The 576,716-nt window shown below is 38.0% G+C and overlaps 4 protein-coding genes and 1 non-coding gene across 37 annotated transcripts; 3 read left to right on the top strand and 2 right to left on the bottom strand.

Annotated features, from left to right (window-relative positions):
* Window positions 1-521: 521 nt before the first annotated feature.
* On the top strand, window positions 522-605 carry TRNAL-UAA (transfer RNA leucine (anticodon UAA)). Its single transcript has one exon. It is a non-coding gene; the product is annotated as a tRNA-Leu (tRNA).
* Window positions 606-104,489: 103,884 nt separating this feature from the next.
* LOC146000484 (uncharacterized) lies at window positions 104,490-453,766 on the top strand. Of its 33 annotated transcripts, none has more exons than XM_083138168.1 (27): window positions 104,490-104,604; window positions 192,555-192,584; window positions 338,689-339,800; window positions 352,135-352,275; window positions 354,309-354,428; window positions 356,248-356,337; window positions 362,238-362,330; window positions 367,549-367,638; window positions 373,811-373,900; window positions 375,538-375,639; window positions 379,111-379,212; window positions 388,319-388,435; window positions 390,884-390,979; window positions 393,660-393,704; window positions 396,703-396,839; window positions 398,003-398,103; window positions 400,506-400,577; window positions 406,932-407,091; window positions 409,289-409,565; window positions 412,151-412,361; window positions 414,001-414,122; window positions 417,686-417,862; window positions 419,536-419,689; window positions 422,364-422,545; window positions 424,867-425,073; window positions 448,512-448,645; window positions 451,660-453,765. In XM_083138168.1, the coding sequence occupies exons 3-27, from the start codon at window positions 338,697-338,699 to the stop codon at window positions 451,850-451,852; spliced, it is 4,317 nt and encodes a 1,438-aa protein (XP_082994294.1). In that variant the 5' UTR covers window positions 104,490-104,604; window positions 192,555-192,584; window positions 338,689-338,696; the 3' UTR covers window positions 451,853-453,765. The 33 variants fall into 33 exon arrangements, with proteins under 33 accessions (XP_082994294.1, XP_082994325.1, XP_082994295.1 ...); XM_083138199.1 differs by having other exon boundaries at window positions 104,491-104,604; window positions 338,689-338,726; window positions 451,660-453,764; XM_083138169.1 differs by lacking the exon at window positions 104,490-104,604 and adding an exon at window positions 139,907-140,000.
* Window positions 453,767-475,410: 21,644 nt separating this feature from the next.
* LOC146000588 (uncharacterized) lies at window positions 475,411-476,352 on the bottom strand. The gene has a single exon (XM_083138341.1). The coding sequence runs from the start codon at window positions 476,350-476,352 to the stop codon at window positions 475,411-475,413; it is 942 nt and encodes a 313-aa protein (XP_082994467.1).
* Window positions 476,353-482,873: 6,521 nt separating this feature from the next.
* LOC146000483 (WD repeat-containing protein 3-like) lies at window positions 482,874-545,544 on the bottom strand. Its single transcript, XM_083138165.1, has 15 exons — window positions 545,450-545,544; window positions 541,855-542,045; window positions 537,071-537,280; window positions 535,665-535,862; window positions 529,025-529,195; window positions 522,015-522,220; window positions 515,035-515,176; window positions 508,720-508,910; window positions 507,404-507,599; window positions 501,428-501,655; window positions 499,957-500,226; window positions 499,211-499,456; window positions 493,497-493,684; window positions 488,557-488,779; window positions 482,874-484,913 (listed from the first exon to the last, which is right to left on the bottom strand). The coding sequence occupies exons 2-15, from the start codon at window positions 542,023-542,025 to the stop codon at window positions 484,749-484,751; spliced, it is 2,805 nt and encodes a 934-aa protein (XP_082994291.1). The 5' UTR covers window positions 542,026-542,045; window positions 545,450-545,544; the 3' UTR covers window positions 482,874-484,748.
* Window positions 545,545-575,609: 30,065 nt separating this feature from the next.
* LOC146000587 (uncharacterized) lies at window positions 575,610-575,999 on the top strand. Its single transcript, XM_083138339.1, has one exon. The coding sequence runs from the start codon at window positions 575,610-575,612 to the stop codon at window positions 575,997-575,999; it is 390 nt and encodes a 129-aa protein (XP_082994465.1).
* Window positions 576,000-576,716: the final 717 nt, after the last annotated feature.

Here is a 576,716-nt window from a genome sequence, read left to right as displayed (position 1 = left end):
ACCAAGCGACTTCCTGAAGCAGATTGCATTTTCAGTGTGAGGAATGTTGAAATCTGGAAATTTTTGCAAAGACAAGACACCTTGACCTGGGAAGTTTTAAATGCGCTACCCTTCCTCCTCCCCGCTGCTCTTTGAACAACGGGGGGCCGTAGGTGATCCGAATAAAAACTTAGCTCTTCTTCCACGTTACAAACATTCAAGTTAGGAATTTAAGTGTTGTAAAGTAACTGTGAAAGTAACTGTTGAAACGTTACTTCTATTGAATAAAGTAACTCAGTTACAGTTACCTACGTGATTTTAAAAGTAACTAGTTACAGTTAAATTCTTCAAACAAGTAACTGTTACTTGTAACTGAGTTACTTGTAACTAGTTACTTCCAAACACTGCTAATACGCATTTATGTAATTAGGTTAGCAGGGCAAGATTTTCTTAACATTTAGTTTTGGCGTTGGTGGAAACTGGGTGTGCCTCGCACCAGACTCGACTAGTTAGCCGACCATAGATCAAGAACATCTTTGAGAGTCAGGTTGGCCGAGCGGTCTAAGGCGCCAGATTTAAGCTCTGGTTCCCAGTTGGGAGCGTGGGTTCGAACCCCACACCTGACAGTAGGATTACTTTTACACGGCACGTTTAATTAATAGTGTTAATTATGCGCATATTAAGGATTAATTCATTTATTAGCACTTATTAATATTTCACCTCGCTTTGTTGCCTCCTAAGCTAATTACGACTACTAGGATGAAAAGGGATTTAATCAAATGTAAGGACATAACCCCCCCCCCATTCCCCGTGTTCACGCCAGGACCAGCACATGGGGTCGTTGGTGGCAAGATCGAGATTCCCACACTCGAGGCGAAAAATTACGTCGTATAAATTCCTTTATATATATATATATATATATATATATATATATATATATATATATATATATATATATATATATATATATATATACACATATATATATATATACACACTATCTACCAAAAGGTAATTGGGCACGTGTACAAAATGGTTGTCTTGTGGAGGACTCTGTGCAGGCGAGACCAATCGGTGAACGTTGTTGTCGGCATACCACTGCATAGTAGCCTCCGAAACATGGCACCTAGCATTGTCATCCTGGAAGTAACAGGGGTCCATTCCGTAAAAACGCCACAAGATTGGGAGCATTTCATTGTCTAGTATTGTACAGTATGCCTGTGAGTTCATTGTGCCACGAACAACCATCAGTGGTCCCACTAAATGATACTAAATGATTCAAATTAGATACTAAATTAACCACCATTATAGGTGCCCAATTACTTTTCGGTAGATAGTGTGTATATATATATACACACACACACACACACACACACACACACACACACAGGGTGATTGGTAATTCGACCTATTCCTGGAAAGGGGTAATACTATAGCACATTTGCAACAAATTTGACCCTATGCACCGGGGGTCGGAAATTATCGTTTAAATCGAAGAGGATTACTAAAAAAAATGGTAACACACTTAGCGTAAAAATTACTGCAACATTTGTATCTTTTTGGAGAGCTTATGAAATCCTCTTCGATTTAAACGATAATTTCCAAATTTCTTTATGACGTGTGCTCCAATGACTCTTTCTTTCTGTGGGTATGGGTATGGGAATTTTGGGCATGATTTTTTTCCCCAGTAGTCACTCATTCGTCAGCTGTTAGCAACGTGTCAAGTAAGTGCCCAGGGTGTAGTAGTTTTTTCACAATTAGTAGTTTGTTGGTCGCAAGTCGGAATATGTCACGAAAATCTACAATCTGCAATATCTCTAAACCCATTGATTTCCGACCCCCGGTGCATAGGGTCAAATTTGTTGCAAATGTGCTCTAGTATTACCCCTTTCCAGGAATAGGTCGAATTACCCTATATATATAGAAAATCAATTTTATATACGAAGTACCAACTGTTAAAATAAGTGTGCCAAATCTTAAGAGTTTTTAAGTCCACTTCATGTACAGATAGGTTAATCGCGACTGAAACTACAGTTTGAAATGGGATCCAAACCACTGTCCTGAGTATCGAACCTGAGACCATGCTTTTCAAAACGTAAACGATTTTTGTTTTCTTTTTGGTGTTCAATGTGACTCATATGGATTTCTAATACGTTTTTCGAATGCTTTTACGCCGACCTCCAGAGCAGAGTGGTTAGCACACCGCGATAGAACGCCAGGGGTACAGGGTTCGAAACCCGTCCTGAGTATGGGTGTGCTTTGTGAGTGCATCTTCATCAACTTCATCATATCATCACTCATGGGCTTGAGTGGTAATAGTGGCAGAAAAGCGATGATAAATAACAAAAATAAAATAAAAGTCGAATGCTTTTTCTTTCGGATTACAATATACCACGGCTTTAATAAACATAAGACACATTGTAGTTATTATACAGGATTATATGATTGTTGATTTGGTGTTTTAAGTCCACTTTATGCACAGTAAGGCTAATCGGAACTGGAACTACAGTTTAAAGTGGGATCCGAACCACTTGTGCCTCCACCGGGACAGGATTATATGAACTTAATAATACAACCATCATTAACATTGGAAAGTTATATTCATGTAACATTAATTTTCTTGAACATTTCATTGGTGTGATCGAGTCCCGGCCACTGATGCCTCATTATGATTATTTTTCATTTATGTAATTTAATAATTATTCATCCTCAACGTCGCGATTAACCTAAACAAGAAGAAAGGAGATGCTAAGTTGGTAACATACAAATGCGAAGGGAATTAATGTTCATTTGGCCTTCAATGGTCTTTCGCGTCACGGAGATATTTTGCTTGGTGCGTACATGAAAATCATTAATCATCAAGAAAGCATTCAACTATTGCCAGAGTCCTGTGTGGAAGCTTTCCTCACCTACTACTGGGAGAGTTCCAACGAAACAAAACATGAATAATGCAAAGCGTACAAACGCAAGAGGCCACAAACATTTAGCAAACGATCTTCTATTGTACGTACGTATCAACAGTTTACGGTGTGACGTGACTCAGACAAGACTAATGAGTATTTATTCCTTTTAACTGGACCGACAACTTATCATTACAATTCCTCGACACGTGTGGTACGACAAGCGAACAAGAGCATGGTAGACAAGTGTCCGTTGCTTTTTTGTTCATTTTTCTTTTACATTCTGTGAGGGTTAAGGAATGGAAGTCATTTTAACCTCTGCTTCGTTGTGGGGGCGGTGTCTGCTGGAAGAATTTCGTAAATGAAATTCAATTTCCTTTTCTAGCAGCCAGCCCTATATGTTGCCATCTTTTTCTGCATTCTTTTAAGGAAAGCTGGGCCATAGGGTGGGTTATGAACGCCAGTCCTTCCCTTCGGTACGCCACTGGAGAGGAAGTTAGTATTTGAGCCTTTACCTATGCATATCGACTTCCATTCTGGGCTCTCCTTTCTGAAGAATTATAACTAACATATATGGCCACACCAAATAATATATTCGCATGAAGTTGCAGTTTGCAACACTGTCTTCAGACAACACAAATATTAAAAAATAAGACGACAAAGCAATTTTCTAGCATTTTATAATTATTTCCTATGTTTAACTCAACATTTTCACTCTAATTCGATACATTTCACAAACATTAGATACAATATTGCAATATATGGAACATAAAATACTAACTAACTCTCTAGCCTTCTTAAACCCGAAGATTCATGACTGCAACAACCCAAGCCTTCCATCTGTTATTATCCTGGGCAAGATATCCAATCATTTCCATCCTTACCGATTTCCTTTAGGTACATCTCAACGTTATCCCTCCATCTTCGTCTTGGCCTTCCTACTGTTCTCTTACCATCAGGTTTTCCAACAGGAATCCTGTAAACTCCTCTTTCCTCTTCCATTCGTGCCACATGGCCTGCCCACCTAAGTCTTTTTGATATAATAATTATAATAATATCTGGGCGAGAATACAAATTATGCAGTTCTAAATTATGTAACCTTCTCCACTCACCTGCCTCCTCATCTCTTTTAGGTACAAATAATTTTCTAAGAATTTTATTTTCAAATACTCTTGATTTATGTTTCTCTTTTAATGTGAGGGACAAAGTTTCACATTCATATAATACTACAGGCAAAATTACTGTTTTGTATATTTTAACATACTGCGCATGAATTTATGTGGCCGTGTGGTCTAAGGCGCTGTGCTTTGGATTCCAACTGCGGGACGGCATGGCTTCGAGTCAGGATGAATAACAATCATGATTTTTATTTAAAAAAAACATTTTTTTATTATTTTTTATTTAAATCGATTTATTTGATTTTTTCAATATCACACCTAAAATTGCTTGTATGGTTTTTGGCACCATACATACAGATACATGTTTCTTTTTATAGAAATGCTTTTTCTAGTAAAATATTTGAACAGTTTGATTAAAACAAACAACAAATTATATGTAAATATATATTTTTTGTTTCTGATATCGTATGTATGAACCTACTATGGAAATGTTTGTTGAGTGTGTTAACGATAATATAATGTTTATTTACAGTTTAATGATAATGACACTGTACTTTTGCCTATAAAATTTGTTAAATTTTAAATCAACAGAAATGTAAGTGTGTTTGCAGTTAACGTATTACATTTCTATTAGTATGAGCTATTCACCCCATCAGTACGTATATTTGATTCCTTTCTTAGAGCCTAATAAACACCATTAAATGATTACGAGATTAAAATCCTTATGTTCATTATTCTATAAAGTGATTTAAATCAGTGATTTCTTTTAAATCACCTGATTTAAATCTTAATTTAAATCAAAACACTTTGGTTCGAGTCCACCTGGGTTCAGTCTCTGGGTTCTCGGCCTGTGTATAGGACCGGTAGCAACCCACTATCGTGAGGTAATTGGAGAGCTACGAGTGAGTAGAATAATCCGGTCTCGGAAATCTCCTATGACGGCTGGGAGTTCGACGTGCTGACACCATTACTGGTTAAGGATCTCCACACCTCTGTGTAGGATTGTGGGAGGGAGACTGGCAGTCGGGAGATAGGCCAAGGTCCTTACGGGCTGTAGAGCCACGGGTTATTATTATTATACTTTTTATTGTGTATACATCAGTTTATGTCCTCATGTCACATGAAATATACACACTGACTTAAACACAATACACTTTATAAGCAAGAAATTTCCGCAGTATGTGTTCAGGCTTCAGAAATTACTGCCTTTTGCAGTTCAAACAAGTCCTGCACTTTATGCTAAGTTTGTCAAACTACCTACGTATGTTGTGAAGTCTTTGGGCTTATTTCGGAGGCCGCTTGAAAACAAAATAATCACTAATTTGAATCATTCATTTTTACATTGATTTTTCTTCATTGATAAGTTTAATTTTTTTATATTCATAAATTAATTTGTTCTCGTTGTTTACTCGACATTTTCTAACACAATCTTACTAAACGGTGTCTGATCGACGAGGAAGAAAACTGTGTTGTAGTGAGCAATTTCTAGAATTCGATCACTGATTATAAAACTTTTGAAATGTTTTTCTCAGAAGGGAAGTTTGAACTTGTAACGTCAAGGTTACACGTTTATCCACAGATATCCTATTACGAAGGTCCATAACTAATACAGGTAGGTCTAGCTTGGTGATCTTATCAGGAGGCTAACTTGATTCTAGGTCAGCAATGTTCGTGTATGTTCTGATATGTTCGGGTGTTGATTTAAAACATGAGTACAGATCTGTTTCAACTGAGGGTGAACAAATTCAGACTACACATATATTCGAAGTCAATTTAAGTAATACGTATAGCCCTATTTACAAAATGTTAACTTTGTTCCTCAGGTACAGTAAGAAACATAATTGTTAAGGAACTCAGCTCCACTAAACGATTATAAATTTCTACTTGAACTTATACTCATTCGCATGAGTGTTATGGGGCTGATGCTTATTTCAGAAATTTTCTCAACCCCCAAAAAGCCAATAGGTCATTAGATAATATCTTATTTAGAAATGAACGCAGTAGCAATTTGAACGTCGGCATTCGGAATGTACAAGTGAAATGAATACAGTAAAAAGAGAAAAGAAACCACCTTTCCGAAATACAATTATAAATATGCCATTACTCAGTGCCGTAACAGCCAAAAGGGTTTTCGTTGGCTGACTGGTCAGCGAATAGATTTCGAAGGTCGCTCTGGAAGTTTATGAGAGCTCACACAATGTAAACTAAAATTTTCTCTTGAGTTTGAAAGATTTTCTAGAAAGAGGTGTGTGAAAGTTAATAATCATGTTAGATGGTAGAGAAGGCTATGACTGAACCTAGCCCGCTAAATAAATGTATTATTACCGGTATTATTATTATTTTAAGTATTGTTTTCATGAAATGTGAAAAATAAAGAAAAATATGTATGCCGGATATTCACTCATCTGGTGTATCGAGTAGAAGGATGATAATATATTGCCAAAAAATTAGTTTATTATTTATTATTAGTTTATAATAATTTTATAGTATTACTGTTTTCTACTATTCAAATATCTACCCAAGGCCTTACCGATTAAAAAAATATATTTGGTTACACCCATGCTCACAATTAGACTACAGATACAAGGTAATATATTCTGAAACACTGTTAGTTCATCATTCCATAATACGATATTCGCGTATTTATTTTGATCAAATACGACAAAGTAAAAGTAGAATAAAATATTTCTTCAATTCGATTTTCGGTACTTTAGTATTATACGGACTACATCATTGCATTGCCCAAGTGATTTATTGCCTTGTGTATTGTGTAATCGACATTCATTATGATAAGTACCTAACCTAACCTAACCTAACCTAATACAGTGTTCCTATTATAATGCCCATAAGTGTTTCTTTTGCTTCTCCAGAAAACAGGTAATCTGTATAATACTAAAGTACTCGATTTTCTTCCGATTTTTCATTACTTTAATTTTAATTGCTTTGGTCCTATTCTTTCTTCAAACTAAGAAAGTACTATTGAATCACAGTCACGAACCTGTGAGCAGAAATATCCTAAATTATCGATCAGATGTTTCTTTAAAGGAAAAGATTCAATCATCTCCCGACATGCAATTCAGGGTAGGACAACTATAGATTTGGAAGCTTGCCAATTTACGTCTTCAATTTAACAAAAACACGAAAAGGGCGTTAACTACAGTGCAGGTTGCATATCCATGTTACTATATTTAATGCAAATCAGGTACCTTATTGACTCATTTCACAGTTGCCAACTCAGTTTTTGTTTTGTCGCCGTGCTTAGCGCCTCATTTAGTTATTTTGGGGAAACTGTAAAGTGGCATATTGCAAGCAGGGATAGGGTTACATTTAAGCTTAGGTCCAGTAAGGGCGAGTCTATAGGGGTGCATTGGCATACGCAGTGGAGCAGTGGAGATTTCACAATTCACCTTTGGCAAACTCTATGGGATTTAGGTCAGATGGTCGTGGTGTCATTTCATAGGGCCGTACTCCCATTCCAGTGTCCAGTCACGTGTGCTTTCTGAATACCGTCTTTAGATCCAGACTTTATGGTTATCTTGTATATTCAAATTACTGGTGACTCTGGAGGAGAGCGACAATGCCAAAAATTCTTGAACGGCCAGACCAAATACGAGATAGACGAGTTTCACATGACGTCATAGCACGAGACACCACCATGTTCGGGGGTCGAATTGTAAACCAAATAGGAAACTAAGTACGTGTGCATTACGTTTACAGAATTTTGCTTTAGTGTAAATTGCATAATCGTTGCAGTTTATATATGGGATGTACAATAAATATATTATATACAATAAATGAGAATTGTTGCATTAAACCAGGTCAAATTTTCAGAATACGCCAATGCCTGCCATATATTTATATATATTAATTATCGTGCCCCTTCCACTTGCTAAGGTATTATTATTGTCACTATTATTTTACTGTTCTTCATAGACAAATTTACATTATGATATTCATCGTAAAAAAAAGAACAGTTTCTATTCCTTACCTTATGAAATAAGGGTTATTAGTTCTTGATATAAACAATGAAATCTCTAACAATTTTTTCATATAAACTCCACATATTAATCGAAAACAGAAAATAACCACCAACAAAGATATTAATTAATGGATAACAAAAAAGAGATGACCTTTATCGTCATACAAATATCTCTTTTACACGATTATTTCAGATACACTCTGATCTCTTGAAACGCGTATGAAAGAAAAATTGTTTATCATTCAGTTTGTACTTTGTTCCTATATATCTGTCATGCGAGTAGAACTGATTATTTTTATGAAAGCATGGAAACCGGTTTGCATATCTTACGGTCCTATTCCTCTATACAATTTTAAAACATTTTGCAATAAAATGCAACGGCAAGTATAAAATAAAAATATGTTAGCTCTATAAGTATTAATACCAAGAAATGTATTCTTGCTTTATGATTTTGAGTTGATTTTGTTTTTTTACAATTCCATCATCAAATTTTGTTCTTATGTTTATTTTAATTCGTAATATACTTACCAGAAAGATAGTACAAATATATGAAGCTTATGATCCAATGACCTTATAATTTCAATATTAAGAAAACGTGAAATATAGGGTGCCCACAAAGTCTCTTTACAATTTTGCACATTTATTATGGACACCCGGTCAGAGGCGCAACCACGAATTTATGTCTGGGGGGAAGGCAAGTACTAGGATAAGCGTACCAATAACAATAATAATAATGCTAATACTAATAATGTTGTTAACATTATTATTATTATTGATTTGCTTTATTTTACTTCGCTTCTTGTGCCACTTTTGGCTAATTTGCGAAGATGGGGATGAGTGATGGGATGATGAAATTGATGAATGGACACTCACAAACATCCATGCCCAAGCCGGGATTCGAACCGGAACCAACATTATTATTATTAGTAGTAGTAGTAGTAGCGTAGTAGTAGTAATATCTAGGACGTTATTAGCCTCGTAAATTATGCAAAAAGGGGGTAGAAGTTGGTGCTAAAGCATTTGTGTTCGAACAAATTTGAATTATTTTTTCAACATGTTCAATTTCACATTAATAATGGAAAACATGCACACAAACTTTTTTGAGACAGAAAATGCTTGATAAATGCATTCCAAATATAATTCTTTTTTACATTAACATGTATAACTTTCATGCACGATATATGTTTCACATATATGTAACATGGAGCGACGTGGACACTAAATTGTGTACGTATTCAAAGTTTCTTTAATAAATATTATATAGAACATATGTTATTTAAATACATTACACATCCAATTCATCCATCTCACAATAAACCAACCTCAAAACAATTATTCATGCATTTAAAACAAGATCAATTAAGACAAATCTTATTTCTCTGTTTCGAAATTTAGATTGCATCACAGGGAAGAATGAAACATTGCTAGCGAAGCGAGGAAGAAAATTTTTGGATCCATTTTTTTTTCAGGCTGTAATCAATATTGATTTAATAGGGCGCAAATAATTTTATTGGACGCCAATGCATTCTCTCTTTTACAAACTTTTGTGCCTCCCCGATGGTGTAGTGGTAACATACTTGCCTTGTGATCAAGGGGTCCCGCGTTCGATGCCCGGTGGAGGCACATGGCACTGTGGTTCGGATCCCACTTTAAACTGTAGGTCCAGTCCCGATTAGCCTTTCTATGTGTAAAGTGGACTTAAAACAAAAAATAAATAAATCAATCTTACAACTTACAACCTTAGTGACAATGAAGTTCGACCAGTCACAAATATAGGAGTGCGTTGTGAAAAAAGGAGAACACATGCATATGCTGAACATATTTTATTCAGCAGGCTACATGGAACAAAGGAAAACATAAATTTCCGCTGCAACGCAGCAATGTATGGTGTCCACACAAAATAAAACATTTTCGTCCATCTACACGTGACATTGAAGTTCGACCACTGTTAGAGGGGATCCTGTTTACCATGGTGTGACGCCGCCCCGTCGGCGAATAACTGTGGCAATGCGTCCGGGCATGCTGCGGACGAGTCGTTCAAGGTATTCCACATCGATGCGGTGCCATTCCTCCTGCAGGCAGGCGATAAGAGCAGCCACTGTCGTGGGTCCCCTCTGTTGCACACGTCGCTTAAGAACACGCCACACATTCTCAATGTGCGAGAGGTCGGGACTCGATGGTGGCCATGGCAGAGTTCGCACGTGATGGCGAGTCAACCATTCTCTTGTCAGCCGCGCTGTATGAGGCCTGGCATTGTCGTGTTGAAAGATGAGACGCCGCCTGTGGAACAGGTGCCTTCGCACTGTGGGAAGATGCCGCTCCAGTATGCGTGTATAGGCGTGTGCATTCACAATGCCCTCACAGACGTGTAGTGGGCCAACCCCAGATGTCGTCATGCATCCCCATACCATCACTGACGCTGGTTTCTGTACCCGACGTGCATAACATTTTGCTTCATTCCGTTCCTCCTTCCGACAAATGACTGTTTTCCGTATTTTTCCGTACACAACATTGAAAATGGATTCGTCCGACCACAAAACCCTGTTCCACTGCCGAAATGTCCATCCCCGGTACATTCGTGCCCACCGTAGTCGATTGCCTTTGTTCAACATGGAAAGGAAGGGTTTACGTTTCGCCTTGTACACTCGGTAACCGAATCGCTGTAGGTAACGGCGAATGGTTCTGGTTGACACTTCAATGTGAAAGCGTTCTCGAGTCCACAGTCGTAATTCGGCCACAGAAACATGATTGTTGGTCTGGATATAGCGCCTAAATATCCGTAGGTCACGCACGCTCAGCAGGCGTTTTCGACCGGGGGTCTTACCTGGCTCTGTAGTACCCGTATTTTGGTGGTGTTTGATGATGCAGTGGACGGTTGACTTGGGTAAGTTCAGTTGGCACCCTATTTCCCGTTCACTGAGTCCATCCCGTTGCAACTCCACCACTCTTCTCCTCACGGTGTTGTCAATAGGTTTGCCCTTGGCCATGCTGATGATGCACTGCGGTTCCTCGGTGCACAGCACGCGCTTATATACGGCGGACTCCCTTATCGTGTCCGTGACGTCATGCTTCCGTCGAATGCGCCACTATCTGGAATTTGCCGTATGGGTCTGGTGCCTGGTCGAAGTTCAATGTCACGCGTATAGTTCCCCGTTTTCGTTCTTTACGTGACCTTGGGTGCAACATGCTGGGATCACGATTCTTGCCTGCTCACACACCTCCTCTTACACACATGCGTCACTTCTGCGGGTCACCTATTCCACCGCCTATGCCTCTGTGCATTTAATCACGTATTCCTTTCTGGACGAACTTCATTGTCATCAAGGTTGTATTTTAATTTAGACCGTTCAGCGCCCAGGGCCGACTCCCGCCGCCCCCTAGCTACGGTTCTGAAGTTGATAAGACTAAGAAAAACAGGTATTGCGAGAGAGGCGAGCAAGAACATTTTACGAAAAGTATTTTTATTTGCATAAAATTTGAAGTTGTGGGCTGTAATTGCCCCCTGCAGGTACACTTGGCCGTCAATGTTTGCCTCCCTAGAACTCATTTCAGTCCAAGGTTGGGAGGGGGGGCAATGCCCCCCTGTGGTTGCGCCACTGCACCCGGTACTATTTAAGTTCATGGTTTTTGTTGTATGATAAACTGTAAATATCAAAGTTCTAATTGACCTTGTCGTTGTTTGTGGGGTGTAAGGGGTACCTTTCACGTAGGCGCCCAAAAGTCAACCTCACTTCCACGTAGTGCACCCTGGACTAAAGACTAACGAGGCTCTGGCGACTGGCACCATGGCCAGTATAATTTTGTTTGTGTTGTCCTGTGTTTTGTCCTTATTTGTGCTGAGTGTTCTTTGCAGCCTCGGCTTTTAACAACAGTCAGAACATTTTAATCTTTTATAATTTTAATTAAGCAACGTTAGAGTTGTTACGTGTAACGTTAAGGGGCTGGACCCCGTATAATGTGACGGGTGCAAAATAGCCTTAGTGCTGACGCACCCAAAAATTTTAAAATCATATCATATCATTGTCGTTGTTTGTTTCAGGTGCCCCACTGTTTTATAGTATAAAAATGTGGTACCCGGAAGAGAAAGCGTAATGGCTCGCTTGGTTCATCGAACAACATGTAATTGTTCCAGTTCTAAGAATTGTTTGAATTCGAAACATATTGAGTGTAGATTTTTGAATCGTAAAGAAAAGTAGGTGATCTCCTTCGAGTTTTGAAATTCGGTTGATTAACTACATGACGAGTTGTGCGTGTTTCCATTGTGATAAATTTCCCCAAGGGCAAATGGAAGCAAAGAGATACAGGAAGTACGGGAAATACAAATTTGTGAATCCGTTACTAAATAATGCTAGTTTGCTTTACTGCATCAACAGTGACCTTGCATTTGTAATGCAGCTGTTGCAAAATTGATCGCCCAATGTCAAGAACAGGAAATGGAAGAATATTTGTCACCCAAGCACGGTATGAATTGTGTTTGCTTTTATCACATATTACATAATGAGTGATGTAATTTTTCTCAAGGTGAAATCAAGTGATGAAAGCTTCCGGTGTGCATTAAGTTTTCCTAAGGTACAAGGTTATTTCTCTATTTTAGAATGTGTACTTATTGTGTGTACCACGTACAAAAAATGTAATATACATGGTGGAACAAATTTAATTTTGTAACTGTCTGAATGTTAGTGACAATAGTTATCTAATTACTATTTAAGATTTCTGCTAGATCCACCAAATAAGTGAATATCTGGCACAACTATTTATCTTTAATTTTCCACATTTCATATCATTAATATACCCAAATGTACAGAAATGCGTAGTAATTCTATTGTGTAACTACATTTCACAGACCTCGTTCAAGAACAAATATTAGAGATGAAGTGTAAGTTTCTTTGTCTATCATATAAAAATCTCATTTTTGGAATATTGAAAATTCATTTTACCAATGGTAACACAGTTAAGCCTTGTCTCCATGTTAATAAAACATTAAAATACTGAGCAAGGCAACATTTTATAGTATAAAAAATATATACACTAAAAACGTAAAGTTTCCACCCTCTAACAGCGTCTTCTTGAGACGAAACTTCACAAGAAATTGTGATCATTTTACCACTTGGGAAAGTTTACTTACTTTTCAAAATACCCCAATATACTATGTGCTTACATCTGCACTTAAATAAGCATTCAAGAACATGTGGTATAATGCAAAGCCAAAATGGTCCAAGTACATTGAAAGAATACATGTAGAATATGCATCGCTCTCCGTGGCTGGGTGGTTAGCAGTTAGCACAACGCGCTACGATGCGAGGGGTCCTGGGTTCGAATAATACTCCCCGGGCATGGGTGTTCTTTGTGAGTGTCCCTTCATCAATTAATCATATCATCACTTATCCTCATCGATTAGCTAAAAGTGCAAAAACGCGACGCTGAATAACAAAAATACAAACACATTTAGAATATTTTGAGTTATTGGACTTTTAACCACTGTGCTAAATCTTTAATTACCTACGTTTCGGAGGCTGATTCTGCCTCCGTCTTCAGGGTAGTGCGTTATGTAATACATCATACTTCAGTCCCTGGGCACATGTGTATGGGGGCGGTGTCTATTATGGAGAATAAAAAAGTGTTGCCTTGGATGATTATTTTCAGTGGCCAAGGTTCCACCTCGTCCGATGGTCATGTCAAGACCTGTTCTTATATGTAAATAGCCAGGGAGGATTATATTGCAGTGGGGCCCAGGCTCCACCTGTCAGAAGGTTAATAGTACTGGTAATCAACCAAAAAAAATTACAACAGGTCTTTATGACCAGCAGACGAGGTGCAGCCTTGCTCACTGAGAATAATCCTCCAAGGCAACACATTTTTATTTTCCATAATAGACACCGTCCCAAACATCCAGGGACTGAACTATGATTTATCAGAAAACACAATACCCTGGAAGACGGAGGCAGAATCAGTGTCCGAGAAGTAAGTAATTAAAGATTTAACGCAGTGGTTAAAATTCCAAAAACTCAAAATGACTGAATCACCATTGATCAGCTACAAAGAAGACATCTTGAATACGTCTACAGGATATGATTAAACGTATCTTAAGATAAAATGAATATTACAGATTACAAGTTTTGCGCTGTATAATAAAACGTTTACTTTGAAGGTCATTAGTTTAAAATTAACTTAAAACCTTAGAAAGACTTATAAATTAGAAGAACTCTGTGCTGCTTTAAGCTTTTAAGGGTTGTTCCGGTCTTCTGCAATAGAGTTAATTATATTATCCCTAAAACGTTCCTTTGAGTTTACGAAAAATCTGCAAAACTTTAAGTTATAAAGAGATGTTCTTATTATTACATAACATGACTTATATTAAAATAGATTATAATTAGAAACTATATTGGTATTTTAAAAAGGAAAATTTTAGCCCATACATGATCGTTCGACTAAAGAGAACTAGAAATATTAATAATAAAAAGCAAAAATAATGGCGCGCAGTAATATTTAAAAACATAGCCACGGTTTTGTTCATAGTGACTTCCAGCTACTTTCCATACAGACTAATGTTTCATTCTGGTGGGGTCTTTTTCCTTTCAGCGACCTTTGACCTCAGACACGGAAAAAATCGTCTGCAATCAAGTTTCCAGAGACAGCCTTACAACCGGTTTAGACAAGTCCTTTTTTTATTATTGCAAACTGCCATTTCCTGTTGCTCCTTCACTGTGTACTGCTGTTTGTAAATTAATTGATGCGTGAAGCTTTCCCCTTCATTTCCCTACCATCAAGAGAATTAAGTGGGTGGATATTGGTGTGTTTCCGCATCCATGTGGTTTCTCAATATCGATTTCCATATATCGATCGATCGAATTGAAAATGTTGGGTGCGTCAGCACCCGTCACATAATACGGGTCAAGCCCCTTACCATAGAAAAAAATGAACACCTGTCTCTGAGGAATAAAAGCTCCTTACCTAATTAAAAGCTGAGGCTGTAAATGGGCGCTAAGCACATATAAGGTTAAAACGCTGGGCAACACACAACATTACAGCTGATTATACTGGCCGTAGGTTCAGACGCCAGAGCCTCGTTGCCCTGAAACATTGCAAATACCGGGATGTACTACGTCTACGTGGAAGTGATGTTGATTTCTCAAAAGGTCACCCCTTTCAGCCCCGATCTCTTAATAGAATGGCTTTTTTAAGAGGGATGATTTCGGAATTGAGACACCCAGGGGTGCCCACAGGGGGTTTCATGACGCGCCTGCGTCTTGGGAATTTTTTGGGGAAACAACATTTTATACCAGTTCTATATATCTTCACACAAAAATTGGGAGGGGGGTCGTTTCGTTCGATTGACTTCTTATTGATTTTTAGTTTTGGTTATTACCTACAGTTTTACTACCTACCTGGGGGTGATCGCGGCGACAGGGTTGAAATGAAACACCACCTCTTATGCCTTTAGAATCGGTTTGGTTTGGGGGGGGGGGGGTGCTGTTCGCATTAATGCAAGGTTAGTCAAGCAGACAAACTGTTAACAATAAGGTTCAGTACACTAACAATGACAGTGAGCCTGAGCAGTGTTGTACGTTATATGTTAGCAAACATGAAAGTGAGCCTAAAGTATATAAAGTAAACATATTGTTTGTATTATATTGTTCCCCAAATTTTATCTGACCAAAATAATTTGAGTAAATAATTTGGTATAAAGGGGGAGGGGCGAATGTTCTATCTTTTGGGGGAGTGCATTATAAGCCTTGGGGGGATGGGCACCCCTGGAGACACGCCTAAATTGTGATCGAACAAAAAAAAATCATTAGAAAGACACAAACTTGTATCGACAAAACTTAGCTTCACGAAATGATAGAATAAATCACTATCAAACGTTTTGCATTTCTATTGTCCTTTTTTTAAAGGTTGCATAAACCTGGCCCTAATACCTATTAGTTATTTTGGAAGGACGAACTACTTGATATTTGTTCAATCAAAAATAGCAAGGAGAGTACATTTAGAAATTTTGTTTGATGTATAAAACAGATGGCGCATTTTACAATGATATAGTCTTTAAACTTCTAACAATTGTTTGAGTTGGAGGAAATATAAAGTGCAGACTTCTAAATCATAACTTAATATTATAAAAAACCCAACAAACTAATTCATTTACCAACCTGCTCAAAATGTTAATAAATTACAAAATAGTTGAAATTGCTTTATTATGTTTTAGTTTAAGTTATTTTTTTGCTTTTAATTAATATAAATTTAAATTTTAATAGAATTCATCTTTATATTTGGTGAAATGATAGAATATGAAAACATAAATTGTTTTCTTCATTATACACTCAATTGTTTCGATTAATTTTTTTTTAACTATGGTTATTCTGTTCGAAAAGTAACAGCTATATTTCTGTCAATAACGTGCTTTCTGCTCTCCTGTAATTTGAAATGAACGATGCCAATTTCCAGGTGTGATCGACGGACCGGTTCGATTCCCCCCTTCTCCCCTACGACCCCTAGGTGTGTATGAGATTTTCAAGTGAACTTTCCACCTCCTCAAATAAAAAAAACGTCCTGTGTAGGGAGGTATCTTGTGTGGAATCATGTGGAAGGTGTGACCAAGGATTATCTATTACACGATGGGACACTGAGCATATTCTCCATTGACTTGTGCGAACAATTTTCTACGGCCTTATAAACCACAGACTATTCATACCCAGTACAAGCAGAGCCATCTGGCGGGAAAAGACAACGTACTAGAACAGTGAGAAACTATCGAATAATACGGATATCGATGTTTGAGCTCGACACTTGGAATGCATATCGACTTTTTCCATTGGAATGTAATAAATTTTAAAAAGGAATAATTAAAATTGTGGATTCTAGTCTTGGATTGTCCAAAGGAAATATCTAGAAAATATTCTAATTTCTTATACATTTACTAAACATATATGATATTGGGTCATTTTCTGGTTTTCGTAAAATTCAAGACAAGAAACAACATTTTATTTTTTACACTAAAAATCTTACTTGATGGTTCATTATTGTAATTGATTTCAGAATTTTTATATTATTTACCTTGGAGTTTAATGATTGCAATCCACGTGATATGCAATGAGATGAACAATAATAGAACCCAACTATCTTCCCATTGCACTAAAATAACAAACTACCCGTAACACAGCATATTTACCAAAGAAGAAATATTGTACTGTGGAGTTACAATGAAAATTTATCGTATGCAAATATAGAGAAAGAATTAGCCACATAATGTCCAACTGTAAGAATTTGTAACGTTGTAACGTTGACTACATACGTTTTTTAAATTTGATTCGTCAACGTTGACCTTGCACATTGTATTCTTCCTACTGGCATTAATTAAAAATCATTTACTATTCCAAGTATATCTAGTTTCTCCTTTAAAATATTAACTATTCACGTATGCAGCCAAAACTCATTTGTAGGATACAAGAAAGATTTATTTTCCAACTAAACGTAAATTTAATTCCATACTAATTTAAATTACACAAACACATAAAATATGTACAGTTTCTAACCTTTGCTTAGAGCGATCAAACTCAAAATGTGTGCTTTGAGACTTCTTAGAGGATGGTATTTAATCAATATAGAAGGTAAACGACGAATGTAAAAGTTTTGTAATGACGAGATATCTACGTTAAAAATAAATACCCAATTCCTAGCCTATTCTATACTATACTTGACATAAGACATAAAACACATCTTTGACAGCACGAGGCTTAATCAGAGAACCAATCACCACTGAATTCCTAAACATTCCAGGAATAGCATAAGTGAAATCACGGAAGCTTTAAAATTCTCCACAATGAACCTAAATTTTTGTTAAGAAAGTAATATATATATATTTATAAATGTATATTTGGTTGTAGCTTTGCTGCTATGCACCAGTTACATTTGTTTACATTTCATAATTTTACAATTTCATAATTTTACGATTTCATAATTTTATAATACAATATTTTCTCTCACAATATAGTTGGTAAGTACATATACACCTTCATGGCGTGGTGCTAAGCACAGGGGAGCACTTTACCTTTATATATTACTTTCTTTGTTGGGTTCCATAAAAGTGTTGATAATGGGACATTATATCCTGCTTATTTTAGGTCTCTAAAGAAAAAATCACGCGTAGTTGCATAAAGATGACATTCAAATATAATATAATATGTTCCTTCAGTTGCACCACACTGACAGATTGGGGATTAAACAATCTTCCTAGTGTACAGGTCTTTAGGGGCTAGGGTGTAATTTAGCCGACATCTAAGAAGGCTTGTTAAAGAGTTTCTTGAAAGGTTAATATCTGATACCAAGGTTCTTTAGGTATAAGTGGTTGAATTGAATAATATTTTTTCCCATTAGTCTTCCCTATAATTGTCCATTGTTTCTGCCAACTTTTCAACAATTCTGTTTTAGCATGCGACTCTAAACCAAGCGTCAGGTTAACCTTGCAGCAGGTTTTCGCATATGTAGATCCAAACGTGCGCGCAAGAATATAGTTCCACTGAGACGGGTTCTATTCCGACACAACTGCATACTTGCAAGAAAACAGTTATTTAATTTGTAAAATACAGACAAAATAATACATCCATTAGCAGGTGTGGACTTGATCGGTTGCAATCACTGTGCAGACGAACTTGGATCCGCAGATTCGCCAACTGGAGTTTGTATTGAGCTGAGGAATCCCTGAAGCCCAAGTGCGAGTCGAGCAAGACTGAATACGTTGCAGAGCGCGTGGAATCCGTGATACCAGTGTTGCACATCCCACTATTTTAACCCTATGTTTATTGTGATTAATATTCGTGCTATACAGCGGCGAGAATGGCTGAATCAAGCAAGGTCTCCTGTTCAGCGAGTGTTATTGTGGGCTTCATCCGAAGGGAAAAGCTCTTCAAATCAAGCAAGTTGTTTAAAATGCATAATCCTCCTTACGGAAACAAGATCAAAGTAAAACAGGGCGTGAGGTGATTTGCCGTCAATGGGCGCACGAACTGTATCCCGGGTGTTGAATGATTTGCGGTTTGAGTTTAGGAAGAGGAAACGATTGTTTGTTGTTTGACTACAAAAGAATGTCCCCGGTATTAGAAGATATCCCCGTGAGAAGAAACATGTTTATTATTTGGACCAGACGTGCTTTAACTCTGGAAGGGGCGTGGGCGTTATATTGATTTTATATATATATATATATATCACCATGCAAAACCGCCGCCAGGGCTGAAGAAACCGACGAGAAAGGAAGAGGGGAAGGGGGAGGCTTATTGTTTCACCCACTGACTGCAATGACGTCTTTGTTGAAGGCGCATATATTTACTGTTCCGTGCAAGGAAAGGGATGGATGATTAGCAAGAAATGGACAGACCAAGATTTGAATCCTGGTTTAGTGAAGTGATTCATAAATTGTAACCAGAATAATAGCAGCAGACAATGCACCTGATTGTATATATCCACAATAACAAATCATACTTTTTTTTTTGCTGGTATAACTTGAAGTGCGTGTGTCTTACAGTAACAAAGGTTTTCATAAACGTATTTTTTTTATAAACCATAAACAATAATTTGTCATTAAATTCAAGAGGGCCTGTCGTTGTTTACTTATATCTTTGTTTATTTTTATTTTTGCGTGCTCGAAATATACACACATGCTCATGGGCGTCCGGAAGGGGGGCAAAGGGGCCGTTCCCTCCCTGGAAAATGAAAGTCAACCAAAAATTATGTATTTCACACATATAATTTCATTTTAGCCACAATAATATGTGTTAATTATTGCATTAACACAATAAATTCAAATTTAAGCAATGTTATTAGGGAACTACACTCTTTTGGGGGAAATGTGACTTGTTTGCCCCCCTGGGGAAAATACTCTCATGTTTCGAAGATATTTCGCATTTATATTAAGTAATGACACATTTTTTTAAATAATTTATGCGCCGAAAGTACTTCTAAAATGTTATGTTTCAGGAGACAAAAAGAAACACAAATATATTCCGCTTGACATGCATGCGGGTTTTGATGTGTTGTGCGGTTGGCAATACTGTGGATTTTCTCAGTGTCTGCGATGTAAGCAGCTCGGCGGTTGAGGCAAGACTGGCACGGAAGAATCTGTGCTCAGTTCCCGCGCGGATTGATGCATAAAACCTGCTGCAAACTTAGTCTGACGCGCGGCTTAGTAAAATATAGCCACACTAAATCGAAATGTAGTGGGATCCATGAGTATTACCGTGCAAATTGTCCATCACCATGTTCGTGCACTTTATTTGACTCAATAAGAGCTTCAAGAATTAAATGAAAACTCAAAACAAGCTGTTGACAACTTCTGCACCAGCATACATAAAAGTCCATCGCTTAAAAACACGTACTATGTAAGAGAAAAATTAATGAAAATAGTCACGGACAATTTGCACGGTAATATTCATGGATCCCACTGAACTTATAACAGAAACTTGATCCACGATGCGTTATCATAGGTTAGTCAATAACCAAATTTCAGAATAGTGAAATGCGTCACAATCTTCCATGAAAGTCTAAAACAACAGCTTCATTAGAAGTTTCAAGTGCTTAAATATGTACGACGTAACGCAGTACTACATAAATTTAATACAAATATACTTTATAATGTACATCCCTTGAATTTATACAATCATTTTATTAGTTAGCCTCTGATCATGGACTAATGACAACCTTGACAGGGCAGATCCCATTAATTGTCCATCAGTTTTGGGCTGATAGTTTTCGTCCAAGCGGTTAGATGGCGCTAGCAACTTCCGTCTCCAACGGAAATGTCGTATAGCAACTTCCGTATCCTCTTAGTGATCTCCGCGTTCGCCATGGCTTATGGGGCTGGGTCATCCTCATATACCGGGTGGTCCATTTATAATGATAGTATGGAATATCGCATGCAGAATGCATCCAATCGAAAAATTGCACAGAATAAAAGTTTGATACTATTGAGGGGGTAAGTCAATGCCACAAAAATTTCGTCGCCGCCACCCACCCCTTAGGGGGTGGGGGTAAATTTGAAATTTCAAATGAAAAACCCCCATTCGTTTTACATATTTGGATTCCGTGTTGAAAAAGAAGAATTTTTTGTTTGAAAAAGTTTGTAAAAAAATTGCAAACTTCGAACATTTATAAACATTTGGTAGTTTCAGATTCATTTTGTTCCCTTTATGTAATAAAGGTTTTGGTTTCCGTTGAGAACATTGCATAAACGAATTTTATTCAAAAAAATGTGTGCAAAGAATTCGGCAAAAGAAAATTGTTTGCAATTTATGTTTTTGTGTAACAATAAATAATATTAATTTGTTCCAACTCTTTGGTTTCAAGGAACAACTTCATATGAACAACAATATTAAGTATGTTACTACAAATTAGTTATCATTTGAGGTACACAAATAAAGGTTTAAGGGAGCAAATGTTCAAAATGATGACCGTTCTCTTCAATGCATTTCAAAACACAGTGTCTGAAGCTCCACACTGTTCGTCCCAAAATGTCAGGAGTGATAGAGGCACAGGAATCAATAATTCGTTGCCTCATGTTTTCTGGCGATGTTGGAACTTCGTGGTAACACTTTTCTTTAAGTAGTCCCCAAAGACAGAAATCAGGCGACGTGAGATCGGGTGAACGAGCTGGCCAAGAAACGGGTCCTCCACGTCCTATCCATCGACCAGGAAACTTTGTGTCCAACATGGCTCGAGCCTGAATGGAGTAGTGAGTAGTGTTGTTCATATGAAATTGTTCCTTGAAACCAAAGAGTAGGAACAAATTAATATTGACTTAGCCCCTCAATAGTATCGAACTTTTATTCTGTGCAATTTTTCGATTGGATGCATTCTGCATGCGATATTCCATACTATCATTATAAATGGACCACCCGGTATATATAATCCTTGGTGTGACTGACATTCTTCATAACATTCACAATTTTATTGTAATGATAAAAAAAAATTGATAAGAAGAAGGACATTTCATGATCACTATCACTGTTTGAAAAATGTAATATTATTATGGGATATAGTGGAATAGTGGAATGCACGAAACTAACTCCTAAGATGATTTCTGTATTTTTATTTATCACAAAATTTATAGATTTTGTGTTTAAAACCAACAGCAACACAGGACACATGTTCTGTGGGAGAAATGTGTACCATGACTCGTGACAACCAGAAGTTTGAAGTTCAGAAACAAAGGTGAAGTTCTTGGACATTAGACAAGATTCAAACATAAGATATACATATCTGTCTATTTAGAAAACTGAATCGTTAGTCTGGTTTGGTGCATCGAACGAACTTACACAAAAACATCAATAAAAATCCGCGGTAAGCACTTTAGACTTTCACCATCCAAAGGCACGTCAATGTCAAAACTGTTGGAGCGGCAAGGAAAGGGAAACACTTATTAGGCTTTGAGTGGGGAAACAATTCTAAAATGACTTCCTGAAAAAACAAGCAAACAAAGTAAAGTCTGTCATTCTTCTCGCCCATTCTGGCAAAAGTCCTGCGTATGTATATTTTCAGGTGAGCTTTTGAGGCCAAGTTTACGCTGTTCAAACAGCTCGGTGCGCTAGAGAACGAAAGGGTAAATCCATGGGATGATACGGAGTTTTGTGTCCGAGTGAGTGTTGGTCAATGTTGCCAACTCATCTCCTTTGGAGGCAACTGTGCATCTCCCACGAGTATGAAATGACTCGGAGTGCTATATAGTTATATTGATCGATTGGCTGATTTCGTTTATTTTACTTAGCATTTCTGTCACTTTTGGTTAATCGTGGCGATGAGGATGAGTGATGATATGATGAAATTGATGATGGAACACTCACAAAGAACACCCATGCTCAGGCCGGAATCCCTGGCCAGTCTTTGTAGTTACAAAGTGAGTGACGAACACTTTCTCCAAAATAGAGGCAAGGGGAATTACAATGCACCCACCCACACCTTCATATTGAAAGTATGAATGTATGCAGGGCACTTTATTTTTCTATTCAAATTCACTATGTTGACAAGAATATTCAATACAGATGACGACCCACCCCTTGAACAGAGGTATCGCGCGTTACCTCTGACTACATGGAGTCTTTTACACTATATGCAAATCTATTCATGGTAGCTCCTAGTTCGTTGCACTTTTGACACTAGGTGTAGTGTAGGTGTATCCCGGTGTCAGGCTGGTGTCGAGCTGGGGTTTTGCACTCGGTCTCCTCTCCATTAAGTTTCTATCTCATTCCAGATCTTGTCTCGATTTAAAATCATCGTTATCTTCTCGAATATCGAAATCAGGAGCGTATATTCCATATTATCTGCGAAGCCTGAAGCCTAGAAAGTAAAACACTAAAGAAAAATCGATTAGAAACTGTGAATAAACCTAATTTTCAATAAGAAGATAATGGTGATTCTGATGTTGGCAACTTGAATTCTTAGGAGTTGGCAACCTGAATCTTAGGAGTTGGCAACCTGAATTCTTAAGAGTTGGCAACCTGAATTTTTATAAGTTTGCAACCTGACTACGGTTGGGATGGCAACGTGGCTTCCTTGAAGACGTCAAGAATGAGCCTAGTCTTCTCCCTTCCTCCATAGCCTAGGACCAGGTGTCATAGTGAGCTAGTTCAGGTCTTAGGCTCAGCATACGCCACTGTTCGAAATATATAGTATAAACAACATACACAATGTGTCACGGGGGCAAACATTCACAGTGTATGGAAAGGTCTTTGCAGCAGCGCTCACTGCTTTGCTCCGCCCACTAGCTTGATCCCCTTTTCTACCGTTATGCGCGGCCTTGCCCCACAGATCTCATGGATGGAGTACAGGTTCCATCCTTACAATGCAGGGGACCCCACCCACCCATATATCATTCACTTCATGTTGCTTTACTTACATAGACCAATACATCTATTGATATCTTACGTAGTTCTCTGAGTGATCGATAGATGTCGACTATAATAATGAACTGGACGAGTAAGCCGAGTGTGTTCATATGGCATGAAGATGTCACTTTTGCAAAATCTTTAGTTCATCGAATTCTAGGTTAATTTTTAGAATAGTACCTTTTATATCAAAACGTAAAAAATAACATTGATTGTTGATATCAACAGTTTCATTCCCCTAGACAAGTGGACGATCCAGTATAGATAATTATCGCGGAATAAATTGTTTTTGGTTAGAGATACTAGACGCAGCCGAGGTTTTATAAGTTTACTTGGTTTTACCCTCGGGAGCTTCCCTTCTCTTTGTTTTTCTTCCTAGTTTGTATTTCTTTTCAACATCTATTCTACCTTCGCCGCCTGGTAAAAATCTCTTTCCCAGATTGAAACCAGGTTTAAACAAATCCCGATGTCATGTAGGTAGTTAGCATACTAGTGCATGCCAAACATGAATGGGGTTTCCCCAAGGCAGAAGTCCGGCTTGACTGGACCTATTCGGAAGGGAATGCTATGCCTAGGCAAAAGACCAGACATGGGGCTATGATGTACTCAACAGTACAACAACGCCTCAGGCGAGGTCTGCGCCTTCGGGTGCAGTCGCCGGTTGACTCAGGTCGGGCACCACTCACCCCCGCGAGCCCTTTGGGGCCGGGTATTATTATTATTATTATTATTTGAAATTACTTTCTAGAATTCTATCTACTAAATATGGATATGCCAATTGAGATCCATGATTGATGTTTATTTAATAATATAATTTATGTTGCATCGAGTTTTAATTTGGTGTATGTATCTGAAACTATTTTTTTGTAGTTTTAATAGTTTTTGATATAGTTGCCACATATAGACACTACCGGTATAATATGGGTAAATTCTTTGATTTCCTCCAAAAGTAAACGTGATACCCATAGGCTAGGCCCCTCATTACGGGGGCCTCGAAGAAGATTAAAATGTATTCTCTCCTAGCTAGATTAGGTAAGTTATTTGTTTAAATTAGACTTACATATTACTTCATATTTGAAATACTGTAAATTAATTATTTTCCTGAAAAATGTGTGCAAATACGCCGGCAAATACGGTAATTTACATATGAACGTGATTTCTTTCAGCAGATTCAAAATAACTACACATAGTTATAATTTTCCAATGTAAGAGCAATTTATTCTGAAGTCAGATGGAGGTAACACAACTAATGAAAAAAGTATGTGGGAGTGCTAATAACAAGACATTTGGTAGAGAACGAAGTGAGACAGCCCAATTACACAGGATACAATGCATCTCCCACCCTCACCCGCAGTTCCATGGAACTTTCATAGGCTTGAAAATACTTATTTGTATTCAAGAGTATAATATTGCTAAAATTGGCGAGGTTCCTCATACTAAATTTCTGAGTGAATGTCCCCCTACTCCCCCGTGCGCACGTCTATGGTGATATCCAGAATGGAAATGAGTGTAGTTATTCCAGCGAACATAAACTCAGGTTTATGCTGTTAGACTATTACCATACGGGGCTGACAACACTGCTGCGGACGATGAAGTGGGTCGAGAAGAGAAGCGAAGTGGATGGGATGCCCGTGACACTGAAATTTACTTTCATCGACTTTCTCTGAAGTTGCTTTCTCACCTCTTCTCATTCACTTTCCTAGGAAGACCAACTGTCTAAACAAATTAACTCTTCTTTCTGTCTGTTTCGACCTCTGCAACCATAGGCCAATTCAATTGTTTCCCATTTTTACCGACTGCGTTCGTGACCTAGAATCTGACATGGTGGCCCTTTCAAATTCAGTGAGCGTTGCTGTCGCTGTGAAACAATGGGTGTTGGACACAAATCACGCAAGGGATTATGGTTGCAAAATCAAGACATGTGTACAGTACATTAAAGTGCAGAATATCCTTGAAATGAAGGTGTGGTGGGCTTTGGGTGATTTTGAATTTGCATCTTCTGCTAGACTAAAGGCTCAAGCATCAAATAACACCACTCTACTGGAAGCTACGGGCATCACAAAAGGGAGCCGGGGAGGACCATAGCCTACAAAGAAAAGTCCTGGTCAACATACACATCCACCCAGCTCAACTTAAATTTCCTTAATAGAAATCTCTGTTTTTAAGTTTTCTTAAGTACCTACTCAAAGTGTAAAAAAAGGAACGATTTTGTGATCCTGTTGTTGTTATTATTATTATTATTATTATAACTAACTACCTAACTCTCTAGCCATCTTAAACCCTAAGGTTTATGGCTGCAGCAACACAAGCCTTCCTTCTGTCCCTATCCTGAGCAAGATCTATCCACTCTTTTCCATCCCAACCGATTTCCATCTCAACGTTATATCTCCATTTCGTCTTGGCCTTCCTACTGATCTCTTACCATTAGGTTTTCCAACAAGAATCCTGTAAACTCCTCTTTCCTCTCCCATTCGTGCTACATGGCCTGCCCATCTAAGTCTTCTTGATTTCATCATTCTAATAATAGTGGACATGAATACAAATTATGTAGTTCTAAATTATGTAACCTTCTCCACTCACATGTCTCCTCATCTGTTTTAGGTCCAAATATTTTTCTAAGGATTGCTCTTATTATTATTATTACTATTTATATATGTGCAGAAGTTGAAATCACTGGAATTACGAACACTGTGTTTAAGAAGAAGTAACAAAATGAGAGTGTTTGTATTGTACAGGATATGCTATAATCAAAGATCGATAGTGACCTTTCATGAGAGTTATAGCTTATTATTGCTTCGATGAAGAAATAAATGTAACAGAATAGATCAAGTGTAAATATAACATTGCTCTTGATAAACCAACTGACAAACCATCGAAAAGTCTCATTCATCTAATCATTTTATTTAAGTTTCTTATAGTTGTGTTTAGAATTTCACTTAGATATCAAAATTAGATTTTAAGTAATTAACGTTCAATCTTAAACATACTCAATATGAAATAAGAAAAGATACTGCATGCGGGAATAATATAACGAAATTTATTACTAAATAGTTCTCTGTGGAGCTATTGTCAAACATCTGTTAGATTATCAAGATAGAGAGCCAACTAAGTTCATATTTTTCCCTTTATAAAATCAGAAATCCTGCTCTGCTTAGATTGAAGTAATTATAATGAGGCATTCCAGCGTTACGATATTACCCACAAAATTTAAGATTCTAGACTTGAGATTGAATTAAAATATTCATAATGAACTGATTTTATAGAATCATGAAATACCTTGTGGTGTCCAGAGCTGCTAACATTGATTGATTGATTGATTTGCTTTATTTTACTTAGCTTTTTGTGCCAATTTTGGCTAATTTGCGAAGATGGGAATGAGTGATGGATGGCATGATGAAATTGATGAACGGACACTCACAAACACCCATGCCCAGGCCGTAATTCGAACCCGGGACCCAGAGTTGCTAACAAAACTTGAGTATGATGGCATAGGCTGAATGTATGAAAAGCATTAACAAAAGTGTGTTACATATGTGACCCTTTAAAAATGTATCAAATTTTGAATTCATTTGTCTGTGAAGCGTGTAGGCTGCAGATGCTAGTAACATTTATTGGTGAAATGTGTAAACGATATGCATTTACAAACATCTAACCCTTAATGCAATTAAAAACAATAATGATTTCTATATTAATTAATTTTGTTATTAACATGGAGTAGGACCACTTTTCGAGTATTCATGCCCCATTTACGAAACCGTGAACATAAAGTTTTAAAAAAACTGTTAAACTTTGTCAGTTTATGAAAAATGTTTAGTGTAGTGTGGTGGGCTTGAACACATCAAATTGTTTCCTAAAATAGTTCCTCTGGGAGGAATATACTTATATCATCATTGCCTTTGTTGTTCAGATTATCTGCACAGTTAAGATTGACAATAATAGAATTTGAACATCTTTATCGGCAACTGATACACACCGTGCAAAATCGGCATATGTTCTTTACGTGGCACAAAAATCAATTTTAATCATGACATTTCATATTCGTTGACCTTGGAGGAAATAAATTGTTCGCAATGACTCCTCGATGTTTGGAGTTCGAGTATTTAATTCCAATAACCTTGCATTGTGTGACGTAAGTATTCAATGACGCGTCTCCATGTATCTTATGTAACATGTAATATTATCTCGGCAATCCATCGAAATCGCGCCATTCTGTAGTGTTCAATGTTCACTAAGAGCCAGGGAGGGAAATTAGATGGCATCAGACTAATACTATATTCGATTCAAACTCTTGTGAAGTGTGACAGACACTTCGCTGTTTAATGTATTCTCCCCCCCCAAAAAAACTATAATTAAAATTTACAATTTGAACTGTTAACAATCAAAACCTTCGCATTCTTTGAGTATTAATCTAACATTACCTGTTGTCACGAAAATACACGTACATCTTTGACAAAGTGTAGATTTTAATACCAATAATAATCATTAATATAATTTATTCAATCAATATTAGTATTTTGTAATTTGATTTTGTTGTGGGATCAATAGAAATAATAATAATTGTAATTGATGAAGTTTTGTGATCGTAATTTCGGTCAGTGCATTTCGTTTAGGATGTAAATAAGAACCTATTTTCCTGAAATGACGGGCGTGGTAGATCTTAATATATTTACTTCGGCATCTTTTTATAAGCGAGAAAGGCTGAAAACGTTTTATTTAAACGAAATAAATGTGTGTGTGTGTTTTTAAATGAATGCTCGATCATACATGAACATTCTACAATATATAGATTGGTTCTTATGATGAGCATAATAACAAAACATAAACCAACTTGAAGAGTACCAAAACTTTTTCCCCCCCGAAAAAAGACTGATGATGATGATGATAATAACAATAAATACAATTGCTATTTTTTAATGTGCATTTATAATAATAATAATTAGTAGTAGTGATCGTGTCGGTGGCCCTCCCTCTCTCTCTATCTATCTATATATATATATTAATATATACATATATATATATATATATATATATATATATATATATGTATATATATATATATATATATATATATATATATATACAGGGTGGGGCAAAAGTCAGGTGACAGCATTGTCATAGGAAAGGCTGGTGTGTTGGAGGTCCACTTTGGCCACGTGTGATGTTTGAGGGGTGGGGCAAACCGAAGGACACATGTGACCACCCCGGGCGCCATCTTGGAATCCGCCATCTTGATCGCATCTTAGGTTTCTTAAATGGAACCATAGGCATGTGACATATGATTTCCAATTGTTTTTTTCGTCATATATATATATATATATATATATATATATATACAATGATATTAAATGTATTTAAAACTACATTATTATAGGTTACATACGTACAAAGGAATTAATTTGTTACTTTAAATATATCAGGCATTTGTAAAACAGCAAAGTAAATCTTTTACTAACTAGTTAAAGATGCCAATTAATTACAAAATAGTTGAAATCCTTTTATCATGTATAAGTTTTTGTTTAGTTTTTGCTTCAATTAATATAAATCAATTAAATTTCAGTTTTATTTGTCTCGCATTCTTGTTTTACAGTTGTTGTGCGTATATTGTCATTGTGATGTAGATATGTTAATAATCTCTTGAGACAGATAAAGCATTCAACACTCACAATCATGCTACTTTATGTGCATTTTTGATATTATCCTTAGTAAAGTATATTTTAGAACCGTAAAGCTTAACGTTCACTGAGACGCGGCAACAGAACGCAACAGATGCGTTTTAGGCGTCTCAGTCGGCGATAACCTTCAAGATAACTTGCAGACTTCTGGTACGGAAATTTCCGTTTCGGTTCCGTGCGTTTTCCTGTAGTTGGCGTTACACCATTTTCTTCCAATAGAAGCAGACAACAGAAGAACTGAAAAGTAAGTAATGGTCTTCTAAACAAAACAAAAAAAGTAATTTAACAACTACTTCTGGTGAAAAAGTTAGTTAACATTTATAACAGGAATGTCAAACCTAAATTATCCATAATAAGGATACTTTTTAATTCCACAAATATATCCTTTAAACTGAATTATTTTATGCCGCGTTTCAGTGCGCGATATGCTTAATCCTGAAATCACAATAACAGAATCTCGGTCCACATAGGCGTTTATTGAGCCACGAAGGACGTTGGATTGCAGAAGGAAGGCACAGACATTCACTCACCTTGCCTATTGTAGATCGTTCCCCAAAAGGCGCCCAATGAGGAGGCCTTCAGCCCGACAACTGCTACTACTAGTAAGTTCTAATTGCATACTCGTAGCACTAACAGGAGTGAGAAAAGTGGTCTACATAATCGCTCCCTGATATTATTTGCCAGGAAGGTTACATGACCTTCTTATTTCATGCCGAATTTGGTGCTTTACGATGTGCCTACGTGTACGTTAGGCAAGTTTCGTACGTCACTAGCGCCCTACTGTCTACAATATCACGAGAACTATTTTATGTGTATAATTCGCTACATCAAACCTTAACAGAAACTTTCAATCTATTAAACAGTGGCGGCGATTGGGTGCAAAAACTGGGGTGGGGGAATACAGTATATTTCCCTTTGTAAAAAATAAGGTTTAGCATATAGTGCGGGGACAAAAGTGGCTAAAAGTGGGGAGAGCAAATGCCCCCTCGCCCCCTAATCGCCGCCACTGCTATTAAAGTATCGAACAGCAATCGGCAGTGGGGAGCTTGTAAGTTGTTGGACAGGGATTTTAACCACCTTTCACACAGAACATCAGATCCTTGAAAAATATGATGAATTATAGCCTTGACTTGATTTACAATGCAATATTTATAAATATCTATATTAGTTACCATGTTTATAGAAAGTCTCCAAATAATGCTATGCGATTAGTAAAAAATGGATCTATATTTTCGGATGCAAGGGGTTGTTGTGGCTTTCAATGATACGTTGTAATCTTACGGAAGTTTGTTGAATCACATTTTGACGGCGTATTTCACTAAAATTTCAATGTAAGTCCGTTATCCAAAGGTAACTTTGGTCTCTCCGGTGGCGTAGTGGTAATGTAATCGCCTTGTAAGTAAGGGATTCCTGATTGAATACCCAGTGGAGGCACACAATGCTTCAGATCCCACTTTAAACTGTAGATTAGTCCCGATTGGACTTAAAACTAGACACAACTAAACCCAAAGGTAAGTGTAGCACATAGACAATTGTCCACTGTTCCTTCAATCTGTTTTCCACAACATGGTGTTCAGGAATATGAATAAAAATATAAAATAAGCAAAGGATAACCTCAGAATTCCATTCCGTTAAAGCGCAAAAAACGAAGAAGAAATAAGAACGCAATTAACAATGGACAAGTTGCATATTGTTATCTTCGCGCCTGAGTGGGATCTATGACTATTACCGTGCAAATTGTCCATCAACATGTTCGTGCACTTTATTTGAACCAAGAAGAGCTTCAAGAATTAAAGGAAAACTCAGAACAAGCTGTTGGTAACTTCTGCACCAGCATACATAAAAATCAATCGCTAAAAAAACACATAGGGTGTAAGAGAAAAATTAATGAAAATAATCATGGACAATTTACACGGTAATACTCATGGATCCTGGTGTACGTACGTCACTGTCAACTTTGGTTGTCAATTAGTATATTAAAGTTGGTCAGTTACCTCTGAACAAGATTGTTACAGGTCTGGGAAAGAAAAGCTCATAAAATCTTGCGTGTCATTCATTGCCCATGTCAAGAGATTGAAAAATAATGAATGATTATCTTTGTAGAAAAAAAACAGCTACTTATAAATGGACACTGAAGCAGTAACGAAAGAGTGAACGCAAGAAGACAGACACCTGACTCCAGACAAGGTTGTTCCACTTCAGGTCATTTCCCATAGGGTGCGAGGTCGTCCACAAAACAGGAACAGACACATAAGAAAACAGCTACACGCAGAACATATCACAAAAAGTGAACGGACACACGTGGGTCAGTGTTGCCGCGAACTAACGGCACAAATATCATCAGCTGGTTCAAAATTTCCCATTCGGATCATTTTTTCCCTTCACCTTAAGAAATTGAAATTTCCAAACACATATTATTTATATTTTAAAAATACCAATTTATAGAGATTTTAAATATGTGAACGTTTATATTATTTTCCTTGAACCATTTTTATAGGGATCATTACTCCCTCTTTGTCCTTTCTTTAAAACAACGTCTAGTATAGGAAAAGTTGGCAAAATATACCTCTGACGGCTAATATATTGAAAACATAATTCCCTTACTTCCATTGTTTGTTTTCAACTCTTGACTTGAAAATAACTAACTCAATAGCTGGAATCTCATATTTGTACCTCGACACAGAGGCGGCGATTAGGGATGTGTGGTGGCACTACTTGCCCCGCACTATGGTCACTTCTAGCCAGAGTTTTGTTTCGGGAAGGGTTTAGCCCTTATCAGCAGCCTCCATTTAAAAGCGAAAAAGTAGGGAGGGTAGAAGCCGTGAAGATGAATTTCTCAGTATCTTACAACTTATTATACAAAATGTTTAATGCTGCTAATGAAGTAAACATTCATTACCACAATACACTATTTATATTTAATATTTGTAGGATTTCTTGGGTAGTTTTGAGCCCCTCGAGCACCCTCTTTGGCTACGTGTCTGTCTCTTAATCCTAACCTTGTCTACCAAGAGAAAGTAAACTCTTCTTGTCCCTCCCCCGCCCCCGTTTTAACACCCAATCGCCGCCCCTGCCTCGACATATTCAAATTTCACTTCTATGTTTTCGTCTTCAGTGAAACTTTTCACCAATCTTTCCGAATTACCCTGCGCAGAGGGAAATTTCCTTTTGTGTGGCAACACTGTTTGGTGAATCAAGAACTTGTCCTGCAATTATTAAATCCGCCAGGGTTATATCTGGAAGCTGTTTTTCGAAGGTAAACTACGTGACTGTTCGCACGTTGATTCCGGGAACGTTGCTTCGCGTATTCGATCACATGGAAACCTTACACATGAAAGGCCATTGCTATTGTCATCCAATTCATTTAAATGTTTTCTCGTTGTGTTGCCACGAAGGTCGCCAGAGCAATTTCCAAAGAGAACATGTGTGAAGAATTTGCACACATTCCCAGACGAGGAAGTGGATCTTCAGAGCAGGGTAGACACTTCATACAAAAAAAGTCGGTCCCTTGATTTTCTCAACTTCACTTACTTTGTAAGTCACGTTAACTGGGACAGGGAAGGTGAGAGTCTAAAATTAAACTACATGTACTTGATTAAACAATTTATGCAATAATTATATAAATGTAACTGTAATCTTAGACCTGTAGAACGTGTACAGTGGGATGCATAAGTACTATATTAACAGGCAAAATGTCCACCATTAATGTCATTGACAATTCTCTTGCTTTGCACATGATTTTAAGGAATGAAATCATGCTGATGCTTATTCAGAGGTTATAAGCTTCTCTGATTTTTTTTCAGTTCTTGAACCTCGCATTGCGTAAAGAAATGTGATTCAACAGGATGAACAATTTGTCTCGTATTATTGTACAGTGGGATCAATGAGTATTACCGTGCAAATTGTCCATCATCTTGTTCCTGCACTTTATTTGACCCAATTAGAGCTTCAAAAATTAAAAGAAAACTCAAAACAAGCTGTTGAAAACTGCATTAGCATGCATAAAAATCCATCGCTTCAAAATGTAAGAGAAAAGTTAATGATAATAGTCAAGGACAATTTGCGGAGCAATACTAGTGGATCCCACTGTACACCATTGCTTCAAAACATCATGACAACAAAGTCACAGAATAAAAACTGTTACCTCAAATCTGTCCAGAACATTTAGCCAACTTTTACTCTTAACAGAGAGGTACAGTTGGATATATGATCATTACCATGAAAATTGTCCATGACTATTTTCATTAATTTTCCTATGTATTTTTAAGCGATGGATTTTTATGTATGCTGGTGCAGAAGTTGTCAACAGCTTGTTTTGAGTTTTCTTTTAATTTTTGAAGATCTTATTGGGTCAAATAAAGTGCACGAAAATTGTGATGGCCACTTTGCACGGTAATACTCATGGATCCCACTGTACATGAATGATTTTTGTGGACAAGTGACGAGAACGCTCTTTTCGTACAAACATTGAAAGCCATGTTGATTAATAAGGTGAACTTAAATCACAGGTGTGTAAATTTTTACAAAATGTTATTTGAAAAGAAGGATGCAACGAAGAAGATCCATTCATCGACAAAATATGAAAGAAGGACTTCTAATTCTAAAGGATTGTTTTGTTGGAGTGCAGTGGGAGTGAGTGAAAAAATGGCGTATTGGTTCAATAAGCAAGATTATTCGCTAGATTGAATCGAATGTTATGTGGATTTAATTGAAGGACTTGTGTAGTAAGATTAAGTAGTGTTTAGATTATTATCTATTGTGATAGAAAAGGACAAAAGTTGATTGATAATAATCAAATCGATTACAATTTAAGACGTTCAATATCCCTTTGGATTGTATTAGAGATGTGCTTTAACTGTCTCGTTTATTTATCATAATGGATCAAAAGGGAAGCAATATTGTTGAGGACGGACATAGTGCTATATGCAATAATACTATAACCTGTGATAATATTGATATAATATCATCTGATTCAAAACATGAAGAAAATGATGTAAATGATGTCATGGACATTTCACACAAAGTAAATGGGCCGAATAAAAGAAAGAACAATACAATACAAAATGAAATGGGTAACAAAAGTTCTAGGATGGAACACACTACCAATCATGAAGAAAAAATATACCAGTATGACATAGGTGCCAACGAACCCTATTTAGTGATAATAGAAAGCAGAAACCAACAGTTAGGAAATTTGCATCCAGTTAAAGTTGGATATATGTTGATGGATAATAATGTGAAAGTAAAGTATGTAGATCAAAGTGGACGAAATAGAGTTCGAGCATTATTCAACACGTCACAAGAAGCTAATAACTTTGTGAAAAATAAAGTGTTATTAGACAAGTTAGGAGTAAATGCCAGAATTCCTAAATCTTTAGTGGAGAAGGAAGGCCTTGTGTTTGGAATACCCACAGAATTTGAAATGCAGTATTTGGAAAGCAGTATAGAAAGCCCAGTGCTAGTGACTAAGATGGAAAGAATGAAGAAGAAAATATGGCGGAATGATGGGTCATTTAAGCTTGAACCTACTCAAGTCTTATGTGTAACTTTTAAGGGGACAGTTTTACCACAATACATAGCAGTTGGAAAACAAATAGTTGAGGTAGTGCCACGTGTGAAACCAGTGTTGCAATGTAATAGATGTTTCAGATTTGCTCACACAGGTCAACAGTGCAAGGGTAAAAAATTGTGTTATAAATGTGGCCAAGATTATCACGAAGGAAACTGCGAAATGAGTGAAACATGTATAAATTGCAAAGGAGATCATAACGCTTGCAACAAAATGTGCTCAAAATATCAGGATGAAAAGCAAATTCAAATTATTATGGCCGAGAAAAACATCTCATACTATGAAGCAAAAGGTATTGTGACGGGAAATAATTAAAAAAATATATCATGTGAACAAAAAATTAAATTATTTAGGGATCAATTTCAACATGAAACTGTTCGAAGAAGCGGATTGGAATTCCCTCCCATCAAAAAGAGTTATGTGAATGAGAAGAATGCACCAACAAGTGATAGTTGCAAGGAGGGCAGAGAGAGTTATTGTGCGAGTTTTGTAACTCAAATGGCGGAACAAAAGAAAATATCAAAAGAGAATAGTGGTCAAAAAATGAGAGTACAATACAGCAAAGTTGTTACATCACCTCCAAAGAAGATTATGAAAACGGCTACAAGACGTATTGTACAACTCCCACGGGAAAACAAAAAGGATGTGAATGTGGATTCTTCATCCTCATCAGACACAGAACAAGAACAAATAAAATACAAATATCCAGTATATTTGAGAGAATCCCCTTATAGTAAGCAAGAACAAGATATGGACAATATAAATTGCAGAAGATATTCGGATCGTAAATCAGTTTCTTGTAGACAAAAGGAAATATATCAGTCATTGTTGGACCTTTTACCAGACATGATTGAATCAGTTCGTGATTTAAATGATTCCAGGAAGAAACAGAAGATTTTAATTTCAATGCAACAAATTATAGGAAAGATAATTGCAATATTATCAGAAAGTTAAACTTGTAGAAGAGGATCAATAGGTATGTCTTTTATAGTGCAATGGAATATAAATTCATTTACAGCTAGAAGATTAGAAGTATTACAAATTATAGATGAGTATCATCCAGGTATATTGAGTTTGTCCGAATTTCGTGGTAGACAGCATCAATATTATCAAATACCTCATTACGAGTTAATATCTAATTTACATACTAAAGATACAAGAGGTGTAGGTTTATATATACATGAAAGTATAAAATTTAAGAGAGTAACATTACCAGAATCATTAGGGTTGATAAAATTATTTAATGTAGAATTAATAGCAGTGAAAATTAAGATGAACACATTAGAGTGTACAATAGTTTCAATTTATATTCCATCGAGTTATAAATCTCAACATATTAAAGTAAAACACTTTAATGAATTATTATATTATGTCCACGACAATGTCATTATCACAGGTGATATGAATGCTCATCATGAAGCATGGGGTTGTAATTATAGAGATGCATTAGGATGTAGTATTTTGGACTGGATTAGTGATCGATCATTACATTTCATGAACGATGGGTCAGCTACACATTATCCATGGAATGGTAAATCACCAACAGCCATAGATTTAACTATTGTATCAAATAATATAATAAATAAATTGTTTTGGGAAGTAGATTTTGTGAATAGGGGTAGTGATCATTTGCCAATTTTCATTACACTGTTAAATGATGCACACTCAGTACCTAAAATATATTCATTACCAATTAGAAGGTGGCAGGTTAAAAACATCGATTGGGAATTATATTCTGTAATTTTGGACTCTTATATCTCAATGGAAGATATTAAACAGGAACAAAACATAACGTGTCAACGTTATTTACAATTAATAACATATGCAATGGATATTGTAGCTAAACGGAAGAAAATTAATAATAAAAACAATTTTCCTACTATAAGTTGGTGGAATGATGAGTGTCAAGATGCAAAAGAAGAAAGAATAAGATTGTCTGAAATATTTGCTGAACAAGCTTTGCCAAATAATTGGATAAATTTAAAACAAGTAATAGCTAAAGCAAAACGTATCTTTAATAAAGCAAAAAGAAAAGCATGGGAAGAATTCTGTGAATCATTATCACCATCTGTTAAAACAAACACAATTTGGAAAAAAATAAATTTTCTTAAAAAAGGACATAAAACTAGAGTTTCACCTATAACAACAATTTGGCAAGAACATTTTGAAAAAAAGTTTACACCTAGTTATGTAAGAAATAAAATACCCGAGATTATAAATAATATAAGTTCCAGTGATGAAATTTATTCAAAAATAACATTGCAAGAATTAAGAGAAACTCTAAGTAGTATAAAATCAACTGCTCCAGGATACGACGGAATAACGTATGAAATGATAGGACATCAATCGGACAATGCATTAAAAGTACTTGTAAATATTTATAATAATATTCTGAGAAGTGGAAATGTGCCACAAAACTGGAAAACACATCTGATACTACCTATACTTAAATCAACTAAAGATCCGAAAGAAGCTGAATCATATCGACCTATTACGTTGGCTCCTACAATTGAGAAGATATTTGAAAGATTATTATTAAAAAGATTAGAGTGGTATTTTGAGAAAGAACAATATTTTTATCCCTATCAGTTCGGTTTTAGGCTAAACAAGGGTTGTATTGATGCATTATCAACATTAACATTGCATGTTCAAAATGCAATGTATAAGAAACAATATACATTTGCTCACTTTATAGATATACAAGGTGCATATGATAGCGTTGATCCTCATATATTAATTGATATGTTAAATCAGACAAATACTCCGAAAATAATTATGAAGATAATATGGAACTTGATGATAAATAGGAAAATATTATTTTGGTTTCAGGACACACTTAGTGGACCCCGTACCACTTCACAAGGATTACCTCAGGGAAGTCCACTGAGTCCATTATTATTTAATATATATATGAGAGGAATATTTCAATTTCATAATTCTACAATAAAAATAATTCAGTATGCAGACGACTTGTGTATATTAGGATCATTTTGTAATCCATATGAAGGTATTCAGAAAATAGAAAATATTTTTTATAAAGTGAAATGTTGGCTGGAGAGAATGAACTTTATCATATCACAGAACAAGTCAGCAGCTGTATGTTTTAATAACAAAAGTGAACATAAATATCCAAATACGTTGACACAAATTGCTGGTATTCCATTTCAAAATAAAATAAAATATTTAGGAATTAATTTTGATAGAAAATTAATGTGGATGGATCATATAAGGTATTTACAAGCTAAAGGTGAAAACATTTTCAACATGCTTAAAATTTTAGGAAATACTAATTGGGGTGCTCACCCAAGAATAATGCTTTTATTTTACAAAAAATTTTTTAGGCCTAAGCTAGAATACGGATGCAGCATATATGGAAATGCTACAGAAATAATTCTATCCAAGATAGATAGTTTAGAAAGAAAAGTCTTGAGGAGATCATTGGGTCTCATGAATTCAGCTCCCAATGTAGGAGTTTATTTAGAATCCATAGAAAAACCTTTTAAGTATAGATGCAAATGGATTACAAATAAATTCGTTTTCAAGTGCTGGGAAACACAAGAACATCCAGTAAATAAACTTATGCAAGACCAATGGATTTTATATCAAGAGAACAAAATAAAGGGACAATATTCAACTTTCCTACAATGTAAAATAGAATTTCAAGATTTATTTTCTACAATAATAACGCATAGGAAACATCCAATTTATGAAATTTCATATGATCAAATACCGGTAAGGAATGTTTCATTAACAAGTTATGCAAATATTCAATTATATTTACAAAATTGGGAGAATTATAGATTCATATACACAGATGCATCAAGAAATAAAGAAGAAGTAGGATGTGCTTTTATTGACTCTTCAAATGGAAATATTAAAAAGTTTAGACTACCTGGAGAGTGTTCTATTTTCTCGGCAGAAGCATATGGAATATATCGTGCATTGATGTACATTAATAATATTCCAGATAAAAGGATATTAATATTAACAGATGCTAAAAGTGTTTTGTACAGTGTGCAATCTTCATATAAAAAGTTATATAAGGCATCAGCATTGGTACTTTACATAATAAGATTGTATGGTAAGTTAACTACAGAGGGAAGGACAATTCATTTTGCATATATACCAGCACATTCAGGGTTTCATTATAATGAACTGGCAGATAAAAATGCTAAAGAAGCAAGAATTATGGATCACAGAACGAATATATTATTATCATATACAGATATGTTACCAAGAGTTAAAAACAAAATTCAACAAGATTGGGAGATATGGGTCAAACAAAAATTTACATATATGGGTCATTCATATAAAAATGTACTAAATTTAAACAATAAGACTCCGTGGTTTTATACATTTAATATACCCAGAAAGTTTTTAGTTTTAATACTAAGATTGAGATCAGGTCACATACGTTTAAATCACCATTTATATAAAATTAATTTAGTAAATTCACCTATGTGCAAGTGCAATCTAGATCAGGAAGATGCTCATCATGTTATATTTCAATGTCCACTTTATACCACTCAAAGGGAGATGTTATCCAAGAATCTAATAAAGAAAGGAATACCTCTTCCAACTTCTTTATCCTGTTTAATATCGTCACCAGATGTAACAATTGTATTTATCATTTGTAGATTTTTTCATGATATTAATATAGACATATGAAAATTGTAAATATTCAAAATGTGTAACTTGATATAGTCACCAGATATAACAATTGTATTTATTATCAATTTTAAATTTGTATGATAATGATGTAGATAAATTATGTATAAGAAAACTGTATATATTCAAAATTTGTAATTTGTGTAACAGTGTTATGCATGACATATTTTTAGGACACTTGGTGTAGAGCTGGTATAACAGCTAAAACCAATAAAGTATGAATGAATGGAGTGCAGTGTATCACTATATTATGTAAGTTATTTACGCAATATTTATTTACTTAATTAGTTTCCAAAATAAGTATTTATGACAAAACAGTTTTTATTTTAAAATGTGAACATTTTTCCGTCCTGTTTTCTCCCGTTCTTCCTCCAGGAAAATGTGAAAAATGTCCCGTTTTGTTGTTTTAAAAATTTGGTTTCCTTACTGAACGTTGCAAATGGGTGTCGAACTCCGCGCCGGAGTGGTTAACATAGTGCACTACGACGCCAGGCTTGGATGTCTGCGTTCTTTGTGAGTGTCCCTTCACCAATATCATCATATAATTACTCATCCAATAGGCGTGCGCACGGGGGGGACAATTCCCCCTCCCTAATTATGGACGTCCGAAGATTTTTTTTTCATGGAATTACAAGTAGGGTATTTTCCCATGGGCATATTACCTCTTACGACGACTTGACAAACCAGTTGTTTTAATGACAGCACAAATACACAAATCTCTCAAAACATTGTCACACCCAAACGCGCGCGCGTTCTCACACACGACATATACTAACTGCACTATTGTTACACCGTCAAGATCGAAAATGAGGTGCAACCAGCAACGACAAAAACAGCGGATATTCGTACTTACTATTGCGTCAATAAAATCACGAAACCAGAAAGTTTTTCTGAATAACTCTGTTTATGTCATAACTCATAAGTAGGCTGAGGGTTTGCCCCAAAATTATTTTTTTGTTCCTTAGTCAGAAAATGCCCTTTCAGGCATCTCTTTTTAAGTGTTTCGTGATTTTATTGTCGGGAACTTATGAACATATCGTCATTAGAGCTAGGAATTTTAGGTGCTGCACTAAATTTTTTTGTGTGAAAATGGGTAAAAAAGTTACTCATCCCCAAAATAAGCACGTATTGAACTTTACTCATGGTGTTTCGGTTGCACCTTCTTGCACCTTTTTCACAATCTCAGAACCTTTTGCACCTTTTCGCCCTTTTTGCATCTTTATCATTTTTTTTAATACAACTCGCGTGCTGTTTAACCCCACCCACATTTGAGGCACGCGATTCTTGTGTACCGCACAACAATGAATCGGCTTTCTTCAGTTCTTGGACGTTAATGTAGTAAGCGCGCGGACTTTAAACAGTGCCAACAATGACGCGTTACAATTGCTAGAAGTTGTGCTCTTTTTGTCCTATGCTGTATTGTTTACTAATTGTTGTAGGAAAGCTGTTTTGTTTTCGTTTCCTTCTCCCGTCTCAGCGAGCAAGGTAACTGTTGCAGTCTGTGATCGACTGCTTGTTCACCATGCCAAAACATAAAGTAAATGTTGGGAAACTGCAGGACATTGTTAAACACTGCTAATTACATTAATCTCTTGACGAGTCGAGATAAGACTTGGCACAGACTTCAAGTTTCATTTGCCGACCCCCCGTTGCGGAGTGGTTAGCACAGCGCGCTTCGAAACCACTGGTCCCAGGCTCGAATCCCGGCTTGGACATGGATATTCTTTATTAGTGTCGTCACTCATCCTCGCGATCAGCCAAAATTGTCAGAAATGCGAAGTAAAATAAACCAAATCAATCAAATGCTAGTTTCATTTTACTCAACATGACTTCGAAGTTTGTTGACGACGCACATGCATTTCTAATGCAGCTTCAATTGCAGTAAAATGTTATACTGAGATATGATTAACATAATCTCCAATATGATCTTGTTCCAACAAAATAGAAGAAATAAGCATGCGAAATATCTCCCCATGAAGTATCCAAATTGGCTTGCCAGTTTGCAAAAAAAAAATATTATTTTGTGGACCTCCAACGAATTATTTTTCTGCTTCTGTTCAATTAAGTATGCTTAATTCATTAAAATATAACGTTTCATTGTGTTTTTTTCTCACAAGGAACTTTTTTTTTTTCATTTAGCGTCCATTTTCTGTGAAGTTGCCAGTCTTCATAGGATAATCTGTATCTATTGTTATATCCTCCTTTGCAGTTTTGAGTTTTCGTTTTAAGTTTTGAAATTGGCATCGTTCATTTAAAGTTAAAAAAAAAAAGCAGAATGCTTGATATTTTTATTCTTAATAATAGGAATAAACTTAATTTAGTTAGCATTCGAACAGAATTACCAAAGTAAAAACTTCATTACATCGAAAATATTTAGTGAAATATCCACGTTATTATTTTCGTCTCCTGCGATTTAATCCAAAGAATAAATGGTTTTATGTGAGAGGTCATAAACTTGCCCATGATTTTTTATGTAATGTACAATAGAATATTCAAACTATGTCACTTTGTGTTAGTGTATATAAATAAAATCCGTTTCAGTATTTGTCCTGTATTGGCAAGGAAGATATACAGCGACCTTCGTTTTCAGCCACGTAGTACCGAAACATACCACCAGATGGTGGAACCTAACAGATCAAGTAATTTCAAGTTGCCACCAATAGATGGCAGTTTGAAACATAGGTGCTATGAAAGTTAATCTACTTCTGAAGAAAGTGTCATTGTGATGGGATAAGATATACGTTTTTTAAGATAAAAAAGCTCTTTTTATATTTCATAGTAAGCTACATACAGTGAAATAAAAAATAATCATTTTTTTCTGGGGTCACTCACATTCTCACAGTCAATTTCAACAAATAAAAATTATTCTCCTATAGGCCTACTAATACAAAGATTGCATTATAAATATTAGGAAATAGAAATGTTAGTTTCCACTTTCCATTTATATCAACGTAAATGAATGGGTGTCATTATTCATTTCGCAAAACAAAAATGCTTTATAAACAAATAAGCATGGAATATAGTCAGTCAGAGTGTTGTGGTTAGCGTAGTGTACTCGCTCCGAATCCAAAAGTCGTCAGTTCGAATCCTGATTAAAGCCGGGAATTTAATTGAGACTATTACTTCATCAATTCGCGATTTATCCTCACTGTCACAATTATTTTTCGTTTATGGAGAAGTAGAAACAGTGTGCGAATTAAGCTCTTTGCTTTGGGGGGGGGGGGGGGGTGATGTTCATGTCAGTGCCGTATTTGTGATTTCATTACCGGGGGGGGGGGGTAGTTTTTAATGATAACATTTAGACGTAATTCTAAAAAGTATATTCTAAGAAAACTAAAACCCAAATCCATACACAAAAAGAGCTATTGAATTGGTAACACTGAGAAAACTTGACCAATATCTATTGCGCGTTCAACTCAATGACGGCGTGAAGTGAGAAATGTGATCTACGTATGTCCAACGAATAAAGCTGACGAAATCAACTCTTCTTGCCATGGCAGTAGACTTTCGTAGTTTATTTGACAATGGACAGAGCAACGGCGTTCCTCTGCAGGGGTGCCCATCCCCCAAGACCCATGACGCGCTCCCCCCCAAAAAGGTAGAACATTTGCCAACCCGTTTATGCCGAATTAATTACTGGGTCATTTCATGTCAAATCATCCAGAATTTTGTGAAAATGTCACCCACCATCCCCGATTTTGATTAAATTCGGTATACTTATAGAACTTTTGATGCTGATTACAAAAATGACAACTTTTTTAAAATTGGTCAAGGGGTTCAGAAGTTACGCGCTTTTTAAGATCTCCGTGTACGCCACATGCGGCTCCACTTTGAATGACACGCATTAAGTTATAAACGATCGTATCTTCCCTCGGGTTTGCCGTAGAAACTTCAAGTTTGTTTTCTTTTGTTCAGAATAGTATAAGCTTTCATTTAAATAACGTTTCAGATGAATGCATTAATAGACATGTATTTTTATATATAGTTTTATGTATTTTTTTAGAAAAATAAATGACTAACTTCAAGAGCTAATTTCATGCAATGCCCCCCCTTCAATTTCCTCCCAATTTTATATGTAGGTAGCTCAGAGTGTGTACTAATGCCTGATGAAAAAATTGGGATGGGCGGTTCAGAGACAGGGTGATAAAAAAATGATTCAACATTCAAAATTCATGTTCATTATGTGTGAATGTAAGCATAGGCGTAACCTGGCGAGGCGTAACCTGCCTCCTCCCAAATTTATATATTAATTTAAAATTTACTAGTTAAATATATTTTGTGATCCTCCTGGCACTTGAGGAACAAAAGAATAAAGAATAATAATTGTGATTTTTCAAATAATCCTGGCCACTATTTTTATGCGATGGAAAACTTGGTGATTATCTCAACCCGAAGATAGTCTCCAAGTGACACCCATTAAGATAGTACTTAAAAATTGTACTCTATGCATTGCCAAAATTTCATGTACTATAAATTGTGTCGTTCAAATTTTAGATGGATATTTTGATCATTTCAAACACACTAAAGTATTTGACTTATCACTAAGTACATATGTCCATCCATTTGTGTTGTTAATGTCCACTGGACACAGCATACGTTTTGGCCAGTGGTGGGAAGTTGATGGACCAAGTGGATGCAAGAATTTAATAGCTGCATCTCCATTTTCACGTGGACTTTTCAAGCAATCCTAGAAACAAGTTTGAGTCACGCACACACATGCTACTACATAGCTGTTTACAGTTGGAATTCGGAAAGCCACTTCTTCACAAAAGTCAACCCATACAGTTATACAAAACATATTACATCAGCACTTACTATTTTTGCTCTGACTGTTAAACAACTAGTGTTTCGAAGTAAATATTTACAAAGTTATAAGTACAGTTACTTTTTTAGGAATTCTAACTGTAACTAGTTACTTTTAAAAGTAAGTAACTGTAACTATAACAACGGTAACAGAGTTACGTTTTGCAGTAGGGAAATAGCTAAATTGGACAATTCTGTTCCAGACTATATAAAAATAAAATATGTACCTTCTCCGGGTGCTACGTGAAAGGATTTTCTTGGAATTGCTGGCAAGGAATATACTTTGTTGCAAGCTAAATTTAGAACATCCACGCTTTACTGTAATTCATTTCTAATTGTATGTGAAAACTCCATTGTTTTTGGTAGATTGCTGCGTTCGTTTGGAATGTTGTTGTCCAGCTAGGAAAAAGTCATTGTCGAGGGAGTGGAACTTGGAATGGAGGAGAAAGAAATAGGTGCAAGTGGAATCAATGACACCATATTCAAAATACCGTGGTCAGCATACAAATGATTTTTTTAATTATAATCGTTCAAGCAAAGCTGACTGTGTTTTCCATCATTTATTAGCAGTAATAATGAAAATATATGAATAAATATTATGTACTAGAAACATAAGTAAAACACGGAAGTCTTCATGATCATTGATTTTGTGTAACGTTTAAACAAATCAATGATCATTAACAGTACGTTACTGTTACAGTAACTGTAAAAGAAACTCAGTTACTTTCAAAGTACCAGTAACAATAACTGAGTAACTTTTTTAATGATTGTCTGTAACTTAGTTACTTGTAAAAAGTAACTTACGGAACCTGTAAGTTCAAAATAGTGCATACTTCCTGGTACTGTTGTAGTACTTTGCAATCGCTGACACATTGTACTGTGGATTGTTGTCATTTCACCCTAGATGATACTAAGAAATTTATGCCTTGAATACTATTTGTACGGAATTGGTACATAATTGCCGTAGCCTACTTGTTGCTTTATACTATAGAAGTCTATACAAGTAGTTTTACTGTTCCAACCATCCCGTCACAAGGATATTTTCTGTGGTATGTGGCGAAAAAGCTCCATTTGAAAAAACTTCAATCAGCACAAATGTGTAGTTTTAATTCTTACTTCATATTACGTATCCCCATGAAGGGTAGCCAAAAAAGAATTTCCATATTAACAAAAAAAGGACAAAAAGAATGTTCTCGAAGATAAATTTGCTAAACTTGGGAATGTTAATAATGATTATATAATTATAGAAATATATAAAATTTTTAAAAAATGAAGACTGTTGAAACTAACTTAGATACAGTGGAACCTCGATTTTAGTTATCCAGGGGACCTAGCTGAAAAATCTTAATACGCGGGAAAATGTAAAATCTTGGAAAATTTCTAAACAGACCACCAACATTGAATGCAAAATGAAGAAAAATGTAAAATCGAGGAACTTAAATCAGGGTTCCACTGTAATTATTACTTCCAAACTTTAAATTAATCTATAAATTTGGGAGAAGCAAGAGCTTCCCTTTGCCCTCGCCAGGTTACGCCTATGCTTACATTAACACATAGTGAACATAAATTTTGAATATTGTAGCTTGAAACATATTGTACTACAGGCTTTGTGCTAAATACATAAGCATTTTTAATAAGATTTCCTTTTAATGTCATTTTATGCAAATAATTTTTTTATCACCCTGTCTCTGAACCGCCCATCCCATTTTTTTCATCAGGCATTAGTACACACTCTGAGCTACCTACATATAAAATTGGTAGGAAATTGAAGGGGGGGCATTGCATGAAATTAGCTCTTGAAGTTAGTCATTTATTTTTCTAAAAAAATACATAAAACTATATATAAAAATACATGTCTATTAATGCATTCATCTGAAACGTTATTTAAATGAAAGCTTATACTATTCTGAACAAAAGAAAACAAACTTGAAGTTTCTACGGCAAACCCGAGGGAAGATACGATCGTTTATAACTTAATGCGTGTCATTCAAAGTGGAGCCGCATGTGGCGTACACGGAGATCTTAAAAAGCGCGTAACTTCTGAACCCCTTGACTAATTTTAAAAAAGTTGTCATTTTTGTAATCAGCATCAAAAGTTCTATAAGTATACCGAATTTCATCAAAATCGGGAATGGCGGGTGACTTGGCCTGGATGAATTGACGTGGAATGACCCTACTCAAATTATTTTTGTCAGACAAAATATGCGGAAAAGTATAATACCAGAGGTGCAACCACGATTTTTTGTCTGGAGGAGGGGGCAAGTACCAGGATAAACGTACCAATAATAATAATAATAATAATAATAATAATAATAATAATAATAATAATAATAACAACATTATTATTATTATTATTATTATTATTATTAGTGATGGTAGTAGTAGTAGTTATTATCCTCATAAATTACGATTAAAGGGGGTAGAAGTCTGTGCTAAAGCATTTGTTTGGAACAATCGATTTGAAATATTTTTTCAACACCGTCAACTTCACATTAGCTAATAATGGAAATCAAGCACACAAACTGTACACATATGCAACATGGAGCGACATAAAATAAGAAAATACATATGCAACAAGCTAACACTAAATTATGTACGTATTCAAAGCTTATTCAATACAAATATACCACACATATTATTGAAATACATTACATTCCAGAAAACAAGTAGACTGCGAGCGAAGCGAGCAAGAAAATTTTTAGATCCAATTTTTCCAATTGAAAACTATATTGATTTAATAGGGTGCAAATAATTTCACTGGACTCCATTGCATTCTCTCTTCTACAACTTTTTTTTTAGATCATTCGGCGCCCATGGTCGACTCCCGCCGCCCCTAGCTACAGCTCTGAACTTTACTAAAACGAGAAAAGCAGATAATGCGAGCAAAGCAAGTAACAAAATTTTACAAAATGTATCTTTATTTGCATAAAATTTGAAATCGAAAGGTGTAATTGCTCCTCTGTGCTCCCTGCAGGTGCCCTTGGCAGGGACGGCGACAGGGGTGGGCACGGGTGGGCAAGCGCCCACCCAAAAATTCCTGTGCCCACCCGATTGCCCACCCAATCAAATTCAATAAGTACATATACTTGGAGATAGCTATATGAATGATTCGATTCTGGTGTTCATATCATGTATATTTTACTTGTGAATATTATATCTGTGCTAGAAATGTTCACATATTATCAACTCATAAAATGCCAATTTTGTCATTAGAAAGTGAAAGTAATTACTAGAGCTATTCAAACAAAAACTGTCATCAAATGAATACTTCCATGATTAAAAGCAGCTAGTAGGCTTAGGAGGCTCAAATTATGAAGGGTATGATCAAGATTAGATCAGAATTTAAGGTGAACTTGAGGACTGCAGCTCCGGGCCTCCATATACGTATATAAATCCCGGCTCGGGAATGGTTGAAATAATCTCCAAATAAACAAATAAAAACATCATCTTAGCGTTACTTCCTCCAGCAACACAATACATTATTTCGACTTTTTAATTATTATTATTATAATAATTTAATCAAGAAGACTTAGATGGGCAGACCAGGTGACACGAATGGCAGAGGAAAGAATAGTTTGCAGGATTCTTGTTGGGAAACCTGATGGTAAGAGACCAGTAGGAAGACCAAGACGAAGATAGAGGAATAATGTTGAGATGGACCTAAAAGAAATCAGCAACGATGGGAAAGATTGAATTGATCTGGCCCAGAATAGGGAAAGATGGAAGACTTGTGTTGCTGAAGCCATAAACCTTCGGGTTAAAGTATGCTATAGAGTATAATATAGCTTAAATTAGCTCTGCATTGAAATTCCAGAAGTGTCCCTTTTATTATTTCATTACAATTTTTATATACCTGTTATCTTCAAATATCAATATGGTATGAGAAAAGTAGGTGAAGTGCACCAGTTCACAAACCGAAAATGGGGCTCGGTGGGGCTCGCCTTAATGGATTTCTCTTGTAAGGCATGAGCCCCATTTTCTCGCAGTGTTGCCAACTCCTCACTCGAAAAAAAATCACCAAGGTTTTTTTTGGTCTAACCTAACCTAAAGCAAGGAGCTGGCAACCTTGCTTGAGGCTTCTTAATGGTTTGCTCTTGTAAGGCATAAGCCTCATTTTCTCGCAGTGTTGCCAACATCTTACTCGAAAAAAATCACCAAGGTTTTTTTTTTCTTGGTCTAACCTAACCTAAAGCAAGGAGCTGGCAACCTTGCTTGAGGCTTGTCTTACAGTGCATAAAGCAAGGTTGCCAACCTACTGGTGCTTTTGCCATAACTTTTTACAAAAAAAAAGAGAGAGGAGAGAGAGAGAGGGAAGAGTTAAACAACCGACAGCCTACCTACAGCTTTTTTTTTCTTGGTCTAACCTAACCTAAAGCAAGGAGCTGGCAACTTTGCTTGAGGCTTGCCTTACAGTGCATAAAGCAATTTTTGCCAACCTACACACACTGGGCAAGGAGAGCCGGCAACAAACACGCACTGCCGTAAAAGAGAGAGATGGGTGGATGGCAACACTGCACGGGTTCAACGTCATCAAGTGAAGATTGCCTTAATGGTTTTCTCTTGTAAGGCATGAGCTTTATTTTCTCGCAGTGTTACCAACTCCTACCTACACTTTTTTTTACTTGGCAAGGGGCTAGAGAGAGAGAGACCTACGGCTGGCAACAGTGGTGAGCGAATGCGTCATATCGTAATTTTCCAACTCCGGCAATGTTTGTATATCGTGACCTTTGTAAACCTCTCTCGGGGGAACGATGTGCCACACACACACACACACACACACGCGCGCGCGTGTATTGTGACGCAAGCAAATAAACAAAATATTACGCTTTTGCCTGTGGATATCTAGAAAAACGACAATTTTGTTCCCTCTCTCTGCGTGTGCTATCAACGTTGACACAATGACACAAATTCAACAAATAGGTAGGCCACGATCTTCCTCCTAAATCGCATTATATACATGTGGAAAAAAAAACTTTGCCTGTTATTATAAAAAAAAAACTTTGACCGTATTCTTAAATAACTAACAAGGACAATGAATCTTTTTGGCTTCCGCAAACAGATCAACATGGAGACTGCACCGCCAAATTTCAATAACCTCTTACCTTCCGTGTTATCTAAACTCAATGGTTTACTGATTGTTCACCTCAACAGCATTTGGACGAAACTGAATGACGATGTGGGCAAGATGTTTTATGTTTTTAATAACAATTTACATTTCTACGAAATTCCGATCGACGGGAAACTTCAAATCACCGTGAATCCGGTGAACGCAGGCGAAATCAAAATTTCTACCGGCAAGAACATTTTTCGAATCAAGCACGACAAGATGCTTTCTAACATTACGTACGATGTTTCCGCTGGAGATTATTTTTACATGGAACTCCTCGGAGATTACGACAAACTCATTCCTCTCTTCGTAGAATTACGAATCGTCTATCCTATTATAAATAACCGTTAACCAAAAATGCCTAACGACATTTTCGGCAACACCAAGCGTGTAGACCATGCAGAAGAGATTCTCATGTTGGACGTTCGAGTTAAGAAGTTGAGGACCGATTTGATCGCTTTGCAGGAGACCTTAAACAAAAGTTTAGAGTCGGAAATCGCCACGCTCCAAACGCAATGTCTCGACCCCATTCTGAAAATCGATTCCGAACTGAAGACGCTGATAAAAAATTATGTCGACGTACCTTCTTACGACAGCGTTCAAAATATACAGTTGAGCGTGGATTCGCTTCAAAATGATTTGGCCAAATTACAGCAATTTCAATCGAAAAATGAAGATTTGGAAAAATTGAAACTCGAAATCGAAGAACGAACTTCCGCAATAGAAAAGAATTTCTCTGAACTTCAAACCGTCGTGAACGATATAGACGCAGAACGCTTGCACGTCGTCGTTTCCAAATTACAAGAAGAATTCACCAGCACGTTGGAAGAAATTAAATCCAAGTTGCAGACTTTGGAAGATACAATGACGAACCTACCATCGTCAGACGAACTGCAGGTCATCGGTAAAAGCGTCGCGAACATAAAAATTCAATTGGAGGCGTATCGAGATTTCGAACACATTCAAACCACCATCGCTACGCTTCAGGCGTCCTTGGAATTGATCAACGAAGAAATTAAAAATATTCACGCTGAAGCGAGAGCGTTGACGAGCATTCAAAACACGTTGAGCACGGTTCAGCAGAAGATCGAATATTTAGAAAATTTGAACGTCGAAACGAATCTCGCTCATTTTCATCACGTACTCGACAACATACAGGGTGACTTGGGATCGTTACGGACGAGCGTGCCTTCGAGCGAAGATTTGGAAAAATTGAAAACGGCGGTGACGGCACTATCCGATTCGAGCGACATCAAAAGTTCATTGAGCGATCTCGAGAGTAGGGTGGCCAATCTCCCCACCTCCAAAGAATTGCACGCTTTGAAAAGAAACATATCTCGAATGCTGAAACGACTAGAAACGGAAACGGCGAACGTGGAACAGATTCGAGACGAAATTAGTTCGCTGGTGTCGACGCTGCCCACTTCGCAGAGCGTCGCCGACCTTCACACGCAGTTTACAGAGATGCGAAGCATCGTGAACGATCTTACCGAGAAGAGCTCGAAATTGAATCAAGTCGAGAACCTTCAGAACATCGTCGTCAACGTCAGAGATCAAGTTGGAGTGCTGGAATCCACGCAGGAATCGACGCTGGCCTCTTTCGGTGCCAAGTTGCAAGAACTCAACGAAAACTACAAGCAGTTGAACGTGGAAGTGAAAATCAAACCGTCGTTTTCTACCGTAACGGATACCATAATCGAGCATTTGCTGCCCATCGAAAATAAACTCGGACAAGTTCACAGTAATCTCGTCACCTTCGACACTAAATTCGCCAAATTGTTCACCTTGCAAGCCATCGAAATCAACAGCGTTCCCAATCAACAGAGAATCTCCACGTTCGTCGAAGGTAACAAACTGTACATGTTGCATCCTTATCATCCGTACTACAAGTTTCTCCTCGATGGGACAATTCAGATAAACGAATTTTCGTACTGGTCTCACGGCAGAAAAGCTAGCGTTCCCACCATGACCTTAATATCGAATCGTGGTGTCCAGAAAGCAGGAAACATTCCTCTGGCACGTTGGAACGAAACGCGCAACATATATGAAATACACGAAGACGAAGATCTCACCGTTTTCGACGTGAGTGCCGGCGATAAGCTGATCATTCAAAACACGAGCGAGGTGCCACCCTCTTTGAATCCCATCACGCTGGTGCTTCTCTTGAAACGTAATCTCTAAAAAATGTCTAGGCAAGCCATCGTCGAAGAATTGCATAAACCTGCACGCCGCAACTACGAACGTTTGGCTGTGGTAACCAAGGGCATCGACGACCTCTGGCAAAGCGATCTCGTGGAGATGAGTAGCGGCAATTTGAAAAACGTACATAAATGGAACAAGGGCAACAAGTACCTCCTCACCGTCATAGACACATTTTCGAAATTCGCATGGGCTCTACCTTTGAAGGCGAAAACGGGGTCGTGCGTCACGGAAGCATTCAAATTAATTTTTCGCGAAAGCGGCGGCAGACGACCTCGGTTTCTGCACACGGACAACGGTAAAGAATTTTACAACGCCGTATTCCAAAAGTTTATTCAAAAACATGGCATTCGACATTATTCGACCTTCAGTCACATCAAAGCCAGCATCGTGGAAAGATTCAATCGAACCTTGAAAACACACATGTGGAAACGATTCACGCTTCGGGGAAATTACAAATGGGTCGACATCCTGCCGGAACTCGTCGACACCTATAATGATACGGTACACAGAACGATAGGCATGAAGCCAGCTGACGTTACGAAATCTGACGAGCAGCGTTTAATTTCTACAGTTTACTGTCCAAAGTACACACCCACGACAAAAAAAGCTAAATACAAAATTGGAGACCGGGTGAGGATCAGCAAATTCAAACGCACCTTCGAGAAGGGATTCACAAAAAATTGGAGCACGGAACTCTTTACGGTGGTTCGAGTTTTACCCGGAAACCGACACACGTATATAATAAAAGATAGTAGCGGCGAGATTTTGAAAGGAAGATTTTACGAAGAGGAACTCTCTAAAACGAAACACCCCGACACGTACCTCATCGAGAAAGTATTGCGTAGGAAAGGTGACAAACTGTTTGTCAAATGGCTGGGACTTCCAGAAAAGAGTTGGATCGACGCGAACGAAGTGATCTTGTGAGTACGTGGAACGTGGTGAAGCGTCTACCGGATCCGGAAAGTCAAACGAAGAAAAAGAACGGTGAGTTGCTTCCCGACAGCATCCGCTGTCTGATCGTAGGTCCTTCGGGGTGTGGGAAAACGACACTGCTCGTGGACAATTTTCTCCTCGCACCGAATTGGTTAGATTGGAAGAACAGGCACCTGTACGTGTTCTCGAAAAGTTTGGAGCAATCCAAATACCAGCAACTGATGAAACTGTACGATGGTCTGGACATTGCAACGTTCGCCTCGGAAATAAAACCACTCGACGATTGTCGTGAAAATTCAGTCGTTGTGTTCGACGACGCCATCCTGGAAAATCAAAATGAAATTCGCAACTTTTTCACGCAAGGTCGTCACAAAGGAATGGATTGCTTCTACCTAGCTCAAACGTTTTCCAAAATTCCAAAACAGCTAGTACGCGACAACGCTAATTTCATATGTTTGTTTCGTCAAGATCACACCAACCTCAAGCACGCGTACGATGACTACGTAGGCGGAGACATGAACTACAATCAATTTTCGGAACGCTGCTGCTCTACTTGCTGGAACGGTGACGATTTCGGATTCGCGACGATCGACATGACGAGGAAACCCAACGACGGAAAATACAGAAACAAAATCAACGACTTTCTAAACGTTGCAACGTTGTGAAAAACGACGTGTATAAATAACGTCATGACGAAACGAAAAATCGAAGACGAAAATCTCAAGCTTCGCGATTACCTCGCGAAACGCTTCAAAGGTTGGAAATCCGAGAATCGCGGATTCTGCGAAGAGAAGAAACGTCAGGATCAACCTGTGATCGATGCCATCAGCGGTCTAGGTAAAGAAATTAAAAGTGTCACGGAACAAAATAAAAATTTGATCAACGAACTCGTACCGCTCGCAGCTAAAAGTTACGCCGTACCCACGCCCATTTCGAGCATTCCTTCGACGCCGTTCGAACTGAAGGATGCACCGGCACGACGTCGAGCTATAGGTAGCACGTCGTCGTCTTCGGATAAAATCGAGTTGGGACCTTTGGCACGAGACTACCTGAGTACGGGGAAATTCGACAAGGATGAAGTGTTCGGATTGTATCCCAGCATGGAAACCAACGAAGGCGGCGGTGTGGTGTGGAAGATTGGGAAATCGAAGGTGACCTTCGAAGGCAACGACATTAAAGTCAATTTAGGCGACAAGGATAGTTGGACCAGGTATCCGGGTACGGTGGGACTGTGGGAACTCGTTGCCAAAAAGCAGCCGAAAGATTACACCGACGAAGATTACCAGAGTTACAAGGAAATTTTGATCATGACGGATGCCTTGTACCAAAACAACGACGCCTCGCAGAATAGGGTGAAATCGAGCAGCGGCGAGAAGTACAGGAATCTCATCAAACCGATTTGGAACCAGGTCAAAACAGGCAGCGGCGTCAAACGCTACAACACGTTACCCAAAGAATTCGTTTGGGTGGACGACGTTAGGAAGCTCGTGGACCGATTGTTGGTGATAGCCGGCGAAGAGAATGCAGGCAACCGTAATTTCTACAACGAGAAGGTTGGCATCGTGGACATGATCAGCACGAAACTTTCCAACTTCATCGTGAACGACGACAAGGGCATGGGTGACCTGATCAAAATCATCAACACGCTGCCTCCGAGATTCTGGAACGTGGCCGAGGGAAAAGGACTCGTGAACGACATCATCAACAAGTTACCTTTCGAGATGCATTTACCTGGCTACCAGTACTGCGGACCGGGTACCAAACTCGAGAAAAGATTGGAGAGAGGAGACAAGGGTGTGAATCCGTTGGACGCCGCATGCAAAGATCACGACATCGCCTACAACACCACGCAGACGGATCTGGATGCACGTCACGAAGCAGACAGAAAGTTAGAGCACGCAGCTTTCGAAAGGTTCGTGAGCAGAGACGCATCGCTGGGTGAACGGGTCGCCGCACTGGGTACCACCATCGCCATGAACACGAAACAAAAATTGGGGTGGGGTATATAAATAACATAGAGTAAAAAATAATAATAATAACAACATGTCTCGTATAACTGATTTGCCGCCCGAGCTACTATGTAAAATATTTAAACACGGAGTAAACGGCTATTGTGAGGATGTAGGGAAACTTGTAATCATAGCAAGAACGACGCCGGAATTTCGCATCCCTTGTGAAATGGTTCTCAAGGACCATCTTCGGGAGATCAGCGGCCTGAGGCGCGGTGATCTCAACATTATGCTTTCGGAGTAGTGGTATTTACGGTACTATAAACCCACGAAAGTATGAACCCCCCTCCAGCAGATTTGCTTACACTTAAAACTTGCTCAACATGCCCATATGAGCTTTTTGCTCTAGTGTGGAACCCCTGTTTAATCTAAGATTTTTGTAAAAATGCCCTCGGGAATATTTCGGAAAGTATGACCCCCCTCAGATTGATTTGCCTATACTTACAAAAGGCACTTCTGTGAGATTGTTGTCCATAAATTTGTTAAAAATATGCCCCTTTTGATATTTTTTGATATCTTAAGTATAGTGACTGCTATAGTGCCCTAGCAGGTATAGATTTCAAAATTTTGTTAATATTACACTTTTCAGAAAATTCTATTTATAAAAATTAGGCATTTACAGCTTAAGTATTGCATATATCAGGAAAATTATAGAGACATAAAATGTAGAGAATCATGCCTAGAATATGCCTACAAAATTTCAAGTCTCCAGTACTGATAGTTTTTGAAAAATCTCAAATTCAAAAAATTATCGATTTTTTAACAAAACTTCTAAACAGCCTCTAGATTTCAAATATGCAACCCCCATGCACCTATCTTGAAAAATAGGCAAGTTATTCAAGATCTAGAGAACAACAAGAGATTTTTGAAAAATTATAGAGATCAAAAAGTTGCATCTTGCCATGCCCAGGCCAAAGCAACAAACCCCATGTCTCTAGGATTCATGGTTCCAGAGATAATCAAAATCCAAAAAATTATCGATTTTTTCAAAATTTGAGTATGTTGCTCTGGGGAACATGCAGAGTCACCCCATAAAATATTACTGGCCTAGGATCAAAATTAGTGAAAATTGCAAAAATAAAATAATCGATTTTTTCAAAATTTGAGTATGTTGCTCTGGGGAACATGCAGAGTCACCCCATAAAATATTACTGGCCTAGGATCAAAATTAGTGACAGAATGCAGAAACAAAAATTATAATAGGGCTTGGATACAGCTACCAGCCATTATATTTTTATTTTGAACACAGCACTTAAAACTAAGCCAAGATGCACCCCCACCCCCACCCACCCCCACCCCCACCCACACCCACCCACCCACACCCACCCACCCCTACCCACCCCCACACCCACCCACCCACATCCATACATATTTACTTCCCGGCACACTTCTATTGCATCATGTTGTGCAATATTAATTGATTAAATGGTTATGACATAATGTGCTGATGTGGTGTTTTCTGATTGGCTAAAGCAAGCAAGGTTTTGATTGGTCCGACAAAACTATAAAAGCCAGGGCACAGTGCAGATTCTTCACCATTGCTGGATCGGCAGTGGAACCCACAAGTGGGGGATAGAACCTGAACAGGCTCCACCAAAGTATAGGAGACTTGAAGCATATAATTTGGCGGAATAACCCAAGTAAGGTCATAGAGACAATATACACTGATGCAATAAAAGCCAATTTTTGGCAGGGGGGCCAAAGTGGTTCCTAAATACAAAATAATTAATATCTCAAGAACTAATTGACATAGAGCTATGCAGTTTTTTTTGTCTGCACTGGAATAACCCAAGTAAGGTCATAGAGACAATATACACTGATGCAATAAAAGCCAATTTTTGGCAGGGGGGCCAAAGTGGTTCCTAAATACAAAACTCAAGAACTAATTGACATAGAGCTATGCAGTTTTTTTTGTCTGCACTGAACTCAACTGATCCAGCATAGAGTTTTGATTTGAACCCCAGGAAATTGTATATAAATACCAAAGCCAAAAATATTAATACACATACACACATATACACACACACAAAGCACAGTGCTGAACTCAACTGATCCAGCATAGAGTTTTGATTTGAACCCCAGGAAATTGTATATAAATACCAAAGCCAAAAATATTAAGTGTATACACACATACATACATACACACACACACAAAGCACAGTGCTGAACCCAACTGATATTTTTATCCAGCATAGAATTTTGATTTGAATCCCAGGAAATTGTATATAATAAACAACAGCAAAAATGCCTAATCAAAAATATTGTAATCAATGCAATAAGAATATATCCAGCCCCAATTGGGCTAAGCATCAAAAGATTTGTAATCCAGACAAATGCAGAACTCCCACAAAAATATGCCCCAAATGCAATAGAAAATACAGCATGCAATACTTCACATATACACATAAAGATACTTGCTCTGCACAACCATCTACATCTGGTCTGAAAAGAAAGCACGAAGCACCTCTTAATGCCAGAGCAGCAAAGCAGCCACGCCATGAACCTATCCGTAGCAGTTTTAATGGCCAATTAAGGGATCACCGGTTTGTATCAGAGCCAAGATGCGGCATTGAGAATTTCTTGAACAGTATAAATTCTGATCTCCAGGCAATTCTAAATGCACAAAATGGCTCTTATAAGCTATCCCTCAAATTGTATACACAATATAAGAAGCCAAACGCTACAAAATTTATACACCCCCACGTAACAGAAACTGTACCTGTATATTCAAATTCAAATTCAGACAAAATAATAAGCAGATTGATGGATCAATTGAATATTAAACACTCTGAATTTGCAGCAAAAGAGTCTGGATGGACCCTATGTGGCTCTCCACACAAGTTATATGTTAATATTTCTGAATTCAGCCCATTACAAGGATCTACATATCTGCCATTACCTGCCAATATTAAAAACAGAAGAGCCGTGGTTAATATAGAAAATACCGACCAGAAATGTTTTCTGTGGTGTATATTAGCTGCTTTGTTTCCAGTTTCAAGGCATCCTGAGAGAATAAGCTATTACAAGCAGCATGAACATGATTTTGACGATGCAATGGAGGGTTTAGAATATCCAATGTCTGTTCAGAATATTGATAAATTTGAAAAAAGGGCCAGGCACATCAATGGCAAACAATTATCTATTAATGTATTTATTTGTTCCACTGGCAATTGCTTGATAGCACCTCTCAGAATCAGTACATTTGATGATGATTCTGCTATTCCGATTGATCTGCTCTTAATTGAAGGGAATAGTACATACCATTACACTCTGATACATAATCTTGAAGCTTTGGTGAGAACACAACTAGACAAATCTAATAGAATATTTAAGTTGTGCAGAAGATGTTTAACTGTATTTGATGGTCAAAAAATGGTAAATAGGGTTCCTGAATGTAATACAGAAATTGCCAAAAACAAGTTAATTGAGCATCTGAAATACTGTGGCAACCATAAACCTGTTCATATGGTGATGCCTAATCCAAGTGAAAATTGCAAATTCAAAAAGTATGAAGCCTTGTTGGAACACCCAGCATATATTGTCTGGGATTCTGAATCAAATCTCAAATCTCTTGCATTCTGCAATCCAGATCCTGAAGAATCTTCAAGTACACCATACCAGCTACATGAACCTTCCAGCTTTTGTTATGTGGTTGTACAGGATGGTGTTGTCATTAAAGAATATTCATACAAGGGACCAAATGCCATCAAAATATTTGCGCATAGAATAGAAAATGAGTGCCGTGACAAAGCATATAACATCTTATTAAAATCAAAACCCATGTTGCCTTTAACAGAGAAACAGATTGAGGATTTCAACAATGCAGAAAAATGCCCGGTATGTGATTGTGAATTTTCAGATACAAATATCAAGGTGAAACACCATTCTCATACAGATGGTCGATATAAACAGGCCCTGTGTAATAGCTGTAATATTAAGATCAAGAGACCAAGATTTGTCCCCATATTTTGGCATGGAGCATCCAATTATGATTTTCATCATTTGATCAGGTACGAGGGGTTTGAGAAGCAGAATTTAAATATTTTAGCTGAAAATGATGAAAAATATATATCTATTAGCAAGATAATTAAAGTTGATGGTGTTCCTATTCACATAAGATTTCTTGATTCTTACAGATTTTTATCTGCTAGCCTGGCTACACTGGCCACTCAATTACCTGATGATCAATTAAAAATCACACGTGCCTCGTTTCCAAATCTGGACCTGAAATTAATTAGGCGGAAGGGTGTATATCCATATGACTATGTTACAGATTTTTCTAAATTTGATGAGTGTTCCCTGCCACCACAACAAGAGTTTTACAGCAGAATCAGAGGATCTGGAATCACTGATGAAGATTATCACCATGCTCAGTTGATGTGGAACAATTTAAAATGCCAGACATTTGGTGATTATCACAAGGCTTATTTAAAACTTGATGTGACCCTCTTAGCTGATATACTGCAAGCATTCAGAAAATCTTCCATGCAAAATTATAGACTGGACCCAGTATATTTTTACAGTGCTCCGGGCCTAGCATGGTCTTCAATGTTTTTGAACACTAAAATGCAATTGGATCTGATCCACGATCAAGATATGTATCTGTTTATGGAGAAATGTATAAGAGGAGGCATGGTGCAATGTTCCCAGAGATATGCCAGAGCAAATAACAAGCATATTATGCTGCCTGATTATGATCCAGCACGGCCATCAAATTATATACTGTATGTAGATGCAAACAGCCTCTATGGTCACGCCATGATGCAAAAACTGCCATATGCAGAGCTTGAATGGGTCGAAAATTTCAATATTGAGGATCTTAAAGATTTTGATGACAGTAACCATGGCCTCTTCTTAGAGGTTGATCTGACAATTCCTGATGATTTGCACAATAAATTTTCTGATCTGCCCCCAATTCCCGAGGTTCAGTGCTCACCTGGCTCTAAACAGAAGAAGCTCATGATGACTCTGGAGCCGAAACAAGGCTATGTCATATATTACAAAAACCTCCAGTTCCTGATGAAACATGGTGTTCAAGTGCCCAAAGTTGGAAAAGTCTTAAGGTTCAGGCACTCAGAATGGTTGAAACCATACATTGATACAAATACAGAGCTTCGAACATCTGCAAAGAGCCAATTTGATAAGGGCTTGTTTAACTTGATGGTGAATTCAGTGTATGGCAAAACTATTGAAAATGTCAGAAAACATACCGATGTTAAAATAATTACTGACCCCAGCCGGAGCAAAAAATTGGTTGCAAAGCCTAATTTCAATTACAGAAGAATTTATGATGAGCACATGGCACTTTTCAACATGATGAAAACAAAGATTAAGTTTGATAAACCTATTTATGTAGGGGCTGTGATATTGGAATTGTCCAAATTACATATGTTAATATTGTATTATGATGTGTTGAAACCTTTTTATGGTGATCGTGTAAAATTATTGTACATGGACACGGATAGTTTTATTCTTGATATTCAAACAGAAGATGTTTATCAAGATATGTCCCAGCCTGAATTGTTTCAATACTTTGATACCAGTGAACATACAATAATTCAACCCCACAACAAAAAGGTGCCTGGCAAGTTAAAAGATGAGACACTTGGTGATGTTATTGTGAAATTTGCTGGGTTAAGTGCCAAGATGTACACTTTTAAAACATGTAGTGGTGCTGTTGCCAAAAAGGCCAAGGGCATTGGCAGAGTAACTGTTGAAAAAGATCTCCAATTTGAAGATTATAAAAATTGCCTCAAATCCCAGAATTCAATCAAAACATCAGAATCCAGAATTCAGAGTGAGGATCACTTGCTGACTAGCAATATTGTAAGAAAAGTGGCTCTGGACCCACATGATGATAAGAGATGCATTTTATCATGTGGCATACATACTCTACCATGGGGGCATTGTGATTTGAAAAATGGCAAACAATGCCCAATTACAGAGCATGATTTGAAATAAATAAACATGCCTATGAACTTATTTGGGTTCAAAAAACAGGCTATTATGGACCTGCCAACACCACAAGCCTCTTCTGATATGCTGTCTAAACTGAGTGGCTTGTTAATTATTCATCTGAACAGCATACTTACAGATGTTGATGATGAAACAGGCAAAATATTGTACATATTTAACAATAATTTAAATCATTACCAATTACCTGTAGGTGGGCAATTCCAATTTATTACAACCCCTGAGGGTGATGTCAAGATTTCAGTAGGGAGAAATATTTATAGAATTAAGCACTCAAACATGGTTTCTGGCACTGTATATACTGTTTCTGCTGGTGACTGCTTATATATTGAGGTCCCTGGATCCTATGACAAGCTTATACCTTTTTTTATAGAATTAAGAATCAGATACTCTATAATAAATAACCAGTAAAACAAAAATGCCTAATGATATATTTGGCCATACAAGACATGAAGATCACAGTGATGAGATTCTGATGCTTGATGTCAGAGTCAAAAAATTAAGAAGTGATTTACAAGCTTTACAAACCACACTCAATGCCAGTCTTCAATTAGAAATTACAAATTTACAATCACAATGCATGGACCCTCTTCTTAAAATTGATTCTGAACTCAAAGTGCTGCTTCAGAAATATACTGATCTGGCAACATTAGATAATTTTCAAAGTTTAGAAGAAGCTGTAGCAGCTCTTCAAGCCAAATTTAAGACCCAGGCTACCAACTCCGAGCAATTGAAACAGCAATTAGAAGAGCAGATAAATAATGTCCAGGCACAGCTCCAAACAATTGTCAAAAGCATAAAATCACAAGAAGATTTTGATCTAGTGATTTCCACTCTAAAAGAACAGATTCAGTCACTCCAGATACCTAATCTAGACCCCCTGAACAATGCCATAGCCGAGGTTAAAGAAAAAATTGAGACACTTGAAAATTTTATGAACAACTTGCCATCTTCTGATGCTTTGAGTGCAATAACTCGGAGTGTTGCAAACATCAAGCTGCAACTTGAAACATATGAAGATTTTGGAAAAATTCAAAGTTCCATAACCCATCTTGAGGGTACAATAGCAGCAGTGCAAAGTGATTTGGCAAATGTACAAGAAACTCGCCTGCCTGGGATTGTAGACACACTTGTTAGTGTCCAGCAACAAATCACAAAGCTTGAAAACCTCAACACTGAATCTGAGCTATCTCATTTTCATCACTTGATCGATGATATCCAAACAAAACTTGAAATTTTACAACAATCCACACCCTCTCAGGCAGATATAGCCCTGCTCCAAAATGCCATGCAAAATGTGGCTGATGCATCTGAATTAAACAATGTAAAATTGGCACTTGAATCTTTGCAAAATACTGTGTCTAATCTGCCTACATCACAGGAACTTAAAAATATTAAGAGGGCAGTGAATCGCATATTGAAATCAGAAGATATCAAGGATATCCAGACAGAGATCAAACAACTTACTCAGACAGTGGCCACTCTACCAACCAATCAACATATTAATGAACTGCATGCCCTGTTTGAGGATATCAGAAGACAGGTCCATGATCTCACTGCTCAAAATTCAAAATTGGCAGTTGTTGAAAATTTGCAACAAATTGTAGCTAATATCAAGCAACAGCTAGGGACCATGGAATCCAATCAAGCAAATGCTCTGTCTGTTTTTGCCACCCAGCTACAAGAAATTGTGCAACAATACGAGAGACTTGCTGTGGACATAAAGATCAAGCCGGGCCATGATGATGTTGTTAGGACCATCAATGAGCACCTTGAATCTGTAACAAGCAGATTGCTCACAGCAGAAAAGGAAATAACAGGCATAATCGAGAATCCAAAACATACAGTAATTCTTGAATTGTACAGCATCCCCAACAAAGAATATGATTCACCATTTACACCAGGTGGCAAAATATATATGCTGTCCCCTGCACAATTTTATTATCAATTTTTTGTTGGGGGAACATTGAGACCAATCAAGATCAAATATTGGCTACAACCACAGGCACATCACTACCCTACCTTATCAATAACAAATGCTGACAACAAACCAAAAATCACCAGTGTAGAGTTAGAGGATTTTACAGACCCCAATACATTAGAAACAGCCTATGTTGAAGATGATGGCACTTTGGAATTTAAAATACAAATAGGGGACAAATTATATTTAGAAAATCCTGTAGTCTCAGCTGCTGAACACCCCATAGTTGCAATATTCTTGTTTTCATATCATGTCTAGTTGTTGATGAATTACACAGACAAGCCAGACATAATTATAAGAGACTCCCAGTAGTCACAAAAGGCATAGATGATTTATGGCAGAGCGACTTGATTGAAATGGCAAGTGGGCAGTTGAAAAACTTAGACAAAATCAACAAGGGCTACAAGTATCTACTCACTGTGATAGACACATTTTCAAAATTTGCCTGGGCTGTGCCACTCAAATCCAAGACTGGAACATGTGTTACAGAAGCCTTCAGGACAATCATCAATCAGAGTGGAAGATCACCGCGCTATTTGCAAACAGATAATGGCAAAGAATTTTATAATTCAGTGTTTCAACAATTTATTAAAAGCCAGGCAATAAAACATTACTCGAGTTACAGTGATCTCAAAGCCTCAATTGTAGAGAGATTCAACAGAACCTTAAAAAATCTTATGTATAAACAATTTACACTTCAAGGTAATTATAAATGGATTAATATTCTTCCAGAACTTCTACATAAATATAACAACTCGGTCCATTCCACAATCAACATGAAACCCTCTGAAGTAACTCCATCTGATGAGCAAAAATTGATCAGGACTGTTTATTATCCTAGATATCAGCCAACAACAAGAAAGGCCAAATACAGGGTGGGCGATCAAGTAAGAATCAGCAAATATAAGCACTTATTCAAAAGAGGCTTTACTAGAAACTGGAGCACCGAATTATTTACAGTGGTTCAAGTTAAACCCGGGACCCTTAACACATATATAATAAAGGATCACCGAGGAGAAATTCTCAAAGGCAGATTCTATGAACAAGAACTCAGCAAAACTAAACAGCCTGACACATATCTCATAGAAAAAATCATCCGCAGAAAAGGCAGCAAGATACTTGTCAAATGGCTAGGACTCCCAGAACACAGCTGGATCGATGCAGACAAAATAATAATATGAGCACCTGGGATGTTATAAAAAGGCTGCCAGAACCTGAACAACAAAATAAGAGAAATGGCAAATTGCTGCCTGATAATATTAGGTGTCTTATTGTTGGGCCATCAGCTTGTGGTAAAACTACACTAATGGTTGATAATTTTTTATTGGCACCCAACTGGTTAGACTGGAAAAACAGGCACTTGTATGTTTTCTCTAAGAGCTTGGAACAATTAAAATATCAGCAGCTGATGAAGCTATATGATGGATTGGATATTGCCACTTTTGAACCAGATGTTAAGCCACTTCATGAATGTCTCGATAATTCTGTTGTTGTGTTTGATGACGTTATACTGGATAATCAAAACAAGGTTAGAAATTTCTTTACACAGGGGCGGCACAAAAACATTGATTGTTTCTACCTGGCACAGACTTTTTCTAAAATTCCGAAGCAGCTGATCCGAGACAACAGCAATTTTATATGTGTTTCATCAAGATCATACCAACCTCAAACACATACATGATGAATATGTAGGTGGGGACTTGAGCTACAATAATTTTTCCAAGTTTTGCAGCAAGTGCTGGAACCAGGACAGTTATGGGTTTGTCACAATTGATATGACAAGAACACCCAATAGCGGCAAATACAGAAATAAAATTAACGATTTTCTAGACGTTGAGACATAAATAAATAACCATGAAAAGGCCAATCATTGATGATCTTAAGTTAAGAGATTATCTTGTAAAAAGATTTAAGGGATGGAAATCAGAGAACCGTGGAATTTATGAAAAACACAAACAAACAGAACAGCCTGTCATTGATGCTATTAATAATTTAGGTAAGAATATCAAAACTGTTACAGAGCAAAATCAAAATTTGATCACAGAGCTTGTACCTGTAGCTGCAAGAAACATATTAGATTATCCATTCACCCCACTTTCCAGCATTCATACACCTAGTCCTGTTGCTCCTAGAAGAATTGAAGCTACCCAGGATCCTATTGAATTGGGTCTTCTTGCTCAAAAATATTTAACCACACCTAAAGACAATAAAGATGAGGTGTTTGGCTTATATGCTGACACAGAGCTTGATGGCAGCATCATACATAGAATTGGCAATTTCAGAGTAACATTTATGGGAGATGATATAATTGTTTATTCAGAATCTCGTCTCGGAGAAAAAGGTGCTTTTGTTAAGTACACCGGCACACCTGGATTGTGGGAACTGATAACTAGGAAAAGGCCTGGCAGCTATACAGATCAAGATTATGAGGATTACAAAGAAATATTAATAAAATCAGATGCTCTATACCAGAACAATGATCCCACACAAAAAAGAGTCAAGTCTAGCAGTGGAGCAAAATACAACAACTTAATCAAGCCCATATGGTCACAGATCAAGACTGGCAGTGGAATCAAACAATACAACACCCTGCCTAAAGAATTTGTCTGGGTTGATGATGTCAGGAAACTTGTAGATAGGTTGCTGGTGATAGCTGGGGAGGAAAATGCAGGGAACCACAATTTTTACAATGAAAAGGTTGGAATTATGGACATGATAAGCACCAAATTGTCTAATTTTATAGTGAATGACACTAAGGGGATTGGATATCTCATAAAAATTATTAATACTCTACCACCTAAATTTTGGAATATTTCTGAGGGCCGGGGGTTGGTTAATGACATTATAAACAAGCTGCCATTTGAACTACACATTCCAGGCTATCAGTATTGTGGTCCCGGTACAAAATTGGACCATAGATTAAACAGGGGTGATCCTGGTGTAAATCCCCTAGATGCTGCTTGTAGAGACCATGACATAGCATACAACACACATACCGACCTTGACAAGAGACATGTTGCAGACAAGAAATTAGAAGAGGCTGCATTTGGTAGATTTGTAAGCAAAGATGCTTCTTTAAGTGAAAAAATAGCAGCATTGGGAACCACCATAGCTATGAGCACCAAACAAAAACTGGGGTGGGGGTTGTGAATATGTATATAATAAACCTACGATGAAGGCCAAGGGTGTTATGTATCAAATACCTTATGCAGGTCTCAAATCTCTTAAAACTATTGACAGTCTTTTAACCAAAAAGCAGCGCAAGAAAAAAAGCTCTTGTATTGCAAAGGGACATGGTATGAAATTGTTGCTTAGTACCCCCCAATTAAAAAAATTACAGCAATCAAGAAAAAAATTGCATACAGGGGGATTCATATTTACCATCCCTGCCATCTTAGCTGCTCTCGGGGCTGTTGGGAGCTTGGCTGGGGGATCAGCCGCCATAGCAAAAACAGTAATAGATGCCAAGAAAAATAAGGCAGAATTAGATGAGCAGAGGCGCCATAACCTGGCCATGGAGAAAAAAAACAAAGGTGTTAAGAGAGCCATGAATAAGTTTAAAAAAAACAAGAGCCGCTTACAAACCAAGATATTGAAGCTTTAATCAAGCCACTGGGCATCAAACATTTTAGAGGTGTGTACATGTCTGATTCTTTGCCAGAGCAACCACTCAACAAAGAGTGTGGCATTGTTAATTTGGATAAGTACAAAAATCAGGGCACTCACTGGATCTGTTATCTTAAATATTTAAAAAATGAGGCATTTGTGTTTGATTCATTTGGAGGTGTTCCACCTGAAAATTTAATAAAATATCTAAATTCAACTAATCTTTATTACAATAATGCCCGTGTACAAAATTTCAAAGATGTTAATTGTGGACATTTGTGTTTATCTGTTCTTAGATATCTGTCTCAAATAAATAAACCATCAATTGAAAATTTTCAAAAAGCCTTGTGGTATCTGAAACATCATGGGGGTATTCCATCTCACCAGCCAAAATTCAATATTGAAACTCAAATTACATGATGATATAGTATATCCCAAAACAATAGCTCTCAGAGCATTTTACGGTATGTACTTGATACCCAATATTACACACCACAACAACACAATTGCAGTAGGGGATCAAAAAATTGTCATCACTCCAGGGCAATATAATCTGTCCACTCTAAATGCTCAATTACCCAGAGGTGTAGTGTTAAGTCAAAATTCTGTCACTCACAGAGTAGAAATTGTATCTGCTACAGAAACAGTGGATCTGGGTACTATAGGAGAGCTGTTAGGCTTTGAGAACAACACAAAACTCGAAGCGGCAATCAAACACACTGCTATGAATATACCTAAATTCTTAGCCATAGAGACTCTGAATATTCACTGTAATGTGGCCGAGGGTATGATCACCAAATCAAATGGCATAGGCACTCACAAACAAACCGGCATCATTGCAACATTCAAACCTAATTCCGAATTCATGGAGCCAATCATCTACAATCCATCCCCAACATTATATTTTCCTGTGTGCCATAATAGAATAGATTACATTGAGTTGATGGTCACTAATGAAAAAGAAGAATTAGTTGATTTTGCTGGAGCCACAACAACTGCTATCATAGAAATTAATATTTAAATAAAAATACATACAATGGAAAATATTGAGAGTTATGAGCTACAATCATTCCCTCCAAACAGGAGGACATTTGCAAATTTAAATCAACCCAACACAGAGATTGAGGTTGATCTTGATGTAGGGGATGGCTTTATACACCCCCACAGAGCAGATCTATACATCAAATTTGATGTTGTAAAGCTCGATGGAACAGATTATCCGGCAAATTCAAATATAAGATTGGTGGACAATTTTGTGCCGCATCTGTTCTCTGAAATTGAGATCAGAAAGCATGGCGTTGTTATAAACAGAATAGATTATCCCGGCATTACCTCCACAGCTTTGGCCACTCTAAAATTATCCAAAACCGAGGCTTCTTACTACAAAATCGGTGGATTTGAGGCTGGTGATAAAATATTATCTAAAAACCACACAGTGCTGTTCCCTATGCGCCTGTTGCCAGGATTCTTCTCGGATTACAAAGATATTATGTGGAAGGGCGGGTTAAGAATTACATTTAGAAGAGCTGCAAATGATAATAATGCTTTGATGAGGTACAGTATATTAAACACTACAGGAGAAGCTCTGCCTAATACCTTACCAGATGCAGGCAAATGCATTATTCAGACTATGGAGCTAAGAATCCCGGTTGTTGAATATGAGGCCAGTTACGCTCTTAAATACAAAGCTGATATAATAAAAAATCCACAGATTCCTCTGCAATTTTACACATATCAATGCGTACAGAAGCCCGCATCTGGCACATATTATGAGTTTGATGCCACAAATTCATTCTCCAGCATACAATACGACATGCCTGATTTTGTGGTGGTACTGTTTCAGACTGGAAGACACAATAATCAGGAAAAAAATTCAAGTAAATTTGATAACTGCAACATCAAGAACATTTATCTTAAAAATGGCAGAAATGAGGTATTTCCTAGAGAAAATTATAATTTAGACATTTCCAAGGATGATTTTCTTAAATTATATGAGGCTTTTTCGGCTTTCAAGCGTGTCACTACTGGCAGTACTGACATGTATTACACACCAGATGAATTCAAAGCACGGAGACCCATGTTTGTAATCAATGCTTCAAAAAGGAAACAAGTTGTGGTGAATGACAGAACAAACATTAAAATTATCTGTGAATTCCATGAGGCTTTACCTGAAGACACCATTTGTAGTGTCATTCTCATAGGTGAAAAATCATATGTTTATGATGTAAGAAATGAGCGGGTCACAGAGCAATTCTAGAAGAATTACATTGTTTTAATATTAGATAAACAAATTGAAGCTGGTATCCAATTGAACTTAAACCAGAAATAAATATGTGTATGTATGTGTGGGTGGCCTAGTTTTAAGTATGGCCACAAGAGGGGCATATTTTTAACAAAATTATGGACAACAATCTCACAGAAGTGCCTTTTATAAGTGTAGGCAAATCAATCTGAGGGGGGTCATACTTTCCGAAATATTCCCGAGGGCATTTTTACAAAAATCTTAGATTAAACAGGGGTTCCACACTAGAGCAAAAAGCTCATATGGGCATGTTGAGCAAGTTTTAAGTGTAAGCAAATCTGCTGGAGGGGGGTTCATACTTTCGTGGGTTTATAGTACCGTAAATACCACTACTTTTCGGCTGCAGGGGAAAAATTAAACGATAGGTTAGATGAATTGCACGAGGCAAGGCAGGGAAGAAGACGGTACACAGTAGATTGGCGCAAGTCTAAGCAGGAGACGGAGGATATCATTACGCACATCATCGCGTTTTCCGAAGCACGTACTTTTTTTCTCTGTTAAAAAAAATAATAATATATATACGTGTCAAAAAAAACTTGATATATAAATAACACACATCATAAAAAAAAATAATCTTCGGTATATATAAATAACACACATCGTGAAAAAAAAACAATTAAATTTCTCTCTAACACTCTGAAATTTTTCTTTGATATGACGACTGAAAAAATGAGTGATCTCCAAGCATTAAAACAAATGCTAAATTTGTCAGTCGAGTATGTAAAAATTCAGGAATTGGAAGTCGACAAACCTTACACGATAACTTCCGGTTCAATCGTTTCTACCCAGTATGGTCCCAAGGTACGCCTGTTGCTCAACGCACAATACAGTCTATTTTTACCAGATCGATACGCTAACATGTTATCCGACGAGAAGCTATCTATTTTAATCGAGAACAAAACTCGAATCGTGTACAAGGGGACAAAGGAACTTCTTGGCAAGAAAACGAAGCACGTAATAGAATTTGTGTAACGACTGCGAGGCCGTGAAAAAAAATCTCAGAACATTTATATATAAATAACATACCGTAAAAAAACTACACGAGAAAAAATCTCAGAATATATATATAAATAACATACCGTGAAAATAACACATAGAGCATCAACATGAAGCCCAAGGGTGTCGTGTACCAGATACCATACTCCAATCTTAAAAATCTAGGTGCCCTCGATGGGTTACTCACCAAGAAACAACGCGAGAAGAAACGTTCTTGCTTGAGCAAAGGACACGGAATGAAATTACTTCTCAGCACACCTCAATTGAGACGCTTGCAGCGTTCGCGGAAACAGCAAAAGATCGGAGGTTTCATATTCAGCATCCCGGCCATCCTGGCAGCATTGGGGGCCGTTGGAAGTTTGGCTGGCGGAAGTGCCGCCATCGCGAAAACCGTCATCGACTCGAAGAAGAACAAAGCGGAATTGGAAGAACAGAAACGTCACAACCTGGCCATGGAGAAGAAAGGGGGCAAGGGCGTGATGAAAAAGTTTAAAAAAAAGAAACAACAGCACTCACCAACCGAGATATTGAATCTCTGATCGGACCGTTACAAATAAAACACTTCAGAGGAGTTTTCATGTCCGACTCGTTACCTTCAAGCGTTAAAAGAAGAGAATGCGGAGTAGTCAACTTGGACGGTCAAGAAAATCCAGGTACGCATTGGATATGTTACCACAAAAATAATGATAAAGCATTCGTTTTCGATTCTTTCGGAGGTGTTCCACCTACAAATTTAATTCATTATCTGAAAACGAACAAAACCTCTATATACTACAACGACGAACGCATTCAAAATTTCGGAGACGTGAACTGCGGTCATCTCTGCCTCTCCGTGCTCGCGTTTCTCTCTAAAATAAATAACCCTACGATCGAGGATTTCCAGAAAGCATTGTGGAACCTCAAACAGCATCACTAGGATGGGCGTGTTCCATCTCACGAGCGAATCTTCAATCTTGAAACTCACGCTGCACGACGACATCGTCTATCCTAAATCCGTGGCTCTGCGTGCATTCTACAGCATGTACCTCATACCTAACGTCACGCAGCACAACAACAAAATTAGCGTCGGAAGCGAACACATCGTCGTCACGCCAGGCCAATACAATCTTTCCACTTTGCAAGCTCAATTACCCAAAGGCACGTACCTTTCTCAAAATTCGGTCACGCACAGAGTGGAAATCCTATCCGCGACGGAGACCGTGGACCTGGGCACCATGGGAGAACTTTTAGGTTTCGAGAACAACCACCCAAAACTCGAAGCTGGCATCAAGCACACGGCAGCAAACATTCCTAAATTCTTGGCCATAGAGACTCTGAATGTACACTGCAACGTGGCGGAAGGCATGATCACGAAATCTTCGGACGGATTATTAGGAAGTCACAAGCAGACGGGAATCATAGCCACTTTCAAACCAAGTTCCGAGTTCATGGAACCGATCATCTACACGCCCTCTTCGCCGATCTATTTTCCAGTATGTCGCAACCGCATAGACGACATAGAGTTGGTGGTGACGAACGAGAAAGGAGACGTGGTGGATTTCGCAGGTGCCACTACGACGGCCATCGTGGAGATCAACGTATAATAAATAAGCATACATGTAAAATGGAGCAAATCGAAAGTTACGAATTGCAATCTTCCCCCCCCCAACCGTCGCACGTTCGCCAATCTGAACGAAGCGAACAGGGAGATCGAATACGACGTGGACGTAGGCGACGGGTTCGTTCATCCTCACAGAGCAGACCTCTACCTTCAATTCGACGTGGTGAAGAAGGAAAGCGGAGACGCGTTTCCCGCAGCAGCAAACTTGATACTCGTGGACAACTTCGTGCCTCACCTGTTCTCGCAGGTGGAGGTGAGGAAACACAACACCGTCATCGACAGAATAGATTATCCAGGCATCACGTCGACGGCAGTGGGAACGTTGAAATTATCCAAAACGGACGCAGCGTACTATCAGGCCGGGGGATTCGAAGCCGGGACCAAAATATCGACGAGAAGTCACACGGTGCTCTTTCCCATGCGTCTGCTGCCTGGTTTCTTCTCGGACTACAAGGAGATCATGTGGAAGGGAGGATTGCGCGTCACCTTTCGAAGAGCGGCCAACGACAACGACGCACTGATGCGATACGCTACTTTGGGTCCGGACGGCACCACGCCGCTGCCCAACACTTTACCCGAAGCGGCCAAGTGCGTCATCCGGAGCATGGAATTGAGAATGCCGGTGGTGGAATACGAAACGAACTACGCCCTCAAGTACAAAGCGGAGATCTTGAAAAGTCCGCAGGTGCCGATTCACTTTCACGGTTACCAGTGCGTGCAGAAGATGGCGTCGGGAAGTCACATGGAATTCGACGTGACGACGCAGTTCAACAACATACAGTTCGACATGCCAGATTTCGTCGTGGTGCTCTTTCAGACCGGACGCAATAACGATCAGGAAAAAGATTCCAGCAAATTCGACGACTGCAAGATCAAGAACGTTTATCTGAAGAACGGTAGGAACGAAGTGTTCCCGCGCGAGAATTACAACCTCGACATGACCAAAAACGATTACCTCAAACTTTACGAAGCTTACGCGGCTTACAAACGCGTGACCGAGGGAAGCGTGGACGTGTACTACGCGCCCAGCGAATTCAAAACACGCAGGCCGATGTTCGTCATCAACACATCTAAGAGAAAACAGGTGGTGGTCAACGATCGAACCAACATCAAGGTCGTGTGCGAGTTCCACGACGCGCTGCCTGCCGATACTCTGTGCAGCGTCATCCTGATTGCAGAGAAGTCTTTTGTGTATGATGTCAAAAATGAAAGAGTGACCGAACAGTTTTAAGTACAAGAAAAAAAAATCACATAATTCTCAAAAAATTATACTGGCCGCAGGTTCAAATATTAGATTAACCTGCAACGCAATGTTTAGGATGTACTGCGAGGAACACCTTCTTACATTTGTGAGAATAATCTGGAATAAAAAATAATAATAAAAAAAATTAATTTTAATGCATTTTAGAAATAAATCACACTTGAACGCACAAAGGAACTTCCCCTTTGGCCCTGCGTGTGCCCCATATTCACCCCGTAGGGCGCGGCAGGGAGTTAGTCCCGCTAAAAATTCCAAACCTCCACCTGTTTTTTTTTTTTTTTTTTTTTGCATTTGAAGATAAACACTATTGTTCTAATATTTTGGCTATATTAAATTAGAACTTCTGTTACATAAATTGTTTTTTTTGTTTTTTTTTTCATACATACATACATACATGCCATTTACCACATTCGAAGCTAATTTCTAGATGATAGTGGCCCCATGGGAGCGTGTGAATCCCACATTTCAGAACGCACCTCTTGTCGTCGCGTGCGTCCAGGGCAACCTTTCTCACCTGGTTGGTTGTCAACACATGGTCGACGCTCTGGATGCGCTGCTCCACTCCTGCAATTGACATCCTAGTTTGAAGGGTTTTGACGTAATCCTCGAACTTGAGGTACTCTTGGACGACCTGCCTGTCCACACCCTTAGCCTTTTTCGTGATGGATTCTTCTGCCCGAATAGCATAGGTTTTGGCGCAAAGACCGACATCCTCGAGAGTCACATCACCGTTCTCCTCGTCTTTGACTTTGCCGGCCACCATCTTGTTGCGAGCCGGGATGCCGTATCGGTTCGGCTGGGGATAGCCCGAGGTGTCGAAGAGGTCAACCAAAGATGGAACCGTGGCCATATCCTTGTACGCGTCGGCTGTGTGAACCTGGTATATTAAACTGTCCGTGTCTATGTAGAGAAGCGAGATGTTGTGGTCGTAGTGTGCACGTAATATGTCGTAGTACGTCTCGAACATGTGTAGCTTGCTCAGATCCAGAACCGCGGTTCCAACGTAGATGGGCTTGGTGAGCCTCACCTCACCTCGCTTCATGTGAATCAGAGCCAGCTGCTCATTGTAAATGGTCCTTGATTTGAATAACGGGTTTGCTACGAGCCTGCGACATTGTGCTTTGTTTGATATTAGCCTCACATCTACACGATTTCGCACATTCTCCATAGTTTTCCCGAACACCGCATTGTTCATTAACTTGAAGAAATCGCGATCGAAATCAGAAGTGGCGACTGTGCGATGTTCGGTGTTGAGCTCGATGTATGGCCTCAACCATGGAGAATGCTCGAACATCAAAACTCGATGTACCGTGCGGACGGTAACCCCTCGCTTCATCAACCACCGGAGGTTTTGGTAGTGTAGGACATAACGCTCTTTGGGCACAAAGTCCATGATGAGCTTTGCTTGGTTCGAGCCGGGCGGGCATTTGAATTCCGGGACTGGCGGAAGATCGCAGAACAAATCCTGCACCTTCTCGGAGAACTCGAGGTCCACCTCGGCAAAAAATCCGCGTTCCGAATCGTCGAAACCTTCAACGTCGAAGTTGGAGGGATCGGCCCACTCGAAGCCTCCAAAGGGGAGTGGCTGCATCATGGAGTGTCCGTAGAGGTTGTTGACGTCCGTGCGCATGATGTAGCTGGACGGTTGCGAAGGGTCGTAACCGGTGGCCATGTGGTGATTGTTGGCGCGTGCGTATCGCAGCGACACCTGGACCATTCCACCCCGCACGGCACGTTCTACAAACAGCATCATGTCCACGTCCGAAAGAAGCTCAAGCCTGATTTTCGTAAGAAGAAGCATGGCCGACCAGGCCAGTCCGGGAAGACTGTAGAAGTATGCAGGGTCCAGCTTGTAGATGGTCTTCGCAGTTGCACGAAACGCCTGGAACACGTCGGCGAGGAGCGTCACATCAAGTTTGAGGTACGCATCGTGGTAGTCCCCGAGATTTTGGCAATCCAGCTCGCGCCACATGGACTGAGCATGGTTATAGTCATCCTCAGATATGTCCGAGGCTCGCAGCTTGCTATAGAAGTTTGCTCGAGGAGGTAGCGACGTCTCCGCGAACTTGGTAGGGTCCGTGACGTATTCGTAGGGGTAGACCCCCTTACGCCTGAAGAGACCGGCGTCCAAGTTCGGAAAATTCGCAGAGGTGATGAGTGTTTGCTCGTCGGTGAGCTTCCCCGCGAGAGCATCGAGGCTTGCCGGGAGGAACCTCAGGGAGTCGAGGAAGCGAAGCTCGACGGTAGAGCGTGATCCCGGGATTCGAACCCACTTGCTCAAGCTAATGTAACGCTCCTCGTTCTGCGCCAGGACGTTGATTCGCATGTCGTCGTACCCCAAGTGAGGCACCAGATGGTGGAAGTCGTATCCCGAGCCATTGTGAAAAAACACAGGGATGAAGCGCGGGTCCCGGGCCATTAGGTTGCAATCGTTGCACCAAGGACCAACGTACCTACCGTTAAAATGATCGTGGTGTTGGACTTTACGGTTGTTGGCGGTGTACTCCTCGACGCAGACAGGGCAAGCGATGGCCTCGTCGTGTCTACGTTGATCGTCGGGGGACAGTGGGAGCATAGACTTGGGGGCCAACAGTACCTTCCCTATCTCGATGGCCTCGACAACCATCCTCTCGAGGAAGTGTTTAACTGCGTCGGGGCCGCGATACACGTAGGGCTCGGGGGCGATGTGCTGGTCTCGTCGCACCACAACGTAGGCGAAACTGGATGCCTCGTGGAGTTGGTAAGGGGTGGTGGAGGAAACTTCGGGATCGGGATCGCAAGTGGACAGGGGTTTGAGGAAGGCCTCGAAGTCCGCGATGATGATAGCGGGGTGCTCCACCATGGCACCGTGCATGTGGAAACGCTCCACGGTGCCAGGTTTGGGCAAGACTGCCACCCCAGGCTCGTTGGCATCGAAATAAAGTTTGTGGCGAGCGAGCTTCTCTGCAGCGATGTTGGGACCTCTGATGCGCTGGTAATCCTGCTGTTCTTGATTATGAAATGTAGACAAGCACCTGCGACAAACTTCTATGTGGTGACTATCACTGCTCCGTTGGCTCGAAACAAGTCTAGAGAGGGAGCGAATGAGGGTGTAATGGTGATGGGTCTCGTCCTTGATGAGCAGAAGGTGAATTTCCCGAGCATCATCGTCGTCTACATCGCTCACCCGGATAGGGTACACCACATTTTTGTCAGTGAGGCCGTAAACGTTGATGGCCAACCGAGGGTTGTGTGTACGGGCCTCGAACTTGCGAATGTCCGGGACCTCCACCGGGTAGTCGATCCCAGCCATAGCATCTTCCAGTTCCGACTCGTAGGGTAGGTAGTGGTTAACCCGGCGTGGTTGGTTTTTCCAGTGGACAGGGTGCAACGCTGCCAGCACCGACCAGAGAAAGCACTTGGCGTCACTGCTCTGAATGTTCAGGACGGCCTTCTTTGCCGCGATGGAAGGTGGTAAGGGGACGTAGCTGGAGGCGGAGAGAGGCGTAAACTTGCAAAGTTTGACGCACAGTTCGTGAGGCCCCCCACACAGCGAACCCCCCGAGCCCTTAGCTTGATGTTCTTCTTGTTTAACCAGCAGCTCCTCGGCAAACTGGTTGTAGATGACCACGAGGTTGTCGACATCCGCCAGATGCAGCGTCTTCGCCTTGGTGTTGTGGCAGAAGCTGTAAATTTCATCGGACGGCTTCTTGTACTGGCAACGTAGCGATGCGTAGAATTTGGTGGAGGAGTACGTAGCCAGTGCATTACAAAGAATGGAAATTATCTCTGCTCGCTTCTCCTCTAAAAAGCTACGAACGTCGCATAAGCCCTCCGAAGTGAGGACAAAATCCTCCAACAAACGCTCGAAAGCAGATTGGTTCGCTTTCATCGCAGGCTTGACGCGTTTCGTGGGTGGTGCATTGATGGGGGCTGCTTCTGCCTTCCTCTTGGTGGAGGTCGAAGGCTGAGCCCCAGATGTACTTTCGCTTAGACAAGTAAGCTTATGCTTCTTGGCATACGCAATTGTGATGCGTTTATTGCATCCGGAACACAGTTCGGTGGCAGCCAAATGCTTGCCTGGCACGCAGGTGCGACAATGTCTTGCAAAATGTTTGCTTGATATGGTTGTTTTGCACACAGGGCAACTTTTCATGGAGCGCATTTTTTTTTTTTGGGGGGGTATGTTTATTTATATGTGATCTGTTGGTGGTAGAGTGTTTACGAAAAAATGCCTTATGAGAAAAATTTTGTAAGCTAATTCTAATTAGTGTTAGTTTGAGGGGTTTATTTATATATGGGTGGTGTTGTCTTCCTCAAATATGTGCTTTAGTCAACCCTATAAAAAAATTTAAAAAAATATATAAGAAAAATATGATTGTAGATAGAAAAAGCACAATAAATATTGTATGCATGTGTAATTCTATTTAGCTTATTTTTGCTAGACACGAATCTTCTTCAGATTTTATTGCCTACTAGTATATTTTTCTACCAATCTAGTAGAGGTGTGAAACTATGAAAATGTTCTTGTTTAAGCACTAATCATTATGTTTCCAATAGGACTCCTATGGGACGTAAAACCTTGTAACTTTGCTCTATGTATATACTAGTGCTTTTCCAACATATTCACAAAACCTTAGAACCTTCACAGACAAAAAAAAAATAAAGTTTCCCCCTGTGTACATGTATAATTCGAATCCCACTGTAGGTCCAGTTTCTATTAGCCTTACTGTGCATAAAATAACAAATCCAACTTAGAGTATCAACACATTCAAAAAAATAAAGTTTCCCCTGTACACTTGTATAATTTTAATCTCCAAGTTCGATACCCGGCGGATCCCACTGTAGGTCCAGTTTCGGTTAGCCTTACTGTGCATAAAACAACAAATCCAACTTAGAACCTTCACAGACAAAAAAAATAAAGTTTCCCCTGTACACTTGTATAATTTTAAACTCCAAGTTCGATACCCGGCGGATCCCACTGTAGGTCCAGTTTCGGTTAGCCTTACTGTGCATAAAACAACAAATCCAACTTAGAACCTTCACAGACAAAAAAAAAATAAAGTTTCCCCTGTACACTTGTATAATTTTAAACTCCAAGTTCGATACCCGGCGGATCCCACTGTAGGTCCAGTTTCGGTTAGCCTTACTGTGCATAAAACAACAAATCTAACCCAGAGTACACGCGTCAATACCATCCACCATGAGTAAACTAACATGAACATAATCATCGCCCCTCCCCTCCCTCCGATTATTACCTCGCTTTTATGTTATTCGCGATGAAGAATAGTTTTTTTCAAGCGCACGTTATGTATGCTCATATTTTTTTTTGTTTATCGTAAATTTCGATGTTTAATCAAAACAACACTTTCTGTTCACTAACGCCACTCGTAATTATTATTATTAACACACACACACATGCAAAAAAAATAACAAGAAACAAAACTTACCTACAAAAAACTTCTAGCAATTTAACACTCACAAATGGTAGTATAATCGCGCACAGTCGCAAAAACTTCACTGTTCTGTCCAGAAGCTTCCACAGAAACGAAAGTCATCCCCCCCTTCCTTCCCTCTCTCCTCCCCCTCTCTCTTCTCTCCACTCGTCGTCGCATCCGGTTGCGGTGACAATATAAGCAAAAACTAGGTCGTGTCAGTATTGCCAACTCACTAGGCCTCTGAGTTTAGGGCGACCCGAATTGTGCTGCCAGAGCGTGTTGCGCGCAGACCAGGTTCGAGGGCACAAACTCAACTGGCATCTCTCGCATTACTATTTCAGCGAAGCGTTGCAGAACAAGCAATGTTTGTGTTTCCCACGGCAGCATCTCGAGTATCATCACAAGCTGGTCGGGGGTTACGTACACCGTAACCCTCACATGAACGTGGCACTCAAAAACAGAACGGAGGATGAGATTATTTTGACATTGGACTTTACGTCACTCTACCCGAGCATCATGGTGGCAGCTGGCCTCTCCGCTTTCAACGTGAACTTGGGAGTGGCGCGAATTCCACGCCGCCGGAACGGACGTTCCGCCCGGTACGGAAGTTGATGTTTATCGCGGCGTCACGAATCCCACACCGGCTGTACGGAAGCTGATCTTCACGTGTATTTCTCACAGGACACGCTAAACGCCACGTGCATCCGTAAGATCATAGCCTTGTGTAAAAAATCAAAAAAATTAAAAACAATAAAATTTTACCACCGGGCAAACTGTTCGAAATGGACGCCAAACAGAACACGGCTAAATTAATGATGAATAGTATGCACGGTAAATATACAAATTGAAAAACATCCCCGAAGAGATTCGCCCCCACGTCAATCAATTTTACGTTCGAAGGCCGTACGGGAAAACCTTTACTTTTTTGGTTGGGCACCACGCACTCCTGGCGGGGTTATGGGGGCCAGGAATCCTAAAAAACAACAATTATTATTATTTTGTTTGTTTGCTTGCGTCACAATACAAGCGCGCGCGCGCGCGCGCGTGTGTGTGTGTGTGTGTGGCACATCGTTCCCCCGAGAGAGGTTTACAAAGGTCACGATATACAAACATTGCCGGAGTTGGAAAATTACGATATGACGCATTCGCTCACCACTGTTGCCAGCCGTAGGTCTCTCTCTCACTAGCCCCTTGCCAAGTAAAAAAAAAAAAGTGTAGGTAGGAGTTGGTAACACTGCGAGAAAATAAAGCTCATGCCTTACAAGAGAAAACCATTAAGGCAATCTTCACTTGATGACGTTGAACCCGTGCAGTGTTGCCATCCACCCATCTCTCTCTTTTACGGCAGTGCGTGTTTGTTGCCGGCTCTCCTTGCCCAGTGTGTGTAGGTTGGCAAAAATTGCTTTATGCACTGTAAGGCAAGCCTCAAGCAAAGTTGCCAGCTCCTTGCTTTAGGTTAGGTTAGACCAAGAAAAAAAAAAGCTGTAGGTAGGCTGTCGGTTGTTTAACTCTTCCCTCTCTCTCTCTCCTCTCTCTTTTTTTTGTAAAAAGTTATGGCAAAAGCACCAGTAGGTTGGCAACCTTGCTTTATGCACTGTAAGACAAGCCTCAAGCAAGGTTGCCAGCTCCTTGCTTTAGGTTAGGTTAGACCAAGAAAAAAAAACCTTGGTGATTTTTTTCGAGTAAGATGTTGGCAACACTGCGAGAAAATGAGGCTTATGCCTTACAAGAGCAAACCATTAAGAAGCCTCAAGCAAGGTTGCCAGCTCCTTGCTTTAGGTTAGGTTAGACCAAAAAAACCTTGGTGATTTTTTTTTCGAGTGAGGAGTTGGCAACACTGCGAGAAAATGGGGCTCATGCCTTACAAGAGAAATCCATTAAGGCGAGCCCCACCGAGCCCCATTTTCGGTTTGTGAACTGGTGCACTTCACCTACTGAGAAATATCAACTTTATATTAATTCTACTAATAAGAAGGAATCACAATAATCACTACAATACTGAAGTGAACGCCAAGGGTCCCGGGTTCGAATCCCGGTCGGGCTTGGTTGTTTGTGAATGTCCATTCATCAATTTCATCATTTCATCACTCATCCCCATCTTCGCAAATTAGCCAAGAGGCACAAAACGCGAAGTAAAATAAACTAAATCAAATCAAAATCAAATACTGAAGTGAATAAATTTTAATAAACCAGTTATGTATGAAAGTCCTCCTCCGTGACCGTGCGGTCTAAGGCACCTTGCTTTGAACGGCGGCTGCGGGACGGCAAGTGTTCGATCCTGGGTTCAGTTTCCGGGAATTTTCGGCCTGTGTATAGGGCCGGTGGCAACCCACCATCGTGAGGAAATTGGGGAGCTCCGAGTGAGTGAGCGTAATCCGGTCGCGAAGTCCTACAACGGCTGGGGGTTGGTCGGGCCGACCACCCGTCCCCATGGTCTGGCTGCAGACCTCCACGCCCCCCTGGTGCCCTACGTGGGAGAGTGGCCAGCAGTCGGTAGGTAAGCAAGGGCCCAATATTGGGCAGTAGCGGTATAGGGTTACTAGTCATGCATGAAAAAAGCTACAGAATTATTCAGTTACTAATGAGTGGCTTATCCTACAAGTATTTAGAAATCCTCGTCCCACACATAAATTTTGCCACATTAATCAACCGAAAATATCAACATAATCTGTAGATGCAGTTGAAGTAAAGAAAAAAAAAGTTATGTCACGAAGTATCCAGAAGACGATTTTCTGTTTGTTTTTAAGCCCACTTTTATGCACAGATAGGCTAATTGGAACTAAACCTACAGTTTAACGTGTAGTCCGAATCCGTGTGCATTGTGCCTCCACCAGAGGAGGGGGGAGTCGAACACAGGACCTCTTCATTATAATGCGACAGCTTTATGCCATTGGGGAAAAATATACAGAAAGAACTCACCCCAAACGTGGCATTTTATCACCACAGAAGATGTGTCCATTTTAAGAGGGTGATTGCTGGACCCTGGACAGATAGGTTAAAACTCTAATGCTATTCCAATTAAGCTATCTGAGCACAATGTATTCTTTTTTTGAAAAGTTAGTTATGTTAAGAAATATCATTTGAGAACTCTTTTGGTCTGGGTCGACAGAGAAGGAGACAGCATTTCCAAAATTTTACAGACTGGTTGTATTTTACCACCACTATAGAGGCCTTTACTATATGTAATTCGAAACGCTAGAGTTCAGTTAGCTTTCAAAATTTCAAATTAACCTATCTCTTCAGGGTTCGAGTCCCTGTCTGGGCGGTTACCATTTTTTAATTTTGTCATCGGATCTTGTGCAGCCTAAATATAAAATATGTTTACAGTCTGAGATTATAATTTTTCTTCAAATTTAATTAGTTATAAGCAATGTAAGTTAATTTGGGGAGTTGGCCAAATTGGTTCCTCATACAAGAAGAAATGACCAAATTGGTTCTAGCGCCTATGACCCTACTTGGGTTCATCCACCAAGACATCTGCTTCGAGTCTCCGATGTCTTGGTGGAGCCCATTCAGGTTCTACCGCCCACAAGTGCGTTCCTTCGCCGATCCAGCGAAGGTAAAAATTATGAAGAGCGACCCTCTATATATAACCTCAGCTCACTGTTGGTCACTCCTTGACCTAGTTATTTTCATGCAATCACCTACGTTTAGTGGATTTTGCCTTCTTTCTGTTTGATCTGTTAAATAATCCAGTCAATATAAATATACTTCCATAGAATAATCTGGTTTTGTATAAGTTTAACATATAATCCTAATATAGTTGGATTCTCAGAAATATAGTTCCTGCTACATTTATATAAATCAAAGTCTAGTTAGTGTTGGCCTGTAAATATTGGATATGTAAAAGGCAAACTGAATTTTAGTTATAATCCAGAAATTGTCGATAATTTCCGTTCCTTTTGTAGCACTAGTTGCATATTTTTAAAACTTTTTATTGATACCAAACCAAAATGCAGTCTATCAGAGGCATCCACCAAATGAACAACATAAAACCAGAAACCAGATTCATCATCGATGCCAACATGGATATCATTATTCGAGGTACTTTCACAGACACTGAATTGATTTTGAAACATGAAAAAAATTACATTGTCCTAAATAGAGAAGAGTACCCATCATGTGTTTACAAATCAGATGCGATCTTCGACACTTACAAGAACAGATTCCCCACACAAGAAGACAGATTCAGATCTATAAACATTATAGGAGAACTTTACTTCACCTTCGAGGGCAGTGGAGAAAATATAAAAGTGGAAATCACCAACATCTCTGGTGGAGTCATCCTCAACTTTAAACAGTGGCAAAAATTTCTCCCTTACTACAAATCTCTCATGGAAGAATTTCAGCAGCGGCTAAATCTTAATCCCTATGTGACTTTTGCTCTTTGGTAGAGTACTTTTCATATATGTAAATCTGATATATTTGTATATTAAACAAAAATAAACTTAAAAAACTTAACTTGAGTGTTTTATTTGAATCCAAAATATATATATGTAATCTAATGAAAATAATTTAAACTTTTTAAATATTATTGCTAAACAGTCACAATTCAACATATAAGTTGTTCTTGCAGGCTAATAAAGCTCTGGCGTGTGGGCCTATGCCTCCTACAATCCTCTGTAAAATTCGTGTTGTCCTGTGATTAATCAATATACACAGTAAGCCTAAGCTTTAAGCTTCAATCAGTGGATTTTAGTCCTCATAGACATATAGTGATTGTAGTAAAAATACGACTCGTATAACTCCTGGTATTAAGTCAATCACTCAAAAAAACAAAAAAACAGTAATACTTGAAAATACCTTGAATATAAGCTTTAAGACTAAATAACAACATACAAAACATTTCTTTTTCACAAATCTTTATTATTTGCACTAAAATACATTACACATTAATATTTTTATTATTGTTCCAACATATAAGTCTTTGAACATTTCTGAATGCGCAACCTTGTTCAGCTGGGGGAAATAAAAGTGGAAATCACCAACATCTCTGGTGGAGTCATCCTCAACTTTAAACAGTGGCAAAAATTTCTCTCTTACTACAAATCTCTCATGGAAGAATTTCAGCAGCGGCTAAATCTTAATCCCTATGTGACTTTTGCTCTTTGGTAGAGTACTTTTCATATATGTAAATCTGATATATTCTATATTTGTATATTAAACAAAAATCAGAATGATACTTGCACAAGCCTCCTTGAAACATATACAAATTCTTAAGGGATGGACAGTTTACAGTTTGTAATTCAACAATGTTATCCATATTAAACAAATCTTTGATAATTTGGGATTTTCCTTTGCAGAAAAATGTACCACCTTGACAGTTCAAGTTCCTAACTGCCCTCCGGACATAGTATATTTCACATCCACAAGGAATATCATACATTAATGCATGGAGATTGTCTTTAATCCAGCGCGATTCTTTGTTCTCTTTGAAATAATCGGGAACACTCACAAGCGCATAATACACAGTGTCCAAATTTGTAGAAGTCACACAAATCTCACGCAATATAACTTTTCTGTTATAAATAAATCCTTGTACATCAATAATGTATTGCACCATTTTCGCTGTTATTGGTCAAAACTCTCACAAAAATCCTGTGCTACCATAAGTAAGCTCTGCCGAGCGTATAGGATCTATACGAGTTTTCACTAGTTCGATATTGTTTGAAATTTCACATAACACACTATAAAAAGCTTTGTATTCCGTCTGTACCTCGTGTGCCGTCAAAGCATCCGCAACATCCTCATGGTTAGTAATGTAAAAATCAAAAATATGTTTTGTGTTATCCAAGTCCTGTAAATAATACTGGATTCTCTCGCACATCCACTTAACACATCGTTGGCATTTATTCAAACAGCGTTCTCCTTGGCAAGTAAAATAACGTTCAGAGAGTAAATCTTCATCTTTACAGCATACGCACTCACACTCGTAGAAATGGTTAACAACACAATCGTGGGCTAGTTGGTTGCCTTGATTAGAATAACATCCCCAGCATATAATATACTTGCCAGGTGTATACCTCTTCAAAATCTCCAACACACAATCCTTATAGATATAATTGGAAAAACATGGACATGATGCAATTATTTGACTCATGTCCTAGTCGGTTACTTTGTTGGCGTTATTTCCAGTAACAGATCCTTCCACTCACAGGTACACAAATAAGAGCACCTGAAAAATAGAAACATAGTTGTAGTACTTGTTTACATTACGAATATTCATTTTTGTATTTACTTTTTTCGTTTCTTTGTTTTCTGGATTTATATATTATTTCAAAAACTAGTGGAGAAATATACATTCCAATGGTAAAATCTCTTGCGAGGTACTCACCGCAGTGTGGTTAGCCTTGTTAGTGGAGCTTGAAGACGTCATCTTTCACTAATGGTCCCTTTCAGTCACACATACAAAATTAGAAGCACCTGAAAAATAGAAAAATAGTTGTAGTGCTTGTTCACATTACGCATATTCTTTTTGGTTTGCATTGACGTTTTCTTCGTTTCAATATTTGCATTTACATATTATTTAAAAACACACTACATAATAAAAATAATTTACCTTAATTATAGCTTCTCTTGAGTTCTTTGTCTGAAACTCTCGGCCAATACTCACAACTTGATGTCTTCTCTGACACAATGCTTCACAAATAATACTTCTCAAAATAGCTTCTGCTTGCTTTTACGCAGTTTTTATACCTCATAAGCAAAACTGACGCCTTCTCTGATTGGTTGAAATTAAACCAACGCGTTTTCTAATTGGTTGAAATAAAACCGACGCGTTTTCTGATTGATTGAACTATTCTTAACATTAGTTCATTCAAAAACCTAATAGTTATCATCCAAATGCATTAACAAATACACCCTGAAAATACTTTGAAATATTATACACACCTTAAAACTTTGTAATATCCTAATATAGAAATACAGAACCAGAAATAGCATAGTTGAAATCTGAAAACCGAAAACTATAAAATAACTTTTAGTTAAAAATACTTTTTCCTTTAGTTTTAGAAAAATAAAAAATAAAAATCTAAATTAAAAATTAGTGAATGTGAGACACAAAACGCAATAAATAGAAAGTTTAATACAAAGATTTAAAAAATATCTTTGAAAGTCCAAATTACAATAAAAATGTTGCCTTAATAGTTAAAATTGTGTTATTAGAATAAAAAATTACATAAAATTGTGAAAGAAATAGACAAAACTTGACAAAACACACTTTTTGTATCAAAATATCAAATATTGGCTGTGTAACTGGTAAAGCACTCAAAAAATCAACTTCGTTCCCTCGTAGTACTCCTTGTAAGTGCTTCTTGCAGTCTAATAAAGCTCTGGCATGTGTTCCTATGCCTCCTACAAGCCTCTGTAAGGTTCATATTGTCCTATGAATTGTCACTATACGTGTTAAATGACCCCTTTAGAGCCTAAGCTTTAATCTGCAGTCAGTGGAATTTAGTCATAATTGTAGTAAAAATAAAACTCGCATGATATAACAGATACAAATAACCCCTGATATTAAATCTATCACTCAAAAAATCAGTAATACTTGAAAATTACCCTGAATAAAAAACTATAAAGCTAAATAGCCTGGTAAAAAAAGTTGGCAGGTGGACTTAAGAGCCACATAGTCATCTGCTAGCATCGTCTTGTCCTGTGATTTGTCATTATATTCTTATATTTAAGGGGGAAAATAAACGCCCAGTTATAGTAAAATTGGTAAAATTAGAGAATAATCCTGTAAACTTGGAAAAAATCTCTCTCTCTCTCTCTCTCTCTCTCTCTCTCTCTCTCTCTCTGTGTGTGTGTGTGTGTGTGTGTGGGTGTGTGTGTGTGTGTGTGTGTGTGTGTGTGTGTGTGTGTGTGTGTGTGTGTCTTTGCGAGTCCAAAATGTAATAAAAAATGTTGCCTGAATAGTAAAAATAGTGTCATTTTGGTAAAAATTAACATAAAGTTGTAAAATAATAAGTTAAAAATAAAATAAATGTCTGCTAGTCCAAAATTTAATAAAAAATGTTGCCTGAATAGATGAAATTGTGTTATTAGAGTTAAAAATAAGCCTGAACTTGTAAATAATATGTTAAAAATTGAAAATCTCTCTTTGTAAATGCACCATGAAATAAACACTTCTGTCTGAATAGCTTAAATTGTGTTATTTGTGTAAAAAATATTGAAATAAACTTTTAAAATAATAAGTTCAAAGTTGAAAAAATGTCTTTGTGAGTCCAAAATTTAATAAAAAATATTGCCTGAATAATATAAATAGTGTTATTTTGGTAAAAATAGGTATAAAATTGTAAAATAATAAGTTAAAAAGTTGTAAAAAATATCTTTGTGAGTCTAAAATTTAGTAAAAATGTTGCCTGAATAGTATACATAGTGTTATTTTGGTAATAATAAGCCTAAACTTGTAAAATAATAAGTTAAAAGTTGAAAAAATGTCTATGTGTGTCAAAAATGTAACTAAAAGTCGTTCCTGAACAGATTCAATTGTGTTATTTTGGTAATAATAAGCCTAAACTTGTGAAATAAACAGATAGAAGTTGAAAACACACACTTTGTGTGTTGAAAATATAATAAAAATGTTGCCTGAATAGATAAAATTGCGTTATTTGAATAAAAATTAGGATAAGCTGGGAAAATGTTTGACATAAAGTCAAAGTTTGGTAAAAAATAAACTCAATATTATGTTAAATAGCACACAGTAACATAAATTTACTACCTAAATCAATAATCAAAGGGTCCTAGGTTCGATACCCCGTGATAAAAGCAAATAGTGAAAACTGTAGATCCCGTCCCTGATAGCTCTCCCTTTTTCATAGTACAGATAAAAAACTCTTACGCTTCGTTCTCCTTGTTCAAAGTAAAATTCTCGCTCCAATCTAATTGGGTATTCAAAAATCCTTTCTTTCTTGTGTTCTTGGCAAACTTGGCCTACTTTGACGGAAACCTGTTCTGACATGCAAGCGTTCTAGCCTAAAACCCGCGCTAAAGCGTCCTGTGCCTTGGAGGCAAACCTGAGCGGAATATTAATTGGCGGAGGAAACCGGTTCTACAAGCGACGCATAGCTTCAAAAATTTGACCTACATCGCGCATTCTCAGACATCCTTTGTTCTAGTGTTCTAGAAAACCTTGGCCTACTTAGACAGAAACATGTTCTAGCATGCAAGCGACGCACAGTTTCAAAAAATTTGACCTAGATAGCGCAGTCCCAGACATCCTTTGTTGTCTGGTTCAATCCCTTCCCATGCCCTACGGCGTTGCATACCTTTCCCCTGTTCTTGCGTTCTGATTAACCTTAAAAAACCGGTTCTGATTGGTCAATCGGGTTCTTTCTTTGTTCTGGCGTTCTGACGTCATTTGACCTAGATCGCACATCCCCCAAATTCCTTTCTCGTCTAGCCTCAGCGCGGAGTTCACCGTATCCTGTTTCGAACCGTTGCCTTTCATAACATAATAACATACATTATTACATACGTAGTACACTATAGGCCTAACCATTTATTACCGTTACATATCGCGGGTTCGAGTACCGGGACCGTCTTCTTTCGTATCATTAACTCCTTTCATAGCGGTTCATAAACCATAAACTCTTATTTTCAATATTATAAACATTAATATTATCGATTGATACATTACATACTTTGCAGTAATGAATATAAAATCATATGCATAGCGTTTAGTACCTCTAATTACCTTTTATATACATATTTTTCATAAAATAAATAATTATATATTCATAAAAGTTATAAATAAGCAAATACATAAATGTAAAGTATTCTAAGTACATGCTAATTAGTTCTAAGTACGTGCAAATTAATTAACACCCGTGGTAATAAGTTCTAAATACGTGCAAATTAGTTCTAAGTACGTGCAAATAAATTGCGAATATTAAATAGCGATTGACGTTGGCGCGGTCCTCTACTACTAAGTTACAAAAAAAAATACGTTAAGACCTTAAAAAAATGCTAAAAAAGGACCAAAAAGCAAAAAAAAAACCGCCGAAAAAGGCAAAAAAGGACAAATAAAACCTACTTTTTTCTGACCTACAATGACCCAAAATGAACATATATATATAATATATATATATTTATAACCCTCACCACCCCCCTCTCCCTTGGGCAAGCCACTGAACATCTTTGTCACAATAATCATTATCTGAGCCGAAAGTTTGGTTCAAGATATATCAAAAATCGCCCTCACACGCACACGAAATCGTAAACGAAAGAAACTGTAATGAAACTAATGTTTCTTGCTAATAGCAATTTGCTATTACGTAACACCTTGTTGCATAAATTTTTTCAAAAGCAGCTAATTACAGCTAACGTTACTCGAAAAATTAACTCTTGTTTCCAACTGCGTTGCAAGTTTCTCGTTAATTATCTGGATACACGTGTATTACTTGCAATGGACACTGAACATTATCCATTGTCCAGTGCTTCTAAAATTCTCAAGCTACGTTTTGAGACAGCATATCTTCTCTCGTCTTCAGGTGGTAGTGGACATCGGGCCTACGACGGGCCAGGGGAGGGGGGGGGGTAAGAACAGTGTACTTTTTCTTGATATTTATTTATTTATTTACTTACTTACCACAGAATTCCAAATACAGCTTTGGCCATTTTACATTGGAATATAATAACAATGAAAATAACAAAAAATAACAATAGAAGTAACAATAAATAATAATAACATAAACTAAAATACATATTTTTTCCTTCATACTTCACGTTTGTGCATACATACATATGAGATAAAGTGGATTACATGTTGTTACACAGTATCTTTTTAAAACGTGACTGGTTTTCAAAAATATCAACTTGGTTTAGTAGATTGTTGTATTGGCCCGGTATTCTGTGGAAGAGAGATCGTTGTATTAGGCGTAATCTGGGTTTCTGATATGTGAAAAGCTGAGTCTCCTTGTGGTGCGGGACGATACTCGAAAGTGCATTTCTTGAAGAAGGCGAGCACTTCTTATGTTCCCATTTGTTATTTTATGGAGGAAAATATGGTCTGCAAGTATGTGTCTATCATGAGGGGTATGGATATTTAGCATTTCCAGAAGGATGAACTTTTGTAAATGTTTTGTGGATGGAATTCGGTGGCGATCAATGGCAAGGAAGTAATTTAGAACAGAATTTAGTTTATCTAATTTTGAGGGGCATGCCATAGACCAGATCGGAGAACAGTATTCAAGTTTAGGTGAAACGAAAGATTTGTAAAAAGTGCCGAGAGCAGACAGGTTGTTTATTTCAGTAAGTCGATAGAGGAGACCCAGCATACGCAAGGAACCCTTAGTGACCGCAGAGATGTGGTCAGAAAAGGAGAGTTTCTCATCAAATATGACGCCTAAGTTCTTCTGTGCGGCAACCCTTTGAACGCAATTGTTTTCTATGAAATATTGCGTGTATTTTTCTTTAAGGAGAAGATCATGGTGGTACATTTCTGAGGATTAAGTTCCAGGTTCCATCTTTCACACCACTTTATTCGGGAATCTAAGTTATTTTGCAAAAGTGTAATGTCATTTAAATTTGATACCGCCCCCACTCCACCTTAATGGCCGTCACTATTGGAAATGAATAATTATGTGTATTTGTTTTGAATCTGCTGTTCGAAACCATTTTTATATGTGAAATAGTCTCTGAACCACAGAGAGGTGAAGTAAGGGAGGGGGCAAAGAACATTGCTTCCACGGAAGTTTGTATTCTTCTAATACAGTGATTTTCGGCGGGTCTTGACACACTCCATATACGCCCCTGTTTTGTACCCATCAATACAGATGAAATGAGATTTTCTTTCTCCGATTGAACCATCATCATGGCTTCCCTTCCCCCTACCCAATCAGAGGGTCTGCAACCATGGACAGCATTTTGCAGACTAACGAGGCTCTGGCGTGTAGGCTCACGGTCCTTTAATCCTCTGTGGGGTTTGCATTGTGTGCTGTCCATTTGTGTGTAGTTTCATCAATTTCATCTTATCATCATTCATCCCTATCTTCGCGATTAGCCAAAAGTGGCAGGAAAGCGAAGAAAATGGATCAAATCATTCCATGCATATTCGGCTATTTTTTGGCCTTTCTATTAAATATAATTTATATTATATTAGCTGATTGCCCGGCGTTGCCCGGGTATTTATTTATCCCAATCTTGTATTAGACAGGGAAATAATTATTTTAACTATATTGTAAAATGTAACTAACTTTAAATGTGATCGTGAATGTCACCAATTAGCTTAGAGACTCCGAAAACTATGGATTCGACACTAATCTAGGTCATCTGTGGCATTTTATTTTTCACCCCCTCCCCCCCCATGCCGATAGGTGATGAACTTGGAGTTGAACCGCATTGGGAGTGTCACGAAAACTGTGGATTCCATTCGAAACACAGCCTGAATGTTAGACAAGCCGAGAAACACTATCGTTGTGTAGATTGCACAGAGTGACGGATGTCTGCTTGTGCGGAATTTCATATCGGTGGTTCTCCAATATTTTTACATTATTTCACCCCTTCCCACCCCCACCCCTATGGGTGCCAGGGGTTTCTTACCCTCACAGTATGTCTTTCCAGGTTGCAAGTGATACGTGGTTGAAATCGCTCCAGGCGTTCGAGAGTTATTGCTGAACAAACAAACACACACATATACACGGACACACATACATCCATTTATATATTTATATATATATATAAAGAGATAGAGATTTTTATAGAAAGGAGCCAAATATGCATGCAAAGCAGCGTGCGAAATCCTGGGGAGAGAACAGAGGAGATTTCCCCCACCAACAATGTTGTCATAACCCCCTCCGAATGAAAATTTCCGGGAGCGGAAAATTTTTGTTTCAAGAACGAAGATAACTTCAAATATACATTAGTAAGAAATAATCAAAAGCACATAGAAGGAAAGGGGGATAATGTCTGTCTCTGTGTGTGTTTCTGAATGTTGCTCTCTCTCACACACACACACCAGTGTGTGAATTAACGGGGGAGATGACGGGGATTTAACCTCCACAAAACATTTTATCCCCGCCAAAAGATAATTCTTTTTATCCCTGCCAGGGATGGTTTAGTCCCCCCCCCCTCTAAGAAAATAGAACTGAAAGCACACAGTATAACATGTCTTAACTAAAGAAACACAACTGAAGAATTATTAGTGTCCATTAATTTTCAAGTCATCTAAGATTTTTTCATGTCGAATAGTATGTAGTCTTGTGGATTAAAGGAGGACTATTCTGTAACTGACCAACCTCACCGAATATGTATTCAAGTGTTCACAAGAAACTTGTAGGTGGTTAAATAAAGATTAAGTTTGAACCTGGAAATGTGAATTTGGATAAGTTTTGGGGTGTTACTGGTTCGACAGCTCTTCTTTTGTACGAGATTGGGTTTTCTTAGAATGTAGGTACACTGTTTCTAAATTACGTCACAATTGTATTAAGTAATATTTAATGACCTAGGTTAGAACCAATATTCAAGGTTTGAACCGCAGGACAATAGTTTAATTTACTGACTGGTAACATATATACAAATTTGCCAGTGGCGATGCTACATAAAGGGCAACTAGGGCACTGCCCCACAACAATTTTAACATAAAAAGTTCATCTGAAGAGACGATCGGTATATTCATTCATTCATTCATTGTTTTCTGCCTAATTGGCAGGTTTTTCACTGCAATCTCCAGCTTTCCCTGTTCTCTGCCTTACGCTCCGTAATAGCATACGACCCAGTTAATTTAATATCATCCATAAGCTGATATCTCTTTCTTCCACGGACTTTTCTTCCTTCAACCATTCCCTCCAAGGCATCTCTTAGAAGGCAGTTTCTTCTTAGACAGTGTCCTAACCAGTTTCTTTTCCTCTTCTTGATGGTCTCCAGTATAGATCTTTTTTCACCAACTCTTTTCAGTACGGCTTCGTTTCTTACCTTGTCCGTCCATTTTACACGCTCCATTTTTCGCCATGTCCACATTTCAAAAGCTTCGAGTCGTTTCTCTTCATTTCTTCTCAACGTCCAGGTTTCTGCACCATATAGTGCTACACTCCACACAAAACATTTCACTAATCTCTTCCTTAGACCTATGTCCATGGGTCCACAAAAAACATTTTTTCTTCTATTGAAAGCTTCTTTTGCTATTGCGATTCTCATTTTCACTTCTTGGTTGCAGCTCATGTCACTGCTTATAGTGCATCCGAGGTACTTGAAGCTATCCACTTGCTGGATTCTTTCACTGTTTGCTCTCACATTAATATTCCTTGGTTTCCGTCCTATAACCATTGCCTTTGTCTTCTTTACATTAATCTTCATCCCATACTGCTCACAGCTGCTGTTTAACTCTTCTAACATACTATTTATGGTTATTTCATCCTCAGCGAATAATGCCATGTCATCAGCAAATCTTATGCAGTTTATTCTTCTTCCTCCTAATTTGACACCTCCTGTGCCCTGGAAACAAGTTTTCACTATATCTTCTAAATAAATATTAAACAAAGTATGCGATAGGCAGCATCCTTGTCGTACTCCTCTTCCAATTTCACAGCCTTCTGTCATTTCGTCTCCTGTTCTCACTTTAACTCGTTGATTCATGTATAAGTTGCTTAGAAGTCTTCTCTCTTTCCAATCTACACCAATTTTCTTCAGAATTTCTAAAAGTTTAACCCAATTCACTCTATCAAAGGCTTTCTCCAGGTCTACAAATACTACAAACACCTCCTTTCCTTTCTCTAAATATCTTTTCCCAATGGTCCTCAGTAAACCAATTGCATCCCTTGTACCTCTTCCTTTCCTGAAACCAAACTGTTCTTCCTCTAACTCGCCACTGACCTTTGAGTATAGGCGTCTGTTCAGAATTCTTAGAAGAGTTTTTGCCGAGTGAGATATCAAACTGATTGTCCTGTACTCAGAACATTTTCTGGCATTGCTTTTCTTCTGCAGAGGTACCAAAACAGTCTCCGTGAAATCTTGTGGCCAATCCCCTTTCTCATAGATTTCATTGCATAAGTGCAGTATTTCTCTTTTTCCATCTCCCAGGCATTTGATAAGTTCAACAGGAATTTCATCAGTGCCCGTTGCTTTCCCATTCCTCATTTCTTTGAGTGCTTGCTCAAATTCTTCATTCAGGATATAGTATCCTTTCTCATCGTCAGGCACGTCGTCTTCATTTTCTACATTCAGACTGTCTGGGCGATTCTCTTTCTGGTAGAGCTCTTCAACGTACTTTCCCCACACATTCGATATTCCTTTTTTGTCTGTGATTTCACATCCTTCCTCGTCTTCTATCATCCACATTGTTTTCCATTTCTTCTTTTGGAAGCCCAAGCAGTTTACTTCACGATACATCAAGTCATACCTTCCTCTTTTTCCCAGTTCTTCAATTTCTTCACATTTTTGTTTCATCCATTGTTCTTTTGCCCTGTCAGTTTCTCTTCTTAGCTGGTTATTCAGTATCTTGTAATTATGTCTTCCCTCTTCTGTATTTACATTCTTCCATTTTCTCCGTTCCTACGCGTAAATATTTTTTATTGTTTTTTCCCCTCAACCCCTACGTTGCTGCAACCAGCCTTACAGGGTATGCACCCTGTGCGAGGTTAATATATTTCTCCGTCCTGTTGGAGAGAGTCCAATCCAGTGTTGCCAGGTCTACTGATTTCGCAGGAGATTTCCTGATTTTCAGCATGATCTACTGATCTCCTGACAAATTTCAGGAAAATGTGGAAATCTCCTGATTTTTTGCTTCTTTAAATATTTATAATGAACTAATATTTTAAAAATCGAAAGTTGATTTAAAATTTACATATTCAGCTGATGGAATGCAAAGACCCATGAATATTCCGCAGAGAGAGAGAGAGAGAGGTGGGGGAGGATGGTCATACCAGGCTTGATGACACTGGGAAAGACGTGCGGCTTCTTGAGCCCTTGAGGCGGGTGTCCTAATTTTCCCTATTGAGGTTTTTTGTCAAAGGGGAGGAAACTGGTAACAACAAAATACCAATGTTGCCACACACACATACGATCAAGTATTCAGTGTTATGGTAGTGTCTATTGCAAATGCTAGATACAGGTTCAGGTTTTTAACTCTGATAAAAAAAGGGGAGTCCACATTACGAATGCAGTCAAAGGTTATGGTTACAAAAGCTCTTAATAAACTGTCGAATGATTGATTTGGTTTATTTTACTTCGCATTTCTGCCACTTTTGGCTAATCGTGAAGACGAGGATGAGTGATAATATGATGAAATTTATGTAGGGACAACCATGGCCTGGCTGAGATTCGATCCCGACACGGGATCCCTGATGTCATAGCTCTGTGCTAACTACTCAGCCACGGAGGTCAGCTTAGTAGACTGCTGTTCCAGACTTGTATGTCGCAGTTTTATTTTTCCTTAATCATCTCTTAACTTAGAAATAATAGTTCATGTTTTCATAGAGTTGTTTTTTTTCTTTTTAAGCTATTTCTGAGGGTAACTACTACTACAATTGCTCTTATGTCCCTTTATACTCAGTCAATACTGTAACGGTAGAAGAAGAAATCTGCGACTTATCTGATACTGGGCCCCGGGTTAGAATCCCGGACTGGGACTGGGATATTTCGGGGGTTCAGGCATGATAGCCCTTCTCCATTACCATTAATGCGAGTATGCTATGAATGTGTTGTTAAAAAAAGTGAGGTCTTTCTTATATCCTGTAACTTTGGCTAGTTTTAAAGAAAAGCAATCTATGGTGTTATCAGGTAGAATATTTAAAAAAATATATGCGTAGTGGCTGAAGCTCTAGTCCTAGTTAATACAAAAATCACGAAATGTTTCCATAAACTTTTAAACGCCAAGTACGTAAATCCACGCACAGTCACAACTTATTTTAGAATATTTGTGAGATATGAAGAGAAAATCGAGGTCGCATTTTTTCCAGTAAAGTCACTGCTTTTTGCAATGTGTAGGGGCAGTGCTGACGATTAGGGGGGGGGGGGCAATCCTTGCTCCCCCTCAGTTTTGGCATCCTATCATCACCACTGGTTGAGGGAAACTGTACCTTTACCTTTGGTGAAATAAGGTGGTGGGGTTATCGTGCCCCTTGAAGTGCAAATTCATAATAAAATTTGTATTAACATAACAGTAATAAATTTATCTTTTGACTTCTAAAATTAATAATTAACGTTCAATAATGATAGTGGAAACCTTTTCTCACTCTAACCCCCCCCCAGAACGTTGATAATCCGCTATTATTAGTTCTTCTGATTTTTTAAGCAGATCTCCTGATTTTTCAGGGGACGATCTCCTGATTTTTAAAAATCTGACCTGGCAACGCTGGTCCAATCTCAGGGCTCTGCCCGGAGACGTAACGTCACTGACTGATCCAAACATTTACAGCATAGGCAAGGGACGGTCCCCTCACAATGGAAAAGCGCAAAATTCGTAGCCGTCTCTGGGCAGTGAACGAGCTGCCCTGCCCATTCATTTTTGCCTTGTTCACCGTTCAGTGTTTCCAACGCTTGGCAGGCAGTTCATTCGTTCTTCCAGCCTGCAGCAATAAGATAGAAAAAAATCCCTCGAATGCTTTTCTTCGCGCTTGTTCCGGCGACCTGAAAAGTTGACAACACTTTTTATTGCACAAACTAGTCCCTCGTATTTTCCAAAAGATCCTCCTTTCTTCCCATTGTAATACGTATTTGGATTTGAGTTAGTGTGTGAGTTTGCGTTGCGTTCCGTCTGTGCGTATTGGTCGCTTATGAAATAATTAGTTTTTCGCGATTATATAGTTACTGTACGTGTTTATTTATTTGTGTAATTGTGTCTGTGTTCCAGCAACTTGACATGCAGAATATCTTCGTAAGTATAAACGAACTTTTTGGGGATAAATGGCCAATGTAAAGTGTTGTAACTGAACTTAACGCTGCATCATCTTCCTACTTAGTCATTGATATTAGTGGAGACTTGGTGAATATGACATTGAATCATGTAGAAACTTTAATATCTACGCCTTTCAATTCATTGACAATGGAAGAGAAACTGCAGTGTAACATTTTCCTAATCATTCCAGTATCTACCCAAAGTTTAGTTACTGCAAGCGTATAGGGTTCCGACGTCAGTATTCGAGTTTTTTTTATTCATGTAATTTGTTCCATATGTTGCTGATTTTTCGTATTCCTACGTAGTGAGTATTTAATGCTCTTTGGAGAGATATCTTGATCAGAATGTTACATTTTATTCCAAATTGTTCGAACAATTTACTTACTCCATATCAAGGAACTCCCCTCAAAAACCTTAAAGAGGAATATAGAGGTTAACTGCCCCCCCCCTCCCCACCCAAAAGAAAAATGTGCCCTGCCTTACTGAAAAGGCACGCGCCGCCCCTGAAATTTGCACACCCAAGAAATGCGCCACTGATTGGGCCAACGGCGCCAGCAGGGGGGGAGGGAGCACTTGCCCACCTTAGATATCTGGGAAGAGTTCATGTAATTTGAATGATGAAATTGTAGCGATATTTTATTACAAATAATATTGTTTTCTGTGATTTACAGGCTGAATTTACTGCATGCCATTACATTTGCCAAGTCCATCAAAATAGCGAGAGAACGTCTTCACAAGAGACATTAGAATCATGTTGACTGCCGTAACTAGGGGTGTGCAGGAAGGGGAAAAAATTGTCGGAGTGGGATTGGGAAGGAATTATTGATAATTCTGACGTACGGGACTTGAAAAAGTTCTCAATTTCCCGATCAGGTCGGACATTTTTTTCGGGACTGTTAATTTCAAGATATTTCAGACATAGGCGTGCGCAGACCCTTTGATTAGGGGTGGCAAAGCCTTGATGAAAGTTCAGTCTGAAAAGAAAAACCACATTTTCATCTCACTGTTTTACTTTCATTGCATTCATGGGTGTGTGTATGTATGTATGTATGTATGTATGTATGTATGTGTGTATATATATATATATATATATATATATATATATATATATAATGCAGCAACATAGAGGCACCATAACGAATAAATAAATTGTTTCTGAAATGTGCTGCTCTTCTATTCCTCTAGACAATTGTGTTCATGCATTTAAGACAAAACTATTTACCAGCAAGAGTCTGAGGTACTTAATAGTTATAACTTCTCTCTCTGGTAATTTATAATGCATTAGAGGGGAAAAAAATGGCGAGCGAAGCGAGCAAGAAAATTTTTAGATCCAAATTTTTGCAAACTGAAAACAATATTGATTTGATATGGCACAAAAATTGCATGGGCTGCTATGGCATTCTTTTACATATTTTTCATTTCGGCGCCCAGGGCCAACTCCCGCCGCCCTCTAACTAAGAAAAGCAGATACTGCGAGCGAAGCGTGCTGATACTGCAGGAGCTCTTGGCCGTCTGGAAGAAACAATGCAAGAGAAACGTGAAAACAAATTCCATCTTGAGTATATTTTTGTCCTACTACTCTTAGTAAGCGATATCTGTTTGATATCAGTGCATTGTGGAAAAGTGCAAAAAGGCAAAGAACTGTTCATCAACCAAGTGATAGATGTTTATGGAAAGGAAATAAGTTTCCAAATCAAGTTTCTATCTAGTTATTAGATTTGTCTGAACTTGTATACAGAGCCAAAGTATTCTAAATTCAATTTGAATTTTATGATTTGTAAAGTAATAATATTAATAATAATAATACAGCAATATTAATAACATAATAATGAAAATAGTAATAACAAAAACAAGAACAATACAAGTTTCTATGTCTGAAAAGCAAGATATGAAATCTTACCCCCCCCCCAAGAGAAAAAATCCTGCAAGAGGCCTTGGAGTAGGCATCCCCCAAAGCAAATCGTGTAATTCGCACAGTGCAAGAGACTATTGACACATGTACACCAATAATAAAATATGCACAATAAATGTAAAATAACAATGCAAGACAAATGTAAGTATGAAATCTAATGCATTCATACTAAGAAAAAAAACAAAAACTAAACGAAAACTTCAACATAGTAAAACAGTCTCAACTATTTTGCAATTTATTGATATTCTATACAAGTTGGTGAAGGAATTAGTTTTTAACTTTTTAAATATCTGATAACAAATTAATTCCTTTAGCTATACTGTATATTTATTAACAGAACAATATATTTTAAATATGTTACATGTAACAACATAATAAATATGTACGTACGTATATCATACAATAATTAATATGTGATTATATACATACATACATAATGAGTGTATCATGTATCGTTCTTCAGATTCAATTTGATGCAGTAAAGGAAAAAGCGTTTTTTAAAGGAAAAAGTGGTTTTCTAGAAACATCCTTTCTCAGCAGACAGGTAAAATTTGAAAATTTTCTGTCGATCTGTTCCCGACACAATCGTGAACAAATTTACCATAAGCTTACACAGGTTTGACGAGGAAAATGCTGAAACTTTCTTCAAGGTATAAGACCACCTTAAGAGAAAATTAATGAGAAATGGATCAGAATAATAGAGAAAGATAGTCAATAAGATTTTAAGAAGAAAGACGAGAATGTTGGAAAAGAAAGACAGAGGGAACAGAAATAAAAGTAATACAATCATAATAAATTAGCAAATTTTCCATGGTTCGGGGGAAGGTCAAGTAGGCAGTGGCGTGCCCAAGGGTGGGTTGGGAGAGGCTGGCCAAATATTTCTAAAAAAAGTCAAAGTATGTCAAAGAAAGGATAAGATGGCAAAATGAGAGCTGACTAGTAAAAAAAAGTATACGTAACTACAGGCCAGCATAGTCTGAATTTTACCTACCCACTGCCCGCTTGCCCGTGAGGACAGGTATACCTGCTAGCCTGCCCACGGCAACGAGTCGACTTGCGTCTTTACCCGGGTTCTTCGTCTTCCAGGCGCTCTGCGCTTACAAGGTAACTGGGCATTCAACAAGACCCGGGCGCCTGCAAAACCTGCTGGAAGGAAACAGCCCTCCGGCAGCGTGTCGCTCCAGGTGTTTCATCACCACGTGGACAGCTTCAGCCAGTGTTGCCTACTTACGTAGCTCGTAAATCCTACGAGGTCCTAGGAGGAGCTCTCTCCTCCAAGGAGAATTTATATACTTAGCGATTTCAGTTCAGCGTAAGCAGTTTTCATCTTATTGCCAGGAAATGCACGCAGTATTACAGCTTCATTTATTTAAATGAATGATCGAGCAAACAAAAATCTCCTCACTGAAAACTAATTGCTTTTCATTGCATGGTGCCTTAACCAGGCACGCAGTGGCGCAACCAGAGGGGGTAGGGTGCATTGCTCACAAGCTTGGACGGAAATTAAGTCTAGCGGAAGGGTCAGGGTGGGGGTCAAACATTAAAGTACAAGAAAAAACAGACTAGCAGAATTTAAGAGTAGCAGGGCTAAAGGGTACTCAAGATGGAATTAATTTTCATATTTTTCTTGCATTTTCCTTCCAGACGGCCAAGGGCACCTGCAGAGGGGGAATGGAGGGGTAATTGCAACCCCTTGATTTCAAATTTTATGAAAGTAGAAATATATTATAAAATATTATCCAGTCTCATCAAGTTCAATGCCGTAGCAAAGGGGTAGCGGGAGTCGGCCCTGAGCGCCGAACGATCTAAGTGAGAAAAGTTTTAAAACAGAGAATGCTATGGCGGCCCGTGATATTATTTGCTATTAATGTTGGTTTGTTACGAGTTGGATGAATTGATTATGTAATACGTCGCTCCATGTGAAAAGAAAATATTGTAGATGGAAATTTTACATGCCATATGTCTGTACATTCGGAATGCATTTATCATGCACTTTCTTTCTTTCAAAAACAGTTTGTGTGCTTGTTTTCCATTATTAGCTAATGTGAAATTGACGTGTTGAAAAAAAAAATTTCTAATCCTCTGTTTCAACACAAATGCGCGTGAGAACCGACTTCTACCCCCTTTTTGCGTGATTTATGAGGATTATAATGCCTTTCATGCTACTTTATTACTATTATTGTGATTGTTCTTGTTGGCACGTTTATCCAAGTACTTGGCCCTACCCCCCAAACGAGGGTAACGGCAATGGCCCTGGCTGGCTACGGCCCTGGTGTTCGCAGTAGAACAGTGTGTTGTTCGACTCGCGACCTCAGCGTCGAACGTGACATGTTTCAGTCCTGTCCTATATCACTATATATACGTATATTGGTTGTTTACGACATATACTTATGGATCCTGTGCCACGGAAAACCTATTTCAATGTGTGTGTGTGGGGGGGTTAGCAACATTCGTAAATCTCATTTCATTGGTGATGTGGCTTACGAAGCTTGGAGTTCCCTTTTTTAAGTAGTGAAAATCTATTGCAGTTGGCAACACTGCAGAACGGTGTGGGCCAGGTGCAGTTTCTACTCGAAGCAACTACGTCATGCAGAGGGAGGGGTCTGCAGTTGATGGAAAGAACGAACTGAGACCTACTAGGTATCGTAAGACTGCGGGTACCCGGCGGGTCTACAATGCCTGCCAGGAACGATCTGTGCAGTTGGGCATACAAGCGAGGATGTTGCGCAGGTTGCATGGCATTTCAGGAGCGATGTCTCGCGAACGGGTCTGCTCCAGGTCTTGTGCAGGCCTTTATACGTAACCCCCATTTACAAATTCCTGGGTACGCCACTGCAACTTGATGCCCTATCCAATATGTATAAATATGCATTTTCTTCCCTGTTTTCATAATTTTCAGAACTGGAGGTGATACGTATCGTCCTGCAAGTGGTAGTGCTAGGGACGTCGTTAGGAGGGGGCACGCGGGGGCACTGGCCCCGGCAAATGTCTACGTGGCCCCGGGGAACTGTTCTGTATTTGCTGGAAATTTTACTTTGATGAAAAATATTGCAAAATAATTCTTCAGTAAATTTTGCTTGCAGTTTGAAACACTTCTTCAATTTTCAGTAGCACGAACCCAAGCAAGGCATTCCTTTCTTATTTCCCTTTTTCTTGCTTGTTGAACACAAACAGATGTATTGGGAGGGGATGCAGTTAATGGTTTTGTGATCCACCTCGGTCAGGGAAGTCTGAGACCTATTGAAAATGCACTTTTCCTCCCTGTTGCACACCAGATCCAGGATCTCTCCAAAACCCGCACTTTCTCTTCATCTGGCCTTGCACTGGCACCATGGGGGCCTAAAGGATGACACAAACAGGAACATTTAGCTGCGGGTGGCTAGAACTTTCTGCGTTAATTATTTTATGGTTCAGAAAAGATATCCCCATGCGTTTCAAATTCCAAGAACAGAATTCTATTGCTTGTCCCTTTTTTGGCGCGGGAATGAATGACATAGCGGTTCTTTTCACATGCACTCAACCCTCCTGCTAATGACCTGCCCTGCAAAGGAGGGAAAGGCCACTTTTTGAAAATTATCGAAGCGGTCGGTTCATCTGTTGATTGGTGGACAATTGAGTGATTGATTGATTGATTTGATGTTTTAAGTCCACTTTATGCACAGTAAGGCTAATCGGGACTGGACCTACAGTTTAAAATGGGATCCGAACCACTATGTTCCTCCACCGGGTATCGAACCCGGGATCCCTTGATTACAAGGCGACGATGCTACCACTGCGCCATCGGGGAGGCCGGTGGACAATTTTTGATGTCTGTCAGATAGTTTGAAGTAGGGTTTGTGGTCCGAGCGGTGGTTAACTTCTGTAAACCGAGAAGGTAGAATCACGAAGTGTTTGTGATCTCGTTTTCCTACATCGCGAGTGAAATGTCGAATGAGAAGCTGCCAGATTGTCTTTCTCTGGAAACAATGGATCAGCATCAACTGATCGACCAAATATCCAACATATTGGCATTCTGAAATATAGTCTGAATACCAGATAAGATCCTGGGTTCGACTCCCAGGGTGGTTGATCTCATGAATAATGAAGAATAAACCACGTTTAAATTAAGGAAGGAAACTAGGTATGTAGCAATTGTTTTTACAGCCTATAAGTATTATGTTACAAAAATTTGTATATATTTCTGACTTTCTGTGATTTTTCTTCATTTAGCCTCCACCTGCAAATGCGGAAGCTGCTGCTGCTTAGGTGGCTAGGTTGGCTAGATATAAAAATATAATTAATATCTAGTGATACAGCGAATAATACTTATAATATAATCATGAGTTATGGAGTAGCAAATAACTTATCAAGCATTTTCTGTTTCTATTTGTTGTGCAGTGGTTAACAAGGTGCATTACGATGCCAGGGGTCCTGGGTTCAAATCCCGGACTGAGCGTGTGTGTTCTTTATGATGGTCCTCTCAACAATTTCCCATCACTCATTGTCATCATCATCTTCACGATTAGCCAAAAAGTGTCAGAAAAGCGAAGTAAAATAAACCAAATCAATCATTTATATATTTCTACATTTCGCCGCTTTTCTACCTCTTGGGTTAAATGAGACGATGAAGATTAATGATGAGCCGAAGGAATGGCGATGGGACAGACATGATACAACCATACCTTTCCAATGCCCGAACCTTGGACCTCTGGCTTCGTAGCGTGTTATACTCAGTGGAATTCTTAGGAAGAAAAACTGTAAAAATAGGGTGAGAAGAAGCAAAGTTGTACGATGCATAAAAGGACATTTTTAGTTCTTCTAAAAGCTTCCAATAATCGAGTTCGTGTTTTAAGTTCACTTTATGCACAGTAAGGCTAATCGGGGATGCCTCCACCGGGCATCGAACCCTGGACCCTTTGATTACAAGGCGGCGACGCTACCACTGCGTCATCGAGGAGGTCGAGAAAAACTTACAATTAGTCAGTAAAATTAATATTGAGTGACAAGGCCTGCGAAGAGTTATTTCATTAGGTTGAGCGTGGTCATCACATCGACTCCCATAGTTTGGAGAGCAGAATTTTCTCCATATCGGTTTCAAGTACTTCCCAAATTGTGCTCACGATGTTGGAACAGCACAGAAATTTTGGAACTAATACAAGCAGGCACATACTCAGGGAAGGGGTTCGGGGGCTGCAGTCCTTTCCCGAAATCCTACAAATATCTGATTTTAATAATGTGTAGTAGTAATTAAATTTACTTAATTAACAGAATTAAACATCTTGTATATGGTAGTTGCAATATACCAAGAAATTCATCTTCAGCGCATTTACCCCTCCCCCAACATTTTCGCCTTTCGCCCGATAAGGTATAAGCCCCTTCCGAAATCAAATTCAGGCTACTGGCCTGACCACCAGCGATCGAACCTCGAACCTTTAGATTGATTGATTAATTGAACTGGTGATTTAAGTCCACCTTATGCACAGTAAGGCTAATCGGGATTAGACCTACAGTTTAAACTGAGATCCGAACAACTATGTGCCTCCATCGGGAATCGAACCAGGACATGTTGAGCCTGCCGAACCAAAGACGAGAGCGTAATCATTTGAGCGTGTGGGAACTTCGTTTTATCCAGTGCCATCATATATTCAGTTTTCCACACACAAATAAGATTAATTTTAAGAAATTAGACGTGTGCATATAATTTCTTATCGTCATTATTTCCGAAGTGAACAATCAGATGCATAGAAGGCTCGGGCCCGCCCTTGAACTAAGAAATACCGGATTCGATTCCGGTATGAACTGTATACTTGAGATGCCTAGCTTGAACTCATTACCCACACATTTCATATTTGCACTGTTGCCAATACTTGTAAACCTGGTTCCAGCACTTTATTTCTAAAACCACAGAAAAGGGGTTTATCTACTTCTCAATTCTCTTCCAGAAAATTTTCAAATCTAAAGACTAATAACATTGTTCTTGGTGTATCAGCCATTAAGATAATGAGTTCATTCTGCATTTAGTTTCCCGAATAATGGCTGTGGATTTCGCGAGAGTATATCCATAGACTGTTGGGGGCTACAGAAGAAAATAATGTTCCTTTCCAATTTATTGATTGATTGAGTTGGTGTTTTAGGTCCCCTTTATACACAGTAAGGTTAATCGGGACTGGTTCTACAGTGTAAAGTAGGATCCGAACCACTATGAGCATCCACCGGGTATCGAACCCGGAACCCCTTGATTACAAGGCGACGATGCTACCATGCGCCACCGAGGAGGCCCTTGTTCCTTTTCTTTCCAAGACTATATATATATATATACACACACATATTCATATATAATGTATGTATACAGTATATCCCTATATAGTGTATAAATAGTTTGTTAATTTATAATAGTTCGATAGAAAAAAAATTACGTTTGGGCCCCCCCAAACTGATCAACCTAGCTACGTCCCTGTAGTGCTCTACCAATGTGAAAAAAATGAAGTATGAATGTATGTGAAAGCATGGTACACAGACTTCAAAATGAAGATGAAAAGTTCCCCTCGCGAAAGTCTTGCGTACGCCATTAACAAGGAAGGTTAGTATTTCTTCCTTTGCGCCCCTCTATACCCTGCCAAGTTTCATGGAAATCTGAGGGGGACACTTAGATAACCTCCCTTGTAAGTCCTACGTTAATCGACGTAACACTGGCAACCCTAATTTGGGCCGAGTACTGGCAACCACGCACTTCTACGCCGCTCACTTCGAAATAGTTCTCGCTAACTCCCATAGATGGCAGGAACGTCGTGAAAACATGCCAGGAGCTCTGTTGGTGGCAAAAATAATACAGACTGGAGCAGAAACACCTTATATGTTGCAGTGAGGGGTACTCGTGGCTAAAAACGTCTACTGCGCTCGAAAATCAGTGTAACGTGAAGAAACTTCAGGTGTTCCATCAATTAGGTAAGTACCACGATTGTTCAATTCCTATTTGCTACTTTGGAAATGTGGGAGTAGGTATTGACACACCGGAGAAAGTTTTGTATTGTGAACATTTTCTAGTTTGTTATGCGAAATTTTAACTATTTGTATGTTTCTGTGAAATATTGTCAAGATGATTACATGATAATCGTAATTAATGTAAATTCGAAACATAAAAAGTACACTTTCAGTAATCATTCATTTTTTTAAAATTATATTTCATTTCATTTCGAGTAACCTAACATTTAGGGCTTTTACAAGAAAACGTCGTGATTATTTATGAAATATGTACAGATATTAAAATCTGTTGCTGCTTTTAAGTGTGGATGGGTTTGGTGGTGGTTTTGGGTCGGTAAATATGGGTCGATAAGCGGCGGAGTTTGTTGCCATGAGTGTGGAGGCCAACGCCCCTTATTCGAAATTGACAGAGCGCAACGAATTGTCTGGAACGACGAGAAACTTGCAACTTGAAGTGTGAGAAGGCACCTTGCATTCTCGCTACGGACGCAGGTTGAATTCCTGGATTCGCTATTCTTGCTTTCCGCGAAATTCTGACCTTTACCGACAGCACGTGAAAAGCAGGGGGTGGATGTGATGGGTCGGTGTCGAATCGAATTTCAGTTAATGCGGTTGATTTAGCATGCTGGTTCTGGAATCGCTTATCGGTAAAGTTGATCTCAACGTTGCGATCGAAACTTGGGAACGAATTGCGGGGGGTAAGGGTGGAAATTGAAAGTTGGAGCTATACTTACGGCAACAAGTGCTAACGCGCGAAAGAAATGTCAAGCCCTACCATGCACTTCAAAATTAACATTAAGGAGAGTCTTAGAAAGATTTTCCTTCTACTTTATAATGATTCTCCCATGGGCGGTAGTGTGCCGAAGGGGGAGTTGGTGGGGGCCCTAACCCACACTTTGGACCAGTATTCCTAAAAAAAAAAGAATGTCAAAAACAGGATAAGATTGAAAACTGAGAGCTGACTGGTACACCCCCTTTTGGAAAATCCTGGGCATTACAACTTGGAAGCTGTATTTTTGCAGGTTAATGGGGCTCTGGCACCGGATGTGTAATGTTTTTGTATATTATAATTTTGCTTTTTAGCGTCACTTATATTCCATTTTTGGCTAATCGCGACGATGAGGACTGATTAGAAGACATTGATGCACGACACTTACAAATAACATTAATGCACAAGTCAGGACTCGAACTCAGGAAGCCGGCCCCCGTGGCGGAGTGGTTAGCACATCGGGTTCGAATCCCGGCCTGGGCGTGGATGTTTGTATGTGTCCATTCATCAATTTCATCATATCATCACTCATCCCCATCTTCGCACATTAGCCAAAAGTGGCACAAAAAGCGAAGTAAAATAAAGCAAATCAATCGATCAATCAATCGAACTGAGGAACTTCAGTGGCGAGATCGATAATCGACCGCGGATCGAGTCCCAGAGTGTTCTACCAACGCTTTCAAGTAAATCCTTAATTATCGGTTCCACTCCTGGAAAATATAATTTCATTTCATTCGCAGTAATTTATGTTAATTACTATAATGGCGTTGCAGAAACATGACTCCTTCCAACTGAAGGAGTGTTTTTTGAGAGGGGAACAATATTATGGAGGAAAATACGTATGTCTCGTTTGCCCTCCCCTGGAAAAAAATACCTTCCTTGTCCCTCCATGGACAAAATCTAGTGTACGTCCATGACAAAACTTGAAACTGAAACAATGTTTTTTTTTTAAATGCCTTGCTTATCTCCAGTGGAATAAAAATAGTTGCTTGTCCCGAGTGGTGTGGCCAGGAGAGGGGTTGTTGGGGTCATAACCCCCCTTTTGGTCCAGTATTTCTAAAAATATGAACGTCAAAGGTTGGAAAAGCTGGCAAAATGCGTACGCAACCCCTCCGTTTCGAAAATCCTGGGCACGCCACTGCTTGCCCCCCCCCCCCCCGGATAAATCTTTCGAATGTGTTTGGAAAATAAACACAAATGAGACCTAAAGCAAAGCAAAAGAAATGATCAAGAAGAACAATCACGAAGAAAGAGATACAAAGACTGAGAAAAGAAGACGCGAGATAGTTGAAAGAAACGAGTTACAGATAAAAGCGAGAAGGGGGAGGGGGGAAGTAGGCATTTCCCCCATTTTCCCCGTCTTTCTATGGAGGAGGGGAGAGATTCGCTTGACCATCTCTGTTGGGAGTCACACGTCTACTCCTTTTCTCGAACCATTGAACCCAGACCTTTGTAGCTCATAATTCAAAACAAACACAATTGTTGGCAGACTGTGTGTTACGGAGTGGTTAGCCACGAAACCAAGGGCTTGTAAATCCTCGAGAAGAAAACGAAGAGATGGTGCATATTTGTTCCTTTATACATTTCATGAGTTCGTCATTCATCTTCATCCTCGCGATTCATACGGAGAGGTGGCGACGTAAAACCGAATATACAAACAAACAAAAGCCGGCGTCGGACGGAAACTCTAAATTTATTTACAAATTCTTTCCTATTTGCAATTACGTACACAATTCTGCAACGAGCCACCTCAGCAGGCCCGTATCCAGGATTTATTTCATGAGGGGCTCATCTCTTATCAGCAGCAGGCACGTAGGCTGAAGGAGGGCTCAGTGGGCTGAAGCCCCCCGAAATCCTATAAATATCTCATTTAAATAGTATATATATTTTACTTCCTTAGTAGGGAATAAACATCTTGTGTAATAAGTTGTAATATATTGAGAAATTAATCTTCAGGGCTTCTATCCCCCAGTTTTTCACCTTTAAATGATGGCTACTGATACGGGATGAGCCCCTCCCGAAATAAAATTCTGGCTACGGCCCTGACGGCCCTGACCAGCAGCCATCTAGAAGGTGAAAAATGCGGGGTAGTAGCCCTGTAGATGAATTTATCAGTATATTACAAATTATTATACACGATGTTTAATCCTGCTAAGGAAGTAAACATTCATTACTATTCACTATTTAAATTACATGTTTGTAGGATTTTGGGGGTGGGCCTTCAGCCTCCTTAGCTCTCCCCCTGGCTACGTGCCTGACCTCAGTGGCCGAGCACGTGAAGTGTTAGATCTTGCTAGCGAAGGTACTGGGTTCGAGTCTTGATCTGGACTTGCAGTTTCTCTCTTGATGTCTCTTCATCATCCTCATCGTTTCGATCATCAAAGTGGCAAAAAGTGACGCAAAGAAGAAAAATACAAAATACCTTACAGCGGCAGACTCTCTCGATTTGTTTTCTACAAACCAGATCAAATAGTTTTCCAGGACACGTTCAAGTGCATATTTCGGGACTTTTGAGTCATCGATTGATTTGCTTTATTTTACTTTGCTTTTTGTGCCACTTTTGGATAATTTGCGAAGATAGGGATGAGTGATGATATGATGAAATTGATGCATGGACACTCACAAACATCCATGCCCATGCCGGGTTCGAACCCGGGACCCCTGGCGTTGTAGCGCAGGACTTTTAAGTCAGGTGCGTATCCACGGGAGGGTGATAGCGGCGATCGTCCCTCCCAACTGCTACGTTCTTTCGATATTTTTGAAGACTCAAATTATCACCAAATTTAACAGGCTCGAGAATATTGTTTAAAGTTTGATTTAAGCCAATTGTATGCTTATGATAGGCTAATCAAAACTGGGCCTACAGTTTAAAGTTGGATCCGAACCACTGTGCAGTTGCCTCAAAAGTGAATCGAACCCGAGACTCCTTGATTGATTGATTTTATTGTCACTTTTCTATCACTTTTGGCAAGCGTTGTACCTCAGTGCTAAGCACTTCGTCAGGGACATCGACCTGAGACCCCTTGAGTGAATAAGTTTTTGTTTCCTCGCTTATTAACTTTATTCGTCATAAGTGCTCGTTCAGTTTACCGTGACAATAAGAGGAATTATGATGACGACATACAAAAAGGACCATCTATTCGCTAGCTAAGCTATCTGCGAAGCCTAGAATAAAATACAGGAGAAAAATCGATCAGATATTGTAAATAATATTATTCATATCAGTGAGATGAAGATGCTGATTCTGGAGTTGGCAACCTGATTTCTTATGAGTTGGCAACCTGATTTCTTATGAGTTGGCAACCTGATTTCTTATGAGTTGGCAACCTGATTTCTTATGAGTTGGCAACCTGATTTCCTATGAGTTGGCAACCTGATTTCCTATGTGTTGGCAACCTGTTATCTTATGAGTTGGCAACCTGTTTTTTATGAGTTGGCAACCTGATTTCCTATGAGTTGGCAACCTGATTTCCTATGAGTTGGCAACCTGATTTCTTATGAGTTGGCAACCTGATTTCTTATGAGTTGGCAACCTGATTTTTTATGAGTTGGCAACCTGATTTCTTATGAGTTGGTAAACTGATTTCTTTTGAGTTGGCAACCTGATTTCTTATGAGTTGGCAACCTGATTTCTTATGAGTTGGCAACCTGATTATTTATGAGTTGGCAACCTGATTTCCTATGAGTTGGCAACCTGATTTCCTATGAGTTGGCAACCTGATTTCTTATGAGTTGGCAACCTGATTTCTTATGAGTTGGCAACCTGATTTCTTATGAGTTGGCAACCTGATTTCTTATGAGTTGGCAACCTGATTTCTTATGAGTTGGTAAACTGATTTCTTATGAGTTGGCAACCTGATTTCTTATGAGTTGGCAACCTGATTTCTTAGGAGTTGGCAACCTGATTTCTTAGGAGTTAGTAATTCTTTTTTCTATTCGAATCATAGCCTAGGACCACGTGACATTGTGAGATAGCCCAGATCTTGGACTCAGTATAGGCTACTGTTGTTTATATAAAACAATACAAGTGTAGCTTAGAAGTGATTCTCGGTGAGAAAATCAGGTACCGACTGAAAATCTCATCTTCCAACTATAACTTCAGGATCCGCCACTGTTTTAAGTGCAAATTTCAGCACATCTAAGTGCATATTTTACAACTTATACAGCACGTGAACAAGAACGTATTTAATGGGGACCCCCACCCCCAGAGAGACTTACCAGGTACTGAAATTAAATAATAAAAATGCACTTTTTTAGTGTTTATTGTGTAATCGAGGGTTATTAATTTTCATCGAACTTACTGGAAAGCAAGGATTATAGTGGGATCACATGGTTTGTAATGACAGTATCATAGAAAATTTAAGCACACTTTTAATTTTTTTTAAATTTTAACTTCTTATAATTATAATTTCGTCACTGAATCTTAGATCCTCTTTTGTTATTCAACAAATACTCTTTATTCTTTATCTATTTGGCATTAATTTCCTAGCCATGACTTGTTTTTATACACACGTACTTGTAAACTAGGTAATTAATAGATGCTGTTATATCTCTATTCTTATTCCGTCCTTGTACAGTCGTATCCATGAGTATTACCGTGCAAATTGTTCATCACCATGTTCGTTCACTTTATTTTACCCAATAAGAGCTTCAGGAATTAAAAGAAAACTCAAAACAAGCTGTTGACAACTTCTGCACCAGCATACATAAAAATGCATCGCTTAAAAACGCATACTATGCAAGAAAAAAATTAATAAAAATAGTCATGGACAATTTGCAGGGTAATACTCATGGATCCCACTGTACCTATTCATAAAATAATAACAATACAATATTAATTAATTTTCATAGTTAATTAATGAATTAATGTTATTAATTTCATTTAATATAAATATTTTAATGTAATCATTTTATATTATTATTATTTCTGAGATACTTGGTTCGGTCACCCCCCTCGAAATATATTTCTAGATACGTGCCTGCACGTGAACACCAGCCCTCAAGTGATACTTGCCCACCACGGCAACTGTGTGTCTGATATGCAGACGCCTCTGATATTCCGAAGTGAATACCGGCCAGTCCTTGAAAGGAATGGAGGCAAAGCGTAAAGAACGAGAACTATCACAACCCTTCAAGCAGATACACAGAGCCTCGTAGGTGCCACCTAAAGAATCCCGAGCTACCTGCCAAACTGAAGTGGGTCATGCGACCTAAAATTGAGGCCAGAAGCACCTGCGGGACACGTGAGGACAAAAAAAAATCCTCATTGAGGGTGACATTTCGTCCTCTCCCAGTGGAGCTTTCGGCAGATCATTACGGAACGCTATTCTCAAATCAGAGCCGCCACTAAACTCAATTGGCGCTAGTGTGCTGTGGAAGAATTATAAGAGTTTTGACATTGTTACATATACGAAATCATAAAATCGAGGATTTCAATATATGTACGAGGCGCATTTCAAAAGAAAGGGTCGATTAATTATAAAAAGTGACTGGCAACACTGACCAAACAATCATGTTTTCGGCAGTCAACTGTTGATTCCTATGTGAGTTAGAGCTTGTTAAAATAGCTGCGCACAAACGCAATTCCACCACGGTCTGTGATTCGATTTCTTAACGTCAAAGGTCATAATGTTGCCGAAATTCTCGGTGAATGGTTGAAATGTATGGTCTGAATGTAATGAGTGAAAGAAGAGTAGGACAATGGTGTTGTACTGTGTTTGTAACCACTAGTAATACAGTGTTGCTACAATATTTTCTCTCTCTCCTTTCTCTATTCCTATTTATCTCTCTTCTCTATAACCCATCTCTGTTTTCCTTTTTCTCTGTTCTCGCTCTCTCTAGCAAAATTGATGTTCTATCCTTCACGTGGCACATATTCATGGCTGCCTCAATATTGAATTATTTTGTCAGATCGAATAATGCAAGCGATGTTCTGTAATGGCCTCACTATCATGCCAACAGATACGCCTGTATGTGTGTGTGTGTTGCTCTAAATTATCAATGTTGGTATATTTTTGAAAGAATATAATAAATCATATAAACTTTTTTGATGTCACAAAAGTTTCAGTGTTTGAACTGGCTTCCGTGACGGAGTGGTTAGCACAGCGAAGTCCTGGATTCGAATAGAGATTCAGCTGATATTACCTGAAGAGATATGGCCTTGTATTGTATTACATTTGATGGTTATTCTGTACCGATATTGATTTTAATTGTTTACTTTCATTATTTAAACAATACACGTCACAGGAAAACCTGTGCTAAAGTGATGATAACGAACACTGAGAGATAGTAATGTTAAAATTTCATTTTCATAATAGTCTATGGTGAATATTAACAGTGGCGTCTCGTCCCTTGGGGCTTCCGGGGCTTAGCCCCTAAAGAAAAACGGACGGATTTACGTAATTATCAATCACCATAACGCATAACTATCACACAGTCTTTTAAAAGGCGATATTTACGCACGTAAATTCATCGTCTGTTGCAATCGATACGACAGCGCTCCTAGAGGCATTGATGTCAATTATCGTTTTCCGGGGCACGTCGCAAAGGAAGGCGTGGCTTTACACTCACCTACCTAATCTGTGCCCACCTACGCTACAGTGAAGGTCACATGCTAGCAGAGAGAGGAGGGGAGAGTGCAATGGATTTGAGTGCTGATTCGGGGCTACTTCCGTTGCGTCGCGTTCGATCTCGCGTGATGTTCTGTAGTGTTTTGGTGGCTTTCATTCGCTATGTTTGAGTGCGTTTGGCAGGGTTGATGTTCGAACACAAATTGATGAAGGACATAGGCTGTCAATTACAAGACACAATGAATCTGTCCGGAAAAATAGGCATATATTAAATAGAATTATCGATTGCTTAAAATTCTGTGGTCGACATGAACTTGCTCTACGAGGACATAATGAAAGAGAACAATCTTTAAACAGAGGCATCTTCCCAGATTTATTATCCCTTCATAGAAGAGGGAAAACTAAAGAGGGAACTTCGTGTTCTTTATTGTAGTGAATAGTTGAAAAACATAAACTCTATCAGTAGATTGCATTCATTTTTTATTTAAAATTATTTAGAGGGTACCTTTTCAGAAACAGTAAAAATGACAAACATAGTTTTAATAACTCCAGTGGCAACAGCTGAATCTGAACGATGTTTCAGCACATTGAAGCGTATTAAAACCTGCTTAAGAAATGCAATGGGACAAGACAGACCAAATGCCTTGGCACTTGCTTACAATAGAGATAGAATACATTTCAAACGTAGAGGGCTTCAACGAAAACAAAAAGGAAAATGTCTTTCATAGTTCTTAAAAGACTACTTCTTGAACAACGATTCGCAGAATTCTAGTTTGATGATTCTTCTTTCTTGCGCTTTGAAGTGCAGAAGCTGTGTTAAGTTAAGTCAGTGTTAAGTCAACCTGGCATAGATTACGAAAGTGTTAATGAACAAAGATGCATCTTCTCATCTCAAATATCTTAGCTCGTGAAATTAAAAGAGCAGAACAAGCTCAACAACATTCGGCATCTTTCAGACTTCTTTCCAAGCACATAGCTACATTGCATTCAGAATTTTGTTGGCGATATCTGTTACTGTAGCAAGTACTGAGAAGTTTATCGAAGCTTAAATTTATAGAAACATATTTGAGAACAACTGTGTAGCACGAGATAGTGTAGCACTGTCAATTCTCTCCATTGGGAAGAAAATTTCTTCATCTCTAGATTACGGAGAGTTCATTTGCAACAATGAATGATGAAAAGTTGAATTTTTGTAAACAAACAAATAAATAACGCCAATAGAGAGAATTAAGAGTGAAAAAAAGCCATAAAAGACGCTAGTTTCACGCTACACAAAATATATAATATACAGGGTGATTCATAAGTCACAGGACACCAAGTTTTTTCTCTGAAATGGATGCGGTAATGGCAGATCCAACTTCACCTGGGTACATCGGGGTAAGGAGCCCATGTCTGAGGGTGCTTCCAGGACATGGCCGCCATATTGGATCGAAGTCAAATATTTCAAACGGCAAGGGGGCCATGTGGGGCATCAAAACACTATAGAATTTTCCAAGAAATGCAATGCTGTAATTAGTCTTGTGGTAGCTGTAACGGTTCAAAAGGTATTGACACTGAAAGATGGCACCCGCGTGTTGCTGTACCCATCGGTATATTCTAGAGGCTGTGCTCAATGTGGTTCCCATCGTGCCGAACACACTCTTCGAGACGTGAGATCCAATCTGCATGAACCCTGATGAACATCTGCGGGGTTGTTTGATCACAGGCCGGCATGTTGCGGTAGCGAAGGTGGTGTGTCGCGGATTTTATCGGAGTTCACAAGTTGTTTCTCATAACCCCATAGAAAAAAGTCGAGGGGAGTGATGTCGGTAGATCTTGGTGGCCATTCAACCTACATACCGGTGGGTACCGCAGCACGCGGGTGCGATCTTTCAGTGTCAATAACTTTTGTACTGTTACAGCTATCACAAAACTAATTACAGCATTCCATTTCTTGGAAAATTCTAATGTGTTTTGAAACCCCACATGACCCCCTTGCCATTTGAAAAATTTGACTTCGATCCAATATGGCGGACTTTAAGATGGCGGCCATGTCCCAGAAGCACCCTCACACATGGGTTCCTTACCCCGATGTACCCAGGTGAAATTAGATCTGCTATGACCGCATCCGTTTCAGAGAGAAAAGCGTGTCCTGGGACTTTTGAATCACCCTGTATAGCCGTTTATTATTTATGGAGTAAACTTTGACAATGAGCAAGAGTTTAGCTAGAATTTTTTATTTTGACCGGTGTATGTTTAATTTCAGGGGCTAAAATGGTAAGTTTTGCATTAAAATGTGCGTGTGAAAAAGTTTAAGGGGTTCATATATCACAGATTGAGAAATAAATTTTGGCTCTTTAAGATTTATCTTAACAATTTTCATTATAGGCCCCGCCCGCACCCGCCAACGGCCGGCCCTGGTCGGTGGGGTGAAATTCCTCCTTGTCCATTCCCTGATTTCGCATTCTCTTTCTAAAGTTGCCGGCCCCAGTGCCGGAGTGGTTAGCACATCGCGCTACGACGCCAGGGGTCCCGGGTTCGAAACCTGGCCTGAGCATGGATCTTTGTGAGTGTCCATTCATTAATTTCATCATATCATCACTCATCCCCAACCTCGCAAATTAGCCAAAAATGGCACAATAAGTAAGATAAAGCAAATTAATCAATCGATCTTTCTAAAGTTTTCTGGTTTCCTCATCACTGATCCTGCACGCGAATTACGCCCACCAATAGGATGAATCAGTCTTTCATCAAGACACATCTTCGCACAGTTTATCGAAGGCCTACGTCAGATTTTCCTTCTTCCTCCAACAGCTCGGTTCGTCGCTTCGGGGCATAAATAAACCTGACGCCTTCCTGAAAGCTCCAACTTCTCAAATTTCACGTCCAACTTCGCAAAAGGGGTACAATCTCTCCCCCACTCCCTTTTCCCGCTTTATTTTTTTATTCCTTCCTTCCTCTGCCTGTCTTTCTCGCATTAACAACGCTGCTCTTCCCCCGAGCTAAATCTGGCTCCTGGCCACAAATACTTGGCTCCGAGACAAACTCCAAACATAGCACAGGGCGACAACTCGTCAGCCGTACTGACGCATCCCGCCATGGAAGAAGAAACCCAGCTTAGAGTCTGTGTCCAAAGAATAATGGCGGTGCATGCGTGACGTGATGTCTTTATTTGACACGAGATGGTGCTGCCATGGCTGAATGGCAAACAAGAAGAGCCTTACTTCTTTCACAATGCTACGAACTTAATTGAACTGCAAAAATATATGTGGTGGAACTAAGGTTTGAAATGGCAGTACAAGGGCGTGAAGAAGAATGCTGAGGTTATCTTCTCTCAGTCTCTTGCACCTAGTATCTGGTGAAGACGGGGGGAAGACAGCCTAAATAGTACGCAAGCTTGTGGCAAGCTTACGATAGCTTGCTTATAGCTTTTGAAATTAAGTTTGATATGGCAAGCCGGATGTAAATGGTTCTCGGCAAGTGAGGGTTCGCAAATTCTTCTGCTTTGCAGAAAGGCTACCACGGAAGATGGTAACTAGATTGCTGGGTGCAAGCTTGCAGCAAGTTCACAGCATTTGGCATTGTAAGCTTGCTTCAGACTTGCAGCAAGTTTTCTGTGCCATCTGGGAGTGAATTATCTACACACCAGTAACACCCCCTAAATTTCCTCAACACCCACAAAAATGTTTCACAATGATCTAATTTATGGCCATTTTGACTCTAAATATACCCTTACACCCCCTAAATACGAGCTTATAACCCCCCCCCCCAATGTGTGTGTAGGGGTGCTGAGAGGATGCGGAATGAAATTTAGTGGCTACAATGTTTAAAATAAACAAAACATGAGACATGCTTTGTCACTACATCAAATACCAATCACCTTTTGAGGCCTATCTTAGAATACGCCCAAGAAACTGGTGTTGCTTCGTTTTTCCTTGCTTTGATCAGAAGCACATGTACAGGAAAGTAAATGCAGCTTCTCTTTCAAATTACGACCAGCACAAATACAATGGTACTTGTATGGGCGTCGGGAGGGGGTCGAACGGGTCGGTGGAAATTGACATCGTTCATTTAAAGATACAAGAAAGCCGAAAGTTTGTTATTATTATTGTTAAGAACAGACATAAAGTTCATTTAGTTAGTATTCGAACAGAATAATCAAAGTAAAAATGCATTGGATCGAAAACATTGAGTGAAAAATACAGAAACAAGGTTCCACAGTTTTCAAAATTCTAGTGAGTGAGCGTAATCCGGTCACGGAGACCTACTATATCGGCTGGGGATACGTCGGGCTGACCCCCCGACTATTCCAATACTGGTTGAAGATCTCCACGCTTAGAGGTGACGAAGGAAAGTGTGGGAGGGAGACCGGCAGTCGGTAGGTAAGCCAAGGCCCTTCATGGGCTGTCGCGCTAAGGATTATTATTATTATATAATAATTACAGCTGTAGATGAGAGAACACACATCAAACTTTATATTAAAAATCCTCCTAACATTTAAAGCCTTTTCTTGAATGAGACGTGCAAAGGTTAATATCAAAATGCATTCAGATAGTAACTGCAAAAAATGCAATAATAATAATAATAATAATGGAAAATAGTTGTGCTGGTATTCACCCGTTTGGTGGATCTATCTCCTCATTTATATTATATTGGCTGATTACCCGGCGTTGCCCGGGTATTTTTTTATACCAATCTTGTATTAGACAGGGAAATAATTATTCTAACTATAGAAAATGTAACTAATTTTAAATGTGATCGTGAATGTCACCAATTAGCTTAGTGACTCCGAAAACTATGGATTCGACACTAATGTAGGTAATTTGTGGCATTTTATTTTTCACCCCTCTCCCCCCCCCCACATGCCGATAGGTGGTGAACTTGGAGTTGAACAGCATTGGGAGTGTCACGACAACTATGGGTTCCATTCGCTACACAGCCTGAATGTTAGACAACCCGAGAAACACTATCGTTGTGCAGATTGCATAGAGTGACGGATGTCTGTCTGTGCGAAATTTCATATCGGTGGTTCTCGATTATTTTTACATCTCACCCATTCTCACCCACCCCTAGGGGTGCCAGGGGTGTCTTACCCCAAAATATTATTTCCAGATTGCAAGTGATAGGTGTACCAAGTTTGTTTGAAATTGATCCAGGCGTTCGAGAGTTATGCCGGAACAAACAAATATAAAACAAAACATAGCTTTGTTTTGATTTCCTAACACAAAAACAAAAACAAAAAAAACGTAACGCAACTCCCCTGCTGCGTTTGGGATCGAACCAAGAACCTCTAGATTGAATTGGGTGATGTAGCTATTTCTCATTCATCTCTCAGATGGTTATCACTCGCTTGGCCTAAATGTGATGAATGCAAGAGGTTACTTTTTAAAGGAATGGCGATAGAAATTAACTTAGATTAGATGTGGGTTTTGTACTCTCTATGACTGAACCGATATGGATTGGTTCAGAAAAGGATATTACTTGCCTTACAAATGTATGAAGATTGTTCCTACACTTGTCCTCTCAACTATCACTTGTCTGACCTCCCTGTCAGACATCGAATCTATCACACACCATCGTCCAATAATCGTTCTCCACTTTGCTTTTCTCTCACAATCCGCAGACCTTACTCTCTCTTCTATTCTCGCCAACTGATCACACCTCCTGACAATCCCAACACCCACTTAACGTTTGCCTAATTGCTTATTCTGCATTCCTTTCTCTGCTTCCTGCTATGCTAAGACTTTATACTTCTTACCCAATACCTTGGGTACGATACGATACACACCCCCCCCCCCCCACACACACATATCCATTTTATATATAAATAAATCATTATTTTTTCGAATAAAATTTATTTTTGTTAGTTTATAATATTTATTATTGTATAATAACATTTTTAACCGTCGTAATAATACTTATTATTAATCTACTATTCAACTTTTATCACTTGCCCGACCCCCCTGTAACAATTTCTGGCGACGCCCGTGAATTTTTGTGTACAATAATATCCGTCTCACTTCGGTATTCTATGTTCAATATAACGATATGGTCATAAGTCATGACGTGATATGACACCATAAGAGTTTATAGTGTTTTCGGTTGAAAATAGATTTTTAAAAGGGGGTGCGGAAGAAAATTCTTTCTCCTCAATGAAAGGTTTTTCCTGGTTTTCTCAGTATTTGTTTCCAAGTTTGTGACCAATTTGCGAAGATGGGGATGAGTGATGACATGATGAAATTGATGAATGGACACTCTCAAACATCTATCCCCAGGCCGGGATTCGAACCCGGGACCCCTGACGTGGTAGCGCGATGTGCTAACAATTCCGCCACGTGGGTGGCAATTATTAGTTATGAGACTTTGTCTTGTATTGCAACAAGGATAAACCCGTGTGTTGAGATGCATTTCTTGTTTGCGTGTAAAATATTTGATTGTCTTTCGTTAAATGTCATTGGAAAAAAAATCAATTCGGTAATTTCATTCTCCAATCAAATCAGCATGGATTCTCTTCAGTGTTTGTGCGTCCGTCAATAAGGCTACAGTTCTCCTCCTTTGAAATCCCTTGTAACAAAGGGGTTCCTGGTTCGATATCAGGTGGAGGCACATAGTAGTTCGGATCCCACTTTGAACTATAGGTCCAGTCCCGATTAGCCTTTCTGTACATAAAGTGGATTTAAAATCAAACTCAAACAATCTTCTGCTCTATGGTTTCTGCAGGGAGGGACCCTTCAGTTTGCAATTATTAGTTGTGATTGATTGATTGATTTGCTTTATTTTACTTCGTTTTTTGTGCCACTTTTGGCTAATTTGCGAAGATGGGGATGAGTGATGTCATGATGAAATTGCTGAATGGACACTCACAAACATTCATCGCCAGACCGGGATACGAACCCGGGACCCGTGACGTCGTAGCGCTATGTGCTAACCACTCTGCCACGGGGGGCGGCAATTATTAGTTGTGAGACTTTGTCTTGTAATTATAACACCGTTAAGCCTTGTCTCCATGATATGAAAAGCTCAATATGCTGACCAAGGCAGAAATTTATTTTATTTTAAAAATAAACTAAACGTAACGTTTCTACCTTCTAGCAAGGTCTTCTTCATTTTTTCTACAAATATAACAAGGTACAAAACAGGACGATATATATACACAAAAATCACTTCCCTCCAGACACAAGAAGGGAGAAGAGAGTACTAGTGAGTAAATGGAAGGAGGCCACGGAAATAGAGAAGAAAGGAGAAGGAGACACAATGAACTGGAATGGGCGACTCAAGATAAACAAAGAATGGAAGAAGGTGTTAGAAAGAGTGGAAAGGACAAGAGCGAAAGAGGAGGGAAGAAGGAAGAGGAATGAAGAAAGATAGGAAAAGAAGAGTGAGATAAAGAATCCAACCACTTTCCAGATGAAAGGACATGTTTAGCTAAATCGCCTGTCAGGTGAAAGTACAGTTGACAAGGGAAGGCCACCTGCTGGAATGTTCCAGAAACAAATTTCTAATAATCTTGTGTCTGGAGGGGAGTGATTTTTGTGTGTGTATATATATCTTCCTGTTTTGTACCTTGTTGTTTGTGTTGTTTTTTTTGTTTTTTTTTTTGGTCTTGTATTGCAACAAGCACAAATAGACAATAGAACCGTCTTGGTGAACGTTGTGTGGTCATCCGACCATAACATCGCTAACGGAGGTTCTACACTGAAAAAGCCACTGGTATTAAAGCGACACAAACAGTGGTCCCAGGAAGTCCATTACCACATTCTGGTCAACGTCTAACCTCAGTTAAAGTTAAAATTGACCATTACCTGGTGCTAAAATTGAGTTGATTTCAAAGATTCATATGTGGTATTTTAGCACCACTGAGGTTAAACGTTGACCACTGTCTGTGTCGACTTTTGGGCCTCGATGTTTCATCTTATCAACATCCATCCTCGCCACGATTGGGCTAGAAAGACGTAAATAAGTCAAATATGAGTATCTCCTAATACTGTATATTTACCTTAGCTAGTTGCGTTTTGACAACATAACATTTAGTTATAGCCAGTATGCGGAAGAAGTGTACATGTACAGAGCAGTGCCGGATCGAGAAATGTTGGGCCCCCCTGCAAATATTAGAAAAGGCCCCCCGCTATTTCTATACCTACAGGGTGGCCCATATGATCATGGTCGTATTTAGAGGGGTGTTTCTAGGGTTCAACCCCCCCCGAAACGTCTGACATGTTGGATTAATGGAAGTTCAGAAACCAAAATCTGTAACAAATTTTCATTTTTTTTTTCGAAGCATCACAAAAATACATGGAGACAATGTTGAAACGATCGAGCTAGAATTATATTTGGAATTCTGAAACTTGAGTGAAACAGGATTTATTCTCAGAATCGTAGCCCACCCGCGACCCCACCATTATCACTTCTGTTGTCATCTTTCCAGTGTTGCTCCCGCGTCACAAGGAATATAGACTGAAGATTCCCTTATGATTGTCCCAAAATTTCCTTTCCAGCTTTTAATTTCCCTGTCCGATAAAGTCGAAAATCCCCCTTGATAGGAGTTCAAACCTAGGATCTCCAGTTTTGTAGCGCATTAAGTTCGCGATTGAGGTTACAATCCATGCACCAGGCTAAGTTTTTAAAAAGAATAACTGGTTCCACACTTTTCAAAATTCCAAAAATTTAATTTTAAAGTCAAACAACAAAAGCTTTATGACTAAAATTTCCATCTAACTTTTAAAGCTTTTCTCTTGAAGGTATCTAAAGTTTAATGATGAAGTATAATAACGGTGCATTTCAGTACACACTGTATGAAACGGAAAAAAACAAAAAGAAACTTGTGCTGGATATTCACTCATCTGCTGGATTGAGTACGCCCCCTCAAGGATATAACAATAATATAATAATTATTATTATTAGTATTATTATTATGGAATAAAATTGTTTTATTATTATGAAATTTTAATTATTATTGTACAATTATTGTTATTATTTCTATTATTCAAATTTCTGGCGACGCGCATGGGAACAATTATGAATCAACCCCCCCCCCCCGAAATTTTTTCCTGCCTACGGCCATATATGATGTTTGACTGACTGCAGTATTTCTAATACTGGACAAGAAACTCTCGAGATGGCAACACTATGTGGCCTTTATTGTCTGCACGACCGAACATTAATGATCTGTGGTGGCAGCAAGATGGAGCACCGCCACACTATGCCATACCAGTGCGAGAGTGGCTGAACGAAACTTTCCTGGGTCTGTGGAGTGGCCAGCTCGGTCTCCCGATTTGTCACCATCGGACATTTTCTTATGGGGTCTTTTAAAAGAAAGTGTATCAACATCACATACGCAATTTGGCCGAGCTACAGGCAGTTATCACAGAAGCGTTCCACGGGATACCAGTACGGCTCTGTCAAGCTGCTTGTGACTACGTGGCTCTTCGTCTCCAGGCATGTAACGATTTGGATGGTGCATTGGTGGACCACTCCATGGAGAAAAGAGATTAGAAACTTGTAAGGTTTGAGATTAATGTGTATATGTTCATGTTCCATTATGTTGTTGTTAATACAATTGCTAGTTTCTTTACCACAGTCTGTGAAACATCATATACATAATTATGGGCCACCCTGTATATGCCTACATATGAGCGCGTGTGTTCGACACGTCGAAGCTTGTGATGTTATTCAGTTTCTTCAGTGTGTGTATGCAGGATGCGATATCATTCAAGACTGGTGGGGGGAGAAAGATCTTAATCTGCAAACCCCCTCCCCACAAACATACATATAAATTATACGATATACATATTTATAATGTATGTTATTAAAAGTAAAAATAAATTACTAAATTAAATATATATTATTATTAATTACACAAAAAAATATTACTTTTAAATATATCAGATATTATAAAGTAGCAAAAGACTTCCTTTACTAACTGGTTAAAGATGTTAATAAATTATGAAATAGTTGAAGTGGTTTTATTATGTGTAAGTTTTTATTAAGTTTTGCTTTATGTTAATATAAATCATAGTTATTATTGTCTCGCATTTTTGGTTTACTTTTATTGTGCGTATTGATGTAGATACATTTGTATGTAATATATTTATGATGCACTGAACTGCAATTTATAATCAACTAGCTGATTGCCCGGCGTTGTCCGGGTATTAATTTATTCCAATCTTCTATTAGACAGGAAAATAAAGAATTCTAACTATAGCGTAAAATGAACTTGGAGTTGAACGACATTGTTAGAGTGCGCGTCAAATCTCCTGCATATGGCGATAGCCAATAGCAGCGCACTGCAGCGGTGCCATATCTTACACGGAAAAGAGACAGCGTGTTTGAGCGAAACGCCTTGTCACGGAGAGCACGGAACTAGGCAACACCGCACGTCTGTGATTCGTTGGTGCTATTCAGCCGTTCAAGGCCATATGCAGGAGATTTGACGCACACTCTAGTGTCACTATTCATCTTAGCGACCCCGAAAACTATAGATTCCACATTAATATCGGTCGTTTTGATTTTGATTTGATTTGTTGTTTTAAGTCCACTTTATGCACAGTAAGGCTAATCGGGACTGGACCTACAGTTTAAAGTGGGATCCGAACCACTTGTGCCTCCACCGGGTATCGAACCCGGGACCCCTCGATTGCAAGGCGACGACGCTACCACTGCGCCATCGGGGAGGCATATACAGGGAGGTTATTTCAGTCGTTCACCGCCAGCGTGTCGGCCGTTCGGCAGACTCTTCATGCAACAGGTCCCGGCAAATTGCGTTCAGGAAGTCCGTAACAGAAACCGCTTGTTTTGTAATGTTTCCACTTTTCACAATTACAGTTACAATTACAATTGAAATAAGCACGTACCTTGTCGCAAGGATGCTGTGTGTGTGTGGAAAAGGTGTCCTCCCAAATACAAATATTTCTGGCACCTTATTTCTGACAGAAAATCTTAGATTAGACATCATTACTTTATCGTCAGTTGTCAGAAAGGGAAGACAGCATCCCGGCGCATAAAGCAAACCGAAAGTGTAAAATGATATTTAAAAGTAATAATAATGATGATCACTAACCTCCTGTGTTATAAGAGATGTTGAAAATGACCTCCTTTAACAGCAATACAACACGTTTCTTAGGTTCAAGAGATCCGGTCTATCGTAATTCCCTGACCACTTTTCTGCAAGAATTCGTTTTCACGTAATTATCGTACATAAAAACTCTCTGTTCAAGACTATATTTGTTTAACGACATAACTAATGAATGAATAACAATTAACACACAATAAAGCATAAAGCACTGGCCATGAGTAGCACATTACAATAACACAGTATAAGCAACACGTGTACTGATAAACGCAAACAGAAGTGAACATGAACGTACACTGACGTCTGGTAGCCGACAGTGTTGCTAACCATTTTTCGGCAATGTCCCTACAGACGTAGTCAAAATGTCCCTACAACTGACCAAATGTCCCTACGCCAAGTAAAGCGACTAAAAAAATTATCACCTCATGAGCATGCAAAACAGAAGATAAAATATACACATTTACTTACCAAATCTTTCTGCTCGGTGCTTCCACAATTAATGAAGGAGCGAATTTACATTTGCCTATCCTAACTTAACCTAACCGTACCTGGAAGCGGCTCCGGCGCCTACCCAGCGTCGAATAACATGGGTACCTGGGGGAAACCCTGGGGGGTAAAGGCGGTCAGGGGCGTGATGCTGATCACATCACCCCCACTCACGACCGGATCAAGAAAGTGTGGGGCGTTACCCTCACACCCCCTATACGCCTTCATGGCGTGGTGCTATGCACAGGGGAACACTTTACCTTTTTTGTACCTGAATGGTTCGTAGGGCTATCCGTCAATGGTTTGTTGGGCTACCCGTTTTTCGAGCCCAAATTTTAACTATGTTTGCCTTGCCTAACCTAACTTAACCTAACCTTACCGAGAATGCTCAGTGGGGCTATTCCTGAATGGTTTTGCGGTAATTGTGATTACGAACCGATAAAAAATATTTTTTTCGTAGCACTTTAACATCATCGAAGACGCCATTTTAGTATCCTGCAATTTTATGATTGATGTAATGTTGCCAAATTTACCTGTAATCAAATCAGTTCTTCTACATCGTGATTGTCGCTGTCACATGTAAGCACGTTCTTTGGGCAATATACTGAAATGAATAAGTTTATTAATTAGCCCTCCTGCACACTCCACCTAACAATCTGTATAACATTAACAACTTTTTTACTGTTCTCTTCCGCTATTCTTACACAATCCATGCTCTCCAAGTATGAAATCAACAGTGTGGCAACGCTGTAGACAGCGTAACTAATTGTAATTTGTTCATATCAACAAATATGGCTACCATACTTGTATACGGAGAATCATTGCGAGAATTGAAATGCTTATTTTACAACTTCTACACGTTAATTAACATTTTTTCCCCCTCACCCCAACATGTTAACTTGAGATAAATCATCACGAATAATTATTTCGTGAGTATAAGACGTAGCATAGAAATTACAGAAGGGTCCGGTATTGTAAATTCTTGCCTTAATAAATAATAGGGGTGTGCGGGACAGAATTTTTTGGGTCGGGACGGGATCGGGACGGTAATTTTTTTAAATCCCGACATTCGGGACTGAAAAATTTGCAATTTCCCGACCAAGTCGGAAAATTTTCGAGACGGGAAATGTTCGAAATTTCCCGAAGCACTGGAAATCTCGAATTTTACAAGTCATTTTCACTTTAAGTGATTGTTTTTGCATTTCTAGAATAAAAACTTACAATTTTCGATAAGTTCCAGAAACTTACAAGGCAGAAAACGTCGAGAATTAACGACTTTTTAAAGTAAAGGATCCCGCACACCCCTAATGAATAACGTTGAGTCGTTTACTGTTGATTATGTTATTTGAAGTCATACATGCTGCTGCTGTGCAGAGATAGGTGTTGGTTGGTGATGCTGTATTTCCTGCAGTCTTTAACAATTCTGGTCCCATTTTATTTCCCTTTTTTGTTTTTGTATCACTTAACATTGAAAATATTCTTTCCGTTTCCGCTTTAGAATGTGGCAATGTTAGCACTATTTTCGCGAGAGTGGAAATGTTTTCAAAAAGGAACTTGCCTTGAAAGTTTTTGGTAACCGATAACATGTTCCAAAATTCTGATGGAGATTTGTTAGTTAGTTCTTTTTTCTCCTTTTCGCTAAAGTATCCAGATAAACTAATTCATAAAATGTCATTTACCAAGATTGAAAAAAGTACCTACGTTTTCCCTCATTTGGCAAAATCTGTCCCTACGTTCCTACGCGGGCGAAATTTAGTGAAAAGTCCCTATGCTTAGGGACATGTCCCTACGGTTGGCATCACTGCCGACACGTGCAGTATGAAGCGCCCTCTCGCGGCTGACAACTCACCCAACCCCCGATAAGCTGCCGGCGCTGTCGTGACAACTGAGGATAAAGTAGCGATGACTAATCTAAGATTAGATGTCAGAAATATGGTGCCAGAAATATTTGTATTTGAGAGGACACCTTTTCCAGCATACTTGCGACAAGGTACGTGCTTATTTCAATTGTAATTGTAACTGTAATTGTGAAAAGTGGAAACATTAGAAAACAAGCGGTTTCTGTTACGGACTTCCTGTAATGCAATTTGCCGGGACCTGTTGCATGAAGAGTCCGCCGAACGGCCGTCACGCTGGCGGTGAACGACTGAAATAACCTATCGGTCATTTTAAATTATTTTTACATGTCACCCCTTTCCCACTCCCACCCCTCCGGGTGCAAGGGTGTGTTAGTGTTGAACGGGATTGGGAGTGTCACTATTCATATTAGCGACCCGGAAAACTATAGATTCCTCACTAATATCGGTCGTTTTCGATTATTTTTACATTTCACTCTCTTCTACCCCACTCCTAGGAGTGTCATGGAGTTGAACGGCATTGGGAGTGTCACTATTCATCTTAGAGACCCCGAAAACTATGGATTCCACACTAATAACGGTCGTTTTTCCATTATTTTTACATGTCACCCCCTCCCACCCCCACCCCCGGGGTGCCAGGTGTGTCTTACCCCCACAGTATTTATTTTCAGGTTGCAAGTCGTATGTGTTCAAAGTTTGGTTGAAATCGCTCCAGGCGTTCGAGAGTTATGCCGGAACAAACATACACACACACACACACACACACATACATCCATTTTTATATATTAGATATGTATCTTTAAGTATGATAAAATATTCAAATTTAAATAAAAAGTTTTTTGTTTTTTTTAAGTTCACTTTATGCACAGAAATGCTAATCTGGAAAGGACCTACAGTTTAAAATAGGATCCAAACCACAATGATCCTCTACCGGGTAGCCTGGACCCCTTGAAAGGTTAAATAATAATAAGAGGAAAAAAACGGTTGTGTCCCTTTCTCGTAAATTAACAAGCAGACTGTTAAGTATGAATTAGAATGATGTGCGTTACACGGTTACTTCTAGCAGTAGGAAGGGTCAATGGGCCCTATGTGCACTGGGAATAGTGCAGAAGGAAAAAATATTTTGGCAGTCAGTCTGAAAATCACGAATGCATCTCTGTTCCAGACGGAAGCTGGTCTGCGCTGCTTTTCTATTTCGACAGACACAAGACCGAGCTCCATTGAGAAACGTTTTCTTTTCTTTTAAAAAAAGAAAACCTAAGTAAAGCAAACATTCATCAGCTTCTCTTCATGAAAAAAAGAAGCCAAACCGTCATACTCACCACAAAGGCTCACGACCTCCTTATTGATAAACAATATCACTCTGCCATTGACATGTTCTGGATCTGACGGCCTGTGCCAACTTGTTACGAGATGATTTGTTTAGAAGCTTCAGAAGGGGAAAGCATAATGAAAAAGTTACATGTTGCGTTATCAGTGCGAGTGGATGAAATGATACCAGGGGCGGCTCGAGATAAACGTCTCACTCGGACGAAATGGATTTTTAGCGTCCCTCCTTAGTACCATCCCGTCTCCCTCTATCTACCTGGTCCTTCTACGTCCGCTGTTAAACAGCACGTCTAATGCAGGTAGGTGTTTATTTAATACCTTCATAATGACATCAAAATAACAGTAATCTTTTGGCTTAATTTGCTACATGATTTTGCATTAAATCCAACTCTTTTGAAACAAATAGCCACCTATTGGAGGCACATAGTGGTTCGGATCTCACTTTAAACTGTAGATTCATTCCCGATTCTTTGCATGAAGTGGACTTAAAAATAAACTCCAACAGATAAATATCTCCACGCTTATGAAATCAGAAATATGGTGCTTTGGCGCTAATCAAGGGAGACCCCCCCCCCCTCGGTTTGGTCCAAGGCCAATCCTTAAGCCCCCTGCTGTCCACTATGTCCATGTCAAATCAGCCAATGAAGATGCACTTTTCAACCTTACATATTTTGATTCATTTGAAATTTGGCATACTGGAAGAGCCACGTGAGGTAGGAAAATATGCAGATACATATCTCTTGTATTTCCAAAATTACAGTGTTGCAAACTGCGATTCTGACCATTTTTCCCCACATCTTGTTAACTTTAAATTGCAATATTTCGACAACCAAGGCACCTATATAAGTGATTTGGACGGCATTAGAAAGGTCTTAAAGAACTCTTTCACACGAGATATGGTATGCCTATGTCGGGGTAGAAAAACAATTGAATGCGATGTAAATAAAATTATGGTAGCCATTTTCTCAAAAACGGGTTTTTTAATTTTTTTAAAAAATAAATATGTCATACATATACAATTACTCAATAACCGTGCAAAATTTAGAAATGGAACGCCAATCGGATCCGGAGTTATGTTAGATTTAGGTTAGGTTTGGATGGGGTAGAGTAGGTTAGGTGATGCATTATAACAGTTTTTGACAGACAAATTCCTAATATTCAAAAGCAAAAGTCTAACAGAAATGAAATACAATATTGTTTGAATTAACGTACATGAATATGATGTGTATATTCCCAGTTATTAGAAATGCATGGTGATTCAAAATGTAAAGAGGGGAAAGTTGCTGGAAATAGATAAGTTTCAATCTAAAGTGCTTGAATTTTCAATATATCGTAAACCATTCAGGCTGTACACTGGTACGAGCCTCATTGGTAGCCGAAAATGCCACATCCTTGGCCCGAAATACTGTATATCCTCGCAATACAAAATGTACAAAAATCGTGAACATCCCAATACCACTAGAAAAGGCTATAAACGCACAAATGAGGTTCAGGCTGCAATACATAATTTCTTCACAATGTGCCACTTCGCATGTGCAACACATTCACATTTTTATACTTGTTTACTTTGCCTGTAATTATCATCATCAATTCTTATTTACCCAATACTGTGTGGTATTGCGATGCCGTACAATATTCCGGGAGAATCAGGTGGCATTTTCGGCTTCCAATGAGGCTCATATCAGTGTACAGCCTGAACGGTGCACGGTACGTTGAAAATTCAAGCAATTTAGATTGAACCCCATCTATTTCCAACAACTTCCCCCTCTTTACATTTTTCACTATGTGCACTAATAACGGAGTTACCTATGGGACTGGACATTTGAATCACCCTTCATATATATATATTTTGCTCCCGTCACATTATGCGGGGGCCAGCCCCTTACCATTACAAATAACAACTCTAACGTTGCAAAACTAAAAATCTTAAAATCTTCTGACTTCTGCTAAAAGCTGAGGCTGTAAATGGGCACTCAGCACACACAAGGACAAAAAACAGGACAACACACACACAATTATACTGGCCATAGTGCCAGTCGCCAGAGCCTCGTTAGTCTTTAGTCCAGGGTGCACTACGTGGAAGTGAGGTTGACTTTTGGGCGCCTACGTGGAAGGTGCCCATTACGCCCCATGAATGAATATAAAACATTGCAAAGAAGTCTTTCATTTCTAGAAACTATAAACTCACAGTGTAAAACTCCAGATAGCCACATCTCGGGGTAGACCATCATAAAGTAGAGTTATTTATCCAATCCAACTGGTTCCTTTTCGAAACAACAATTGTTGAAAACTTTTCATCCCTAACTCTGTATATTCAAATTCCCATTATTAAATTGACTCTTCTAAAAGAAAACAAAATCTACCTTTACATATATTTATTACAACCAGTGATGTGCGTCTACGCGTAAACAACGATAGTCTACATTCTACACGTAGACTATTTTATACACGTAGATTACGTAATCTATGTAAACAACATGGCGAAAGGTGATAACTTAGCAAAGGGCGCCGTGGAATTAAAAGAAAATTATACTGCGTATCAGTTGCTGATGTGTGAAGAGAACCTTTAATACTCTTTCTTCCAAATTCGAACAATTTCTCACCTAGGAAGAAACCTAATATAGGAAATATTCTAGTGTTTATGGGGAAAAGACCACTCTTGCCTCACGACTGACATCTGTTGTCTTTTTTGCATACTATTTATCTTCTTCCAGAGTTGGTATTAGAAGAGAAGATACATTTTGTTGTAAATAGGTTTCTTTTCATTTCGTTAGGAACCAATATAGTTAAAAATGTCACTTTCCTTTCATGAAACCTTTGAAAATTAATTTTAATGCACTTTAAATTGTCTACGTAGTCTATGTAAACTACAACCAAATGTAATCTACGCGTAGATTACGTGTAGACAACGCATGTAGACGTAAACTTATAGTCTACGGCACATCACTGATTACAACCCATTATATAGTACATCGACATAGACTGTTAGATCTTTGTATCAGGTTCGATACCCGGTGGAGGAACATAGTAGTTAGATGCCATTTTAAACTGTAGGCAGTGCTCGTAGTAAGGGGGATGCAGAGGGGTATCCCCCCTATGACCCCAGTTAGCAAAATTTTCGCAAAGCATACCCCCAGCTGGCTCATTTTCACCTTGTTATACCATAGGGGCATCCCCCTAGCTAACCCCAAGGCTCCATTAAACATTCCCCCATCTAACACTTTGCACTTCAAGCACTGACTGTATGTTCAGAACCAATTAACCTGTTTGTGCATAGAATTTACATAAAACCAAAATCAGTTCATCAGGTGCAAAACCACAACAAGCACAGTAGTTTACAAATGTTTTAATTTATTTCGTCTGAATAAAAATATCATAACCTTGACGTATTTCATGCATGCACAATGTTAAACAGAACAGAAGTATTATCCGGTCCTTATCGTACGGTGGGATTCATGAGTATTATCGTGCAAATTGTCCATGACTATTTTCATGCATCCTATGTGATTTTAAGCGACGGATTTTTATGCACGCTGGTGCAGAATGTGCGAACAGCTTGTTTTGAGTTTTCTTTTTAATTCTAGAAACTGTTATTGGATCAAAGAAAGTGCACGAACATGGTGATGGACAATTTGTATGGTAATACTCATGAATCCCACTGCACACGAAAAGCACTTTGAACGTATGATTTGTTATCGGACCTTGATTTGTTACATTAATTAGAAATTACTCGGACAATATTTTACTTTTGAGTTAAAATCCAGGACAATTAAGGATCCCGAAGATATCTCTCGCGACACAGAGACCTCTGGGTGAAAACCTGGACGTCTGATCACCCTATTGTTGATCAAGATCTTAAGAATATGAAACTAACAATTGAAGATCACGCTGCAAGCATGGAAGGTAAAAGTGCTGCCAATGAAAACCCGTTGTGCCGGTTGGTCTCTGCTGGAGGGCTTTCGTGGATGACTAACGTACAACGGGGACGCATTTACACAATTCAGCCACCTGTTTGGGTGCCATTATGAGAAGGGAAAGAAGGATCATTTGGTTATAATTCACCGTGTCCGACTTCAGATGGCGATCTTGTGAATGAGGTGGGAGGGAGGGGATCTTGATATTGTCCGGTTGCTAAGATTGTTCGTGGCATTAACCCAGAAACAGATCATGTACGTGCATGTTCACAAACATATGGTCGTGCGAAGACATGCTTTTAGGTACCAATCAGCGCCATTGGAAAGGAAAATATAGGTTTGCTTACGTCATCAGCTGTGTAATCGCGATATGCCTCATTAGGTACCACTGGCGTATGCAGGATTTTTTTTCCCGGGAGGTTCTGAAATTGTAAAGGTGGATAGGATGTATATAGCTGCTGTGTAGGTAGACACAATAAGATATTTCGTGTATTTAGAAAACTTTCAAAATTCCGGAAAAGACTGTAGCCCCATCAGCACCCTCTGCGTATGCCAGCGCTGGGTACTATTCACTAATCTGTATTAGACGGGCGAAAGGCATCAAAAGTTTCCATCCATGTACGTCTTATTTTTTGTGTGGTTCCCCTGGATTTGCGACCCCAAAGGAAACCCGCTCCTCCCCGCTAATTGCGATCTCGTATCAGAAAGAAGGGAAAAAAGCAACGCAACGCATTAGTGCTTATGCCAGGCCTGTACCCAGGATTTTTAGGCGAGGGTGGGGGGGGGGGGGTCCGAAAATGTGGAAAAAAATAGAAGATTCAAAATACAGCATCGTGTACTGCTTCGCTCCGCTCACTCACTTTCTCCCCTTCTCTATCGTTATGTCCGGCGTTTCTCCACATATTCCTGGGACACACTGTAGAAAACAATCGGCACTAACCACTGTAATCATTCTGTGAAGATGATGTGTCCGATCCAACGCAATAAAGGGGAAACACTTTTCCGGATAGCACACAAGCTTGCGGCACTCTTACGATAGCATCCTTGTAGCTTGTCAGAGCAAGCTTGATATGGTAAGCTGGACGCAAGCTTGAAGTATGTGATACTTAGCGTTGGTGGGTAATATTAAAGAAATATTAACAATAGAGACACCCATTAATATAAGAATAGATATACTCATTAAATATAAACAATAGTGATACAATTAAATAAAACCGAAATACAGTGTAATAAAGTCAAATATGAATGTTCATGTTTCTTGTAGCTGCCGCTAGATGGCACTGATAAAAATGTGTAAAAGAAACTTAAGTTTTTGTAACACAAAAAAATGATATAATTAATTGTAAATATAGTGATCCTTCAAAAGATGTGTGAACATTAAACCACAACCAAGTGCATCTCCCATGACCAACCTTTTTGATTCATGACTATATAAACAGGAGCTATGTGTGGCGAAGAAAAACGGACACACTCAGGAATCGGTTAGATAATATGAACTTTTCAGCCTGATCATTACCAGTGCGTAGTTAGAGATTGGTTAATTCATTGAATTGAACTATCCAGCATGACTATTGCCTATTTTAGGGGAGTAGGAAAATTTCATAAAAAGAAAAACGCATAACAAACATTGGTGGCTGACTGTTGCATGACCCCCAATTGCTCTTTATTTTGCTGTACGATGTGCATTATAACCATATTTATGCTATCAATGAAGAGAAAAATCATTTTAGCTTAAAGGTGCAAGTCAGAATGTGGCTTTACTTCGAGCATTCTGTAAGAATACAGCTAGTTATGGCAAGCTTGATGCATGCTTTCAGTAAGCTGTCTGTGCTATATGGGTTCAAACACGAACCAGAAGCACGTTAGCTTGTGGCAATCTTAAGGTAGCTTTCTTATAGCTTGTCAAAGTAAGCTTGGTGTGGCAAGCTGGATGCAAGTTCTATGTAAGTGGTACTCGGCAAGTAAGGCTACTGCTGAAAGCTTACAGCTATACGAAGCTTGCCTTGGCAAGTTTGCTGCAGCTTCGACTTATGGTAACTAGCTAGGCGCAAGCTTGCAGTGGAGAGCTTGCTTCAGACTTGCAGCTAGTTTTCTGTGCTATCTGGGGATATTCTTTTAACATTGCTGGCAATTGTTGATGTGTGATTAATGTCACAACAGGATAAATAATAATTAGGTTGTGAAAGAATTACTTTAATTCATTTTTGATCAACATAAATCACACAGTTTTCACTTTAACGACCACGACAAAAAGAAAACAGATCTTTTTTGTGCAAATGGATGCAGTTTAATCTGCTACGCCTCTTCCCATAGCGTATGCACATAAGCTTACAATAAAAAGCCAACTTATGACATGTTTGACATGCGTATAAACCGTCTGTGAAAACTTTCTGGACTTTATATTCTTTGTAGCAGATGCTGGCAGGATTAGTTAAGCTTGGCTACAAAGCCATAACGTTACCCTCCCCCACACCAATGTAGTTTCTCTTTTGTTCCGCTGGTGGCGCTGATCACGTTATCGACAGATGCTTTTACGGTTCACAGACACCACTGATGTCATTTTCCGGTGAATTTCCATTTCACGTTGAAGCAGTCAATTTTTATATCCTGTGTCCGCCTCGGATGTTTGTTTCTGAAAGGAACAGGGCATTGAATACATGTTGGAGCAACTCTTAAGGCACCGAATGCATAACTGCAACGTGTAGAATCAGTGTTACTGTGGGAGGTAGGGTAAGGTGACAGATTTTTAAAACAACAAAACGGATTTTTTAAAATATTTCCCAGAAGGAAAAACGGGATGCCAAAATGTATACATTTTAATACGAAACTATTTCGTCATAAATACTTATGTTTAAAAAGTAATTAAATAAATTGATACTGTGTAGATAACTTACATAATATGGTGATATGCACTGCACTGCAGCCAAGCAGTCCTTTAGAATTAGAAGTCAATCATTAATATTTTGCCTATGAATGGATCGTCTTCAGTACATCCTTCTTTTCAAATAACATTTTGTACAATTTACACTCATGTGATTAAGTTCACCTTACTAATGGATATAACATTCAAAGTTTGTACTGAAAGAGCATTCTTGTCATTTGTCCATAAATCAGTCATGTACGAAAACACTCGTTCAGTGCGGGCATTAGTTCCGGGCAAACAATATTTTAAGAAAATTGGAATATGGCACATTGTTGACATTGAAATGTGAAATTATTTCTACCCAACAATGCCATAGTGAGAGTAGAGAAGGTTTAATGTTGCAGTAATTCTATGCCATTGTCACAAAAAATGGGTAATTCTGACGACCCGTTTTACGGGATAGAGGCTCAAAAAAATGGACTGTTCCAGCTAAGACACTTTAAGGTAGGACACACCCAAGTTTTTGCTATTGGCATCAGAATTCTCTACCTTTGGACTTCATTTTGCTGAAGAAAAAGGAGCAATACCCGAGTTCGATACCCGGTGGAGGCACAAGTGGTTTGAATTCCACTTTAAACTGTAGGTCCAGTCCCGATTAGCCTTACTGTGCACAAAGTGGACTTTAAAACACCAACTCAAACCAAACCGAAAAGGAGCAATATTTTCGGTTTCTTTCTCTATTCACGAAGTGCATCTGAAAATTCTGACTTGTCCAGGAATTTCATAAGGTGGAAACGTAATCCTAAAAGGCGAGAGGCGGTGACGCTCTTTCAAGATTTAGTCCTATATTTTATTTACTATTATTTCCTACATTTCGTGTTCTCTTCCTTTCAAAACATTTGGGCCAAAAGGGAAGGAGAGACCCATCTACCACTTCCTTTAATACTTCAGGGATAGGTTTATTTAAAGTATTAAAAATTCCAACTAGATGCAAATTTAGAATATCAAAACTGCATTGAATTTTATAACATGTGAGAAAAATATGTTTTTAACCTCTTGCCTGTACGAATAACAATGTTGCATGAAACAGCGTGCTTTTCTCTTTTCACACAAATTATATGCTCTGTTTATACACTTTGAACATACATTTCTATTGACATTTGTCGGTGAAACCTTCATTAACATTAATTTCCAGGTACATATGAAAATGATTATATTTACTAGTAGATATGACATTTTTTCCTCGGAAATTCTATGTGTACGAATAACAATGTTACATACTGTATCTAGAAAGTCATTTTGAGAGACGCAACCACGAATTCTTGTCTGGGGGGAAGTACCAGAATAAACGTACCAATAAAAATAATAATAATGATTTTAATAATAATAGGCTAATGTTCATAAAAATAATGTCACTAATAATGTTATTATAACATTATTATTATTATTGATTTGCTTTATTTTACTTCGCTTCTTGTGCCACGTTTGGCTAATTTGCAAAGATGGGGATGAATGATGGCATGATGAAAATGATGTATCGATACTCGCAAACATCCATGCCCAAGCCGGGATTCGAACCTAGGACCAAACCCAGGCAATTCTGATGTTTATTGACGTTATGGATTTAAATTATAAGCATGCTTTCTTCAACACTACAAACAGCAATGAGCTCACAATTAGCATTTCATAGCAGTTACATGCATTAATTCCACCTACACCAATTTTGCTTATGTGAGATTGTTTGAGTTAGCTGAAAAGCTCAAATATGCCACCATCTGAACAGAAGATTTTTTGCCCTTGCACATCTGCCAGGGGTGCACAGAACAACCAATCAAAATCCTTGACATGCGCAGTAGCCGATAGAATCTTGTCTTGTTGTTTGTCTTTCATGCGATTTAGTGGGATTTTCCTCTTTTTTTCGTGTTAAACTGTATGTAATAGTGCTGTTGTGTATTGAAAGTGTAGTGTCTGTATTGTTTGTGAATATATCATATTGTTTGACAACATATTAATACATAATGGTCGTAAATTTCACAATGTAGTCGTGCTGCAAAGCGAATGATAGAAGACAGGGCTGACAAGCTAAGAGTTATACTTCGTGTTCATCTCTTCATTATCAATTGAAAGGGAATGAGGTTCCGACTGAAGGTAGGAAGAAAAGCATTCATATGAGTAGAATTTGAACTTGTTATGACTGTCCTTTTGGTGTCTCATAAGAGCAGACTTTATTCTCCTTACCTTGCGTTCATTTTACGCACTGCGTTGTAGTACCAAAATGCTGGAATTCTGTATAACGTGATTTGCAAAGAATGATCGTGACCCAGTTATTGACGATTCGCTTTTATTGTATTCTGTTGCGTCGTAGCTAAATATTATACAGATATATAAATATTATATGTATTTAGAAGATAACTTTTGTCCACTTTCCAAAACTTTAATGTACTTTTTGTACGTTAATGAACCTAAGTCCGAATCGTAATCGTTTGTGTGCTGCCAACATGGCTGTAGGTTCGATACAGCATAATATCTCACAGTGGTTCGGATACTATTTTAAACTGTAGGCTCAGTCCCGATTAGCCTTCCTGTCATCAAGTAGAGGAGACGTCAGAAACCCCTGTAATAACGCCCTTGATTGCTGTATTATAATTTCGAAATTTTTGTATCCTCACTGACAAACAACTAAGCGAAATGTAGTACACAGTCCAACTTTTTACTCAGAGTGGTGAAGCACCATAGCCTATTCGTGGCACAAGTACTCGTCGTGCTTCTTGCCAGCGTCTTTCATGACGTTTCCGTTTTGCTTCTCACGGACACGAGTGAAAATATGCACTTTTTGTTGGCAAATGCTTTTTTGTGTGTCATTTTACTGGTACGTCACTTTCCACGTTCCCCTCTCCCTTTCCCCTTGGCTTTCACGTACTGCAATTGCGCCAAATGCTGGAGGAGGATGTAGCCTTTCAGCTTTTTACTTCATCTGTGCCAAGATGACAGCCAGTTTCATGAATGAGCAGAGGCAAGGTAATGACGAGACAATGAGGATTGAGACAATGACCCGCCTGCCACTCACGTCAAGTGCAGATTAGGGAAAGACCAGGCCAGAATCAAGGCTCTGGGGAATAGGGGCGGGGGGGGGGGTGCTGTGTTCAAAAGTGGCATATTTACGATTTTGTTTCGAAAAATGACAAGGCTCGGCGCCCATGGCGTAACGTGTGATCTCTGTTGGATTCGAACCTGGGACCTCTGGCTATGTAGCGTATTACGCCGACCACTTCGTAAGTTATTCCGAATATCGTTTCGTTGCGAAACATATTGTGCTTGATATCTCTAGTCCTCTAAATGTGGAATATTTACGAAAACAAAAGACGCCAGAACATTAACCAGGATAACATAATAGAGCAATCAGACTGTCTCAATGCATTCGCCATTTTTAAACTTCTGTTTGGTCTACATTTTGGGACATAGAAATTGAACAGAAAGTAGTAATGAAGATGTTGAAGTAAAATTCGTAGCTTGCGACTGGCTAAGCTGGAAGGAGGGGCAAAGTAGACATATTCTAATTTTGTAAACTTTTTAAACCAGTTAGAAACCTTAATGGATATAAAATAGGGTTATTGCCACTAAACTCTTTCCAGTATTCTAGAAACAGTACATTAGATCCAGACGAATAACTTAAGACTTTAAAAGAAAAAAGACTGATCGAATCTTAAAGATTTTGGAAATATTTGAAACAAGTGTGTGATTACAAAAATTGAAGTCATTTCCATAATCAACATTTATACCCTTCTCAGTGTTTCGTAATAGGGTTTAGCGAAGACCAACCTCATATTTAAAAATAATGTAACGATATTTTGCTTCATCCTCGTACATCATGTAAATTTTCATATGTCATAATTATATATAAAATGTGGTGAAGTATATAGTGGATTTTTAATCAGGGTTGTAAGGAGTTTCTTTGAGAAGGTTAAGGCTAAAGTTCGTGATAAAAATGCACATATAAAGGATTTTGTGTAAAATTGAGCATTTTAAAAGATAAGCGTTTGAATGGTGTTAGGAACGTGTGCTTAAGTCACAAATTTCAGATGATAGAACTAAGTATAGATCCACCAACAAATCTGAAACTCTGGCGCGGGAGCAGTAGCGCTAGTGTCGCTAGTTAAAGTTAATTTGGACAAACTCTGCATGATTTGTTTTGATTTTTGTTATTTAGGGTCGCATTTTCTGCCATTTTTGGCTAATCACGACGATGAGAATGAGCGACAATATGATGGAGTGACACTCACAAAGAACCTCCATGCCTGGATTCGAACCTTGTAGAAAATTGTGCTAACTACTTCGCCACGAATTTACTTGTGGGGGGAGGGGGGCTTGGGGTACAGCAAACTGCTCTACACCCCTGACTGCACTAAATTCATTACTGTATTCGTTACTTTTTGACGTTCACAATACCAATAACCATTTTTACAGCTGGACTGAAGTCCGTTATGAATTCAACAAAGTCGGATTGGATCACGTAATAACACTATAGAAACGTCCAAAACACACACACACGAGTTTACTGCGCACAGAATGGACTTGGTGTCTACTCCACATGCACCTGTCTTTCCGCGAATGAAATTATCCACACATAATCTGTTTTGGCTAGCCATCATTCTGGGAATGCCAGCAAAAATGAAACAGGTTTGTACTTTCATTCAGGGCTGAGCAAGCCTTGTTTCCTGGCATGAGTTTCGCTCACACGATCAGTTTTAGCGACAAGCATAGGGGCTTATGAAAAGCTAATCACGTTTGGGCAATCTATATGTCTGCAATGAAGCAGATTTTGCAAATTGGGGTGTAAGTGGTTGGGGTGACCCTTTCCAAAGACACCCAAATGCCAACCTCCCCGAGACTGCATTTTACAGACTATCAAGGCTTTGGCGTCTGGACTTACAGCCAGGATAATCCTCCGTAGGGACTGCGTCGTCCATACGTCAATCTGTTCCATCCTCCATCTCATCGCATCATCATTCATCTCCATTGTCGCGATTTTGGCAGAAAAGATATTGCAAATTCTATATATTTGGTAAGAATCACTGTGCAATGTGCATACACCGGGTATTGAACTCGCTACCCCTTGGTTACAAGGCAACAAAGAACGACATTTATCATCATTACATTAAGCATCTTACAGTAAAATCATGTGTTGGCTAAGTTGAAATACTAATAAATGAAGGGCTCGGGTGCATGGGCGTCGCCAGAAATTTTGCAGGGGGGTCGCGCAAATGATAAAAGTTGAATAGTAGAAAAATAATACGTATCATTACCACGGTTATAAATGTTGTTATACAATAATAAATATTATAAACTAACAAAAATACATTTTATTCGAAATAATAATAATTATTATTATTATGTAAATAGGGGAGACTCGATCCACCAAACGAGTGAATACCAGCACAACTATTTTCTATTATTTCTTTTGCATTTTATGCAGTTAGTATCTGAAATGCATTTTGATATTAACTTTTGCACGTCTCGTTCAAGAAAAGGCTTTAAATGCTATGTTTTTTTTCCATAGAGTTTGTTGTGTGACCTCTCACCTACAACTGTAATTATTATAATTTGTTCTTTCCATGAAATGGTAAAATATAACCTTGTTTCTGTATTTTTCACTCAATGTTTTCGATCCAATGCATTTTTACTTTGATTTTTCTGTTCGAATACTAAATAAATGAACTTTATTTCTGTTCTTAACAATAATAATAAACTTTCGGCTTTCTTGTATCTTTAAATGAACGAAGTCAATTTCCAGGGGAGTCCACCGACCCGTTCGACACCCCCCCCCCCCCCCCGGTACCCGTGCTCGGGTGTAAAACAGTGGCATTTTGGTCATTTCTGAGTTTATTAAGAAAAAAGGTTATTAGAAGCTATACTGTATATAAATTGCTTTCGTATTGTGTTTACCAATTTCAGAAGGATTCACTGAGTCCAATCCAAATTGTATGACATTGCAATTTCACTCAAAAATTGTAGGATGGCACAATTTACTTTGGAAGTCAGAAGTGACCAAAATGTCACTTACCATGTTTCACACCCGAGCCCTTCAAATAATGAAATTTAAATATGAAATCTGAAAAACAAAATACTGAACAATTAATAGTTCTAAGGTAACCATTAGTTCCTACTAAATCTGCCTGCGAATAGCTGATTCTTATTTACGGCACAGGAAACATATCTCTCTTGTGTCTAAACCAGAGCTCCAACTTGCTCAAGCAGACTCCCAAATTGACAGGATTTTGTTTAGTTCTGCCACATGTGTGTGTGAATACGTACCAATTCCTCCCACCCATTCTCCCACGACGGGGGGAGCAGGGGTAGAGAGCTCTTATCAAAGCGTGTATCTGACCTGGATAGAAAGTAGCTCAGCCATAGAGCTCCAGTAGCGCTCGTGTGAGTGAGGTGTGTGCAACTGTGTGGCCAGGTGTTGTGTTCGCGCTGCCCAAGTGGATGATTTGTCATACAACTTTATCACGCCTGATACTGCTGATGTAAGTATGCCTTGTTTTCAAGATATGTGTTATATAAAATAATAACTTGTGTTATTTGTATTATGAAGAGAAGCGTGTTTCGTAGACGGAAATCGTGGGTTCGAATCCTGGTTGCACATATGTTATTTTAGCTGTTTTCATTTATAATTGTCCATTGTCTCTGTGGCGGGTAGGGTGGTAAAGTTGGCAAGCCATGAAGGGCGTTTGGAGGGGAGACTTGCACACCCCTTGCAGTGGCGGCGATTAGGGCGGTTCGAGGGGGCAGTTTCCCTCCCCACTTTTTGACACTTTTGCCCCCTTATCTTGACCTTATATACCAAGGGAAAGTAAACTGACCTTGCCCTCTCCCACCTCCCAGTTTTGGAACCCAATCACCACCACTGTCAGCACTCCCTCCTGCACCCAAATTTTCATCTGAGTAGTAATAACAACAACAATAATAATATATAGGAAGCAGGTTTACTGTAGTACATTTTGCTATAAAGTCATGTGATCTTCCATTTCCAAGTCTCTTCCTCAAGTCTCGATTAGCCTCTGTGTAATACAACTATTATTTTTTAAAGCAATATATTTTAAAGAAGGTTGTACATAGTCTCTTACATAGATTAGTTAGGAAGTCTTATATTATGTTTTAACTGTAGATTCAGTTCCGACTAACAACCCAGTGTATAAAGTGGACTTAAGTTAAACATACTTAGAGAAGGTTTTTCTTGTTTTATTACATGTTTTTAGAAAATAACAGTTTTATAGCAATAGAAAAAAGAACGTAACTTTAAATCTACACATATTGTGTTTTTTACGTCTGGGAAGATGTGTCCCAGGTTGTCATTATCCAACATATCAAGATAAGGCGAATCATCAGATTTTTCCCCATCTTTCGAATGTTTTTCTTATGCAATAGTATAATAGTTGCATATAATTATATCATGACCGCTGTTAACAATCTTGCGGTTATTAAGTGTAGTCAGAAATAATTGACTTTTTATGTAAATCCAAATTTACGTGCTTTTAATTTCCTGATACGCCACTCACAGACATTTCGAGCAAAATTACGAAAAAGTATAACTGTATTATTCGAGATTCCAGTTATATGGTATGGCATCTGGTGAGAGATTTTGAAACTACATTGGGTGCAATTGCTTGCTTAGGTATCTGGACGCCAATGGAGAAACACAAGAAAAGTACCAAGATATGAACAAGCTTTTTATTTCTAGAGATGCCCAAAACCAGAACAAGCCTCTTCCTTCATAACTTGTCATAATTTGTATGCCACCTTCACAGGATATTTGAAAAATATGCCAAACAAAAATGCATCCCAAAATAAGACCACGCGGCTTTACACTTCGTAATAAACGTTTTCCGATTTCAATTAACTGAGGAGATCTGTTTTGATTACAATGTTTGAAGCCATAGGCGTAACTTAGCGGGAGCAAGGAGGGCACTTGCCCCCCCAAATGTTCAGGTTATTAAATTTAATAGTTAAGGATACTTTTCTTAACCTCCTGGCACCTGGGTAGCAAAGTATTGAAGAGTATATTTTATAATTGCGCAGTTCTGGACTTTTTACGGGATCCTGCCTCCCAAAGTCTCAAGTTTAATTCTGCCCTCGAAAGTTAAGTCCCAAGTTTGATTCTGCCCCCCAAAAATTATATCCCAAGTTTGATTCTGTCCCCCCAAAAAGTCTACAGTTTGATCCCCCCCAATAAAATTAAGCCCAGTTTGATTCAGCCCCCAAAAATTAAGTCCCAAGTTTAATCCCCCCGCTAGTTAAGTCCCAAATTCGATTTTGCTCCCCCCTCCCAAAGTTAGGCCTCAAGTTACATCCATGTTTGAAGCAATACAACACACAAAACTCCACAAAAGGCACACATGTCAAGCCGAAAATTAATTGTAAAACTGGTTTAGCTACACGATATAGTGAAGAGGCTTACACCACGATATCTATCACCAATAGCATGAGACAGTTTCTCTCTACCAACCTGCTTACATAAATAAGAACGGCGAAGATATGCTTCATGCTTCACGTTTAGTACGTGAGTCATCTCGAATATCAGCAGAACATGATCACAAACAACTTCACTACGTTACAATGTAAATGCATTTATTCTGATTGATTTTTTTCTATTTCTGATCACAATCATAGGTCAAAGTTTTGCTCTAATTACACTTCCAAGTTCTTTACATTTCCTGGAGTTCATATTAGCTTCGTGTATACAGGGTGATTGGTAATTCGACCTATTCCTGGAAAGGGGTAATACTAGAGCACATTTGCAACAAATTTGACCCTATGCACCGGGGGTCGGAAATCAATGGGTTTCGAGTTATTGCAGTTTGTAGATTTTCGTGACATATTCCGACTTGCGACCAAAAAACTACTAATTGTGAAAAACTACTACACCCTGGGCACTTAATCGACATGTTGCTAACAGCTGACGAATGAGTGACTACTGGGAAAAAATTCATGTCCAAAATTCCAATACCCACAGAAAAAAACAGTCATTGGAGCACACGTCATGAAGAAATTTTGAAATTATCGTTTAAATCGAAGAGGATTACTCAAAAAATGGTAACACACTTAGCGTAAAAATTACGGAAAAAACTTCCTCGTTTCATAAGCTCTCCAAAACGATACAAATATTTTCAACTGGCACACGGGTATCATTACGCATCTAGTGTTGTACCGGCGACTGTAATCAAATTGTCTCTCACTTCCAGGCTTAGCCAGGATTTGTCTTTTTCGTTTGTGCTCAGTGGCGAATCCAGAAAACTATCAGGGGGTAAGGAGGCAAGATTGTAGAATTCTCCCGTACTATCTTACTATAGTTCTCACTCGGTAGATCTTCAATGGTCTAAAAGTACATTTGAATTGGTTATTAACTTCTGTTCGCAACACCACTAACTAATCACGGCGGCTAAGGATGGTAGCTAGACGAAACCTTTTACCTTTTGAGTGATAAAGCCATACTAGAAAGTTTTTTTTTTCATTTGAGAGCAGTTTATCTTTACAATGCAAATGATACACCTTGTGTTTAGTCAATTTATATTATGCAGAATATCATTACTAGGCATTAATTTAGGGAAATATTACCAAAAATGTATAACTTTGCTGATACGTACCTGCAGGAAGCTTTTGCATAAATGATAATGCTGTTGCAACGTACACAAATTATTCTCAACTCCCCGTGTACTGCAAATAGTTATTTGGCCAGTTCCCATCTTCAACACGTCTGTTTGCATAATGTCATGAAACGAAAGTGCTTTAACTGAAGTCTTTTTATTAATGTAATGACGTAATCAAGGGGAGAGCCTGGGCTCAATGTATCCCTAAATCCGCCCTAGGTGAACCCAACCTTCGATGAAGTGTGCTGAAACTTTGTTAGCGGAAAATAGTACTGAAATAACAATTCGTGAAATACAAGTACTACTTTTGCCACATCGTTATCGAACACTTTAAACTCACAGAACTCTTCTTCACAGAATATGTACAAAATGTGTTCAATTCACGATAACATAAAAAATCATTGCAAAAAATGCTAAATTTGCAATATTTTGCGACTTTGTATGAGTGAAAAAGTTTGGCATGGCCTTCAAAGCAATTTCGGTTTCATGGCGATTGTAAAAAATAATACAGAGCATATGGTGCTACATTTTGAGATGTGTCATGGAAACAAGCAAGAGCCAATCAACAACGGTTAATGCCAAAATTGCATTAAGTAGTATTTATATTTAAAAATTGGATCTTTTGTTTCTGTAAGAATTGCATTATTGAACTGTAATTAGATCAATTGGGGAAGAGAAGAAGCATTATGGACATACTTAAAATTTTATCAGAACAACTCTTATGAACATGTAGATATTATTTTATTTTAAAAAGTTAATTTAAACTGTTAATTTTCGTCATTACCAAATTGACCACATTTTCTGTTGTCTCTCATATTCTAGAGCTCAATTTTAGCGAATAAAGAGCTATGAAATTTTTGTTGACTTTCTGGGCTTCAGTCATTTTTGTAACCAAGAAAAAAATAATGTTTATGTGCTGACATCTATGAACAGAAAATACAAGCTTCATATTTTTACAGTGTGTTCATTAGCAGTCAAGAGTAAAGTTAAGGGAGACGGATATGAGGGCTAAAATAGGGCAGGGTCATGATCAGAGGGCGCCTGTGTTAGGTGGACCAGTCCCAGGACCTAACCACAAATTTATTTCGGCGGGAGGGTCTCATCCCTTATCAGCAGCCGCCATCTAAAGGCGAAAAAGTGGTAGGTTTATACCGGAAGAAACATTTGTAGGATTTCCGTGGGCCCCCAGCTTTTTTACTGTTTTCTTTAATTACTTGTACGCAATGGATGGTGTTCTATATTCCTCTTGCTGTGTAACGCAATAAGAAACATTATTATTGCTAGTAGTAGCTGGAGAAAGAAAGCAGTAATTGTTAGGAACCATTGAATTGCCTATTATTAAGCAATTTCCTAATTTCCCACTACGAGAAAGGTTTTAGCAACGGCAGAACATGAGCCCTTCTTATTCTAAATTCGGTGAAATTCAGTGTACAATGAAGCTGTTACTGTTTTGTGCGTGTGTGTGTGTTTTAATGCATCTCTCTCTTGCGCGCGCGTTCTCGGTTAATGAGAAGAGAAACATTTAATGGAGGAAAAGTGAGTGAATCGCATGTCTGCTTCTCGTAGGACGTGCCTGTTGTTTCTCTTAGAACCTTTTGTAGTCTGCAGCGGAAGACTTCTGGCTGTTATCGTTTCATGACTTTCTGAAACGATGAGCAGTCTCGATAAGAAATCCGTCGAGCCTCTTGCATCCACTGCTCCGGGAATTGACAACATGGTAAGCACGAGCGTCGTCACATTGGCCCTCAGTTATTACCCTGTTCATCTAATGAGATGTTTTCGAACAACTCCTGTAAGCATTTTAACACGCATATTAATCGTTTATAGTAGAGTGTTGTTCACATACACGGGCACGCACGCATACACATACACACAGACCAGTGACGTATGCTGAGCCTGAGACCTGAACTAGCTCACTATGACAACACCTGGTCCTAGGCTATGGAGCAAGGCAGAAGACTATACTCATTCTTGGCGTCTTCAAGGAAGCCACGTTGCCATCCCAACCGTAGGTTGCAAACTTATAAAAGTTCAGGTTGCCAACTCTTAAGAATTCAGGTTGCCAACTCTTAAAAATTCAGGTTGCCAACTCTTAAGAATTCAGGTTGCCAACTCTTAAGAATTCAGATTGCCAACTCTTAAGAATTCAGATTGCCAACTCCACAGGCCTGCACAAGACCCGGAGAAAACCCGTCTGCGAGGAGGCGCGCCTACAATAATATGCAACACGCACATCAAGCCCAGGTGTTCGACATCGCGCAAGCGAGCTTCACGTCACAATGTTGCACAGGCTTCGATGCCTGCCAGGTTTTTCTATTACCCGGGTCTTAAGAAGACCCGTGAGACTCGATGTAGTTCTTGCAGGTAGACGGCGAGCACTACTGTCAGTGTTGCCAACGGCCATTATATTTCACTACGCATGGAAATATTTGAATTTCTGCTAGGCGCAGGTGCCTTGAGGTTGTAGAATCATTGGCGTAGCAAGGGGTGAGCGAAGTGGGCGACCAACCTGGGCCTCGCGCATATAGGGGCCTCGCGTCCTATGAGGTTGATACGAAAAACGTAATAAATGGAAGTGAGAAAGATAGAAAAGGCTAATTTTTGTGGGCAATAAAATTAAGACATTTTTAACTGGCTTTATATTCTAGTTTAACGTTATAATTTGAATGAATACGTCAAATCAGAGGCGGGCGGGAGCTCTAAACCTAAGGGGCCCCGAAAAAGTCAAAATAATTCTAATTTCTCATGTGAAACATCAACGCAAAAATTGCTTGGACAATTTTATCCATTTTTCTTCTGTGTCGTGACCTTGCATAGCCTACCCGATTTTAATATGTTAATGGTAAAGTACCTCAAACTGCCACGGAGCAAAGTATGGGGCATTTAAATGCTTCTGGTGTTTTAAACTCAAGAAAGGTATGGATAATATTAGCAGTTCTTCCTTCGTTCCTACAACTTCAGACGCAGCTATTGCCTGCCCTCTGTAACGGGCACGAAGATGATTTATCTTCCGAATTTCCTGATCAAGTTCTATGTTTCAGGAATGTGCTTAAATCTGAAATCAAGTGCTTTAGGAAAGTTTCTTCTCCTTGATAGCTCTACACTAACTTCCAGTGTTCTCTGTATCCTGTACCGCCTTCTGTTTGGGGGAAGGGATAAGTAAGTATTTGTATTTTCTTCTTTTGAATACATAAATGTCAAAGAAAGATATGTTGTAATACGTGAAAATTCAGAGTTAGAGCATCGATTTGTATAGTTATTAATGTAAGTGCAGCCACAACCAGCCATTCTAAGTAATTACGTAAATTTCCTGGAAGAAGCTGACTGTACTTGAGGGACCCAAGTTTATTTCTTGCGGACGCGTACTTTACGATTTTATTACGCCACTGCGTCAAATATTTAATATTACAAGAACATTAAGACGTAACAACAAAATGACATTCACAGTTATTATTATCATCTAAGTCCTAAAATTCAAAGTTAACTGGTACAATTTATGTGCAACAAAGTCAAAATTGCTAATTAAAAAAAGTCAAAATTGCTAATTTAAAAAAAAGTCAAATTAGCTGTATCAGTTGATTACACCAAACATTTCACATTTATTGTGCAAATGACTATCGTTTTAAGATTTGCTGATGTTGAAACCGATTGTGTAGAAGAGCTTGTAGGTAGATACATTGGGCCCCTAGACAGGATTGTGATTTAGCGCACTCCCTTCCCCCCGCTCTATCAAGCACTGACATTTTATGTGCGTCCTTCCATATTTTCTACTTAAGCCATGGTTTGTGACATTTACATCCTACAAACTTCGAAATGAGGAAACAAAGAACGACTCATTAAATAATATATAGGTTATATTTCAAGATTCTTACTTTGTATTTCTGATTTTTTTAAAAAAAAAAGTTTAGCACACTTAAGGATATTTCAGTTATCTTACTGCGTAAAGAACATCTTAGAAAACGTACTATTACTACTACTTTGGTTAATGAAAATTCCAGCAGCGTGTTACTGTAGCTCTGCCAAGTGTAAATTTCTCTGTCGCGTACTATTAAATATAATTTTCGTCAGAAATTAATTATTATTGTAGGCTATTATATAAATATGATAATTTGCTGACGTTTCCTTGATGACTGTGTATCGATTTACATTGATATTTCAAACTTAAAGAACGATGGGGCCTTGCATTCAAATCTCGCCCAGGACCTCACGATATGTTGCTAAGCCACTGCACCTAAGATTTTGTAACTTCTCAAATTAGTGTCATTATTATGTCAAACCAACTACCACATATTTTCTAAATTTGTTTCGATGGTCTTGAAATATGTTTGTGTGTCTTGTTCATTTTATGTCACCTTTCTGGTCTTGAAATCGTAAATCCTCTGTCGGTTTCATTTTTACGTTGTTTGTTTGTTGAAATGTGTAAATAGCATTGCCTGTTATTTGCACCCGTGTGAAAATACAAGCTAACAATTATATTTTGTATCGTATTACTATCAATGCGGTCTGAGAACAAGATAACTAGCAACAACACTAGCGAACGACGATTTGTTGAAAGAGATGACAATATTCAAAAACCTTTTATAATGCAAATTCTGATTTCATGTTCCATTTTATGGACCATCGTGCCTTAGTGTTCAGGGGGGGGGGGGATCTTGAGCAACTAATTCGGATATTGAATTGGCAAAATTTCACCAGAGAGAAAATCTGTTTGATTGATTGATTCATTTATTTGGTCAATTTGTGCACAATAAGGCTAATCGGGACTGGACCTATAGTTTAAAGTGGGATCTGAACCATCATGTGCTTCCACCGGGTATCGAACCTGGTACCCTTTGATTACAAGGCGACGACACTACCACTGCGCCATAGGGGAGCACCCCGAAAAAAGTATAATGTAGAACAACCACCAGTCACACAAAGTTCCAAAGTATTTACGATGGCACTTTTTGCGAAACTTGGTTCGTACTCCTGTACAGGTGTCAGCAGTGGCAGCAATTAGGGGCGGGGCCGAGAGAGTGCAGTTGCCCCCCCCCCACTTTTTGCTACTTTTGCACCACGCTAACCTCATGTACCAAGGGAAATTAATTATCCTTGCCCCCCCCGTACATTTGCACTTTGGCCCTCTAGTTTTGGAACCCAATCGCCGCCACTGGGTGTGAGCGATACAAATGTTTTCTAGCAAGGAATAAATGTCTGCAATTTCAAATTGATAAAAGTGATGAACATTTTAAGTGCTCCTAGAACAGTTTAGAATCTAAAAGTTGGCAACGGTGACTGCGTGACTCATGTATCTGGAGACGGTGCAAAACCGGAATCAGCGTTCGCTGAAGATAAGCGAGCTTCGTCTTGCAAGGCCTTCCAGTTACCCGTGGGCTTTCGATGCTTGACGGGTCAAAACCCAGGTATATAGTTTTACTCGCCCGCCCGACCAACCAGGCGGGCCTAGTAAGCTATTCTGGCCGTTGTGCAGCCCTCTGGCCAACTCCTAAGAATTCAGGTTGCCAACTCCTAAAAATTCAGGTTGCCAACATCAGAATCGCAATTATCTTCTTAATGAAAATTAGGTTTATTCACAGTTTCTAATAGATTTTCTTTAGTGTTTTACTTTCTAGGCTTCAGGCTTCGCAGATAGCCTGGATTATACGCTCCTGATATTTTACTTCGCTTTTCTGCCACTTTTGACTAATCTCGAAGATGAGGATAAGTGATGATATGATGAAATTAATGAAGGGACGGTCACAAAGAACACCCATGCCCAGCCCGGAATTGAAAAGAACGGTTTTCTTGACAAATTTTGAAAACCTGAAAATTAATAATTTTGTTTAAAACCTTTCTGCCTGCACCCTACTAACATTTCATAACGATCGGATAACCCGTTTTTGATTTACAAAATTTCTAAGAGAACGATTGTTTGCAAAACTCCAAAAATCATGGCCTTTTTTTTTCTCACGGCAATAAAAAATATCAGGCATACTCGAGAAAATTTTGGTTAGCATAGATTTACGCAGAATTGAATACTAAATTTTGATGTAACTTGTTTATATGTAGCTCTACTGGTTAATTGTTAATTGATTGATTGAGTTGGTTTTTTAAGTCCACTTTATGCACAATAAGGCTAATCGGGACTGGACCTACAGTTTAAAGTAGGTTCCGAACCACTTTGTAATTGTTAATTGGACTCCAAACTCGAGTATCTATAATTTTTTATCCGATAGTAAGCACAATTTGTAACTTGCTTCTTGTAACTTGAAGTGAAGGATGCCAATTTCCAAACTTCTTTTCCCAAAGAAAAGGCAGTCACCCACTGATGAAATTCTGTTTCCCGCAGACTTTGAACTATAGTGTATTTAGGTCTATGCCCTTTAAATGCACCATAATAAACGTGTTTTGTTGCTATAAACGGAGTTTTAATGGACTTTCTACAGTTCTTTTAGGTTATTTCAGTTAATCCGGGATTTCGTTAAACCAGTCAACTTATCCCCCCGGGGCGCCGACTTGTCAAAATTATTGGGGGGCTCTGATCACTGAAATAAATTAATGAATGACACACTCTCTCCCTTTTTAAGTTTTGGCCTCAGTGTTCGGAATCTCATAAAAGCTCATGAATTCCCAAAAATATCAAAATTTTTATTCACAGTTCGAATGCAGAATATTAATTGTCCACGGATGAATATGTCACAAGTTTCGTCAACCATAATAGCAAAATATTTCCGGATTTTAATATCTGCTACCACGGAGCGCAAAACAGATCTCCCTAATATATCAATGATCTCGTTCTGAATGTCATGTGAGAGGCATTTGTAGCCCGAACATCCCATTCACTACCCTAGTTCATGCACATCGTCATTTGAAACTCTTTTTAGTAAAACTTTGAACAATACTCATAATTACATACTTAGTATATAGTAATAAGTCATGTGTTTTGCTGTCTCTGGTCATAGCCACCCCCAAAGTTGATGGTTTAGCGGTCTCAGCCCTCAAAGTTGATGGTCTAGAACATGTCAAATGTTTATTTAAAGTTAAGTTCAAGTGGCACAATTCAGAGTAAACTTTACAAGAGAAGCAAAATAATACATTAGATCCTCTTAAGCAAAATTATTTGGAGGGCTCGAGCCCCCCCCCCCCCCCCCCCAAGCCCCATAGTGTCGGCGCCTATGCCCCATTAGTCTGGATTAACGAGGTTTTACTGTGCTCTTAATGGCAAACGCTAAATTCTACCATAGTCTCAAATGGGCGTGTAAGGAGTGAGCTTCTGGAAAGGCACACAAGTGTCAACCTCATTTCCACGTAGTATACCCCTGTAACTGCTTTTTGGAAGCCAACGAGGCTTTGTCGTCTGGACCTACGGCCAGTAAAATCCTCTGTAGAGGATTGTTGTCTTGTGTTTTGTCCTTAAGTGTTCTGATTACCTCTTTACAGCCTCAGCTTTTATAATCACCGACACGTGTATATTTTAGTTTGGTAAGAGTCACTTGGCCCCGTATAATGCGACGGGTGCAAAATAGCCTAAGTGCTAACGCATCCACAATTATCAATTCAACCAATCAATCAATCATAGCCTCAAATTTGTAGGTTCATTAAAATTTACAAGTTAATGGTTCATTTGTTAGCTCCTCGGACCTGAGAAGCAAAGTAATTTTCATGATTTAGCAAAGTTAATAGTTATTTTGTAAAATGGCCCTGGTCGCTATTTTTATGATACAGAAAACTTTTTGATTCTTCCCCCCAATTTCGATTCTGCCCCCCGAAAGTTAGGTTCCAAGTTACGCCCATTATCTGTTCTGCTTGTTACTTACATACAGGATGAAGCTGCCATTTCTTGAGGGCTCGTAGGGTCGAGACGAGCTGCGATATGATTTGGAAACTGGTTGATGTTGTGCAGCGGCATCCTGTATACACTGTACATTCATACACTGTATATACGCGTATATACAAGAAACTAGCCTACCCAAGCTACCAATCTTTTTGTATGATAAATTTCAAATATTTTCTTCTATCTGGGCAATGATTGAATAACAGCTAGATGCCAGACACGACCAATGTTGCCAGTACACCTAGTAATTTTGATAAAAAAAACTCGTTTTTTAGGCATTTGTCGTAGATAACTCCATAAATCGTCTGCAATGCACGAAATGCGTAAGCTTTTATCATTCTTTTATCAGTTCGATAAATATTCACACAGACCATCGATACACATCGACATTTTTTGCAAGCGACTCCACTACTGTCTTTTATCCGTGTTCGTTTTTTCTTCGTACAAAAACTTTTTTACACCTTAATAACTTTTTTCACATACTGAACGTTCATGTAGGGCGTGATTTTCTTGTTTAATGTTTAAAAAATATCCTCAGACAGAGTTAATACTCAATGTAAGTTCCATGTCTCTATGTGTTTTTGTGCAAAATTTACGTACGTTCCAAATCTCTGTTGTGTGACTTCTTGGACACCCTGTATAAATATGCAACTTCCTACCAATAAATTCTAATTTCTCCATCCACTCCCGAATCACGTTTTGGTTCATATGAGAACCCGCTTCTTCAGTCTTATCCCCGCATATTAAACACTCGTTCCCAAGACCCATTCAACCAATGAAAGTTCGTAAACGCTGAGATTAACCATAGCAATGTTACATTGACAACGACTGCTGATAAGTTCTTACAGTTACACGTGGGAGAGTGCGTTCCTCGTATCTTCACATCAGAAGACTTTCTCAAAACGCCTTTTTTACAGAGCGTTCCTAATTACAAGGTGCTAATAATGACTCCATTCTCCTTTCGGTCTGTTGGAGTGCTAATGCAAGTGCTTTGTTTCTAATGTGAACTGTGAAACAAAGAGACATTGAATAGAATAAAGCTTTAGGATTTCAATATAGCGTACTGGCCAATCACGAAAAATCACAACATTGGGTAGTGGACATGCGAATTACCGCATGAATATCAAGTCAAATGAAGCCAAGACTGATTAAGGTAATTGTGAACAGAAAGAGGTACAGTCAGAAACATAAAATAAGGTGGCTGATATAGTTTGCGCTGTTGGCAGATTGGTGCCGAAGTGCTTGCTCACAGTTCGATTTGTTTATAACGTTCTTGTTTAGCAGTCCCTACCTGTGTGTGTGACACAAGAGCATCAGGATTTGTCGGAAAGCTCAGAGATAACAACGTTCTACTCTCCTTTGGAGGGAAAGTAAGCGCCTGGACTTGGCAACACCGCTTAGTGAGAGTAAGGTCAATCAGTGATGGTGACCTATGAGAATGAGGGAGGTTGAGCCGAAATGAGCACATACTATTTTATTTATTTATTTACATGCTTGAGGTCTTTCGCCGACCTCTGTAGAGGAGCGGTTCGCACAGCACTCTGCGACGCCAGTGGTCTCGGGTTCGAATCCAGGCCTTTTCTTCGTGAGTGTCCCTTGGTCAGTTTCCTCATATCATCACTAATCATCTTCGTGATTAGCCAAAAGTGGCAGAATAACGACGTAAAATAATCTAATTCAACCAATCAGTTTATGATGTCTTTCGTTTGTGGCGTAATTATTCAAAAGCGTACTGAATTTTACAATAAACATATGTTCCAACAACTGATGGAACTTACAAAATCCAAGGTAGAGTCAATTAGCAAAAATATTTTTTTTTACTCCAACAGCACATTAACCAATTGCCGATGACACACTTTGATAAAATATTTTTTGGCAGTAAGTGAAGATAATCTACAAAGGCTTGTTTTCAAACTTCAATCAATTCTTATAAATTATACTTAGCAGGGAAATTTCACAGGATAAAATAAAGTCAAATGGAAATATATGGTAGTGAACATAGTGGTAAACGATAAAGTAATTGAACAGGAACAGACTTTGTATACTTGGGAAGCCATCTTTCACAATTCGAACACCAAAAAGATGTTGAGAAAAAATTAATGAAATAAAATAGATTAAGATGTAATTTAAATAAATTTTGGAAAAGAAATTAGATAATAAATTCAAATTAGATACCGTAACATAATTTCAAATTCGGCTCCTCTATATGGTAGCGAATGTTGGACTCTTCGTCAACATGTTAAAACTGGAACAAATTGTTCACAAATGAGGTCTTTGAGTGTAGTAACCTTACGAGACAAAATTAGAAGTGAAGAAATCCGAAACAAATGGAAGAAATTCAAAATTATCAGTTACAGTGGAATCAACATGTTCTGAGAATGCCAGATAGCCGTTTGCTCGAAAATTATTAAAATACAAGCCAATAGAAAAAGTAATTTAGGAATACCATATCGCTGCTGGAATGATCAATTTTTATAGTCGCAGAACGGGCTTTGGTTACCCAGACCTACAAGAGGAAGAAGAAGAAGTTTACATCAAGATAAATGATCCAGAGAAATACATCAAGTTGACTTTGATGCATTACGGGTTCTCCTGTGTTGCATTTCCTTTCTAAACATTACTTGTACATAGATGATCGTGCTCAGGATTAGCTACGATGGGACTCAAGAGGATTCAAGAAATTGAATCCGTACGAAGTGAAATGTCGGAACTACTTTCCATGACGATATGATCGAGTGAACTTGAACATAACCTTGAGAAGGAAGGAAAATCTCACAGGCTCTACTGTTACGAATTTTCTCCCATGGAGAGATATTGCAAAGTCATCTGATCTCAGCGCAGATATTTGTACTTTCTCTCTTTGTCCGTGGCTTTGCTTCGGTTGGTTCATTGAGAGTGTATATCCTGCAATTGTCTGTGGGGAAGCTGTTGTGTATGGTTAAAGTGTGAAGAGCATTCACCGGGGAATACGAATACGCATTGTAGGCACTTGAGAAAGCCTTTAGTCCTTTCCTTCGGTCTAATAGTTATTTTGAATCGATAAGGTTGTTGGAGGGAATAAAAATTATCCATGAGTTTTTCAAGTCCTTTGCCTTTACACTTAAGATGATCACCGTCGATAGCGGTGGGACAATGGGGACGTGCCCCCTCAAAAATTCAGAGGCAAGGGACTTTAAATATTCTATCTAAGCCTTAAAAGCTGGTTAAGCTTTTGACTTTCCATTCTTCATCTGAAAGAGTCCGTGTCGCTTTCGCTGAGTCATTTGCGCCGAGGCTTCTTATCGGTTCATTTCCGCCGCGACATATGTCAAGACCTCCCTTGGTGGGTTTTCCCACAATCCGGAGTGTCATTACCGCCGGACTCACGTGTGTTTATGACGTTGCCCAGCTATAGCTTTGTTTATCTCCGATTGAAAAGGAAGGTGATTGGTAAATGAATGTAAGATGAAAGTATATATGAGGGATCTACTTTGGGAAATTAGTATTTATGTAAAACTGAGGTTTCTAAGAGACGACAAGATGGCTGAGAATATGAAAATATCAATACATCGAAATGGACAAATGTGTTGAGTGTGTTCTTTCGAAGTACAGAAACTCAAGCGATCTTCGAGGATGACTTCGAGCACTTGCATACCTACAAGAATTCAAATAACGTTTGTACTGTTCTTGTGCAAGTGTATCGAAATATTGTGTTTATATACGTAGCTATTACTTATATAATGTTTGCAAAAAATAACTGTATTTACAATGTTTTTTTCACGATTAACGATAAATGATTAATAGTTAATAGGCTGATGCTGATTTATGTATTTTGTGTTGTGGAATAAAATTGATACAAGTAATCCTGTGTAACGTCTTTTGAAATAAGTAAAGAAAAGTCATATTTGACTCTGTGGATAGGTTACACAGCGTAAACACAGCTGTGTAACGTCATAAAGATACGTTTGATATTATGTTTTAAGTCCACTTTATGCACTATGTCATGTGGCCATAAACACACGTGCGTGCGGTGGTTATCTGGATTGTGGGAAAATCAGTCAATGATGGTCTTGACATATGTCACGGCGGAAATGAACCGATAACAACCCTCGGCGCAAACGACACGACACCCATCTGAAATACTACATGTCAGTTTCCAAATTTATTTTTAAAAAAATCCGTCCATGTTAAGTACAAAATGTTTAACATTAATAACGATAATAAAAATATACTGATAAAATAGTAATGATAATAATTTCTATTATCTCAAGGATCTGCTTCCACCCAGCCTCAGATATTAAAACGAATTCGATGCCCTTGATTGTGTCCAATAATTCGAAGTCGGTGCTCGTGTATATAGGCTATATATATATATATATAGCACGGAGACATATAATATTTAAATTTGCATATTTTATACCTTTCATTATAAATTACAGTTGTGTGCATTCTTATTCTTAAAAACCAAATCATTAACAGTACATTAATTATAGTTAATTATGTAATAGTCATTATTAATAATTAAAATGGTTATGGAAATTTCCAAATTAAATGGAACTCGACATAGCATATAAAGAAACAAATAAATAATAAGAAACATTATGCATATCAAGTAACATTTTTAAACATGTGTCATCTTAACATGTGGAATCTTACCAGTTTTACTTTACTAAAGAATCGAGCATTGTGCTTAAATGAAGCGACATAAGCGATTGGACCTGCGTTCTTTCATTGTGCACGCCATTGTCTTCGGCACGCGATAAAAATTGTGGTCAGTAAATCCAAATGTTAATAACAAGGATGTACATTCTACTGTTACATTCTTGTATCATTGCAAAGACGTATGTCTTGTTCTTGGAATTCTTGCTTTTCAATAAACTTCACCAACTATGGAATACATTCGCACAGAACCCAAAATTTATCAGTTGGCACAATAATGTTGGCTTCTCTAGTGGCCTCCCGACGGCGTTAGTGGTAACGTCGTTCGCCTATAATCAAGGTGGCCCGAGTTCGATACCCGATGGTGGCACACAGTTGGTTACATACTATAAACTGTAGGTCCAGTTGCGATTAGCCTATCCGTGCATAAAGTAAACTCAAAGCAAAACTCAAAACCTTACAAACACATTAAAGTATATATAATGGCCTAGTTGTGCATCACAATATGCAGAAAAATGCATCAAAATACGCAGAAAATGCATGAGATGCAAAAGATGCTTTTCGTGTGATGCACTAAATGTACGATCAGACACAAATTTGAAATAAAACCAAATTTATGCGTTTAATTGTATCAAATGCACCAAAAGTGTAATGGTGTATTCGGAGATTTAACTGAAAGTCAAAATTATGAGGGATCTCACATAATATTAATTACACAATATTATTTAATTACACTGTTGTATTAAATTAACTATTTATTTATTGAGAAAATTCCAGCTACAGCACAGTTGGCCATTTTACACTGAAATTGTCAACAATGAAAATGCAAGATAATAATAATAAGAAGAAGCAAAAAAATATTTTAAAAATAATGAAAGTAACAGAATAACACAAAAGTGAATAGCAAATTAACAAAAAATAAGCAAAAGATGGCACTATTTGATATTATTTACAAACGTGTCTTCTAATAGATGACCGAAAGGCAAACTCGGAAGAAAATATATCCATTCTTGATGATAGATCATTGTATTGTGTGGCAAGTCTGTAAAAGATAGATCTTTTTTGCATTTCAAGTCTAGGTTTTTCTGTATAAAATAATCTTGTATTGCGAGTTGAGCGCATATGTACTCTAAAGTGGATTTCCTCAAGAAATGTGTTGCAGCGGATTTTGCAATTCACAATTTTGTATAAATAACTGAAATCATTCTGCAAACGTCGCTGATAAGCAGTTTGTAAGTTAAGAAAAGACAAGAGATGCGGAGATGAAAAATTGCGTAATGAGGGAACCCTGTATCGAACTATAGCTAGGAAGGAGTGAAAGAAGTCTTTGTAACTTGCCATTGGAAGGGGGGGGGGTGGATCGGGGTGAAGATGATGTGATCAGTACCACGCTCCCCACGTCTACCCCCAGGGACACATTTAGAGGCTAGGTGAACCTCAGACCCGCTCCATGCAGAGGACATTGATGATTTCGCACCTGAAGTCGCCCACTCCAGGAATCGGTCTGTCTATTCCCGATTCGCCTTTTCCCGTTTCGCCTTATGCCTTATCAGCACACAGAAACCGGTTAATCTCCAGTGATCAATTCAAGGCGAAATGGGAAGCCTCCTTTCGCCTTTTCCCGTTTCGCCTTAAAACTGGAGAGGGATATTCTAGAAATGACTTTGTTCGATTAATTAAACACCAAGCAGAATCAAACATAAATATATGCTTACTTATAAAATCAGTTACACACTTGCACTAAACACGTAGTAAATTACACGCAAATGCAAATGAAACACTTAAACACACACCCGCGCGCATATAATGCAATTACTCGTAATTACAAGTTACACATCTCGCAGATGAACACAATAGGGTATTGCATCCACGTAATCCAAGAAGCATAACATCCCATTATATGCTTTGCAAACGTCGTTACATTTCCAGTACGATTTGTTTCGAACACGTTAGTTAATGTGGTACACATGGCCTTCTTAGCACAGTACTACCACGCTTTGAATCAAGGAAACATACAGACACTTTTAATGCAAAGCCTTCGTTGTACCACTGGTTACAAATGATGTCTGTCTACCAATCAAGAAAGTCAAGAATATCAAGATATCAAGAAGTAGGCCAAGAAAGTCAAGAAATTATGCTTGTGGTCAAGAATTTTTGCTAATTTTTTTACAGCATATTGAATTTATAGTTACCTGTGCGGGGATCTGATAAAATTGAATAATTGGAAATCTAAAATTGAATTAAGTTGTAGTTAAGCTTTGTTCACTTAGTTTCTTAAGAATTATATTCTTGTATGTGTGAAGTCTTGTAAAAATATTAAAGTAATGTGGCCATTCCCCATCCAGGATGAAATCTAAAGCATTAATGTTTACATGCATTAATAATTATAGGAAGTCTAAGGGAGAATTCACACCGAAGAGAGACACGACACGCGGCAAGCGACACTTGTTTCTTTGCTCAGTTCGCATGATGGTACCGATATAATTGCATTAATCAGTTTATTAGTCACCCGAAAAAAACGTAACAAGAGACATTGTTACATGTAAATCGCGTTGTAAAATTTGTGCAAGTTATTGAAACTCTGGAGAGGCATGTTGTGCATTAGAAAACTGAGAAATAATATGCACTGACCTCAAACTATACTTATACGCTAGATTTTCCAGCCTGAATAAAGCGAATACCTAAACAGTAGAGAAGTGGTTCTCAACCTTCGTGAAACCATGTCCCGGAATTTTTTTAAGTCAATGCCCTTAGCCCAAGAATTTTCCTCGTAAATACCTTTAGAGTGTTTAAGATTTTATGCATCAATTATCATGCACCTATGAAATTAAATATTGATAAATAAATTCTGGCATAATCGTACAGAGTAATAATAGATTGATTACGTGTGTAGGATTGTTGACAAACATAAAAATATGGATGACGAAGTGGTAACGTCCTCTCCTTGTAATTAAGTGATCCCGGGTTCGATATCCGGTGGAGGCACATAGTGGCGCGGGTCCCACTTTAAACTGTAGGTCCAGTCCTGATAAGTATATTTGTGCATTAAAAAAAAATGGACTTAAAAACGAAAACTCACAACTCAAATATGATATTGGGATTATGATAGTTGTCAACCATTTTCAGCAGAATCTCTTGCAGCTCAGTATTGATACGAGGGAACGGTATCGAGTCGCGGCCCGGCGGTTGAGAAATAATGCACTAGATTACTTTAGCATGTTGACGGATCTATTTTGAACTAAAGTGCCTCCATATGCTGGCTTTTTCAAGTGAAAGCAGTCACGTCGTAAATGGCGAAAACACGGCCTCTTTACACGATGTTGAAGGCAAATTAGAGCCGATAACTGCATCAAAAAACTTGATAAAGCTAAAGGAACATTACGTTTAAATCTTAAAACATTGTACGTATCGAGACTTTATTATATCAACAAATTAGAGGTTCAAGCATGATGCCGGTTGAACTATCGTTGGAGTGAAGCATTCACTGCGCATACGCGAACAACAAACTGAAGCGACACGATGCACGGTATTGAGAAAACGGCACAGTCCGAGAGGCACGTAAGCGATATGCGACACGTGCAGCTTGCCGTGTCTCTTCGGTTCGAAAGGCTGCATTGATTACTGAGGATTCGCTTCCAAGGGACACATGTCGCGTGTCTCTTCGGTGTGAATTCTCCCTAAATCTCTTGGTAAAGTACAGCTTCAGTTTTAATCTTAACCGGTCTGTGGTAGAGGTTTTTCATTGAATAAAAATATATATTTTCTTAATTTCCAACAATAGACAAGCGGGGGGCGATTAAATAAATAATTAAAAAACAGGGGCGAGTCCAGAAAAAGGAAAGAAAGGCCAAGAAAAAGTCATAAAAAATTCAGAATTTTGGATTTGTGTTATTTGTAATCTCCCATTCTCTGTGACATAGGCTTCTCCAATGGCTTGTCTAGCTGCTCCACCAATAGCCATACACATGTGTGTACTCACATGTGGAAGAAGGGAAAGATACATTTATTCCCCAAAATCTTCACTGCACCACTACTTGTATAGTTGAAGTCCTGATTCGAACGCCACTTTACTTCAAATAAAGTTCCGAAAGATCAGTTCCCTCTGTTACAGGAGTAAACATCCACTCATGTCCACTCCTCCCCTCCCACCAATAGCGTCCGTTTCAGGAGACTGGCAGTACTTGTCAAGTCCTCGTAGAGTAAATTACATGTTGCCAGTTCAGTTCCTTTAGAGATTTCTTGAAGTAAGGTTGCGGTTGCGTCATCTTTGCTAGGTTGTGTTATTGCGCTGTGCTATTTTGTTATGCAATGTGGAGGCCTTGGGAGTATAACGTTGCAGTGAATGAATGGATGTCTAAACACTGCAGGTAAAATTGGCAACAGCGCTTCTCAGAAGAACAGGTGCTGGCTCGAAACCAGATACGCTTCCGGTGAGCTTCCTCTCGAGCTGTGTCAAAGATACCGAACTAGCGTTGCAATCAGGACTTCAACTATAAAATATGGCCTCCCCAGGTCGATGGATATGTTGAGAAACTAAAATATCTCACGCGTGAATTATTTCCGTCTCTCAGGTTTTAAGGCGAAACGGGAAAATGCGAAAGGAGACTTCCCTTTTCGCCTTAAATTGACCACCGGAGATAACCGGTTTTAATGTGCTGATATGCGCATATGGCGAAACGGGAAAATACAGAAATCTAATCCGTGCTTCCCACGTGATGTTCAGATGTCATATCGATTGGATCACCGCGGCTCTTCGTCTCTCTCTGGCCGTGACCGAATTGGCAAACGCTCCGTCCCGTCCTCTCCCGTTGCTTTCGTCTGCCGTCGAAGTCGTCCGAATCTACAGGGAGGTTATTTCAGTCGTTTGCCGTCAGAGCATCGGCCGCTCGGCGGCCCCTTCATGCAACAGGTCCCGGCAAATTGCGTTACAGGAAGTCCGTAACAGGAACTGCTTGTTTTGTAATCACATTGTAAACGAAGCGAAACGGGAAGTTTTCGTTTTATTTTTCCCTAAATTTCAGTTATTTTTTACTGCAATTCGGTGTTATTTTTCGCCGTTTAAAGCAAAATTCGGTGTTATTAATTGAAAATCGGTGTTATTTTTACATGCGTTTTCACTGTTTCTTCTATGCATAATATTTGCACATTGCTTTAGTTATGGAAAATTGATACAAATTTTGGTTTTAAAGACAAATGGAAATAAATTATGGCTCACCTTTGTGAGAAATGACAAATTCGTGCATTTCGAAAAATATTTCATCTCATCGGACACAAAATATGAAATATTTATTCAACGCTATCACCCAAATCTTTGAACACAATCATATTTCCAACTTTTGACTCTCATGGAATAAAATTTTCAAAAATAATTTTCTTGAATTCACTTTTCAGTTTGCAATAACATTGGTGATTTTCCATGCACAGATGGTGTGTAGTAAATGTTCACAGTATTCACTCACACTTACTGTGCAAAACGAGCTTATAAATAGAAATATAGCATTTTTCAATTTACTCCAATGAAATGATTGCTTTAACAAAGGTAATTCGTTCGAAGTGCAATGTGCTCATTGTCTTGTTTTCTTCTTTTAGGCTTCTCGAAGCTTTCGACGACAGAAAGTTGCCGGTTTGTTTCACTCGATTTAGTTTTGTTCTCGGGGCTCCCCGACGGCGTAGTGGTAACGTCACCGCCTTGAAATCAAGCGGTCCCAGGTTCGATATCCTGTGGAGGCACCACGATGGTTCGAATCCCACTTTAAAATGTAGGTCCAGTCCCGATTAGCCTTTATGTGCATAAGGTGAACGTAAAACAACAATTGAATCAAACAAACTTGTCTTCTCTCACTTTCATTGCGCTTAATCAAGAAATCCTTCCGCTCCCGTGTTGCGTGTTATTTTTCAATTCAATTATTACAAAATATTGTAGTTTTATCTTCTTCTTCTCCCTTATGCCCACTTAGGCGTCGGGTCCTTTCAGCCACTTCTTGAAAGAAGTTCTATCCTGTGCCAGTCTTTTCACTTCGTCCGGTGTCTTCCCTCTCTTCTGTGCCAGTCCATAAATGTACTGGTTCCAGTTCAACCTGGGTCGTCCCCTTCCTCTCTTTCCTTCTGGTCGGGCCTCAAATATTTGTTTCGGTTTACGCTCTTCCTCCATCCTAATAAGATGTCCCAGCCAGCCTAATTCCCTCTTCTCGATGATTTCAATCAGTGGTTCCTGATTTAGGCATTCTCTTCTTATGGTTGTGTTTCGTATCATATCTCTCCTTGTCTTTCCTACAGTTTTTCTTAAGAATTTCATTTCAGTAGCAGTAAGTCTGCTCTCCAATTTAGTTTGCATTATCCAGCTCTCTGATCCATATAATAGCGTGGGGAGATAGACTGTTTTATATATTTTCATTTTTGTTTCTTTACTAATCTCCTTTTTACCTATAATGGTGTTATTAATATTATAGTACAGATTATTTGCTTTCTGAATTCTGTGATTAATTTCAGAGTCCATTTTCCCGTCCGCAGTTAGTATGGTTCCTAAATATTCAAACTGTTCTACTTGTTCTAAGGTCTCATTATTCCAATGAATGCGCATCCTTGCTGGTTCTTGTTTAGTGAAGTGCATGACTTTCGTCTTGCTAACATTGATTTCCATCTTTCGTTCTTTGAATGCTCGGCCCCACTCTAGGGCAGCATTTTGTAGGCTGTTGCTATCTTTTGCTAGGAGAACAATATCATCAGCGTATACTAATGTTTGTACCCATACCGGTTTCATCTTATAATTTCCAATTTTACATTTTCTTGTTCTTCTTTTGCATTGCTTTATAATTTGATCCATGAATAATATGAAAAGAAGAGGACTAAGTCCATCACCTTGTTTTACACCTTTTCCCATATTAAATTCCTTGGAGGATTGTCCATTTATTCTAACAGTTCCTTTAACGTTCTTATACAGACTTTGAATTATTCTAGTCAGTTTTGACGTTACTTGGAACTGATGAAGGGCCTTCCATATTTGGCCTCTTGGTACTCTGTCGAAGGCAGACTTTAAGTCAATAAAAGCTGTAAATATTTCTCCTCCTCTGCTTAGTATCTTCTCTATTGCGTTCCTCAGGGAGAAGATTAGATCTTGAGTTTGACGATGAGGCCTGAAACCTGCTTGCTCTTCTTCCAATTTATCTTCCACTTGTTTCTTAATCTTTTTTCTATAATGTGTGAAAATAGTTTCTGGGCCACTGGCGCTAAGCATATTGCTCTATAGTTTGAGCAATCGAGGGTACTTCCTTTTTTATGTATAGGAATTATTACATTCTGTTCCCAATCTTTTGGTATTCTCTCTGTTGCCCATATTAATCTGTATAAGTCCCATATCCATTTTTCTATTTCCTTTCCTCCATATTTTATAAATTCTGGATGTATATTATCCCAACCGGGTGCTTTACCAGTTTTTAAGGATTTAATTGCCTCTTGTACTTCTTTTGATTGGATTTCTTCCTCAGCTTCCACGTTCTCATTTTCTTCCCTCATGGGTCTTTCCTCATACAATTCCTCTTCTTCTTCTCTAAAGGTTTCCGCATAATATTCATTCCACGTATCTAAAATTTCCTTCATATTGGTTTTCACCTCGTTATTCTTGTTTTTGATATTCCTTATTTTCTTTCCTCGTTTTCCTTTCAGATTTTTCAACACGTGCCAAAATTTTCTTGGATTATTATTATGATTTTCTTCTATTTCCTTTCCAAATTGTTCCCAGGTTTCCTTCTTCGCTGTTCTCACTATCCGTTTTGCTGTATCTCTTGCCTGTATATAAGCTTCTTTGTCCTCCATTCTTTTGGTCTTTAAGTATTTCAGCCATGCTTTCTTTTTAATTGCAACTTTTTCTTTCACATTATCGCTCCACCATCTTGTCTGCTTCTTTTTATTTGTTATCTTTACTATTCCACATATTTCTGTTGCAACTTCATTGAGGCTTTCTTTCATTACTTTCCATTTATTTTCCACATTCCATTCTTGTCCATGGTTTTGTTCTTTTCCTCTAAGTTTTTCTTTCAGTTTCCTCTGAAACTCCTTTATTTTATTTTGGATTTCTAATGTTGATATTTTAAGTTTAGTAAGGTTTATCTTAATTGGTGCAGGTAGTGGTTTGAATCTGGTCGTCATTACTAGTAGTCTACGTTGAGTACTGAGTTCAGCGCTGCGAAAAACTTTTACATCCATTACATCATAATGGGTGTTTTTTGTATATACGCAGTAATCTATTGTGATCTGTGCTCCTCTGATAATTGCTTCAAAGGTAATTTGATGTATTCTTTTATGCGGGAAGAAGGAGTTTCCGATGCGGAGCTCGTTATCAATACAGAACTCCAGCATTTTATCTCCATTGCTGTTTCGGGTCTTTTCAGCACCATACCTTCCCAAACTTCCATGTCCTCGTCTAATTTCATTTCCCACTCTAGCATTCCAATCTCCCATTATAATAACGTTTTCCGTTACATTTCTAGCCTCATGTAATATTTGTTGGAGGGAGTTGTAATGTAGTTCTTTTTCTAGTTCATCTTTATCCTCTGTAGGAGCGTATACTTGTATAATGGCAATCCTACGGTTTACTTCCAATTCCAAATTCAGTCTTATTATCCTAGAGTTAACTGCTTTCCAGTCAGTTACTCTAGTGTTCAGTCTTTCGCTAATAATAATTCCCACACCTTCTTTTGCTCTACTCCTTCTTTCTACTCCTGAATACCTGAGAACATATCCTTTTTCCATGTCAACCTCTCCTGATCCTTTCTTTTTGACTTCACTAATTCCTAATATTTCTAGTTTCTATTTATCCATTTCCTTTACAATCTCCACTTCCTTTCCTGAGAGGGAGGTGATGTTCCAGGTTCCAAATCTCATAGTGCGTTTTACCTTGCATTGTCGTCGTTCGTTGTTTACTCTGTTCGGCTTCTATTCCTGTGTTTCTCTGATGTATTATTTCACTTCATGTGGGTTATTAGCCCTACGATGAAGCTAGGGCAGTGGGAGTAGTGCTCCCTTTAAGCCTCTGCCCTTGCTTGGTTTTCTTTCTGGGTTTGCTCCCATAGCCTTCGGGTCAAAACCCTTACCGCAAGGCAGTGGGGTTGTGGATCTTCCGCCTCTTAGGATGTTGGGACTCTACAATCTTTTCCATCTCTAGAGCCGTTGGCCGGTTTTCTGTTAGGGTTCCTTCCCTTAGCCTTTGGGGATCCCTCCCCTCCCTACAAGGCAGTAGGGGCAGTGCTTATTTAATGGCGGCACTTCCTCGCCATGTCACGATGCTGTCGTTGGGCTTTTCTGGGTTTTTATTGAGTATGGACTTGCCAAAGACCATCCTCCCCAGGCCCTGTTAGCATTGTCGCCTCGGTCTGGGACTGCTTATTTGGCTTTGCCTTATTCGCAGCTAACCACCATATCTGGTGGTTGTTCGCTATCCGCCACCTGCGACGCGCCCAGTTGCTGAGGCTCGCATCGGAAAAAAGCTTCATAGAGGCTTCTACCGCTGGGTTGTAGTTTTATCTGAAGCATAAAGTCTTTCAGAAGCAAACTACTTAATTTACTGCTGGCTTTGGCTACTGCGAAATACATCACGGGAGGAAAAGGAAATGCAAGACGATGCACAAACCATGCAGCGTCAGGGATTCTGACTGACTGAAATTTTCCTAACAATGCCAAAAAATCCCTCTTACACCTCAAAATAACTTTTTGTGTACATGCATACACCTACACCTCTATCCACCTCCCCTGCAACACAACAGGTGTTGAAAATTTTCCTTCCCTCTGAAACTTCCCTTCTGAGAAGATCCCCGCAGCGAATTGTATTTCAGGACGAGGTTAAACACAGTCATTTCTGCGTCAAACTGCAATAAATGAAGCATGGCAATCTATTTTGAATCGAACTTTCGCTACGTAGCCTAGAAATGGCAGATCTCTTAGCACTTCAGGTAGTAGTTTTTTAACAAAGGAAGTGTTATGCTCAGTTTATATTGCATATTTCGTGGCGTTTTTCGCGTTAAAGTGCAAAATTCGGTGTTATTCTGACAAATGGCGTGATTCGCGTTATTTCGCGATTCCGAAACACCGACAACTTTATTTTGCTTTCCTAAACTTCTCGGTGTTATCTTTAAAACGAAAACTTCACGTCCCTACCTATTACCTAATATAGTAATATTCGAAACTTGTTGTGCCTAATACAGTACAAACTGCATATCCCGGAACCTCTATAAGAAGGAAACTTGTAAATACGGGAGAAAAAAAAGTCCCCAGAACGGACCGATTTTATACCTGAAAATGACCTGCTTAATGCGGAAACCTCCTTAACGAGGAAACGGAACACCATTTATAGACCAACGAGATGTTTTTATTCTCAGTAAGACGGAAATTTCTTCCTTTATTCTTTTCGCTCGCAAGAAAACAATGCAATACTGTAAGTGGAACACGCCTCTGTTGCCACTCGCTTATCGGTAACATTGTCGATATGAAAGAATGCGCTACAATACTCATAGCTGTTACGATTCCGTTTCTTTCTTTCATCTCTTACCCTCTTTCTCCACCTATCTTTGTCTATTTCTCCTCTGTTCTTTCGTCATCTTTCTATTTTTCTTGTTATCTCTCTTTGTTTCTTTCTTTTTCTTCACTTTTATCTCAATCTTTCTTCACCTCTCTTATTCCATCTTTCAATCTTTCTCTTTCCCTCTATGCACATCGCGCTACAACGCCAGGGGTCCCGGGTTCGAAAAGATACATAAGTACGTACTGTACGTTCTTACAGTACTGTAAAAAGTGTACCAACATGTTGTGTAGTTACATAATTGTAATCTCTGCTGTGCTTATTGCGACTGTATCGCATTTTTATTCATGTACGTACATTATAAATAATGCAAAATGTAAATCTGTCTTTCCATTATTTCCTGCAGCGCTCTATACTGTATTTAAAGTCAATCCTGTATAAGAAGGAAAACTGTTAAGACGGAAAATTTTGCTCGGAATCATCATGTTCCGGGATAGACAGGTTTTACTGTATAAGAATATTCCAAACTTTTTGTGAGGAGTGTATAAAGTGGACTCAGAACGAAACATAACCAATTCCAACTCTCTCTCTCTCTAACAGATAACTAAAAGGTAAGAAGGATACGTCGACTTTAGATCAGATATTCCAAGATGAACAGAACATCCTGAACACTCGTCACAAAAAATTGAAATAACTTTCTTTTTTCACAGTTGAAAAGAGACAGTGGTCCAATAGACAGATGCAACATGGCAAAGATAACAGGATACCCAAGAAGCAGCGACGCGAAATGCAGCGGTGTCTGCGACATTGCATGTCAACCCACTTTTCGGGAATATAGCAAGCAGCAACCTCGGTCGGGCCTTATTGACGTTTCCCAGTGTCTGCCGACTCCACCCCCGCACAACCCCTCCGCCCCCGCACGTGATCAGGGAGAATCAGAGCAGGTTGCCATGGTTACGGGGACCTGCTCCAGCGGAGGGTTGATGCGGAAGTGGAAACCGGAAGTTGGAGGACGATGACTCGCGGCTGTCACGACCAGTGTCGCACAAGGTCGTTGGAAGATTTCTTACAGAGTTTCTTGTAATCCCGTTACTTACGCAAGTGCGTAACCAGTTTCATCAAGTACTACATTAGTTTCATGGTTTCCAGAAAAAGTACGCAGTCAATCACATTTCAAATTACTTCTGGCGTCATGTATGATGTCGAAAGATGAAATTCTGTGAAGAGCAACCCTATTCAAATCCAGTTTAGCCAAGATCCTCCCCGATGGCGCAGTGGTAGCGTCGTTACCTTGTAATCAAGGGGTCCCGGGTTTGCTTCCCGGTGAAAGCACATAGTGGTTCGGATCCCACTTCAAACTGTAGGTCCAATCCGGATTAGTCTTACTGTGCAACATAAAGTGGACTTAAAATACCAAATCAATCAATCAATCCCTCCTGATTAGCCTTACTGTGCATAAAGTGGACTAAAAACACCGACTCAATCAATCAAAAAAACAGTTTGGCCAATCCAGTACACTTTTAAGTCCACTTCAGTGGCGGTGATTGGGTTCCAAAATCGAGCGGAAGCAAGGTGCCGAAATGGGGGTAAAGACAGTATATTTTCCTTTGTATATAAGATTTAGCATAGTGCGGGGGTAAAAGTGGAGAAAAGTAGGGGGGGCAACTGTCCCCCCTAATCGCCGCCACTGGTCCACTTTATAGTTGAAGTCCTGATTGGAACGCTAGTTCAGTATCTTTGACATAGCCGACCGGACGCGTATCTGGTTTCGGGCCAGCACCTGTTTTCCTGAGAAGGGCTGTTATGTGAGACATCCAACACGAACTGCGATGACATTACACTCCCAAAGTCTCCACATTGTATGTAAAGAAAATAGCACAACGCAACAACACAACCTAGCAACGATAACCGCAACCTGACGTTATGAATCTATAAAGAAACTGACTTGGCAACATCTCATTTACTCCACGTGGACTTGTCAAGAGCTGTCAATCCCTAAAGCGGACGCTATTGGTGGGAAAGTTATGAGGGGCTTTGAAGTAAAGTGGCGCTCGGATCAGGACTTTAACTTCGGGACCGGACCTAAAGTGGCATCTGATTAATTGATTTGGTTTATTGGCCTTTCTGCCACTTTTGGCTAACCGCGAACATGAGTATGAGTGATGATATTGATGAATGGGCACTCACACAGAACTCCCATGCTCAGGCCGAACCAGGAAGCGTGCTGTAAAACACTCAGCCACGGAGGTTGGCAATACTGTAATGATCTAAAAAAAGTTGTAAAAGAGAGAGGGCTAATGACTGGTTCTGGGGGAGCCTAGCCCCCCCTAGCCCCTACCTAACTACGCCTATGGAAGTATTGTGTTGCCCCCAAGGGATATTGAACCCAGGACCCCTTGAATGCAAACCGAGGACTTTATCCTCGTATGACACGACTGTTATAACTAGCCTAAAGTGCGATGCAACCAGAATCTTAATTTCGATTTGACATGTTGCTACGTAGGTATTCAGAAGTTTAATTTTTATAAAATATCTGGCAATTTCCAAGATAAATATATGCAGTTATGTAATTTTTAGTTCTTTGTTTATTATCTTATTCCTGCATGTATTTCTCGGAATCCGATTTTCTCCTCACAATCCTAACACTTTTTTTTATTCTCCTCGGCGTACAATGAGCATTGCCAGCGCTGTATCGTATCACTCATGTAGATGAGGAATTCGAAGAATCTCTGTAGGACGTAGCTACCATTGTTTCAGCAGGTAATTCTTTATGAAATATCCAGAGAAGAAAATTCGTAAATATTGAGGTAACGTGTCACGTAGAATTTGATAACCTTCTTGTAATTGCGGTTTACAGCTCATTGTTCTCTGCGGCTGTGTAGAATGGGAGGGAGTCTGTTTACGCATGGAACTTTTTTTCCAATGACTGTATACACTGGCGTTACTTGTTGGGTTTGTAACGTGCGTTTCTCTGCTTGCCTTCTTGCGTCCAGTCCAGTACATCTTCCAGGCACGTATCTAGAAATATATTTCGCGGGGGGGGGGGGAGGTGTTCGAAACAAGTGTCTCAGGAATAATAATCATAATAACAATGTTTAAATTAAAATAAATATATTAAATTAAATAAATACTAATTAAAATGTATATATTTTTAAATATTATATTGTTATTATAACACGAATAGCTAAAAAGACTATTACAATAGAGATATAACAGCACGTATTCATTATCTAACTTACGAGTAGTTAAGATCGGCATACTTTGTATAAAGAGAAAAGACCTGCCAAATATATTAATGCCAAATAGATGAAGAAATGAATATTTATTGAATAACAAACAAGGGTGTTAGATCCAGTTGGCGAAAAGTAAATATCCTCGTTAATAATTTATGTATATTATTATTATGTGCAAGCATCTTGTACTGGCCTTCAAAGAAGTAATAACCATCGATTATACAAAAAAAATGTTAAACAAGTATATTTCCATTATTTAATTTTATTACTTGGTAAGTCTTTCGGAGGGTGGTCCAGGCCCACCTAGATCCCCCCTTAATAGCTCCTTGATCTCTTCCTATCTTTCTTTTCCTTTTTCTCTCTCATCCTTTCTCTTTCGTCTTTTTTTCTTTTTCTCCCAGATGGCGCAGTGGTATGTCGTCGCCCTGTAATCAAGGAGTCCCGGGTTGGATACCCCATGGAGGCACATTGTAGTTCGGATCTAATTTTAAACTATATGTCCAGTCCGAATTAGCCTTTATGTGCATAAAGTGGACTTAAAACACCAACTCAATAACTCACCTCTAGTAATGAGGTGACCCCTAACTACCTCCTTTCGTCGGCGGGGGAGTGGGAGGGAGGAGGTCACCACGTGAAAATAGATGTAGGCAGTGTTGCCACAATCTGAAGGCACAATTTCCCTTTCCAAGGGGCAAAATTTCCCTATTTGGACTACTTTTTCCCTTCACCTAAACAAATATAATAATAATAATAATTATTATTATCATTAGCAGTGGTGGTAGTAGTAGTAGCAGCAGCAGCAGCAGTAGTAAAATTTCCGTTGGTCCATGTTCGTATGAATAAAAAATGTTTCAAATTTTTCACATAACCTACATGTCAGCTTAATCGCTTTCTGGTCAGATGTCCCAGGTTTCAATCATGGTGAGGAATCCATTAAATCGTTAATTCTCATTGTTATAATTATCCGAAGGTACAGAAAAGCGACGTGCAATAAACTTAAGAGAAATATAAATAGATATAGGCTTATATTCAAGGAAGCAGAAATAAGAAGGGTCAGAAAAAAATAAAAATGTGAATATGAAACTGGAACTTAAGATAAACTGTAATAATGTAAAGTCAGAAGCCTGAAATTGTGACATTTTCATCGAAATTCCCTTTTCCCTTTTGGCTAAAATTTCGGTCCGAATTTCCCTGCAAAAGGGAAATTTCCCTTCATGTGGCAACACTTGATGTAGGATGTAAATATCACAAACGATAGCGTAAGACGAAACTATCAAAGGACTAATAAAATGTCGGTGCTTGATAGTGCGCGCGCGAGGGGGTTGGGAGTTTTTGGGGGGGGAGGGTGCCAAACCACAATCCTGCAAAATATCTAGCTATGGGGCTGACATAGTGATCGAGTGATGAATAGTACCGTGAATTTAACTGTTATACAGGGTGTCTACCAGTCGAGAAAGTCAGGAAAAAGTCAAGAAATCAAGAGGTAGGTCAAGAAAGTCAAGAAATTTAGCTTTTCGTCAAGAATTTTTGCTATTTTTTTTACAGTATAGGGAACTTACATTGTTATATGCCTGTATTGGAATTTGATAAAATTGGATATTTGGAAATGCAAAATGGTATTGATTTGTGGTTAAGAGTTGTCCACTTTGTTTTTTAAGAAGTTTTCTAAAGATATTAAATAGAGTGGCCGTTCCCCATCCAGGAAGAAGTCTGAATTATTAATTTTTACATGCATCAATAATTAAATCAAGTCTAAATCTGTTGTTAAAGTGTTCATCTTAACCGACCTTGTGGTGGGGTTTTTTCATTGGACAAAAATATATATTTTCTTAATTTTGCAACTATACCTAAGTAGGGGACGATTAAATAAATGTTAATGAAAAAGTCAAGAATTTTGGATGTGTTGTTTCGGTAGACACCCTGTTAGACCGAATTCAATAGAATTTCTCACTTGAAGAGACAACATAACTCAAGTGCCATAAACTATAATAATTCTACTCCACTTTCGCACTTCCTTCTTCCGCATTCTTCCGCCCCTCACTTTTCTTCATTTGTTAGTCTAAAGGAGAAGATCATGAATAAGGCAGTGTCAGCGTCTGGAATTCACTCTTTATTTACTTCTCCCAACAGCCGAGCGATTGTTGTAAATGGAAAAAGACAATATGGAGATAACGCTAAGGAGAAATTGCATTAAGTGATGTATATTTTTTAAGCAAGAACCTGTTTTTTCCTCCCGTGAAAGTATTTTCCAAGGAATAAATATTTTCTCTTCTCGTTAAACCAAAGACGGAAAAGAGACGGAAGCGTTTTATTACAAAGAGATATCTGTTGATGTTGTTTTTTTGTTATTATCGAGATTGTAGGAGGACAGCTTAAAACGGATCTAAGAGTGAAGACATTGTTTGACACACATTTTTTTAGAAAGTTTGACAACAATTTGCTACTTATTCCTCTGAAATGTACACATGTTTAGTAAAAGTTTTAATTATTATAATCGCACTGAAGTCATTGTATTGTTGGATTAGGAATTGATTATGTAATTGTAGGATATTTAAATACGTGTTGCATGTGTATTTTCTTATTTTACATCGCTCCATGTTGCATATGTGTAAACACATATGTTCTACATGCAAGTTACACATGTCATATGTACAAAGAGAATTACATTCGACATTTTTGTCTTTCAAAAGTACAGTTCTTGTGCTTGTTTTCCATTATTAGCTATTTGAAATTGAACATGTTGAAAAAATACCAGGAAAAATTGCCAATAATAATAATAATAACAACAACATTATTATTCCTATTAATTATTATTATTTGCACGTTTATCCTCCTGGTACTTCCACCCCCAGACAAAAAATCTTGGCTGCGCCTCTGTCCACAAGGGGAATTGGGAACTGGAGATTATAAGGGTTACCCTTAGACCATCAGGGATCTTCTGTGAATTATGTACATAATAATAATAATACGAGTAGGTACGAATTTTATAAAAGGGAAAGAACATATGCTAAATACAATACAGACGCAGAGCTACATTTGCTTGATGAAATACACTATACGTGGTCTTCCACCTGAGAGCCATATTATATGGTTTGAAATAACTAATACAATAGCCTATAATGCCTTACATGCTTCTGTCAAAGACAAGAAAATGCGAAAAATTAGATTCATATAAGCTAGTAGCAAACTACATGTAATATGTATAATCTTGTTCAAGTATTGCAGAAATATGTAATGTGTATGCTGAGAAGCCATCTTCCGAGCACTATCACACTACACGCCATTTTATCTGTATCCCGATGGCGAATTTTCTTTTTCCAGTCAACTTGTGAATGTGGTTCCATTTCTTGCTCTCTGATTGGCTGTTGGAAAGTTACGGTGCTGTGATTGTGAGAATGTCGGATTTCCTATTTTTAGCGCAAATTTGCTGCTTTCTAATCTAATGCAACCTTACCTAACCTAACCTAACGTACAGCGCAAACAAGATATTCTCACAATCACAGCACCGTAACTTTCCAGCAGCCAATCAGAGAGCAAGAAATGAAACCGCATTCACAAGTTGATTGGAAAAAGAAAATGCGCATCCCGATGCACGTTAAATTCTAGGTCAAGTTCCACAGGGGTGGTGTAGGGGGCCGAAAGCTGCACCCGAATAGGTTATCCCTTTAGCATCTCCAATCCAACCCCCTCGCCCCCATCTAGACATTAATCAGAATGTCCATTGTAAGATTTTATCTTGAGCTGTTATTACGGAAATAACGAAAGATGTGAAATAGCGATTGAAAAATTGCCATTTCAAAATTGTATCACCCTTCTTGCCGAGGGGCTAGAGGTAACATAAACACGAGGTTAATTTGATTGATTGATTTGCTTTATTTTACTTCGCTTCTTGTGCCACCTTTGGCTAATTTGCGAAGATGGGGGATGAGTGATGACATGATGAAATTGATGAATGGACATTCACAAACATCCATGCCCAGGCCGCGATTCGAACCCGGGAGAGGTTAATTTGATTTTGAAGAGGTGAAAATCCTTTTATCTCTGCAATCAATAGATACGAAACGGAAACAAATATTTTGGAAACATCTTTCGAAAGCAACATTCTTGCAGCTCCATGTCTGCGAAAGTCTGGGCTCTAGGAATCTAGAAATGCGTCAATCGCGCTCATTTCTAAAGGAGGGCTTGGGCATTGCGCATGGTGTAACCGAGTTCGAGTCCCGGTAGAGGCTCATTGTAGAATGAATTGCAACCTACTTCAAACTGTTACGTCAATCCTGGTTAGCCTATCGAAGCATAAGGTTGGCTTAAACGATCGTTGCCCCTTCCCATTGTTTTTCCACCTCTCGACGTTAATCGCGACGACGAACATGAATGGTGCATAGTGTAAATTCAGTTTACCTGTATATAGATCCTAATCAGAACTGAACTCACCACATAAAGCCGTGCCCTCACCCGGAATCGAACCCAGGAACCCTTGATTACAAACAAGCCGTGTGAGCCATCCCATTATCTGAGAAGAAATCGACGAATGATGGACGAGTCGTACATATAAGAAAAATCACCATCATTTCATGGTGACATCACCGTCACCAGTGATGTCACCGTACAATTAGCATGATATCGCAGTACAAAGAAAATCCTAACCCCACAGAACAGCAACAAACGATGCCATAAGCACGACAATCAGTTCTTCCCATTTCATATACGTAGTTGCAGTACTCTCCAGTGACAGTGTACTACAGCATGAACGCGTTGTTATTTTGAACATAAGCTTTTGAGCGTTTTTACTTAAATTTGTTGAGCAAATTTGTTTTTTCATAGTGCAGGAAACAAATAAAAACAAACATCCCAGGATCTTTAGGGCTTTACTTCAATTTCAACTTATGTCTAATGAAATCGAAGTTTCGACTTTTCCGCCTGCCAATCAAATCTTTAACCTGTCCTCTTTACGTTCATGTGTTTTTATGCGCCATACAAAGTTTGATATTCCCAAGAGAACTAGTAAATCAATATTCTCATAAGCCTAATGCTAAGTTGCATCCTCCTACAACCACCCAGCGTTCAGACCTCTCTTTCCCCTGCGGGGAGAGGTCGGTGGGAGAAGAGCAGTCTAGGCTCCTCGCGTCTGGCTGGACACAAACTGTTCTTGATGCCCTAAAAGTGGTACCCTACCCACTGTGCGATATGCCTCCATGGGGTATCGAACCCAGGACCACTTGCTAGTTTGACTTTGTTTTAATGCACAGAAAGGCAAATAGGGACTTGGACCTGGGCCTCCCCGATGGCGTAGTGGTAACGTCGTCGTCTTGTAATCAAGGAGTCGCTGGTTCGATACCATGTTGAAGTACATAGCACAGTCTTTCGGATCCCACTTTAAACTGTAGGTCCAGTCCCGATTAGCCTTTATGTGCATACAAACTGGACTTAAAACAACAATTCGAATTGGAAAGGACTAGACCTACAGTTTAAAGTGCAATACGAACCACTATTTATTTATTTATTTGTGGCGGAGATTAAGGCTCGTGCCTTTTCTTACACTCAACTACATACAAAAGTTCATAATATAGAACATATTCATAAATTGATTCATATATAAACATTGCAAATAATGATCACACATGTACCTTTCACGTCAAACCAACAGCGGTAAAAATATGTAATTCAAAGAAATACATAAAACATGTATATATATATATATATATATATATATATACATGTACACATACTCATACATAGGTATATATACATAACAGGCCACTACAAATATTTATTAATTACAGAAAAAATCGAACCAGGAATTAGAGTATAGCTATCACTCCATAAAACTTTGTCTTAATCTTCTTTTGAAGATACCTATTGAATTTGATTTTCTCATTTCATGTGCAAGTGCATTCCAGTCCCTAACCACTGATACAGTAAGAGTTACTAAAAAATTCAGTTTTGTGAGTTTTAATTGTTAGAAGATTGGAAATTTTTGATCTTGCGTATGATAACTTTGGGTTTCCTAACGGAAGCAATGTGTCGGTGCCTCCGCCGAGTATCGAACGATAACCACTGCACCAAGGGAAGTGGCAATGACGTCGCTGCTTGATTGATTGATTGATTTGGTGTTTTAAGTCCACTTTATGCACAGTAAGGCTAATCGGGACTGGACCTACAGTTTAAAGTGGGATCCGAACCACTGTGGCATGTGCCTCCACCAGGTATCGAACCCGGAACCCCTTGATTACAAGGCTACGACGCTACACTCCGCCATCGGGGAGGCCCTTGACGTCGCTGCAAGTGACAAATGACCATCAGAACCATCTTTACAGCATCAAACCGAAAGACTGTAACGGACCGTCTGGATGTCTTGGCGAAAGGGTTATAACGTTTTCGGCCGTCGTAGTCGCCCTCAAATTACAGGGTCCGGAGAAGCACGTGCCGTTGATGTAGGGCAAGTGAGAGCATCCCGCCTCATGCATTTTTCGTCGCAGTTAATCTTATTCGCACCGCTGGCTCTTGCATATATTAGGAGGGAAGAATTAGGGGAGGCGAATCAGACCGAGGCAGCAAAAACGCCGTGGACCGTACGCGCCTTTTACCTCCTTTACCGGTCAGCCGGGGGACGGCGCATACATCAGGAAACAGGAGATGCATTCATTGTTGCGAAAATAAGAACGTCAATGAGTTGCATTCACTCTGCAGGACGCGCATATGCTTGGCGCCTATATGCCTATATGTCCGTATCTTCTTCTTAAGGGAAATGTTTCCCATTTTCCTTCCCGCGTTAGGTGGTGTGCCTCCCCGATGGCGTAGTGGTAAAGTTGTCCCAGGATCCCGGGTTCGATACCCGGTGGAGGCACATGGCGCAGTGATTCGTATTCCTATTTAAACTGAAAGTCCAGTTCCGATTAGCCTTTCTGTGCATAAATTAGAGTAAAAACATAAAATCACTCATCTCAACCTCATCGTCGCGATTAGTCAAAAGCGGCAGAAAAACAAATCAAATAACAACTGCGAGAAAAATGAATTGGTTCCTACTGCCTCTAACTTTATTTTTCTACTAAGTTGTTCAGTAGGTTTCTTTTCAACCGGGTTCTGGCAATATTCAGTCGGTCAGGGCAGTCAGCGCCGTCTGTTGAGCATGTATCTACGGTATCCTTGTTGAAACTAGTGAACAAAAGTTGTTCTCTAAACACTGTGAAAGTTTGGCGGGGTTGAACTGTAGATACATTTGTTCGCCCAATCAAAAGTAAGATATAAAGAAATTCAAACGATTTTGAAGTGGAGTACAGTGTGAAGCGATATCCTTACGTTGTGGATCATAATTTGTCAAAATATCAAAAGACAATAGTTCATTTGATCCACGATTTCGTTGTTAATTCTCCCCGGCATATCTTCGCCTGATCTCTTACCAAGCAGTGTTGCCAACTGTTAAACACATCAAAACCGTACATGCTTGTCCCGGCTTCGAATCCTGGCCTGGGCACGGGTGTTTGTGGGTGTCCATTCATCGATTTCATCATATCATCACTCATCCCCATCTTCGCAAACTAGCCAAAAGTGGCACAAAAAGCGAGGTGAAATAAAGCAATTCCATCAATCAACTTACATATACGGTCAGAACGGTAAGGTTGGCAATGCTGTTGCCTAGTCATGTGTGTGTGTGATTTTATTGTTCATGCTTTGTTATTTCTATCTACATCGTGGTTGATAAGTTACGTGTAGAAACGCTGGACAAAAATATGCTGAATGAATAATACTGCTTCATCAAATAATCTAAAAAATTACGTATTTATTTTCAAGATCACGCATGCCTGCTACGTTCAATTATCGTCAGTGACCAGTGAACCAAAAAGCACCATGTTTAATTTTAAAGAAATGAAATTTTTAAATGCAATTTTTGCAGATATCGTTTCAGATTAGATAGAATCTACTCTCAATTGTTTTGTTTTATAACATATTTTACAACATAGATAACAATGTAATGTTATGATACAGTGAGATCAATTCTCATTTGCGCTTGAGCGAAGCACTGGAACCATTCGGGAGGCATCCATTATGACGTAGTTTAACAATGCATATTGCCGTCGATGGCGCAATCAGATAGACTATAAGTTACACGCAAGAAGTTCAGCAATTTGATTCCAAGGTTACAGATATGCATCAGTTGTTTCAGGCGAATGGTGAGATGATACAGTAGCCGTTTGCTAATCTGGTAATTCCTTGTACAGTCACGGAACCTTCTGGGTTGTAACAATAGCATTGACTCTCAATGGCATCGTTGCAACCCAAAACTGTTCGTGACTGTACGTAGGGGTGCCTGATTAGTAAGAGTGCTTAAAAGACTTTAGTATACATTTCTTTTAGCAGAACCATAATTGCGGGGGGAGGGGGGGAGTTCCCACAGAGTAAAAAGGGGAAAAGTTGGAAAGAGCAAACTTCGAGGCGCCCAATGCAAGTATTGACGCCTTATTCGATTAATATTCTAATCAGTTTGTAAAGAAATAGATCAAAATGAGATCGAGAAAGATATAAATAATCCTCTGTGCATCACAATTTTCTATTTTGTAAACTTGATAATAATTTTAATATAATAGAATCTGAATTCCAGCAATTGACGCCCGACGATTTGTTTCGCAACCACCTATGAATATTAATTAACTACACATATTTGGCTTGTAAATTAATCTGACAAAGAGGAATAAAGGTCTAGAATTTATTGTAAAATGGCAGCCATTTGCAACATATGCTACTTTTGCTACTTGATGCGACATCTAACGTGAGTTTTTTGAACTGCTGAGAACAAGCATATTCCAGTTTACAATGTCGATTATTATTTGTCTTATTTACTCAGGGCCAGTGATGTGCGTCTACGCGTAAACAACGATAGTCTACATTCTACACGTATACTATTTTATACACTTAGATTACGTAATCTATGTAAACAACATGGCGAAAGGTGATAACTTAGCAAAGGGCGCCGTGGAATTAAAAATATATATACTGCGTATCAGTTGCTGATGTGTGAGGAGAACTTTTCATGCTCTTCCTTCCAAATTCCAACAATTTCTCACCTAGAAAAAACCTAACATAGGAAATATTCTAGTGTTTTATGGGAAAAAGATCACTCTTGCCTCTCGACTGCCATCTGTTGTTGTTTTTTTGCATATTATTTATCTTCCATACTTGGTAATAGATGAGAAGAGAAATTTTGTTGTAAATAGAGTTCTTTTCATTTCTGTAGGAACCAATATAGTTCAAAATGTCACTTTCCTTTCATGAAAGCCTTGAAAATTAATTTTAGTGCACTTTAGATTGTCTACATAGTCTATGTAAACTACAACCCTATGTAATCTACGCGTAGATTACGTGTAGACAACGCATGTAGACGTAAACTTATAGTCTACGGCACATCACTGCTCAGGGCGAAATAAGGCCGAAATCAGATTTAATTGCAACACAATGATCAGTGTACGCAGGTGGGAGCTGATGCGGCTACATCCGTTCTCCGAAATTTTGAGAAAATCCAAATTTTCAGATGAAAACAGTAAAGATATCGGAGAAAAACGAAAGTTTGAAATGACACCCTATTGCCATTTCTGTTTTTGAACTACTCTCAGAACGAAGGTAATTATGAAATATTTTATTGTGTATCCATCTTCCCCGGAAAAAGAAACCCTCCGTACGCTAGTGAACACAAGAGATACATACATTGAAGTTGGCAGAACAATCAGTGCAATAACATTTCAGAAGTTCAACAAGTCTTATTAACATTAATGTGTTCTTATAATTTGTTAATAAATTCATACTTTGGGCAATTGTTCACATATTCTTGCTCTCATACGTCATTAAGATATATATTTCTAGCATCAGATATGTTAAAATATGTTTCAGTATTTTATGTGTTGTTTACTTAAATTTGCAATTGAAAATAGGTGGATGTGGATGATTCATATCTGTTAATTTAAAAACTTTATTTTTTGACTAATTTTATATTGAGAAGCCTCTCTTTATATGGGATATATGGTCAAATTAGGCCTACTTACTTGAATTTTAGATCTCTTTCGTGACACAATTATTAATTAAGACCTAGTTACTCAAAACAAAAACAAAACTCTATAGTTCCGAACAAACGTAAATAACTCTGACGTCATCTTTCCTCACAATCGTGAAGAGCTGCGTGGCTACCACGTGTCCCTTAGATGTTGGAAATTCTTGTAAGGACACTCACCTACGTAGAAAGGGCAATGGTGGCGTTGGAGAATTCACTTTTCTACGGGAAGTTCAGAAGAGGCGATCGGGGGGCGTCTGTAAAGCAAAAATGTAGCAACGCCGTGAACCTAGCACCGAGCTACTATGTTCGCCTGTCCATCTGTTGGGGGAAGTAGGGTAGGTGCTGTTGACAGTTTGAGATATTTTCCAGGAAAAAGTCGAACTGTACCAGTTGTACTGCCTTCTCTTATGAATGCAGAATGTATCACCATTACAAATCTGTATCGTCCGTTTTATTCTAGTTTGATATGATTTGATTTTTGTTAATAGGAATTGTATCTTTCCTGGCGACGTGATTCGAACAAGTGTTCTCGGGTTACCAGCCAAGTAAAATCGGCGTTAGCTTCCAACGTTTCGAGCATATGCATTGCTCTCATCATCAGCGAACGTAAAAAATGGAGACCAGTGTAGGGTTATAACCGAGTAAAAGAAGCTATAGCCATTTCACGGAAAAGCACCAATCTCGACAGGGACGTGGGACTCCAGCTCTGGATAATAAACCTTTTCGAGCAAGGCCTCATCTCCAGGAAGCTATCGACTCGCGGCAAGCCACGGCACCTAGCGACCTGTTGAGTGAGTGAGTCAAGGCAAAATGGATAATAAACCTTTTCCTGCTCCCACAAAAATAGGCAATAATTAGGCTGGAGAGTTCAATGAAGTAACCGATCTCGAACTACGCACTGGTAATGATCAGACTGGAAAGTTCATACGAACTAACCGATCACTGATAAAAAGCTACGCCGTGGGACTCCAGCTCAGTCACACCTGGAACCCACTCCTCCGTAAACAGACGACTAGCCAATAAGAACATGAGGATCCAGAGCGAGCCAATAGGAAGACAGCGTCAAAGCTCCGCCCCATTATAGTCGTGTATTTAACCCTATACTGGCCTCTATTGTTTACATTCGCTGATCGGTTAGTTCATATCAACTTTCCAGTCTGATCATTACCAGTGCGTAGTTAGAGATCGGTTAGTTCATTGAACTCTGCAGCCTAATTATTGCCTATTTTTGTGGGAGCAGGTAAAGGTTTATTATCCATTTTGCCTTGACTCATCTCACTCAATTCCCGGGTTCGATTCCCGGTGGAGGCACAAGTGGTTCGGATCCTACTTTAAACTGTAGGTCCATTCCCGATTAGCATTACTGTGCATAAAGTGGACTTAAAACACTAAATCAATCAATCAATCAATCATCTCACTAAACAGGTCGCTAGGTGCCGTGGCTTGCCGCGAGTTGATAGCTTCCTGGAGATGAGGCCTTGCTCGAAAAGGTTTATTATCCATATTTTTTACATTCCCTGGTGATGAGCTCGAAACGTTGGAAGCTAACGCCGATTTAACTTTGATTCTTGTTATTTAGCATTGCTTTTCTTCCACTTTTGCTAATCGCCACGAAGAGGATGAGTGATCATTGATTGAGTTGGTGTTTTAAGTCCACTTTATGCACAGTTAGGCTAATTGGAACTGGACCTACAGTTTAAAGTGGGATCCGAACCACTATGTGCCTCCACCGGGAATCGAATCCGGGACCCCTTGATTACAAAGCGTCAACGCTACCATTGCGCCATCGGGGAGGAGGGTTAGTGACCAGGGAACGGATTTATATGTAAACACATATTTATGTATGAAGCTGAAGTCTGTCATATTTTGTATTATATTTGCGCATCAGGGCATGTAAACTCGAAAAATTCAGTTTTTATTTCCCATACTTGTACATATATTAGGTTTTGGCCCAGATTTGAGATATTTTAGTTATTTTTATATATTATTTATATATTTCAGAACATTTCTCAATATATAATCCATATTCGTGCATACATGTCCCCGTGTGACCGAAAAAGTTGGGTGAATTTCTTGCGAATAACTGACAAATTTGAGGTACACTCCCATTCCTTCTTGCGGCATTGAACGCAGTTTTAGTCCATATAAATCCATCTTAAGAGACAACAGAAGGAAATTCACTTTCGAACACTTACAACAAAATTTTGTTATTCGTTGTTTTTGAAACCGATAATGGAAACACATTTTGTGTTGTTTTACAATTAATGTCAACGTAAGCGAACTGTATTTTGTGTAGCTCGTGTAGTGTCTTATATTATTAAAACGGAATTTGTTTTACAATTTTAACCATATTTAAGTCCATATTTTGGTGAAAATAACTATAACCATATGTATTTACATATTTAGCACATTTTTACTACGTGTAAGTCCGTTCCCAGGAGACGATATGAAACCCCAACGAACAGCCATGAGCAAGCCGGCATTCCAACCCGGCGCCCCTGGCTTTTATCCTTTGTAAACCGTCTACTACACACATTTATCCTCCACTTGTATCTCTAGTTTTCATTAATGTTTAAATTGATAAGGTAATGGTATTCAACGTAAAGTTCCCCGTGAATTTTGCAGCATGCCATCAGGCATAAATAAAGGGATGTGGGGATAGGACCCTACACATTCTATCGATCTCGGCCATGTCGGAAGTGATGTAATCAGCACCACACTATGGTCTCATTTATCCTCTCCGGATACCCAGGTACCCATTTATTTGAGGCTGGGTGAGGCCCAGAGCCGCTTTATGCGGAGACAAGGCCGAAAAATCCCGACCTTAGATCATCCACACCGGGAATCGAACCCGGGTCTCCCACGTGGCAGTCAGACGCCACACAGACCTTTTTTTTCTTATTAAATGGAATGTCCCTGAGCGCTAGTATCCCTTTTATTCACTTCTCTGTTTTTAACATGTATCAATTTTTACCAAATTCTCTGTTTTTTCATTGCGGATAAACACAAACATCCAAGTCCTAACCGGGTATCGAACCCGGAACCCCTTGATTACAAGGCGACGACACAGACTAAACCACCGCGGTTCCCTTAAATTGATAAATAATAGAGAAATATAAAAAAAAAACTGAATATGCTTACCAAGGCTGTAATTTATTTTATTATAAAACATAAACTAAACTTAACGTTTCAACCTTATAGTAAGGTCTTCTTCAGACTCTGCACCAAGTACAAATGTAACAAATGTGTATATATATCGTCCTGTTTTTGTATCTTGTTACATTTGTACTTGGTGCAGAGTCTGAAGAAGACCTTACTATAAGGTTGAAACGTTACGTTTAGTTTATGTTTTATAATAAAATAAATTACAGCCTTGGTCAGCATATTGAGTTTTTTATATCATGGAAAAAGGCTTAATGGTGTTAGAAATATCCATATCATAGTCAATATAATATTAAAAATTAATACGTTTACTGCAGAATGACTCATAGATCCCGGAAGCCTCGAAAGGTTCCTCGATTCCTTGTTAGCCCCTGTCGTAAGAAGCAATTTACCAACAATTAGTGCTTTCCATAGAAAGAAATACTTTCATCCGCTTTCCAACGGCACCGCATTATTGCGATGCTCTTTTTTATTATTATTATTTAGCCGTTGGAAGCGAGAACGTTACGGTACCCACTTCGCACGGGAAAAGCCTTTGTCTCTCGTCTGCACGGGAGCCTCTTTCCCCAAGCGTCTCCTGAGAAAGGCATAGTGGGTCGCCGCCAGGTATCACACCCATTATGGGCGAACTGGAGGTAATATATCGTGCAGCGCTTTCCCACAAGCGCTTAATTTCCTTTTTCACCAGCGCGATTATTACCCAGGAAAATTAGCGGAGGATTCCGGAAGTGTGAGGAAGACACACACACGCACGCACACACATTGCTTGCGAGGTACCTGGCAGGGAAGTTTGGTGTGTGCTGCCACCTGGAATGCTTCATGGGAACTAATTCACACACTGCTTACGAAAATTGTTCACTCACTGTTTGGGGAACTTTCCACAATCAACCGAAAATTATACCAGGAGATTATTTCACAATTTTCAGCTAAATTTGAATTATTTCAGTGGTTTCAACTTATATGGACTCGTGGGCTACAGCAAACCCAGTAATTTTGAATGATAAACGGAATAGAAGAAGTCTTCAGAAGTAGGTACAATTGAAAATGAATATGAAGAAAGACAAAAATTATGGCATGCCGCAGGAATAGCCTAATCCTATATGTTTGACTCACTTTGGAGTGAATTAACGAATGATAGAGGACGCAGGAAAAAGGCCACAAAAGTAGAATACCGCAGGCAAAGAGTTTTCACCAGAAGAAAGCAACCATAACATATTTGGTTATATAGAAAACAAAATTCCTAAAAGCATTCTTTGAAGCACGATAGTAGGATGAGGCAGTCAAACGAGAAGATTAAAAAATTTCACAAGAAATAGAGAGAGCAAATATTAGTTATTTTTTTTAACATGAATGTACTGTACATGAGTTGAAATTACTAGTGTACCTGAAAAATTTTCATTTTTTTAAATATGGTGTCAGTAAGATGGCGTCCTAGGTGTTGCACACATTGTTTGAGTCTCAGAGTAAATCCGCCCATGACGCTTCGTAGCATCTCCAACGCAATGTTGTGAATCTCTTGCCGAATTCGCTTCTTCAAATTATCCATGGTTCTTGGAGGGTTGTCCTTGAATACTTTGGATTTGAGGTAACCCCATCAGGGGGCCGTCAAATCGGGTGAACGGGCAGGCCACGAAATATCACCGAATGTGCTGATGAGACGACCATGAAATGCGAGTCTAAGCACATCCATAGACACTCTGGCAGTATGGCTAGTTGCACCATCTTGCTGGAAGAGTGTTTCTTCATCTGGGTCATAGTCATCGAGGGCAGGCAGGAAAAAGGTTACCAATATGTCAGCATAACGTCATGGGCGGATTTACTCTGAGACTCCGACAATGTGTGCAAAACCAAGGACGCCATCTTACTGACACAATATTAAAAAAAAATAACATTTTTCAGGTACACTAGCAATTTCAACTCACGTACAGTACATTCATGTTAAAAAATTAACTTTGCTTTCTCTATTTTTTTGTGAATTTTTTAAATCTTCCCGTTAGACTGCCTCATCCGATATATGGATTCGGAATATAAACAGTAGCTGAAATTCTTCGAAATATTGTGCTACCAGAAACTGTTCAAGATTTGCCCGAGACATGAACTAAATATGTACAGTCACCGGCAATAAGAATGGGACATCTAGATCCTCAAATACTCGCTTCCCTGCAAGGTTTTATGTGTATTGCCTAACTACGGAGCTAAGTTAATTTTAATAGAAAATTTTCAATGGCAATTTCTACCACCGCCGTGTATGTCTCTTTATGTTTATATCGTCAGAAACAATAACAATAGTTCTTAGCAATTAATTTTGACGAAAAAACAAACAGATCTAGACCTTTTTATGTGCTGGGGCGTGTTCATTTACCATGTGTAATGCTGCACTATATCTCGTTAGCACACGAAAAAAGGGTTACATAAAATGACAATCGAAGCATTATAGAAGTTACATTACAACTCTACACTTGCAAATCAATCACAAACCAATACTAACATGAAAATATGAGCTGTTGATATGAGTGGTACTCTGATGCCGGCTTTAGACGAAGGCATGGACGTCCGCAGGATTTTTTCCAGGGAGGGGCAAGGAAGGTATTTTTTTTCCAGGGAGGGGCAAACACGGCACATTTTCTCCAAAAATAGTGTTGTTCCCTAAAAAAAACATTGCTTAAATTTGAATTTATGATGTTCATGCAATAATTAACACATATTATTGTGGCTAAAATGAAATTATATGTGTGAAATACGTAATTTTTGGTAGACTTTCATATTCCAGGGGGGCCACGCCCCCCTCTCTTCCGGACGCCCATGCACGAAGGCATTTCCTTTAACATTTTTGCTAGCATAAATGCTATGTAAATGTTTCCAAAAATCTTACAGCAAATAGTACTTTACACGAAAGCATTTCACGGAACATTTCGGTTAGCTATTGCGATTACAATGTGTAATAGATACAGCACGAAAGGCACACCGAGTTACACCATCTATGGTGAGTGCACGGTGTTTACAATTTAACCCTTTCTAATGCGAGATTTTTGGCTTCATCGCTGTGGAAACAAGCGAGAAGCAGGATATTTAACCTACTCGTCATTGCTATGTCCATAATTATTGTATTCATCATCATCATCATTGCATGTTGTTGTATTTTTTGCAGCATAGTATATGAAACATGTTAGGCCGGAAGGTAGCGTAAGGAAGAAGATTTATTTACTCATATATTTTTCATTTTTTCTATTTTAGCGTTAATAATATTTTTATGTGATGTCTTATTAAATATTTTTTTATTAAACATTTATGAATATATATTCAAGTAGACTTCTTTACATATCAATTGTACACTGTGTCCGACAGACACTGCTTGCCTGTTTACGTAAGTGAAATGAAAAATATTTTCTTACGCCTCACCTTCTTTATCAAACATTGTTAAATGAGAAAAAAGAGAGAAACAAAGTCCAAAAAATATCATGTTCGCAGAAAGTATCGTTTGGAGTATGTGAAAAAAAAATATAATCACCATGCCCGGTTAGGGGTTAAACAACTAAAATATTCTTCCATACGCGTACAGTAAACGTTGTAAAGTATGTATTTAAGCAGCGCCATTCTTTTGTACCTAAAACAATTTAATACGAAACGTTATTCCTCTCGTTTGAATAGTTATCGGCTATTAAAAATGTGTTGTGGTACATTGTTTGCATCTCACTCGGCCGCCATTACAGCTGCACTCGTGACCTAGAGATCGCTTCTGATTGGTTATCTACGAAATATGCTACGGAAATAGGATCGATCATATTCTTGAGAAATGCCATGAAATACGCCATGGCATCTAAAATGCCTTAAAATTTCTCACTTTACACGGTAGCTTTTTGGTCATGGCATAAATGTTAAGGAAAATGCTAAGGAAAATGCTTTCGTCTAAAGCGGGCCTAAGGTAGGCGCTAACAGCGAATCCCGCGCTGGTAGTTGGCTCGACTCCTATAGGTGTGTTTCACCTACGTCACAAACTGTTGCATTGTGGGATCGAGCAGCCATGATTGTGGCGGGTTCTTGTAAACATTCGGAATTCAAGCGGGCGGGCAGGCGATTTGAACCTTGTTTACAATGGTATACTTTGTGCAATATTAGGTTGTTTAGGTCTAACAGGCACTCACGTTTATCCTAGAATATTCCAAGAAAGAACAGAAGGTGCAATTCACGGCACAGAATTTTCCGATTGCTGATTAGAATACGCCGTCATGGCGAGAGTAAAGCGTGCCAACATTAATGAACAAAACAAACAGTACAGAGCGGTGTGGGTGAACATTTCTTTTCAGGTAAGTTCATATATCACATTTCTCTGTGACTTTTAGTACAAATGGATTGAACTGGTGTTCTTTTTATCATACTTGCAAGTAGCGTTTCCTCGTTATTGTTTTATTTGGTGGAAAGGTGTTGATAAGTTTGACGATAAAAATGATAACATTCAAAGTTAAATTCATCTTGATAGTTGCACGCCTGTACTTGATTATTTATATTTCATTCATTAACACAAACTGTTACTAATTGTTATCCTATTCATGAGAAAAGGTGCCGGTAGTAGGTTTTGCGTACTGTCAGAAAAAAGCACTGCTTGGTTAAAACATGTTAATGATATATCAAAGTATCTCAAAGTGATTGATTTATTTGATTTATTTTACTTTGTTTTTCTGCTATATTTGGCTAGTCGTTAAGATCAGTCATGCCAAGGCCGAGATTCGAATCCGGGACCCCTGGCATCGTAGTGTGTTGTGCTAACCACTCCGTCACTGAGGCCTGCATATCCCAAATTGTTAAAGCAAGGAGTGAAATTACTGTTTTTGAACAACTCAACATTTCAAATTACTGCTCTTGAACAAACGTTAAAAGCAAACACAGAAGATAATGGCTGAGTCTTCGAATTTTCAGTTAATCTGTGCTCAAGGTCGTCGATGACCACTCTCTCCAACCCCGACCGGGAAACATAGGTTACTTACTGGATGGAAATATTTCAAGCAGAATCCGAACCACTAATAAATACGAAAACAAACTGATTCCATGTGGCTGGTTCAAGTAAATAAACACAGGTGAACTAGAGTTGGGCTTTTCGTTGCATTTTTATGCAATGTTACCGACATTTTACACAGTACTAACAACAAACGTGCTCTTGGAGCAGGTGTAACGAACGCTGCGTGGTGGGTATTTCCCTGCAGACGACAAACAGCTTTGCCGCAAACATGGCCGCGGTGCGGATCCTGTCGTCACATGAAACCTACCTATAGGTATTGTGCCCTGACCTTTGGCCATAACCGCAGCTCCAACTCCCTAATATTCTGCACGAGCACGCACCAGTTTCCTTCCCCGAGTGCGTGCGACGAGCGACGAGGAAGCGCGTGCATCTTCCGCTGAGTGGTCACAGGCCGCTCGGCTGAGCGAAGCAGGTTCGTCATCCTGCGAGGTCCTCATGCGTGGAGGAAAGGCAGGATGCGCGAAATAATTATCCCCGGCTTTCTCTCCCGTGTCTCACCTGCCGCCAACATGTCTTGTGCTGTTCGGCGTTTCCTTTGCTTTCCTCATTCCTTAGACGTCGCTAGTGAGGCAACGCTGACGACTATTCTCCGTCCGCTGTGAGAACGAAGTCAACGTAAACTAATACTTCTAAGAAATACTATTGGTTGTTCCACTGGCAGCTGCGTAGGAATATAAAGTCCACGCGATGAAAGAATGCAGCCAGACTTTCCAGCTCCAAGGAGATAGATACAGCATTATCGATTGTTAATTACCCTAAACACAAGTGAATAACAAGACACCCCAATTATCGAATACCCCATATATTGAAGTATATCACAGTGCTGCCACCTCTGGTCAAGCGCGAAACTACTTCCATGCAGTACGCGGGAGGCTGCTTCTGATTGGCTTTAACCTTTTAAATGTGATTGGTTGATACCTTTTTATTCAAAATGGCGAGAGAGTTTATTCATCGGTCCTTCCCAAAGACTTATTAGATGTACGTACGATGAATGAGCAGCGACTAAGATAGATACATCTATTGGACTGTAGCTAAACTACTAGACACTTACATACGATCCTTCTCGAGGCCAGTTGGACTAGTCGACAGCTGGTGTCCGTTCACAGTTCAACAAAGAAGCTCTGACAATCAGAGACACCATAAAGTTACTCACCTCCAAATCCTACCGTTAATTCGGCAGTGCAGTACAAAACAAAAACAAATCGTCTCTATGGCAACGAACATTCCTTGATTGGTCTTCTTACTTGATACCCGCCTACAAAAGTGATAATATTCACCTGATAGCTTGGAACCCTCTTGACTCGGAGAATAGTGCATGTGGCTGTGCACGGTTACTACAAAGCATTTGGTTTTGGTGAACAATCATTTAAGCCCGAAGCACGCGGAACTGGATTTCCAGTAAGAATGCCCTAGTTGGCGCTGGACTGGCTACCCATTTGCTAGTTTTCGCCTCACACGATACTTGCTACCGTACTTGTCGATAGTCATTTTTTCCCCATAAGACATTGCGCAGAGCAGGCAATCTCTGTAAGGATGGACGAACAATTTGAAGAATGTTGTAGGAGAATTACTGCTTTGTGGTTTTTATTAAAAATTAAAAAAGGAAAGTATGGACTACAAATTGGCTTGAAAAAGATATGGTAATCAATGCGTACCGAACAAGCTTTTTAATTAAATCGGGTACGCATATTCAAAATTCATACATGAGATTTGCAGGATTCATTCACACACACACACACACACACACACACACAAATGAAACATTTAATACACTTGTATCTCTTTCCTTTTTTTATGGAGAAACTAACAAAAACAACCAACACTCGGAAACCACAGACAAAAAACTCCCCTTTACAAACTCACAGATTATCTTCACATGGCCAAACTTTGCTCGGATGGGCTGTTCCACAGAATCCAGTCGAGGAGAGCCAGTAGCAATTAGAACATGTCCTATTCCTCCAAACCAGTCAAGCAGTCAGCCAGGCAGCCATCACATCCGGGCAGGTAGCCAGCCAGTTCAGCGCCAACTAACTGCTAACTGTATCCAGTTACATGTGATTCGGCCTTTACTTGCCACTTATTTAAAGAGGCGGTATAGTGCGCGGCACATCCAGCTGCTACCAGTCAACAAACAAGAAATAATAGCAGACTGCCAAACAAAGACCTCACAGGGAACAGCTAAGAGTAAGAGAATGGGGGAAAGCGAAATATCAAGGTTGTGGGAAAAAATGAAAGAGGCGCGCTGGCATGGTTGTTCTTTGTGCGATGGGGAGGAGACGGACGAGCATATCCTACTGAACTGCCCTTCTACACGTGACCTAATGGACAAATGGATGAAAAACTTAACAGGGAGGGAGGTGATAGAAGTGGTAGACGATAGAATAAAGATAAAGGAAACGGGGCACTAAGTTGGGAAATACCTGGGAGAAGTAAGAGAACGGCGGAGGAAAGCTATTAGAGAAGGCAGCGAAATGATTGATCATGCTCCAGACGAGCCATCTTTATAGTGTAAGTGTGTGGAAAGCAAAATGTATGCGTTTTTTGGTGAGAGTGCAGGAAAATAGAAGTGGGGCGAGGAAGAAGGAAGAAAGACTGGAAGAAGAACTGTGGAGGGAGGGGAAGAATGTGTATATAGGGGACAAAGTAAGAGACAGCTTAAAAGAAAACTAAATGTAACAAAATATTGTAGAAAAAATCAAAACTATGTAATGCGTACAGCCTATGGCTCGCACAAAAGGAAAATAAATACAAAATGCTAAGCGGAATTGTAGGTTAGGAACGCCAGGTTTATATCTCTTAGCAATTAGTTTTAGTGACTGTTATCAGCTGGATGTGCCCCGCACCAGATCCTTTAAAGAGACTGAGAATATAAAGTAAAGCGATAAAAATGCAGAGAATGGTAGATAGAAAAGGAGACACGAGAAAAATGTGTGAAAATGATAAATGAGACGAACATAGTAAAAGAAAGATAGAATTGGCGTTAACACCAGGCCCGTAGCTAGAATTGATCTCCAGGGAGGGCTCTCACGGGTTATCGGGGGGGGGGGGGGGCTTGTAGACCAAGTCTATTTTTCAAAGGTTTAACAGAATTAAATGAAGGTAACATAAAATTTAGAAATATCATGCAAATACTACAGTTTTTTCTATATATTCTAAAACATCTATTGAAGTGTTAATTGACTGCTACTGACACCATCCCTTTATACACAACTCTATACTATTTTTGATGATACAGGTATTTACATCATGCAAGTAGAAATGTACAATATTAACTTCAATCATAGTGCCTGCCGTACCCCGGCCGAAGCAATAAAACTCCTCTTCGTTCCCAAAGCTATGGATCTGTTGGCATTTGACGCAGCTGTGGAAGGAATGTGGATGATGCCGTTACAATTCCAGATATTTGTCAAACGAGAGGCTGCAACACGGGCAGGGATGTTACAGATAAAGAAGCTCCACTATGAAAGAACTTTCTAAAGTCTAGAGAATCTTCTAAACCCTTGCCGGTACTAAGACTTCTGCTCACAAACAAGATGAACAAATCTAATAGCTGTTGTTCATGTTCTGTGAATTTATCCCTCGCGAAATTGTGAACAAAATGATATATGCTGTCTAAATTTTCACTCATCACATCAAGGAAATTAGAATACAAAATAGTTTTACCTAATGTCATGGGGGCTGGCGGCAGTGCAAGGGAGCTGAGCCCCCCCTGGCCCCTGCCTGGCTACGGGCCTGGTTAACACATAGCCTACATATACCCATGGCTTATCCTAGATTTGAACCGAGGACATCCACTTTTACACCGTTCCAGAAGCCTCAGGTTACCTTGAATCCCACCTGCCCCCTTCCTTCTCTTTCACAAGCCGAAATTGGTTAACGAGAGTCTGCAGGTTAATTTTGGTTATGAGTAAGGCAGTCTCTTTATGACGAGTTACGAAAAAAAAAAAAAAAAAGCGGACATGAAAATCGTGCATGGAACAGATGGAAACCTCTTGCTGTTGTCCAGACTTTCTTCGCCACTCACCATGCAAAATCGTAAACGCCACGCCCTAAGAGTCACGTGCATGCATGATGCTCAATAGGCATTCCGGGATTTGGGTCCTCAAGGGCGAAACAGTGTTGCAAACTTATTCGTTATAGCACTAAGTACAGCAGAACTTGCTTCCTAGTATTATTGAAATACCCTGTCAGTAGGAGTTTGAGGGATCCCGAATAGTCAGAAAATTCCAAATGGCAATTTAAAACAGTGGTGAATTCTCGATGATTCCTACATTGCAAGTCCAGAAATGCAAAAAAAAACAAAAAACAATCACTTAAGGGAAAATAAATTACATAATTCGAGATTTCCACACCGTCTGGAAAGTTTAAACATTTCCCGGCCCGAAAATTGACCGACCAAGTTGGGACATACCGAATTTCTCCCGTCCCGAACGTCGGGATTTTAAACATTTCCCGTCCCGACCAATTTTTTTTCCCCTCATACCCTTACCTGTCAGGGTGGGACTAGTACTCCGGGACACCGAACAAAATCCAAGTGCCCCTGACTCCGATAAGGCACTGAAAGGGTCCATACACCCTTGCACAAGGACAGCCTCCTTTACACTATAACAGAGATCTTGATTGACAATGAAATTTCACTCTAAAATACCAAGCTTGAATACTTCCTTCATAGATGGCAGAACAATATGTTTAATTTTTATTAGACACAAAATCAAGTAATACTAGAAAAAGTTGATTAAAGTTCTAAGAATTTTCTAAAAGGTATTTATCTTCTAAAATCCATGAAAATATACAATGTTAGAGTGCTTTGGCGACGAAAATTTGGAGTATAAATTAAACTCTTGTAAACTAAGAACTTTTCTGTTGGTGTAAAGTTCTTGGGCAAGGTCTTCCTGTATTAGGTCTATTTTCTTGAAGTTATTTCAATGCCCTTAATAATATGTAGGAATACAAGTAAAAAAAGATGTTTTAAAATGAAAATGCAAGCAAATAACCACAAACTAATTCGCTTTATTTTACTTCCAGATATCATTGGTGCTCTTGAGGTGTGAATAGGTAAGTACTCTCAGGGTTTATATTATTGCAATATCTCTTTAATATATTTGTTAAAACGAGTTCTTGACACTCGACGAGACGTTACACTTCGCATATTGTAGTAGATACGATAGGTTCAATTATAACACATTCATTCAACTTATACTCATAAAACTTAGAATCTGTTTTATAAGTAGAAAATACTTGTGTGCTAGAGAGCAAAGTAAGTTTTTTTTAACTTTTTTAAAGTAAACTTACTTTGCTCTCTAGCTTTCACCTTATCATGTGGCTTCCTCAGGAGATAGGACAAGAATAGTCAAGATTTAAGACATGGGAAGGTAAGTTAAGGTTAAAAATATAAAAATACGATAAAAATATAAAAGAGAGTATAGTGCCCTGTCACTCCTTCTTACTCCTTGTCTGTCTGGCAGCTGACTGTCCTATCCAATATGGCTGCCTGGCTGGCAGGAAGTAACTTCCTGTTGGTCATTTTATTGTGATATGATTGTCTGGATTCCGCACAGGAACACTGCACTTTTTGTACTCCTGCTTAGAGCATTCACGTGAATATTCGTGGCTACGTAAACTTATTAAACTATAGAGAATGTCTAGACAACAACGAAAACAAACCACACGAATATTCACGCGAATGCTCTAAGCAGGAGTAATTGAAGACTAAAATTGGCAAACGCTGTAGTTGCCACAAGAATTCAAACACCGTTTTCCACGTTAAACTGTGCCATGCTTGATAATGTGATAAACGTGAAAAGTAGCTGGTAGCCCTAAGTAGTTCAAAGGACGTGTAAAAAGGCAGTAGTGTGAACGTTCGTACGGGCTGATGTGCTGAACGATGCGATTTCCCAACACTTTCGCTTTTGGCACTTACAACGTTTACCACTTGTAGTCCTCAATTTTTCAGATTTTGAAATATCATAGCGGATTTTGCAAAGAAGAGGAAATTTCGAAAACGGCTTCGCTGGACTCTGCCAAAGGTCCAGCGAGCCTTAAAGCTTTGGTTTCTAATAGGGTACAGAAATTTCATACACACACATACAGTATGTAAGGTACCTGAGCCCAATATGGCGTAGTACCCAATATGGCATATTTGCTGTTTCCAAGTAGTTACAAGATTGATTCAACAGATGGCGTTAGCATGTCATTTAGACTTTCCGAATGACGTGATCAAACCTGTTGGTTGTAGTGCAGTAACTTGAGGACAAAAAAGCGAAATAGCTGGACCCTGTGATTGTCTTCTACGTGATCTAATATTGCATATGTGAGTTATTACTTAGTGCATCTTCCAAGTGATAGGTGTCCATATTATGATAGCTCATAATTTGTGCTTTACAACAATGTACTTAGTTTACACTTTAATCTAGTCTTGTTTATAACGAAGGAAAAAAGATCAGTATGTAAGATATTCCTTTGGCCTACATAGGAATATATCGTGAAAGACATACGCACATGTGACATTTGTTACTTTTATGTTCGCATAGAGTGTGTAGGAGTCACTAAGGATGATGAAGGACCTTTCATTTGCCCAAATTGTGATGTGTAATTTGTGCCTTCTGATGACAAGTTTTGACACGTCACTTCCTTGTTTATAGGTTTGTAAATAATGTTACTTCTTTGTGTAATCTCACATGTATCAATATACTTATCTACCTATAAAAATAACGTTGTAGTACTTTCTTTTCAATTTATGTTGCATTTTTTATGTGAAAGAACTAAATACATCTATCACTAGGCCATATTGGGTACATATGTATACCAATATGGCCTAAACGTTACTTTTAACAAAATCTTCCCTGCACCCATGTTATTATTTGAAACTGACTCCAATTTTCAGTAAACGTCCAGAAATGTTCCCTCGTTTAAATCTTACCATTAGTTTTACCATTCTGACTTTGTACACCATCTCAAGTAATCGCAAACTTTAGGTAGGCCATATTGGGTTCAGGTGCCTTATGCAATGCTATCTGTGTATGATGATTCACTGATTTGGTTTCTTTTACTTCTTATTTCTGCTACTTTTGGCTAATCGCGAAAAGCAGAATGATAAAATTGATGAAGGAACATTCACATAGAACACCCATGACCAGGTCTGGATTTGAACCCGAAAACCCTGACGTTGCAGCGCTCTGAACTAACCAGTTCGCCACGGAGGTGGCTGTCTCTCTCTTTCTCTCTCTCTCTCTCTCTCTCTCTCTCTCTCTCTCTGTGTAGGATGGTATTTGAAGAGGGATTAGGAGGAGTTCTCTCCTTTGATTACTATTTTTTTATTTTACTTTTCGAGGGTAAGGAAAAGTAACTCCTGATACTTCAAGACAGTGGCGTACGCATAATTTTCTCGGGAGGGGCTGGGATTGTGCAAAGCTGCTTTCTAGGGAGGCTGAATACACAGTAGGATATTTCGTATATCAAAACATTTTCCACTCCCAAAAATGGAAATAGGGGGGGGGGTCATTTTTAGGCGAGTTTGTATTTACAACTGCTTCCCCCCCCGAGTTTTTTCCTGCTTTTATTTGAAAATAATAATTTTCTGAAAATTTCGAAGGGGGCTGCAACACCTTCATCCCCCTTGTGTACTCCAGTGCTTCAATAGATGTTTCTAGAATTTCCCTCACTGTAAAGTCTTCAATTATGTACTACACTTTTCGTGTCGTAAAGAAGTGAGTACGGCAGGTTCTTATGCTGATTTGGTCTATAGAATATGTTACATAATTTTTAGTAATGTAGAAACTTATTGATAATTTCTTCATTTATTTTGCATTTTATTCATATTGCAATGATACGCAGTTATTCTCACTCATGATACCTTCAACGAAGTCCACTGATGCATATCCTAACAGTTGGGCTGAAAAGTTCGTAGGCTGACTCATAGATGGCGTTACTAGAATTAAATCCATGTGATTTTTACTTAGTACTAACCTTCAAAAGATACGTGTATAAATTTCACAGCTGCCGGATAATTAGTTCGTGAGATATAGCATTGTGAGTGAAGCAGCTTTTGTTATTGTGAAAAAATGGATAAAAAAGAATATCGTGTGTTAATAAAGCATTGCTTTTTGGCGAAAAAAAATACTGTTGAAGCCAAGGCTTGGCTTGATAAACATTATTCGGACTCTGCACCAGGAAAATCAACCGTTGAGAAGTGGTTTGCTAAATTTAAACTAGGCGAAATGAGCATCGAAGACGATGCACGCAGTGGACGCCCCAAAGAGGCTGTTACCGACGAAAACATCAAAAAAGTCCACAAAATAATTTTAAATGATCGTAAAGTGAAGTTGATCGAGATAGCTGATACTTTAAAAATATCAAAGGAACGTGTTGGACATATTGTGCATGAATATTTGAACATGCGAAAGCTGTGTGCAAAATGGGTGCCGCGCGTGCTCACAATCGATCAAAAGCAACTACGTTTTGATGATTCGGAGCAATGTTTAGCGATATTCAACCGTAATAAACACGAATTTTTCCGTCGATATATTACAATGGATGAAACATGGCTCCATAACTACACTCCAGAGTCCAATCGACAGTCAGCCGAGTGGACTGCACGTGATGAACCGAATCCAAAGCGTGGAAAGATGCAACAGTCGGCTGGCAAGGTTATGGCATCAGTATTCTGGGATGCGCATGGTATTATATTCATCGATTACCTCAAAAAGGGCCAGACCATCAACAGCGATTATTACATAGCGTTGTTGGAGCGTTTAAAGGATGAAATCACGAAAAAACGGCCCCATTTGAAGAAGAAAAAAGTGCTGTTTCATCAAGACAATGCACCGTGTCACAAATCAATGAAAACGATGGCAAAATTATATGAATTAGACTACGAATTGCTTCCCCATCCATCATATTCTCCAGATCTGGCCCCCAGTGACTTTTTCCTGTTTACAGACCTTAAAAGAATGCTCGCTGGAAAGAAATTTAGCACTGATGAAGAGTTAATCGCAGAAACTGAGGCCTATTTTGAGGCTAAAGAGAAATCGTACTATAAAAATGGCATCGAAAAATTGTATGACCGCTATAATCGTTGTATCGCCCTCGAAGGCAACTATATTGAATAATAAAATCGAATTTTGTCAAAAAAATATTTTTTACTATGTTAGCCTACGAACTTTTTAGCCCAACTGTTATTACTTTCTCTCCATCTGGCGTCGTTGCTCAAACAGTCTTTTAGTAAATCAACCGAGACACCGATCATCATAAACGCACAGAGCCTTCGGTCTTGTCTGCACCACGTGACTTTTCTTATTGAGAAAATGCGATTAAGACTTGTCACCGAAAGAAGCCTCATCGCGTCGCATAAAAGAAGCTGCTGTGGATCTTGTTAGTGGCCTATGGAAGAAGCTTTCTGGGTCACGGCTCGTCTTTCACAGCGTTGGAAGAAGAACCTTCGTCTCATTAGGAGCTCGTGAAGGGTTTGTTTCATGATTGCAACTCCTAGCAGAGGGCAATGCACTCGATAGCGAAACAATTCGCTCTTTAATCTCCCTTTAACAAAGTGATTGCTTGTATGCAGTGATGCAGTTTTGGAAGTAACTACATAGTTTGGTGAGATTCGTCCAAAATGGGGACACTCATATTTTGGCCTACCAAGAGCAAAGTTACCAACGAAAAAAATGTGAAACTTTTCTGCATAGGCCCTAGACTATCAGTGAAAGAAGCTTGTTTGTGTGTGTGTGTGTAAAAAAAAATAATAATAATAATTATGGGAGGCAGAAAAAAAACATTCTTTCTGGAAAATATGCAATGTCTCCGTTTGGGAAAAATGGGGTACTCATATCAAACAATGTAAATTCGAGGTCTAATGTAGAATTTTGCTAAGGGAAAAGCGGCTACAGCCGTATTGCGCACACTTTTCCGGTTTTGTCAGTGGTGTCTGATAAGCCGTTGACAAGCTGTCACAATATACAGGATTGCGCACAAAAAAATGAGGCGATGTTGTCAGATGCAAAATGTCCTCAAGCCGTTCTCACTTCTGTTGTGTTTGCTGTGTTTTGCCTAACCTAACCTAACTTATCTTGACTTGCTACATTTACTGGTCAAATTATATTTTTTATTTAATCCTTAAGAGATTTACTATTTTATTTCTAATTTCTCTTTGTCTTCTTGTCTAAAGAAAACAACACAGTTTTGCGCACAGACTTTAAAGCTATCAAAGTGGCAACGTTTTATCAAAATCTGTGCGCAAAACAGGTCAATGAGGTTTGTGCGCAATCCTGGATCTAAAGTGTGCGCAATTCGGTTGCGGCGGAAAAAGCTGCCCCTGTGCGTGTGCACACATGCCATGAAAGCATGTGGATTGAGTTGGAGTTTTGAGTCTACTTTATGCACAGTAAGGCTAACCAGGACTGGACCTACAGTTTAAAGTTGGACCCGAATCACTATGTGTCTCCACCGTGTATCGAACTCGGGACCCCTAGATTACAAGGCGACGACGCTACCACAGCGCCATCGGCGAAGCACGGATATTGGGTGATGTTGAGGTATAGAGCTCCACATATTCTCGATCTCGACCATAGTTGGGATGATGTGATCAGCATAACGGCCGGCCGCCTTTACCCCCCCAGGTACCCATTGATAAGGAATACGCGACCGAACGTGCCACCGACAAAACGTACCTACCACCTGACCGACTACCTGCGAAGGGTCTTCTACAAAAATCATTTATAGAAATTACGATTTTACGATTTTCTCTAGTTTTGCTGATTTCCATCACACTTTATCCAGGCTTTGGACTGGCAAAATTACTATTTAATGCATACTCGTATATAGCTATTTTGGCGTTTTTAAAATCAGCTGTGGTTAAGCTGTCGTTCACATGTTTTTCATTTGTTTTATCTTTTCGTCTTTTTTTTCGATTTTCATTTTAGTTATTTTAGCAGCAACAATATACCCCCACACCCCCTATACGCCTTCATGGCGTGGTGCTAAGCACAGGGGAGCACTTTATCTTTACAATATTGTCTCTGATGTAAGTTGAATTTTCTTTTAAAGCTGTATCGCCTTGTTTTACGAACAAAATTATAACTATGCTTGCCTAATCTACTAACCTTACCGGAAATGGTTCGTTGGGCTATCCGTCAATGGTTTGTGGGGCTACCCGTGCATAATGTACTACTGATCAGAAGGCCAAAGTTAGTTTTCCTTGAAGTGGTACGTTTTGTCGCGGAGTAAATATTTGTCTGAGTGGTACGTTTCGTCGCGAAAACCCAAGTGGTACGTTTTGTCGTTGGTACGTTCTGTCGGGACACCATTGATAAGAGGCTGGATTGACCTCAGAGCCGCGCAGAAACAGGGAACAAAAACTTAAAAGAAAAAAGAAAGTCAAGTTAACCAGGAAAATACAATAAAATTATAAGACAGGGATTTTTTTGTCATTTTTGTTTTTTAAACATCTACGCTTAATAAACAACATAATAGCGCAGATTTGTCCGAGAATTAAAGATTAGGCCTAGTAGGTAAAACATATATCTCAATATTGGCCAGTGGCGTTCAACGTCTCCGTTTTAGCAGACAGTAACGGACTCTAGAAAGGATGTAAGATAACCTAGTCCTCCTCCATGGCCGGTGGCCACCCACCATCGTGAGGAAATTGGGGAGCTACGAGTGAGTAGCGTAACCCGGTCTCGGAAATCTACAACGGCTGGTCGTTTGAATTGCGGACCCCACGTCACCCCATTACTGGTTGAAGGTCACACCTCTAGGTAGGATTCTGGGAAGGAGACTGGCAGTCGGGAGATTGACCTAGGCCCTTCAAGGGCTGTCGAGCCACGGGTTATTTAAGATAACCTATCAACACGTGTGTCAAAATCTAACTTTAAACTTGAAGAATCAATGCTGTGCTTACCAAAATTGAGAACTTCGTAGAAAATAGAAGGTCGTGCTACCGCGTCCACGACCCGATTCAAACTGGCATATAAACGGACAGGAATGGTAATTCCGCGGTGCTTCCCAGGTAGCAAAGCAGCATTAATCAGTGAAAAACGAACGTCCCCACTTGACCTACCTTCTCCCTTTTGTACCCACAACGGCAAAAGAAACAGTAGGCGAATTGTCCACCATTATTTTCATTCGATCTGTATTACGCAATGTGATGGTAATGAATTGAAAAAATGACGTCAATAAACAGAGGACAATGCCTGCTTCGAACAAACATAGTTTCATTCCTAAAAAAACATAGAATGTTGAGTAAAAAAAGTAATGAAAATAGCGGTAGACAATTTGCCTAACATAATCTTTGCCGTTGACTGTACGAGTCAGTTCATGCAGCAGTTACTTTTTTAACGAATTCTAACAGTAAGTAACTAATTTTAGAAGTAAGAACAGAACTGTAATGGAGTTACTTTTTTCCATTACAAGTAACGTGAGCCTAACAACGGACGGTGTAGAAATGAAGTACAGGGTGATTATAAAGTCAATATACATTTCTGCATGAACAGGATCTATTTCACAAAATACAATATGTTCTGAAACATATATCACAGTAGGACACAAAATCAGTATAACTCAATATGACCATCCCTCAAGTCTAGGCACAGATCCTACCGGTCCACCACAGCCTCCAGACTCCAGATACGTTACCAGGACTGCATATTTAGTGAGTATAAGAAGTAAAGGAAGATATTCTCTGTATTGTACATTCTTACCCCAATTTGTGTATGTTACCAGTCAGTAAATTAAACTATTGCCTTTCGGTTCTAAATACCTCAGAACATAGGTCATTAAATCTTATGATAGCATTTGCTCTTAATTTAGAAACACTATATTAACATTTTAAGAAACCCCAGAATCGTACAAAAAAGAGCAATGATATGACGAAATTGATGAAGGGACACTCGCAACCATGCTCTGCAAGTAACGAAGCAACAGTGTGGCAACGCTGTAGACAGAGCAACGTATGCCGAACGTCACTTGTTCATATCATCAAACATGGTTCCTATGTTTCTGTATGGAGAATGATCGCGGTAATGAAGAACGTACTTTTGCAACATATATAGACGTAAGTGTACAATTTTTACACGTCACCATAAATATGGAGATCGCGGTGGCCATAATCCCACTGAGATCACTCGTCCTGGAAAACACTCTCCCAAGTAACGCATTGTGTTCCCAGCTGTGTGGGCTGTGGTATTGTCCTGTTGAAACCATCTGCGTTCCAACTTCTCAGCTGACAACGTGTTAACAAATTCTCTCACCATTGTCACATACCGTTCAGAGGTCCACGGTCTGTTCAGAGAATGTAATGAACACGCGACTGCTTGATATGGCACACCAAACGCAAATTTTCTGTGAATGCAGAGGCAACTCCTTCATCACATGTGGGTTGTCACTGGCCGATGCCCGAGTCCAGTACCAATCATTGAGCTCCTTCCCTTCTCGCGTTACAGATTCCATGAACCAACGACCATAGTGTTTTCGGGTATTCAGGTATAACGAAACAAGAACAATTCATGAGATTTTCCATAAGGTTGCGTCACTTTTTGAACACTTTTTTATATACTCCAGAACACCATGTTATCATATTTTATTTTCGTGTTGATATTGCTTTGTGCATTATCATCTTGTATACGGACCTCTCCCGATTGCGTGGTGGTAACGTCGTGGCCTAGTAACCAAGGGGTTCCGGGTTCGATACCCGTGGACGCACGTTGGATCCCACTTTAAACTGTAGGTCCAGTCCCGATTAGCCTTACTGTGCACAAACACAGGCACACATCACCTTGTATATTGTTAACAATTTTAAATACTGCTAAATACACTAAAAGTGAAAAACACATAGAAAATGAGCACAAAAATAAAACAATCTCTCTTATTTTCATCGTCTCAGTTCTCAAAACTGAAATGCAGACCTGATTTGTCGTATTTAATGATATTGCCTCTACTGTCCGCCGCCAATTGTTTTGGGAAAATAAATATTATTATTTAGGGAGATTTCACACCGAAGCGACACGGTGTTGCTTGAGGAATATGAGCTCACTGCAGTAATGGCAAAATTACCAGTGGTGTAGCGGGGGGGGGGGGCACGAGCTTCGGGGGCGCAGTAAGAATGGTACATTAAGAAAGACCGAAAATTCACAACAGTTTTCCTTTCGGCGTTAAAATAAATTTTCAACCAAACATATATTTTTACGCCCCTACAACTCCAACAGAAAATGTTAATCACTAGAAAAGTAGAAAGTGAATTACCAGATTAGAAGAAAACCTTCATTAGCTGAATAGTTCAAGTCATCGAAGAGTAGACGACAGGCTAGAAAATGCGCTTGCAACGCTGACTTTCAACCTTACAACGAGATTTGCAAATAATTGGACATGTAGGCCCAAAATTCGATATTACCACTTCCTTTTCAATACCTTGATTTATTTGGTCTCCCCGATGATGTAGTTGTAGCGTTGTCGCCTTGAAATCTAGGGTTCCCTGGTTCGATACCCGGTGGTGGCAGATAGTGGGTCGGATCCCACTTTAAACTGTAGGTCCAGTCCCGAATAGCTTTACTGTGTATAAAGTGGACTTAAACAACCTTGATTTATTACCATTTTTCGTATCGTTGGTTCACTTCTGGTTGGTCTACTTGACGCGTTCCTCGCTATAACGTGGTTGATAGTTTTGTCATTTTTCACAAAAAATATTCCTTGCAATATTGCCATGCAGTGTTCCGTGCACGTCACCGATGCGATGTTCAGTTGCCAGTTGTCTGTTGTCTTAACCTTTCGTACCAGTTTTTACATTGATTCAAATTACATGGATAGGCCTACCCGGTGGCGCAGTGGCAGCGTCGTCGCCTTGTAATCAAGGGGTCCCGGGTTCGATACCCGGTGGAGGTACATGGAGGTTCGGATCCCACTTTAAATTGTAGGTCCAGTCCCGATTGGCCATACTGTGCATAAAGTGGACTTAAAACACCAACTCAATCAATCAAATCAAATTACAAGGATGTATTTTCATATTTGTGTCTAATATAAATGTAGGCTGTAGAAAGAAAAGCTTCTTTTTAACGAGTAGGTGCGCAGAAATGAAAGTTTGGGGGAGGTGGCGCAGAGATGGCTTCCATAACGTCTCTGACTGCTCTGCGTTTGTAGTTTCGAAGCGAGCCGCAACTCTCGAAACCTCCAATCAACAAGCGAGACTCTGACGTCATCTCAACCCAGCACCAATCGTTAGCCCTCTTGCTCACGCTGTAGGCTGTTGGTAGGTTCGCTGGCTAGACCGCTGGAGATGTTCCGAAAGCAATCAGACTCCACGATACTGCAAATTACATTAATTAATATAAACGTGACGAAAGTATAAGGGTGTACTCATTGTAGCATAAAGTATACGCTAATGAGTAAGGTTAACCAGATTGTATGCGCCGTGAACCCTCGACTACAGCCCTGTTAAAAAGTAATTTCTTGGCATTTTTAATCTACGCAATGCTCTTTTCTTTCTTCAATTTTTCGCACCAAGGCAATAAAGAGGACAAGAGCCAGCTGCACTTATGACGTCATCGCGCGTTCTCTAGAGGGCGTTTTGTGCCAGGCGAGAGAAGCCTCGTCTGCTACGTACTCGAAGCGAAGGGGAAAAAAATTTCCGAGAGGAAAAGGGTTGTCGTAGGAAGGAACTCTGGGAAGTTGGAACGGTTCTAAAAATACAACGTTCAGTGTGTGTACTGTGTAGTGCTGTGTAGGGTGGAGATAGTTGCACGCGAGTTTTCTTTCCCGAAGTCAAGGTTTTGCTGATAATGTAAGTACTGACTGCGTTCACTTTTCCACGTGTAAAATGGTGCTGTTATATTTTTGCAACGAATGAAGCCAGATGTCTTGAGAGCATTCGTTTCTTGGCGGGGGAGGGGGTAGGCGTGAAACCGAAAGAAGGGTTGGGTGTAATCGAAGTGTGTGAGCTGATAGCCAGCCAGTCAGCCCTCCTTGGTTTTGGTATGTGAGTCGTCACAATGCTTCCTCTTCGTCCTTCGAAGAAACCTTGATAACACCCAGTTAGGGCTTGTTAGAATCGTTTTCTTGGAAGGTGTTAGGATCAGTTGTAAGTTTTGAATTTAAAAGGCACTTAGCTTTCTTTTTTTTTACCTATTGCAGTTACACGAATTAGAATCAATCTGTGTGAATTAAGCTTTTGGCTTAGGGGGAGCAATGACCACTCAGTGGCGTATTTGTAATTTAATTTTGGGTAGTAGTTTCGGAGCGAATTTACAATATAGAGAATGTCTCCAATTTCGTTAATATTTGGTATACTAACTAAATTTGGCCTTCTGATCACGAATCTGTTGTTAAAATGCGGGGGTCACGTGTGGAAATAGGGAGAAAACCGATATAAGTGGATTTTTTTACAGATGTATCGCATTGTTTTAGGAACAAAAGTTTAACTAAGCTTGCCTAACCTAACCTAACCTTACCGGAAATTGTTTGTGGGGCTGTCCGTGAATGGTTTGTGGGGCTATCCGTGCATGGGTCGTGGGGCTACCCGTACACAATGTACTAATCAGAAGGCCAAAATTACTTAATATACCAAATATTACAGGCCCGTAGCTCCAGGGGGGCTTTGTAAACCAAGTTCATTTTAAAAAAATATTAAATGAAGGTCAATTATGTGTGTGTGGGGGGGAGGCGCTCATTCATTTATAAATATCACATACTACACAAATACTACATTTTCTACATCTTTTAAAACATCTCTTGAAGTGTTAATTGACTGATACTGAAATTATCTCTTACACACCCCATACTATTTTAGATAATACAGATATGTATAACTATCACACACAAAAAACGCACAATATTTAATCACAGTGCCTACAGTATATTCCACCCCCGGCCGAAGCAATTAAACTCCCCTTCCTTCCCAAAACTTGGGAGCTGTTGTTGACCTTTGACCCAGATGAGGAGGGAACTTGCATGGTGACATCAAAGTCGCAGATTTCCGTCTAAACGGGAGGTTGCAACAGGGACAGTGAAGGTACAGATAAAGAAGCTCCCCTATGAAAGAACTTTCTGAAGTCTAGAGAATATTCTAAATACTTGCAGCTACTTCTGCTCATAAACAAAATGAGCGAATGTAATAGATACTGTTCATATTCTGTGGATTTATCCTTAAAGTTGTGAGTTATCTACATTTTCACTCTTTACTGCAAACAAGTTATACAAAATAGTTTACCTAATGTAAAAGGGGGCTGACGGCAGTTCAAGGGGGCTGAGCCCCCCTGGCCCCTGCCTGGCTACGGGCCTGTAATATTAACGAAATTGGAGATACTTTATTACCCTAACTTTACCGGAAATGGTTCGTGGGGATATCGGTGAAATGTTTTGCCAATGAGCACATATTGTAACAAATTATAAGTTTTGTAGCACTAGCTTCCTCACTGGAAGACGCCATTTTTCTAAAAGAACTCTCGAACACAGTTGCCAAACTTACCTCTAATCAAAGTCCGCATTCCACATGATGTTCTACCTCATCGTTCTCACTGTCGCATCTTCCTCATTCTCCTCGCAGGTTGTGGGATTATATAGCATTCCGGCAACGAAGCAACAATAATGCTCTGCAAGTAACGAAGCAACAGTGTGGCAACGCTGTAGACAGAGCAACGTATGCCGAACGTCACTTGTTCATATCATCAAACATGGTTCCTATGTTTCTGTATGGAGAATGATCGCGGTAATGAAGAACGTACTTTTGCAACATATATAGACGTAAGTGTACAATTTTTACACGTCACCCCAAATCTTAACTCCAGATACGTTACCAGGACTGCATATTTAGTGAGTATAAGAAGTAAGGAAAGATATTCTCTGTATTGTACATTCTTACCCCAATTTGTGTATGTTACCAGACAGTAAACTAAACTATTGCCTTTCGGTTCTAAATATCTCAGAACATAGGTCCTAACCTAGGTCATTAAATCTTATGATAGCATTTGCTCTTAATTTAGAAACACTATATTAACATTTTAAGAAACCCCAGAATCGTACAAAAAAGAGCAATGATATGACGAAATTGATGAAGGGACACTCACAACCATGCCCAGGCAGGGATTCGAACCTGGGACCTCTGGCCTCGTAGCGCGCTGTGCTAACCACTCCGCCACGGAGGCCGGCTATCAGCAGTGTTAAATCTTGTTAACAAAAATCCAAGTTTCTATATACAGATTTATAAACGTAGTTATCTTTTTTTTAAATTAAAATGTGCTTATCCATTCTTCCAAAAACCGTGTCTCTCTTAGTTCAATATAGTACATTCACCTGCATTTCTGCGTTGCAACGGACCCCTTGACCTCCAACATGCTCTTTCCAACGTGGAAGAGTATTTGACTGCACAACCAGCCATCGAATGATAGTAACACAATGCATAATAATTAAATTGTTTTGAAATGGTTACTTTTAGCCTATATGCTTACATCCTTCACTTTGTCTAAATGTGAAACAAGAAGTTTCGGGCATGTGTTTATTGCAACAATCCAATAAATTATAGCCATTGTTAAGACTTAAAGAGGAGAAGACTGGGATTGCCAGTAAGGGGGCATTACAGGGCACCACCAGTGACCCCTTCTCTCATTACAAAAAGTTTCCTCATCGGCAAAATCCTGACCGAATACATTTTATATCAGGATATCAACAATGGAAAATAAGAAGCGCATATAACTAGTAAGAATAAAAATGGCAATAAAACAAGTATTGATGTGTTCAGTAGCTTGATGGTTGCCTTTGTGAAAGATTATATGACGATCATTTAACTCGTAACCGACACACCGAAAAAAAAAATACACTTAAAGACACACCTGGGTCCCGGCGTCCCAGCTTCTTATTTTACTTTTTATGTGCAGGTAATGTTGAAAGATATAAACTCCGTTCACGGTACCTTGAAGTATGTTTGTTAGTAGTTGTAACAATGTGTTTATATGATAAAATAATATATTCATATTTTTAAAAAAATACTAGGTACCTTCTGATAAACACATTTACTACGTGACAAAACATACATATGTAGAAATGAGTATATATCTTTCTCTTCAACCTTGTTATGGGAGATAACCAATAATTAAATACTAAATTATATTAATTATAAAACGCAGACTAAAAAAATAACGACTACAGTTTGATTCAAGCTTCAGAGCGAGACTTCGAGGATAATATTGTGTTGCGGAATTCTATCACGTACTGCTGTAGTTTTGTACCTGTTTTTACTAAGGAATTTAATTTGAAATTCTCACTGCCATAGTCAGCTTCGTCTTCATCTTCTACATTGGTAGATTTACCTTTATTAGCATTTTCCTGTAAACTTTCCTCTGTAGCTGATTCATGTTCACTAACCTAGAATTCACTATCATCACATCTGATATCATCAATATCTGTTAGGAGACCATCCAAGTTTGCAAGGATGTGTTCTTCATTCACAATGTTCAGCATACGTACCTTGGTTGCTGCAATACACGCGATAATGCAAAAAAAAAAGTAACGCTAATGACACATAAGGGTCCTGGGGACCCAATTCTAGTTGCTTGAGGTACAGTAACACCCTCCTGACCGTAACCACTCCACTGGCTAGAAGAGAACAAAGGGCTAGGACAGTGGTTCCCAAAGTGTGCGCTGTGACTGGCTTACAGGGGCTCCGCGAAATGTTCCAATTCCAATATATTCACTGAAATGACACTTAATTCCAAATATGTGCTTATTTAATACTTTTTACATATAAATTGTTTCTGAATTTGAAATATGTGTTTATTTTTCTAACATAAGGCAAGCAACCTAACCACGTTAACTGAGCGTTGCAAGTGTTAGATAGTCCTACATTCTGACTTGGGCGCCGCGGAAGACAATCTAAGGGCGCCGTGAAACGAAAACGTTTTGGAACCCCGGGCTAGGAGTCTGCTGGGCCAGTCACGTCATTGCTGCCAACCATTTCTTAATGCAAGGCAAACAAATTTCTGTTTGGTTCTCAGGACCAAGGTGTGTCGACTATAGGTTCATGAACCGTTAAGAGTTTGGAGCTTTTTTGATCTAACACTGTATCGTGTATTTGAAGAGTGGACAGAATTTCACGTTTACAAAGATTTGCAAGGGCTGGGCATCTACGGTACAGACAATCGTACAACTAATCAGAACTTAAAAATATGAACAGCGAAACTTTCGTTAAAACTTGAGAAAAAATTGTCTACTTATGAGTTGTTTGAAGTGTGTAATTATTGTTATTGGTAGTTTAATTTCAAATTGCATTTTATCAGATCTTCCAGATGATGAATGTGTGCAAATGCAAAATATGGAAAACACTTGTAAATCATTTACCTTTTGTGATATTTGTTTTAAAAAGTGATGAGAACATTGTGCTGTCATCTATGAACTACAATACAAGCTTTAAAATTCAATTCACGCTCGCGCGTCTTTGTATGTAAGAGGGACAAAGGGAGAAAGAGAAATGGTGGGTATGTGTAAATTCATTGTAAATCAAGAGGGTATCTAAAATAAACAATAAATATTCAGTTGATATGGAACAACATGTTAGCGGCAGATAATATGAACTATTCTGTTCTACAAATGATGTACTTTTTAAGAGTCAATATGTCGCATCGATATTTTTCCGTGTTGACAATTCGGCATTGTTTCTTATAAAGTTCGTGGAGGCACATAGTGGTTCGGATCCCACTTTAAACTGTAGGTCCAGTTCCGATTAGCCTTACTGTGTATAAAGTAGACTTGAAACGCCAACTCAATCAAATCGAATCAATCAAATCTTATAAAGTTCGTGCTAAAGATGGCCGGAACGTGGTGCTGATCACCACCTCCAAAATGGCAGAGATCGAAGAATGGATGGGGCCCTACCCTTTATACATATACATCAGTATACATCAGTGGCGTATACTGAGTCCAAGATCTGGGCTATTTCACTATCAATAGAAATAGGTTTTCCAACTCCCTAAGAAATCAGGTTGCCAACTCATAAGAAATCAGGTTGCCAACTCATAGGAAATCAGGTTGCCAACTCATAGGAAATCAGGTTGCCAACTCATAGGAAATCAGGTTGCCAACTCATAGGAAATCAGGTTGCCAACTCATAGGAAATCAGGTTGCCAACTCACAGGAAATCAGGTTGCCAACTCCAGAATCACCATCATCATTTTACTGTTATAATTTCTCATCGATTTTCCTCCTGTATTTTATTCTCTAGACTTCAGGTACAGCGCCTAGAATAACGTAGTGTGGAAAACGGCATGGTTCTGCGCTCTCTGGATGGTTCCACTCGAAAATGATCCGCTAAAGGCGCTGGTGTTGACCCCGGTGCTTGGTGTTCGACTTCTTATAATGGAAGTAAATGGAGTTTTCGCTGCAACGTCTGATTCTTTTACATGAAGCATTTCTATGAATGTGATAATGGCTATGATATTTGGTACAGTGGTCGCGAAGATATTAACGAACATTCTAGACAGTCGACCACGTCCTGTTATCGTCATACTTTCGTTAATAATACGGGAGAAAAAATACGCGTGGAATGTTCTTGGCAACTAATTTTTTTTTGTATGAATTAGGTTCATTATTATTATCATCATTATCATTTCTTTTAAAGATATACACACTGAAGCATTTGTATTTTGGATATTTACTGTCTCTTTTCTTCCGCTTTAAACTAATCACGGCGATGATGATAATCATGATTGCATGAAACGACAAGGGGAACCCCACAAAACTTTCTTAGTGCCATCGACATGAGTGTAAGGCAACATTCAAACCAATGGGACAATCGACACGGGATGTTCACACTGTCACACTAGTGACACACACTTCCAGACTGTAAAATATCATTCATAGCACATGAGGGTCCAAACAGCAAACGACACGTTCATATGGCGTATTCGCGTGCTACTTGTTACTTCGGTCGGAAAGTTCCTTAAAGGAAGGGTGCTGAGACCGAAGCGACGCGCTACAGGGGGAGTTCCCAACTAAGTGACAAGCGACATGGTGGCTTCAGTCTATTGGCAAACGTTGCTTGCGAACAACAGATAGGCGACACGATAAACCGCACATTACAACAACAGATCTAGGCGACACGATAAGCCACACGTGTCGCTTTGTCGCTTCTGCGTCGCTCAAACTGGGCCATTTCCTCAATAGCTTGCAACATGTTGCCGTGGTTTGTTGTTCGCGCATACGCGATGCAGTGAGTGTCTTGCTTTAGTGAGATTGCGCACCAAAGCGACAAGCGGCACGCGACACTTATCGCTTGAGGATTTCACCAACCGAACGCTGGCCTGTGCTTCCCGTCATGCCGCTACGATGTGAAATGTTGCTCTTGATTGGCTCCTTTCCAAGCAACATGTGTCACTTCGGTATGAAAGTTGCCTTGCACCGAATGACCCGTGTCGCTTTGGTGTGAAATCCTCGTATCGTTTGTCGCGTGTCGCTTTGGTGTAAAATCTCCTTGAGGAAACGGTGCAGTCAGAGCTTTTGTCCCTACGGTTCGAAAGGCTGCATTGATTTCCGACTGCTCGCTTTCAAGCGACATTTGTGGTTTGTCGCCTCGGTATGAAATATCTCTCAGGATACTATTTATATTCTAATAACATAGAAAAATAAACTCTAATACACAGTCCAAGACCTGACGTCCGGAATCACATTGCGATGTTTCTTGTGTTACGCATGCTATTTATTTATTAATTTTATTTTACTTTTCTTTCCAAATTAATGCCATTTCGTGACTGCAAATCACTCCACAAATATAACTGTTTCCATCAATTCACTTACCGCCTTTCTAGAGAAACAAATCTACACAATATATTCCAAAAACTAACTAAGCCGCATTACTTTCATAACAAAATTAGCACCTGGGTCGATCGCACTGCCATCTACTTGTCATCGTCTCGGGGAACCAGTTTCTTGGGTCGTTTTCCACACTACGTTATTCAAGGCGCTGTACTTCAGGCTTTTAAGGTAGCCTAGCTAGCCTAGAATATACGCTCCTGATATACATCATGGCATGGTGCAAAGTAATTTGCCCACACCATCCGGATTTCTATTTATTTGATATCCATTTCGTGTACAACGAATAATCCGGATAGAACAGATTTGATGAAGTACTGTACAGTGAAATACGAATATGACGAATAAAAGAATATGTGGATAGCCCGTAAAACTGTCTGGATAATGCACACATTCGGATATCCGGACATTTCGGATAATCCAAATATCCGAATAGGGGCTCCTTGATGGCGCAGTTGCAACGTCGTCGCTTTCTTAGCAAGGGGTTCCGGGTTCGATACCCGGTGGAGTCACATAGTGGTTCGGATCCCACTAAGGCGAAGAGGGACAATTACGCACCAGTTGTGCATTTATTTCAATATAGTCAGATTGGGCATTGCTATTTAAGAAAGGAACTAGTATGAAAACGCGTATGAATTTATCCCCATGTTGCAAGTGGAAACTGTTTTTCAAGTTGATTAGTAAGCTATACACGATGTTTGAAAAATATGATTAATAAGTATTTACAGAATCCCAATTATTCCTTATGGGAAATCAACTTCAACTTCAAATTACGGCTAATCAAATGGGAGTTTCGACTTTTCCTACTACTATGACGTACGTAGTTCAACGTGCCATTTTTCCGTCCATGTACTTTTCTACGACATTGGATGTTTGATATTCCCATGAGAACGAATAAAATAATGGTCCCATAAACCATTTCTCCTTGCCTCATACGGCCATCCTGGCAGTGTTGCCATACCTGATGTGCATAAAGAGCTAAATTTCACCATTAATAGAGCTAAAGATGATTTTCAAGGAGCTAGATTAACGAGAGCTGCATATAGTGCCTCCTAGGATAATTTTAGGTGTCAGAGGGGTGGGGGCGCTGCCATTACGGTCAGCTTTAAAGTGATGGCAAATTATTCTTATTTTTCACCGCCTAGATTTGGCGGCATCGCCCATCTCAATAATCCAATGATGCTCATATGAAATCGGAAATAAAGCATTCCTGGATAACAATATTATGTCATCTTCAGCTTATGCACGGCGCTATATATAAAAATAACTGGGGAGGTAAGATGGGGTAGGTGATGCAGCCTATATATAAATATCACGTCACGTGCTAAATGTACAGTCATGGCAAAAGTTGGTCTTTATGGGCCGGAGCCAGTGGTGGCATCATAGTGGGGCAGAGGGCGTGTGCCACAGAGCCAGATGTGGTTCCAAAAGAGCGAAGTTGGCAACAGTGATCGGCAGCTGCCCTAGGAAGAAAGACCTAGGGGAAATTGTCGCTCTCCCCCTTATGAGCCTTACTGTACATAAAGTGGACTTAAAAACACCAAACACCGAATTTCCGGTTTTTAGGATAATCCGAATACCCAGATAATTCAGATGCCTAGATAATCAGTATATCCGATATCGGGATAGCTATTTGAAGTCCAGATAAAATTTTATGAGGATTTGCTCTTTCGAAGTGTAAAGTGCACGAGGAATTATCATCTCCAATATAGCAGCTATATTGGTATTGCTCTATCATATCCGCTATATCTATGCGTGAAGTTCCTACACATATGCCATTCCTACAACCAATAGGATTTCTCACCAGCGACATGTGTTTACATTGACTTTGCTCTTACAGCGGACGTAGTATAGAAACGTCAACTGAGCAATATATAAACAAACAGTGCCACTTTGCCATTTCCCCTGTCATTCATGTAACCGTTTCGCTTGCCATTTATGGTATCCTCCAGCCAAGCATAGCTTCTTTTTTGTTCCCACTCTTATCGAATGAGATACGGCGCTTCTGCCAACTGGAAGGAGTCGCCGTTGACTCACGCTATCCAGGCCAAGGTTCCGTCCGCGTGTTCGCATTCGGTCTCGAAAAAAGTCTCTTGGCATGCGCGTGTACTTGTAAAAGCAAATAAGAATACATTCATCTGAGAAAACCCGCCGTTCTTCTGAAAGTTCTAGTTGTAAAATTCTTCTCTGGATCTTCCGGTCTTTCTTTCTGGAGATCTCCAGCCTGTCCCTAAAGTTGGAGCTGGAGAAATGAGTTCAACATGCGAAAGGTCTCGCTTTGGATGCATTCCAGTTGTCGCGAAAGATGGAACTCTCGCTGGGTTATTGAACGGCGGTTATTTTTAACTTGTGTTTAACCGTGAAGGAAAAGTAAAAAGCATGAAGGCAAGTAGAGACGGTAGCAAAGGAAGGGTATTAATTAAGGGTACATAAAAACTATCCCGTAAGTAATTAATCAATAACAGTTATTGACATTTTACGTAAATAGCTGTGAGTATGTTTGTACAGAATTCTCGGATTGATTTGGTTTTATTTTACTTCGCTTTTCTGAGGATGAGTGATGATTATCACTCGTCCTCATCGTCGCGATTAGCCAAAAAGTGGCAGAAAAGAGACTCTAAGTAACAAAAATAAAATCTAACATTGCAGAATGGCTCTGATCTCACTTGAAAACTGTAGGTCCAGTCCAAGTTGGGCTATCTAAAGATAATGCAGACTTGAAACAAACTTTGTTGCTCTAAACATAAGGTTACTTTCCATGAAACTGGTTATGTGCCATAGGCACCGGCTTTAGGGGGGGGGGGCAAAGTACTTTCTGCCCCTCCCTCCAAATTCAATACAGGGACAGATATTATATATATTTTACATGTGCAAAATATTGTCGGATTTCAAAACCGGCTTTTCTATACGGTAGCGAATGCTGAAGTCTTCGTCAACTAGAATACATTGTTTACAAATGCGGTCTTTGAGTGGCGCAACCTTACGAGACAAAATTATAAATCAAGAAATCCGAAATAATTAAAAGGTCGAAACAATGGTGGAAGAAATTTTAAAATAAAGGGTGGGGCACGGGAATCGGACGAATTTGAAAAAGTCAATTCAAAGTTAATTTTAGCTGGAAAAAAATATTTACAGAAATATATAGTGAAGATCATAGCATTTTATGGTAGACATTCAAATGTTCCGTTACAAGTAGTTACTAGCAGTTTTGTTTTGTGTTGGAATGCTTACACGTTGAGGAGAATGAAGACATGCTGTTGCTGATGAGTGATGAAGCTCACTTCCATCTAAATGGTTCAGTAAATAGACAGAACTGTCGCTACTGGGCTGTGGAAATTCCCCGACAACTCCATCAGAAACACCTCCACAGGCAAAAAGTGACCATGTGGTGCGCTGTAGGAAATGGACAGAGACGCTGCAGAAAGTGGAGCCAATTTCCATGATTGCCTTCAAAGTTGCATCCGCGAAAATGGACGCCATTTGGCCGATGTAATTTTTCGCACATGAATAGCATAAAATGCTATGATCTTCACTGTATCTCTGTAAATATTTTTTGTTTTCCAGCAAAAATTAACTTTGTAGTGACGTTTTTAAAATTCGTCCGTGCCCCACCCTGTATCAGTTAACGTGGACAAGTTCTGAGGATGCCAGGAAGCCATTTGCGTTGAAAATTATTAAATTACAGGCCAGAAGGACAAATAAATTTAGGAAGACCACATCCCCGATGGAATTTTTGTAGTCTCAGAACTAACTGGCTTTGGTTACTCAGACCTCCAAGAGGAAGAAGAAGAAGTATTGTTTTTTGCCAATCTTGTCCCCCAAAAATTTATTTTTAAGTTGGCGCCTTTGTAATGTTCGGTATATTCTCGAAAATGAAATTGCTTTTCGACGCAGGACAACGATTGGGATGGCAGCTGACGTAAGGTTTCAACCGTCTGACTCAACCCTTTCGGCAGTGAGTCGGAACGGCGCATGCTCAGGTCTCAAAGAGGTGGAAGACAAGTTTGGGAGAGAGGCTGCGAGTCGTCTTCAGTCCAGATGAGAGCAGAGCTTCTCTTTTTTTTTTGTTCCTGCGAGACTCTTTGTTCCTCCCGCGTCTGCACTTGCATGACAAAGTCCTATCCTCCGTCTACGTGCTGTTGGCACGCACTTTATGCCTCCGCGTTAACCCACAAACCGAAATAACAAAAAGGGGATTGCCGTGTCCAAAAGCTTCGTGTTTAGTTTCTCTCATTTTTGACACTTTTTTCTTCGTGTTCCGTGGCTTCCTTTCTCCTTTTAACCTCCAAGTAATCGTTTCTTCTAGCTCTTTTCTCTTTTTTCTAGGCTTTGTGATTTCTCTTCAAATATAGAAATCTCTATTTTTTAATCTCTAAAGGCCACAGCTTGTGCTTACAGCAATACGTTACTGCATGGGAACACTTTCGCTCGCTCAAGTGGTTACAATGGAATATCATTTTAATGTGACAATACTGGTAGTAGGCACACAAAAGAAAAATATCCGTCCTGGCAGGTTCAGTAAGGGGCAGTTGCATTTACCAGTTTGATTTTTCCTGCATTCTTTACTGTTTTTCTTCGAAAATTTTGATTTTCCAAAACCTAAGGGAAGGGCTGTAGACTCATCAACTCCCTGCGTACGCCAGTGCTGTGATGGTCCTTGGACCACAAGTGGTCAGCGCATGGAGTCTCATTACCGCTGCTACTTGGCTCACTAGATCGAGTTTGACTCCATTTTTTCTTTCAATTATTTTCAAGATTCTCGATCAACATCGAAAGTTGAGGTTCCAATTGATAATCGAACCTAGAACCTCTTGTGGCTAAAGCGAGAGCGTTAGCCACTTATTCTCGATTCACTGCAAGAAAGCAGCTAATGTAAACAACTATATGACTACTGTTCTTTCGTGTTAGTTTGGATGTTATTTGCCCGTGATTATATTGGTCGTATCCGTACAGTGCATAAACTTTTACTCTGCCGAGGGGGTCGTCAGAAAGTAACTCCGGCTTCGCCGAGGCCTTTGGCGCGAATTTTAAATTCGTACACTTATTTGACAAAAAATGTTATAACTCTTAGACTATTTGACCAATCTACTTCGGGTAACTTTTGTTTTGCAGCTAAAGCATAAGGGCATGCAACCGTGCAGAAATCAAAATGCCAAAGCCAATAAGAGTGGTTTGGTGGGCCGTGGCCCCCAACTTTGAATGCAAAAATCATAAAAAATGGGGAGTTTGTTTCACATATTTGATAATGTAATGCACCCAAGAACATGAAATGACTTTCATTCGGTTGAGAAAGGACCATTCTTTGAAAATAAGGCTAAAGTTTGCGTCCCCTTCCCAAAATAGCGGGGGAAGAGGGGGCCAACTCCCCATTTTATAATTTTTTCATTAAAAGTTGGGAGCCACGGCTCACCCACCCCCTTTTATTGGCTTTGGCGTTTTGATTTCTGCACGGTTGCATGCCCTGATGTTTTAGCTGCAAAACAAAAGTTACCCGAAGTAGGTTGGTCAAATAGTTTTAAGAGTTATAAAATTTTTTGGTCAAATAAGTGTACGAATTTAAAATTCGCGCCAACTTCCATACGTAACTTTGGAGTCGGTGGATAGGGGGGTGCATCCACATGACGTGCCAAAGCTTCGTTTAACACACTGTAAGTGTTTCGACCTAACAGAGAGGTATCAAGAAAAATAGGAATTTTGTAATCAGCTGAATGGTCGATTTTTGAACCAAATTACGAGTAGCACCTTCCATTCGATGGTCGAAAAAATTGACCAAAATACGAGTATAGGTAAAATAAGGTCAGCATAGCACCTACATTATTAAGTGGTATGATTTCATCACATGCACTAAATTCCTACGAGCAAGATTCTGCGCAGTTGTCATTCGAAGATTGATTTGATTTAATGTTTTGTTATTTATCGTCGCTTTTCTGCCACTTTTGGCTAATCGTGACAGTGCGGATGAGTGATGATACGATGAAATTGATGGACTCTCTCAAAGGACATGCATGCTGGGATTCGAACATGGGACCTCTGGTGTCGTAGCGCTAGCCATTCGAAGAAAACTTAAACTCTATGGCGCTATAGCCTTCTGAGAGCCAGGGTTTTTCCGTTCAATTATACGTGGGCAGCCCATCGAGTCCCATCGCCGCTGGTTTATTTTCAAATAGTTCCTCAATTATCATCACGATGCAGGGTGAACAGACAATCCAAGGGGAATCGTTCCTGGACACCTTGCATCAAAGGCAAGAGCGCTAACCATTTAACTACACACGAGCACTATAATTCCAACAACCAATAGGATTTCTCCAAAGCCACTTGTATTTTTCATTGACTGTTTTTCAGCGGACAGAGTATAGCTTCCATTTATATTGTTGTTGAGATTTTTCTTTTTTAAGTCCGCTTAATGCACAGAAAGTCGACATAAACCAAAAAATATCAATACATTTGGCATCTTACAGACTCCTTTCCAAACGCCTACTATACTTTGCATTCAGAATTTTGCTGACAATATTATCTGTTATTGTACAAAGTGCTGAGAGAAGTTTCTAGAAACCATGGTGGATAAAAATTAAGGATTTTACTAAAATAATAATGTTGTCGATTTTTATTTAAATCGATTTAAAAAAACATACATTAAATTGCTTGGTTTTTATAGAAATGCTTTTTCTAGTAAACTGCCCTGTAAGATATATGATGAGTTTGATTAAAGCAAAAAAAAAATACAAATAAATATGAATATTTCCATTTCTGATACTGTAACTACGCGTACTATGGACATGTTTGCTAAGTTTGTTAATGAAAGTAATAATAATTTCAGTAACTTTTCTTCCAGTGAAAATAAAACGTTCTGGATGTACACTATAATTGTAACTTAAAATATTAAATTAAATATTTGTATAGTCTTTGTAGCTGAAATTTGGAGATTTTTTTAATTATAGTTTAAAAATACCAGCTGCTAGTGGCGGCGATTGGGTTCCAAAACCGGGGGGGGGGGCAAGGTGCCAAAACGGGCGGGGGGGCTAATCCAGTATATTTCCTTTTGTAGATGAAGTTTAGCATAGTGCAGGGGCAAGTGCACCCCTAATCGCCCCCACTGTCAGCTGCCATGTTTATTTACATTTTAATGATATTGACATTATTTATGGTTTAACATGATTAGTATTTCGTATATTTTTCTACACAAAATGAGCTTCACACCATCAGTACATATATTTTATTTCCTTTATTTTCCTATCTTTGAACCTAATAATCACCATTAAATGATTACGAGAGTAATGTACTTTCACCAAAAGTGTTTCTGATATCTACAAAAACTTTATGTATATTATTCTAGAAGTTATTTTTTAAGAGTAATTTATCATCAATCTACCCTGCTAGAAACTCAAACTGATCAAAACTGATTTTAGATCAACTATGTCGCAGAAGTGAGTCAATTAATGCATTTTCAATTCCCTCCATTGATAAGAGAATTTCCTCGTGTCTGAATTACAGAGGGCTCATCGAAACTTTGCATCAAAGTTGAATTTTTGTAGGCAAGAATATAATTCTAATAATTAAAAAAAAAAGATCATGAAATTATTTCACACCACACAAAATATAAATATGTAACTCTTTATTATTTACGGAATCGACTTTCCCATTCAGCAAGAATTTATCCAGAATTTTCAATATTCACTGCTCTATATTCGTTTTCAGGGGAGTAAAATGGTAAATTTTACATCAAAATGACCATAGGTTATATCCCCATATGGAAAAGTATAGTAGGTGCATATATTACACATCTAGGTTATTTTAAATTTAACTCAACAATTTTCGTTACTTACAGGCCACGTGAATGTTACAGGTCCTGGGCCCGGCACCACCATGCCTTCGGGGAGGCCCCCCATTTATGTAGTTACTTTATTTTCATTATGCTTTCGACAACTTTCATCCTCGTTAACACACTTCCACATCATTCTTCAAAACTAAAAAAGGCTTTTTATTTATATTATTCTCTGGTATAGGTATGGAGAGGGAGGGAGAAATCTAAAGAAAATTATGAGAGGGATAATATACAGTATTGAAAGTATACCCAATAAGGTTTCAAAGACGTACGTTCTTCTTTTGAAGTTAACCAAGAAACTCCTAGTCTGTGTTTCACAAATTACGTCACCCCTTGAGTGTATAAGCAGTTTTGCAGAAACATAACCCTTATCTAGAAGACAATGATATGCGTTTCTGAATTAACCAGATGAATGACGAACACTTTCCCCTTCAAGAGAATGACGTCACTTGGCAGTGTCCAGAGGCTCTCCGGTTCATTGGTTGAGATGTGTTCATAGAAATCTTTCACGTGGGTTGCGGAAGTGCTGTGACATCTACATCGTGACGCAAAGACGGACTATTTCCGACGCTAGTGCCCCTCCGCTTGCCAGCGAACGAGTTTACCCCCAAATAGCGTTCACCTGGACATGTGACGCATTTCGGAGATGACGACACCTCTATTTCTCAATTAATAGAAATACTGTACTTAATGCTTTCGGACCTGCATGATCTTCAACCACTTGAATAAAATGAATTGAAAACAGAGTTGGGGCAGTTGATAAAAAGAAGTAACGGATATTCTTTACTCTCTCACACACTAAACACATTCAACTGTTTACAGAAGTATCACATCTGTTCCCTCCAATTTTTTCTTTCTTATTTTTTGGCGCAGTGGTAGCGTCGACGCCTTGTAGTCAAGGGGTCCCGGGTTCAATATCCGGTGGAGGCACATAGTGGTTCGGATCCCACTTTGAACTGTAGGTCCATTCCCGATTAGCCTTTCTGTGCATAAAGTGGACTTAAAAACTAATTCAATCAATCAATCTTTCTTATTTTTGGGGGGGGGTAATGTTGGTTTACATGCAGGTAAAGGTAAAGTCATCACCAGCACACTGCAACATGTCATGAAGGCATAGGGCGAGGTGGGTGTGGCGGTAAGGCCCCTCACATTCACGATGCTGGCCATTTGTGGAAGTAATGTGATCAGCACCACGTTTCGGTCGCATTTACCACCGAGTTAGAGGGTGGGGGACCCAGAGGTGCTCCATGAAAGGACACTGCGGGAAAAGTTCCCACCTGATGTCATCCACCTAGGGAATCGAGCTCGAGTCACCCACGTGACAGTCAGACGCCCTACTGATTGCGTTTCCTTTGTCTGGGATTCAAACCTGGGTCCCTTAACTTCGTATGCAAATAACCACTTTTCTAAATTTTAAATTATTGTTTCCATAACTCGTGTTCATAATTTTCATTGCAAATAATCCACATTATTTTATGTGTGTTGTTCTTTGTTTTGTCCATATGTGCTGAGTGACCCTTTGCAGCCTCAGTTTTAAACAATGGTAAATAGATACATATATTCAATATTGATTTTAACTACGGTAAGGGACTTGGCCGTATATAATGTGACGCATGCAAATAACCGAAGTGCTGACGCACCCACAATTTTCATTTCAATCAATTAATGAATCGAAACTGTTATCAGAAAAGAAAAGAAAGTTTTGATTTTAGCAGGCTCAGTGATAAGATTTTTCCGTTATTTTTGGCACACTGGATATTTTTCGCAACTTACATCCGCCAAAGCAAGATACCAGACAAGGGATTATCACCTGACATTGATTTATCACACTGAGTGTCGAAAATAACATCCACTTCCTTTGGTGTACAGTGCTTCAGGCAAAATGCTCGTAAATTAAGTGAATTTCTGACATTTGGTTAATCCCATATACTAAAAAGTAACACTTGGGCTATTGACTATGGGATCGTAATCTCAGAGGAATGTATTCAGAGATAACATTACATCCTGAAATATTGTGGCATTTACAGCTATTTTAGTGGTCTGTGGCGTCTGAATTTTTAAATTGCAATCCCTCAGGAGCCTCAGTGTGTGTACCAGTCTGGAAATGTCAGGGACATTTATTCTGTTTCTGGAAAAATCAACACTTTTATATTAATGAACTAAAAACTTGTTTTTAAACAATTAACATAAATTACAAACAAGAAATTATAAATTCAGTATTAACGGTATTTAACAGTATAAATTGCATATTAAGACCTCTAGTGAAAGGGGCCATGTTTTGAACTATTTTCAAGTAGAAAATCTGCTACACTAGTGGCTATTGGCATTTACCACATTCTTGTTGGAATTTTTGGGTTTTGTTTGGTTCATGTTAGAATTAATGCATATATAACCGAATTTTACTACAATTATATATTATTTAATCTATAATTGTTATGATTTTCTCACAAAAATATTTTTTGTGTATCATTAGTCACTACGTAAGTAATACAAAAAGTTTCACCCCTGATAAGTCTATCCGACAGTCACTTTGTGTTCAGTTTTCCTTCTTGTGATGTGAATATACTAAAAACTTCGTTTTAGTTAAGCCTGGTGTTTAGCTAAATTTTGTGACCTTGTTACACACAAGTTTAAATACATGAATTGTCCTAATGACTTGGTGGAAATGTTCTTGGTTCCTGGCCAGACTGTATTATTTCATTTTTGTGCTGGTTAAGAAGAGACAGGTCACCTAGCGTCTCCCCCTTCCTTTGACGTCTAAGGGAGAATTCACACCGCAGCGACAGGCGACACCAATCGAAAGCAGGTTTGTGCGGCCTGTCATGCCGCTACGATGTGAAACATTACTGTTCATTGGCTTCTCCCAAGCGACACGTATCGCTTGTCGTTTCGGTGTGAATTCTTCCTAAACGAAATATCAGACCAAGCGACAGGCGACAAGCGAAACCAGATTATCATACCGAAGAGACAAACGACTCATGCAGTCTGTAGGAAAGCATTCACGGCGCATGCGCCACGATGCACAGCCCAATTCGAGCGTCACGTGCAGCTCACCGTGTCGCTTCGGTACGAATGGTTCCACTTAATTCTAAAGATTGATTTCCAAGTAGCGCATGCCGCTTGTCGCCTGTCGCTTCAGTCAGAAAGCTCCCTAAAATAAACGACCATTCAGAAGTAAAAACATAACTTTATGGCAATAGGAGAGAGAGAGAGAGAGATAATATATAAAATAGTTTATTCATTGTCTCCCGGTGGCGTAGTGAAAATCTCATTCGCCTTATAATCAAGGGATCCCGGGTTTGATTCCGGTGAAGGCACCTAGTGGTTCGGATCCCACTTTAAACTGTAGGTCCAGTCCCGATTAGCCTTTCTGTGCATAAAGTAGACTTGAAAACAAACTCAAACACACACACACACACACTTTTAGTGTGCATAAATCCAGACAACATAACTTCAAGAAGTCACTATGTAAGAATAAGATTGGATCTACTACTATGTATTGCTAGAAAATGAAAGATTGATTGATTGAGTTGATGTTTTAAATCCACTTTATGCACAGTAAGGCTAATCGGGACTGGACCTACAGTTTGAAAGTGGGATCCGATCCACTATGTGCTTCTACCAGGTATCGAACCACCGGGACCCCTTCATTACAAGGCGACGACGCTACCACTGCACCATCGGGGAGGCCCTAGAAAATGAGAGAGACACAGTTATTGTACAGTGCGGGGCGATTGGGTTCCAAAACGGGGAGGGGGGGGGCAAGGGCAGTTTACTTTACCTTGGTGCATAAGGTTTAGCATAGTGAGTGGGGCAAAAAGTTGGGGGCAACTACCTAATCGCCGCCACTGGATTCAGTAATTATTTTGCAAGAATTTATCACATCTATGTTAAGTTTTAAATATCAGAAAATGACACTGTATCATTTATTAAAATGTTAAATGGATGCATTTATGACAAAACCATGGATTACTGTGTTCCCTAAGGTGAACAAATAAATCAAATCAAAACCTTGAAGGCCGACCATTTGTTCCCAACGACCACCAAAAGAGAGGTCGTCCCCTAACCAATTCCACAAAAGCAACGCCGCCAATTAATACACTTGGACCGTCATTCTGTTTGCGAAGATTTATACGGCGAAGGCAAGCTTGTTGCGATTGTAGGTAACTGGGTTCTTTCTTTCGGCATACCAAGTAGCCGTTGATTAGGATGCTGTTTAGCACCTGGCCCACTTTACATTCCGTACTAAGTGTTTTTTTTTCTTCTTTTACGTCAACCATCTAACCGGAAGGCAATGTCGATTACATCTCTCTCTCCCCTTCCCCCCCCTCTCACAAGCACACACTAACACATATATGAAAACGAGGTGTCCACAAGTGGTGTACTTATGGAACACGATGCCTCAAGCGCAAACATCCTCTGGTACCTCGCTGACCACCGCTGTGGCTGCCCTTCACGGACAAATGGATTCTGCATCTTGATTGGTGGTTAGCACAGCGTGATACGAGTCCCGGGTTCGAGTCCTGCCCTAGGCATGGGTGTTCTTTATGCATCTCCTTTCATCAATGCAGAGGTGCAACCACTTTTTTCGGGGTGGGTGGGAGAAGTACCAAAGATAAACGTACCGATAATATTAATATTTATAATAATATTAGTAGTAGTAGTATAAAATACGTTATTATCCTCATAAATTATGCAAAAAGAAGGTAGAAATCAGTGCTAAAGCATTTGCATTGGAACAAACGACTTGAAATATGTTTCAAAACGTTCGATTTCACATTAACTAATAATGAAAACAATCACACACACAAACTGTATTTTTGAAAGGCAGAAAATCCATGAAAAATGCATTCCGAATTATGGACCGTATTAACGTGCATAGAATATAATTATTTTTCTACATATAACATGTATAACTTTCATGAACAACATATGTTTCACACATATACAACATGGAGAGAGTAAAATAAGAAAATACGTACATAATCAAGTGCAACAACACTAAATTGTGTACAACATTTATATAGTATTTAAATACATTACATAATCAATTCATCCACCTCATAATAAACCAACAGCAAAAATTATATGAATTGTCTCTCAAATGTACACGCTCCTTTTCCTTCAAACAATTGCTCGTGCATTTAAGACAATGTCAATTAAGATAAGTAAGACTTCTATCTCTGGTAATTGACAATGTATTACAGAAAACAAGCATATTGCGAGCGAAACGGATAAGAAAATTTTTAGATCCAATACAAACTGAACAATATTGATTTAATAGGGCGAAAATAATTTCACGGGGCGCCATGGCATTCTCTTTTACTTTTTTTTTCATTTAGATCGTTCGGCGCCCGGGACCGACTCCTACCGCCCCCTAGCTACGGCTCTGAACTAGATGAGATTAAGATAAGCAGGTATTGCGAGTGAAGCAGGAAATTTTTTTGAATTTTATTTTTATTTTCACAAAATTTGAAATCAAGAGGGCAATTGCTCCTCTGAGCCCCTTTCCCTCCTGCAGGTGTCGTTGGCCGTAAATATTTCACCACCCTAGAATTGATTTCCGTCCAAGGTTGGGGGCAATGACCCCCTGTGGTAGCGCCACTGCATCTAGTGACATCATCTAATTATCATTTCTCCTCATCCTCGCGATTAGCCAAAAGTGGAAGAAAAGCGATGCTAAATAACAAAAAACAAATCAGTTTATAATTTTGAAGCCGAAACAAGCTCTCTCCCAAGGTCAACTGACAACCTAATGACAATGGGGTTTGGGAGGGGGAGGGGTCGCTTAGGATATGACGGGATATGAAAATAAAGTCTTCTACATCCATCAGGGGAAAGTAAGGGAACCAAATGCTTGGTTAGGAACGACAGACCTTGTGTTCATTTCCAACACAACTTGATCAATGAAGAGAATGAGTTCAGATATTATTGACAAGATAAAGTAGGCGGGTGACATTGAACTACATACTGTATTTAGTTTCAACTTGTTTTTGTTTTTATCGCTTGTTTCTTTGGTTAATGCACCTTGAATCGATAACAACTGCATGCAACACTGAAGAGGGTTGTCATAGAGGGTTATCAACCTCTCGAATACCCTCCAAATTAGCCGAATTTAAATTACCCTTTCACTTCTTGCCGCGTGCGTGCGTGAAACAATCAAAATCATCCCCAATTTATTTTCTGAGCACGCCCCTGAGTATATCGGAGTATATAAATGGATGTTTAAAATTGATTTACGAGCCTCCCTGATGGCAAAGTGGTAACGTCGTCGCGTTGTAATCAAGAGATTCCGGGTTCGATATTTCGGTGCAAGCACATGGTGGTTCGATTTTCATTTTAAACTGTAGGTCCAGTCTCGATTAGCTTACTGTGCATAAAGTGGATAAACTCTCAAACTCTTAACTGTTTAAACTAAACTGACTCCTGGGGTCGTATAATGCTGTGCTAACCACTCCGTCACGGAGGTTGACATTAAAATTATAAATACAGTAAACCCTCGTTAACACGAATTCCAAGGGACCGAAAAATGAAGAGTTCGTGTTAAAAAAAATTCGTGCTAACCGGGGACTCAAATTTTATTGTTGCAATAAGTTTCTTCCAACACATTAACCATTTACAATACGTATTATGTATTTAAGTATTGTAGATAATGTAGATTTGGCAATTCCACACTGTTCAGCAATTGTCGTTTTGTTCAATGCACCACGGTCTACTTCCTCTAGGATTTTAGTCTTGTTTGCAGATCTATACCTGTCTGCTTCCTCTTGGCCATGACTTCCGTCTTAGTGCTTGCAACTTGATGTTACCCGTACTGGCTACGTTTTAAAGAATAGAAAAATACATCTGATTGTTGATCTGAATCTGTTGGTTAAAATGCTGTATAAGTTGATTGTTGACAAGATGATAGATATTGTTGAGCGATTTCTTACATACCTAGCAGAGGAACAACAGAAAAAAAAGTATGAAAAACTTTGAAAGTTCGTGTTAAATGAGATCTAATGACACAACGGACTAAAAAACAGTTCGTAATTCGCTGTAACCGAAATTCGCGTTAACAGATATAACTTTATATAAGATATAATACATCCCTGCCGGGACCAACATTTTGTTCATGTTAACCGAGTGTTCGTCTTAAGCGAGTTTGTGTTAAGGAGGGTTTACTGTATAGGCATGATTTCTTGTATATGTAAAGACTGGAACAGTCTTTCCCCCTCACACAAAATCGCGAGTAGATAAAATATAATTATCAGTTCTATTAAGTGCTAACTAAAGGAAGAGGATAATATGTGTCATATTTGTGAAGTCTTAAACACATTGTTATATTTAAAGAAAGCAAGTAGTACATGTGTGAGAAAGTATATAGATATAAAAATGCAAAGATGACATTAGACATTCTTCTTACCTGCTTCGTATAGAATGGAATTGTCCTTGTGCAGAAGACACAAAGATTGAACATGGTGATGTACAGTTTGCCTACTGTTATATTTGACCTTGACTGTATTTTGTTCATTTTTATCGTTTTCGTGCCTCTGCTAATATCTGATCTGAGTAAGCTTTCACATTTTAACGTCACTCTCCTAAATAATTAGGTACAAATTAGTGGTACCACTTTAAATACATTTTGTGGGAGAGGTAGCATAAACTATATATGTAGATATATCGTACCTACAGACGCCCTATTTCACTACTTCCTAGATGGCAGTAAGAACACCACCTTGGTAGACGTACTTCATTTACTTCATCGTATAAAAGTAACCAAACTTGTTTAAAAATAAGTTCTCTTGCGGAATTTATTTTGTGTATTTATTTCTTGAGATTCTGCAGTATTTTATTCTACTCTAGTTAACTTCTTCTAGTAGATCAATGCCATAAAGATTGCATAGGTATAGCCATGGACGTCCGCAGGATTTTTTCCAGGCAGGGGCAAGGAAGGTATTTTTTCCAGGGGGGGCAAACAACAGCACATTTTCCCCAATAATAGTGTTGTTCCCTCAAAAACATTGCTTAAATTTATCAATTCATGCAATAATTAACACACATTATTGTGGCTGAAATGAAATTATTATATAAATGTTGGTTGACTTTCATTTTCCAGGGGGTTGCCACGGCCCTCCCTAGCCCCCCTTCCGGACGTCCATGGGTATAGCACACTTAATTTTAGGTACATATTTTCCTCTATCCATTTAAAATAAAGGTCGCTATCTGAGAAATGATATTAGAACGCGTTAAACAATATTTCAGGAATTTTCTGTAGCATAAAGTGCCTCATCCCGGAAGTAGCTGCCAACATGTGTGGAGGAGCTTCGTTAATCACTTTTTAAGACAGCGCTGACAAAGTAGTTTTGGAAAATTCCTCTCCTTTCGAAAAATCACTATGATATTCTAAAATTTGAAACGCACATCCGTCTAGAAATCATTATGGAGCTGTGCATCTCAACCGTTTGGCCAGCGGTCCGGTACAGGGACCTGGCATCAATGATATCGGCCCTTGAGAGTTTCATGACATCCAGTGGTTGACAACTAATTTAAACCTAATTTTTATTTGTCGACAAGCCTAGACATAATTGAACTATTACTATTTATGATTTATTTATTACTTAATTTCATTAGTACATATTAATTAATATCTAAAGTAAAAACGAATCAGAGACTGATTATGCGTAAAACTCGGGCATAGAGTAAAAAAAAAAATTCCTGGAGGCCAAGTCACGATTTTTGATTGATTGATTTATTGATTTGATCTATTTTACTTAGCTTTTCTGTCACATTTGGCTAATCGCGAAGATAAGGATGAATAGTGATAAAGTGAAATGCTTGAAAGGACAATCACAAATATATGCGGACGACCTAACACGATCCCCATGGAGGATTGATTCAGGGTTGCCAAACGTCCAGGAATTTTAAATAAATTCAATTCCGGTCCAGGAGGGAAAATCAGCAAGCATAAATGGGTTCCGGACCGTAAAGAACCTTTTTTAACTTTGAAGTATTTCAATTCGGTCCAGGAACGTTTTCTGTGGATGAATTTAAAAACTGTCCAGGAACCTTTCCTTCAATGAAACAGTACGCAACTGGTCCGAATTTATATTGTGCGAGAAAAAAATGTTCCAGTCCTGTTGCAGAACCCATTAGAAATCATGGGTCCCTGGACCTTTTAAGAACCCTGGATTGATTATACTGGATGGGAGTCCAGACGCCAGAACCTCGCTAGTCTGTAAAAAGCAGTCCAGACGTGGAAGGGAGGTTGACATTTGGATGTGCTCAGAAGGGTTAACCCAAACACCATGGGTGCCAGCAGCTATCTCACTGTCACGTGGTCCTAGGCTATGAATAGATATAAGTTTACCAACTCATAAGAAATCAGGTTGCCAACTCATAGGAAATCAGGTTGCCAACCCATAAGAAATCAGGTTACCAACCCATAAGAAATCAGGTTGCCAACTCATAGGAAATCAGGTTGCCAACTTCAGAATCAGCATAATCATCTCACTGATATGAATAATAATATTTACAATTTCTGATCGATTTTTCTCCTGAATTTTATTCTCTAGACTTCAGGCTTCGCAGATACCTTAGCTAGCCTAGAATATATCCTCCTGTGTTATGCGAATTGTATATAGATATACAGAATGTGGAAATTACAAATGTATGTAATTTTTTTAAAAAAAAACATAAGTACCTAGTAGTAGTAGTAATGTAATAATAATAATTATTATAATAGTAACAACAACAAAAATAAAATCAATAAAAGCAGTAATAATAGCAATAATAATAAAGGTTTCTGTGACTTTGCCCCCCCCCCGAGAAGAAATCCTGCGGGCGCCCTTGCCACACACCCCCTCACGAAAGTTGAGATCTACAGCATTCAAGTGAACCTTTATGTAGTTCGCTTTCGCTGTCGGTTAGATATCCTAGTTTCGTGTCACCGTAAGCTTTATTTTCCATCACATGTATGCAGCCAACAGCGGAAATAAACCACACTTAGATTCACCTCAATGCTCAAGAAGGAATTCTAAAAAGGTGCAATTTTGAAGAATGTGGAATATGATAGCGAGTTTTCGATATCATTGGAATTTTCTGGAACACCAAAGGTAGTTTGCATTCAAGGAACGACTTGACTTGCGAGAAAAAGTTTGAAGTCTCTCCCAGCGTTGAAGACGCCGACATCAGAAAAACTCGCAAATTTGAATGTCGCAATTATTATTTTTCGCACAAAGGAATCCGCGAATTAAAGAACCTTGGAGAGAAACCATTGTGTTTCCTCCTACACATTTCTACAGTTAAGTACTCAACGGCGCGTACCGCTAAAAGACATTCGTTTCCTTTGTCAATTGCATCTGCAATGCGTGCGTGTACATACATGCGTGATAAAAAAAACGCACGCCATGTACACTGATTGTCGAGATGCGAGTTTCTTCCTCGTACGTTAACTCGCCATTTAATACTTTTGCATAATTATCGCAGCTTTGGCACAAATATTTGCATACAAATCGACCATTTATTTACCCTACTTGGCAACAAGGTCATGCAGTACTGCAGCTTTCACAGTTGTAGTAACGTACGGATTACTGGTCGCCTCTCGGAACAGGCATTTTCAACCATAAATCATTTGCGGAGTAAAAACATTGGCCAAAGCGCTAAAGCAGCGACATAAATGACAATTTTAACATGCTTTTGTCGAATTTGCAAACCAAATCTTCGAAGCTACTTATTATTAATATGTCAGTTAAACACAACTATTTGTAAGGTTTATTATATGGGACAAGTCCTGTTTGTTCATTTGAATTAACTAGGCAACATACGATAAACCTTAATCAAGGAGTCCCGGATTCGAAACTCTGTGTGAGCTCGGTGCAGTGTTTGAACCCCTTCCCTTTAAACTGGAGGTTGATCCTTAACCTACATATGCATACATTGTTGTTTTTTTCATTTACGACCAACTTCGAATGTCTTGAGATATTCAAGATTGTAAAGCAATACTATAGTGGAACCACAAGCAATAAAAACCCTGTGCAGACCCGCAACTCCTGTGCACCGTACTCCCGCGTGGAGAGGAGGGGCAGAGAGGAGCAGGCTTCCTTATGGCCCGAGCTGTACGGAAGAAGGGGGAGGTACGCGGAGATTTTTCGCCGAAGGTTCTTTTGCTTTATATATATATATATATATATATACACACACACACACACACATACACACGTGATGCACGTGCGGTAACTTCTTATGAGCCATTGGGAAGGTTTTTTCCACCTATCTGCCTGCGATTTGAGGACATTGTTGAACTTCCTCCTCCATTCTTAAATTTACTGGTGTGTTAGGCATGCATGGATTTTCATTTGCCGGAGAATTTCTATTAGCTTTAGGCTTTCGTAGAGAAAAAGAGAACTGCTCTTCGCTAGTGCAGGTGTATGCAGGTGGCACCATCTTTAAAATGACAAAAATGGTGTTGTGGAGCTCACTTGATCAGTGTTGCAGCCTTGAAGTCGTTTTGTAAATTACAGTCGAAGCTTCATGTAAATTTAAACTGTTTACAGTCTGTCCTGTAATTTTTGTCGGACTTTTAAGGATTTCCTTTGACTCTCCCTTGTGTATATATCAGGAGCGTATATTCTAGGCTAGGTAGGCTATCTGCGAAGCCTGAAGCCTAGAAAGCAAAATACTGAAGAGAAAAATCTCTTAGAAACTGTGTGTATTAAGCTGATTTGAAAAAGAAGATAATGGTGATTCTGAAGTTGGCAACCTGAATTCTTAGGAGTTGGCAACCTGAATTCTTGGGAGTTGGCAACCCGAATTCTTGGGAGTTGGCAACCTGATTACCGTTGGGATGGCAACGTGGCTTCCTTGAAGACGTCTTCTCCCTTCCTCCATAGCCTAGGACCAGGTGTCATAGTGAGATAGCCAGATCTTAGACTTAGCATACGCCACTGGTATATATCTACATAGATAGATCATTTCAATCCAATTGCGTATTTAGATCTGAAACCACAGCTTCACCTTCATGTAAACTATGGCTGCCTGTGCAGCCATTCCAATAGGGACAATCGTACCAGGGGCTGAACTGAAGAGGGGGACTTACGTGAACAGAGTTGCATAACTTTTCTCTGTACTTTTAAGTACCATCCCAGGCTTCGACCGCCACAGTATTGGACGCATCGTAATATGAGAAACACACCGCCTCTCCCCATATAGATTAAAATTTCGTTTTCAAAATTTACCACCCCTCCCCAGTATAAGAAATAAGATGCTTGTTTCCCACAAATTTCGCGGAGCTTATTGTTCGTCAATTCCTACCTTCCGGCCTTTATTACCATTAATAAACGCTGCAAACCCGTTTAATTACATGGAATTATTTACGTCCTGAGAAGCTGAAAGCCTGTTGCCGTGCTCGTTGGTGAATTATGGCCAACTTCCCTCCAGAAATTAGATATTAATTACAGGCGTGATATATGTTGCCCTTGCGCTAAACAATAAAATGCTTCTGGGAGGAGAATTTCCAACGCAACAATTTTTCACGTTGTTCATCACAGCAGTCTCGTCATGGTCGTGGCGACGTTTCAAATCTGTTCTCTTTGTGTATATTACTATTTCTGCGATGATTATTTCAGCTATTGTCAATGAAAATTTGTAGCTTATGCTTCCGTAGGAACATGGCAACGCCGTGAATCCGTGTCGAACAAATGGTATACAGGGTGTCCCTCAAAAGTCACCATTTCTTTCAATGAAAACGTTGGCATTTATTATTTTTTATTAATGGAAGGAGTGGTTACTTCTGTGTTTATTTTGGAAGGGAGCATGTTGGGTAATAGGTTGTTACAAATTATCATAAAGCATCTCTCGCTTCACCTGTACCCCGTGTTAAACGCCCATGGTAGGAGGATCTGAGAGTTCACTGTTAGAAGTGACCACAAAATTCGAATCTACAGCTAAAAGACGCACTGGAAGAATGTTGGCTTGGGAAAGGATCAGGGGAAGATGAAATCAGATGATAGAAGATATTTCAGGTTCGAAACCCGCCCTGGGCATGGGTGTTATTTGTGTCTCTTCATCAATTTAATCATATCATCACTCATCCTCATCTTCGCGATTAGCCAAAAGTGACAGAAAAGTGAAGGGGAGACCCGGGTTCCCGGGGTGGGTGATCTAAGTTTGGAATTTTTCCGGCCTTGTCCATGCGTAAAGCGGCTCTGGGACTCACCCAGCCTCAAATAAATGGGTACTTGGAGGCAACCCTGGGCGGTAAAGGCGGCCTAAGCGTGGTGCTGATCACATCACCTCCAAAATGGCCAAGATCGAGCATGTGTGGGGCCATACCCCCACATCCCCTAAATGTGTCTTCATGGCACGGTGCTATACGCACGTGATTTTTTAAAAAATAAACCAAAATCTTATATATACATATAAAAATGTATATATATATATATATATATATATGATGTGTGTGTGTGTGTATGTTTGTTCCGGCATAACTCTCGAACGCCTGGAGCAATTTCAACCAAACTTCGTACACGTATGACTTGCAATCTGGAAAGAAATACTGTGGGGGTAAGACACTCCTGGCATCCCTAGGGGTGGGGGTGACATGTAAAAATAATCGAAAACGACCGATATTATTGTGGAATCCATAGTTTTCGGGGTCGCTAAGATGAATACTGACACTCTCGATGCCGTTCAACTCCAAGATCACCTATCGGCATGGGGGGTGAGAGGGGGTGAAAAATAAAATGTTAAAAATGACCTACATTAGTGTCGAATCCATAGTTTTTGGAGTCGCTAAGCTAATTGGTGACATTCACGATGACATTTAATCCCAAATAGCTTCATTCTTTTACATTTTCCTGTCTAATGGAAGATTGGGATACATAAATCAATAATACGCCGGGTAATCAGCTAGTAATAAATAAAAATAGATGATATTAAATTTTGTGGATCCTACGCTGACGTGAAGCGTAAGGTGCAATATCGGAAAGCCCGGAGTTTGCAGTATGCAGATGATAAATGAAAAAATATAATTATGTATATTAAATAATTAAGTTTTTAATTCAATATTGCTTTTAGACATGAAGGGTGGGCGAGAAACCTCCTATCTTGAACTCCCCCGTTCTCATATTTGTCATCAGTAAGATCTCTACAGTAATAACAGGACGTCGTAAAACTTCAAACCGATTACGGCTCGATCAGATCGTCAGGGGGTGCCGAGGAATAGTGAAGGTCATTGATCTGCTGAAGGACCATCTAAGATCGTCAATGCAAATGTTTGTTTCGCATACTGTTACTTATTACGAATTGAAAAGTATTTGACTTTAATTATGCTGTTTCTCTCTCTCTCTCTCTCCATTCGTTTCTCAATCATTCCTTTTTCCATATTTTCCTTATCGTTTTCTCTTCATTGTTCTATTAGTCTTACTCTCCACCTCTGTTTGTCTCGCTTTTTTATGTCTTTCTATCGCTTGCATCTTTCTCTTTCTCGCTTCATTAGTTGGCTTTATCTCTCCCTTTCTCAGCCCGACCCTGTGGCCGAGTGGTTAGCACATCGCGCTGCGACGCCAAGGGTCCCGGGTTCGAATCCCGGTCGGGCTTGGTTGTTTGTGAATGTCCATTCATCTATTTCATCATTTCATCACTCATCCCCATCTTCGCAAATTAGCCAAGAGGCACAAAACGCGAAGTAAAATAAACTAAATCAAATCAAAAAATCAAATCTCCCTTTCTCAGTCTCGCTTCTTTATTTTCTTTATTTCTCCCTTCTCTTCCTGTCTTCTGCGATTGTCTTTATTTCTCTTTGTCTTTCTCGCTTCCTCAATACTCTTTATTTCTCCCTGCCTCTGTCTGTATTTCTCCCTTTATCTTTTTCTCAGTTCTGCAGTTGTCTTTTTCTCCTTCTCTTATTCTGTTCTACAGTTGTCTTTATTTCTCCCTTTCTATATTCTACAAATGTCTTCATTGTCCCCATTCACTCTCTCTATGTCACTTCTTTCTCCCTTGCTTCTGCCACCATTTTTTTTACTTCTTCCTTTCTCTTGCACTCTACATATTATCTGCCATGTTAAACTATTTTCTCTCTTTAAATTTTTCTTCTTATGACACGTAAACATGATGTCAATATATGCCAATTGCAAACGCAAGATTTCGATTTAATCTTTCCTCGCACATGCTGCAAGCAGTAATGCATTCTGAACTCGCAACTTTGAATAAGGCATCCGAAAATGCTCTGATTTGCGAGTATCTCTACTTTCGCTTAACCCTCCTGCAATATCACCAGTTATATATATATACACACACACACATATTCGGTTATATAATACTATATATATATATATATATATATATATATATATATATAATGTACCTAGGTATATGCAATTGTCTTCCACCCTATCCCCTTATCCAAATTTGAGTAACTTCAAGGTGCTAGTTTGCGTTTTTACGTTCAGTAAGCACAGATGTTGGTTGCATTCTCTGACACTGATATTGTTGCTAACCTAGATTATTAGCCACCAAAATGTTTTTCTCCTACTTCTCCATATAATCAATACCCCTCCCCCACACACGCGTACACATACGAGGGCCACTATTTATATTTTGAGCCTTGGCAACACTGATTGAAGTTAGGCGCGATTTGACGTTTGCACGGAATCGTCTGGCATTATTGACCATAACGTACTTCAAATGTTTTGTCAATAGCTTCATTTGTGTTGTTTATGTTGCCTTGGAGATTGCGCGACAACAATAAAATGGAATTAACTCGTGAACATTTTCGTGCGATGATGTTTTACGATTTTCGACGTGAATTATCAAGATAAGAGTGCATCGATCAACTTACTTCCACATTTGGCGATGAAGCCCCATCCTTTGCCACTTTGAAACGCTGGTATAACGAATTTAATCGTGGCCGCCATTCGCTCACCGACGAGATTCGCAAAGGTCGTCCAAAATCAGTTGTTGTTCAAGAAAACATTGATGCTGTGCAAAACCTAATACTGCAAGATCGTCATGTGACATACTGTGAGATTGAGGCAACCATAGGCATTAGTTCCACCAGCATATATAAAATATTACATGATCATTTAGCTGTGAGAAAGGTATGTTCTCGTTGGATCCCACACAATTTGACAAATAATCAAAAAGACGCTCGCGTCAATTGGTGCAAACAAATGCTCAATAAATACAATCGTGGTGCTTCAAAAGACGTATATAAGATTGTAACAGGTGACGAATCATGGATATATGCATATGAGCCGGAACGTAAACAGCAGTCGACTGTATGGGTGTTTCAAGATGAACCCAATCCAACAAAAGTTGTTCGCGCTCGAAGCACATCGAAACAAATGGTCGCCTGTTTTTTCGGGAAAACTGGTCATGTGGCTACTGTGCCTTTAGAGGAACGTAGAACAGTCAACTCTGAATGGTACACAACAATTTAGGTCTTCGGTCAAATACGGAAAACAAACAAACGCCGTCGGATCATTCTTCATCAAGACAATGCCAGCTGTCACACATCTCGTCTAACAACCGACTTTATGAACAGTCAAAAAATCGAATTGATGGGTCATCCGCCGTACAGTCCTGATTTGTCACCCAATGACTTCTTCTTGTACCCGAATGTCAAGAATAAATTGCGTGGACAACGATTTTCGTCGGCGGAAGACGCCGTTGATGCGTTCAAAAACCATATATTATGTACGTGTCTGAAGAAGATTGGAAAAACTGCTTTGACAAATGGTTCGAACGAATGCAAAAGTGTATTGACCATAAAGGAGAATACTTCGAAAAACAATAAAGCAGTTTTCAATGCCAAATTCCTGTTTTTTCATTGTTAGGCTCAAAATATAAATAGTGACCCTCGTAAAATGAAATATATTGAAATGGATGAGGCTTCATAATGTAGAAAGCTTCATAAATTTCCTGTTATAAGCACTCAAATTTAGGTTGAGCGACTTTTGAAACCCACTGAAATACACTGGTGTTTATTTGCAAGATCTTTGATTAAATGCCCAAACTATTGACTTTCTGTCAATTTCCTGTATACACGTTTTATCCAGCAACGGTTTTGCATTTCAAGATTTCCCCATGATCACCATGGTTTCAGGCGACACGCGATAGACGGAGCTGCTATCAGATTTCAAATGTTTGCAGAACTCCATTCTTGCCCGTTTTATCTCAGCCATGTAGATATGTTTGTGTATCAAGCGTCAACTTGAGCTTTGATTTTCCAGCAGCTGTTCCATATCTTCTTGCAGCGAAGACATCCACGTGGATGACACGTGGCAGAAAAAATGTCATTTGAATTCATAAGACCCTGTGGCCAAGGCGGTGCAAAACCCTTACTATCCTGTGAGCTAATCTGATCAGATTTCAGGTAATGTACGATTTTTTTTTTTCGTTTTATAAGCTCTGAGGTCCATCCTTAGTAGCGTGACGAGGAATTTCGTATGGGAGGGAGGGGGGACAATATGGTCCTAAAACGGGGTTACGTCTTCTTTTTTTTTAATGGTCCATGTTACATGTTGCTATCTTTTCCTGATTTTGAGAAAACCTCATGTAAATATCGCTTACAACTTTCTTGTTACTGATTAGGAGTCTTGGGGCAAAGAATGGGGGTATGAACCCCAATAATCACCCATGAGCACGCTACTGTTGTCTATTTAGAAAATTTGAAATGCTTTTTATCCCGGTTCCTACATAGCAATATTTAGAGATTAATTGGGATGTTCTTCGTGAGTGTCCCGTCTTCAATTCCATCATATATTATTGTCTCATCGTCGCGATTAGCCAAAATTTTAAGAAAAGTGACGCGAAATAAGAAAAATCCAATCAAATGAAGTCGAATCCTGATGGTCGTGAATATGAGAAAAGCAATGTAAAATTACCGTACCTGCCCCATGGGATTGTGGTCAAGATGTCGACTCGTAATTAATGGGTCCAGGATTCGATTCCATTGCAGGGTGTTTCGGATTCCACTTTAAACTGAGGCTCTGGCGCCTGGACTGAGAGTATAATCCTCTGTAGGTGGGGCTGGCTTGAGTTGCGTTCTCTCTTACGTGTTTGTCCCTTAATCCATTTCAATTTTTATCACAATACATTCTCATCTTCGCGATAGCCATAAGTGACAGAAAAACTAAGTAAAATATAAAAAAAATCAATGAATCAAACCCACTTTCAACTATAGGTCCAGTACCAATTGGCATTTCCGAGCGTAAAAGTGGACTTGGAACAAATTTCGACAAACTTTTTGTGCGAAAGGATATCAGATTCTTCGTCGATCCATATTGTGCAGACCTTCTTCCGTCAGGTCACGTACGAGTGCTCTTTCGCTTTCCGGGACGTGAACGTCCAGGGGATCGCCAGAAGCACCATGGAGGCTCATACTTTCGCAGAATTCCAGTTTGAGGGTAATTCTTCGTGGCCTACTCTGCAAAAACATATAACCCTGATCCGCAAGCCCGGACTTGGTATGGGTCCCTCAGAGATTAACCTTGTAGCTTCTGTCAACTTTCACTGACCTTTCTCCGCAGTGAAATATATTGACCAGGTCGCCATTCACTGCCTTTGAGAGCGCCTCTGCATAAGCTTTCCCCTGCATTTGTGTGTCACGTTCGCGCGAGGATGGCCACCGGTGGGAGTTCGAGGGGAATCAAGTGTCCTTTTCATATTTGCACTTCATTCTCACCTTGCCAACTGTGCGTCTTCTCGTTCTAAACACTTAGGTGCACCGAAGAAATGGGATATGTTTAGTACTATGTTACCCTACGTTATGCTCAGCGTTGAATCCAGCCACATTCTTCAGGGGGGAGATCATAGCCATCAAATTGTGTTACCAATAAAACAAATCTAATATTTTAAAATTGCCCCCGCTTCTTATATGTAATTAAATTCGGTGTAATTAAGCATCATAAAATATCAATATTGTAGCATGACATATTTTACATTTACAGCAATCTAAGACATCTACGCCTTCTACAACATATCTATTGATGACATCACCAGTGAAATTTCTGTGGATTCCTCGTCCCCTTCACCTCCCCGATGGCGCAATGGTAGCGTCGTCGCCTTGTAATCAAGGGGTTCCGGGTTCCATACCCGGTGGAGACATAATGGTTCGGATCCCACTTTAAACTGTAGATCCAGTCCCAATTAGCGTTTAGACTTACCTTACTATGCATAAAGTGGACTTGAAACACAAACTCCATCCTCGTCCCCTTCAGTAGACACCTACACACAAGCTTGAATGGTATCCTGATCCATCCTGTTTCTTAATTTAGAAGTTATCAAAACGGATAATTTAAATTCGTTCATTATCTTGACTTAAAGATGACTGAATGAGTGCTCATTACTACGAAAAAACACAAAAAGTACGTTTTACGTTAAATGTAAGTGAACAAGGTTGCCAAAGTTCCTTGCTATTGTCCGAATGTGTTGCCAGATTACTGAAATTTACGAGAGGTTGAATTTTTTAATTTTCGGCCGGGGATTCCTCCCCCACCTCCTCTGAATTCATCACTGGCTGTGCTTACACTCAGTGCTCGAAGTGGAAATTCCTAACTGGGGATGCTTCGTCGCGTTTGAGTATGGAAGGAGTATGCTTCTACTATTAATCAACGTGTAGTAACGGGTGTTCCATTTACAACGCAACCCGGAGTTGGGGATAGTACAACTTTTGAACCGGAAGTAGTGCACATATAATCCTTATACCAAATTGAAGCCTTGTTCATGCATATATTTTTAAACCGGGGAACAATGATTGGATTTCATTATTGTTCACGCAGTGTTGCCAGATGTAACGGGAAGTGTAAATGAAATTTTTACAAAGCATGAAAAATGGCACATAACACACACGTACGGACATGCCGTCGGTAATTTTCAGTTTGGTTAGGTGAATTAGCTCGGCATCTATGGCAGTGAAAAAATAAATGTTCATTTCTACCGATAGCCAATCGGATGAGGCGTCTTTAAGGGATAACTAGGAAAATAGTTGTTTCTAGAAATTAAGGCTGTCCATTGGCAACACTGGTGGTGTCTCAGTGCCACAAAAGGTGTGATTCGAAACTGTATACATCATGCAATTACTGAAGACAATAAAAAAAAAATGGAAATTTTCATGAATATAGTGTCACTTACGTGCACCTGGCAACCATGCGATGAGATTACATTTTCCCCCGCTTGGTAAGAAACAGGAAAGGCCAGTCGTGTTCCATTCCTGATGCATCGCATGGTTGCCAGGTGCATGTAAATAACACTATTTTCATGAAAAATTCCAAGTTTCTTTTTTATTCTCTTCAGTAATTGCATGATGTATACAGTTTCGATACACACCTTTTGTGGCACTCAGACACCACCAGTGTTGCCAATGCACAGTCTTAATTTCTAAAACCAACGATTTTCCTAGTTCCAAGACGCTTCATCCGATTGGCTATCGGTAGAAATGAACATTTATTTTTTCACTGCCATAGATGCCGAGCTAATTCACCTAACCAAACTGAAAATTACGGACGGCATGTCTGTACGTGTGTGTTATGTGCCATTTTTCATGCTTTGTAAAACATTTCATTTACACTTCCCGTTACATCTGGCAACACTGCGTGGACACTAATGAAATCCAATCATTGTTCCCCGGTTTCAAAATATATGCATGAACAAGGCTTAAATTTGGTATAAGGATTATATGCGTACCACTTCCGGTTCAAAAGTTGTACTATCCCCAACACCGGGTTGCGTTGTAAATGGAACACCAATAAGTTCATACATACTGCATTGTATCCACGTTTATTCATGGAAGCACACCCGTCCCACAATACATCCAGTAGCTAGGATAATTTGCATAAATGCAAATTGCCCTAGCTAAGGGATGCTTTATGAAATTTTTATAACTTCAAACACTGGTCACACCGTGTGTGGTTTCGGCTTTGTGCATATTTTTATTACTAAAAATTTTAGTTAGTGCTTTGCGGAGGCACGTAGCCAGTGGGAGGGCTAAGCCCCCCCCCCCCGAAATCCTACAAATATATAATTTAAATAGTGTATACTGGTAATTAACTTTACTTCCTTAGCAGGATTAAATATTAGATCGAAAAAGTTTTAGTGCATAATAGAGGAACCAGGTCATATTTTTAAATTCTACCATTTAATCCAAAGAATAAATGGATCCACAGCTCTCAAAATGTGTAATTTTCTTTGTGAGAGGTCACACAATATAAACTTTATGAGTAAAATTTGGCCCTAACTTTTAAAGCCTTTTTTATAACGGAATGTGTAAAGGTTAATAACAAAATACAATAAATATGAATTTCAGTACACTAACTGTACAAAATGTTAGAAAAATAATGGACAATACTTAATGTTGGATATTCACTCATACGGTGGATGGAGTAGCAAAGTCTCTCCTCCATTTATATAATAATAATAATAACAATAAATTTGGATTAACTAAAATTCGTTTATTTTTAATAACGTATAATACTTATTATTGTAAAATGACAATTATAACCGTGGTAATAATTATTATTGTCATTATTATTTCTACTAATCTAGTTTTATCAGCGGCCTGTCCCCCCTGGCGACGCCTGTGCTTATAAGGGATGAGCCCTCCGAAATAAAATCCTGTTTAGGGGCCTGGTTTTGCAGTTTCCTGTAATTTTAAGTCGCAGACAGTTTTCATAGGTTCCCGATTGTGGTAGTTCTTGATTGATATGTCTCTCACGGTGAAAACGAAATCAATCAACTTTCACTCTCCACTATGTCACCCAAACAACTCAAGAAATGAACTGTAAACAGTACACTAACTACAGTACTAATGTGTGTGTGAAAACAGTACCAATAGCAATATCCTCAAGATTGAAAAATAACTTCCATTATAATGTAATTTATAATTCTCATTTTGGGAGGCGAAGTAATCTTAAACCATCCTCAGATTTGATGGCTGTCGCTCTCGTGAAATTTATTTTAAGCCAAATTCAGAGTTGGGCTCCTTTTTTGGGCATGCAAGATATTTTCAAGGAATTGAAATATTGTTGCCGCTGTCACAGGCCAATCCTCACTCTCCTTACACGAGAGTCTGTTTCAAAGAGTTGCGAATGACTTTGCTACTTCTTCAGGCGAATACAGTTCTTCACTCTTCACTTCCCGATGGTTGATGAACGCTCTTCGTCACAATACTTTCGTTTTCACTTTTGCCGTCCCTTTGTTGGTGATTTCGCCGTGTCGAGTTGGAGCATGGACGCTATGGTACACAAGGCTTCATTGCCCGATACAGTATGATATTGCACTTGACAAGGGAACATCCGGTTCTTTTCTTCCTGTTTTTTTCTTTGTGTTTTTCTCCCTCCCAGATCCAGTTTGAATGTAGGACGGATGATGTCGACATTTTCATGCGATGAAATACATTTTTCAATAAACTTTTACTGTATTTAAACCTGAAGAACCCATAATCTTATCCATGCCAAGTATATAGATTTTTCATTGCATAGGTACCTGATTGAGCTAACAGAAAAAAAGCATTTTTTCAGTTCTGAATTTATCCAGATAACGAAAACTTTACAATTCGGCAACGCGTTACTAACGCAAGTTTCGAGAAAGTAACACGTTACTCCCCCGATTCTGATTTTTGCCTGAGTACTTACTGTCACAGGACATCCACACTATGTCTAGAGAAGCTAACTGTGACAGGATATTATATCCTATGCCTGGAGAGATGCTTCTGTGATAGGTCATCCTTGTCTATGCGTAGAGAAGGAATTACTGTAAGAAGACATCCTCGCCTAGAGCAGCTACTGGGCCTCCCCGATGGCGCTGCGGTATCGTCGTTGCCTTGTAATCAAGGGGTCCCGGGTTCGATTCCGGTGAAGGCACATAGTGGTTTGGATCTCACTTTAAACTGTAAGTCCAGTCCCGATTAGTTTTACTGTACATAAAGTGGACTTAGAACACCAACTCAATTAATGAATCAATAGAGCAGCTATACTTGCTGTACAGGACATTCTAGCCTATGCCTAAGAGCTGCTTTTGTGATAGGACATGCTAGAATATGCCTATGGAAGCAACTTAACTGTGAATGAAATGAAATACGTTTAACAGAAAGTAACGGATGTGGCACGGGCGTCAACAATGAGAAGAGGGTTCACCGGAGTAAGCAGCAGAACGAACAGCCATCGAAGACGATTTGCAGACGTTTGTTTGCAGATGTAAATGCTAATTGTCGCTATGCACAACCAGCCATACACAATGGCGATTATGGAAATCAGGCCTTTTCCCTAATGCTTCGTCATGCACCAGTCTGTTGAATGGGAGGATTCGTTGTTTTGGCGGAGGACCTTCAATGGACTGGCAGATCGGAGGGTTTTCCTCCAGGGAAGAAATGGAATTCAAGCGAGCATCTTACAAGGTCATGCGATGAGTCAGTTCTCTTAATCCATTATGTGTTGGAGCAAGGTCGGTGGGCAAAGCCAGATGCCTCTGGCGTGAGTGATAATTGTCGATTTATGAACAGCTTTCTGGAAAACTCAATATAGACCTGCTCTTCCTTTCTACACTATGTCCCTTCTCTTTATTTTCCCCCTTTTTTCTTCCATCCTATTCTCCCTTTCCCTCTGTATTTTCTTTCTCTCGCTCTCTTCCTCTTTCCTTCTGTCTTCCTCACTTATCAATTGCCGACCTTTGTGGCAGAGTGGTTATCACAGTCCCGGGTTCAAACCCCCTGCTTCTGCTTGGCACGGGTGTTCTTTGTTAATGTCCAGGGCCTTAGTCGAGGATATACAGCGGTTTACTCATTAGAGTACTATTCTACTTTAGTTTCTTTTGTATTTATTTAATTTCGTCATCACTGACAATTCACAAGAGCTCCCAATACCAAGAAGAAAATAAAATACCATAACACATACATACACTGTTGTCTATAAAATACTACTGTATCCTATATGAGAAATACCATCCAGATCCACATGCACAATTGCCTTTCGCGAAAACAAAATTTTGACTTTATATTCAGTGTATGTTTATAAATCTATTATTTTCATACTAAATGACGTGAGACAAGTTAGAAATGAACACATCCATGGACATGACACAAGACAAGGAAGAAACTTTCATGTCTAGACAAACAGACTAACTCTGACAGACAGATCACCCACCACATTCTGCAGGTGTAAAATTTTACAAGCAGCTTCTTTCTTGCCTAAAAAATATCACTCCTTTTAAGAAAGAATGCAGTTAATTAAGCAATATCTCGCAGAAAGAACGCTGTATGACATAAATGAATTGTAAAATAGATTGGGTACAACTGTCAAGTATGTAAAAGAAATCTAATAATCTCAAAGACCTTAGTGTTCATAAATACTATCACATAAATTTAAGGAATAATGTATCTAACTTAAGAAAAAAATCATGCATAGACTATATTTTTATTATGGACATACCTGTTTATCATTGCTTTTAATATTGTAAATGTTCATTTTATGTAAATTTGTGTGCATTAGTAAACATCTTTGATGTTTTTATACTGTAATATCTCTTATACTATATCTTATCTATATTTACATGTATCTGACGATATCCATATCCATGGAAAGATCAAAGATGGGTCAACGGATAAATAAAGATTATGATTATTATTATGTTTAAATGCAATCATTAAAATAACAGTTCCTCATTTCATATTTTAAAAATGTTTTTTGCATTGTAATCTATGGGTATATCATCATCATCATCAGTGACATTTATATGTAGAAGCTAAATTGAAACATGGTCTTCACTTAACATTTCACGGAACTTAACGTAGTCCTGAAAATTTTGGGACTACAGTACTATGAATGTCTCATCAACTTCATTCTATCATCACTCATTCTCATCTTCGCCAAAAGTTACAGAAAAGCGAATTCACATAATCGAATCAATCAATCAAATCTCGCTCATTAATTTATGAACTCATTTCCACTACAACAGTGAACTTTGACTTTATCCATAATCAGCATTCAATCATCCTTATTTAAAGTCCGCGAGATCTACCCACCGAAGTTTCCGGGTTCCGAATCCTGATTTGAACTGACTGTTTGTTTCTTCATAATTTTCCTCATTGGCGTGATTAAGTGACAGAAGATCGACGTAAAACCATAAAAATCTTCCTCGAATCTTCAAAATCATCATCCACTTTAATCTTGTCCTTACTTTCATTCTTCAGAATCATCATCTAATCTAGTCTTGGCCTTTTGTTCATTCTTCTTCATATATCTTTCATTTCCGTAATATTCACTTTATTTCACCTCATTTTGCGTCATTGTTTATAAATGGTCTTGAGATATCGAACTTGGTACGAAACTTTCATAATTTGCAACACTGTATCTCTGTTAATTTGTAACTTTCACACGTTTTGAAGCTTCTTATGCTACTGCGTTTGCTGCTGCTACTGCTACAAATGTTAGAAGTAACTATTATGTAATCTTGATTGTAACAAGTACTATATTGTTCATTTAATAAACTTATTGGATGCTAAAATAAACTAAACTAAAACTGCTACTGCTATTACTACTACTACTAGTGGGAGTAGTAGTAATAATAATATATTAATAATAATACACAATTTAAAATACCGATAATGCAATAATTTTAAAAATGAACCCCTACTTGACAAACTTCTGCATATGCCACTGGTCTGTATCACAATATTTTTGAGGAGAGGGGGTGTTCTCTACATCTTCGATTTGACCCCCCCCCAGGAACATTTCTGGCGACGCCCATGCTAGTATCCAAATATCCATGGATACGCCACTGTCTGAGAAGGAAGATACATTGAATCGCCTATTACCAGAAGTTATTCCTTCAATTTTGTACGTCGCAGAGTCGAAATTAGAGATGGAATTAAAAGGACGCGCTTTTCTCCCGTAAATTGGACAGGGAAATGGATGCTTACTGTTTTATTCCCTCGCAGATCACCGCTCGGCGTTTCATCTCCCTAGAGGTCGTTGTTCGCATGTGCAGAAAACCGTACAGTGTTGTGTGAGAGATACTTTTCGCGGATGTCAGGGAATCCTACTCGAGAAAATACGAGACGGACAACGACATGCTAGTCGTTGAAAGAAAAATACTTACGCACGTAACGAACCGTGAGGTCGTACGTTGCAAGACATGAAAGTCGCAACCAGCGTTCAAGGGTTACTACTGTAATGAGTCTTGGCTTCGGGCAATGATTCTAAAGAGATTGCTATTTCACTGGATGCTTCCTGAGGGAATGGCCAAACCAGCTGCCTGTAGGGACCTAGAAGAGCCACGGACATGGACGTCCGGTAGGGGAACAAGGGGGGTACACGCCCCCGCCAGAAAATTAATGTTGCCATAAAATTATAATTACACACATATATTTAATTTCAGTTACTGTAATTTATGTTAATTATTGGGAAGGGTGGCATAGTCGCCTTGTAATCAAGGGGCCCCGGGTTCGATACACGGTGGAAACATTCCACTGGCTCAGATCTCACTGTAAGTCCAATCTCAATTAGCCTATATGTTCATAAAAGGGAACTTAAGACAAAAACTCAGACTGAAGGAGTGTTTTTTGAGCAACACTCTTACGGGGGGGAGGCATGCCTCGTTTACCACCCCCTGGAAAAATTTCCCTTGCTTACCCCTTTCTGGAAAAAAATTCTTGGACGTCCATGACCACGGGAAATCTTGCACGATGCTCCAATGACTACTTTCAATACTTCGCTGCTTGTTTTTTCAGGTTGTCGATGAACTGGCGACTGAAACCACAAGAACCATTATTTGACTTGATTTTTTGTTATTTCGTGTAGCTTTTCTTCCACTTTTGGCTAATCGCAACGATGAGGATCAGTGACGACATGATGGAATTGGTGAAGGGACGGTCACAAAGAACTCCCATGCCCAGGCCTGGATTCGAACCCAGGACCTATAGCGTCATAGGGCGCTGCGCTAACTACTTCGGCACGGAACACCATGACACTTTTGTCTTCGACACATGCTAATGCTGAGTTCCTCGATGACGTAGTGGTAACATTGTTTGCCTTGTAATTAAAGTGTCCCGTGTTCGATACACGGTGGAAGCTCGTATGTGGTTAGGATTCTACTTTAAACTGTAGGTCCAGTCCCGATTATCCTATTTGTGCATAAAGTGGACTTAAAAATTAAAAATAAACTGAAATGCTGAGTAAGACATGCATGTTTCATTGTGTTTGTCCTATCATCAATTCGTCAGTTCATGCTTACTCACGGTAGCGTATAACCAAACATATACAGTAAAATCAATGTTTAATATAACCAACATACACATTTAAAATAGCATTAAAGATTAAGGACATGTTTAGAACATCAAGGGAAGTGAACTTTTCTTTGTAACAAATTACGCAGCTGACAATAACTACAAGTTCGATGGACGGATGTCTTGTCTGATGAAAGAAAATCCACTGTTTGCTGATGACTCATGTCAGAAGTAAACTGAAGAGAACTTTAACAATCGCTGTGTTCATCCTTATCGTCTGACGATATCTACGAAAGCAAAGAATGAAACATATGGAGCTCTCTTGGTGCGATAAAAGTCAAACACATTAGCTAACTAGTATCATCCTCTGTGACGAATGATTTTCATGTTGCGTGAACTGTCAACCACATATTGCCCAACGACATCTAATCCAGATTTTAGGTTTCCCAGTCAGAGTTTCAACGAGGAGAATGACACGAATGGTCCTGCAAGGTCGAATATGTGTGAACCAAGCAAGGAAGGCAATCTGTGTATGTTTGTTTGTTCCGGCTAACTCTCGAACGCCTGGAGCAATTTCAACCAAACCTGGTACACGTATCACTTGCAATCTGGAAATAATATTTTGGGGGTAAGACACCCCTGGCACCCCTAGGCGTGGGGTGGGAAGGGGTGACGTAAAAATAATCCAAAACTACCGATATTAAATTCCGCACAAACAGACATCCGTGACTATGCAATCTGCACAACGATAGTGTTTCTCGGGTTGTCTAACATTAAGGCTGATATGTCTTTGTGTTGCGAAAATGACCGATATTTGTGTGGGATCCATAGTTTACGTGGCCGCTAAGATGAATAGTGACACTCCCAATGCCGTTCAACTCCCAATACACCCCTGGCACCCCTATGGGGGTGGGAAGGGTGTGATATGTAAAACGACCTATATTATTGTGGAATCCATAGTTTACGAGGTCGCTAAGATGAATAGTGACTCCCAATGCCGTTCAACTCCAAGTTCATTTTGCACTATAGTTAGAATTCATTATTTTCCTGTCTAATAGAAGATTGGGATAAATAAATACCCGGGCAACGCCGGGTAATCTGCTAGTAATTAGAATACGTGCAATTGGTTGAAATTGTAAGGGCAGAGTAGGTTAGGTACAGAAAAGTACCACGAATACCTTGCACCTGTACAGTGATGTCGTTGGAACGATTCCTATGAAAGTTAACGCGATTGTTACACACCAGAAGTGTCCGTGACTGTACAAAGAAAGGAAGAGCTGGGCCCAGGTGGGTTTAATCGTTTTTTTCGGGTTTAATTGGGTTTTGTCGAGCTTTTATAAATAAAATGAGAATACATGTAATAATTCACAGTTGTAATTGCCGCTCAACCTACCCACTGCACTTCCTGGATTCTGTGAATTTTTTGCTTGCCTTCATTCAGTTCCAGCATCGCCAGCTGCAATAGAAGGAATCTTTGCAACTTTTCGTATAATTTGGAATAAAGTACGCAATAGACTCGCCGTAGATAAGGCCGTAAAGTTGGTGAAGGTATACAGGTTTATAGGTAAATGATAGAGAATCTCAAAATATTGATTGGTAAAGTAGGTATATGCGACGGCCATAAACAGAACTGATTATTTTTTTTAATACTAAAAAGAAAATTGTAATCGATATGTTGTCTTTTTTTCAATAAATACGCTGTTACGTAGAACGTAATAGTTGTGTTATTGTAATAGTGTAGTAATCATGCTATTTGGTATACAAACTGCAGTAACGAATGTATTCAATATTGAGCAAACATAAATACCTTGATATTCAACATACGAGGGTGGTTCAGCATGCTCCGCCCCTGACCCATTTCCATTGATAGTAGAGATCTGTAATTTTATATGTAACATTGTTCATTCTTTAGACTAATATCCACAAAGTTTCAAGAATTTACAACAATTTCTCTCTTTGTTGCACGTTGATGATCAGTAAGAAGTGTAGCCACATGTGATACAATGGAAAAATCTGAGGTCCGAGCAGTGATAAAATATTTACTCAAGAAAAATCTAACACCGAAAGACATCCATGCAGATATGGTGGGAACTCTTGGAGACTCTAGCAACTCATATGATCCAGTGAAGAGATGGTGCCGTGAATTTAAATGTGGTCGGCAGACCTGTGAAGATGAGCATGGTGGTGGCTCATCTGCAACGGTGACCACTGCAGAAATTATTACAAAAGTGCATGACATGATTTTGGCAGACCGGCGAGTGACTGTCCGCCATATATCAGACACATGTGGCATCTCAACTGGCAGTGTGCATTCCATTTTTCATCATCATTTGTTAATGGAAAAAATCTCTGCACATTGGGTCCCGAGAATGCTGACGGTCAACCAAAAGAGGACACGTCGTGTGACAAGTCAGAACCTGTTGCCGACAATAAAGGCTGACAAGCCAAAGTTTCTGAAGAGATTTGTTACAATGGATTAAACGTGGGTTCACCACTTCGATCCCGAAAGTAAGCGCCAAAGCATGCAATGGAAACACCCCCAAATAAATTCAAGGTTCAACCATCAAAGGGCAGAGTGATGGCATCTGTGTTCTGGGATGCAGAAGGAATCCTTTTGATAGATTATCTCCAACAAGGAAAGACAATCACAGGTGTTTATTTTGCAATCCTAATTGAAGAATTACGTACTGCCATCAAGGAGAAACGCCGCGGAATGTTCGCCCGTGGTGTGTTGTTCCATTGTGACAATGCTCCCGCCCACACCTCCCAAGTTGCGGTGGCTGCAATTCATGCAGCAGGGTTTGAAATTGTCCCTCATGCCCCTTATTCTCCAGATCTGGCCCCCAGTGACTTCCACCCGTTCCCGAACATGAAGAAACACCTTTGTGGAAAACATTTTGCCAGTGATTCCGAGGTTATGGATGTTGTGAATGCTTAGTTGCAGGACTAACCAAAATAATTTTTTTCTGCTGGGATTGAAGCACTGGAAGGCCGATTGGAAAAGTGTGTTAATGTTGCAGGGGACTATGTTGAAAAGTGACAGTGATTTGGTTTTCCTACGAGGGTTCCTTCTATGTCAGGGGCGGAGCATGCTGAACCACCCTCGTACGTATTGGAATCTTTTGTCAAAGTACCTGCAGAATCTACAGCTTGATATAGGCTTATGTAATTTCTTAATAAAGATTAAACGTTTGTATTGGTGTTCTGAGCTCTGATATGTCGTTCTACTTCATTTCAATATTACAAGTGTTGAGCATTTTAGATAGCAAAATTAATCTCGAGTTATAATGACAGTCGTGGTCGCATTCTAAGAATCTAAAATGCAATCTTCATTAGTATACACCTCTATGACGTTCCTTCATTTCAGAAATCATTGAAATACGAAACTTCATGAAAAAATCCACTGTATTTTAAAATGTTTGTTTTCAACCCTGCTTCCCGATGGCGTAGTAGAACGTCGACCTCCGTGGCGGAGTGGTTAGCACACCGCGCCACGACGCCAGGTATCCCGGGTTCGAATCCCTCTTCGGGCATGGATGTTTGCGCTTGTCCCAATGAGGAAAACTGAAAAATTAGTAAAAATTTAAATGTGTGGAAAACTTTAAAAAAACGAGCACCGGGGCTTAGAGGTATTCATTTTATAATAATCCAGTGCTAGCGTGGTCGCCTTGTATTCAAACGGTTCCGGTTTCGATACCCGGTGAAGGCACATAGTGGTTCGGGTCCAACTTTATTATTTAGGTCCAGTCCCGACTAGCCTTACTGTGCATAAAGTGGACTTAAAACAACAACTCAATCGATCAATTAATATGTCGAAATATCGGAACGTTATATTTCCAGTGTTGTAGTGTGCCCTCCCAGAAAAAGAAATACTAGGTCCGCCTAGCCCCCCCCCCCCCAAACCCCACTGAAAATGTAAAGCCTCTTCATCGACCTTATATAGTACAAACAACAACAGGTTGACGCATTGTGAATCACGTTCATCATTAACCGAGCACGTGTTCCGAAGAAATCCTTGGCCTGGCGACTGGAATTTATCCTTGCCTGCTCCGTGGGTAAGATGGCTTCCAAGCGACGAGGTCGAAGACGCAGAATTGTTGGTTCCCGGCCAAACTTTTTGCCTCCCCTCCCCATCCCGCGTTGCCGAAATCAGTCAGGTTAAATGCGGCGGGGCTATTTTTGAGGCGAAGGGATGCATCCAAGAGGATAGATTCCGCGGCCCCAGACATTGACCTGATCCCAGAGTTCGTCGGAGAGCTTTGACTCCCGATGCAGTTTATGTTCGCTGCAACCGACGCTCTCTTGGATCTGGACTCGTAATCAAGAGTTGTGAGCATTTGCTTCTGTTTTATCCGATAGAGCTGCCTTTTCTTTGGTTGGTATTTCTTTATATAGAGCAGGGGTTTTCAAACGTTTTGGAGTCGTGGCATCTGTACGCGCCTCCTCTCAATAATAATAATAGAAAAATACATGTGATGTGTGACCATGAAAGATCAACACAAAATCTCTTCATGCGATTTACCGTTGGTACGCATACAAGTAATGAAAATAAATGTGTGTGATTAATTCAGGGGCGCCGACTTGTCAAAATTATTGAGGGGGCTCTGATCACTGAACTAAATTAATGAATAACTCACTCTTTCCCTTTTTTAAGTTTTGGTCTCAGTGTTCAGAATCTCATAAAAGCAATGAATTCCTCAAAAATATCAAAATTTTTATTCACAGTTCGAATGCAGAATATTAATTGTCCATGGATAGATATGTCACAAGTTTCGTCAACCATAATAGCAACATATTCCCGACTTTTAATTTAATATCTGCTACCACGGAGCGCAAAACAGATCTCCCTAATATATCAACGATCTCGTTCTGAATGTCATGTGAGAGCCATTTGTAGCTCGAACGTCTCATCCACTACCCTACTAATGCACATCGTCTTTTGAAACTCTTAGTAAAAATTTTAACAATACTCATAATTACATACTTAGTATATAGTAATAAGTCATGTGTTTTGCTGTCTCTGGTCATAGCCCCCCCCCCCCCCCCCAAAGTTGATGGTCTAGAACATTTCAAATGTGTATTTAAAGTTAAGTTCATGTGGCACAATTCAGAGTAAACTTTACAAGAGAAGCAAAATAATACATTAGATCCTCTTAAGCAAAATTATTTGGGGGGCTCTGCCCCCACATCGTTAACATTGGGGGGGGGGGCCTCGAGCCCTCCCAAGCCCCATGGAGTCGGCGCCTATGCAGGTGGTATTAAGAGAGTGCTACAATAATTTGTGAAGGGACAGTCACACTAGGTTTTACAATTAAATATTACATACGATATTATATAAACTCAAATATTATATATTAGGTAAAGTTTATTTGCAAATGTTTCCTGTCGGTTTTTAAAGTTGACCACCACCTCTCTTCTTCTCTTCTCATATGCTCAATTCTCATTGTCGGAAGTACTGTGCCAAGAATGAATCCAATATGATGCTCGCTCATTGAATCCGTGTAATGTTAAAGATCTTTCTCTGCATACAAACTGGTGTATACGTAGAAAATTTGTAAACCTGGAGGTAATTTTGTTTGAACATTATCAGTAGAAATAGATAACTATATCAGGGTGGCTACCCACCGGGAATTCCTTGAATTCCGGGAATTCTGCGTGAATGTTTCTCCGTAGACGTGAAAAATTGCATCTTTTATTATTCCAAGTCCCACTGAATATATACATATTTATTAATGCCCTGAAGCAAGTTTTTCACAGTCTAGCCATTATTTTTATCGATGAAGAAAAAGAAGAGAAAACTACATGGAAAATAACACAATTCTCTCAATTTCTTTACTTTGTTAGTGCCCTTTGGAGAACATTATATCTAACAGACTGAAATTTACTGAAAACTAAGATATCTTGAAGTTGATTAGGTAAATTTGAGTTTGAAATTCTTATACAATTAACAATTTTTTTTGTAAATTAATTTATCCCGCGACGTTTGTGACTTGTCGAGTATGTGAAACGGCAAATGCAAACTATGCACCTTAAATGTTAAATGTGTGCGTTTGTGGCCTTGAATTTTTGGAAAGTTCGCCTTGAAAACCGGGAATTATACTTGAATTTTATCATGATCCTAGAGTAGCCACCCTGTATATGTAGAGTGTCTCGTTTGTGTGGCAGTTCTACCTCTTCTCTATACGTAGTGGCGACACTAATATAAGACGGGGATAAAGGGGACCGCTCCCCCCCCCCCCCCAGAAATTTGACTTCCCCTATGGCTGCCAGTTTTAGTAAAAAAAAATATGTTTAACAGTAAAAAAAATAAACTATAAATCTTCCGCTGACATTAACTTCGTGAAAATGTTACAATTAAACTTAGAAATTATAAGGTGATGTTTCATAAGGGGAATATAGATGTAGTACTGATGATTGATTTTGATTTGATTTGGTATATTTTACTTCGCTTTTCTGCCACTTTTGGCTAATCGCGAAGACGAGGATGAATAATAATAATATGATGAAATTGATAAAGAGACACTCGCAAAGGACACCCATGCAAAGGCCAAGATTCGAACCCGGGATCCTTGGCGTCGTAGCGCATAGTAATAATGAAGATTAACTATCGCAGTGTGTTTTTTGAAAATTTTTCCTCTGAAGATTCCAGTAACTTCTTTCTGCATATGGATTTGGCATAAATTATAAATTTTCAAATGCCACACTGTGCATAAATATTAATGGGGCCCTTTGAAGTAAAGAATATTTAATGTGTTTTCCGAGTTCAGTTTTGTTTCAGATTTACAAAAAGATCCGAGAAGAGTACCATTCAAATTAAAATTTCAGTTTAGAAATCTACACTGTATGGCAGGATGCAATAGGCAGGGGATAACCTAGATACTGAAATTCGCCCTCACACCTTTTTCTTCGGAAATTTTCCCGCCATCGGAAAACACAGTCTTTCAATTCCGAACATGCAATTCCTTACATCAAAGTGAACTTAGATCTTTGTTGAGAGGTCAAACGCTTATTTCGCCGTGATCGGAAAATATTGAACTTTCAGTTTGTTTCAACAGGACTGTTATTTCCTCTGCCATGATAAAAGGCGCCAATTCCAAACACTTGAGAACGTCTTGGGCGTGAGGGAAAGGAATAAAACTTCCAAGTGTTTCTTTCACTCTGATCGAGATTTGTCTTGAGTCAGGCGAACGACTTTGGTGGTATTTGAACTCTGAATGCCTGGTCAAGTGTGCAGGCGGAATTGAACGTTGGCAGGAATAACGGTGTGCTTGACTCGACACCTGCTGGTGATGTTCTTCTCAAATATTCTCGTCGTCGCTCGATAAGGTTGCAATGTGCTAAGTCTTCAGAATATTATTAGTCCATGGGTCAACTGAGATATACGAGGGCCATGCAAAAGGTTTTGCACTTTGGGTATATAGGATGACGCAGTCACTCTGTTGCGTCAGTTGCGAGCCAAATTTCCGTCTAGAACGTCCTGCGTGCGTTTGTGGCTAACTTGTCTCTCCTCTGGAAAATTATGACTTGCAGAGGAACGACGCAAGTTAAACTTCATTCAACTGGTGTCCGAATTGCTTCCCCGCCTGACATGAGCACATAGACTCTGACTTGTTCCCAAAACCGAAGAATCAACTCCGCCTGAAACGATTCAGGATGCTTGTGATTGGTTACCAAAACTTTCTCAACTTTCGGGCCGCTACGATCATGTCTGCAAATATATTTTGTGAAACGTTTTTAAGTCCACTACTCTATGCTCAGATAGGTTAACCGGGACTTGACCTACAGTTTAAAGTAGAATCCGAACCTTTGTGCAGTGTGTTGACCTTGGACTGTTGTTGCCAAAAGTATGTTTGGTGCAAACACGGCGACTGACCTCGCTTTTGCACGAGTTCTTTGGAAAGAAAGCAAATTATGTTATTGAGTTATTAAAGCCTTTAGAGGGGAAGTTCATTTCCATTTGCAACCTGAAGTACATGCTCCCTGTGTCGGTTGCCTTCCGCTCCCCTCCATTGTGCGGGCCCCCGTGGCGGAGTGGTTAGCACATCGCGCTACGACGCCAGGGGTCCCGGGTTCTAATGCTGGCCTGGGCATGGATGTTTGTGTCCATTCATCAATTTCCCCATCTTCGCAAATTAGCTAAAAGTGGCATAAAAGCGAAGTAAATTACAGCAAATAAATAAATAAACAATGTGATAAATCGAAGATGAGTCATGATACTTGCAGTGGTTGTCTAAACTTGACAATTTATTTGATATCCATAGCGTCTTCTGACCTGCAATTCGGAAATTATTGGCGTGAATTCTGCGTGAAAAATTACACCGAGACTGCAGTCTAACCTAGTGCAACGAAACATTTAAACTTCTTCCCCTCCTCCTCCCAACAAAAACAAATAACCTCTCTCAAGGCCTGTTTTGAAATTGTCTTTTGCTATTGTGGATGATGTCATGAATACAGCAAACAAGGAAGTGACATCTTTTAATCTTTGGAATCGAACATATAAATTTGTAATTGAATTCTTAATGTAAGCAGAAGAAACTAACTTATTTGAAGTGTTTCTTTGAGATTTATAGTGAACATAAGGAAGGTGCACGCTAGCTTTTATTAATTTGTTAATTTTTATGACATTATTTGGTAACTTTAAGAGATGGGCTCCTGTTATAGTTCAGAATTACTTTGAACAATGGTGCTGGCGATCAACCATTTGTATGTTTCATATTTAAACAATTATTTTTCTCGACAGATCATAAGTTCTTTGGTTATTTCAAATAAATATATTTTCCTGTGTGCAAGCTATAATAATTAGTATGAACGCTCAGTACCATAGAAGGTGCTATCCAATTTAGATATACCGGTTTGGGATTTGACTCACATTAGTTTTCAAAAACAATTTTGCAACAAATTTTCTCAGAAGTAAGGCGAGGAGATTGTTTACACCATAAGAATTTCAGAGACGAGTATTCTAGTACACTAGATGAGTATCTCTGTCTGTAAAAGTTTGCCGTTTCTTATAAGCTGAAATGGTAGGTGGTTTTGTAACCCTACACTATGTGGAAGATAATTATTTTATCGTATGTTATAATTTTATTACTAGTTTTACAATGGTAATGTTACTTGCAATTTTCTAAGTACAAATATTACATGCTATTTTTTTCTATTTTCAGGTGAGTAGAATCGTATTTTGACTATATTCGGTGATGTGCGTTTGGTGAGTACTTATATCAGATTGTTACCTATTACAAGTTAAGCATGGTTTGCAAATTTTTAAGTACAGTGCCTAGTGTATTATTATTATATATATATATATAAAAGTGTGGTCTAGTCGGTAGGGCGCCTGACTGCTACGCGGGAGACCCGGGTTCGATTCCCGGTGTGATCCGACCTTGTCCGCGCATAAAGCGGCTCCGGGGCTCACCCAGCCTCAAGTCAATGGGTGCCTGGGGGGAGGGGGCTAAATACGACCGGGGCGTGATGCTGATCACATCACATCACCTCCAAAATGGCTGAGATCGAGAATGTGTAGGGCCCTATCCCCATATTACCTAAATGTGCCTTCATGCTATATGAACGGGGAACTATACCTCATCTTACATAGTATCTAAAACAAGAAGATATTTAACGTTATGTAAGGAAACGGTGAATAATTCTGTGCTTGTAATAATTCTGCTTTGAGTTGTGTCATGGATATATACGGGGCGTGTTCAGAAATTAAGTAACATTTGTAGATAAGTGGTATATGTCTTGTTTAATGCTGAAAAGTAATGTTGTAATAAGTATTTTTGTTGTAGTTTCGAGACAAGAGTAAGAACGAGACTGATGTTTGCAAATCGAGGTGAAATCTAGATTGAAACAAGCATTTGCGCACGAGCAAAACGAGAATCTCGTTACAAACTCGAGACGAAGAGAACCAGAAACCCGAGACCGAGAACGAGACTGTACCAAATCTCGTCTCGTCAACATCTGATGTGAGCGATTTACTAAATAACCTTTTTCAATTCTCTTCTTCTTCTTTGAAAGGGATAGCAAAAAAGGAAGAACAATGCAGGAAGCTCTGGTTTCGCTCGAGTCGAAAAATGCTTGAGAGATCAGCGCAATTCGCATAACGTGCGTAATGAAGGAAAGTCCGCTTCTGTAAATAATAATCCATTGTTGTGTCGCCTGCCGTCACCGTTCTCCGACAGCGATTCCGACTTTCACTGCCCACACGACAATTTTCCCCCACAATACACAATTAGCGATGTTCTCTCTTCAGTAGGCTGCGTGCTAATTATGCGATGGGTTGCGTGTCCACGCTGGTTACTTGGCGAGCGGAGATTTTCAACTCGCAACGCTCATATCAACTGCACGTCATAAGTGCATTGTTAAAAGCAAATGAAGCCGTGATTGCTTCTTTAGCGTCCGTGGATTTTTCGGTTATTGCAACGTTTTATAGATGCCATTAGGTAAGATGATTAGATTTTTAATACAACAAAACGGGACATTTTGCAAATTTCCCCGAAAGAAAAATGGGACAAATACTGTGTAAAAACTCGCTCATTGATGTTTTGCAGAGGAAGGGATCTTCTTGAGTGCATCCTTCTTTTCAAACAACATTTTGTAAAAGTTTACACAGGAGTGATTAAAGTTCATCTTATTAATCAACATAGCCTTCAAAGTTTGTACTAAAAAGCGTTCTTGTCACTTGTCCACAAAGCATTCGTGTACGAAAACAGAGCCTCACCAATTGCGCAGTGATAGCGTCGTCGCCTTGTAATCAAGGTGTCCCAGGTTCGATACCCAATGGAGACACATAGTGGTTCGGATTCCACTTTAAACTGTAGGTCCAGTCCCCATTAGCCTTTCTGTGCATAAAATGGACTTAAAACATCAAATCAAATGTACGAAAACATTCGTAGGTAAATAGAGAAGAACCATCCTGTATAACCCTATTTTACTTTTCATTATTATTGAGTAAATTCATTTTGAGGGCGGCTGTAGCCCCATGAATCTCTCCCTTAGGTACGCCTTTGCATTCATGTGCAGACGCGTCATCAGGACTGCATTGAAAGTCCTCCAAGTAGATGCATGGAATTACGCTTGAAGCCTTGTCTTGTGCAGGTTTTCCACTTGCAACATGTCTGCGTCCAAGACTACACAGGGCACTGCAGGTCAATCATGCATCGTACCCACTTACTTGCTTGCAGGAATTTATTGTTGTTTGTGTTCCAGACGAGGGGAAAGAAACAGGTCAGAGAACTGTCCCTTTTAATTCGTTTCTCTCAAGTGTTTGTAATTCGTCCTCAAACATGGAAACGCACACGTGCAGTTGCACGTTTTCCATAACATTAGCGCCGACTTATCAAATAATATAGAGAGGCGGAAACATCCAACATCTTGTTATGTGCAAGGCCTGCACACATACTTTTTTCTTTATATGTTTTGACTGACTGATTTGCTTTATTTTACTTTGTTTTTTTGTGCCACTTTTGGCTAATTTGCGAAGATGGGGATGAGTGATGATATGATGAAATTGATGCATGTAAGGAAAACGTATGCGTGCAGGCCTTGGGTATTAGAAGGTATTGGCCCATCAGACTTGTCATGACAGTTTTTTTCGTTATTCGAAGTAGGAGATTTTCTGGAATACGTTGAGGCTAGGAATGATTACTTTCATTTTTTTGTACATAGTACACGTGTGTTTCTAATGTTACAGAAATACTCCATTTATATATTTCTGATTTTGATCAGGTGAGCAATAGAAATAAGGTGTTTTCCGAAAAAATGAAAAAAAAAACGCCAATAAAATTAATGCTAACTTTTTTTTCTAATTACAATTTCATTCTCAATGTTTTCGCAAAAGTATCAGCCCTATTGAAAGGATACTAGGTGCGTTCTGCGCTTATGCATGTGTATATGGAAATTCCGTAAGGTGATTCAAAACTGTAAACAATGCTCAAACTTCGAAATTACTTGTTTCGGTGTTAAGCAGGATACAAATATGAAACCATGTAAAATATTTCTGAAATTCGGTGAGGAGCTTTTGTCAATATTGATTTAATGACATTTGATTTTATTGTAAAAGAACTTCCCACTGTTTTACTTTTGTCAAGGGGCTTGTCCGCGCATTGTGCGATGGGGGTAAATAATAACCATTGTGTTAAGGAATCTGAAGGTTAAGGAATAAGTTCTTGTTCGACTGATTTCAGTTCAGTTTCCAAAATTCTGCGTGAATACGGTTAACTTAAAACGAGAGCGTAGGGAAGCAAGGTATTATGAAGCGCAAAGGGTTCTAATGTTCCTAACGGTGAGTTAAGAACAGGAAGTTTTTTCTTTAATGCAACTGAAGCACTTCGCAAAAGTTAGCAAGACCATGACAGAGAGGCCGTGTTCATGGCGGAAGCGAGCAATCTGGAGAAGCAATTTTGCAGGGAGAGACCGGAAAAGGGCCTTGTAGAGAATTCTCATTGTCTTTCGTGGAGACTGAATCATCACGCTTGTTAAAAAAGAAGAAATTGCAAAGGAAGAAACGGTGCTGGGGTTTTGGTCGCAGGATGCGTTTGAAGACTCTTGCTTCTAATGTTAATGCAGGGTCGTCACCATCTGTTCGGCGAGGAAGCCTCTAGGTACAGTCATGGACACTTCTGAGTTGCAACAACTCCGTCGACTTTCGATCAAATCATTACAACCCAGAATTGTCCGTGACTGTACAATAGGGGCACTGGTTGGAGCCATGCGCCAGGCCAGAGAAAAATATCAGGGTTATTAAAGGTCCAGGAATTTTAAATAAATTCGATTTCGGTCCAGGAGAGAAAATCAGCAAGCGTCAATGAGTTCTGGACCGTAAAGAACCTTTTTATCTGTAAAGAATTTCAATTCGGTCCAGGAACCTTTTTCCGGCTGAATTTAAATACGGTCCAGGAACCTTTTTTCCGGATCAATTTAAATTCGTTCCAGGAAACTTTTTCAATGAAACAATACGCAACTTGTACCGAATTTAAATTGTGCGAGAAAAAAAGGTTCCAGCTCTGCAGCGGAAACCATTAGAATTTATGTATTTAATTTATGAATTTCTATAGTGCTATTAGCAATTTGGAGCCGCGGTGTCTAGTAGGTAGAGCGTGACTGCCTCGCGAGTAGGATTCCAGGGTTGGGTGACTTAAGATCGGAATTTTCCGGCCTTGTCCCTGCATAAAACGGCTCTGGGCTCCACCCAACCTCAAATCAAACCTGGGGCAACCCTAAGGGGTGAAGGCGGCCGGAGCGTGCTGCTGGTTACATCACCTCAAAAAGGACCGAGATCATCGAGATTTTGTGGGGCCCTACCCACCACATCCAATAAATGTGCATTCGTGGCACGGTGTTATATGCACGGGGGACTTTACCTTATTAGCACTTCAGAAACAAAAAGTTAAGTATTTTGAAAATCTCAAACGACACAGAACTCAAAAATGTATCAATTGAGAAAAATATGTTGACTCCAATAACACATTAAAGTCCTTTGATGTATACTTTTGATGCATCAAGGTGCACACTAAATGCATCAATTGAGCAGATCATATGCGATTATTTCAAATATACCAACATTACTAGTTTAACCGTACCAATTGATGCCAATTTGCAATTATTATAGACAAAATACGCAACATATTTTTTTAATAATCTGGTAGATATGAGTTTGGTATGTCTGAAGGACTCTTATAGTAAGTGAAATTGGTTTAGGTAAGCTTTTCAATATCGCACAGTCATGGACACTTCTGGGTTGTAATGATTCCACTGAAAGTTAATGGCATTGTTACAATCCAGAAGTGTCCTTGACTGTACCAAAGTCTCGAACGAAACCAAGGGTCTCTGACATTATCTCAGACTCGTTTCAAAGGATATGGCCTCATTCTCGGTCTCACCTCGAAATATTTTACATCGCGACGTTGAAGATGAATGAATGATGAAATAATTGATGAAACAAAGACAATGAAATCCCTTACTCGTGATCCGAACCTAGGACCTCTGGCTTCGTAGTACGCTACACTACTAAAGACTCCACCACAGAGGGCAGTTCTTAATAACTCAAGAACTAAGTAGGTGCAGGATTATGTTATAATGGAACATATCATGCATTTACGTATATATTATTATCAACGTCTTCTCCTAACACTCACACTGCCAACCTGTGACAACATTCTGGAAAAGAAAGTTGCACAGCAGAGGTGCTTATTTGACGCTGGGAAAAGCCAAGAGAAAATATTGTGAATGGAAGTGCATGCTGTTTTGACGTGCAAGTGGAATCCTGAGAACAGTCGCATTAGATTTTCTGTGAGAGTTCTTCGACGGAAACAATCTGCCTGGTGAAGGTTTCACATTGTCTGGAAGAGAAATCAATAAAGACTGTTTGTAATTACACCCATGAGATAATATCTACTTATGTTTTTTTTGCCATATATTCAAACTGCTGTATATAATGAATAGAATTCTCGAACTACAGTTCTACATGCAAATAATTGAGACAAAGACTCTAGAAGTAGAGGTGTGACTGAACGTTGACAAGATGGCAAATTCGTGAATTTTTTTTAATTTAGTAAGCAGAATAACAGATGATGGAAAAAGCTAAATTAAATCATTGTAAAATGTTATACAAGTAAATAAATTGCATCACACAAATCATACAAAATGAATGCCAAATACTCAAACAAAATAACCACAATTATAACGCAAAAGCACAATTCCTGTAGAAGATAATCAAAGGCTGATGTTTAAGAAATGTGCATAATATTAAACAATTCCCCAGTTCAGAAAGAAATAGTAACAAAAGTCGACAAAATTAAAATTGCACTTAACACAGAAGAGTTACATTGTCAGGCACAAAACCCTGACAAAATATTATCAAAGATATTACTAATGAAAGATTCGTAGAATTCAAATTCAAGTTTCCTTACCTATAATACCACCTAGGTTCATCTAACTCGAGCCTTCGAGTACGATATCGAACAGTTGTAATATGCAGATCGTATTATCATTTTTGAATAGTATGAAAATAAAAACATGGAAAGCTAAAAATACGTAGATAATACAAGTAGTTTCTAAGTAAAGTACTAAGGAAGATGTGTGGGTGCGTGTGTAAAAGTTGTAAGAGTTCACCTTGTAACAATATTCCAAGAGTGCAAGAATAGAGTAATATTGTTGCACATGGGAACTCATTGTACTATATTTTGTTTGTTTTCTGAAACAAAAAGTTTCTTAGTTTGTTGCTATGAATTAAATAGAAGGTGTTATTTGTTAAATTGTGTTTCATTACAAAAATGAAAGATGAAGAAAAATAGTCTGAGGAGATACTAAAAGTATTTTAAAGCAAGTTCTTACATAGATAAAATTTGGAGACATATTTATTACTAGAAATCTAAGTAAGTTCCCATAAAGAAAAGAACGTGAAGATATACAAATACAGTTGTAGTATATTTCTATTTTAATATGGTCTCATTGGTCTACGAAGCCAGGGGTCCCAGATTCAAGCACTGACCAAGGCATGACTGATCATTGTGTTTCTACCGTCATTTCATCATTCATCTCTTCGGCACAATTTACCCAAGAGGAAGAAAGGCGACGTAAAATACTATAAATAAAAAATACTATACAACAATTATTTAAATACGTATTCTTTTCCGACTTGTCCTTGAGCAGTACATTGAATCTGTTTTGTTTGCAATGACCGATTTCTATCACAGCCGGTGAGGAGGATTTTAGGGACTTTGAACGTCTATGAGGAAGTCCTGGTTAACTCAGGAAGCGAAGTATGTTTATGATTCCAATCAGCTCGATCTGTTTTTCTTCTCCTGTCCGTGACAGGTCAGCAGCGACGGAAGTGGGCGTGGTCAAGTCGACGCACTCTTTAACATGTTGCTCAAGATATAGGTCTGTCGGTTCACTTACGCTGTTCAAATAAACGATGCTTGAAACTGAATTATGCCAATGTGCGAAAATGCAGTAATGGTAAATCTTTCTTTTGAGCTATTCATTTTCTCTGATTTTACTCCAGCATTTTCAAAATTTATTACCAGCATTTTTTACTTCTTCCGTTTATTACAATACACTATTTTCAGTGAAGCTTTCGTATTCCTCTTTGCATACTTTAACATGTTTTGTTTTGTTTCACATTTTGCTATTGCGGATCTTTACTTTTGCTAATTTTTTAGAGTGTTCATGTTTTAATGTTTACGAATAATATGTTTTCAAACGTTTCTCCTTCCTAAAGTTATTTAGATCTTAGCTGTCTTGTTTTACTGGTTACAAAACAAGTAGCAAGTCAATTTAAAGCAATATTTGATTTTTTTTAAAGTGTCTTAAGAATGCGCAGCCCTTAAACCACTTTTCTGTACAATACCCTGAAAACATAGCATTGTAGAAAGAGACTTTGTTTCGCACAAATCAAGAATTGAAGTAAAGATTTTTAATATAAATTCTGACTCGCACTTCATGGTATGTGGTTGAAGAAAACAACGACCTTGATGTTCACAAGAATATGAGCTATTGTTATTCCTCTGTCATTGTTGGAGCGGAGTAGAAGGGATTAATGTATTTCCATCATGTCAATACTTGTATAATTTCCTTACTTTTCAATTACTTTTGTCTAAAGAACCATGTCATAGGCTACACACAAACCAGACATAATTAATCTTTGATTTGGACTAATACGTGAGAAGAAGTAACTGAGCAAGAGATGAGAACTAATTTAACTCTATCTTTATTTTGGGCAAGATCATTTGACTAGGGATCATCTTTAGCAATTTCCTTCAGGCAAGGCTGTAGTCGCGGGTATGTGAAGGTATACCTACACCGCATATACCCTCTGGTAACCTTAACTCGTTGGTGTATACCTTCTGCTCCAAAACGTAGAAGTTGAATGGTTTCATCCATATATGTAATATAAACATTACAAAGTTACTATTTAACGTTTCACAAAACTTAGCCTATACCCTGTGAAAATTTTTGAACTACATCACTGTCTTCAGGTACATCTCAATATTGTCATTCCATCTTCGTCATGGCTTCCCTACAGGCTTTTTACCAAGAAATGAAAAGATAGAAAATGTTCTGATATTTTTGTCCGTTGTGAGATTTGGTTTGTTTCACTTTCATCCTTCAACGTACTCTATTTTCAATTCTTCACTGTTCGTCCAACATTTTTCATAGAATCCGTTTCCTTCCATGTCCTAGATATCGATGTGTCTTATGATTAGAAGTTATAATATAGATTGTCATTTTTTTCACTTATACTGATCAGTAACCAAGGAGCATATAGTACAGGCTTCGGAAGTTGATGGAACCTTGAAGACAATGCTAAACGTAAAAAAGTCAGTTTCCTTTCGGTTAGAACCAGAAAGCATTGTTTTGATAATAGTTTGCACTTTTTGATCTTTTTTTTTGGCTCGTTTTCAGGCAATATTTACAGTTTCCTCTTTTATTGTTTTTCCTTTTTGAGGTTACTTAACCATACATTTTGATTCTTCACGATCGTTTCGTGCATTTCCCAAAATTTCTACGATGGAAAATTAGTGTTTTCTTTGACTTAGGTTCAAAACAGAGAGAGCAGGTGTCGCCTTAATCGCAAACAGCAGATGTAGGAACGTATAGAATACTTAAAATTGCAAGAAGATGCAAATACAAATTAGAAATGCACTTAGTTGTCTTTTTCTGACTGACTAATTTAAGTTTCCAAATATCCAGTTGTGTCCAATTATTATTCAAGTACTTTCACAAGTGCCGTAACTCTTTTTTCATTTATGAAAAATTTAAGTTTACATTTTGATATTCAAATTAACTTTATAGGATTTCTCTTCAAGATTAAGATTTTTACAGAACTTTCAGATCAACACATTGACATTTTTCAATACCTGTTACTTGTTTTTTTTTCACGATGAAATTCTAAACCTTAGTGATGATGATGATAACCCGTGTCGCGACAGCCGTGAGGGCCAGGGCCTACCAATTGCCCCCCCACCTAATCATGGATGCTCGAAAAATTTTTTCCAGGGAAGGGAAAGCAAGGTATTTTCCCAGGGGACTAAATGAGGCATATTGCCCTCATTATAGTGTTGTCCTTTCAAAATACACAATTTGAATTTGAAATTATCACGTTCCTGCACCCCATTATAATAATTAATGTATATTACTGTGACTGAGATCAAATTATATGTGTGAAATATGTACTTTTAGTTTGACATTCATTTTCTAGGGGGAGTTGGGGGATATCCTTGCCCCCCTCGACCTGGCCGTCCATGCACTATATACTTTCACCTAGAAATTTAGTGTAGAGGAATCTTATCGCCGTTATTAAACTATATTATACTCTTAAAGAAAATGAAGTATTTTCAAGCCTATGAAAGTTCCAAGCAACTATGGGGGAGTGGTGTCCATTATTTCCTACGTAATTGAACTATAATACGCCTAAAATTATAGCTAGTAAGGGGATTTTCGGTGGGTCCGGGCACACACAATATACGCCCCTGTTTCATAAACATCAATACAGTAAACAATGAGATGGACTTAGGTTTGTCAATGCCGACTGAACTTTCATCAAGGTTCAGAGGCGCAACTTGCAGAGACAAGTCGGTGCCTATGTCACCTCCTTCCTAATCAGTGTCTGCGCACGCCTATACCTATGCCCTATAACTACGTATACCCTCGACTATAGCCCTGGTAACAGTTTAAATGGGTTATTCTTAGTATGGCGTGCCTAAAATCCGGGGTGTGTTTTGGCATTTATTCGTGGAGTTGGCAACACTGACAGGCTTGAGATCCACCAATGTGTTGCCGACGACAAGGCGGGCGGACATTCCTACGGCGTGATTCAGTCAGACGGAAATACAGTGTGCTCTGGCAACTGGACCAATAGTTTTGGAGAGGGAGGATGTTGATTCTGGGAATCTCTTTAAAAGGAAGTAACTGCATAGTCACGTAAGAACTTCAATACTTTGCGACCATAATTTTTTATTCCTTGATATTTGAAGACATCGATTCTTCATAAGTGCTGCACAGTTTTCATATGTGATATTTTTAATGGAAAAATTTGTTATCAACATTTATTTAACTACGTGAATTCATTTCAAGTTAACAGAATCGTGTGCAATGTATGTAAGGGGTAATGGGGAAGCAGTGGCGTGCTCAGAATTTTCAAAAGGGAGGGGTTACTAACACTTTTGGAGGGGTAGTCGATCTTCATATTGCCATCTTTTCCTATTTTTGACGTTCATTTTTAAGGAATGCTGGGCCGAAAGAGGGGGGTTATAACTCCCACCAACCCCCTATTGGGCACGCCACTGTGGGGAAGCATTCCCCTAACGTGACTGCTTGAGTGTCCTAACTCAGTGCAAACTTTGCGATTTATTTGAATCACAGTCACAGTACTTGAAAAAAGCGGATTGAACAATAGTAATACACACATTTAATTGTATAGAATATCAAAGCATTTTATAAAAACAACTACTGTATGAACACTAAAATAACTCAACCAATTATCATACTGTGAATGAATTATGAAAATGCAAGTTCCTTCATGCCCTTCTCGTGCTTACCACATGCTGTTCTGCAAGATTTACTTACTTGTTGCCACATTAAATAACAGGCTTCTGTGATGTAATGTCCAGGATAACACACTGTGAAGTCAAAGGTACTTAGGGTGTAAAGGATGTCCCTCTCGGAAGGTACCCAATTGACAACCTCTACCACGTACTGGACTGCATTGGGAAGACTAATAAGGTTATGACATCTGACTGTCAGATGGTATAATTCTGCGTGGGACTTGTGTTGTATGCTGTCCATTTATGTTTGTGATTGTCCTTTCATTAATTTCATATTTTCACAATCCACCCTCATCTTGGCGACCAGGGAAAAGTGGCAGAAGAGAGAATTAATGAATCAATCTAATATCAAGTGAACTGCTGTTTCTGTGATGATTTTTCCACGTTTCCAAGTTCTGTTGAGAAAATATGTGTTGCCTTGAAAAAAAAAACTATACCACAAAAGGTTAATCTCGAGAATAGAAGCTTTGAAGATAAGGCCCTGAGATTTTATATAGCCATTTTCTTTAGCAGTATCTGCCCTCTTTACACACTGGACCTAGCTTTACCTACTATTAGCCTACTTGAGTCCTGAACTCTAAGCTTCAATTCAAGTAGTTCCTTAGTTTCGTATCAATGAAGTCATATTCGAAATAATTTCGCCACATTCTTGTCCTCGTTTCTTCAGATAATCCTCCGCATCTTTTGCTGATGAAGTGTCTTTAGAACTGTTTGTTACTTTACTGCCATCTCTGGGGCAGATAGATTCGTTATTCATCATTAGTATAGTCGAATGTAGAGTTAATTATTATTTATACAGAAGACTGTACAGTGGGATCCATAAGTAATACCAAGCAAATTGTCCATCACCATATTCACTCACTTTGTTTTACATAACGAGAGCTTAAATAATTTAAACAAAACACCAAACAAGCTGCCTGACAACCTCTGCACCAACATACATAAAAATAAATGTCTTAAAAACACCTAGAATACAAGAGATAAAACCCAATGAAAATAGTCGTGGACAATTTGCCGAGCAGTACTTGTGAATCCTACTGTACATTGCACTTACATTTTGTATTATACAAATGCATTTCTTACACCATTATACTTGAAGGAAACAGCACTTTATTTCCCATTGTTAGTTGTTTAATTTGTGTGACCTACAAGAGAATTTCTTCCAACACGTTTTCCATGCCCCGTTGCTCTTCATTAAGAACGTTGAGTGAGGGTGGGTGTTTCGTGGTTTTGATTGATGCTTCCACTGGGACGTGTTCGTGTTTCTCCGAGACTCGGGCGGATGTGGAGACCCCTGGTGGCAGGAGGGAAGTTTGCTTGTCAAACACAATCTCTTACTGCATTCGTGTGAACATGGAAGCAAGGGAGTTATTAAAACGCCCAACAACAACAACAACAACCGAGCATTAGAAAATGCTGCCTGGAGGGTAAATCCTTATGAATAACAAAATATGTAAAATGTCCACGATCAACTGAAAGTAAAGGAAATGCCTTACCCAGAAAAGAATATGTTGAAAGTTTGTAGAAATATTGTTGTACCTGTAATATATGAATATATCCCATGCTCTAGTATTGTAATTGCATTTACAAGGATGTTGCCAACATACTTTTTTTTAAACCTATTACTGGTTCATCTATATACCTACTTTTAAGTGCATATGATCCACAATAGAATACAATTTCCTCTTTCAATCAACTGATATGACATATTATTCAAATTTGTTAAGGCTTAGACATAACGATTCGAGTCTCAGCCAGTGTATGGATGTATGTTCTTTCATCTATTTTATCTAATTATCATTCATCACACTATAAACCTAAGCAAATGAAAAAGCCATGTTAAATAACAAAACAGTTCACAATCACCAATCCTAGGTAGCGTTTCTGCAAGAGTAAAGAATTTAACCATACTTTGTCCACAACAAATCCCTTAACAACGTATTTTACTAACTTAACTGAAAAGTTAAACCAGGAACTTGCTGAGCAAAAGACGAAAGTATTAACCATTAAGTTAATCGTAAAGTTGAATATTGGTTAGATTCTTGGCAGAAATTTATTTGTTCTCAATTTGCTTAAAAAAACCATGGGTGCAATTCCAAATAGTTTTGTTCAGAAAGTGGTTTGATAAATGCTTGGTGCAGCGGTTGCCGCAACTCATTACGAAGCCAAGGATCCTGAAATGGAATCATTGACAAGTAATTTGCTTGAGTCTTTTTGCTCAATTATTTTCTCTTTTTGTTGGTCATTTTCATTATAGATGGAGGAAGAAAAGCGACATTAGTAACTACTGTATGTGCAAACAAATACTACAATTTTTGTGTGGATTTTTCAAATCTTAGTTGGTTACACTGCAACTTAGCCCTTTTTTTTCTGTAACTCAAGACATATTTCTTTTCACCTTCCCTGTTCTAACGTAACTACAAATTACAAAAATTATGATAATGTTGAAAATTTGTGTTTACGTGTTACAGAAAAGGGAATAAGTATACTGACAATGGATTCCCTTGTTAAATATAGAAACCATTGACCTTTCTTTTTATATCAGTTCCCTAGGAGAGAAAAAAATGAAGACAGGAATGCAATGCTTCCAGAACCCTTTCTCGACTCAATGCCTCTCTTCTAATTGATTTCATCAGCTGTTGCTCTTGAAAGGGTTGCTTTCTTCGTACGCCATATTCCTCGACGGTTTTTATTTCTTCTGGAGCCAGTTTGCTGCTTTGTGGATGAAGAAAGTCGTCTCTAGAATTTATGCCATTGTGCGCAACTGTTGGCAAACTGTGCGCTATTCTTAGCTCTCTCTCTCTTGCACTGACGTGGGCCCCTATACGAACCGCTGACGTTCTTCCCATGACTCGATCATGAATCAAGCTTAGAATCGACAAACAGATGGCGTTAGTGATGCAAGATTCCTAGAAAATATTGAACAGGAATTCCTTATTTGACCTGTTCATTAGAGATTCGATGAAATAAGCGACATGTTAATTCTCACATAAAAAAATATTTTTAACGTTTCCAGCAAGGAACGTGTACTTATTTCCCCGCTATTCTTAATACCAAAACTGTTAAGACATTGTTTATAAAACGCACATAGTTTTTTATGCTAGTAATATTACCTGAGCTGCTTGACCTGAAAAAACAGAACACTGAACGTCACATTAGACCTTGCACTTCCAAATGAGCTAACTTGTGTTAAAATATTTAAAATCTCTCCTTGTACTCTTCCAACAGCATGTTAAGGAGTGCAACGCAATCCTTTACGAGAACAGCTTTTATTGTTTTACTTATCCTGTACTGTGAACAAACACTTTGCCATTAGCCTTGCACTTATGTTGATGTCTTGTGTACTAACCTAATGCATGTCTCATTTCGACCAACTCTTTTCTGGGAGCATAAGAAAGACACACGAGACCATAGACCTTGCACTTTTCTCGACTACAAGCGAGATAAACATTGGCTTTGGACCTTGAACTTATTCTAACAGAGACATATAGAACAAATATTTAACATAAGGCCTTGTTCTGCTGAAGCAGAAATATATGGTCGACGTGAAGGCAACTAAGTGATCGATTGATCAATCTTCATGTCTGAATACAAGGACTTTGCAAGCAGAGAAAGCTGACTCATGAGTTACCCAATCATTTAGGTTAACCACAATGAATTTGTTAACAGAATCTAAAGCTGGTTTAATCACCGAATGCAGGGCCATCTGTGGCAAACGCGAAAGTTGACATTTGAGCATTTGCCTTGTGAGGCCATGCACTACAGCGCTGCTCTCTATGTCGAGTTGCGGTAATGACTGTGAAACTAGTATAGTCGACGCGCTAGATACGTTAACGACCGGCTGGTTTTGAAGTCCACGGAGCGCGCCCACCAGCTGCAACAATCACATTCAACGCAAAGTGTTGCCACACATCTACTCTACGTCACCTTGCCCTGTTGCCACACATCTACTCTACGTCACCTTGTCCCTCCGCGCACAAGCTCCTTCCCACGGTCTTCACATTGAAGTTGCAAATTACGGCAACAGCGTATCCGCAGTCAGTCATGTGACTGAGACTCCACGTGGAGTAGACGAGCAGAATGACAGCTGCGCCCATTGGCTGAAGGTTGAGTGTGATTGGACGAAAACAACTCGCCCGCTGTTTATCCCCACCCACGTTCGTGGCGGCAGCTCTCTTCAGATCTTGGACGTTAACCAAGTAAACGCGTCATCTATACATGTACGGAGCAGGCACGTGGCCAAGGGGGTTCAGGAGGCTGAAGCCCCCCGAACTCATTCAAATATCTAATTAAATAGTGTACAGTAATAATCAATTTTACTTCTTAGCAGGATTAAACATCTTGTGTAAAAAGTTGTAATATATTGAGAAATTCATCTTCAGTTCTTCTACCCCTCCCCCCATTTTTTGTCTTTAGGGAGGCTGCTAAGGGATGAGCCTCCTCCGAAATAAACTCCTGCCTACGGGCCTGGTACGGAGATAAAATCTGCTGACTGAAAAATCTGCCAAATACTAGTTTAATGCCAAAAAATGATCACGATCAATTTGTCTGCCTGTCTGTAAGAGCCATCGTTAGAAATCACATGATCTTCCATTTCCTTCGAGACTGTATAGAGATAATTTAATTGAATTATTGTTTTAAGTCCACTTTATGCACAGAAAGGCTAATCGGGACTGAACCTACAGTTTAAAGTGGGATTCGAACCACTGTGTGCCTCTACTGGGTAACGAACCCGGGACCCCTAGATTCCAAGGCGACGACGCTAGCACTTCGTCATCAGGGAGGCTATGTAGAGGTCAAAATTGGTGTCTGCAAGAAATACATCATACACTAACTTAATACAACATACACACAGAAAAACTAAATGCATCATATTGATTAATGCACGGAAGTGTGTTTTATGTCATCTGCGATGAATCTGATTCACATCTATGCATTTTAGTGCATTTTTGTGCATCGTTAAAGAAACATCGAAGTTCATCATTTGATGCAAGTGAGAATTCTTTCAGTTGAGATGCATTTTAATGCATAAGTTGATGCGTTGTGATGCACTTTTCTGCATCTTTTTCGATGATGCACTTAAACCTTTGGTCTGAGCTATGCATTTGTTTGTTTCAAATGATGTATTTACTTTTCTGTGAGCTTTTCTCGATCTGTGTCGTCCTGGCCGTGAGAGCTCAACCAGGCGACTTCACGACATCTCATTTCATTCGTTTATGCATTTCATTTTAATGATGAGATAATTACTAACCATAAATTATATTCCTTATCCCTAATATGACGTACCGTAATGTTTAGCAGCGCAGAACTTATAAATTCAAACGTTGTCACTGAATACTGTACATTCACATGCGTTTTAACACAGGTCTTAACAATCATTCTCATACTAAAAAAACTAAACGTAATGACCATATTATTTTCGTTGCTGTACATTATTTATATATTATTTTCACCCGAACTCTCATTATTTTACATGAACAACATGCGGACAGTGGCATATTTAAGACTTCATTTCTGTATGTTTGTTTATTGTTATTAGCAATAGGTTACTCATTTGCTTTCCTTTCCCATCAATCCCTTCCACGATTACATATACATCTTAGGAATTCTGACATTCAGTGTATACTTGCAATGCAACACTAAATACGAACGCTCTCTTACTCAGTGAATAAGCTTTCACTTCCCACAGCAAAGTACAGGGTGTCCATGAACAGATCAAAATATCTTTACTATAAAAAGTTTCTCGGAAACAACAGACAATGGCATTACATTCATTGAATCAAATAATTGTTAGTGAACATAGTTCTAATTATTAATAAACCTTTACATGGGCACCCTGAGTGATTTTCACAATATCAAGTCTATTGATGAATTCACTCCATGTATTGCGGATCAAATATACGGTGATTAATGCCACGCTTCCTCGATCCTGGACTTCAATTCCACCCAACCCGTAACTTCCTTGCTGTATACTATTGTTTCGTAGGAGAATCCTTCTTGTATTCTTTCCTATAACGAACAGTTGCAGGAGATTTTGTTTCGCACAACACACACATTCCTTTTCCAGCAGCGCCGCCATTTTCACTGTTTTGCCGCAATGCATGATGGTACCGAGTGTTGCCAAGTACATGGAATAATTTTTTTGAGATGTTCTTCATGTTAATACTAACGACCTCCGCTCCACTTGCATAGAAAGTTTTTTTTATGGACAACATTTATGTGGTGAATAATATCTGGACACGATGTATTAGGAAGCTGAATACCGAAGTAGCAAAGCGATAGCATCCTCACTCTAACGTAGTCAAGTATCTTATAAATAAACTCTACCGACAGATGGTGCTGACCGTTCTTAATCTATAGTGGTCCATAGCATACTGAATGAACGAACAATTGGCGATGTGAACACAAACTAGAAATTTGTAGACTTTGAGGATAATAACAAGGATCATATATAATACTTGGTAATAATCTGAACTTATAAGAACGATGGTAATATGTGTAACAAAGTGTGTAGTTCTTTTGGAGGTTTTATTAGAAGTTTAGGGATGGCCACGAAACAAGACAAGTCTGTTTCATTAAGAAGTACTCTTGTATAAATCTAGACTTGAACGAGATCGGTCCCGTCGAAACTTGTCAGAACCAGACAAACCTTAGTAGTATCCAGACGAGTTCTAGACTACCGGGTTTCGTTCGAGACTTTGGTATGCCCGTTGAAAAATTAACTTAAACCAAATTACATTTTGCTTATAGTAATTACAAAATTAATCTGTTTGTGACAGTTGTGAGCTTGTGCTGCGTGATTGCATATATCCAGGTTAAAATTGTTTTTCGAAGGCTCAAAATGCATCAAGGGTGGTGTTAAACAGAAAAGCTATTTAGTAAAGTTGTTTGCCTTAATAAACTCTGTATGTTGTAACACACTTTGTGTGGTGACACGGTGTGTATGGTATTTGTACTATATAATGTCGATTTCATTCCTATTGCATCATATCACATTATATTTCAATGAAATCCTCAAATAGAAATTAAGAAGGAGACCCGAACAGATACTGCTTCTTGTCAGAACTGAAGATTTACTCTTCCACGTAGTACACCTTGGAATGCATTTTGCGGATGAGCGAGGCTCTGGCGACTGGCAATATGGTCAGTATAATTTTGCGTGTGTTGTCCGGTTTTTGTCCTTATGTGTGCTGAGTGCCCCTTTGCAGCCTCAGCTTCAGAATATTTTATGATTTTAGTTATGCAACGTTAGAGTTGTTCTTTGTAACGATAAGGGGCTGGACTCCGTATAATGTGACGGGTTCAAAATAGCCTGAGTGCTGACGCACCCAAAATTTTAAAATCAAATTGAAGTGAAGATTTACTGGCCACAGCGTTGCCATATACAGGGAGGTTATTGCAGCATGCCACCGCTTCAGCATCGGCCGCTTGCCGGCCCAGTCATGCAACAGGTGCCGGCAAATTGCGTAACAGATAGCCCGTAACAGAAACCGCTTGTTTTGTAATGTTTCCACTTTTCACAATTACAGTTACAATTACAATTGAAATAAGCACGTACCTTGTCGCACGGATGCAGGAAAAGGTGTCCTCCCAAATACAAATATTTCTGGCACCTTATTTCTGACGTCTAATCTTAGATTAGTCATCGCTACTTTATTCTCAGTTGTCGCGACAGCGCCTGCAGCTTATCGGGGGTTGGGTGAGTTGTCAGCCGCGAGATGGCGCTTCATACTGCACGTGTCGGCAGTGATGCCAACCGTAGGGACATGTCCCTACGAATAGGGACTTTTCACTAAATTTCGCCCGCGTAAAAACGTAGGGACAGATTTTGCCAAATGAGGGAAAACGTAGGTACTTTTTTCAATCTTGGTAAATTACATTTTATGAATTAGTTTATCTGGATACTTTAGCGAGGAGGAGAAAAAAGAACTAACTAACAGATCTCCATCAGAATTTTGGAACATGTTATCGGTTACCAAAAACTTTCAAGGCAAGTTCCTTTTTGAAAACATTTCCACTCTCGCGAAAATAGTGCTAACATTGCCGCATTCTAACGCGGAAACGGAAAGAATATTTTCAATGTTAAGTGATACAAAAACAAAAAAGGGAAATAAAATGGGACCAAAATTGTTAAAGAATGCAGGAAATACAGCATCACCAACCAACATCTATCTCTTCACAGCAGCAGCATGTATGACTTCAAATAACATAATCAACAGTAAACGACTCAACGTTATTCATTAGGGGTGTGCTGGATTCTTTACTTTAAAAAGTCGTTAATTCTCGACGTTTTCTGCCTTGTAAGTTTCTGGAACTTATCGAAAGTTGTAAGTTTTTATTCTAGAAATGCAAAAACAATCACTTAAAGTGAAAATGACTTGTAAAATTCGAGATTTCCAGTGCTTCGGGAAATTTCGAACATTTCCCGTCCAGAAAATTTTCCGACTTGGTCGGGAAATTGCAAATTTTTCAGTCCCGAATGTCGGGATTTAAAAAAATTACCGTCCCGATCCCGTCCCGACCCAAAAAATTCTGTCCAGCACACCCCTATTATTCATTAAGGCAAGAATTTACAATACCGGACCCTTCTGTAATTTCTATGCTACGTCTTATACTCACGAAATAATTATTCGTGATTATTTATCTCAAGTTAACATGTTGGGGTGAGGGGGAAAAAATGTTCATTAACGTGTAGAAGTTGTAAAATAAGCTTTTCAATTCTCGCAATGATTCTCCGTATACAAGTATGGTAGCCATATTTGTTGATATGAACAAATTAAAATTAGTTACGCTGTCTACAGCGTTGCCACACTGTTGATTTCATACTTGGAGAGCATGGATCGTGTAAGAATGGCGGAAGAGAACAGTAAAAAAGTTGTTAATGTTGTACAGATTGTTAGGTGGAGTGTGCAGGAGGATGGCTGTGGGCTAATTAATAAACTTATGGATTTCAGTATATTGCCCAAAGAACGTGCTTACATGTGACAGCGACAATCACGATGTAGAAGAACTGATTTGATTACAGGTAAATTTGGCAACAGTACATCAATCATAAAATTGCAGGATACGAAAATGGCCTTCGATGATGAACGTTTGCCGTTAAAGTGCTACGAAAATAATATTTTTTATCGGTTCGTAATCACAATTACCGCAAAACCATTCAGGAATAGCCCCACTGACCATTCTCGGTAAGTTTAGGTTAAGTTAGGTTAGGCAAACATAGTTAAAATTTGGGCTCGAAAAAAACATGCACGGGTAGCCCAACAAACCATTGACGGATAGCCCCACGAACCATTCAGGTACGGTTAGGTTAGGTTAGGATAGGCAAACATAGTTAAAATTTGGGGTCGTAGTAATATCAGGAATGTATATTTCGTTTTTTAAGTATTGGAAACACAAAATCTTCCGGTAAATAATAAGCAATCGTGCCGATCGCGGACCACTCAATGTCACTTATTTTGCAATTTCTACACGTGACCCCCCAAATTTTAACTTCAAATTCGTGATTAGGAGGCCTCAATTAGTGAGTATGCGAAATATTACAAAAAATCGGGGAGAGGTCCTGTATTGTAAATTCGCTCATTCATTAATTGTGGAAGCACCGAGTAGAAAGATTTGGTAAGTAAATGTGTATATTTTATCTTCTGTTTGCATGCTCATGAGGTGTTTTTTTTTAGTCACTTTACTTGGCGTAGGGACATTTGGTCAGTTGTAGGGACATTTTGACTACGTCTGTAGGGACATTGCCGAAAAATGGTTAGCAACACTGTCGGCTACCAGACAGTGAGTCTACGCTCATTCATGTTCACTTCTGTTCGCGTTTATCAGTACGCGTTTTGTTTATACTGTGTTATTGAGTTGGTGTGCTAGTGCTTTATTGTGTGTTAATTGTTATTCATTCATTACTTATGTCGTTAAACAAATATAGTCTTGAACATAGAGTTTTTATGTACGATAATTACGTGAAAACGAATTCTTGCAGAAAAGTGGTCAGGGATTACGATAGACAGGATCTCTTGAACCTAAGAAACGTGTTGTATTGCTGTTGAAGGAAGTCATTTTCAACATCTCTTATAACACAGGAGGTTAGTGATCATCATTATTATTACTTTTAAATATCATTTTACGCTTTCGGTTTGCTTTATGCGCCGGGATGCTGTCTTCCCTTTCTGTCAACTGAGGATAAAGTAGCGATGTCTAATCTAAGATTAGATGTCAGAAATAAGGTGCCGGAAATATTTGTATTTGGGAGGACACCTTTTCCTGCATCCGTGCGACAAGGTACGTGCTTATTTCAATTGTAATTGTAACTGTAATTGTGAAAAGTGGAAACATTACAAAACAAGCGGTTTCTGTTACGGGCTATCTGTTACGCAATTTGCCGGCACCTGTTGCATGACTGGGCCGGCAAGCGGCCGATGCTGAAGCGGTGGCATGCTGCAATAACCTCCCTGTATAAGCGTGGTAGGTTTTTGCAGCTCCAGTGGACCACAGAACACAGCATTATAGTGTGATTCATTTGTTTGCAGCCGAGCCAAGTGTCATGATATGTCATGCCGTCGCGAGGTATAGTGCTTATTGTTGATGATGTGCAATGCAGTGTGATTACTAAAGAAATCCAAGCTATGCAAGTGTGTTACAAACAGTATATATATATATATATAATATTGTATAATTCTACATGCTTGGGTTTCTTCCATGGTTCAGTGTAGTTTATAAGAGCCGATAAGATTTGAACTTTCAGCCCTCCCCCATGCGACGAGGGAGGAAGTATAGGTATGGCCTCTCTGACAGAGTGAGGGACACTGTGTGTGGAACGGATAGCAGAAGGGAGAGGGTGATCTTTCGGTCTTCAGCGGCCTTCCATAAGAAAAAGCATCCCGAGACGGTTCCGCCGATGCTAGTTTCAACGCCGCGATTCCGCGGTGGGGCTCAAATTAGAGGAAATGTAAATAATGTAAATTAGAGAATTATTGGAAGAATCCGAGCCTTGTTTTGTTAAATTGTAAATAAATGTATAAAGCCCATTTCTGCGAGTTTTCAGCAATCACCCTGCAACATTAATTCAGTAAGTTCTTGCCTCTGATTGATTCTTTGGTTCCGAGCGCTCTGGTGAGGAACGGGATGGGAACCCAGGACTAACGAGCCTATTTAGTTATTTATTTGGTTGTTTTTCCTACCAGAAGCAACCCGGTAAGGGTGGAGTGTTGCGGAACAAGAGTAACATCCTTTTCACTTGCTATATGTACATTGTACTCGTAAACAAAAATTAGCTAATTTAATCCTTGGTTGATCACTGCTGAACAAACAAACTAAACAGTGACGTAGTACTGTAAATGATCAGTCCGCTCAGTGAGCGAAAACCATGCTCAGTGAGCATTGATCGTATGCCAGATATTCAAACTTTCCTAATATAGAAGACTGTAGTTTCTTCAGTGTTTCACCAAGTCAGGTTGTTTCCTTTTCACGTAACAGGATTCTCCTGGTTTAAGTCGTTTGACAGGGGAAAGAGACGGCAAGTGCTCCTTTCATTTGTATTTCTCCCTTTCACCTGTCGGTGAGACCGTTGCCTCGGACGCCCAAGCCATTTCTCGTTTATTTTACCTGCGATTCCGGAAAAGGGAGTTTACATTCCCCATCCTGCAGCTCTCTAAAAGTACCTGGCGTCAGTCCACTGATATTCCGAAAAAACGATACGATAATAGACACTTCCTAGTTCTTTACGCAACCATCGCGAACCAGTTTTCCGCATTTAAGTTTATGTATAAATATTTATCGTATTGAATTTCCGTTTTTTTTTTTTATCACTTCGATTTTTTACCTTTAGGTTAATCGTGACGATGAGGATTGGATTAAACAGATGAAAGAACACAGAAGGGGCTTAATGTACCAAGATAATACCATTAGTATATCGGGATTGATTTATAAGTTAGTCTCACCGGTGACGTTGTGGTAGCGTCGTAGCCTTGCAATAAAGGAATTCCGGGTTCGATCCCAGGTAGGGGCTCATAGTGGTTCGGATCCTTTTAAACTGTAGGTCCAGTCCCAATTAGCGTATCTGTGCGTAAAGTGGACTTAGGTAGGGGTGATCTGAAAACTCTATCCTTGATAAATCCCCACAAGTAAAAATCAAGAGGTGTCAGGTCTGGTGAACGAGGTGGCCATGCAATCGGTCCACCTCGACCTATCCACTGATTTGGAAAGCTGTTACTGAGGAAATCCCGGACGTCGTTGAGGTAGTGCGGCGGTGCGTCATCTTACTGGAAGTGAATTTGCAAACTCTGTAAACACTCACTGGAAACTAGTAAAGGCTGCAATTTTGGTACAACTGTCCCTAGCACTAGCGGTGGTGTGATTCGGAGCTAAGCTACTACGTGAGTCAAAACTTGATGTATTTTGCTACAAAATGACACCAAAACCAGATCTGTGAGGTGTGTGAATAATTTTATATATAATTACAAAGTTGTAAAGTCCTTTATAAAACACCCTGTATTGTCTTCTAAAGTGGTATGTGTGCGCATTCAAGGAAACTATCTGGGTCCCGGGTTCGAATCTCGGGCTGGGTGTGCTTTGTGAGTGTCCCTCACCAATTTCATCACATTATCACTCATCGTCATCTTCGCCATTATAAGCCAAAAGTAGCAGAAAAGCGAAATGAACCAAATGAATCAATTTATGGGAGCTATCGAGCTTAAGTCCCCCAGAAATATCTTCAATACTATACGTAAAGAAACCTGTTATTACTTGTTTGAAATCCTCTTTCTCTAAAGAGTTAAAGTATTAAGGTACAGTGGGATGCACAAATTCGCAAATTTTGTTCGGCAAATTGTCCATGACTATTTGCAAAAAGTTTTTCTTGCATCTATACGTGTTTTTTTAAGCTGGATTTTTACATAGGCTAGTGCAAAAGTTGCCAGCAGCTTGTTTGGCGTTCTGTTCGAATTCTTGAAGCTCTCATTGGGTAAAATAAAGAAGGAACACGTACTACACATACTACTACCCACAGAAATTAAGTACAATATGCCCATTTGCATAACTATGATAAGAAAGAGCCACAATATGACTGGATCCAGTGTAATCGTTGTAGTATGTGGATGCATGAAATATGTACCAAATTCACGCCCATGTGTCCAAAGTGCAATGCCTCACAAATGTAAACAGTAAAATAGGGTATGGTAAATTCAAAATAAGTGTTGTTAGAAACGCTATGCTTGTCTGTACAAATGATGTTCTCTTTACGAAACAAACGTTAATAATCTTCCAGTTAATGCTGTGTATTATTTTCCTTTATGTATGCCATGTCAAGTATTACAACAATTGTTTCTTGTATTGGGCATTTTACCCCCAATGTGGGCATTTTACCCTGAACACGGGGTGATTTGCCCAAATTGACGTTCATCTGTTTATTTCTCTCTGGTTCTTTTGCTATATGACTTACAGTAATAAAACTTATAGGTAACAATAACAAAACATGTAGGTTTCATTTGACATCCTTTTTATTGCGACACTCCTTTATTTAGCGAAGCTATAAACCGCCAAAAAAAAGGTTGGGCGTATTCCCCCAAGTGACTACAGAAATCTACTAGATAAGAAACAGAAACAAATTAAGATTTTCATTTCACTCTTCCTTGTATTTGTTTTATGTAATAAGAGCTTCAAGGATTGAAGCGAAACTCCAAACTAGCTCCTGACAATCTCTACACCAGCATACATTAACACCCGTTCCTTACAAACATGTAGGTTGCAAGAGAAACATTAGTCATGGACAATTTGCCGAGCAATAGTTTGTGCATCCTACTGTACGAAACCTTAATTTTGAATTAGCCCTAGCATTGAAGCTCTGCTTCGTTTCAGAGAGACTCAAAGTAGATTGGAACCTGAAGCCTCTCAGTTAAGAGGTCATTACCTTGTAGGAAACATTGTAATTGTTGTTATAAGTCTTGTATTGCAAACAGATCATCCCATAATAACGGAAATAAAAATTGTTTCTGCTGGCGTGACACTTACCATCAAGGACTTGTTTACCTTTCTCTGGAATGTTTATATCCATTATGGCCAAATTGTTGACTGTTGAGTTTTCTTTATTTCAACGTGTTTGCATCTGAGGTACGGGTAGGCGATATCTCGCATACCAATCAACGGAGAAATGAAAACATATTTTGTGTTTGTTTCACTCTTACGGGCTGCAGTATTTCTCCTTCGCCAATATAGTACACACGCAATGGACGCGAATGTAAAAAAACATCTTTTATACACTCACACACAACAGTGGTATATTTTATATACTCCAATATACAGTGCATTTATATTAAAATAATGGTAGTGATTGCTGCTACAACTGTTTCAAGCATTGCCATTGTCTGGTAGCTTTTTGGGGTATTAAATAATCTGTGGTGGTTAGGTTAGGGTTGTTGGGTTTGGTTCTCTTAGAAGAAGATGATGACGAAAATGGTTGTAGCAGCAATACCGACCTCCTAAAATAATATACAACATAAACTTCTACAGGATACGAAAAAAAGATTGTAGATTACGTAAGAACAGGATGTCTGGCAATGCAATGCACACTTAGAGGTGGCGGTAGAGGCACATAGTGCTTCGGATCCCACTTTAAACTGTAGATCCAGTCTCAATTAGTCTTCTGTGCACAAAGTTGACTTAAAACAAGAACTTAAAACATATACTATATAAAGGTGTGTGTTTTGGTATAGATTTACACATATGCATACAGGTGTGTTTGTAAATGCACATGCGCACATTTATACATAACATACAAGAAGCAAATTAAGGAAAACATTCCTGTGGATTCAAAGGTATTCACTATGTATATATTACTCCTCTTCCCCAGAGTCATGTGCTCTATGCAATTATACTATTTTCACCTTGGTATTTTTAAATTTTTATTTAGCAGTGATGTAGATTGTGCATTCAAGCAACCTTTAGCAACAAAGCAAAGAACTTCATACATTTTGTAATGCTACTTTTTAAACTTTATGTTGTGTTTACAGCTGTGTATTTGTAAATTCTAACAGTCAAGGAAATTGTTGTAACAAAGCGCATTGTAAAATTTAACATATTTTCAGTGTGAAAACTGGGCCTGTTTGGAAAATTCACCGCCCCCCCCCACCAATTGTAAGAGAGTACAGTTTACAATCTGTGGGGGACTATGGGAAGTTATTGAAAGGGTGATTGCTACTCTATTTATTTATTGTAATGTATTACATTCCTTTCTTTGCTCTTCACTGTTGAATCTACTGCTGTGAGAAATCCACAAACTATGAAGTCGTGAAGCTTTGAATCAAGATTCTTCACCAGTAGATATACATTTCTCATAGGTTTGAACTAATTAAATTTCAATAATAAACAAAAGAATACTTATTCGTCAGCGGAAAAGGAGATTGTTATCCCATTGTAAACCTTCGAAAATGTGTAATAGAGAAATAAACAAGGATTCAGTGATAATACTACTGTATTAGAGTAGAGAGTTAAAATCAGGTGAAGAAATGTACTTTCAATTGAAGAATCGAAACAATAGAAAATCGATTAGGGAATCCAGGCATGGCAAAATAACCTAAACCCTAAAAATGCTTCTGTCTTTAGACTTAATTAATCATGGACCTATGTTGCAACCCTTCCATTTTGTTAGTTCCATGCATGCTGTCTGTCATCCATGTCTCGTAATCAAAGGAAAGATGAAAATATACAAAGCATGCTGAACTGACGATGAACAAGCGACTTGTTTATCTTGGGGCATAAACTAACACCATCTTGTGACAGTAAAAAAAAGTAATAACAGGCTGGAACAATTAGGCATATTTTGGATACATTACCTCGCCTCCCTCCTTTTGCTGTCGTATTCGAAAGAAAAAAGAAAACTAACGTCAGATGCAGGAAAATATGGAAACATATACTGTAGAATTTGCTACGATCATAACTAAGCCCCCTACGAAAATCCGGGACACACGAGTGGCACATGAAGAGGCGGCACCAGGGGGGCGGGGGGCGAATAGGTGCAATCGCATCCCTTAATTAATTTTCTTCCGCATCCCCTTTCAGCACCCTTTTTTCAAAAACAATGTTCCACCGAAAATACTAACTTACAATGTCATATTATGTCATATTGAGTGTCGAATGTTAGTTTTTGAACTGAGACCGCCGTTGCCATATAAAACAGGCAAGCATTGATCCTGCTCTGAAAGAGAAGCCGCATTTACTTCCTGGTACTGGCGGCAATCTCTATAAAGATCAGCGTCAGTGTCTTTCTTTCGTCAACATTGTTGTGAAGCAGTGGCGTACCTGGGCTATCTCACTATGACACCTGGTCGTAGGCTATGGAGGAAGGGAGAAGACTAGACTCATTCTTGACGTCTTGAAGGAAGCCACGTTGCCATCCCAACGGTAGTCAGGTTGCAACCTTATAAAAATTCAGGTTGCCAACTCCTATGAATTCAGGTTGCCAACTCCTATGAATTCAGGTTGCCAACTCCTATGAATTCAGGTCGCCAACTCCTATGAATTCAGGTTGCCAACTCCTAAGAATTCAGGTTGCCAACTTCAGAATCACCATTATCTTCTTTTTCAAATCAGCTTAATTCACAAAGTTTCTACGAGATTTTTTCTCTGCAGTATTTTACTTTCTAGGCTTCGGGCTTCGCAAATAGCCTACCTAGCCTAGAATATACGCTCCTATTGTGAAGAATTGTTTCTTCAAGTGGTCTGTTAAAGGTTTTCCATAATTGGTTGGTTGGTTAAGTACACTTTATGCACAGAAAGGCTAATCGGGACTGGACCTACAGTTTAAAGTGGGATTCTAACTACTGTGCAATGTGTCTCCACCGGGTATCGTACCCGGAATCCCTTCAATACAATGCGATGACGTTACCACTACGCCATCGGGAGGTGGGTTTTCGTTAATTTTCTACAGCTCAATGCAATACATAGTTTTATTTATACACTCACAAAAAGTTTGGAATCTTGTTACGTTAGACAATAGGTGATAGATACAGCCTTGGAATGCAACAACGCATGGTATTTGTCAGATGGACGTTCTCGTGTTTTCGCAGACATATGCCACCGTGCCTATCACCTATTGCCTAACATAATAATATTCCAAACTTGTTCCTAATATAACAATATTCCAAACTTTTTTTGAGAAGTGTTTTATCATAGACGCCTAATAAATGTTGTTTAGTATTTGATGTAGTGGCTGAAGATGTTTCATATTTTCTTTATTTTCAACATCGCACATCCTACATGATTAAACCTGGCGCCGCCGCTGGGCACATGGAAAAGATGTAGTAAAAATTCTTAGTTGCGTAGACCCCTCTTTGCGTGGGTGTTGTTATTTTTGAGGAATTTCTCCGCGCTAATGTTCACACTTTTCCCAGGGCCTCTGCTCCCGTTTTAGCCAGCGGTGTCGCGGGTCGTTCGCGCGAGCGCCAAACCTCCGCCAGACGGCGCTGCCAGCGACCCCGCCGAGGAAACCTCACTTCCTTCCCCTCCAGAAAAAGTCTCGAGAGACCGCGGGGAGGGGGCGTGACGATCGCCCGATGCCAGTGAAGTACCTGCTCGGCCAGTGCGTCGAGGTGTGTCATCGCATTCGGATGTGCGAGGTGATCGATTGAAATTAACAAACCCGCGATTCTCGTGTTACGGTGCCGCATTTTTTGCTGCGTCAGTGATCGTTTTCGCTTTCTGCAAGTGTCGTTGTGCTTCACAAACGTTATTTGTGCCTTCGAATGACAATGGGAAACTTGTGATTCGCCGGTTGTGTGCGCTGCGTAGCCTTGAACCCTCCTGAAGTCAAACAACTCGTACAGGTATGTTTCACTGTCTGGAGCCAGCCAGCTCTGCTCATGTAAGGGTCTTAACCTTCACGATGCCGTGTTTCAGTGAGCGAATTTCGCAGTTTTTACCACAACGATCGCTTCGCTGTTACCGACACAGCTGCCCCGTTCTTAGTTCTACTCCTCTTGTAAAACTTTTGTTGTGATCGGTTCCATTGAGCCGCATCAATAAAAACGAGTGTGCTCCATGAGGAGATGCGCGATTCTCGTATGAATAAAATCCTCCTTGCATAGTTTTAAAGGGCCTCCACGATTGCGTAGTGGTAATGTCGTCGCCTTGTAATCAAGGGTTACCCGATTCGATGCCCGGTGGAGGCACATAGCCAGGGCTGTAGTCGAGGGTATGCGGCGATATACGCCCTATGCAGGCCCGTAGCCAGGATTTTATTTCGGGGGGGGGGATCCCTTATCAGCAGAGGCGTCGCCAGAAATATTTGTAAAAGGAGGAGGTCATTGATAAAACTTCATTAGTAGAAATAATAATGACAATAATAATTATTACCACGGTTATAGTTTCATTTTACAATAACTATTGTAAGTTATTAAAAATAAACCAATTTTAATCAAATTTTGTTATTATTATAATTATATAAATGGAGGGTCTTTGCTACTCTATCCACCGTATGAGTGACATTATTTTTCTTACATTTTGTACAGTTAGTGTACTAAAATTCATAGTTCTTGTATTTTGTTATTAACGTTTACACGTTCCGTTCAAAAAAGACTTTGGAAGTTAGGGGCAAATTTTACTCATAAAGTTTATATCGTGTGACCTCTCGCAAATAAAACTACAAATTTTGGGAGTTGTGGATCCATTTATTCTTTGGATTAAATGGTAGAATATAAAAATATAAGTTCGTTGCTCTATTATACACTAAACTTTCTTCGATCTAGTGTTTAATCTTGCTAGGAGAGTAAAATTAATTACCACTATACATTATTTAAATTAGATATTTGTAGGATTTCGTGGGGGCTTCAGCCCCCTTAGCCCTCTTCCTGGCTACGTGCCTGACCCTGGTTACCCTAAACGTTATGCTACAATGCGAATACCTTCTACTTTCCTTTCGTTTACGTTTATTTATATCATTTGACCAATACTCCAGTGTGAACGGGAACAAAATGTAAATTGTCTAAATTCAAAAGTTTGTGCAAGACGTTCTTGTGACAGGTGTGGTGACGTGCCAAAATATATATTTTGGAGGGTTTTTCGTGTAGACAGGTAGAAACGGCTCCAAAAGAATACTTTATTGTTCAAAGTATTTTTCCAACTTTTTCATTTTGATGATTTCAAATACATTCTTAAATAACTTGTTTCTATGTCGTATTAAGACAATACAATTTCATATTATCGTGCCTCAAAACACCAGACAATACAATTTCATATTATCTTGCCTCAAGAAACCAAGTATAATAAAACAAATACAAGTATCTGGTGCGTACAATAATGAAGATATCTAGAAGTCATAAAAATTACTCCCAATAGAACAAATTATTCAACATATCTACGAGGGCGCTCCATTACCCTGTTATGTATCCTGGTTGGCTTGCTCTTTCGATACAATTAGGTTTTAATATTTTTAAAGTACATGCGCAGCACTTCGAACAACAACATTGTGTTTGGCACGCCACTGGTATACTAACGCACGTGTCCAGAATTCTGTAAGGGAGAGCTATGACTTGAATCCTAGATTTTGCTATTTTCCTGTATTTGACATTACAGTAAAACCTCGTTAATCCGGACTGATGGGGGAGATATGTTGACCGGTTTAACGAAAGTCCGGATTAACTGAAATAACCTAAAATAACAGTAGAAAGTGCATTAAAACTCCGTTTATACATAGCAACAAAACACGTTTATTATGGTGTATTTAAAGGGCATAGGCCTAAATACACTATACAGTACAGTACAAAGTCTGAGGGAAACAGAATTTCATCAGTGGTTGACTGCCTTTTTTGGGGGGGGGAGTTCTCTTGTTGACTTCTAGCCACATTTAAAACCTTGCATTCTGCTTTTTTTTCTGTTTGGCTTTTGCCTGTCCGAATTAAGTTAAGTCCGGCTTATCGGGGTCCAGATTAACATATATTTTCTCTGTGGTTTTACTTAGGAAAACATTGGGTAAAAAGAGGACAGGGGCATGACCTCACCTTCCCTCCTGCCGGGTACGGTACTACTAACGTACACTCACCTCACTTAGTACTCCGGCAGTTTGTTTCTTTACACAGCATATTTGCAGAAGATACAATTCAATCTACAGGTGTATCAATATACGCTGTATAAAACACACCTTATTAATTCCTTCGTTGACGCTGTACGTTCTTTGTAATTAGAACATTGTCGAATTTATTACAGTTATCGCTAGTCTGTTTGTATTTAGTGGATTCTAAATTAACTCTGAACCTACAGCACGCACAATTTTCATGACTTCTGTAATATGAGGCAGTTAGCATGTCGTAGAGAAACCGAAACGAATTCTAGCTTTTGTTTGTTAGTTTCTACCACACTTGTTAGGGCAGTCAATGGATACTAATCATGGACACCTACAGTTTCAAATTGGATTCGGCAGTGTTTGAAATTGCTTGTCGCAAGCCCCAAAATGCGATCGTAATTATATGGTTGGGCTCCTATCTTCAGGTTGTCAGTTTTGGCGGCTAAGCATTTTCTTACGCTTAAATGTTTATAAGCATAAGAACTGCTTAGTATTCTTGGAATATTCTTTTCTTATGTATGTTTTCAGATAATTGGATAGTTGTAAATTTCATATACATTTGTATAACCAGTCAAATTGTACCCATTGTCACTTTTCTATCGTGACGATATAGATGGCCACTTGATGAAATGTAAAAGATAAATTAATACAATTTTTTTTTGCCGAATTCGAATTTGACTTCAGACTTCGAAGTACCAACCAGTTTGTTGATTTTTGTTGTTTTAAGTTCACTTTACGCACAGATAGGCCAATGAGGGACTGAACCTACAGTTTATGGTGGGATCCGAACCACTATGTACCTCCACCGGGTATCGAACTTGGACCCCGAACACGTTGCCACTACGCCATAGGCAAGCCCCATGTGTTCTTTGACCTGTCAGGCATTCTATTTTGGTTTTGAAGCGGTATGTTGATCAAAGCTTCATCTTTCACTTTACGATTCGAAAATGAATTAGTATAAAACTGATTGGTATAACATATTACTCGTTAATCCGGACTAATTGGGGCGATAAGTTGACCAATTTAACGAAAGTCCGGATTAACTGAAATAACCTAAAAGAACAGTAGAAAGTGCATTAAAACTCCGTTTATAGCGACAAAAGACGTTTATTATCGTGTATTTGAAGGGCATAGGCCTAAATACACTATACAGTACAGTACAAAGTCTGCGGGAAACAGAATTTCATCAGTGGTTGACTGCCTTTTCTTTGGGAAGTTCTCTTGTTGACTTCTAGCCACATTTGAAACCTTGCATTCTGCTTCCCCCCCCTCCCTGTCCGGATTAAGCGAAGTCCGGCTTATCGGGGTCTGGATTAACGAGGTTTTACTGTACTTGTGCGTCAAGTGACCCTATACAGCGCACATAAATTTTATTTTGTGATTCTGTAATACAGAGTGATTCGGAAGTGGTGGCACAAACTGTAAGGGTGAAGAACGCACGAGCATGGGTATCAACAGACACGTTAGTGGCGGAGCTTAACAATAACCTATACGTTAGACAATTTCTTGCAAGCGAATCTTTTGCGGACCCATGTTGACTTTTTTTTTTGTTTCTGTCGACCTCCGTAGCAGAGCCCTACGACGCTAGGAGTTCAGGGTTCGATTCCAGGCCTGGGCATGGATGTCCTTTGTGCGTGTCCTAATTCAATCAATCATCTTGAACGTTTTTGGTTGATCGATTTGCTTTATTTTGCTTTGCTGTTTGTGCCACTTTTGGCTAATTTGCGAAGATTGGGATGAGTGATGAAATTGATGAATGGACACTTACAAACATCCATGCCTATGCCGGGATTCGAACCCGGGACCCTTGGCGTCGTAGCACGATGTGATAACCACTCCGCCACAGGGGCCGGCATTGAACGTTTTCGGTTCTTGCCTCCTTCCTTACCCTTAGAATTTGGAGCAGAGTTGTTAAAAGGTCCAGGAATTTTAAATAAATTCAATTCCGGTCCAGGAGAGAGAATCGGGAGAGTAAGTGTGTTCTGGACCGTAAATAGCCTTTTTATCTGTAAAGCATTTCAATTCGGCCCAGGAATCTTTTTTTCCGGGTGAATTTAAATACGGTCCAGGAACCTTTCTTCCGGATCAACTTGGACCGAATTTGAATTGTGCGAGAAGAAAGTTTCCGGTCCTGTTACGGAACCCAATAGAATGTATGGGGTCCTGGATCATTGACAACCCTGGTTGGAGTCCCGTTACACAGTCCAAGTGAAGTTTCGAATTTTGGATTCAGGTAACCCACACCCTTTATTAGAGTACTTTTGAATTTAGTTTAAAAGGATAAGGAATGTGTTGGTATGTCATGAAGCACTTCTTTAGTGATAACAGTGTTTACGTGAAACTTGCTTTTATGCCAGTACGGAAGCATGAGGTAACACTTATTTCCGTTTCCTTTTCTGCCAGTGTCCAGGATGGAAGAGGAAACGTAAGCGGGAGGAATAGAACCAGTGTACACGGAAATTTATGTATTTCCACGAATAGTTGCGGGCATCACTTCCTCTCCCCTTGAAGTTAATATAAAACAAAATCACGACTTCTGAGGAATAGTTCCTCCTATGCGCTAGTTCTGGTGTTATTTTGGCCTCCCGTGATAACGCCTTCGCCTTGTAATAAAGGGGTTCCGGGTTCGACACACATTGTAGTTCGGATTCCACTTTAAGCTGTAGGTCCTGTTCCGATCGGCCTATCTGTGCATGAAGTGGACACAACCCTAGCTTACCCGTGCCGTACGAAAAACTTACTTAGCTGAGGTGCTCATACGACCACACTTTTTTTATCACTAAAAATCAAGAAACCATTTGGTTGTTGAATCACTGCTTCCTTTGTTACACATGTGCATTTATTTATTAATTATAATAATTACAAAAATTAGCATCATTAATAAAAAATAGTAACCAATTATTGCATGAGTGAAGCACACATTTTTTTTTACCAATCGCTAAAACTCACAAGAAGCATAATATGTTTTCAGTAATGCTTTTTTGTTTATAGAGATGCAGTTGTTTCTTAATTATAATAATTACAAATATTACTATCGTTACTAGCCAATTGTGCATTCATTGCCATGACTGTCTCAAATAATACTCAATTAAAGATGGCGTCCGATAGGCCCACAAAGTACATTTTACTTCCTATTTACATTACACATGTTTTTATCAACGAAAGTAGTACAGAAATATTGGGAATACCCTAGGTAGCAATGTAATTTCTTTTCAATTTTTTTTTTATAAAAAAATCAGTTGAAAAATCGAAAAAATAGAGGTGGTGTGCCTGACAGCCCCCCCCCCCCCTTCCCCTCGGTCAAGCTGGTGTTATTTTGTCCATGTCTGTATTGGTCACAGCTATACAACTGATAATATAAGGTTCGACATCTTTAATATAGCAACTATGTATGTTGACTGGCATGGCTTCATCACATGCACTATGCTCCTACGAACGAGATTCCTGCACAGCTGTCCTTCGACAACCAATAGGATTTCTCAGAAGTCACGTGTATTTTTTTTTGCATTGATTTCATTCTTACAGCGAACAGACAATATGTTCAATGATCATCCTTAATTTTTTTATCTTAAAAAAATACTGTTGTTCTTTAGTATAAGCAACAGAGCTAAAAAGATAGCAGTAATAGAGAGATTTGTGTAGAGGTTAACTAGCGGTGTACCTGAGGATTTCGTTCATCTGACATTTTGTGTGTGGGGGGAAGGTTGAGTCAATCGCCACCATTAATGTGATCGTTCCAGCACTTATGATTTTACCCAGTTTCCAATCCTAATTTTTCATTAACCTCCTTTATTGCTCTACCAAGAAGAAGAAAGCCCTCTAGCGTGAGCGATGCAATCAGCTGCTTGCCACGTAATCCTGCCCCTGCGCTGCCAAATGTTGACGTTCTTCAACATATCGTCATCACTATTATTCAGTGCCAAGTGATTGTGTCACCGTGAAGGGTAAAAACCCTCCCTTCTCTCATAACTTCAATACCACGAAGGTGCACAGAGGCGTATTTAAACAACACACTGTGGGTTGAGACGCCGCACAGAAATGTACCAGAGACCCCAGAAGTTTATAGTTACTCAAATTTTAAAAACTACGTTTATGCTATGAATATTGTAGGACAGGCCCGTATTTTTTTCCTTTGTTTAGTATTTACATTCAGTTTTCAGTAGTATTAGATTAGTGGCTTACTTTATTCCGCAAATTTACAATGTTTTCAAATTTCCTTTCATTTTCTTACAGTACCATTGAACAGCCTTGAGATTTGTGTGTTCAGAAAATAATATATTTATAAATTAAATGATACGTGTTAGCAATGATCCTTATAAGAAAGAACATGTCTGAATGCGAGTTAATCCCCCCCAAAAGGACATTTTCGCATCGCGATAGCAGTTGGAAAATGTCGGACAATTTATACAAGGACAAAATCGAAGTTCTTGTAATGTATGAAAAATAGTCAAGGTTATTTTCGTAGGTTTCTATAGATTCGCATTTCAGCCACGGTGGTTTTTGGTATGGCGGCTCATTTCCACGCGGGAGACCCGGGTTCGATTCCCGGAGTGGGTGATCTAAGATCGGAATTTTCCCGGTCTTGTCGCAGCATAAAGCGGCTCTGGGGCTCACACAGCCTCAAACGAATGGGTACCTAGGGGGAAGGGGGTACAGGCAGCAGGAGCGTGGTGCTGATCACATCACCTCCAAAATGACCGATATCGAGAATGTGCGAGATCCTACCTCCACATTCCCTAAATGTGCCTTGATGGTACGGTCCTATATGTACTTTACATGGTTCGAGGGGGACATGGCCCACTCCTTAGGGACGGTTCTGTTCTGGAATAAAATATTAGCCTTCGCTCAAAATGAAATCTTAAGTACGCTACTAATTGTGTACATATTCCTTCGTTTGCGTTCCCTTATGCCCACAACCGTTGCTTACCAAGCAACCACAAACATCGTCTTGACTTACCAGTCTTGTGGGATGACATCACCAACTCGACATTCAAAACCCACAGACTCGGCAGGAATTCCACACGGGTGTATGTTTGTGGAAGAACTTTCGCGGCCGCCGCTTCCAAGGGCATTGTTTTTCTTTTGGGCTCTTGTTCTGAAGCAACGAACACAACATATTTACACACGATCCTTTTATTGTTGTTTTGTGTGTTCTTGAGCTTGGTTGTCGAAGGCGTGGGCAACTTTCCCCGTGGAAACAGATTCGCTCGACACGTTGTAATTAGAGCCTTTAAATGTATTTCTCACGTTACGTTTCAAGATCAGGTGAAACTTCGTCTGTCGACGGTTTTTGTTTTTCCACTTCGGACGATCTGGGATTTTGCAACCGGGGAAATGATGCTGTGTGTGTAGCAAATGAATACAAGGTTACGTTTTGGAAGTATACACTGTCGAGAAAGTGGAAAATTTGAGAATTTAGAAAATACTAGATGCGAATTACAAGTAGGCTTGCCAACTTTAAAGAATAAAATTCAGGGAGAATTCTTTACAGCCTTCAAACCCTGTAGAGGAGACTCATGTCCTGAATATCAGCTGTTACCTGTTTGTGGTATTCGTACTGTGAATACAAGATTGAATCAACTTTATTAAAACAACCTGGCAATCGCAATTTGCAAGGAAGCAAAGCAAAATAAATGGTACTTTAGTATTATAGGGACTACCTGGTTGAAAGCGTCGACACTGGACGCAGCCACCGCCTCGCCAAATACGATTCTCAGCTTAGGTTAGATATGTTTGCGAGGGGAATATAATTTAACGTAGACAAATGAGGTAGTCCGTATAATACTAAAGTACAATAAATATACAGATGAAACCGTAATACTCTAACAAAATTCTTCTAAAAGAAATACGAGTCTTCAAAATAATATTGTCAAGTAATTGATTTTGTTTTCAGTAATAAATTTCTTCGCTCGGCAAATGCACACCAAAAGAAAATAAAAAATATAATACTAAATCTCATCATTCCTGTAGCTCGTAACGAAGTTTGTCCGGAAAACCAGGATGGTTGGCAAGTCAAATTACAAGTGAAAAACTGGAAATCTGAATCAGTTGCAACACAAGTGATATAACATCACAATTCGCAGAAAAATCATCTGCCTTTGAAAAGTTGGGTAAAATCCTCGAAAATCCACGAAAAAAATCATGTGTGAAAGCGAACATCTTGAACAGCTGATAAACACCAGATGACGTGCTATCCTGAACTTCTAGTTAAACCCATTATAATGAAAATGAGCGTGTGGCGTGTAACAATATATTTCCGACATTTTTAATTTCTTTCGCCCATTTGATCTATCCATCTTCCATTCTCATTGTTGCCGCTATCATAGGGGTGAAATAATAAAAGGACAAATATTAACAATACTTACGCAGAAGTTTCTGGTACTGTTGTGATGCGTCCAATGGCCAATTTCAAAACCTTCATCAATATTAAACACACTATCAATGGAAAATTAAAAATCTTTTAAGTGGCCACATTCGTTAATGTACGCTTATAATAACTAGATTAATACAAAAATAAACTTTTAATTATTTTTTTTATCTGCCAACAATAACTTTCGTCCATGTATAAAATAGGCAAGTTGCATGCTTCGACTAGTGATGTGCGTCTGCGTGTAAACAACGATTGCCTACATTCTACGTGTAGACTATGTAAAAACTATGTAATATACGTCGATGACGTAAATCAACGTAGACAACATGACTTCCGGCGTTCTTCGTGCAAGGCATTCGCATTGTGCTGGAAGCAGCAACCAACGTCAGCAGATGGACATAGAAAGCGTGGAGTATTCCACTGTCCAGATATAAGTGTTTTGAGTATTTATTTACATTCGACCAATTCACTAGGTATTCATTAAATTTCAAAATAAATTTGTCACGACACACACACACACACACACACACACAAACTGCAATGTCCGTATGACAAGATTTGTTTTACTTCTATTTTCCACCATTACACACACGCGTGGAAAAATCTGCTTAAAAGACACACACACACACACACACACACACACACACACACACACACACACACACACACACACACACACACACACACACACACACACACACACACACACACACACACACACACACACACACACACACACACACACACACACACACACACACACACACACACACACACACACACACACACACACACACACACACACACACACACATATATATATATATCTTAGCCTTCCATTTTGTCAGTGTTAAAAATAATGTAAGTTTTTACCTATGACTGTAATTTGTTTTTCTTCTGGTAGTCCCTTTTCCTCTCGTTAGTGAAAAATTGACAACTTTGATTATGTCGGATGGTCTTAAGTTGGATATAGGCCCAGATTATCGACATGTTTGAAAAAAAAAATACTTTCTCTTTCAAAGAGCACTGGGATGTCTTTCTTCCCTGTTGTTTGCATTGTCTACAGTAACTATGAAAACTATAAGCCAATGCAATCTTCGTGCAGATTACGTGTACACAACGCGTAAACTTATAGTCTACAGCACATCCCTGGTTTCGGCTGTTAGTTGGTATAGATTAATATTTAAATATTGGGGTGCATGTAAGGGCGACCCTTTGGGAAGATACCCAAATGTCAACCTTTTCCCACGTAGTACACCCTGGACTGCATTTTGCATACTAATGAGGCTTTGGCATCTGTGGGACCTAAGTTCTTTCCATCTGAGTGATTGTCCCTATCATTATTCATCGTCATCTTCAGCATTAGCCAAAAAAGCGAAGTAAAATAATCAATCAATACTGTTAAAATATTTTTCTAAAGTATCAATGACAAGAGTTGACATATTTATATTGTTCTTGAAAAGTGAAAGTATTCAATCCGCCGAACATTGTGCGCTAGTTCATTGTGACTGAACATGCCTATTGGTTTTTAATCCCAATATATTGCAGATCAAATTGGGATAAATAGAAACGATAATCATCATGGAACGGATTTATATGTAAATACATATTTTTGTATGAAGCTGATTCAGTTATATTTTGTATTATCTTTGCGCATCATGCCATGTTAACTCTAAAAATGTAGTTTTTATTTTCTATACGTTTACATAGGTTTTGGCTCATATTTTACAATTATTTTTTTTTAACATTATTTCCATATTTCAGAACATTTCTCAGTATATACTCCATATTCACGCAATAACTACATAACCCTGTGTGACCGAAAGAGTTGGGTGAATTTCTTGTGAATAACTGATAAATTTGAAACACACTCCCTTCACTTCTTGCGATATTGAACGCAATTTCAGTCAATATAAATCCATTTTAATGTCATTCATTGTTTTGGAAACAGATAATGGAAACTCATTTTGTGTTTTACAATTAATGTCAATGTAAGCTTACTGTATTACATGGAGCCTGTGTAGTGTCTCATAGTATGAAAAATGTATTTTTTTTTACAATTTGAAGTCCATATTTAACCCCATATTTTGGTGAAAATAACTAAATATGTATTTACATATTTAGCACATTTTTATTACATATAAATCCGTTCCCTAATAATCATTATGTAGTAAACCTAGCTTTCGTATTGAAAATAGGCACACACCATCGAATCAGTATTAACTAACTTTGGTATTCCTAAACCCGTAGGTTTATTGCCTAAGCAACACGTGCCTTCAATCTGTTCCTATTCTGGCCATTATCAGTTTACTTTTGACCATCTCTCTCGGGGTACATCTACTGCTATTCCATCTTCGTCGACCTACAGGTCTCTTGCTATGAGATTTCCCAACAAGAATGCTGTGAACTTCTCCCTCATGCGTGTTACATGTCTTACCCCCGAACAACTGTCGTCATATCGAGACCGCTATCTTGCATACAACAGGCAAACCATTGATGTTAAATCTGAAAGAGAAGCAGATTTAGCATTCCTGTACTGGGGGTGTATCTACAATGTTCACCGGCTGTTGTGCTTTTTCGTCAGCATTGCTGTTGAGAATTGTTTCTTTTGGATAGGGTAACCAGATTTTCTGAAAATAAAAGGACATCCATGGATCCGTACGGGTGGAATTGCAGCTAAAACTAAGAGCACAGGTTCAAGTACACCCCTTCCCTTCTTTGGCAAAGGAAAAGTTGTGCTGCTTACCTGTATCATGAAATATTACAATTATATTTAATGTTTTCTTCTTGATTTTATTTTATTTGTTATTTAACGTCGCTTTGTCACTTTTGGCTAATTGCAACAATGAATATGAGTGATGATATGATTAAATTCATGAATGAACACTCGCACAGAACATTCATGTTCAGGCAGGGATTCGACCCCAGGACTCCTGGCGTCCTACCGTTCAACCACTCCACCACTGGGGGCTTCCCTTCTTACGGAGAAATTCGCACCGAACAGACACGCGACACGTGTCGCTTGGAAGCGAACCCTCAGTAATCAATGCAACCTTTCGAACCGAAGAGACGCGGCAAGCTGCACGTGTCGCATGTCGCTTACGTGTCTCTCCCACTGTGCCGTTTTCTCAATACCGTGCATCGTGTCGCCTCAGTGTGTTGTTCGCGTATGCGCAGTGAATGCTTCATTCCAACGAGCTATATTTAGACACTAGAAGAGAGCCCAACCGACATCATGTTTGAACCTATAATTTGTTGATATAATAAAGTGTCTATACGTACAATGTTTTAACAGTGTTTTAAGATTTAAACACAACGTTCTTTTCGCTTTATCAAATTTTTTGATGCAGTTATTTGCCTTCAACATCGTGAAAAGAGGCCGTGTTTTGGCGATTTACGACGTGACTGCTTTTATTTGAAAAAGCCAGCATATGGAGGCACTTTAGTTCAAGATAGATCAGTCAACATGCTAAAGTAATCTTGTGCATTATTTCTGAACCGCCGGGCCGCGACCCGATACCGTCCCCTCGTATCAATACTGAGCTGCGAGAGATTCTGCTGAAAATGGTTGACAACTATCATAATCCCAATATCATATTTGAGTTGCGAGTTTTCGTTTTTAAGTCCATTTTTTTAATGCACAAATATACTTATCAGGACTCGACCTACAGTTTAAAGTGGGACCCGCGCCACTATGTGCCTCCACCGGATATCGAACCCGGGATCACTTAATTACAAGGAGAGGACGTTACCACTTCGTCATCCATATTTTTATATTTGTCAACAATCCTACACACGTAATCTATTATTACTCTGTACGATTATGCCAGAATTTATTTATCAATATTTAATTTCATAGGTAGGGATGTTAATTCATGCATAAAAACTTAAATACTCTAAAAGTATTTACGAGGAAAATTCTTGGGCTAAGGGCATTGACTTTAAAACAAATACCGGGGCATGGTTTCCCGAAGGTTGAGAACCATTTCTCTAGTGTTTAGGTATTCGCTTTAACCAGATTGGAAAGTCTAGCGTATACGGTTTGAGGTCAGTGCATATTATTTCTCAGTTTTGTCATGCACAACATGCCTCTCCAGAGTTTCAAAACTTGCGCAAATTTTACAATGAGATTTACATTTACATTACGTTTTTTCGGGGACTAATAAACTGATTAATGCAATTATATCGGTACCATGATGCAAACGAAGCAAAGAAATAAGTGTCGCTTGCTGTTTCCTTCCTTTCTTACCATAAAACATTAATACATTGTGAAATATTAAAATATTAATCGATACTGAGAATATATTTCTCTTGCCACAGCTGTAGTAATCATCTCATCAATGCATCACACATGCAAATCCCCTGAATTGGGCTATTTTCAATTTTGAAAGCTCCCCTGCATATACTTTTTTTAGTCATCACTCTACACCTTGCATATCATACCATGAACAGACTGCATGCAATATCTGCTTCTAAGCAATAGCTATCAGTAGGGCTCGGAAGGTGAAGACCTATAAATTGCCAAAAAAAAGACCTAAAAATATATAAAAAAGGACCTAAAAACGGAAAAAAGGATGTATAAATGTGAGCCAAATTAATTAATAACTTCAGTTCTAATATTAATTATATTATATGCGGCACCTCCTTATCTGACTCTGAGATCTTTTCAGGCGCGTGCTGTCTGGTCGTATACTCCGTGCTCAAAGCTTCAAAATAAGATAAAGTTGCCACTTACAGAGCGACCTTCCAGACAAGTTACGGTTAACCTTCTAGCGGGCGCGTGACTAATTTTTTACGTCATTTAGTATCATTCATTATGAGCAAGGATTTTTATAATATAAACTTAAATTTTTTGGGATCTACATTTATTTATATCATATCTGAGGTTAATATAAATGAAACATATTGAAATACAAGTTAGAATGCTGAAAAAAAGAAAAATACAGTACGTAACTTATTACATATTTATAGCGCCTCACGCTTTTCATCAGCAGGCGCATGTCGTACTTTTTACGACAGATATTCCTGCTGAAAACCTAAATGTTACAAGTAATTTTTTTTATTATTTTCAGCATTCTAACTTGTATTTCAACATGTTTCATTTATATTAACCTCAGATATGATATAAATAAATGTAGGCCCAAAAAAATTTACGTTTATATTATAAAATTCCTTGCTCATAATGAATGATACTAAATGATTCACTGTCATATTGATTGACTTCTATATATTCGTCACTTAAGTCACTATCACTGTCCAATTCATGTGATCTTTCTTCATCAGCAGAAACTTGAAGGATACGCTGAATTTCGCTCACGTCTACGTTTTGTCGACTCATTTTCAACAATGACCGGACGAAAAAATTACATAACAGGAGCAGGCGCGAAGCCAAACTTTACGACATGGTGTTCTGATCTGAAATAATCAACAATTGACAGAGTATAACATATGGATTAGTAACAATGACTGCTAATATGAAACACAAAATACCTCTTTGAGGAATACATAAAAAGCATAGGTCGACGAATTCGAAGGAAACTCAAGAAAATTAAAGAAAACTACTTTTGGCGTAAATTTTGCGCAGTCGCGCCCGCTCAAAGGTAGGACCTTGTACCGTACCTGCTTCAGTCGTCCAAAAATGTTTTTCTCTCGTTTCAGGGATGGTTCAAATATATTTATTTATTATTTTTTTTTATTTCTTTAGTACAGAAAGGATCTTTAAGAGGTGATGAACTGATGATGATTCGAATTGAGAATGGTCAGTAAAAACCTAGTCGAAAGAAGGTGAAGTTGAAAAAAAAGCCGTTAAGACCTGAAAAAGGCTAAAAAAAGGACCAATAAGCCAAAAAAACGCCGAAAAAAGCAAAAAAGGACAAATAAAACCCACATTTTTCTGGCCTATAGTGACCAAAATGAACGTATACAGGTATTATGTTGGGCCTCGTCTTTGGACACTAGGGAAAAAAAGGATTTTGCCTCAACTTCCGAGCCGTAGCTATAAGCTTTACAGTAAGACACAGGCCGCTATCAAAGGGAGCGTGAACAATTTTAGATATACAAGTATTTCTTTGCAAACTAACAATGCTATTAATTTAATAGACGATAACAGTTTCACACAGGTAAAGAATTCGTCTGGGTGTTTTGCAGGACATTTCTCATGACGCTGTTGAAAAATAGGACATGTTCGGTTTTTTTGGAGTAACATCGCAGACCGTAGGACATGACCCTAAAGAGAAAAAAAAGAAAAAAAAAGACTGTCCTGCGAAAATCAGGACGTCTCGTCACCCTACTTTTGTAAAACACATCATATGTGATTGGCCTGCCTTCAACAATATTTGTTCGTTTCAATTACAGAACATGTGATTGTTGTGATCGTAGCAAGTAAAATGAAGCAGTATCTTCAGTTTCAATGGCATATTTTAATAGAAGCCTGTGGGGCTCGGGTTCTGCCGTCCATATATGTTTGTGAACGTCCCTTCATCCTCATATTCGCGATTAGCCCAAAAAGTAGCAGAAAAGCGAAGTTAAATAAGTCAACCAATTAAAAACAAAGTTTTTCTGTTGTTGGCGGGGCAGGAAGAACTGGCTGGCAGGCTGCACCTGCCCCAAAGTGAGAAAGCTTGCGGTTCACTATTTTTAATACTTTCACTTTCTGCTCAACCGACAGTGGTTGCCAATAGTCGACAACTATCTATTCTTTCCAGATGCAGAAAAAGTAGTCAGCTTTCTCTAGAATATGTAAACAGGTGCACTTATTACTTTTTGCTTCTTGAAGTGTAATGTATTCACGGGGCAACTAGTATGCAATTTCCGGAACTCGTCACCTTTAGCGCTGAAAATTAGAGATTTAATTTGCAAGTGGCTACTGGTAATTAGTGTTACGGTTCTTGTGTAGTAATATTTGGTGTCGATGACCTCGCGAGAACGCCTAATTGAACAGCTACTTGTTCATTGTGCTAACAAGGGTACTGTTGTCTAAACAAATTGCCCACGATCGAAGATGGTTCTCTAAGTTTCGCCTGTAATTCCATTGGTGTCAATAGCCAGTCTTTGAAGTGGACAGATATAATGACTGTCGAGTCAAGTTAGCGCTTGCTTGTCAAGGATTGGTAACTTTTCAGTAAATAGGGAATGCGTACTATCATTGGGTATTCACAGATAAATTCTTAGCGGTTGCCTGATTAAAGTAAACATCATGTACAGCCTGTTCCATAAGCAGGGCCGGGTAGGTGTAAGGCCTATAACAATCGTAATACAAGGTGTTCCATAAGTCGGTTGACAAAATACAGGTTTTCCTTCTTTTACCAACGCAGAAATAATATTGATTTGTAAATTTTACTTCTGAGATGTCGGGGTCTCCGCGATGGCGTAGTGGTAAAGTCGCCGTATTCTAACCGAGGAATCAGTCCTGATTAGCTTTTCTGTGAATCAAGTTGAGTTACAAACAAACTCAAGCCAAACTTCAGGGATATAGAAGGTTAGGCTTATTTCAATTGTTGATTTGTGATTGATTGATTCCCATAGACAGGCGGAAGAAGCAATCAAAATAATTTATGTAGCGTTACACATGAATTTCCTAGGTCTTCAGTTCGAGAAAATTTTAGATTTTTACATTTGCCGGTTTTTGAGATATTGAGGGTAACTTTTGATCGATTGTGTCTCAGGGTCAGGTGTAGTGGGACCGATTGAGTTGGCTTATGTTGCATTGGGCTGCTGTTTGGTAGGTGGATCAGTTCACCAATGTTTGTTTTGACACAGAACTAAACGACGGACATGTAAAGTTCGAGTCCTGATTCGAAAACCACTTAACAAAAAAAAAAGTTCCGAAAGATCAGTTTCAATTTTGACAACAATGTCAAATCCACGTGGAGCCCAGTAAATCCTCCACTGAAACCTTTCCCACCAATAGCGTCCGTTTTAGGAACTGACAGCTTTTGTCAAGTTCACGTGGAGTAAATGAGATTTTGCCAATTCAGTTTCTTTAGAGATTTCTTAACGCGAGGTTGCGTTATCTTTGCTAGGTAGTATTATTGTGTTGCGCTATTTTTTAATACAATGTGGAGACCTTGGGAGTATAAAGTCGCAGTGATTAAATGGATGTCTAAACACTGCTGGTAAAAGTGGCAACAGCGCTTTTCAGATAAACAGGTGCTGGCTCGAAACCAGACACGGGTCCGGCCGGCTTCCTGCCGAGCTGTCGAAGATAACGAATGGCGTTCGAATCTGGACTCTTAACTATATACCCAGGCGGACATGATCGTCCTATAAGGGTACTACTTTTCTCATGTTTTTTCTGAGCAATACCCTAAAGAGCTCAGCTGTGAACGCTATTTGGACACCAGATAGGAATCACTTCACTTACGTACTCTTCAGAGTCCTTCGTCACATGGATCAGCTGCAAAAGTCGATATCTCGAAACTTTCAACGAATTCTTCCAGACGAGATCAAGAGAGTAGTTGACAATGGAAACTGGATAGATTTTAAATGCTATTGTATACCTAGCTTATGTGTTTGTAACACGTCATGCAACTTAACAAAAAATGAATTGAAATTACTTTTCTGAAACAACTGCCATGGTGAAAAGATCGTAAGAGTTTATGGTCGTTCTTTTGTTTACTAGGAGCGAAGTGTAATTGTAAGAAACCACAAACAGTTGCCAGGTCTGGTACGAAAAACTGAGTTTAAAAGGCATTGTCGTATTTTTCTTTACCCTTGACACTCGTAAAGTCTCACGAGGATTTGACACGTGTTTTGCTGGCTTTAATGCAGTCTCTTAAAAAAAACTTTTGGAAGCAATTCTTATTCTTTAACATGCGTGCTAAAGGAGAATTGACCATAAAATTATTTGTCCCTTTTTTTAATGTGTTGCTGGCGCCATTCAACTGCAAGCGAACATGGAAAAAAAAAATGGCAGAAAACCATTGACCTTGACCAAAGCAAATCAGTAGTGGTGACTGTCTGGCTCGAAGGAAAGCCTATGCATGATGTTTACCAGTATTTTGCTCCATATGGTGCTTGATAGGTGGATTTTTCTTACGCATGTTGTTCTTTGTGTCTGTTCCTTTCAAGGTTAATGCAGTTTGTGCAAGGGCAGAACCAAAAAGACTGCATACCGTCTTTGGGCAGAACACAGCAAATAAATCTGGGTTTTTGTGAATTTAGAACACATGGTCAAGGTTAATAGAATTATAGCAAAGGTATATAGGTGGATCCGTCCAGAATATTCATCGAGAACGATGGTGTCACGAGGAGACCTCTTTCTAAAGAATAATACACAGCAGGGTGGATAAAAATCATGATTTTTATATTAAAAAAATGATTTTTTATTTATATATTAAAAATGATTTTTATTTATATATACAGTAGAGCGTCGATTATCCGAACGTCGGTCAACCGAACGACCGCCTAACCGAACTGTGTACTCGCTCACTTTCAGATATCTGTAATGAAAAAAGTACGTTAATTTTGTGTACTGTGTGTATTGTTCATGCAAAATGCGTATGTAATATGTACATATTTTTGTTTAATAAACTGTACCACATACTATATATTCCTACTAAAGTTGCCTTTGTACGTTACTTTGTAATACATACTTAAAGAGATGCCTGTTTTTATGAATAAATTTACTGTACAGTACTTCTTTTTGGCAAATAAACATGTACAGTTCGATTATCCGAACAAACCAGTTTTCCGAACACCCATGTCCCCCAATTACTTCGGATAATCGACGCTCTACTGTATTTTTATTTTTTAAGAAACATGCTTAAAATTACTTGTGTGTTTTCTGGCGCCATACATAAAGATATATGCTGTTTCATAGAAATACTTTCTATGGTATTTTGTATCCTTTTTTCTTTCTTAGAGCCTATTAAAACTTATTAAATGATTAAGAGATTAATGTACTTTCACCAAAAGTGAATCTAATATCTACAAAATCTTTATGTTCATTATTGTATAAATTGTTCCTTGAAAGTGATTTTAAAAAAATCATCTGATTTAAATGAATCCACCTTGATACACAGTATTTCAAAAGTCGCGCAACCGTATGTTCATCAATGCTATAGGGTTTTAGAGTTGTCATGTGCAACTAAATTTACAGGGGAAAGTAAATTTTCATGGCAAAAATATGATTTATCATCCGATTGTATGGTCAGTACTGGACCTTTTGTTGCACCTGAAGACAAAATTCTAGACAGCTAGTGTTGCCAACCAAGATTGTATTCCACTAAGGGGTCGAATTTTCACCTCACTTATAATGGTGCACGTGGCCCATATTGTTTGAAACCACAGATTAATATGGCACCTGCCACTGAGCTTCGAAATATGACCCTGCGACATTTTTTAAATACATTTTTCTTCGAGAATTGGCATTCTGGAAAGAAAAATAAACTTTGACATGAGCTACTAATTTCAAGAATTTCCTATATGCAGTAAACTGACAAATCAAAATTATTAAAACACATAACACAGAAAAGTCTGTGTAAATGTCTTACATCTTTCACCTTATAACCTATCAAAGGCGACTTTTTGAAACACCCGGTACTCTTAAAATAAATTTGATCCAGTTGACTTCCCACACGTGTATACGATACATTAATTTTTCCATTGAATAAACCCGGAAAACCTTAATTGAAAAGATAGCAAGCACTGTGAAGCATATGCACTTGGTTTACGAAAAAGGAATGAAAAATGCATTTCTTCCTAATACTATATATCATGTGAACATGAGAGTATTTCAATGAGTTTATACAACGTCAACCGAAATTTGGAGTCGCAGGTCCATCTATGAAATTAAAATTTTTAGAACACTTACAAGATGCATATTATTGTATTTATATTTAACTTAGTCTGTATCCCAATTAGCACAATAACTGTAACCAATTGCGATCTTTTCTAAAAGTGATAATATTTTGGAGGTTTCTTTTTTAAAAAATGAAGTAAAATTATTTTAACATTTTCATGCGGGCAGTGCCTCCCAATGCTCCCATTAACAACGCCCCCTTTTATTGTGACTTGTTTCAAGGTTCGCTTAGAATTGAGCCAAGTTTATCACCTGCCAGCCCCCGTGGCGGAGTGGTTAACACATCGCGCTACGACGCCAGGGTTCCCGGGTTCGAATTCCGGTATGGATGTTTGTGAGTGTCCATTCATCAATTTCATCATATCATCACTCATCCCCATCTTTGCAAATTAGCAAAAAAGTGGCATAAAAAGCGAAGTAAAATAAAGGAAATAAGTTTATCATTGGGTTACTCAGCAAACCTTAATTCACCATTTCAGTCAATTGGGTAAAGTATTGCAAGGAATCTGCAAAATTAAAAAAAACTTGTTATACATTCGCATGCAACCGACATCTTAGTTCAAGTATCGTCATGCCGCTTGTGTCCAGTTGTTATTCGGTTAGTAAGATTTGAATGATTAACAAAGTTCCAGAAGTAGTACCGGTAATGGTATAGCTACTGCGGACGCAGTTATAATCTATTTGTAAAATATGTTGTGTAAGCGGGACATACCCCTCCCTGTCCCACCATATCTTGTGCTGGTAGCTTACTCAAGTGTGTTGACAAATCAAGCTTCTTACACAACATCTGTCTTCCACTAGTTGTCTAGACATTTCGACCTTAGGCATTTGGCAACTGCCCGACTCGAGAATGACACGATATCTCGACAGATTTTAAAACCACTTACCTCTCTCAGCAAAACAACTTGAGACTCGTACGAGCTCGCGACTGGCATATGCATTTGGTTGGCGTCAAAACACGTAAGTTACCAGGATCTGACATCCCTTGCGATTTTGAATTCCAGCCAAGCTCTCAGTTGAACACAAAAAAGAAGTTACCTTATAGAGCAAGGTCGCCAAATCATAGACGTTTTACAGTGACTCCGAAATAGTTTAAAAGGCATTCTAGATACTATGGATGCATTACTAGGCTCGAAACATCACGAAAAGAATTTAAGATTAAAATTAAAGTCTGGGTTTTGATGCAAAGAAGAAAAAACAAGACAAAAAAATCCGCACCCTACTCAATACATGTCGTTGGTTATCACAAACTGAAATATATTTGAGGTTGTGAGGTGAATTGAAAATTAGCTTTATAATTCTTATTGTAGTAGTTGAAAGTAAGGTTGTGAGGTGAATTGAAAATTAGCTTTGTAATTCTTATTGTAGTAGTTGAAAGTATGGTTCGAACACAAAATTTGCCATCTGGCATTCAAAGAGTTTTAAACAAATTTCTAAATGCGATTTTGCATTCAGCAGGTTCAAGTTTCTACAATTAAGTGCAGTCAATATAAGAAAAATAAAGGAACTAATTCATAACAAGCTGAAATTTGGAATATAACATCTTTGTAACATTAATAACAACATACCAAAAGTTGCCGATAATCACCCGTACACTAACTACTTTTGATATGTTATTATTAATGTTATAAAGAAGCTATGCATCAAATTTCATCTTGTTATGAATTATATATAGAATATATTTCGTGAAAACTTTAATTTACCGCCATTTTTCAATATGACGTACTTAGCGTACGGCTGATCGCCGGGGACTTTTGGTGTTGTTATTAATGTTACAAAGGTGTTATCTACCAAATTTCAGCTTATGAATTAGTTCCTTTATTTCGAAAAAATCTTTTAAAGTGCACCATGCATCTAAATTCTTCGAAATAGATTATTATTTAGTACGTACCGAAGCTCTGGCGTTTCTTTCTTGAAAAATGCTATGCTTGTTCTATGCTTGTAGGACAATGTACAATAGGACTTCGCTAGAAGAGGGCATTGTTCTATATTTCGTGGTATGTAGGTGTAACAATGGGTCTCGTGCTCAACAATGGCAGGAGATAATATACGGTTTCCTCCAGACAGCATTTACATTTCAATGATTAGTAAGTGCCATTTTCATGTAAGTAACCTTGAGTCGTGTAACATGACGTACGTGCACTGCCTGTAACCTTACATAATTTCATGTTTCTGTTCCACCAAACAGGATTGTCACATTTCAAGAGCGTGCCGAGAGGGGTTTGTTGGGGCTTCAAGCCCTCCCAAAATTTGTGTCCTTGGTCCACTTATATTAGCGATATTGCTACAAATCTGTTCTTTGTGTAAATAGTTGACTGCACATTGATATAACGAAATTTTTTCTTAACTTTAACCTCGCACAAATAATTAGAATATAGCTGGAAAGTACACTGGCACTAGAAAATTAAATGAAAAAAAAATCGAGTTTTCACTGCAAGTGAAAGGGAAATATATCATATATTTAATTTTTTTTGCAAATCACTAGTGCTATGTGGGGTCGTGTAATTTTGGTTTAAGAAAATCTCTCCGTCGCGATTCTGATTTCGGGATCATGAAATTCCGAATGATTGTCTATTAAGTCCTGAAGTGCCGAAAATTGCTTAAAAAGGTAAGCCTTTTTTAATTCATCAAGTGGTAAAGACAATCACATATGGAAGAAAGAAAGAATGCAGAATTCAAGATTTCTATATCAGTACGTAAACATATTAGGAATTTTCAGTGCTGCTGAAGTATTTGCAACAATATGTGTGTGTGTGTGTGTAGTAGACCTTTGTCAATATCCCTCCCAATTTTGTTTTTGGGCACGCCCCTGTCATATTTCTCCTTTGCCAGTGCAGAACATACACTGAACATCAACTTTCTATACATTACCAATAATAATATTTATGAGACGCACTACATACAACGTTGTATATGATATTCAATGGCGGCGATTAGGATACGTGGGGAGATTGTCCCCACTTTTTGCCCCCACAAGCCTTGTGTACCAAAAGAAAGTAAACTGTCCTTGCCCCGTCGGTTGACACAATCGCCGCAACTGATTACATAAATTAAAATATAAACTTTACATGACATCAAAACAAACTGTAATACAGGACATCTGCAACACTAATTGCAAATCACGGTTGAAAATCTTAACAAGTGTTTTTGAGGTTTATACCAGGATCTAACTATTTTTTACAACACTTCTAGGGTCATTTCATGACCTGCACATCTAGTTGTTTCCACGTCCAGGAGCTGGCAAAACTGCCGAAGATACGTGCTACCTCGAGAGGCATGTACGATTCTTTTCATTGCATGCACGTTCAGTGCAAGAGCTGTCATCAGTGGAAACGTGACACTAGTATGAAACACTTATCACAATGTATCTCGCCTTGCTTTGTGCGTCCAGCAATCGTTCAATAAAAATCACGTTTTCTCCGGATGTTACGCAAACAACAGATGGCAGCGTTGACGAGGTGCACTTTTGTCTGGTGTTTCGGCATGATCGCCTGGCTGTGCCAGTAACCTCGTTGCTATTTTGAAGGTCTTTTCCCCTTCGTGTATAACCAGTGACTCAGGTTTCGCATGTTGGCCAGTCTGTGTCCTCCACACTGGCCTAGTGAAGTCACCTTTTTTGGTCCCCTGTTTAATAGTCAAAGCAGGGACGGCTGATTCACCCATTTCAGTATGGCAGAAAAGCGGACGCCATGTTAACTTGGCGAAACTGAGGGCAAAATTTGCATTCTGGGTAAAAATTTCCAGTGCGTAATTACACGTTATATGAACTTGCTTCAAAATTTTCCAACAGAGATCCTGTCTTTACCGGCATACTTTGTAAATGTCAGCCAGTGAAGAAATTTGAATTACAATGTATCTAGCAGAATACTGGAACTAATATTGTTGGTTGTTGTTCCGTGGTGCCATAAGCCGACCCCCGTGACAGAGTGGTTAGCACATCGCGCTACGACGGCAGGGGTCCCGGGTTCGAATTCCGGCATGGGTGTTTGTGAGTGTCCATTCATCAATATCATCACTCATACCCATTTTCGCAATTAGCCAAAAGTGGCAGAAAAGCGAAGTAAAATCAATCAATCGCCGTAAGTGTAACCTGCACTGGCAACATATCCGAACATTGTGGAATTGGGTGTAGGGGGCGTTGCATACATGGAATATGCGTGCAAGCATATGAGTACAGGGGACAGACAACATGGGTCGAGGTAATACCTACCTTGCTGGTGACGTGGAAATTGCGTACCTACTCGTATATGATGGGTAATGAGGTAAATTGTTACTTGTCATTTTACAAACCTTCCCTTCATTCTTTATCCAGTCTTAGGACTGGCATCTACCTGTTGGGTAGAACCTGTTTGATGGTTTAAAAGTTTCTTTCAATTATCAAGTTTGAAAAAAAAAATACAATACTCAAATGGATCGAAGACATTTTGTTATCATCCAGTCAATCTTCGGTATGATCATCAATCTGCAGAAAACTGGTCCCATCGTTGAATGCAAGTCACGATTCCAGAAACACAACATCTATAGCTCTTGAAGGATATTATTGCAACATTCCAAGGATCTTGTGAAGTTATGATTTCACTTCATCTTATATATCGGAAACCGAGCTACAAGATAGAATTCCTGATCTTAGTCTCTTTCATTTCACCTTTGTAATTTTTTGAAATTGAAGTCAGCATTTCTACTCTAGCACGTTTCTTACATCTTGAGTGAGTAATCTTGCCGAAGAGTCTAGGTTTCGAGTCCCGGCATGGTCATAGGCATGTTCAGTAGCGTTTTTGCTTCATCAGTTTCATCTGCATTCGTCCTAAAGAGGTACAGTCACGGTCACTACTGGGTTGTAACAATTTCATATGAACTTTCAATGGAATCGCCACAACCCAGACGTGTCCGTTACTGTACAAAAGGGATGTAATGTAAAATACGTCAAAATACAAAATAAAATAAGTTCTAGCATGGTAGAAAACTGAGGAAGAAGCAGATCTCCGTGGCAGAGTGGTTAGTGTAACGCTAAATGAAGCAGGTCCTATGACGTTCGATTCCTTGGTTGATTGATTGGGTTGGGTTTTAAGTCCAGTTTATTCACTAAGGCTAATTGGGATAACTGCAGTTTAAATTGGGTTCCACACCACTATGTGCCTCCACCGGGGACCCCTTGATTACAAAGCGACGACGCTACCAATACGCCATCGGGAATGCCCCGTACTCATCCTCGTCTACGTGAGTGGCTTAGAAAGTTAAGATAACCAATGTAGTAATAGACGATAGTGTTAGTGCGTAGAGGGCAGACAGCCCTTTGTTTTGCTGCCTGTGCAGGTGCGCATTCATCATTGTTGCAATGTTATTTTGCTAACTTTAATTTTTCTTGCGTGACCACAGCATGGTGCTGATTACATCACCTCTAAAAACTGGTGCCGACTCTGTGGCGGAGTGGTTAGCACAGCGCGCTACGACGCGAGGCGTCTCTGGTTTGAATCCCGACGTACGTGCGTGTTCTTTGCGAGTGTCGTTTCATCAATTTCATCATACCACGTCATCCTCATCGTCGCGGTTCGCCAAATTGGCAGAAAACGATGCTAAATAACAAAAATCGAATCTAATATATAAAATGTATGTATGTGTGTATGTTTGTTGCTGCATAACTCTCGAACGCCTGGAGCAATTTCAACCAAACTTGGTACAAATATCACTTACAATCTGAAAAGAAATACTGTGGGGGCAAGACCCCTGGCACCCCCCCCCCCCTGGAAAATGAAAGTCAACCAAAAATTTTGTATCTCACACACATAATTGCATTCTAGCCACAATAATATGTGTTAATTATTGCATGAACACCATAAATTCAAAAGTAAGCAATATTTTTTTAGGGAACAACACTATTTTTGGGGAATATGTGCCTTGTTTGCCTCCCTGGAAAAATACCTTGGGGGTGACATGTAAAAATAATCGAAAACTACCGATATTAGTGTGGAATCCATAGTTTTCGGGATCGCTAAGATGAATAGGGGACACTCCCAATGCCGTTCAATGTATTTATTCTTGCTCCTGGAGGTGAAACTAAAAATGTTGTTTATAATCAAGTTTTGAGTAAAATTAATATTATAGTGAATTTGTAAAAGATTTTACTTTATAATTTGTATAATTTACCTATACTTTTAAATACCTGTAAACAAAATTAGTTACATTTTACACTATAGTTAGAATTCATTATTATCCTGTCTAATAGGAGATTGGGATAAATAAATACCCGAGCAACTCCGGGTAATCCGCTAGTTACATATAAAAACTGTCAGAGATCGTAAATGTGGTCCGTACCAACCCACGCAACTGGAAACTTCACCTTTTTTTTCTTGAACTTAACTTGAATCAATGTACAGTCACCAACAATAAAATATGGGACGCCCAGATCCTTAAATATCGGCTTCCCTGCAATGCGATATGTTTGCCTCTACGGCAATGAGCCAACTTCAAATGGGAGTTCTGCTATCGACGTAGAGTTAGGCAACACACAACGCGTCGCAGGGAAGCCAATATTTCAGGATCTGGGCGTCCCATTTATTATTGCCGGTGACTGTACCTTTTCGTGTGCCACCAGCTTCATAGACATCAAGCTGTCAGGACTATAAAAGGAAAACTGTGCTCATCAGAAGTGCCTTCAATTTTTAATTGGCAAACCGAACACCCCACCTCTTCTTGTCGACAGTTGAACCGAAAGGAAATGAATAATTAAATTGAAACTCGCCTCTGTCCCACCACATTAACGCGCCTACAGAACTGAAGAGGTGGGGGGGGGGGGTTTGGTAGTTAAAGGTACATTATGGGTGTGTACGTTACACATATACTGTATATATGCGGTGAATACTTCCCTGCAGACTAGGAATGGCCAAATCCGGAATCCGGATAGTAAAAACAGAGAATTCTGATTTCGGAGGGTATCTGTGGTCAGTAGGGCTCGGAAGTTGAGGAAAAATAATTTTTTCCTAGTGTCCGAAGATGAGGCCCATCATAATATATGTTCATTTTGGGTCATTGTAGGCCAGAAAAAGATGAGTTTTATTTGTCCTTTTTTGCCTTTTTCGACGTTTTTTGGCTTATTGGTCCTTTTTTAGCCTTTTTTTTTAGGTCTTAACTGCTTTTTTTTTGCAACTTCACCTTCTTTCGACTACGTTTTAACTGCCCATTCTCAATTCGAATCATCATCAGTTCATCACCTCTTGAACATTCTTTCTGTAGTAAAGAAATAAAAAAAAGAAATATATTTGAACCATCCCTGAAACGAGAGAAAAACATTTTTGACTGAAAGAAGATGCATTTCATTCATATAATTTTTTCGCACTTTGTGTTCCATACCACCAGAATGTTTTATTATTTATTCATTAAATATGTAATTAAAACCGAAGTTATTAATTAATTCGGATCACATTTATACGTCCTTTTTTCCTTTTTAGTTTCTTTTTTATATATTTTTAGGTCTTTTTATAGGTCTTTTTTTTTTTTGGCAATTTATAGGTCTTCAACTTCCGAGTCCTAGTGATCAGTGTTGTTGCAGTAGTATTGTACAAAGTTCTTTCAGGGTGGCGACAGACCTGGAAAACCTGGAAAACCGGGAAAAGTCAGGGAATTTGAGGTGTCAAAAAAGGTCAGGGAAATGTCAGGGAAGTTCGTCTTCATTGACTTTTTAATTTTTTTTATTTAAAGGTATCGTTATGGAACTCTGCATGGGAACAGAAAATTGTTAACTCTGGCACTATGGGAGCAATCTACTTCTGATAAATTTTGTTTTGCAGCTAAAACATAAGCGCATGCAACCGTGTACAATTCAGAACGCCGGACCGAGGAAGGGGGTTTGGGGGGCTCGACCCCCGAATTTCAATAGAAAAAACAAAAATCTGAAGTTTGCCTCATCTTCTCCCACTATTTTGGGGAGAAGGCGCAAACTTTAGTATTAGTTTCAAAGATTGGACATTTCTCAAGAGAATGAAACATGTTTCATGTTCTTGGGTGCCATAGAAGTTGAATATTAAGACAAAATGTGATTTTTTTACGAAAAATATGTAATTTTCATTTTTGGAGGTAAATTGTTGTAACTCGGGCACTATGGGAGCAATCTACTTTAGATAAGTTTTGTTTTTCAGATAGAACATCACAGCATACAACCGTGTACAATTCAGAACGTCTAACCGAGGAAGGGGGTTTGGGGGAGCTCGACCCCGAATTTCAATGAAAAAAACATAAAAATCTGAAGTTTGCCCCCTCTTCTCCCGCTATTTTGGGGATAAGGCGCAAACCTTAGTATTCTCTTCAAAGAATGGACGTTTCCAAAGAGATTAAAACATATTTCCTGGGTGCCATACAAATTGAATAATGAGCCAAAATGTGAAACTCTGTTCGGAAATGTGGCAAGGATATGTTGTGGAGGGGGGGAGAAGGGGGAGGTTGGTCATCATTATGAATTTCCCAAGCTTGCTCCAGACCTGTGTCAAGAGTTTCCACCCAAACATAAGAGTATGAACGTCCAAAAAGCACATTCATTTCGTAATCAGCACAATTATACCATATGGTATCATCAGGCCAGTACGACCTTACTCTGATGATACCATATGGTATCATTGGGGGAGTAAAGGTTAAGCCTCTAAATATTACGTGGAAAATGCATTGAATTATAATTTTTTCTTGTTCATATGGGAGTAGCAAGGGGACTTGTCACGTAGTAATGCATTTTGTTGGGCAAACTGAAGGAACATGGAAACAAATAGGTTCCATTGGTGCATACAATTTTTGCTGAATATCACCACCTGACAACGCACTACAACATGCGACAGAAATTGCATGGACTGCAACATCCAACAAAAATCGCATGCATAAACAAGAAGAGCTTTAGACTGCAGATATGCTGCTGGAATTGTATTACTCTTCTGGCTCATTTCACCTTATTTAATGTAGCAGTGCTTATGAAGGTTTTTCATCATCCTGACGTATTACTGGTTTCACACAAGTTAACATACGTTTACAATGACATTGCACTATTCTTAGATATCAAGAAGAATTCAACCAAACGGGATATATATTGAATACTATCACGAAAAAGTTAAACATAAATCTGCAATGGTGGACGTTATAAAAATTTGCAAGAGCATGCTCCCAACCTCAAATTTACTGTAACACTAGTATTGCATTGAAATTAACGCCACTCTCTGTCCTGTCTGTTTAAACTCGTGAGAGATGGTCATTAATCTCTCACTGAGTAAGGTTAATGTCCAATATTATGAAATAAAATACTAATAATAAATACGTAAATATTTTAATATCATATTTACTAGATTCATTCAATCATAAAAGCAAATAACTTTCTTCAAGGATTGACTTTTCTCTGCCAGCCCTGCTAAATTTTCAGTTTCCATCTACTATTTATATGAGGGGTGGTCAGAAAGTAATTTCCAATTAGTAGGGACATTGATTTTTCGCAAATGCCAAAACCGTGAAAAATGGTAATTGCTGCGAAGTTATGTTTAGGAATGTGCAGTGATGTCTGGACACATTTTTCTCCCATTCGAAATATCGAAATAATGCGAATTTGGCATAAAATGCAAATTGTTGGCGTTTTTAACGATTTTTTTTTAAAGAAATGTCCTAAAAAGACGAAAAATTGCATGAAATCCAACATTCTTGTCTTTTCTAGGGCATGTTTGTGTACATAGAACATGCAAGTTTTCCAACATTTTACTCAAGAGTAAATTGTAGAGTTATACGAACATAGAATAATTCCGACAGACACATTAAATCATGTATTTCCCACGATTTTTTCAACTTCTATCAAAACCATTTGCATCACAGAGCAAAGTGGCAGGGTTCTAACAGGAGATCGAGTGCATACCTACCGTCATACGGGAGCGACATCTTCGTATTTGTCACACAAGATATGTTTTGAATTACCAAGCTAAGTGCGCACCATCGGCATTTGTCAAGTGAGTAATAATGGAGCTCAGTCGTTAGGGCGTCTGACTACTATGCGAGAGACCCGGGGTCGATCCCCTGCGGGGGAGAACCGGGATGTTTTCCACCTATTCAAACTGCTCCGGCGACCACCCAGCATCATATGAAGCTGGTTCCTTGAGGAAACTTTGAGGGATAAAGGTAGCCAGGAGCGTGGTGCTGATCACATCACCCCCACCTTCAGCCGTGATCAAGAAAGTGTGGGACCCTAACTCCATACCCCTATACACCTTCATGGAAAAGTGCAGGGGAGCACTTTACTTTTACTTCCTCAAAAATCTGTTCCAACATATCAAACTGTCACGAAAATACGTAGACCATGTGACCTACAATTTAAAATAATAGTTTAAAAGCACAATGAAGTATTAAGTTTCGGTATATTTGGCATATAAATGTTCTAAAACAAAAACGCGAATTTTGGGAAACGTAACAATAACAAGTTAAAAAAGATAATGCCAATTTTTGGTGCTATAATATATCGGTATCTGTCACGTGAGATTGATTGATTTTAATTTTTTGGTGCGTCGCCACTTATGGTCATTATGCATCCTTCAGTATATAGGGGGAAAATTCCATTATCTAAAATCCTTACCTTAAAATTAAAAAAAGGGGGTATGGAAAATAACTTTCCTAAAATAACTTTCAAGATATCAAATTCTCACGAAGAGGCATAAGCCATGTGACTTACAATTTGAAACAGTAGTTTAAAAACACCATGAAGGTATAATTTCAGCTATTTGCCAGAAAATGCGCTAAAATGAAAATTTGAATGTTGGGAAAAATAACACCGTATAGTAAAAAATAAAAAATAAGAAAATACACCAATTTGAAGAAATAACAAAATATTAAGGTCCCTACCGATTAGGCATAAATAGAACAATAATATCAGTAGTAATTTATTACAGTAGTAACAGTGAGTCCTAACTTAATTTTCGGCATAATCACCACCGTTGTTCTGGCATTTGTCGTAGCATGGCACTAAATTTTGTATGCCCATGGTATACGTATGTGTCTGACAAACAAAGACTGGAACTATCTCTACCGCAGTGTAGCTGTCAAATCCTTGCCTGCCAGAAACCTATTCAGTTAAACCAGGAGATGAAAGTCTGTACATTAAAGGCCAGGGCTGTTCAGGGAGTGGTCCAAGATCTCTCACCTGAAGTGATGCAAAGGGCCAGTGTGTACTCAGCTGTATGGGGTTGTGCACATTCCATTGGCCTTCCGTGAATTGTCTGCACCATCGTCTCACCATACTATCATTCACGACATCCGGTCTGCACACCTCACACAATTGCTGGTGGCTCTGTGCCAAATTCTGAGCATGCAATGTAGGCTACATCGCAGTCTGTGGGAGACTGTATGATAGCTGCAATCTTTAACCTAGAACTGTCCTAAAACGGCTGCATTGCAACTGCACCAGATTACAGCTACATGCTACTTCTTCCTGCCTGCATGTGTGTGTGTCGCTCTCCAAAAACTAGTGCTGCGTGTAGGCACCATTGGAGCTTTTTTCAGGATACCCCTCATATATGAGCTTTCAGAAGCTTTTATTATTAGAGTGTTCCTGTTTTAATGTTTGGTTAGCTAAATCAGCTACCTATACAATGCAATTCTATAAATTCCTTGCGTTAAATTTCTAATACCTACATACCCTTTTTGTCAGCATTAAAGGTATAACTGCATGTTGTCAATTCCACAGTACTTCACTTGGATATACTGTACTGAAGCATAAATCCCATTGATAAAGTAAGGAAATATGACACTTTATTTTGTTCGATTCAATTGTTTCACTTATATGAAAGAGTTAAGTTGTTTGCTTTACAGAGAAGAGAGAAGTAGCTTCATGCATTGAAAAATGAGTCGGCACTCATGGTTCTTGCAAGCAGAGGGTTCCAAACCTCAGTGGAAATATCAACATATAATACTGAGAATGGATAAGGAGACTGATAAATTACAAATTGTCTTTCTTAATCATTCACTCTTCACTCTTATCTCATTTAGTCGTAACTTTAAAAATAATCAAATATTTTATTTTAAACTTACTGCGTATGACAAAATTCCGTAATCAATCCTTCCCTAGCTTGTGAATTGTAATAATTTTCCAAATTCACTATTTGGCAGTTTGAATTCAAATCATAGAGAATAGAGGAATTAAGTCAATTTCATAGAAGATAATATTGGTGCTTAACAAATCCATGCCTGGATCTGTATGAGTTTATTATTTCAATTTACAAAAACATTGATTTAGTGTAGTTTGTAATTGTCAGGGAAAAATGTAAATTTTGTCCTGGAAAACCTGGAAAAGTCAGGGAATTTCATTTTTGCTTGTTTGTAGCCACCCTGTCTTTGTTTCGGCTAAACATGCCCACATTGCTCGATGGCTCCTTACCTGTCGTAGCAGTTGCACAAGAGTGATATTTTGATAGATTGGACAAGTTCACGCTTAAGTTTAATGCGCAAGCACTTTCTGACGCCGAAAGAATATATAATCATTTCCATCTGCTCCCTGAGATTACATGGTTCGGAGCTCAAACAATGTAATTGTATTCAACACAAAATGTCATATATATTTATTTTTGCTTTCGACCAAACTTTTCTTGCTCTCATGCATGGGTGGGAAGAAGGTGCGAAGGGTGTTTTCAGCACCCCTTAATTTTCGTCCGCATCTGCCATGTTACGTTATGTATGACTTACTAAAACTTTGTCGTCACATTGGAGTAAGACCGCTGTCATTGTAGACAACAGACATTGATCGTAATCTGAAAGAGAACCCGCATTTGCTTTCCTCTATTGGGGGGGGGGGGGGGTCGTCTCTCTGCAACTATTAGTGGCTGTTGTCTTTCTTCCACCATTACTAATTTTTTTTGTTAAAAATTTATTTCTCTTTTTTAGGACACAGTATATGGTCATTGGCCTGCATAAACAAGCTTTGTTCGTTTAAAATTACAAAACATGCGCTTGTAGTGGCCAAAACAAACAAAACTGAAACAAGTCACTATAGTCTTCAGTTTCATTGGCATATTTTCATAATAGACTATTAAATGTTCATTGGTATTTGATGTAATGGCTAAAGAATGCATGTTTACTTTAATTTCAACATCACACCCCCAAAATTTGATTCCACGCCCCCTTAGCACACCTACATGATTAATACTGGCGCTGGCGCTGCTCTCGTAAAATACGTACAAAAAAAATATTCCGATTACATCTGATTGTTGCGGAACTGATCTCATGTACCAACTTTTTGTTAACCTGTACCAATTATTTTATGGTCAAAAATGAAAACATGAAGTAGTGCAATCATTTCATAAAAGAAGGGAAATCTACTATACTACTATTTCATGCGCGGCGCTAGAAAAGTTTGACCGGCTGGACAGGAGCCAAATACTGATAAATTAGAGTTGACATATAAAGATTGAGTTTCACACACAGATATTCCCTCGCCCTCTCCAGAATTCCTTTGTATTTCTTTCACCGTTTCTCATTGCTATTGTACGTCTTATTTTTCTCTTCCACCATTTTTATCTGCTTGTATTACCCCCGTCCCCCTCTCTCTGTGTTTTAAGAGACACATCTGCGTGCACGGGTAATCCGTCCATCAAATCTTCTGATTAAAATTCTCTCCATCCCCTCCAGTCTAGAAAAAAGTAGCAAAAGTAACCGATGTCGTCACCTGTTGTAAAGCATCTTGGCTATCATTCCTATCTTTCGATCACACTTTAAACTGTAGGTCCAGTCCCGATTAGCCTTACTGTGCATAAAGTGGACTTAGAACACCAACGCAATCAATCTATGTTTCCTGTGTGAATCTTCATATGGCCTCCCTACTTCTCTCATTTATGTGTCCCTTCCCTGATGCCCTTCAATTGCTCAGTATGTACTTCGCTTTGTACAGTCATGGACATTTCTGTGTTGTAACGATTCCATTGAAAGTTAATGGAATTGTTATACGCGAAGATGAGGATGAGGATGAATTGTAATAAGATGAAGCAGACGAAGGGACAATCAGAGACACACATGGGCAGGTCACAAAACCACAAAAAAAGCTCCACGTAGGATTGTACTCGCCAGACGCCATAGTCTCGTTAGCCTGCTAAATGCAGTCCAGGGCGTACTACGTGGAAGACAGTCGGATATTGGGTTGGTAGATTAGAGTATATTGTTAAATTCATGAGACAATTATTGAAAATATGGATCAAAATCCTTTTGCCGTCTGTAATCCGTAATTCTTCTCGCTCCGAAATCCGGATTGCCTCTGCAATTCTTGTCGCTCCGAAATCCGGATTGCCTCCGCAATTCTTCTCGCTCCGAAATCCGGATAGCATATTTTCTGAATCCGGATTTCAAATTTTTCGGAATCTGGATTCGGGATTGGCCATTGGCCTTTTAACTTTGGTACAAACAAACCCGCCGGGCGGCTTGTCACCTGTCGCTTCGGTCTGAAAGGTACCTTAGTGTGCGATGGATAAAGAGTTGGTGGAAGCCAGAAAAACAACAAAGCAGATTTCATAAACTATCTAGCTATTGGCAATCAACAAACTTTATTTTAAATATTAATGTCCTTATGGTTAACGAACCTTATTTATTCTCACTGTACAGTGAACAAAATGTTTTAAGGTTTAACCCACTTTCGGGAATAGCATTTTGTGATGTCTCTCACTTTTAACTTTTGTTGGCATGATATTCTGCACTACTTTTACGAGAAGAGACAGAAACTTCCGAGACGATGCACGAGACGAGACAAAATAATATTCAGTGCTTGAATGTTGCTTTGCATTCCCCTTCCTGCATTTTATATTCTAGTAGGAAGTAAAATGTAGAACGAATGAAAGCTAGTACAATACATAAAACCTTAATTTATATCGCGGAAGTTGAATTCCAGGAGAGTCTTGACAATTTCGTAAAATTGATATACTCCGGCGGGTTGCAAAGAATACACAAAACATTTAGTTCGAACCTATAATTTGCGTTAATTGTTTTGTTTTTACTCCTGTCATTTAATATTTTTCCTACTCAAAGGATATAGTACTTCAAACTGCCCCTCTCCTTAAGACAGGGGTTCCCAAACATTTTCGTTTGACGGCGCCCTTAGCGTTTCAAGATTTTTCCGCGGCACCGAAGTCAAAGTGTAGGCCTATCTAACACCTACTCTACTCTTTCTCGCTGGGGCAGCTGCCTATCACTGTTGCCAACTTCGCTCTTTTGGAGCCAGATCTGGCTCTTTCGTGCACTCGTTTGGCTGTGAACTGTGGCACCCGCCCTCTCCCCCACTATGATGCCACCACTGGCTCCGGCCCATGAAACCAACCTTTGCCATGAGTGTACATTTTGCACGTGACGTGATATTCATATATAGGCTGCGTCCCCCACCCCTTCTTTCCTCCCCATGTATTTTTGTATATATAGCGGTGTGACTAAAGTGAAGATGACAATATTATTATTCAGGAATCCTTTATTTTCGATTTCATATGAGCTCATTGGATTATTGAGATGAGTGATGCCGCCAAATCTAGGCGGTGAAAACTAAGAGTAAATTGCGATGACTTTAAAGCCAGCGGTAATAGCAGCTCCACCACACCTCTGACACCTAAAATTACCCTAGGAGGCACTTTGTGCAGCCTTCGTTAATCTAGCTCCTTAAGTCATCTTTAGCTCTATTAATGGTGAAATGTAGCTAGCTATTTTATGCACATCAGGTTTGGCAACACTGCCAGGATGGCCGTAAGAGGCAAAGAGAAATGCATTAGGTTTATGGGACCATTATTTTATTCGTTCTCTCGAGAATATCAAACATCCAATGACGTAGAAAAGTACATGGACGGAAAAGGACACGTTGAACTATGGCATAGTAGAAGGAAAAGTCGAAACTCCCATTTGATTACCCGTAACTTGAAGTCGATTTCCCGTAAGGAATGCATGGGATTCTGTAAATACTTATTAATCATGTTTTTCAAACATCGTGTCTAGCTTACTAATCAACTTGAAAAACAGTTTCCACTTGCAACATGGGGAGAAATTCATACTCTCTTGCATACTAAACCCTTTTTTAAATAGCAGTGCCCAATTCGAAGATATTGAAATAAATGCACAACTAGTGCATAATTTTTCCTCCTCGACTTAAGTTAAAAGATAAATATACAGGGTGTCTCATAAGTAATAGCGCAAACTGACACAGGTGAAAGTACAAGATAATAGAAGCAAAAAAGTCTCTGTTAACATGAGTCTGCAAACGAGCCGTTTTCGAGATAATCGCGAATGTGTGATTACAAGCCGCCACTGACTTCATTGTTTGTAAACGTTGTCCTAGTTGGTAAAATTATGATAATGTGTGCGAATGTGTGGTTACAAGCCGCCACTGACTTCATTGTTTGTAAACGTTGTCCTAGTTGGTAAAATTATGATAATGTGTGCGAATGTGTGGTTACAAGCCGTCATTGATTGCATTTTGTAAACACAGAGTGCTTTACTCCTTGCGCGGTTCGAGGTTTGCTCTTTGTTTACAAAACAGAACATTTCCGAGAGGTGGCGTTGTATAAGCAAACAGAACATTTCCGAGAGGTGGCGTTGTATAATCAAACAGAACATTTCCGAGAGATGGCGTTGTATAATCAAACAGAACATTTCCGAGAGGTAGCATTGCAATCAAACAGAACATTCGCACACATTATTAGCATTTTACCAACTAGGACGACGTTTACAGACAATGAAGTCAGTGGCGGCTTGTAATCACACATTCGCGATTATCTTTGAAACGGCTCGTTTGTAGACCCATGTTTATTTACTAAGACGTTGTTGCTTCTATTATCGTGTACTTTCACCTGTGTCGGTTTGCGCTATTACTTTCGAGACACCCTGTATATTTTAAATTGAGAAACATTGTATGTGCAAAAAGTTCTAGATAAGCACATATTTGGAACAACATATCATAAGTGAATTTCAGTGATAATATTGGAACATTCTGCGGCGCCGCGGAACACACTTTGGGAACCACTGCCTTAAGAGTTAAAGTAATATGTAGGTATGGTATATATACACTCATGGATCCCACTGTACATATAATGTAGCGAGTTTTAAAGTTTGAGAAATCGTTGATCCTTGATGTAAGAAAAGTGCAAGCCAATTGGTTTTATTATACAGAGTGGGTGAAGTAACACACATTTTAGTGATGAAGAGGTTTTCTCAGGATATGAACCAGGTGATTTCCGGATAGGCTTCTGAGCTTCGGAGATTTAACGTCCTTCTCATGTTCAGGGATTGAAGTGCAGAGTACTTTTAAGAACCTTTATGAGGAAGCCTCATCTCCAGGAATGTTGATATCTCGAGAAAACCCTAATCATTCGCCGCGAGGAAAGCTTCAAGAATTATAGATTTTAGTGTTGCAAGTAGTACTTAAATAGACTTTAAGCTTTTGGATTGGTGTGTTGCTGCTGAAACGTCAGTCATGCATTCACTCGTAATTGGATAGTTTCCGTTCAAAAGTGAGATGCGAAAATTGGAAGTTAAACCCTGTTGCCTTTTAGCGATGAATGAGTCGTCCAATTTAATCGGGCGCCAAAAAACTTGACAGTTGCTTCTTCATAATCCCCTCCCCGGTACCAAAAAAAGTGAAATTTGTTCTTTACACAGGAGTTTCCACTGGGATGACAAATTACACTGATAAACAATGACATTTTTACAGAAACGAAAACAAACATTCTTTATAGATTTTGAGGTGCTGAATTTGAAAAAAAAAGGCATTAAATTTTGATGCTTGGTTCTTGTTTTAATGTTATACAGTGAAACCAGTGGAGTAACAAAATCGTCGAGATTCGGCCCCCCCAAAAAAAACAATTTGACCCTGTCTGAATGTGGTGTTTATGTATTTCGAAACGAGGTAAAGGTAAAGTGTTCCCCTGTGCCTTACACTACGCCATGAAGGCCTATAGGGGGTGTGGAGTTAGGACCCCATATTTTCTTAATCTCGGCCGAAGGTGGGGGTGATGTGATCAGCACCACGCCCCTGGCCGCCTTTACCCCCCCCCCCCCCGAGTTTCCTCCCCCACATCAGGTGCGCCAAGGCCATAAAAAAGCCGTGGTTATTTACTTTATATTGATGTCAAAACCTCAACGGTATACTGTAGACTGTGTAAGAACCTAACGTACAGTGGGATCCACAAGCATTACCATGCAAATTGTCCAACACCACGTATACTTCTTTTGTTTTATGCAATGAGAGCTTCAAGAACTGGCACAAAACTCCAAACAATCCACTTACAACCTCTGAAGCAGTATACGTAAAAATACAGTCCTTAAAAATACAGTCCTTAAAAATACGTAGGATTAAGATAAAAACCAACGAAAATAGTCATGGACAATTTGCTGGCCAATACTTATGGACGCCACTGTACGATAACGTTCAAACACGGTTTCGGTTTCGGGCGATTCCAGTAAGGTGGGACCCATGAGTATTACCGTGCAAATTGTCCATCACCATGTTCGTGCACCTGATTTGACCCAATAAGAGCTACAAGAATTAAAAGAAAGCTCAAAACAAGCTGTTTACAACTTCTGCACCAGCATACATAAAAATCCGTCGCTTAAAAACATAAGATGTACGAGAGAAATTAATGAAAATAGTCATGGACAATTTGCACGGTAATACTCATGGATCCCACTGTACAACAATTTTTATTCCACCTTAGGAGCTGTGTAGAAATAGCTGATCGCGCTGAGGTTCGTTTTTGTCTCACTGGTCCTGCTACGTGAAGGATTTCTTCTCCTAATCGCTAGCCACAAAAACCCTAATGATCGTGCTACATGGTGAAGAATAAAGTGGAAATGCTGCGGAAAACTGCTTGCTTTCAATCGAGAAAATGTAAAATCGTCCATCAGGTGTGGCGATACGCAGTTAGGCAATAAAGTGCATTGTTACGTATCAGCGAATACCAAATACGAGCGGACTGTGAGGACACAAATAGCAGGATCTTAAGACGATTGCTTGATTAAAGCAAAAAACGACAATCAAAAGAGCCGGAAGTCATTTCTTAGCGTCAGCAAACACCTGGGGAATCCTGTCGTTGGGACAACGTTACGGTGAACACGACCGACTCTGTCCGATGGAATCATTCAACCGCTACGGGCGAAACAAAAACCTCACGTTAAACGAGGCGTTTGCTGACCCGTCCTGATAAGACTACCCACAGGAGCATTACTTTTGGTTTTGTACAATTTGTCACTTTTCTCAGCATTGGTAGTCGATCGATTGAACTTTAATTGCTTGGATAATTTCTAGGCTGTTCGAGAAAAAGCACTCGAAGTAAAAAAATGAATTTTAAGAGTAGAAGTTTTTATGTTTATTATTTTAAAAGGAAACTTTACACATGTTGGATCATTACTGTTAAAATTATTGACACGCCCAATATAGGATTCCCCGATGGCGCAGTGGTAGCCTCGTCGCCTTGTAATCAAGAGGTCCCGGGTTCGATTCCCGGGGAAGGTACGTAGTGGTTCAGATTCCACTTTATAAACTGTAGACAGTCCCGATTAGCCCTACTGTACATAAACTGTACTTAAAACAAAAAAATCAATCAATGAATCAAACCATGCAAATATATATATATATATATATATATATATATATATATATATATATATATATATATATATATATATAACATATTTGCTTTCATTGATTCAGTGAGACTTAAAAGAAAGCGACAGAAAATTTCAGTTTGACTTACGTGTGCCTCTTCCCGAATAACATCTTTCAACGGCAAACATATTTTAATGGTAGGCAAAATATCAATTACCATATGCATTAATTGTGTTTCTTGCAACCCGGGGGTCAAGAATTAGGAGGACAAGAAGCTTAATAGCGATCGACAATTTGAATAATAAACTTTTTCTCGAGCAAGGCCTCATCTCCAGGAAGCTATCAACTCGCGGCAAGCCACGGCACCTAGCGACCTGTTGAGTGAGATGAGCCAAGGCAAAATGGATAATAAACCTTTTCCTGCTCCCACAAAAATACGCAATAATTAGGCTGGAGAGTTCAACGAACTAAACTAACCGATCTCTAACTACGCACTGGTAATGATCCGGCTGGAAAGTTCATACGAACTAACCGATCACTGATTCAAATTTTTGGATCTACAATTTGCCTAGTGATCTTGGCGGTTGATCGTACCAGTGGCGTGCCTAGGATTTTATTTTGGGAAGTCCTGAACCTGAAGTCTACGTGAATTTGTCATCATAATAGAGATTATATATTAATCTCAACTATGCGAGTTTACGTTAATTTTGGCGCCTCTGGTGCTTTAATGATGACGCCGTCGCCCTACAATCAAGGGTTCGTGGGTTTGATCCCCAGTGGAGGTATATTGCACAGTGGTTCGGAGGCCCAGTCCCGATTAGCTTATGTTAGCATACAGTGGAGACTTGAAAATAAACCTAGCTTTTACCTTTACGTTTTTCTGCGAATGACATCTTAATTCATTGCATGAGCTGCTCATTACCAGTGCTTGAAACATTTTCTCCGAAGCTAGGCGCCAGCTCTGAAAATCAGGCGCAAGGAAACCACTTACTAGCAATTGTGCATACTACAGTATGTTTCAAAAGTCGCGCAATCCAAACTTTTAAAATATATATCATGAAAATCATAAGAGATATTTACACCGGGTTTTCTGCACTAAACTAATGCTGTAAGCTATCTCTGGGTTCATAAATTTATGTTAGCATTTATCTACTAAGTAAAATCAATTACATTATTTTAAAAAAATTGTTAATTTGACATCTGAGAACTGATTTTCAACAATAAATACCAACTCTTAAAAACAGTTGCTTTGTGGGGAACAGCAGAAGCAGGACATTTTTATTTTTACGATTTTTCACGTAAATGTATATACCAATACAGACACATGTTGCGTGCGACTGTTGGGAATATTTCGACCTGCTAGTGTTGCCATATACGTAGATATGTCCCAAAAATGGCACTTTTTACTCTCCCCATAAAATCGCCAGTCAAAAATTCATCAAATGTTGCACATGACCAATATTGGTCGGAAATTACGGACTGGCATGGCATCAGTCATCAAATGTCTAATTATGACCCTTCGATAATTTTTTACATATTTTTTTCTTACTCAGAAGTTCATTTCTGGAAGAATTTGAATGCCGCTTTCCGTCAGTTATTAATTTATATAATTTTCTGTACGGAGTGAACTGATAATTTTAAGCATTGAAAAATATATCAATGGAGGAGGCTTTATAATGCAGAAAACCCGGTGTAAATATCTCTTAACGGTTTTCATGATATACATTTCCAAAGTTTGGGTTGTGCGACTTTTGAAAAACACTGTATAAGTTGCTGAGCATCACGGTATTCAAAACATCGCTAAATTATTTGAGAAAGCAGGAAATGGGGACAAAGGGTAAGAAATTGTTACTGACTCGATGGAATGTTCACAACGTTGATAAAAAAAAAATTAGTTCGATAACTTACGCTGTACTGCAATTTGAACTTAGAATCATCAAAATTTCGTACATATTACAGCAAAAGATCACAGTCGCCAGGCCGAAATTTTTAGTCGCCAGGACGACCTGGATTTTTCGAACCCTCCTCATTACCAATGTTATTTTTTTTTGTCCTTATTCCCTTCTTTCATGTCACTTCTCACAAAAAGCAGTACCATTCGGAACCCTTTGGTTAACTCAGTTGGTTAACTCACATCTATATTATCTACTACGACAGGGCCTCGGCGATGGCGTAGTGGGAGCGCCCTCGTCTTGTAATCAAGGGGTTCCGGGTTTGGATACTCGGTGGAGGCACATAGTGGTTCGGATCCTACTTTAAACTATAGGTCCAGTCCCGATTATCCTTACTGGGCATAAAGTGGAATTAAAACATCAACTCAGTCAGTGTACAACGACAGACTTAGTTATAGTACTGACTACATGGGCTGAAACGAAAAAATTACCGAAAAGTGCTTTTTTCACCACATAACATGGTAAAGTACCGCCTCAATGATTGAAATCAACATTTTTGTACCCGAGAAAGACGTGACTTGTCAATTTTATACCTACTTTTAAATACATGCTGCACGTTCCTATAAAATAAAATCGCTACAATGTTTTTGAGGGGGTTGCAACCCCTCCTTCCTGTCTCATCGGTATGCCATTGTTACGTACCATTAGACAGGGGCGCCGACTTGTCAAAATTATTGGGGGTCTCTGGTCACTGAAATAAATTAATGAATGACTCACTCCCTCCCTTTTTTAAGTTTTGGATTCAGTGTTCGTAATCTCATAAAAGCCCATGAATTCCTCAAACATATCAAAATTTTTATTCACAGTACGAATGCAGAATATGAATTGTCCATGGATGGATATGTCACAAGTTTTGTCAACCATAATAGCAAAATATTCCCGACTTTTAATATCTGCTACCACGGAGCGCAAAACAGATCTCCCTAATATATCAATGATCTCTTTCTGAATGTCATGTGAGAGCCATTTGTAGCCTGAACGTCCCATCCACTTCGCTAGTTCATGCACATCTTCTTTTGAAACTCTTTTTTAGTAAAAATTTTAACAATACTCATAATTACATACTTAGTATATAGTAAGTCATGTGTTTTGCTGTCTCTGGTCATAGCCCCCCCCAAAGTTGATGGTTTAGCGGTCTCAGCCCCCCCCCCCCCCCAAAGTTGATGGTCTAGAACATTTCAAATATGTATTTCAAGTTAAGTTCATGTGGCACAATTCAGAGTAAACTTTACAAGAGAAGCAAAATAATACATTAGATCCTCTTAAGCAAAATTACATTTTGGGGACTTTGCCCCCACATCGTTAACATTGGGGGGGGGGGTCTCGAGCCCCCCAAACCCCATGGAGCCGGCGCCTATGCAATTAGATTAACCGTGACTGAGAGTTGATACGTACAGGGGGATGCACAAGTATTCCTCGCAAATTGTTCGACTAATTTCATACATTTTTCTTTTTTTTTTTTTTACAGATCTTATCAGAAACGTGTTTGATGTTTTCTTGCAATTCTGAAACTCTCATTAGTCCTTACATACGCGCATGATGCAAGAAAAAAATATTGAAAATAATCCTGAATAATTTGTGAGAAATACTTGTACATCCCACCGTACAACGAAAGAAATGGGAAAGGGAATGAGCTTCATGTTATCATTTCAGCACTGACCCACCACGAGACTTAGAAGTTTCTGGGTTGGGATCTCGGCTAAGGCACGACCATTTCTTTGGGCGCGTTCTTTCATCTCTTATTATCGTACTGAAGGGAGAGGGGAGGCTAATGGGACCTTACCCGCTCTCCCGAAATGCCGAAAAGTAAAATTTGGGGGAAAATTAGGTGCTTTACATGTAATTTATAGAGAAAAATAGATATATCTCGGCAAATGCGAAATTATTAACAAAGATATTTTTCTAGAACAAAAATGTGTACTGGGTCATTTCAATGTATGCGTTGCCGTGAAAAAAGATAAGAAATAATAACATTTGTCTAGTTCTGCTCACAGTGTAGAAAGTTTTGGTAATCAGCACAAATAAACACTGGGTGCTGAATGTCTACTCTGAAAGCTAGTGTGTGTGTCATAATTTCATTGCAGGTAACATCACACAATTAGAAAGCAGAGTTTTCGAAATTTTACCTCTGGTCAGTGCATTCAGTTTCGTCACCACTGTTAATTGGTTTTTTTTAGACCCATAATCCTCTGTATATTATGGGACAAAGTAAGGAGGATATCAAATTCATTTGTGGTAATTAGGAATCTTGCTAACCTTTCATGTATTATATATTTGGCTCTAGGCCAGTAGCGAGGGGGTAGGCTAGGATAGGGTGTCATGCACAGATAGCTCCATTCAATGATCTTTTTTTAAAAGAAAAAAGACAACAGTCTGAATATACGACGGATAAATTTATACTTGGCAGAGAGAAGGGGAGAAGGAAAACATACAAGGTGGTATCGACACTTGTTCCCATTCAAGACTTTAAAGCAGACGTCTTCAAACTCATTGAGCTACTAGCTACCAAGTGTGGATTGATTTTTTTACGATCTTTTGTTGGTTCAAAACAGCTTTAAGGTGTATAGTAATTTCTATGTGAGTGTCCCTTCATCAAATTTCATCATATCACATTACAAGCGTTCAATGTGTGATCCCTTGATGACACGGCATACATCAGTCGGAAGTCCATTTCCCGCTACACGAGCTAATAACCCCGCTAAATAACAAAAATAAAATAAAATTACATCAAATTATTATTTCCAATTTCTCTGCAACATAGAGGCTGCGATTTCTTAGAGTTCAAAATCTGCAAATTCACAGTAATTTTTTTTTAAAAAATGCCCCTATTCATTATCATCTTGCTTCTTGTCATGCTAATGAGAAAGATGACACTTCAACACACAATGTTCGTTAGTTTTGGTGAATAGGTTGTCACAGATGTTGGAACGAGTTGTCCAGATGTCCATCTATCGGAAAAATCAATTCTTTCTGCCAAAGTCTCAAATATTGCCTCTCTTATCTACAGTCTATTCTATCCAAACCCCTCACGAGCTACTGGAAATGACCTCGCGAGCTACCGGTAGCTCGCGATCGACGGTTTTGGCGATCCCTGCTTTAAAGTGATGAAGTTACTCCTGTAGATACTTCCGTTGGGGATCACAATCACGTCACATGAATCGTCTATCATATCACATATACAGGGTGTACATAAAAGAATGTAGCAATTTCAATAGAACTGTGAAAGATTCTTTCAAACATACCCGCGATCCTGTACTTTTTCTCCCTGCTGCGGGCGACGCCCCTGTCGAGAAATGGCGACTCACCAGCAGAAAGCATTCTGTTTATCTACTATGGCCGCCACGTTCTCTCGACCGCACCCAATGTGATTTCCTTCTTTTGGGGATCTGTGCAAGACCCTGTCTACGTGTCATCACTACCGACCAATCTGCCAGAATTGAGAAACAGGATTGTTTCAGTCATTCAGTTCATCACATCAGACATGCTGATACGAGCTCGTGTAGGGGGAAATGGACTTCCGACTGATGTATGCCGTGTCATCAAGGGATCACACATGTAATGTAAGTTACACAAACTTGGGCAGTTCTACTTTCATCTAATGTAACATTTGTTCTCATACCCCGTCGCTACAAGAAATAAAATATTGTTGAAACTGCTATATTTTTTTATGTACACCCTGTATAAACTATCATAAATCATTTTATGAGGCTAATACGAAGTTACAGACAACCCTGTAACTGTATATGCTAACTTACTGACCTTCTGAAGTTATTATTCTCAACTCTTTCCTTCTTCTTTTACTTATAGGCTTATATTCTTGTAACACACTACCGTAATTCTGTTTCGAAAAGTAGTACTAATAGTACATTTTTTAAAAAAGATGTTAGTTCTTCAGACACTGAGACGTAACTCGAATATTCTTAATAATGGGTTTTTCTTTGTTTCCTCATTTCAAAATTTGTAGGCCTCCGCGCCTACTCTAATATATTTGGTTATTACGGATTATTTTATTACTTATAATTTCATTAAACGACGCCTTAATACAAGAAAACTGAAATTCTAGACATTGCGATAATTTCCACAAATTTCCATCCCTGACAGAGGCTCTATCGTCGCATGTCGAGCCACTTCTCAGAGGGCCTCAGCTGGTCCCATAACATTCTATGTGATTCATGCGGAAAGCATAATTTCAGGGGCTCGTTCGTCCGACCTCAGGCAGTGATGCCAACCCTAGCATAATTGTGCTAAACGTAGTATAATTTGAACTTTGTTGGCACCTAGCACCCTGTGTTTGGGATAATGGTAAAATATAGCATCATCTATAAACATGCGACCCTGGGAGACAGATAAATTTAATTCAGAGAAATATATTTTGAAAAAAATATTTTTAAAAAAAATCGCAGATCTTATTTGTTTCAAACAAGAGGTAGCATGCCAATCCAGCCACATCTGGTCCACCGTCTTCTTTTCATATTTGCTTTATTTTTCCTTACTTAGCTCACGAGGAACATTTTATTGAAGGAAATTGCTAGAAAGTTGGTGTCACAGATAAAACAAGACGACGCCTTTTGTAGTCGTGGAATTTTCTCAAACTTTTTCAAGCGTTATATTGAACCAATTATATTGGTTAAATCATGTAATTAATTTAATGGGGGAAATTACCAATATTGTTTAACTAATCAACAACGCATGTTCACATCACAACTCCCCCCAAAATAGATGCATAAAATGAACTTAAGACCTAAGTCATCAGAGCATAATTTAGTTGAATTTAGCAAAATTTAAGAGATTAATCAGCACACTTTTCCTGATTGGGAAGTTGGCAACGCTGGAGACACGGTACAAACTGGGCTACACATTTGTTTCTTGTCCAGCGCTGGGTGTCCAACGAGGGGAAGGTGAGGGTAGAAAGGCAAAGACAACTTGTTGCGAGGGCGAAAAAAATGTTTGTCATAGTGTTCTGAGTTTTCGTTAGTTTCTCGATTTACTCATGTTGCGTTGTTGTTTTATTGTTATATTTTATCTTGTTTTTTCCTTTTCGTTCATTTATTTTTTATTCTTTGATTTTTTTTACTTCGCTTTTTGTGCCACTTTTGGCTAATTTGCGAAGATGGAGAAGAGTGTTGATATGATGAAATTGAAGAATGGACACAGAAATATCCATGCCCAGGCCGAGATTCGAACCCAAGACCCCTGGCTTCGTAGCGCAATGTGCTAACCACTCCGCCACGGGGGCCGGCTTTCATTGTTGTGAGCGTGAAGTGAGCAATAGGAATAATGACTTGTATTACTCTGGAATGCTATAAAAATAAGCATAAAAGCCTATTACCGGGCATAGGAAGAAAGAAGGGGCATCGGAACATCGAGGACTGCCACTCGAATTACATCTAAAGCATCAATTTACAATAAAATCAAGAAATACAATTTATGAGTTAGCACACATCAAGAGTTACTATTCAGGTACGTTGATAGATGCAAGAATATGTTGTTACATTTTGAAAAATAACTTTAAAGGTTATATTTTTTATATTTTAAAAAAGTTGCACCCATAACAACAAGAACTCACACACCTGTGCGAACCCTTCCACTGACACCACGCTTCGCCACTGGTAGGATGTAAACATCACAAAACAAGGTGGAAGAAAATATCGAAGGATGCACATAAAATGTCGGTGCTTGGTAGAGCGGGGGGAGGGGTAGAGGGCGCCAAAATATCTAGGTACGGGCGTGGGTCAGGGCGCGAAATCATTGAAAACTGGTGGGGAGTTGAAAGTTCTTAATCTTCAAACCCGCCTCCCCACAAACATGTGTAAATTATACGATATACATATTTGTAATGTTATTAAAAGTAAAAAAATAAATTACTCAATTTAAAATATATTATTATTAATTACATAAAGTAAATTAATTTGTTACTTTTATACATATCAGATATTGTATAGCAGCTAACTAATTCCTTTACTAACCGGGTAAAGATGTTAATAAATTACGAAATAGTTGAAGTGGTTTTATTTTGTGTAAGTTTTTGTTTAGTTTGTGTTTATGCTAATATAAATCAATTAGATTTCATAGTTATTATTTTTTTGCATTATTGTTTTACTTTTATTCTTCGTATTGATCTCTTGAGAGAGAAAGCATTCAATACTCACAACTTCACAAATTTGTGTTTTTTTTTTCGATATTATTCTTAGTAAAGTATATTTGAAGCTAAAAGTGATTGCTTATCTTTTGTTTGTTAGAACAAAAACTCTCCGCCCCGAAAATGTTTGGTGGGGGATTTTTGAGGCCAAGATTGTTGGTGGGGGAAAATCCCCCCCGTTCCCCCAGGATTTCCACACCCTGGCCTGCGCTTTTGGTTCAGCCCCCCCCCACAAATATTAGTGGCACGCTACCGAACTAAAAGAACCAAAGAAATGTTCCTTTATTTTATCAAACGATTGTAGCGCTTTACTTTACTTATTTGTGTATGAGAGAACTTAACATAATCATATCAAGCGAAACTATCCGTCGTTGAAAAATTCAACTCATAAAGAGAACTCAATGAGAACCGAAAAATGACATTTTATAGGGCTCCATGAATGTTTAGTTACTCCAGTCGTTTGGTTTGATTAAATTCTGCCACTGTATCTCTCATCTCTCGTAGTGTGCGAGGTCTCTCTCATTCTCTTCTCGAGCTTTAAATCCTTGTCTTATTCTCGTCTCTAGCCTCGACATATACAGTATAAGCACTGCGAATTTAACAAGAGGGGCACGGGGCATGTGCCTCTCCTAATAGGATTGCAATATTAAAAGTCATGATAATTATTTCCAAAGTAATTAAGCGTTCTGCAACGTATTGCTTCAATAGCTTCCCTGAGTAATATACTTGTACAGACAAAAATAAAACAAAGTTTAGCACAAGTAGACTAACCCGGACTGGACACAGATGTGTGGCACTATTAGAAACTGAATCCGGAACATCTTGAATACAGGATGATAATGTGAATACTACTCCATTGGAGATACCCTCAAGGGATGATATAGTGGAAGACATTGTACGTAAATTTACATTGATGGAGGAATCTTACCAAAGAATGTAACGCTCAAACTTATATCTTTCCTTTTTGATCCTTATCTGTCGGTACCACCCCGAATTTTCAGTTTCATTTTATGAATACAGTCGACGACAAATATAATTGTGCGCAAATGGTCTTATTAGTTTTCATTCTCTCTTTATAGTCTGTATTTCTGAGAGAAGGAATTCTACTTATAATGTTTCAGACGTGTTCTTCTTCGTTAACGCATTTCTTTCAGTTCTTGAAAGAACACTTTGCATAAGACGTATCAAATGAACACAGATGATTGATAATTTTTTAACCGTACCTAATGAATTTGCTGTCGACTGTACCATCACACTTTCGTTTCTTGTCGACTGCAAGATGTCAGCAAGAATCCTACAGAAATTTCCTACGTTTCCGGACAGCGAAACGTGAATTCATATTTCCAGGTTGTCAGGTTTGAACTGTTTTTAATTTGTTCCGCCAGGGTGAAACGGTGTGAGACAAGTTCAACAACATATTGTCCTCGCGAGCAGGAGCAGGTTCGAGAAGGAGGAAAAAAAAGAAACATGGTTTTCGCTTCCCATCATAACTTCCTTTCGGTCGAAACCTGCACGATGTACTGTGCATTTAAATTCTTGCCGCACACCTCGGCTATTAAAAAAAATCTTGATGAAGCTTGGATTGCGTTCGTCCCTGTATTTTTTTTTGTTTCATCTCCTACTACGCACTTCCTGTTTTAATAGATCTGGTTATATGTGTATGCATGGGTGAGCGTCAGTTCCACATTCCGAGAAACCGTAACATAACAGGCTCTCCTGCTTTGAATGGATTTTACAGTGCTCATGCAGACCAGCGTAAATTCTTGAAGAGAAATTGTGAAATGCAAAGAGCAGGTTGCCGTTATTGTGGAACTTTTACGAGATGTAAGCGCGTGTTTATTATTTACGATCCTCATTTTCAGGATCCCGGATATAGCTTGTGAACTTAAGTGTCACCACTTGTCATACTAACGGTGGGTTTTCGTATATATGCTTGGTCATGACCATGAAAAATGAACGAGTAATTAAGGTTGAGAAAAGAAACTGCAGGAAATCGTCTGTGACCTTTGTTAAAAGCACAATTCCTGCGATTATGGCTAAATCGGAAAGCGTAGGTTATAGGCTGCATGAATTGGAATTTTCGATTGATTGTCCTTTGCCATACTGGTTGGAAGCAGTACCAAACTTCATCTACACCAGGCCCTTATCTAGAAATATATTTATGGATGGGGTCCTTAAACGGTATCGCACATGTAGTAATAATCATAATATCAAACACCCACTTTAATTTTATTTTTAAAAAGTTATTTAATTTTATGGCTTGTTAATTTTTCGGGGGGAGGTCCGGACCTCCGCCTTTAAATAGCTACGCCCCTGTCTACTACTACTAATAGTGTGTTTGTGATTGTCCTCTCGCCAATTTCATCTTCTCACCATGTGTTCGAGGTGAGGGTATAGTATTCTCCAGCTAGCAAAATTTTCGCAAAGCATCCCCAGCTGTCTTAATTGTCTCCATGTTAAACCATGGGAATATTTCTAACTAACCCCAAGGCTCGACCAAGCATCCCTGCAGCTAACATTTTTCCCTTCAGGTGCTCCTTATCATTATCACAATTCACCCCCATCTTCGCGATTAGCCAAAAGTGGCAGAAAATCGAAGTAAAATAAATCAATCAATCAACCAAATGATCATGTTTACGAGTGGTTTATTCTCGACATTTTCTACACTGCAATATCTTGAAATTAGTAGTTTTTTAAATTTTATTTTAGGAATAAAAAATATTTGCTCGAAGGGGAAATAGTGTTTTCTGTGTCAGTCAATTTCGAACATTTCCCGTCCCGAACACTTTCCCATTATGATCATACATTTTCTGTCCCGCACACCAAATAATCACACAAAAATGCACATTTGAGATAAAATAGCATTTATTTTTCTTATTTGTTACGTGAGGGTGCAGTGGCGCCAACTTGTATGGGCCCGTGAGACTAGAGTCCATCCAATAAATTTTCGTGTTATTATTATTGTGATTCGTGGTGGAGTGCTTATTGAAATCGGTAACGTATTTTTTTTTTTTAAAAAAAAGTAAGAATTCACCGTTGTGTACTGGTGTATATTAATATCATAATTTTGCAAAAGTTGACTCCCTTGTGAGGGTGCGTCGTCACTACATGTAGCAAGATGATGCGTGCGGTAGTAGTATAGTAGTCATCAGATTGAAATAACTGCATAACATGAATATTATTTGCTGTCACTGAAACCATGGAACACTCAATAGAGTAGGTACATGCTTAAACGTAGATAAATTCAGCACAAATCGTTCACTACTTAATGCGAAGTGCACACTCCTTGAAACAAAATCACAGAACAAAATCAGCAGTAAGAATAAGCGTCAAATTTGCTCCTGCCACGTAATTCGTCTGCTAAGAGGATGTTTCAAATCTTAAGAAAAAAAAAGTTCTAAATTACCTGTACATTCATTCCCACTTGTCATAAACTTGCATTTTTCTCGTCTTCATCTGTTCTTATTTTTATCTCATTTTGTTCTGTGATTTTGTTTCAAGGAGTGTGCACTTCGCATTAAGTAGTGAACGATTTGAGCTGAATTTATCTACTTTTCAGCATGTACGCCAGTGGTGTACGCAAGGGGGGTTACTGGGTTTAAACCCAACCCTTGAGCTTTTAAAATGTTATGAAAAATGCTTTAGAAAAAATTAAAAATGGCCAATTTATCAAAGTCAAGTAGTCATTACTACTACTTCTACTACTACTACTACTGCTACTAATAATAATAATAATAATAATAATTTGAATTATTATTCCCATGCAGCACAGAGAAAAGCACAGCGTTCCAAACACACGCATCTTTCAGAGTGAATGCCTTGAAAATAAACAGAATTCTTGAAAATAAAATATGACTGCAACTAATGATTTAAAAGAGAAAAAATGTTTTGTATCTCAGCTGCAACAATGTTCAATGAACATGTAATTTTGTATTTTTTGCGTGAACAATGAGCATTAACTAAAGAAAGTTCTTGGTTCGTTGTAAGCGGCTAATATAAAGACAAAGGCTAGGCGGACAAGAATACACTGTAACCAGTCCGCCTTCCCATTGTTTACCGTGGCACGTTTGAATTTCTGAATTCCAATTTACAACAATCTTAAGCATTGTAAAATGTTTTGTTGGTAAGAACAGCGAGACAATCTAGATGTGAATTATCGGGGACATTTATGCGGGGACAAAGCTGGAAAAATTACAACCAATTCTAGGAATCTATCACGGATCTTCTGCGTGGTTGTCAGACGCCCTACCGACCAGACTACCGCAGCTCCTGGGATGAGTTCGATACTTTGACTATTTCAATTTATTTTAATATATTTTCTTGTTTTTATGGATTCTTTTCACACTTAAAATGTCTCACCTCGTTGACTAGACAATTATGTCGTAACAAAAAAAAAAAAAAAAAAAAAAAAAAAAAAAAAAAAAAAAAAAATTGCTGATAGATCTCTAGAATTTGTTAAAAATCAAATGACTAGAAACTCATTTCGGTCTATTGCTTTCATACGAGGGTTGAGGAGTAAGTCATGGCAACCCAGTAATAATTCGACAATCGAAGGATGTATTAAAAATTTGTTATATAGTCTACAACTGAAAGAGTATCCATTATGGATATTTTGTTGGTAGGAATCGTGAAAGAAAACCCAAGCAACCCTGTGACATACACATGTATTAATGTACAAGTTACAAAAACCTGTCTGGCCCTGTGACATACACATGTTACAAAAACTTGTCTGATTATGACAAACCTTCAAAAGGTTGTCATAACTTACTCCCCAACCCTCGTAAATACTACATTTATGTAGATCTCTACTACTTAATAGTAGTAGTGGTATTAGTACTATTATTAATAGTAAATCAACTAATTAGTTAATTATAAGTATTAGTAATTTATTATGAGTATTATTATTTAATTAAAGTATAATAAAACAATGGTAATGTGAATTTGGAGAAAGTTTTAGAAATACCCGCCCTCTTGATGAAATCCTACGTACGCTACTGATGTACGTACTCTATTGAATGTTTAGAAAGCATTTAGCGGTATTATTTTAAGGCCGAGTCTGCTGCCACGCGCGTGTCAGCAGTAAGAATGAGCGACAAATTTGCTCCTGCCACGTAATTCGTCTACTAAGAGGATGTTACAAATCTTAAGAATAGATGGAGACGAGAAAAATGTAAGTTTATGACTAGTGGGAATGAATGTACAGGTAATTTAGAACCTTTTCTTTAGAAAGCATTTAGCGATATTATTTTTATGCTAACAGAACCTAAACTGACTACGAGAGCATTTAGGTGTATTATTAGAAGAATGCTAAGGGACCTAATCTTAAAACATTTTTGTGTAAGTAATCGCTAAAACTTCACAGTATGTGTTCCAGACGTAATTGCATACATAGCATCATATGATAGCATCTATGTGTTACATACGTAATTGCATACGTAGCATAATGAAATCACGATAAAACAGAGAGAGTCTGCTGCCACGCGCATGTATCTTTTGAGGTTACTGACAGCAGAAAAAGAACGTGGCAGCACAGACACTACCAAAAAATAATGAACCAACCTATTTCTAATCTGTACATGGAGTTGAAAGAAAGTATAATCTGGCAACTCTGGACAATGACAGTTGCCTCACGAAAAGCGTGCAGTATGTAAATAAGGAACGCGAACTTTAAATCGTTATTGTTTCTAGTCAAGGGAAGAGCTATTTGTAACAGTTGTATTGGGAATTCGGGTAAGATATATGGAAAGAGAAAACTATAATCAACCTTTTCCCCTTTCGTTTTTATATTGAGGATATAATTTTCTGCAATGAATATTAATTCGTTCCTGCTAACTTAGAATGTTTGCACGTTCTGGTAGTTCTTTTATTTTGTTACCATCTCTGTATGTTTTGAATAGGAACCACTTGGCCGAACTGAGTTAATTGAGCACTACTTAATATTTTTATCTTGAGGTTAAGTATGTGGTACTACATAGCAGTAACGTAGAGAACTCAAATTTTATTGTCCTCTTGCACTTGTGTGCTGTGGTGTAAGTGAACGTGTTTGGGTGATGAATCCATATCTTTGTTTCCAAAATAATTTATTCCGTGCGGATAAGTGTCAGGTAGTTAATATGCAGAATTGTTCTTCAGTTGACATTCTTAAAAATTAAAGTATTTAGACTTTTTTTTGTTATTACTAGTTCGGTGTTTTTTAATTTTTTTTTTACATGTTTTGAGAGCATGTTGAAATCGAAGGCTAGAATTTACAATATAGAGTTCGCTCCTCGAAGGCTAGAATTTACAATATAGAGAAAGTCTCCAATTTCGTTAATTTTCGGTATACTAACTAATTTTGGCCTCCTAATCATGAATCTGTTGTAAAAAACCGGCGGCCACGTCTGGAAATTGTACAAAAATTTTCGTTAGCGCCAAAAGCCATCCACGGGTAGCCCCACAAACCATTGACGTTAGCCCCAAAAACCATCCACGGGTAGCCCCACAAACCATTGACGTTAGCCCCAAAAACCATCCACGGGTAGCCCCACGAACCATTCACACGAGGTTAGGTTAGGCCTGTTAGGTTAGGTTCCATTAGCACTCATTTCACCCCTAAATTCATCGAAATTTTCAGACGTGACCGCCGGTTTTTTCCAACAGATTCGTGATTAGGAGGTCAAAATTAGTTAGTATACCGAAAATTAACAAAATTGGAGACTTTCTCTATATTGTAAATTCGCTCCAAATCGAAAAATAGAGATTAAGGTAAATTTCTCGTATCGGACAAACGGCTGAAATTTGCTAGTTCATTTAATTTGAATATTCGAACTTGCGTATTCTGCATTGAGAAACATTGCTGAATGTGGCATTTCGCTTATTTCACGGAAATAAGCTCTATTTGCGACATATCGAGTAAGTTTTCTTCGTTTCTTTTTGCCTTCGGTAACACTCAAAATGGCGGTCACAATTTCACTACCGTACTCGGCATGCAGTGTTTCCACCCCACTGCACCCAGTAATACCTACGTAGCCCCACAAACCATTGACGCATAGCCCCACGAACCATTCATACATAGCCCCACGAACCATTTCCGTTAAGGTTAGGTTAGGTAGGGTCACTATAGGTTACAATAGTTAAAAATTGGTTTCGAAAAAAAATATGCGTATCCCCACACACCATTCTCGCATAGCCCCACGAACCATTGACGCATAGCCCCACGAACCATTGACACATAGCCCCACAAACCATTTACGGAAACGTACCTTCTTCAGTTACAAAAACGCGTGTTTGGAAACACTGACCGGGGTTACGTCATCACACACAGGCTATATCCACCTGGAAGAAATGGATGCAAGAGCTTTCGTGCATCGGTCACACATTTATATTGAAAAATAGACGATTTACCGGGAAAATTCAATGAACGATGCGAGAAAACACTTCCCCGAACTTCCACAAGTCTAAAGAAACTGCATTCGGTAAGTAATTTCTCCTGTAAATTTGAAGAAATCCGTTTGTCCGATACGAGAAATTTACCGAGATTAAACTTCAACAATGCTCAAGTAATTAAAAAGTGCAATTTATCTTAAGACATGCCTTTCTGATTTCACAGTTGTACCATTTGAAAAGTGTATTTTTCTCGTGTGAGTGAGGCAATTTCCCCTACTATGTGGTTAGTAAAAAAAAATTGGTAACAGTTCGTTTTATCGGAGACACATTTCTTCAATTTTACAGAAGAAACTACTTACGGAAATGAGTTTCTACAAGCTTTCCAACGTTCGTCGAGGTAGCCTATTTTCTTTCATCGTGGAATATATTTGACCGGAAAATCATGTATTTTTCAAGAGAAATATCTCACCGACGCACAATTGTCATTGCTTTCCCTACGTGAACTGCATGCTGCGTACGTTTGATGACGTAAGCCCCTGTCAGCGTTCCCAACCCCCCCTTTTTTTTTCACTATGCTTGCCTGACCTAACCTTATCGGAAATGGTTCGTGGGGCTATCAGTCAGCTACCCATGCATAATGTCAAATTTTCACACGTGACTAACACGATAGTAGGTATTTTTTGGTAAAGAAGGTTGGAAACACGCATACCCACAACATTAGTCAAAATGTGCCTGCCATATTACAGAAGCGAAGAAAGGAAAAAAATCACTCTGTATGTGAAAAATGGTCTGTTTTTGTGTAAAAAGCATAATGGCACCTTGAACTATGTTCCACAATACACAATTAGTAAGTACGAACCACGCGAAACACAAAATATCAGATTTTAATGTGTCTCCGATATAACGAACTGTTACCAAGAAATTGACCATGATGCTTGCTGATAACTACAGATTTTCTTTAACACCTCTCTCTATCTTTTAACCATTTGAATACTTATGAAAACCTGTACTGATTATTGAATGCAAAATATTCATCCTATTGAAAAGTAAATCAAGTATAGTTCCCCATGCACATTGGACTGTGCCGTAAAAGCATGTAGTGTGGATGTGAAGGTAGTGCTCCACACATTCTCGATCTCGCAATCTGACAATATGATCGGTTCCTCACATTGCCTTTACCCTTCAGGTACCAATTTATTTCAGACTGGCAGAACCCCAGAGCCACTTTTATGCAGGAACATAGCTAGAAAAAAATCCGATTTTAGAGCACTCATGCTGGGAATCGAAGCTAGCACCAAATCTTTGTTGTCGATTATTAACTTTATACTTAGTTCAAAATTAGATAATTAGTCTTAACACATACCTGAATGTGAGGTTCCGTATTTTTGACCATCCGTCTAGTCCAATATCTAAGCACATGTTGAGATCATCTACTATGATGACACATGGTAGAAAGACCATCTTTTTTTAGATACTTATTTTTAGGTGTACATTATTAAAGAAAAAGTGTAATGAGAGTAATTTTGAATATTCACTTAGTCTGATCCATATGTCTAAAACTATTCTTTTTTTCTTTGCAGATACAACCATGGCAGATGTAGCGAAGACTTCTCAGGGTGTAAGTAGCAACGAAATTGTGTCTGGACTAACAGTGTGTGAACCTGTGAGCCTTGAAACAGACTCGTTAGAGGTTACATCATCAGCAATTGTGTGTGATGAGTCAAAAGACCTGTTGAGCTTCAATTTGCCTGAATCAGATGACACTAGTTTGCAAGAACTGATTGAATCGGAGCTTGCTCTGAGGATATCTGGGGGGCAAGCACAGGAGGACATGGAAAAACTTAGTGCGTTGGAGGATGAAAGAGATGATGTGCCAATTAATGACTCAGATGAAGAATTTCCAAATGATCCCTCACATGATTTGAATCCTAAGCATTCCAATTCTGCCACTTCTGAAATTAATTCTCATTACATGCTCAATGATCAAGAAGTGTATAATGAATATTGCGAGAATGAGTTAGATTCAATGGACACTGTCAAAGCCGTTTCTATGAGTGATTCCGAACAATTTCAGTATGAAAACCCAGAGCTTCCTGAAACACTTCCCGACAATTCGTGTTCTTCCAATAATCTCTCAAATTCAAACACAGATTCAAACATGCTTCCATATTCGCTCGATGAACAAGATTTGAGTCATACAGAACAGTCTCAAGAAACAAACCGTTCCCCAGAACCCTTAGATTTTGAGACTGAGAATCAGGCCCTTGAAAATAGTGAGATACCGTTAATAACAGAATCTCTTGTTCAGTATGACGACAATGGGGATCAGAGTGATAGTGGCTGTGTTGATGTTGCTAACGTAGAGGCTGATTTTGACCCGATAGTACCCAGTAACTGCATGGTTACTAATTCCCAAAGTGTTGACTTAATGTGTGACGTTCCTACTAACAGTGAGGATGCTAAAGATGAAACTGTGTGTGCCATGGCTGCTGATTGTGTGGAGTTACCAGGCGAACAAGTGACTGATGTAGTCCAAGATGAGATTTATCTAGAAGAGCCAGAGAGCCTGGATCCAGAGGAGGAAGAAGCAGATATCCCAGACTCTCCACCCACAGAGCCGAAGGACCTCAATTCCCCTGTGCATGTATCCATGTCTAGTGATAGTTCGTCTGCCACTGATGAGTGTTCTGATGTAAGTTAAATGTTTTTTGCTTATTAACTTCTAGTTTCTGTGTTTTCTAATGTTTTAATCATTAATCTTATTTATTTTTAATTTTTGAATTTGATTTCTAGTTTATTGTTGCATGTATTTTCGGAGCGATTTTACAATACCGGAAACTTCCCAATTTCATTCATATTTTGCATACTCAATAATTTAGGGCTCCTAATCATGAATCTGCAGTTAAAATTTGGCACTCACGTGTAGAACTTGTAAAATAAGGGAGTCGATGTTCGCAACAGACACCCTCGATTTCTCAAGAAAACCATTGTTTATCGCAAGATTTTGTGTTTCGAATACTTAAAAAAGCGAAATATATATTCCTCATTTTACTATGACCCCAAATTTTAACTATATTTGCCTAACCGTGCATGGTTCGTGGGGCTATCCATGAATGGTTTGTGGAGCTACCCGTGCATGGTTCGTGGGATTACCCGTGCACCGTTCGAGGGGTGTCAGGCTACTTGCGACCAGGGACCGTCAAAAAATGTCCGTTTCGTAGTTTCGGGAAAAAAGGGGGTCCGTGATAGCATCCAACAATGCACAATTGCTCATTATTTATCAGAAGATTGTTTCTAATACTGAAAAACACAAAACATTCATGCATAGCCCCACAGACCATTCAGGTTAGGTTCGGTTAGGCAAACAGTTAAAATTTGGGGTCGTAGTAATATCTGGAATGCATATTTCGTTTTTTAAGTATTGGAATCACAATCTTCCGGTAAATAATGAGCAATCGCACATTGTCGGTTGCGATCACGGACCCCATTTTTTCCAAAATTCTACGTGTGACCACCAGATATTAACTGCAGATTCGTGATTAGGAGGCCAAAATTATTAAGTATGCGAAATATGAATGAAATTGGGGAATTGTCCGGTATTGTAAAATTTTTCTTTTGGGGAAATGTGTTTTCTAATGTTGATCCATTGTAACCCCTCGAAAATTACATTGAATTTTTTAAATACATATTTCGATGTTTTACATAATATAAAATTGGTTCCAGCATGCACAAAACACAAATAAGTCACTCCACGTGAATCACCCGATTGAAAGACAAAATTTACTTCATAGTCATGGATTTGCTTTATATTTTTTTACTGATAGATATGAGGGGCAATCAGGTTTCTCTGACCCTAACATAGAAAGATCGGCAATAGGGTTTCATTTTTTTTATTATTATTTTTCAACATACTCCCCTGCAACTCCAATGCACTTCTCCAGTCGGTGCTCCAACGCCTGGATATCTTGCAAAAAAAATTCTTCCGACTGGTCCTCCAGCCATGAGTCCACAGCCCTTATCACCTCACAATCGTCAGAAAATTTTTGCCCACGAATGTCATTCTTCAAATGTTTGAACAAATGTAAATCATTGGGGCCAAATCTGGGTGGCTGGGGCAGCAATTTGAACGATGCATCTGCGATAACGGCCCTCGCAATGCGTGAGGTGTGACCAGGTGCATTGTCCTGGTGAAGGAGCACACCACGGGTCAACATGCCACGCATCTTTTTCTTGATGCAATCACGTAATTTCTTGATTAGGTCACTGTAGTATGTGCCAATGATGGTTTGCTCTCTTTGTAGATAGTCCACTAGAAGGACACCCTTGCAGTCCCAGAAAATGGAGGCAATCACCTTCTTGGCTGATGTTTGCACCTTGAACTACTTCTACTTCGTTGGTGGAGAATGTGGGTGTTTCCACTCCATGCTTTGTGATTTTGTTTCTGGGTCGAAGTGATGGGCCCATGTTTCATCCATAGTTACAAATCGGGCAAGAAAATCGTCTATATCAGCACGAAACTTGTCAAGAAGTGTGCTTCTGATCTGGGGTGAGGTTTCGAGGGACCCATCTTGGAGCAATTTTTTTCATTTGCAATTCCTGGGTAATTAGGTTTTGCACAGTGCCATATGACAGGCCACACATCTCAGCAACATGACTGATAGTGACTCGACGATCCTTCAGCACAATATCGTGGACTTCGTTAATGTTTTCGGTCGTCATGACAGTTTTTGGTGCTCCACCTGCATGTTCATCCTCACACGACTCTCTCCCACAATTAAACTTAAGACACCATCTCTTCACCATGCTGTATGAAGGAGCAGTGCCCCCTAGTGTATCCAACAAGTCCTCATGAATTTTGGATACCGTCCACTTCTTCTTCACAAAGTATTTGATCACCGCTCTCACCTCAGTTTTCTCCATTCTGGCACATTGACACAACTTCACTCAGTTAAACCCCTGTAAAAAGAAAACTGTGTGTTACTCAGACTTGCAATTCAGAATGAAAGCATATAAAGGATCACTAAACCAAAATAAAAAATCAATGATAACGTCATTTCTTCTATGTTAGGGTCGGAGCAACCTGATCGCCCCTCGTACTTGGTCAAATATGACAAATATGTAATATTATACTTGTCCAACAAATATTTTGAAAGTTGCGAATTTTTGAAAATTTAATGTTCTCCAGAAATTGGGTGGATGAACGAACGCACCATGTGACACAAAACATGTCATATCTCAGGAACTATGTGGAGTAATTTGATGATTTTGGTATTGTTGGAGAGGAGAAGGACAGTCCCAACAGAAATATCTATATTACCACTCTTACCTACTCTGAAAGTAGAAAAATCTTTAAATAGGGTAATGTTGTGATGAAAACAACACTCCACTTTGGGTAATTGTTTCATAAGGAGTACCGGGTTTTACCACAATGAAAATTGTTACACAGCATAATCAATACATGTCAAACATAATATTTAAAAAATCAGACCGACTACATGGTTGGAAGATGGATTTTACCATATTTCTCTGGTGCAGTTACCAGACAATACTCTGGAGTGGAGTGCATTGTGGACGTTGCATATTTAGTTTCACCAAATTGCTGGTCCCTCTGATGCAACATTATACACAGCTTGAGTATCAACCTCTTGCAGCCAAGTTCCATGCCACAGTCATATTATGATGACATTCTGTTTTTGGGACCACAGGAACATCTGCTCGCACTTTAAAGAACTTGCCATTCCATCCTTTTCACATTAATTGGAGCAAGTCCACACCTGAACCCACTCAAAGTGGTTCTGTACTTAGGAACTGAGGTGAAATTTGTGTTAAACTGTATTTCAGGGTTGTGTTGCTATTTACAAATTGTGAAAACCATTCCACGTGTTCTTTTACAACAGTGACAGGTCCATCAAGTGTTATGTAGATACGTAACCTGGATTCAGGCTACGACCTGTGTTACGTTTCCCTTGACATATGCTCTATTGTGGCATATCAGTGAATGGGCAATACAGCTCCTGTGAACAAATGTCTGTTTACCTTTCTCCTTGGAACAAGAAGAGCTGTGCTTTGTGCAAATTACACTGATGGCACTCAGACTTTTATAGTAGCTGTGGCAGCATAAGTCAGGGAATTGTTACGCATGAACAGAACCTCATGAAAGTTTTTTACAGAGTTTTTAGCTGCCTTTTGCGTTTCTCAGATTATTTTTATTCTCTTTTACTTTGTGACAATCAAGCTGCTGTTTTCAATCTAAATCATTGGGTGTCATCACTTTTATATCGTGCACATGTGTACAAACTATGTAAATTCCAGATTACATATGTAACCTCTGAATTTGATAAAGCAGATGTGGTCAGTTGCTGCCATCTGATCCAGAGACCACAGCCAATGACTGGCGGCGCTGCTGTCACATGAGTGCTCCCAGGAGCACTTTCATTATGGTTGCACCTCCATTCGAGCTGGTTCCTTCAGATCGGGTGGACATGCTGGAATCAAAATTTTAATTCTATACACAAAAGAAATTAAGTATGCAACTGTACATTAGGTTGAGAGCTTCCCTGATAGTGTAATGGGTTATATGCTGTCGCTTTGTAAGCAAAGGGCCCTGGGTTTGGTTGCCGTATTGCACAGTGGTTCGGATCCCACTTTAAATTCTAGGTCCAGTCCTTTTAAGCCTATATGAGCAAAAAGTTGACGCAAAACAAAGTTTAATTCAAAGTTTTATAAACATTTTAACAAAAACGAAGGGTGCAAGTACAGGTGACCAATAAAACGACAGCAGTACTTGGGGAGGGACTTGTAGGAGTCCCATGGATCCTCACAATGTGATATAATACAGGGTAGTGTGTCTAGAAAGCCAGTCTCACACGGCAGTTAGGTACGTCCTCACTTGACCATCGACTTTTAGCTTTGTTACTTAATGATCGTGTGAGAGCTTTCTCTTATTCAGTTGAGGAGCACACTGGCAGCTGAAGTAGGAAACATAACCAATCAGAAGCGACCTCGGTCACGAGTGCAGTTGTAATGGCGACTGCGTGAGATGTAAACAATGTATCACTTCACATTTTTAAAAGCCGATAACTATTCAACCGAGAGTAATAACGTTTCGTGTAAAACGTTATTAGGTACAAAACAATGGCACTGCTTAAATACATACTTTACAATGAAATAATTCTTTAGTTGTTTCAAATGTAAACACCGTGCACTCAACATAGATGGTGTAACTTGACGTGCCTTTCATGCTGTATATGTTATACATTGTAATCGCAAAAGCTAGCCGAAGAGTTACATAAAATGCTTGCATTGCATGCAGGGTTGGCAAAATTTGTTTTTTTATAAAAGAAACAAAACAAACATTTTTTGTTTTAAGCAGGAACCGAAAAAAACAACATGTTTTAAGCAAATAAAATGTTTAAAACATCATGCGAAGAAGACTTGTTTTCTAAGAATCTGTTAATCATCCAAGGATGGACTGTGTTCCTACTATAAAGTAAAAACTTGACCAACTTCATAAAATATATATTTATTTAGTCTTAAATCTCGCATGCTGGCTGTTCGAGAAGCTTCAACTAATCCACAGTTGCCAGGCCCCACTCAGTCCACGTGGTAGCTACTCTGTTTTTCTTAATACGACATTTTATCGTAAATGCAACTAAATATTGACATTAACAACTATGTGCAGTATGTTAAGTGAGGAACAAAACTGTTTGATCCACGTAGTGTTCAATTTTAAAAATGTTTCAACCACTTGTAAAAAAAAAAAAAATATAGCCATGTGTTTTAAACGTGACCCACGGGAATTTATCATGATAGGTTTCTTTGTTAATTGATGTACATTTTCAGTTACTGAACAGATTTCTATACACAATAAACACAGATTGAATGAAACGGCAAAGTTACAAAACATGCAAATAACCACAAACTATCAAACATCAAGTATCAAAATGTGTTTTAAACAAGTCTGGAAAAAAATGTGTTTAAAACACTTTGTTTTAAACATTTGTAAGAAACCAAAGCTGTGTGTTTTAAATGTTTAAAACAAGTTGTTTAAAACACTTTTGTTTTAAACATGCCAACCCTGATTGCATGTAAAGTACTGTCTGCTATAAGATTTTGGAAGCTTTTACATAGCATTTATGCTAGCAAAAATGCTAAAGGAAATGCTTTCGTCTACAGCCAGCCTTAATGATTGGGGCAAATATTTTATTTGTTGAGTGAAGAGTCTACTAATTATTATTGTTTTAAATAAATAGTTTGTATGTCTAAATTTCCTACTGAGATACTGTTATTTTACTTTCACAACAGATGCGAATACTATTTTATTTTGAAGTAAACTAAACACTGAACAGCCACATACGCATATATGTTCTCTCTGGTTTGTTGACTGACTGTAACAAATAAGACTATGCTGTGTGTAGCTTTGCAGTAAATTAATCTGCTAGTGTTGTAATCATATACAAGTTATGAATTGTAATTAGTTCTTCATGGACTTCAAAGTAAATTTCACAATAAGTATTTTAGGAGCAAAGAATTATCAATGAAATATAAATATAATATGGTAACTTAATGTAAGCACCACAATATTCACACTTTGAATGTTGTAAAGTTTGTGTAATTTAATTGACTAGTTGGGAGGATATATGTATTTCAAAACCGTACGAGAAAGATTTCATTAGAATATACAACTTTTATCGTAATATATGGGTAATGCAACTTTATGCTAGTGTGTCTGTAAAGTGGCATATCAACTTGAAGTAACATGTTATACACTCACATTCACTGCCATGGGTTACATGTGCTACATTTTTCAACAGTTTCAATGTTATACTCTTATTCTTGTAAGAGAAAACATTATTTTCCCAAATCTTCAACAGTTATTAGCATCTAAACTTGCGAAGTGGTATACTGTGTTTGTCCAGTCACCATTTTTAAAGATGCGATTTTAAGGATCGTGTGAGACCCCTTTTGCTGCCTTCGCGAACTGAAAACTTAAAAAATCCTATGGTAGTTTCGAGTCGGACGTGGGTGGGGAAGTGGGGCCCTACTTAACCACCATGTGAGACTGGCATTAAAGAACTCCGGGCTTTTGAAGCAAAATATTTTATTAAAAACTCAAACTCAGGAAAAAGTAAATACATGTTTTTGAAGGTAATGTTATCAAGTTTTTCAATGTGTGCCTAGTTTGTAGCACGGCACACATCCAAACGATAATAGACTTCTTGCCACATCCTGGCCAGCATGTTTGGCGGTGATGGTTGCCACAGAAGCGATAATTCTTTGCCTTAGATGGCTGACATCTTGAATTTTCTCTGCATAAACCATGTTCTTCACTTGTACCCATAGGAAAAAATCGAAGGGAGTAAGGTCTGGACTTCTTGGAGGCCATGGAATTGGCCCTTTCCTTCCAATCCACCTGTCACCGAATAGATTGTTGAGTGCTTCTCCCACACGCAAGCTGAAGTGGGGTGGAGCTCCATCTTGCTGATAGTAGACGGGCCCCTTCTCCGTCTTAATATCACCCAACTGAGGAAAAACATAGAGCTTTAGCATGTCACAGTACACATCACCATTGATGGTTCTTTCGGCAAAAATGAAGGGTCCAATAACACGGTCATGCATAAGATCGCACCAAACATTCAACTTGGGCGAGTCAGGTTGATGCGCAATGAACTCATGAGGTGGCTGTGAGCCCCAAATGCAACAATTGTGTCGGTTAACAGTACCACCGACATGAAAAGTGGCCTCATCGTTAAAAATAACATTGTTTAGAAAATCATGTTTTTTTTGCAATCTTGTTCAGCATAGAAACAGCAAACTGTGATCTCTTAAGTCTTATCTGTAGGCTTAATTTCATGCAAAAGTTGTACCTTGTAAGCTGTTAGACAAAGCCTCTTGTGCACCACTTTATGAACAGTCGATCTTGTATCCCCAACTGAAGACTGCATCATGTGAAGTATTTTTTGGGGCTTTGTACGCATGAAGTGCGAATTCTTTCCGTGGCCTACCTAGCGACTTTTGTTTCAGAACACTTCCAGTTTCTTAAACACTTTAAGCCATTGACAAATGGTTTTGTCCGAAGGTGCAACACCACTATGTAGACACGCTGTATTTGTTGCAATTATTAATTTGTTAGACAATTTGCTTTCTGTTAAAAGTTGGAAATTTTTATTAATTTTGTAGCTACAGCATTGATAATTTTGCAAACCTAAATAATTATTAGAACAGTTTGCGCGCTATGATTGTTTAAAACCCCAGAGCTCTTTTATTTGTTGCAATTATTTATTTGTTAGACAATTCACTTTCTGTTAAAAGTTGGAAATTTTTATAATTACTTTTGTACAGCATTGATAATTTTGCAGAAAAATTTCGATGCTTATGAAATGGTATGAACTTATGTTAACATTTTTTACGAATCAAATATCTGAGAAACTATGTGCGCAATAGAAGAATGGTTTCTGCAAAAGTTGTTTATTTTTGTAAGAGGAATAAAAATATTAAAAATAAAGGTAGGTTTCCTTTTAAAAAAAATTGAGTGACTTTCAAATGAAATTTGAAAATGTTTCCCTACCTAACATACAAAATGACATTCACTTTCCCCTTTAAAGTCAATAATTTTCATTTGTAACATTCTTTTTTTGAAAATACTTTGTTTGTGAGATATTTTGCATTATGAACTTAAATGGTCCCCCTTGTGTACACACACGCACGCAAGCATGCACACTCTCACTCTCTCACTCCAAATTTTAATGACTCAGGATCCATGTAGGTTGTGTAACACAGTGAGAAAAATGTTAGTATCATCTGCTCTATCCCTAAGTGGGTGAAGTTTCCATATTGCCTAGGAATATTAAAAAATATATATATAAACCTAGGTATGTTTTAAAATGTGTCAGGAATGTTAGTGGCCCACTAACAAGGAAACCACAAAATTGAACTCAAATGTTCTTAATAAAACCTGTCATATATATGTATAAAAATCTGCAAGTTTTATATCACTTATTGTCACAGTAAAAGTAGAGTAAAATACTAATGTCTGGACACATCTGTTATAAATGATCCATCATTTCAAAACCAGCTGGGTTGTTTGTCATGATTGAGAAAGAATAACATTATATTAACCATTGATAATTGGTTAAAATCTTGAAAACTTTGACATCAAAAAGGGTCAGTATGGGAGGTTAGAATTTGTTTTAAGCTCACTTTATGCTCAGTTAGGCTTAATGGGATTGGACCAATGGTAGACAAAACTTGAAATAATTCAGGCACCAGCCTATTTTTCTCAGGACTCTGATTTTAATAATATATATTTTAGTTTTTGCAAATAGGTTATAAGAAAGCCTTGAATCCAACTGATATGAAGCTATATATTTGGAAATGTTACCTTGAAACATCTAACTTATTAATGAATAGAAGATTGGATTAAAATTACACTACAGTCCCGTTTAACTGAATTTGATGGGACCGATGGTGCTGTGGTTGAATGAAAATTCGATTAAACCGGAATAAAGATTTTTGATATACAGTATGTACATTTTATTACATACAGTATTTTGATACACAGTAGGCTACATATGTATTTCAGCATGTAGGCATAAACAAAAAGCTTACAATAATACGTAGTCATTTAACTCAAGAACATGAATTACAGTAACATTAAGGCTCTGGTACAAAAAGCCGTATGACTAAAACAATTTAGCGATTCGGTTAAACGGGACTGTAGTGTAATTAATTGTTGCACCAGAGTGATCTTCCTAAATAACTCTGTATACATGGCTCTACTGGTATCAGCACGAATAACTATGCAATACATTCTGATATATGGCAGACTCTTATCATATTGCTGCAGATTTTAAAATTTGGCTAGCAACAGTGCAAAACTTTATAATGCCATTATTTAATGATACACAAACTGTACTGGCTATTTTCTTTACGGAAATTTCCATAAGCAAACTCGAAATATTAAAGAATTATTTTACAACTGAATTTAAAAAGGTGCCAGGTGAAAATCTTCAGGCAACTGGATTGGACCTATAGTTTAGAGTGGGAAAACTGCTGTACAATGTGCTTCACTGGGGAACAAACCTGGAACCCTTTGATTACAAAGTAACAACAGTACAGCAAACTATCAAAGTTTTCAACCATTTGCCTATTTTCACCAATGTAATGCGATTCCTTTCTCAGTTCCTGAAGAAGAACCTGTTTGTGTTTGAAATATTGGATCAATTCTAGAGTACAGGTCTAGACATTAGTCTTTTACTCTACTTAGAAATTTGTAATTTGATTCAGTTTTCAAAACTATACATTGACATGGATATTTGACATCTTCACCCAGTATAGTAACATTATAGGTCCAAGAGGTGTTGTGTTAAAACTCTATTTGACAAATAAATTAGTTGAATTAATTTTTAAATAGTGGTGGAATAGCAGATTGCTTATGAAGTATGGCGGTTTTAGGTTTGATTCCTTTCTGGTGTACCTACATTTGAATTTTTATTTAAAGTTTCCTTATGTTTCTTCAAGGATGAACATTTGTGTGAATATTATTTTCTGTAATTTTCATACTAATGGAGGCTTGGACACCTTTGATAAATAGAATGAGACAAGGAAATATAAATATTACAGTACACCAGTACAAAACCTAAAATATTTAGCTTCATAGTCTAATCTACTCTGTCTCAGGATCACTAGATTGCTATAAGAAAAAAGCAGCATACACTGTCCCAAACTAGAAATTTAACTCACGATGTAGGACAATCATTTTGATGTAGGACAATCATTTCATGGTAAATAATGTATGGGGGATACTGGGACAAAATGATCCCTGTAAGGTTCGGCTGTATACTCGAAATCTGAAAAAATTATGCTGCAACACCTTTGAACTTTGCATGAATTCAGCAGCCATCCTGAAGGAGCACAATAAAACAAATTGAAAAAGCACAGTTAGGTATATTCGAATCTGTCTGGTATATTATAATTAGGGGGCAGATTTATATGCACTGAAAAAAGCCAAAATATGCAATAAAAAAGGCCAAAATATGCAATAAAAATTTTCAAAACAACCTATTTTAAGGTTCTGTATGCCTTACATGGGAAGTAAATGTGTTCATAACTCATTGAATGAAATTATAGAACTGACAGTGTGAAAAATTGTGCTATTTAGGTTCACCAAAAAATACTAATTTACAAATATTTTCAATCTCATGAAAAAAATGATTATATTACATGCATTTCTTTGTCTGGAGGCACGCTCTAAAAACTGCAATATTGCAATTATAATAATATGCATATTTTGTTGGAAACATTATGCTCTTTTAGTTGGATTAATCAATATCTTGTTCTTTTACATTAGCATTGAAATACACTAGACATTATTTATTGTTGTTTTCATGTAGACTGCATTAGAGTACACAAATCCCACGGACGCTATCTCAGTTTCTGTAGGACTGCCATCTTTCTCCTTCCAATTACTTTAATAGAAAAATTAGCACCTTAAATCACTACTATTTTCGTAAAGAAAATAACCCAAACATCATGTTTAATCCTCACAAATATGTTGTTTGAATATTTAGCTGCAATAGAATAAAATACACTCATAGTGCATATCTTCATCATTTGACCATGATTCCTTTAGTTTCTACTTTCCTCTTATTTTGTTCTCAAATAACAGAATAATCCTTTACTAGGTTATACTGCAGCACTGTCCGCAAAAATTAACACAAGTTTATAAAAATTAGTGTCCAGGCCTAGGCACTCAGGCAACTAAGGTTTTCTGTTACCAAATTTGGAAGCTCTGTTTGAGCGTGGGAAATTTCCATTTCGGCAAATTTCTATATAAGCTGCTAAAGACTACTCTAAATACATGAAATGTAGTAAATCTTTAGAGCATACTTGACCATAAATAACTCTGCCGCTGTTACTTCTACATTTATTGTCACTTCTGCAGCACACACACACACACTCAGATTTATCAAGATGCCACATTAACAGATAATCCTCAAATAACACAACCCCAGTGTTGTCGCTGGAATTTGGAAATTTGACTCAACATCTCTGAAAGGTTGTTTGTTGATGAAAGGGTGGGTTTTCTCTATTTTCGCAACCAGATCACCTGCAACGCTGTGAGATGAGTTTTGGAATGTCCTTGACCCGACTAGTGCCCAAGACCAGACGAAGTAGGCTATTTTTTAATGCTGACGCAAAGATTATCCTATTGCTTTGAGTCCCCCAAAACCTGCTACATACAAGCATTCTGGTTGCTGTCACAGTCTCACCTTACATTCAACATCATCTGCAAAGTATTTGCCGCCACCGTGTGCACAATTTCTGGAAATTCAAACAGTCTTGCAGTATGCTAAACCATGAGAACATCCTATTGCAGTTGCTATGTTGTCTGTTGTCACTCACCTGTCAGCTCGAATCATCTCCTCCACCTGGTACCGGGGGGCAACGCTGGAGGGTCAAGGTGGCTGGAGTGTGGTACTGATTACATCACCTCCAAAATAGCCAAGGTCGAGAATCTGTGGGACCCTGCCCTCACATCCATTAAATTTGCCTTCATGGCATAATGCTATGTGCACGGGGAGCTTTACCTTTAATTCATCTTTTGCTCTCCTTGATGTTTGGTTAGGTTAGTTTTCTGTTCATTGCTTACCAATAAATAACTGTTTATTGGTAAGCGAAACTACTATTTTCTCAATGAATATTTTGTTTAAATAGCTACGTATTCGTGTTGCTTCAAATTATCTGTTTTCCATATTTAAATGTTGGTTATTCAACCTGACTATTTGGACTCCTAGAGCACAGTCGCCATTGTTAAACTGAGCTGCTGAAGCTGGATTGTGCTGCCACCTAACAATAGCTTTAGTAATTACTCACTACTATTTTCAGGTATCCCACATCAGTTTGTGACCAGTTTACTTCCTTCCTCTCATATTATGTTTTGTGTTTTTAGCAAGAAACTCAATAAGCCTGCAGCCTATTGTATGAAAAATGTCTTACATTACTAATTGAGTTCCCAATGTTTCCAGGTGGAGGAGACCATTACCACTGAGATGGAAATAAGTGAGAAGAAGAAAGTTGTGAAGAAGAAGAAGAGTTCTGGCGAAATCAAGAGTAAGAAGAGCAAAAAAAGCAAGAAATCAGATGCAGAGAAAGAAAACATATCTGTGGTAAGTTAATTCTTGTTTGTTCTCAACTAATTCTCTTAAATTCTTGGAATTGTTAGTGGTGTTAATGTTGCTATTTTGTGTTGTAGTTCCTAAGGAGATTGCAGACTGGAGCAACATGTCACACGAAGGTTTCACTCTGAAGCGACGAGGTCAGTTCCAGTCTAAAAAAAAATCATGTGCGATCACCAAACAGAGATGCATGCTATTGAGAAAACTGACCTGTCCAACGATATGCAAGCAGCAACACATGAAGCTGTGTTCCTTATTTCTGAAGGTTTGTTTCTACGTGACTTGTTGCTTTGGTCTGGAAGCTCCCTTAGTGTTTCATTATGGAGCCTTTGAACAAGGTATTCATTAAGTATTCCTCTTCTTTATACCACTGTTCTAGAAGAAATGGAGATACAAAACTAAAAAATCTTTTCTTAAATGATTCTCGTAGTTTTTCCACCCTTCCTTAGTAAAATTATAGTTTTTAAAATCTTTTCACCCCTGCCTTCTTCCACCTTGTTTGAACAGGGGCAAGATGTCCATGTGCGTTACCCACTTCCTGCCCGATCAGTGAAGTGAGAGGAGACTTGGAAACTCAGAAGCAGCCCTTCTTTATCAGTGGGTTTGAAACCCTAAGATTTATGGCTGTGGTTTGGGCTGTGGAAGGGAAGATAGAGGTCCTCAAACTTTGTCATGGAGAATAGATGTTTTGCCATCCTACTTAATGAATTACTTAGAAGTGGAATATGTGAAACATTTACATTTGGAGTTATTTTTGTTTGATGCAGTTTTCTGCTTGAAATTCAGAGAATCGAAGAACTGTGGGCTAAAATTTGTACTGTGGAGTGCTGCCAGAAGCATATACTCTATCCTGCCAATCTCTGGAGCAAGAAAACTAAATCTAGTCTCTGCGCAAGTAGTGACTCAAGAGGGCTTGACCAATGAACACGTGAGAGGGAAAGTGACTGTATGAAGAGGAAAATATGACTGCATTTACCAGCTGTTGGCAGCAGTACATATTTCTTTACTCTGCACCCTCGCTTTCTCTCCTTCTCTACTGTTATGTGTGACCTTGCTCCACAAATTCCCGGCACAGAGTATATTTTACATTTACATAACACTTGGAAAGAAAGGAAGAGAATTTCAGAGAACTTGCAACACACTATGCTTGTGTGACGCATATGGATGCAAGAAAGAAAGTTTGGACATAATTAGGACCCTCTTCACATGGGACTACAGTGATATATTTGTGGCTCATTCGTAGAACATTTGATTCACATATGCTTCATTCTATAGCAGGATATGGCACTTATGGGTTGTGGTTCCCAGTGGCAAGTTTGTGGGGGTGTTCATTGAGCCATTTTCTCCTGAAAATTATCCACAAATGTGCTAATTGGCGATTTCATACCCGGTGCAAAGTGTTTTATCCTAGTAAAGATCCAGTGTATGTGAAGGAAACTGCAAAATGAGTTGCGAATGTGCCACTTAGTTGCACTGCTTGAAGGATCACATTTAACTATTTCGCACTTTCTCTGGGAAATACACATTACATATCTTTCTGCACAGATAATTAGCATAATGTTCCTCTTATACTTGCCACATAATTCATTACCTTTTATCTGAAACTGAACCCAATGCCCATAAACTATAGCTTAAATGTTGATATTTGGGTTATTTATCCCACACTGACCATTGCCTCAGGCAATCTGTATCTGTGTACTATATATGAATAGATACAGTCACGGACACTTCTGGGTTGTAACACTTCCATTAATGGAATCATTACAACTCATTAGACTGTACATATTTTACCTTTGAGACTCAGCACTGACCCAACAGTGTTCATAACTCTTTTCAAATACTCCCCGATGATATTGGGAAGCCTTCAAAATTACTTGTTTTGTGCTTGTTCTGTGTGTGTTTTCAATTTAGAAGATTATACAACGTTTGTCAGTAACAGAAGGTAAGGGTATTCATATTTGTGTTTGCATGATATGTGTCTTGTGTTTGTGAATGTTTGTTTACTTGAAGGAATTTCTGTTTAGATAACCAATGGGCATGATCTGCATGAGAATAGATCTCCAGTCCCCTCCAGCAAACACAATGGTAGTGGAGATATTGATTTCCAGGAGGATGACCTGTCTAATGTCTGCGTTAGAGAACTGGTATGTTCTTGTTTATTTCTGTAGCAATGTAGAGAATATTCAGTCACGTATTGGTACTGATATTACGAGGATAAGTCATTAAATAACAGGAATTTTATTCTAAACTTCATGGAGATTTATGCACAACGAAAATTTGTATTTTGGGACTCAAAATGCTTCCTTACAAACATGCCATAAATGTGTCGTGATGATTGACCAGTATATGCCTGCGTTGTTAGTTTTTTGTGGTCAGAGGGAGTGAAACCTGAAATCTACAGCAAGATGAAGGTTCAGTGGGGAGACAATTGTTTAAGTCAGGGGAGAGTGTACTAAATTAACTAATTCGCTGATCGATCTGCTGTTTCAGTGCCTCGGTTGCCATGCAAAATTGCCTTCCACTCCAGTGATCATTACTGACATTTCGTCTTCCATTTTTAAATCTCTCCACCCATTCATACACTCTCTTGGGTTACATTAATATCCTAAGCAAAATCAACCTCTGCTGTGGAATCAGATAAATTTGCCCCACAGAAAACTGGCAAATACTCGGGAAAAGAACATTACATAAGGAAATATTTAAATGCCACTGTTGAAAGGGTTTGTCATTTCTATACTAGTTTGGTTATTCTATTTTGCTTCTCAACCTCTTGGGCTAATCACAATGATAAGGATGAACTAATGAAATGGATGATGTGAGAAACACAATGCAACATTAAATGGCCGAGCAAATTAAATGTCTTACTCCCAAGTCTGCACCAAAGGTTCCAGATGATTCAAGCCCTGGACAGAACATGGGTGCCCGTTCATCAATTTTATCTGATTTTCATTGATTCTTATTGTTACACTTAGCCAGTAGTGGCAGAAATGTAATTAAAATGAGACAGACGTGAAATACCAAACTGCAATTACAATCCATGCCTTGCTCAAGGTTTGAACCTTTGACCCTTTTAAAAGGGGTTTTTCAATCTATTATGCAAGAATGCATTAAACAGAGGATTAAGAATATTAAAACAAATATGTTGTGCATAGGTAATTTGAATTATAATCACAATGTAATTGTTAGTGACAAGAATATTACTTACTCAGAAATTAATCAAGTATTGCTTTGCATTTTCTGTAAAGAATTTTAGAATTTTATCTGATGCAAAGTACAATTTATCTATTTGTGATAAAATACCTCTTTTTCTTTTGAGAGAAAGGTTGCATTATCATAAGATAAATGCCATTATGTAAATAGTAAGTCATTTAACTGCTATGCAAGTAAATTCAATTTGCATTAGTTTTATTATGATCACCTATCCATGCACCATGTTATGATTATTCATCTGGTGCCGTGACTCGAGATCCAACTTTTCTAAATGCTTGTTCCACAGTTTTTGTTTGATGTTGTGATTAAAATGTGTACAGCTCATGCCATGACACTGGTTCAATAAATTTATTGTAGATATGTACAGAGATAATTTGTGTATTATTGCACATGTTTGTTCTACTAGTTCCGATAGCGCAGATACACAAATAAAACTTTGGATCCGTGAATGCTTTGTTCACGAATGAATTACTACTGTATGTCAAAGAGTGACATACCTATCAGTTAGAAAGGTCTGATAAGATAATACTGCCGCTTGAGGTGAAATTGGTGTAAAAATATGTGTAGATAAAACACCAAAAAGAACAAGATAAATCTTTTCAAAAAATTCTTTTCTGTGAAACGTTTCTGCAAGTTGCATGCCGGAGCTTTGTGTGTTCTTGTTTGTTGTAGAAGTTGCATGGTGAATGGTAATTCAGGTTTGTTAATGTTATTTTGTGTGCTGTAAATGTTTTTGAATTTTTGCATGAACAGAAATCGGCATATTCCAATAAATCACCTGTGGAAATAAAGAAGACTGAGATTCGAGAAGAGCTTCCTCAGGGAATATCTATACAGACCCTGGTAAGTTTTTAAAAAAAATACTTATTTCATTTTAAAATATGGTGATCACCTGAAAAAAAAAATCACTACAAAATTACAGCATTCCTGCACATTATGTGAATGAAGAGAATTCAATGAATTTAAAGAAATAGTGATTTGCAGGCAAATTTGGAGGCTGTGCAAAGAATATTGAAAATTAATTGACATTTTGAATGGTACAGATTAAACAATATTATCAGTATATTGGCCAACATAGGATGGTTTTACCAATCATATATTCCAATAAATAGCCTATAGCTGACCTCCGTGGCAGAGTGGTTAGCACAGAGTGCTACGATGCCAGGGTTCGAATCTCGGCATGGGTGTTCTTTGTGATTGTTCCTTCATCCATTTCAGCGTATGATGACTCATTCACATCTTTTCGATTAGCCAAAAGTGGTAGAATAGTGAAGTAAAATAAACAAAACCAATCAATCAAATAGCCCATAATTTTTTCTTGCTATGAAGGACACTGTTAATCTACTCAGTTGAGCATGTTGCTGCAAAATGACTGAAATATTGCAGAAGGAAACTTGTATGTGCAAGAGGTACAGCGAAATCATGTTCGTAATTATCTGTTGCAAATGGGTTTGTTATTCACATACAAAAATGCCATAAATGAGATAGTGTTTTTTTTACATATTTGTATTGGAATAACTCCATAGGTACTAGTTCAGTGACTTCGTTAGTAATGCATGTTACTTTATCTTGGTTGAATTTGTTGTAGGAGTTAATGCATAAAGTTTGAGAGATAATATTTGGTAAGTACAGCTATTGTGAGTGTCATTCTTTGTGTGTTGTTTGCAAACTTGGGCTAGTAGAACTTGTAGTAGCAGTTTTTATTTTCCTAATTCTTAATGAAAATATCTGTAGTAGAAAGCAGAAGTAGAGAAGTACAAGTAGGGCTGAAGTGGGAATTGTTAGCTTGGAGAATGTTTACTCTAGGGAGATTTCACACTCAAATAACACGTGTTGCATATCACTTGAGAGGGCATAACTCCTTGGTGTAGTGGTAACGTCATTGCCGTGTAATCAAGGAGTCTCAGGTTCGATACCTGGTGGAGGCACATAGTGGTTCGGATCCCACTTTAAACTGTAGGTCCAGTCCCGATTAGCCTTACTGTGCATAAAGTGGACTTAAAACAACAAATCAATCAGCATCTCACTTGAGGATTTCAGCAGTAAACATAGGCTCGTGCAGCAAATAGTGCCACTGTGGTGTGAAACGTTGCTGTGAGTTGATTCATTCTTAAGTGACATGTGTCAGGGTTGCCACTGGAAATCCTGGAGAAGTAGGGGAATTTACTTATCCTGGTAAAATCATAGAAATGTCAAGGAAATTACTGTGTTTCTGGAAAAGTCAACCAAAGAGAAATAGGTCAAGCATGTAATTTTAAATTAGTTGTGGTCAAACTATCCTTCTGTTTAATATACTGAGTAATACTAGTAGTTACAGTAGAAATTTACTGTATATTAAATCCTCTAGGCAAAGGGGTCATGTCTGGAACTATCTCAACTAGAAATCGACCACAATAAGTGTGCTCCCCTGTGCTTTGCACCACGCCATGAAGGCATATAGGTGTGTGGAGTTAGGGCCCCCACACTTTCTTGATAACAGCTGAAGGTGGGGGTGATGTGATCAGCACCATGCCCCTGGCCACCTTTACCTCCTGGAGTTGCCTCCAGGTACCCACTTTATAGGATGCTGGGTGGGTGCAGGAGCCGCTTGAACAGGTTGAAAAAGTCCAGGTTCTCCCCCATCGGGGATCAAACCTGGATCTCTCCCATGGTAGCCAGATGCCCCTAACGACTGAGCTATTGCAGCAAATACTACAATAAGTGGCTGCTGGAATTTACTACTTTCTTCTTGCAATTTTTGGGTTCTGTTTGGTAAAATATTCAGATTAATACACATATACTAAATCTTACTATCATTATGTATTATTTATGCTATAATTATGATTTTTTATAAGAACATTATTTGTAACCATTAGTCAATATGTGGAAAGTATTACATAAAAGCTAACCCTTGATACCCTTATCCAACAGTCAATATCTGTTCAGTTTCCCTTCTTGTTATTACTTATAACACTTGAAGTAAATATTCTAAAACTTGGTTAAATGTAAGTCTGGTGTTTAGCTAAAATTTAGTGGTACACATATGTTAAAATACCTAATGACTTGGTGTGGAAAAGTCTGGTAATTTTGTTTTTATGAAATTGTAGACACCCTGAAGTGTTGCGTGTTACTTTGCTGTGACATTACAATGATTCAGTTTCCACTGAAGTAGGTTGACTCTGATTAGCCTTTTTGTGCATGAAGTGGAAGTAATTGAAAGCCGTTATCTTCACATTCAAGTACAAGAATCTCTTCTTCCTTCTTGACTAGATAATGGAATCATTGTGCGTGTGTTAACATTTTCAGATATCAGCATTCTATCACTATCTGCCAATGCTAGGATAACAGTTTATCAAGCAAAATGCAGATAATAGGACTGATCCCGTATTTCTTAGTCTGTAATTGAATACATAATACTCCCAATTTGTTGCATGGACAGATGTGAATATTTAACAGATACCAATAAAGTACCAATATACAATTTACCTACACCAATAAGAAGTATTTTACCAATCTATCTTCTATATTTATTTTTATATATATAAAAATGTATGTATGTGTGTGGGTGTGTGTATATGTTTGTTCCGGCATATAACTCGAACGCCTAAAGCAATTTCAACCAAACTTTGTACACGTATCACTTGCAATCTGGAAAGAATATTTTTGTGGTAAGACACCCCTGGCATCCCTAGGGGTGGGGTGGGAAGGGGTGACTCAATGCAATACCTCACAGCGATAGTTTCTCGGGTTGTCTAACGTTCAGGCTGTGTTTCGAATACGACCGATATTAGTGTGGAATCCATAGTTTTCGTGACACTCCGATGCGGTTCAAGTTCAAGTTCATCACCTATCGGCATGGGGGCTGAGAGGGGGTGAATAATATGCCACAAATTACCTAGATTAGTGTCGAATCCATAGTGTTCGGAGTCTGTAAGCTAATTGGTGACATTCGTGATGAAATAAAATTAGTTACATTTTACACTAGTTAGAATTCATTATTTTCCTGTCTAATAGAAGGTTGGGATAGATAAATACCTGGGCAATGCCACGTAATCGGCTAGTAAGATATAAAATTGCAAAGGTTACATACAGAACATGAATGGCTCTTTATTTAATGTATTAGCCAGGTGACTGCAAAAAGCTTCGCATTAGAAAGAAATGAAACTGCATATTTTGACATGTGCTCTACAAAACCTGAGAGAATATGAATTGTCACCAGGGGTCCCGGGTTTGAATCACAGCCTGGTCATATGGGTTCTTTGTGAGTGTGTCTTCATCAATTTCATCATATCACCATTCATCATCATCTTCGCAATTAGCCAAAGTGGCAGAAAAGCAAGGCAAAATAAACCAAATCAATCAATGGCACAATTTTACGTGAAATTAGATTTACAGGCATATCAAGTTGTTAAATTTAATGCAATTTCACCAATACTTTACGCTTATATCATCTGATATAGATAGAGTATTGATTGGTCTGTCTTATTCCTATTTTTTTGTACATAATATTGGATTGGTGCATTGCTCTGTATTAGTATTACAGTCCATTCAGCATAAAGGAATTTTGTAAAATAAACACCCAGCTTCCTTTTCCAAGGAAAGAAAAAACATGATAGGTTTGGCTACATGCATTAATTAAAAACATAAATACATCATTCACAATATTTTACTAAAAGTTTAATATTTTATAACAGCAGTATGTGGTGGTTATGGATAAATATTATGTTGGTGCTTCTTTGTTATCAATAAAAAATTCACATTGGTCCATATGTACTGTTTATCCAGGACTCCTTATTCAGGAAGACAGCTTGGAATTACTTATCAAGTATCATGCCCACAAAATTCTGCTTAAATTTCTAGTCTTCAACTTTGCTTGTATGTATTACCTCGGGAGAATACAGACCGTATTAGGAGACAGGTATTTCATTAACAGAAATGACTGAAGTCTCACTCCAGACATTTCATTAATAACAAATTATTAATAAAGGGGGTTGTAATAGTCAGAAAGACAATTGTACCATTGGTCAGGTTGCTAAAATTAATTCAGTGATTAATTAATACAGTTCACTTGTGCACTAACAATTAAAGAGCAACATAGAGAGATGTTGCACCTTTGCCTTTTATACTCGAAGGTGTGTGCAAGTTGATACAACATCCTGCCAAAGTGGAGCTGTCGTATATCGGCGCTGAGCAAGGATAGTGATTTTTGTCACACTTGCTGTATTTTCTACAGTATGTTGTTTTATTCCAGAAATTAATATATGTTGAAGGATTTGGTAGTTAGTTGTTGGAGCACTTAAAGGAATGGGATTTTGTTGTCGAGTGTGAAAGTGTAACCAGAGTCATGCTTTATGGTGTGAATTTAAAATGTTAGGGTGCACATAATCATTCATTTTCACACAGAATTTAATTAATACTTATGTCACCGATACCATACATTGGAACATATTGCTTTGTTTGTGGTATGGTTCGTTTGTGAATTGCACAAGAGTAGAGTAGTGTTACTTTTTTTTCTTTCACTGTGTTCTGTGACTACCACCTCATACCTTTTTTTTTTTACCTATGCATGATTCTTATTTGTTTCTGTTGGAAACATTTTAATTATGGCTGAGCCAATACTGATACCAGTACAAATAACAATATGATTTCCCCTTGATATTAAAGCTGATACTTCAAAATTGTAACATTTCAAAGGTATTAAGAATATTGACAAAGGTCGCCCGGTGAAAGTGAGAATTTTTTTACCTGGCATGATTTAATATTGGGAATATCTGAATGTACGGAGTAATACTGATACATAGGCTACGTATCCGGTACAGAGAGCTGCTTTGTCTGTTGAAGCAAAGTGTGGATACACTGAGTGAAGAAGGTCCTTTGTTGAATGGGATTATGCATTAAAATATTGAATATATGCAGTCTTCAACATTGTCCTACACCTCACCATCGTTAGCGAGGCCCTTAGAGCTTTTTTTTTGTGGCCCGAAGATGATGTGGTGGGACAGGTCAGGGATATAGGAGTGGTAGTGGAGGACATCCTAAGTGAAGCGCTGCAGCAAATCGTGACACACTCTTGACACTACACTGTTTGGGCACTGTACACCATGACACATTCATTTCCGTATACATCCTTCATATGACGATAATCTTCAGCACCACTAACACCTTCTGCAGTCAAATTTTGACTCGCTTGGTTTGTTGGGATGAATCTGCAGCATGACCATACGTAGTCAACTTGTTCCGGCACTAACGCTTTCCACAAGTAACACCTTGCATCCTGACATACAATGCCATCTACCAGTGCAAATTCGAAGCTATGCGTATTTACACAATGGCGCTTATACAAGTGTCTCACTTTCACTTGGATGACCCTTATATTTTCTTATTTTAAGGCATAATTTTTACATTAGAACTTTGCCATAGTGCTGTACCAGAGTTTTGCTTTAAAGTATGTATTTTTTTAAAAAAATGCATGGGAATACCCTTTAATCGAAAAATCCATTTCATATGACAGCATATTTGCAAAAATAAAGAAAAATATTCACTTTGCATAATTTTCAGGATATTTATACTTCGTAAAAGTGTGCAGCCAGATTTCAGACTGAAAAAGTATCTCGAAGTATTAGTGATTGGAATTCTAATACATCTATATTGGCATTGGCTCAGCTCCAATTTTAATACACTTGTCAGTTTTTTTTTTTTTTTTTTTTTGCGCGTAGTTAAAAAACTAATTGTCTCACCAGCATGCTTTGTGTTTGTTATTGTAGAAGGAGAGTTACTGTAATCAGTTGTCAAAGACAATGGAGAAAGAATCCCCAGAAAAAGAATCCATTTCAACAGGAGTGTCGATTAAAGAACTGGTAAGTATGGTATATGAAGACAGTGAAAAAATCTTCCGATACAGTATTGTAATTGGATCTGCCTACTTATTAATGGTTTGCATGATAATCAATATATTTTTGTATTTAATAGTGTCTGTAGTTCGGGGAACCATGTGATGGTAGATCTAAGATGGTGTTTCTTAAGGCGGGAAGATAACTAACTAAGTGAAGGGAAAGATAAATTGAGATCTGAGTTTTGGTTATTGAGCTTGTGTGTTCTGTTCTTTTCTTCCCTTTATTTGGGCATTCGCTACCTTCAAGTGGACAGTGGTGAACATGCACACTAGAGTGCTACATTGAGGTCTCTCTGCTCGATCGTATTAATAGTTCACATGGATGACGCTAGATGGCTTACGGGTTCCTTCGCTCGAGCGAATAACGCTTGAACATTCAAATGATTGGCATACGCTCGAAGCCCTGTAGTTCACGTGTAACCGTAATTTTTCTATAGTAGTAGGCCTTCATATATGGATTGTGAAATGAAAGACGCAGTGAAATTAAAACTGAAGTGAACGTAGTCATCATTAGGGCTCGGAAGTTGAGGAAAAATCCTTTCTTTCCCTAGTGTCCGAAGACGAGGCCCAACATAATATATGTTCATTTTGGGTCATTGTAGGCCAGAAAAAGGTGGGGTTTATTTGTCCTTTTTTGCCTTTTTCGGCATTTTTTTGGCTTATTGGTCCTTTTTTTAGCCTATTTTTAGGTCATAACTGCCTTTTTTTTTCACCTTCTTTTGACTGCATTTTTGCTGCCCATTCTCAATTCGAATCATCATTAGTTCATCACCTCTTAAACATCCTTTCTGTAGTAAAGAAATAAATATATTTGAACCATCCCTGAAACAAGAGAGAAACATTTTTGGACGACTGAAGCAGGTACGGTATATGGTCCTTGAACCGTAACTTGTCTGGAAGGTCGCGCTGTAAGTGGCAACTTTCTGTTGTTTTGAAGCTTTCAGTTTTTTCGCATGTGTGTTCCATACCACCATAATTTTATATTGTTTTTATTCATTAAATATGGAACTAAAACTAAAGTTATTAATTAATTTGGATCACATTTATACGTCCTTTTTTCAGCTTTTAGGTCCTTTTTTTTAATATTTTTAGGTCTTTTTTTGGCGATTTATAGGTCTTCAACTTCCGAGCCCTAATCATCATCATTAAAAAGTAATTTAGTTTATCTTACCAATACATAGCAATATATGGAAATGAATAGATGATTATGGGCTGAAACTACCAGGATGAATTTTTACGCATATATTGGTACGGTTATTGTCCCATTGAAATGATATTCTATATATTCGAGCGAATCTCGTTCGAGCCTGGGAGATTCGAGTGAAAGTGGTCCAATGCAATACTCTAATGCACACTAATTTGTACAATGAATTTTATTCCATAATTGTCAAACTTTTATTTTTATTAACATCCTGAAAGAGCTCATATCGCATAGAAGGTAATATTGACAGGAATTAAGCTATTGTATCTTTGATGTAACTGGCATGAGCTCGTCATACTCGGGCCTCTTCTGAAATTTTTGCTCTAATATCCATTGGATCCATGCAATGAAGATGTTTGCAAAAGACTCCATGATGATCTTGAGAATTATATTTTAACTGCTCTATCAAGAAGAATGAACCTTCTGACACTGTTGTTGAAATTTCAACAAATGGAAAGGGAGCATTGGTGATGCAATCAGCTGCTTGCTGTGTAATTTTGACCCTGCGAGAATGTGCAGATTTTTCAACACTTGTCCATTGTAGTCACCTTTATTCGGTTTTACCATAAAATGGAAAACCATATACAGTGAAAGCAGAGACGTAACATTTAACGTTGTTGAATTTTTTGACAACAAAGGAAGGAAGGGAAGTTATAAATATGGAAATATGGGGACGCTCAAAGAAAGGGGAACATTTTCATCTGTGAGAGAGGAATAAACAAATGACTGTCCACTTTAGTTTGAGAGTTGGCCATGGTCTTTCTCTTCTTGGTACAACAGTATCATTATTAAGGCTGGACTGGATCTTTGGCAGCCGTAAGGTCAAATTTTTTCAAATTTTCCTCTCCATTCGAAAAACATTTTTAATATTCCAAAATATGAAAAAATACATACGCTTAGAATTCCTGTGAGTTGAATTGACGTGAATTTTTGTGTAGTTTGCTTTCACTGTTATCTAGATATTCTCAATAGTTGAATAGACTTACATAATCGCGAAACTATTCAAAATATCTACTCTTAGATAACATTGAAACAAACTGTGAAAATTCACGTCAATACTCTATAAGCATATATAATTTTTTCATATTTTGGAATATCACAGCAGTTTTTCGAATGAAGATAATTTTAAAAAAAATTTAAAAAATGCCCTGTCGGCTGTACAAGGTCCAGTCAAGCCTTACGGTTGACATATTAGTTTGGAACCATGGAAAAAATCATTGGGAACAACTAACGTAAAGTTCAACTAATAAATTTCCCAAATGTCCACGGACTATTTGTAGCTTTCTTCTTTTCCTGTCACCACTGTTATATTAGAAGGATTGTTCTCCATCCACCTTTATGTCCCTCTCCTATGTCTACAGGATGTTGCATTGAGCAGGGGTAGATTTACCTTTTTTCACAATGAATCCAGTCAGGTTCTTTGACATTGTCAATTTTATGTCAGATCAGAATCTTTATTTTTCTTACTTTGTTGCTTTTCTGCCACTGTTGACTTATTGCGATGATGAGGGTGAAATTTTGATTATATTGAATTACACTCGCAAGGAGGAGTAGACCAAACCTGGAATCCTCTGTAATGAGTTTGAGAGTCACCAAAGTCACATCATATTAGTAGAATACTGGTTATTAGTATTGGGAAATTTTATCTGTTCTTGATTGGTATCGGCAAAAATTTTGCATCAATCCATTCTTAGTAAATACTAGGGATTTACCGATACAGATATTCAACTGATCCAATATAAAGTTAGAAATGGTCCTTGAAGAATCTGAAAGGCGCATTGACGACCTTAAATGTGTTTTTCAAGGTGACTGCAGTGAAAAGAAATTATATATTTAGACAATTAACTTTTTTCAGAAAATAGGGCATGGAGATTATTCATAAAAATGACAACAACATGGCAGAATTTTGCACTAAATTATCAGATATTTATCGATGGATCGGTAAAATAATCTGTAATTTTACCGATACACCGATATGCCTATATCGGTCGATACCGATAGAGTAAATACAAATATTAAGAAAATACTTAGATGAAATGGCTTTGCTCTTAAAAGAGTTGTGATTAAAAAGATTATCATCAGAAGTACAAGGTATTCTTCATATTAGTATTTATTCTTATTGACTGTAGATCACGTGGAACTAGTTAATTGTTGTATTTTTTAGTATTTAAAATTTCTTCCAATTCTTCCTGGGGTGTATATTTATTTTCTAAATATGTTTATATAATACTCTTTGGCATATGGATGGTAATGCGTGTGTGTATGTGTGTTGCTGCATGCAGGTCACTTGTCAGACTGTGGTCCAAAATTATTCTGTTCTTTCTACAACACTCAATTTTTGGTAATATCTTTGCATTTCAACAATTTGGACTTATTTTTACTTGTACTACTTAAATTTGTAAACAAATCTTAAGGGATTTACAATATGATTGGTGTGGGTGTGACTTTTCAGAGCTCTAGGATCCTATTGGCCTCATCTCAAATGGGTGCTTGAGGTAATCCTTTTAGAAAAGTAATTGGACAGAACATTATGCATATTGTATCACATTATGCAAGTACAGAGTGAGACACGTAAAAACTTTTTCAATGTTGGGCTTTATGAAAAGTAACAGCAATACTCACAAGAATACTATCCTTTCGTCCTGAAACTTCGTGATTTATTTCTTTGTATGTCCTTTTACATATTGGTTTGTTTCTCCTGAGAAGCTCCTCTTCGAATTCTATTAATCTGTATATCAAGCATGTATAAATAGTTCTGTTCTATCATAGTGTAAATTGGTTTCGTTTGACTTGCAAATATAAAAAGTTTGCATTGTTCATCCCTTTTCTCACAAAGTGACTCTTTATCACATATAACACACTTTTTTTTAGTTTGAGGATAGATCATAACAATGTTGAATGTAAGATTAAAAAAAAATTGGTAATACATTTGTTTTATTTAATTAATAATATTTGGTTTTGTTGTTACTAATTAATGGATGTACACAAGTGCATAATCAAGTTTACACATGTGAAATAAACTGTGCCCAATTAAAACAATGAAAGCTTCAAGAAATTTCACTGTTTTCAATGGCTTTGTCAAATTATCCTCCTCCCCTCCATGGTGCAACAGCCTGCCAGGGCCCACCCACAGACTGCCAGCCTCACTCCCACCTGCTGAGGTGGGAGGTCATCCAACCAGTTATGGGGTGATGAGTGGTCAGCAGGATGAACCCCCAGTCGTTGTAGGTTTCCATGATCTGATTATGCTACTCATTCGTAGCTCCCCAATTTCTTCACGTTGGTGGGTGTCCACCGGTCCAATACACAGCCTGAAATCTAAGGAGTAAATTTGTTACGCTTTCTCCAGGAGAATCTTAACATATGCTGCATCCTGTAGCTGGAGACCAAAGCATTATACTTAGACCACACACCCACAGTGCGGACATCAAATTATCATTATTTCCAAAAGCAAGACATCACTTTCAAATTTTCATGGATATTGATAGTTATTTAGCTATACACTCAGCTTTCCCTCCCCCATCTTCAATTTTCCAAAGCCCTAATTATGGAAATTTTGGTGCCAAAACTCTTGGTAAAACTTCTGCTACCTTACAATATCACACTTTCGAACTTGGAACTAAGAAAATCAGTTTTTTCAAAACTTTTTTTTAAATACATGATTTACCTATTTTGTTGACCTCCATGTTTGACGAGGACAAATGTGAGACATGTAGACTTTTTAAAAATCTGAAACAAGTGCATATTATGTGCAGATTCAATAATGCATTTTGTTCACAATATGATGGTGACTATAAGTGAAATTTTTTTCATCTGGTGGTGCTGATTTCATTGGTGAGTATCGTCAATTGCTAGTCTGTCTGTGCACTAACAAATTAACAGTATGAGGTATTATAGCATGTTTTCTTTTACCAGTAGCATGTATGTGTGTAGTGTGATGTGTGTGTTTGTAACTAACCACATTAACATGTGTTTTTAACAGTGTAGAAGCTGGGGAGATTTGAGAAAAATAGATGCTAAGGTACCTCAGAGAAATGAGAATGTGGTCACAGGCGTTTCCGTGGCTGAGTTGGTAAGCTATGTTAACTGTAGTTCCTAAATTAAGAACACTCCTGGACATTGTGTTGTGGTGAATTTTTAACGTGCAAAACCTGTATATATTCATACCTATTGTTTGCTGCAGATAAATTTTATTTACAGTATTGGATTAACGTATGCAAGATGCACAAAAGTTTTCTTCTGTTGTATCTTTACTACCTTGTTGTGCCTGTTTGTTTATTTTTTTCTCCAAGAAGTTGCACCTACAAATGTGCACGAATTATTGCAAGACCATATTTTCACCAATGCCGATTAGAAATACATGATACTACCACCATTTGGAAGAGGAATATTTGCAGTTTCACACAGACCTTAAATGCATCCGATGCAAGTCCAATGTGTGGCAGGTCAGATGTCCAGATTGTACTCCCATTCTTTCCAAACCTTCTCAACCATGTTTTGTGTCACATTTCCGATGGCAGTGTTGATGCACCTCCACAATTATGGCAGTGTCTGTGGAAGTTGAGGAGCGTAAACATTGTCTTTGATGAAACCCCACAGGAAGAAATCGCAAGCTGAGGTCTGGTGTCTGGGGAGACCGCCATCGGAAACTACACACAAAACATGCTTGAGAAATTTTGACGAGAATGGGAGTACCATCTGGACATCTGTCCTGCCACGCATTTGGCTTGCATCTAATGCATTTCAGGTCTGTGTGAAATTGCAAATATACCTCTTTTAAATGGTGGTAGTATCATGTATTTCTGTTCTGTATTGGTGAAAATATGGTCTTACAAAATCTACCAATAATTTTGTGCACACCCTGTATTTTATGCTGAGAAATTAAAATTTGATGTGAAACTACCACATCTTAAATACTAGTTGGAACTATTTAGTGTAATTATAATAAAAGATTAATAAAAGTGAAGATATTATATATTTTTTATCTTGCTCCCTTGTGTGCCTTCACACACAGTACATTATGCACAGGAAACTTTTATCTTACCTAATTTACCTGTGGTTTTTAAGCATGATGCACTAACCTGCTACAAATGGAGTATAGGTTAACTTCTGGGTCTAAATGATGTGCACATAATATTAATAAGGGTGCTGGATTTAAATCCTAGTCACTCAGTTCCTGATTATAATCATTATTCATCCTTATCATTGTGGTTAAACTAATGATATCAACAAAAAAAAAATACAAAATAATGGGGTGCATCTTTTACGTGTAAAAGGTAAGTAGCTCAATGGTTTGTATTTATTTGTAGAACACCTTATGCTTCACAACCAACCAGGGCTAAGTTGATCCCACCACCATTGTTATTGGGAAGTTTTGGTTTGAATTACATTGCTAATACCAGCGGATGTGCTTTTCCAAAGAGAATACCTTGGGGGAATTGCAAAATTTTAAATTTTTCATTAATTTTTGCATCAATTTTACAAGGCTTAATGAAAGTGGATAACTTGATCAATTGACAGCTATTTTAATATTCCCTCATTTCATAACAGAACCTGTGAATATTTTAAATTAAAATATGGGTAGATTGATATTGTGTAGTTGCTGTGGTATACTGATTAAAATTTTAAAATATTCTGGACAACTTTAAATTGTTACAGTTCAAGCATTGACATCAATTTTGGTAGCAATTAACGAGTGACAGTGTTTGTTGAAAGTGGTATCAATTTAGCCCTATTCTAAGTTTTGCTTTTTTGCTGTAATTTCTTCTTAACTGTCATAAGCATATCACTTAACTCCAATCATAATGCCTAGTTGTTGGTTCCGAATGATTTTGATATTACGTTTTTACAACTAATTCTACTAATGCCATTACTATACTATAATATATACTACTATATCATACAGTGTGATCTAATAAAAACTACAATATATATCAGCAGGTATTTTTCTTATTTTTTTATTCAAAAGCACAAGTGAGAAGTTAGTAAATTTTGCCTTGGATATCTTTTGTAGCATATGTGCTGTGAGTGTGTTCATTTATTTGATATGTACATCACAAGATCATTCACGAGCAAGGGGTCCAAGGTTTGATTCCTCGCAGGGTCACATTGCACAGCATTTCAGCTCCCATTCTAAACTGTAGGTCCAGTCTTGATTATCCTATCTAAGCACAGGCTGAAAACATAAAAACTGAATTACTTAACGTGAAATTTAAGAAATTTCGCACTTCCGCTTTGCACAATTTAATGGTTAAATCCTATTAATTTCGAAGAACCACTGTCTTTATTCACAAAAGGGTACGGCGTTTGAAGCGGGGATGGTACCGCATCACTGCTTTGTTTGTTCCTGGGTGGCAGTAGTTGCAATTTCTCCTGTCCAGTGGCGCTGGCGTGCACATCCTGGTTTGAGTCGTCTGCTTCCTGTTGTTCTGTGGCGCTGCCGGGTGGTCGTTGGGGTGCTGGGCTGTGCTGCTCAGCAAGGTGCAGTTCCTGTTCCCCACAGTGGCTGGAGGGGGGTCGAGTATGTGCACCGTATCTTTTTCTTTTTCAGATCGGGGATCTTTCTGAAGTCGGGTGTGCCTGTCCAGGTTCAGAGCTGGTTTCTGTTGGATGATAGCGTGGTTTTCTGTGACAGTGTTTTCTATGACAGAGCCGGTCGGGTGAAGTATGGATATGGAGGAGATGGTGTGGTTAGTGGAGTGGAGGTGTTGAGAGAGGCCTGATTTTGGTGTGTGGGATGCAAGTTTGGGTAGGTAGATACCCCTGGTGTCTAGAAGGCCACATGCCAATGTCACAACACCTATATTGGCAGAACCATCCGCACTGTCCAGGAACGGATTAATGAACACTTAAAAGATGCCAAAAAAGACACACCAAAATCAGGCCTCTCTCAACACCTCCACTCCACTAACCACACCATCTCCTCCATATCCATACTTCACCCGACCGGCTCTGTCATAGAAAACACTGTCAAAGATACCCATGCTATCAGAAACCAGCTCTGAACCTGGACAACGGACAGGCACACCCTACTTGGCACCCCGTCCTCAGAAAGATCCCAGACCTGAAAAAGAAAAGATGCGGTGCACATACTCAGACCCCCCTCCAGCCACGTGGGAAACAGGAACTGCACTTTGCAGAGCAGGACAGCCCAGCCCCCCCAATGACCACCCGGCAGCACCACCAGACAACAGAAAGCTGGTGACTCAAACCAGGATGTGCACGCCAGCGCCGCTGAAGGGGAGAAATTGTAACTACCTCCGCCTGGGAACAAACAAAGCAGTGACGCAGTACCATCTCCGCTTCAAACGCCGTACCCTTTTGTGAATGAAGACAGTGGATGTTCGAAAATAATAGGATTTAACCATTAAATTGTGCAACGTGGAAGTGCGAAATTTTATAAATTTCACGTAATTAATTTTAAACCACGTTTACAGCATCCATCATGAATAAAACTGAAGTTTGAAATTCAGCCTTGTTTGCAATAAGTGTACAATATTTCTGAACCTTCTTTGTAGATGACCTGTGGGGTCAAACTTAATACAGAGCATTCCCTAACATTCGCTAAGAGACTCGGCGGCAAGCGGCCCGGCATCTGCGCTTGTCTTTCCCTGTGAACGGGGTCCGCGACAGCGCTAGGTTCAGCTATTAAAATTACCTTGCCTACAGAAGGTGTTGAAAATGATGTCCCTCTGCTGCAACACATTCCTGGCATCTCCGAAGGAAATTTGCATTTACACGTGCAAGTTAGTCTAATGTAATTCTCCCGATTTCTCGTACAATACTCTCTTTTAACTCACGGATGGTGTGCAGATTGTCTTTGTATACTTGGTTTTTCTTTCCACTTTTATTCAGAACTGACCCTCTTACTTTAAACTTTTTTACGAGGTTTAATATAGTGATCCTATGTGGAACGGGAACACCAAGAAATTTCGTTGCAAAACGTCATCGCACTTCTCCACAATTCCTCTTTCCGAAGTAACACTCGACAAGATAAATCCTTTGTTGTAATGTAGACTTTTGTGGTGCCATATTAAGCCACAATCTTCAACACACGGACACGACACAACACAACTTCCGAGGGAGAATTATACTGGTGTCAGTCTGCAACGTCAACGGAAAGGGTAAGAGAGCGAAAAAACAGACTGTAGCGTGTGACTGTCACAAACCCATTCACCTGGAAAGACAATCGCTGACGCCTGGCCGCTTGCTGCCGAGTCTCGTAGCGAATGTCAGGGAATGCTCTGTATTAACCCTGTAGTGGAAGCAACTAACTTATAAAAAAGGATGCAGTGACTTCTAGTGATGAAGTAGGAAATTACTCTGCCTGCTACATGTTGATGTGGGAATTGAGAAGTTTTGATAGCAATGATCCACAGGTGTCAACACAAATCGGTTATCAGACATAATACATTTTTGAGCTACCAAACTATTTACCACTGTGTGACCTGGATTATGCATGGATTTTCTTGACAGACTGAAACATGGACATAATAAATTCAAATTTCACTTTTGTGGGTCTTTTGTTTAGGTGTCACGCTGTAGGTTCATTGAAAATTTATATTATTACTTTGAGACATCTAGGATGGTGGCCACTTTATTTTTGATGATAGGGGTAAAAAAAGGGGGTGGGGTGGCGATTATGGTTTATTTTTACCTTAGACTATTTATTACTATTTGGATGTCTTGGGTGCAATGTGTTAATTCTAGCTTTCAATGGGGAGGGTGAATGCTTCTTAAACTGCAATAAACTGGCGATTGGCGTTAACACTTACATTTACTGTTTTTTGTAAGTCTTAGATGACTCTGATGAGGTGATTGCTAGAGGCATGCATATTTCGTTTTTGACGAGAACACTAAATGTGAAATAACACATTGTAATGTTAATTTTTCATGTTTCTGAAATGTGTGAGGTGCATTTTCCTACCCTGTTTTGTCAGGAAATGATGCGAAATGAACTGCACAATGTGAAATAGACTCTTAAACACGAAATTTACATTTTATATACAGACACGACACTTTCTGAAGTCTAAAGTATCCTGTGAGTTATGCAATTCGTGGAAAAGTGATTAATTCTGCTGTAAATATTTGAGAAGCAAAAATGGACTCCTTTATACAGGAATAAACTTAATATTCTGGTAATGATTTAATGTGCTATTAGAAGGGATAATGTTTATTTTGTGTAATAGTGCAGTTTTTAAATCAAATTTGGGATTATATTCAAATTTTTTAAAACAAAAATGTAATTTTATATGGCGCTTTTTCACCGCTATAACAGCAAAATTTCATTTTATTTACCGCTTTTGAACCTGAAATTGACTGTTTTTGTACCGAAATTTTGCTTTTTTTATTTACCAAAAATATGTGCCTCTAGTGATTGCTTAATTTTGGATGTCAAAGAGGAGAGAGGGAAGGGAGAGCATCAATTGTCTTTAATCTTATGTGATTTGTTACTTCTTTGTTTCGAGAGGAGTGTTAGTCCAAAAACTATTTGCATACTTAGTAAGCTACATAAATTATTTGTAAATGCTTAGTGCAAAGTGTTAATGAATATTAATTTTTAATAGGGATGGGCCAATATGAAATTTTGGCCGACACCGATAAAGTACCGATATAAAATTTGCCGATAACCGATATTCTACAGATCCAGTATAAAATTAGAAATTGTTCGTGAAGAACCTGAAAGGTTCATTGACCTCCTTAATAAATGTGTGTTTCAAGGTGACTGCATTGAAAAAGAAATTATATATTTAGACATTTACTTTTTTAGAAAGTAGGGCATGGAGATTATCCATAAAAATTACAACAAAATGCCAGAACTGTGCACTAATTTACCAGATATTAATCAATATATCGGATCGGTAAAATATTCGGTAATTTTACCTATAAACCAATACACCGATATGCCTATATTGGCCGATATCGATAGAGTACCGATTAATTAGTCCCATCCCTAATTTTTAACGTAAGTTTTTACCTTGAGTTTTTGGGAACTTCTCCTTGAGAACCTGGAATTATACTTGAATTTTACCTCGCTCATACAGTAGCCATCCTTGTTACCCTTTCAGAAAAAAAGATTAGTAAATGCCTGCTGATATATTTTCCGTTACATAACAACAACTAATGTATGAATTTTAGAAACCCTTTGTTTGATTGGAAAGCATATCCTATAATAATAATAATAATAATTTAATGAGTTTGCGTATGTAGTTCTAACTGCCTGCATTTGTCTAACCTTGTAACAGAGACGAAGCTTTGGGGATTTAAGCAGTTTGAATGATGAATCTGTATGGAACAAGAAACCAGAACCTAACAACAAACCCACACCCGTCTTGGTGAGTATTAGCTTTGATTAACAGCACTGGTAGTTCCAGTTTAGTTACATATTGTGCCTCACTCTTGTTATACTTTTTTTTTACTGAGCAATTCATGCAATGTTGCATTTACATGCATGCAGTTATATTTTCCTACAAAATATGCTACGTTAAGTGTTCAAAGATGCATTTTGTTTTCTATTCGTTCATTTTTGGTCAACAGACTTAAACAGGTATGTGAAGTATTTTTTTGTAAACAATGAATCTGGCAAGAAGTATAGGTTCATGGCTCAAGATGTCTTTGGTGTGAATTTGAACATGATTTTCAATGTTCATGCAGAAGTATGCTGAATTAGTACTTTTTACTAGAGACCTACATGATTAATATTCGTCTCTCTTCCTTAAATTGACATTAGTTTGCAACAGTAAAATAAAATTTTGGAAACCTAAAATTCAGACAAAATATTGATGATGTTTCTAAGAAAATATATTATGTAACACTGTCTATAATTGAAATGGCTAATAAATTAGAAATTTTATGTATTATGGATTACATGGATGAAAGACTCTACAATGATGATTATTTCAAGATTAAAGTTTATATTCTCAACTGAAATGGAAAGTATATTAATGTAATTGTTTGTTAAATAAGCATTTCTTTATATGTTTGAATTCTTTCTATACTTTTGTATATAAAGTTTATAATTAGCCATTAGTGCTTGCAATAATATGGGCTGCTGCATAGCCAAATGGTTGGTTCTGTTGCCTATGATGCAAGTGGTCCAAGATTCGATTCCCGGTGGGAACCCCAAATATTTTGACATTGACCCAGCGTTGTGAGGACAATTGGGAAGCTACTTGAAAAGTAGTAGTAGCACGCTGTGGTCTCAAACCAGAAAAACCATGCTTCGCCCAATGAAAATGCTGGTCTGACAGACCCTGGCCCTTAAAGGGCTGTTGCACGATGGAGTTATGTTTCGCTTGCAATTTTTGTCTGCATATAAAGAGGAACATAAATTTAAAATGAACGTTAAAAGAACATTTTAAACTGTCTTAATTTATATTATATCATATTACCATTTGAATTCAATGGACCTGACTTAGTGCCTAGTAGCATTCCATGAATGTTTATCAACACAAATAGTAGAAATAGTACATCACTTGAAATTCACAGAGAAGGAAGTGCAGTCCTAATTCACCAGCAAATTTCTCAAATTAGTCTAAATTTCAAGATATTATTGGGCTTATTAGAATTCGAATTCAAGTTCTAAATAGTTCTTTCTTTGGCTTTATTTTGCTATTATTTTCTGGATAGTTATATACATTTATTACTACATTGAAGGATGATCTAAGCATGTGTTGTTTAATATTTATTTGAATTTCTGTATCTGTAGTTTATGTAAATGTATCAGTGTAGCCAGTAGTAGCTAATTTTCTATACAGGTAAGAAGAGGAAAGTTACTTATCTTATGTTTGATTATTTTGTACATAGCATGTTGATAGTTTTACTTTAACATAAGATATGTTTGCAGATAACATGCAAGTTGCATGTTTGACATGCACATTGTATAAATAACAAGAATGCATTTTCATATTTTTAAAGAGAATTGTGATGTTTGAGTAAAACCCGACTAACACATAGCTGTTGATTGTTTTAGAGGGCAAGCTATGGGGATCTATCAAAGTTCCAGGAGAATGATTCGTACCCTCTTGTTAAAAGTACCTCATCCCCCAGACTAGGCACTCTACCAAATGAATGGGTGAGTAATCAACACTTACCCCAGTGTTCATTCCCTTGCACTGTACGAATTCGTTGCCATTCTTCATGCTAATGGACGTATCAGCAATTATTCACTTTGCATGCTAAAGGTACCAAGAGGGAGTCACGAAGAATTTTAAAAAATAAAATATATTGCGAATTAGAACCTAATATTTAGCAGTTAATGTGTCATAGTTTTTATTTTTATTGTGGTGCTATTTTTCTGAAAGATTTAATTTTTATAAATAGTGTGCAAGTGCAGTGAAGGAAATTATTATTTATGAACATAAACGGTGCATCTTATAGCAAAACACCAGTAGTGAGTTTTTGCAAACTTCTCACTAAGTCTTCTGTGTGAATTTCAGTCCCAGCGAGTTTCCAGTCATTAATTTCATCTAATCATCTTTCATTCTCACAGGTATCCATTAACAAATTAAAATCCACAAATGTCTTGTTTATATCTTTAGTCTTGAATGGTTTACGATAAACAACAGGTAAGGTAGACTACCATTTGCAAGCAAAGTCACAACCATACCATTGCTTCTTATGAATCTATTTTGTCTGAAGTGATGAACGAAGAAGTTGGCGAAACATTACCATTGGTATTTTTTTGTGAGATATACTGTTTGTTCATAAATACAATACATTTCTCACCATAAGGCATAAGTTATCTTCGTCTATCAGTGAAAGAAGTTATAGCATACACAGTGGAGATGAAGCCTGAGGTTGGCTTGTTAACTCAGTTGGTAGAGCCTTGGGATAAAATGCCATAGAGCCTAAAAATTTGAGTAACTTTTTACTAAGAAAGAAGTTAAATATGGTCCAGTACTGTTGATACATGTATAGTCACGAACACTTCTGGATTATAACGACCCCATTATCTTTTCAATAGGTTCATTAAAACCCAGAAGTGCCCAAGACTATACATGTGGCTTGAATCTGGACCATTGTATGAAGTATTATGGCGGTACATACAAAAGTGAAAATCTATAAGCCAGTCATACTCAGAACTAGGATTTCTGAATTACATTCTTCGGTAAAACAAGGATATTTTCATCCACTTCAATATCAGTATTCATTTTTTAAAAAAAGAGTGCACTTCATTACATAACAAATGAAGAACACATTAACCACATTAAAACAAGCTTTTTTAAGCATAGTGTTTCTCTTATTATCATGACTTGAAGTTTCATGTGTTTACTCATTTCACAATTCAATATTCTTCACTTTTTAGTTAAAATGTAATTAAGGTGTCCGATTAAGAATTCTTTTGTTTTTTATTTTTCTGCAAATCTCTTTACATGCTCTGTTTTAGTTTTGTAAATCCCCTTTTCCACCCCTCACATATGTCAATCCAAGCTGAACTCGTGAAGTGTTAAGAATATAAAGTTACAATTCTTATACTTCTATGAAGTAAGACCCCACCCCGTATTCACTAGCTGAATACTTTACAAGAGTAAATTACTTTGACTATGACTGGACTATGACTATAGGGGGTAATTAATCTACTAAAATCCATGCAATCTAATTTTACTAAAATGTATCTTACCTGGAATTGTAGGATCTGTGACTTGTGTCGGTAATGCATGATTTTTACAGCATGATAATGCTAAGTTTTAACCACCATGTGGCCATTAATTTTGTACAGAATCAATGTTTTTGTTAATATATGGGAGCATGCAGTAACCATCTTAAAATTTCTGGTTTGATAAAGCTATTTCAGCTAATAACTATTTTTTCCATGTTAATGCTCTTTAATTTCGGTAACAATGGGTGATTCCAAAATTTTCCTGATACGCTAGAAAAGATGAACAAATCTGAAGTCTAGCGCCTCCCCGATGGTATGGTGGTAACCTTGTCACCTTGTAATCAAGGAGTTCCAGGTTTGATACCCGGTGGAGGCACACAGTAGTTTGGATCTTAGTTTAAACTGTAGGCCGAGACCTGATTAGCCTTTCTGGGCATAACTTAAAAACAAACTCAAGGAAAGAAAGAGAGATGAACTTCGAAAAGCTTTAATGCCCTATGGCATAGGGCAGTGGTTTTCAAACTGTGGTATGTGTACCCCCAGCTGTACATGAACAACTTGAAGGGGGCTACGCAATCAGTTCGGAACAGAAGTGTCTAGAATACACACACGACAACATTTTTGCTGTAGGTGGGTAGAGCAGACTTCATAGCTTTTAACACTCAACAGCAAAATAAGGCTGATTTTATCACTGACACATTTATCTTTGTTTCATATGTTTTGAAATGAAATACTCATTCGAAATCTAAAATAGACTAAATTTGAAGCCAAATCTCCGCTTAAAACTTTCAAGTGCATAGCCACACACAGATTAAAAAAAAAAAAAAATACTTCTTAGCGTACATGTTTTAACATTTTTATTCTTTTAATTAATCATAAAGATTGTAAAGGTAGAAACACTCAATAAAATAATAAACGTAGGATTCTAGTGTTTATTTGTTTACAGTCTTTCTACATACAGCCCAAATGCCATTTTGCTCTATTGCAGATTTCAAATTCAGTTCTTAAAATGTTTTCAAATATATTTAGATTTGGCTTATGAAAATCTGCATTACTTTTTTTTAATAATGAGTACAGTTTTTTTTTAATATATTTTATGTTTTCTGTATCATGTGTATAATTAAATCAGATTAATAAACATGCTACTAAAAATTTCTGCAATGTTGCCTGCTGATTTTTAAAATCTGCACAAGAATTAATTTACTTTTAATCCAGTCTTGTAGTAATTAATAAATTAAATGTTTTATGATCATATTTCATAGCTTTATCTTAATTTGATTGATAGCTTCTTTATATCGTATTTGCCCCCCCTCCCACCAAAGGTTGTCTTTTGAGAGAAAGGAGCTGGCACCTGAATTATTTTAAATTTTTTCTACCCCTGCCAATAGGTGATTTTGATTTCACTATACACTGTGGAGACCAGTCTTGATTAACCTACTTTTTTATCAATTTTATTTTTTCCTTTCAACTGTAAGTTTTTCTGATCTCTGTTAATGAAATCTTGATTTTAAAAATAGCAGGGTTACGATTTTTAATATACTTAAATTTTTGTTCGTGAACAAATATGCTTAATTCAATTCCCAAGTGATGTCATAGGAAGCAATTTTTACTACAGATAGGTTTGGCGGTATATTAGAAATTGGAATCTACCCATTGGTACTTTTTTTTTTCCTAATTAACCCAGATTATATTCATTAACAATTTTTTAACAGAAGTTTCTTTAATGTACTTCTCTTCTATTGGAACTAAATTGACTTCATTGCACTTTTTTTTTTGCATGACAAATTTGCACGAAATTGCACTACCTAATGTTTTTAATATGTAGTAGGTATGTGGGTTCATGTTATTCTAACAAAGTAACATACAGTAGAAATTGTGGAAGTAAACTAACTGTATTGTGTGTATTCTAATAATGCATGTTGCTGTTTTTTGTGTTGCATTCAGAAAACCAAGTCTCTAGGCGACTTAAGGCAATTCTCAGACCCAGGGACTGTTAAACATACTTCGAAAGAACCCATACAGACTGGAGTTTCAGTAAAAGCATTGGTGAGTTGAGTGTGTTTACTATGTAGCACTCTTGTGGATGACATGGATCATTTTGTTGCTAGAGTAGCTAGGCCTTTGGCTTTTCTTCTTTTTGCAGTTGTAAACTTCTGTCCTTTGCAATTTGGGTGGGTTAGTTATAATGAGATTTTGTGTGTAAATAAGGTATAGCTTGGATGTTAGAATTGCTTTAGTAATAGTGCATGTTTCGTGGAGGTGCACTTAAAATATGTTATGCAGGAGGAGATATACAAGAGAAAATATATTAATGTATATAAAAATATTTGACAGATGCATAAGGGTTGATTGAGGTTATAACTAATGATGATTAATTTCTTTATGAAACCAGGGCATGCCTTGCCTCCCAAAATGACAGTAAATAAAATTTACTTTATTTCACCCTTGATCAGTCTCACCTGGAAAAGTAACATGATCAGTTATGCTGTGTCTGTCAGACACAAATGTGGTTTTATTAACATATTCACGATTACTTTTTAATTTTCACTTTATTTTATTTTAGCACTACATATCCTATTTATTGTTAGGATGACCATAATATTTTGTTCCAAAAACGGGACATCCCAATGAGGACGGTTTATCCTCCCCCCGAGAAATCTGTTAAGCTTAGTTATAAAATTATTATTATTTGTGTTATTATGTATTTAATTATGGATCAGGAAGAGATATCTCCCATTGTTGAAAGATATTAATTACCAGAAGTATTTATGACAAGAACCAATCTTCGTGAGAAGAACATTATTCTTCAACAACCGTTCATAAAACTCCCTGGATTACCCCCCCCCCCCCCCCCCCGACACACTAGATTAGTCTCTTTTGAGTTTGTACCAACATGCAATAATTTAAATTCTTATTGTAGGTCCGTATTGGAACTACATGGATGCTTCTTACCATGCTTGTTCACTGAGCTATAAATAACATAACACATACGAAACAATACAACCTGCGACACGAGCTATTGTCTTCTTGAACGCTCTCTGCAACAATGGAACATTTTGAGGTGCTTGAAACTCAGTCCAGCTTGCTTACCACAGTTTTTCCATGATGCTAATTTAAAAATTCCATCAACTTCTTTTTTTAGCATGAAATGGCTCACAAATTTATACTTGGTTTTCAAGGTAACTCCTAGACTTTTATAAAACGGGACACACAGTGTCTTTCTAATAGTGTCAACGGGATGACTGGGACATGCCTCTGAAACGGGATGTATGGTCACCCTATTTATTGTTACCTTACAGCATTTATTTATGTCTGTCTCACTGCTATTCATCGCAATGGAAATCACTTTCCAGTTCAGTCTCCAAATTACCTTCTCTTACTTCTGCATTATCACAATCTCTGACAGACCCTTATCACTGATGATATTGTATTCATTGTATTGTAGATGTCACCATGGCAATGGGATTTGCAAATATTCTACATGGAGGCTGAGACAAAATCTGATATTACCACTTCCCTTTGATTACTTTGTTTTTCTCCCATTTTTCGTATCGTTGATTCGCTTCTCATTGGTCTACTGGACACATTCCTATCTTCATTTTACAGCACATAATGTGGTTGGTAGTTTGTAATTTTTTCACAAAATTTGTGTGGTCCTTGCAACACTGCCATGTGCCGTTTCACCACAAGAAATGACATCACAGATATGATGTTGGGTTGTCAGCATACAGGCGGCAAAACTGCACACCAATGATAAAAATGTTACTGAGAAAAGTTGTTTGTTTTTTCTCCTCTATATGTGTGTGAGGTATGTGGGTGCCATTAAAATGACATCCTGTGTATCTCAACGTGACAGTACGAGTAATTAAAAAACATATATGATGAATACATGTATTAAATTAAGTAAGTTGCAAGATAATAAATGATGTCTTTCCACACCATCTCAAAACTACGGTTCTTGGAACAACATAAGTGCAAAATTCAAATATCAAATTAACTAAAACTTTTCACTTTGCATCACCATGATTTATTTTAAATAAATATAACTCTGTGTTTAGTGGCCGTTTATGGCATGTATTTGTTTTTACACAATATTTCAAATGTTTTTGATTGGATAAGTAAAAATATGGATGATAAATCAAGTGTTAAGTATATATTATTATTATTAGAGAAAATCACAAGAGAAATGTAGTACTTCAATGCTTCAAACTAAATAAATAATAAAATTATTACATATTATTATATTGTAAAACATATTATATTACACAAAATACAAGAAGAAAACAATATTATGCAATAAAAAGAGGGAAAATATAAATGGAAAAAAAATGTATTTGTTATTGAAAACAAACTTTATGGATTTGCCTGTTCAGTCACGGACACTTTTGGATTGTACCTAACCCACTGACTTTCAATGGGATCATTACAACCCAGAAGTGTCCATGACTGTACATATGATTTCTTTCCCATCCAATTCAGTAGGTGTAGAAATGTAGGATCTCTTGTTTTTCTGTGCTTTATATTGAATGCAGCTAAATTGATCAAAATATCATAATGCATTATTTGTGACTTTCGGGCTACTGCTATGCTAGGACTGTTTTGTATCTATCCTGCAAACCATCATGTTGCTTGTGAGGTGTTTAATGTGGAAATTATGATTTCCTGCTTCTTGCCAAGGGACTTGCTTTGTATAAAAGGAATTTTCATACAGGCACGCACATGCATGCATGTGAAATTTTGAAACATATTTCACCAATAAGACCTCAATCAGTGTTGCAAATTTTGATATTAACTGTGATATTTGTTTATTGGATGAAAAGTTGCGTATATATTAGAAATACCGGAAGTATCTCGGATTACTTAAAAATTTGGCATACTCACTAATTTTGGCCTCTCAATCACGGATCTGCAGTTAGAAATTGGCGATCACATCTAGAAATTGCAAAATAAACTTTTCAATTACCGCTATGCAATAACATGGAAAAGCATGTGAGAAAATTGCATCTTGCCTAAAGTTGAAAAATAAAATTGCATCTTGCGTAAAGTTGAAAAACCTGTTTACCCCACGAACCATTCACATAAGGTTAGATTAGGTTAGGCAAGCATAATAAAAATTAAGGGTGATCGTAAACATAGTTTTAAAATGCTAATCATTGCAAAAAATAGTTGTTTTGTTCATAAATCAAGGGTGTTTAGTCCGTTCACGGACCCACTTTTTTCGACTTATTTCGCAATTTCTTGACATGACCGCCAATTTTTAACGACAGATTTGTGATTACGAGGTCAAAATTAGTGACTATGCCGAATTTGAAAGCAATTGAAGATACTTCCGGTATTCTGTATTTGCTCCAAAAGTTGAATTATTGTACTACCAAATTTAGTTGAAGCCATTATGTTAATGATGTAGATTTAGTGAAAACTATGACAACAAAAATGGGCTGATTGTGATATTTTGGAAAAAGAAACCCACCACAATCCTGTGTAAATGCGACAGATGATGAAAGAATGTGAAATCTCTGAAATAAACGGGGCTTTTCCCATAGAATACCAGGTAAGGTGCTTGACCCTTTCTTTTTTTTGTCAGTTCATCATTCATCACAGTCTAGAGACTTTAGATATGCATGAAAATAATTTTGAGTCTGTTCAAGTTTGTCCCTTTCGACAGGATTTTGCATGTGGTCAAAAGTTTAATTTGTAACCAAAGGGATCCAATTTCAGAACAGTACACAGCCTCATTAAAAGGATACAGGTAATTTGGAGAGAGAACTAATGTATTCAGCATCCTCTTTATGCACTGTGATAGGCTGTATGACCAAGCTTAAAAGCTTCCGACGTGAAAAGTGAGACGCATGCTATTGAGATTATTACTTTCAAGCTTGACAGTGCATGATTTGCAGGTAACACAAGTAATACTAAGATGGTATGCATCCATATTAGGTCAGGCAAATATACGACACACCACCTCTATTTATTGTTACTGGACATTTATCAAAAGGTAAGTAATTTTTTTTTTATATGGACTATGAGGGAACAGTTGTATACAACCCAGTCATTTCTAGTCAGGAGTTTGAATAGCAAATATTACCATAAGTGATAGCCACATGTTACTTAGTGAATTATCAATTTACTCCAGAATTTTATTTAAGCAGCCTTCACTGAAAAAAGTGGGTCCAGTTCGTTGAGTTACAGCAAACATTTGATCACTCTTACCGTCTACGCTGTTCCAGTGAGTGCAATTGGAGGCTTTGTCAAATGCTACTTGTTACTTCAGTGATGTTCCATGTCACTTGTCATTTGCCACTTTGGTGGCAGCACCTAGAGGCTTAACTGGACTATATAATTAATATACACTCCTCACAAAAAGTTTGGAATATTGTTATGTTAGACAATTAGTGATAGACACCGCCTTGTAATGCAACAACACATGGTATCTGTCTGGTGGACGTTCTCATCTTTTCTCAGACATATACACCTATTTCCTAATATAATAATATTCAAAACTTGTGCCTAATGTAACAATATTCCAAACTTTTTGTGAGGAGTATATATACTTTCTCAACAATGGTTCCTGTTTGGAAATTCTGAAAATTTATAGCAGCTTAAAATCCCTTCTAGAGTATTCAGACAAATCTTTGTATTGGATTGGCCATTGCCTAGGTATGTTTAGTAAATTTGGTGTGCAGTAAACCTATTTCCTTTTATGGATATCTAGACAATGACGAATGTGATTCATTTGCTTGAATGCTCTAGAAGATATTCAGCATTTAGAATATTAGTGTCATTTTTGAGGGGGAAAAGAAAGGTTTAAGGTCAAGTCATGACATATAGAACATAAATATCCCCTCCCTCTTCTCTATATCAGAACAACACTATTAGTGTTGGAACAAAACTTTCCCATTCAAGTGTATGAATGTGATTCTTTCTGCCATGGTGTGGATATGCTTGGGAAATAGCATGCACAGTTGTGTGATAATGGCACTTGTAATTTTTCTTGCAAGCTTTTGGATGTTTCTGTTGTAACTTCTCTTTGTGCATGACTGGCTTACAATTTAATGTAGCACTCTTTAATTTTATTTTAAATAATATTTGCACCTGTGTTTTTATTGGTCACTTTTAAATAGTGATAGGTTTATGTTGTGTAGAAGTTATTGTACATTCTAAGTACATAGTGAAATTATTGAACTATCATTTTATTTGGTAATGTATTTTATAGTAACAAAGCTGCTTTAATTAATATTTTTATGTGTATGGGTTAATTATTGTAAATTGGCAGTATTTTGGTGGTGGCTAGTACTTGTTACTGGCATATCAATTTTATATGCTATTTTTGCATTGACATGCTGCTTGAATTGCTGTAACTAACTTTAATTTTATTACCTGGACATTCCTTTATTGTTGCAATATTTGAGTAGTCATTTATAGATGAATTAGAAATGTACAGTATGGCATTCCAATTTGTTGAGAGACTCATAAATTCTCACAGGGATATCCTATTTCAGGAAGAAATAATGATGCTTTCATTTTGTATGCTGGAGTTCATCAATTCATTTCTGATAGATACATCCCATTGATTTGGTGGGTAGTATAACAGTTCTGAGTCAGATTTCCTATAGCAAGATTGTATGAAAATATAAGCTGTAGCACTTTCTACTGTCATAACTTTCCTCTTTTCATATGTTTTTACTTTTCCCTCCCCAAGGAGGATGGTAGATAATTTTTTCCTCTTTTATTAAAAAAAAAAAAAAAGAAAGAAAAGTGTTGCTTGATTTTCAAACTTTAACTTCGTTACATGAACGAACAAGATTGAGATCATTCACACGACATATGCCAACATTTCAAAAATCAAAGTTTAGTGTTAAAGACCAGTTTATGGTTTTATACTGTAGTCTCTTCGATTTAGGACTAGCCAACCTCTATGTCAGAGTGGCTAGCACAGTGTGCTACGATCCCAGTGGTCCTGGGTTTGTATCCAAGCTTGTGAGTGTTGCTTCATCAATTTCATTACATTACTAATTCTCATCTTTGTGATTAGCTGAAAGTGGAAAAAAAGTGAAGTAAAATAAATAAATAAAACCATTTCACCTGGTTCTACAGTTTTAAATGTTATTGAAATTTTTGAGATATTGGATTAAAATAATCTAACATGGTCATTTTTAGTTGTTTTTATTTTATTTTATCAGAGATTTCGTCCTGGTTATCCAGAACTTTTTCAAGCTACACTAAGATACATACAACAACACAACTTTACATGGTTAGTCACTCTACACTTCTAAGGACTGAATAACTTGTGTCCTTATTTCCTCCTAGGTAAGGTGGGTTTTCCCATTGGGGGTGTCACATCTGGCTGTTTCTCCCCCTCCCCTCCTCTTTCTGGTGGCACTGACCTTCCCTTTATCCTTTAACTCATCTGGCAAGTTGAAATCTTTCATTTTTATGCAGAATATTGAAAGTGGCTCTGGAAACTTAATAAACCTTTCCACATTCTTTTTATTAGTTCCACCCATTTCATTCCAATTTCCCCTTCGTTTTTGTTCATTTTCTCTCCCCTGTTTATGCATATGTGCTTTGTGTCTGCCATTTTTATCTTATTTCGTTTTCCCTCCTCCTTCATTTGTACTTTCTTAATCTTATGACCATACATCAACATATGTTCACTCAATGCTGTTCTCGGATCTTCCTCTTTAATGTCTCTCCTATGTTCTTTAATTCTCTCGTTGAAGCTTCTCCCAGTCTATATGTATTTGCTTCTACATCCACCAAATTCTACTTCATATACCCCTGCCATTGCCAATTCATCACTATCCTTTTCTCTCCTTTGTATTCATTAAACCATTTCTCGACAAGACAAGAAGAGTAGGTTAGAGGATGGAGGGGAGGCAGAGAAACAGCCAGGTATACACCTGCAAGGTGGAAAAAACAGTTTGCCTAAGAGGAAAATAGGGACACAAGTTATTCATTCCTGAGAAGTGTAAAGTGACTAGCCATGAGAGGTTGTGTTGTATGTATATCTTTGTGTAGCTTGAAAAAGTTTTGGGAAACCAGAACGAAATGTTGCAGATAAAATAAAAGCCACTAAAAATAGCTGTTAGATTATTTTACAAGTACAAAAAGTGGTTATGCGAACCTCTAAGAACAACATATATATTTTGAGATATTGGCCTTTCCTGAGGCTTCATGTCATAATGAAGATAATGATACTTATTATGAAAAATTATGTCTGCCATAAGCAAGTTGCTGCCAGTGTCATGCCTTTGCTAATCTAACCTCTTTATCTGTGAAGATCGAATCTACAATGTAAACTGGGACATAAATCACTTAAATGTACCTTTAAAAGAAACTATAGGGCATGAGGCATAACTCTGCTGCCTTTCTGCAACAACAGCAAATTGCAGTGTGGGAGTGTGCCAGTGAAAATCAACCACATTCATTGAATGTTCACTGCCATTCCCAAAATTTGTGGCACCCTTCTTGATAGGGTTAATGGCCTCTCCTTGTATGTTATTTTTCTTCCTGCTGGTGGTTGCTTTAGCAGTGAAGCAGATGACGTGACTGCCAGCATGCTCATGACTTCAGGCTTGGCTGGACCTTTGACTGCCGCCAGGGCAGTTGCTTTCAAATTTTCCTGTCCTGTCGAAAAATCTGTGATATTCCAAAATCTGAAAAATTACATCACGTTAGTATTCCTTCTAGAGTATTGACATGAATTTTCGTGTGCTTTGCTTTGCTTTCATCTAGGTATTATCAACAATTTTTATAGACTTACATAACCATGAAACTATTGAGAACATCTAGATGTAATTTTTCAGATTTTGAAATATCTCCGATTTTACAAAAGGAGTGGAAAATTTGAAAAATCTACTGTCAGCAGCCAAAGTGTCCAGCCGAGCCTTAAGGCGAAGATGGACAATTACGCACCAGGCATGCATTTATTCCAATATCGTCGGAAAGAGCAATGCTACTAAAAAGATCTCCGCCAGAAATGAAGAGTGTGAATTTCTCCCCATGTGGCAAGTGGAAGCGGTTTCCTAAGTTGATTATTAAGCCTTATACGATTTTTGAAAAATATGATGAATTAGTATTTACCGAATCCCATGTATTCCTTATGGGACATCAACTTCAAGTTATAGCTCATCAAATGGGAGTTTCGACTTTTCCTACTACTATGACATAGTTCAACGTGTCCTTTTTCCGTCCATGTACTTTTCTACGTCATCGGATGTTTGATATTCCCGAGAGAACGAATAAAATATTGGTCCCATAAGCCTAGTGCATTTCTCCTTGCCTCCTACGGCCATCGTGGCAGTGTTGCCAAACCTGATGTGCATAATAGAACTACATTTCACCATTAATATAGCTAAAGAGGACTTTCAAGGAGCTAGATTAACGAAGGCTGCATAAAGTGCCTACTAGGGTAATTTTAGTTGTCAGAGGGGTGGGGGTGCTGCTATTACCGTTAGCTTTAAACTGATGGCAATTTATTCTTAGTTTTCACCACCTAGATTTGGTGGCATCTCCCATCTCAATAATCCAATGATGTTAATATAAAATCGAAAATAAAGGGTTCCCGGATAACAAAATTGTCATCTTTATCTTAGCCACAGCGCTATATAAAAAAATACATGGGGAAGAAAGAAGAGGTGGGTGACGCAGCCTATAGCTATACGAATATCATGTCATGTGCAAAATGTACACTCTTGGCAAAAGTTGGTATTTATGGGCCGGAGCCAGTGGTGGCATCATAGTGGGGCAGAGGGCGGGTGCCACAGTTCAGTCAGAGTGCATGAAAGAGCCAGATCTGGCTCCAAAAGAGCGAAGTTGGCAACAGTAATCAGCAGCTGCCCCAGCGAGAAAGACCTAGGGGAAATTGTCCCTCCTCACCTTAACACTGAGTGCCAGGAAGCCAACAAGGTTATACCTAATGTCATATAAAAGTTACTTTCCAAAATCAGTTTTTCCACACAAATATTTTTACATACCCATTTTGATTCTTTACCCAGTTGCCTATTCTACATTTATAGAACACGCCAAAGTTTTCATTATTGTATTGCAACAATAAGGAATGCATCTTATGTGTTAAACTTTTTTGATATGCTTGGCTTTTTCATATTATAGTATTCATGTTAAACTAACAAATCTGTTGACTTGCATGCAGAGAGAAAGTTACTGCAATTTAGTAAAACTTCCAGATGGATTACATACAAAACATGTTCCCTGGAAAACACCAAAGATAGATACAAAGGGAGGCTTGCATGTACAGAATGGTTCAGGGGTAAGTACATCCCCTCAGTAAGGGGTTCTAGAAAACTCTGTGGTTTTGGGTTGCTTGTGGAGAAGGATGTAGCAAGTTTAAATCTTGGGAATAAATACTACAGTTGAATACAGTGTGTGTGTGTTTTAATAGGAGACAGCACATTATATTGTACTCTATGTATTTGTGTTGTGTATTTACGAACTGTGTGCCTGAAAAGACATTTTGTTGGTAGGATATGCATGTTTTTATTTTATATATTTTGTGTAGAAAGAAAATATAATTTATGTTGTAGAAATTAGTTATGTGCTAATAATAATTTTGTAGTTTACTTTTATTTCAGTGCATCCCATTGTTATTTTTTTAAACAATTTTTTAATCATAACGTCGAATATGTAGACCTTGTGGTTTATTTTGTACTGTCTTCATTTCTACTCCATGAGAAGGGCTTTTGTCAGGAAACATTAAATATTAGTAATGTAAATAGGGCATTTGTGGTTGCAAGTGGTTGATCTTCAATTCTTCTCAAGAACAACTGGTCCCATGCAGGACTTCAGACTCTATTTAACAAGGACCTCCACATGTTGGGCAGCCTAACCTGTCTGATTATTTTATCCTTTGATTAATTTTTTACCCTTTTCCGAATGTTTTAATTCCTGTGATTTCATGCTGAAGTATCCAAAAATGTATTTCTTTTTTAATTAGCATTGCTTTTCTGCCACTCGTGGCTAATCACATTGATGAGGATGAGTGATGATGGATGAAATTGATGAAGGGACATTCACAGAGTTCACCCATGGCCAGTCTGGAATTCACACTGAGGATCTTTGGTGACAAGATCAAAAGTAGATCGATGTGTTTTTCAGTAGCAAACAAACTGAATTCATACGTCATGGCAAACGTGGTTCCAGTATTGTGTAGGTATTTCTGCTTCGCTGTTATTCTTGACTGTGTGAATAATTTCAAAGAACACTTCATTAACACAGGTTGTTAGTGAAGACAGTGCCCCTTTGAAATTAATCGTACAACCAACGAAAACAGTAATGTAGAAATAGAAATCAATTATCAAAAATATGGTGACTTGACAGGAAAACCCCTGTGTTCTTCTCTAGTACATGGAAGGTTCTAGAGGAAGATATCGCTTTCACAGATGTATAGGTGATTTTCATTTATAACTAGAGTTTTCTTGCATTGTGTATAGCTTAATAAGCCACACCCTTGACAAATTATGCTTAGTAGTTTTTTCCCCATTTAAGTTTCCTGAATTTTTCCATCAGAAGTTTGCAAGATTAAACCATGTGGCTGGTCTTGCACACTGTTTCCTTTAATTTATCTCAGTCATTCAGGGAAAATGCTGTGAAGGTTACTTTCATGAAGGTCACACATACTTATTTATCCATTTCGTTCTCCATAATCTTCTTTTAGGTAATATTAAAAAAAAGTGAGATTAAACCATTTCCTAACTGATCAATTTCAGTTTCCGTGGATAGCAGAAAAATGTACTTTCACTCTTGGGCAACAGGTTTGCAAACCATATAGGATGAGCTGTTTGTTAAGGTTATGCCTTAATGCGATGCATACTTTTTTTTTCTGCAGAGTACCATTTAGTTAATACTAGAGCCTGGAATATTTATGCAATTACATATTTTTTCTTTTGTATGTACCTAAGCAAAAGTGGCATATCATTTGAATGATATTCATGAATACCATATATAAAATGTGGTATTTGTGCCCTTTCTCTAGTTTCAGTGAGTAATGCAGATATATTTGTGGGACAAACATTCAAAATAAGATTTCTCCAAACATTTGGCAATTTTGCTTTCATTCCACGAGAATTATCTTATATATTGTGAAAATTGAAATGGATCTCTTACAGTACTGAAGTGTACCCAAAACTGTTGTCCTTCACATTATAAATTTATCATTATCAGAAACTTCTCAGTGTTATTTAGTGAGTTATTATTTCAGAGTAACTTCTTATAATGAAAAATGATGTAATATTATTGTATTTTCACTGTGGGTAAATTTAAAAATAACACAGGAATGAATGGAATGTCCGAAACCACAAACATATTACTGCTATATTAAAATAAAAGGTAAAGTGCTCCCCTGTGCTTAGCACCATGCCATGAAGGCGTATAGGGGGTGTGGGGGTAACGCCCCACACTTTCTTGATCTGGTTGTGAGTGGGGGTGATGTGATCAGCATCACGCCCCTGACCGCCTTTACCCCCCAGGTTTGCCCCAGGTACCCATGTCATTCGACACTGGGTGGGCGCCGGGCCCGCTTCCAACGTTAGAAAAGTTCCCGGATTTGAACCAGCCGGGGATCGAACCTGGACCTTTAGATCTTTACTGCTATATTACACATGTTAATATACTTACATATTTCAGGGATTTTTCTACATATTTTTTCATGTTTTGGCTATGTAAAAATTTATTCTGTAATTTTCCATCTTTACTATTTCAGAGGTCAAGCTTCAGCAAGTTTGACCAGTTGAGCAAGAAGACTGTTCTTCACGTGCGCTCTTCAGATGCTTCCAAAGCACAAAAGCAGTTCAACCAGGTATGTAGTAATGTAGCACTCGCATTTCTTTCAGCGAATTGTTATAATTTATTTATTTAGTGAGTTTTGTTTAATAATGTTTTCGTTGAGTTATGCTTTCATAATTTTTTGCATACTCATGCATGATTTTGTTACCCAAAGCTGGATATTTGATTCCATAGAAGCCAATGATATACAGGGTGGCCCAAGAAAAACATAACCAAAATGTAGAATTGTATTATGTGTTTGGTAACTTTTTTGGGCCACCCTGTACAATGAACTTATTCCACTGATTATATATATATAATATAGATAAAATGGTGTATGTTACTGTAGGAGACTGGTCTGGCCCTCCTAACCTAACCAGACTCATAGGGGAGACAACAATGGGAAAGAAAAAAGGTCCCTGTACAATTAGACGAATGAGAGATGCATTATGGAAGTAGGATATTCAGTGAAAACAATTGTGGTAGTAGGAATGTTGTTTTTTCCCTCTGACCGTTGATCATGTTGATTTCATATAGTGCATGACAGATGTGTGAAATGCATATGCCAAGAATGTTATTGTTGTGTGTGAGAGATCTTGTATGTATGTTTAGAATCATTCTTAGTACATACATGAGTTAGAATATCTTTTACATTCAGATTTCAACTGGATATAGAATTAGGAAAGTAGAAAAAATAGATATAGTGGAACCCCGATTTTATGTTGCCAGATTTCACATAACACATTCAATCTTAATGGTCCCAACGTAGTAAGTTTTTTCGGCTTGCTCCCCTGAAAAATGTAAAATCGAGGTTCCACTGTACTTGTTTAAGGATGAGTTAAAATTTTCCATTAAGTCACACTATTTTTCTTGCACAAAATGTGTCCCCAAGATGCCTGGGACATAATAATAGTAAAACTTTAACATAAGAGGTTGGAGGAATACAATTTTTACAAATTCAGTCAGTGTAATAACATTCATGCTAGAGTGTATCAATTATTTGATTACTCTTTCTGCTATTAATTAAAACCAATGAATGAGTAACATTAGGATTCATTGTGGTGGTGGCAATGCTGCCTTAGTTCATCATCTCAGACTTAATGGTATACTTGAATAAAATTATTGAATAAAGTACTTTCATAAACATTGGAATCTTTGGTTCGTATCTCTTTACATGTGTTACTGATATTCAACGTAGATATTTCTTCATTTGTCTTCTGTGAGGGGTGATTTTGTATGCCCTCTACCTTTTTTGTTGTTAAATGCGAGAGGAAGTGAGTTCCTTTATTAAGCGATGAAAGATGACCGTACGTGCTAACAAGAACAGATGTGTGAGATGCATGGTCGATTCTGACATACAGTATGTTTTCGGCAGTATGTAGGAATTATTGTCACAGAGAATTAAATGTGAATTCTGTATGAACCTTGTTGAAGCTAAAAATTAACTATCTACTCTTATTTCAAATATATTTTTGCACCCTCCTGAAGGGAGAGGATAATGGAGGCTATACTTCTCCCCTTGGGTTCAACTTCTCTAAAATAAAAGTGTCAGGTGCCTGAAAAGATGGCAAAATAAAACGCTGATTACTAAAGAAGGTGCTCAACTATGACATACATGAAGCAAAATTTGGGATTACAACTTTGCAACGATTTCCCAACTATCTTGAACAGATACATATTTAATGTAGGCAAATTGAAAGAAAAAATTGCTTGTGCACATGCTTTTCCCCCATGAGCAATTGCGATTTTGTACATAATTTATATGCTTTTGATATGGTGTAATATAATTGGATTGCTTAAGCTCATGTTAAATGTTTGTGGAAAATATCATTGTATTCAAGGATTGTTGTTAATGTCTTGGATAAATAACTACAAGAAGTAAGTTCTGTAAAAATATCCAAAATTGTTTCATATAAAAAATTAAGCACCTAATTTAAAAAGTACAGGGTGTTCTACTCAAAACTTCCCTATTTTAATTTGTAAATACTGGAAAACTAATGTGCCTGGAGTTTTAAAAAAAGATAACGTGAAGTCAACTTCACATATTAAAAAAAATCACCTGGTTTCAATATCTGGTTTTTCAGTATCATGCAATTTCCATTTGTTGTGCAACATGTCCAGGCCGATGGAAGAAAAGTGAATGTGCACCATTCCAGATTTATCTTGTATGCATTCCACTGTGCCATGGACGCATGTAGGAAGTATAGAGTCAGGGCTCTACATATTCTCGATCTCTGCCACATTGGAGGTAACTCCAGGCACATTAGTTTTCCAGTAGTAAGAAAATCAAAATAGGGGAGTTTTGAGTGGATCAATCTGTATCAGTGTTATGTGAATAACATCTTACAATTGTTTACCTTTTTTGTACTATGAGTGTTGTTTTTTCATGATGAGAATTAGTTCCATGAGAAATATTAACAAACCTTAGAAATGTTTTTCTAATAGTATGGAAACCGTTCAAAGCTTGATATGCAGTGAGAATAGTTCCCAAGTCTTTTTGAGCATGTACTTATGTATAACAATGGTGTTGAAGTGTACACACTCCTGTATATGGTTTCCCATTTGATCAGCTTAGGTGGTGGTGTCTTATTTTACTGAATGGTTGTTTAGTTTTGTTTTTTTTGAAAAAAAGAAAAGCAGTATTACATTATGCATGATTTTTATTTTTTGTTTTTCTGGGTTTGTCTGCATGTGGACTAACTGTTGTTTCTTAGCAGGGTGTGTTTCCTTTGTATGATCTGCTGGAGAAGTATGATACAGTAAGTGGTATTTAATTTGTCTTCTAGAGCATTAATTCTGGCAATTCATTTGGGGTACAGATTACAGTGGGGCTATATTGGTTCATGCATAATTTTTCTTGCTGCTAACTGTATACATTTTTATGGTTTTTAAGTTTTTCCTCTTGCTTACTTTCATTTACTTTAAAGGCTGTTTTTTTTCTTTTTGAGAATGAGAGGGAGCGTGTGAGATATGGTACATACTTCAGTGTAGAAATTTGTAATATGATACACCGTCAGCAAATTCATGTATTCTTTGGCAACAATGACATCTGCATGGAGAAAATAAAACACAACCAGAAATGCAGGATGTCCCAATAGAATGTGACTGTTTTTTAACCAATGGAGCGAGTAAGTAGTGTGCAGGGAAAAAAGATAAACTAAGATAATGGAAAGTCCTGTATTTGCATCAGTTAAGTTGCCACCCTGGCAGTGAACATATTCAGTCAATCTACAGACAAAATCACCTGTGACTTGCTCTAGTTCACCGTGTTAACTATGGGACACTGCTGTTACAGTACTGCCATGCAATATGCATCCAGCAAAGGAAGGCATACGCTGATAACAGCAACACTACCAGCAATGGCTGGCAAGTGGCAGTAGTGATGGCAGGTTGGATTGGGGGGGGTGCGCTTCATCTTAAATAGTGCGCAGTTCAAGGTCACATGCTATGCAATCAAACCACATGTCCAACAGCTAAAAGGAATGCAATATTGCAGTGTTGAGGGCAATAAGCATTACTTTACTGGAGTGAGGCATGGGTGATTTTGTCCGTAGAGTGGCAATGTGTTCGCCACCAGGGTGGCCACTTAATTATTGATGCTATTCAAAAAGTGAAACCTGTAAACTAAACTGCAAATACAGGGCTTTCTTTATGTTACTTTTTCTTTTTTCCTGCAAACTACTTTCTCACTAAATTGGTTTGAATACTTTCACATTCTATCGGGACACCCTTTATATAAGGATTTTTTCATTCCTTTTTCTGGGCTTGCAGTTGTTTGTAATAAACTGCAGAAAGACACATTTGTATTTCTTATATAACTATCACTGTTGTGCAACGGTCCTTTGAAGGTCAAGGTTTACTAAGTGGCTGTACACTTCTGGATTGTGAGGATCCCATAGACTTTTCACAGGATACAATCCAAAAATGTCCGTAACTGTACATTGGGTGACATGTGATCAGCGTATCAAATCTCATTACTGCTAATTTCTGACTTTTGAAACCAGAGTCCACTCTCATTGTTTTCCATTAGCTCCTAAATAATCCTCACAATGTGGATTCGAGACCCAACAGCCTGCCTCCATGGTGGAGTGGTCAGCACATCGTGCTATTATGCCAGGGGTCCCAGGTTCGAATCCCAGCCTGGTCATAGATGTTTGTGAATGTCCATTCATCAATTTCATCATATCATCCCCATCTTTGCAATTAGCCAAAAGTGGCAGAAAAGCGAAGTAAAATAAACCAAATGAATCAAGACCCAACATTTTCATATGTAGGGAGCTCTTCTTTTATTTCCATGGCAAATTTTCCTGTTACCACAGTAGTTCCCAGCCACAATGTGAAGATCAAATTATATTCCATCTGTAAAATATTTATCTATTTATTCAGTCTTGCTTACATAATGTATTTTTGAGCACACTTTGTCATCTTTCTTGAAGTTTGACTGTAGTAACGAGAGCATTTTCAACCTGCTTTTCTGTATTTTTTCAAGCTATTTAAGTGCTGACTGAAATAAGCTTGCAACAACATGACAATGAACAGGTAATGCACTCCAAACCATTGGAAAAGAAGAACATTATAAACTTATTAAATATTTTCCAATTAGATGCAACGTTTTTTGGTGTGAAGATAACATTCTTTAAAAAGAATGCCTTATCTGTTGTATGAATTAGCATGATTTGTTCAAAAATATAATAAGAGGAAATTCTTAGTGTTATTGGTGAGTTTTGCCTTAATTCCATAATCTTGTCCTTTGAATCAATTTCTACATTTTTGAAAAATAAAAATGTTTTCTGATCCATGCCACAAATTAATTTCTAGAGGTTTGTGTAGGGTTTTGACTGGCAAAGTATAGAATTCAATAAATATTCTAAATTTATAATGCAAGAAACTCTTTGAAACCTTTCGACTTTCAACTATCATACTTACAGTTGTGCAACTTTTAGATCACTCTGTGTAATTGGCACCACTAAAATATTTGTTCAACAAGTCTTCAGGTATGAAAACTTACAACTTGCAACTAGTTAAGGTCAGTGCTTTGTTTCAATTCACAATGGAGGTTGCCAATATATGAATGATCTTGTTCTTCTGACACAGATATTTTTTTTAATAAACAAGGTACAAATAAAAGAGAATTAAAGATTAAATGCACCTGCATCACATACAGGGTGTCTGGCTTAAAAGTGTAATAAAACAAAAATAAGTAATTTTAAAGTTTATTGATATATTTCTTCAGTGTTTTCTACCAATGCAGTAACTCAAAATATATTTTTTCATACCTAACATACCTCTATATGGGTACCTTTAGCGGCGAGTCACCATTGTAGGCATGACATTTTCACTAGCAGCACAAATGTGCTGTTGTAGACCAGGAAGATAATGGACTAGTGTTCTCAACATTTGACATTTCCAACTTCCCACAGAAAAATTCAAGAGGGGATCTGGGGGGTCAAGTGATAGGATGAACACATGCGTATTGAGGCTAAGGCTGCGACAACTTTGTGAAAACTGAGCAGTTACGAGCATGCACATGCTGATTCGAAACTTAACAATGGCAACAAGAAGAAAAGAGAGAAAGGGAGTTACTCTGTACATAGCAAGAAAACAGGAAATATTCTAAAAAAAACTCCAAGTTATTAATTTTTGTTTTATTATACTATATACCATTTTTGTGATAACAATAGAGAAGAGTTTTAAATATTTGTGGGAATAATATCAAATAACTTTTGTAATGCTATTGTATATTTTTATCTTATGCAGACGAGTCCACCAGTAGAGCAGGCAACACACTGTAAAATGTGCGGAAAGCAGGTGTTTCAAATGGAACAAATAAAAGCAGAGAAGGCCGTGTGGCACAAAAACTGCTTTAGATGCAAGGAATGCAACAAACAGTTGACGTGAGTATGCTTTATATGTAACTAAAAATGTAATATGTATATTTTATTATTGAAAAGTTGGTGACAATTTTGACATACCTTGATTGAACTTGCGTCCTTGGCATTTTGTGCTAATTCTTTGCGAACTGAGTCACCAAAATGACCTATGTTCTCACCACAGAGATTTAATCCATAAGTTATGATACCTGAATTGCCAAGGAGCCGAAGTAACCCCTTGTTTGCTAATGGTTTTATCTAATTGGCTAATTACATTGATGAAGATGAGTGATTATTAGATAAAATTGTTGAAGAGACATTCACAAATAACGTCCATGCCCAGGCTGGGATTCGAATCTGGAAACTTTGATGGCAAGTCTGAACGTTGACCACTTAATGTACTTAATGCCCTGGACAATATCAGTGATATTTGTAATAGTTTTTTAGAATACTGGTATCATGTGGAGTGTGCAAAATTCAGAGAATACATAGTTCATAACTTGAATAATAGATTACATACTATGTTTTTCTGTATCCATGAATTGTAAGTTTATTTGAAGAAAAATGAATCAACTCTGATTATGTACTGTAAATAAAAAGAGCAAATGCCAGTTTTAGGCCAGATATAATTTTGGCAGTGAAACTTATTCATGATTTTATTGAATTGACCTAAATTTGTTGTATGCAATTTTAAGTTAGTTTCTAACTTCAGTGTATTGCATTTGTCTCCTACAATCCTGCAATTATTTTGTTAATTTTAATTGTAATCTGATGATTGCTTGATATAGTTGTATTAGTGTAGGAATCAAGTGTAGTTCTCACTGGATGTGCCTGTAACAAGTCATTGCATATGACCAGAATTATGTACCCATTATGGTTTCTTATTTCTTTGTGGTGTTTGTCACTTCTAATGAGTGCCTTGCTCAGGTTCCAGGTTCAGAAGCACACTAATGTCATACTCACAAAAACATGTAAAACACATGTGTAAACATATTTTTTTTCATAATCAAATATGTTTAACGTGCAATATCTATTCACAAGAGCGCATAAAATTTAAGTATGACATTTCACTAGCAATTTCGCTGAATTTTTCTTACATAATATTTCTAGTGTTAACCACATGTAGAAAATAAGTTATCTGTATTTTTTTTCTATTTTGATGGTAAACTTTGCATTTTATGTTGTAGTGTTGACACATACAGCAGCAATGAAGGTGAATTGTACTGCACCCCACACTTCAAGGAGCTTTTTAAACCCAAAGCTGTTGTTGAAGATGATCCAGAACCTCGTAAGTGTGCATGCTCTTGATTTTCTGCTATGTTATGTTTTCTTCTACTTGGAAAAGGGACGGGAAACTCTTTTATCTGTGAATAATCTTGATGCAAAGTGGCTGGGTCATCTGGAAACTCTTTGCCTAACATCATCATAATGTGGCAACTTTTACGACATACTCCCAAGATTGTTAACCTGCGATCGCTCACTCTGTTAGATAAAATGTAACAATCTTAAATTTGTTATTTCTTGATTGTTGTTAAGGATATGAAGGCGATGTGATAGTATTACCTCCTACCTTATCTCTACTTGTCATTTATAGTCTAAACAATAATTCTTTGTCCAAACAATCTTGTTGGTAGAGCTATTATGTAAAAGCAGAGTCATAAAATCTGATAAACTTACTTTTCATTTTTCTGCGTAAATGTTTGCTCGCGATCAATTTCGTCACCTGTCTGGTGGCTTCGTCTTGTGGCTGGTGGCTTCCGGTTGTGCTCGTGGTGGTGGAATAAGGAACCTTGCCGCCTGCAGCAAGACAGTACACGCCTGACAAAGCCACCAGACGGGTGGCGAAATTGATCGCGGAAAAATGAATGTAAGTTTACCAGAGTTAATTACCTATCTCATGTAACCGCCAGACAGATATCTTTAGATACAATGTGAAGCAGTGTCATTGTTAGGTGCTTTTTAAAGACTTGAATTCTCATGTTAAACATCTTGTGTTTGTATGAGGTTTTCAGCCTCAGTAAAGTTGTCAGTCGATCTTCAGGATGAGAGGGAGAATGATAAGTAGGCAACAAAGAAATTTCTGTGTCAAGGATTTTAAATTTCTAAAAGTTGAAGACCGTTTTTCTTGATTTATGATGCCATATTGCATCGTCATGTTATTTTAGAAAAATCATGAAAATATTCCACCTTGCTTGTACTTTCTTACAAGTGCTCTGCATGTTCAATATATATCTGATTATGCAAAAATTAAGGATCAAAAATAAATTTTCTTAGAAAAATCTAACATCAGTGTCACCACATAGATATGAGCGACACTGGGTTAAATTGTGAAAACTGATGTGTGCACTCCCAATACAATGATGGTTCTAAAATACACAAAATTCAAGAAGTATATTTTGTATCATAATTTATCTGTTTGATGGTAATTGTTTAAAACTTAAACAGGACACAGAAAACAAATATAATAACTGTTATGAAGGCTACTATTTAGTTACTATTTAGTTGATGATGCTAGGGAAAAGTACAACTCAAGTTGCAACATGCCCTGTTGAATGGATGGCTCTTCAGTCTCCAAATTTGATAATATATGTCTGCATGCACATATTCCGAGAGGCCATCTAAAATATGGTGATTAACATATACTGAAGGGGTTCTAGATTTGATTCCCAGTGGGAACTTATTCTTTCGTTAAGATTCCACTTTAAACTCTAGGTTCTTATTAGCCCACCTGTGAATAAAATTGACTCAAAATAAACTTGGTATTACATAATTTGTTAATAGAAATTGAAGATCTAAATTTTCATAACTTAATTGAAAAGTGATGTGAAAATTTTGGCTCATCCAGAGATTGCACCTGCATTTTTGGAATCTTTGTACCATACTCCACCAATGAGCTACTTGGATCTCTATTAATTTATATCCAGTCCAGGTATACTGCAACCTCTTGGTGCTAATTGACACTTTTGGACATGTGAACACTAATGCCATATCTGTGCCATTGAGGGAACTAATTCAATTGAACTAGCTATGTGAACTATGATATACGTACCATGGCCAATAGCAATGAAGCTGCAGTATATCAGGTGTGGAAAGTGTGAGATGGTCAGAGGTTAGCGTTATAGATCCTTGGCATAGAATACCCAAGATTCAGGTTTTATCCCTAGTTAAACCACAATTTTCACACACCTTTTCAATAAAATATGTATATACGTATATGATACATCATTCACTTCATCTACATTATCATATGTACAGAATTTTCATAAGACAATTTAAATTTCTGTGGACTTTATGACCGACATAAATCTTTTATACACAAGAAAGAAACATTTCTTTGCATTTCGAGTTTCCACAGGTCCATTAGCAATTATTGGCATTAGGAAATGAATATTTTATAAAAATTCTGAACTTTTGAGTTCATGAAAGCAGGTTTGATTAAATTCTTTTGATTTCAAATATGTTTTTTAAGTATTTTTTCTGTATATTTATGTATGCATGTGCATATTTATAAATCCACATTTTAATGAGCTAGAGAAAAAGTAAAATCATCGTCCAGTTTCGGTACAATATCACAGTAAATACACACACACACACACACACTGTAAAGTAGCTTGACGGAGGCCACTGCTTTTATTTTGCTTGACAATCTTAGCTTCTTTGCATTAAGTTGTTATTGTCTCCAACTTATAGCTCGACGAAGGAAACCTGAGCTTATTATAAGGGAAAACCAGCCTATCGAGTTACCTCCTGAAGTGGTCCGAGGTAGGAGACGCGTTGTGCTTGGCAGCTTGTGCTTTTATACAACACTACCACTTAATGTTCTTGCTTGAGGATTCTAGTTTGCTTTTATTGTGCATGTCAGTCACAATTTGCCTCAAAGTGCTGTGTTGGTTCTTTTTCAGACTTTGCTTTGCATTTACGTTAACATTTTATGGTTTCTGTTCTTTTGTTTGCATGCAGTTTTCTTGATTTTGTTTCAAGTTTTACAGTGTGTTTCTTTAACTCCTGCTTACTCTCACTCTGAAACATTTATTAACAGCAATAATTCACAAATTCATTAACACTGTACACATTACAAGGTACGTTCATTCTTAAGATATCATTATAGACCAGGAAAATTAGCTTCCTTTGGGCTAAGGTTGGGAAAAATTCTCAAGTGAATGAATTTTGGTAAATGTTCAGAATTGCATGAGGAAGAACATATGGAAGGTCCCCGGAAATTCCACTGGAATTCCATCTGCCATATTGGAAAATTACTTCCACGTGGAAAATTTGCACATCTTCGAAACAGAATGGGAGGAAATTTCAAATAAATGAAATTTCGTATAAATGTTCTGTACATGATAAATAACTTGTTTATATATATATATATATATAAAAAGAACCTGAAAGTACACTAGACCGTTGTCCACCCATATTGGAAAATGACTACCACAAATGAAAGTATTGCTGGCTTTTATTTCAATATATGTATGAGTAGTGGTTATATCATGGTATCACAAAGTCATCTCCAAGCTAGTGTTGGAATCTTGGTTAACAACTGTGAAAATAGGTACAGTTGGTGATACCAGAGGGTCAAAAAACTTATCCAAATCAGTAGGAAACAAGGTATAGCAAGTACACCTGTTTTCAAAAGGTTACATCTGTTCTAGTCTAAAGCAACTGCATAAAAAGTACACAAGAAGCAGCATCATCTGCACAGCAGGCACTACTTCCTCATTAAAAGCTTGACAGCAGAAATCAGCAGCAGACAAAATTCACAATTTGCGAGTACAAAGAGCTGTAGTGATGATGAAGTTGTATGGCAAGTACAGTAAGCAATGTAGATGGGAGGATAGGAGGTGTTGTAGCAATTATTACAACAAGAGTTAAAAACCATACATGTACATGCTTTTCTGTTTTGATTGTGATTTCCTTGGCATACTTTTAGCACATCCCTTTGAAAAAGTATTATTATTCTTGACATTTCTGCCATATTTCATATCTTATATCTTTTGGCACTGTTTTGCCAAATTTGCTTCAAAGTGCAAATTTGCACATGGTGGCCTTTTTCCAATATGGAGTATGAAGCTCCAGTGGAATTTTCGGGGACTTCTATTGTTATTTCTCTTGTATTTCTGGCCATTTATACCAAATGTGACTTCTTTGGGAATATTTTCAAAAGGAAAGTGTTAATTTTTCTGGACTAATGATCTATCCATCCTTGGGGAATGAACAGGATGGTTGCTGACAGGGAACTACTATGGAAGTATTCATTGCAGGAATTAATATGCATTACCATATTTACACTGCACTTTTTGTCCAAATTTGGAGGGGAACTGGGATGCAGCGTATATTGGAAAAATATGTCTTAATTTTAAAACAATTTACTCTTAATTAACCCTACATACCATGTGAAAATTGTCAGTATATCAGGCCGATGCTTTCATGTTTGTACTAACATCATTTACTATTCATCACTTGATGTGGGAAGCTATTGATATCAATTTCCAAATTACCAGGTCATGCCGTGCCTTTAATGATGTTGCACAGCCATAACTTCCAAGCTGTATCATTTTTAGTTACCAAATATGTATCTGCCCATATTTCTAAATACGTTCCTGTTTTTTTTATGGAATGGAATTCCAGGAAACTATTTTTACTCCGCCAAATGGGACTGTCTTGCCTAAAGATGGGTGTGAATTTTATTCTCACGGAAATTCAAGGCACCAAAATTCAAGTTGAAGTAAGCATTCCTCAATGTATCTACATCCAAACTGTTTAAATGTGTTTGATTTCTATGTATCTCAAACACAGTAAAGCTAAACGTGCTCCCATCTAGCCAAATGGTTAGAGCTCTCATCTTTGCTGTGAACAGTCCCAGGTTGGATTCCCAATGGGAACCCCCAAAATTTCATCATGAGGACAATTGGGGAGCTACTTGAAAAGTAGTAGTAGCAGGGTTGGTCTCGAAAGCCGGAAAACATCAATAATGAGAATTCATCTACTGACCACACATTGAAAATTACCCAATGAAAAAGCCACTTGGCATGCCTTGCCCCCCGGATGGCTATTGCATAATGGAATTAATTTTAATCAAACAGTCATCTCAGTAAAACTTTCTCAGTATATGTATTTCTCAATCATTTCAAGGATGGTGATACTCTCCTCAAATGTTGATTTGGGTATCCCATGTTAAAACCCATGATAAAATGCTGAAACCCCTCGCTGTTACTTCAGCTTTACTTGTACATATACTGGTATGCACACACTCGACACATATTCATGTTCCCCGTTTGAAAACTCTTTTATGTATCCTTACTGCATACATGTGAGATCTTTAAACACTGGTAACCTTGTGAGGCAGTTTATTCCCATTGTCTCTTGTAGTGTTTCTGTGTAAGGACATGTACTTTTTGGTATCTTCTGTAACATCTAAAGCAATGATACGGGGTAGTATTGAACATGAGTACATGGATGTAGGAATGGAATATACAAGATGATAACTTCAAAACACATGCATTTACAACAAATTTTAAAATAGAACCCATTGATTACCATGCATTCATTATCATCTTGGTCATTAGTGTAAAATTAATAATTATTGATGCAATTAAGGTTAATTACATGTGTGGCAATGATAGAAAAGTTTTTAAATTTCAAAATGCTGTTGTTGATTGAAGAAAATTGGACAACTTATGTTTATATAAAATAAAACACCTCAAATTTTCGTTCCATACTCAGGGGTTGTTGGTAGCGTAAGATGCATACGAGGTGTGGCTAGAAAAACCGGACTGTTGCTACAAAATCTTTTATTGGTTATTTTGTACAATACGAACATTATCCCCTTCAAAGTACTCCCCTGAACTATTGATACACCGCTCCATACGAATCTTCCATTGCTGGAAGCAGTGCTGGAAATCATTTTCTGACACCATGTTTATGACCTCCGTCGCTTTTGTTTTCACAGATTCTATGGCCGTAAATCTGGTTCCTTTCAGTGCTGATTTGACCTTAGGGAATAAAAAAAGTCGCACCGAGCAAGATCCAGTGAATAGGGTGGATGTTGTAACACTAGGATTGCATACTTGGCCAAAAAAGCATCGACTGACAATACCATGTGGGCAGGAAGAATCCATGACTTGCTTTTCCACAAATCAGGTTGTCCTCTTCTTACTCACTCACGAAGAGTTATCAGCACCGTAATGAAATAATGTTGGTTGACAGTTTGACCTTCGGGTATTCAATTCGATTTGAATCTATTCACTGACATTTGCAATGTTTGATTTAGTTTTTGACGTGCAAGGCCGCCAAGGATGAGAGTCGTCCGCAATCACTTCTCATCGCTTTTTAAAACTTTGAAACCATTCAAACAATTGATTGCATGATAAACACTTATTTCTGTACACTTCCTTCAACAAACCATAAGTTTCTGTGAAGGATTTTCCAAGTTTCATAAGAAACTTCACATTGATACGCTGTTCCACTTTCACACAACATTTTTCCGATGGAGCACAGATGTACGGTTCACTTCGTCCACAAGCTACAGCAGAACTGAGCACCGCGCACCCTGGGCAATCACACAGTCGATAGGCAGGATATCACTTTATACACTCATGCACCGCTTGACCTTAACGAACTTGCAGTTTGTCGACAGCAATATCAATCCGTTTTTTTTTCTAGCCACACTTGGTATAACACTGAATTTTCTGGTGTTACTTTTATAAGTTAGTAGCATCATTATATTAGCAAGTAAAAGTTACATGTCATCACAACGTACTAACAATGCAAACAGTGTCAATGTTCAAATTTATAACCCTATAATGAAAGAAAAAAAAAAAGTTTTGATATCTTTGTGTGTCAAATATTAACATCTGTAATGCTCATGTTCTAACAGTGAAAGTTATGAAAGATGCTGAAAAAAATATATGCACGTAGTAACAAAATTAATTACAAAAACTACATAACATCAAATTAACTACTTGTGAAACAGACTGAAATTATTGTATTGTGTCTAGTAAATTAAGTTCTGTGTTAGAAATTTATTTAATTTTGAGATACCATTTCCCTAATTTTGTAAAGCAAAAATCTTTAGAAAAAGATTGGACTTAATAAATACTAGAACTTAGTTAATACCGGTAACAATGCGTTGCTATCAGCCAATACCACTGGTATTGGTTTCGGAAAGTATCAGCTGGAATTTAATAAGCAGTATTTGGTGAAAACTTTTCTGAAGTCTTATTTTGCAGAGTCTGCAAAAATGCTCTGTTGCATAATTTTTTGCAAAAACATTGTTGGGAGAAATGGATTTTGTGAAATGATTCTCATGTGAAATTAAGAATATTTTATTACAAAATTCTAGTAGACTGTAACCAAACCATTCATCAATAAATAAATCCATGTTGTATGTTATTTCTCCCACACACCTGTATTCTATGTACTGAATTCTTGATTCAATATAAATAATCTTTCTCAGAAAAACTTACAATGGTCTGTTGTGGTGACTTGGGTAAAGATAGCAGGGGCATTGTGTTAATCCTTTTATCTTCACTGCACGCAAGATCAAATATATTTAATCAGATGTTAGTATTGCATAAAATTATTTAGAAGAACATAGATATACTGTTTTCAGAATAGTTGATACAAGAAGGCTTATGTATGACTTTGAATCTGATTGTTACAATCCAGAAGTGTTACATGAGTTACAAAGGAAGATAAGAAATTCTATATACAGTGGAATGCAGATTTTACATTTCCCCTCATTCTACATTCCATCTTGATGGTCCCAACAGAGCAAAATGTTTTAAAGCTTTCCTTGATTTTACATTTTCCCACATTTCAAGTTTTTCAGCTTGGTACCCTGAAAAACATAAAGGTTCTACTGTACATACAAATTTAATATAGTTATCTAAGATCACACGATTGAAATTATAATTGCTTCTTCAAATTCAAATTTGTAATAGTTTTCATTTTCAGTGATGCATTGATAGTGATGTTTCAGTGTGAAGCTTCTAGTGCTACTATGTAAATGAGAATTCTGTGATGAGCATACAGAATAAAGTACCATCATGTTTAATATTTAAAACATGCTACCCTTGGTGGTGGTGGTGATGCTTCTGAATTCTAATTGACCTTCTGTTCTTCTCAGTCTTTGAATTCCAGTAGATGCTTTTTTGATACCTAAGTAAACGTATGTGATTTAATGATATGGAATTACATTTCCAGAGTTTATCAATGAGTAGCTTCACTATTCTTATTAAAAAGGCTGTGTGAGTAGGGTGTGGATTTATAGGCACCAAGTGATGAAAACAGGCACTAATAGGCTCAGAATATAAACTTGTTAATAATTTTGTTAGTTGCTCATTTGACATGAATTTATTGGATTCTGTTGTATTTTTCTCATTTTTATATACTTTAGGCATGTTGCAATGATAATGAATAATAATAATTATTATTATTAACAATCTCTCAAACAAAAGAAATACCTTCTGAAATTTACTGCTGAGAGAACCAATACAAAGTAGGCAAAGAAAATGGGATTAATAAAAAAAAAATACAAAAGGGAATTTTAGTGAAGATTTTGCAAAATGTGCACTAATTCTGAAAATAAGCATTTATAAGCACTAAACATATCCAATATCAGACTTCAAACAATATCAAAGCAGTTTAAACATAAGGTCTACCTTTTAATATAAAGGAATAAAAAAGTAAAAAAGTAAAGCATTTAGTAGAATACTTTTGCACATTAACTACGCACACATGCATAATATTTTTTAAATTATATTTTGTCAAATTGATTATTTACATGATATTAGTTTCAAAGTCATAGTTAGCAGACTAAGAACATAATCTTTGTAAATGGTTGGTCTTTGTAGCCAGACATCTTGTAAATAATATTGTAAATAAGAACTTTCATTTATTTATTTAGTGGCTAAAATTCTGTAATTTCTGCATGGTCACTTCAGTTTAATTAAAGAGGGCAAGTTCAAGAATTTTAGCTACTAAAACTGAAGTTCTTATTTGTAATTGAGTTCATATATAGATGTTATTTATCATGCAGTATCATGTTCTACAACCATTAGCATGCAGTTATTAAATCTAGTATGTTTTTATAACTGTGGTTTCTCTTTTTTGAAGCTTCTGATAAACCAGATTATGGACTAGAAGAGCTCACTAGTTTGAATGTGAAATCCCGTTTCCAAGTTTTTGAGAAAAATGAAAACGAACCTGAACTGGAAAGATCTGCAAGTTCTGTGAGCGTGAAGAGATCTCCCAGCATCCTGAGCAAGCTTGCAAGGTAAGGATTAAACGGAATTCCATTATTTGTTAAAACCTTTCATTTTTAGAGGTAATACACTTTCAGCCCGGATGGGTTTTAAATGTGAAAAGTCCCCAGTGCTGTAACACTTATAAGTGTGTAGTAAACACATCACATATATAAAACTTTTAAACCCGAAACTTTATACAATGACAAATAAAAAGATGGATCAAACTAAAAATAATTTCTAACATCCCAAAATATTCCATGTTGACAGTGTTGAAAACTTTTGCTATATTTTAAGCACACACTACATATTAATATCCTGCACTTTAAAGCTAAGAGTGACAGTTTCACACCAGGCATGCATTTATATCAATATAGTTGGAATGGTCACTGCTAATAAAAAAGTATGAGAGAGTATGAATTTCTCCCCATGTTGCAAGTGGAAGCAGGTTTTTTAAGTTGATTAAGCTAGATACAATCTGTAAAAAATACCGTATTTACGCGTGCGTGCGTGTATAATACGCACCCTGGTTTTTGATGGGGAAAGTGACAAAAAATTTTATCTCGTGTATAATGCGCAGTATAATCCAGGTTCATGAAATGGCTTTCTTAGTTGTAGGTCGTAAAGCTGTTGCTATGCCAATCAAGAGCTAGTGACATCATACCTATTCAGTGAGTCACCTGTTGCTATGTGAACTAAGAGGAGAATATCCTCTTGTGTAAACAGCAAGTCACCAACCCAAGCCACCTCCTCCCCTCCCTCCATTGTGTTTCGCATCCCAAAGCTTTCAATCTTTAACCACCTTATTTATTCTGTAATAGTAGAAAGGGAGATCAAAATTATGTTATGGATTTGCAGTGCTCAGGAAGTTATTATGTTATTTCTCGCCCAACAAATACCGCCGATACACATCTCATGTGATGACAGGTGCATGCTCGAATTCTGTCTGCTTTTCTTGTGTCGCAGAACATTACATAGCAAAGTGAAAATCGTGGAAAATGGCCTTTAAAACTTGATACGTGGTTTTGCTCATTTTCTCTTTACTTTTTCTAAAAAATAACCTTTAAAATATATACTTTTTCTATGACTGATAAAACATTTATAAGAAGCCCATTCAGGACCCTCAAACTAGCAGTTAGCAGAACAAGATTTCTTTCATTAAGGCATTTACACACTCCATATATGTCATATTATTTGGCCAGTAATACATTTTAATTATTATTTTCTTTCTCCTTATCTTTTCATTCAGTACCACAAAAATCAGAACACTCCTTCATTTTGTGAGCAGCTTATTTCAACTGCATTCACATTAGTGTCGCCATCTTGAATGGAATACTGTTGCCATATTCAGAAACTACAGAATTCAAGCTTTACAACAATATATAACATGATAAGGTTCTGTAAACACGAAAAAATTATTGCCTGCATAATACGCATCACAGTTTTTGGGTGCAAAAATTTTGGAAAAAAGTGCGCATTATACATGTGTAAATACGGTATGATGAATAATTATTTATAGACTCCCATGTACTCTTTATGGAGGACAAACAACTTCAACTTCAAGTTACGCCTAATCAAATGGAAGTTTCGACTTTTCCTAACACAAACAAAAACTTCAACCCATCCTGTTCCCACTGATGTGTTTTTCTACACCATCGGAAGTTTGATATTCTCAAGTGAACAAGTAAAAGAATTCTCTCAAGCGTAATGCTAAGTTTTATCCCCATTCTATCATACCATGGAAATATTGATTTGATTTGATTTAGTTTATTTTACTTCGCGTTTTGTGCTTCTTGGCTAATTTGCGAAGATGGGGATGAGTGATGAAATGATGAAATTGATGAATGGACATTCACAAACAACCAAGCCCGACTGGCATTCGAACCCGGGACCCTTGGCGTCGTAGCGCGATGTGCTAACCACTCAGCCACAGGGTCGGGCACCATGGAAATATTGTGTTAAAAGAAAGAGATAAATAAAACACACCATAAGTGTTCTTATTTGTCATTTTATTTATTATTTAATTGAATTAATATCAAGGGTTGTCCTCATTATATCTGTAAGGCTATCTCCCTGTTAACAATCCTTCCTCCCTTTGTGATTCTGAAAATGCATCACATGTAGTTTTGACACCACATACGAAGCCACATTGTAAGTCTTTTATAATTCAACAGATTTTAGATTTGATTCTTTTCCGGCTCTTATCTTAATCATTGTGTTTTTTGATAGATTCCAGGCCAAAGGAATGGATATAGGAGTCACTGATGATTCCTTGAATGGAATTCCGTATGAAGAATCGTCCACATCAAGCGAAGAGGAGGAGGTCGATGAGGATGTTGATGTGGAGGTGGTGCGCTCATCACGGAAGAAGCGTGAGCGGCCAGTCAGCTTCGGGAAGATGGACGACATCAAATCTCGATGGGAAACTGGCCAAGCTGCCAGAAGGGAGGAGCTCAGGGAGGAGCGGAAAGAAGAAATACAGAAACTTAGATCTCGACTTTTCATGGTAGGCTTGCCTTTGGTTCATATTTTAGTTACATTTTAATATTTTTTCACCATACTACATACACTTCTTGTATGCCAATACATATTAATTACGTGCCACTTGTTTCATATATTTCATTGTTACTTCTCCATATACAAGGGCTAGATAAACAGTAGTGGCAACACTGCTACAATTCATACCAGGCTTTATTGACAGAGGACATACCAGTTATATTGTTTCATTGTAATCACCCCTGTGTTGAATGTTGTGGCCGCAGTGGCATCTGACTACCATGCTAAAGGTCCCGGGTTCGATCCCCGGCCGGTTCAAATCCGGGAACTTTTCTAACGTTGGAAGCGGCCCCGGCGCCCACCCAGCCTCGAATGAAATGGGTACTGATGCTGATCATATCACCCCCACTCACTACCGGATGAAGAAAGCGTGGAGCATTACCCCCACACCCCCTATATGCCTTCAGGGCATGGTGCTAAGCACAGGGGATCACTTTACCTTTTACCCTGTGTTGATCACCTTCTGCTACACTTGTGGAAGGCATTGTACAGTGTCAGCCCACCTATCTGTGTTGATGTCTCGCACTGACAACCGATGCCATGGATGATGGTTTCTCTTGTGTTGTAATGTTTCCGGTAAAGTGGTTCTTTCAGTTTTGCGAAAAGATCATAATCACATAGACATTATTGGGTGAATGCGGCAGGTGTTCTAGTACTTCCCATCGCCAGTTACAAAAGAGATCCATCACAACGTTAGCAGTGATGGGAGTCGTTGGCTGAAAGTGCCAATTTCTTTCTCCTGAGTGCAACACTGTACAAAATGGCAATACTGCATCATCACATGCCTCGTGCAGTCCCTAACAACAATCTTGTGCACTTCAATTTTGATTCACGCACATTGTTTGTTTCATGAACATATTTTCCCCTCCCTTATACTACATGACACCACCGTATTTGACTGAATAACATGCAGCCATTCCCACTCACCACATTTGCTCATTTAACTTTCTGTTATCAGCTACAGCAATCCCGTAGTTACACGTGACAGCAATGTGCTAATACTTTTTATTCAGCCTTTGTAATGTATTTACCCAGAAATTTCAGTGAGTTTCCGCCAGTTACAAAGACAACTTGGAATAAACAATCTTTTGTAAATGGTAGCAGTAAGTGACCAAAACCAATAGGTGAATAAATATTTTTGCAAGTAAAGTGGAATTAATATGTATTAACCCTAATGTAACCTTTTTTAAAAAATCTTAAACAGCCCTCAGAGCTATTGCACCATGGAGGTTAGTTTAATTACATAACCTATTTTGGTTCTGGTTATCAGATTTCTTCAATCTGACTACAATGCTAAAGGTCCCGGGTTCGATCCCTGGCCGGTTCAAATCCGGGAACTTTTCTAACGATGGAAGCGGCCCCGGCGCCCACCCAGCATCGAATAACATGGGTATCTGGGGGATACCCAGGGGGGTAAAGGTGGTCAGGGGCGTGATGCTGATCACATCACTCCCACTCACGACCGGATCAAGAAAGTTTGGGGCGTTACCCCCACACCCCCTATACGCCTTCATGGCGTGGTGCTATGCACAGGGGAGCACTTTACCTTTTACCTTTTTACTGAGCTGATATTGTTACATATTTCCACCAATATTAGTTCTTGAAAACTGTAAGAATTAGAAGTTATTCAAAATATTGACTAATATTATTGCGTCAGTATTCCATTCCAATTATATGCATCAACTTCTAGACTTAAAATCCATTTTTTTTTCACACAATGCTGGTGCAAAATAAATGAAAAATTCAAATTTTGCATAATTTCCAGGATAGACCCCAAAAATGTCTCATGGCATTTATGCAAACTCAAAAAGACAAAAACTGCCACGAAAATATTTGGCAGGTGTTGGTAAATATATTCCAACCAATACTTTCCGATACCAATGTCACTGGTATTGGCCACTACGGATAAATCGGCATCTGTATTGGCTCAGCCCTAATGTAAACATTAGTGTTGCACTGTTTTCTTAGTCTTCTGGGGGTGTGAGGGGGTGACCATTTTGGAAGGCACCCAAAGGTCAACCTCACTAACATGCAGTGCACCCTGGCAACTGCACTTCGCATGCCAACTAGGCTCTGGTGCCTGGGCTTGTGGCCAGTGTAATTCTCTGTAAGGGTGTGTTGTCCTGGTTTTGTTCTTATAGTATGTGCCGAGTGCTGCTTTACAGCATCAACTTTTAAAATGGGTAAGGAGTTTTTAGTCCTCAGAGAAAGGTGTTGATTTTAATTGCGGTTATAATGTGACGGGTGCAAAATAACCCAAGTGTTCAAGCACCCAAAAATGTTATCTCAATCAATCAATCTTTGTTTTCTGATATTAAGAATTCCAAAGAGATTTGGAAGTGTATTTCAAAATGTCTGGAAAAGTCAGGAAATGTGAAATTGCAAAATGAACGAGAACCCTGTTCATTAACAAAAATAACAAAATAGTAGACTTTAGCAGTAATCTTCAGGTTATTTATAGAAATATTGAGTGATACTGATTAATCCAGATTAATTTGTCCATCCTCTTTTATTTATGCTATATATTATTTTCAGGGTAAGCAAGGAACAATGAAGAAGATGTATGAACAAGCAGTCATGGAGAGTGAACGGTCAGCACAGAAGAAGGAAGTAGACGTTCGATCAGAGAAAGCCAAGACAATAAAGGAAAAATTTGAGAAAGGCGAGTCATTGAACTCCGATGAAGAGGACAAGACTGAGCTGCAGAAAAAGGCTAAAGAGGAGGATATGAATGTGTTTGAAGCAGGTTGGTTGAGGTCTACTTCGATCAATTAATAATTTGGGTGAACAGGAAAATTGTTCTTTTTTGCATTTGAGGAGAATCTCTTACATTTTTGTTAATTTTACACAACTTTTCTGCTACATTTGGCTAATCACAATGATGATGATGAGAGATGATCAGATAAAATTGGCAAAAGGAACATCCACAGAACACGCATGTCCAGGCTAGGATTCGAACTTCGATGGCAAGATCAAAGCCTTGCTATGATCCTTTAAGTTGATAGGGTTTTTGGTGTAGAAAGTATTCAGTTTGTTCGTGTACTGAATTTAAGGTTTCTTCAGACTACAGTGCAAATTTATGTACAGACAGTTTCCAAATATAAAACAAAATACTGTCTTACATCTTGTTCTGGAATATTCATTTTTGTTCACTATTATTCAACATTATTTAATACTATAACAACACCTTCCTTGTTATAACAAGATGTGACATTTCACAGGACTGATGATGCAAGTCTGGAGTTTGTAAAAAAGTCAATTGTCTTTTGTAGAAACAAGAAATGTGCTGCTTATAATTTTAAATAGTGAATAATAGTGTTCACACACTTCAGATTTTAAACTTTTATAACGGATGCAGACATACTACTAATGTGGAATTTATAGTACTATATATACGTATGACTCTTATTGCACACTTTTACTGCTACCACAGTGGCGTACTGTAGAAATGTTGAATGTAATACACTTTACATGTTTAATATGATATTTTCTTTTGCATGATATTCTGATAAGTTTAGCATTGTTTAGGAGGATGTTGGGAAACATTTTGGAGGGTATGAAACATTTGGGAGGGGTATGGATATATCACCACCACATGCCATTAACATGATTATAAGTGAAGAATAAAAGTCATGGCATATATAGCTTGATACGATGGTTGGGGCATAAGTCAGGGCAACTATTTTTTTCACGAGAATGCGGGATCTGCATGAAAATCAGAAATATGAAAATAGAAAGCTCTAGTATATGGTACTGTGGGATGCATGAACAATTCAGATCGTGCGTACCAGGTGTGGGATAAGGAAGCAAACAAAACATCCTTAATCTTGTACACATGTGTTTACAAGTCATAAAGCATACAAGCTTTACAGGTACAAGAGAAGCACATGTTACGTAGGACACTGTTCCTCACAGCTTCCTGTGCCCCTCTGGCATTTCTCCCCTGGAAAAGGGTTATTTTGATACACGAACGCTGTTCACACTGTGACTCGACAATGAATTACCACTGCCCTCTGTACAGTAACCATTCATCAGACTGCCATCTAGTGACGTGTTTGCATACTACAGGTGACACGTTCTCCGGGACACACAATCATATTGTGGTACCACCGTTTAACTTTAAGAGGAAATATAGTTGCCATGACTTATGCCTCAGCCCTCGTATTTAAGTTGTTATGTTTATATCAGTATCTGCTCTTCTTCAGGAACAATGAAAGAAGATAATAGATATGTTCAGATGGGTTCAAAATATGGTTGAGGGGGAGGGGTGCTGTTTGAGAAACCAAGGATGTAGGTTATAAAAGATTTGAAATTTATCATTTTTCTATTGCATAGTCTTTTGATCGAAGTGCTTCCAGTAAATATTTTCTTTGTATATATTTTAGGAATATCAAAGAAATCCAGAAGCCTGTTCTTAGAGTTGGATGCCACAGCAGCCAAGATTCAACCTGTAGTAACCACGCCCAAAACTCCAACAACAGCAGATGAGAGTAAAAAGCCAAGGGAGGTATGTAGATACGGAAGCAATTTTTACCTCTGCATTCATTAAACCATGAAACAGTAGCCTCTATTATATTATGTATATGTAGGAACAATGGTGTGCAAATATGGACACATACGAAAACAAAAGAACGTCACTAGATTCATATCAGTGTGCTAAGTCAGATATTTTTGTAATGTGGTATATACAGTGCCTTCCAGAGGTTATTGTGTGGCTAGAATATGGCTCAAGTAGACTGCTTGCTGGTGGAAATCTGATATATGTATTCCAAGACAAGTTTATCTTCGGTAAACAATGTCTGAATGCTGCCCTGTGGCTGTGCAGTCTAAGGCTTTGGGCTTGGGCTACGGGATGCATGCTGGTTAGAGTTTTCTGGGGAGAAGCATAACAGCTTTTCTCTAGAGATTTCAGCCAGTGTATGAGACTGTTTGGCACTCACAGTCATGAAGAAAATGGGGAGCTATGTTACTTCGTCATGGAAACCTACAGTAACGACTGGGGGTTCGTCGTGCTGGCCACACGTCATCCTGTAACTGGTTGGATGATGTGACACATCTGCTGAGGCATGTGGGAGTGAGGCCGGCAGTCAGTAGGTAGACCCTGGCCCTCGAGGGCTGTTTGCACCACGGGTTATCATCATTGTAAACAATGGCAGACCATTACAATAGAGCCAACTCTTATTGTTACATCTAAATTCACAGGTAGTAAACAAAAAAGCGACTTTCTATTCAGTGCTCGCCTCAAAAAATTTCCCAATCCTAATTGTCACTGTTGACCAACAACGTGTGTTTTGAGAACAGATTTCGTGCCTTCGGAATTCAGAACCTTCTGTCTGCCTGCCTGCCTGCCATGAATGTCAGTATTTCCTTTGATACAGGCAGATGTGTCATGTTGAAGAAGAATTTATATTCGCTTCAGTGTAGTTTAAGGTGATACGTGGTAAATGAATAATTAAGTATTATTAGTTTAGTAATGCTGCAGTATAAGTAGACTTTAGAACAAATATTTTTTTATATATGTATGATTATTATGTGAAAACAAACTCTTGTAAAGGGTGAGGAGGCAATGTTTATTTGAAATGTCCAGTGTTCCTGCTCTACATAGCAATACTGTGTGTAATCTTGTTAATTGAAATCTGGATCTATTCTTGATAAGAAATTGCAAATAAATCATATTGTGCTTTCCATGGGAAAAACTTATGGAAAGGTAACAAATGTGTTATGTGCTTGAGTTGATGAGTTACATGTTGCCACTTTCGCCAGCAAGTAGAACGCTTCCAGCTCAACACAATAACCCTCCTGAAAAGACTAGAATGGAATAGAGGTTTATGGTGTTAAAAACGAGATAAAATCACTTCACTTACCTTGTGTAAAACACTATGTGTGTACTAGAGTATTGCATTGAACCACTTTCTCTCGAAAATACTCGATTGAATCTCCCACGTTGAAGCATGACACACTCGAATATATACAATATCAAATATAATTTCAATGGGACAATAATCGTACAAATATATGTGTAAAAATTCGTCTTTGTAGTTTCAGCCCATAATGATCTATTAATTTTCATATATTGCTATGCATTTGTAAGATAGACAAAATTACATTTTAACATGGTGATGTTCACTTCAGTTTCAATTTCACAGAGTCTTTCACTTAACGATCCTTTACAGAAAAATTACGGTTACACTTGAACCACTGGGCTTCGAGCATATACCGATTGTTTGAATGTTTGTGCTTTATTCACTCGAGCAAAGAAACTGTCCATTTCGTAAGCCATCTAGCATCATTCGTGCAAACTATTAGACGATCGACAAGAAGGCCTCGATGCAGCACTCTAATGTGTACCTTGTGTATAGCTGATCCTGCAGCAACATGAACAAGACTTTGAGTTTATATACTTTTGGATATTTTAACCATATTTTAGCCCATCAACAAATATTCTTTCCTTTCATCGCTAAAAAAGGTCCGAGGTTGGTCTAAAAGTGCAGAAGATAAAACAAGGCACATACGTGTATGATTTTATCTTGTTTTTATATGTTGGCGATACAAGGCATGAAATCCCAACATTTTTTTGCAAAAAGGTCTGTGCTGGTATCTTTATTAAATTATATACTGCCATGATGCATATTATTTACCATATTGATAGCAGAGTTTTGTTACAATAGGTGTTCCTAAGATTAGAATGTTTCACAAATACAGTACAGTTACATGAAAAAGTTTCGTTCATTGAATTGTACATAAATTGTATAGGGAGAGTGTATTACAGGAATTAATGAGTAGTGATCTTTATTTTCACTAGCATGGCTTTCTTCTCTACTCATAGTAAGGATTCTCTTACACTTGAAACTTGTTTCCAGAGCTGACCATGAAGGGGATATAACACTAGTAGCTAACCTACATTCCCAAATTTGTAGTGCAAGTGTACAGAGCATAGAAACTTCGAATTGAGAAAGAAACTATGCACTTTTACTCCACTTAATTTGAGAGGAATTGTAGATTCAAAATATTCTTTATTATCGTACGAAGTTACAGATTATGGAAAGAAATAGGAAACAACAGACATTGGGAAATTTCAAATATTTTGTGGCATTTTCATTACTTCAATAGGTGATACCTAAGAAATACTCTCTTACAATCTTATTTTGATACTTTTATTCTTCAGAAGACATTTGCTCAGTTTCAGCAAATATAAAGTATTCTAGCAAGTGAACAGACCAGTAAAGGATAGGGGGGCCCATATGAAATTTTGGTCGATACCAATTAATTACCGATATAAAATTTACCGGTACCGATAACTGATTTCTTCTGATCCGAAATAAAATTCCAAATGGTCTTTGACTCAATGATTCGCTGACCTCTTTGTATGTTACAAGGTGACTGCAATGTAAAAGAAGGTGCAAAAACATATAGTTTTTAAAGTAAAAAGTAGGGCATAGAGATTATGTTTATATCCATAAAATTATAACACTATGGAAGAATGTTGCACTAAACTATAATACTATATTTATAGATATATCGGATCAGTAAAATTATTGATACGGATACACCGATAGCTGCTGTTGTCTAGTCGGTAGGGTCTCAGACTGCCACATCGGAGACCCAGGTTTGATTTCCGGAGTGCATGATCTAAGGTCGGAATTTTTCCAGCCTTGTCCCTGCATAAAGTGGCTCTGGGGCCCACCCAGCCTCAAATCAATGGGTACCTGGGGGCAACCCTGGGGAGGTAAAGGTGACCAGAGTGGGGTGCTGATCACACCACCTCCAAAGTGGTGAAGATTGGGAATGTGTGTGACTCTATCCCCACATCCCCTAAATGTGCATTCTTGGCACAGTGCTATATGCACAGGGAAATTTACCTTAGCTCACACTGATGTGCCTATATCAGTCAATACCAATAGCGTACCGATTAATCTGTCCCATCCCTAGGGAAACATAGTGCATAATTGTTGCCCAATGTAATAAAGGGAGGGGGAAGAGAAATAAGGCAGAGAGTTGTTATTAACATTTTTTATTTGTGTATTCACGTTGAGTGGTTGTGGAGCGATCATAGTCAGGCTGTATTTTCAGGTGTTCTTTAGAAGACAGCCTTCTGAAGATGTTGTTAAGTCATCAGATCAAGTGGAAGACGTTCAAGTTGAAACAGCAGACATATGTTCCAGGTTTAAGTTCTTTGAAACTTACAAGGAACCTGAAAAAGAGCGTAAAAAATTTCGCATCACGCCACCTCGTGAGGGTCAAGTCAAGGTTGGCAAAAATGTGTGAATTTGCGTGTGGAGTTGAGAAACGCATGAACACTAACACAGTAACAAGTCTGTCCACTTCACATCTAATATTACTAAAGAACTGCCTCAATCTTTCCCTATTGATCTCAGTTGTTGTGATCTTTCCAAACCTTGAAATAATTTTGCATGGAGTGCGCTTCGTTAGAAAATCTATTCAGTGCATTATTCTTTAGATTAGTGTAGTTTTAAGCAATGATAGTCAAAAAAAGCATTCACTTAAGGACATGATGAATACTAAAGTAAAGAATGTTGTTTTACTTATCTGCATCCACTTTCCTTTTTTGGAGTTGATTCGTAACTACTGCATAAAACTATGCAGCAACTCCCAACATTCTGAAATTTTGCTATGAATATCATGAGTCACTTAAAAATTGATGTAGACATGTTTAAAAATATACATGGACGTGTTCCTTGTAAATATTTCCAAATGTTTAAACCAACCAAAGTTGTTCTTCAGGGAAATTCAAGAAGATTAAATGCATATGGGTTAAAAACAAGTTAATAGTTAAGGTCGTAAGTAGTACCAGATGACAGAATGTCATTGCCAGCCATGTTATCATCCACTTGTGTGTGTGTGTGTATCTTAGAGTTGAAGTTCTGCAACTACGTCCCTTTCATCGTGTCTCAACCAGGCCCTGATGATGATTCAGAGATGGAATCGAAAGCTTGGAAGAACTCTTAGTGTTTTTTTTATTGTTGTAACAAGTAAAATTCAGTCTTGTTTTTCTGCTGAAATGTTAGTTTTATAAACTGAAAAATTTGTCTAACTATAGCTAATTTGCTTTACATATAGAACTTACCAAGTTTCCTAATTTGCCTGTGTTTTCTGTGTGTGCAACATAGTGAATATGCAATTTTTGTGATTGCACATACCACACTAATATATACACTAATATATAATAATGTTTTGTTCTAAAAATGGAGCCGAAAACTTGATTTGTGAAATATGAAAATGTGATGTGCTGCTTTGTAGGATTGAAACATAGTGTACTAAACATGCATGTTTCAATCAGATTGAAGTACTGAATTGCTTTTAAGAACTAGCATTCAAATCTGAATCCCATATCTAGTCCCAATCTTCATTATTTGAATCCATATTTGAATTTAAAGTAGTTCAGAAAAGTTATAAATTTTAAGATACAGTTTTAAATTGGTCTATATCAGTCTACCAGATTCTTAATCACATAATCCATTTCTAACCACAATGTTCATACAATTTAGCATACATTTAGCATAATTTCCAAGCTATGTGATAATATTAAACAAATCTTGAATTCTTTAGGGATTAATTTATTATTAGTTAAGCACATGTGAAAAGTGGGATACCCAAGGAATGTAAGGTAAATGTTAGTAGATCGTGAGTTCACTATACTTTCATATTACAGTTTATTTTCCTAATTTTATGCTCATTTTATAAATGTGCCTTTTTAGTTTTGCATGTAATTCCAGAATTTCTCTTGAACATAGTATTCACTATTCAGAGAATTTTATCACATTTAATATGCACAAGAGAACAATTAACTGTTCATGAATATTTGATCGTAATATGGTTGTTTTAGGATAAAGCATTTTTTTATTTACAAAATGTGAAGAAAAATTTGTAGAAAAGCCTGAGAGGTTTTGTACTTCTTGCAGGAAGAGTCTCCGGACAGGGAAGTCTATAGAGATCCAGCAGTGGTGCGTGCTGAGGACAGATTAGAAGACGACATAAGAACGAACACAGCATCGAAAATGCTCTCCATGTTCCGTCAGATGGAGGAAAATGCCCAAAGGCCCGAAGTTCCTGATGGTACGTAGCATCAACATTCTTAGTCTTCAATGTGCACAAAAATTTCAATAAAAGGTGTCAGCCATTGTTATGTCTTAATCTTCATGATGTAAACAGAAACACACATGTCAAGAGTGAAACTTCATAAAGTATATACAGGGTGATTCAGAATTCCTATTACACATTTCTAGGGGTTGTAGAGGGGACTTAGTAGATCAAGTTTTGATAAGGAACCCATGTCCGGAAACATACAGTTTTGGTACTACACAGATTACAAGATCACATAATTTCACATCTCCCGCTTTACCTGCGTCACTACAAGAGCTGCTCGATGTGGCGATCTTGAAGTTCGTTGCAAACAGTGTACTTCCGAAGAATGTTTGCATACACACGCTCAAAAATAACTGGTGTGTGCTGAACCGTGTCTGCTGCAGCCAGAACGCGTGCAACCAGGTCTTCCTCCGACACTACAGGAGTCTCATAAACAAGACTCTTCATGTGGCCCCATACGAAAAAGTCAAGAGGAGTTAAATCCAGCGATCGTGGTGGCCAAGGAGTTGGTCCACTGTGACCTATCCACCTGTCCCTGTATGTTTGATTGAGATGTTGTTGGACGTCATGGGAAAAGTGTGCTGGTGCGCCATCATGCTGGAATCAGATGTGCTGTGTAAACAGATTGTAAATAGAGAATGTTGGAAGCAGCACATATGACATCAGGTGACTGAAGACTACGTCCTCCGTCAATGTGGGTTGCCTACCGTGAAGTGGGCGATGTTAAATTATGTGATCTTGTCATTTGTGTGGTACCAAAATGGTACGTTTCCGGACATTAGTTTCTTATAAAAACTTGATCTACAACCCCTAGAAGTGTGTAATAGGAATTCTGAATCACCTTGTATATTTCCACTTATAATCGAAGTGGATTTACAATATAACACATAAAAACAGACATAACCAAATCTCCTAATAGTTGCTATTCACAGACTATTACAATGGCCATAGCTGCCAGTTCACTGTGCATAATAATAACATATTTGAAATGTCATGTCATACAACAGCGATGCAAAAACTGGAGGTGATATAAATGTAGTTTTAGGTGGCACAAGGTAACAAAACTATATTTGTGATAAGGCAAAAACTGATGGATGTGCTTCTATTTCCCACTGTAGAACAACTCTTCTTGCTGGTGTACAAGGAATTGTTGTTAACCAGTATTTGCCGATAGCACTGATAGCAACTAGTAGAGCCAACAGCAAAGATAATGATCCATAATCCATCACTATTTTCATTCTCCTTCATTCCGCATCCTATGTCGTTTTAAGGCATGGAATTCTGTTGATGTGAATCACACACTATCCTCTGCGTATTGACACTTTTATTTAAATTTATGATTATCAATTAGTGAAAATGGTTATTTATAATTCACCTACTATTTATTTTGCTGTTGTGTGTACTTATATATTAGCATCTACATTGGTTTGACTTCCAACTTCCATGGTGGAGTGGTTAACACAGAATGCCTTGACACCAGAGTCCCTCCCAGATGTCATAATGCAAGCTTGGGTATGGGCATTCTTTGCGAGTACCCTTTCACCAATTTCATCATATCATCATCATCTTTAGCTAAAAGTGCAAGAAAAGCGATGCTAAATAACATAAATTATATCAAATCAAACATTGGTTCAGTCTACTTTCTATAATTTCCACATGAAACCTGTGATAGCTAATGTTTGGCTTAAGTGGGGAAACTTAACCCCTTAAGTGTGGAATTTGTTGAACAAGTCGCTACTGGAAAATGGAGGTTTTTTGCTGGAAAATGCAGGTTTTTCGTCAAATTCAGTATACACCCTCTGCATTGTACTGCTGCAGTGTGGAAGGCATATATATATACACTTTGTTTGTTTCAACTATATTAGATTTACTGTGCCGTATATAGTCACACATACGTTTGGTGAGATAGTTTTAGCTGTAGTAGAAACAAAAAATAGTAGCAAGAGAGGAAAAAGATTAAAAAGAAGACGAAAAGAAAGAAGGGAAAAATTGCTTTCGTCTTCTTCTTTTTCCTCTTGCTACTATTTTTTGTTTCTACTACAGCTAGAACTATCTCACCAAATATGTGTGTGACTACATACGCCACAGTAAATCGAACAAATATAGTTGAAACAAAGTGTGTATATATGCCTTCCGCACTACAGCAGCACAATGCGGAGGGCGTGTATATACATCATCCACACTTAAGGGTTTAAAGAGTTCAATTACATTTTTAATATGGCACATATCTTGCAATATCCTTTTTTTTTGTGTGTGCATGAATTGCAATGTTCTGAAATTCCGTTTATCACAACACACTACTATTTATATCTTATGCTTATTGAATGCTGTGTATTAGGGATGGACTGATATGAAATTATGGCCAATATTGATAAAGTACCGATGCAAAATTTATCAATAAGGATAATACAGATATAACATTCCAAATGGACCTTGAATAATCTAAATGGTTAAAAATCCTTAAAAAGTGTATGTTTGCAGATAACTGCAATACAAAAGAAGCAGGATATTTAAATGTTTACTTTTAAGAAAAGTAGAGCATGGGTATGTTTATATCCATAAAATTATAACAAAAATTATCGATAGAATATAGATTAATCTACCCCATCTGTACTATTGTTATATATATATATATTGTTTTCAGGGCCTAAGCCACTGAAAAGGTTTACTCCACCTCCGGAATGCACAAGGGAGTCAGAGTCGGAAGAGGAAGAAGATGAAGATGAGGAAGAAGAGGAGGAGGAGGAAGAAGAAGAAGAGCAGCCACAGCATGACCCTAACATTGTCCGTGCCTCAGATAAGATTGAGGATGAATTCTTGAAGCAGGTGAACATTTAACTGTGATTCTTTCTGAAGCCAGTTTTTGAATATTGACCATATGTCAGAATCTAGAATTCAAACATTTAACAGATTCAAATATTCACTTTCTTACTTTGAGCCGCGGTAGCTCAGTCGTTAGGGCGTCGGACTACCATGCGAAAGACCAGGGTTCGATCCCCGGCAGGGGATAACTGGGATTTTTTCCACCTGTTCAAGCTTCTCCGACACCCAGCCAACATCGTATAAAGTGGGTACCTGGAGGAAACTCCAGGGGGTAAAGGCAGCCAGGGGCATGGTGCTGATCACATCACATCACCCCCACCGTCTGCCGTGATCAAGAAAGTGTGGGGTGCTAACTCCACACCCCCTATATGCCTTAATGGCGTGGTGCAAAAGCACAGGGGAGCACTTTACTTTAATTTTTTTACTTGAAATTCTGAAGCTCTGTTTTCTTGTAAGGATTTTAAAATTCATAATTTTATTCCTTCCCATTTCTGTGCCAGAGTACAGTATCTAAGGGTATTTTTTTTAGGGATGGACCAATATTAAAATTTAACCAATATCAATATAGTAACAAATAGCTATATAATATAGGGTTTCTACAAATGATATGAGCGGTTTCACGATGTTACTGTACGTGTATTATTGAACATATTGTGAAGTAACTTTGCAGTTTTGTAGAGAAACTTGACAAGTTTTGTGACAAATTACAAGTGTTCGGCATGTCCCCCCTCTTAGTGAATCTGCAAACATAAACTTTATAATCAAGCTCTTCCCAAATGTGATGCAACGTTTCCCTATCAATTCAGTCAAAGCACTTATGATGCGAACCTGCAATTCTGCTAGATCACTCGGCAGTGGAGGCATAAACACTAAATCCTTCACATAACCCCACACAAAAGAGTCATACAATGTTAAGTCAGAGGAGCGTGGAGGTATTCTCTTTTTGTGGTTGTTTACCATCTTAACTACTGCTACACTCTAGGAGCAGGAGGTGCAAATGTACAACACCTCCAAATGGAAAAAAACTTTGTGAAATACTTGTCCTGTAACATCACATTTGAAAAAAATTACATCTAATACTATAGTTACAAATAATATTTGAAACCGCTCCAACCATTTGTAGACACACATTTACTTATGCAGATAACCAGTATGAGGAGTTTCAATAGTTCAATAACCTTCTTAAATAATGTACGTAATCTAGTGATTTGAAAAAGGACAGCATATTTACTTTACAAAACCAGAATATAGGAATTTTATCTTTATGTTCATAAAAATAAAAACAAAATGACATTACTTTTGCACTAACTTTTGAGATGTTCGTTATCACATTCCTAATGTTTAAAATACACAGAAAAATAATTGTTTTGCAGCATTTTTGCTTTTTCCATGCTGAAAAATTGTAAAGAATTATGCATATTGGAATATCTTAAACTATTCAAAAACTTATTGTAAGTACATTGACATCTGCAAAAGTTCATGTTGCAGCTCATTTCAAAGTGACACATCTATATTAGTTTCATACTTCATAAAATGTATAAGTAGAGGCACATATTGGTAAATCAAAAAGCAAAATTTATGTACAAAGACAATCAATTTCAGATTCAAAAGTGGTAAATAAATAAAATATCGGTGTTATAGTGGTGTTAAATCGGATCAAAAACTGTATATAAAATCGACATTTTGGTTTTAAAATTATGAACATAATCCTAAATATGATTTAGAAACTGCACTTGTTACACAACATAAACATATCCCTTCTAATAGCACATTTGTGTAGTTACCAGAGTATTAAGTTTTTCCTGTATAAATGGGTCCATTTTGGCTTCTCAAGTACAGCAGGATTAATCACAGGATAATTCAAACTTCAGAAAGTCTGTAATTAAACTCTAAATTTCATGATTCAGAGTCTATTTCGCATTTTGCAGTTCATGTCGTGACGAAACAGGGTAGGAAAATGCACCCCACGTCTTTCAGAAAGATCAAAAATTAACATTACAATGTGTTATTTCACATGTTGTGTTTTGGTCCAAAAGGAAATATGCATGCTTCTATGTATAAGGAACTATTTTTAAATATTTAGCACATTAATATTAAAATATTTTATTATAACAGGTTATTTTGTTTCGAACTTTTGGAAATTGACCTTGAAAACGTGACCTTGAATGTTATTGGTGGCATAGAGTACAAATGTAACATTGACATTTTCCATTGTTAAAACACAGTGTTACAACCAAAATTTCTAGAGTGCAAAATGTGGACATCTATAGAGAAAACTGGATACTTTGTATGTGAAAATTAGTTCGTATTAATTTTTATTCCAGAATTCTGCCAGAGCCAAAGCTCTGAGGGCGAAATTTGAGAAGTGGGAATCTACGGTGGAAAAAGAAAACAAACTTAACCTTATCAATCAGGAGGAGTTCGGTACAAGCATAGATACAGCCAAGAATCTTAAGGCTCGATTCGAATCCATGAAGGAGGAGGTGCAGCTTCCAAAGGAGAAAGGCCGCCCCAAAGTCAACAGATTTGTGGTAAGTTTTATTATTTTTTGCCTGTATGCATATAGAGCTTAATTTTTCATGTCGTGTTGTATTTCATGTGGCTGTAGTGTCAGAATGCCTGCTTGGTGACATTTAGTGCATATGTTTGTTCCAGATTGCCCTGATTTAATTTGTTATCTTATGCTTCGAGCATGGCATAATGAAATGGTAGCATTGAAAATAGTTTCTCGAAAGGTAGGATTATAATATTGATTATTGTCCATGAATTATTTTGAGATATTTTTCATGATACGTTTCAAATTCAGTATTCTTTTTTAACTATAAATTTCGTGGTACAGGTAAGAGAAAATTGCCATTGTTAGGAACTTATTGAAAATCATGCTGAAATTCCTACAACTTAAACCCTATCCTGAAGAACAACATTGCATCATGTCTGCCAAAAGGGATGTAAATTATGGGAATTTTAGGCTGTGTTTTAATGATTCCATATTGACGACCGTTTTCTCCTGACTAAAATGTATCAGGTGATAAAACTGATAACTCAGCATAAAAAAGCCTAGCACAGTAATGCAGCACTTGTAAATGCTGACGTTTTGTCCTCTGACGTGAACATTGTCAAGACTGAAACTGAAAATAGCGTGTCTTCTCTCTTTGGCCAGCACAGTACCTCCTGTGTCTTAAAGGGTGTCTTATTCTCGTCAAGTAGTTGATAATCTAGAAATGTGATGATATTAGTAGGGCAGAGCCGATACCACTTTGAACCGATACCGATGCCGATACTCTTACTGATTCTCACCGATACTGATACTTGAAAATTAGAATAATTAAAATTTGTTCAAAATATTGATCACTATTGGTGTGTATATATTCAATTATAAGTATCAATTTACCAAGAAATTTGCTTTAGAATATTCAAAAATTGCATCAGAATATTACAATAGATACATAATCACAAAATGCAGCATTTCGGGCAAAATGGTGCAAAATAAAAACGAAAGTTCGAATTTTGCATAACTTCCAGGATAATTAGACTGCAAAAGTGTGGCACGGCATTTTGCAGACCCCATGAAAGACCAATATGCCAGAAAAGTATCAGCTGGTATCTGTAGATGAATTCCAACCGATACTTTCAGATACCGATACATCGGCTCAGCCCTAGATATTAGGTAAAATATCTTTAATTTGATTTGGGGAGACAATGAATCGACTGTCAATTTGTTCACCGAATGGTTTGTACTTGGTTCCTCTCTGTCTGATGGTTGACCAATCAATATTTTGCCAAGCTTAGACCTCTTTCCTAAAGAAATATGCTTGCTGGTTGATTGGTGGTGAGCTTTTATGAATATTCAAACATCCATCATCATCATTATCCTTTGCCATTTCCTGCCTCTGGATGGGTTGGCATCTCTTTCCACCACTCCTCCTTCCACCTCCATGTTGATGCTGTATTCAGCTATGCAGTTGGGGCAGAACCTTGTTAAAGGCAACACACACATTGAAATGATAGGACCACCTTCATATGACGTTTTGTGAATATTCTTCAATGCACGGTCGTCATTATATTTGTTTCTATCTTGACATGTCTTAAGAGTTGTTTTTGTTCCAAAATTATGAGCTCTCAACTGAGATTCAAAGGCTCTCTCAAGGTTTTCCCAGGAGCACAAACTTAACACACAAAGTAAATCACAATAAGGGTGAAATAGGACAGAAATGGGCCAAATGAATTAAAGATTCATCTCAAACACAAGATTAAAATTTCCAATGTTTCAAGGTGAGATCAATGCAATGAGCAAGTTTTGTTTATCTGTTGGTTTTTGGAAGGAGGGAGAAGAGAGGCGAGGAAAGAAACGAGAGGCATGTGTGTAGAGTGGGCTGTATAAATATTAGCTGCTATATTGTCAATTTTCACATTCACCCATTGTGTATTACTCGCTATGAGGGTGAAAAAATTGAAATCAAATTCTAATGAAGCGGTTGACAACCTGTGAATATCATATTTCAGTTTTGTTCCTTGAAACACACAAAATGTAAGGGTAAAAATTAATGAAAATAGTAGGGATGGGACAGATCAATCGGTACTTACTTCATATCACCCGATATTGGCATAGTGATGTATAAATTTATCGATAAGATTACTGATCCAATATATCTATAAATACCTTGTAATTTGGTGCAATGATCTGGCATTTTGTTGTATTTTTTATTGATATAAACACATAATCTCCATTCCCTAACTTCTTTTAAGTAAATGTATGTTTTATTGAATTGTTTTAAGTCCACATTATGCTTAGATAGGCTAATTGGGACTGCACCTATAGTTTAAAGTTGGATCGAAACCACCATGCAATGTGCCCCCTCTGGGTATCGAACCTGGGACATCTTGATTACAAGGTGACATCATACTACACCACCATGGAGGCATAAATGTCTAGATATACAATGTCTTTTGCATTACAGTCACCTGATAACATACATACGAGGGTGAATCAAATATGAACGAGCCTTGATTGGCTAAGCATCTGAATGGGTAGCAGGGTGTGATTGGGCATGTGCGGCCAGTAGGTGGGGCTGTCGTGAGTCAGGAACCAGAACAGCCGGCATGTCGCATGCTTCGTTTAGTAGCTCTCACGATGAGTGAGCAGTGTGTGCCAGTGGCTGTTGCGCAATGCATAATCATCAAGTTCCTCACCCAGGAAAATGTCAAACCGGCCGAAATTTACCGGAGACTGCAGGCCCAGTTTGGGAATGGTACCCTCTCGTGGGCAAGAGTGAAGGTGTGGTGTAAGGAATTCCAGCAAGGCCGTGAACTTGTTGCAAATGAAGTGCACCCCCATCGTCCTCGCACCAGTGTGACGAATGACAACATGGCTTGTGTTCGTGAGCTTGTCGAACAGGATCACCGAGTCACTGTGAAGCAAATTGCAGCAGAACTTGGTGTGAGCTATGGAAGTGTCCAATCAATCATCACAAAGCACTTGGGCTTCCGCAAAATCACAGCTCGGTGGGTTCCCAAGCTGCTGAATGTTGCTCAAAAAGATGACAGAGTTCGCATTGCTCGCCAGCTTCACACTCGTTTTGACGTGGAAGGGGAAGCATTTTTGCATCGCATCGTTACCTGTGACGAGACATGGGTGCATCATTACACCCCAGCATCCAAGCGTGCCAGCATGGAGTGGAGGAGGAAAGGCGAAGGAAACCCTGTGAAGGCTAAAGTTCGGTTGTCTGCGGGGAAGGTGTTGGCCACGGTGTTTTGGGACTGGAGGGGGATCCTACTGGTGGATTTCTTACACGAACGTCGGACCATCAACGCACCCTACTACTGCGGCCTCCTGGATCAAGTTAAGGTGCAGTATCGACGCAAACGACGAGGCTGTCCCATCCGCCAGGTCTTGTTCCTCCACGACAACGCCAGACCCCATACAGCAGGTGTTACGTGGCAGAAACTGGTGGAAATGCACTGGGAACCGCTTCCACATCCACCGTACAGCCCAGACCTATCACCATGTGATTTTCACCTGTTCTGTCCCCTCAAAGAAGCACTTGGGGGCGAGCGATTTGCGACCAACGATCAGGTGGAAACCTTTGTGCGCAACTGGTTGGCTACCCACCCAGCTTCATTCTACGAGAACAGCATCAAGAACCTACCACAATGTTGGGAAAAATGTATCACTAAGGGTGGAGACTATGTAGAAAAATAGAATGTGGCAATGTGTCTGTTTCCTTCAATAAATTTTGTTTTTCCGCACAAGGCTCGTTCATATTTGATTCACCCTCGTATATTAAGGAGATGAGTGAACCATTCATGTTCAAGGATTATTTGAAATTTTATGTTGGGTCGATAGAATATTGATTATTGGTATCAGTAAATTTTGTAACGGGACTTTATCGGTATTGGCCAACATTTTATATCGTCCCATCCCTAGAAAATAGCAGTTGATAATTTACCTGGTAATGTTTATGCATTCTACTGTACAAGATGACTCATCTTACTGTTGTTCAGGTGATGTCATGTGCACCTGTAAGAAAGTTTACATGTGAATTTTTTTTTTACAACTGAGCCTTCTTCTTTGCAACCAACCTCCATCCTTCCTATCTTTAACCTTTTCAATAAGAAACATTTTAAGTTTTAACCCATTTCATGAGTCTTTTTGATGCTTTAAACTCCTGGAAATTGAGACGAAATGTTGTAATTTCTGAACAAGAACCACTTATAAGTACATGTATTTTTCCTATTGTGGAATGGTGATCACACAAACATTCAAGAAAGTGTTTGCATGGAAGTTGTGAAATACCAGTATTTCCAATTTATCTGTAACGAAGACATTCTTCCTTGCAGGGAGCTGCTATCTGTCTTTCTATGTATATATGCTTTATAAGTTGGAGATTGATTAAGGCTTAGGTGTCAGGCATCAAGCATTATCTTCTACAGTTTGCAGTACTTTGCCGTGGTAATTTGCAGCCTTTATCTTGAATTCCCTTGCATGTTGTGCTACAGGTGTGAAACTTGGAGTTGTCATTTATTTGCAGTTCGGAATTGTAGTTTCCAAAATTCCCTCTAATTCAGAAGATAGGCTAGATTTTGTGAATTTGGTATATGTGTGAGTGTGTGTGTGTGTGTGTGTGCGCTTCATACTAAGTTGTAATCAACTTGTGTCTGCTTGGAAATCTTGAAGAAAAGAACTACCCTATTTATGCGTGTATAATGCACACTCTGGTTTTTGATGGGGAAAAGTGAGAAACAATTATATGTCATATATAATGCGCAATATAATTCAGGTTCAAGAAATGGCTTTCAAAGTTGTAGGTTGTAAAGCTGTTGCTATGCGGATCAAGTGTGAATGGCTTCATACCTATTCAATGAGTCACCTGTTGTTATCCCCTCTCCCTCCACTGTATTTAACATCCCAAAGCTTCCACTTCTGTAACCACCTTGTTTATTTTGCAGTAGAAGAAAGCAAATACAAAATTATGTTATGGATTCACACCAGAACAGCACCCCTTTTCTCAGTGTTGCATGATGTTCCGTTACAAAGTGAAAAATCATAGGAAATGTCCATTTCACTTTTATAGTGATTTTTAAGAAAATATTATTACTAAAGAAATCCAACATGGCAATTTGTATTTGCGCCTGTTGACATTTGCATGTTATATGCAGTGACATAGTGAAAACATGCATGGTTTAATGTTGGCTGTCCGAATTATTCCGTGCATTATACACCACAGTTTTGGGGGGCAAAAATTTTGGAAAAAAAGTGTGCATTATACATGAGTAAATACGGTATATTGTCAGTCGAATCTGAGAATAAATTCCTGTATCTCTTGGATGAATGGAAGTACAGTAATAAAGTTACAGTAGTATGTGTCTGAATTTGAGAGAAAATGACATTTTGGAGAACTGTACAAGGTTGAATCTTGATATGTCATACAAGTGTTGTTACGCTGTAGGTTTTTAGTACTATAGCATTCATACTGTAGGCTTGTAATGTTACGATCGGTCTGATGTTTTCTCGATTGAACAAACATATGATTGAAGCTTTGAAGTTCATCTTCAAACTTTGCACGTTGCTTTGATGATTTTTTATTACCTTATTCTGTTAGAGTTGCTAGGGAATTTTATCTGATTGAGCACAAGGTTATCATATGGAACCTGGCTCAGTGTTCATGGCTGTTGTAATTTTGTACTAAAGGCTCAACTAAGTTGTTAAAATACATGCTTTATCTGGAAATGTATCATTTTGGTAGACTCTTTGCACCATTCTATGAAACAGATATGGAGGCAAGGGCCCACACATACACCACCAATTTTTGGTGATGTGTTCAACATCATGCTTTGGTTCCCTTTACTCCCCTTTCCCCTCAGACTTGCCTTTAGGTACCCATTCATTAGTGGCTGGGTGTACTCCAGAGCTGCTTTAAGCAGAGACAAGGTTGGATCTCTGCTTTTATACATGTAAATATCACAATTTTTTCTTTTATGAGAAGTGTACAAGGTTTATGAAACACTTTCATCGTATTGTTACTCTTATCCTGGTTGCCTTTTTTTTGTTGCTACACCATTTACTGGTTGCAATGGAAGTTTGATTGTATTAAGCTCTGCAGCCATTAAGCCGAGTTGGAATTTGTTTTTTATTTTCTGTTTGGTGTATGGTGGTGTACTAGAATTGAGTTGTGTTCTTTCAACTCAATTATGGATGTAACCATTTAATCAAATGGTTGTTTTTTTCTTCCATCATTATCGGCCAACTTAGACACTTGCTACATCAGCAAATCTGCAGATAATTTTATCTGGTATTTCTATAAACAACTATTAACACATAAAAAATTGCAGTATTTTGTATTTTCTTTATGAATATAAAAATCAGGACTGAGCTGATACCACTGATATATCACTGTTGATGCTTTTGTCAATTACCACCAATATTGATACTCGAAGTCTGCAACAATTTAAAGTGGGTTTCAATATTTATGACTTAAAATATAAGTTTTCCATAAGATAAATATTTAAACACAAAATTTGATTTTCCCCACCATCTGATTGCAAAAATAATGAATAGTAAGTATGCTTTGCTTAATTTTCAAAATAATTACTCCTCGAAAGTGTTCCGTGGCATTTTTGCAGACCCTGGGAGATAACTTTGTAAAAGTAATGACTAGTATCAGTGAGGAAATTCCAGCTGATACTTGCTGAAACCGATATATCAGCATCAACGTTGGCTCAGCCCTATAAACAAGGGTTGTTCAACATTGACAGAGACATTTGAGAATAAAAAACTGGTAAATAGCTGGAGAACGATAAAACTGCCAGAGGATGTACCTTCATCCTTCGTGAGTATTGCGCATTTGCTTCAATGTAGTTGGCGCATGCGCAGTATTGTTAGCAAAAATGGTGGAACGTAGTGAGTCTGTAGCTGTGGAGCAGCAGTGTATGATCAAATTCCTTGTGAAGGAGAATCTGAAGCCAGGTGAAATGTTGATGAGATTTCAAACACAGTATGAGCAATAAATGATGTCACGGGCAACAGTTTGGCAAAGAATGCAGGTTGCTGACAAATGAACAACGTGGACACATTTTTCCGACTGGGATATGCAAGATGTTCTTTGTTTGGATTTTTTTTAGGGAAGGGTCATGATTAATGCCTAGTATTCCTGCACATTGATAAAGGGTGCTGTACGTAAAGCCATTAGCTAGAAAAGACCGGGTATGTTGTCTGCAAATGCCATTCTTCACCATGACAATACCTGGCCCCACATGGTCATTTTGCTCCATGTTCTTACACTCCGGACTTAGCCCTGAGTGATTATCAGATTTGTTTGAGCTGCTTTTAAGAGCATGTAAAGGAAGAAATTGAAGACAAAACGCAGATCTGCAACATCTATGACAGCAGTCAACTTCCTTCTATGTCAAAGGACTCGGGAAGCTGACACAATGATGGTAGCAGTACCTGGATGCTCAGGGGGATTCCTTTGGAAAACTCACATATGTAGTTTGGCGTTTGTAGGACTTTCAAATTGTTTCCTTGAAACAAGTCTCTGCAATCTTGAACAACCCTTGTCTATATATATATGTGAGTACACACACTCGCTTTTACTCACTTAGTTTCCTTTTGCCTACTCCAGGCAAGAGGAATGTAATGTAATCCTTCATTTTGCTTAGTTGGCAAGTTATTAGTAATATCTAGCTACAGGGGTTGTAAAAGTGGCAACATTCATCTTGGATGACTTTTATAAAAAGGGTGTAAGATAAGGTTAATTGAAGACCATAATTGAATAACCATCATTTTGGCTCATTAGTAATTCTGACGTGGTTGGTGCTGTCATCGTGATTACAAGTTAAAAAGGTTTATGAAGAGAGAAATTTATTTGATTTTTACATAATTTGTCATTGTAGCAAAACATGGTTTTCATCAGATCTATAAGACATGCTTTGTGTGAAGTTATTTTGACTGTACTAGAATTATCATGCTAAATACTTATATCTTTTAAGTATTAATTTGTTTTTAAAATATAACACCTTGTTTTTCTATAACATTTGTAGTGGTATTGTGATTTGAGTATTCATGCATGTTTGTTCAGTTCTGTGTTGCATTTTAGTTGAGTACTTAATTTTGTATGCTTGCTACTTGAGTAGTATTGGCAATGTGTATGTTGTTTCTGAATGACAAACTGCATGATATGTGGTCATAATGTGTTTAGTGTCATTTATGTCGCAGCGTCAAGACAATTGGTGGAAACTTATCAAAATTTGAGTGGAGTGCTGGTCGAGTCTAGTATTCTTCAGTTGGACCACATAATATGCAAATGAACAGTAATATTGGACATGAAAGATCATTTGTAAAAAATGATAGTTATCCATTTACTTATTAGTGAAACAGCAGTTCTAACATGCTGAATTCTTCAAGTCACGGATTAACCTGAGAATATTTAATTTCAAATAATTCAAGTCACAGATTAACGTGAGAATATACAACTTCAAATAATTCAAGTCACGGATTAACGTGAGAATATACAACTTCAAATAATTCAAGTCACGGATTAACGTGAGAATATACAACTTCAAATAATTCAAGTCATGGATTAATGTGAGAATATTCAACTTCAAATAATTCAAGTCACGGATTAACATGAGAATATTCAACTTCAAATAATTCAAGTCATGGATTAACCTGAGAATATACAACTTCAAATAATTCAAGTCACGGATTAACCTGAGAATATACAACTTCAAATAATTCAAGTCATGGATTAACCTGAGAATATACAACTTCAAATAATTAAAGTCACGGATTAACATGAGAATATACAACTTCAAATAATTCAAGTCACGGATTAACATGAGAATATACAACTTCAAATAATTCAAGTCACAGATTAACCTGAGACTATACAACTTCAAATAATTCAAGTCCTGGATTAACATGAGAATATAAAACTTCAAATAATCCACTAGGAATGAGTCTTCTCAGTCTTCAGAATTAATTACCACTGGCAAAATTGATCTGTGGCAAGAGGAATGATGATATATTATTGATATAAGCAGCATTTGTGATTGAAGAACATGCTTAATTACAAGAATGATTATAGAATTACAAAGGAAAAAGTTCAAGATATTTAGTGAAAGTTAAACCAAAACATATTTGAAGGTATTTTATGTGTGAACATGAAGAAAAAGATAAACGAGGCTAATTTGTCACTACGTGGAGTGTCTTCTGAATTCATCAAGAATAATAATTAGTAAATGCGAAGATAATTTTTCATGTTTATGAAACACAAGGCAGGATACTGTTCAAGAACACAGGAATGTTATCAACGAGACACTTGCAACATGAAATATGTATACAATAAAGTTTCCTTCCAGTGTTTGAGAGTGCATGATTTGTGAAATTACAAGGCATGAGTAGATGTTCCCCTGTGTCTTTCTTTTAGTCTTGTGAACACATTACTAACAGTGAACATTTTGGAGTGAAGATTCGCGGACGTCAAGTTCAAACCCCCATGTGGCATGGAACGAAGAAGCATGAGTTGTTTAACCCTGAGTTTCTCTGTTAACCCGCATGATTGTAGTACACAACTAACTGCAGAAGTTAATTTTCCTGGGGAAAACAGTTCAATTAACTGTTGGAATATTATTTTCTTGTCTCCGTAGTAAATGACAAGGCGACGAATCGTTAGAAGTTGAAGACGTCGGACATGAAGTAGAAGTGTTTGGAATCTGCACCGTACGATTGCAGGAAGAAGAGATGATTTTTTTTTTTTTTTGTTCCAGTGTACTTAGCATCACAAGTAGATGTACTGGTTGCTGGTGTTATCGGTGTAAATGGATGTGGAAACCAAGTTCTGTGTTAAATAAAACTGAGAATGTGGAGACACTTTTTAGATGATTATTACTTGCGTAATTTTCTTGCAGATGGCTTTTTTGGAAGATGTTTTTGATAATATTTTTTTCTCTCCTGTATCTCTTATCTGGTGTTGAAACTTAATGTTACTTAAATCTGGACAATTATTAACTTATATTTCCTAGATACTATTTAATGTGAATAAATTAACAAAAAGACTGCATTCAGTGCCATAAATTTGATGAAGACTTTTTACAGAATGTCCATGGTTTTTAGAAACAGTTTTTTAGTACTGGAATACATGCATTACTTGCGAAAGGTTTAAGGTTTTTTAACATTTTTCCTTAGTGTTGATCATGTTGCTCTGCATATCAAATAATTGAATTTGTATATTCTTAAATGTAATGCAGACATGTTGAACATTTTGTATTTCTTTGAATAATTAACTGACTGTATTGAGTATATAGCTTCATGTATAATAAACAATATTCAGCTATTTCGATGTAAAATGATGTTGTCATACAAAAATATTTCAATTAGATATTGGAATGTTGCTTATAAATATAATTTCTGTACTTTTTTGTACAATAATATATTTGGTGAAAACTTAATTCTCTTACTTCTGTCTCAGATTGAATACTAAAATTATGAACAGAAATGAATGAGCATTGATTTCTCAGAGAAGATAAAATTTGATTTTTAATTTTCTGTTAATATCAAATGCCAGAACTCTTTAATATATCAGCATCAGATTGAAAATTTAACATGTTTTCCTTATTTTTCTTTCAGAAAGTTAAATTAGTACATCTGTAGCGATCAGTGCAAGAAATAATTAATATTGGACAAGAATTAACAAGCGACTTGAATTTCAATTCAAATCAGTAAAACCAAATATTCATGATACGTCTGTCTCATTTACACACAGTTATTTCTCTGGTTCAAATTTTCTGTCTATTAGATACTTCTAATGTACTCCCCTGTACTTTCGTTCAGATTGGCACATTCCAGATATCTAAAATGTGATCTTGTATTTATTGTATGCTTTTGTAAAATATGCAGTGCATTTCAAAATTTCAGTGGCTGAAAGAGATTTCATAGCTTAGATGATCGAGGATGCATTGAAAGGAATAGGCCAAGTGGTCAGATCCTTCTACCGTCAGAGTAATTTTGTTAAAGAGAAAAATATTTAAACTACAATGTTTATGATCAAATGTTTAAAGATGCAGTACAATATAGGAGCGTGCATTTTTATGTAACAGATTTATATGACCAAATGTAATTACAGTGCATAATATCAAGATGAAGTTTTCCTCAGAATATAAATTTCCAGGTGGTACTATATGGCCTGAATGAAAAATCTTAACTGTATTTTTTTTTTTTTGTTATCAATTAATATTTCAAGTAATTTCTAATAAAGTTTAAATGTTATTATATATTATGAGACATGAAATATGAGGTGAGATTTATATTTGAAGTCTTTTCTATGTTTAAGTATTAAGTGTGTTTTTAGATTTATGCAAAACAGTTATCTCTGATTTTTAAGTTATATGTAAATAACAATAGAATGAGTACAATAGCACACATAAAGTTAAAATCCACTATAATCATGTTTGTATACTATTTGTGTTTACATCAACCAATAAATGTCACATGAGCGAAATAATTTATTTGAAACTCGCAGATCCCATCTTTTTGCATTGAATATTATCATTCATGATGGATGTATGGACTAGTTGTTGTATTACTAAGAAATTTTCAGCGAAAAATGCAGGCTCGACCAGGTCTCTGGCATACCGTGCCATTGCTCTAACCACTGAGCTACCGAGCTGGCCTGGCCTCGCCTGTTTTTTCGCTATCGCTGTTTTACCTGCGTGGAATAGTAGACAGTCTACTGTGTTTCAAAGGCAACAGATCCCGTTGTTGCAGTAGCACAGCCAGAGACGATTCCACGCAGGTAAAACAGCAATAGCGAAAAATCAGGTGAGGCCAGGCCTGGTCAGTAGCTCAGTGGTTAGAGCAATGGGACGGTATGCCAGAGACCCGGATTGAAGTCCTGGTCGAGCCTGCATTTTCCGCTGAAAATTTCTACGTAGTACATCTCCTGTGTGTGCCTAATCTTCAATTAGTTGTTGTATGTGTGGTTAATAAGGTCAATAGATTTTATTCAGATTATAGGTTTGTTCTGAATTGTGTATCATTAAAATGCAAGACTGTCGTAATTAGTCACATAGTGTCTGTGAAAATGCAAAAATAATTGTGCAAATTTAAAGCTTGATGCACATTCAGTTTATATTTAAAATCTTCAAGAATGGGGAATTGTCAGTTGCAGACAAGTAACGTGGCTGGTATCTTTGGATTGAACAGCACAGCACTGCATGTCCAGTGACTTTTGGCTGTGTAGTGTAGCTCGATATATTGACCACTACCTCCTGGCAACAATTAACATGTCATTTCTCCACAACTGCGCATATTTCAGTTCTGTCTTCTTTGTTCATTTGAATACATATGAGGGCATGATGTAATAAAATCACAAAACATAAACAGTTATTATTTCTATTTTTAATAAACTCTTTTTGAAAAAGTAGTTTGCATATTTTATCTGAAAAAATGTGCAATGTTTCTGAAAACTTATATGATTATGTTTTTACTTATAACTGTGATAATGATGAAAATGAAAAAAAAAAAGTATCATACATGTACAATTACTTGCCCAGCAGGAGATGCCAGATTTCCAAAATTTCATACTTTATTGATTTTTCTTTTCAAAACATGGGGAGAGGTTCTATAGTATGAAAGAATGACCTTTCATTGTTAGTTTCTACAAATTTTGTGCAACCAGCTTCCTTAGGGCCTATATAGGAACCAATTTTCCAGAAATCTATTCCGTAACATGACTATACTGATTTCCTTATATAGTATATTTGTTGTTTTTCTCATGGTAACATTGTTAAGCCTTCTTTCCATGTTAATAAAACATTAAAATGCTGATTGAAGAAGACCCTGTTGGAGGGTAGAAACTTTACGTTTTTAGTGTATATTTTTCATACAATAAATTTTTCCTTGGTTAGAATTTTAATGTTTTTTCTCAGTACGTTATTAAAAATGTTCAATGCCAATTCACAGTGATTAGGAAGGTAACAGTGCTACCATATCAGAATTTTTTTCATTCACTTTAGTTCATTGTAGTGGCCGCAGTGACCTGCGAAAGAATAATTTGAATTTTCTTTTTTTAGTTTTTTTTTGGGGGGGAGGAATGTATAAATTTCACTTCCCTTGAAAGGCCTGTCATTGGGAAGATAAACAAAACCAATCTCATATTTCTACGGCAAATAGTTCTCGTTACAATTTTTTTGTTCATGATTGTACATTTGAAAGAAAATGTTATACACTCATTTGAAAAATATCCACGTGCAAACCTCGTATCCACAGAGGCTTACAGGCATGAGAGATTACCATCTGCTGTAGGTTAAAATAGATTTTGCCACATGCAGGAGTTGAATTACTATTATACGACCTCACCCCATCCATCCCTCTTGATGCTGAAACCAAAATGTGTGCCACGGTTGACAACTGGAACCATTGCCACATCATCTCCCTCACTTCAGTGCCATGACCATGGGAGATAGATGAAGATGGAGAGAATGTCCACTCGCACCCTCATCCCCCTGTCTTGTTTAATGAGAGACTGTGGCAAGAAGCTTGGCAGCTATGAACTAGCTTCCTTTGTTGGTGTGTGCTACATCCCTAGATTTGCAGCTGTGGTTTTCCCTCGGAGGGGAGAAACAAAGGGCATTATGGGAAGTCTGTATTGCAGAAACTTGGCGCAAAACAGAGGCTCGGGTGGGACTCGGACCCACGCATACTATGCCATTTATCTACAAACAGAACCAAGCTAATTGTCAGTCATCGGATTTTTCACTGAATTTGAGTCCTGATTAAGCTGGCATTTTTTTGCTATGATTCTACAGCTCTTACTGTTAGCTTGCCAACATATTCTTGCCTGTTGATTTCACATTTCTTAGCATGCTGTCAGCATAATGTTCTGCTTCTGTACACTCAGGATGCAGACTTAGTTTATCCTGAACTGTGGAATTTGTCACTGGACACTGCTTCAATTTTTGTTCTTTGTTGCAAGTGTGATCACTTGTGTTCTTGTCATTTATGGCAGTTTTTAAGTCGAACCATGACAGGCAATGTGCGTTTCTTAGGAAAATGCAGGTTGCAGCACCACAGGATGCTGTTGAGTCTGTTCTCTTTGAATTCATTTCCTGTGGAGAATGATTTTTCGCTGGGAACACACTTATCATCTGTCGTTTATATTTTTGCCTGTTTCACTTCATATTTCTGCCACTTTTGGCTAATCACAATATCCCTGTCTGCTGATATAGGCATATTGATGTACTTGTAAAATTAGGACTATTTTTTTTTCCAGTACAATATAAGTAGCCTGTAAATTGGAGCAAAATTCTTCATTTTGGGTTTATTTTTATGAATGTAAAGGTGCATTTCAAAAATAAGGATCAATTAATGTTGCATGGTATTTAGAACCATTGTCACTAACATTAACCTTTTGGCGCCCAAGGCCATTTTCACATGTAAGCCTCTCGGTACCGAGCCGATTTTGAGCAAAATGCAGAGTTTCAATTAAATGAGTGTAGATCGGAGACTAATTGCCCTAGAGAGATGAGTGATATACCGTTGTATGCGGAATGAACCAGAGATTCAGACTATATGAAATTTATGCAAATTCGGTGTATATGTGGCGGGGGGGAGGGGGCTAATTCTCAAAATTCCAAAATTTCGGGGAAAAAAAAATTGGTTCCCCCTCCCTCCCCCCAAGAAAAAAGTACATGACAGTGTCGACATGCACATGGAAATGATCGCTGACATGTAAGGAACACAAAAATATTTGCATTATTATCATATGACCAATGTAACTTGAGTTGTACCCCCAAAAGGAATGGTCGGCACGCCACTGATTCAAGCTTCAAAATGCAGCAGTACCTTGAAATGACTATAGCTCAGAAACTAAATGCCCTAGAGATATGAAAGATATACCGTTGTACGCAGAATAAATCACAGATTCAGACGATATACAATTTATGCACATTCGGCGTACATATGGAGGGGGAAAGGGGGGAAATCCCCTCAAAAATACTTTTCTTAAAAAAATGGTGTTCCCCCCCCCCCCCCCCGAAAAAAGGGTCAAAATGCACAAAATGCAAAATTTATGTAAATTTGGCATATATATGGAGGGGGAAGGGAGAAAACCGCCAAAAATTATTTTAAAAAATTGTCACTTCACCCAAAAAATGTCCTCGCACTTGGGCACAAAACGACACCTACGCACAACATTCACGGACGAAAAGCTAGAACGCAGTGAAAAATGAGCACCGATTCTTGCAGCTGCTTGAAATTCTATTTTTAGACAATGCAGGGTAACCCCTGTCGCAACTTGTGGACACTTGTGCTAAAAAGAAAAGGTTTCCTTCAGCGTGCTTCGAAATTCCATTCTCACAACGCAGATTCAACAACCTGTCTTCCCCCCCCCCCCCCCACCCTGCACCCCCTGCATGCACCCTCACGGAAAACTTTCATTTTGACATCGGATACTGATAAACAAGTTTCCTTCGAATGCAGTTAACAGACGGGAGTGAAAAGCATTGCTTTAGAACAACAAAGCCCGTCTTCCTTTATCGGCAAAAATTTGATGTTGAAAAGAGCCGCAAAAGAGAAGTACCTTTTCCTGCCTTTTTCCCAGTGATCAGAGCGCTACATTTTAAAAGTAGTTTCGCTACAGCTACTCTTCCAAAATGTAGCATCGCTACAGCTACAACTACATTTTCCAAAAAGTAGCTCGCTACACTACTCCTGTTCGCTACTCGCTACTTCGCTACTTTTTGCGCTACATCTGCATAAAAAAAACTTAAAAACAACAATGTGAATATTAAAAAATCCCCTTCTACTGGTAAATAGATTCTGTTATTTATTATCATGATTCCCGCCATTCGATAATTTTGATAGCAGTATTATTTCAGTTACTTATTTTTACAATGTGAATATTAAAAAATCCCCTTCTACTGGTAAATAGATTCTGTTATTTATTATCATGATTCCTGCCATTCGATAATTTTGATAGCAGTATTATTTCAGTTACTTATTTTTACTATAGTTTTTGAGAATAACATACCTATGCAAGTGACATTTCAATTCAAATTTGATATATGAATATTGCAATTAGGGTGTTACCCAAATTAGTGATTACAACTATACACAAATGAAATTTGGTAGGATTACGTATTTATGTTCACATCAACATATTTTTCTTGAGAATAAATGTTTCATTTTTTAATAGACTGATATGAAGGCAGCATTTTGAATTAAAAGTACCTGGGGCCCTTTGTTTACAAAAGGGCTCCAGGTTCGATACCTAGCGGAGGCACATAGTGGCTCGGATCCAGTCTCGATCAGCTTATCTATGCATAAAATGGACTCAAAACAAAAAATAGAAAAGACGCCAAGTTGGGAGGATGGGATCCTCCTGCTCCTCCATTCCCCACACTGCTCATCATTAATCATTCTTCCTTGTTCTCACAATTAGCCGAAAGTGGCAGAAAGCGACTATAGATAAGAGAATAATTAAATTTTCCTCATTGTCATGATTCAGAAAAGTTGAAGAGGTAAACAGAAGAGGATAAATGGGTGGTAGACTATATCAAAGCGTTCAAAGATTAATATGGAACAGGGATGTACCTATGAAATGCAAGAAGGTAATATATAACACATACTATGTGCCAATAATTACGTGACATAGAGAGACAAAAAAAGATGCAGGCAGTGAAGATGAAAATTTTAAGGAGTCTATGGGAGAAGACTAGAAGGGATAGAACAAGGAATGAGGAGATCCGACAGACAGTGGATGTGGGGAAGCTTCAGGACAGGATAGATCAGGCACAGATGAGATGGTTCGGGCACATGAAGAGGATGGATGCAGAAAGAGTACTAGTAAGAGATTATAATGCACAACGAGTGGGAATAAGGCCAAGGGGGAGACTAAGATGTCTGTGAAAAGAGCAGATAGTGGAGAGTGTTAGGAGAAGAGGACAAGATTGGAACACCGTGGAAAGAGAGGAGTGGTGGAACACCAGGAAAAAATGGAGAGGCTTGACTTCTATGCCGACCCAGTCAGAGGCAAGAAACGGCGAAGGATGATGATGATGATGATGATGTCATGAGTAGCAAAAGTTACAGAAAAGTGACGCAAAAGTAGGAAAAATAGATAAATTTGAAAACTATGTATATTAACTAAAGAAAATTGTCGTTTCTGCAGGAAAGTCAATAACTCGTATGTACTTTTTACAATATGATACAATATATTGAAGAAACTGTCGTGTATACCCGAGTGTTCTAAACGTATTGTAATTTTAAAATTTGTGAACAAATATTATCGCGAAAATAATTGTAAGTCCAGAAACTCTATCATTCTTGTAACAATAATTTCTTGCTGGTGAGATCCTATATACTGACAATAATCAATGCTGTTAACGTACTTAGCCATTTATTGCTGGCACTATTCCTTTGCCAGTGCAGTGGAAAATCCATCGCTCGTTTTTGCACTGCAAGTTGTGTTTTACACAGCAATTAATAGAATTTTGGTGTCTCTTACACCATGGATTTCCACAGGATTTGTTCCGGGGGTGATTCAAACGAGGCACTTTATTTCAGCAGTGCAGCAAACGAGGCCTGTTTCTCCCCAAAATAGCGATGCAGCTCAAAAAAACGTAACTGTTAGCTGGAATATATTCATATATGTCAGCTAGTTATCTGGATATTAAAATTATTTAGATACTAATTAAATAACATGCAGATATATTTAATCTACAATCTAGATAATCTGTATTTCCATGTAATAGACTTTGTATTTATGAACTTCCTACAAAAGTAAGCATTATTATCGAATTATTTTTGACGCTGTTGACACATTCAAAATTCACCTCAAAATGCTGAGAAAAAATGTAGCTGTAGCGAAATTTTCGCTACAATTACAGGAATTTTGTAGCTTCGCTACCGCTACAACTACAATTTTCAAAATGTAGCTTCGCTACAGCTACAGCTACAAATTTTGTAGCTAGCTACTGTAGCGACGCTACAAGTAGCGCACTACTTCTGACCACTGCTTTTCCCTTACATTTTCATGAAGACAAAAAAAATGCAAAAAACCATTTCTGTTAAATACATGTGTTAGGAACAATATAAAAAAATAAAATCGAAATTCTAGCCAAAAATAGAAAAGTTATAACGTAAAAACTACGACCTTGACACAGCATCTCGATCGAGATGCTTGGGACAGTGAGGGTTACGCTTGGGCGGCAAAAGATTAAGAGATTTATAGGGATGAATTAGGGGCTCCTGTGTTGCCAAGTGGTTAGTATCCTCTCCTTTGGTGCTAGCGGGCCTGGGTTCGATTCCAGAGTGGGAGCCCACAAAATTTCGGCATTGACCCAGCGTTGTGAGGACAGTCAGAGAGCTACTTGAAAAGAAGTAGCTGCTCTGGTTACGAAAGCCAGAAAACTGCAACGATGGGACCTGATGTGCTGACTATATGTCTCCCAATGAAAAAGCTGCTCTGGCAGACCCTGGCCGTTTGAGGGCTGTTGATTGGTTGTGCTAGCACGGTAGCTGCAAGTACTTCATTGGACATGTAGGGGCAATATGTTCAGCCTTCTGTTGTTTACCTTTTGTGTTACAGTGAGTAATGATGGCTGCGAGAATAAACAATCCCCCCCCCCCCCCATCCAGTTCTGTAGTACACTTAGTCATATGATTTCTTAACACAGTCATAATCCTGCCAAAAGTCACTGTACTTTTATGGAATTTTATGTGACAGCAGTAACAATTGAAGGGAAAGTACAGCAATGGTGTTGTGGGTGGTAGGCCATGCAAATGTGTGGTTTCAATGCTGGTGGAGACACATTGCAAGATGGTTCAGTCTTCATCAACTTATCTAGGCATGAAGTGGACTTAAACTTTGCGAAAGTGAGCTGAACCACCATCTTCCACATTGCAGATGAAGGATAGGGATTTCGAAGATGCCAGGTATATGATGAACTTAAAATGCCTACTTCAAACCAAAGAAAGCGAAAGAAACAAAGTTCAGGAAGATTGTGTACCAGTGATGATCATATTTCATATTTTCCGTTTCCTCTTTAGGGTAATCACAATGATTACGATGAATGATGACTAGATTACATTGAAGGGAGACAAGGAAACATTCCCACCCATGCCAGGACTCAAACCTAAGACTGTTGATAGTGAGGTTGAGAGTCCAGCACTCAACTCCTGTGGCCAACCAGTGGTGTTCGTTCTGGATGTATCAAATGTGGTGCACATGCTGTTTCATACCTTTCCACAATAAGCGATTGCTGTTGAATGATAACACCATGTACATTAGTGTGCTGCATTGAGGATTTTTTGCTCGATCGTCTAATAGTTCGCATAAATGATGCTAGACGGCTTACGGAATGGACTGTTTCTTCACTTGAGCGAATAATGCTCGAACAGGCAAATGATCGGTGAACTTAGTCATCATCTCAATGTTAAAATGTAATTTAGTTGATCTTACCATTAACTTTACCAGCATGACTTTTCCACATATATTTCTACGATTATTGCCACATTGAGCTGATATTTATATTCGAGCGAATCACGCTCGAGCGTGGAAGATTCGATCGAGTTTGAGCGAGTGAAATTGGTTCAATGCAGTACTCGAATGCACATGTAAAGTAATTGATATAAAGCTATACACGTACGCAAGCTTAGCTGTTGATAATGTAAGAATGTCTGGCCTCCTTTTTCTACATTAGTATTGCACAAAGGAGTAAAATTCAAAATTAAATTGATTCAAAGTTTCAGAAATAAAAATAAAATGTGCATGAGCAAGTACATACTATTACCATAAGATAACAGGGTGTAATTCTAAAAAAATAGTTGCAAATTTCTAAAAAGTGTAAGAAACTGTTCACTTGTCCTTAAACTAAGTTTTTAAGTGTGCGAAAGCCACGTGTTTTAGAGTTAATAATAACTTTTGTTCCTATTAATGTGCTGCACAGATCTCTTACTCAACAGTCGAGAATAGAGTGAAATGTATGAAAGATAATAGGTATCATATTTCACTGCATAATCAGGTGCAAGATTAGGATGCAGGGAATACTTATGAATAAGGTAAACTGGGGTATTAAGGACCACGGGGCATTAAGGACTGTGTGCTAGAATTTCGTAAAAAGCTCAAAGAAATGCGAAGCGGCAGGCGCACCAGCTGTGTGCACGGTCTGTGATCCTCTTTTGTTTGTGTAAATAGTACTCTGCACACAAATGGCATTCAATCTGCGTAGTTAAGACCGGGAAACGGAACCAGCCAAAAGGGAGACTCGCGAAAATGCCATAAAGAACTGCTGAGCATCTTGTATGAAGTTTTACAAAAATGTGTGGGAAAACAGAGTTGCTGCAGAAAGGTGAAGAGAGGTAAGTAACCATTAAAAAAAAACTGCAGGGAAACAAGTTAAGAGTGAATGTATGAGTATTGTACAAGTGTGTCGTCATGAAAACCCATAATGAAAGGAGATGAAAATCGCTACTATTTGCTGAGGGGATAGTGATGAGCATAATAATTTGTTTACAAAGATCATATTGCTTGTACGCAAAAGCACAAATATTGCAGAGAATGAGAATATCTATGTCGGTAGAGGAAGTAGGTATCATTGTGTTTTCAGAAACTGAGAAATGATAAATAGTGGGGGAAATAAATAGTGGTGGTCCTTAATAACCCTGAAAACCCCTAATGCCAACAAGCAGTTCCATTGTGCAATGGTGTTAATTTCAAAGGACTTCTGTGTTCGTAGAAGTGAATGGAAAGATGTTATAAGTATATGAGCACATAATATGACAGAAATGCACTTCCACTTCATATGTTTTGTACTGTTTTTGCCACTGTGCCATGGGGTCCTAATTACCCCATCTCTTTGACACATCCTTTCCCCTTGGACCAATATTGTTGTTAATTTTATTTCTTATTCTACGAATGTGCAAAGACTACTGAAAGTACACCTGACATTACAGTAACATCCGTTCCTTCTCAGCATCATGCGGCCTCCATTGAACGGTGTGGTCTGTGCCATATGCCCGAGGGCTCAAGGGAGCAATGGATACAGTGCGACTTGTGTAGTACATTGTATCACATTGAGTGTACTGCCTTGACAGGACAGGAGGATCTTAATTCTCTGATATACATATGTGATTTGTGTCTGTAACATGCAGTATGGCATTTTTAGCATTTTCTGTGCTGGTCCTTATTTCCGTGACCGGTCCTTGATACCCCATTGGCTGGTCCTAATTACCCCAGCAAAGGGCCAATTGGGACCATACAACCTACCTTTCAATTCATTGTTGTTTTGCCTTTGCATTATATGCCTACTCGTTTGTGTTGTCATTACTGTAAACTAGAAAATATACATTCCAGAATGCATCCTGTTTGTGTGTTCTTGAGCAGCTCCTGATGAATTTCTTCAATGAAATAGCAATTTGGTGGTCCTTAATACCCCGGGTTACCTTATACGTTAAAATTTAATGTATTCCGTATCTGCGCACATCATTTCTTCATGATAGTGTAGCGAACATTTTTCCGGTCTGAAAAATATGAATTTTATTAAAGCATCTTCTTTCAAGAATTGAACTGTGCTTCATTATTAACCTACAAACTGAAGACGAAAGGATGAAAAATAAAACTAGGAGTAATTTTGCCTCTACCATAATTACAACAAAAATGTCTTTGAATTGATTTGTGGACTGAAGATCTCGCCACTGGAGGTTTCGAGTTGGAGTCCCAGCTTTAGTGTGTTCCTTTGGTTGTGTTCCATCATTTTCATCTGATCATCATTCATCCTCATCTTGATTAGCCTAGAGAGGCTGAAAAATGATGTGGACAATACAGGATTAAATCCTACAAAATAATGCCATCTAAAGTTTCAAAGCAGATAGCTCTGCGTGTCAGGCTTGGTTTAAATATGGGATTAATTTTAGATTGAATTTGGATATTTTGTTTGATACTATATGGTGAAGGTTGGCTGTGACACATTTCTAATATGTACACAAGGTTAACACAAAATCCTTCAAGCCGACCTCGAGCCAGTGCCAATAATCTTACATTCTCACCAATACAGATCCAATATTTGCACACTGTAGCAACTTCAAATAGTTCATGATGTCATTTGTTGTTAATTTACTAGATGAGATTTTAACAAGATAACCCATGTCTGAAAATGTTTTTCCTTGCTTTTATTTTCATTCTCTTCTCACTTTGGCATTTTATTTCTAAACTAAGTTTATACATTGGTGGAAAGAATATCATATTGGCCCTAAAAGTTCAAGGAGGAAGAAGAAAAAAACTATACCTGGATGTAAGAATCATCCTTAAAATTTGAAAAGTACAATAATCAGAGAGATAGAGGGAAGAAAAATTACCAGTAGCAATTTTATTCTGTATATAATATATATATATATATATATATATATATATATATATATATATATATATATATATATATATATATTAGTATTTGGAAAACAATATGTACATATAGAATTTCCATACAAGATATTTCTTGTTAGGCACAGTATCAACCATCATTAACCCCTCTCCACATGAAGAGTTGCATCATCATGTGTAACGTTACTATCACAGCGAAGAATCACATCTGTACATTACAGATATAATTGACGTAAAAGGCCTCCCCGATGGTGCAGTGGTAGCGTCGTCGCCTTGTAATCAAGGGGTCCCTGGTTCGATACCCGGTGGAGGCACATAGTGGTTCGAACCCCACTTTAAACTGTAGGCCCAGTCCCGATTAGCCTCACTGTGCATAAAGTGGACCTTAAAACAACAAATCAATCAATCCAATAAATGACGTATATGGTACTGGTATTATGAATTATGAATAATGTGTACTCATTACATGCTGTGGATTGCTACCACAGAGAACTATAAACACTATCTTAACACCAAAATTGAACATTATGTTTTTGCATCATTAGAATGCCTCTAGTTTCATTTACAGACACTAGCTGTATTTTTGCCTTGGACGTCCGCAGGATTTTTTCCAGAGAGGGGCAAGGAAGGTATTTTTTTCCAGGGGGGGCAAACAAGGCACATTTTCCACAAAAATAGTGTTCTTCCCTAAAAAAAAACATTGCTTAAATTTGAATTTATGGTGTTCATGCAATAATTAACACATAAAATTTCATTTTAGCCACAATAATATGTGTGAAATACATAATTTTTGGTTGACTTTAATTTTCCAGGGGGGGGGGGGGCATGCCCCCCCCCCCTTGCCCCCTTTCTGGACGCCCATGATTGTTGCATTATTAAAAAGAATAATATGTAAATAAGCACCATTTTTAAACCGCATAGGATAAAATGTCATAAGCCGCACCTTAACATTTTTCAGTTGCAATTTTCATAAAAAGTGTAGTTTATTTTCGAGTCAATATGGTATCTTCAATTTGTTGTAATTTTATACATGTGTTTTATGGGATGTGGTCACAGTGTTTGCTTGTACAAAATGAATGTTTCAATGTTTACAGGGTATTCAAACCTCTTGCATCGAATTGTGTTGCAGTTGTGAGAAGAGAGTGTATGCCATGGAGAAGACAGAAACTGGAGGGAAGGTGTTTCACAAAGGGTGCTTCAGGTGTTTTCAGTGTGGATGTGTTCTGAGGTAACATACTTCTTTTCTGTAGTTTAGTCATATATATTTAACCCTTTCCACTTGATATAAAAATATCTGCCCCCCTCGTCCTCAACTTGGATTTTTTTAATGTAATTTTAAAGTTTTGATTATCAATCATTTTGATGCTTTATAGGTCTTACAATTATTATTGAGTATTAGGGATGGGCCGATATGAATTTTTTAGGCCGATACCGATAAAGTACCGATATAAAATTTACCGATAACTGATATTCTACCGATCCGATATAAAATTAGAAATGGTCCTTGAAGAACCTGAAAAATTCATTGACCTCCTTAATATATGTGTGCTTCAAGGTGACTGCAGTGTAAAAGGAGTTGCATATTTAGACATTTACTTTTTTTTAGAAAGTAGGGCACGGAGATTATCCATAAAAATTACAACAAAATGGCAGAATTTTGCACTAAATTATCATATATTTATCGATATATCGGATCGGTAAAATAATCGGTAATTTTACCGATAAACCGATACACCGATATGCCTATATCAGCTGATACCGATAGAGTACCGATTAATCGGTCCCATCCCTATTGAGTATAGAGTTTGGAAAAATAAAAATACACTTTACCTACAATATATTTTTATTTTAGGAAGATTTTTACGAATTTTTACAAGTGGAAAATGTTAAAGGCATAAGGTTAAAATATTCAGCAAATAATTTTTTGCGCATGGTTAAATTCCTTCAGTTACCTACATTAACATATTTCTAACCTGGATAAATTAATTAGTATTTATCACTTGCATATGGCCAGGAGTGTAGAGTTTTTCCTTTTGGAAAGGGGGGGGGGGGGGTTGTCGCAACCTTCAAAGATACACGAAAAAAACAGTGAGTTGGAAAATTGCTGAGGGAAAATAGTAGTCAAATAACAACTTGCAATGTAACTGCAATTATGTACATCAGTTGTGATTACTATGTTCATAAAATACAAATTTTGTCAGAATTTTACTGAACATGTTAAATCCCCATAATAGAAATACTAAATTTGGATTACTTTGTGATTATGAAAATCAATGCCCCTGCATAAAGAGTGTGTAATACAACCATTTGTGGGGGTTAAAGTTATGTTTCCTTGCTTAACACAAAAACAAGAGCTAATCAAAAAATGTTAATGTCCCCATAAATATTTCACTGTAGAATAGCATAATTTGGCAAAAGTTCAAGGGGTGGGAGGATTTATGAAATATTGTGCCTTACTTGTGGAAAAGACATAGAGAGAGGCTAGAGCAGAGAACAAGTGTGATAGAGAAGTAGTGTTGGGCGATATATCATCACTGTATTTTGGCAATATACACTGGTCGACAATTGCTAAGGAACAAACACGTTTTGACCAATAACTTTCGACTATGTAATCAGGGTTCAACATGTGAACAATATACATGTATAAGTACAGAGATCAATTAAGGTTCATTGAGAAAAGATGACCCATCAACCAAGGAAACAGGATGTCATAAAGCAAAACCAGCATAAGTAAAACAAAGTGAGGAAAGTACATGTATCACAATTTGGCATGTGTAGTGTGAGTCCAGAGGAAATTGGTATGGCATGTGGCCACCGTGGACTGCACAGGAAGCTGCACACCTGTATGGCATTCTATCGATGAGGGCGTTCAGGAAAAATGACAATATACCCCTCGCTCTCATGAAGTGCAGTTTTCAGCTCCTGGAGGGTCTGGGTTGGGGGATTCCTTTGTGCAACCTGCCTTCCGAGAGCATCCCACGCATGTTCGAGATCCGGTGAATATGCAGACCAGTCCATGCGGGTGATGTTTTCTCTTTCCAGTGTCTCTGTCACTTGGACAGTTCTGTGTAGACGCGCATTATCATCCATGTAAAGAAAGTCAGGGCCCACTGCACCCAGAAAAAAATGAACATAACCTTCCAGGGTCTCTGTAGAATACAGTGCTCCAGTAACGGATCCTGCGGCGAAGATGTGCAGTTGTGTTTTCCCATTTTTCATTATGTCCCCCATACCTGACACGTTCAGAGATGTGCTGTGCATGATATCGTGTTCCACCTTCTCTCCACACCATTTGATGCCAGAATCACTTGTCATACAGTACCGCAATTCATCGGACACGGAGTTGTGTCTGAAAAAGATATGGGTCAATATGTGTTTGTTCCTTAGCAATTGTCGACCAGTGTAGATCATGTGTGCAATATATTGTCATGGTATTTTAGCAATATATATCGTGTCAGCGAGATATCATCATGATATTTGGCGGTATTAATCTTGCTGACGATATATCGCTGATATCAAGATATGGAAAAGACATTGTATCGTATCATCTGTGATGATAATTTTTTTGATAATATATCATGATCTCAAATTTCCGATATCGTCCATCCCTAGAGAGAAGTTGCCATAATTGCGAAAGAACATAAGTTATGATACATCTTGCTATTAAACGAGAGAGCTGACCATTGTAAAGATGATTGTGAGAACATTTAAGAAAAGATAAAAAAAACACACATTAGCATAAATAATAAGGAATTTGACAGAAAATTGACATTTCAGAAATATATTCTAAACGATGTTCAAATTCTGTATGTGGAGCTCAAAGTTGAGGACAAAAACATATGTATTTTGTTTTAAAGTTAAAGTTTTCATTCATTTGTATCATTACGATTTTCAAGTAAGTGTTCTAATATAGTGGATTTGTAGGAACTAAATGCCCATCAAGCATGACCTTCCCCCCCATAACTACTATAGGGGGAAATAAATTTCGAGCACGTTGTTGGTGAGTTAGGAAGTAGACGACTTAATGTGATTGGCCACCAAGCCGGCTCAGTAACAACTGATTGCACAATTTCGTACAATTACAAATGTTTGAAAACTGTTACATTGAGGTATGTACACGTATTAAAATGGTTTAGTCCCTTCAAGGAAAAGTTCATGTTTTATTAGTTCTAATTGATAAATCATTTAGTTGTGGAATTTAACTAGTTGTTATTATTATTATTACTATTTTTAAAATTTCAGAATGGAAACCTACACCTTGAATAATGGAAATTTGTATTGTATACCTCACTTCAAACAGCTCTTCATTGCAAAAGGAAATTACGATGAAGGGTTTGGAGTGAATCAACATAAAACAAAGTGGGGTAAAGACATTTCAAATGGCATACACAAAGAGAACTCCTTAACGAATGGTATATCTAATGGAAATCATTGATAAACGCAAGAAGTGAATGCAAAGCACAAGATTAAATTGTAAATAGCTGTATGAAGAGGTCTGGACGCAATAATGCCTGGATGAGAACCAAACATTTTTTATGTGCTGGGAACACAATTCGATATGGAAGCGTTTACTTCCTTGTTGTAAACCTTGAAAATCTTGTAAAGCAGAAACTTTGGAAAGATTGTGGTACAAGTGGTTTAACTTAATGTCTTAAAAAGTTGCATGGAAATTGCAATTCAACTTATAATAAGATAAGAATTAAAAACTTGAGTTGGTGAGGGATTATGTGAGAACAAGTTACAAGCAAATGTCGTGTATTTTGTTTACATGCTTCATGTAAATGTTTGTGAAACTCATGGAAGAAGAACATGTAAACAAAATACGAATGATGGATATTTTTATTATTGCCTGTGAAATAACTTTTATAACAAATTATTATCAGTTATTGTGCCTATAACACTAACCTAGATTATATATATATATATTTTCAGTTATTCATGGTTCTGAGTTACCTCGATAATGTATCTGCTTTACAATATTTCATTTTAAAATTTAAGGTATCTTTTTTATATTGTGCTCCCATTGTTGCAGAGTGTATTATAATTATTTGTTGTATGATAATGAGCAATATATATGTAATTTTGTACAAATGTGGTTATCAAGTAGAATTTCTCTGTAGGTTACGGTGAGAATGTGAATGTTACCACCATTAATAAAAATAAATAAAGGTCTCAGATTAACTTTTGTGAGTTCCGTACACTGAATACTTGGAAAGTGAGAAATTTCTTTCTGGGTGCAAACTACTATGGATCTGAAGAGTCGAGGGATGTGTGAAACGAACTTGAATTTACTTTTTGCTTTCAAGTTACGACTGAATGAGAAGCTTGTATCTAGTTTAAATTAATTAAAGTCGGAGACACAACCAAAGAGATTTTGCTTTGGTTTCAAGAGCTATTTCATCCCCCTGAGGTTAGCTTGTTTCTTTTTCTGTTCCTTGATTGGAACTCAGATGAAGAGGCAGGTTTAGGATCTATATTGAACTTCACATTCAATATGGGTACTTAATGCAATATAAACAGTAGCCAAATTTCTATTTTAAAGTTTTAGAGCATCAGAGCTCAAACTTTTAATTTCTCTGTATTTTACTCGTACATGTTTTTTTTATATATATATTTACTCTGAATTGTTGTAAATACAAAGTTAATGAATTAGATTAATCCAAAGACTGTGATGGTTATGTAGTGGTTCTTTGCGTAACTAATAAATAATAATTTCCAAAAGAGCACAATGGAATTGGCAGTTACAATTTTTTAAGTTTTAGTTGTAACAAGCATGAAGCAGGCTTTCAATTTTTGCTAATGCTAGTATGCAGTGAATTTGTACTTAACGGCTGGCATATTGATTAATCAACTTTCAGAAATGCTACACTTGTATTTATGTATCAAGGTCTTATATGAATGGAATTATGCTGATCAAAGTTAGGTTGTAAGGAAACTGTAATTTAAAAAATTATGTATTTTCTACATTTTAAAGTATACATATCTATCTACGTATATATTTATATATACATATATCAAAGGAATAAATTTCTACTCATAAAAAGCTGTTGTTTAAAAAAAATGTACAAGATCTGTCAATAAAGTAATTAGACTGGCAACACTGCACCCCATCTGATAATGCTGTGAGATCACCCATCAAGGGAAGGCTAGATCAACATTTCATTGACTGCTGGTGCAAGTTGTAAGTCACTAGTACCAATAGGATATTGTTAGTGCAATTTTGTTTTGTGTGAAGTTCTGCGAAAATGCCATGCAAATGTTTGAAAAAGTGAAACAGGCCTATGGAGAGCATGTTTTCGCGAGGTTACAAGTGTTCAAGTGCCAAAAGGTATGTTCAGAGGGCAATTAAAGATGAGCTCCATGCTGGAAGATCTTCGAAAATCTCATATGGAAAGAGTGCAATCTCCTGTGTTGTCAGAGCGTTGACTGACTGTAAGAATGAGGAGTTGGATTTTAACCATGAGATTTTATCACAGGAATTTGTCATTGACAACACTTAAATGCAGGGGTTTATCCAGAATTTTCCATTTGTAAAAAAAAAAAAATAAAAGAAATAGGGGTGTGAATAAATCACTGCTTGGATGATTCACCATGACAATGCCTCTTGTTACACAGTGACCTCTATGAATAACTTTTTGACTAAAGAGCACGTTCTGTGGTTCCTCAGCTCTCTATTTCATTGATACGAGTCCCAGTGGCTTTTTCTTTTCCCCTAAATTGAGGATCCACCTCAAAGGACTGCATTATGGGACAGTGAACGACATTGACAAAGCTGTAACAGATCAAGTAGAAGTAATTATTGACAAAGCTGTAACCGATCAAGTAGAAGTAATTCCAGTTACAGACTTCCAGCACTGCTATGAAAAGTAGGGGCAATGTCTCTGGCGGTGTGGGGCCTCATAGGTGAATTATTTTAAAGGAGATAGTTTATTTGTAGTTTGAACATACTGTATATACACAGAGGTACGTTGAGAGTCATTACTTTATTGACATACCTTGTATAAAGTAACATGTGAAATTATATCTTTCCCATATATCACCATTATATTATTTATTTTTCAGTGAATGTGAATAGTAATCCATGAAGAGCTAGACAAGAAACTGAAAACTGAAACAAAAAGGGGGAAAAAATCAAAGCATTTGGTCTGATTTTTTATAAATATAACCCATCTTCAAAATAGTTGATTTTATATATAACTAAGCCAGTTATATTACTGTTGCTTTCATCTGACTGTAATGTTCATATGAAAGAAGCAAAATATGCAAACAAAAGAAGTTACGAATATTTATTTATGTGCAATTTTTGAGATACAAAGAAGTTAAAGATGGAACATTTTGAAACTGGTGACGTGACCACCTCTAGTCCCATTACATTTTGTGTTTATTTCTTCTTGCCTAGCTCTCAGTGTTGAATGAATCTACAAAACTCTGAGGGTGCTTGTAGCAATTACAGATAATTTTCCCAATATGTTATTTCTACAAATAGCCTCTTCTGGAGCGCAAAGTCTGCAATTCTTGTTTTCTATATGCCTTGGCTTTGTAAAGTGATTGTCTAAGTACACAGTTACTTTACCCTTCACCATCACAGTCTTACATTATCTACAGTATCTACATTAAATAAGGTTGTGAGTGGACCATGGAATGGAATGTGTTTAATTTAATATCAGGCTGATGTAACATTAAATCCATCATGTGGATATTCCATGTGAGAAAGATTCTGAAGTAATGTCTCTAAATATACTTTCTATTTTGACTTGAACATTTTGTTCGTTTTCTCCGGTACAAGGATATATTTTTCAGATGTCATTGGATGTTCTATGGCAAATGATAAGAGATATACAGGATGAGGCAGAAAGAGCAGACTTATTTCAAAGGGATATTTGCAACATAAGTACGAGGTGTGACAGAAAATAATGACTGATTTTCATTTAACCGTGAATATTATTATTTTTACAAACAAGGTTATCCCCTTCAAAATAGTTTCCTTGGACATCTACACAGTGGCGGAGGCATTGTTTTCATTGTTCATAGCAGTGCTGGAGGGCTTCTACTGGAATTCCCTTAAGCTCGTTGGTTACACTCTTCTGGATATTATCCAAACTACCAAAATGGCACCCATTCAAGTGTTTTTGAGCCGGGGAATAAAAACGGACTGAGATCCGGCGAATACGGGTCCTGAGGAACCACAGGAATGCTTTTTTCTGCCAAAAATTCATTGATGTTGACTGCTGTGTGACATGGGGCATTGTCGTGGTGCAACATCCAAGTGCTAAAATTTAATGGACGGTAAACTGGTTCAAATTTAACTCACTACTGTTCATTCTCAATCGACGATCGGACCTAACTAGAGACCTCACTCTTTCCACATGTCGTCAGTTTTCAAGGTTTAAGGTCTTCCCGCACGAGGTTCGTCTTCCACTTGTTCTCTGCCTTCTGAAAAGGACTTGTGACACCTGAACATTTGTCCCCTGTGTAGTGCATGTTCTCCGTAAGCCCTTTGTAACTTTTATAAGTCAAAGTAGTGGATTCGCCAAGCTTTACACAAAATTTGATGGCAAAACGTTGCTGAAACTTTTTGTCAGTCCATTTTCGTAACTCACCTGACAAACACAACTTCACTTCAGATGTTATCAACAATCGCGTAGCATCTGTAGCAAGTTCAAACTTGTACTGGTTCAACTGCCATGTGAAGGTGAAGGCAGCAGCGTCGTCGATTCATGTGCAATGTTGCCAGTCTCATCACTTTTCTGCCATACCTTGTAGTTAAATATAGATTATTGCAATGCAATATATGAAATGTAAGCTCTTGAACTTTGAATATGTTATGCAAATGTTGTAGGAAGTCCTTGAGGAAACTTGTGAATGGTGTTGACACTGCTAATGGACTCACCATGACACAGGCAACTGTCTTAATGTACTAGGTATTTGAGACCAACAGTGTATGTGCATGGATGTCACAATCCAAATTTCTACAAAGTCAGCACTTTTTTCATGCACAAGAATATTCTTGTGGGCTGTAAAATGTCTGGTTGAATTTATTTGATGGAGGAGTTGTAACATAACCGAATAAGAACATTTTTGATCAGTACACCCTGGGAGATCTTGCCAGTCCAAGGTGTCTGCATGTTAACAAATCAGGCTTCATTGGTTCCATTCATGCATTTAAATTCTCCAGCTAAGATTAGATTGTAATTGCAAAACACTAGAAGCTTTCTCAGTATCTGTAAATAGCCTGTGGATGCAATCTTTCCAATCCAAGAACAGTCCAGAAAATGCATACGAAGGTAACCCATTCATTCTAAAGACGTGTGATGACTATTAGGAATCTTGCACACTGAAGCAATAAGCAGTGACATTTGGGAACGAATCAAGTAACAGCAACATTTTACACCACATCGGAATGACAAGTTTTATTATTTTTCTTCTTCTGTCAATCATGCTGATGAGTGATTTAATGAAACTGATCGACACACTCGGAGAGCACACATGCTAAGGGCATGGTTTGAACCTGGGAACTTCAGTGGCAGGATTGAAAGTCTTGCTTACTCTCTGCCACAGAACTGGCAGTATGGACTGATATAGGATATTGCTAAAATTGATATGAAGCTAAGGTACAGCGCCTTGAATAACTTAGTGTGGAAAACGACCCAAGAAACTGGTTCCCCAGATGGATGAGAAACATAGATGGCACTGCGATCAATGTCAGTGCTAATTTTCTTATGAAAGTAATGCGGCTTTGTTAGTTTTTGGAATATATTATGTAGATTTGTTTGTCTTGAAAGGCGGTATGTGAATTGATGGAAACAGTTATATTTGTGGAGTGATTTGCAGTCACGAAATGACATTAATTTGGAAAGAAAAGTAAAATTAATAAATAAATAGCATGCATAACGCAAGAAGAAACATCGCAAAGTGATTCTGGACGTCAGGGGTTGGATTGTGTACTAGAGTTTTATTTCTCTATGTTATTAGAATATAAATAGTATCCTGAGAGATATTTCATACCGAGGTGACAAACCACAAGTGTCGCTTGGAAGCGAGCAGTCTGTAATCAATGCAGCATTTCGAACCGTAGGGACACAAGCTCTGACTGCACCGTATCCTCAAGGAGATTTTACACCAAAGCGACATGCAACAAACTATACGAGGATTTCACACCAAAGCGACACGGGTCCTTCGGTCCAAGGCAACTTTCACACCGAAGCGACACATGTTGCTTGTAAACGAGCCAATCAAGAGCAACATTTCACATCGTAGCGGCATGACGGGAAGCACAGGCCAGCATTTGGTTGGTGAAATCTTCAATCGACAAGTGTCGCGTGCCCCTTGTCGCTTTGGTGCGCAATCTCCCTAAAGCAAGACACTCATTGCATCGCGCATGCGCGAACAACAAACCACAGCAACATGTTGCAAGCTATTGAGGAAATGGCCCAGTTTGAGCGACGCACAAGCTACAAAGCGATACGTGTGACTTATCGTGTCGCCTAGATCTGTTGTTGTAATGTGCGGTTTTTCATGTCGCCTATCTGTTGTTCGCACAATTAGCAGCGAACACTTGCCAATAGACTGAAGGCACCATGTCGCTTGTCACTTAGTTGGGAACTACCCCTGTAGCACGTCGCTTCGGTCTGAGCACCCTTCCTTTAAGGAGCTTTCCGACCGAAGTAACAAGTAGCATGCGAATATGCCATATGAACGTGTCATTTGCTGTTTGGACCCTCATGTGCAATGAATGCTATTTTACAGTCTGGAAGTGTGTGATGTCTAAATGATGTCTATAAAAATGACTTGCTGCAATAAAAGAACAATTAATTTTGAAATACCATCTATATATAGATGCTCTGAAAAAAAAGAAGCCCAATTTAATCTCTCTACATGTAGCTCCACTGCAGTTAATGGGCTAAGCTATTTTCTTTATTAATGTAGGCAAAACCAATTAGTCACAGGTGTAGGCGAAGGAAGGGTAAAGTGGCCAGTTCAGGCAAAGTGGCCATGTGAGTTTTCTTCGCTGTATAGCTCTTCCGCCACGGATGCTGTCAGTGTTGTCTGTGACTTTGAAGCGGGAGGCTGCATTTTTCTAGATGTGAACTCATTTTATTGTTTTTTTCGCAAGTCTGATTTTAGCTAAGTGGTACAAATTGTTGAGTATTGCTGTTTGATCAGCGTGAAATAACCTTTTAAATGATGTGTGTTTGAAAATGCTAAGTCATGTAGGTTAGACGTTGGATCGCAGTTTTTGTAATGGCGTCATTCTGGGCAAAGTGGCCACGAAACAGACTGTTTAAAATGTAAGTGGGCACATGAAGAGTGTGCCGGTTGTGACGAAGATGATGATGAGTTGGAGTGCAAATTTTGCAAATGGGCCTACGCCTAATCCTTTATTGATAGACTATTGATTACGAATTACTATTTACTTAAGTATGAAATCTTTACAAAATAAAGATAATACTTAATAAACATAATACTTATTCTTAATGTGTATTACTTCAGCTTGTGTTGATTAAATACATACTCTGAATCCATGTGATTTGTTCATTTACCTATGCAGGTAAAATGGGAAGGGGCTGGCCACTTTACCCAACCTAGGCAGGCAAAGTGGCCATTTTTTTTAAAAAAAAAGTAACTTGTACATTTCTAAACAAGAATTAAAAAAATAAAATAGAAATTGGAAGTAAAGTTATTATACTTACTATTGTTGTATGTTTCTATAACTTTGCTGATTAAAAAGGTATGATAAGAATTCATCAAACCTTAGAGTGGCCACTTTACCGTTCCCTCCCCTACATATATTACTTCAGAAGCCATCCACATTCAAGGAACATTGGCAATGTTTGGTATTACATTTGTTATTAGTATTGATAAATATGATTTTGGTGTATCAGTATTGGCAAAAAATTCATATCATAATATATCTCGTGCAAAAACAGTCACATTGGTTTCATTTTCCTGCAATCTTCATGGTCTTAGGCCAGCTGCACTCCAGATCCTACACGAGACAATTTTGTTGCAAACAGTTGCAGGTAAGGTATAATATTAGTCTCTTATGGGTAACCGCACACTGGACGAAACATTTGACTCAAGTCACCTGGTGACGATTTGAGACAAGACAACGAATGTCCGTGGAATTTGGTATTGCCTTACGGCTTACGACAAAATGATCTGCGCATGCACAAGACCATTCACTTCAGCCACAGAACTCTAAATACAGACCAGAAACGTGGCAAAAAAAAATCATAAAAAAAAAAATCATGTAAATAGCCCCTGTTGTCACCACTAAGCATGCCCGCAGTGCAATATTACATACATTCAATTCAAAATGCATTAATTCCACATGCATACTGATTCTGAGGCATCATTGCCTGCTTCCCAAATTATAAAGGACAGACCTATAGTGTACATGGGATGAAATCTGCAATCAGATTTTACCTAACCAACAAAATGACTCTCCTTGTTTAATCACTTTGTAACTTGTCATGTTTCATTGCGTCGTGTTGGATCTGGTGTGCGGCTGACCTTAGTAAAACTACACGTTACAAAATTTTTCCTATATTTTACAGTTTTCCACAATTTGTTTTTTCACCTTGAAAAGTGTAAACTTAAAGTTTTGCTATTTGAGCTATGCATAGAAAATTCATTATTTCTGACAGTATGCCTGATATTTTTTTATAAAAGTTAAGTTTTTATGATTAAAAAAATAATAATTTGAACTGTTCTGTGTTTCCAATCCTTTTCTGTATGGCAGAAAAGAGAAAAAAAAACACCTTCACTACATACAAACATAATAATTCTTACTTCCTATATGTTGCACTACCAATATTCATATTAAATAATTTTAGTTATAAAATGTGATTGAAGTTTGTCTTCATAATAAAATATCTAATTCAAAGGCTAGAAGCAAAAAGTTAATATGCATATAAATCATAAATATAACGCCCTCGGCTGTGATGCCTGTGTAAAGCTCAAGAATTGGGTTAATAGCCCGAAAACCTGTTCTTCGTTAGTAACTATAGTACCCTAATTGAAAACCTATTAATAATATGTAAGATCGGTATATAAGTCAACGTACCCATGACTGTAATGCATGTGTTAAAAAAAATGGCTTACAATACTTCGACCTCGAATTTTAAGATACAAGTATGATGGTATACTGCTGCCACCTACCTTCCATATGCTGAAATATCAAAAGAGACTGGATATGCCAAAACTCTTATATTCCATCTTTAAAATTCGTCCGCAAGGAAAATGAAAATATTATCAGTGAAAAAATGACATATCCCAACTGTGTGTGCTTTAGTTTATGTCCGCTATCAGTTCGGTGGCATTGTAGACAATATGGCAGCGTCAGTGACTATGGCTCTATCCAAAAGGTACAAAGTACATACTTGAAGTATGGTCTTGGTGGAAGTGACGTCACCTAGTACAGTTCAAAACCATCAAGAACAGAAGCACACAAGTACGTAGCTCGCAGCACAGATGGTTGGTGACTAGGGCATGTGATATCCACACTTTTTGTTCATTTGTTTAGAATCATGGAGATAGAAAGCCAGCAACAACACGGGTTAAATATACGTTATGGGTCAGCAAGTTGTTGGTTAAAGTGCTTCTGATGTGTGGAAATGTATGTGTACGAACATTTGAAAATGCTATGCGTGTCCTCAGTTTTATCTACTGATTGTATTTGGTGCTGAAGTCGAAGTGCAATTCGAAAGACTTTCACTTCCAGTCCATGACTTCAAGACCGCACTGCAAGAGCATACTCAGAGGATGCTCGCTTGAAGTATGGTCTTGCACCTTTCGGACACGGCCTGAGTGTGTTGGGAATGACACAGTACATTCAGTTGTGTAAAAGCGAAAATAGTGGTGTTGTTCTTACTGCCGATCTTCAACAACCTCTTCCCACACCTCATATTTCTACAGAAACAGTGTTTTACATGCATCAGCTATGGACGTATAACTTTGGTATTCATGTGTTAAATGATGACAGTGCAGTTATGAATGTATGGTCTGAAAATGTGGCTTCACATGGCAGTGATGAAATTGGTTCTTGTTTCTTGAAGGTTTTGCCTCAGCTGAAATCAAAGTTCAATGTTAACAACCTGATCATGTGGACTGATTTTTGTTCTGGACAAATCACAAATTTTCATATTGTTGCTCTTTGGATTTACTTAGTAAAAATGAAGGTTTTTGATTCAGTAACACATAGATTTTTCGTACCAGGACACTCAACATGGCTTCGGATAGGGATTTTGCAGCTATTGAGAAGAAGAAAAGGAAGATTGTGTTGATATTCAAAATGGTATTAGTACAAACTTTGTCATCAGAAAAAAAGATGTTGACGGTGCTCCTCTGCTTTTACGTAAGGTTACTTCCATTATTGTGGAACATGATAATCCTGATATTGTAAAATTTAATATATCTTATTCTGACATTGACATGCATCAAACAGTTAATTTTAGGAAAAAGAGGTAAAACTTTAGATCTTTCATTGTTTAAGTTACAGCAGAAGTACAGTGAACAGAGAAAACTTAAGATAGCTAAATACAATGACCTGATGCAACTATTGAAATATATACCACCCTTCCATCATGATTTTTATAAAAATCTTGTTCATGATGGTGTTGATGTTGAAGAAGAATGTGAAAATCTGGGAATGGAGCTGGATTAATACACCATGTTAAATAAAGGTAAACTCAATAAATAAGTTTTACCACATTTTTTCACTTGTGTATATTTTTTTTTTAGTAAAGAGCACAAAATCTGTTAAACTATTAACCACAATGGTTCAAGAATTTGAAGATAAACTTGAAAAACCATATTTGAAAGAATCTAAAAACATTACGTTATAATGTTAAAAATCTCCTGAGTTTTAAAATTAAACAGAGAATGTAATTTTTCTCAAAATGAACTTTGGTTGGGATATTCCGTTATTATTCTGACTGCCTCAATTAGTTCATTAAATTCAGTTCATTAGATTTCAAAATCTGTTTTATTGCATGTAATATGAAATTAGGAAGAAACGGCATTACGTCACTACACAGACATAGATCATGTTGCAATCCAACAGGTTGTGACACAAGGGGTCCTGGGTTCGATACCCGGTGGAGGCACATGGCACAGTGGTTCAGATCCCACTTTAAACTGTAGGTCCAGTCCCGATTATCCTTCCTATGCATAAAGTGGACTTAAAACAACAAATCAATCAATCAATCAAAACAGGTTGTGACCCTACACAGTGAATGTTGATATGGCGTTCTGAGCAAAATGCATCAACATAACATATCCCATGTTGTCACGTTCAGAACTTTAATGTATACAAAATGCTAGTGAATTTTGTTTGCTCATGATTTATCATCATATGTTTCAGTTTGCCTTACTCATATACAGCAGCGGCACCAGGATTAATCATCTAGGTGTGCTGAGGGGGCACGGAATGAAATTTAGGGGGTGCTATGTTGAAAATAAACAAAACATGAAACATGCATGTATATTTTAGCCACTAAATCAAATACCAATCAGATTTTAGTAGGCATCTATCTATGATAATATGATAATAAAACTGAAGAATACTAGCGACTTGCTTTATTTTGTCATGATTTTAGCACATCAACAACATGTTTGAAAATTGCAGCTTGTTCAAGGGAGGCCAATGACATACATGGAAGACTGAAGGATTTTCTTTCAAGGGTAAGCAAGAAAGATATTTTTCAATGTGTAGCGGGTGCAAACTAGGCATTTTCACTGCTAATATGTTGCTCTCTCCATTTTTGGTGGTGGTTAGTGCTGCCTCAATCTGGGCTATGCTACTTTGCAGTTTTTCAAAAACTTTGGAAGTCTTGAGTTGCAGTTTGATGTTAGCTATGTTGTGAGCAGTAGCATTAAGTTCGCTAATGTGAGTACGTAGGTCTTAAAACAATGCTACACCTATTTGTGACGATTACGTGATCAAAAGCAATGCTACCCTGATTTTTATAATGTCACTAGCTTAAGTAGAGGAAGTGAACTGTCAAAGTACTACTATGCTAATAATGCTACATACCCTTATTAAGGTCCCAAGGAAAATAATGTTATCCCACAAGAGAAAATAACCCTATTGCACGAATGCTTGAATCTGGGTTAACACAAACTTGTCGGAAATTAGGGAATCGTTTAATTCCCCTTTCTAACAACTTGCTTACGCCCACAGTAACCACAGATATTCATATTCATACACTGTTTAACTTGCTAAATTATTTCAACTCTATTTTCTACCAGGAAGAACTTCTTAATTGATTCAAAAAAGATCAAATCTTAACAGGCTTTTATTGTAAACTATGAAGTCTGAATAACACGAATAGATAACAGTTGTAACAGAAATTCTAGGCCTCCCCAATGGTGCAGTGGTAGCGTCGTCGCCTTGTAATCAAGGGGTCCCGGGTTCGATTCCTGGTGGAGGCACATAGTGGTTCGGGTCCCACTTTAAACTGTAGGTCCAGTCCCGATTAGCCTTACTGTGAATAAAGTGGACTTAAAAAACAAAATCAATCAATCAATCAACAGAAATTCATGAGAAGGCTCTCTGTTACTTTTTTTTGTCTTTACATTAATCGAAATACTTTACTGCCTTTTACTCATAACAGTAAATTGTCCTAATCACACTATAACGACTCTTACATTAATTCAGAACCAAAATTCTGGTGCAATAAAAATTCCCTCTACAAAGCAATTAATCCCACTTCAAAAATATCAAAAGGAGTTCCCATCTGTTTTTGTACCTTTTTTTATGCTGCCTGGTGATAATCGTAATTCTATTCTTAACAATCAAACACTAACAGTCACTTGCTCATTCACACACCATTTCTCGCAATAGCACAAAATATTAAAAGAGATCTATCTTATCATTCAGAAAAAAAGAGATTCAACCATACTTACACTTAACACCCACATCACGTAAATAAGTGGGCCTCCCCTATGGCACAGTAGTAGCATCGTAGCCTTGTAATGAAGGGGTCCCAGATTTGATTCCCGGTGGAGGCACAAAGTGGTTCGGATCCCACTTTAAACTGTAGGTCCAGTCCCGATTAGCCTTACTGCGTATAAAGTGGACTTATAACACCAATTCAACAAAGTAAATAAGTCAACAAACATCACGATTTTTGAATCCATCCTTAACTGTTCCAGAGCCTCAGAGTAAGAAAATAGCCCACAAAACCTAATTTAGTTCTTAACAAATGAATAAATTCCCTGATACTCCAGTTCAATATCACAATCAAAAAATTCTTACTTATACAAATTATCACATAGCTTAATAAAAAGATTTGTCAAAACCCACAGCTAACTGTTTCCGTCCCTGTTGTGTACGATCAGCAGATTCCACTTGCAGTTGGAAGAAAGGCTGCTCAAGTGAAAACATTCACCAGCCACTTCGGTGCCTTGCCAATTATGCAACAAGAAGGGAGGGAAAGAGTCAGAGTGCTACTCCGAGAACTTTCGTGAGTGAACTTGAACTATCTGGCTTGTGCTGTTACGAGCACAACTTGATCGGCGGAAGTGAAATCATGCATGCATGGTCAAGAATATCAGCAGAAGCAGAGACATCTATGAGTTTCTTGAGCACAGGTGGAAAATAACTATTATATAAAGGAAATAACTGATTTTTCACGGTGACTTAAATACTTCACTCGTACTACAAAAAGGGAGAGTGAAGCTGTGGCGGTAGATATTAATATAGCAGTTATCAATTCGCCACAGAGTTCGAAAGAGCAAGAGAAGAAATTCGACCAATGTTCTTCCATGATCGTCTGTCCGGTGGCAGAAACTTTTCATAAGTTTGAGACATATCCCATTGTGTTCATTGTCCACACCATGTGAAATGGAATTATTCTGAAATCCCCATTTCATGAACTGAGAAGTGGAGAAAAAATTGATAATTCTTATAAATATGACAATTAAAATCATGGTTTTAGTGGTGTAATCACAGGTAAATCACGCAGAAGATTATATCTTGCTCTGAACTCAGCCAAAAGGCATTTCGCCCTGAGAATGTATTAGATTCGAATTTTAAAATTTTATTGAATATTTCATGTTTATAATTTGATCAATGCTTCAATTCTTGAACCTGAGACAATATTTAGTGCAACTATCTCTTCTCCATTCCCTTCTCTACTTCCCCTTCTCTTCCCTCCTCCTCTTCCTCCTTTTATCCCATATCACATCCTGTTCACGCCTCTTGTGTTCATCCTACTCTTATCTCCTCTCCTGTCTTCGATTTCTGACTCCACTGCACTCTTCTCTTCCCTTTGTTCCATTCTTTTTCTCTCCTTTACACTACTCTCAACTCCCCTTTTCTAGTTTCCTCCTCTGCTTTACTTTCAAATCTCCTCTTCTCATCTCATGTCATTTATTTTTTCTCCTCTCTTCTCCTCTTTGCTCCATTTTCACCATCTCTGCTATCTTTTTCCTTTCTTCTCATTACTTCTCCTCTACTCTCTCTATTTCAGAAAGTATATTGTCATTAGCAATATAATCATGATATTTTTACAAACGTAATTCTTGGTTTTATTTCTTTTGCATATTTCATACATCTCTTGTGTATGTAGCAACAATGAAATTTGAGCGAACTCTACGCGCAACTCACCAATGCCTTTGTAAGTTGGGTTGCCTACAGCGGCGTATACTCTGGGTCACCTAGGTAATCGGAGATGACCCGGCTATAATTTTTTAAAAAGTTGTTTTTTATTTCTTCGCAATATTCTTCCGAACCAATCTTTGAATCACATATTCCTTTTATTCCAGCGCGCGAATGTTTTCAACCGTTTGCCGCGGAATGTCCGTGACAAGGTGTCCGTGAGGCTTTTTCTCCAGCTGGTGGAATCTGGTGACGTCAGGGTGAGATTCCACCGGCTCCCTTTAAAACCCTTGACGGGAGGGGAAGGAAACACTGCTTCTCAGGCGCGGTTATTCCGTGGCAAGGGTAAGCTCCTTCTGGAAAGAGTCCATCGGTCGCACTCTCCACCCCAGAGCCTTTGCCGTTCCCTTGGCTGGCACCCTCTTCTGCCATTCTTCCCCGATGGCCTTTGTATCGTAGGAGCTGTGTTGTTTACGACAGGGAAATTTATCAGGAAACAGGTTTTGGGTTCACAAATTACGTACTGAAAAGGAAAGAAGAGAAAATACATCTGAAAATGCGCGAGAAACAGAGAAATCTGAACAAAATTTGCAAACCAATTCTATGAAAATTCTCATTTTACGTTTGCTTCTGTCTTCCTGATCTCTGCTATTTCAACAGATATTGTCAAAGGAAAAAAAAAAACTATTACACCGACCTCCATTGCGGAGTGTTAGCACAGCTCCCTACGACACCAGAGCTCCAGGGTTCGAATACCGGTCTAGGCATGGGTGTTCTTTGTAAATGTCCCTTCATCAATGTCATATCATCACTCGTAGTGATTAGCCAAAAGTGGCAGAAAAGCGACGTCAAATAACAGTTTAATCAATCGATTAATGAAGTAATTAAACTATTTATATGCTTACTTTTTTCATTTTTGTATTTTAAAATGCATGATTACTTTCTTTGTAGCCTTCAAAACCAGTGAGAGTACTTCTTTCACAGAAATGAATAATTTTTAAAAGGGAAAGCTAAAAAAAAAAAAAAAGGTAAAGTGTTCCCCTGTGCTTAGCACCACGCCATGAAGGCGTATAGGGGGTGTGGGGGTAACGCCCCACACTTTCTTGATCCGGTCATGAGTGGGGGTGATGTGATCAGCATCACGCCCCTGACCGCCTTTACCCCCCAGGGTTTCCCCCAGGTACCCATGTTATTCGACGCTGGGTGGCTATCAGAAATAAATTATATATATATGTACACATATATTAGGTAATTTAAGTTGCTTTTCCCCCCTCTTTAGATTAACAATGATCATAATGATAAAAGATGTTTGAATGTAAAATATATAAACAAAAAACGCAATGATTCCAACTTATAGAACCTCGCGCATCGCAGGGAATATAAAGCTGGGAAAGGGAATTTTTCAACATCCATAGGGAATTTAATTCTGTGTCAAGCAGGAAGGAACCACAATAGAAGATTGGCGCAGGGAATTGAATGCGTGTTGTAGCAGTTCGAGAATTTAATATTTGTTTAGCTGTTAGTGGTTTAGTATTTGTGCTAGTGCTGTGTTCACTGAAGTTAAAGGCAATGAATGGATATAATACAATATTTGCGTGCGAAAATATTTGGAACGAGATCTTTTCCGGAGAAATTTCAAATAGTTAATGTAGGTAGGTCAGTAGCATCTCTTGTACCATAGATATTGAACTTAAACTTCCGTGTATAAAAACAAAAATCGGGAATGCACGAGTGACTGGGTACTGGGGTAACTTGAATTTTACACTTAAATTAATATTGAGGGTTTTTATTTCACTACCGCATTCCTTTCATATTCTTTGTTACAGGTTTTTTCTTATAGATTTATTATATTCTCTTGTTTTATCATTTGAAATTCTAAATGTAGATTAACTGCAAGTGCAATCACAACAATTATTCGACAGTGGTCGCAACAATAAGGTAAAATTTTTCACACATATATTCATAAATCCTGTATGGATGTTGAGGTAAATTTGCAGGGAGACTTCAGGAGTGGGTGGATGAATCAAGTGTCGGAGATTACCCACTAGTTAAAACCAGCATACGCCACTGGTTGCCTAGTATAAAATGTTGCTGCCCTAAGACTTTTGAGAGCCAATGTACCAGGGGCGTACCCATGACTACAGAGTTCGATATCCCTGATATGGGTGTGCGTCTGCCTAACTCATGCAGTGTAACAATAGTAAATGCACACATAAAATACCAAAATATGAAAGAAGATTCATATGGCATTTGACTAGAGTCCACGGGGCCTAGATACCTGTCATATGTGATCAGAAACACGCCTAGCCCACTTTATAGTGGTGATCATTTAAAAAAGGAAATTCTAAGAAGAAACTACCTTACTGCGACACAGATTTCAGACTGTGTGAATTACTTTCAGTGACATGCACTGAGGAGTAGCTAGTCTAGCAGAGATAGATCAATCAATTTCACATCTCTAATTATTTTCAAATCACAATATTTATTGTCTTGAAGCATCAGTTCATATGCAACATTTCTTTCCACGTGCTTCTCGTCCCTCGATGTGATCAGCTGGCAAGGCTGGATACCCTAGCTGGCTCTTCTTCCGCCTTACCAGATCCAGGTATAGACAACCACCCCAGGGGAAAGGGAAGATTTCTGCCTGTACCTCCCTTGCCCCCTTCCTTGAAAGCCCATGGTTTCAGGTCCTCCAGTCTATCTCCTATAGGACAGATAGGAGATTCGATTCCCTTTGATTCCTTTGTAAACCCTCTACAGAACTCAGGGGAAAATTTTCTGCAGTCCTTATGTTCTCTGTATTTATACACCCTTTTAAACATTGTACAATATGTATGTATAATATGGGATGTAGTTTTACTTGTATTATGTGCAGACAAAAATGTTATGGTTTATTTTATTTTTTTCAAATATGGAATATATAATGATTAAATAACAAATATTTGCTCACGCTCTGTCTCGTTTTAGTAGCGTTATATACTAATAATTTGGCCTCCAATAAAAAATGGGTAAGCTAAACAGTCATAAATACGGATGTATTCATTTGGGCAAAATAATGCACGTTCTAATTGTTGTTGTTGTTAGTTTGGCTTATTTTACTTCACTTTTCTGCCACATTTGGTTCTCGCGAAAATGAGGATGAGTGATGATATAATGAAATTGATGAAGGGACCTCAGAAAGAACAATTTAAGCCGGATTCGAACCCGTGACGAGCGCGTATTCTTGTTCCTGTGGGTTGTACTCTGCAGTGAATAATGAAATAATTTGGAATGAAACATGTATCCCAGAACTCGAAAGGCCAAATAAATATCATTCAAGAAAGTAGAAAAAAGTGTGTTTTGTTACCTGTTTATCTCCTCTAATATATTGAATTTTTGCCACCTCCCATCGCCTTTTCTAGATGTATAGATTTAATCGCGATAAGTAGCTAATGAGCTTATGGAAGTCACGAGGGACAATCATAAACAGAGAACTCTGTACTTCTGATTTCACAGTGCCCTGCAGATGCACAGGGAGGAAATTATTTGTATTTTCCCACCTTTCTTCAGCGTTGCTTTTCCATCACGTTACCTAAATTCTGCCATGACGATGAACGTTGATTAAATAAAATGGATGAAGAGTGGTTACAAAGGAACAGTCATGCACAGGTCAGGGCTCGAGCCCGGATCCTTCAGAAACGAGATCGTGAGATGGAGAAATTATGGAAATCAAGCAATACAATTTTTTTTTGGAAAAACGTTAATCATATACAAATATGGTGTTTCAAAAATCCAATTGAAATTTACGTACGCAGTTTGCTTTACCGATACCCACGTATCCGAATAGTTAGAGCTTTCCACTCATCTTTGTCGTTGGCCGACCTCCGTAGAGGAGTGCAAGTGGTACCCGGTGGAGGCACATAGTGGTTTGGATCCCACTTTAAACTGTTGGTCCAGTCCCGATTAGGTTTTATGTACATACAGTGGACTTAAACACCAAATCAACCAACCACGGGGGAGTGGTTTTCACTGCACGCTATGACAACAGGAGTTCCGGCTGTTCCCCAACCTCGGCATGGGTGTTATTTGTGTTTGGCTCTTCATTAATTGTATTGTATCATCTTCGCGATTAACCAAATGTGTCAGCGATGCTAAGTAGCATAAATCAAATCAAATCATTGATTGATTGTTTGATATTTGGTTTGTTTTACTTCGCTTTTCCTACACTTTTGGCTAATCATCAAGATGATACGATAAAATTGATAAAGGGACAAACACAAATAACACCCATGCCCAGGTCGGGGTTCGAACCCGGGATCTCTGACTTAATAGTCAAATCAACATGTTTTGGATTTTCGAAACTGGGTGGGGTTAACGTGTGCTTCTTTTCAGTAGTCCTTCCTCATTTTGAAAACCTTTCCTTTCTTTGATGTTCTATTTTTAGGAATACTGGGCCCTAAATGGGGGAGGGGGATTATGAGCTACACCAACCTCCCTTGGGCATGCCACTGATTGCTACCCCAAGTGTCGACATCACTGCACGTCACTGATTACTTTTTACCTAGAATGGACACTTACTGTGAGAAGATTGGTCTTGTTGAGTTAGGTTTTCTAACTATGCTGAAGTAAATTCTGTTAAAGTTTATATATGATGAATCTCACCAATCAATTTTTACAAACAAATGTGCATTGTTATGGAATGATCAACTGCAATTTGACAACAGACAAAAATGCCTCGAAACGTATGCTGTCTTGTGATTTTTATTTCTATAGTTATTAACACAACAATAGTTATTAACACCACAATGTTAAAATTACGAATTTTACTTTACCTTCTTGTGGCAAATATGCTTTTTTCTGTTCCCTGGAGTTTGAAGTAAAGGACAGAGAGCGAATGGCTTCTGGTTTACCTCTCTGCTCCAAGAGGCGACCTCGTGGCGGAGTGGTTAGCATGGCACGCTATGAAACCAGATTTCAAATTCCGGCATATACACTGGTGTTTTTGTGAGTGCTCCTTAACCAATTTTATCACATCATCACTCATCCTCCTCTTTGTGATTAGCCTAAAGTGGCAGAAAAGCGACGAAAAATAACCTAATCAATCAAAATCTGCTCAGACACTCTTAAGTGTTTTGTAAAAATTCACTGTTTCAATTATTTATCAGTCTGTGACAAAACAAAATGAGGTCTTGATCATTCCCTCTACGCCAGTGCCCTATTCTCTATGTTACTGCATTTACTGTCATTAAACCAACACATTTTCATCACATTATGTTATTTCATAAGTGTAGATACTCAGACAAAGTTTAAAATAAGTGGAGTGTAACCCAAGATTCATTTAAGTCATCCATCATAATTGCAGAAATCCTATTTGTATTTCATTGTAGCGACTGAGTTTTGCCAAGTTAAAACTTAGTTACTACATATATACACAGAACAAAAAGTGTTTCGATTGACACAAATATGCTGACTCCAGTATCGTATCAAAGTACCCTTTTGTTGCATCAAAACTAAAATTACAGGTTAAAGCAGTGGCAGCTGGCAACTAGTATGATGGGTAGTGGCAATGTGGTCAAGAAATCGAAAAATTTTCCCTAGCATATGTCATAGAAATCTAATGAAAGAGGTAATTTAAATGGAACTTTGTTTACTAAAATTGAAGACAAAAATTCAGAGTTCCTCTCTGCCAGTTCTCTATGTTACTGCATTTACTGTTATTAAATCAACACTTTTTCATCATTCACGTCTGGCTAATCGTGAAGATAAGGATGAGTGAACACTCACAAAGAACACCAGAGGCATCTCGTGAACGCATGCGGTGCATGCTGCACATGCGTCAATTGTGGGAAAAAGGACAGCTTGCTCTGCGACGACATTCATGATCATTTCTACATTCTAATGTCTTCATATAGGAGAAGCATTTATTTTGCACGAGAGCGCTGAACTAAGCTTATATTACATTTCTTGGATCTGAAGTGACGCATGCGTCAATTGTGGGAAAAGAATTATTACTTTCTTTCACTTCAGATCAAAAAATGTAATATAAGCTTTGTTGAGCGCTCTCGTGTAAAATAAATACTTCTCCTATATGAAGAAATTAGAATGTAGAAACGTTCATGGATATCGTCGCAGAGCAAGCTGTCTTTTTTCCCACAATTGACGCATGCACAGCATTCACGAGATGCCTCTGAAGAACACCCATGCACAGGCTGGGATTCGAACCCGTGATCCCCGGCATCGTAGCATGTTGTGCACGGAGGTCGGCCAGAGTTTCTAGAAAATAAATGCGACTATTAAAATCTTGACGCCTGTCACCTTTACCCCCTTTTTTTAAAAGAATAGAATTGATGTTTAAATATGGAGTGGCACGGCCAAGTTATTTAACATTTAATTTAATATCGTATAGTACATTGGAAAACGGTGTATGTAATAATGCTCTAATCTGAATCATCTTCACTCACTACCCTTACTTTGACACACCATCGGACACACTCACTAAAAAGAAAAACCCTGAACAATTAGACACTGAGTCGAACACAGTATTCTCGCCTTGCTTTGCTTGTAATTTGCAACCCCAGTATGGCAGACAGTACATCAACAATCGGTGTTACTAACAACTGAAATATGATTATTTGCTAAATGAACTGTGGATCTACAATTTTTAAAATTCAATGCAAGAAATTGAATTATATCTCCAAGTGAAATTCTTATACTGATAGATTTTCCGTGTGACTTTTTACAAATATTAAAGTAAAAAATCCCCTGGTGATGCAAATTCCCTTTGATATTTAGACAATTCTTTTTTAAAGAAAATGTCTTTACTATTGTCAACATCAGTTGCAACACGTGTGTGTCTGTGTGCGTGAGAGTAAGGAAGAAATTAATAATAAAAAGAAATCTGGATGGCTCTTTAGACACATCTGTCTAAATGGTTATTTCATTTTATTTCATTTCATTTCTTTATTAGTCCATCACAGGACTGAAGTCCCATTTATGCTGAACATAATGTACACAAATGTTAATAATGTTAATCTTAATACATAAACTAATGTTAAGATTTATGATAGTGTGACAACATATAAATACAGTTAAAGCTCTTTTACAGACAAATTCGATAAAATATAATGTTTTACAAAATTTTGGGCCTAATAGCATAACATGAATCAAAAAAATATATCCAAATCATGCACTAATGATAATTCGTTAAACGATTCCTGAACTCTTATTATTGGCAAGTTTTTGTGTATGTTTAATCTTGAGAATGGTGTGTAGAAAGGTCTTCTGTTCCTCGCTCTAAAAGGTGTTACATGGAAGTTTATTCTCTCTAACAGCTCAGAACAGAACCAATCTTGTATTACTAATTTACGTAAAAACATTAGATCATTAAAAACTCTTCTGTCTTTCAAAGTCATTCAGCGATGGCCCAGTGTTCTCTTTACTGATGAATGCCGCCTGTGTTTGCGACCTGATAATGGTCGAGTACGTATGGGGCGAGAGTCGGGTAGCATTGCTCGAGCTCGGTGTGTGGTGGAGAGGCATCAACAGGGAGGTGGCTCAGTCATGTTTTGGGGTGGTATCACGATGGGACGTCGCGTGCCACTGGTTTCTGTCCAAGGGTCTATGAATGCTGTCACATATTGGGACTGTATTTTGGAATGTTTTTTTGTGCCTTTTCGTGCTGCTGTGGGAGATGCTTTTGTGTTGCAGGATGACAATGCTCGTTGCCACAGGGCACAGATTGTAGGAGCGTTCATCGACAATGCAGGTATCACACGAATGGACTGGCCCCCATTTTCCCCAGACATGAACCCTATTGAACATGTATGGGACAATCTGAAAATGGCTGTCCGGAAGCATGTACCACCTCCCTCAACACTGAACGACCTCCGACGAGCGGCAGAAGACGAGTGGGATAGGATGGACCAAGAGTTCATTGACAGTCTCATCAATGGTATGCCACGATGTGTGAATGACCTGAAACGTGTACGAGAAGGCGTTACTTGCTACTGAGATGGATCATGTGCTTTGCAGAGACCAGGTCACGTGCTGTCTTTATCTGTTCCATTTTCGCCATAATGGCATACTTTGTTTCTTCGTCTGTCACTTGACTGGGATTGTCAAATCGTTTCACTGTACTGTGGTCAAAGGTTTCCATGAATACACTATTAATTTTTCATGATGTCTATACCTCGTTTTTTTCTCTAATACCCGGTACTGTGGGTGTTTCCAAACTTTTTTTGATGTGTATATTTGGGAAGATATTATGTTCGTTCTTCCCACATAGGCAGGAAAGTATCTTTCTCGCGAATTACTTCTCCAACGAGTATTACAAATTGGTCGTTTGCAACTATGTGAACACAATGCGAAAGCTCTCGCATCGTGCCAGCTGAAAATGGGCATGGCTGGTTGTCTCATGGCTACCACCACCTTCCTCGTTTTCTGCGGAGACTTTTTCATGCCTCTGTGCAAGGGCCACTGCTGGCCCGGACCAAGTGAGAGAACAGCAGGGGATGCGACGTAGGAGGAATTGAGGCAGCTGTAAGCTCGAACACTTACGAGATTCGAATTTGCTTGTTCGTAAATGTATTAATTTAACTATATTTTGGCGAAGCAAGTGCTTTTTCTGAGGGTAGAGCCATGGCACGGCAGCTCTCCCCTTAGAGCCACCACTAGGTTAAACTATCTATTGATGCACCAAACCTGCAGAATTCATGTTTTGGATGTGTGCGACTTACTCACTATCATATATAAGCATAAAATCAAAATTTGTTATTTACTTACGTACAGTGAGTATATACTTGTCAAAGACAACGTTTCGGTGGCAACTGCTCCCTTCTTCAGGTTAAGAAGTCGGCTTTACGGAAGTCCACAAAGCTTCGTCATTTGGAAAGGATATAGGTTTTAATATGGACAGGTACTAAAACAGGACTATTCCCACATTTTAAAATCCCTTAAAACTTATAAAAACTGTTAAAACCCGTGTTACTATCCGATCACAATTCACATGTTGACTGGAACTGGTATGTACTCAAATGCGTGAGGTTGCGAGTGAGTCAATTTTCCTCCTTTCCCTAACTTCCCCTTCCATTACATCATTTCAAACGAGAAGTCGCATATGATGCTTGCCTCCTGTTCAATGTCTGGGTTAACCTTGAATCTGATTTCTTTATATTCATGTTTTCCCCATTTTTTCAACATTCCTAGCCATATTTCATCAATATTCCCATCTTCTCTATTCAGCTTCTTCTCTCTATTTTTACATAAATGAGGCCTCAAACATTCCTACTTAATAATTTGTCTTCCTCGCGTATAACTTCCCGTGTGACTATCTCATGTTCCTCTTCCAATACATGCTCGGATAATCCCGTACGGGGGTTTCTATCTTTAATATCCTTATTGTGTTCTTTCCATCAGACCCCCATACTCCTACCAGTTTGCCCTACATATTCTTTCTTACATTGACATTTGATTCTGTATACGCCCTTTTTTCCCTCTACATTATCACCCTTTCTCATTCCTTCTCTTTTGTAGCTCATAAAATTTTTTTCTAAACATTTAGGGGCTTTCATCCCACACTTAATTCTATACGCTTCTGTTACTCTTTCCACTTTTTCCGATACTCCCCTAAAATACGGGATAACCACATACTTACATTCCCCTATTTTCTCATTTATATTTGCCTCCACTTTCTTCTCTCCCTTCTTTTTACTATCTTTATTATCGTCCTTGGAGAATATCTTTCTCGCCCTACTCAAATTCTTCCGCATTTCTTCACTTTTATACCCATTCTTTCTACCAATTCCAAAAATCCATGTTATTTCTTTTTCCAGCATCGTGTTACAATTACATAATCTTAAGGCTCGAATGAAGAAATTTAAGAAGACATTATATTTTGTCCTCATAGCATGTGCTGGTCCCTTATTTATGTACTTATCTCCTGCTAAGGGCTTACGGAAGACACCCGTTTTAATTTTCCTACCTGTCTTACTGATCTCCATATCTAAGAAGCTAATCCTATTATCTTTCATATCGTCCCTCGTGAACTTAATTCTTGCCTCTTGTTCTTCTAGGTTCACGTACAGGCTATCCAGCACCTTTTCTTTCCCAATTACTAAAAAGTCATCTACATATCTCCCATAGTACTTGACTCCATTACTTAATGCACTTAAAGCTGCATTCTCAATATAGTGTATGAAGATACTTGAAACTATCCCAGAAACAGGATTCCCCATTGCTAAACCTTCCTTTTGCATAAAGATTTTATCATTGCAGTAAAAATAATTGTAACCTGTACTTATGTTAAACCACCTCACGTACTCCTCTGCGGTTATTACATCTGTACCATTTCCCATTAGCCATCTACGCAAGCAATCAGCGGCTTTTTCTCACGGCATGCTGGGGTAAAGGTTGACTATATCAAAACTAGCTATTCTGTCAATATCTTCAATTTCCCCCTTTACTTCCCAAGTGTTCATCACGCTGAAAGCCGTGTTTTAACTTACTTTAATAATTCTTCCTACCAATATCTTTGCTATCCCGTAACCTGGGTGGGAATACATGGGTACAATTGGCCTAAGAGGGATGTTTATGCATTTTAGGAATCTCAACGTAAAAACCTATATCCTTTATAAATGACGAAGCTTTGTGGATTTCCGTAAAGCCGACTTCTTGACCTGAAGAAGGGGGCAGTTGCCACCGAAATGTTGTCTTTGACAAGTATATACTCACTGTACGTAAGTAAAAAACAAATTTTGATTTTATGTTTATATCAAACCTGTATGCAAATTTGATGCATCTAAAACTCTATGTGTAGGAGATGAAATTTAATTTGATGTTATGTTAGTGACTTCCCAAATGAAACAGATCTTAAGAAAATACAAGTGTAATCCCCTCCTGCCCCCCAACGTTACTCTTTATTCAATTAATCTCCATTCTTACATAGAACTACCTCAACATGTGATCTCAGAGCTTCCACGCCCGTGTCTCTTGAATCGAACCAACCAAATGCAAACGTATGCAACGTCTCACGCTCCTCCCGTGAGAAAGGTTGCATTTGGTTGGTGCATTTCAAAATGAGGTGTGAAAGGTACCCTTACAGCCCTCATGAAGCGTGCGCCCTTCCCGCCTTTTGAAAAATTACATTTAGTCATGCAGCTAGTTACCTCATGATTCCCAATTAGTTATACTCTGTCCCAGGAGTCTGGAGGAAGCGAGCGAAAACAAGTCCTAGACAGGGCTCGAACAATGAACGCACCAGCAAGGAAGACAGTGTGTGGAGTGTGAATGGCTGGCTGCAGCTACCAGCCGGTTCCAACAGCTCAAATTAATTTTCTCTACCACTCGCTTTCTCACCTTTTCTACTTGTTATGTGCGATGTTGCTCTACAGACTGGTATAAAGTATAATTTTCAAAGGGTCACATGTATCCAACTAGGGGTGCCTCAAGAAATCAGAAATTATGTTTTACCACTATTGAATGGGACGCTACAAAATGCAGTGCCCACCAATTAGTCCACCCCTGGGCTAGCATGACAAGCTAGACACCCTACCCACAACCCGCCGCTCTCCTCCCTCCCACGCCTTGCTGAGATCACATGTGAGGAATCCCCTCCCCTTGCCAAACCCAGTGAACTCTACCTTTGATTTTTCATGTAAAGGAACCACAAAGTTATGACATCAGACCTAGCACCTAACACATTATACCATCTAATATTGGATGCTTTTGGATATCCATATGCAGTCTAGAAGATAGCAATTGAATTTATTTTTGTATCTGTAATAGACATTTTTCGGTTCTCTTTCGATATTTATGGGTTATCAATAGAGTTGCAAAAAAGCCGGCTATTTTGAATGGACTTTTTTCTGATAAAAAGACAGCTTTTTTTTTTTAAAAAAAAAAACACACCGAAATTTGGGATTTTTACCAATTACAGCTAACCTATTTCACTTGAAGTTACTGTTACGAGTTTACAGGTTTGTAATGACATATTTTAAAACTAGCTACAAAAATTTACATGATGTAGTAGCCAAGAGAGAGATATCTGGAACCTTTATATATTATATATTACACCCCCCATATATACTGGACATATCTATGGTATAAATAGCGAGCCACCTATGTAGTGTTTTGAAACGTGGATATATCATGTGTCAGACAAATCTAGGAAAAAAAAAGTAATCTCGCCTGCCAATCAAGGTTACTGCTTGCTTCAATTAATATCGATTTTTAAATTATACAACTTGAACATGTGACCTCTGGAAACTTCCAGACAAAAGTGACAAGATATTCATCTATTCAAAACGTGCCAAAGCAATGCAAGCGTATGCAGTGTACCAGGGGCTTACCTAAGATATGTGCGTGTGCTCACCTTCTATGTATCACTGGGACTCATATGGAGTAACAATAGTAAATGGACACCTAAAATACCAAAATATGTTTTTGACTACGGACCCACATGGTCTCGATACCTGCCATATGCGATCAGAAAGACGCTTAGCCCACTTTAATGTGCCGAAAAAAGGAAATTCTAATGAGAAACTACTTTCCTGTGAGAAGATTGGTCTTGTTGTGTTCGGGGTCTAACAACTATGCTGAAGTGAAATCTGGTAATAAATAATAATAATAATAAACCAAACCATTTCCAAGCACCAATATAAACAAACAAAGGTGCATTGCCATGGTATGTATCATCAACTGTAATTTGACAACAGACAAAATGCCTAGATATGTATGCTGTCTTACGATTATTGTTAAACAAAAATGTTCCAAGGATTTATAGTTAGACACAACAATGTTAAAATTATGAATTGTACTTTACCTTCTTGTGGCAAATGTGCTATTTCTGTTCCCTGGAGGTTGAAGTAAAGGACATAGCGGTAGACTTCTGGTTTTCCTCTCTGCATCAAGAGCCGACCTAGTGGCAGAGTGATTAGCATGGTGCACTATGAGTCTGTCCCTACATCAATTTCATCACTCATCCTCCTCGTGACGATTAGCCAAATAACCTGATCACTGAATAAATATCTGCTCCAATGTGCACTGTAGTATTCAATCTGTGAATTATTTATCAGTTTGTGACAAAATAAAATGATGCCTTGAGTATTCCCTTCCTGCCAGTGCTATATTCTCCATGTTACTTCGTTTACAGTCGGTAAACCAATGCTATTTCAGTTTTTTTTTTATAACTTTATCTTTAATATGTGTGAACATGCTCAAACAAATGTTAAAATAAGGAGTATGATACATTTCAACCAAGTATGAAATAATTTGTCACCTCATCATTTTTAAAAATATTAATAATTTGACCACTTATTTCGACATCTTTCAAGTGTTGAAAACAGACATTGAATTTTTTTTTCAGACTTGCATTTGAATCTGGCAGCCATTTTCACACCTGTACGAAAATCACTGTAACTTCTGTTCTATAGTCCCAAATGTAAAGATTCAAAAATAATTTTATTGAATATTTTACTCTTTCTTTTTGTTTATTGTCATTTTTCCTTCCAGATTAGAAGTTTTCATGCTGTACTACAATAAATCCAATATACTTTTCATAATTTCTCATCTTTGAGGCACAAAATAACCATGAAGAGAGCAAAACACCTTAACCGTATTTCTTATGTTTACCCTGTGGTGCCAAGTAAGCCCGAAAATTGAAGAGGTATTCTTGGGCAAATCAGTCAGGTGATTTCCTAATAGGCTTCCGAGCTTTCAAGAGCTAATATACATATCACTCTCAACTTAGGAATTGAAGTGAACATTTTTAAATATATGAAGTGCCTGGTCACCCTTTTTTTCTATAAGCACGTGTGGAACTGGAAAATGAGGAAACTGCAAGACAAAAGATTGAAACCTAGACTTGTTAAAAATGTATATATAAATATGAAACTATGTATTATATGTAGATACAGGGTGAGCCAAAAGTCGTAAACCACACAAATATCTTTAAAACTCTTGGAGTGAAAATGTTCAAAGCATTAGACGCATCTTGGATATCTGTGGCAAAGTTCTGGAATGGTAAAACATGCTTTTAGATATCCATATGCAGTCTAGAAGATAGCCATTGAATTTATATTTGGATCTGTAATCGACTGTTTTGGGTTCTCTTTTGATATATATGGGGTTATCAATAGAGTTGCAAAAAACTGGCTTTTTTGAATGGACGTTTTTGATCCAATAAAAAGAAGTTTTTTGTTTTTTTTAAAAGAAATGGAAATTTGGGCTTTTTACCAATTACAGCTAACCTATTTCACTTGAAGTTACTGTTACAAGTTTACAGGTTTGTAATGACATATTTTACAACTAGCTACAAAAATTTGCATGATGTAGCAGCCATCACTTCTACTTTTTTAGATTTTTGAACTGTTTGAAAATAAATTATATGGTTCCCTAGGATGTTCACAATATTTCTGTATTACTTTTGTTCATAAAAACAAATGTAATGTAATTAGGAGGCAAAATGCACTTGGTGGGCATATCAGGTGGCAATCTTTGAATGCGTCTCATTCGTGACACTCATGCCAGTGACAGTGAACAATTAGTTGGTAATTTATTATATTTAATAAACAATTGCACCTCTACAAACAAAAAGCCATTAAAAGTTATTATGGATTTTGTAAGCTTTAGGGAATGATAAAATATATGTGACACACCCATGCAATAATTGGTTATTATTTTTTATTAATGATAGTAATATTTGTAATTATTTTAATTAATAAATACATGGCACATGTATAATCAGCAAAGGAAGCAGAGATTCAATAATAAAATGGTTTCTTGAATTTTAGTGAAAATAAAAGTGTGGGCCCGAGAGCCATCCCCCTGCACATAAGTTTCTTGTACAACATGGGTAAGCTAGGGTTAAAACTAAACGTGTAGTTCTGATGAGAACATCTGACTATGAAATGGACTAAAACAAGATTTTACAGGTTTGTGTCTCAATTTAAATGTTGATGTCATAAAATATGAAACAAATGTTAATATATAAATATTTGATGTTTCGGCAGCGAGTTGAGGCAACTGCAATATGCTGCAGAGTTTATGAAGGAAGAGACTGGATCTTGTGAGATGTCTGACAGAAAAATGTGGGGTTCTGTATTCTGAATTCCCACATGCGAGAATATCCCTCATCAATATATTAGGATTTGGCCAATATATTCCTTCTGCCACTTTGGCTAATCACGATGCACGATTAAATTAGGAATGGGCTAATATGAAATTTTGGTTGACACCGATAAAGTACCAATATTCTACCAATCCAATATAAAATTCCTAATGGTCCTTGAAGATCCTGAATTGATCCATTTAATATTTGTTTCCAGGTGATTGCAGCGCAAAAGAAATTGCAAATTTAGACACTTGCTTTTTTAAAAAGTGGGGGGTATGGAGATTATCCATAAAATTTAGAACAAAAAGGGCAGAATTTTGCACTAATTATAAGATATTTATAGATATATTGAATCAATAAAATAATCTGCAATTTTACCAATGTGCATGTATTGGCCAATACCGATAAGAGTACCGACTAATCCGTCCCACCCCTAGATTAAATGAAACTGATGGATACCCACAGAGAACACTCATGCTAAAGTCATGGCTCTAACCTGGGAACTTTAGAGGCAATATCGAGAATTAAGCACTTACTCTTTGCCATAGAACTGGCAGTACTCCTTCAGTATTGACACATTGGTAAAACTGACAATTGGTATTATCCAATATAGGCATATCAGTGTATCGGTAAAATTACTGATTATTTTACCAATCTGATACATCTATAAATATCTTATAATTTAGTGTAAAAATCTGCCATTTTGTCGTAAGTTTTTATGGATAATCTCCATGCCCTACTTTTAAAAAAAAGTAAATGTCTAAATATACACCATCTTTTGCATTGCATTCACCTGGAAACAAACATTCATTAAGTAGGTCAATGAACCATTCCAATTCTCCATGTATTATTTGGGATTTGATATTGGATCGGTAGAATATCGGTTATCGGTATCAGTACATTTTAATTGGTACTTCATTGGTATTGGCCAAAATTTCATATTGGCTCATTCCTAATTTTTATCCATCCAATATATCTAAAAATTGCTGAAATTTAGAACAAGATTAAGATATTTTCTGTCACCTGTAAACATACATTACTTGAAAAGTCATCAACATTCAAGAAAGAATCAATGTTACATACGATTGGTAATACATTGGTTATTGGTATCACATCAATATTGGGAAAAAAATCATATCATTCCATTTCTCTCTCTCTTCCACACAAAAACAATCACTTTTTTTTCTTCATTTTCCTAAGATCATGGCCTTAGTAAGCACAGAAAATTAATTATTTCTGACCGTATGCCTGATATTTTTTTATGAATAACAGTTGTTTTCTGATTTTAAAAACTAATTTCAACTGCTCTGTTTTTAAGATAATTAATAATCTTTGTGCAGGACAGAAAAAAACACTGACTACTACTGGCTTCCTAAATGAGTACTGCGTAGGACCACTTCTGCTCGCTCATACTCATTGAAGTCTGCCATGCTGGAATGTATAGAATCAAATTATCATTTCAATGTGACAATAATCATAGAAACACACGTGAAAATCCACCCTGATAGTTTCAGCCTTTTGCCCCAAAAACTGTAGTGCATACTATGCATGGAATAATAATTTGGACATCCAACATTACAACAACTACTTTTTATTTATTTTTTTACTGCGTACAACACACATGTATCAACAGGTGCAAATACAAATTAGCAGGTTGGATTTCTTCAGTAATAATAATTAAAAAAAAAAAAAACTACAAAGGGAAATTTTGTGACTTGGAGAAGAGCAGTGGCGAGCCATTCTTGCAGAATTTGAGCACACACCTCCTGTCACAAGGGATGTGTATCAGCGGTATGTATTGGGTGACAAATAATGGGAAATCCACAACATAATTTTCATCTCACATTATTCTACTAAAGAATAAACAAGGTGGTTGCATAAGTGAAAGCTTAGGGAACCTAAGACTGGAGGGAGATGAGATTGTGTGGGTTGGTGACTTATTGTATACAGAATACTATGTTCTTCTCCTCTTGACCCACATAGCAACAGGTGACTCATTGAATAGTTTTGATGTCAGTTGTGCTTGATTGGCATAGCAACAGCTTTACAACCTACAACAGCCATTTCTTGAACCTGGATTGTACTCCGCATTATATACGAGATATAATTGTTTGTTACTTTTCCCCATCCAAAACCATGGTGCGCGTTATACATGTGTAAATACAGTACTTCATTTTCATATATCGTTATGTATTGGTAGGGACATTGAATTTTCGCGATGCGCGAAATGTGAAGAAAAGATGCAATTTTGAACATTCTGCACGTAACTACACCCCCAATGATGAAATATGCACGAGTTTTATTCGCGAAGTAATGCGAAATGTGTGCTTTTTGACGAAATAACCGTGAAATATCATCAAATTAAGTAGAACACACGCAAAAACCTGCAATCGAGGTTGTGCGCGCAAACTGTCAATTTGTAACGAAACGTTTGCCTAAAGTTTCCTACCACTTGCAGCTGAAGAACGTTTTATCTTCGATCACATCAGGAAGATGCTGCAAATTTAGATTTTTCATGCACATAATCTCAGTTCAAAAACTTCGCTCTTTGTCAAGCTGCATTCCTTTCTTCCCCCAAATGTCTACTCAACTTCCACTTTCATTGAACTTGCTAGCTGTAGCAGCGATAAGATTAGTCTGTTCCCGCACATCAAGGGAAACAATGGTGTCATTTGAGTTCAGTCATGAATTAATTTTGTTTATCATCCAGTGATTTTCAACGTGTGTTTGTGTATGTGAAGTAGTGATTATTTTATTTGTTGGACAGCAAGGATATCCTTTAAATACATACAATGAATAAATCACTTGAGATATGCAATTTAGAAATGAAGTGATTTTGTGTTGATGTTTTCTTTTTGGTTGGACAGCTAAGTACTTGTGTATGTGTACAGTATATAAAAATGAAGTAGTTTATCAATTTATAGCTCTTTTGTATGTTGTTTCCTCTCATAATGAAAAAGTGTGTGCCAATTTTTTTTCTTCCACCGCTGGTATATACCGCTGATCTAACATTTTATTTACCTCTCTCCTCAGTTTTTATTTACCATAAATTTGTGTCCCTATGTATTGGTAAGATAGACTAAAACACATGGAGATGATGACCATGTTCTCTTAAGTTTTAATTTCAATGCGTCTTTCACTTCACGATCCTTATTTGAGGGCCAAATATCACAGACAAATTACGGTTATACTTGAATTACTGAGCTTCGAGCACATACAATCGTTTTGCCTGTTTGTGCGTTAATTAGCTTGGGTGAAGGAGATCTCAAATTTCGTATATCTACTGTCAACCATGCAAACTATTAGATGCTTGAGCAAAAAGCTCTCGATGCAGCACTCTGATACACTACAGTGGAACCCCACTTTTACATTTTCTCACATTATACATTCAATTCTCATGGTTCCAGTGGAGCAAAATGCTATAAAATTATCCTGGATTCTACATTTTCCCGCCTTTTAAGTTCTTTCAACTTGGTCCCCTGAATGAAGTTTGTCTTCGAAATAAATTATCTAATTACAAAGGCTAAAGAAAAAAAGAAAGAAATCACACCTTAGTATAAAAGAGGCACATAAAAAATACAAAGTAGTAACAAAAAATTTATTTTTGAGATTTACAAAAATGTAAATTTTATCTTCAGTTATTTATAATGTCATAAGTGCACGTTTCAATGCCCTTTCCTTCTTCTTTTTCAATTTCTGCTTTTCTCTTCTGCTCTGGGTTGCTTCGTAGAACAGCTGCACCTCTTCCCTCATCTCAATCTCTCTCTGGAGGAACTGCAAGCCATGGAAATTGTACCCAATCATGTCCTGCAAGAGTTGCATCATTAGAAAAGTCCTGGAATGTTAAATTCTGTGTAAAAACCCATACAGAAAAATAACATATTTTTCTATCACTCCACATACTTGGATTTTGAGGGAAGGGAATTCTGAAAAAGCTACTTCTTTTAGGCTTGCATTTATACTGCAAATATCTAATTTGTTTATAAATATTTCCATGGTGGAGGTACATTGTTGCTTTCGTGAATTGCAATTGTAACTTGTTTTATTGAATAATTTACTGGCTGTACGCATACTCAACTCTTATTATAACTGCTCTTTTTATTCTAACATTGTTTAAACCTTATAAAACTGATTATCTCATATCTCTATCATTTATCTAATTAATAAAATTATAACTGAAATTGTTACTTAAATTTAACAATTGAAATATTAAAATGTGAACTTGTCTAAACCCTATTTTGACTAACCACGCTAAATCATAGAGAATTTATTTTCTCATTTTTTCTTACCGAATGTGTGTAACACATTATATTCATAAAAATACTAAAATCTATTACTGACTTACACTATGTATCTTTTGTAGTTCACAAAATATTATTTCCATCAGTTCTCTGAAGGCCTACAGAAACGTGAGGAAAATTTCTTACGTGCTGTTTACATTAATCGAAATTCCCTTTGTTTACTATTCGTGATTCATTGATTGATATGTTGTTTTAAGTCCACTTTATGCACAGTAAGGCTAATTGGGACTGGACCTACAGTTTAAAGTGGGATCCGAACCACTTGTGCCTCCACCAGGTATCAAACCCGGGACCCTTCACTGTTCGTGAATACATAATATTAATTATTATTATTTTCACGCGTTACTGTACTTGATGTTCATAAATATGAAACCTCGATGTCTACGAGTTTTAACTAATGATGTTAATGTGGTAATAACTAGTTTTACACTGCCGTGTAATTATTAAGGGCTAAACAATAATATTTCACATTAATTTAGTGTTTTATCATTTAAAAAAAATATTTGCAAGATGTAAAATTTATTTAGTGCATTGGAGTAGTGAAAAGGAAGTTATATACAGGGTAAAAGGTATGTTCTCACTCATTCACTCCTGCTGTTCCTGTTCTTCACTCTAATCATTACAATTTACATTCTCATCGCTGCTACTGTGTTCCAAAGCGTAGTATTTTTTTAATCTCTGGACTGAGATAGAATCTACGATTGTCTTGCATCGTTTCGTCTTAAATTCCACCGTGTAGACATTAGGGTTTTCCTTTGCTATAATTATAGAAGGTCCTTTGTAAACCCCCGAAAAGCATTTGGCTGTATGTACGCGATGATTCCCATCGAAAATGAGAACCAATTCTCCTGGCACAAATTCAATGGACTGGTGTTGCTTATCGTAGTATTTCTTTCCTTGTTGGTGACATTTCTGTAGAGTATGATGGGCGGCTTCTCGCGCTTTTTCGAGAATCTTGATTCTTGTCTCATTGTTTACATTCTCACTGGGCATTAAATGTAGTCTGCTTTCCCAAACCAATCTGGGCTTAAATCCATGAAGAAGAAAAAATGGACTGTTTTTCAAATTCTCCTGGTAGTTAACATTGTATGACCACACAGCTGATTGTAAATACAAAAGGCAGTCTGTGTGTTTTGAATTCACAAAGTTTTTCATAAGTCCCTGTAAAATGCCATGTGATCTTTCAATCAAATTGTGATTAGCTGGTGGGGCAAATTTCAGACGGATTCCACATTTTGTGACACTCCAGAAGACCTGAGTACTCCAAAGAGTATTTTCCCTAACTTAACCAAGACGGCACCCCGTAGGCTCAAACAATCCACCTGACATCTCTATGCGACATCCACTACAATTTTTTTTTTTAAACCTGAGTTCTCACTGTTATCACCTTATTTTGCAGGAAGTCACCCACAGGTCACACTCGCAGTGCCTGAAAGCGCAGGTGGGAGAAAGTTGAATCCCTCAAGCCAACTGCCTAATTGAAAGTCGAGTTTCATGGTCTTTTAACACTCTACTACAATAGGAAATAGGCTGAAAATCACCTTTCGCATTTGGTTGTAAAATCACCGCACCAATAGCCTTACTGCTTGCATCCGTAAATACCCTTACTTCTTTGAATGGGTCATATGCCATCAATACAGGAGCTGTAAGTAAAGTTTCTTTCAACCTCTCAAACGCTGTTTGCTGTTCTTCATTCCAGACAAATTTCTTCTTTTTCCCGATCAATTTTTGAAGAGGGAGTGCATTCTCAGAGTATGATTTTAAAAATTTCCTGACATAAGATGTTAATCCGAGAAATGTGCGAACTTGCTTCACAGTTGTCGGTGTCTTATATTTCTTGATGGAATCAATTATTTTGTCGCTGATCCGATAGGCAAATTTCGAAATTTTGTCCTAAAGCGATAATCTCAGTGAAGCCGAAGTGACATTTTTCTATTGCAAGTTTCAATCCCGCGGCCTGTAAACATTGTAACATTTTCTCCAGAGTAATGAGCATTTCTTCAAAGGTGTTTCCAAAGCAGAACAAATCATCCACATAATGGGCAAAGTGATTCGGATCCATATTCGAGCATGCTTACTGAACGCAGCAGGTCATTGCACTTGATGAACTGAAGTGGTTCTATTGGACTACATTCATTTGACATTCCTGGTATTGTAAATGCTGTATATTTCTTACTATCCTCGGTGAGAGGGATATTAAAGAAACCACTTTTTAAGTCTGCCGTACAGTAATATTTCTTGCCCCCCTTATTGTATAATATTTCATTGATCTTATTCACCCCCAGAGCATCAAATACAGACGATACATTCAATCTGCGATAATCCTGGCATAATCTATAACCCCCCCCCCCCTTGCATTTTTTACAAGGATAACTGGAGAGTTGAAGGGTGATTGTGTAGGAGATATAACCCCTTGCTTTAATAAGGTCTCAATCTGATCTTGAATTTCATCACGAAGGTGAACTGGAATCGGGTAGGATTTTAAGTGAAATTCGGTGCCATCTTTTAGTTGAATTCTATGTTTATAATTTGTGGCTCTACCTATATCATCCTTTGACCACACAAAAGCATGTGGATATTTCATTAAAATAGCAAAATTTGCTCCTTTTTCTGGGGTTCTAAATTCGGATTTGCATCAAACCGACTAGGGTCTGCCCGTGTATCATTGATGTTCCCTGACTCTTCAGTCGCGAAAACCTGTACCTGTTCACCAATTTCATCCTTATTCTCATCATTATTGTTACTTATGATTGGCCTATCCCATGTTTCAGTTTTCCCGATAATAGTGTCTTTCTTAATTGTAACATTATAATTTAAAGGATTTGTAATCCAAGTAAGATTCGAATCTGGATTAATAATTGCTCTGGCAACCATCAATCAATCAATCAACTTTATGAACACCCTGTATATATATATACTGGATCAGTAAAATTATTGGCAATTTTACTGATAAACTGATATGCCTATATATGCCAATGCTGATAGAGTAGTGATTAATGTCCTCCCCCCCAAAAAAAATATCTGAAAATATATTTTGGTACATTCTATGTCAGCTTAAAATACATAATTCTGGGATGGTGGACTGCCAAATATGGTAAAAATACATCAAATTCGACAAGGTAAGTATTTTAAAGTGAAAAGTTACATACCCTAAATTCATTGACCCTCCTCAAAACTAGCTTCTCCAACTTAGTGATGACATCCAGCAGAGCATGGTTGCTGACAATGGGTCCATGGTGAACCCTAAGAAGAAACATGGTGCTGCGGCACACCAACTCGGTCTCCAAGCCTCGCTCCAACACACCCACCAAGAAACTTAGCAGCTGAGAGACGGCAGAGAAGGGCAAGAGAAGCAGGGCTTCTTCCAGGTCACTGAAACCAGGGAAAACACAATGAACAGTCTAAACCTACTGATTATTTTCTCTCTGACAATGGTAAAAATGACTGTACATGCAGTTTCACAATGTTGAAAAAAAATGTACTCTTACTTAAAAAACTTTCTAATATTTTTGTTCGTCTCACATTAGTTTTGAAAGGATGGGAAAGACAGATGTGGGGTAGGAAATAAATAGAGAGAAAGTACTCACTTTGCCATTAAGTTGTTTTTGGTACACTACAGTAGAGCAAGTCTCACAAAATTAAAAGAACAACCAAAAGCACTTTCGTGGAAAAGTGAGTTCTAAGTTTCTATGTATTTATGATAGGAAAGGTGTTGAAAAAAATATGCAAAAATGTTACCATTAATATCTTTTAGGGATGGGACCGATTAATCGGTACTCTATCGGTATTGACCAATATAGGCATATCGGTTTATCGGTAAAATTACCGATTATTTTACCGATCTGATATATCGATAAATATCTGATAATTTAGTGCAAAATTCTGCCATTTTGTTGTATTTTTTATGGATAATCTCCAAGCCCTAATTTTTAAGAAAGTTAATGTCTAAATATGCAATTTATTTTTCACTGCAGTCACCTTCAAACACACATTTATCAAAGAGGTCAATGAAACTTTCAGGTTCTTCAAGGACCATTTCTAATTTTATATCGGATCAGTAGAATATCGTTTATCGGTATCGGTAAATTTTATATCGTTACTTTATCGGTATCGGCCAAGATCTCATATCGGCTTATCCCTATCTTTACAAGTACACTGATATCCTAGGTATTATTCAACTCTGAAACTCTATAGAAGAAGGAAAAACACTAGATAGGAACTCACAAGGAGTTCACTGCAGTGTTACCACATGAAGGAAAATTTTGTTTATTGCAGGTAAATTCAAGCCGAATTTTAAGTGAAAAGGGAAATTTGGTAAGAAACACCAAAATTTCGGGGAAATTTGAAGATTTCAGACTCAATATTAGTCCCGATTACATCAGATTATATTTTGTTCCAGTTTCATATACAAAATTTTCTGCTGTTACTTCTTATTTCCACACTTTTCAGTATGTAAGCCTAAGTGCCTATTTATTAGGGAGGGCCAATATGAAATTCTGGTCACTTGATATAAAATTCCAAACGGTCATTGAAAAACCTGAATGGAGCCTGGGGTATACCTCCGCAAATTGCTGAGATTGTGAATGTGTATGGGAAGTTTTACCTTTTACAGTGCTCACCACTGCTTATCTTCTCTCATAAGTTGTATTATAAGTGAGTCAGGTAACTTTGTTTCGATAACTGGAATACACGTATCCATGTTCAGAACTTTGTGTCATTGCAATTTGCTCTACTTCTGATTCATAGCATTCTCTTTAACGGGATCGACCCTCCAGGATATAGGGGTGAAATTTGGTACAGCTAAGGCAAAAACACCTTGATCCTTCTTGACAATGTCCATGTGTAGTGCTGTTATTTAATACTGAGTTGGTCGTGCTACATGGTAATCAAATGATACACTTATTAAACAAAGCCAAATGTTTTATACTGTTAGTTCTGTTGAGAGAAACAAACTAACAGAGCACTCACACGATCAGTTCCGTAATTGGAAAGTAACTAACATACCAGTCACCCTCACTTCTAAGTATCTAAACCAATTCTGTGTTGCCAACCCACCCTGCCATTAAATACTGTAAATAACATCGTAGCACAATGACGAAGTAGGGCAACAATTTCTCAAATTAAAATATATAAGCAAAGTGATCACTAAGAAAAGTGCAAATATTAGGTATTTTATAACAACATGGCTGAGGAACTTCAAATCCTCTTGCATATTATGTCCCAAAAAATGGAACTCTTTAAACATATTTACAAAGAATTGGCCAGCTGAATACTGTTTTGTTGAATGTCCATCTGCACTAACTCTTCAGGAGAGCTGATTGATGTTGGATTTATATGGATTTTAAATTCATTACACAATTTGCGCAAACAGTTCATTAACACTATTTGACATCCACATACATCACTTCTGAATGTGATGCATTAAAATGTATAGAACACTATAGTGTCTCACTTCCAACAGAAAGTCGAGATTTGACAGAACAGCATTTAGCTGGTGAATTGTTGCAGTAATCTGTACAAAACTTACAATTTTGAAACTATTGTATATTGTTAGAATTACAGTTCATTAAGTCTGTGGCTAGGAAACTTATAGTGAAAATATGTAAAAAATCTGGGAATGTAAAATCAGGATTCCACTGCATTTTCACTATAGGACTGACAAGACATGATAAAAATTCATAACAGACAAATATCACTTTACAATATTTTAAGATCCTATATCCAATTCAAAATAATAAAGTAAAGATAAAGTGCTCCCCTGTGCAATGCACCATGCAATTAAGGCATATAGGGGGTGTGGGGTTAGGGCCCCACACTTTCTTGATCACGGCCGAAGTTGGGGGTGATATGATCAGCACCATGCCCCTGGCCACCTTTACCTCCCAGAGTTTCCTCCAGGTACCCACTTTATACGATGCTGGGTGGGTGCCGGAGCCACTTGAACAGGTCGGGATCGAACCCGGGTCTCTCGCATGGTAGTCAGATGCCCTAGCGACTGAGCTACCGTGGCTTAATAAATAAATCTTCAATTAAACCATAGCTTATCACTTGCCCCAAGATGATTTATGATAAATAATATAAGTATTACACCCTCTCAGAAACCAGTTTCTGACCAAATCAACACACAATAGCATCTTTGTTATTACTCACCTGAAGAAGACTGTTTTAAATAATTGAAATATTGTGTAAAAACCAAATATGTGCTAGGAATATCAATAAAACAAAGTGTGAGATATTTATATTATTTATCATAAAAACAAAATCATTGCCTAATTCACATTACTAGGTCCTTCAAATATGAATGGGACTGATTTTCTTTCAAACAACTTGCCATGCGCAGCAGTTGTGCGTCCTTGGGAGAATAGAGCCACAACCCCCACCCTCCGTCCCGCGCAGGTTAGAACCTTCTCAGTCGTGTCTGAGTGTTGCTAGAGTGATGAGCGAACAGAAGATGTCGCGAAGCGTGGAACAACGCATTGTGATCAAATTTCTCGGAGAAAACATCCAGCCATCTGAAATTTTGCAGAGACTCAAACAACAGTATGGGGAAGAGTCTCTCTCACAAACCTGTGTGTTTGAGTGGTGTAAGTACTATGGGTTCACTATTTTATTCCCGAGTTGCAGCAGTCATCACAAAGGTTCTCCCAGACCCAAGAAAGCACGGAGGACCCGTTCAGTAGGAAAAGTGATGGCAATGTTTTTTTGGGACTGGCAGGGTAATATCCATGTAGACTTTCTTACAGATTCCAGAACAGTCACTGCAGCTTATTACTCAGAACTCCTGACAACAGAAGTGAAGGAAAAAATCCGATCCAAGCGGAAGAGAGGTGGAAAGCGGGTAGACTTCCTTCAAGACAATGCAAACTACGGCAACCCTCATAAAATTTAAATGGGACATTCTGCCACACAGCCCCGATTTTGCCCTAAGTGATTTCTACCTGTTTGGAAGGTTTAAATCCGACTTGGAAGGCATGCGGTTTGCAGATAATGATGCCGTCATCTGCAGTGTTCGGGAGTGGATATGCAGGCAACTGAAAAACTTTTATGAAAGGGCATTAAGATGCTTCCAGAACGTTGGAAAAAATGTATGGACTCTGGAGGGGAGTACTTGGAAGGGTGACAAGTGCAAATAAGTATTTGACAATAAAGGATTTGGTAAAAAAAAAATCAGTCCCAGTCATATTGACCTAGTATTATCTATCACTATCATAACGTTTCATTCCTACTATGCTCTCCTTCTGTTTGTCACACTTCTATCTTACTAAAAGTGTATCCCCCTATAGCTGTAACTCACTAAACACACATTTCAAGACTGATATGCAAAGGAACTTCCATTTTATTGTCATAAGCTTTAAAATACAGGGTTCCCGAGAAGAAATTATGGGGTTTGGTGAGGTTATTAGGAAATATACATTCTAAGCTGTTTCGTTAGGTTTATCAACTCAAACATAGAGGATTTAGAAACTAGAACAAATTCGGCATTGACTGAAACCATTCTGGACAACATTCATACGCCAATAGTTTTCAATGTGCCCACCAATGACAGCACAGCACATATCACAATGAAACCCAATTTCAGTCCATGCTTAAGCAAGAACGTTCAAAATAACACTTTAAATTATTGCTCTGATCCTTGCTTTTTACAGGGTCTACATTTCGATTTTCTTTTTCACTGCAAACCATGATCTTGACATAACCTGACAGGAAGAAGTCGAATGGGTTAAGGTCTTGTAGGATGGGTTCCTTTCTTCCAATCAACCTCCTTAGAAAACAAAATTAATGCACCAATTTACACTGCAACTACCTTCATGATAGTGTATAATGCAATTGTTCTGCTTAGCTTTCTCATTCTCCACTTCATGGTGCTGCCTACAAACAATGATAGAGTTGCTGAATCTAAAAAAGAAAAATTTCAAGGTACACCGTGTTAACATATCTTTCACAATAATCTCACAAAACCCAAACATTCATTCTCAGAAACCCTGTATGTTCTCAGTAGCACTGGACAAATAAGAAAGTATGTGCATAAAGAAACAAAAGATAAGTAATGAACAGGATGAAAGACTAGAGACGTAGAATATCAACAAACCTTGATCGTATCTTGTTAAGAACAACCACCAAAAATTCTTCTATTGTTTTGGTCTGGTAGGCGGTCATCAATAGTGGTACTGTTGGTGGTACAATATTTTTGTCCGACTGCTGTATTAGCAATTTGTATTCATCTAGTTGCTCCTTGTACTTGCAACATTCCTCTAATGCTTCCAGAAGCAGCTCAGCCTAAAATACAAGCACAGTAATTATTACATGTTTCCAGGAACAACGTTTTTTCAACGCCCATCTGACTTCATACCTTTCTTCCCTGTTTTTTAATCTATTTCCTCCATTTTTAACATGTTAACTGCCACGTGAGTTGTATTTAACTCATGAAGCATATTTAACTCGCATGTCTCTTTACACCTCGTAGTGCACAGGCAACTTGCACTACCATGCTATAACATACATGTTACGTTAATAGTAATTTATTTTATTGTGTCAGTCAACGTGTTAAACCTTGACTGTTTACACCAATACTCTGCCAGTATTGGACAATACAGACATATCATTAAAATTTCCAAAACTTTTACTGATCTAATATATTCTTAAGTAGCCTATAATTTATTTGTCCCGGAAATTATACGAAAGAAAATTTCTAAATATGCAATTACTTTCTCAAAGGCAAATACAAGGTGGTAACAAAAAGTTTTGAGACTATCTCAGTTTACAAAAAAGTACTTTAGTTAACTAGGTTTACATAGTATAACCTTCAAAATAGTCCTTTTGCACAGCGATACAGTGCTTCCAGTGTTCCTGCCACTTCTGGAATGTGTCTTGGGAAGTCTTTTTCAAGCATTTCAAGCACCTTCCGCGATTCGAGCTGGATCTTCGCAATGGATTCAAAACGGTAATATTTGAGCTGGATCTTCATCTACAGGAAGAGGGCGAAGTTCGCAGGAGCCAAATCGATTCCGTATGACACACACGAACAATGGCAGCAATGTTGTGGATTGTTCTCAGACGATCCTCATGCACAACTTGCTGAATGGCTTCAACATTGTCGTTGAAGGTCTTCCTGATCTCTCGTCGTCCTCCAATGATGTTCTTCTGCATTTCAAGTGTGCATGCCACTCAAAACACCTTGAAGGACTCATTGCAGCATTGCCGTAAACTTGCTGTCATAATGTCAAGCATCTCCGTTGGAGATTTGCCCAGTTTCATGCAGAATTTCATGTTTGCTCTGTTCTAACTTGCTGTTCATGATGAAATCGTAGACGTGGTCAGAAAAGCACCAGTTGCACAACTTACGATGTACACAGGATATCTCTTGGCACACTGACTCATGAAGGTCGGTGCACCCTGTGACTGTGCATGAAGTCTTGTACTGCAATCTGTTAGCTTGTTACTGAACTAGCCTCGAAAATGTTTTCATACCACCTTGCATGTAGCAATCCACTCCTACATTAATTAAGGAGATTAACAAAACATTTATGCTAAAGGCACATTTATAATTTTATACATGATTGGTCAATTTTATACAGTACTTTATTGGTATCGATCACGATTTCACATCGATCCATTCCCACTTTTTAGATGTATTGTTGTATGTAGCACGTGGTGTGAACTTATGTTTTTTGATTATATTAATTTTTCCTTATGCAAAAAAGGACTATATCAAAATCTCAGGGTGATAATTTTGTGTTGACGTGAATGTGAAGTTTTAAATTATATTATGAGAGGAGAGTGAAAAGTGGTGAATTGGGAGAAGTGGGTTTGATTCCTAGGGCATCATGAGTGATATCAGATGGAAATATCCCTGAAGAGTAAAGGCAGCCAGAAAGTGGTGCTGATCACATCACCTGTACAAACAGCTGAGATTGTGAATATGTGGGTTGAAACCCCTGGCAAGTTTCAATGTGCAATTTACCTTTTTTACTGAAATACACTAAATCTTTACAGACTGCCTATGTAGTGATAGTTTTGTAGAGCAATTCATATTAACAAACATACAAAATTGCACGGAAGTAATTTTAAACCATGTTTACTGCACCCATCACGAATTATAAACATATATTAAAAATTGACGAGTGCAAGTATATTCTCATACTTAATACTAATAACTTTACACAGAAATTAGAAATTGGTAGAGCCCGGACCTTTAGGTGCTACACCTACAGAAAATAATGTTGGGTGCTTCCATATAAGGAGTCTTGCATCTTGTGTGTCACCATATAGATCCATTCAATGGTACATTATTCCTCCTAATTTGCACCTAAAAATGAATTTTGCACCTATTCTATCCTTTAAACATGGTTGCAGTGAGTGAATGAAAGTAAACATGCAGTTCATTAAAAGTAAATATTTACTTGTAACCAATAATGTAAAGTTTTGTTTTGCTTAAATTCACCTGTTGCAATTTTGTTATCCATGAAATATCAATCTTGAAATTTTTCTTTACAGAGTACTCTCTATGTTGTAAATATGAAATTTTTGTTAGGTGTTCCACCAGAGATATAAGGGCCCAAACTTTGAAAAAAAATATAAAAAAGTAACATTTTCAAAGAGCTACAACTCAGAGAGAAAATCAGTAACAAAGCTCAAATATTTTCTGCTAAAAAGTTTGGATGTATATGTTTCCTCTAAAAAAAATTTTAGCTCTGATATGACATTGGTGCATCAACCGGTTCAACGACATTTCCTCTATCGATGACAGAGCTAGAAGTGGCCGTCCGCGCACTTCACGGACGCCAGCAGCTGTGAAAACTGTAGCTGCTCTAATTCGTTGAAATCCTCTTCGAAAACAGAAACTTATGGCACGAGAGAAGGATATACCGAAGAGGACGATGTCCCGCATCATCAAACAGGACCTTAAACTTGGGGCGTACAGAAGAACCACAGGACAACTGCTGACACCTGCTCTGAAGAAGATACGAACCACAAGAGCCAAGAGGTTACTCCAGCGGTACACGGACGGGAAACACAGGCAAATCCTTTTCACCGATGAAACAGTTTTCACCGTACAAGAAATATTCAACCGGCTAAATGACAGGATTTATTCCCACAGTTCTCGGAAAGCTGCTGACAAACTTCCTAGGGTCCAACGAGGCCACCACCAAGCTTCAGTCATGGTTTGGTGGGGCATTTCATATGACAGTGTCACCCAGCTGCACTTTTGCGAACAGGGAGTCAAGACCAAGGCTGCAAATTACCAGAACGATGTTTTGGAGAAGGTAGTTAAACCATTGAATCACACTCTCTTTTCTGGTGAAGATTGGGAATTCCAGCAAGACTCCAGGCCAGCACACAGGGCGAAGATGAACCAGCAGTGGTTGGCCAACAATGTTCCCAACTTCATAGCTGCAGAGGATTGGCCCTCTGGAAGCCCGGATCTCAACCCACTGGACTACTGCGTTTGGGACTACTTAGAGGAGAATGCCTGCCAGAAATCTCACCGCAATATTGAGTCGCTTAAGGCCGTTTTAGTGAAAGCAGCCGCTTCCATACCACAAGATGTGGTGCGTGCCATGATTGACGCGTGGCCTCAACGATTGAAGATGTGTGTGCAGGCCAAAGGAGGCCACTTTGAATAGACTATGTTTTGTTTTGTTCCTGTGTCCCTAATGTACACTTGGCAATAAAGGATTTAGTGTACTACAACATTTTGTGTTATTTACACCTATTGGAATGGGGGACAGAACTTATGGCATGACTAGGTAAATTGTACTGTGCATTATATATGAGATATAATTGTTAGTAACTTTTCCCCATCAAAAACTAAGGTGCGCATTATACATGTGCAAATACTGTATTTCTTATGTTTTCATTATTACATAGGAAAGTAAAACATATCAACAAAAAGTTGGGGTTGAAAAGTAAATAGCGCACTTCTAAATTCAATCCCTTAATGTTGTTAATGGTGTAGATCAATTGGTGAATTTCCTGATAATATTACTGATGCAATACTTCTACGAGGGTTGCTCAGAAAGTAATGCCCCATATTCTATTTCTCATAACAGAATGTAGGGAGCAGTGTGCAAATGGAAGGGTAGCAACAGTCAAGTTTAATGTCCACATGTGTGTAAGTACATGGTCGTCTGACAGATAGCGCCATGGTAGCAGTCCATGAAAATGGCATCTGTGAGTGACACACGTTACAAACGACGAGCTGCAATTGAACTCTTAGTGGCAGAGAAAGAAAGTGTGGGAAACATTCAGAAACCGTTGTGTCATGTGTATGGAAGTTCTGCGGTTGATAGGAGCATGTGCCGTTGGATGCTGGATGCAGAGGTTTAACGCTTCAGGAAGTGGAGAAATGGAGCTGCATGATCAGCCACAGTCTTGGCATCCTGCCACAGCCACCAGCCCAGAAAATGTTGCAGGGTGACGATGACATTACTTGTGCAGATCGGTGCATCACAAGTCCGCAATTGGCCACACAGCTTTCCATCAGTTATTGTAGTGCAATGGCAATTATTGGCACTTTAGGGTATTCGAAGGTATGTGCAAGATAGGTTCCTCGAAGTCTCACAACCGAGCACAAGCCTCCAAACTGGTTGGACTGTGCACTGCCACCCAGCCCCCTATAGTCCTGATCTGGTGCTGTCAGATTTTTATGTTTGGGCCACTGAAGGATGGCCTGCTTGGGGCAAGGTTTGAGCATGACGCGGGCATGATTCATGCACTGAGAACATGGCTACGTGAACAGGACAACAGCTGGTTCCGGGAAGGAAAGCATACCCTTGCTTCACGCAGGTGTAAGGCCATAGATGTTGGAAATATTCACTTATACTGTGAGTGATTTTCATACATTTTGAATAAATAGTTTCCGAGAAAAAATTGTGGAGCATCTCTTTCTGAGGAACTCTCGTATGAATGGCCTGTCATTTTATGCCAATTTTCACCAATTTATTATTATCTATACCCAAAATTCTGACTGACATGCAGGAGATCACAGTTCGATCATAAGAGTGGATGACCTATGGGAATTTTTCCAATGTCCCTGCATAACGTGTGTCTGTAATTTGTGTCCTAGCCTCTACTCAATAGGGTATATCTGGACACAAACCCAGAAGGAAAAGGTGTCTGGAGTGTGGTGCTGATAACAACACATCCACTATGGCTGAGGTCAAGAATGTATGAGGTCCTACCCCCACACTCCCTTATGTGTCTGAGGCATAGTGTAATGCACAATGACTGGAGGAATTGAATTGTTGTAGAAGTACAATTTATGCACAGATAGGCTAATTGGGACTAGACCTACAGTCCAAAGTGGGATTTGAACCACTGTGCAATGTGCATCCACCGGATATCAAACCCAAGACCACTTGATTACAATGCGATGATGTTACCAATATGCCATCGAGGAAGCCTCTCAAATGTATTGAATATTTAATAAAGATATTTACCCTTTTGGTATGCATAGGAGCTGAATTTCTGTCATATCCTTCATCATGCACAATTAAAATAATGAATCATAAATTGAGGGGTTCGGGAGTAAAACTTGATAACCGGCAAAAGTTTGAAGCTGAGCAGAACGCAAGTGGAAGTTTGTCCATTGCATTGTGGCTTATGGTTTACCCACATGTTCCTGTGTGTATTTACCAATTACCTCTATTGAATACTTGAATAAGTCTTTGTTCATTAATGTGTGAGCAACAACAGACTGTTCACAAATGTCAATACCTAATATTGTCTCAATTTTGAATAGTGTGTGGGCTATCAGGTTTTACTCCAGAGCCGTTCGATTAAAAATCTGAATGAATGCATTACCGATTTTTCACTCCCAACAGTTTTCTTCGAAGGAAGGCCATGCCCAGGGAGGCCAGGGATAGTGGTTTGTGCTCCTGTTGCGAGAGAGTTTTCGTCTTCTTCGGCTCTCTCTTCCTCCTCCTGGTCCTCCAGAACCAGAGGCTCCGAACTCCTCTCCCACACACGCAGGACTTTGTCCGAACCCGAACTGACCACATACTGACCGTTTGCACTCACAGCCAAACTCCATGCTTCACCATGATGACCCTGGAACAAGCATGCAAATTTATTTTTCAAAAAGTGTAAATACTCACAAGAAAAATAAAAAAAGTTAATACAAAATATGTTTACAGGGTGGTTTACAAATGATTGACTCATTTTGAATGAATTACAGATTTATTTGTACTAAAACTTGGTGATTCAAGTCACTTCACTAGAATGGTGGTTATATTGAAAATGTAATATCGGCTGAGCGGATATCAATATTCATGTCAATACTCTTGCCGATTATCACAGATACTTTTTACGTATCACTCGTTAGTGCATGTGTAATACTTTGGAAATTAGTGTTTTGAAATCTGATTATCATTTACAGTAGCCCTGCATAACAAATTTCAAGTATTGGGGAGAATAATATTGATGGCATTCTCAACATGAAAAACAAATTACTTCAGGAAAATATGAAAGCACAATACACAACAAAAATAATGAATATTTAAAAGAAAAAGTAAAGTGCACTACATTTGTTACTAGTAAAGAGAACCTACCGGTAAAGTGATGACCTTTTTGAAGGTGTCAGCATCCCACTGTTTCACTTTCCCATCCTTTCCACACGTGAAAAACTGGTGGGTGTTTGGAACAAACTGCAGACTGGTCACACTATCATCATGTGCAAACATAGATTTATGGCAATCTCCAAAATCCAATCCCCAAATTTTCACATTTCTATCAGCACTACCAGTCGCAATCAGCGTTGAATCATATGATATGTCCAAGCAGAGAACAGGCAGTTTATGGCCATACAAGGATAGGAAGAACTGAAATTACAAAAGATGCAAGTAAGAAAACAGGGAAATGATACATACACATTGCTCTATGTACTGGAATATACAGAAGGATAGGGGCTGATGGGGCTACAGCTTATCCGATATATTGAGAAAACTGATATTTGAAATAAAAGCAGTGAAGACTTGGGGAGAAAAAAACAGAGTGGTAAATGTAAACACTACTTAAAATTAACCCCCCCTTTTAGTTAATAGTCTAATATGCCAGGGACCTGAGTTCTTGTCCCAGTTGAGGCTGCATATTATTTTGTTTCAATTTCTATATGGAACATCTCCTACGTGTGCCAAAAGGCAAGGAAACAAGTCGAATATGTATTCATTCACTAAAAAAACCAACAAAAAAAACCCACTATATTAGTGCTGAGCTGTTACAGATACTAAATTTTGCAACAATTGTTATCCCTTTCAACGACTACTTCTGAGTAACAATCATCCACCCCTCAGTATGGAAAAGATAGCTGAAGGTCTATATAAGCCATATATAAGCTATGAGTGCAATCAAACCTCCTGGGCACTCAAAAACTTTTCCAATTAACTCCATCTTCCCTAAACATCAACTATCTTATCTTCTTCACATATAGTACCCCACCCCCTTCCCCAACACACACACACACCACATCTTACCACTTACAGTTTTCGACAAGCCTACCAAGAGAAACACACTTTTCCGTAATATCTTCAATCTAGACCTGGAAACAATGCAGGTCGAACACTCATTTCTGTTTCTGCCATCTCTTTTGATTGATTATTTGATTTGGTTTATTTTGCTTCCCTTTTCTATCATATTTGGTTAATCATGAAGATCAGGATGAATAATGATATGAAATTGATGAAGGGTAAGTGACTGACTATGATGAAACTAGAGCACAAAAAACATCTTATCAGAGCCATGACCTGCAATCTTGTAAAACCTGCCTCTTAGATGACAAATGCATAACTACAAGACACTGCCTATTATGAAAGAAAACTTTGAGTGTGTCTCCATTAATTGATTTGGTTATTAATACCAAAGGAACAAAATATTGAAACTCTGACAATTATTCTGAGTAATCCTGCATATTATACAGAAATTATATCATTACAGTGTTCACACAGTAATCACAAAATATTTTTTCTGTTCCATAAGCAGTACATTGTCTTAAATTTTAAATACACATGCTTACAATACACTTACCTTCAAGGTATCAATGAAAAATATCTTAACAGTTGAATCAATCAGAGCGACAGCTAAAAACTTGTTGTTTGGACTAACTTTTACAGCCAATATGCTTTCTTCCATTTTTAAGGAACGGGTATGTAGCAACGATAATACTTTTGCATCTGAGGGTGATTCAGGATCAGAAATTAATTCAAAATCCCACAGCTTCACGGTTGCATCTCCACTACCAGAAATAATTCCCCTCTGGAAGAAAACATGAAACATAATTAAGACACAACTTAAAGCAATCCAGAAAAAAAAGAGGATCACTGTACTTTAGTCGGATATCCTATGCTTAGGGAGATGCATATTTCACTTTTGACAGAAACAAGAACTAGGATAGTGTTCATTTTTGCAGGTTTTACATGTGAGGTGCATCTAAAAATGATGCAAAATAATACATTTCTAAATCATGAACCTTTACACAACAATTTCCACAGCCTGAATTATGCAAAATACTGCAACATTATTAATTTGCTGAAAAACCGGACTTTTCACACAGGAATAAACTTAAAAATAATCCAATAACTACATTAATGAATCTAAATCTGCATATTTTATAACAAAGCTCTTCTACAGTGTGTTCGAGAAGTCACCTTACCCTTAGGTTATTCAGAGTGTTCCACATAAAACACGTATACATCATTATGTATTTTCCAGTTTTAAGTGGGACACACTGTATTACACAGTCCATATTATATATGACAATAGGGTTGAACCGATACAGATACCAGCGGTATTGGTTAAGTATCGGTTGAAATTTTTCCACTGATACCAATGCTTTTTGAGCCACTAGAAACCTGGTCAAGAGTCACACCCTGTTCCTTTTCAAAGGTTCGTTCACCCTTCCTTGTGACATTTTCTGAGAAATGCTGAACAACCCCCCCCCTCTCTCCTAGGAAGCAGATGATTGACTAGATCAAAGGCATGGGTAAAAGGAAAGCTGCGAAAACTTGTCGAAGGCATGTAACTACCTGGTAAAGGTTGTGTGGAAAAAAATTAAATAAATAATTTCCAACTCTGAGAAAGGTGGACGTTCTAAAACCATCATTACTATCATGTTGGGCTGTTTCCGGGCCAGATGATTGCAAAGTTCTTCAGGTGGATGAAGAATGTGGAATTATTTTCGTTTTATCAGCTTCAAGTGGGAATGGAGGGTTGTGGGATTCAACAATTTCTTCTTGTGTTCTTCCCTTCTGTGTAAGTCTTTTATGCGATGGTATCTGCCGATACCGCAGTGACTTGTTTTTATTGCAAGTGACAGAGAATAAGGCAGAGCAGGGAATAAAGAGAGCCTGCCAGATGAGCATTATTTTAATTACAGTAGCTTTTCTCCACCTCCTATCAATCAACCCAAATGACAAGAATGAATAGCGTTTACATGAAATTGACTAAGATTTTCTTATGTAACTACAACACTTTTAATGTTCTTGCAACATTTCAAAAACTTCTTTCTTTGAATCCTCTGGGTCTAGAGAGAAGTTCACATAACAATTTTTTTTTTATAATGTTGCAAGACATTTTAAAGTTTTATAATGCTACATGAGAATAACTTGGGGGTTATTTAAAGCCACTTAAGGAATGTGATGTGATCAGTTAGCATCGGTAAGAAGCCTTTGTTATTTTAAACTGAAATTATACAAGTATTGGAATCGGTGAGAGTATAGGGATTGGTATTGGCTCAGCTCCATGTGGCATATCTATGTATTATAACATAGGTATCTATTTATTTACATTATAACATTCTTGGGAACTCTACATTACTTTATAGGTCTCCCTAATGGCGCAGTGGTAGCGTCGTCGCCTTGTAATCAAGGGGTCCCGGGTTCGATTCCCGGTGGAGGCACATAGTGGTTCGGATCCCACTTTAAACTGTAGCTCCAGTCCTGATTAGCCTTACCGTGCATAAAGTGGACTCAAAACACCAACTCAATCAACATTACTTTACAGTACTTAGTTTGCCCCATGCGTTATTGTTCATGCATCCACAAGCACGTTACTAGCTGCTCCTCAGCCCTGTAACTATGTCCACTCACATCACCCATGGCGAAACAACTAACATATGAATTTGAGCGAGCATTCCATGTGACCTTCAGAGCATGAACGCTATGCACAAAAACAAAATAATTTCCAAGCAACTGGATGCCAATTTTCAACATGGTTGCAGCAGGATCAAGTAGGGGTACGGGGACTTCTCGAACACCCTGTATATTGTTACATGGGCCATTCCACGTGAAATCAACCAATGAAGAGGCACTTTTCAACCTCGCATATTTTGATTCATTTGAAATTTGGCGTATTCAAAGGGCCACCTGAGGTAGGAAAATATGCAAAGTTGCAGATATTTCCAAAATTACAGTGTTGCAAACTGTGCGATTATGACATTTTTCTCCAACATCTTGTTAATTTCATATTGCAGTATTTCAGCAATCAGGGCACCTATAGAAGTGATTTGGACGGCGTTGCAAATACTCTAACTTGAATGGCTCTTTTGCACAAGTTGTAGCATGCTTATGACAGGATAAAAAGACAATTAAGGGATGGTGTAAATAAAACTTCGGTAGAAATTTTATCAAAAACATGCATTTTAAATTTTTTCAAAAATTATGTCATACAAACATTATTACTCAATAGATGTACAAAATTTAAAAATGGGATGCCAATGGAATCCAGAGTTATGTAACATTTTGGTTAGGTTAGTGTACAAGAGAGTAGGTTAGGTAATGCATAACATATTTTGATAGGCAATTTCCTATAATTCAAAAGAAAAAGGCTACCAGAAATGAAATACAATATTGTCTGAATTAACGTACATGAATCTGATGGGCCATTTCATCTCAAATCATACAGGAGAGCAATAAATTTGTCACCTTCGAATTTCAAAATCAGCTGAACAACAATATATGTTAAGGACCACATGACATGTCCAAAAATAAAATATTTTTCTTTTCTGTTGATTTGTTTCAGTGCTACAAGCTCATGACACTATTTTATAAAAAAAATTATGCAAGGAAAATAATGTAATATTCAAACCACTATAAATCAAAAACCAAAAAATGGTAGAGACTTGCGGTTTCCTTTATTTGAAACCTTGTTCAAAGTTATTCCAAAACCTTATTAAGGAACATATGTATGAAACCCTCTTCAAACTCTAAAATTAAGAATCAAAATACGACAATTTCAAATATTTTTCATTCAAAGTTCAATTTTTTTCTTTGAAAAATTGAAGAACAACAGGACATGAGTTTTGCTGGGATAATAGAATATGGGAACTGGACTAACTATTTTCAATGCCATTTCTGCATTAGCTTCTAATGTTATGTAGAAAATTATTTGTAAAAATTTATAAAATCCATTTTGACCTATTATCAGAAAGCATTTTCTCAAAATGAAAGTGGTTACCAGAAGTTGTCGGCTACCAGGCCAAAAGTTGCTCGCTCAAGGGAAAATGTTGAAACTCAAGCTCAGAGCTAGACAGATGGGTGAGACTTCCAGGTGCCACGCGTCTTGTTTTGGAACATTCCTGCGATCTTATCTCGCATTTCTCATCTGGCACTGGTGAATATTTCCAAGGTGGCGCATTCAGCGGGGAAAGAGCTTGACCTGCCATGCACATTGACAAAGAATGTCAATGTCCAGCGGGCATTTCAGGCTGCTTCCCTAGAGTAGTCAGCAGCTCTTAGGACAAGGAAACATGTCAAGGTCCAGTTAAAATAACATCTAAGCTCTCTCCACGTTCGATCTTCTCTTGTCGACTTACGCAGGTGTCTACTTCGAATTAAGCGAAACCAGTTTTGCGTAAGGGTCTTGTAAACAACTTTGTATTAAAAATTATCCGTATTTCGATTTATCCGAACTGAAATACATTATAAATCCTATCTTATCGGCTGGAGAATGGGAAGAACTTCGGATTAAAGGGTACTTATAATTAACCAATATCGTATTAACGAGGTTTTCCTGTATTTCTTGTTCAAAATTGTTGTGCAGAAAATGGGAACATTTCATAAAGGCAGTGCATAAAATTTCATTTCACTGCTTTCCAAAATTTCCCAAATTTTATTTAAAAACTGTACTTGCAACACTATTATACAAAATTCAAATGTCAAATCTAATAAAACATTGGTTGATTTGGTTTATTTTTACTTTGTTTTTCTGGCACTTTTGTCTAATTGCAATGATGGGGGATGAGTGATGATATGATGAAGAGATCACATGAATCAAGAAATTTCAAGGAAGAGAAGGTGAGTTGAGTCCTAACAGCTCTTGTGATAAACCAAAGTGAACAGAAAAATGGCAAAAGTATGAAACAATTTTCAACTATACATAGAACTGCTATGTACCGTATTTACTCATGTATAATGAGCACCTTTTTCCAAAATTTTTGCTCCCAAAAACTGTTGTGCGTATTATGCATGGAATAATTCAGACAACCAACATGAAACCACACAGGGTCATTCCATGATTTTGGGACACTTGCATTGATTTTTCATGTTTACGGAACCCTATCATGTTATATATCGTTGTAAAGCTTAAATCCTGCAGTTTCTGAATATGGCAACAGTATTCCATTCAATGTGAAATGTGGTTGAAATAAGTTAATCACAAAATGAAGGAACGTTCTGATTTCTATGGTGCTTTGGATGAACGAAAACGTAAGGAAGAAGAAAACATAAGGGAGAAGAAAATAATTAAAATATATTACTGGCCAAATAATTATATATGGAGTGTGTAAATTCCTTAATGGAATAAATCTTTTGCTGCTAATTGCTACTTTGAAGGTCCTGAATGTGCCTTGTATAAATGTTACATCAGTCACGGAAAAAGTATATATTTTGAAGTTCTTTTAGAAAAAGTAAAGATGGAATGAGCAAAACCACGTATAAAAGTTTGAAGGCCATTCCACACAAATTTTCACTTTGTAATGTAATGTTCTGCGACACCAAGAAAATTAGTGCAACTCTGGCAAAATTCGAGCATGCACCTTCCGTCATATGGAATGCATATGTATCAGCAGTATTTGTTGGGCGAGAAATAATAGAAAATAACATCCTGAGCACTGCAAATCCATAAGATAATTTTGATCTCACTTTCTACTATTACAGAATAAATAAGGTGGTTATAGAGTGAAAGCTTTGGGATGCGAAACACAGTGGAGGGAGAGAGGGAGGTAGCATGGGTTGATGACTTATTGTTTACACAAGAGGATATTCTCCTCTTGGTCCACATAGCAACAGGTGACTCATTGAATAGGTATGATGTTATTCACTCTTGATCAGCATAGCAACAGCTTTATGACCTATAACTAAGAGAGCCATTTCTTGAAACTGGATTGTACTGCGCATTATATATGAGATATAATATTTTGTAACTTTTACCCATAAAAAACCAGGGTGCGCATTATACACACGTAAATACGGTACTTTTACTTGTGCTATGTATAGTTAAAAATTGCAATATACTTATCATACAAATATACACTCCTTAAAAAAAAGTTGGAATATTGTTATACTAAGCATGAACATTTGGAATATTTGCTATATTAGGAAATAGGTTTTGATTGATTTATTGATTTGGTGTTTTTAAGTCTACTTTATGCACAGTAAGGCTAATTGGGACCGAACTTGAAGTTTAAAGTGGGAACCGAAACTCTATGTGCCTCCACCGGGACGATATGTCAGCAAAAACACAAGAACGTGTAGCAGACAGATACCAAGTGTTGTTGAATTCTAAGATCTTGCATATCGCGTATTGCCTTATGAAACAATATTCCAAACTTTTTGTGAGGAGTGTAATTAAAATGTATTACGTGGTAGTCAGACAACTAATGACCATTATAAAAGACTTACACAAAACACTAAAATAAATATTCACACAGGGAATGGATTTATGATTCTCCTGACTTCAGTGTAATATCATACGGTAACATTACTTCTAGAGAAAGAAGCATCTTACCTGATCTGGTAACAAACAAAGAGCCCATACTTCCTTAGAATGTGCCTGTATTTCTTCGAGTTTATCACCAGTTGCTATGTCTATGACTAGGAGTATGCCATTATTTAAACCAACTATGGCATGTCGGTCCCCAGGTACAAAAACAGCTGACAAAACATACCCCGTTTCCACTGTTCTTAGGCACGACAATGTCGGTCTGCAATACACAGAATGCAAAAAATTAATACTACACACAAACTAAATGAAAATTAAACTTACAATTACAACATTACTTTTTTAATGTTAAATTGATCTGATTCTCATAGTACTTTTTGTGCTGATTTCATATCCGATTGCCAAATTCAGGGTTTGGTGCATCTGTGAGCTTCCAACGCACTTAACTTGCAACTGTTTCTTCCATGCCTTGATGGTGTTTTATGATGAAGTATCATTTCCAGACAGTTGACAAAAGTTGCACTGTACTTGCACAACAACAAATTCATCACCACCACATGGCTTTCATTTTCTTCAGCTCCATTCATACAACCCATAATGAGCATCTTACTTTGTGTAGTGAATGATGGGAACAATTTCATATGTGTCAGTCTCCATCAGCACACCCTGTACTGTAAGTGGGAAGCATTAAACTGGAGAATCTAAGGACTCCCTGCTTGAATTTCACGAAACTGATGGTCAGAAATGCAAGTGTAACTTTTTAAGTCAAATTTTGTATTCTTAAACATTTTAACCGAAATATCATAGTATGCATTAATTCTGATCTGGAAATGTGCTCAGATTTTGTAGTGATTTTTGATCTTTTATTCACCACAACACATATTAGATTAATCTGTCGCATGTCTAGGACCACATATTTATGATAAATAAAAGATATTGGAATCAAAAGCAACATATAGAGTGCCACTTCAGTGGTAAAGTGATGATATAATCCTAAATGTAATTTAAAATCTGTACTTAATGTACAAAATAAACATTTCCTTTCTAATTGCACATTTAGGTAACTATCAGAGTATAAGTTTTGTTCCTCTTAAGTTTTTATGGCTGAAATATTAAATTTCCTGTGGTATTGTATAACTCACAGGATAATTCAGACTTCACAAAATGTTTTTTCGGTAAATAAAATCTACATTTCATGTTTAAGGGTTTCTTTTTCATTTAGCACTTGATTTCGTGACAAAACATGCTAGGAAAACTTATCTCACATCTTTCAGAAACACAAAAATGAACATTACAGCACATTATTTCACATTTCGTGTTTCCGTCAAAAACAAAATATACCTCACTAGAGAGTTAACTAAGTACCTATCTACTTGCATTACCTGTTCCACATCTTGACAGATTCCGAGCTTCCTGAAAGGATAGCCAAGTTGTCAGAGCTGAATGTAACTGTTCTAACTTCAGAGCGGTGGCCTTGCTGGCAAATTTGGCGCACACATTGGGCCTCTGCACCTTTTATACTCATCTGCACGGTGTGCAATTCTATGGAATTAGTTTTCAGAACCACACATACCTGTGAGAAAATTAAATGTGCTTTAGTTAAACAATGGATCATTGCACTGCATTTTATCATCATATATAAATTAAAAATTGTACACTGTACAGTCAAGTAAACTATGAGGAATAAGAAAAGTAAAACTAGTCTTGCCTAAACAAATTTGATGGCATTTTCAAGTAGTTTTAAATAAAGTTTAAACTACAGTCAACTCTCGATACGACCTTTCACAGATCCCGGGAAAAGGGTCGTTATTTTGAAGGGGTCGTTATTGGAATTTGCACCAATTTTCAGCTTAAATGGAGCTCAAACAGACACAAAGATTCCTCGGAGAGTGTAACCATTTATCCTGGTAGTTATACAACCTGTTATGCACAGGCTGCCCATTGTGAGAAGTTAAATAGAACATGAAAACGTTTTCACAGAAAAGGATTTAAAATAACGCTATTTTCTTTTAATTGTGCACAGTCGTTGCTCTTCAACGAAATTCTTACAATTCTAGTTCATGGGAAACCTGTTTGAACTGTGATCTACGGAAAGGAAAACAATCTCTCGCTTATTGCAAGTGAAACTCGAGTAATCTTGACAACTGTCACACTGGAACCAGCAAAAGTTGGGAGATAATCGGGCAGAATGAATGTTGGATTTAATACGGGTCTACTAGAGCATTTAGCATTGTCTGTTACAAAATTAACTGGTAAAGATAAGATGTCTCGGGAGACACAACACAACCTTTCTGGGCACCAGAGTAAAAAAAAAAAAAATTGGGGCTGTAAATTTCGTTCTGGTTCGGCTGTGTAAAATACATTGTAAAAAAAGTCACGTTTTCTTTGCTTCAACCAACTTCATATTCATCCTCCTCCCCCATTCCAGTGAGCAGTCCAAACTCTTCCTCGATTTGCATTGTAATACAGCCTGAAAAAGGAAACATGCAACTTGCGATCTGTTTGCACCCAATGGGTATTCTAGGACACATTAAACAGCGTCGCATTAGATAATCATTTGGGTTTGGAATCAGTGTTGCCACAATCTGTAAGCACAATTTCCCTTTGCAAGGGGTAAAATTTCCCTTTTTCACCCATTTTTTCCCTTAATCTAAATAATTATTATTAATATTAATAAATATTGACCCATGTTCGTATGTATATATAAAATGTTAAACAATTTAACTTTTAAATGCTACGACGCCAGTGGTACCGGTTCGAATCTCGGCAAGGGCATGGCTGTTTGTGAGTGTCCATTCATAAATTTCATCATATCATCACTCATCCCCATCTTTGCAATTAGCCAAAAGTGGCAGAAAAGTGAATTAAATAAACCAAACCAATAAACAATAAAATCAATAAATCATTAACTTTAAATGTCTTTTTTTTGGAAGATTTAGATCTTATTGCTAAACCAAGTCAATTCTTTCGTTTTGGGATCAAAGCTAAAACTACGTTAAAGTTAGCCACTTTAAGTAATATTTTTTAAAGTAAAAAGCCAAACACACAAACAGAGATTGGATTTAGGGAGGCCAATGCCCCTTGTCATCATCACACCATCAGAAGAAAATTAAAAATATTCTACACAAAATGCTGTTCTAGTAAGGCGTAGATATAACGTCACTTCCTTTAAGTATGAAGAGTTTGTGTGGAAAATCACATTTTTGCCTTCCCATCAAAATTTTTAAATTCGACGCATGTGTATGGGGGTTATTCCTGAGTAAACAAAAAAAAAATAGTACATACCTGAGTAAATGTTCCATTCTGGTAAATTTCACATATTAGGTGCAAACTTCTAAAACACAGAAAGTTTTTTATTAAAATTTAATCCATTGAGTCTGAGAGGTATTGTAGGTTATTTCTTGACACTCCGCATGATTTTTTAACTTGTTTCCGCGGTGTTTTTTTCATCTTCCCATAATTTTCCACAACGTTTTCTAATATATTCTGGAGTTGCAGATCGTTTCCTTTTCTTCCATTGTTCTTCCATCGTCCAAGACGGGCACAGCCTTCCACAAAACACTCGCACACGAATAACCCATTGGGCCTCTCCCATGGCGCAGTGGTAGCGTCATTGCCTTGTAATCAAGGGGTCCTGGATTCGATACCTGGTGGAGGCACAAGTGGTCGGATCCCACTTTAAACTGTAGGTACAGTCCCGATTAGCCTTACTGTGCATAAAGTGGACTTAAAACAGCAACTTAAACCAAACCAAACGAATAACCCAGTGTCCAATGAAGACTGAAGTATATATAGTTTGCGACAAAGAGAACTTTATGGTTTGCACGTGCAGTGTTGGAGGCAAAATTCAGTGAACCGCGGAAAGCTTTACATAAACAATACCCTCAGACTCCCACTCCCAAAGCCGGGAGATAAGGGTGAATGGTCAATAACCTCCAGCCCCAAACGGTACCCAGATGTGGACCAACCCAAATTCCACCCTTCCTCTCAGAACAAAGTATACGACAAAATAAAAGAAAAAAGTTTTCATTTTCAAAACTGGAATCCCTTATAATGTTTAATATAACTAATGTTGAGACTGTCTTAAAATTTCCCTGAATATTCGCTATTTTTCATCAAATTTCCCTTTTCCCTTTTCACTTATAATTAGCTCCAAATTTCCCTTCAAAAAGGGAAATTTCCCTTCATGTGGCAACACTGTTTGGAATTAGATTTCACTAAAGTGAAACTGAATATTTAGTCCCGAATAGCCGAAAAGCATAAAATGAACTCAAAACAAGCTTTATGAAACCTACGCATTTTCAGATATAAAAATGTGAAATCGTTATTTACGCTCACGTTAATCGACGAATGTTGGATTTAGTAGTATTCTCGGTCAAGCACCCGCTCCTCCAAAAGTTTTCCTCCAAACCCAGTGGCATCTCGTGGCCTCAAATTTGGCCAGGGCTTATTTTTTAAAGAATTTAAAATATAATGACAATTCACATGAATTACAAAAAATAGGTATTTTTTTCTTCTAGACTACAAAACTCGACTTACTTTTTTGAAAGATTTTAAAATGTAATGACAAATTACATGAATTACAAAAAAAAAATGGGTATTTATCTTCTTCTAAACTACAAAACTGGACTTATTTTTTTAAAGAATTTAAAATATAATGACAATTCACATGATTACAAAAGAAACAGGTATTGTTATGAAACATACCTTTCTACGAATGTTGACTCCTGTTCTTCTGCTCAGCAAATTTTGTTATTACTTTTTTGTTGAAGCCCTCTATGTTTGAAATGTATTCTATCTCTATTGTAAGCAAGTGCCAAGGCATTTGGTCTGTCTTGTCCCATTGCAATTTTTTAAGCAGGTTTTAATACGCTTCAATGTGCTGAAACATCGTTCAGATTCAGTTGTTGCCACTGGAGTTATTAAAACTATGTTTGTCATTTTTACTTTTTCTGAAAAGGTATCCTCTAAATAATTTTAAATAAAAAATGAATGCAATTTACTGACAGCGTTTATGTTTTTCAACTCTTCACTACAATTAAGAACACGAAGTTCCCTCTTTAGTTTTCCCTCTTCTATGAAGGGATAATAAATCTGGGAAGATGCCTCTGTTTGAAGATTGTTCTCTTTCATTATGTCCTTGTAGAGCAAGTTCATGTCGACGACAGAATTTTAAGCAATCGATAATTCTATTTAATATATGCCTATTTTTCCGGGCAAATTCATTGTGTCTTGTAATTGACAGCCTATGTCCTTCATCAATTTGTGTTCGAACATCAATCCTGCCAAACTCACTCAATCATAGCGAATGAAAGCCACCAAAACACTACAGAACAACATGCAAGATGGAACGCGATGCAACGGAAGTAGCCCCGAATCAGCACTCAAATCCATTGCACTCTCCCCTCCTCTCTCTGCTAGCATGTGACCTTCACTGTAGCGTAGGTGGGCACAGATTAGGTAGGTGGGTGTAGGCCACGCCTTCCTTTGCGACGTGCCCCGGAAAGCGATAATTGACATCAATGCCGCTAGGAGCGCTGTCGTATCCATTGAAACAGACGATGAATTTGCGTGGGTAAAAATCGCCTTTTAAAAGACTGTGTGATAGTTATGCGTTATGGTGATTGATAATTACGTGAATACGTCCGTTTTTCTTTAGGGGCTAACACCCGGAAGCCCCAAGGGACGAGACGCCACTGTTCAAACCTTTTTTTTAATCGGCCTCAGCTTATACATATTGTATACTCCCCCCCCCTCATACACACACACACACACATGAATGGTTTTCTGAAGAAAAGCTGTGATTATATTGTGTGCATTTCCTTCCAGCACTCCTCTGAGTGTTCAGGAAGTTTATTCTTGTGTCAGACGCAAAATAAAGTGTACAGTTTTGTTTATCAGAAGGCGCAGAACATGAAGTTGTTTTAACTCTTGTTTTTCTTTCTGGAGATCGAATATCGTTATTTTCAAATCAAAACAGCTTTCAGAGATTCAAAACAATGACTTTTGCCTTCACGCTGGATAAGTCATTGCTGTTATCAGCAAGTGACAGCTTTGCAGATGCTAGACAAAACACTGGCTCCAGCTGCAGCATAAAAACAAGGTGACCGGCTGGAAGTTCGAGCAACAGCGGGCTGACGATCTTTAGTTGGCCTATGTGGCTTTCAATATCTCCAACAGTTTCGATTTTTTATGAAGTGTTACAGGGAACAAAGAACACGCTTTGAATGAAAACGGCTACCAGAAGTTGTCGGCTACAAGGCCAAGAGTTGCTCACTCAAGGGAATCTGCTGAACTCTAAGTCAGAGCTGGACAGATGGGCCAGACTTCCAAGTGCCACGCATCTGTATTTTGGAACATTCCTGCGATCTTATCTCTCATTTCTCATGGTGGTATATTTATCGATGAAAGAGCTTGACCTGCCATACACAATGACAAAGACTGCAAGTCCAGCAGTCATTTCAGGCTGCTCTCCCTCCCTTGCAAGTTGTCAGCAGCTCTTAGGACAAGGAAACAAGTAAAGGTCGATTTAAAATAACATCCAAGCACATTCGATCTTCTCTTCTCGCAAGCGAAATCACAATGGCAAAACAAGACTAGCACATTGGGTAGGGGCCATCGGGGGTGGGGTAACATTGACGAACCTGGGGGAGGGGAGGGTAGAGGTCAAGTGCTATTGGATATCACTCAAGCGTGGTGTGGTGGTGTCTATTTTCAGATCAGACCCACTTGCGAGTGGTAGAGCGCTTGTGAAGGGAATGAGTGCAAATAAAACAAGTGCAAAAAAGTATTTTTCGGCCGATTTCCTTCAATTTTTCAATTTTTTCCAAATTTTTCAAGGTTCCCAGGAAAAGGAAAAGGGTTGTTTCTTTGAGAGGGTTGTTATATCCGGGGTCGTAGAATCAAGAGTTGACTGTATTCTGTAATATCTGAACTTACTTTAATTTAGAGCCTGGCTGACACCACTTCTAACCGATACCCATAACTTATCGATTGTCATCAATACCGATGCAGATGCTTGAAAATTGTTAACAATCAAAAGTTGTTGAAAATATTGATTTATATTAGTGTGTGAATGTTACACTTCAATTATAATCATCAAAATATCAGAGTTTTGCTTCAAAATATTCAAGAATTATATCAGAGTATTAAAATACTTAAAAGTTCTTGTTGTGCCCAGAATACCTCCTCTCTTGCCTGGATACACTTCAAAAATTTTAAATGGGAAAAGGGGGTTAAGCGACACCTTGTTGGTCAGACTTCTTAAATGTTATTAGCAAATATTTTTTTTTTGATTTAGTACACTGCACTTATGAATAGGTGTTTCAAAATAATTTCCTTACATAATTAAATTTATTCAAACTATCCATACACATAATTGAAGAACCTTACCAATTTACTGCTGTTTCTGCACAAGTTGTTTCCATTATCTACCAACAAGCTAAAAAAAAGTGTGAAATAATTTAAAAGAAAACAATAATTTCTGGTTCCCTCTGAAGGTAAATGGACAACTAAAATGTCTGGCATTGTCTTCATTGCCAAAAAAAACCCACCACTTCCTTCATCAATTAGGGGCCCTGTTCCCCATCTACTGCACCAAGTACTTTCATTATCAAATACTTATCATTGTAAAATAGAATTTTACCCTTATCTCTAGTTTATAACATTAATACCCCAAAAGAGGCAAATACCCTTACCCTCAGTTCTCCCTTCCCTTGAATCAGAGTCATAGATCTCAAAAATCCTCCGGCTTTCAGGTCTGACAACCTTCTAACTTCATCCTGGAGACTTGCGGGTACATCCTCAGTGGCAGGTTGCTGGTCCTCTTGGGCACCAGACCTGTAAGAATTAACTTTCATTAACTAGTCTGAATAATAATAATCAGTGCAGCACCAGCATCGAATATTTCTACAATCAGTTCACAACACATTGCTTAAGTGTGGAAGCCGCATATGTGTACTTTGTGTTTGCTTGGACTAGATTCGGCTGTGGGTCGGGTGGTATATATATACATCCAGATGTTCAGAACATAACAATCACATTAGTTGAGATTCTGCTAGCTGTAGTAAAAAGAAAAATAGTAGTAGAAGAGGAAGAAGATGAAAAAGAGTTACTTCTTTCTTTTTAAAATAACAATAAGTACAAATAATGTAGCCTGTGCTCCAGTAAATACCATCTACATTAAAATCACACATTAAAATAACTTTGGCATACTTCATTAAAATTTCTATTTAGACTCAATCGAGATATTTAATAAATGTATCATTTTTAAAATATCGGGGGGGGGGGGGTAACAATGAGGACCAAATAAAATTTGTTCAGAGTTCAAAGTCAACAACTTTATCCAGATAACATCAAGGTTTGGAAAAGGTACTTCAATAAAGAGGTTGAGTTGCTGTTTTAAGTCCACTTTATGCACAGTAAGGCTAATCGGGACTGGACCTACAGTTTAGAGTGGGATCCGAACCACTTGTGCCTTTACCGGGTATCGAACCCGGGACCCCTTGATTACAAGGCAAAGATGCTACCACTGCGCCATGGGGGAGGCCCTGTACTTCAATAAAGAGAAAGAGGGGAAAGTGGAAGAAGAAATAAAGAGAAAGAAAGGAAAGCGGAACTTCAATTGTACAAGAAATGCTTTTTTCACATGTAAAATACAGCCACCTCCACATTTTTTATTGGTAAAATTTAACTCATGGGCTTTTCTGACCATCATGTGTGTTGGATCAAGATGAGTGAAGTAATTCCAGCCTAGCTTATACCACGTTTCAGCTATTGATACTAATTCAAAATTTTCTAGATCAATATTACTTAAAATTGTGTCTATTTTTGAACTAATTCTTCTTACATTTTGATAATAACAATTTTGATTAATATCATTAGAGAAAGTTGTCATTACTTCATAGTGGACAAGTCAGTCTCCTCCAGACTTTCAATATACAGGGTGTCGCAAAACTCTTTCAATAACGCTTGGGTGCTAGTAGATATCATAGAAACAAGTAACTTTTCCCTATAATGTTTACCTCGAAAGCACTTAATGTCTGCGCTATAAGCGCTTAAAATATATCCTGTACGTATGCAACCCAACACAGCAAATGCTTGCTCTGACATAACTACCAGGGGCACGTGGCAGGGTTGCCACTAGAGTTCCTCGTTAAGAGAGACGACTTGAAAACAACAACTTGGGAGTCTTGCCTGAGCAAAATCCAAAACATTAATGATACTTGCTATGTTGTAAGAAGATTTGACAGAATTTATAAACTGACCAAGACAAATAATGGGCAGACTGAAATTCAAGATTACTCATTCTAAAATATCTCCATAATTGATTGATTGACTTGGTTTATTTTAATTTGCTTTTCTGCCACCTTTGGCTAATCGCACAGATGAGGATGATATGATGATGATCCCCATCTTCGCAAATTAACCAAAAGTGGCACAAAAAAGCGAAGTAAAATAAAGCAAATCAATCAATCATTAAATTAAAAGAGCCTTGCAATTATTTCCTTATGAGACGAACATGATTAGCAATAACACTAGCACAGATAGGAATAATTTTCTAATGAATAAATTCTAATAACATTACAGTCTGGGTGTTCGAAATGAGGCAGCAAACACATCATGCTTACATTTGTCCTTTCGTGGATTTCCCCTATCTCACGTGTCCCTTGCAATTGTTGATATTGCACGATACACAAAACACTCTGTGGTGATGTGGATAGCACAGCTCGCTACAGCGCCAAGGTGTCTCGAGCTTAAATCCTGGCCTAGACATTGGTGTCATTTGTTATTTCATCATACCATTCTCATCTTCGCGATTAGCCAAAGATGGTAGAAAAGCGAATTGAAATAAACCAAATCAATCAATCAATTATGGAGATATTTTAGAATGAGTAATCTTGAATTTCAGTCTGCCCATTATTTGTCTTGGTCAGTTTATAAATACTGTCAATGCTTCTTACAACATAGCAAGTATCATTAATGTTTTGGATTTTGCTCAGGCAAGACTCCCAAGTTGTTGTTTTCAAGTTGTCTCTCTTAACGAGGAACTCTAGTGGCAACCCTGCCACGTGCCCCTGGTAGTAATGTCAGAGCAAGCATTTGCCGTGTTGCATACGTACAGGATATATTTTAAGTGCTTATAGCGCAGAAATTAAGTACTTTCGAGGTAAACTTTATAGGGAAAGTTACTTGTTTTGATGATATCTACAAGCACCCAAACGTTATTGAAAGAGTTTTGTGACACCCTGTATACCTCATCAATTTTCTTCATTGTTATCATTATTGATGGTGGTAGTAATAGTAGCACAGGGGATTAACTGATCAACTAAATTATAATAATCAATAAATAGGCATACATATTTTGCACACAAAATGTAAAATTGCTCTTTGGGAATGTTCGTTTAAGATGATTCCAAGAGGAATCAATTAGAGCATTTTCTCACCACTTTGTCACTAAAATGATACAAAAATACAGCAGAACCAAGATTTACTTAGTTGCAATACAGAAAAATACTAGAATTATTTCTACACTATTAAATTTTCTCACATTTCAAGTTCTTTAAAAACATGCACCTCAAGAATGTTTAGTTGCTGTTTCACTGTACATGTTAGGTATGGACTGATATGAAATCTTTGCTGCCATTGATAAAGTACTGATATAAAATTGCATACTGTTTAAGTAATGTTTTCTAAGATCCATTTATGTTTGTAACCAGGTGACTGAAGTGGGTTTCACCCTTGAAAAATAAACTACATACCTAAACATTTTCTTTACAAAACCATGACATGTGAATTGCAGGTTTATGCTCACCAAGACAGCAACAAAATGATTAAGAGTTTTACACTAAATTAATGCCACTTACAGATATATTGATCAATAATTTTATCGATAAACATATTTATTTATTGACCAATATTGATCAGATAATAGTTAATCCGTACCATTTCTAGAATATAACAAATGCAAAATTAATATATACATAAAACATTAAAATGCTGATCAAGGCAAAATTTATAGTATAAAAATATACACTAAAAATGTAATGTTTCCACCTTCTAACAGGGTCTTCTTCAGACAATTATTCACAATAAATTGAAGATAGATACAACCATCATCTTATATATACACTCCCAAACCCGGTCCATAGACAAAACAACATGAGAGGGGGAAGAGAAAGAAAAAGAGAGGTGGTTTGGTAAAGGAGTAAGCAAAGTACTTGGAACAGCAGGCATAAAAACATACGGAAAGGGAGGCCGCAGCATTTTAAGGATAGTGAACAAGAAGAAGGAAGAAAATGGAGAGGAGGAAGAGGAAGGGATTATATATGAGGTTCAGCGCAAGGAATGCAAGTCTGTGTACATAGGGGAAACAAAAAAGAGACTGAAGACAGGTTGAAGCAACATAAGGATGACGTTAAGACTAAAGCACATAAAAGAAACGGAACACGACATAGAATGGGATAAGGCTAAGAGGATAGGAAGGGAGAAGAGAGCAATAGTGAGGAAATGGAAACAGGCGAAGGAAATAGATAAAAAAGAGAACAAGAAATAATGAACTGGAATGGGGGCTGAAAATCAACAAAGAATGGAAAGGAGTGTTAGAAAGAGTGGAAAGGATGAGAGAAAGAAGAAGGAAGAAAAACAAGAAAGAAAAGAGGAGGGAAGGAGTCCAGGAGATAAGAAACCTGTTTATGTCCAGAAGTAGAGGAACTGATAAGACACAGACACTCACCAGGTACCTGTCAATCACCTGTCAGGTAGTGTCAATTACCTGTCAGGAGATTCCACACTCAGGAATTATTTTAGAACATTTTTCTGCCAAATATACCAAAACTTATTTGCTTTATTATTTCTCGCTCGACAAATGCCAATGGCGCGCTTGGTAATTCAAAACACATCTCGCGCGACAAATACTGAAGATGCAACTCCTGTGTGACGATAGTTTACGCACTCAATCTCCTGTTAGAACCCTGTCACATTGCTCTGTGATGCAAATTGTTTTGATAGAAGTTGAAAAAATCGTGGGAAATACATGATTTAATGTGGCTGTCGGAATTATTCCATGTATATCAAGCATTATAATTTACTCTTGAATAAAATGTTGGAAAACTTGCACGTTCTATGTACACAGTATGGCACATCTTGTTTCTTTAAGCCTAGAAAAGACAAGAATGTTGGATTTCATGGATTTTTTTTGTTTTAGGACATTTTTTTAAAAAAATCGCTAAAAATGCCAATAATTCACATTTTATGCTAAATGTGCATTATTTCGATATTTCGAACGGGCAAAAAATGTGTCCAGACATCACTGCACATTCATAAACACAACTTCACAGCAATTAACATTTTTCACAGTTTTCACGTTTGCAAAAAATCAAGGTCCCTACTAATTGGAAATTACTTTTTGGGCACCCCTCGTATAAATCAGTAGATGAACAGTGAAAATTAAGCAGGGCTGGCAGAGAAAAGTCAATTCTTGAAGAAAGTGATATGCTTTTATGATTGAATGATTCGAGTAAATATGATACTAACATATTTACGTATTTACTATCAGTATTTAATTTCATAATATTGGACATTAACTTCGCTCACAGACAGATTAATGACCATCTCTCACGAGTTTAAACAGACAGGACAGAGAGTGGCTGCAATACTAGTGCTGCAGTAAATTTGAAGTTGGGAGCATGCACATGCCAAATTTTTATAAAGTTCACCAATGCAGATTTATGTTTCACAATTTTGTGATTGTATTCAATATATATCCCGTTTTGTTGTATTCTTCTTGATATCTAAGAATAGTGCAATGTCATTGTAAACATATGTTAACTTGTGCGAAACCAGTAATACGTCAGGATGATGAAAGAAAACCTTCATAAGCACTGCTACATTACATAAGGTGAAGTGAGCCAGAAGAGTAATAAAATTCCAGCACCATATTTGCAGTCTAAAGCTCTTCTTGTTTATGCATGAATATTTGTTTGATGTTGCAGTCTGAAGACATCCAACAAAAATCAATTCCATAAGAGTGCCATGCATGCAATTACTGTCGCATGTTGTAGTGAGATACTTTGTCGGGTGGCGATATTCGACAAAAATCGTATGTATCAATGGAGCCTATTTATTTCCATGTTCCTTCAGTTTGTCCAACAAAATGCCTTACTACGATGTCCAACAACTATTGGACGGTGCCACCCCCTACCATCCCCTCCATCTGTTGACAGTTCTGTCCCCTTACTACTCCCATACGGACAAGAAAAAAAAATGATAATTCAATGCATTTTCCACGTAATAGAGGCTTAACACATTTTTCTGCCCCTTCGGAAATTTCTCTCTCTCTCTCTCCCTCCTCCTGCCATTACTGGTTTCTGGTGCTGTGGTTGTGTTGTGCATAAAAGGGGCCTAAAAGTTGAGGCCGAAACTTAGCAACACAATTTCTTGTTCCCGTGCAGAATTCCATAACGATATCATAACGAAGTCAATCAAGACAAAATTCCCTTACATTTCCCTGAATTTTTTAGACACCTCAAATTCCCTGACTTTTCCCGGTTTTCCAGGTCTGTCGCCACCCTATGATACCACTTTGAACCAATACTGATACTCTTACCGATTCCTACACATACTTGAAAATTGCAATAATTAAAATTTGTTCAAAATATTGTTCAATATTGCTGTGTAAATAATCTTCTCCGATTATATCCATGAATTTACAAATCAATTTCCAGTTAGGGATGGGTCGATATGAAATTTTGGCTGATACCGATAAAGTACCAATATAAGATTTACCGATAACCGATATTCTACCGATTCGATATAAAATTAGAAATTGTCCTTGAAGAACCTGAAAGTTTCATTGACCTCCTTAATAAATTGTTTCAAAGTGACTGCAGTGTAAAAGAAATTGCATATTTAGACATTTACTTTTTTGGAAAGTAGAGAATGGAGATTATCCATAGAAAATACAACAAAATGGCAGAATTTTGCACAAATTTATCAGATATTTATTGATATATCGGATCGGTAAAATAATCGGTAATTTTACCGATAAACTGATACACCGAAATGCCTATATCGGCCGATACTGATAGAGTACCGATTAATCGGTCCCATCCCTAATTTCCTGTAATACAACACAATACTAAAATAAAAATAAAAAATAGTTTCTCTTGCATAATTTGTGCAAAATAAAAAGAAACTTTGAATTTTGCATGATTTCTAGGACAATTATATCGACTCCACAATTTTTTTCGTGGCATTTTCACAGATCCCGCGAAAGACCAAAATGCTGTTATCAGTATCGGTAGATTCCAAATGATACTTTTTGATACTGGTATTTGACGATACCGATACATCAGTTGTTATTGGCTGAGCCCTAAAAAATCATAATTAGCCAAAAGTGGCAGAAATACAAAGTAAAACAAACCAAATCAACCAATCAAAATAAAGCACAATTTTAAAAAAAGCACCCTAACAACATCCAATGGCCATTTCTTTTACAAAATTTGAAACTGCAATTCAGTCTACCTTTGCACCAACTTTTTCCTATTCTTTTTATGTACACATTCCTATTCTTTTTATTCACAAACATGTAATTCTACCTAATGAAATGGGCTTTGCCTCAGAAAACGAAACATAGTATTTAGAAAAAAATAGTACATTATTGATCAGCTGTACTCACTGTTTCATCATTTTCTTCTTCTCCTTCTTCATCCGCTTCTTCAGTCGCATTTCTACTTCACCATCTCCACAGAAGTAGAACAATTCTACCAATGCACCGTTGCTATGACACCCAAGAACCTCACCAGATGGGTCTGATACCAAAGCCTGCACTCTTCCTTTGCCTTTTCGGAGAATTGAACCAACTTTCTTGCACTGAATGGGGTACTGAGAAGAGAGAGGAGGCAGATGAGAAAAAGCCACATGCTTAACTATAATATTTATTAGTTAAAAACAACACAAACTTAAAAACCCATCCCCTTAATAATTCAATCAATAAACAACAAAGAATTTACAAACAGCGCAAGATTGTAGCAACATCTTCCAGCAGACACAGCAAGCAGCGTATGTGAAACTACAACCGTGTCTTCTTCACCATCTCTCGACCAGCCTTGATGATAATTCCGAGATTGGGTCGAAAGCTTGGACAAACCTTTAAAGTGTGTTTAATCGTGCTGTTCATGTGTTTTGTGTTGTTTTTAACTAGTATGGTGCTGGCATGTGAAGTACGATTTTTTTTTAACGTCATAAAATATTTATATTGGGGTTATGCACCGAGTGCTCACTGAATTGCAACCACGCCTTCAAACAAGGAAAGGGCCAGCAGCTGCTCTGATCACATGACCACCCCGACTGGAAGTATCATGGTGAATGTATAGACACAACACTACATGTTAGTCGAACAGCATTTGTTAAAATGAGAGGTGGTCAGAATTTAACGTTGTTCTAAAAGGGCATGATTGTGGATGCCCGAGCAACAGGTGCGTCAAATAACCCAGACAGTGACACTGGTCGGATGTGACAGTTCCAGTGTAGTGAAGGTGTACAGAGAGTGGCAAGAAAATGGGACAACCACCACCAAAAGACAGAATTGCAAGGGCATATGAAAGATGACACAACGGGGAGAGCGTAGAGTCAAATGGTTCGTGACAGCTGAACACACCACCCGCGTCCGGGAATTATGGGACAATATGCACAACACCTATATCGCACGTAACTGTGTGGTGCACACTGGCATGCATGATGTTCCACAGCAGAGGACCCACTCCTCATAAAATCTGTCACCGCCGACTTTGTCTCACTTGGGCCCACGAGCATGCTAATTGGACAGTGGACGATTAGAAAAAGGTATGTTTGTACGATGAATCACGGTTTTTGCAACACCACTGTGATGGACTTGTGCATGTGTGGTGCCAACAGCACGAGGCTATGGACACATCCTGGATGGTGAGTGCTATACAGGCAGGTGGGGACAGATGTATGGTGTAGGGTTGCTTCTATTGGCATGGACTGCCGTGTGACATCCGTTGTGTATCGGGAGGTGTTAGGTGTTAGGGGGACCACTTACATCCCACAATGCAACACTTCTACACACACAGGGACAGTATTTTTATTGGACGACAATGCACAGTGCCACTGAGGCGGGACTGTACTTGCTTGGCTGGAGGAACATTCCACAGCGAAGCAGCATATGAATTGGCCCCTTAACTCCTCTGATCTTAATCCCATAGAGCATGTGTGGAATGAGCTCTTCGAACCATGCATCCAGCATGGATGATCTTAATACTATTATGCAGACTCAACAGATAACAGTCAGGATAACATTCATTACATACAATTATTAAATGTTGATCTGCATTTAAGATTTTTAGGAACAGTTCTCTGAATTACAAATTCCACTATCAAAGTTCCACTGTATGCAATGAAACCTCGATTTTACATTTTTCAGGGTCCAAAGAAAAAAAGTATTAAATGTAGGAAATGGAAAATTTTTATAACATTTTGATCTAGTGGGACCATGAAGACTGAATGTTTAAAGAGGAAAAGGTAAAATCTGATAACAAAAATTCAGATTGAATTGTTGTTTTAAGTCCACTTTATGCACAGAAAGGACAATTGGGACTGGACCTATAGTTTAAAGTGGGATCCGAACCACTATGTGCTTCCACCGGGTATTGAACCCGGGACCCCTTGGTTACAAGGAGAGGATGCTACCTCTGCGGCATCGGGTAGGCCCTGGAAAATTCAGGTCCATTGTATTTGGTCTAGGAATTAATTCGTGCGCCTGGACAAGAGATGGCGTAACGAGCTTATCGTCCCACAGTTCCGTGTAGCCACACATGCGTTGAAAACTCCTGTCAGCACGCATCGTTCGTAGTATAGGGCAGTTGATTGACGCGTCAACAACAGCATTTTGTAGTCAACTGAACATGGCGCAGTTCGTGCCAGATAAAGTGTTTTTGCGGGGTGTTCTGCTTCATTACTTTAACATGCAGAAAAGTGCTACCGAAAGTCATTGTATTTTGGTGGAAGTGTATGGTGACCATGCGCTAGCTGAGCGAACATGTCAGAAGTGGTTTGCACGGTTTAGAAGTGGTGATTTCGGCCTGGAAGACCAAGAGCGACCTGGACAGCCAAAAAAATTTGAAGACGAAGAATTGAGAGCATTGCTCGATCAGGATTCGTGTCAAACGCAGGAAGAACTTGCAGAAGCATTAGGCATTGATCAAACAACAGTTTCCAAATGCCTCAAAGCCATGGGAATGATTCAAAAGATGTCACATTGGGTTCCACATGAATTGAAAGACAGAGACGTTGAAAGACGAAAAACCATTTGCGAATTGCTGCTTCAAAGACAGAAAAGAAAGGGGTTTTTGCATCGCATTATTACTGGCGATGAGAAGTGGATCCATGACGAGAACCCGAAACGAAAAAAGGCCTGGGTGAAGCCAGGTGAACCAGGTCCATCACAACCGAAACGAGATATTCACTGTGCAAAGGTTATGCTGTGCATATGGTGGGATATGAAAGGTGTGGTGTACTATGAGCTTCTGCAACCGGGTGAAACTATTAATGGAGAACGTTATCGACGACAATTAATGCGTTTGAAGCAAGCTCTGGCCAGGATAACGCTTGCCCACATGTCGCAAAACCGGTCAAAACCTATTTAGAAAATGTCGGATGGGAAGTTTTACCCCACCCGCCGTATTCACCAGACGTTGCTCCTTCGGACTACTACTTGTTCGATTGTATGAATAACGATTTGATTTTACAGCGGTTCACTTCTTCAGAAGATATCGAAAAATGGGTCTCTGACTGGATCGCTTCAAAGGATGAGGACTTCTTTCGCCTCGGAATCTGTAACTTGCCTGACAGATGGGTGAAAGTGGTGGCTCGCGATGGACAATATTTTTCTTAAGGTATTTATGTATTTTGTGTTTGAACTACAGCTCCAATGTGTGCGTAACAACCGCACGAATTAATTCCTAGACCAAATAAATGCAATTTATTTTCTCCATACAGCACATAAAAGTGACAATTTTATTAACTGGATAAGATTAGACTTATATAATTTAATTCAGTTTCAATTTAAATTGAGACCCTTTTCTGGCTGTGCAAAATTATAAGACATGTTTCAGGCTTTGAATAATTTAACCTCATACATTGAATTCAGTTGGTCATAAATATACAAAATGGTAATTTGTGTAACATATGTGCTACAGGAAATGGCAACATTCACACAACATCTGATAAAAACAAATAGGAAACCATTCCCTATATTGTGTAGTCAAAATTTCATGTTTCAGCATTGCGAATTTGAGAGGTTTTTAAAATTAATTTTCGAAGGCTCACTGCCTTCATTAACTGATGATACGGCAATGAAACCAGGTGTTTGCCTGATGACCCAACCACTAAATACCAATCTGCTGCATGGCTCAGACAAAACTCGCCATGGTAAAAAAAAGTGCGATTTCAGAAGCGTCCATATCCTCAGTGAATGAAGGCAGTGAGCCTTCGACATTAATGTTAAAAAACTATCAAATGTGCAATGCAGAATCATGAAATTTCGCCTACACGATATTAAAACTGTATTTACAGGGTGTCTACCAAAATAACAAATCCAAAATTCTTAACTTCTTTTATGATTTTTTCTTGACTTTTTTCTAAACATTTATTTAATCGCCCCAAATTAGGTATGGTTGGAAATTAAGAAAATATATATTTTCTTCAATGAAAAACCCCTACCAGAAGGCTGGTTAAGATGAAAATTGAAGATTTAGACTTTTGTAATTACACTGATAAACAATTAAATACTCCTTTAAATAAAACTAAGTGATCTTTATGTATTCAGATGTGCTGATAACGAATATCGCATCCGTTTTCCTGTATCACCTAAAGTTTTTGCAGAACACCCACATTTTATAGTTTTATGGTTTCAGGTCTCCGCACCCTGCTCAGCATCCTGCTTAACGTTTGGTTCCTAGCAAATGGATAAGAACCTTTTAGCGACCTTGTGTGTTTATGACTGGCACTTAATATTTCGTGGAGAAAACATCTGGCAGTAGAGTAATTTCCTGTTTCTCTGTTAAAATTTGTTCTTTTGTGGGTTAGTCGAGTCTTAACTTCCTTTTCGATAACTTCGCGAGTAGCCGTATTTTATGTTTGTGTATGTTCGTGAAATTGTGAATGTAATATTGTGTATAGTGAAGTGAAGTGTAAGTTGTATTTTAACAAAACGATCAGAGCATTCATAATTGTTTTTTTTTTAAAGAAATATATTATAACTCAATTAATGAGTTCGCCATGTCACGCAAATGTGTGAATAACTCGAACTTGTTTTGTTATGTTTGTGGGGAATTTACTCCGAAGTCACAGAGAAATACTATCACCCCTATAGTGAAAAAAGCATACGAGTTGTATTTTGGAAGTAAAGTAGACGAGGGAAAAAGCTGGGCACCAGATAAAATTTGTTGTAATTGTTTGCGAACTTTACGTGGTTGGCTTAATGGCACTCACAAATCAATGCCCTTCGGAAACCCTGTAATATGGACAGAACAGAAAGATCATACTACGGATTGTTACTTCTGTTTAACAAACTTAGTGGGATATAGTTCAAAATCAAAACATTCTATATTTTATCCTGATGTTCCTTCAGCCAAAAAACCTATGAGTCATGATTTTATACCAATTCCTAAGTCTCCTGAAGAGTGGACAGTGGATGAAACAGAACCAAGCAGTGTTTCTCCAGATGACGAACCTCGACCCTCATATTCAAACACCGATACAAATTTTCCTGATCCAAATATACCTCACTTTACTTCTCAATCCGAACTAAATGATCTAGTCAGAGACCTCAACCTTTCTAAAGTTCAAGCGGAATTATTAGGTTCTCGTCTCCGAGGGTGGAATTTATTACAAGATGGTGTTAAGTTGTCATATCGGAAATGCCAACAATCACTGACACATTTTTTTTCTGTTAGTAATGAGTTAACTGCAATGATGTAGACGGCCTTCTGCAAGAACTTGGAAGGAATCACAACCCAAACGAGTGGAGACTATTTTTAGATTCATCTAAGAATAGTTTAAAAGTAGTACTGTTGCATAATGAGAATATATACCCATCAGTACCCCTTGCCTATTCTTCCACCATGAAGGAAACATATGAAAATATGGATACAATATTAAAAGTGATAAATTATGAAAAATATGGTTGGCAGATATGCGGAGACCTCAAAATGATTGGTATACTGTTAGGCATGCAGTCTGGGTTTACAAAATTTTGTTGCTTCCTTTGTGAATGGGACAGCTGGGCAAAAGATAAGCATTACAACATTGTGGATTGGCCCATACGGAAAAACTTAATTCCTGGAGAGAAGAGTGTTAGGCATCAGCCTCTACTTGAGAAAGACAAGATTTTGTTACCACCGTTGCATATAAAGTTAGGGCTGATGAAAAATTTTGTTAAGGCTTTGGAGGTGAGGGTGAGGGGTTTTGGGTACTTGAGAAAAACATTTCCTAAACTCAGTGATAGTAGGTTAAAAGAAGACATATTTATTGGGCTGCAAATCCGTGAGATCATTCATGATGACAACTTTGTGGAATTGCTAACAGAAAAAGAGAAATGCGCATGGTTAGCTTTCAGACAAGTATGCTGTAATTTTCTTGGAAATGTGAAATCTGACAACTACAAGGAACTTGTTAAGAACTTGTTGAAGTGTTATCAGCGCATGGGGTGCAATATGTCCTTGAAAATTCACTTTTTACATTCGCATTTGGACTCTTTCCCTCCTAACTTGGGCGCGGTTAGTGACGAATGCGGAGAGAGATTTCACCAGGATATTTCTGTCATGGAGAAACGATATGCAGGAAAATCGGTACAGAACATGTTAGCACACTACTGTTGGAACCTGAAGGAAGAGGTTTCTGGTGGCAGTTACAAACGGCAGAGTTCAAGAAAGAAATTTTGAAAATGTTAGTAAAAATGTGTTTTTTTCCTTTTTTTGCATGAAATTTCTTAATTGAACAGTCAAAATCGGTCCTATATATATTTTTTAATTTTTTATATTTCATAGTTATATGCAATATATATAAATCTTATTTCATGAGCAAACAAACAAAAATAATTTCAAATTTCGATGTATTATTATAAAGGGAATTAATTTTTTATTAAAAACAAAATATGAAAATCCAAGGAAAACGATAGGTGATACAGCATTTCTACTTTCAGATTTGGATTCAGCGGGGTCGAATTATCAATAATCACCTATTTTCGTTCAAAGGAGCAAAAAAAAGTTTAAATTTGTTCATCAGTGTTATTAATGCATGTAAAAAATTAATGTTTCAGATTTAATCTTGGACAGGGGATGGCAACATTACTTTTTTTTAAATATTTTTACGCATACAAGAATGTAATTCTTAAGGAAAAAAGTGAACAAATCTTAACCACAACTAAATACAATTTTAGATTTCCAAATATTCAATTTTATCAAATCCCGTCCAGGTATTTAACAATGTAAATTCACTATACTGCAAAATAGCAAAACTTCTTGACCACAAGCACAATTTCTTGACTTTTCTTTACTTTCTTGATCTACCTGTTCATTTCTTGACATTCTTGACTGGTAAACACCATGATTTATCACATCCATCATGCATTTCATATGTGATTTACTTATGAGCAATAATACTTACATTTATTTCAGCTTCTAGTTCTTCGGTGAAGCCTGTTGTATCTATGTTAACAGGATTTTTCTTTGTCGACTCATCACTTTCTTCCTCAGTAATATGCCAGACTCGCAGTTCATTATCGTTGCAACCAGTGACCAAATACTTATCACTTTTTACAAGAGCAAAACTCCAAACCTAAGGAAGAAACAATATACCGTATTTACTCAAGTACCCCTCATCCTCGAATACACTGTAAAGAAAAAATAGCGACACTTGCTCGGATATGGTTTTCACAAGATTCATTACCTAAAATAATTTTGTACATGAATTCCTGATAACATTACAATGCATATTCACAATGAGCAGTCCAACCTTAACTACATACGCCACAGTTTCAGCGTATTGACATGACTATAATGAATTTATATGCATATATAACTAGCTGTGTGTTTGTTTCTATAAAAAAGCCTTTGTAGAGAGTAATACATAAAAGTCAAAGAAACAACAAGAATAGAACAAAACAAAAAAAAATAGAATATCTTAAGGGTAAGACATATTGTGTACGAATATCTAGAGTATAATACAGCAAACTAGTATTTTGTATGGACACCATGGGCCTTCTGCAATGCAGCCAATCGTCAAGGCATGCTGGTTACAAGGTTATTGCAAAGTGTAACCTCGATTTCATGGAACCAAACCCAGATTATCTGTTCCATGAGTTCCCTCCTATTCGAGAATGTCTTGTTATGCAGTCTTCTGCTCATAATGGTCCACAAATGTTCAATGTGATTCATGCCAGGCGAGTTTGGAGGCCATCAGAGTCTCGAAATACTTATGTCCTTGAACCACATATTGACGATTTTCGCTCGGTGACATGAAGCATTATAGTCCTGTAAAACAAAGTAGTCCATATTTTCTCCAGAAAAGTAGTCTCTAGCAGTTGTAAGAATTTTACATTACAGAATTTGACGATATTTTCGTGCATCAACTGACTCTTAACATATCTCCATCCTTCCGATGCCTTGAGCAGTAAAGCAAGCCCACGCCATCACTCCACCACTGAATTTTTGCGTCTCTGAAACACAATTCTTTTCAAGTTCCTCACCCTTTCGCATCCACAACTTCACACCATCATCGTTTCCCACTATTCCACTCGTCTTCAGTCCAACTTGAATATCACCTCACAAAATTCACGTCTTGCTGCTCTGTGTGCTTGTGTCAGCTTCGGCTTCTTCCCAATACCCACTTCGCGCAGTCGAGACAATACAGTTGTATGGCTGACTGCAATTCCAAGGTCATTTCTAATTACAGAAGCGAGTTGGCGGGAACTCATTCCTCGATTCTGCAGTGCTGTTGTTTTCATTTTCCGATCTACTCTGGGCGATGTTTTCCTTTTTCTACCACACTGTTGCCGAAGTGACGATTTGTTATGCTGGTTTTACTTGTGAATTACTCTTCCTGTTGTTGAATGGTGGATTTTGAGTATTCCACCAATCTCCCTGGGAGATTTACCTTCGCTGTGCAAAGTAAGAATTTTGCCTTGCTTACGTGGTGACAAGTCACATTTCTTATCCATTTTACTTATTTAGAGTCCACACACAGCAACAATATCACACAAAAAAATGCTACACAACAACAATACTGCCCCTTGACACTGTACAAACAATGAGAAAGCATAGAACAGTCACTAACTGCTGTTTACATTGGCCTACACATCACAATTACAATGCAGAATTCTCACGACAATAACTGATGAGGTGCTTTTAGCGCCATCTGGCAAGAATATTACTGATACACAACATTTGACTATCACCGTTCGTGACCACAGGTGTCGCAGATAACGCAACAAAACTATCCTAGGATTCCTTTCCTTTTATTTCTTTTCTAGCGGGCCGAAACTATGGTTTTCTGTGTAAGTGTTGCCATTTTTTATTTACAGTGTGTAAGCCACGGACCTGGATTTCAGAGAAGGGAAATTCACACTATTCAATCTTACACTTCCCTTAAAATTTCTTAATTTGCTTGTAAACAGTATTTCTGCATATGTTTTGTGCATTATACCTCTATTGAGTGACACCTTATTGTATCGTCTAAAAAACCTGACAATGCAACCCCGACTTGCTTTAAAACCATGAACTCCAAGTTCTTTTGCCAGTGAAAAAGCATTCAATTGACACATTTCTGCAGAAACTACAAATCCAAATTGTCATTTTTCACAAAGATAGTCATGCAGCTTCCCCTCTATTTCCGGAAATTTAGCCTTTTGTCCTCGAAAAGCTCTCAGATTGCCACATGTGTTTAGCAGTATTTCCTTTCTTTTTCTCCAGTCTCTCACATTTACGAGCACCAGCACAATTTTCAATTTCCTCCGCTTCTTGAATGACGCGTAACTTTTCATGTGCTGTAAAAGATAGCAATCTTCTTCCTTTAGTGGTCATCTTGCTTTTAGCATCCATCTGTGAAGCAGGATAAGAAGGACCCCAACTTGGGAATCGAACCCGAGTCTCCAGAATGGCAGTCAGATTCCCTACGTTTTAGACCAGCACGGCTCCCCCTCCTTGCTTTGTGGTTTACCATTCTAATCACATGACCATTGAGACCAGGCAGTCACCATATTTATCCCCGAATAACCCAATCTGATTTGCCTTGAAAAGAAATTAACTTTCGCTAGTGCTTAATGAAAGCGATGGTATCCCACTTTTGAGTCAGGTTGCGTGTTTCTTCAGGACAATTTACAACATAATACAGCCAAGACATCCTTATTGCTCATTTCACATCTCTTAATACTGAGGGGTAGGAAAACACTAAAATAATTCAGGCCCCAGCCACTTTATCTCAGGAGCCAGCTAAGAAAGCTATGAATCCAAGTAAGATAAAGCTGCACATTTTGAAATGTGTTCTTAGAACATGTAATTAATTAATATAAGATTGGATTAAAAATAATTAGTTCTTGCACCGAGTGGTCTTCCTAAAGAAGGCTCAACAGGTAGCAACATGAATAACTCTGTAATATATATACGTATACAGGGTGACTGGTAATTAGATGTATTCCCTGAAAGGGGTTAAAGTAGAAACAATTTGCAATAAATTTGACCATATGATACCCTGTCCGAAAATTAGTAGTTTTCAATATAATCATTGTTTTTTTTAAAAAATGACAATTTTCCACATAAAAAGATGAATTGAAAAAAAACTGCTCATTGTATGGAACATATTTCAGCGTTTTCTGATAGCTAACAAATAAGTGGTTTGTTGAAAAAAAAAGTTTTTCTCAAATAACAATCACAAGTAAGTAACGGGTGGGTCTAAACTTACAAGTGAAAAAAATGCACTCTTAGTTTACTTGGCAACGTATTAATAACAAAAATGGTATGACACGAAGCGTACAAATTACTTTAATTACTTCCTTGTGTCATCTGCTATCCAACAAGGTACAAATGTTTCTAACATTCACATTTGTGTACAAGAAATAATACTTCATTCATCTTCATGTGAATGGAATCAATGAACAATACAATTAAAGAACATTACACGTCTTGCTCAAAGTGGGCACCTCCGTTACAAATACAGGTATGCAGGTTTTTACGGACATTTGGTCTCTTAACTCGTGATGTGATGGTGTCCTTGATGTGTTGACCAGCCGTTAAGATCCTCTCCCTGAGCTCTTCTTGAGAGTTTACCGGTGTCTTGTCATATGGCTCCAAATGTAAAAGTCGCAAGGCGTCAAATCGGGGGATCGAGCCGGCCAGGGAATCGGGCCACCTCGGCCAATCCATTTCTTTGGGTAATTTTTATCCAGCCACTGTCGCAGGAGGCAGAAGTATGGATGGGCGTCATCAACAATCATTTCATTGACCCATTTTTCCTGCCCCAAATCTTAAATGGCATCACTTATGAACATTTATTGAGGAACGGGATGGCAATGTTGTTGGAGGATGTGCCTCTAGCTACAAGACGTGACATGATTTATCAGCATGATGACTGCCCAGCTTGATCCCCCGATCAATTTGATGCCTTGTGACTTTTACATTTGGAGCCACATGACAAGACACCGGTAAACTCGCAAGAAGAGCTCAGGGAGAGGATCTTAACGGCTGGTCAACACATCAAGGACACCATCACATCACGAGTTAAGAGAACAAATGTCCGTAAAAACCTGCATACCTGTATTCGTAACGGAGGTGCCCACTTTGAGCAAGACGTGCAATGTTCTTTAATTGTATTGTTCATTGATTCCATTCACATGAAGATGAATGAAGTATTATTTCTTGTACACAAATGTGAATGTTAGCAACATTTGTACCTTGTTGGATAGCAGATGACACAAGGAAGTAATTTAAGTAATTTGTACGCTTCGTGTCATACCATTTTTGTTATTAATACGTTGCCAAGTAAAATAAGAGTGCATTTTTTTATCATCACTTGTAAGTTTAGACCCACCCATTACTTACATGTGATTGTTATTTGGGAAAAACTTTTTTTTCAACGAACCACTTATTTGTTAGCTATCAGAAAACGCTGAAATAAGTTGGATAGCAATTTCAACCAAACTTGGTACACATATGACTTACAATCTGGAAAGAAATACTGTGGGAATAAGATACCCCTGGCACCCCAAGGGTGGGGATGGGAAGGGGATGACATGTAAAAATAACCGGAAACGACCGATATTAGTGTGGAATCCATTGCTTTCGGGGTTGCTAAGATGAATAGTGACACTCCCAATGCCTTTCAATTTATTTATTCTTGCTCCTGGAGGTGAAACTAAAAATGTTGTTTATAATCAAGTTTTGAGTTCAATTAATATTATAGTGAATTTGTAAAAGATTTTACTTTATAATTTGTATACTGTAACTATACCTTTAAATACCTGTCAACAAAATTAGTTGCATTTTACACTATAGTTAGAATTCATTATTTTCCTGTCTATTAGAAGATTGGGGTAAATAAATACCTTGGCCCGGGCAATGCCGGGTGATCAGCTAGTATATTCTAATATATGACAGACTCTACCACAATGATTTTAAAATTCGGTTACAAATAGTGCAAAATTTACAATGGGATGTTATGCAGTAAACAAATAAAGAAACATTAAAAAAAAACTTTGCTGCAATCATTACTTAAGAAAGAGGTAATGCAGAATTTTCATATGTGAACTCGAAATATTTAAAAAGTATATTTTTCTTAGAACTGAATTTGGAAATTAAGGTGCCACGGTGACCAAGCACCCTGTATTTTTCTACTCCTGCTTATACTCTACCAGAACCACAATTTTACATTTATCAAGGGCCAAGATGTAAACACTTAAAATGACAATGTAAAATCCAGAAACGTAAAAGTGGGGTTCTACTGTAATTATCTCTCGCTTAAAATGTCAAAGTACAGAAAATTTTATATATACAGTATATATTTACACACACAACTGGGAAAAGGGAAAATGTGTATTAAAAATCACATGTATGATGTATGTGTGTAGGGTATGCAGAGACGGTGGTGACCTTAAGCTACTAAAAGCCGTTGTTGGTATGTCTGCATTGCTGTACGCATAGGAACCTGGGAAACAGTTCGTCAACATGGGGGTGTTGCAACAGTGCATCAAACAAAAGCAGATGAGTGTTATGAGATTTTAGTTTAGTGAAGGAATGAAACCTGTAGAGATTCATCCTCATATGAGAATTCATTACGGTGGCTGGTGTATGAGTCACACACAAGAATTCATTACGGTGACTGGTGTATGAGTCATACCGTACAAATCTTAGGTAGATTTGGGGGATCAATTCTCAGGCTACGTGAGAGCCTAGTGAGAGGGGATATTGGCTGCGAGAGGTAAACTTATAGTCTGGGGTACTACCACGGAGAAACAACGGGAACACGTAACTAAGAACAACACTTAAACATTCGATTTAAACACTTCGATTGACTGGTCTCGCGGGGTTGTGAGAATGATAGAAAAGGATATAGGAGCGTTCGTTTACCTGCAGAACTCGATGCGAAGATCGTCTCGCTGATTCGTAGATAAAGGCACTTTCATGAAATAAACTTGTTTCGATAGCGCAACTCCCGATTCGTGCACTGCTTTCCATGGTAACTCTTTTTGATAATCAGCCCATAGATTCGAGGCACGGACTATTCACGCTATAAATTTCTGAGTACAACTGGGCTGAGAAATCTTCTCTCGAACAATTTATGTGGAATTGAATTTCCGGTCGTTAGAAATAATGGCGAGCCGAGTCCTCCGCCAGATCCATTGAAGGTCGCTGGTGTAATTTGCTTTTAAGAAGCTACCTCCAGCATCTCAGCCGGAACCTTTTGGCGACGTGATTAACCTATTGAGTTATGACAGCAAGTGTCTCGGGTTCGAGTCACACCTTTGGCATGATACAATACACAAGTGTATGAATGGACTGAGAATTTCAACAATGGCGTCACTAGTGTAGAGGATTCCCCTTGTATGGATCGAGCATTCACGGCAGTCATGGAAACAACATTGCAACCATTGAGAATGTGATAAGGGAAAACCAGCACATCACAAGTAGGTAGCATCACTATTGGACATTAGTGTTGATCACATCATTTAAGACGAGCTAAAGTTATGAAAAGTGTCTGTCTCCTCCACTTTATAATAGTCCAGAATCTACTTATCGTGTAATAAAATACTACTTACTTCACTTCGGTGTCCAACGATTGTCTTGAAACAGTGCCATGTATCCAAATCCCACAACTTAACATAAGAATCTTTGGAGCTGGACACCAGTATGTTGTGCTTCTTCATGAACACCAGCTGAGTGATATTCCCTGTGTGTCCAGTGAGCCGCTGCAATCCAGCTTCGGCAATAACATCCCAAACAATAATGTCAGTATCCTGTAAAAATTATACGTGAAAAACAATAGCTACATCAGATTCCACACAATTATTAATGAACAGGGTTTTGCTAAGTTCCTTCCAATATTTAAATTCACTATAACTTTGTAATGAACAGAGATATTTCAGTGAAATAAAGTTTGTTCTGTGCAGCAGTCTTTAAAGTTTTACCTGGCAACACAGCACGTTGAGAGGATCACGTAACTACAAGCAATCAGGTTATTCCAAGATGGCATTGATTCAGGAGGCAGGTGGATTGGCTGCAGAGGACCCATGTCATGGCCTGCAAAGTTGCCAGACCTGGCTCCGCGTGACTTTTGGCTGTGGAGATATGTCAAGACAGACATGGAAAAGCCAAGAGATCTGGATGACATCATAGCGAAGATATCTGCTGTTATCACAGGCATTTCGGATTCAGGATGAGATTTCAGGAATGCATCGATGTGAATGGTGTGGCAATGAGGATGACCACATGGCCATGGTGAAGGACGAGGCACATCTATGGTCCATTTATTATCAACTGTCTTAAAAAGAGGCTTAATTCTATTTCTGGTGAATAACTATTGTGTTACGTCTAGTGCTAAGTAAGCATGCAATGTTAATTACACATTATCAATTGTCTAGTGTTTTAAACTATATTTATTCTAGCACTATGATTCGAGAGAACACCTCTTCTCTTGCCTCCACGTGAACAAAATTAAAAGAATTATAAGTGGAAAGTTGATTAGGATAGATGTAAATACTGTTGATTAAAATTATAGATACTAGAGTTTGGACTCCAATAAAAAATTAATACCACAAGTTACAAAAATTAATGCTACAGTAATGCCGTTGCACAAATTGCAGGAAGTTCGCAACCTTTTATGCATAAGACGAACAAAAAAAAACATACTACATTAATTGCAAATAAATAATAAAAGATTCAGGTTGAAAATTAAGAGATGAACATAAATTATTATTCATTCTAATAAATCTAAGTTTCCTTTTGCCGCACACTTTTTGTTCGCGATTGATTTTGCCACGTGTCTGGTGGTGAAATCGATCGCGAATAAAAAGTGTGCGGCAAAATGAAATGTGAACTTATTACAATGAATTATCTAACTCTCTGTAACAGATATCTTTAGATACAATACAAATTATTATTTCCTCAAATAAGACCATACACAACTTAATCAATAAATGTAAAGAGGTAAGAAAGGAACCAATACCTTAGCTCCTGAAGCCAAACGGTGACCACTGGTATCATATGCTAAGCAGGTAACAGCAGATCTGTGTCCAGCAAAAACAATAACGTCCTCTGGTGATTCTAACTGAAACATTTTGACAGTGCCATCAGAATATCCTACTGACAAATTCTTCCCGGATGGACCCACAGCCACGGCAGTCACTACATGCTTCTCTCCTTCCAGTACCAACGCCTTTGGAAAAGAAGATTTTACGTTATGACAAAATGATGAGTTGTAAGTGATATTAATACAATACAAAGCATTATGCATTTTGCACTAGACATGAAAAGACACCCAATGACGTGTTTTAAAAAAATGGATCGGATACCTATGGCCATTAGAGGAAGTACAATGTTGACATTTCATTTTGATACTGAGAAGAAAAGGGAGCATGCCATGCTAACTGGACATTGTCCATTGTCTAATGCAGTGGTTCCCAAAGTGTGTGCTGTGGCTGGCTTGCAGGTGTGCCGCAAAATATTCCAGTATTTTAACTAAAATGACACTTACTTGACAGTCTACACATGGTATTAGCTATGATTGTTCCAAATATGCGTTTATTTAGTACTTTTTACACATAAAATGTTTCTGAATTTGAAATAATGCAATTCTTTTTTAACTTAAGGCAAGCAACCTAACCACACTAACAGAGCATTGCAAGTGTTCGATAGGCCTATATTCTGACTTGGGCACCTCGGAAAGATTTTGAAACACTAAGGGCACCGTGAAACGAAAAAGTTTGGGAAGCCCTGATCTAGTGCTTTTAACAGAAATTTGAGCGAAAAATGCAGGCTTGACCAGAACTCGAACACCGGGTCTCTGGCTTATCGTGCCAGCCCTGGTACATTATACATCTCGTGAGTGTGCCAAATCTTAATGTAATTTACATCTCTATGCTGGGAGAAACCAGGCAAAGTCAGTATGTTTCAAGGCAACAGAACCCATTGTGGTAGCACTGGCAGATACAATTCCACACAGGTAAAACAGCGACAGAGTAAAAGTCAGGCAAATCCAGGGTTGGCTCAGTAGCTAAGTTTGTAGAGAAATTACATGGGTTCGAGTCCTATTTTGAATTCACATTTTTCGCTGAAATTTCTTCATAGTACATCACCTATGCGTGCCAAATTTTAATGTAATATTACACTTATTGTAATGCTACATTTAGAGAGAGAGAGCACCTCTACTCATCTTCAGGTGAACAAATTAAATTTTTCCCAGAGGTGGGGATCGAACCTACGGCAGACTGGTGCATTGACCAACTACTCTACGGAACCGTCCCAGAATTCTGTACTAATTTTTGCTCCATTTAGGCTGCTGTTTCAAATTTTCGAGGAGAGGGGACGGTACTTGCTTGAATTCTATGTTGGGATGCATATTCAGGTTGTCTACAATTTTCTGAAAACAAAATTCCCTGACTTTTCCAGACCAAAAAACAAAAATCTTTCAGACCAAGTGTTTAGGCATTTTATGTATTTACGCATTTGTACAAGAAATACACTATATTTTAACTAAACACCACACTCAGAAACCCACTAAATAAAGTTAAAAGTAATAACGAGAAGGGGCATGTATTGACTAATGATAAAGAATTCTCTTTTTGTAAAAATTGCAACAATTATAGCATAAATAATACATAATTATAGTAAAATTTAGAAATATATATGTATTCATCCTAATACTCATATGTATCAAAAACAACCCAAAAATTGCAACAAGAAAGTGGTAAATACCAATACCCACTTAGTGTAGTAGATTTCCAGTTGAAAATAGTAGTTCAAAACATGATCCCTTTTCCTAGTTCTTAATATGCAATTTCTACTGTACATGCCAGTAATACCCAGTTTATTAAAATGCAGTATAGTTTGTTCAGAACAAATCAAAAATTGCTTGCTTGGGCTTTTCTTTGCTCAAGAATCTATTTTTAGTGCACTTTCACAAAAATTTGATTCTTCCAGAAAAAAGGAATACCTAAATGCGGCAGAAATATGATGTTAAATAACAAAGCTACAAATACAATAAGACAATGTTTACCCATTGTACTGCTAGACTAGAGTATAGATCCACCACCACATTGATACCTTGGCATGGGAGCTGAGGAGCTAGTGTTCCTAGTCTAAGTCAAGGGGAAGCCCTGTAGTTAGCATATGTTCTGAGTTTTCAGAAAGCTTGGCGCTAGTATACATATTGGAAACTATCATGCACTTTTTAAAATTATTAAATTGTATTGTATAATGCAATTAAATATTTTGGACGAATGATCGAACTATTATCAACACTTCTTCACAGTTGTAGGACCGTAACAGCACTACGTTGTATTTTTTTATTTATTTTGATTTAGTTTATTTTACCTCACATTTTGTGCCTCTTGGCTAATTTGCGAAGATGGGGATGATTGATGAAATTGATGAATGGACATTCACAAACAACCATGCCCGACCGGGATTCGAACCCGGGACCCTTGGCGTCGCAGCGCGACCACTTGGCCACAGGGTCGGGCCACTACGTTGTAGAATTATTTTATTCACATTGGTTTATTAATAGGGATTTTTATTGCATTGAAATAAAGTAGACACTTATCTGTGAAACTGTTTCTTTAAATAGTTTTTCTTGTATGTACGCATTGCTTGCATTATAGAATTATTTTCTTGTAGTTTACGGTTATTACAAGCATAAGAAAAACATACATAAATGTCTGATGAAAGGAGCGTGTGTTCTCCTGAAACGTCACAAAGAAAAACTGTTTTTCTTATGCTTGTAATAACCGTAAACTACAAGAAAATAATGTTTCTTTAAAGGAATTCTGTTAATTTCAGTGACCACTGCCACTGCTGTTGCTGTTGCTTGTTCCTAGGTGTCAATTGCGGCAGTAAGGGGTTACAGGTCGTTCTTTAATTTCATGTGGGAGGTGAATGATGGCACGTTTTCTCTTTATTTTTGTGTCAATCAGGTTGTGAGCCATGTGTCAGGCATATAGGGTGTTTTCCAAATTTTGTGTTTGTTGTATTTGATGTATTTGGCAAGTCCAGAGGTGTGCTGGGCTTTTGTTGCATCTGTTAGATTTTTTTCCATACATGATAATCATCATGATTTTTGCTTTTGAACCTTGTGTATTTAAATTAAATATATAATCCGTTAATTATTATTAATATTCACTTTCACAACTTTCTTTAGCAAATTAATTCTACACACACAAGAACATGTGAAAATTCGAAGAGTAAAATGTAAAATTAGAATCAGCATCAAATGTATTGGGTGCTACAATCACGTGCCTCTAGCCTTCAGGCTAAGGTAACAGAGGTACAATATTTCACCATAACAGATCTCCACACACAATATAAAAGCAACAGAAAAAGTTCAAAACCAAACACAATTTTTCATTTTATGGCAGAGTTATAGTAACGTAGAAAATGCTGCTTTTGTTTACATTCATAAGTACACAGCATCTGGAGAAATTTTTGTTGCACATAGAAATTCTATAGGAAATGCCAACAAGACTAAGATCTATAAAATAATAGATCATAACCTCATCTTCACCAACTTTCTGATAATTAGGATCATATTGTCAATGTACTTTAGTTATCAACCAGATATCTGGACTGCAAGTTTTACTTTGATATTCTTTGTAATATCTAGTATTATAAAAGTGAAAATTTATTACAGAAATTCGAAGGAACCATAATTTTGCACAAGACTGAGAATCATAAGAACGAAAGAAACAAGTTTCTAAATTGAATCTTTTTTGGGAGTGGAATCACAAGAACAGAATCCAGAAGTGGAAGTGAACTGCTTGTTCATTTTGCAACCTTTTCTCTTGCACGTAAATTCCAGACAAAATTCTCTGACCTTTCCCCGTTTCCCAGATGCATGTAAATACTTAAAATAACATTAGTTACAAACATAACACGTTGGAGGGTCCAGCTCTTGCAACAAGTGACTATGGGTTTGAAACTACGTAGTAGGAAAGTGGCATAAAATGAAAAAGATGAAAACACACACCCTCATATGCACAATTGGAAACACAATTGTATGCTTATTTCACATCATCACGGAATATTTCTGAGCTCCTCGCTTACATACCTCTAGATAACAAATATAACAGAAAATCAGTGTCTATAATGTTGGAGATTGTAACACATTTTGAAGCAAGGACTGGAAGAGCTGCAGAAGAGAAGAGTTGTTTTTAGACTGTGATGGCCGATCACTTGTGAAGGATTGTTTAAGTACATTTAAGATGTTTCGAAGTGACCACAGTGAGAAGGTGAGATGGTATGGCACACATTAATTGTGCCTGTTTTATTATTAATTATGATGTTACTATTTATGATAGAAAATCAGACAAAGCATCAATATAAAGAAGAGCTCTGGAAGTTTTACTCACAGGACTCGCATTATAAAGATTCAACATGGGAGCCACGTGTAACACGGATAAGATCAAAACAATAATCAAGAACTTGCTATGCACGAGACAGCAAGTCGTAGTCAACGGTTTTGAAGGCACTAACAATTCGCAGTTGTAACTCTAGCAAATCTTTTGAAAGGGTGAAACATATGCATTACTACTGAAATGCATGTGAAAATGTCTTTGTGATTGAATCAGTTCTCGATAGCTCCAACACACAATATTTCTTCTACTGGCCATTAGCCATTTTGCGACACTGGCTATCCTGGTGGAGCATCGGCTATGCAGAATAAAACTTCTAGAGTTTTTCTTTATTGGCCTTGCACACATATTATATACAAGAATAGTATAACAAGAAGCAATTTACCTTTTCCGAAAGACGCAGGTCCCATATTATTACATTCTCACAAGCTGCGACAGCAACAAATCGGCCTTCCTGCCCTTTGAAAGTGACGAATGTAGCATTGGATGATGGGCTGGCAATAATGTTGAATGAACCTGCAGGAACGTATCGCAAATACTGCTTTGTATGGCCCATATTATGATTGTAGTAGTGCTCTGAAAAAGAAAAACTACAAATTCAAAATGAACTACCCAGCCAGAAGATTTGGTTTCCTTGATTAAAAAGGAATGTGTGCAAGTTTCCCCACTTATGAATGCATGTAAAATATTTAAAATTAGGGACTGCAGGCGGTCTTATTATTTGCTTGGTTCATTGTCAGGTGCATGGCATATGAAACAGTCATGGAGAAGGATCAGTTAAGTTTTGTTGTTCTATGCCCCTGCGAACGTTAAGTTGGGGGAGCTGACGGGACTACACCCCCTCTTAAAATTTTGGGAAAATGAAAACTTTCAAATGAAAGCATTAAAAAAAATGCGGTAAAATGTAAACTCCCCTTAAAATGACCTCTGATTACCATTTTTGTCTTTGAACAGCTTTTAAAATGAAGGATAAAAATAGCAATTGCAAAATATTTTGTAGAAAGCAGCTGCGAGATACTCACTTGCGAATGCTTACATTTGCAAGTGAGTATGTATATGTGTGTGTGTGTGTGGGGGGCGGTTCAATTTTATGTGTAAGAAAGAACATCACCTGTAGCACGCATCTTTGTCACGAGCGACTGCTGGGTGGGATGTAAATGTTGAAACCATCACTCAACACAATCACTGAGAGAATTTTACGAGATAACACACAATTTAGATGCATATTTATTCAAAATACATTTTAAAATATACATTGATGTGAAGACTTAATGTTGTCGCCTTGTAATCAACGGGTCCTGGGTTCGATACCTGGTGGAGGCTCATGGCATGGTGGTTTGAATTCCACTTTAAACTGTAGGTCCAGTCCCGATTAGCCTATTTGTGTATAAAACAACAATTCAAAGCTTTTGACAATTTTTATGTGTTGATGTAACAGATGTAACAGAAACATAGAAAATATTTTTCATGTTACCGGTTTTTGAGTTATTGAAATTTGAAAATTCACAAAATTTGCCGAAAAACCGCTGAAACTTTATGTAAGAATGAGGAATACAGAGAATGTCTCCAATTTATTTCTTACTTGTTATACTCGCTAAATATGCAGTCCTGGTAACGTATCTGGAGTTAAGATTTGGGGGTTACGTGAAAAAATTGTACACTTACTGTTGCAAAATTACGTTCTTGATTACCGCGATCATTCTCCATACAGAAACATAGGAACCATGTTTGATGATATGAACAAGTGACGTTCGGAATTTGTTGCGCTGTCTACAGCATTGCCACACTGTTCCTTCGTTACTTGCAGAGCATTAATTGTTGCTTCGTTACTTGAACGAGGTAAGAAGAGCATGTGGGATGCGGACTTTGATTAGAGGTAAGTTTGGCAACAGTGTTCAAGCGTTCTTCTACAAAAATGGTGTCTTGCGCAGTGAGGAAGCTAGTGCTACAAAACTTATATTTATTCACGGATAGCCCCACAAACCATTCACGGATTGCCTCACGAATCATTTCCGGTAAGGTTAGTCAGGCTTAGTTAAAATTTTGTTCCTAAAACAATGCGATACAGCTGTAAAAAAAATAATTCCACTTATATCAGCTTTTTTCCCTATTCCCACACGTGACCCCCGCATTTTAACAACAGATTCGTGATTAGAAGGCCAAAGTTAGTTAGTATACCAAAAATTAACGAAATTGGAGACATTCTCTATATTCTTCATTCCCTCCGAGGGCTTTTATTTGATTAAATGTTGTCGATCGGCTGAACAACTCTCACTCATTTATTTCGTCATTTTGTCACTTTTTATATTCGTACTTACCTATTGTGCATTGCGAAACATTCTTTAAGGTGACATTTTGCTTTTCTGACGAAAATAATGTCAATAACAGTAATTATTGTTCGTCCTTTCCTCACTTCCTTAAGACACAATATGGCGGGTATAGTTTCAGTAGCATCAGTGGGTATAGTCTTTCCAATTTTCTTAACCGAAAATTGCCCCACGGACCATTCATGCATAGCCCCAAAAACCATTCCCAGATAGTCCCACAAACCATTCACAGTAAGGTTAGGTAAACAGTTAAAATTTTGGGTCATAGTAATATCGAGAATGTATTTTTCGTCTTTTCATCTTCTTGCAAAACAACCGCATCGTTGGAAACACTGACAGGAGATTACGTCATCATCATCAGGTTCACGTAGACCAAGGAAGGAACAGCAACGGCAATTGTGCGTCGGAGATATATTTTTCGGGCTAGACTCTACTTTATGTCCTTATTGCCTTTTGGTGGTAACCGAAGGGAGTTAACAACACTGCAGGCTCGACTTTGTGTCCGCGTTGTGAATGCGTGTGCTTTGCTTGTTTGCATTCTGCGTGGTGATTGCTTCTTTGTGTTCGCGGTGTGTGTCTATGGTGTCTATGAAGAACAACAGGGTCCAAAAACGTGTAGATAGTGTAAAATACGTTTATCCCCAGTAATAATTTAGTGCATCGTTCAAAACAGTGCTTGCAGACAGCCGGCATCTCTTCGGGTAATTACCTTTTTCTTTTTACACTTTCTGTTCACGAAAGCCCCACTAACCATTCACGAGTAGCCCCACGAACCATTTGCGATAGCCCCATAAACCATTCACGTTAGCCCCACAAACCATTCACGTTAGCTCCAAAAACCATGCACGGGTAGCCCCACGAACCATTCACGGGGATGAGGCATGCCTATGAGGTTAGGTTAGGTTCCATTAGCACTCATGTCACCCCTAAATATGTGCTTTATTATCGAAACATTTTCTCAGGACTTTCAATTACGCATATCCGGACAACATCGGTTTTTTATCGATTTCTTCCTCCAGGTAATTTTTCCTCGCTTTGGGATTTACATTGTTGAATTCCTTATACAATAACCTTTCCAACGATATATGACATGTATTCCTTAGTAAAAGGACGTAGTAGAGTCTTACCATTTTTCGTGAAAAACACATGATTTACATGTTCCGGAAGTTAGCGACAAGCGATAAAACTGAACAGTGTTGCAATCCACAGGAAAATCCCTCCAGCTTTCCCTCTCGCTGGTTTGCAACACTGTTTAGTAGAATCGCTGTCGCGCTCTTCTATTTACTATAGCTATAATGTGTGTTACAGAATCGAAATAACGAGTAACAGTACGTACTCGTAAATGTAAGAAATATACATTATTTTCGTTAGACATTCATTATTTCACCTAAAGATATGTTCCGCAATGCAGAATAGTACGTTAGCAATGTAAAAAAGTGCGAAATAAATGATATATAGGTGTCACCCATATAGTAAAGTAGTACCGTAAATTGTTACCGAGATTTCAGTATACGCAATTACTAGCTTGGGTTACTTCAGCTACATTGTCAATTTTTACACCTCTTCGGAGATGATTTAGAAAAACGTATAAGTAACTTCTTTTACGGAATGAAAATTAACACGACTATTTAATAGCATGTTCCCTGAACTTACCTTAAAACATACACTCAATAGTTAGTACAAGATTTCACTTTCAAAATAAACACCATTTCTGTACATAAGTAAACTTGCTTCGCATCCACATGGTTCGAGCAAGGAATATAGAAGTATGTTAGGAAGAGCATTCCGAGACACAGAGCTCTCCCATTGGCTAGAAGCCGCAACGAGCTCTGACGTGACCAAGGGGATCTGTCAAGGGGCGAGGCTCGCGTAGCAATGGAAGCTTACGGGAAATATTTTCATTTTTAATTGTCCATATCTTGGTTCTATTAACCATTTGAGGCAGAATAATAAGCAAAACGCAAGGAATAAGACCTAGGCAATAACATGAAGAAGTTTACAGCACGCAATTACAATAAATGGCGTTATACAAATCAAACAAAAAGTAATCACGACTATCCTCTTATATCGCCCCTACATCGAAATCTGAAGTTGCGTATGGGTAAATAAATACAATTTTACGTATTAAATATTTCGCTACTACACCAATACTTATTATCCTTCATACCTTCAAATTTTCACAGATGTTTGTTATTAATAATTTGTTCATTATAATTTATATATCTAGTACACATAGGATGTCGCTGTCGCTGTTGTTATATGACGCCGCTTTTCTACGTATTTAGGGTAAACGCAACAATAAAAATGAATGATGAAATGATAAATTTGATGGGAGCGTAGGCTAGATGAGTGTGGCAAGCACTGGCGTACGCAGGGGGGCTTAAGGGGCTGCAGCCCGCCGAAATTCTTAGAAAATAAAAAAAATCAAATGAAGACAGTAATGAAGTAAAAAAAACAACTTTAAAATGACCCCCAATAACTATTTTTGTGTTTGAATAACTTTTAAAACGAAGGATTAAAATGGTAATTGGAGCTCGTATTTAATGAAAATAGAACAGCGACAACGGGATATCAGCGAAATTGATTTTCGGCCATACATTCTATGAACCAATCTCATTCTGTTCAGTAAAGGTTAGATTCATGGCACTGAACCCGCGTACAATTTGAATTGAATTAACATAATCCTTGAGTGAGGTGGAAATGGGTTTTGGATATTTTTTTTTTTTTGTAGATGTGAAAATCTTTAACTAGTGATGCACACATGCTTTCGCTTACATTAAAGTTTACACTATGGTAAAATTGCAGAAATATTCTACCTAAACTGATTTGTGTTTAAAAAACCGTAACATCAAAATATGTTTTTTAGAACTTAATAAATAAATAATAAATGGATAAAATGCAATGTTGTGGGAGAGCGTAATCCCTTAATAAATTCAAAGAAACTCGTGCCAGCTCGATGGCGAATCTTGTCAATCGCGTGTTCGACTTTGAGTCCCATCACTGAAGTTCCCGACTTGGAGTCACGTCGTGGGCATTGATGTTCTTTGTGCCTGCCCTTTCATCAATTTTATGTGATCAACACTCATCGCCGCGATTAACCAAAAGTGGTAAAAAAGCGACGTCAAATAACAAATACATGAACAATAGGCCTGGCCTCTGTCTTGGTTTAGCAATGTGATTTGTTAATCACTATACGGTGGAGGCCGAGGCGGAAATAAATATCAGTAAGAATAAAAATTCATTACAACTTACCCTTCCCGGAGACTTATGATTTTGAAGACGATGCTACCCACTGTCGTCTTTTTCTCGCTGCACTTGCTTCCATGGACTTGAGTTTCATTAGTTTATTCAAATGTCGAATTCTAATAAAAGTTCTTGTTCTGACATACAGGGAAATAATCTTTTCGTTACCTTCAGGAAATTTTGACTGAAGTACTGTCTTTAGAGTGTCCATAACTTTATGTTACTTGGAAACAGTTGACCCATGGAAGGATGCAAACACAATCTCAAATTGAATAACTTTTTCCATATCCGAACCACTACGTGCCTCCACCGGGTACCGAACCGGAATCCCTCGATTATAAGGCGATGACGCCACCACTACGCCATCGGGGAGGTCCTCAAAATAGAAATAGATGTGGTGCCAGATTCCTTAAAGCCCCAATTGGTACACTCTGCAACAGCACAAGAATGCTTACCTTTGGCACGCTTATTCATGGTACAGACACCGAATAAACGTAATACGACCTAAAATTACTCGCTTTAATATTCAAGACAAACAGCACAAGCACTTCTGTAAACGAATACCTGATCGCTACTACTGGACCTGCAGATTTTTCTGACATCTGGGAGAAATCTGTGCCTCGAAGTTGGCTTATACCGAACAATGAAAGCCATGTCGCTTTCGGAAACCGGAAGTAATTACTTTCCATTTGAATGTTCCCAACTGCAGGTATGAACCCCCTCGGTGTACGTCAAATCGTCTATCGTATATCCCTTACCTGGAGGAATCGCTAGCGTAACGCTCTATGAACTCAGAAGCGAGCCTTGGTTGAGGCATGGGTGTGTATCATTGTGTGTCTTATCTATTTCATCTTTCATTTTCATTTCATTACCCTAGTTTGTTCTATATGTCAAAAAGCGACGTGAAATAATAAAACAGATTGATTGAATTGGCGTTTTAAGTCCAGTTTATGTACATTGAGGCTAATTGTACCTACAGTTTAAAGTGGGATCCGAACCACTACGTGCCTCCACCGGGTACCGAACCCGGGATCCCTCGATTATAAGGCGATGACGCCACCACTACGCCATCCGGGAGGCCCTCAAAATAGAAATAGATGAGAACGTTAATTGGTTCAGTAACGATCTCGCTACCCAGCGAAGGTTTAAGGCTCGAGTCCCGCCTGGACATTGTGTCCCTTTGCGGGTGTCCATCTATTTAATCTATTCATTACTCATCCTCGCCTTTCAATTAGGTAAAAGTTACAGGAAAGCAACCCAAAAATAAGAAAAAAATATTTGCCTCGTAATGACGCAATTTGACAAGGACGACCGCAAGATTTTTTCACAGGAGAGGCAGCAGTGCTCAAAGAGGGAAAGGTTTTGGAATGCTATCTCTCTAGTTAAGAAAATCCTCTTAAAGAAAATTCCCCCACTAGGATAAATTGCATAGACATCCTCCACCCACTGCATTTTGCCTATGATTTTGCAATATACTCGTACTTATTACGTTATGCAGCAGTAACTTCAATTAATTCTTGTCAACAATAAGTCTCCCCTGCAAAGAAGTTGCTGAAATTCTACTGCTGGAAATTTTTAAAATACACTACCTGAATATATGTATAATATATTGACATAATTTGATGCATGTTTCTTCCGTATCAAAAAAAAACTACGTGTTAAATAAAAATTAAATAAGAAGGATACTGTTATAGACATTCGTATTATTGAAACTGATGGCAATATTTGCATTCATACGGCTTAGAAGTTTATTATTGCGTAACTGTAACTTCATAATAATAATAGTTTTATTCACACGCACACAGCACCGAAATTTTGGAGCTTCCCGTGGATGCAACTCGACAGGACTCATACCACTGCATTTTACATACTAGTGACTAGCGAGGCTCTGGCGTCTGGACTCGTGGCCATTATAATCCTTGGTGGGGCTCGTATTGTGTTGTCCTTACATGTTTATGATTGTCCCTTCATCCGCCTCATCTTATCACGATTCATCCTCATCTTCGCGATTAGCCAGAAGTAGCAGAAAAACGAAATAATAATAAATCAATATGTATGTATGTGTCGTTCTTTAAAGACGAATTTCTATGGGTTGATCGCTACTATGAGGATGAATGATGAACTAATGAGTGGAGAATGAGACAAACATTGCTATATGCCTTACTATGGCTCAAACTGGGGCCTCTGGCTTCCTAAAGCGTTATGCTGTCATGGAGACCCGTTATATACATGTAGAGGGACTTACTTAATCCTTTCCGTCCAATCTTACTCTCTCGATCCTGTTGCAGTTATGTCCACGCTATAATTAATGAAGTTAGTAAACTATTTGTATGAAAATATGCGCACGAGACTCTACTCCCACGCCTCCCCCCCCCTCCAGCACACACAGGCATTTCAAATTGTTTCACTTTACGATTTTTCGGGTGTTCTCTATTGTGCTCGTCTCAAGATGAGACTCTCATCTAATAATCATTTAACTTCATTGGTGTGTCTCGTAATCAAAGGGTCCCGGGGTCGATACCCGGTGAAGGCACATGGTGGTTCGGATTCCACTTTAACATGTAGGTCCAGTCCCGATTAGCCTTACTGTGCATAAAGTGGACTTAAAACACCAAATCAAACAATCAACCAACCAACCAACTTTATTGCTGCGTGTAGAAGTGTAGACAAATACTGTTAAAGAACCAAAGACATTGATTCCCTTTTTGCTGAATTCAGCATGAATTTGTTCGTTTGCCATCCTCAGTTAACTTGAGGAGGTACGGGAAAGCAGTGAAGAAGAACTACATGTTATAAACATTGCTTCCCAAGAGTTATAATCGCCTCTATGAGGCGATAAACTTGTATGATTTTACATGTTATTAAGCGGCCCGCAGCTGAGGGATCCCCTTTTTGACGTCACTCTAGCAGAAGACCTTCACGTGCCGCCGTAGCGCGGGAAGCCGGAATAGCACCCCCTGTGGTTCGAGCATAAAGTCTCTCTTATCGCACAACGATTGGACAACATTGCACTCTGACATCACCGGAGAAGATTTTATGGCTAGGCTAAATGCTAAGTTATTAGGTTAGGCTAGTTAGGTTGAGTGTATTTGCAGTACATTTACAGTGTATTTATGATATGAGAACCAAACCTAACAAGGTATGTTTTCTTTATCTGACGTCAGAACGCAAGATTGTTCTAGCGTTGTGCGATAAGAGAGACCCGCATAGTTCATGTCACAGATTAGAAATCTTAGGCCGTGTCCGGATTGGCAAGCGCTTCGTACCGTTCTCTCCCGTTGTTCTCGCGTGCCGTCGAAGTCACGTCCAAGTCGTCCGAATCTGCATGTCCCCTTGTAGTATGGTTGTCACTTTTCCCGCCAGGTGTTAGCCCGAAATTCACCCACCGCGCTCTGGGGCGCAGGCGCACCGCACGGAAGCAGAAGGCAGGCGCCAAACAAACATCACAATGATTTCCACCTATTTACTACTCATATTAAAAATGTAACATGCTATTTCATCATTTATATTTTTTCTACATTCAGTATTATCGATAAAATGTTAAAGTATCACTGAGTTTTACATTGTCTAATCTGTAAATGTTGTCTGTACAAAGTAAAAGTTAGAATATGGCTGCCAAGCGCAGGGTCACAGCGAGTTCAAGCGTGCATCTGTCGCGCCTCTCTGCTCTCCCCTCCGACTCCACGTCTGCCGCGAATTCGGACAACGGAGGTTGGCTGAGTCCTCGGATGGAACGGTGCTCTAGGTGACATCTGCTGCCGATTCGGACGCGGCCGTAGTCTCTATTAAAATAACAGTGATAGTGAAAGTTGAATTATATAACTTCCTGCCAAACTGCAAAAACTCATCACCATTAATGAGTAATTCCACATATTAACTTTGTTAGTCTGAACTATTTTTGTTTGATTGCTGCTACAACCTTTTCAAGCATTCCCATTGGCTGGTACCTTTTTGGGGGTAGTATATAAACTGTGGTTGTTAGGTTAGGCCAATGATGTATATATGGGTTAGGCAAGTTGGGTTTGGTTCTCTTAGAAGAAGACGACGACGAAAATGGTAGTTACAGCAGTACCGACCTTCTGTTATTTAGCATCGCTTATCTTCCACTTTTGGCTAATGACGATGATGATGCCTGATGATGAGGTGAAAGTGATGAAGGGGCACTCACAAATAGCATCTATGTCCAGTGACGTCTCGTGGCCTCAAATTTGGCCGGGGCTTATTTTTTAAAGAATTTAAAATATAATGACAATTCACATGAATTACAAAAAATAGGTATTTTTTCTTCTAGACTACAAAACTGGACTGACTTTTTTGAAAGAATTTAAAATGTAATGAAAAATTACATGAATTACAAAAGAACGGGTATTTATCTTGTAAATACAAAACTAGACTTATTTGTTTAAAGAATTTAAAATATAATGACAATTCACATGATTACAAAAGAAACAGGTATTGTTGTGAAACATACCTTTCTACGAACGTTGACTCCTGTTCTTCTGCTCAGCAAATTTTGTCATTACTTTTTCGTTGAAGCCCTCTATGTTTGAAATGTATTCTATCTCTATTGTAAGCAACTGCCAAGGCATTTGGTCTGTCTTGTCCCATTGCATTTCTTAAGCAGGTTTTAATACGCTTCAATGTGCTGAAACATCGTTCAGATTCAGCTGTTGCCACTGGAGTTATTAAAACTATGTTTGTCATTTTTACTGTTTTTGAAAAGGTACCCTCTAAATAATTTTAAATAAGAAATGAATGCAATCTACTGGTAGAGTTTATGTTTTTCAACTCTTCACTGCAATAAAGAAAACGAAGTTACCTCTTCTATGAAGGGATAATAAATCTGGAAAGATGCCTCTGTTTAAAGATTGTTCTCTTTCATTATGTCCTCGTAGAGCAAGTTCATGTCGACCACAGAATTTTAAGCAATCGATAATTCTATTTAATATATGCCTATTTTTCCGGACAAATTCATTGTGTCTTGTAATTGACAGCCTATGTCCTTCATCAATTTGTGTTCGGACATCAACCCTGCAAAACTCACACAAACATACCGAATCAAAGCCACCAAAACACTACAGAACAACACGAGAGATCGAACGCGACGCAACGGAAGTAGTCCCGAATCAGCACTCAAATCCATTGCACTCTCCCCTCCTCTCTCTGCTAGCATGTGACCTTCACTGTAGCGTAGGTGGGTGTAGGCCACGCCTTCCTTTGCGACGTGCCCCAGAAAGCGATAATTGACATCAATGCCGCTAGGAGCGCTGTCGTATCCATTGCAACAGACGATGAATTTACTTGGGTAAAATTGCCTTTTAAAAGACTGTGTGATAGTTATGCGTTATGGTGATTGATAATTACGTGAATACGTCCGTTTTTTTAGGGGCTAAGCCCCGGAAGCCCCAAGGGACGAGACGCCACTGTCTATGCCCACGCCGGGGCTCGAACCCGAGAACTTCGATGGCGACTACGAAAGTCGAAGTTTGTTATGATAACTGTGGAAGATCCTTCATCACTTGTGAGTGTGACGTGTGACACAGTGTTAGTCTTGTTTGTATACGTCAAATTGATTTAAAGGCCTTGGTTGCAGGTTGTCAGGTTTGTAAGTGCGTCATCTCTTGTTTTTCATAGAATGCATCTAAGATATCAATCTTATCATCTATGCCCAAGATACTGAATGTAAAGGAGGTCCTGGGTTCGATACCTGTTGGAGGTACGTAGTGTATCGGATCCCACTTCAAACTATAGCTCCATGCCTGATTAACCTATCAGTGCATAACGTGAACTTAAAAACTCATATCTGAAACCATTGATTAGTGTTGCCCACGAGACGAGACTTTGGCCTTTCCCGTCTCGTGGAAATGCTGTGAAATGCTGTCTCGTCTCGAAAATATTCGTTTGTCTCGGGACACATGATCAATCTCGTCTCGTCTCAAATTTTTAAAAGCCTGTCCCGTCTCGTCCCGTGGACAACACTACCATTGATGGATCAAGAAGTTAGATTTGGGGGAGATGAATTTCAGTCAGGTACCTCGCCTAATCGAGAATCGCTTCCTAACTATGGGCGGTGTTTGGTAGGGACGGGGGGCTAAGCCATTCCCAGAACCGGACAGTAGCTTCTTCAGACACCTATGAGCTTATCAAAATTAAAACCATAAAACCCATTCAGATTCAAGGAGTTCGCTTTGTTAACTGTAATCGAAACAACACAGTATGAGGGGGGGGAAAAGAAGAACATAGAAGGTCTTGTTAGCATAGAAGGGTATTTGCCTCTCCTGGCTTTTTCTGAATATTCGTTTTTTTCTGTGTTTTGGGTAAGTCGGTAATTCCATTAAAAACTTTGCTAGGCTAAATAGACTATTTTTTCAGAGTTTCACCTAATGTTGTGCAACGAATCTTATCAACTGTATAATTAAAACTATTAAAATAATTATGATTACAATTACAAACATAATGTGCAGATAGTCAAATTTTAAATGTTGCCAGAGTCACAAATGTAGGAAGAGGTTCTACCGCCGCCGTCACACTGGGATTGCCTGCAGTTGCTTCAGCTTTGCAGTGGCAACGTAGAAGAGTACTTTCGTCGGCAAATAGTTGTGCCATACGTTGATTCACTTATTACTCCCTTGGACCTACGATTTTCACCCGAGAACCAGCATTGTCAGGAACTGTTAATTTTCATCCCAAAATACCGGGTGTTCCATTTAAAACTCAACCCGGAGTTGGGATAAAACAACTTTTGAACTGGAAGTGGTACACATATAATCAACCTTATACCAAATTGAAGCCTTGTTCATTCATATATTTTTAAACCGGGCAACAATAATTGGATTTCATTAGTGTCCACGCAGTGTTGCCAGATGTAACGGGAAGTGTAAATGAAAATTTTACAAATCATGAAAAATGGCACGTATCACACATGTACGGACATACCGTCGGTAATTTTCAGTTCGGTTAGGTGGATAGCTCGGGATCTATGGCAGTGAAAAAATAAATGTTCATTTCTACCGATAGTCAATCATCTTTAAGGGGGAACTAGGAAAATAGTTGTTTTTAGAAATTAAGACTATGCATTGGCAACACCGCTGGTGTTTCAGTGCCACAAAAGGTGTGTTTCGAAACTGTACTATACATCATGCAATTATCGAAAACAATAAAAAAGAAACTTGTAAATTTTCATGAAAATAGTGTTACTTACATCCACCTGGCAACCATGCGATGCATCAGGACCGAACACAACTGGCCTTTCCTCTGTTTCTATCCAAGCGGGGGGAAATGTAATCTGATCGCATAGATGCCAGGTGCATGTAATTAACAATTAATTGGCTCCGACTTCTAGATCAGCTTTGTACTTTTGGAAGAAAGGGTAACTGAACAGCAACTCTGCCTCTAAGGTTTTTATGACATACACTAAGTCCTCAAACATGTAGACAGCAGCTATTTCGAAGTAAATTCTTTGGCACCTAACTATTCTATACCTCTCGTCTCCAGCAAAATTTTTAGTTTCATTTCCGGACATTTTTGTAGTTTCAACCCTCGACGTTTCTCCCTTAATTTCATCCAAATTTTGTACTTCATTATCGTACATTCGTTCCCGGTGTCTAATGTACAAACAAATTTCACACCCAGAACTTCGGCAATTATTTCTGGTTTCTTTACTGATAGAGAGGGATTTTCTGTTACTGAGATCGAAACTTTCTTTTCCAAATTTGAATATGGTTCCAAATCTAAATACAGTATTCCTAATTCATCCTCATTTAAAAACATATCATGGCTCACAATGCTCTATGTGACTCACATCACAGCTGTCCGTTGCAGATGACAGAACATCTACATCGAGCGCTACTGCCTAATGGGAAATTCCACGAAGAAGCACCCACATTTAAACTACCAACAACGGGAGTTGAGTCTGTTTGTATACCGCACTCGATCTTCGGAGGCTTCTTCCTGCTAACTTCCGAATCTGTCTGGTCCGGAGAGGTACGATTTCTGCTCCTGTAATTCTTACGTGTGTTCTGGTAGTCACCCTTTTCTTTAGTACTATTATTACTACTATTCTGATTACTACTATTCTGGTTGGTACAGGCATCATTACGCACTGAATAATCACTTCTGTCTCCATCTTTTTTGTCTTGGCTTTGGGCTGGTTTTGTAAGCACAGTTTGTCGAATTCTATGTTGATTTTGCCGTCGCTCTTCTTGTCTACCATAATCGTTTCGCCAACCAAGTTGTTCAGACGCCTCTTATTGTCCCAAGAAATTTGTCAACTGGTCAATATTGTGAGGATCACGGGCTAGAACTAGTTGCCGGACCTTTAGTGCTAATTGGCATTTATTGTGCCGCGACTCTCTGCGCAAGTTCTAATAGAGAAACAGTTCGCTTGTTCAATTTGTGGATTCCCTTATCATACTGGAAAATAAAATTTAGCCATTCGTGTAAGAGGAATTGGCGTTTCAAACGGATCGCCTTATCATTCTCTTATCAATTTTATTGTGAGAGAAATAATTGAGACCGGGTTTGTCCACAGATGGGGGAAACATGCAAGAACGGATGTAGATCCGAGAAGATCATAAAACTGCACGTCTCATTTGCAAGCTGCTTTCTGCATATGGATGTTTGGAAGTTTATTTGGATTTATTGCCTCAATATTTGAAATAATTTGCAGATAGACGAATTAAGCTTTGGATAAGTTTCTTAGAAATTTAAGCTACAATGTCGTGGATTTTGATAAATGGACGTGGCGTGCATGAATATTGACGACAAGAATGGTAATTAGTAGATTTCAACTATCTTAGGCGAGAGAGAGAGAGAGAGAGAGAGAGAGAGCCTGAGTTTGGTTTTAAGTAAACTTTGTGCACAGAAAGGATAAGCGAGACTAGATCTACAGTTTAAAGTGGAATCCGAACCACTTGTGCCGTCACCGGTTATTGTACCCAGGACCTCTTGATTGCAAGGCAACGGTCAATGGCGTTCCCGAGGGGGTTATAGGAAATAGGGAAACGTTATTAATTTATTGACTGTCACAGAAAGGTAAATTTCCTGGGGAGAGACACAGTGTCTCATAACTATATCCAGATATTTATCCAAGCCTCAAATTTTCTCAACACCGCTTAAAATGTTTACAAGGGGCCAATTGATGTCATTTTTACTCTAAATTTGCAACATAAATTGAAAAATACCATATGTGCATGAGCACCGGCAAATTTAATTACATGCAGCACCATGACATGAAGGCACATATAGGCGACGTGGGAGTAGGGCCCCATATATTCTCGATCGTGGCCATTTTGGAGGTGATGTGATCAGCACCACACTCCGGCCGCGTTTACCTCCAAGGGGCCAGTTGATTTGAGGCTGGGTGAGCCCCGGAGCTGCTTTGTGTGGAGACAAGGTCGGAAAAATTTCGATCTTAGATCACCCACTCCTGGAATCAAACAATAGGCTCCACAAACCACACAAACACACAAATATAGACAATTGGCGAAAACAGAAGTACGCTTGGCAACGTCGTTCCGGGAGGGCGATGTGATCCCTTCAGCTTTTACTTCGCAACTGAGTTTGTTGACACCCACCGGGCCACACACACCCGAAAATGATTGGGGGACAGAACGCGCTAGATATAGACGTCAAGGGTAGCCGCCATATGGAGTTGCGTTCAGTATAGTATGTATAAAGAATACACCATGAAATCTTTACCCTTGATCATAACACCCCATGTTTGATACTAACTGGTACACACTTGTGTATAATAAATATATTTTATTGCTTGTTTCATCTACTACATTTTCACGTATGTTGTTCACATGATGAGACGAGACTTTGGTTCATCTCGTGAAAATGCTACCTCATGATCGTCTTGAATGTATTCACTTGTCCCGTCTCGAACAGGAAGAGATGTCTCGTTTCGTGTCGTAAATGCAGTGCAGGATATGCCAACAAAAGTTAAAAGCGTGAGACAACACAAATTGTTATTCCATAAAATGGGTTAAACCTTGAAATATTTTGCTCAGTTAGTGAGAATTAATGAGGTTAGTTTGTCATAAGGAGATTTCTTATTTAAAATATAGTTTTGATAACCGGAGATGGATATATAAAATACAGTTTGTTGATTACCGATAGCTAGGTAATTTTTTTGAATCTCCCTTGTGTTTTTTCTGGCTTCCATCCATTGCTTAACCAATGTACTGTGCACTTAAAGGAGCATTCAGACCGAAGTGACATGCATCGGAACGTTTACATCGAAACGACAGTGACATGCACCCCTTCAGTCTAGAAGAAAGCCTTCACAACACGTGCCTCCGCGGTTTTAAATTTGTTTGCTTGGCATCCCTTCGCCCCGTCAAAGAATCCCGCATTTTACACGGTTATTCCCCGACAGATGTGGAAAGTGAAAGATTTCACCTCAGCGCCACAGAAACAGCGGCCATTCTTCAAGATCACAGACAACTCACCACTCACTGTAGGTTTTCCAACCGTCTTCCATTAATCACCAGCCACCAAGGTTACCTCTTTCTTCAACACTAGAGTTCCACTTTTTCCATACTAGTAGATGTACATTTCAGTTCAAGTACACATTGAATCGGCGAAGCAAGGAGGTCTTTGCCGGACATTAACCGCCCTTTAGTTCATCTTTTCTAAAGATAACTAGAAAACAAATGCATGAAATTTGACCCTTAGCTCCAGTGTTGAGGTCCCAAAATTTTCAGAGGGTACGCTAAGTTTCGTGAAACGTTAAGGGGAAGTCATTTTTCCATTAACTTTGGGTTATGTTTCCATTAAGTATATGGATTAAATAATTTAACGTATGCAAACCAAAAATCCATTTATAATACTAGAATACTGGTGATGATAAACTCATAATTGGCATAAATGAAGCATATTACAATACAGAAGGTATTTTTAAAATATGAAACGCTTATTTCAAAAATTGCTTTTGAACGTAAGGGATGCAGTACAGCTTGTTATTGTATACCACTTTCTTGTTGTTGTTTCCTTTGCGAATTGTCAGTTTGAATACTGTTAATAAATTTAATAATACCGATTCCCAGGCCGGGATTCGAATCCAGGACACCTCTCTTTGTAGCGCGATGAGCTAACCACTTCGTCACAGAGGCCGGCTAAATAAATAAATATATAATTGAGTACCTTAATTGTGAGACAAAATTACCTATTGTTTACCACGTAACAAAATCAATGAAGGAAACGTACGTACATTTTGTCTCTGGATCTCTGTCCGTCTGTGGATCAAGGTCGGCATATCGATAGAGAAGGGGAGAAAGCTAAGTAGTGCGCCCTGATGCCGCGTTTTCCTATCCATGCGTTCATTGGTGAGTAATTTTTTAAATAGTTAGCTCATTTTTACTATTTTTAGATCAGAAATGCATTTTTCTAAGATTTCTTTTTAACAATTTGTAGGTCATTAAATGTCTTGCCCTACTTATAACTTGTCTGACGTCAGAGGTCCTTGAAGTCCAGAACGTGCCCTGCTTCTATTTTTTTTGTAATATTCTTCTAATGCTTCAAAACAATCAATCTGGATTATGCTTTTAAACTTGAACGTCATAAAAACCTTGATATATAATGTGACACTTTACATTGTCTATGAAGCCTAATGTTTACTCTATTTTGAACCGGTTTTACTATCCTATTTCCCCATTTGACATTTGACAATCTGCAAACATGACTTGGGGCCTACCAGATGGCGCAGTGGTATCAGGCCTCCCGCACTGGTGCAAAAATCCGAACGAGGTTAATTTCGGAATTCATTTGTTCGTACGTGAATTAACCAGCTACCAGTCGGCACCACCATCGATGTTAAATCCTAATTTTCTCATTAAAAATTTAGTTTATGTATCTATTAATCAATGATGATCACTTGTACGTGATTTTGTATTTTATTAAATGCCTTTCCATTCTTAAACATGTATAAGAAAAATCGTATTTTTAAAGTCAATACTTCTACATGACGTAACATGTAATAACCTTAGTAACATCGTTCCATAAGATCTGTCATGGACGTACACTAACTATTTTAATAAGGATGTAGAAGAACAAAAAATAAAAACAATGGCTTATTGTGCAGCTTTTTATTGTAAAAACTGTCAGAAGAGGAATCCAGAGCTGTCTTTTTTTCGTGTTCCGTCATATCCTGAAAGGTTAGTTATTTATGAATTTATGTAAAAATAATTTCTATAAAGTTAGTTTCCACGGAGAATAATTCCTAGCATGTCTTCGTATTCTGTATTTTCCTTCATTTAAGTAAAAGGCCATGTGATAAAAAAATGTCTGAAAGGGTAAAGGTTCGATTTTGTAACTTAATGCTATTTATAAGTTACACAGGAGGATAGGAAGCCAACGAGAATAGTAGGAATGACTTGAAGTTTGTTTGAAGTTCAGAAAAGCTAATTTGTGCATGTTATAATGCAGAAAGTTACAAGTTATCGCGCTCCTATTCGCTTCTGCATGAAGTTTATTTCTTCTAGCATATAAAACTTTGTCAACATGTACAGGAGATGAAAAATAGCATGTAAATATTAAAGCGATGAAACCTAAGGTTCCTATCGTTCTATGATTTTTTTAAAAAAATCTCTTAGCAGGAAGACTAATTATCGTAGAATTTTAGCAATCATTGTCACACGAAATTTGAACCTTTCTTAAAGTAATTAGCACTCTTTGGATTTTTTTTTAAAAAAAACATGTTTATGTTGAAAAAACAACTTAAAAATTACCTTACGCAAGCTTGCACGCTTCCCAAGGACAATGTATTTTCCATTGACAAGGGACTGTAAGTATCGTAGACTAGTGGGAATTAATGTAGAAGTAAAATCGAACCATAGTAAAATGAATTTAGGGAATTTATTTATAATGCTAAGAGAACCAAACCTGGCCTGCCTAACCTAACTACGAAAGCATACATTGAACCAAATCATAAGTAATCACTAGTTTTGGAAACGAAATGAGTGTAACTAACCTACATGTGCAATATATGCAAAACATTTTACAAACATTTACACATGTGTTACTGTAAAAACAATCCTTTCTCACTGGTGCCACGGGAGGAAGATTTTGTGTTTCAAATCGCATTTTAATCTATGTGCTTTAATCCAACCCTACAGAATTATGGATGTTACTCCTATTATTAATAATAATATAATACTATATTATGTTGATGGAATCATCTAATTATACCTGTAGTTAATATTATTGCTGTAATAGCTCTTGTTGCTGGTCATGGGCTTTGATCTACTAGATGGTATGGGTGATTTTGATTTGTTGACATATTTCCTGTCCTGGTATCTACTTCAGAAATATGTTGTGTCATAACATTTATCTTGAAAGCACTCCCGGGAGTAGATTGCATGATCCATTCAATTACAAAAATTGCATTGTTAGCCAGTTGTAGGTTAGGCAGTAAGCTTCAGTGACTCTTTCTAAAAAACAATGTGGTAAAACTTTGCTTCATATGTTAGGAAGTTTAGTGCAATATCTATAATATTTTTTTATTTGCATTGCCACACACTGTATGGTGCCATAAGAATTAGTTACGATGAGAAATAATGTGAAAATTGAGTAAAAATAAATCAATTGAATGGTGACAAGCTCATAGTATTTTCCGCACTAGTTGAAGGAGCTATCATAGAATGGACCCTTATACATTTGACACTACTTTATTCAACAGATACAGATAGTGATCTAATGCATATTCATTTTCAGTAACTTTTCTTTGTGTTGACACGCTTTGACCTTAGCTCACAAACAACTCTTGCATAATGGAATTTATCTTTTTTGAGTGACATAAAATGCAGAATTCTTTGTCTTGCATAGTTATATTTTTCTAAAATAATTTTTCATCTTTTATTTTTCTCGTAGATCTGAGATATGGTTGGAGAAAATATGGCGAAAGGACTTGAGGCACAAAACATACAAAAGTTACAGAGTTTGTGGAGACAATTTTTCAGAGAAAATGTTTATGAATTCTAATATAAATAAGTTAGTGCATGATGCATACCTAGAGTAGAACCAAGTAATTATATTGCATTTCTTATGGAATAACATTGTTATCAGTTATGTGGCTCATGCATAAGAAATTGTATTTTCCCTTTTCTGCATTAAAAAAATATATGCTTTAGAGAAAAATTTTGCTTAAAGTACATAACACCTAACAATACAATACATTGCTTGAGGATGTTAGAAACAAATGTATTTAATGTTTCACTAAATATTCCAAGCAGGGTGGATAAAAAATATATGATTTTCAGCTAAATAGTCCTGTAAAATATTTGAACAGTTTGATTAAAGGAAATGAAATGCACACATTTTTCTGTTTGAGACTGTACATATGTGAACCTACTATGGAAATGTTTGTTGAGTGTGTTAATGATGCTTTAATAATTTCAGTAACTTTTATTCCAGTGAAAGTCTGTAGGACCTCAAAGAGATTATCATACCTTATGCAAAATATATTAATTACTAGTGATTCAATAAATATATATATCTGAATAACAATGTGTTTATTTTCCCTTACATTTGTTATTAGCAATAGAATATAATGTTTTACATTTCCACAATATGAGTACTAAATCATTAAGAGTAATGTACTTACTCTGAAACTGTTCTCTTCTTCTGGAGTATTTCAACATGTAAATTCATTCTTGGTGAAGTATAACATGTCACCATAGTGAGTGTCCGACCAAGAAACCTATCAGTATGACTATCAATGGTTTGTCTAATGGAATTTCATTAACAATATTATGATAATATTCAATACAGTGGAAATTAATTGATGTAGGGTTTTAAGGATTTCTTATAGTCTTTTACTCTATATTCCATATGTTTAATGCTAACAATATAATTTATATATGTAATTGGAAGTAAGATGCTTGAAATAGATTTTGGGACTTGTAGGCATAATGACCATATTGGGCCATTCAATGTATGTGAGGAAGAATCCTCTTATCTAATATCCTTACTTGAGTTTGAACTGTTCTTTTAGGTCTACTTTATGCACAGAACGGCTAATTGGGTTGAGCTTACAGTTTAAAGTGGGATCCGAAACACAATGGGTCTCCACCAGGTATCGAACCCATACCTGAGTTAAAAAATGGGTGTGAAGAGCCCCTTGAGAAAGGTTGAAAGTGAAAAGACTTGCAAAGGATATACACAAAACTACGAACTTCCTCAGAGACAGTATAAGAGCCCCGCTCTTCTCAAAAAGGTAATGACATTTATTAAAGTGCTGTCATTATCTCCCAACCTGGTCAATAATTGGTAAAATCAAAAGTTTGAGGAAAGTATAATCTACACATTAGGTAGGAATAAGCCAATCACTTAACATTTAGACATGACACATTGGATGGTCTAGCCCTTGCAGCAAATCATCATGAGTGAGACACCTATGTTCGATACGAAGCCAAGTTAAATTTACTTCTTGATGGAAGGGATGGTATGAGAAATGCACCAATGATCGACCTGATAGTGTGAAGCTTGAAAGAATGATTATTTATTAATTCTTTATGTTCACTTTCTTTTAGACTGACTAGAAACATGTGTGACATTATTTAGAAGCTGATAATGAGTAGCAGGGATTTTGTCAATATGGCATCCACTATGGGTGAAACGTTGCTGTTCATTCGTTCATTTCCAAGTGACATATGTCAAATGTCACTTTGGTGTGAAATCTCTCTAAATTGCAAAAAATACTGTTAGTTTCTTTGTCATCAGCTGGAAATTTGCACATTTCTTTGTTTTTTAATTAACTTTAAATTTCATGTGGAATATTTATTCTGATGCATGGATTGTTTCATCTTCAGTACTGTATTAAGTATATGAATATATAAAATACGTATCTGTGCAGGATAAGATCTTTCAGTGGTGTATTTATAATTCCATTGTGTGTGTGTTTAGGAGTGGGGGGCTGGGAGTGTGCTTTTCGAGTCCAGTTTTTTGTGTAACTATGAAATATGTAATGCCATATGATGAAATTGTAGTCAATATGCAGAGTGGTTCCAATAAATAACTTCGAACAAAACTCGCTTGCATGACATATTCCTACTCCCATTCTAGATTAAAAATTAGGGATGTTTGACAAATACTAAAATGAATAAGCATGCAGTGATTAGTTAATAATATATCTTATAAACATCCACACGTTTTTAGAAATGGGTTGATATTACTCTCATGCAAACCAGAAAAGTGAAATTTCATACAACTTCGATTGATTGATTGATTTGGTGTTTTATGTCAACTTTATTCACAGTAAGGCCAATTGGGACTGGACCTACAGTTTAAAGTGGGATCCGAACCACTATGCGTCTCCATATAGGTACATCTTCGAGATGAGGTGGTTGCTATATAGGCATTCTAGGTTAACTTGTGTAAGGTGTGACCTGTTCTTACACTACTTTCCCATAACTATTCATTATCATCATCATAGTAGTTTTTACAGAGAAATAGACTGATAGAATTAAAACAATTACAATTTTATTCCAGAAATTATTCTGTTTAGTAACTTCCCCAATGAGCTGTGTCCCTCATAACTATTATTTTATTCTATTCTCTCATGGTAGATGGATGGCACTGAACTAGTTTCTATGTTGTATTTTCCAAAATATTATTTCATCTACAGAAGACTGAATGTAAGTTGTGATAGAAATTAACTGTAGTGTAAAATATTTACTTTCATCTAGAGCATAACATAACCCATGGTTCTACAGAATAGTTTCTCAATATATAGGGTGCGACCCACTCCGGGGTCCTGAGGGGACATTTGGTGGGTCGGGAAGTTGGGCTCGAAACTTTGTTAACTGGGTCTTAAAAACCTATTACCTTAAATTACTTAGAGATATTGTTTTAACAATTTAAATTCAGGCCGTGTTGTAAAAGAGCAAATACAGGGAGGTTATTTCAGTCGTTCACCGCCAGCGTGGCGGCCGGTCGGCGGACTCTTCATGCAACAGGTCCCGGCAAATTGCGTTCAGGAAGTCCGTAACAGAAACCGCTTGTTTTGTAATGTTTCCACTTTTCACAATTACAGTTACAATTACAATTGAAATAAGCACGTACCTTGTCGCAAGGATGCTGGAAAAGGTGTCCTCCCACATACAAATATTTCTGGCACCTTATTTCTGACATCTAATCTTAGATTAGACATCGCTACTTAACCTCAGTTGACAGAAAGGAAGACAGCATCCCGGCACATAAAGCAAACCGAAAGCGTAAAATGATATTTAAAAGTAATAATAATGATGATCACTAACCTCCTGTGTTATAAGAGATGTTGAAAATGACCTACTTCAACAGCAATACAACACGTTTCTTAGGTTCAAGAGATCCTGTGTCTCGTAATTGCCTGACCACTTTTCTGCAAGAATTCGTTTTCACGTAATTATCGTACATAAAAACTCTCTGTTCAAGACTATATTTGTTTAACGACATAAGTAATGAATGAATAACAATTAACACACAATAAAGCACTGGCCATGAGTAGCACATTACAATAACACAGTATAAGCAACACGCGTACTGTTGAACGCAAACAGAATTGAACATGAACGAACACTGACGTCTGGTAGCCGACAGTGTTGCTAACCATTTTTCAGCAATGTCCCTACAGACGTAGTCAAAATGTCCCTACAACTGACCAAATGTCCCTACGCCAAGTAAAGTAACTAAAAAAACAACACCTCATTAGCATGCAAAACAGAAGATAAAATATACACATTTACTTACCAAATCTTTCTGCTCGGTGCTTCCACAATTAATGAAGGAGCGAATTTACAATACATGACCCCTCCCCGATTTTTGTAATATTTTGCATACTCACTAATTGAGGCCTCCTAATCACGAATTTCAAGTTAAGATTTGGGGGGTCACGTGTAGAAATTGCAAAATAAGTGACATTGAGTGGTCCGCGATCGGCACGATTGCTTATTATTTACCGGAAGATTTTGTGTTTCCAATACTTAAAAACGAAATATACATTCCTGATATTACTACGACCCCAAATTTTAACTATGTTTGCCTATCCTAACCTAACCTAACCGTACCTGAATGGTTCGTGGGGCTATCCGTCAATGGTTTGTTGGGCTACCCGTGCATGTTTTTTTCGAGCCCAAATTTTAACTATGTTTGCCTAACCTAACTTAACCTAAACTTACCGAGAATGGTCAGTGGGGCTATTCCTGAATGGTTTTGCGGTAATTGTGATTACGAACCGATAAAAATTATTATTTTCGTAGCACTTTAACGGGAAACGTTCATCATCGAAGACGCTATTTTCGTATCCTGCAATTTTATGATTGATGTACTGTTGCCAAATTTACCTGTAATCAAATCAGTTCTTCTACATCGTGATTGTCGCTGTCACATGTAAGCACGTTCTTTGGGCAATATACTGAAATCCATAAGTTTATTAATTAGCCCACAGCCATCCTCCTGCACACTCCACCTAACAATCTGTACAACATTAACAACTTTTTTACTGTTCTCTTCCGCCATTCTTACACGATCCATGCTCTCCAAGTATGAAATCAACAGTGTGGCAACGCTGTAGACAGCGTAACTAATTGTAATTTGTTCATATCAACAAATATGGCTACCATACTTGTATACGGAGAATCATTGCAAGAATTGAAAAGCTTATTTTACAACTTCTACACGTTAATGAACATTTTTCCCCCTCACCCCAACATGTTAATTTGAGATAAATCATCACGAATAATTATTTCGTGAGTATAAGACGTAGCATAGAAATTACAGAAGGGTCCGGTATTGTAAATTCTTGCCTTAATGAATAATAGGGTTGTGCGGGACAGAATTTTTTGAGTCGGGACGGGATCGGGACGGTAATTTTTTTAAATCCCGACATTCGGGACTGAAAAATTTGCAATTTCCCGACCAAGTCGGAAAATTTTCGGGACGGGAAATGTTCGAAATTTCCCGAAGCACTGGAAATCTCGAATTTTACAAGTCATTTTCACTTTAAGTGATTGTTTTTGCATTTCTAGAATAAAAACTTACAACTTTCGATAAGTCCCAGAAACTTACAAGGCAGAAAACGTCGAGAATTAACGACTTTTTAAAGTAAAGAATCCAGCACACCCCTAATGAATAATGTTGAGTCGTTTACTGTTGATTATGTTATTTGAAGTCATACATGCTGCTGCTGTGAAGAGATAGATGTTGGTTGGTGATGCTGTATTTCCTGCATTCTTTAACAATTTTGGTCCCATTTTATTTCCCTTTTTTGTTTTTGTATCACTTAACATTGAAAATATTCTTTCCGTTTCCGCGTTAGAATGCGGCAATGTTAGCACTATTTTCGCGAGAGTGGAAATGTTTTCAAAAAGGAACTTGCCTTGAAAGTTTTTGGTAACCGATAACATGTTCCAAAATTCTGATGGAGATCTGTTAGTTAGTTCTTTTTTCTCCTCCTCGCTAAAGTATCCAGATAAACAAATTCATAAAATGTAATTTACCAAGATTGAAAAAAGTACCTACGTTTTCCCTCATTTGGCAAAATCTGTCCCTACGTTCCTACGCGGGCGAAATTTAGTGAAAAGTCCCTATGCGTAGGGACATGTCCCTACGGTTGGCATCACTGCCGACACGTGCAGTATGAAGCGCCCTCTCGCGGCTGACAACTCACCCAACCTCCGATAAGCTGCCGGCGCTGTCGCGACAACTGAGGATAAAGTAGCGATGACTAATCTAAGATTAGATGTCAGAAATAATGTGCCAGAAATATTTGTAATTGCGAGGACACCTTTTCCAGCATCCTTGCGACAAGGTACGTGCTTATTTCAATTGTAATTGTAACTGTAATTGTGAAAAGTGGAAACATTAGAAAACAAGCGGTTTCTGTTACGGACTTCCTGTAATGCAATTTGCCGGGACCTGTTGCATGAAGAGTCCGCTGAACGGCCGCCACGCTGGCGGTGAACGACTGAAATAACCTCCCTGTATATGATTATAGACTAGGTGCACACCCCTACAAAGTAATTCCGCTGGTTCCCATCTTATAGTCCCATGAAGTGTAATATCCTTCAAGGTGGGTCCCCGACTGAAAAAGGTTCAGATCCACTGCTCTACAGCCCTGGAAGGGCCTTGGCCTATCAACTGACTGCCAGTCTGCCTCCCACAACCCTACATAGAGGTGTGGAGATCTTCAACCAGTAATGGGGTGACGTGGGGTCAGCACATCGAACCCTCAGCTGTTATAGGAGATTTCCCAGACTGGGTTACGCTACTCACTTGTAGGTCCACAATTTTCTTAGGATGGTGGTTAAGTTTGGAAAACAAGTACTGACTATATGTATATATAAGGTGGGTGTGCGCAATTTCGCCATGTTTTCAATTCTGCCAGATACCTGTATTTCCCAACACGTCGGCCTAAGTCGGCAGATGGTGCTAGTGTATAGGTAGGTAGCGCACGCTGATCGTGTTTTGTCTCATTTTGATGGGGAGGAGCTAGACGGAAAAGACAGGCAGCCATTGTGTGTGCGAGACGTAGCGTTGTTATAAGATCGAGAGCAACAAAGTGCGGTCCTTTTGTCCAGGAAGGAGGGTTCGAAGCTATGTAGCAAGTATTGCATTGTGAAGACGAACGCTTTCTGCCTACAATGATATGTGTAGTGTTGTGTCGTATACATTGAGAGTCATATTTTCACCCCATTTGTGTAGTCATTGGAAGTGCTTGCAATTTCGCCATGTATCGCATGCCTACCTTCCTATTTACAAAACTGGACTTGTATCCAAGATGGCGGCTTTCAAGATGGCCGCCGTCAAGGTCACCCCCCCTTATGACTTCCCCCTAGGCCTAATGTGGTCACACATGGTTGTTATTCATCAATTTCCACTAAAACGATTTTTACAAGGGGTGGTAAGGGACTTTTGGCCCACCCTGTATATTATGTATGTCATTACTATCTATACTTTTTTCATTATATTCATGGGGTGAAAATATGTTTGTTTTGTAGCGCGGTTTGTCGTGTCCCCTCTGTTTACAGTGGGTGGCAAAATTGTGTACAGGGTGTATGCAATTTCGCCAGTTGCAAGGTTTTTTTCTTTTGTCTTTTGAAGTACCTGATTAATAGCGCATGAACGCGATTTTTTTTCCACACATACCGTAACATATATACTATCAATTTCCAGTACAGACGTTATCATCATACTTATCAGGAATTTGTAACGGTCGTTCAAAGCTTAACGTGGCGAAATTGCGCACACCTACCTTATCTTTTATTCCAATTATAACACCATTAAGCCTTGTTTCCATGATTATGAAAAAATATAAATATGCTGACCAAGGCAGTAATTTATTTTATTAAAAACATAAACTAAACGTAACGTTTCAACCTTCTAGCAAGGTCTTCATCAGACTCTGTATCAAGTACAAAAGTAACAAAATACACAAAAAGGGCATTATATATACACAAACTTTACTCCCTCCAGACTATTAGAAAGTTGTTAGGAACTTTCTAGCAGGTGGCTTTTACTTTCCAACTGTACTTTCACCTAAAAGGCTAAACATAATTAGTTTCATATAGAATGTGAAGAGATATTCATATTGAATATCTCACGCTCTTTTTCCTTCATTTTTCTCCCTTCTCCTCTCCTCTTTCTCTCTTGTCCTTTCCACTCTTTCTAACACTTTCTTCCATTCTTTGTTTAACTTCAGTCCCCCATTCCAGTTCATTGTGTCTTCTTCACCTTTCTTCTCTATTTCCTTGGCTTCCTTCCATTTTCTCACTAGCATTCTCTTCTCTCTTCCTATCTGCTTAGCCTCATCCCACTCTATGTCATGTCCTGTTTCTCTCGTGTGTTTAAATATCGCATTTCTCTCTCTCTTAAGTCGTACATCATCCCTATGTTGTTTCAACCTATCTTTTAGTCTCTTTTTTGTTTCTCCTATGTACACACTCTGACATTCTTTACATTTTACTTCGTAGATAATCCCTTCCTCTTCCTCTTCTCTGTTTTCCTTTTTCTTGTTTGCATTCTTCGCTATTCCTAAGATGCTTCTTCCTCCCTTCCTGTAAGTTTTAATGCCCGCTTTTCTAAGCACTTTGCATATCTTTTCCGTGGTCTTCCCCATACTCCTTATTCCAAACCTTCTCTCTTTTTCTTTCTCTTCATCTTTTTCTTTCTCTTCCAATTCTCCCCTACCTCTTTTCTTCCTTCTTCTGTTTATGTCTAGTCTATCCTGCTTCTCATAGCCATTCTTTTCTGTGTATATATAATGCCCTTTTTGTGAATCTTGTTACTTTTGTACTTGATACAGAGTCTGGTGAAGACCTTGCTAGAAGGTTGAAACGTTACGTTTAGTTTATGTTTTTAATAAAATAAATTACTGCCTTGGTCAGCATATTTATATTTTTTCTTTTATTCCAGTATTTCATACCTACAAGCCGCCAGCCGATTTGTAATGGTTTCGTTAGATGAATAGCGCTAATGTTCCATCAGTAGTTTTTAATATACGTTTTATGATTTAATCTTATTTCCTGCGACAAAACCTTCGAATCCTGTCTTTTGTATCCCTGGCATTTTCAGCATCAAATCTCCCCCCTCTCAGGGTACTCCACTGATATCAATTGCAGAGAAAGTGGATGCATTTGTCTTTCGTTTTATGAGGCCATAGACATATGAATGGAATTTTCTACGTTGGTAAATCAGAAGTGTCTACATCTTGCGATTGAATATGGTAGGCCTACACAAGAGAGAAAATTACAGTGAAGGCACCGGAAACAGTTGCTGATATTAAGTGTGCTGTATCCTGCAGATTGTCACCCACGTTAAACTGTGCAGCAATTGTTATGAAGAGAAAGAGACAATTTGGGAAATGTTGCAACATGGCTCGAGCGCCCTTTAGAACACTTTTGGTAGCGCAATGATGCACTCACCCCACCCTTCCATTTCTGCTTTTATTTTCTGCTGATAATTCGGACATATCTCGTAAGGTCGTAGTATTTATTTTATTTAAGTGCATATAAATGTTCTACAAGGATAAATACCATTGTTCAGTTAATGCAGGGGTCCTGGGTTCTATTCCCTGTTAGAGCTTTCTTTGTGTCATAAATTTTTCATAGCATCGTCGCGATTAGCCTAAAATTGGAAACATGCGACGCTAAATAAACAACGACGAGGGAGGGGTAAAACGCATTGATCTACGAACAAAGTAATCGCCGTAGATAAAATCGCGATTTGCCCAAAATGTCAGAAAAGTAACGCATAATAGGGAGAATACGAAATAAAAATACTTATTACCACAGATAATACACGGACCATTTTTCATGCACAACGGAATGATTTACGTGTTGGAATTTCAGGAACTTGAAATTATTTTCCTATGTTGTGCTTCTGGGCTACTAATTCTGTACATCTCGTAACTTAGATGTAGAAATCATTGATACATAATATGCATTAACTGATAGCTTGCACTGTTGTTAATTAAGTACAATAAGAATTCAGTTTACCATCAGAAAAAGAAATCTCCTTAAACATGCTCCGATTTAATTCATTCTAAAATAGATGCAAGGACAACTCAATAGCAGTTCAAGACTATAGCATTCGCTATATTCGTATCTGATTAAGCAGTGGGATGCAGAAGAATTGTCTACTATTATTCTTTTAAAATTATCTCTTGCAACTTACTTGATTTTAAGGAATCAAATTGTACTGCTGTTGGTGTAGAATTGATTTTTGTTTTATTTGTTTCAATTTTTGAACTTCAAATTTAATAAACACTGAACACTTATGCGAATGGACATGGTATTGGACAATTTGGATAGCTACATATTTAAGCACCGCATTCTACATGCATTTTAGTGCAAGTTGTAGCTATGAGAGATTGTGCACAATATGAAAACCTACCTATATTTCAAATTTGAGTTTGTTTTTGTAATAAAACTTCCAAATTAGTATTTAGGCATCTTTAGCAAATCATTTTCCGATTATCTTTTATATTTTATAAATTACTTTTTAGACAGTTTGTCCCCGATTAGAGTTTGCTGATTTAAAAGTTGCTCAAATCTGGACAAACACTTGTCTAAATACAGAGTCAATTTACCAACTGCTTGATGTGCTAACATGTAGTGAAAAAATTAGGACTCTTACGTAAATAATTACACGATTCCCCAATATTCAGGCCCATATAATCTACAAAACTTAGGTAAATTGGTATTTACATACAGATTCATTGAACTACCATATTCAATTTGTTCTGCCAAAAATCTCTCTTAGCTTTGACTTTATTAAAATTATATTTCCCTACAACCATAACGTAATTATAAACAATGCTCTTATATGTTACAGGATACAACAACAGTTTTCATACGAAATGGACCAGACGATTATATTTTTTACCACTCGTCATTCTTAAGAAGATGTGGTTTTCTTGCATTTCTGAACTCAGAAATTATTGAATTTTTTATAACTAATATTTTTCATTTGATTATTACACTTTACTTTGTAATTGTTTGTGATCATTGGTTTGAAACGAACTGAAACCTTAGTAATCGTCAATTCAATTACAAAAAGTTAAAACCAAATTGAATATCAAACAACTTACCATTGGTAATTTCACCTTATCTAAACGCTCTTCCTGTTCTTAGCTAGTAATAATTACTAACGCAGTTTGAAGAAACGTCCAATAGGAACTGTTACTTATTTATATTATTTATAGCAAGCCATAAACAACTTGTCAATAAAATAGCTTCTAACTACTGTATTATAAATGTACATAAATTTACATTATTTTTGTTATACTGGATAACATCTATCATATAAAAAATAACGTGTTTAATTACCATCTAAAAGATAAACATTATTACAAACTTATTTGTCACTTTGTAATGATAGAATTGTGCATAATATATTATACTCGAAAATTCATATAGATGTGCCTAACTTAGTTTCGAGACAATAAGAAAGATCCTATTCTATTCCATCACTGTATTCAAGTATTGTTCCAAGGTGGAAATTCTTATCTTTAAACTGGCGACAAATAGTTATGTTTGGCAGATATATCACTCTGAAGTTTGAAAATCTTACTTGATAAGTATCCTGAATATATCAATGTTATGAAGTGACACATTATCACGAGCTAGTGGAGAATTAATTTTCAGAGTGTCAACCAGTTATAGTATATATATAATACGATCGTAATTTCCGAATAACTTTTCGTATCACAAAGCGAGAACTCAGACCGACTTTGTTTAGAGGAGCTTACGCTATGCGACACCTACTGTTTATTTATCCGTGTTATAAATAATATGGCGTGCATAAAGTTTATTTGAAATATTCAGGATACGTAATTGGCGCGTGTTTATTGGTTAATTCAGAAAATGAAATTAATATTTTATACATTTTCATTTTGGAACATGGCTGATATACATTGTCCAAATAAAGTTTCCATTTGATTGACATAGTAAAGATGTTTAATCCTACTAATTGAAAAACCTTTTGAGGAATGCTAATTGATCAAGTACTTCCTTTCAATAGTTTATTTTTCAATTCTCTTGAGATAGCACTTAATTTAAAAAGTATATTGCATTAAGGATTATAATAATACCATATTGGAAATTCCATTGTTAAATTACGTCAATAAAAATGTATATTGTAACTCACTGGGCTTAAATTTGCTTTTCTTAAATAGAAATCTAAATGTGTAAATATAAATTTCTTAAATAGAAATCTGGATACCATGCGAGAGACCCGGGTTCGATCCCCGGCGGGGGAGAACCGTAATTTTCTCCACCTGTTCAAGCGGCTCCGGCGCCCACCCAGCGTCGTATAAAGTGGATACCTGGAGGAAACTCTGGGGGTAAAGGCGGCCAGGGGCGTGGTGCTGATTACATGAACCCCACCTTTGGCCGTGATCAAGAAAGTGTAGGGCCCTAACCCCCATACCTCCTATACGCCTTCATGGCATGGTGCATAGCACAGGGGAGTACTTTACCTTTCTTTAATGTGTTTTTCTTAAACAGAAATTTAAAACCATATTAACTTGAATTTGAAATGTTTATGATAACGTTATTTAAATGTCGGAGAAGTGTAATATTATGTTTCGTGCTTCTTACTAATGAGATACTATAAAAACCGGCGATTTTTGTTATGGGATAATAACCTTTGTTAATTTATTATAACTAATTTGAAAATGGGATTCGTTCAGTAGATAATTTATAACTCTGAAGGTGACGACTAAAATTTACAAGAATCCCTGCTTTACTCACAGTCCATTGCATATATGATTCATGTGTTTTTCTCTACCAATTGTCTAGATATCCGGTGATGTTTCTCCGTTTTCGTTAATCATTGCTCTTAATATGATACAGGTTCAATAATTTCAGAACTATTCTCCCTATAAACAATGACAGGGAATTTGCTTTTGATGCAAATTTGGTACGAGTTTGGCAAGACACGTCATCTTGTAATGTGACAGGCATAAATGCTGACTCACACTCCAAACAGCATTTCCCCTCTCACACACATAATGCATACATATACACCTTTTTAAAATCAATTTTCGCTTTGATTTTTGTGCTGTATATTTATTTTACAGCGAAATCATAATTTTTAACCACACCAGATTCAAGCTGCAGTAAGTCATTTGCATCAAGGTGTCTTATTGATGGGAATAATTCCGTACAACGAAGTACTAATTATTTAACAAATTTCAATAAATATGCTTTGAAAGGAGAAGGCTTAATCGATACCGCCTTTGTTACTACCGGTACTGGACTAGAATTTTAGTAGAAACAACAACATTTTGGTGATTGCCCAGATTCTGAGAGCAATTCAGAAGCTACTTGAAAAGAATTGTAAAATTTGAAAACTTAAAACTTAGGTTATATTAGGTTGAAGGCCTTGAATGTGCTGTAGTAACGAAAAAAAGAGATTATGCTGAGAATCGATGTGTTGACCATGTGTCACCAACTGAGGCTGTTCATGGCTCTGAGATGAATATTGGTTCACGGGGTTTAGATTTAAGTATGCAATAATATAGATTCAAACGTTCCTCTTTGGAATTTTTAAGACACTAATGTTCGCGCTATCTTATCCTGATTTTGCTATCACATGTTGACCACTGATACCTTTGAGATTATAAAGCAACACTGTAACACCTACGATCGTCCTCCAAATCTTTCGAAATAGGTTTCAAATTATATTCCTAATCAATAAGACAAACCAAAAATAAGTAATTTTATGCAGTTTGACCTGACAGTCCTAAGTCTGTGGAAAGTGGGAAGGGAAATTATGATTTCTGTTGATTGCTTGAAAAATGTTTATAGAAGTGAAAAAAAATAGATATTTGAAATGTAGGAAAATAAATATAGTTAACCAATTGACTTAACTTGGCCTAAAAGTTATAACTGAGTTCGATTCCGCTGGTTCCCAAACCATGTGGGCATCAAGGGAAACGAACTAGCCGATGCTGCTGCCAAGTCTGCTGATGCATACAGTGATGTTCTTGTCCATCTTCTGTCAGGTAGGAACCTGCACAATGTGTCTCGTTGTTTTCTTCTTGACATTTGATAGGAAGAGTGAGATGAAGTAACGAGGAACGAACTTCGCACTATCAAGGCCATTGGTGCATGATGTTCATCTTATCGTCACTCAAACTGAGAAGAGGTAATTTTAAGTTGGCTTCTTATTGGACATAGTCGTCTCACACATCGTCTGAAAGGGTTGGACCCTCCTCTGTTCTGTAACGATGACATCCTTCTAGAATGTGCAGGTTTTAATTTTTTCCGACACACTTCTAAACTTCCCAACGATTAATTATCAATATTGGGGTCTCCTGGATGGCGCAGTAGTAGCGTCGCCGCCTTGTAATCAAGGGGTCCCGGATTCGATTCCCGGTGGAGGCACATAGCGGTTGGGATCCCACTTTATACTGTAGGTGTAGTCCCAATTAGCCTTTCTGTCCATGAAGTGGACTTAAAACACCAACTCAATCAATATTATCAATGTTGAGAGATGATGACAGTGTTGAAACACTGCCGTCAATAAGATACATCGTCACCAACAAAAGAAGTTATTTCATGAAGTTTTTTGAGAAGCACGGGCCTTTTCTTTTGGCTCTCACAAAGTTTTTTTCTGTCTGCTTACCTTTTTAATGTGTTGTGCATTTCCTGTATAGGTCTCATTACAACCTTGCATTTTTAACTTGTCTCAATGGGCTATTCACAAGACTTTCACTTTCAGGTAAAAATTATAGATAAGAGGTTCTCCTCATATACTTTGAAGGGTGTAACGTGACTATATGATCCCACGCACTAAAAAAAACAACTTATTCATTCATTTACCATGATGTTAGTTCAGAGTCTCTACATGTATAAATTCTGGACTATGTGTATTATTTTGAGTTTACGAAAATATGTTGAATAAATGTTGAATCTATTTAAACATTTGTATAGAAGAAATAGTTAAAAACTATTTCCATAGCTAGGGAGGGGTATCAATAGGAGGAAGGAAATATTTTGTATACGATTCGCAGATGACCTGACCCTGTTGGCAGAAAATGAAAGGACCATAATTGCCATGCTTGCAGAAATGTGAACAGTTCGGGATGAGAATAAATGTGAAGAAGACGAAAGCAATGGTGATCGGAAGAAAACCGAGAGAGGCCATAGTGAGGATCAGAGGCAAGGGAATCGAACAAGTAGACAGCTTTAAATATCTTGGATGCATCATAAACAGTGATATGAAATGCAAGAAAGAAATGAAAGTGAGAATAGCAAAAGCGAAGGAAGCCAACAATAGAAAGAAAAATATTTTCTGTAGATCTCTGAACAAAGAACTGAGGGAAAGACTAATGAAATGCTTTGTATGGAGAGTAGCTCTATATGGTGCGGAAACATGGACACTGAGAACAAGTGAGGAAAAGCGACTGGAAGCTCCAGAAATGTGGATATGGAGACGAATGAAACGGACAGAGAAAGTGAGAAAACAGTGCTAGAAATAGTTTTGGAAAAGAGACAAATGCTGGAGATGGTCAAGGTGAAGAACATCTGGGGAAGAAGACGGTTCCAAATGATTGACCACGTCAAAATAAATGGGTTCCACGCTGCTATAAAGCGAAGAGCTGAATATCGAACAGCATGGAGGTTGCAAGGAAAGACCTGCCCCTGGGAAGAAAACATGTGAACGAAAATATGTGTATGCATATCGATTTTATATCTGCGAAAGTATCTACAATCCATAAACTCAATTTAATTAAAACTAAAAGTGGAAATCTGAGAGTATATCATTAGTAGCAATAGGAACTTATTTCTGCGAGTAAGTTGTGCATTTCCGGAACTAGTGTGGTTAAGGATGAATTAACATTTATGAATTAATATAATTATAGAGGAATGTTCTGAATACTTTTCAGATACATCGAATATTAAAACCTGCAAGAAGATCAGATTTATGTGCAATACTAAATTGTTCGTCTGGAAACTCAGGAGTAATGTTAAATAAATGTACAAATATTACACCATATTATTCATAGGTCGATCCATAGGCTAAAAGATTCAATAAAACAGAAAAAAAGGTTTTGGTTTTCTTAATAATGAGAGTAAGAAGTAAGTGATACTGATAATTAATAGGTTTTCATGCAGCAAGTGTATTATGTTGGTCGCATGTCTTATACAGAAAATAATTTACGATATAAATGGAGAAATAATTATTTAAT

The sequence above is a fragment of the Lepisma saccharinum genome, chromosome 16, assembly GCF_977018435.1.
Source record: "Lepisma saccharinum chromosome 16, izLepSacc3.1, whole genome shotgun sequence".
Classification (NCBI taxonomy): Eukaryota; Metazoa; Arthropoda; class Insecta; order Zygentoma; family Lepismatidae; genus Lepisma; species Lepisma saccharinum.
Note: the sequence above shows the minus strand (reverse complement) of the source record. Positions and strands in the feature narration are given on the sequence as shown.

Excerpts from the sequence above, each read along its gene's own strand:
- LOC146000588 (XM_083138341.1), bottom strand. The coding sequence starts at position 476,352 with ATGGGAAATGGTACAGATGTAATAACCGCAGAGGAGTACGTGAGGTGG.
- LOC146000587 (XM_083138339.1), top strand. The coding sequence starts at position 575,610 with ATGAGAATAAATGTGAAGAAGACGAAAGCAATGGTGATCGGAAGAAAA.
- LOC146000484 (XM_083138168.1), top strand. The coding sequence starts at position 338,697 with ATGGCAGATGTAGCGAAGACTTCTCAGGGTGTAAGTAGCAACGAAATT. Across the intron at positions 396,840-398,002 it reads GAATGCAACAAACAGTTGAC|TGTTGACACATACAGCAGCA; the intron begins GTGAGTATGCTT and ends TTTATGTTGTAG. Across the intron at positions 425,074-448,511 it reads CCAAAGTCAACAGATTTGTG|GGTATTCAAACCTCTTGCAT; the intron begins GTAAGTTTTATT and ends CAATGTTTACAG.
- LOC146000483 (XM_083138165.1), bottom strand. The coding sequence starts at position 542,025 with ATGGGCCATACAAAGCAGTATTTGCGATACGTTCCTGCAGGTTCATTC. Across the intron at positions 493,685-499,210 it reads CTGTTGGGAGTGAAAAATCG|GCTGAGCTGCTTCTGGAAGC; the intron begins GTAATGCATTCA and ends CTTGTATTTTAG. Across the intron at positions 488,780-493,496 it reads CTTAACAAGATACGATCAAG|TGACCTGGAAGAAGCCCTGC; the intron begins GTTTGTTGATAT and ends CCCTGGTTTCAG.